This window comes from Pelobates fuscus, chromosome 4 (genome assembly GCF_036172605.1).
Source record: "Pelobates fuscus isolate aPelFus1 chromosome 4, aPelFus1.pri, whole genome shotgun sequence".
Lineage (NCBI taxonomy): Eukaryota > Metazoa > Chordata > Amphibia > Anura > Pelobatidae > Pelobates > Pelobates fuscus.
Window position 1 is genome coordinate 89,094,921 of NC_086320.1, and position 553,828 is coordinate 89,648,748.

The 553,828-nt window shown below is 38.5% G+C and overlaps 1 protein-coding gene across 1 annotated transcript; it reads left to right on the forward strand.

Moving 5' to 3' along the window:
• Window positions 1–95,410: 95,410 nt before the first annotated feature.
• Window positions 95,411–379,321, forward strand: TOX (thymocyte selection associated high mobility group box). The gene is made up of 9 exons (XM_063450412.1): window positions 95,411–95,939; window positions 232,968–233,033; window positions 296,064–296,306; window positions 342,069–342,347; window positions 347,306–347,536; window positions 353,672–353,752; window positions 361,190–361,579; window positions 376,339–376,490; window positions 378,304–379,321. The coding sequence occupies exons 1-9, from the start codon at window positions 95,841–95,843 to the stop codon at window positions 378,338–378,340; spliced, it is 1,578 nt and encodes a 525-aa protein (XP_063306482.1). The 5' UTR covers window positions 95,411–95,840; the 3' UTR covers window positions 378,341–379,321.
• The last annotated feature ends 174,507 nt before the right edge of the window (window positions 379,322–553,828 follow it).

Here is a 553,828-nt window from a genome sequence, read left to right on the forward strand (position 1 = left end):
GTATGATGTTGTATCAATCAGGTAGTGTAAAGGTTACGCCCGCTTCACAGTGACAGACCAAACTCCCCGTTTAACGCACCGCAAACAACCGCAAACAGTCCATTTGCACAACCGCAAACTCCCCATTTGCACAAGGTTGGATACCAAGCTAGCCATGTCCCGTTCCTTGTCCTCACTGATGTCATTGAAGGTCTCTTCCTCAACCCAGCCACGTACAACACCAAGGGTCCCCGAAAGGTGACAACAAGCCCCCTGTATTTTTTTTTTAAATGTACACTCCTGTTACACCAGATATGAGTTGCACTGGTGTGTCACTGTGCCCTGGCAGGCCCTGAAACGCACACGTGTGAAGGAAACTGACTGCTATTATTTCACAGTCAAATTTCTAGTTTTTTTTTTTAATGTACACTACTGTTACACCAGATATGAGTTGCACTGGTGTGACACTGTGCCCTGGCAGGCCCTGAATCGCACACGTGTGAAGGAAACTGACTGCTATTATATTACAGTCAAAAAAGTTTTTCGTTTTTTTTTTAATGCAATCTATCGTGACACCAGATATGAGTGGTGGCACTGGGCAGGCCCTGAAACGCACACTAGTGAAGGAAACTGACTGCTATTATATTACAGTCAAAAAAGTTTAGTTTAAAAAAAAAAAAAAAAAAAAAAAAGCAGACTGATGTTCTAGCCCTAAAAAGGGCTTTTTGGGGTGCTGTCCTTACAGCAGAGATCAGATGAGTCCTTCAGGACTGTAGTGGACACTGAATACACTAGCCTAGCTATCGATTTCCCTATTAAATCAGCAGCAGCCACACTGTCCCTCCTCTCACTAAGAATGCAGCTTCCGGGGGGCGGGGCCTAGCTGTCATGGAGGAAAGATTCACTTTGTGTGAGCTCCCTCAATATCTCACTTTAAGCAGCTATCAACAAGCGCATTTCACCCCAGAAGGGGATGACCCAGCAATGTTGCTCCTACCTGACCTACCCGACATGCTTAATAGCGGTCAGCAACTCGACAGAGTCTTACTTACTTCCGCATGGCAAGTGTGGCCTGGTGCTCACCGGGTGGGAGAGGCGGCCGATCTCCCGATCCTGGGATGCCCAGGAGCAGCTACTTCCCGGCAGGAGCTCCGTTACCCCCCCTCGGACCGGTGGGGGTTATCCCGGTCCACCCCTGAGAGGCTGTCTGGAGCTAATGGATGCACAGAGCACAGCCGCCCAGCCTGACATACTCATCTGCGACTCTCCCAATATGGCGGCAGCCGCGTGTCCTCCTGGTACCAGCAAAGCATGGCAGGATATTGAGTCTAAGCTGGACAGACTCTTTAATCAATTTTGGAAGCAAATAACAAGCAGGAAGCCCCAACAAGCTCCACCACAGCCCCAACAAGCTCCACCCCAGCTAAGCGAAGCAGTCCCCATTAAAATCCACCAACGCAAAAGGCGTCGAAGACGGGACCGGAGGCACAAACAGAAATGCAGAGCCTGCCCCACATCAAGCACTCGCCTTCACCTTAAGCCACCACAATCCTGCACCGGACGTGAAGCACCAACGGGACAGATCCGACCACCCGACAAAACAAGCTTCCACCACCTCAAGCCGCGAACCCGGCACTCAGCCAGAGACTTGCCTTTGTTGTTCCAGGTATCAGGGACTCCAAGGGTCTGCACCTGGTGCCCAAAAGGGATCGGATGAGCACAAGCAGTAAACAGCAGCCTGCCAAGCATGTCCCACTATAGCCGATCCTCCACACCATGCCTTTGATCACATGAACTGCTCTCTGCACATTAACTAATCGTAAAGTAGCAAGCGTTTAAACATGTCATTATTTCACCTCCTAAAGAGTTTATTGTCGTAGTTCCTTACATGCCTTTACCTTAACCGTTCATGTATTATGTTATTCACTAGTCTCATCTCATGGGGTGATTCACACTTGATTTATAACTAGTGGTGGAGCTGCTGATATAAATACACAGTTGATAACGTGCAAGCTACACCCTAAACATGACAGCCATCTTTCACAACAATGTACTGCTATATACTCATACCCTCAGTGCAACTAGCCATGATATACGCACGTTCAGCCTAGCATGCTCAAATATAACACACTTCTGTCTAAAAAAAAAAAAAAAATAGAATGCAGCTTCCGAATGAATCTAAAATGGATGCTGTCCAGGAGGTGGGAGGGTCTGGGAGGGAGGGTCTGCTGCTGATTGGCTGGAATGTGTCTGCTGACTGTGAGGTACAGGGTCAAAGTTTACTCAATGATGACGAATAGGGGGCGGACCGAACATCGCATATGTTCCCTGTCCATGGCGAACGCGAACAAGCTATGTTCGCCAGAAACTATTCGCCAGCGAACCGTTCGGGACATCTCTATTCTGTAACAAACTGTGTCACTATGTGTCACTATGCACACCAATCTACCGCCCTGTGTCCCAAACAGAAACATGTTCTGCTATTTTTTCATAATAATCCTATCAATACACAAACATCTTCAGAATAAACAGACATAATATAATAAAATTACTTTACAAATAACAATGAATAGACAATACTTTAAAATAATTATTTTATATGCTTATATGTGCAACAAACTGATTTCCTTTTGATGCAGTAATAAACACTCCATTAAATTATTAAAAATCTCTACTGAGCTTTTTGCTAAGGTCTAAAAACACTTGTGTACAGCGATAATGATGCAATACTAGATCTTAGCTGGTAAAGGTAATATAGTCTTCTAGCAGATATATTTGCATGGTATCACTATGTTCTTTTCTGCTTTTCTGTAAAAAATAAATAAATAAATAAATAAATACATATATGTTTGTGGGTGTGGGTTAACAGATATCTCTAATTAAATTATTAAATTAAAATATACCAATAGCCTCAATACTTTAGGCAATAACTAATATTGTTACCAAAATATTTTTTAGCATGGTTTGGTGTCACTTTAAACATATTCCTCTAAATAACCAACAAACTCATATATAACTGTATATCAATGTACATTCATTAACACAAAGATATCAAATAATATTCTACAATTTTTAATTTAATACTTGTGATTTTTCTTAAAGCGACTTGGAGCTATATGTATTCTGTATAGGTGAATACATTAAAAGAGAAAGAAAACAAGCATTTTATACAGATGACAGGATTATTGCATACAAATGTAGTAATGCCAATTATATTCACCCTGTCTGTGTATGATTGGCAAGCAATTTAAAGGGGAAATACCTCCTTGTCACAATCATATTTAAAAACATTTCCCTAACAAAATATACATAATTGGCTTTCCTTGCAGAAAAACAAGGAATGTACTTTTTTTTTTTAAACTATAAGAAACATAAATTAGTACTCAAATTGCAGTTCACAAATGAACACTTCTTAAAGACATAAGTATTATAACATCTGTAGGTACATTAAATAACAGAGCACAAACTATGTTGCCAAAGTGAATCTTGCAATATTCCCTATACTACTTCTCTAATTCTTTTTGGAGCACATTGCACCTGAGAGTTACTCCTGTATGGTTTCCCCTAGTAGCATTGTCAACTAGTAAATGAAGAAGGAACAAGGGTGCTCTATATAGTGGCTGTGCAATAATTAAAATGTTTATGAATACTGAAAAAATATGATGAGACACACAAAGATAGTATGTCGTGAAATAATGCTACAATCACTCTAAAAGTCACCACTGAAACAGCCTACAAAAAAACCCTCTTGGAACAAACTACGTAAAATAAGTGGCAACAGTCATATAACTTCTGTTATCCTGGGCAAATAAGCCATGCAAAAGAGTTGTTGGCAGATACCAAAAACATATATATTCAAAAATTACTAGGAAACCCTTATTATCCAGTAGATACGTCTAGTAAGGGTTGGTCAGCATTGGTGGTGGTGGTACCAATTACACCCTAGGGCTTAACCCCAATTAACTTGGAATGATTCGATTTCAAGAAATATCAAAAGGATATCTCTAGATTGGTATTTATAAGGTACATTTTACAGTCCTAAGAGTGAATGCAGCTGTGATAGAATGAAGGAAAATAGATACAATTTGGTAACAGAGTAATTCACTTTGTTGCTTATTCAGTAGTTTATTAGGCTTTATTTCTTAGTTGCCAAAATGAAAATTGACTTAAAGTGTAACTCTGTTAACCAATTAAATTGGGTTGTCTATTAATGTAATGGGAGTATCAATAATCCCTCTAAAGAATAATCACATTTCTGGGTCTGTTTCATAGTAATAGAATATGATTGTCTAGTCCAATCCCAAGGTGGGGTCTGCTCTCAACAAGATTAGAAAGGGAAACATTCACTAAATGGTTACTTCCCATATAGACACTCTAAAATGGGGATATCAAGAGAGTATTGCCACATTAAGGATGATGCTAATTATAGAGAGGGGAATAGGGATAGTTATAGGAGGCTGCAGCGTCCGCAATGAGGGGAAAGGGTTATCAAGTAAAATAGTAGAATCCACAATACAAAAAGGAGTGAATACTATAAATCTTCCTGCCTGCACCTTAATAGGGGCTTAAATGCTATATTGATCCATTGCTGTTCTGACAAATATACTCGCTGCAGCTACCTGCCAAATACTAGGCTAAATGGATAAATAGTAGAGTAAACTTATCCTAGTTCTCTCTGTCTGCACCTTTGTGGGTGCCAATAGAAACATAGAAACATAGAATGTGACGGCAGATAAGAACCATTCGGCCCATCTAGTCTGCCCAATTTTCTAAATACTTTCATTAGTCCCTGGCCTTATCTTATAGTTAGGATGGCCTTATGCCTATCCCATGCATGCTTAAACTCCTTTACTATGTTAACATCTACCACTTCAGCTGGAAGGCTATTCCATGCATCCACTACCCTCTCAGTAAAGTAATACTTCCTGATATTATTTTTAAACCTTTGTCCCTCTATAATTTAAGACTATATCCTCTTGTTGTGGTCGTTTTTCTTCTTTTAAATATAGTCTCCTCCTTTACTGTGTTGATTCCCTTTATGTATTTAAATGTTTCTTTCATATCCTCCCTGTCTCGTCTTTCCTCCAAGCTATACATGTTAAGATCTTTTAACCTTTCCTTGTAAGTTTTATCCTGCAATCCATGAACCAGTTTAGTAGCCCTTCTCTGAACTCTCTCTAAAGTATCAATATCCTTCTGGAGATACTATCAATAATATCAGCTATCATAGCTGCAGCTACCTGCCAAATTCTAGGTTAAATGGTAGAGTGAAATTCTCCTAGTTATTCCTGTCTGCACCTTCCTGGGTGCTAATAATAGTATGTAACTCAGTTACTCCTATTCTGAGTCACCAATACCTTCCGTATCTATCTAAATGATTGCCATGTATGCAATCTTTCATAGGAGGGAATTGGTTGGTTTTATGCAATCAAATCTTGGATATGGAGGATCAATTCCTTCACTTTACTCATGCGTATTTAGTTGAAATAAAGTTAAAATTGCGATGTTTATTCCTATTTTAGTAATATAATGGAGGACTAATCTCCACAGTTTATTCCATCTAGGATGGGAACATACATTTAGTGTGGCGTATACATTACATACAGATACCAAAACCTCTGTGTATGATAGTCCCTCCAGTAAGGTAGTAAGGGTCCAAAGTACAAGTCACCAATTCTAAAGATTTGTGCAGGGGAGTTTGAAAATAAAACAGAGGCTCATGTGGAACAGGTGTCCGATGTGCCAAAGCAGCTGTGATTTCACATACTTAAGTGTGACATGTTTGAGCCGACTACCTCAAAGAGTGTGTGGGCAAACAAAGGGAAGACCACGGGAAGGTAGCTAAGATTATAATTCACACCAGGAGTGGGGCTCACAACCCCATTGATTAACGATCTACTACACAATAAAAGTGCAAATCAAACAAATAGAAGGTGCTACCAAAATCTATTGGAGGACAGAATAATACGTTAATAAAACGTTTCAGGTACAACCCTTTTTCAATGCACCATGTCCCTCGGAAATCCGGCAAGATGGCAGCCAGACCCAGGAGGAGTCCTACTCAGCACTGATTACAGAGAGGGGTGGCTGTGGACGTTTGTTTATTGTATTTTCTGTATTTAAAGGGTGAGTGTATCATATAGGGTTGAGTGACATGGTGCATTGAAAAGGGATTGTATCCAAAACATTTGTTTTTTTATTCTGTCCTCCAATAAATTTTGGTAGCACTTTGTTTGTGCACATAGCAACATTTTGCGCAGCCTCTATTTGTTTGATTTGTACTGTGGATTGTCACTGTTTTAGCAGCAGTGAGAGGCTTTGCTGCATTTGTGAGTACTATTTTTTCTGATTTTTTTTTTGCTATATCTGGATCTTTTTATCCAGTTCCTCATACCTTGTTTTGTGTGGCCACACAATAAAAGTGCCAAAAATGGAAACAAAAATGAGATATTACATCAGGGGAGGCACCCTTTGAGCGCATAATACGTCTACATCTTGTGAGTGCATTTTTGTTCAGTGCACATTATTTGTTAAAATTGTATTACACTAGGTTTTGTCTATGTTCTGTTTAGATTCCACAGCTGTATCCTATATGTGTTTTGCTTGTGCTTCAGAAAACACTTGTTTTGCATATTTCTGTTGTTGTGAGGGATTCTATTCAGGGGGTTGAATAGTTTTGAGACTGGAGAAGTCATTATAAGTTGCATTTCAGTTGAATTTGGGAAAACCACTTGATGCATTTGTTGTGTTGAGCTATTTCAATTGCTTTTTTTTTTTTTTTTTTTTGTTCTTTGCCAACAGCTGGAAGTCTGTAAATTATTACAATAAACCTTATTTTCAATAGAGGCTGAATAATTTTAATTACAACTGTATATATTTTTAAACATATATATATATATATATATATATATATATATATATATATATATATATATATATATATACATACATACATACATACAAATCAGTCCTGATTGCTAAATGTAAGCATCTTCCCTGTTCCTGTGGCCCCATTTGGTACAACATTGATTATTCATATCTATCTTTTTACTGGATTTGGATGTAATAAAACAATAATTTCATATTCCCACCACAAATCTAAATGTTGTCAAGACTCTGATGGTATGGTCCCGCTCTTTATTGCTTACGCTGTTATCCCTGAGCTAAACTTGTTAATTGTTCAGTACCCCTAATGAAACAAGTAGTGCAAAGACTTCAGCGCTTGATATACCGTATTTACTCGAATCTAATGTGCCATAGAATCTTATGCGCACCTCAATTTTTGAAACCGGGAAGCGTAAAATTTTTTTGCTGGTGAATGTAATGCGCATTTATACAAGAAGATACTACTATACAACATTGTTTTACAATGAAAATGTTTATTGCCATATACCATACTAACATTGATGGGATTTTAATGTTAGTGTTGCATGTTAAGTCTGTTCTTTCTTAAGCTCTCTTTCGGGAACAAAATTTGCCTGTGTGAATGCGCTGGAATGAAATTCACTAGTTTGAATTCCTCAGTTTCAATTCCTCAGTTTCAATTCATTTGTTTCAATTTGTCCGTATCAATTTTTATCAATTCATTGCCTATGTGAATTTTCCTGAAAATTTCAAATTTTGCTTTAAATCTAATGCGCCATCGCATCTAATGCGCATTTACATTTTGGAAACTTTGTTTTCCAAAAAAGGTGCGCATTAGATTTGAGTAAATACGATATTTAAGTTATTCTCTTCATGTTGGTGTGGTTCAGGAGCATACTGCCACATTTACACATGCTTAGATTATATTTCATATGGGAGGACATGCCTCTCCTTTTCCTTGAAGCATGTTCTCTTGTTTAGTTTAATTGTGCATGTGCAGAGGCAGGTAGCACCATTATCCCTTGGAGTGTTGTGTATTTCTTTATGCCTACCTTGTATGGGATGAATCATTTTTTCTCAGTTCTAGAGTGCTCCATACTTGCTTTGCTTTGTCATATACAATGTTTGTACCACCTTAGCATACAAAACCAAAATCAAATAAAAGGACTGCATAATTGATTTACTAGATCATTTATAATTAGCATGAACTAATAAACCTAATAAATTTTACAAAGCCTAGGTCTAGGAAACAGTTTTACTAGTTATATTAATTTTAACTTTAGAAGAATGAAGGGTATAATTTATTTTGTTCAAATGAGTTAGTAATTTAAATAGTTTCTAATTTGATGTTTCACTTTCTTCCCAAATACTCTATAGCTTATTTCAAAACCATAAGAGATGAAAGATAATAGATGCTAGCATCCTATTCAATACTTTCATGATGCCCTTTCTGTAGTACTAAAGGGTTAAAGTACGACCCAGCCTTCTAAGCCACCTGCTCTCTTACTGCTGAACAGGGAGCTTGGAAGTCATTTCATTGTAACATGATAAAGGAACACATGCTTTGCAGAACATAATGTAAGACGAGTGAAGGGTGATATACAATAGCATAATGGTCACAATGGACATTACATTTACTGTCATTCTGGTAAATCCTCCAAATGATAAAAGATATAAACAAAGCTGTCATTGTAATCCATACCGTGGGTCTTATTTGTTAAACTCTAATACTGTAATTGCAAGATAGCTGAAGAGCGACATCATACAATCTGACACAAGACATAGCTGGAATTTTTACATTAAATAAATATGTTAGTAAAATAAGCATCCTCACTTGATATCTCATTTCAGTATAATCTATCACAAAAATTATAAAGCAGTAGTTTAACACAAGTATGGAAAACTAGTAAGGCCATTTAGCATATAACTAATATTTATTGGTTAAATGATTATTTTAATAACAATATATATATATATATATATATATATATATATATATATATATATATATATTTTAATATATAAAACAAACTGCAAGTTATATTAATTTTCCTCTAATATGGTATAGTTGTATGGTTTCCGGGGGGAAATATATTACTGCTGTATGCGCTCCAGCATGTTCCATGGGCGTTATATGTCATAAACTTAGTGGGCATTAAAGGCATGCTATTGTAACCAGACCCACTACAGCTTAATGTAGTGGTTATGGTGTCTAAAACCTGTCCCTGCAGACAGTGGCGTACACACGACCCATGGGGCCCCAGTGCGAAAAGTGATCCGTGGCTTACTCTGCGTGGGCCGGGGCCGGAACACATTGAGGTATGTACGCCAGTGCATGCAGATACACACACACTTAAAGGACCACTACAGACACCTAGATCACATCAGCTCAATGAAGTGGCCTGGGTGCCAGGTCCCTCTAGTTTTAACCCTGCAGCTGAAAACATAGCAGTTTCAGAGAAACTGCTATGTTTCACTGAGGGTTAATCCAGCCTCTAGTGGCTGTCTTACTGACAGCCGCTAGAGGCGTTTCCGCGATTCTCACTGTGAAAATCACAGTAAAAAAGACACTGGACGTCCATAGGAAAGCATTGAGCAATGCTTTCCTATGGGCGGTTTGAATGCGTGCGTGGATTCGGAGCTGAGAGGCGGATCGAGGCGGAGGGAAGGTTAGTGCTGAAGGGGTTTTAAACACACACACTCATGAACAGACGCATACACACTAGCTAACAGGCACACACATTTACTGACAGAGACATACTCAGTGACAGACATACATACACATTCACTGACAGACAGACACACATACACACTCACTTACAAAACATACACTCTCACTGACAAACACACACTCACTAACAGACACCAAACAGACTCACTAACAGACACACACAAACTAACCCACTCAGTAACAGACACACACAGTAACACACTCACTGACACACAAACTAACACACACACTGTCACAAAAACTAACACTAACACACACACACTCTAATACTAACACACACTATAATACTAACATACACACTCTAATACTAACACACACTTTAAAAAAACATTTTTATCCCCCAGCCTCCCTACCTTTGAGAGTGCTGAGGGGATTCCCTGGGGTCCAGTGGTGCTGCTGGGTGGTCGGTCCTGCGGGCATTCGAGGGAGCACTCTCCCCTGAGCACTCTCTGCCCAGCTCCCTCGCGCACACCGCACTGATGCTGGAGCGTCATATTCTGGCTTCGGCATAGGTGTGGTGCGCGAGGGAGCTGGGCAGAGAGCGCTCATGGGAAAATGCTCCCTCGCGCGCCCGCCAGCCTGCCCACCCATTGACACCAGGGCCAGCCTCGGGGACCCCCCAGGAGAAGAGGCTGACCACACTGGCATACATACCGGGTCGCAGGGCAGCCAGGCCCCCGGTATGTACGCCACTGCCTGCAGACTGAGCAATGTAAACACTGTCTTTTCAGTGAAAAGGCAGGTTTACATTACTGCCTAGTAATACCTCTAATGGCAGTCACTCAGACGGCCACTAGAGGTGCTTGCTAGTCCAGTGCTGCATAGTGTGATTTTAAAACAAATGTGGTTGTGGTAATTTGACCAACTATACTATAAAGAAATGTCATTAGGGTTTGTGTAATGTGGGAACATGCATTCATTCCTTATTTCATACCTAGTAATAATACTTTAAGAAATGTACATTATCACACGTTAGATAGCACTGCTTGCTAGAGGGATAAAGTAAACATATGTTAGTATGTAGGAGGATTCAGTAAGGAGCAAACTACATAGAATGTAAGAGTAGTCAGCAAGTAATTATGAAAACTGGATCACCCTTAAACGAGGCTGTGAATGAAACTGTAAAGCAGGAACTTGCTATCTTTCTTGCTTATATATGTATTCTTACCTCTGAATAAGCATCCTTAAATACCTTTAGTGAGCTATTTCTTAACTGTACAGTTGTATGAAATACCACAGTGTGAAATGCGCACTGTTCTTTTTTAATTAAAGAAAACTTTAAACTAAATCAAACCTGGTTTAGACTGCACATAAGAGTGCAGTCAAATGATCTCATACAATATTTTGATTTTGGACTTTGAGATAAAGATTCTCATTGTATTCCTTTGTTCATTGTTTAGTAATAGGCATAATAATAAAAAATATGAAGAAAATTTTGAACAGTTTTCAACCCAATGTGTTCATAGAAGTATATACTTCCTAAACGTACATATAAACATAATTTAAGTATATTTTGTCTGGAATAAAAAACATATAGCAAGTGCTGTTTGTATAATGCCCCTTTTATTATCAGAACTCTTTTCACACTCTTTTTACCAAACTCACATTTAACTGAGAGATCCCAGCACATTACATTTTCTGAGTCATCTACTGATTATAAGAGAGAGTGGAGTGTGATAAAAACATTTACAATTTTAACATTTAAAAACATACATAATTCCTCAGGAAAGGCTGTGTTATCCAATGTTAATTAACAAGAAAATGGTGGGCACACCTGGCTGTCAGCTATATGTAATAGATATAAGCAATCAATATATAGATCAGGGTGCTCACTCAGAAAGCCCTATTTCCAAAGGCTAATAAAACAATGTAATATAGTATTAAATGAGGAGCACAACCAACTAAAATACAAAGCACTTTATTGTACAGGTACAAAAGTAACAGGTATAACCAAATATCCAAAGTATATATCAAAGTACGAATGTAGTCATATGTAGTACGAATGTAGTCATACATATGCAATCAATATGAAAGCTCTGACCAAAACAAAGAATAAGGATAAGAGATAAGCAATAATGGATATGCAAACTAAATGGTATTAATCCAAATACAAAAGAGACTAGATACCTATATACAAATGTTGACCAAATAGTACATACCAGAACCAATTGAACCTGTTAAAGCGAATGAGAGGAGGGTGAGAAGGTCACAGAATAGCCCCCAACATTTCGGCACTATACGCCTTTATCAAGGGAGCATGTTCCCTATAGTACCCTCTGTTTGATTTTTAAAATATTATGTTTTAAGTTTTAACAAGTTTTAAAAAAGAAAGGTGAAGCGCTACATACAATACTCAAATAAGTCCACACTCTTAGGGGTATTCACTTCCCAAATGGTCGTAGGATGGATGAAAAATGAGACAGAATGTTCTGAAAAAGAAATTAGATCCTCATAGTGCAACTCTGTGATTCAATGTATACGTTATAAATTTGTGTATAGAACCACTCACATTCAGTTGAGCTTATAGCCAAGCTCAGGGGTACACACTTTCAGGTCCGTAAAGGCGACCTTTCCCCTTATTCAGACTTTTCTCCTCGATATGGCTAGAGCTCAAGCAAAAAAATATATAGTATAATACCGTCTATTACCAGTGTACAATATAAAAGGAAATAGGAATAATACTCACAAGCCGAGAGCCAACTATTAGGCTCAATCTCTGCACAATGTGTAGTTAAGGACTACACTCCTTTAAGAGCAGGAACCAGTAGCCCAAAATGACTTTAAAAATATATTTATTAGGTATTTAGATCTAAATACCTAATAAATATATTTTTAAAGTCATTTTGGGCTACTGGTTCCTGCTCTTAAAGGAGTGTAGTCCTTAACTACACATTGTGCAGAGATTGAGCCTAATAGTTGGCTCTCGGCTTGTGAGTATTATTCCTATTTCCTTTTATATTGTACACTGGTAATAGACGGTATTATACTATATATTTTTTCGCTTGAGCTCTAGCCATATCGAGGAGAAAAGTCTGAATAAGGGGAAAGGTCGCCTTTACGGACCTGAAAGTGTGTACCCCTGAGCTTGGCTATAAGCTCAACTGAATGTGAGTGGTTCTATAAACAAATTTATAACGTATACATTGAATCACAGAGTTGCACTATGAGGATCTAATTTCTTTTTCAGAACATTCTGTCTCATTTTTCATCCATCCTACGACCATTTGGGAAGTGAATACCCCTAAGAGTGTGGACTTATTTGAGTATTGTATGTAGCGCTTCACCTTTCTTTTTTGGTATTTGTATTTCGTGTATATGGGAAGCTACACTTGGTGATATAGCGGCTACTAGGTGTATTTGGGTTCTGTTAAAAGCGCCAGTATATTCTACCTATCTATTTGTACATATTTTGCTTTCCTTTTTATACACGGCAGCTTTTTAAATTTAAAAAAATGTCTCTATTTGATAAAAGAAATAACATACATAGAGAGATGGCTATCGAATGTGCTAATTGGGCAGAAAAAACAGAAAATGTAAGAATAACTGAACCCAATAAAACTAGCGATAAACTAGATAAACTCCTACAGAAGGAACTAAAGATAAAATGGGAGATTGCAACTCTAGAGAAATATATAGGAGAAAAAATCACCCCAAGGGGGCTACGCTATTTTAAATTGCCCACATTTGATCAAGAACATGCAGGCTTTATGGAAGAATGGCATAATATGTTGGAAGGTTTTTCCTTCACCACTATGCAACTCATTATTGGGAGAAGGAGAGAGCATCTAAGAGAGCTAGATGTGGAAATTAACAAATGTCAGGATGAAATTCTCAATGCTTTAAATCAGGAAGAATTCGACTGCATTAAACAAGAAATTAAAGAAAATCTGGACAGAGTAGAGAAAGGAGTAGTGGAGATAAAAAGAAACAAATATTTGAGGGATGTAAGAGATTACAAAAATAAACAAGTAAGAACCTTTTCTAGAAACCAAGGACAACCTAGAGATAGAAACCGTAGGGAGATAGAGACATATCAAAAGCCAAGAGAAGGAGCACATCTATCTACTCAGCACGAGTCTAGACAGACGAGAAATCCCATACCCCAAAGATCTTATAAAGAAGTGGTGGAGAATAAACCGACCCAAAGAGAGGCGTATAGAAGATATGACAATAGAGAATGGAGACCCAACTACAGACCACGGGGAGTAAACTTTGGACATGGACGAAGGGATAGAGATGAGGAGAGAACAAGTAAGGGAACCTACGAGAGAGAGAGAAATCCCATCTATAGGCCTCCCCACCATGATGGATATAGGTATGGTAAAGATAGAGGAACATATCAACCCCATACCCAAGAACTAAGAACACAAAACCGGTATGAAGTTTTAAAGGAGAGAGAAGAGGGACAGGATTTTTGGAGAAGTCGATTTATAGAAAGACACAAAGAAGAGGTAATGAGAAATTCCCCCACCAACCACAGGAAACGAAGATATCCACCACAAGACGAAAAAGAGGAGGAAAATCTGTCAAAGAGAGAAAGAAGAGACAGGAAAGAAAAAGAATAGAGGATGAAGAGTTCAAAGACATTAGTAAGATAGGAATATACAATCTAAGTGAGAAGACAATAAATAAAGAGCAGATTAAGATCCTAAGAAAAGGGCTTAAATTTGCCCCCAGCAAACATATAAACCCCTTTGATCTATATATAGATCTAAATAAATTTAAAAGGAATCTCTGCCTAAAAAAGTCTTTTATAAAAAATCCTATAGAAAGGCAGATTTATATGGAGAATGAATTCAAGCACACAGAACTGAAGAAAAAGTCTCACTTCTTCCCGAAACAGATGATTTCGGATAAAATGGTCACGTTCGAGACCATGGTCTTGAATGAGTGCAAAAAACTAGATCTCAAAGAAAATTTTCAAGATAACCTGAATGTACAGGAGAAAAGAGCCCTTAGAGAACTGAGGAACAATGAGGATCTAGTGATTAAACCAGCGGACAAAGGGGGGGGGGGGGGGGATAGTCATTATGAATAAAGAATCTTACAATAAGGAGGCTATAAGAATCTTAACAGAAGGAACAACCTATAAAAAATTGACAACAAATCCGAGTCTAGAAATTCAAGAAAAATTTAGAGCCTTTCTAAAAATAGGGTTAGATACAGGAGTACTCAATCAAAAGGAATTTGAGTACATAAATATTCTATATCCTAAAGTCCCAGTTTTTTATTTTTTACCAAAAGTGCACAAGAGCGTCACACACCCCCCAGGGAGACCCATAGTGGCAGGAATAGATGCCATATCCAGTAGGCTTTCTCATTATATAGATCTACAACTCCAACCTATGGTACAAACAACGAGATCATATATAAAGGATACCATAGCGATACTAAACATATTGGAGAACTGTGTATGGGAAGAGAACTTCCTATTGGTAACATGTGATGTGGCATCGCTATACAGTAATATTCCCCACGAGTACGGTTGTAGAGCAGTAGAGCACTATCTACAGAATAATTCGGATTTTTTGGGAACTCAAATAGAGTTCATCATGGATGGGATTAAGTTAATCCTAGAGAATAATTATTTCTGGTATGGGGGGGAATTTTTTCTCCAGACCAATGGAACGACCATGGGGACCAAGTTCGCCCCCAGCTATGCCAATCTGTTTATGTCATATTGGGAACAACACTTTATATATGAAGGGCATGGCTGGGGGGGGAGCTTGGTCACCTATGGCCGTTACATTGACGATATTTTCTTTATTTGGAGAGGAGGAGTTCCGCTTTTGGAAGATTTTTTGGCATTTTTGAATAATAATACATGGGGGATTAGCCTCACTAGCAGCTGGAGCGAGAAGGAAATATCCTTTTTAGACCTCACCATTTTTATAGAGGATGGCAAAATGAAAACAAAAATTTTTTTTAAGGCGGTAGATGCCAACAGTTTTATAGAAAGAGCAAGTTGCCATTTTTCTCCGTGGCTAGAGAATGCCCCTAGAGGGCAATTCCTGCGTATCAGACGTAACTGTACAGATTTGGAGAACTATAATAATCAGTCTATAAGGATTAAAGAGGATTTTTTAAAGAAAGGGTATGAAGATTGTAAACTAGAAGAAGCAAGAGTACAAGTGAAGGAGATAGAACGGCATAATCTTTTAAAATATAAAGACCGGACCCAACAGAATATGGAAGGGGTACCTTTTATTTGTAATTATAGTACAGACAATTTTAAAATTCGGAATATTGTCAAAAGATTCTGGCCTATCCTTCGCCAAGATCCAATGCTTGAGAAAATATTACCACCCCAACCTAAGTTCATTCATAGAGGAGTGAAGAATTTTCGCAATATTTTGACATCAAGCTTTATTAAGGAAAGAAAAAAGAAAGACACCTTTTTAGATCAAGAAAAAGGTTTTTTCGGCTGTGGCCAGTGCTTGGCATGCAGAAGAACTGGTAATAAAAAAAGAAGAATTATACAATTTGAGAATAAAAAACAGAAATATGAGATCAGGGAAATAATCACATGCCACACGAACAATGTGATTTATGTTATGCAATGCCCTTGTGGCTTGAACTATGTGGGAAAAACTAGTCGACCTCTCCATATTAGGATAGAGGAGCATAGCAGGAATATAATGAAGGGGGCAGAGAACCACAGTGTACCTCTCCACTACAAAAAATACCACAACCAATCAGTAGGTAGTAACTTCTTGGGGTTAAGTAGAGTGGGGAAAGATTGGAGGGGGGGAGATTTTAATAAAAAACTCAGCAAGGAAGAAATGAAATGGATCTTCGAACTCAATACCCTTATCCCCTACGGCTTGAATTCAGAATTTGAAATTTGCCATTTTTTAGATTGATTTTAGATTTGAGATTTTGTGTTAGTGTGTTTACTTTAAAATAAATATTTGCTAGGGTATTTGTATGCCTTTTTAGAGGTTTTCTTCTCTCTTACTATTTTATGCTTGGTTTAGGATTCTTATTTGCTGCTATTAGTCCCTTTTACTTATATGCATAGACAGGAGTGATAGCTTGTATACACAGCATTTATATAGGACTGTTTTAGTATCTTTGTCCCCCCTTTTTTTTGGGGAGGGATTTATATGATCTAGTTTCTTCAGAGCACTTTTATAGCAGCATATTAGTATCCCTCATCTTTTAGGATTTTGTGTTATTATGTGTAGATATTGGGATCTATTTTAGGATTGTTTTATTTCATTATATTCTATTAATCATAGAAATTAGGTTTTCTATTTGTATATACATGTCCACTTTATGCAGGAATGAGGTTTCCGATTTATATATTTAAGCCTATTTTTTATATATGCATTTTTTCCGGTTAAATCACTATGTATGTATATGAGGACATTAGAGGAGAGAGATTGCGACTCTCGGCACCTACAGGGTTAACAGTGAAACAATATCTTTTCGCCGGTATGCCCCCACATGCGGAAGTGAACGGCAATGAGAACGAGGCTTGAAACGCAGGTAGAGGCAGTCGGAGAGGCGGGAAGAGGAACGCGCCAGAAAACAGCTGAACGCCGGATTGAAGATTCATCACAAAGGTATAAGAGCAGGACTCCTGACAGTAGGAGGAACACTTGGAACATTGTTGCACCTAGCTGAGGAAGCCGACATTGTGTTGGCGAAACGCGTCCTGGAGATTGCAACTATAGTATCACCTTTATGCCCAGTATATTTGTATACTAAGTAATTTTTAAGTGTATTGTTTCTTATATATTGTAATTGGCCATTACAATTTTAGATCTAAATACCTAATAAATATATTTTTAAAGTCATTTTGGGCTACTGGTTCCTGCTCTTAAAGGAGTGTAGTCCTTAACTACACATTGTGCAGAGATTGAGCCTAATAGTTGGCTCTCGGCTTGTGAGTATTATTCCTATTTCCTTTTATATTGTACACTGGTAATAGACGGTATTATACTATATATTTTTTCGCTTGAGCTCTAGCCATATCGAGGAGAAAAGTCTGAATAAGGGGAAAGGTCGCCTTTACGGACCTGAAAGTGTGTACCCCTGAGCTTGGCTATAAGCTCAACTGAATGTGAGTGGTTCTATACACAAATTTATAACGTATACATTGAATCACAGAGTTGCACTATGAGGATCTAATTTCTTTTTCAGAACATTCTGTCTAATTTTTCATCCATCCTACGACCATTTGGGAAGTGAATACCCCTAAGAGTGTGGACTTATTTGAGTATTGTATGTAGCGCTTCACCTTTCTTTTTTGGTATTTGTATTTCGTGTATATGGGAAGCTACACTTGGTGATATAGCGGCTACTAGGTGTATTTGGGTTCTGTTAAAAGCGCCAGTATATTCTACCTATCTATTTTAACAAGTTTTAAGTTCACACCCTAAGAATGCTTACTACACCTCATTAGAAAGTGCACGTATTTAGGCCTCTCAGTCTGCAGTGTTAGTCTCCTGTACGGAGAAAGACCTACTCCCCACCAGGCTACACATGGCCTTATATGCTGTTTGTACAACACTGTACCGTCTTCGACGGCCCTTTGTATATAGTTTTGTTCTTTACTTTTTTAATTGTTACCACTATTTACTACCTTTATATGTACTAATTTGCTCTACTGACGGGCTCCTCAAGCTGGACAACACATACCCTAAACTCTCACACTACACACCTCACTGTCTAATCTAGAAGCTCGTACTGAAATGTTAAAAACTAGGGATGGAATGGGGAGAGCCAAATGGAGGAGAGACACCCTGATGACCACACACACTACCAATGACCTTCACAATATTGTCCTTAAACACTAAAGGTTTAAATTAACCCCACAAGTAGTGACTAGCTTGAGGTGAAGCAAAAAAATATAAATATAAGCCAAAAGTGGCCTTTTTCCAAGAAACCCATTTTAAATGGGGAAGCAGGCCCAAATTCTACTCTGCTCTGTTCCCCCACAACTTCCACTCCTGCTTCAAAACAAAAAAACACTGAGTGTCCGTGCTGATCAGCAGGGATGTCTCCTTTACATTGATCAAAAAAGTGGGTGATAGGCAGGGTAGGTACTTGTTAATCCAATGTTACATCAATAATGCCCCCTATATGCTAGTTAATGTTTACGGACCAAACAATAATCAGCATGATGTTTTTTTTAAGATGTTCAGCCTAATCTCACTGTACAAATTCAGTGAAGTCATACTAGGTGGTGATACAAACTTCCTTTTGAATGCCTCCACTGACACATCCTCTACCAACTTAGTCCATGCATGAACAGCCAAGCAACAACTTACCATAGCACCCAAAATGTCTAATACTATTTTGCGCCATTACGCCATGATCCCCTCCACCCACTCCATCCCACAGAAATAGACTACACCTTTCACTCCGTAGTACACAACACATATACAATAATTGATAGGTTCCTGGTTCCTACTCACTTAATTGGCAAAATTCAAGCAGCCAATATAGGCCTCATTTCATGGTCAGACCATGCCCCCATCACACTGGCCATCCAAGAACAATTCCCATCAATAGGTAAGGATACATGGAAGCTTAACGATGCACTGCTTAAGAATCAAGAATTGGTCTCCACAATACAAGAAGACATAAAGTCCTAATTTACAGACAACAACCCTTCAGATACAAATAATGAAACAGTGTGGCAAGCCCACAAGGCAGTAATTAGAGGTGCGTTTATCAAGCTATCCAGCTACCAAAACAAATAACGGCGAAAACATTACACACACTCATACGAGACATTTCTGACTTAGCGCACTCAAAAAAGCTGAACCCGTCCAGAGTAACGCAAACCCAGTTGACCTCACTACAAGATCAAAACCCTAGAATTTGAACAAACTACCTACCTTCTGCAGACATACCAACATAGATATTTTTCTCAAGGAAATAAAGCAGGCGCTCTTTTAGCTGCACAACTCAAAGCACGCTCACAAAATCCAAGAATGGCATATATACAATCTACACACAGGGGCATATTAATAACCCACAAAACATTGTAGACTAGTTTGCATCCTACTACAGCTCCCTTTATAATATCAAAGACAATCCCAGTTCTGCCCCTCCCCTCTACACTCCATTCAAGAATTTTTACAGACCGTAGATCTTCCCACTCTACAAGTTACAGAGCACAAAGCTCTCACCGCACAATTACTGTTCTGGAGATAGAAAAAAAAAAAAAGACTTGCCTAAACAAAAAGCACCAGGCCCAGATGGCTTTACTTATCTTTATTACCAGACATATATGAACATCCTCTCGCCCTCCCTGACACACCTAAACAACTCCTGCTACACCACAGGACAGCTGCCGAGCGACATGCTTTTAGCACACATTTCGACTCTACCTAAACCTGACAAACACCCACACAATGTCAAAATTTCAGACCGATTTCCCTCTTGAACGTTGATGTCAAAATGTACGCCAAACTTCTAACCAACAGACTCTCCCTGATTTTACCTAAATTGATACACAATGACCTATCCGGGTTTATTAAGGGCAGACAAGGCTCGGATAATATCAGAAAAGTCCTAAATATCCTGACACATATGCACACAACACAAGACCTAGATGCAGAGAAGACCTTTGACAGACTTAACTGGCAATATATGACACAAGTACTCCACAAATTTGGCTTCCACAACAACCTCATCTCAGGAATCATGGCCCTCTACAATGACCCACAAGCGAGAGTATCCAATTTCTGATTCCTCTCAAAACCATTCTGCATCACAAATGCCACCAGACAGAGATGCCCCCTGTCTCCGCTGCTGTTTATTATGGCTCTTGAACCGCTGGCACACAAAATAAGACACCACAAGTCCATCACAGGTATTGACATAGGGAACCAACAGTTTTGTCTCTCCATCTTTGCAGACAACATTCTGCTCTCGGTGAGAGACCCGGCTGTTTCAGTATCGACACTGTTAAAATTGCTACACCAATATGGAAAAATGTCTTATTAGAAGCTCAACCAGAGCAAAACACAAGCCTTACCAATAAATTTACCTACCCAACCTAAACAACAACCTCAGACATCACATACATGGGCATCAAAATCGTGACCCTCCCCCGATGCCACATTTGACCTCAACTTTAAACCGCTCATACCCATGTGCAAAACACACACTCAACAGTGGAAAACTGTAACTCAGCAGACTAAACACTGTTAAAATGATACTCCTCCTAAAAATCCTCTATACAATCAGGATGCTACCAGTATACATTAAGCCAGCATTTTACAAACACCTTCAATCTATTCTCACATCCTTTATATAGGAATCTTGCAGGCCATGACTGTCTCTCGCACTTCTTCAGAAGCGCTCTGACGAAGGCGGGTTGAACTTCCCAGACATTCTAAACTACTATAAAGCCTTCCTACTTGAAGCAGCATATGATCATATAATGTAACTAAACCCCCATCATTTTTTGCCTAGGTTAGGTGTTTTTAAATAAAACTATTACAATCTCTAAGATTTGAAATCATTGTTTAGTAAATAAGAGAGTGCGCTGGATTCTGTATTTTGTATATTTTGGCCCCAGCAGCACCCTATAATGTATGCATGTTCAGGTGAGTGCAGCCCTCTTGGTTTCTTTTATATATATATATATATATATATATATATATATATATACATATGAAGAACCCATGGCAAAAGATGTGCAAATAATTGCTACTAAAAACTTGCAGAAACATTGTAATTGGTTAACTCAAGACAAGGTGCTGCAGCACCTAAGCAACTAAATAAAGTTAATATAAACAGAGCTCCAGGGCCTGATGGTATTCATCCTCAAGTACTAAAGGAACTAAGTGTAGAAATAAGTAAACCTCTGTTTTTAACCTTTCAACATTCTTTTCTTTCAGGAAGTGTTCCGGAAGATTGGAGGAAGGCTAATATGGTTCCTATATTCAAAAGGGTTTCCTTGTCTGGAAATTATAGACATGTGAGCTTAGCTTCTGTGGCTGGAAAAGTATTTAAAATGTTATTAAGGGATAATATTCAAGAATTCCTTGAGAAGAAAATGGTTATCAGCAAAAATCAGCATGGTTTATGAAGCACAGGTCATGTCAAACTAACTTGATTGCATTCTACGAAGCAGTTAGTAGAAGTATAGATCATGGTGTTGAAGTGGATGTGATCTTTTTGGATTTTGCCAAGGCATTTGATACAGTTCCACACAATAGATTAGTGTTCAGACTCAGAGAAATCAGCCTAGATGAAAATACTTGTTCTTGGGTAGAACATTGGCTTAAAAATAGACTATAAAGAGTTGTCATTAATGGTACATTTTCAAGCTGGACATAGGTGGCAAGTGGTGTCCCTCATGGTTCTGTTCTGGGACCCCTTCTATTTAACATGTTTATAAATGATCTTGAAAACAGCATTGAAAGTCATGTTTCAGTGTTTGCAGATGACACAACTCTGTAAAGTAATACAATGTGAGCAAGATATTACTTTGCTGCAGAGGGATTTAGATAGACTGGGGGACTGGGCACTCAAATGGCAGATGAAATTTAATGTTGAAAAATGCAGTTATGCACTTCGGGCGTAAAGAATGCACAAGCAACGTATACCCTTAATGGAAGCGAATTAGGGATAACAACACACGAAATGGTCTTGGGAATTGTTATAGACAACAAACTATGCAACAATGTGCAATTTCAATCAGCAGTGGCCTAGGCCAGTAAGGTATTGTCATGCATGAAAAAGGGCATTCATTCTCGTGATGAGAATATAATTTTGCCTCTTTATAAATCACTGGTAAGACCACATTTTGAATATGCTGTGCAAATTTGGGCACCAGTTCTAGAAGAAGGATATTATGGAACTAGAAAAAGTGCAGAGGCGGACTACAAAATTAATAAAAGGAATGGGACATATCAGCTATGAAGAAAGGTTAACAAATGTAAACCTCTTTAGTTTAGAAAAACGTCACCTGAGAGGGGATATGATAACATTATACAAATATATTCAGGGCCAATACAAACTATTGTGTGGAAATCTATTCACAAACCTGACTTTACATAGGACACAAGGTCATGCGTTTAGACTGGAAGAAAGAAGATTTTGTCTAAGGCAAAGAAAAGTTTTTTTTACTTTAAGAACAATAAGGATGTGGAATTCTCTGCCTGAAGAAGTGGTTTTATCAGAGTCCATACAAATGTTCAAACAGCAACTAGATGCATACTTGCAAAAACAGAATATTCAAGGATATAATTTTTCAATGTAGGGTAATAGTTTCTTGATTCAAGGATAAATCTGACTGTCATTCTGGGGTCAAGAAGGAATTTTTTTCCTAGTTTGTTACAAAATTGGAAGTGCTTCAAACTGTTTTTTTTTTTTTGCCTTCTTTTGGATCAACAGCAAAAAACTAATGTGAGGAACTTGATGGACACATGTCTCTTTTCAGCTAACTATGTAACTATATAACTATGTAACATGGCACCTCATGGAAAAGAACTCTCTGAGGATCTGAAAAAAGAATTGTTGCTCTACATAAATATGTCTTAGGCCATAAGAAGATTGCCAAGACCCTGAAACTGAGCTGCAGCATGGTGGGCAAGACCATACAGCGGTTTCACAGGACAGGTTCCACTCAGAATATGCTTCGCCATGGTCGACCAAAGAAGTTGAGTGCACTTGCTCAGTGTCATATCCAGAGGTTGTCTTTGGGAAATAGACATATGAGTGCTGCCAGCATTGCTGCAGAGGTTGAAGGGGTGGTGGGTCAGCCTGTCAGTGCTCAGACCATACACCGCACACTGCATCAAGTTGGTCTGCCTGACTGTCATCTCAGAAGGAAGCCTCTTCTAAAGGTGATGCACAAGAAAGCCTGCAAACAGTTTTCTGAAGACAAGCAGACTAAGGACATGGATTACTGGAACCATGTCAACAAGATAAACTTATTTGGTTCAGATGGTGTCAAGCGAGTGTGGCGGCAACCAGGTAAGGAGTAAAAAAACTAGTATGTCTTGCCTACAGTCAAGCATGTTGATGGGAGAGTCATGGTCTGGGCTTGCATGAGTGCTCCCGACACTGGGAAGCTTCAGTTCATTTAGGGAACCATGAATGCCAACATGTACTGTGACATACTGAAGCAGAGCATGATCCCCTCCCTTTGGAGACTGGGCCGCAGGGCAGTATTTCAACATGACAACGACCTCAAACACACCTCCAAGACAACCACTGCCTTGCTAAAGAAGCTGAAGGTAAAGGCAAAGGACTGGCCAAGCATGTCTCTAGACCTAAACCCTATTGAGCATCTGTGGGGCATCCTCAAATGAAAGGTGGGGGAGCGCAAGGTCTCTAACATCCACCAGCTCTGTGATGTCAACATGGAGGAGTGGAAGAGGAATCCAGTGGCAACCTTTGAAGCTCTGGTGAATGCCATGCCCATGAGGGTTAAGGCAGTGCTGGAAAATAATGGTGGCCACACAAAATATTGATACTTTGAGCCCAATTTGTACTCACTTTTGTTGCCAACGGTTTAGACATGAATGGCTCTGTGTTGAGTTGTTTTGAGGGGACAGCAAATTTACACTGTTATACACTTCACATTGTAGCAGAGTGTTATTTCTTTAGTGTTGTCACATGAAAAGATATAATAAAATATTTACAAAAATGTGAAGGGTGTACTCACTTTTGTAAGAAACTGTATATAGTGTATATATATAAATAATGTGCATTTATACATATTTTTTCTATCTATTCTCTGTAAATGGAAATATAAATGTTTATGTAAAAAGGACTATTTTTGCAAGCTTACTGCAGCAATTGTTTAATACATTTTTTTTCTTTATTATGTTTTTTTTTCCATTTATTATATTCTATTTGTAGCAAAGAACCCCTGCCCCCCTCCCAAGCTTCACAAAAAGATTTGGTGCCAAGGAGAAAGCTGCATTGCAGATCATTCTGAATAGAAAAACAATATTCTGGACTGTTTTCTATTTAATATTACAATGAATGTCTTACTGTAGCATAGTAATTCACATTTCTAAATTATAAGGAAGGGAAAAAAAGAAAAGAAATAAAATGGTATAATGCCAATATAAAACATACTTGTTTGAATACATTTGTAGTTGCTGGAGATGGAAATATAGAACATTATGTACCTGGATATTGAAAGGTATGATTTATGAAAAAGGAGTTTTGTATGCTAATATTGGATGTACACTGACTTTTTCTATTTCCTGCAACATATTTCTAATGCGACTAATTGAATGAATGAAGAGATTAGTGTCTGAAATTACAAGTATTTGAGCGCAGGAAACAGAAACAGAGTTATCTGTTTTAGTCTATAGTTTGGTTTTAGGATAAATATGTAGCATAGCTAGATTTTATTCCATGTAAAATAAATAATATTTCATGTTTTGTATTTGGTATACAACATTTCTAAAGGTCAGCATTCATATTATGTGAAAGCGACAATAGAGACACATGAAATGTTATTATTGGTACAAAACGTACATGTTTATTATTTAAAGTAATATTCCATGCACAATAACCACTACGGGATCCTGTAATGGTTATGAAGACAGGGGTCGTGTCCCTACCACCCATTTAAGTAGTCAAACAGGTTTAGAACATTTTGAATTCCTCCCTGAGTGATTACGCTCTACATCTCAGAGACCCATAACATCCATAGAAACATAGAAACATAGAATGTGATGGCAGATAAGAACCATTCGGCCCATCTAGTCTGCCCAGTTTTCTAAATACTTCCATTAGTCCCTGGCATTATCTTATAGTTAGGATAGCCTTATGCCTATCCCACGCATGCTTAAACTCCTTTACTGTGTTAACCTCTACTACTTCAGCTGGAAGGCTATTCCATGCATCCACTACCCTCTCAGTAAAGTAATACTTCCTGATATTATTTTTAAACCTTTGTCCCTCTAATTTAAGACTATGTCCTCTTGTTGTGGTAGTTTTTCTTCTTTTAAATATAGTCTCCTCCTTTACTGTGTTGATTCCCTTTATGTATTTAAATGTTTCTATCATATCCCCCCTGTCTCGTCTTTCCACCAAGCTATACATGTTAAGATCCTTTAACCTTTCCTGGTAAGTTTTATCCTGCAATCCATGAACCAGTTTAGTAGCCCTTCTTTGAACTCTCTCTAAGGTATCAATATCCTTCTGAAGATATGGTCTCCAGTACTGTGTACAGTACTCCAAGTGAGGTCTCACCAGTGTTCTGTACAATGGCATGAGCACTTCCCTCTTTCTACTGCTAATACCTCTCCCTATACAACCAAGCATTCTGATAGCATTTCCTGCTGCTCTATTACATTGTCTGCCTACCTTTAAGTCCTCAGAAATAATCACCCCTAAATCCCTTTCCTCAGATGTTGAGGTTAGGACTCAAGGTTAGGAATCAAATATTCTGTACTCTGCCCTTGGGTTTTTACGTCCAAGATGCATTATCTTGCACTTATCCACATTAAATGTCAGTTGCCACAACTCTGACCATTTCTCTAGTTTACCTAAATCATTTGCCATTTGGCTTATCCCTCCTGGAACATCAACCCTGTTACATATCTTAGTATCATCCGCAAAAAGACACACCTTACCATCAAGACCTTCTGCAATATCAATAATAAAAATATTAAAGAGAATGGGTCCAAGTACAGATCCCTGAGGTACCCCACTGGTGACAAGCCCAAGCTTCGAATATACTCCATTGACTACAACCCTCCGTTGCCTGTCACTCAGCCACTGCCTTACCCATTCAACAATATTGGAATCCAAACTCAAAGATTGGAGTTTATTGATAAGCCTTCTATGTGCAACAGTGTCAAAAGCCTTACTGAAATCTAGATAAGCAATGTCTACTGCACCACCCTGATCTATAATTTTAGTTACCCAATTAAAAAAATCAATAAGATTAGTTTGGCATGATCTCCCTGAAGTAAACCCATGTTGTCTCTGATCTTGAAATCCATGTGTTTTTAGATGTTCAACAATCCTATCCTTTAACATGGTTTCCATCACTTTCCCCACTACTGAAGTAAGGCTTACTGGCCTATAGTTGCCCGACTCCTCCCTATTACCTTTCTTGTGAATGGGCACAACATTCGCTAACTTCCAATCTTCTGGGACTACTCCTGTTAACAATGATTGGTTAAATAAATCTGTTAATGGTTTTGCTAGTACACCACTAAGCTCTTTTAATAGCTTTGGGTGTATTCCATCAGGTCCCATTGACTTATTTGTCTTTACTTTTGACAGTTGAAATAGAACCTCTTCCTCTGTAAACTCACGTGTAATAAATGACTCATTTATCCTTTTTTTTTTAACGGGGGTCCCTTTCCTTCATTTTCAGCTGTAAATACCGAACAAAAATATTCATTGAGGCAGTCAGCTAGACCTTTATCTTGATCTACATACCTTCCTTCTTTTGTTTTTAATCTAACTAATCCTTGTTTTACTTTTCTTTTCTCATTTATGTATCTAAAAAAAGTTTTGTCCCCCTTTTTTACTGACTGTGCTATTTTCTCTTCTGTGTGTGATTTGGAAGCTCTTATAACTTGCTTAGCCTATTTCTGCCTAATCTTATAGGTCATTCTGTCTTCCTCACTCTGTTTTTTTTTATAATTACTAAATGCTAACTTTTTGTTTTTTACTATTTTGGCCACATCTGCGTACCACAGTACCACAGTGGTTTCTTGAATTTTTTGCTTTTACTGACAAGCCTAATGCAATTTTCTGTTGCCTTCAGTAGTGCAACTTTTAAATAATCCCATTTCTTTTGGACTCCATTTAAGTTGCTCCAGTCTGATAATGACTCCTTTACACATATTCTAATTTTAGAAAAGTCTGTTTTTCTAAAGTCTAAAACATTTGTTTTTGTGTGGTGTGACTCAGTCACTGTTCTTATATTAAACCACACTGACTGATGATCACTGGATCCTAAACTTTCACCTACAGTAATATCTGATACCAAATCTCCATTTGTTAACACTAAATCTAGTATGGCCTCTTTACGAGTTGGCTCCTCAACGACTTGTTTTAGAGACAATCCCAGTAGGGAGTTTAGAATATGTGTGCTGGCACAAGTAGCTATTTTTGTTTTCCAATTCACATCAGGAAGATTAAAGTTACCCATGATGATAACTTCCCCCTTCATTGTCATTTTAGCTATTTCTTCAACTAGTAGATTATCTAACTCTTCAATTTGTCCTGGGGGCCTATAAATCACACCTACACGAGTTACTGTGTGATTACCAAATTCTAACGTAACCCAAACTGACTCTATGTTCGCCTCACTAACCTTTATTAGGCTAGATTTTATGCTATCCTTCACATACACGACCACCCCTCCCCCTTTCTTGCCTTCCCTGTCTTTTCTATATAAAGAGTACCCTGGTATTGCTGTGTCCCAGTCATTTTTTTCATTATACCATGTCTCAGTAACAGCGACTAAATCTACATTATCAGTTGCCATTATTGCCACAAGTTCATGGATCTTATTCCCTAAACTGCGAGCATTTGTAGACATGACTCTAAGCTTATCATTTTTTAACACACTTGCTACAGGCACCTTCTTCCTTGTTTTGGGGGACAATTGGATTGATGTTTTATCACCCTTTTGCCCCCCCTCCTAGTTTAAATACATCCTAGCAAAACCTCTGAACTGCTCACTGAGAACATTTGTTCCCTTTTGAGAAAAATGCAAACCATCTTTTTTGTACAGTTTATTTCCATTCCAAACAGAGCTACCATGAGCAATAAAGCCAAATCCTTGCTCACGACACCATTCACCAAGCCACAAGTTAAAGTCCCTTATACGCATCCGCCTGTCATTCTGAGTGTTATGCACAGGCAGAACTTCAGAGAATGACAGTGTGGAAGCAACCTGCTGTATATCATTGGCAAAAACACTAAAAACTTCCTTAACCTCTGAAACCTCATTGCAAGCCAAGTCATTTGTCCCTAAATGGACAAGTACATCCAATTCCCCTTCCTGCTTTGCTTGCTTAACAATATTACAGATACGTCTCCTGTCTCTGTGAGCAGTAGCTCCGGGAAGACACCTCACAAGACCACCATTGTCCATCTCCACACCTCTTATGATGGAATCCCCCAACAACAACTGCTTTCTATTAGGCCTCACCATAGTCTTCAAGCATCTCTGCACAACACCACTAGCCTCAGTGCCTCTCTGCACAACACCACTGGCCTCAATGCCTCTCTCCACAACAGCACTAGCCTCAGTGCCTCTCTCCACAACAGCACTAGCCTCAGTGCCTCTCTCCACAACACCTCTAGCCTCAGTGCCTCTCTGCACAACACCACTAGCCTCAATGCCTTAGTAAGCCTGGCAGTGCAGGTCTTAATTCATGGGCTGGAACCAATGACTGGATGCTCTCTGCCAATGAGCTGACCCTGCACCTTTGGGCTTAGTTTAGGATAGCTTATGGACACTCCTGCCAGGAGTTTAAGCTGTCAAACCCTGCCTGACCTGATTATTTGCTAGTGTTGCCTTTGTGGCATCCTTATCAGTACCTCACCTAGATTTCTCTCAGCCTATTACTGCATACTGGGCTCTGTCTACTAAACCTTGACAATATTAGTCCTCAAGTATATTAACTTCTTACCCACCACATACTTATAGAAGGCAAAAATTTGTTTGCCCTCCTTACTAGGGAGCAATTTTAGACATGCACTATATTTTTCAAACCCCTTTATCAGACCTAGAACTCTGCTGAATTTTTTTTAACCTCTCTCTTTGCAAGAGGGTGGAGGAAGTCCATCTATCAGACAACACCTGCTAACGATGCGGTCCTTGGTAGCCTCATTTGATTTTTAATCCAGTACTTGATACAAAGGATCATGGTTAACAGGAAATCAATCATATGTATACCCACCAACTTTTCTCTTTTTATTTTATGAAATTATTAGACATGTGCAATTTGTTTCGGGCTGAATATGAATTCGGACGAAATGATTAAGTTTTAGATAATGTTCAGTTAGAGATGGAAGAGAGGCAGTTTATGACATGTTCCAGGAGGGCAGGAGAAGGGCAGGTTAGGAGACATTCGGATGGTATTGAAATCCAAAATAGTGACCTTATTAACTATTCATTTATTAACTAAGAGAGACTGTTTAAATAGAAAATAGAAGAGGACCAAGATAACACCAACTGAGACAAGCATTGGCTGAACTACAGGAGACACTAAATGAATGTTCAGAAATATAGAATGAAAATCAGGGAGTCCAAAGTTTTGGAGGGTTTGAAGAAGAAAATAGTCGACAACAATGTCAGAGGCAGAGAGTTCTAGGAAAAGAAAAACTAATGACCTTTAGATTTAGCAAAAATATTGGTCGTTAGTCACTTTGGTAAGAACAGACTCAGTATAGTAGACAGAGTGGAAGCCAGATGAAGAGTGTCATGGTGAAAGTTAGAATTGAGAAAGTGAGTTAGATGGGTAGACACAAGCTGCTCAAGAAACTTGGAAGCGAAGGGATATGGGATGATAGTTAGAAGGGAAAGAAGGATCAAGAGATTGTCTTTTTAGGATGAGATTGACAATTACATGGCTGAAGGAAGAAGGGTAAATGCAGACAGAGATAGGTGAAAAATGTGAGTTAGGCATGGGACCAGACTAGGAGAAAGAGATTGGATAAGTTGAGCTGGGAGGGAATCAAGAGGACTGATGACGGGGTGAGGGGATAGAAGATAGTTTATACAAATTTAGTTGTATGATTGGGAGAAAGGAGTTAAGAGTTAAAGAAGGAACAGAATAGAAGCTGAGTATTGTAGGGGGAAAGAAAAGAGGGGTGATTGCATTCCTAATTGTCTTAATCTTGTTAGTAAATTGACATGCAAAATCCCTAGTTGAGAGGCAAGCTTATTGGGAGTTGCAGTGGGGTGGAGAAGGGAGTTAAAGGTATGATAAGGGAATTTGGGATTGTAAGAGTAGGTGGAGATGACAGAAGTAAAATACTCTTGTACAACCTTTTTTTTTCCCCCATAAGATTTTAGCTCAGAATGTTGATTTGTTGCCGTTTTCTTTTTTCAATTCCACTGACCAAAATGTTTTAACCCCTTAAGGACACATGAAGGAAATATTCCGTCATGATTCCCTTTTATTCCCGAAGTTGTGTCCTTAAGGGGTTAAAGATCAGTGATCAGAGAGTGATTCATGCACGCACTCTCTATTTGGGGATAGCATTGTATTTTAAAAACATTCAATATTTATTAGTGTCTGGGTTCTCCCAATAGCAAGAAACAGTTCAGATCTGTATTTATGCTTTCATAAGTATTTATTAACCATAAAGAAATACAAATATTTTAGTGAGTGGGTACTATAAAGCAACACTATCAAATTTGTGTGCAGCATAAATGATTGAAAAATACATAGCTGGAATTGTAAACTGAAAAATTAATCATTTATGATAGGTGCAAAGCAGCTGTAGAAGCTGGGTAAAACAAATAGGAGTAGCAGAATACTATGGCTACTTTTATTTATTTTACAAGACAACACAATGTCACAAACCATGGTGAAGGTCAATATTTATTTAAACTCTCTGCACGAATCCAATTACAGTTTTTGAAATTAAAAAGAAAAGAAAAAACACAAAACAAACCACTGTGTCAGGTAAAAAGGGAATGTTTAATTTTGTATGAAGACAACATAGCAATCATTCTTTATATGCCATTCTAGATTTGGAACACTAATTGAGAACCTTAGATTTATTGACATATTTAGACTTAAACGATAATGCTAAATTCTCTTTGAAGCTTAAATGTCCTTGAACAAACTGTATAATAGTAATAAAAAAAAAAACTCTCCTTGAAATGACACTGTCATGTCACAGCCTTGTATCATTTTGGTCATTGTGTTCAATATGTGAAAATATAGAAGTTAGCTGGAACATAAAATATAGAAACAAATAAATCAAAACAATGTTGCTTAACAGCAAATGTATTTATAATGGAAAATGTAGAAAAAAATGCATTGATTTTTGAGTTGATTGACAACTGTGCTCAGAGCATTTCTCATCTTTATACATTTTGAAACAAAATTCATTATCTTTCATTGTTAGTTGAGAAATGAAAGGTCTGCTACATTAAATGAGGTGCATCTTTCAGCATATGAGTCATCATTGGTTTGATGGTTGTACAGATTAGACCTTTTGAAAACTTTAACTCCACTGACAATTATTACTGCTATTTAAATTCTCTTTCAAAAGAAAATTGTTTGCAAAGCTATATAGAAGATCTCATATAGATACAAAATACAATATTGCTGCAGAAATATATTGTGTTAGAATGTATTATGCGCTATCTTCTATTTTTCTAATATTCTCCATTATTTTGTTGGGTATATTTTTTTCTTGTACATAGTTGTCATTATTTAAATATATAAATGTTATGTTTCCAATAATAAAAAAGTTGAATCTATTTAAAATATATGTATGTATATATATATATATATATATATATATATATATAGAGAGAGAGAGAGAGAGAGAGAGAGAGAGAGAGAGAGAGAGAGAGAGAGAGGGGGGAGAGAGAGACACACACACACACACACGCACACACACACACAATAAACATGAGACACATAATAGTAAAATATTAATATGGCAAAATATTACCATATAAAGCTCATCACAGTGTTTTAATAAACCACAAGACCAAATATTGAATGTTATAAGAATGTGTCCAGAACCAGTCTATTGAATTATTTTCCATAAAACATGCTTCAGCATTGTTTATCTTTTAGCAATGTAATTAATAATGTATCAATGTTAATTAACATTATCAGGTTGTTCGCTAAAGTCAAAATTGAACATGAATTTCAAATTTAAGGGCAGAGTAGGTGAACTGAAAGTATTCACTGATCAGCCACAACATTAAAAAGACTGACAGGTCAAGTGAATAGCATTGATTACATCATTACTATGGCACATGCCAAAGGGTGGGATATATTAGGCAGCAACTGAACAGTTAGTTCTTGACTTTCATGTGTTGGTTCAAGAGAAAAGATCTGAGTGACTTTTGACAAGGGCCAATAGTGATGGCTAGATGACTAGATCAGAGCATTTCCAAAACAGCAAGTCTTGAGGGGTGTTCCTGGCATGCAGTTGTTAGTACCTGCTAAAAGTAAATAATAAGTGCAACTGGAGAATCAGCGTCATGGTCATGGGTGCCCATCGCTCATTGATGTATATAGGGAACAAAAGTTAAGTTATCTGGTCTGATCATGCACAAGTGCTTACATTGTTGATAAAAATAATGCTGGCCATGATAGAAATGTGTCAAAATGCAAATAGAATCACTGGTCAGAGTACCAATGATAACCCCTGTCCAACTCTGAAAGGGCGGCGGATATAGTGTTATACTCTGGGCAATGTTCTGCTGGGAAACAGGTTTCAGCATTCACTTGGCTGTTACTCAAACCACCTACCTAGAGATTGATGCATACCACGTACACCCCTTTATGGCAATAGTGTCCCCTGATGGCAGTAGTCTCTTTGTGCTTGATAATGCACCATACCACACTGCATAAATGTTCAGGAATGGTTTGAGGAACACAACAAAGTGAAGGTGTTGCCTCCAAATTCTCAAGATCTCAATCTGATTGAGCATCTGCGGGATGTGCTGAAACAACAAATTTGATCCTTGGAGGCCCACTCTCGCAACTTGCAGGACTTAAAGGATCTGCTGATAATGTCTTGGTGCCAGATACCACAGGATATGTTCAGAGGTCTTGTGGAGTCCATGCCTTGATGCATCAGAGTGGTTTTCAAAGCACGAGGGGTCGTACACAATATTAGGCGGGTGGGTTTAATGTTCTGGCTGATCAGTGTAGCTGACTCAGAGAAGCTTTCCAGTTCTGCTATTTTGAAATAAAATGTTTAATTTACTTTGAATTCACCCTTAATTCTCATTAGTAAATAACCCTGTAAATTTAAGTTTATGGTCTTAAAGCAGCACTAAAACTTACATTTCCCTATTTGCCTGTGATTTGTGGGAGTTATGCACTAGGGCAGCAGCTTCTATTTATGAGTGCTCCCCTCAGTTCAGACTCCCTTCCACTGGTAATGCTAAAATATGTGCTGGGATAAGAAAATCACATTGTCTCCATATCTCAAGCCATTCTTCCTGGATTTCACTTGTGGGAAAGGACCAAATGGTGTAAGATGGCAATAGCAGCTGCTGTCCACAGGTATTACTACAAACTATATGTTATGGGTAATTATGTTAATGAGTTCTGGACACTTCATAAGTTAAGTTGAAGGTTGTGTGTAATATGGATCACTCCAGAACATTAACATTACATTGTTTTCCCCACATACATGCTTCAATGTTATGTATCTTACATATATCACAATAGGGTAGGGTTCTATTGGTGCAGCACTGGATATGCATATCATGACCTATCCAATATAGGTGGAGTCACTCCCCTGGGCAGTAGCTGCAATTCATCAGAGATACACTATCTGTCTGGAAATCAGTATGGAATGTACAGCTCATTGCAGCAAGGAATTTCCTAAACCATTCAAGAATGGAAAAGCCTTTAAATCATGACAGAAAGTTGAGCAGTCTAAACCTTTGGGTTCTTCTGTCCAGCAACTTTCTCAAATACAGACGGGTAGTGGAGGTAAGGGAAAGTAGGGACTTGAATGACAAATATATCAATGGATGTTATTCACATCATATAAAATTTGATATGGAAAGGAAAGAATATATAACTTACTCTTCTGTGAAATTTTCAATTTTTGAGACTCACTGGAGCTATAAGAAACATTTTCAAAAGAGTGAGGCCTTACCTATGCACAACCTTATGCAACCAATTTAAGTTATGAGCATTAATGCTACCCAAGTGCTGAAATGCAATTGCAATAATTGCATTTCTGCACTTGAGTAACATGAATGTTAACATAATTTCATTAGCAACTATGTTGTTATAGGCATTATAGTGTATCTATAAAATATTTCATGTTTTGGCACCCCATATATTTCACTGACCAACAAGTCAACATCATCCCATTTTCCTCAGACCACATTTATAATGACATACTTCAATTAGATGAGCTATGAAATACCTAAAGATCATTCAATATACAATGCTTACCTTGAGGATCAAAGCATCGTGGCTATGTGAAGAAACCTGCCAGAACAACTCAAGTGTATTGCAACCTAAGGCAGTACTATACAAGCTGTTGAAAAAGCATCTGTTTGTGAAATGTGTCAGCAGTTATAAGGGGGATGGTGTTTTCCCCCTTTGTACACTTGTAGATATATGGTTTTTTTTTGTTTGTTTTTTGTGCCTGCAATAATATATACTTGTCCTGTCAAGTTATATATTGTTTTCAAACACTTTTACTAAAAAGCACTTATGAAGAAAACCTTTTAACCTGAAAGTGTCAGCTTGAGTGTGTTTGAATTTCCATGTAAACCTCTTTCTCTCCTGGAATTTGTAGGACCACAAACTGTAGAACTTCAGCATAAGAACTTGAATTCACACATTTAACCAGTTTTGCTATAAATTTTTGTTTAATACCTTAATGCCGTTTGGGTATTCTGTGGCATTCTATATAAAGTGGGCTTTAAAGCAGATTTGATGTATGCATGTTTAAATCCCCTGGTGGTTGGTGGGGCATTAGACTGGACACAGGGATTTGACTTGCCCTCTATTTTTTTCCAATCATGAATCAGAATATGTCTATATGGCACCACTATCTCCATAATATGTGGACTATTTTATATATATATATATATATATATATATATATATATATATATATATATATATATATATAGGGAATAAAGCATATATACATATATTCTGTAGCAAAACAATAATAAAATTAAAATATAATTTGCACTAATGGTGGCAGGTATGGCTGTAACATGAGGTGCCTGCCATCAATCAGCCTCTCTGTGTTCTCCCCAGTCTGCTCCTATGCTAGATGAAACTGTATGTGTCAAAATTATTATATGCAAATATGTGAAAAAGTGTTTTTTTTAGTTTTTTTTCTTTTTTTAAACATTTTATCCGCAAATACTGTTGTGTTTGATCTACATCAAGGATGATAAATGAAAGCCCTTTCTGTCCTTTAAAATGTTTTATAATATATATGGGGGCACTTGAATAGAAACCCTCAAATTACAGAGGAACAAATCTATAGCACAAATTCATCTTTAAGGAGTTAATATTATGGTGTGGTACAGCTTATATCTGTGCCATTAGAAGTCTTACCACACTTGGTTTCAATTTAGCAGCTCTTCTTCAGGTATCTCAAAAATGTGTTTTTCTATGTGCTATTTCTTTGTTCTCACCGAAGAGATCTAAAGGAAGATGCCTACTGATAGTAGACTTCATATTGGCAGAGGGGTAGCTTTTAATGACTGTCAGGTGAACCCACTGAGAACCTAATTTGTTGGCTCTGTGCTTGTGAGTGTGTTTTTTTGTTTAGTTTTTTATTGTAATTACACTGTTTTGTTTTACTGCACTATGTTTTGTTCTATTTGTGTTTATCTTGTATGCAAACTAATAGACCCCTATTTAAAGACATTTGAACCATCTCAAAAATTTATCCAGGAACATTGATCTGGGAACTTGCTCAGGCAGTAACCTCCCTGAGATCTCCTTCTCCTTACTTCATCAAGGTAAACATGAAGTGATCCTGGGAAAATTGGTCCCATACCTAAATAGATTTGTCCTGGCATGAAAGAGATTATAACACCTGGAAAAGAGGAACACTCATCTAAAATGTGGGGTTAATATAAGGAGGTAAAATTTGGAGAGGTCTGGAAAAGAGGAAATGTGACCAGGGAGGAAATATGGTGGTGGAAATGGAGGAGGACTGGTAGTGATATGGTTGTGCTGGGATAAGTTGAAGACAGCTGGTTTGAAAGACATGAGAGGCCTGATAGACATTTGGCAATTAAAGATATATAGAGAACAGAAAGGTTTGGTATTTTATTCACTGCATTGTGCTGATATTTGGAAGGGTGGAAGGCACAGGGGGGAAACATATGTAAAAGAGAGGTAAGAATAAAAACGAGTATGAAATACTGGGGGGAAATGGTATGAGACAGAGATGGCTATACTTATATATAATTAGTAGTAAAGCGGTATTATTCACATACAATGTGCAGGGAAAGCTAGTAAGTTTTAAAATATTCTAGCAGCGCTAAATTAAATCATTGCATTAAAATTTGGTCAGTACTTAAGTACTATTGTGATCATGTGCTCTAATATACAACTTTTATGTTCATTTTTAAAGCACATATTAACATCACATAGATTTGTTCATCATCAGTGATCTCAATTTTAATTACAAAATGAAAACAATGTTTTCACACAGTTTATTTTCTTTATATTAAATTCATTTTATTATAAATCTACATTTGTAATGAACTATATGATCCGTAATGTCTTTTCGTGCATTTTTAAGAATATCCTTCTTTCTTAATATATTGTATGGATTGTATGGAATTTATACTAGAACTGCTGGAATTGGAACTCACGATTAACTATTTTCGATTTGAATCTACATGGTGCAAACAAGTGGCAGGGACATATATGGGAGCAGCTATGGCCCCCATGTATAATTATGGGTACATTTATGTATTTGAACAACAACACCTATTACTGCCCTTTAAGGAGAACATGCTGTTTTACCGTTGATACATTGACGACATTTTGATGGTGTGGAAAGGTACAGATGAATCGTAACGGCTTTGAGCCCTGGAGCGCCCCGTACACTCACCTTACCGGTGCTCCGCTTCGGGAGGACTGCCTGACAGCCCAGGCAACCCTCCCCCAGCAAAAGAAGCCCCCGGGGGCCATGTGATCGCTCTCAAAGAGTGATCACATGGCCCCCTATAGCTGGCTGTGGAACTGCCAACAGGGGGCGACTGTCTGAAATGTCAGACAGTCCCCCTGCTGGTGGGAGCTGTAAAAAATATATTAAACATGTTTTCAAATAAAATAAATATATTTTTATATATATATATATATATATATATATTATGTATATATATTATATATATATAATATATATACATATTATATATATGTAACGCCATACAAAGTGTATTTTAATACTAATATAAGTACATATATTAGTATTAAAATACACTTAGAATGACGTTACATATATATAATATATATATATATATATATATATGTATTAAGGCCGTTTGGCCTGTATTTGTGGGAGGGGCTTAAATTAATTCACTCCCTTACATAAGGGACACCCCTTACCTGACTCATATCGCTTGAGGTCAGCATCAGAATGATTTCCACTTCCGGGTCATCCAGACGCCATTTTACCTGATTACTCCATGAGGTTTTCTAAGCTGAGTTGTGTCAGGAATCCAGCCACAGGCTTTTCCGGCCTACCACCGTCTTTCTTCAATCCATCGCCGTGGATGGTGTCCAAGTGACTCACAAACCGTAAGTCGACCTACCCATTACGCCAGGCATCAGTCCCACGGCACCATGCACGGGTCAGGTCCTCACTTTACGGCTGCATTTTGTCTAAGTCTGTTCTAAAACCATTGCATGCTCATGCATATCATTCGTTTAAACCCCCTACCGGTCTTTGGGTGTACTACAGGCTTCTTAGACATTATCGCATTTCATGTACAAACCAATAAACCACTGCATTTTCGCCTACACACTGACCCCTACCGGTCATTTGGTGTACTACAGGCCTTCTCAGACATTATTGTATTTCATGTACAAACCAACGAACCACCGCATTTTTCACCTACACACTGACCCCTATCGGTCATTCGGTGTACTACAGGCTTCTTAGACATTTTTTGCATTTTCATGTACAAACCAATAAACCACTGCATTTTCACCTACACACTGACCCCTACCGGTTTTTGGTGTACCACAGGCTTCTTAGACATTATCGCATTTCATGTACAAATCAACGAACCACTGCATTTTCACCTACACACTGACCACTACTGGTCTTTTGGTGTAGTACAGGCTTCTTAGACATTATCACATTTCATGTACAAACCAACGAAGCACTGCATTTGCGCCTACACACTGACCCCTACCGGTCATTCGGTGTACTACAGGCTTCTCAGACATTATTGCATTTCATGTACAAACCAACAAACCACTGCATTTTTCACTTACACACTGACCCCTATCAGTCATTCGGTGTACTACAGGCTTCTTAGACGTTTTTTGCATTTTCATGTACAAACCAATAAACCACTGCATTTTCACCTACACACTGACCCCTACCGGTTTTTGGTGTACCACAGGCTTCTTAGACATTATCGCATTTCATGTACAAAACAATAAACCACTGAATTTTCACCTACACACTGACCCCTACTGGTCATTCAGTGTACTACAGGCGTCTCAGACATTATTGCATTTCATGTACAAACCAACGAACCACTGCATTTGCGCCTACACACTGACCCCTACCGGTCATTCGGTGTACTACAGGCTTCTCAGACATTATTGCATTTCATGTACAAACCAACGAACCACTGCATTTTTGCCTACATGCTGACCCCTACCGGTCAATCGGTATACTACAGGCTTCTCAGACTTTATTTCACTTTATAAGCAAACAAACTAACTACAGAATTTTCGCTTTTATACTGACTCCTATATGTCAAACGGTAGGATTAACCCCTTAAGGACACATGACATGTGTGACATGTCATGATTCCCTTTTATTCCAGAAGTTTGGTCCTTAACCCCTTAAGGACCAAACTTCTGGAATAAAAGGGAATCATGACATGTCACACATGTTATGTGTCCTTAAGGGGTTAAGGGGTTAAAGGGTATTTTTACCATACAATCAGCATTTCTGACCCCTACTGGTCAACAGCAAAACTGTCTTCACATGTCCTATACAATTTACCAGTTAATATAAATTACACATAAGATTGTTTTAAACATAACCATAAACCATAAATTAAACTCCAGCACGGGCTCAACTTCAGGTTTAATTCACAATAATTTACATTTCACATCAAGACCATCAGTGGTTCTATCAACACTGCCACCTACAGGTCTGTCAAGTACATTGACAATTTTCATGGGGTTTTACAAACACCAAAACACTGACACCTATAGGTCAATAGACAAACAACATTTCCCATACCAATCAGTATCCAACTACACTGCCACCTATAGGGCACTCGGCAGATCTCCAGTGCACTTGCATTTTGCAACACCATGTTCACTGACCCCTACCATTCAATAAGACATACAACAATTCACATAGCAAGTACTATATCAAACATCTGGTATAAATCCATATATTATTACACAGTAGCAGACGCATCTGTATATACGTAACTGGTAATATAATTCACATCCATTTTTCACAGCATGCTGCTCACACAACAGACTTTCCCCTAGCAAGGGGACATAGAACATACAAGGTGGGGACAGACCACTTTTTCACTTGTACATACGGCACTTAATGGGTTAAGATTGATACATATTTAACCAGTATGGCTACGATGTTTAATATTTACACATCACGGCACTTTACTTTTCACATATACTGTACGTATTAAGATAAGCTTGGTCTATGCCATATTTCCTATAGCCTAATCGTTTCGCCTTACGGCTTAGCTAGCAAGCCAGTACAAAACCCCTGGGTACAAATAATAATTGCAATCTTTATTGTTATTTAAGTATTTCTCAAAAATATGCTGAAGAATCACCTCTTCCTGGCACCCCGGCTAGAATTGATACACCTTCAAGCAGAGGAGATGTTGCTAGTCCAGCAGCAATCAGATCCTGGATGATCCCACACATTACCACCAACCTAAGGAGGTGACAAATCCCCTACCCTGCCACAGCAAGGAAAGCAGAGTTATTCAAACTCCTCCATACATCAACGGACAACACGGAGGCAGGGGAAGGCCCAGCTACACCAACTCAGGTGACACCCAGGCCATGCTAGCCTCACTCATAAACTCATGAGCCTAAAAAATGTTATGACAGACTGGCAATCTTGAGTCAGTCACCACAGCCCTCACAAGGCTGGGCCTCACGCTACTGTACAACCAGCACCAACCGAAACTCGGTTACCTGGTACAATCAATTCTTATGACACACAAGACGTTAACCCTGCACGTATGATCCCAGCACATTGGGGAAGCAAGGCATATATATGTATGATGATGTATCTGTGATAGTCAGATCCAGGGATTCCAGGTAAATTGGGAACTGACCATCCCTTGGTTGGGTTGGCATTTGGAATATGTAGAGATGTTTATTTGTGCAGGTACCCATACAGAAGGGATTTTGTCCCAAAGAAATGGACGAGCACTCTCAGGCTCCAGGTACCAGCACCTCTGAACTACCAGAGACAATTGATATGAGTAGTTGCATTGCATATAGACTGTTGCACATATGTTCAAATGGTTCAGGGCACATGACAAACCATGTGTCCCAATACAACTTACAAATAACATACTCACCATCTGTACACACCAATGCATTTTCAACACTCCTGACTCATCACTCTTCCAGACTTGCAGTAGATTTACTAGCTTCAAAGGGCTCCCATACAGGTATCATAAATACACCTTCAAGGAACATAGCATGCCCTCACTTACAGTCAGCACAACAGAACCATTGGCAACACACTCATAGCCAAGATTTGCAGAGGGGTCTTCCAATCTCCACCATTTACAGCATGGCAGCAAACACAAACACATTGGTATTGTCACAAGGAAATCTTCCCTTAAACAAAGACTAACCATAGACATATTGGCACCACACACCTCCGCTACCCCAAGTCTCAACTCCCTCATACCCTCCGAGGAGTTTCCTTACTATACAACACCATTGATCTACCTTTACAGCTATCACTCAAGCATGGGTTGAAGCTTGGTTAAGTATCATCAACGCAGTACACACTGGCACTTACATGGCATAAAATGGGCAATCCTTTCCCCGCTCAACTTTCGGGCTACAGATTAGCCTAATATCGATATTCACAGATACTCTGTGCTGGTTATGATAACATATCCAGAGGCCTTACAGTCATACACTATCTAGAAAACTTCTTGTTGATCAAAGATAACATATTTTTCACTAGAAGCCTCACAGCAGCTTAGTCTGGTTGACCACTTGGGCATCCCAGTACCCTATAAGAAACAGAAGGCCCAGACACTATCATCACATTATGGGCATACGACTTAAGTCCGCATCCATACACTAAAGATACCACAAGACAAATAGGGAACATTCTCAACTACATCAATCACTACCTCCTGCTTAGTACTTACAACTGCAAGGAACTACAATCCCTACCAGGTTCCTTAATTTTGCCATGCCAATCATACCACAAGACCACACTTTCACATCCAGAGTACTTTCCCCTTTTTTCCACACTTTCAACATGACGATCAGAGGATATCCCTAGACACCCCAGCAAGAGCAGACCTGCACATGGGGGGGAATTTCTTAACCACTTGGCATGGTAAAAGCATGTTCCTTCCAGGATTGTCTGACACTTTTCCAACCAGATGGTCAGACGCGGCGTCTACCACGGGTTTGGCAGCGATCTACTAGGAACTATTGCTTTGGAGATGTTGGCCATGGCATCCAGGCTTGGAAATTTTTCCACCACCTAAGCCCCTTTGGGGGATCTACCCCATTGTAGCAGCTGCTGTGGCATGGGGTAAATCATGGTCAGGGTCATCAATCCTTTGTTACTCAGACAACTAAGCACATGCCATATCATCAACAAACGCCACTACTCATCCATAAGGTCATGATAATTCTGGGGAACTCACTTGGTTGGCAACTTATCACATTTCTTTTACTTTCATGTACCAGGCGGGGGTATACATCCCTGCCGACAATTGTCTCATTTATATTCCAGGCATGTTCATCATATGCTTCCTACAGCCGCCCTTACAGTCACGGCCACTCTTTCGTTCCAGAGACAAAATCATGGATTAGACATACTCATGCAGCATAGCATGCACTATCCCACCTAGCACTTTCGTCCCATACTTGTAGAACGCATAACACAGCTTTTCACCTGGCTTAAAGAATCTCATTGGAACACGACATAGCTCAACCTGTGTCATAACATTTCTCCTAGGTGTTGCTTCTTTTTGCCTCCTTAAACTTAAACTTAAACTATCTCACACACCATTAATTATATATTTTGCAGGCATTCAACAACACAGGATAACCTAATAACCTATGGCCAAAACTACCATAACTTCATGCTATCATACCAGACAAGAATATACTCAGAGGTTTTCAGGAATCCATTCCCCCACGTTCCTCTCAGAGATTACCAATCGCCATCCAACTTTTCATCCTTATCAGACCTATTAGATCTACAACCATTCAATTATACTACCAAGTCGGCCATTACCAGCCACATACATTGCCTTTTATGCCTTTCTCAAGCCAGAGAATCCACGTACGTAAACACATATATCATTACCTATTGGCTCTACCACATTCCGAAACAAGTCAACATGCACCAATAGTAGAGATAACATACTATCCTACCCACAACAAATGGTGTCCACTTTCGGTCCTAGATTCCTACCTTCAAAATCCTTCCAGGAATTAAATACTGTAATGCATTTAAGGAAATGTCTGGTTAATTTGTATATATTTGTTGACTGTATTAAATCTTTGATTATTCATTTTTGCCCTCTTTATTTACAGGCCTACCGTATCGTTGGTCTCGGCACACCACAACCGACTTGCTCCCTTTATACTATCCTACGCTTATGCTGGGTCCTTACTCCATATACGGCTATTTGCCCCTTACACAAGTATTAAGGCCGTTTGGCCTGTATTTGTGGGAGGGGCTTAAATTAATTCACTCCCTTATATAAGGGACACCTCTTACTTGACTCATATCGCTTGAGGTCAGCATCAGAATGACCCTCCCACCCACTCCTCATTTCAACACTTTATCTTTTCTTTCCATTTACTTTACTTTCTTACTCCTTGGTGGGCCCTCTTTATTTACAGGCCTACCGTATCGTTGGTCTCGGCACACCACAACCGACTTGCTCCCTTTATACTATCCTATGCTTATGCTGGATCCTTACTCCATATACGGCTATTTGCCCCTTACACAAATATATATATATATATCTATATATATATAATAGATATATACACATAGATTACACATATATATATATAAAATACAAATAACCGCAAATATATATATATATATATATATATATATATATATATAAATACATATAATTACATAAAAGATGACATTAGTATACACGCAGAATTTAAATACCTAGAAATGCATATATATTAAAATTCTACTTGTATATATAAGTAATCTTTTAACATAATTATGTGATTTGATTAATTAAAATTCAATTGATATGCCTGACAACACAGGGAGAAAGTGCAGAGAATTTAATTCGCAAGCACTATATTTGACCCTGTAACTCTCCAAGACACCATAAAACCTGTACATAGGGGGTACTTTTTTACTCAGGAGACTTTGCTGAACTCAAATATTAGTGTTTCAAACTGGTAAATTGTATTACAACGATTATATTTTAAGTAAAAGTGACGTTGTTTGTATTTTTTACAAATGAACAGCACTTTTATACTATATTATTGTTGTAATATGTTTTACTGTTTTAAAACACTATTATTTGTGTTTAGTGAAGTCTCCCGAGAATAACAGTACCCCCCATGGACAGGTTTTATGGTGTTTTGGAAAGTTAGAGAGTCACATATAAGGCTTGCATTTCATTTTTTTGACATTGAAATTTGCCAGAATGGTTATATTGCCTTTGAGAGTGTATGGTAGCCAAGGAATGAGAATTACCCTCATGATGGCATACCATTTGCAAAAGTAGACAACCCAAGTTATTGCAAGTGGAGTATGTCCAGTCTTTCTTAGTAGCCACTTAGTCACAAACACTGGCCAAATATTAGTTTTTTGCTTTTTTTTGCTTTTTTATGAATGCTAACTTTGGCCAGTGTTTGTGACTAAGTGGCCCACTTACATACCCCACTTTCAATACCTTGGCTTGTCTACTTTTTCAAATGGTATGCCATTATGGGGGTAATTCTCATTCCTGGGCTACCACACCGTCTCAAAGGTAACATTACTAATCTGGCAAATTTCAATTTGAAATGGAACGTTCTATATATGACCCTGTAAATTTCCAAAACACCATAAAACCTGTTAATGGGGGGTACTGTTGTACTTGTGAGACATCACTGATTACAAATATGTGCATTTTTGCAGTAAAACCTAACAGTATGGTGACATTCACAGCTAAAATGACAGACGGAAATACAAATGTAAAAAAAAAAAAAACATTTTCTCACATTTTTTAAAATGTTATTCATAATAAATTACGTTCCATATATGAATAGTTAATGATAAATTAAAGCCCTGTTTCTCCTGAACAAAATTATATATAATAAGTGCGGGTGCACTTAATGTGACAGCGGTGAATTACGGTTGAACAGACATATAGCGCAAATTCCAGTTTTTGTTTACGTTTTGTTTTGATCAGAACGTGCACTATTGACTCTGTCCTGAAGCGGTTAATGTAAGTCCCTTACAAGTTGATTTCCTGGATGTGAGAATTTACAAAGAAGCACAACGGATGGCTTACACTTTATACTCCAAGCCCACAGACAGGAACACCCTCTAAGAGGCTGATAGTTTTCATCCTCGACACCTCAAAGCCTCACTCCCATATTCTAAATTTCTTAGTGTTCTCAGGAACAATTCAAACCCGTGCAATGCAACAACACAAATCAAGGAGATGTGGAACAAATTTCGGGAGAGGGGCTGCAGTAATGAGATGCTGCAACGAGCTCTGGACAAATGCTATGAAACCCCTCATAACAATATTAAAAATACCAACAGATTGGTATTTTCTACTGTGTACACTAACTGTTCTCAAAGTCTTCAACAATCTATCACCAAAAACTGTCGGGTCTTGAGAAATTATGACACTCTCCCGGAGCAGTTTTGGGAACCCCCAATTATGTCTTACCAAAGGGGTAAAATTTTTAAAGATCTCTTAGTCAAAACAGATTCCATACATTGCTATGGTGCTACTAAAGCATTTCAGAATGTAGGTTGCCATAGATGCCTGGGTTGCGTCACTTGCAGTCACATGACTCCAAGCAAAACATTCTCTCATCCACATACAGGCAAGAAGTACACCATAAGACACAGGCGCACATGTACTACAGATTACGTGGTCTACAAACTACAATGCCCCTCTGGTTTGGCTTATGTGGACGGACCTACCACTCAGAGACGGACCTACCACTCAGAGAACAAATCAGGAACCATTGTTCAAGTATACAGACAGCCTACAGGGACCAACATTCTGAATTACCGGTGGCAAAGCACTTCCCGCAAAACATCCCATACCATCTATGAAATTCATCGAGGTGTAGTTCATGTATTCTTTTTTATTTTCCTAAATCATCTAGACTATGTACCGGGGCTGACTCTATACTTATCATTATCTATCTATCCATCCTATGTACAGCAATACCTTATGTATGTACTTCCCTTACTTATTTTGGCTAATAGTATCCCATTTCATGCAGCAACTATGTTATACATTTTTATATTTCTGTGTCTTTTCATTGTATCAAGATGAATATAGACAGTTTATTTGTGAGTTGTGTTCCAGTGGTTTTCGTAGTAACCAGCTGGAATGCAGGGCTCAGTGCTGGCTTCACACAAACTTTCTTAAATGCAGGTGAGTACTGTGCTGCCTTTGAGGGATGGGAGTCCCTATCCATTCCCCTCAAAGATTTCTGCCCGATCAGTGTCCTTCATTACTATACAAACCCAAAATTTGCTGATAGCGGCTGGGTTCAAACAGTCTCACTGAGCTTGTGAGTTGCGTTCCAGTGGTTTTCGTAGTAACCAGCTGGAATGCAGGGCTCAGTGCTGGCATCACACAAACTCAATTTAAGCTATACCGGGTCAAGTTAACCCACATGATGTGTATTTGTCTATCACTGTTTAGTTATTAAAACACTACATGCACTATTGTCTTGTTATCCTGAGGAAAGTGCATGCTGGAACTGAAATGTTGATCTTTTTACTGGCAACAGCCTGAATAAAAGCTAAGTTTTATTTTTTCTACTTTTCAAAAAGTCCTTGCAGTGCTATCATTTCTTACATATGTGTGTGTGTGTGTGTGTGTGTGTGTGTATATATATATGAAAAATCGTGCACTCCATCAGATACAATTCCTTGCCTCCAGAAAAAATGCAGCAAGTCATACAAGGATAGCGCTCTCAGGACTTTCAAATAAAACTTAACTTTTATTACTTTGTATAAAACAGTATCAACCTTTCAGCTTGATCCCCTCACAAATGTATACAACTACAAACCCAACATATATAACGAAAATAATACAGTTACTTACCCCCACTGCATTGATATCTACACAAGTAAAAACAGTGATACCATAACATATTTACATCTTAAAAACACGACTTTCTCAGATGCTATGGGTAAGGATGTATGATGAATAGCTTGAGCACTCAATTCACCTTACCAAAATAATCTATCACCTTGGGTACAGGTAGTCATAGTTAAGATTAGGGCAGTTTAATATTGGTAATATTTGTCTTTACTGCTCCAATGAGGATATTGAATCGGTTCTACTTGTAGTGATATGTTTTTAAGATGTAAATGTTATTTTATCACATATGTAGATGTATGTATGGTTTTTACTTATGTAGATATGTTTCCATGGCAACAACCCCAGGCCGCGTCATAGAGCGTGACGACACATGATTGCGGGCCTTTGTCAGCGTAATCCGCGGCAGTCCCGGACCAGGCATCCTCGGAGTCTGCTGCCCCACAGATGGGGGTAAGTAAGTGTATTGTTTAAGTTGTATATGTTGGCTTTGTAGTTGTATACATCCTGTATGCCCTGATGAAGGCTTGATGGGATCAAGATGAAACGTTGATACTGTTTTATACAAGGTAATAAAAGCTAAGTCTTATTTCAAGAGTGCTATCCTTATATGACATATGACTTGCTATCTCTCTCTCTCTCTCTCTATCTATATATATATATATATATATATATATGTGTGTGTGTGTGTGTGTGCGTATGTGTGTAGAGAGAGGGAGAGACTTTTTTCTCTGGCAATTTACATATAGATAGAATTTATTATTTGAATGATAATATATGTTATGTAACACAACAAAATAGATGCTGTCTAACTATATTTAAATCTGTGCACATGAAGCAACAAATAAATAATCAAGTATAATAAAGTATTTTGTGAAAAATAAAAATACAGACAGATATTACATTGAAGAGATTCTTGCCTGCAGTGGATTTCAAAGGAAGTGTTTGTAATCAATAATTCAATCTATTTTGTAAATAAGTGGATGTTAAATACAAATGGCAATATTTGCCAATGACAAGCTGTACAAAATATATAGCAAAGGCAGATATGTTGATTTAAAACAGCTATTTTGTGTATGAACTGGGTTTTCTTTGATACCTAAAATAATTCTACAAGCTAAGAAAAAAATGTATTACTTCCAAGACTAATAATAATTTACTTATAATAACGGACCACACGGACTCTGAAATTATATTTTGTTTTACTAAAATGGTCTCTACTATATAGAACAAAAAGCAAAAGCTCTTAAATCAAGATTCAGAAAATACAGAAATAATTTTATAAAAGCAATATTGAATCCCATTTAAAGATTTTAGAGATTTCCATAATCGAAGTACCATGAAATTATTTATAAAGGTCCATAAATGCACAACAAAATAGATACTATTATGTTGTCACTTGTCTAGAGATGCAGACAGAATACATTTCAATGGAAGCTTCAATAAAGAGCTTGATTAATTAAAAGTCAATAGCTATAAGGATTAAAAGTTTAAGGATATTATCAAAACCAAACACATAATAGAAGCAGCAGAAGAAGAGAAAATAAATGTAATGGAAATAAGATTTAAACAGGAAAAATTAAGAAAAACATGTAAGGAAGGGAAAAACATTTGTGTAGAATTTTACAGTAAGAATTTTTTGGCTATTATACCCAGAAATGCTCACTTTTGCATACATTTTCAAATAATATGCTCTATTTTTTTTTGTCATTTAAAGGAACACTCCCATGCCCATAACTGAAGCTTATTTAAAGTAGAACTCTTATGTTAAGAGTACAAATATGTATTTCTAATCAGTGATCTAGGGGCTATTTAGATTAAGCACCCACACCCAGAAATATTAAATAAAGTGTTATGCTCACCTGTACTCCTCCATTGTGCTGATCTTGTCAGTGCCACCACTCCTCAGCTGGCTGAGATCATAGAGAAGCATTGGGGGGCTGGTTCGCATACACGGAAGTCACAACAATGTGCCAAACAGCATCTCTTCATGCTAAGCCTAGAGGAGCTCAACATTAGTCTTGCAAAGATTGAAGGACTGCATCAGGAAGCCTCTCTTGTGGTTGTCTAAATGACAGACACTACAGGTGGCATTAGGCAGCCAAGCAAACACTATTGGTTCTCAGAAAAGGTGGCAGTGTTTACATTGCAGAGACTGCAGGAACAGTCTCTTTCCCTCACAACCACTACATTAAGTTGCACCGCCGAGACAAATGGAAGCTGAGAGGCACAAGTATCTGGGTGCCTTGGCAATAGTGGCAATAGCCAAAACTAAGTATCCAGCACCAAGCCTTCCTGTTTCCCGGCTTCTGTTCCTATCTGTAGTTTTAGCTCATTATCTCTGAATATAATTTTACATTCTCATGTTTGATTACTATTTTATTGTAATGCAATTTTGTTGGCTGATTAGTCTTTTGCATATACCCTTACAAGTTGTTTATTTTTATAAAGGTTTGTTGTTATTTTTGTGTCTAGTATGTAGTTCACTTCTATTGACCAACATTTTTTCCCCAAGGATCTCAAAGCAAAATGTTAAGCAAATGTATAGAATTTTTATTTTAAAATATTATTTATTCCTTTACCTAAAATTGATATAAATTATTAGATATTACATTATATCCATGCCTTTATCATGCCTGATCAACTCAGAAAAATTAAATAGAGCACAAGGATTTATATACAGTTGTGCTCAAAAGTTTGCATACCCTGGAAATTGTGAAATTTTGGCATTAATTTAGAAAATATGACTGATCAAGCAAAAGAAAATATTTTACTGAAGGATAGTGATCATATTATTATTTATTTATTTTATTTATAAAATATTTTACCAGGAAAGATACATTGAGATTTCACTCGTTTTCAAGTATGCCCTGGGTCCACAAATCATTGCATTATTACAGTTAGTGTACAATAAAATACAAAAACAATATTAATATACAATATATACAAAATTTAACATAGAACAGGTAGGAAATATATAATCAACCATGACAGGTGCATTCTGTTTTGAGGTATGTAGAGAGGGATCTCTTAAAGGACTTTAGGCTTAGGGAAGATTTTAAATTGTGCGGGAGGACGTTCCACAATTGTGGTGCTCTGTAGGAGAAGTAGCATCGGGCTGCTCTCTTTTTGTATTGAGGTAGACTAAGTAAAGTGTTGGTACTGGATCGGAGGTTATAGGAAGTGGGAACAGCTGGGGAAAGCATTGTGTTCGATAGGGTGGGAGTTTCCCTGAAAAACTCATTCCTGGGCTACCACACCGTCTCAAAGGTAACATTACTAATCTGGCAAATTTCAATTTGAAAATGGAACAGGTCTAAAAATTAACTTGTCTATATTGGGACTTTGCAAATTTATTGAGACCTGATCCACATTTATAGTTTCAGGATGCGTGCCATTTATTAGCTTGGCAATCAGGGCAGTAGAGCATCTGCCAAAATAATTGTTAAAGGCATTTGCTACATCTAAGGGAAGTTGCAGGGTTTGATTATCCACCAGCCATTTATCATCACATAGTTGTTTGGCTCCTTTTTAAATCATGATGATAACATAAATCACACAAATGGCCCTGATTAAAAGTTTTACATACCCTTCCCGGTATCCCGGTGAGTCAGTCTGGTCCTGAAAGGATGTAAGAGTGATGGAAGTGGCAGAAAGGGGAAGCCTACCCAACATTTCTGCTCAGCCAGATAAACTGCTGTAGCCTCTAGAAGGCACTGAGCAGACACTGTACAATTAACAAACATAAACTATTTTTCAGCAAACGTTAGGTATATAGGTATATATAGGTATATAGGAAGGCTGTGTGTGTCTTTGCAAGGAGAGGCATGGCTAGGGCTACGTAAACAAAGTGATTTAACTCCTAAATTGCAAAGAATTGAGCAGCGCTACTGCAGGCACATGATCTATCCCCCAAAAGCACTTAATTGAGCTAAAGTTGGTTTTGTAATATAGGGCCCCTTTAATGGTATAAATATACTCCAAGTAGAGTTGGAGGACCACGTACTTTGGTGGCATACAACAGAATAGTAGGTCTAAAAATAGAGTTGTAAACACCATGCTAGTTTCTAATGGACTTGTGCATTTCAGAGAAAAAAAAAACAGTTGGGCAGAATCCCTTTTTCGAAAAAAACTTTAGTTTAGTTTGTTTAGTTTTAGTTTAGGTAGTCTGATGTTATCTGTGTGGCGTTTTGGTTCATCCAAATATCGTTCATCCAAATATTTGGGGAAATTATTTGGAAGGATCAAAAAGGGTGCAAAAGTGGGCCATTTAGTGTTCTACAAAATATTTACACATTTACTTCCCAATCAAGTGAGAAAAAGTGGAGGAACAGTAAAAATATTCTATATTTCTATAGTATATATACTTATGCAATATATAATATACACTGCTCAAAAAAAATAAAGGGAACACAAAAATAACACATCCTAGATCTGAATGAATTAAATGTTCTTCTGAAATACTTTGTTCTTTACATAGTTGAATCTGCTGACAACAAAATCACACAAAAAAAAAAAAATGGAAATCAAAATTTTCAACCCATGTAGGTCTGGATTTGGAGTCACACTCAAAATTAAAGTGGAAAAACACACTACAGACTGATCCAACTTTGATGTAATGTCCTTAAAACAAGTCAAAATGAGGTTCAGTAGTGTGTGTGGCCTCCACGTGCCTGTATGACCTCCCTACAATGCCTGTGCATGATCCTGATGAGGTGGTGGATGGTCTCCTGAGGGATCTCCTCCCAGACCTGGACTAAAGAATCTGCCAACTCCTGGACAGTCTGTGGTGCAACGTGACGTTGGTGGATGGAGCAAGACATGATGTCCCAGATGTGCTCAATTGGATTCAGGTCTGGGGAACGGGCGGGCCAGTCCATATCATTAATGCCTTCGTCTTGCATGAACTGCTGACACACTCCAGCCACATGAGGTCTAGCATTGTCTTGCATTAGGAGGAACCCAGGGCCACCTACATCAGCATATGGTCTCACAAGGGGTCTGAGGATCTCATCTTGGTAACCTAATGGCAGTCAGGCTACCTCTGGTGAGTACATGGAGGGCTGTGTGGCCCCCCAAAGAAATGCCATCCCACACCATTATTGACCCACTGCCAAACCGATCATGCAGGATGTTGCAGGCAGCAGAACATTCTCCACGGCGTCTCCAGACTCTGTCACGTCTGTCACATGTGCTCAGTGTGAACCTGCTTTCATCTGTGAAAAGCACAGGGCACCAGTGGCGAATTTGCCAATCTTGGTGTTCTCTGGCACATGCCAAACGTCCTGCACGGTGTTGGGCTGTAAGCACAACCCCCACCTGTGGACGTCGGGCCCTCATACCACCCTCATGGAGTCTGTTTCTGACCATTTGAGCAGATACATGCACATTTGTGGCCTGCTGGAGGTCATTTTGCAGGGTTTTGGCAGTGCTCCTCCTGTTCTTCCTTGCACAAAGGTGGAGGTAGCGGTCCTGCTGCTGGGTTGTTGCCCTCCTACGGCCTCCTCCACTTCTCCTGATGTACTGGCCTGTCTCCTGGTAGCGCCTCCATGCTCTGGACACTACGCTGACAGACACAGCAAACCTTCTTGCCACAGCTCGCATTGATATGCCATCCTGGATGAGCTGCACTACCATGCTACCACTAGAGTAAAAGCACCGCAAGCATTCAAAAGTGACCAAAACATCAGCCAGGAAGCATAGGAACTGAGAAGTGGTCTGTGGTCACCACCTGCAGAATCATTCCTTTATTGGAGGTGTCTTGATAATTGACTATAATTTCCACATGTTGTCTATCTCATTTGCACAACAGCATGTGAAATTGATTGTCACTCAGTGTTGCTTCCTAAGTGGACAGTTTGATTTCACAGAAGTGTGATTGACTTGGAGTTACATTGTGTTGTTTAAGTGTTACCTTTGTTTTTTTGAGCAGTGTATATATGTAGTTGTTTTTACTGCTACCCCTTTTTTTCCTTCTGTTGGACATTTTGTGAATTAAATCAAGATTTATTGGCTATCCCTTAGGCACCAATCACTTTTTTACCCCATCAATCATCTCTTTCAGAAGAAACTTTGATTCATGATTCATATGAACATGGCCGTCCAATCAGCCAGTCGTTTATTTGGTTATATTTCCATATGATGACTTGGAGTTATGGAATTCGTACAATTGGCCTAAATTCAGGTGCATTGCAATTCATCAGAAAACAAACACAGAAGACAAGTTTCTAATTAATTTACACCATACTGATATTTTATACCAATAGCTATTTCTAATTTTATGATAACGTACGCACTATTTATAAATGTACATTTTCACAGACAGTGCAAGCTTTTATATTCTTAATTTTCTCTTTCAGTACCTTTGTGCAAATCTTTGCTGTTGTGCTCAAGCAATTCCAATTTATCACTGCCCCTTTATCATCTTTCCAAATTGATTTCTCTATCTCATTATTACAGTAAGTATTTTTTTCAGAGCTTGACATATGGCTAGAAGCTCACTTCTATTAAACCAGAAAAAGTTGAGCTGCCAAAATGCTTTATTCTTTGGACTGTTATCTATATTTCATTGTTAGGTACAACCCTTTCTACTCACACTGTTTTTATTACAAACTAGTCTCTCAATATGATAGTTTTATCTATTACTAACTCTAGACTATGACCTTTCTTAGCTTCCAAATGATCTCTTGTACCTATTTAATCTCAGATAACAGTAATTTAATATTTTAAAATTATTTTCATATTTTCTTTTGCTCAAAAACACAACCTTTATTCATGATTTCATTAGTGTATGCTTTCAAGTTTGATTCTAAGACTTATTTTGTTTTCTAAAAAAAATTCTCTACAATCACATTATTTAAATATACACATAGAACATGTTTCATCAGGAGTACAATGAGATTTGTAAAAGTACAATCTTGTTACACGGGTACACATTTAAAGAGTCAGTGTAAGTACTATAACAACTAAAATCACTAAAACACGATGATGTAATTTACAGTGAGATATATAAACAATATGGATATAGATTATATGCAATATATAATACAATACAATATTTTCTTAATATAAAATATCTGACCAAATGATCTGTAACAGAACTGTCAAGTTCCTAATTATTTGCCACAGCATGTTAGTCATATGGAGTTTCTGCACCAGATCTACATACACTGGACAAAATTATAAACGTAACACTTTTGTTTTTGCCCCCATTTTTCATGAGCTGAACTCAAAGATCTAAGACCTTTTTCTATGTACACAAAAGGCCTATTTCTCTCAAATATTGTTCACAAATCTGACTAAATCTGTGATAGTGAGCACTTCTCCTTTGCCGAGATAATCCATCCACCTCACAGGTGTGGCTTATCAAGATGTGGATTAGACAATATGAGACAATATTTGAGAGAAATAGGCCTATTACCCCACTAATTAGAAATGATATCCCTGTATGTTATGTTTTTGCAAGTATTTATCCAATTGCAGTTTAAACATCTGTATGGACTCTTCAGGCAGAGAATTCCATATCCTTATTGCTCATACTGTAAAATAAATTTCCTTTGCCTTAGATTAAATCTCCTTTCTTCCAGCCTAAATGTGTGATCGCGTGTCCTATGTATAGCTCTGTTTATTAATAGATTTCCAAATAAAGGTTTGTACTGGCCCCGAATATATTTGTATAGTGTTATCACATCCCCTCTCAGGCGCCGTTTTTCCGAACTAAACAGATTTAAAAAGTTTAACCTTTCTTCGTAACTAAAATGCTCCATTCCTTTTATCAGTTTTGTAGCTTGTCTCTGCACTTTTTCTAGTGCCATGATATCTTTCTTTATAACAGGTGCCCAAAATTGCACAGCATATTCAAGGTGTGGTCTTACCAGTGATTTATAAAGAGGCAAAATTATATTTTCATCCCGAGAATTTATGCTCCTATTTATACATAACAAAACCTTACTGGCCTTAGCAACTGCAGATTGACATTGCATAGTGCTGCTTAATTTGTTGTCTATAACAATTCTCAAATCCTTCTCGTGTGTGGTTATCCCTAGTTCACTACCATTTAAGGTGTAAATTGCTTGTGCATTCTTAACCCCGAAGTGCATAACTTTACATTTCTCTACATTAAATTTCATCTGCCATTTTAGTGCCCAGTCCCCCAATCTATCCAAATCCCTCTGCAGCAAAGCAATATCCTGCTCACATTTTATTACTTTACAAAGTTTTGTGTCATCTGCAAACACTGATACATGGCTTTCAATGCCTCAATGGAGGTCCTAGTTGCTGCACAGCAACTGGAATAGGGTGATGGTGACTCTTGTTGGCTATGAACCCACTGTTATTATTTTGTAGACATACTGTCTTATTTTGGATTCGTTTCTTCATGCAAGACATTATTGCTAGGATGCCCAGTCACAGTGGAATTTTTATTTTAGTTTTTCATACCACTAGTGGTTAAAGATGGCTGAGAAACCTTACTATTGAGCTAGATATGTTTAATCCCCAGTGAGTAAACCTATGCTTTTCAGGTAACCAATAACCTATAAGCTAAGTTTGCCACAGCTAGTGTTCTGCCTGCCTACAAGACTACCTTGCTAGATACTTATATTAGCCTGTTTTATTTACCTCTTCAGTTCTCGTTCCACTGACATATGACATGTAGGCTTGATTATTACTTGTATGCTCATCTAATAAGCTTATTCGTATAACAAAAATGTGCACTTACTCATGCCAGTGTTTAGCCTGTATGCATATATGTGCGCTGTTGTGGCGTTCTGTACTCAGCTGTTAAAGCTGTTAAACTCTAAATCAGTTAATTGAAGTTGCTGTAAGTGTCAGTGGCTAAGCACAGCAGTAACTAATAACCAGTTTTAAAATAGGATCAATTAAACTATTATTAAACAAGATGTAAAACTATCTACAATGCAAAGTGTGTGTAAGTAACACTGTATCACTGGAAGGGGCTAGACACAGCAGTAACCTAACCAGTCTTACACTAAGATCAATGAGCCAAGCTAGGGTCAAATCTCAATTCAGACAAAATCGAATGCTCAAGTCTAATTAACATCGTGAAATACTAATTAAGAATTACAAGAGATGCCTCTGAAGAGTAATTGCCAAAATATAAACAGTTGTTAATTGTGGCTGATATTTTGATCCCATCACAGTTCTGGTCACACATTGAAAAATATTCACATCCATGGTATAATCAGGAATTTTGTATAACTTCTATAATTAACCTTTAGAACAAGCTCAGTATTGTATTACTGTATAAAACTAAAATAAAAATGACTATATGATGATGCACAAATGCAATTTTTCATTTTCAAAATGTCAAAGAATCAATATTTAACGCAATGATACATCATAACTATAAACTACACAAGAAAAATAATTCAGAATATACAAACAAAAAAGACATTTAATTTAGCGTGTATAGAATTTAATTTTACTAAATCAGATTTCATTTGACAAAGAAGAAGTTTCAATGCTCAAACAGGGTTTCTTTTCTTTGTTAGAAGACAGAGAATTGGTGGCATTACTTTAAGAAGGTTAGTTATCATAGTACATTGTAATTCTTTAAGTAAATGGACACATTAGGGAGCTTCTTGTAATTGTAATGGTTGCTAGATGACTATAAGCACAGACATCAGATATTTATCAAACATTGTTAAAGTGGTTTTACATAATTCAAAGGATTCCCGGATCTCTATTGCCCACCCCCGCCCAACTTTCTTAAAGGAACACTATAGGGTCAGGAACATAAACATGTATACCTGACCCTATAGTGCGAAACCCACCATTAAGGTGGCATGCCCCCCCCTTCCTTCCCTTAAAAGCATGAAAAACTCACCTTATTTCCAATGCCGTGTGGGTCCGCCGGCACTGGCCCTGCCCCCTTGGTGACATCATCAGAATTGCTGATTTTTAGCCAATCCAATGCTTTCCGGGAAAGCATTGGATTGCCTAAAATCAACAAGGGGCCGGGCCAAACACTGTTTTGGCTAATCAGCATCTCCTCATAGAGATGCATTGAATCAATGCATCTCTATGAGGAAAATTCAGCATCCCTATGCAGAGCGTGGGGACGCTGAACAGGAACAGGAAGAACCTCCAGTGGCCATCTGAGGAGTGGCCACTTGGAGGTGTCCCTAGGGGCAATGTAAACACTGCCTTTTCTCTGAAAAGGCAGTGTTTGCATGAAAATGCCTGCATATAATAATTATACTCACCAGAACAACTACATTAAGCTGTAGTTGTCCTGGTGACTATAGTGTCCCTTTAATATTATTCAACTGTTTGTATAACGTGCATTCCCTGCTTACATCATGCTATCACAGGCCATAAGCACTGGGATATTGAAGTATTCAGTTATACCAAATCATTGCAGCACCAATAGACTTGTTTAGAGTGCCAGTGATTCCAATAGCGTTTAGAAAACTGCTAGGAAATAGTTTGACAAAAAAATGAATTTTACTGACCTACTGTTGCATACCCTTTAGTGGTGAGGTAAAACACACATTTTAAGGTGAATTACCCATTTCCTAATTAGAGTGGGATATGTATCCTGAGTGGCCAGATCTCTCTTCCATATATCTTCTTTTGGCTCTTCTCTTAAAAGACTGATGTCACTAAGATAATTTTTTATCACCATCAATTTGTCCTCAAACACATCAGAGAAAGCAGTAAAGAGACATGTTACAGGAGGGCAGGAGTAGTACTAGGTTTGAGAAACACCTGGGGCTTGAGCCCTATTCAAAAAAAAACTTATGACCCCCTACACTAACATAAATGTGGGGATATTACTGATGCTCTCAGGGAACCCAATGGAAGCATAGCTGGAAACAAGATCATACTGGAGAACCAGGTCTTCAATGTGATCTTACCACACTACTTATGAAGGTTTGCAGCAAAGTTCTGTTTACCAGCACCTCTCCCCAACAGTCACCTTGGGCACCACCCCTCCCATAAGTAGTCTAATAGAGAACTATACTACTGATCTTTTTTACAGGTGGCTGCTTTGATTAGCAGTTGCCTAATGTAAAATAAATAATACAAATATACAAATCTAATTTTGCCCCCTCCACCAACTGTAAAAAAATGGGGGCTAACGAGCCTCACATCTGGGACTTCAATTCTAAAGTAACCTATGCTGGAGGGTAATGAAACATATTAAACCATAGGTTTAACTTTCTTTATCTAATTATTTAAATTGTAATTTTTATTAATTAACATTAAACACATTTGTATGTATTTAAAGCAAGTGCATTAGTACCAATTCAGGTACTTCTTACTTACTGACCGAGTTCCGTTCTTATGACCCGGTCGTAGAACGAATTTGTCGGTAAGTGAGGAGTTGAGGGATTCCCTGCTCTGATGCACTTGTCTATAAACGAATGCACTGGAGCAGGAAATCCCTCTAATCTATGTTCAGGGAACTTTCCCTGGACATAGATTTAAGGGATTCCCTGCTCTGGTGCGCATGTATATTTTCGGGTAAATTTCCCCGAATATAGATGAACGCACCACTATGTTCGGATATTTCTGAACTACTTTAGAGTTGAAGCCGCAGATGTTCTGACATTTTCAAACATAGATTAGACGGATTCCCTGCTCTGGTGCGTTCGGCTATGTTTGGGGAAATTTCAAAGAATATAGACGAACACAGCAGAGCAGTGAATCCCTCTAATCCCCACGATTGCTCACACTTACCCCAATGCTAGAAAGCTGGTCGCAAGTGCGAGCCCTCATAAAACAGGTATGTTGTAAAATAAGGACCACCTCTATATATAAATTCCCATACTTGCTACCCAGGTTGTCAAGTGTTTATTAGGCTATTATGTGTAAAGAAATGTTGGTATTGAAACATGGCAGTTCGATTGGATGTAAAAGTAAATGTAATATTGTCTGAACAAGAAAGTGACTGAAGGGGGATTCAAATTTATTTGGATAATAATACTTAATCTGAACCTTGGTAAGACCTCTGTACGCCACTTAACTTTGCAATTCATCACAATATTTAGAAGATCTACTTAAGTAATTGTGTAACATTTTTAAAATATGAAAATAAAAAATATATTTGTATTATAATAACATGTTATGCAATGATTAAACATTGATATTACTTGTTTATTACAAAAAAATGTATGGTAATCCAGGACACATTTACCACTGTAATTATTCTATTTAACTTTCGATTAAACATGATGCAATTTAGTACTTTGTACAAATATTTTCAGGAAAAACTTACTAGTGATGCCGCCAGAAATCACATGGGGTCTCTGCAAGAAAGTACTAAAAGAATACTTAGGGAGGCACACTACTATCCAGTTCAACCCAAACAATTCTCAGGAGGTACATTTTGAGGCAGTTCTATAAGTGTTTTCAATTTCAGGTTAAGAGGTGATAACATCAAAATGATATTCTGTATATTATGATACACAGATGCAAGTCATGAAATGCATCATATAATTGATGATCAAGCTGAATTTGTGTTTTCTCTATGGAAACTGTCTGATAATTATATATTTTGCTTGCTGTGTATCTAATGCTTTTATAGTTTATAGAAACTGATTTTTAGAGGAGACTTAAGCAATTAAGCAGTTAAGTTGATAAGTAATATTGCTTGTGAAGGTGCAGTTGCTATTGATTTTGTTTTTCAATAGTAGCTGAGATTTAAATAGAAGTCAGAATCTATCTGGCTCTTTTGTGACCAATTAAGATGCATTGTGTCAGTGGTCATTTGATGTTTTAGTAAGTACAGTTATGATGTTTCTGTGCATTGTGCGAGTAGTACACACTGATGTGTCTTTCCTGCTCTTACCAAGATTACAATTATTTATATAGTGCCAGCGTATTTTGACGCGCTTTACAATAGGTAACACAGGACCAACAATTCAACCAAAACACATTTGGCATTCGGGAAGTGTAGGTGAAGTGGGCCATGCCCAAATGACGATCTAAAAGCATGAGGGACAAACACACAGAGGGAATTGAGGAAATCACATGATCTGGATAAAGGTGGTTCTCATTTTACAACCTACCAGTTTTACGACAACTTACACTTGCAACCAGCATGGGGGTAAGTGCGAGTCATTGTGAGGATTTGAAGGATTCACTGCTCTGCTGCGTTCTTCTATGTTCAGGGAAATTACCCTGAACATAGATGAACGCACCAGAGCAGGGAATCCCTGTAATCCATGTTCGGGTTCCTGTATACAGGAGTTGAGAAAAAAAAGTTAATATTTGTTTGATTTAAATTACTCACCTCATTAAAATGGCAGACTTAGTTCAGTGTAATAGTTGTTATGCATTTGTTTCACTTTCCACTTTTTGGAGATTTGGATGCTGCCTAATCTGTAGACAGTTCTCTATATTGCAGCAGAAGATTGTATTTTTGAAGTCTGAGATGTGTAAATTATCCGTTAAACAAACGCTGTGACTGTTGCAAAGCCTCTACCAAAGAGACAGCCTAGGAATGGCACATGGATTACTGTAGGATCTGGTAGGATCCTGTAGAGGTTTGGATAAAAGGCATATTGCACAGTCTGTGGCTCTACGTAATTTATTTTCAGAACTTTCAGAGTGTAATGGTGTTATGGAGACAGGCTCAGGCACCAAGTGTAGGGGTGTTGTGGAGACAGGTTCAGGCACCGAGTTTGTGGAACCACCATCCTCTATGTGTAAGCTGTGCAACACTGCAGCCAATGACAAAAAGGTGAGGCCTGATAGAAAGCAGGTTTTGTTGGGGTCTATCATAAGAGATGTGGAGCTACTGCTTGCATATCTCTAATATGATTAAGCAAGAAAAGCAGGAAGGGGAATTGTATGTACTTGATGTAACTAGTGGCTTGGTGAATGGTGTCGGGAGCAAGGATTTGGCTTCATTTCTCCTGGTAGCTCTATTTGGAATTAAAATAAACTGTACAAAAAGAGATGGTTTGCATATTTCTCAAAAGGGAACAAATGTTCTCAGTGAGCGGTTCAGAGGTTTTGGTAGAACATATTTAAACTAGGAAGGGGGGGCAAAAGGGTAATAAAACATCAATACAAATGCCCCCCAAAACCAGAACAGAAAGTGCCTGTAGCAAGTGTGTTAAAAAATGATAAGCTCAGAGTCATGTATACAAATGCTTTATGGTATAAGATCCATGGACTTGTGGCAATAATGGCAACTGAGAATGTAGATTTAGTCACTGTTCCTGAGACATGGTATAATGAGAAAATCAACTGGGACATAGCAATACCAGGGTATACTTTATATAGAAAAGACAGGAAAGGCAGGGAAGGGGGAGTTGCAGCCCTGTATGTGAAGAATAGCAAAAAATTTAACCTAATAAAAGTTAGTGAGGTAAACATAGAGTCCGTTTGGGTTACGTTAGAATTTGGAAATCACACAGTAACTCATGTATGTGCTATTTATAGGCCCTCAGGACAAATAGAAGAGTTATATAATCTACTAGTTGAGGAAATAGCTAAAATGACCATGAAGGGGGAAGTTATCATCACGCGTGACTTTAATCTTCCTGATGTGAACTGGAAAATCAAAATAGCTGCTTGTGCCAGGAGCACACATATTCTAAACTCCCTACTGGGATTATCTCTACAACAAGTCGTTGAAAAGCCAACTCGTAAGGAGGCCATACTAGATTTAGTGTTAACAAACAGGGTTTTGGTATCAGATATTACCATAGGTGAAAGTTTAGGATCCAATGATAACCAGTAAATGTGGTTTAATATTAGTCACACCACACAAAAACAAAAGTTTTAGACTCTAGAAAAACAGAAAATTAGAAAAGTCTTGCAGACAAAAGTCTGGAGTTCCAGTACAAGAATGAGATATTAACAGGTTTTTGTGAAGGGCCAGAGAGATAGGAAAGAGCAGTGTTACTGAGGTCAAGGTAGCGAAGAATGAGGAAGAGAAGCAGGTGAGAAAAAGCTTCTAAAGTGGCAGAAAGATCAAGAAGCATAAGTAGTGAATTACAGTGAAAATAGCATTAGGAGTTTGCTATCACTAAGCCATTAGTCACTTTGTTCAAGGCATTCTTTGTGGAAAGTCACATTAAAGCAGGTCAAGTACAGAGTTGTAGTTCATGTATAGACAAGACTTTCAAGGAACCTGTAGGCAAAGGTAAGAAGAGAGATCGAACAATAGCTAGGCAAAGCATCTGGGTCAAGATAAGTTTTTTTCAATGAGCATCTTCAGTGCATGATTGAAGGATGAGTGGAAATGCCAGGAGAGAGATTGAAGATTTTAGTAAAAGATGGGACAGTCACAGGTGGGAGAAACTGAGTTTGGTACAAGGTAATTAAATCAAGGGAACATAAGTGATTGGGAAGAATGGAGAAGCTCAGAAACCTTCTCTTCCAAAACTGGAGAGAAGATACTAAGTGTAGAGTAGTAAGCTGGGCAAAGTGTTAGACAGTTGAGGAGAGAAGTGAGTAGACCAATTACTTTTTAGATTTTGTAGATCTTTTCTGTGGAAAAGGGATGCAAAATTGACAGCAGTGAGATCAGTATACAGGTCAGGTGAAGTGGGGTGCATTAGTGAATTAAAAGTAATTAAGAGCATTGTGGGCCGTGCAAGAAGGTAGAGAGGAGGGAGGTGAAATGTGTTTTGTTTGAATGAGGGCACAGCTGTAGGAACACAACATAACTTTGTAGTGAAGGAAGTCAGCCATACTATGAGACTTCCTCCAGTAACGTTCCATGACCATCGACCACCTATGGAGATATTGGTTGGATTTTGTATGCCAGAATCGGCATTTAGATTGAATGGCAAGGTGGCCAGTGAGTGGACATAGCTTATCTAGTGTAATTGAGAGGGTAGAGTTGCTATAGAAAGACACGAGGTAGTTGAGATTGTCAACAGGACGGTTATAGAATCAAATTACATTTAGAAGCATTAGAGCTAACCAGTGCATCTATAACAATGTTAAAGTCTCCAAAGATAATAGAGGGAATGCCAGAGGACAGGAAGTGAAGAAGCCAGGCTGAGGAATGTTCTATAAGGGACCAGACTAGCCAGTGGAGCAGTAAGAAAGACACAAGGTAGTTTAGATTGGAAAGAGGAGCGGTTGGGTTTCAATAGAAAACTCTGCAGATCAATGATTTATGGATTCTGCAGAGTTTAAGTGTACCAAATGAGGATGGTTGGGTGTGGGGCAAGATTAGGTTCCAACTTAAGAGATGGTGATCAGAGAGAGGTGTGTTAGTAAAATTAGTGATAGAACCAAATTTGGAGCAGATAAGGTCTAAAGTTTTGCTTGATGGGTAGGAGAATTGGATCACAATGACAGTTCCATGGAGACAGTTATAGAGTCAAATGACATTTAGAAGCATCAGAACTATTTAGTACATCTATAGCAATGTTAAAGTCTCAAAAGATATTGGAGAGAATGCCAGAGGACAGGAAGTGAAGAAGCCAGGCTGATGAGTGTTCTATAAGGGGCCAGAGTAGCCAGGGGAGCAGTAGATAACTGCAATGCAAAGCAAAAAGAAGCAAAAAAGGCAAGTGACAAGAAGCCACTTACTGCTAACCGGTGCTTGTAGGACTCTGCACAGGCAGTTCCTTACCTTTGGATTAACATGCCTAATCCCATCAGACACTCCACAAGTCCCTCAAAACCCATCTCTTCAGAAAAGCTTATGGCCTCCCAGAGTAACTTCTATTTCACAAACCTGTTTCTTGCTCTCTCTTCTAAAGGGCTACACTCACCTCCAATTCTGCTACTTCCCTACCTTGTTGTTTATTTGCTAACCCTTTGATGCCCTTCCTATTGTGTTTTTTTAACCCACCTCCTCTATACTGTCAGCTAATTTAGGCAGGGTCCTCATCAATCTATTGTTCCTATAACATTTTGTTATTGCCTCGTTCATTGTTACATTTCCCCCTTTTATAATACTGCAATGCTCTGCAGAAAAAGTCGGTGCTATATAAATGCCAAAATTAATAATAATAAGAATATAGAAACACATCAAGAATATAAAGCGATAAATAGAAAAGTAGTTAGTTTTAATTTCTTAATCTTTAAAAACAGATTTATGAAAGATAAAAAAGTACAACAATGGGTACCTGCTGTGTTCCAAATTATAGAAATATTTTTATTGGAAAGCAGAAATAATTTTCTTAAGTCCTTTAAAACATTTAAAAAAAATACAAAAAAAAATGTATGTATATATATATATATATATATATATATATATATATATAATAAACAATACACAAGATCCAGCGCACTCTCCTATCCACTAAACAGCAACTTCAATGTTGACAGATTTTATTAGTTTGTAAACGTTTTTTTTAAAAAAAACACCTAATCTAGGCAAAAAAAATGGGGATTTAGTTACATTATATGATCATACATTGCATAAGCCTGCCACAACGTCAATGTACCCCATCTTTGGCAGGTCCTACTCTCACAGTCTAATGTCTGCTCTTATGAGATTAACCACTTACTTGGGAAAAAATTCCATCTGAGGCTCTCTGCAGTACAAGGCTAAATAGGGACCTGAGATGAGGCACCTGTAACAGGGAGGGGTGCAAAACCAAGGAGTTGGCTAGACTCCCAAATATATATAGGAAACATGGGGGGATGGTTGCACTCACCTAAACATGCTTAAATGGGGTGCTGCTGGGGGCCATATTATACAATAAACAATACACAAGATTCAGCGCACTCTCCTATCCACTAAACAGCAACTTCAATGTTGACAGATTTTATTAGTTTGTAAAAGTTTTTTTTTTTTTTATATATATATATGTGTGTGTGTGTGTATAAGATAAATAGATTATTTTTTAAATGATTAGATTCTAGTTTAGGCACATGACAAACATATACAGACCAAATACAATGTAAAAATATAACAACATTACACATTATTGCACTGGTATGCCTTGATTTATAAAGTGTCTTGAGTTTGTAAGGTAAAATGTATAGAATACAATGCTAAAAATTTACAGCTTCAAGTAAGCAATATTATTGGTAAAGCTAGCATCTGCTTGGTCCATGGAATATATACACAATTGTCAGTATCAGCAGACTTAGCACCATCTATGAAGTTCAAAGTAGGCTGAATAATATTCAGAAGCATTCCAGAAATTTAGATACGTGGAAAGAAAATGGCTTAAAGGACACATCTCAAAACATAATACAAAATCACAATAAGAGCAATTGCCACAAAGAATTGTAACTGAAGATTGCAAATGAAGACAAAAAAAAAAAAAAACAGAGAAATCTTGGACATATTGTAGTGCTTCCTTAACTATAAACTTCTACTAGAAAATATATTTTATCTATTGTAAGTTGAACAGTTCTATTAATAAACACTTTAACACAGAACTATGGGTACTGGCTCTGAATATAACAGATATAAAACGTTGATCAATAGCTAAAGTAAACTAAACTAAACTAACCATTGATGCTGCCAGACTGATCTTTCTCTCCTGTCACTCCTCTCACACCTCACCCCTCTGTCGATCCTTAGCCTACTGGTGTCAATTTAAAATACTAACCCTTATCTATAAAACTCTAGCCAACTCTAGCACCTCTTAAATTTCTAGCTGATTCGTAGGTATGCCCCCTCTCTGTCTCTCCACTCTACAGGTGACCTTTTTCTCTCTGCTGCACACACCCTTACCTCAAATTCACGGCTGCAGGACTTCTCAAGTGCAGCTCCTTTACTTTAACAGCCTGCCTACCCCAGTCAGACACTCCCCTAGTCTTCAACCCTTCAAAACTCATCTTTTCAAGAATGCTTATGGCCTCACAGAGTAACTTCTATCTCACAAACCTGCCCCTTGCTCTCTCCTTAAGGTCCACGCTCCACTCTCACCTCCAGTTCTGCTACTTTCCCACCATATTTATTTGCTGTCTCCCTCAATACCGTTCCTATTGTGTTCTACACTAAACACTTAGTCCATAATAAGCAGCTATAAATGTAAAAAAAAGCAGTCCACAAATCCAAAATATTGGTGCCTGGTGGCACTAGTGCCTATGAAGACCAAGGAGACAACATATGTGCAAAGCATGAATACCTAAAATGGTCAAAATGCTTAGTGCTCCATACTGTACAAACATGAATAACTTCAATGCCAGGAAAGTGACAATAAGGTTGGCCGAATTATCCGAGTGGTTCTGAAGCCACAGGATATCTGTGTAAATATGTAGATATGCATGTATGTGTCAGTGTGTATGTGTATTAATGTAACTATGTATGTATGTGGCAGTGAATGTGTATAGGAGCATATAGTCCAGCAAACACCAACACTACATGCAAAAATTAGTGGGATTAATTCTATCACTGCTAATTTGTCAGCCTTCATTGACTCATATCTGCAGAAATATACACATGAAGCACTATCAAATATAAAAGACACTAATTTTGTACTCCAGGAGATGGAGACCTTCAAATGGAAAATTTAATATAGTTTAGAGATCACATCGCTTTACACAGTTAGACATCATGATTTAGGATTAGAGATAGTATATAATTATATTAGTAAGGATTTAAACATACAGCAACATTCTATTTTGATTTCACTTTTATTTATTTTAGAGCACAATTATTTTCTGTTTGATGGAATATTTTATTTACAATAATTGCCCCCATCCATGCCAACATCTACATCAGATTATGGGAGGATCTTTTGTATGGTCTGGTCATGGCTGGAAGGAGAGCCAAGTGCTCTGGTGGAGGTTTATAGACAATCTCATTATTATTTGAGGAGACACGGAGTAGACTTTTGGGGATTTTGTGCATTATCTTAACTGCAACAAATTTAACGTTAAGTTTACTCCAGAGTGGAATAAACCATGTATTATTTTTTGAAAATCCCTCTCTCTGGAAAGGAGAGAGTTATAAGGATCAAAGTGTTTCTTAAATCCTTTCCCAACCTTGGACGTACTAGGTACATCCAACAAAAACGGTCCTTAAGGACCTCGGATGTACCTAGTACGTCTGCAGTATTCTTAGTACTTACCTGATCGCTGCCGTTCCCCTGCTGGCGATCGGTGTTCCTCTCCATCTGAGGGGACTGTCTGACAGCCCAGACAGTCCCCCCTCTGCAAATTAGGACCATGCGCGCTATGTGACCACTCTGAAAGACCGGTCACATGGCCACAATAGGTGTCCATAGTGCCTATTAGGCTTCCATAGTGCTGCCTGACAGGCAGTACCACTGCTAGTGAAAAAAGGAAAACAATATTATATATGTGTGTGTATATATTGTTTTCCTTTACTAAACTGTTTTTTTCCATATATATATATATATATATATATATATATATATATATATATATATATATATATATATATATACACACACATATCTATCTATCTATATAGCTATCTATCTATCTATATATATATTTATATATATATATACAAAAATTTAAATAATACCGGCACTCTAAGATTGTTTGTTTATTTTCAGTCAATCCAGAGGGTCAATGTTTCAGCTCCCGTTTGATGTGTCCTGATGAAAGCTCCAAACGGGAGCTGAAACTTTGACCCTCTGGATTGACTGAAAATAAACAAACGATCTTTGGAAGACCTAGAGTGCCGGTATTATTTCAATTTTTGTATATTACATTGTGACTAGGCACCAGGCTGTATTACTATATAATTGGAGTGCAGGAATTCCAATTTTATATATATATATATATATATATATATATATATATATATATTATATTATATATATATATATATATAATATTGTTATATATATCTATCTATCTATATCTATATATAGATAGATCAACAGATAGATATAGATATATACATATATATCTTTATATATATATATATATATATTTATGTATATAGATATATAGATATATATATATAAGATATGTATACATATAATATATATATATATATATATATATATATATATATATATATAATATGTATATATATCATCATACTAAGTTTTTATTAATATATACATATATTAATATAAAAATACACTTAGAGTAAAATTACACACACATATATAATAACTATATATATTATATATATTTTATTATAAAATATATATATAATAATTAATTAAAAATAAATAAAACAATGTAATTAGTACATTTAAAATTTTTTAAAATAAATAAATATATATATATATATATATATATATAATCTTATTCTAACTGTATTTTGATATTTATATAATATAAATATAGAAAAAAAAATAGAAATAAATAAAAATAATATGAAATATATATATATATATATATATATATCCATATACTTAATTACATTAATAATTTCATAAATATACACATAGACTTCAAATATATAACTATGTATATACTGTTTATTTAAATTCCATGTACATATTTATGTAATATTTTTACATGATTAACTAATTTTATTGATTGCAATTTGGTGGATCTGCTTGACAACCCAGGTCAAAAGTCCAGAGAATTTAATTTGCTAGCACTATATTTAACCCTGTAACTTTTCTTTACATGGGGGGTACTGTTTTACTCGGGAGACTAAGCTGAACACAAATATTAGTGTTTCAAAACAGTAAAACATATCGCAGTGATGATATTATCAGTGAAAGTGAAGTTTTTTGTATTTTTTACACACAGACGGCACTTTGACTGATGATATTGTTGTGATACGTTTTACTGTTTTGAAACACTAATATTTGTGTTCAGCGAAGTCTCCCGAATATAACAGTAGCCCCCATGTATAGGTTTTATAGTATTTTTGAAAGTTAACATTTTTTCAAAATGTTGCCTTTGAGAGCATATGGTAGCCCAGGAATGAGATGTTAGTAGCCACTTAGTCACAAACACTGGGCAAAGTTATCGTTCATAATAGTTTTTTTAACACACAAACAAATATAAATGCTAACTTTGGCCAGTGTTTTTGACTAAGTCACTACTAAAGAAGACTGGACATACCCCATAATGAATACCCTGGGTTGTTTAAAAAAAATATGTACATGTGAGGTGTGATTAAGAGATTTATGACAGATAACAGTGTTACAATGTCACTTTTGATAAATTTTAAAAATATATATTTTGAAACTGCAATGTGCTACTTGTACTTATAGCCCTATAACTTGCAAAAAAAAGGTGAACATGTTAACATTGGGTGTTTCTAAAATCAGGACAACATTTTAAAACTATTTAGCATGCATGTTTTTTTGGTGGTTGCAGATGCGTAACAGATTTTGGGGGTCAAAGTTAGAAAAAAAGTGTTTTTTAAAAAAAAATGTCATCATATTTTATCAGTTTTTTATAGTAAATTATATGATATGATAAAACTAATGGTATCTTTAGAAATACCATTTAATGACGAGATAAAACGGTATATAATATATGTGGGTACAGTAAATGAGTAAGATGAAAATTACAGCTAAACACAAACTCCGCAGAAATGTAAAAACAGCCAGTTCCAAACGGTAAGAAATTGAAAAGCGGTCTGGTCACTTAGGGGTTAAAAAGGCTGATGGTAAGAGCTACATACAAAAGAAGTTGCCACTATCAACCCTGGCTGAGGGGTATAGCAAGAAGTCATCTCACTAGAATTATATGCAATTGTTTGGATGTACAGAATTTTAAAACACAGGCAGAATACATAAAAAAAATCAGTACAATAGGGCTACAATAACAATTGTATTGAAAAGGAAATCAGATTGATTATAAAACAGAATAAAAAAGATGTATTAATGTAAAATAACCAAAACAAAAACCAGATGACAAAATTTATATATGCATTTAAATAAAGATATAAAAGTGATAAATGGCCGATTGAAAAGAAGTTTAAAAAGTTTTGGCTTATGTTACTTCAAAATCCGACATGCCTCATCAACAGTTACTTAGTAGAACTCATAGGGTGGATGAATGCTAGTTGGCTAATAGTGAACCCAGACAAAACAAAGTTAGCCTTGGTGAAAATACCTCATAATAACTAAACTGGCCAGGAACTTGGAGGCTTTAAACTCATTAGTTCAACAGAGGTATGACATTTCAAAGTGTTGATTGACTCTGCACTATCATTTAAAAAGAAAACTCTCTCTTTAATAAAACCTACATTCTTTCAGCTAAGAAGCATAGCCAGGATACAACACCAAATATCACTATATGCCAACATTAATCCATGTATTTGTGTACTCTTGTCTAGATTACTAGATTATAGGAAAAATAATTATTTCACCTACAGACAGTACACAATGCAGCAGTCGAACTTCTAGCAACCAAACACGATCATATCATATAACAACTGCTCTCCACTCTCTGCATTGGCTTCCATTAAAATGGCAAACATATTTTAAAATTGTCCTGCTGACTTTCGAAGCCTTAAAAAATCAAGGCCCACAATACCTGAAAGAACTCCTGACAATGTATATTCTATCTCAGTCAATTTGGTCAGTCAAAAATTCCTCCTGTCTGTGCTTAGAATAAAGACAAACTCTGGTTCCCAGGCATTCAGCAATGCTGGTCAACTGGCTTTTTGTTACTAGCATTCGTCCCAAGCTTACTGTAATTAATCTACGTCCGTGAGGCCATCACCCATCCTCATCGGAGGTATACTCCCCCTCGACCCAACACATAGATAGAGCCTCACATTACCACTGTCAGTTATTAGTCAGGGTCTCACCAAGTGATGCCCAATTATATTGTGTCTTGTTACAGTCACTGACAGGCCAACATTCCCGCCACATCATTCAGGGGCCCACGTCCGCTCGGCCCTCTTCATAGACAGAGCCTCTCTCTCGCCACTTGGCACTAGCAGGGTTTCATCTTCCTTGTAGGCCAGACAATTTTTCACCTTAGGCTTAGCTCGAGCCAGTTGACACAGGCAATCGCTCACAACTAAAGTCCTCATCTTTACCCTTGTTTATGTTCTTAGCATGTCTCAAATCCCAGAACAAGACGAGGAGCTTGCTAAACTCAAAACCCCAGCCAGGCCTTCCACCCCGGCCGGTCCCAGCACCCCTACTGAGGCTCACAGCAGAATTACGGCGCATGGCGGTCCCTTTCCCAGCTACAGTTTGCAAGGCTGAACTCTATAAACTATTTATCACCAATACCTGTACTCCCCAGCTGGGAGTTGTCCTCCAACCTGACAATTATACAGAAATCAAGGGTTTAATGTGGTCCTTTCTTGCCTCTATTAATACTATCAGTGTTAGGCTTGATAAATTGGAATCTCCTCAGCCATCGACAGCCGTCCCACCCATAGAGACCCCTACTCCGGCTCCCTCTCATGGTAATGACACCACCACAAACCCAATACCGAGCACTTCCACTCACATCGTCACGCCCACCCACTTCTTGCCCCCGATCATTTGCAAAGACATCCCGGAAGGCAAGGACATAAACTTATTTTAATTGCTTATTTCCGTTCAAGACATAGTTGAGAACAAGGCATACTGCTATGGTGATCTTTCGGTTGTTTTGAAAGTCAGAGACCCCAGACTCAACCGAAAACTTACCATACCTGAATTTGTCCTTGCCTTTGGCCTTTATCATGACGTAATCTGCTCCACTTCACCTCACCGTAGGGAAGGGTTGGATTTGTACATGTATAAGTTAGTGAACCTAGGGCACAAGTACAGTGGTTTCTCGTTTTATGACTATCATAAATCTTTTTCAGCACAAGCAGCGGCATCTCTCACCCAATTTAATACCCACACTGACTGGAGTAGGCTTGATACAGAATTGATCTGTCATGATTTTGCCGGTCAAAAAACACCATCTTGTGCCTTATATGCTTCCATCTCACACTCCACCAACTTGTGCCCAGTCGATCCAAGCCTTCCTACCACTAGTTGTGCTTCCTTCTGTTCTTCCACTGCAGAACACAGAGGCATTAAAGACAAATTGGGTAGACCCATAATATATCTAGGGAAAGCTGAAATCTGCAACAATTTCAATTCTGGCATTTGCAGATTTAGCTTGTGCAGATTGTTGCACGTCTGCTCAATTTGTTTCAAGGTACACACAAAAACTATGTGTCCTAATCGTCTGTACCCAAAACAATGACTAATCGAAGTACGCATTGACAACCTGACATATTACCTCCACGCACACCCTTCTCATCACTTAGTCAACTTCCTGGTTAATGGGTTCACTGACGGTTTTCACACTGGCCTTGTCTCACTCCCCACTGGTATTCATGTCCTAACTTACAGTCTGCCCTCCTTGACCCCGTCAGCACAGAAGTGATGCTCATGAAAGAATTGAACAATGGGTTCATAATAGGCCTGTTCTCAAGACCCCCCTTTTCCAGCTGGCATACAAATCCCATAGGTATAGCCACTGGGAAATTCAACAATAAAAAGAGGCTAATTTACGATTTATCGGCTCCACATTCTTTGTCTACCTCTAGCATCAACGCATTAATTCCCTCAGAGGAATTCTCTCTGCAATATACCACAGTGGATGATGCTATTCATGCCCTACTAAGGGCATGTGTAGGAGCCTGGTTAGGAAAAACTGACATTTCCAACGCATTCAAGCTCCTACCTATACATCCCTGTGGCATGTGCATGGTATACGTTGGAAGCACAAATACTACTTCGCAACACGTTTGACTTTTGGGCTAAAAGTAGTCCTAAATTATTTGACATATTTGCAGACACATTATGTTGGCTACTCCTCAACATGGCCGAATGTCCATAAGTCATACATTTTCTAGATGACTTTCTTACTATAAAATCTCCTCAGTCCACTCCCATCAGTATTTTCAAAACAATTGCTCTATTCTCAGCCTTAGGGGTTCCACTATCTCAGGAGAAAACTGCAGGCCCTACAACTAACCTAACTTTCCTGGGTATTCACCTGGAGACAATATCATTACGAAACAGTTTACCTATGGAGAAGATACGGCACATCGGAAGGTTTTCTGGATAAGGACACGTGTACCAGGGCGGACCTACAATCCTTACTGGGAACGCTGAACTTAGCCATGAGAATTATTCCACAGGGCCGTGCCTTTATTTATAGATTGCTGTGCCTTCTTCCTCTTCTCAATACTGACAAAAGTACTGTAACAATAGATAAACATGCCAAGGCTTACGTATGGGGCTTAGATTTCTTTCACAATGGAATGGGAAAGCGATGTTCCTTCCACCCATCTCTGAATCTTCCCTAGTCATATGGACCGATCTATCTTTGGTGACTCCTGGTTAAGAGATTCTTGGCCGGTCGAGACCCGTGGTCTACCCTCATTCCACACAACATCTGCCCAATTTGAAATTTACCCGATAGTGTCAGCCTCCAAAGCATGGGGGTACCTATGGCAAGGAAAAGTAGTAAAATGCTTCTCTGATAATAAAGCAGCATGTGACAATATAACTAAGGGCAAATCATCATCACTTACCATCATGAGACTAATTCCACGACTGACATGCACTCTGCAATTCCTCATCACTTGTATACATATCCCAGGACGCATCAATACAGCCGCAGACGCGTTGTCTCGTTCTAATTTGCAGGTTTTCTTCAGAGCCCATCCAACAGTCAACATCTGTCCAGTCAGTACTCCTTCATATCAAGACCTAATCTTGGACTAGAGTGCCTCTTGGTGCACAGTAGATATCTGACCAGCTCAGCCCTCTCTGCCAACACATCATGGGCTTACAATTGAGCATCCACTCACTAAGTTCGTTTAAGATTACCATATTAGCGACACTCACTCCTTCGAATCCATAGTGGTGTTTATCTCCTTTTCCCACCTTAACTTAAAATTATCATTAAACACCATAAAACTATACCTCACAGGAATACAACATCACATTCTAAGTGCTTATCCTAGCATGAATCCTTTCATGTCTACCTATCCCATTAAAAATATTCTGAAGGGAATACAACGCTTGGACAAACCCACAACCACTGTGTGTGTTTCACTGTGTATGAGTATCTGTGTAAAGTGTATGTGTATATGTGCATCCATCCCAGCAAATGGCAATACTATATGCAAACACACCCATGCAATCAAAACACTAACAAACTTCCAATTGACGGGCCTAAAGTTCGGGCACTTTCAGACATTCTAGACACCAATCCCTCCGAAACCAGCACTAATCTGGTTATTAAAACGTCAGCTTATATAGCCTTCTATGGCTTCTTAGGGACAAACAAATTCACAACCAATAACAGCATGTCCAACCAATTGCACCTGAGATTTAAAAGTCTACAAAAAGATTTAGACCATTACATTCTTACCATTGATCACACCAAAACAAACCAGTAAGGCCCTCCTACCAAAGTATGCTATTACCCCACTGCTAATCACTGGTGTCCATATAATTTACTGGACACATATTGCTCAACACTTAACGGTCTTAACCCAAATTCGCCATTACTCCTTTTACATGGCAAACCTCTGACCACTACTAAATTCATTTTCTACATAAGAATAGTGATGTACCGAACTGTCCGCCGGCGAACAGTTCCCGGAGAAATTAGCGTGTTCGCCGCGGCAGGCGGACACATGCGCAGTTCGATCCGCCCCCTATTCGTCATCATTGGGCAAACTTTGACCCTGTGCCTCTCGGTCAGCAGACACATTCCAGCCAATCAGCAGCACTCCCTCCCTTCCACACCCTCCAACCTCCCTCCCAGCATCCATTTTCGATTCATTTGGAAGATGCATGCTTAGTGAGAGGAGGGAAAGTTTAGCTGCTGCTGATTAGATAGGGAAATTGATAGCTAGGCTAGGGTATTCAGTGTCCACTACAATCCTGAAGGACTCCTCTGATCTCTGCTGTAAGGACAGCACCCCAAAAAGCCCTTTTTAGGGCTATAACATCAGGCTGCTTTTTTTTTTTTTTTTCCTGTGTAATGTAATTGCAGGTGCCTGCCTGCCAGCTTCTGTGTGAGGTTCACATTGGATACTGTGCCTACTTGCCCAGTGCCACCACTCATATCTGTTTTAACAATAGGTTAAGCTTTACATTTAAAATAAATATTTTTTTTCACTGTAATAGAAGAGCAGTTGCCTGCCTGCCAGCTTCTGTGTGAGGTTCACATTGGATACTGTGCCCACTTGCCCAGTGCCACCACTCATATCTGTTTTAACAATTGGTTAAGCTTTAGATTTAAAATAAATAATTTTTTTTCACTGTAATAGAAGAGCAGTTGCCTGCCTGCCAGCTTCTGTGTCAGGTTGGATGCCTTGCCCATTTGCACAGTCAGTGCCACCACTCATATCTGTTTTAAAAATTGGTTAAGCTTTAGATTTTAAATAAATAATTTTTTTCACTGTAATAGAAGAGCAGTTGCCTGCCTGCCAGCTTCTGTGTGAGGTTCACATTGGATACTGTGCCCACTAGCCCAGTGCCACCACTCATATCTGTTTTAAAAATTGGTTAAGCTTTAGATTTAAAATAAATATTTTTTTTCACTGTAATAGAAGAGCAGTTGCCTGCCTGCCAGCTTCTGTGTCAGGTTGGATGCCTTGCCCATTTGCACAGTCAGTGCCACCACTCATATCTGTTTTAACAATAGCTTAAGCTTTAGATTTTAAAGAAATCATTTTTTTTCACTGTAATAGAAGATCAGTTAGTTGTCTGCAAGCATCTGGGTGTCAGGCCTACTTCAGCGTGTGCTCTGCAGACCTGTGCCAGCGTGCTTTGACAGTTGCCAATCATATCTGGTGTCTCTTTAGCGTGCTTTTACAACGAAAAAAGGTTTCCAGTGTAAGGTAATAGCAGACACTCAGTGTCCTTCAAGCGGCTCTGTTAGGCCTTCCTTCAGCGTGTGCCCTGCACAACCCTGCCAGCGTACTTTAACAGTTGCCACTCATATCTGGTGTCTCTATAGCGTGCTTTTACAACCAAAATTTTGTTTCCACTGTAATAGAAGAGCAGTTGCCTGCCTGCCAGCTTCTGTGTGAGGTTCACATTGGATACTGTGCCTACTTGCCCAGTGCCACCACTCATATCTTTTTTAACAATTGGTTAAGCTTTACATTTAAAATAAATATTTTTTTTTTCACTGTAATAGAAGAGCAGTTGCCTGCCTGACAGCTTCTGTGTGAGGTTCACATTGGATACTGTGCCTACTTGCCCAGTGCCACCACTCATATCTGTTTTAACAATTGGTTAAGCTTTACATTTAAAATAAATATTTTTTTTTTCACTGTAATAGAAGAGCAGTTAGTTGTCTGCAAGCGTCTGGGTGTCAGGCCTACTTCAGCGTGTGCTCTGCAGACCTGTGCCAGCGTGCTTTGACAGTTGCCACTCATATCTTGTGTCTCTATAGCGTGCTTTTACAACCAAAATTTTGTTTCCACTGTAATAGAAGAACAGTTGCCTGCCTGCCAGCTTCTGTGTGAGGTTCACATTGGATACTGTGCCTACTTGCCCAGTGCCACCACTCATATCTGTTTTAACAATTGGTTAAGCTTTACATTTAAAATAAATATTTTTTTTTTCACTGTAATAGAAGAGCAGTTAGTTGTCTGCAAGCGTCTGGGTGTCAGGCCTACTTCAGCGTGTGCACTGCAGACCTGTGCCAGCGTGCTTTGACAGTTGCCACTCATATCTTGTGTCTCTATAGCGTGCTTTTACAACCAAAATTTTGTTTCCACTGTAATAGAAGAGCAGTTGCCTGCCTGCCAGCTTCTGTGTGAGGTTCACATTGGATACTGTGCCTACTTGCCCAGTGCCACCACTCATATCTGTTTTAACAATAGCTTAAGCTTTAGATTTAAAATAAATATTTTTTTTCACTGTAATAGAAGAGCAGTTGCCTGCCTGCCAGCTTCTGTATCAGGTTGGATGCCTTGCCCATTTGCACAGTCAGTGCCACCACTCATATCTGTTTTAACAATAGCTTAAGCTTTAGATTTTAAAGAAATCATTTTTTTTCACTGTAATAGAAGATCAGTTAGTTGTCTGCAAGCATCTGGGTGTCAGGCCTACTTCAGCGTGTGCTCTGCAGACCTGTGCCAGCGTGCTTTGACAGTTGCCAATCATATCTGGTGTCTCTTTAGCGTGCTTTTACAACGAAAAAAGGTTTCCAGTGTAAGGTAATAGCAGACACTCAGTGTCCTTCAAGCGGCTCTGTCAGGCCTTCCTTCAGCGTGTGCCCTGCACAACCCTGCCAGCGTACTTTAACAGTTGCCACTCATATCTGGTGTCTCTATAGCGTGCTTTTACAACCAAAATTTTGTTTCCACTGTAATAGAAGAGCAGTTGCCTGCCTGCCAGCTTCTGTGTGAGGTTCACATTGGATACTGTGCCTACTTGCCCAGTGCCACCACTCATATCTTTTTTAACAATTGGTTAAGCTTTACATTTAAAATAAATATTTTTTTTTCACTGTAATAGAAGAGCAGTTGCCTGCCTGCCAGCTTCTGTGTGAGGTTCACATTGGATACTGTGCCTACTTGCCCAGCGCCACCACTCATATCTGTTTTAACAATTGGTTAAGCTTTACATTTAAAATAAATATTTTTTTTTCACTGTAATAGAAGAGCAGTTAGTTGTCTGCAAGCGTCTGGGTGTCAGGCCTACTTCAGCGTGTGCTCTGCAGACCTGTGCCAGCGTGCTTTGACAGTTGCCACTCATATCTTGTGTCTCTATAGCGTGCTTTTACAACCAAAATTTTGTTTCCACTGTAATAGAAGAACAGTTGCCTGCCTGCCAGCTTCTGTGTGAGGTTCACATTGGATACTGTGCCTACTCGCCCAGTGCCACCACTCATATCTGTTTTAACAATTGGTTAAGCTTTACATTTAAAATAAATATTTATTTTTTTTCACTGTAATAGAAGAGCAGTTAGTTGTCTGCAAGCGTCTGGGTGTCAGGCCTACTTCAGCGTGTGCACTGCAGACCTGTGCCAGCGTGCTTTGACAGTTGCCACTCATATCTTGTGTCTCTATAGCGTGCTTTTACAACCAAAATTTTGTTTCCACTGTAATAGAAGAGCAGTTGCCTGCCTGCCAGCTTCTGTGTGAGGTTCACATTGGATACTGTGCCTACTTGCCCAGTGCCACCACTCATATCTGTTTTAACAATAGCTTAAGCTTTAGATTTTAAAGAAATTTTTTTTTTCACTGTAATAGAAGAGCAGTTAGTTGTCTGCAAGCGTCTGGGTGTCAGGCCTACTTCAGCGTGTGCTCTGCAGACCTGTGCGAGCGTGCTTTGACAGTTGCCAATCATATTTGGTGTCTCTATAGCGTGCTTTTAAAACCAAAATTTGTTTTTCACTGTTATAGATTGAATAGCAGTTACTTGTCTTCAAGAGGCTCTGTCAGTCCTTCCTTCAGCGTGTGCTCTGCAGAACTGTTCCAGTGCACATTGCCAATCATATCTGGTCTCATAGTAGCTTGCACGCATAGTACCACTAATCCCCCAAAAAATGACAGGCAGAGGCAGGCCACCCCGCAGGGGCCGTCGTGGTCGTGGTGCTGTGATTCCCTTTTGCCCTAGAATAATGCCCAGTTTTCAGAAGCCACGTACCCTGAACTTGAAAAGTTCTGAGGACTTAGTTAACTGGCTAACACAGGACACCCAATCTTGTACAGCCTCCGCTCGGAACCTTGATGCACCATCCTCCTCCAGCTTAGCTTCAGGCACCTCTCAAGATACCACTCACCCGCTGCTGCTTCCTTTTCTGAGTTGTCAGATACAAGCGAAGCGGTTGATGATGACGATGCGTCCATGGATGTCACGTGGGTGCCCGCTCGGCAAGAAGAAGAACAGGGCGAAAGTTCAGATGGGGAGATAGAGAGGAGGAGGAGACGAGTTGGAAGCAGGGGGGGTCGTCGCAAGGAGCTAGTGGCACAGTCATACAGCATGCATCGGCACCCGGGGTCAGCCCGACAGCACGCCAATCAACGCATGCTGTGTCCACCACCAGAATGCCGTCATTGCAGAGCTCAGCAGTGTGGCATTTTTTTTGTGTGTCTGCCTCTGACAACAGCGATGCCATTTGCAACCTGTGCCAAAGGAAACTGAGTCGTGGGAGGTCCAACACCCACCTAGGTACAACTGCTTTGCGTAGGCACATGATCTCACATCACAAACGCCTATGGGATCAACACATGAGTACAAGCAGCACGCCTACTCTAAGCCGCCATCCTCCTCCTGGTCCAGCATCTTCAGCCACAACAACCACTGCTGTCCTTCTTGCCCCATCTCAACCATCCGCCACTCCGTCTCCCGCCTTGAGCAGTTCCCGCTCATCTGCCCACAGTCATGTGTCTGTCAAGGACATGTTTGAGCGTAAGAAGCCAAAGTCACCAAGTCACCCCCTTGCCCAGCGTCTGACAGCTGGCTTGTCCGAACTATTAGCCCGCCAGCTTTTACCATGCAATCTGGTTGAGTCTGAGGCGTTCAAAAAATTTGTAGCTATTGGGACACCGCAGTGGAAGGTACCCGGCCGGAATTTCTTTTCACAAAAGGCAATCCCCAACTTGTACTCGATTGTGCAAAAGGAAGTCATGGCATGTCTGGCACACAGTGTTGGGGCAAGGGTCCATCTGACCACTGATACCTGGTCTGCAAAGCATGGTCAGGGCAGGTATATCACCTACACTGCGCATTGGGTAAACCTGCTGACGGCTGACAAGCAAGGAATGCGTGGCATTGCAGAGGAGTTGGTGACACCGCCACAAATTGCTGGCAGTCCTGCTGCCACCTCCTCTACTCCTCCTACTCCATCCTCTTCCATAACCTCCTCGGCTGAGTCCTCTTGTGCCGCTGCTTCTTGCTCCACATCAACGGCACCCCCCGCTCCCCAGGTACTATTCCACATCCCGGATACGGCAGTGTCACGCCGTCTTGGGTTTGACTTGCTTGAAAGCAGAGAGTCACACCGGACAAGCACTCCTGTCCGCCCTGAACGCACAGGTGGAAAAGTGGCTGACTCCGCAGCAACTGGATATCGGCAAAGTGGTGTGTGACAACGGAAAAAATTTGATAGCGGCATTGAAGCTGGGCAAGTTGACACATGTGCCGTGCATGGCACATGTGTGTAATCTGATCGTTTAACGCTTTGTGCATAAGTACACAGGCTTACAGGACGTCCTGAAGCAGGCCAGGAAGGTGTGTGGCCATTTCAGGCATTCCTACACGGCCATGGCTCACTTTGCCGATATCCAGCGGCGAAACAACATGCCAGTGAGGCGCTTGATTTGCGACAGCCCTACACGTTGGAATTCAACACTCCTAATGTTCGACCGCCTGCTCCAACAAGAAAAAGCTGTTAATGAATATTTGTATGACCGGGGTGCTAGGACAGCCTCTGGGGAGCTGGGAATTTTTTTGCCACGTTACTGGCAGATATGGATTGACACCTGTCCTCAAAACCCCTGATACACACTGACACAGAGCAGAATAGAGACTGTTCCCTGTCCACAGAGACCATAATACACACTGACACAGAGCAGAATAGAAACTGTTCCCCGTCCACAGAGACCATGATACACACTGACACAGAGCAGAATAGAGACTGTTCCCCCTACATAGGGTCACTTGGCAGGTATGGATTGACACCTGTCCTCAAAGCCCATGATACACACTGACACAGAGCAGAATAGAGACTGTTCCCCCTACATAGGGTTACTTGGCAGGTATGGATTGACACCTGTCCTCAAAACCCCTGATACACACTGACACAGAGCAGAATAGAGACCGGGGGTCTAGTAGCGTGGACACCCAGCACAGGTCGTTCTCCTTCAGCCTTTTTATACGAGGGTCCCTCAACAGGCACGACAGCATGAAAGACCCCATTTGCACAAGGTTGGATGCCGAGCTACTCATTTCCCGTTCCTCCTCCTCACACAGAGCAGAATAGGGACTGTTCCCCCTACATAGGGTCACTTGGCAGATATGGATCCCTGTCCTCAAAACCCCTGATACACACTCACACAGAGCAGAATAGAGACTGTTCCCTGTCCACAGAGACCATGATACACACTGACACAGCGCAGAATAGAGACTGTTCCCCGTCCACAGAGACCATGATACACACTGACACAGAGCAGAATAGGGACTGTTACCCCTACATAGGGTCACTTGGCAGGTATGGATTGACACCTGTCCTCAAAGCCCCTGATACACACTGACACAGAGCAGAATAGAGACTATTCCCTGTCCACAGAGACCATGATACACACTGACACAGAGCAGAATAGAGACTGTTCCCCGTCCACAGAGACCATGATACACACTGACACAGAGCAGAATAGAGACTGTTCCCCCTACATAGGGTCACTTGGCAGGTATGGATTGACACCTGTCCTCAAAGCCCCTGATACACACTGACACAGAGCAGAATAGAGACTGTTCCCTGTCCACAGAGACCATGATACACACTGACACAGAGCAGAATAGAGACTGTTCCCCGTCCACAGAGACCATGATACACACTGACACAGAGCAGAATAGAGACTGTTCCCCCTACATAGGGTCACTTGGCAGGTATGGATTGACACCTGTCCTCAAAGCCCATGATACACACAGGGGGGAGCTACTGTCCTCCCCAACCCCTGCGCGGTGGGTGGGGGCCATAAATCACAATGGGGGGGCCTACTTTCCTCCCCCCCGGCCCCTTCCTTGCGCGGTGGGTGGGGGGCATAAATCACAATGGGACGGACCTACTGATAGGAGTGGAGTATTGTTCATATCAGTTTAATACCTTCCGCGTCTCCTATCAGTGGACGTGTATATGGCAGCCATTTTAGGAACCGCACACCTGGGACCCGAGCAAGGTCACCTCGTTCAAGCTGCTCTGGTTCCTTGATGAGCCAGCTGCCCGTGAGTTAACATGTCCCGTGGAGAAGCACTCTGTCCTGTAAAGCCTCACCACAAAAAAATTAAATAAATAACAGCACTCGGAGTGGTGAGTTTAGTAAATGTTCATATCAGTTTAATACCTTCCGCGTCTCCTATCAGTGGACATGTATATGGCAGCCATTTTAGGAACCGCACACCTGGGACCCGAGCAAGGTCACCTCTTTCAACAGGCGACATGATTTGGCCCTGTAAAACTCTCCTGGATATTATGTACAATTTCTATGGATATGGCAGTGATTTCTGTAACAGGGAGATGGAAGAAGATGCTTGGTCGGTCCTCTTACTTGAAATTTGGGGCACTGCGCGGGCAAGCTAATGTGCCACCAGATAGGAGTGGTGAGTTTAGTATTGTTCATATCAGTTTAATACCTTCCGCGTCTCCTATCAGTGGACGTGTAAATGGCAGCGATTTTTAATTGTTGTATCACCTCCCCTTTTTAGGCCAAGGTGGGAAGATGCTTAGACCACTGGTATATTGGTGCCATCTTGGAGGATTTTTTTTGGGTTTGGTTTTTGAAGCCACAGTGCTGCACCAGTGGGCCTAAAAATTAGGCATGTACACATGCCTGAAAAATTTGGTATTGTTGCAGCCGCTGCTGTAGCAGCGGCCAGAAAAATTGATGTTTGTTTCACAGGCAGAAAGTGCCCTAAAACATGGTGGCTTGAACCCTAGTTGGTGGCGGATAAGTCACGCAAGTCAAACGTCATTCAGAGCTAAAATACAGCAGCGTGGGGGGCGGAGCTTAACCAGCAAGCTAAACGGACGCCATCTCGACAAGCTCCGCAGTAAACGGGCACAATCTATTAAAAATCCCAACACCCTCAGCCGATCCAACCTCCTCCAGCCCCCAGCTGGACTCCCTACCTACTCCCGAGCCGATCGATGCCCTTCTTTGCGGCTTCCACCCAGCAGAAACGGAGACGGAAGTTTGGGGCCTACCCCACGCTCACAATCCCAGACCTGGAGAAACTACTCGGCGGCTACGGAGCGCGACAAGCGCGGGACGAAGCCTCCCTCCAAAGGTCAGACCATCCGGCACACACACCAGCCATGGGCCGCCGCTCACAGCGCCCACAAGCCATAGAACAAAACCGGGACATAGGGACCATGCTTCAAAGGCCTGCTCCGGCTACAACTACTCCCGCGGACACGCCGCGTACGGCGCCCCACTACCAACACACGGATCAACCGGAGGCAGAAACAACCTCAGAAGCCCACATAGGGCCACAACACCAACTAGACCCTCCAGCAGACATGACCCCAACATCCAGGCATGATTTAAAAATCCTATTATCATAAAATCCTTGCGGCAGAACTGGCCCCCATCAAAAAGGACATCACTGCCACTATAAACAGGGTACACACTAATGAAAAACACATTACAGACATGCAAACTCACCTAGCTGAGCTGCAAGAATCAATGCACCACCTTCAGGCGCAACAAAGAGCCATAATGGCACAGCAGACAACCATGGAGGAACGCCATCGGCGCACTAATATAAAAATTAGAGGCATCCCGGCAGCCATCTTGCCAGATGAACTACCGCACTACACAAGGCGCCTTCTGGCCACTATTCTGCCTCACACCACGGTCAAGAAGATGGTCAATGAGGAGATCTACCGCCTGCCTACGTCCTCAAAGGTACGCTCAAACACACCCAGAGATGTGATACTCAGGTGCCCAAATGTACACGACAAGATTCAGGTCATGTCTGCATTAAAAGGTAAAACACCCCTGATATTTGAGGGTGCTAGCCTAACCTTTTTCCAGGATCTTACAAAGTCTACCCTCATGTGGCGCAAAACCTTCAGCTCCCTCACCAACAGACTGAGGGCAGCAGACATCACCTATCGATGGGGGGCACACGGATCCCTGGTGATACCACAGAACGGATCCCAACTCACACTTGCCTCCATGGAAGAGGCACCCACAATAATACAGGCCTTGGGACTGGACCCACCGACCGCCAACTCACCCTCAAGACCCTCTACTACCAATTGGGACCCAGAGCACACCGCAACGTTTGTACCGCGGAACAGAAGCCCTCGGTCCTCGGACCCAAGACTGCCTAAAGGGACTGGCTGACAATGAGGCACAGTAGGGACACCTTCCCAGTGCTCACCTTTACCTCAGGTCTAAAGACTGCAAAGTTATTTTCATTGAACGTTTAACATTTCTTATAGTACCCCATTGTTCTAGGGGGCAACAATATATTTATATATTTTTTTTTTTGTGAGCCCAATTTTGGTAACCAAGTGCCGTTTTGGAAACGTTACCATAATTCCTACAGTTCGTACACTCAATGCGAAAATAACAATTGTTTATTACCTTGTTCTTTCTCCTGAACCCTGTTTTTGAGCCGGTGGCTGTCAGTTTGTAAGGTCTCCAAACATCTGATAGAGGTTAAAGCCAAGCTCAGTGTCCCATGACTAGGGGACATTACCCTCCTAAGGCTGAATAGGGGCACTAAAATTTAATAAACACACCTCACTACTTTCAAGCTACAAAAACAAGATTAAATGGTCTGACAAAATGTATATATTGCTAAAGCCCATTAAATGCTGACCTTCTATAGATGACTAATCTAGAATACTGAACAGTAGCCGGCCTTTAAGAGGGCAGCATAGTAAAGGTACAGGTTGTATACGACCCATTACCTACCGTCAAAGTGTCCATATGGCAACGTACATTATTCTGCAAAGATTAGGGTTTGTCCTGCACTCTTAGTGGGTGTAGAGCTTTAAGCTCGAGGGTTTGTGAAGTCTAAAACGAGTCAAGAATTGCATACAAAAGCATAGGTCAGGAGAAACCTATCTAACTTCACACCATACCTGAGTTACAAAAGGACGTTTAAACGGTTTATTGTTTATGTTGTTGCGATCCCTACTAGAAGACTGACACACGTACAACAATCGACAGGCCTAACCCTGACATGGACCGTACTTGACTGACACCACAGGCTCAACGGGACCCACTCTCGCACGACTGGTACACCTAAGACGGGGACATACCACAAACGCTTAATGGAGTGACTGCTACACTCTTACCATGACCACCCTTCCCCCCCCGCGACTCCCTAGGTTAGGAGTTTCGATCACGTGAGGCAGAGACCACACTCACGGCAGGAGGCAGCACTGGACAGCCCACACGCTTCAGAAGTCACTCACTAGTACACACCCATCAATATGCCCACGGGACACCATACCGACACATACAGGCACACCCAAGTGTCATAACCATGGAGGCACCACATACTCCATAACTACTTCACACACGGAACGCGGATACCAGCACCGTATATACGACTCAAACACACAAATAACACAGGTTAAGCGGTTAATGACCCGGATCCAAGTTATTGCTTGTATTTTATAAAATTATATAATTGGTGCAGTCTCACAAGATGCAAGATAAATATGTTGATGATATATACTGGAAATTCTGACTTGCAATGTACTGTTTTACTGTCATGCAAAGCACCGCAAAAATAAAGAATTAAAAAAAAAAAAAATACAGCAGCGTGTGGACCATTTTTAGCCCAAGGCAGCTCATCTCATCAGGCCTTTTTTAATCGAATGTATCGCCCAGTGTCAGTCCCTTCGGGATCCATCCCTCATTCATCTTAATAAAGGTGAGGTAATCTAGACTTTTTTGACCTAGGTGACTTCTCTTCTCAGTGACAATACCTCCTGCTGCACTGAAGGTCCTTTCTGACAGGACACTTGAAGCGGGGCAGGCCAGAAGTTCTATCGCAAATTGGGATAGCTCAGGCCACAGGTCAAGCCTGCACACCCAGTAGTCAAGGGGTTCATCGCTCCTCAGAGTGTCGATATCTGCAGTTAAGGCGAGGTAGTCTGCTACCTGTCGGTCGAGTCGCTCTCTGAGGGTGGATCCCGAAGGGCTGTGGCGATGCGTAGGACTTAAAAAGGTCCGCATGTCCTCCATCAACAACACGTCTTTAAAGCGTCCTGTCCTTGCCGGCGTGGTCGTGGGAGGAGGAGGATGACTTCCACCTCTCCCCCGTTAGATTCCCGTTGTGCTGTGACATCACCCTTATACGCTGTGTAAAGCATACTTTTTAATTTATTTTGCAAATGCTGCATCCTTTCCGACTTGTTGTAATTCGGTAACATTTCCGCCACTTTCTGCTTATACCGGGGGTCTAGTAGCGTGGACACCCAGTACAGGTCGTTCTCCTTCAGCCTTTTTATACGAGGGTCCCTCAACAGGCAGGACAGCATGAAAGACCCCATTTGCACAAGGTTGGATGCCGAGCTACTCATTTCCCGTTCCTCCTCCTCACTGATGTCATTGAAGGTATGTTCTTCCCCCCAGCCACGTACAACACCACGGGTACCAGATAGGTGACAACGAGCACCCTGGGATGCCTGTTGCTCCTCCTCCTCCTCCTCAAAGCTACATTCCTCCTCTGACTCCTCTTCCTCACAATCCTCTTCCAGCGTTGCCGCAGGTCCAGCAAGCGATGCTGATAAGGCTGTTTCTGGTGGTGATGGTGACCACAACTCTTCCTCTTCCTCTTCACGCTCATCTACGGCATAATCCAGCACTCTTCGCAGGGCACGCTCCAGGAAGAAAACAAATGGTATGATGCCGCTGATGGTGCCTTCGTTGCGACTGACTAGGTTTGTCACCTCCTCAAAAGGACGCATGAGCCTACAGGCATTGCGCATGAGCCTCCAGTAACGTGGCAAAAAAATTCCCAGCTCCCCAGAGGCTGTCCTAGCACCCCGGTCATACAAATATTCATTAACAGCTTTTTCTTGTTGGAGCAGGCGGTCGAACATTAGGAGTGCTGAATTCCAACGTGTAGGGCTGTTGCAAATCAAGCGCCTCACTGGCATGTTGTTTCGCCGCTGGATATCGGCAAAGTGAGCCATGGCCGTGTAGGAACGCCTGAAATGGCCACACACCTTCCTGGCCTGCTTCAGGATGTCCTGTAAGCCTGTGTACTTATGCACAAAGCGTTGTACGATCAGATTACACACATGTGCCATGCATGGCACGTGTGTCAACTTGCCCAACTTCAATGCCGCTATCAAATTTTTTCCGTTGTCACACACCACTTTGCCGATATCCAGTTGCTGCGGAGTCAGCCACTTTTCCACCTGTGCGTTCAGAGCGGACAGGAGTGCTTGTCCGGTGTGACTCTCTGCTTTCAAGCAAGTCAAACCCAAGACGGCGTGACACTGCCGTATCTGGGATGTGGAATAGTACCTGGGGAGCTGGGGGGTGCCGTTGATGTGGAGCAAGACGCAGCAGCACAAGAGGACTCAGCCGAGGAGGTTATGGAAGAGGATGGAGTAGGAGGAGTAGAGGAGGTGGCAGCAGGACTGCCTGCAAGTCGTGGCGGTGTCACCAACTCCTCTGCAATGCCACGCATTCCTTGCTTGTCAGTCGTCAGCAGGTTTACCCAATGCGCAGTGTAGGTGATATACCTGCCCTGACCATGCTTTGCAGACCAGGTATTAGTGGTCAGATGGACCCTTGCCCCAACACTGTGTGCCAGACATGCCATGACTTCCTTTTGCACAATCGAGTACAGGTTGGGGATTGCCTTTTGTGAAAAGAAATTCCGGCCGGGTACCTTCCACTGCGGTGTCCCAATAGCTACAAATTTTTTGAACGCCTCAGACTCAACCAGATTGTATGGTAAAAGCTGGCTGGCTAATAGTTCGGACAAGCCAGCTGTCAGACGCTGGGCAAGGGGGTGACTTGGTGACATTGGCTTCTTACGCTCAAAGATGTCCTTGACAGACACATGACTGTGGGCAGATGAGCGGGAACTGCTCAAGGCGGGAGACGGAGTGGCGGATGGTTGAGAGGGGGCAAGGAGGACAGCAGTGGTTGACGTGGCTGAAGATGCTGGACCAGGAGGAGGATGGCGGCTTAGAGTAGGCGTGCTGCTTGTACTCATGTGTTGATCCCATAGGCGTTTGTGATGTGAGATCATGTGCCTACGCAAAGCAGTTGTACCTAGGTGGGTGTTGGACCTCCCACGACTCAGTTTCCTTTGGCACAGGTTGCAAATGGCATCGCTGTTGTCAGAGGCAGACACACAAAAAAAAATGCCACACTGCTGAGCTCTGCAATGACGGCATTCTGGTGGTGGACACAGCATGCGTTGATTGGCGTGCTGTCGGGCTGACCCCGGGTGCCGATGCATGCTGTCTGACTGTGCCACTAGCTCCTTGCGACGAACCCCCCTGCTTCCAACTCGTCTCCTCCTCCTCCTCTCTGCCTCCCCATCTGAACTTTCGCCCTGTTCTTCTTCTTGCCGAGCGGGCACCCACGTGACATCCATGGACGCATCGTCATCATCAACCGCTTCGCTTGTATCTGACAATCAGAAAAGGAAGCAGCAGTGGGTACAACATCATAATCATCACACCGTACCTCCATGTGTTTAATGCTGCCTGCCTGAGACATATCCCTGTTATCTACATCCTCTAGCAATAATGGTTGTGCATCACTCATTTCTTCAAACGGGTGTGTGAATAACTCCTCTGACATACCGAGTAAAGCGGCTGTGGTGCTAGTTTTGGTGGTGGCGGCAGGCGGATGAGTGGTATCTTGAGAGGTGCCTGAAGCTAAGCTGGAGGAGGATGGTGCGTCAAGGTTCCGAGCGTAGGCTGTACAAGATTGGGTGTCCTGTGTTAGCCAGTCAACTATGTCCTCAGAACTTTTCAAGTTCAGGGTACGTGGCTTCTGAAAACCGGGCATTATTCTAGGGCAAAAGGGAATCACAGCACCACGACCACGACAGCCCCTGCGGGGTGGCCTGCCTCTGCCTGTCATTTTTTGGGGGATTAGTGGTACTATGCGTGCAAGCTACTGTGAGACCAGATATGATTGGCAATGTGAACTGTAACAGTTCTGCAGAGCACACACTGTAGGCCTGACACACCCGCTTGAAGACAAGTAACTGCTATTCAATCTATAACAGTGAAAAACAAATTTTGGTTTTAAAAGCACGCTATAGAGACACCAGATATGATTGGCAATGTGCACTTGAACAGTTCTGGAGAGCACACACTGTAGGCCTGACAGAGCCGCTTGAAGGACACTGACTGGCTGCTATTAGCTTACACTGGAAACCTTTTTTCTTTGTAAAAGCACGCTAAAGAGACACCAGATATGATTGGCAACTGTCAAAGCATGCTGGCACAGGTCTGCAGAGCACAAGCTGAAGGAGGCCTGACACCCAGACGCTTGCAGACAACTAACTGCTCTTCTATTACAGTGAAAAAAAAAATATTTATTTTAAATCTAAAGCTTAAGCTATTGTAAAAACAGATATGAGTGGTGGCACTGGGCAAGTGGGCACAGTATCCAATGTGAACCTCACACAGAAGCTGGCAGGCAGGCAACTGCTCTTCTATTACAGTGGAAACAAATATTTTTTTTTAATCTAAAGCTTAAGCTATTGTAAAAACAGATATGAGTGGTGGCACTGGGCAAGTGGGCACAGTATCCAATGTGAACCTCACACAGAAGCTGGCAGGCAGGCAACTGCTTTTCTATTACAGTGAAAAAAATATAGTTTTTTAATCTAAAGCTTAAGCTATTGTAAAAACAGATATGAATGGTGGCACTGGGCAAGTGGGCACAGTATCCAATGTGAACCTCACACAGAAGCTGGCAGGCAGGCAACTGCTCTTCTATTACAGTGAAAAAAAATGATTTATTTTAAATCTAAAGCTTAACCTATTGTAAAAACAGATATGAGTGGTGTCACTGGGCAAGTGGGCACAGTATCCAATGTGAACCTCACACAGAAGCTGGCAGGCAGGCACCTGCAATTACATTACACAGGAAAAAAAAAAAGCAGCCCTAAAAAGGGCTTTTTGGGGGGCTGTCCTTACAGCAGAGATCAGATGAGTCCTTCAGGATTGTAGTGGACACTGAATACCCTAGCCTAGCTATCAATTTCCTTATCTAATTAGCAGCAGCTAAACTTTCCCTCCTCTCACTAAGCATGCAGCTTCAGAATGAATCGAAAATGGATGCTGGGAAGGAGGTTGGAGGGTGTGGAAGGGAGGGAGTGCTGCTGATTGGCTGGAATGTGTCTGCTGACCGAGAGGCACAGGGTCAAAGTTTGCCCAATGATGACGAATAGGGGGCGGATCGAACTGCGCATGTGTCCGCCTGCCGCGGCGAACGCGAACACGCTAAGTTCGCCGGGAACTGTTCGCCGGTGGACAGTTCGGTACATCACTAGCAATCAGTTTGCACTGATGAAAGACCTTCAAGTCGGTAAAGGAAACAACTTTAGATAAAGGATGTTGGTGGAATGAAGGAATTTGATTGTCACAGGAAGATCCTATGGAGAAGGCAAGGTGAAAACATCTAAGTGAACCACCAATGACAGAGAGTGAATAGCCCTATATGGGAATAGCCAGATATAAGGGGACATTGGGGAGCAAGGTAGTTTAGGCTGCTTGTTTGTATCATATATATTTGTATCATGAAGTGGCAGAAACACCCAGGTCTGTTTTTATATATATTTTATATATATATATATATATATATATTTATATTTTATTTACAATTATATTTTTTTAAAGTAAAATTATTGAACAAATTGGAACCCATCCTCAGTAGAGTGAAAAAGAAAGGTAGTTTCGTCCCCCCAATTCATCCAAGGGGAGACATTTTTATTAATGGGATCTTGCGAGTGCATACTAATTAACACATGCTGTGCTACTTTTTTAAGAATACTTCACTATGTGTGGCTACATTTTCTTTTATAGATGTTCAGCGGTGTCTGAAACTTGTATCTTGATAGACCTGTCTGTTGATAAGAAAGAGGTTGCTATTTGTTACGGTTTGATTACCAATTACCTGCCCTTTACACACAATGGTGCAAGGGTGGTGCAATATATGTTTGTATGAATGTGTCTGTATGTGTCAGTGTGTGTCAATATGTCAGTGTGTGTATCTGTGCATGTGTCAATATATGTATCGATGTGTGTATCTGTGTGTGTATATGTGTATATGTATATATTTCAACACACATGGTGTTAAAAATAAAACCCTGCATTCACATACTTACTCTTCAGCCTTCTAATCATACAGAAACGGTCACCATCATACACTTACATTTTCCACACACATAGACTCCAACATTTACACATGTATACAAACTGACATTCTAAACATACAGAACCCATGATTCACATACTCAATGGAATACAATTCAAGTGCACCCAAGTATTCACACATTCTAACATTACATATGAATAGACTCCTGCATTTACACTGAAAGTCCACACAAATACAACTTTACATCCACACAGCAGGGGAACTACCACTGTGGTTACACTAGGCCCCACTAGGGAGGCCCATTGGGTGACCCATGCACTTAGAGCCAACCGTTGGGCATTGTTAAAAAAGGGGCCCAGACAGTGCCATGGCCCCGTAACAGAGTGGTTGGACCTCTGTAGTATCGGCCGCCTGGGAGGAAGAGAGAGACCCAGCTCCAGGGAGCCACACACTCCAATGAGTCTTAAACAACAGGACTCAGGGAAGTCACCCTTCTTCTTATAAAAGGTACTTTAAAAGAAGGGCAGCTGAAAATATAACAATTATGACATGTGTGTGTATCTGTGTATGTATATGTTAGTGTATGAGTGTGTATGTGCCAGTGTGTGCATCGATATATGTGTCAGTGTGTTTAAATGTGTGCATCAGTGTGTCTGTTTTTTTATCTGTGTGTCAGCGTGGCTACATGTGTGTGTCTGAGTGTGTCTGTATGTGCCAGTGTGTGTATCTATTGTTGCCTGGGAGACGTGACGCTATTTGGGTTTACGAGTCGTGGCCCGCCTCCTGCATTCGCGCATGTGCGCTAGTGGCCACGACCCATGTACCTCTGTCAGAGCAGCGAGGGAACGGAGGTTGCGGAGGTAAGTCATGACAGTATTTATGTGTTTATTTGTAAGAGTCAGAGTTTGCTTTTGTGTAAGTCAATAAGTCAGTGTGTATCTGTGGTTCAATGTGTATGTATAGCTGTGTAAACATATATGTATGTATGCATCTGTGTGTGAATCTGTGTGTGTTTCACTGTGTATGTGCATCTGTGTAAAGTGTATGTGTATATGTGCATACATCTCAGCAAATGGCAATACTATATGCAAACACACCCATGCAATCAAACACTAACATTACATAAAACACACTCCATATACAAACACAACTCTTCATTCAAACACCAAAACTACACACAAATGTACACCCTCATTTAAACGACAACACAACATACCACACTTCTGCATTTAAATGGAAATATTACAAAACAAAACACTCTATAAAATACCAATAAATATATAAAAACACCCCTTCATTCAAACATCAACACTACGCACATGTACATCTGTTTTTAAAAGCTGACCCTACTTACAACCACACCACTGCATTCAGACACAAATATTACATAGAAGTACACCACTGCATTCTAATGACAAAAGTACATACAAATACACCCCTACACACATACTCCATACAAAAACATGATTACAGTCAAACACATACACAAACACTGTTCACAAATACAGTGAGGGGAAAAAGTATTTGACCATTGCAAAGCAGCTTGGTGAGAAGGTGACAACAGTTGATGCTCCATGCAGGATCTCACCTCATGGAGTTTCAATGATCATCACAGAACTACATGGAAGGAGCTTGTTAATGATCTCAAGGCAACTGGGACCATAGTCACTAAGAAAACAATTGGTAACACACTACGCCGTGATGGACTGAAATGCTGCAGTGCCCACAAGGTCCCCCTGCTAAAGAAAGCACATGTACAGGGCGTCTGAAGTTTGCCAATGAACATCTGAATGATTCAGAGGAGAACTGGGTGAAAGTGTTTTGGTCAGATGAGACCAAAATCAAGCTCTTTGGCAATCAACTCAACTCGCCATGTTTGGAGGAGAGGGAATGCTGCCTATGACCCCAAGAACACTATCCCCACTGTCAAACATGGAGATGGAAACATTATGCTTTAGGGGTGTTTTTCTGCTAAGGGGACAGGACAACTGCACCACATGAAAAGAACGATGGTCGAGGCCATGTACCATCAAATATTGGTTGAGAACCTCCTTCCCTCAGCCAGGGCATTGGAAATGGGTCATGGATAGGTATTCCAGCATGACAATGACCGAAAACACACAGCCAAGGCAACAAAGTAGTGGCTCAATAAGAAGCACATTAAGGTCCTGGAGTGGCCTAGCAAGTCTCCAGACCTTAATCCCATAGAAAATCTGTGGAGGGAGATGAAGGTTTGAGTTGCAAAACATCAGCCTTGAAACCTTAATGACTTGGAGAAGATCTGCAAAGAGGAGTGGGACAAAACTTTGTTGACCTGTGTTTTTTGGGGATTTTTTTTTTTGTTATTCTGTCTCTCACTGTTAAAATACACCTACTATTAAAATTATAGACTGAGGGGTGTGCACATTACTCATGTCGTATATTGATACACCTGCTAGTCTTCAAAATCTACAAGTTGGTATGTTATAGCCTTATATATGTTCTCTGACTTACTGCTTATAGCAAACACCATGTTTCATTGCGTTACTATTCCACAACTTTGAGACCTGCGAGTCTCACATTTGCCATTATTGCACCGTTATTTGAAACATAAAATTATAGACTGATCATTTCTTTGTCAGTGGGTAAACATTCAAAATCAGCAGGGGATTAACCCCTTAAGGACACATGACATGTGTGACATGTCATGATTCCCTTTTATTCCAGAAGTTTGGTCCTTAAGGGGTTAAACACTTTTTTCCCTCACTGTACAACCCTGCAGGGATTGACAAATGGTAGATATCCAACTGCTATTGCATTATGGGATATGTACGACAGGTGGAGATCTACCTTTTGACCACCCTTGCTATTGAGGTGGGCCCAAACAATTTCTTGCACTAGGGCCATCGCTACATTAGTTTAGCAACTGCATCCACACACACTGATATCTTATAATCTTCCACTCATACAGACTAATCCTTCACACAATTACATTAATATGTTCACACACATACTGATACAACATACAAATGCATTTTTCAACTTACACCCACTAATATTTTGCACAAACACCTACATTTACACACGTAATACTTTACACATATATGCACAAATAGCATTTACGCATGATGACAATGTCTACAGGCAAACATTAAAGAGTTACCCCAACCTGCTTGATCACTTCTACTTTTAGAAGTGGTCGTGGATCAAGCAATCTGTATATGCAGTAGAAAAATATAATAAATTAGGAAGCTAGTTTGTGTAACCCTTTCAACTCACAGTGACAGCCAACACACAAACAAGCTCATGAATTCAGTCTGAGAATGAAGATGAGCACATGCACACATTTACACTTGCATTCACACACTTGAACTATCCACAAATACATAAATATATTCAACACTTGTACTACACTTGCAGTCACATGTAATTACTCAAATAAACACATGCAATCCCTCTCACATTATACATAAATGCACATTAATTCACTAAACAAAAAAGTGTGGCAAACTGCAAAAACAAGGCTAATATATTCAACTTGGAAAAATCATTTAATTGAATGTTTTCAATTCAAATATTTTGGGTTTAACTTTTACATTCCATTTTCAGTTCACTACAATTCACTGTTTAATGAGTAAAAATAATGATAACATATTGTTGTTGTTGTTTTTTTTCTATACAGTAGTGTAGTGCCTAAACAAAACCATGTGTCTTAATTTATGCTTACTCTTTCGTAAAGCGCTTGGGCTTAGATTTACAAAAACATAAGAACAACACTATGTGTCATTTAATAAAAAAAACTGGATAACATTCAGGGGTACAGTCAATGAGAAACCATGAAATTATGGAAGAACGCATAAATAGCAAAACTGATAGATTTTATTTTTTTATTATTAACGCACAGACATCCAGAAAAAAACCTGACATAACGGTGTTGAGTAATGTTTTTCCTACATTTAGCTGTTAATTAATAATGATAACATATATTGGCTTCAACTTCTTTAAACTGTTTTTTTTTTTATTGCAATTCTGGTTGAAAAGTTGGATAACGGAGGACATGCCACTATATGTATGATCTTTTTTGTGTAGGTGCCTTTCACAAACACAGCTACTACTGTAAAATATGCAAAATATAGTCATCTTAAACACACAACATTAAAATCAATATTTGTTTAAATATTGTTGTAGAATTATCCCAAACTTTGAAAAAGCGTGGCCATTTTATAAAAATATAATATAATTAATGTATTGTTAATAAGCTGTATTGACATATGTATAATGCTGAACTTAAATTACAGTGAGTAGAGTTTTTAATAAATGATTAGTGGAATTTTCTTTTTATACAAACTCTGCTATAGTTACCTACGGGCACACATTTCTGTGAGTGTGTATGTCTGTAGTGTTATAATAAAATGTAAACACTGCTTTTATCATAAAAGACCCTAAAATACACTAAACACAAAAATCCATTGTGGAATTGTAACACAATGTAACAACACATGGATCGTGGTAGGTTTTCAGGACAAAGAGAAAGTTATTTTTCGCCAGTAGGTGGCACTGCATTGGTCAACAGATCCAACGTGTCTAATAAATGAAAACACTCATATACATATATACAACACATACACACACACACACACACACTGTCCCTCCTCCTTTAACAGAGCACGGGGCAGCCATTCCGAGGGCTGTGGAGAGATACATTCCCTTCTCTGCTTCCCCTGCAAAGGAGGACAGTAACAGAAACCTGGAAGAATTATTTCACAGCTGGACGAAACAATAGGAGAGGCGAACACAGGCACAACTACTAAAATCAATAAGATCGCTACTTTGTTACCTGACTTGCCAGAGAGCACCGCTGGGTTAGCTGCCTCTTTATGTGGTGCCTTCTGGGGGAGTTTATGATGTCGCTTTGGTTTGTGTCTTAACCACAAACGGATGTGGAGGAGAAACGTTCAGCTATAATTCAATCTGATCTGTCTCTCTGTGTCTGGATCCCTGTGTGTCTTGTTTCTGCTGTTGGACATCTGAAACAAGGAAGGAGTTAACTTGATGTGTAGATGGATGTAAGATTTTACCCACCAGCAGCACAGCCTGCAGCTCCTGACACCCCCTGTCTGGGACCTTCTCCTTGCCTGGACCCCTACTATTGTAACAAGGTGATTGCCATCTGCATGTATTTCTATGTCTTTCTCTTGGGCTTTTTTTCTGTTATACATAGAAACAAGGCAGTGTATGGTGGTAACATCCCACAGTTCTGCCGGTAGACAATGCTCCTCATTACCTGGGCACTGTGCAACTGATGTGTTGTATGCTCTGTGCAAATGTGCAAGGGGTGTGGGGGGAGGTGGGGAGTCACATTACCTCCCATTAACCCTTAGAGTGCTTGGGTGCCCCCAGCCTCCACTCTGGCACTCAAATGGTTAAATCAGCTTATTTAATTAACATGGGTAGCGTATGTATTCATCATCTCTGATCTTCCATCCAAATATGGTCATTTAGGAATCATTTATTCAGTGACCCTCACCTCCTGGTCTGCTCTGCATCAGTTACATATACAGTGCTTGTTATTGCCATATGCCTGGTGATATTAAATGCAATGGAAGCACAGGTGCTGCTGTGGACAGTTACACTGGTACAGAAGTAACTGATCAAGTTTTACAGGGTTCTAACAATGACCACATGGCCTGTGATGGTTAAATCAGGACTAGTGTTAGAAGTAGCACACAGTAGTCACTCAGGAGACCTGGCTCAGAACTTTTGCAGTGGTCAGGCAGCAGTGCTCTGTATTGTGTTCTACTTAATGCTGGCATAGCATATACACAAAGCATAGATCATGTCAGCAATATATAACAAGAACATGGGGAAATCAGGAACTGTGTTAGTATAGTATTATAATGTCCAACATGAAAGGGGCTATAAGCACTAAATTATTTTTCATGATTTATTTTGTCATATATTTTTTATGGGATAAACAGGAATATTTGGCTCTCAAGCTGCCACTTGTTAAAATTGTTGATGACTTGATTGCATGAATTAAACAACTTTTTTCAGGTCAGATACATGATAAAATCAGCCTCTTTCACTGAAATCAATTTCCAATACCAGGAACCCTTTCCTAATCCTGGGTCCTGATACATTATTCACAATGAAAGTTTGGCATTGGATATTGAATGGGAGCTATGCAAACCACTTGGGTTGCCCTGTTGTTGAGATGCCAAAAGAGATAATGACTGTGATATCAACAATAATGTAAATTATAATAATTATAGCAACAAATAGTCATTTCTGTTCTGCCAAATACCGCACAACAGATTTCATTTCGGCTTCTGAACAGCAAATTAACTACTGCAATCTGCAACGTTTGTTTTAGATCTGGTTGATATTTTAACTACACATAAATACTGAGTATAGTATTTATCTAATTTTTATTTATCTGTCAATTGCTGTCTGTCTGATGACCACTTGGACAGCCCTGTGGTATATATATAAAAAAGGAAGACAGGTATCCTTTGTCTGCAAAATGCAAGATTTATTTTTATAAACATTGATTTTTCTCAACCATTCAATCAATACATCTCCTGATTGAATCAGTACTGATTACGTTAATGTCATTGTCAAAGAATATTAGCACTAGCTTTATAATGCACTGCTTGACAGTGTTAAACATGTGAAAATATATACAATAATATGCTTATTTCGCCTCTATATTTACTGACTCATAATGTAATACTGCAACTGTAAAGTCACTGTAATTATCATCTCAACATTTCAAAGACAAAATTACATTGCACATATTTCAACAGCTCAGAAGAATCCTGCGGTTTCAAGTTATTTACAAAAAAAAAAAACTAAGATTAATCCAGTTCAAAGATTTAGATCATTAAATCTGCTAATCAGTTAGCTGTTACTGCAAATGGCTGTTATATTATACAAGATAGGCTGATGGTAGGGAGAGCACATGTACAGGCACAGATTGATAACCATAACATGAATATGTTAATTAAAATGCTTATGCAATATATATGTATATGATAATGAGAATATTTTCAATGGTGTATTCCTAACCTAATTCCCTTAATGTCTCCATAAAAATAGCAAAAGGTAAATAAATGCATATTACAATAATGCAATTGCAAAGAACCCAGTATTAGTCAGGATTAACCTATAATTAATTTCGCCCAGATGCTTAACTTTATTAAATTTTGTTTATTAGCGAGTTTAACAAATTCAGGATTGTAATAGAATACAAAGTACATCTGCTTTTTCTGCTTTTTTTTCATATGTGGTTTGTAAGCACATCGCAGTAATATAATATTTACATCAACACAAAAAGAAGAAAAAATATTTTATGCTACTAAAATTATACGTATTATATATTTTTTGCATATTTTTTATTTTGCAGTAATCTCCATTGTGCATTCAATTAATATACTTGTTTACGTTTTTCAATTAAAAAGTCAAATAGATGATAAGAAAAACATACTGTTTACTAAAGCTTGTTTTATTTACATTTTGACCTAAAAAAAAGCCCTAAGCCCTTCTGCCTCATGTTATAGTAAATACGGTAATATCAGTTGGTCGTTGTTTTTGCGCAGCAGTAGCATTTGATGGCAGAGTGGACAAACAGATTTAGACACACTGTAGTGTTCTTAGCTGGAGGGGTAGCTGTCAGACATTTGTACAACTATCAAATAGCAACCTCTAATCAATACAAGGATACTTTAAACATCATGTTCCACAGCAACTGAGTTAACAATAAATCTAGAATAGAGATTGACAAAGGCATCCAGCACATTGAGATTGATGTTACTTTTGTGCACTATACAACAGACCTAGCACAGATTGATTTTTAGATTAAACACTGTGTTGTTTACCTGTTTATATTTTCAATGAAGGAATTATACAACATCTTGGGTGTGGAATTTATACCATGTTTCGATGTATTATGAAGTGTCGTTTCACATCAAAATGATAGCGGTATAATGATATTTTGACACTTCTAGCAGATGTTAGTCTCACTGATGAGAGAGATCCTGACCCCTGCCTTCAGTGTTTGAGAAAATAATGGTCTCCGCAACTCCCTATGGCGAGTCTCAAAGAAATGTGCACTAGAATTTGTGTGCATTGCCCCTTCAAGAGAAAATGAAGTTTACAACCCCTTCACTTTCTACTCATACAGATATTTTACCTCTCAGGGTAATGAAATCATGTCGAGATGTACTTCAATATTATGGTAGAACATTTCTGGGCTCAGTCCGAGTTAAAGTTCTATTTATTTGATGGTTCTATTTGTTATGTAATGAGGAAATCATTTTTTGTACAATCCCATCTTTCTGCTACCTGGATTTACTTTTATCATTTAATTCTTTTTTTAACATTTGCTGTGACCTGGAACGTATATTCAAGATTATATAAATATTATTCTCCTTACTTTTCTGTCTGCATTTGTTTTTACAAAACATACTGTTACATTGTCGGATTCATCTTAGGTTTAAGATGTTACATTTTACATATGAATGGAATGAATGTGCAAATATTGTTTTAAACTATCGTGTCACTTTTTGTGACCTAAAAATGAATGTATAGCTAGACATGAGGATTGCTTTTCATTACCACAAATGATGGAAGAAATATGTTAATTCATGCTTATTTAGCTGTTCCTTAACCAACCATAGGCACAACTGGACAGATTCACAATTACAGTTTTTCTAAATGTGCAGTTTCATACTGTTTTATGAAGTGTTTCAACTGGATTGATCTATCAATTTAAACTTTCCCTAAATGCTATGTTCTTTTTAGTTTCTATTATGTTTTACAAAATTACGATCTTGGGCCCAGCCTAAATCTTTTTTTTTTTTTCAGCAAAATATGTGTTATTACTGTGAACGTTGAAAACCCATTGAACGTTGAAAAACCTATTTTTAAATTCAGCTCTTTAGAAACATAATAGAACCCTTAATTTCATATCACAGTGTTTCATTGTCCTGCACTATTCCAATCTACATATTTGGTTTAATGTATATTGAAGCAGAGAATTATCTGTTTGTGGAAAAACAGGAAATTCTGTATTTAGTTGTACAGTACAATGCATGTTTTTTTTTGTTTTTTTTGGATAGGTAAAAAAATAATTGAGATATTTTGCCAAACTTTTATATTTTTACAAAATCATTGAAAGGATCAAACATGCAAAATGTTTTAACATAAACCTTTCATTAAACTGAAAGAAATATCTCAGTTTAAGATTACACTATTTTTATTTAGTTTTTTCCACCTCATGACAAAAATGACTACTACCTAAGATAGAAAAATCTTATTAGTTAGAATATAATATATAAAAAAAAATTACAAGGATTTTCAGTTTTTTCTTTCTATTTTGAATTATAATGTTCATGGACATTGTACATAATTTCAGAGATAAAGTTTGAATGTGTTAGTGTTTTAGATTATGATCATGACTTCCTGGTGTACTATATTCAATATAGTCAAAAAGAAGTAGAATTACTCATCTTTAAGTGCAATACTGAGTTCTAACAGAGTTTATTTATATACTATTAAATTATCATAAAATTAAAAATAAGCATATAATTTTGTGTGCAGAACATAAATTAATTCAACATGATCACAATCAAAGATTTGGCTGGTTTTTGCTTTTCAAGTGTCAATAAAGACTCATGGAGCGTGAGATGTTTCATATTTGTTTATTAAAAATTTTGGTATCAAAATATGAGTTAATTCAAAATGCTTAAACTGTAAAATTTCCATATAGAGAAAATCATTCTTAACACATGGTCAATATATATTGTTGAAAATCTATTCATAATATAAAATCTGAGACATATAGGAAGCCTGTGAGGTTCAATCTTCTTTTACATAATCTGTATTGTATAATATGTATCCAGTTTAAACATTTGGTTAATAGTCAAATTAACGTTTACTGTCATATAGGCCATTAACACAAATTAAACTTGCACCACAGTTATATCATTGTTGCATCATATTGTCCATCAATATGAGCTTCACTAGGTATAATGCGGTGGTCACCACTTGCACCTTTACAAGATCTCTTACTGCAGAGATCAGTGGCTCTGTCATTTGAATGTGTGAAACTTTGCAATTGATTAAAAAAATGAAATATCCTTTCTTGTTAATGTGAGAAAATGATATCTTTAATGAAAGGAAAGTCTAGGCATCATGAGTACTACATTCCAATACAGGCTGTTTTGTCTTATGACATCTTGCACAAACCATTTTAAACAGTTTGAGCAAAACCAGGGGTCCCCAAAATATGGATAATATTCATACTGTTATCCACAGGTACACCCACTTTGCTTAAACTGTCAATTGATTTGACTGGGGCATGGTGCCTGTGGCCTAAGAGCACCATAAACACTATATGTTGGCATGTTGTGATTATGGTGTCTGACTGCTCTGTTGATTCTTCCATCTGTATCTTAAAGGATCTGTATCTTCCTCTATTCCTGACACAATAGTCCTGGTATAGCTATTTAGGTCCCCAGACTCCCTTAGATCGCTCAGAAAAGTTGTTTACACTCACCTTTTTTTCCCATGCAGCACCAATCTTGATGTGGCTGGCCCCACCTCCATGGCTGAGATTATCAATCTTGATGATCTCAGCCAATCCAGTGCTTTCCTGTAGGAAAGCATGGGCATCAAAACACTGCACTATGTTCATTGGCTGGCCCCACCTCCATGGCTGAGATTATCAATCTTGATGATCTCAGCCAATCCAGTGCTTTCCTATAGGAAAGCATTGGCAGCAAAACACTGCACTATGTTCATCGGCATCTCTATGGGAAACGTTCAGCTCCGCATGGAGATACTGAACACCAGTTCTGCAAACTGTGCTGCACTGGTCCAGGAAGCACTTCTAATGTTACTTTTTCTCTGCAAAGGCAGCGTTTACATTGATAAGCCTGCAGGGATATGCTATAGATACCAGAACAGCTACATTAAGCTGTGGTTGTTCTGGTAACTATAGTGTCCCTTTAAATTGTGGCAATGATATCTATAACTACTGCAAAATGCAATAAATATTCAGTTAACTACACATGTCAGTCTGCAAATAAATGCCTCTACTCCATTTAGCCAATGAGAATTGCTGTGGTGACTTAACAAATCTATTTTGTACCAATGTGTGGAGGGTTATGACTTCATAGCAACAGGTTTAGGTCTAACACGCTGATCCACTTGTGATGTCAATCTATGATCAGACAAATGATTTACAACCATGGCAGCCACTATATGTAGGGACAGATTATCAGATAAAGCTTCAGGACCACACATTGTAACAAGGTCCTGACCACCTGACCTTTTTTCCATTTTTGTTTTTGTTCTTTGTTTTTTTTTTTTCCCTCTTTATTTTTGTGATCTGTTACTGCTCTCACGTTCTCTCAGTGCCATATCAATGCTGTGTAGCTGAACAACATGGAAAATACCATCCATTATACATGTAGTATCAGAGGTAGCTGTGGTACTGCAGATGCAAATCTACATCTTACATTGGAGGGGATTATTCTTACTGCATTCTCATTGTACATCTTCCATTGCTGCCACTTTGTTGATTGGATGGATTTCATGTTCCCCATAACTTATAGGCAGTGACCTCTTGTACCCATTGCTATTTTCAGAGATTTCTGTACGCAGCAGTCTGCTTGTGAAGATGGATTTTTTATGTTTGCAATTTCCAGTTTATAAATCTGTGTTGGCATGGTTTAAGAAATAGCTGCAATGTCTAGTTGTAGACAGTGGTTAGGCCCCTAGATCTTTAAACTACAAGATAGTAGAATCACAAATTTGCATTTAATAAATACCGTATTTATTCGAGTATATTCGGTCCTGGGGGGGCGGGCAGCAAGCGTTTACTCACCTCCGTGCAGCTCCTCCAGCTTCCCAGTGTAAATCTCGCGAGACCCGCGGCCAGCTCTGACGCTCTGACGTCGTCAGAGCTGGCCGCGGGTCTCGCGAGATTTACACTGGGAAGCTGGAGGAGCTGCACGGAGGTGAGTAAACGCTTGCTGCCCACCCCCCCAGGACCGCCGGGCTTGTAATGAGCCCGGCGGTCGGTATTATCGAGCACATATTTATTCGAGTATAACAAGCACCCTAATTTTAGATTAAAAATCGGTATAAAATTTTATACCGATTTTTAATCGAAAATTAGGGGTGCGCGTTATACACGTGTGCGCGTTATACTCGAATAAATACGGTAGGCCTACATTTTATAATACTCAGCTCCAAGCCTATGAAGCCTCCACTCCAGTAGGTGCTAGCAGGGAAACAGCATACATACATTATGACCACTAAACTGTGTGGTAATTTCATAGTTGACTCTCCTTCTTCCATGCAATATGTGGAGGCCATAAAATAAAATAAGCTTGACATTACTAATCAGTGGGACCTAACTAATAGCCATTTTGATTCCTACATCTCATGTTTGCTGGGAAGCATGTTAATAAAACTAGGTTTCTTTACAACCAGTCTGCTTGCTCTACTTTTTCCAGTGCAGGCAAATAGACAAAGGCATAGAGGTTCATGGAAACTTGACTATTCAATTACTAGCAACATGTCGTAATATAGAGGAAGATGTGGGCACAAGGCTCCTCCCATTCATTATTATTCCTCCTCAACCCAGAAACAAATGAAGTGGATACACATTAGGCAAATATTGTTGTTCTCACCTCATGACAAGAATACTATTACCTAGAATATATTTCCCAGACCCCTGCTGGCTAGAGCAAAGTTGGGATATAAACACATTTTGTTTCTTAGCTACCAGACACGTATCTCTGCCACTACTATTTTTTTTATTATTATTTGTTTTTTATTATTATTATTATTATTATAAAATGTATAATTATTTTTGACTAACCTAATAGCAGGCGTCAGATTTTTACACTATAAGTTTAGTTAAAGTAGGACATAATGAGTATGTGTTCTTAAACACAAGCCCAACTTGTTTGGGGTATGTTGCACAGTTGGATGAATAGTGAATAATGGCAAATAGCCTATTTTTAAGCTCTTCATAACTCTTACAATAACTTTTCACCACAATATATCCATAACTGTTGTTTGATGGTTATACGAATGCCAACAGCTGCTGCCCGAATCGTTATTGATGTCAACATGACCACAATCACACTTTTCCGATGATTTTTAACAATGCATTTATTAGTTCTGAAAAAAATGGCCCCATTTTGCACATGAGCAGAGCACCGTCACTGAGTTGATGAGTATTGGAAGCCATTTCACTGAACATATATTTATATTTATATACTTAAATTATATTTTATATAATGGAGTCGCCTATTATCATTATCACTGCTGTCGATAACCTTCAACTTGTGATGTAATTAAAAATCTCTGTGAAAATATCTACGAAATGAAAATATTTTAGCACCACATGAACTGGATTTCTATTATTATGTGTTATTACCTTAATTTTATTCATTTGTCATAACACCCATTAATTTGTTATTAACATAAAAAAAAAATGTCAATGTCTTATAACCTATTTATGGTTTATATACACTATTCCATTTGTGCCTGCTAATTGTGCTGCTATAGAACTCATTTAAGCTTATGGCATCAGGAGTAAAAACAATATCACTACTGAAAATCATTGACATATTTTCACAGTGATTTTTTTTTTACGAGAATTTCTCTTTCAGATGTAGTTAAACTAAAAGAACAAGAAATATTCTAAAACTATAAATTCTCACACATCCGTTGACCTTCTGTGAAAATATTGGGTCAACTTCAACATTGTCTGGTTTATTACTGGACATTTTCTGTACAGTTATGTTTTAACTGTTTGAGACATTTAACGTGTGTGATTATTGCAGTGAACTATAATTGTGTACTACAATTTCACAAAAATTATGTGAGAAATTAATCACCTGATTTTCTACAGAAAATGTTTCTACTTTTGTGGAGCTCACCAGAATTGTTGGAAGCGGGTTCAGAAGTTGCATGGTAGCTATTTATTATGTTATCTGAATAGTGCTGTTGTAAAGACTAAGCAAACCTTCTCTCTTATACACTACATTACACCGCCTGTCAATCATTTATATCTGACACGATGGGCACCTTTTTGTGCAACAGATAATAGAAGTACATTGTGTGCATTTTCTTAGCAGCCTCCAATCAAAGGAAACATCCAGTAACCATATTTTTAATGAACACAAACTGCACTCTGTCACCCAAAACCAAGGTTTATGGAACCGCAAGTTCAAACTGAGTTCTGGGAAACTCAATGGAGTTCACTAAAATGAGTGCAAAACCCACAAATATTTTTTTTTTAAATTGTAGTTCTTAAATCTCAATAGACATGTATCTGCACTCAGGTAATATTTTGTGTGCGCGCAAAGAATAGTTTTGTAACCATGAAAAGGTGTAATTTGGGGAAGACTTTATTTACTTCTTTGGCAACTACAATGCTTTATAATGCACGGAAAAGCCTAGCAAATACTTTTGGTTTGTTTATTAATATTCGCACCCTGTATTTTCAAATTGCTATTCTAAGTATATTGTCAATGTTTATAGAGATGCAATATAATTTTATTTTTTTTCCAACCATGACTTGCTGATTTATTATGACTTGTACGTGGTCTGAGTTTGGCCGTTTAAATCAATATTGTATTATGTGAGATGGTTTCATAAAAGTCTGCTCTAATGGCTTCAGCCGTTTTTCAATAAGATTTTTGTTTAATGCACACTATTGTAATTTCAAGCCTTTTACTTTACAAAGACTTTTTTAAATTCATCGTTCAATTTATATCTTTTGCTTATCAGACTAACATCTCTTTTATATTTTTATATTCCGGATAATTTAAAGAATTCCTTTAAATAGTATTCACATTTATGCCCCATTCAGGGAAAACTTAGTGAATAACTGAGCATAATTAAATCATTAACATATGTCATATTAGGAAGGAGAATTGGCCTATTTGGAGACATTTTCCAAAATGTTGCGAGATTGGTGACCTCTCAGCAAATGTGGTGTTTAGTGAATAGGCCCCTCACATTTGGATCTGTGACTTTGTAGTTCAATCTATCACTCTTTATTGGTGAGCATGTTTTAAAATCACAGCATGCACATCTTCATGCAACTAAGCTTCTAAAACTGTAATTTGCATCTTGGAAGTTTGGCTGAGATCCTAAAAGGCTTTAGAGGAGGCTGTGCTGTGGTTTCTATTGATATTTTAAGTAGTTGATCAAAGATATCATAGTAACTACCAGCATTGTGCAATTGCTTCTACACAGGAGCAGAAGTCAATATTGAGAATTATGCCTTGGTTGCCACAAAATGTTTAAAGTAAGTTAATTTATAACAGTGTAATTTTCTTAGCAAGAAGGGAGCTCTACAAACAGAAATACTGTTGGGAAATACATTAAAGTTTTTTTTGTTTTTTTTTATTTAAAAATTCCATAACAAAATATCAAATATATTAGATGGTATTATTTGATATATTATTTAGATATATTTTAGCATCTGTGTCTATCTTTATCTGTCTCTCTCTCTCTATAGTCATGATCACAGTTTCTGTATTGTATACAGTGAGACATCGCAAAGTTCAGTAATAGATATCACTGTTGTATAGTAGACGGCAGAAAAATATGGTCCGGCTGAAACATCTTTTCCCATTTCAAGAAATGAAATTTAGTTCATGACCTCCGGCACTCGTTTGATGGTTCGGCCCATCCAATTATTGTTCATGAAAAATATTAGGGAAAACAATTGGATGAACCAAAAAGGGAGAAAAATGGACCAGTCAGTGTACTGCAAAATATATAGGTGATATAAATATTTTCCTACTCTTTGGTTCACAGATCAAGTACGAAAAAGTAATCATATGAGGGAGAAAGAAGAGGAACAGTTAAAAAGCTATATGTGTATATTATGTATATTTATTGTGGATATTGTACTGCTCATCCTTTTTCCTCTCTACTGGTAGCTTCTCAGTTGATTTGTGAATAAAATCTATTTTTACTCACTGTCCTCTAGCCATCAATCATCTTTTTTTTCCATCAACCATCTCTTTTTTGGCGCTACAGGCAGAACTCTGAATCCCGAAGCAAACGAACATGCTCATCCATTGCATTAGTTTTTTGCTCCGTTATTCATCCACATGGCTCATTGGAGATAGATAATTCAGCCGAACTGCCGATTGTCCTAAATTCGGACAAATTGTAATTCAGACAAATCTAAATTCACACGTCTACTGCATAGGAGTATAAAAAGTGTTTTTTTTTCTTCGGAGTAAAATGTATACTCTGCAAAGTGGGCCTAAGTATTGAGTGTGCATGCTCAAGTCAGCTAATGAGGAATGAATGTAAGCTGAGCTACTGACATCACTCCACCCCCATAGCCAACCACTGCCCTCCTTCCTCTCCTAAAAAATAAGAAATACTATACAAATAAGAGAAGGATGGTGGTTGGCTGTGGGGTGGAGCAAAATCAGCATCTCACAATGATCTCTTCTTTGTTGAGCTGCATTGCATATTTTCTAATCATGGAGATATTTTGTGAAAATGAGAGTTGCTACTAATCACACCATTTTAGTTAAACTGTAGAGATTTGATTGTGGATAAAAATACATCATCAGGCGGAGCCAGGCAGCAGAATGAGACGGTCGCACATTCGATGGGCTCTGCGCCCAATTTGATTAAAATCACCGTTCCCGACGGAAAACACGGGATTGCCAACCCCCTACCGGACCACAAGAGGTATGGGGAGAAAGACAAAAAAGCAAAAAGTGGACAAACCCAAGCCGGGAGTCAACATTGGCGATTTGTTCCGCCAGGCACAAAGCGCACATGGAGCCAAAATGGCCACTGAACTAGAGGACTATATAGACTCCTCAGAAGATCTCAGCATAGACGACTATGCAGGCGGCATGTTCGCTCCGCTGGCACAGCAGGCTCCCACAACAGGGGATGCCAGACCAGTCACAGCAAAGGTGCTCAAAGATATGCTGGGGGACCTACAGAAAATAATCCAGTCCGACGTGGCCCAGCTACGTACAGACCTCACGGGCCTGGTGGGCCGCATAGGGAAAGTGGAGGCCTCCACTGAAACCCAAGCCCAAACCATAACAAAGCTTGAACAAGAGGTGAAGACGCTTAAAGCACAGCAAGCCAAGACGGAACAGCGATTTGCAGCGCTGGAAGATCAGAGGCGCCGCAACAGCGCGAAGGTCCGCGGAGTCCCCGAGGACATTCCGGCGGAAGAACTCCCGCACCTGACACGGAGACTACTTGGCAACCTGCTGGTACCCAGGCAAGCCAAAAATACCCAGGTAGAGGCAGTTTTTCGGGTCCCTAAACCCCGCAGAGCCCCAGCGACAGCGCCAAGAGACCTTGTGATAAAGTTCCGCACATACACAGAAAAGTCAGCACTGCTAGCTGCCCTTAAAGGGTCTACGCCCTATCAGTTTGAAAATATGACACTACAGTTCTATGCGGACCTGTCCGGGGACACCTTACAATGGCGAGGATCGCTACAACCATTCACGGCCTTACTCAGAAAGAGCAACATACCGTACCGCTGGCGTGCACCGCGGACACTGCAAGTGATGCACAACAGCACGACCCACTCCATCACAAACCTGGAGGAGGCCACCGCACTGCTCTGGCCACTGGGCCTGCCAGAGGTTTCTCTAACCTACATAACGCCACCAGAGCACAACCTACCCGTGCACAGATGGAACACGGCTTCAACCAAACCGTTTGTGCCCCAGAGTGAGAGACCTGAGGCACACGTTGCCACCACCACCTGACTCACAGGACTCTTAGCATCAATACGCCACCTACAAGCAAAAGCATACTTACCCATTATAGCCAGCAGCTCCTTCCATGCCGACTGAAGTACCCCCCTCAGCCTTAATCCGATCATATGAAACCGGGAACTACAAGAGGACATCCACGACCCCAGGCAGAGCTCTCCAACCATACAGCAGCCTACACAGGACCTCAAGACAGCATCTCAAGAGGGCTCAAAATTGAGAACTTTGGACATGCGAAAACGGATTGTGAGACTGTTTTTTCTCTCTTTTTTTTTTTCTTCTTCTCTTCTGGCAAAGCGACTAAACCGCTAAATGGACACTCTCTGGACACCTGACCCCTCCCTTCCCCCTCTCACCAACTCCCACACAGCACCAAGACACTAGACACTGTCCTCTCGGTCTTACAGACCTCTCGGTTCAACGCCCTGAGGGTCCGGGAGATGGGTTTCTACTCGCAGAATTTCATGATAAGGGTCACCCCAGTTGTAGCACAACTAAATGATACTACTTAACGTTAGTTACAAGGGCCCTATGACTATAGACTTTCCTCGCTATGATTTCCCCCTCTTCACTCCCTCATAAAGGGTAACCCATGGCGCAGATCCCGTTTATCCCACGAATAGCCTCTCTCGGACGACCCAGGACAATTAGACAGGGCCAGAACCGCCTCATAGGCAGCGGGTCATAATATTAGCAGACCAAGCCAACCTAGGAACGCAGCTGAACCGCGGAGTCACCACCTAATTTTAAGCCCCACGGAACAAAAGTTGAACATACAGACTAGGGGCAACGTAATAGAAATAATTTAAATCTAAAAGCCCAGCTTGACGACCACTCTCCAACCATATTAAACTTACTTAACCGAGAGAGTAATCTACCAACATAGATGTCACATCCACAGAGACCATCTTCAGCAACTGCGACATAGCCTAGCTCTTGTTTCACATACCTAGTTTATAGTAGTGTAGCTCCTTAGAGTTAACCACTAGACTTTCCTTTTTAAAAAAAATTGTGCTGTTATTAAATGCCATGCTGTTGTCTTACACTATTGTAATAAATGTACCTGCCCATGCTGTCGTGGCTGTGCAGGATCTTTTGTTACAACATGCACAACAAAAATAAAGAATTAAAAAAAAAATACATCATCAATGTGAAAATCTATCAATCTTTTAATAGATAGAGTTCCTAAAGCAGCCTGAAACAGAGGGTAAATATGTGTGTATGTTTATATCTGTTTATTTATTTATTGTTTATGTATTGTTTATGTATTGCTTGTTCCATTCCACTGCACCTGAAAACTGCTGTGGAATAAAACAACAAGAAAACTAGGAATTACTTAAAAATTATGTACTATAAAAAAAAAAAAAGGTTGTTATAAGTTACATTGTACAGCACTATGGAATTTGTTGGCGCTATATAAATAATAAACTAAAAGAGAGAAAATAATGCTAATTTGAGGCTATTATAGACCACTGACCTTCATCTCTTGGTATATGCCTTGAAAACCCTTAAATGTCCTTGTTTTCCACAGCACATACTTCACCATAAGATAGACATATTTTTTTTCAGTTGGTTTTATAGTGATTATTACTTAAATCATATAAAATTTTGATCTGGTTACACTCCTCAAAAATCATGAATGCAAAATTATGAAATTCTCTTTCCAAAAAGAATATATATCACCATCTGACAGATGCAGTCATGACCATTATTAATAAAACCTCTTCACAGTAGAAGCTTAATATCAAAGCTAATGATTTATTTTATGTTAATGACATTCTACTGGAGCATAAAAGACTACTCATAATGGACTTTTCAGTTGTGTGTTCAGTTGCTAAGGCTAATAGGATAATCTTTTCTTTGCCAGATCCAGGCTTTTGAAGTAAATCATGCTGTTGCTTTTACAACCTTAATTCTTGAATTTTATTGCAATATATATTTTTCCAGAGTTGGTTGGTGCTTTAATTGTGAAAGGAGGTAAAGTAAACAGTTTTGTTTTTTTGGTATTTTTGTTTTCCTGAAAATAAATGAGTTTAGTTTAGTATTAGCCCATTATGATCGCATTAACATAAGAATAACATTGATTAGCACCAACACAGCTCAGTTCTAGTTTAATCCTAAGTAACTTTTTTTTAATACTAATCAATGAGCAGGTGATATGGACCCTGCATTTTTAGTGGGATATTTGTGTGATGGAAATTAAATGAATGTTTACAATTTTCCATAACAAAATTATATTCTAATAATAAAAAATGCATTGTAAACCCCGCATAATGTGTTAATCATGACTGCTGGCTAATAAAAGCATCCTCTTTCACTCCCCCGATGCCCATAAAAGGCTATAATAGTCACAGTTGACATTCAGGTACAGCTGCTGTGTGTTAATAATACATTATGGTACCACTAATAAACACAGCTAAGGTCATCACCTTAAAGTGACAACACCACTCAAATTCTTTTCATTGTATCCATTACCATATTGAAGCCAAACACTCACAGTAGAAGTGAATGAATATGTGGCAATGAAAATATTATCTAGATCTCATGCAACTGAAATTAGAAAACATTACCATACTATATATTGTAAATAAAAGAGTGCTTCTTTCAATTAATGTGATTGCTATATCTAGGAAATTGAAGAATGCAAATAATTATGTTAAAATATGTTTATAAACTGTTTTTAGCGCTAATTACAGACTAATTATGATGCTGGGGATGTGGTAGCTATATTGAGTCTCTCACAAGCCACAGATTTCATTGGCTGGATTTGTAATTAGCTATCAAATATAGAAAATGCATCACAACATCTTTAATATCAATGCTAGAAGATCATTTTCATCCCAAAGAAAAATGTGCATATGTTGTATTTGAGCTACTGCTGGTGTGGATATGTAGAATGATGATCTTGCATTTTTTTCCTGTCTGTGGGATAAATCATTTAATTCCCATGAAAATATATACTAACCGGTGCCATCTTAACAACATTATGGACCCCCGGGCAAAGCAGTGCACTGGGGCCCTGCCTACACAACCAGTCACAGAAACAAAAAAAACAATTATCGATAAAATTAGGCTTATATTTATTAGTACCTCCAACAAATGCAATACATTCATACAGACTACTGAATACACACACACCTCTGTCTGCAGGCTATCTTCACTCCTCCCGCGAGCAGAATGCTGTATCAGAGCGTTGCCGCGGCAATGCTCAGACCAGCATGCTCCCAGGAGGAACAGCCTCCCAGGTCCTCTCTCCCTCCTGGCCTCCCTCTAATGAAGGGTCTTTTGGCCAGTGAAGGAGAATGCAAAAAGATCTCCCCTGTTAGCCCGGTACATGGGCAACGCTGTGGAGCCCCTATGCTTGTGGGGCCCCCAGGCAACTGCCCAGTGGGCCCACTCGGAAAGATGGCCCTGATACTAACATAGACTTTGGAAAAAAATTAAGTCAACTTCTTCCAGACTGAGTATTTCCTCTCAATCCTTATTTCCTCTAGTGCCCTGCTTCTGCCCATAAAAGAACAACATTTTTGGGTCACTTTCTTTACACTATGTCCTTAACCTTCAAAACTAATGTGTGGGGGGCGGGGCCGGGCCGCCGGGCCGCATGGCAGCAGACCGACATAGCTCCAAGCATGAGCCCCAAAAACCGGCACTAAAGCTGCATATGCATAGCTCCGAAGCCGGAGATATTTACAGATTGAGACAGAGCATCGCCCCAGCTTCATTCCCATACCGCATAAGAGGCCAGCAAAGCACCGGGAGCACCGAAACTGACATACCCGGCCTACCTGCCTTCATAAACCAGATGCATGTAAGCCAGATGCGGCGGTAGACAGATGATACGGAACCACGAGAGCATACCCTCACACAGAACAGAGCCGGCCCGGGGCACGGCCCCGCTACCCCCCCCCCAGCCGGTGGGGGTTATCCTGGCCACATGGGGACTGCACATGCCGGGGCGGAAGCCTCCGACCCCGGCCCAAGCCGATCCCCTGAACTGACAGAGGCTGCTAAGATGAGACCCGCCAGAGGAGGGGAGCGGAGGGCGGATAGCCCGTGCATAAAAGGCTCCAGCACCCGTATGTAGACCCGGGGTGGCTGAGACAGTGGACGGACCGCCTGGGCGGCCCATGCGCCAACAACATGGCAGCCTGACCTCTGGACGAGGTGGGTATCCGGAGGAACTTGTCTCCACCGCTGAGAGCCCAGCGGGACTGGACGCCGCATGCCTCCGGCGGACCGGTGGCTAAGAGGCAGTGCATCTCCTGTTCCGTGGACGCGGCCGGCGCAGGGAGTGACAGGCAAGGCAACCCATTTTCTTACCGGGATACAGAAGGTTTGGGGGAGGTGCAGGGGGCACTGAGAATGCGGATTCTTGGAGGGGTGACCGCAGGAGCACATGTCGCCCCCGAGTGCCCACCGGACCGAGGTACTTGCGGGAGGAGGCCTGGACTGAACTAGGGGGGCGGGCGGAGACCGGACACCCGGGGAAAGCAGGCGACGCTGGCTGCCACATGAACTGTGCGGGCGACCCAGACACCCCACATGCTCCACAAGCCAACAGGGGCCAAACCCGCGCTGCTCTCATTCAGCCAGTCAGATTCTATTACTTTTTATTCTGCATATAAGGTTCGAATGGAATAACTAACACCTGGACTTGCAACAAGAACCCTTACAATGAGCTTCATATATGGATGCTCTACTGCAGCAATCTTAAGGGGGCCACCGAGTGGAAGCACCCAGAAACTTGCGAACATTCAAATTGGCCCATAGGTGATACTTTACTTGTTTTGCTACACAGTTTTGCAGATCATATCTAAGGCAGCAAGCTAGCAGTCCATTCAGAATGCCTCAGCAGTACACAATGAGGGAAACCGACATGGACAGCACAAGCAGGCCCAGAGGGTATCAAGCACTGAACGGAATCTCCACACTGCCTTCGCGCCAGCCGGAGCAGTGAGTACCCCAATCTCCAGGTAGGGAGGTCCCTGGAGTCCAATGTCCCCGCTGCCGCGAGCCCTGTGAGGCAGGAGTGTGCGTACCCACAGGCGGAAAAGTGACCGAGGGGACTGTGTACCAGCATCAAGAGTGAGGCCGGCAGTGGGTGAGACATGGGGGTGCTCGCCTCCTGGGGCACACTGCAGCGCTGGGGAGGTGCAGGGGGCGGGAGGGCCACGGACTTTGTGGTGGGGTCTGGTGGACAATCTCTGCCTCTGAGTGCCCACGGCGCCGCAGAGGACCCAGGCCTGTGGGCTCGTACCGGTGGGGGGTGAACGGGCTGAGGCATGGAGACCTGAGGGCTACACCGCAACAGCGACATGCAAAGCATCACGGATTGCAACGCCCCGGACCACGCAGCAACGCGGCAATATATACCTGCTGATTGATTATAATTTTTATTAGAGCATTTAATTTCTTATATGAACGTGACTTTTGCATGTTGGAGACATACTAGGCGCAACCACTGCATTCTATGTACTATGTCTGATTATATATTTCCTAAGCCAACACCACACCGTTAACTATAGCCTAGGTCAGACCGCACTATATAGTATGATCATTTCATTTATAATTCATCATTAGTATAACCCACGCTATAATTTACGAGACGCTGTATCTCGAAAACCCGCTTACTTTAACACACGCCAAAATGTCACTTTAATATTTAAAACCAAAAGATTTACTTTTTCTCGCTGACATACGCTGCCTGATTACTACATAACATCCTAGCCTCATGCGTTTACTATTACGTTATATAAAGCTAGCATAAAGCACCTACACATACCAGCCAACTCAAAGCAACTACACGGACTAGTTAACTTAAAACACCGGCATAAACCAGCTAACACAAGGTAATTATCCGAACAGCTAATACGAAGTAGCTACAAAACCAGTTAAAACAAAGCACTTACACAACTTAACTGACATAAAACACTTATACAAATCAACAAACTTAATGCAACTGCACATACCGACTAACACAAAGCAACCGCATAAACCAGTAAACACAAGATAACTACACTAACATAATACAAGAAACTAGCATAGCAAGAGTCACATAACGCATATGACTAAATTTGAATCAACTTGCTGGAAAATCAATTACTTAATTAATATGCCTCTGCGCAGGCAACAGCTCGCGTACTCACACATGTATCGATAAATACGCCTCTGCGCAGGCACTTACATGCTTGAATACAAATAAGTTTGCATTGAAATATATGGTGTGAAACCAATAAACATATTTAAAACAAACCGATTGTGCTACTCAGCAGGAGATTTTCAGTGCTCTTATTATGGGCAACCCTTGATGTTTGCCTTGTCAGTATCTCTGACCAGTGATGTATTTGTGCCACTGTTCTGACTATACTTTAGTCCTGCCTCCTTCAGTACTGATTTCATACCTGTTGGGAAGTATGTAATCTAGAGACATGTGTAAATGCACAGGCTCTAGTCATGTGTGTTTGATGCTGAGGATAGTAGTGTATCCATCAAAACTTTCTTTTACCATTTTAACCTCTAGTATGTATGCCAAAAGACAACTCCAAGCATCCACAACTCTGCAAACAAAGAAAATATATACTTTCTTATTGCCAATTTTAATTATCAGAGCACCATGGAAAGATTGATGCCATTATTTGTTTAACAACTTTCTGATTGTTAGACCTTTAACTTTAAGGATGAATATATAATATTCATTGAAATGAATGGACTGAAAGCCGTGTGTTACATCCAGTGTTTAGCACAAGAGCCAATGCATGTAGATTGTTCTCTTGTCGAACACATCATGATCTTGAATGTGACACAATTGCTTTCCTTTTAGTCCAATACTATTTCTATTGAGAGGTATAAGTGGATGGCAGAGAGAGGGAGGGCATCTCTGAAAAGCAATTTCATTTTTGAAGTAGTAAGCATTTCAGTAGCTGTCTGTTTATGCGGAAGCAATACTTAAAAAAAAAAAAAGTATTGTTACAGGAAAACATTACCAAGATGTTATCTTGAGCAAATCCAGTGTACCAGTGTATGTTTTATTGGACATGGGTAAGCTTAACTATTATTTTCAATCTTCTTCTTTTTTTTTTTTAAAGGGTCACACAAACATCACAACAACTTTTCATCATTGCAAAGGTTACAGTGCAGAGTACCCTGATCCCTGTCTCGATGTCTATAGTAGTTTTTACTGTTTAAAGACTGCCCAATCTAGCGATGACATCTAAGTCAAAAGTTTGCCTTATCTTTTGCTATCCAATCTTCGAAAAACATGTGTGTGTGCTGCATTTGCATACAGAATGCATAACCGGAATATATATCTTTCCCCTCTCTGTCTCTGTAGAGGGACAGAGCCATAGCAGTATGCATGCATGAGTGGGTAAGGCAGAAGATCACTGCACACAGCCCCATTCACACAACTGTGAACCAAACTGTGCAAACAGCTGAAAGCTCCTGTGCTGAGTGGAACTACAGCTAAGGCTAAACTACATATCCCATAACACTTGCTGGCTGCTTTTTGGTCAGGGGAGGAACTGCTGGCTGCTCTATGTATATGTGCTAGTGCTGCAATTTTAGAAAGTTACAGGTATTTTCTTCATTTTGTTATTTTAGTTTATTTTGATGAATTAGTTATTTATATAATACACTAATAGATGGGCGGTCTCTGCAAATTGTGTCCTTTTAACTTATTGTCCTTCAGAACTAGTGTGTTACTCATTAGTTCTCCATCTGACATTCAAATTGTTACTATTCAGGCTGCAGTGAACTAGACTGATGTCGGTATATTGGTCAGCAAACGAATAAGAGCACTTTAAATCTGGTCTGCTGCCAGTTTTGCACAATGAGATTGACAGAAGATTTCATGTGAAATGCAAAGCTTAAGGAAGATATTGAAAACAATAATTCCAGTAGTTTGCAAGCGTGAGTTACAAAAATTGGTGCATAATTTTTCCAGAAATTCTAGATGTTGGTATCATGAATTTATTAGGATTTTCATTTTTTTTTTTTTGGTTTCTTTATTTTATTTAAACCTATTAGGGAAATTGATACTAATAGGTTTTTTGATAACAAGCTTTAACAATTGTAGAATGCTTCCAACTGTGGCAGAATCACTATATGCAGAAATCTTTGGTCTGCATGAATGCATTGAGGTAGAATTTATAGTGTGTTTTGTTTCTAAATGCCACACTGTGCCCTGAAGGCCTTTGGCACTACATTATAGCTGTCCACTGCTGGAGTTCCCAAGTCCTTCTGTATCTAATTGTGGAAGATGGTAGTTTAATCAGTTATGGCACTTTCAGTGTGTAGCATTCATTAGCAAGGCAATTTGTCATGACTGCTAATAGTCAGGATGCATCTGCTCGTTCTTCGCTTACGAGGTTCAGTAACTGTACAGGCAAATATCTAAATATATTGAATTATGAACACATTTGTTTTAAATTACACCCTCTATCTAATGCTTGAAATAGTACAAAAATGATCTGACAACTACTGATTCCCTTTAATGCTTTTTTATGGATGCTTAATCTGATAGCATAATAATAAGACTATGCATATGAAATCCATCTATGGTATTCCCTTATAAAGGATTAATTATGATAATATATTTTAAATGACATCTCTAATTATAATTCATATAACCTTCGTGTTCTTCCTTTGCAACAATATATGTAAAACTCTGAGAATGCCATCATAACTATATCCAGCATATGTTGGACTATTGTCGTTGACACTGTCAACAATGGGTCTGCATGTTGTTATATGACAACCCCAGCTATGTCACGGTCACGTATAGAGCAGGGCACAAGTCATGAAATTACATAAGCAGAGAGGTTTGTGTATTGGGATCTTCAATTATTTTATTTTTTTATTTTTTATATTTAAAGGCAGAGGTGGATAGTGTGATAGCCCTCTCTTGCTTCAGGAATCCACATGAGAACCATGTGGAAGCACACCAGAGAGGTCTGCACAAGCCTAGGTACTGACCACTCCTCCTTAATTCTAACATGCTCCATTATTTGAACACCAGGGTAAACTCTACTGGGAACAATTGTCCACCCTTGTGGAAACATGCCTGTGGATATAATGCTTTATGTAAAAGGTGAGCTGCGCTATAATGCACTATAAGAATTTTACTATTACAATAACAAACGTTAATAACATTTAAGTAAAAAATAAGTGAGAAGTCACAAGTCTCACAAAACAATTAAAAGACATGTACAGTATTAAAAACCAAACAGAAAGTATACTAGACGAAAAAACATGGCTCAGTGAAGGAAGCCTTACGGAGAGCTCCAACTCCAAATATATCTTGCCATGGATAAGGTGGTTGGAGATCATGATGATACTTCACCCCATTGGTGTGAACTGAAGAAGGACTTCGATGGAACTGGAAAGAGAAGTAGGACAGTGATGCTGTGCTTAATATGAACAATGCTTAATGGCAGACATTACCCAAAGCTGGGGCAAGCAGCCCTGTCAGTAAGGTAATGAGTGCAATGTGTGCATATGCTCACCCTATGCTTTTTAGGGCATTTCCTCTGGAGTTTAGATGTCCAAATCTGGTTTTGATGAGAAGAACTGGCAATATGGAGCGTAGTGCTTTTGACTGAGAAAACCATGAGATTTTTTTTGTCTGATTGTATTCAGTTTCTAACTTTTCGATGACTCTACAGGAGAAGACTGTTCACTGTTATATATGTGAAAGGTTAAATAGTTTCTTAAATCCAATAAGATGTCATAGAAATATCTAAAAATGTTCATGTTTTACTGAGAACCATATATATGTTTATTTTTAATATCAGTGCTAGAGGTTCATATAATTAACACTTTAATGGTTTGACTTGGCAGGACTCTAATTTATACTCTTTGTCATCAAATTAGATTAGAATCCAAATCCATCACCAAGATGTTAATTACTAGCGTTTTATCCGACACAAGTTGTTTCTACATTAGAATATGGGACATTATTCTACACTTTTTATAATTTACATAGCATGGATGACTCAAGGAGAAAGGTATTTTATTTCTTTACACATTTTAATTATTAATTAAGAATTGTATAATTTAAAACATGATTTAATAGTAACTGAGCCCAATCTAGCTGAAGATAAGTTTTTTTTTTGCAATAACAAAAGCTGTTACTGTTTCAGTTCTTGTTCAGTGGTGAGCCTACATGGTTCAGTGCACGTTGTCAAAAAGATTTTTCTTCTGATTGACAACCTTGTAGGAATGTGAATGGAGATTTTAATTGCATATCATGTGTGCACATCATAGTAAGCGAATACACTGACTCATTAATGCCAAGTAACATTTCTAAAGATCAAAATATCTAAATGTTTTTCTGATTTATGTAATATTTTCTGTAACGAAAACAGTGCTTAAATGTAGGTAAAAAACAAGTAAAGTCAAAACAATAATTATTGATTATGAAGAGTGACAGAATGGTGTTCCATTGATCCAAAATGTTACGTATTGAATATCTTGTAAAAAAGCTCAGTTGGTTAATGTACCAAGTACAGTAGTAGTTCAAGTCTGATTTGTAGATTTACATTTAGGCAGAGTTGTTTCAGCCTTAACCCCATCTATTACTTATTTAAATATATTTTATTCAAATTTGGTTAATATCTATAACCCAGTTCTTAACAGATAATTTCAATATGTGCTTTCAGGTAAACCTGATTATTTTACAAGATCTTTTTACTCTGGGTTAATCACTAAATTCTGGATTGTAGCAAATTAAAATATGAATGGCAAAATTGAAAGCTGTGGCTATAACTGAATTGTGGACTTTTCTAAATCAGCATTTGTTGTTGTTGCTTTTATTCCTTCAGATTTTAATTCTACAATAAAGTATTTAGAAAATAAACTGCACCATGTATTGCTTGAGTGTACAATTTATGTTAAACATGTGTTTTTTTTTCTCCCAAATAAGATTATAGTTACATATAGAACAGTATATTTAAATACAATAAAAATTACCAAGCTATGGAAAGAGAAATATGTCTATATTCTATGTATATAGTTACATGTTTAGTTTAATTTATGACATGCATGGTTTGCATGTATCTTCTTATCTGCTTTAACATCTCTTCTCTCTCCATAAGAGCTTAGCACTTGTAAGTCACTATCTGGGTTGGTCACCATAGTGAGAACCGTCAGGAATTCAAAGTGAATTTCAAATTTAAGGTCATAATAGCCAAACTTTAAAACTCTCTAAAACAGCTATGCTTCCACTTCAGCCACTACAGACTAAAATTTTAATTCACTGACAGTTTTCACTTTGGTAAATAACCCTATCAATGCTTATGAGATGAAGAACCATTGGGTTGGCAATAGCCACGAGAGAGGAACAAGCACCAAATCCACATGTAAATAGTTAGCTGCAGTCAGTTAGTTTGGGTGGCAACGCAAATGGGCTTCCAAACTCACACACATTTGCCAGAATAACCATGACGTACTATTCAATATATATGTAAAACCCATGGTCTGGTTGAAGTCACACACGAAAAAACAAAATTACAACTGATGAAATTCTTTGGTAAATGTATCTGTTCGGTAAATGGCAGGAATCAATTTTATCATTTGATACAAGAGCACATTCTAAGCTACTGAACGCCACTTAAATATGAAAGTGAAGAAGTGATGAGAAGATGATAAATTCTACATCATACAGGACAATATCTTAGGCAGAGCAGCAGAACTAATGAAAATAGAGCTCTACTGCAAGAATTGGATTGCCCCATCCAACACTTTTCAATGCACCTAAATGGATACCTACACACCATGACAATGGCACTATAGTGGTTATGTTACCATGAGCACTCTGGTACAATTACATTTTCAAAACGTTTACAGCTGTCATGGTCTTGAGCAGGTCAGATAACAGACTTTGGCCAGAGTTAACATTAGGTTCTTTATTAGAGTTTAGACATAGTAAATTAACAGGAAATCCTATAAATAAGATTATAGGGAGAAGGAAAAATAGGAGAACCTATAAACAAAATTATAGGTAATGGAAAGAAGGTGAACCTATGAACGGAATTATAGGCAAAGGTAGAAAGATAGAACCTATAAACAAAAGTATAGGTAAATAGGTAGAAGGTAAAATAATAGAAATGGATGTTTAGGCAATATGTCCCAGATAGGATTGAAAATAGGATATATGTAGTTAGCTGAAAGTATAAGGTATGTAGAAAAACAATTAAAATAGAACAGTAAGGTTTCAGAATTACAGGTAAAATAGCAGTTTAGTGAATCAGCCCCCTGTTGGAAGGAGCACTGATAAAACAGGTAAAGAACACCTTGCAATATTAGTAACGAAGTCAAGGTTGGTGTTATGCAGGTTGGTATACAGCCGGTTGGTTGTGTAGATCAGGGATGTATAAAGCAGGTTAGTAGCGTAGTTCAGGTTGGGATGGAGCAGGCTGGTAATAAAGCTGTATTTGTAGAGTAGTTCAGGTTGGAATAAAGTAGGCTGGTAAAAAAAGGATGATAACGTAGATCAGGTTTGTTTTCAATAAGAAGGCAAGTTCATAGGTATGATTATAGGAGCCAGGAACAGACGTCTTTCTGGTTTACAACCCACTTCATCGCAAAGGCCCTGTATTGAGCAGGGTGTAGCCTTTTGTAGGATTTGTAATTAGTCCAGGCAGGTGAGGATGATGAAGGTAAGTTCAGTTCTAGTGGTTAGGGAGGCCACTAGTGGTGGGAAACTAGAACATGTTTTAAAGAAACAGAAAGAAAAGAAACATAATCCTTGGTTGTCAGGATAGTATCCTGACAACAGCTTTCATATGAAAAATGTTACAACTTGTTGCAAGCTGTCAATATGTGAGTATGAACGTTCGCTTTAGCATATCCATGCAATCAGGAAGGGCGCAGGCTCCTGACAGAGCCTTGTAAGGGTTAAACTGTCTAAAATCATGTGACAGGTTACCATTGGATGGAACCAATAGGTTCATGCCACCTTAAACCTTTGGGCCCAAGTGCGGATGTACCAATTGAACCTTCAAGAGGTCCACATCTGCAGAAAAAGATCAGACACTGCTTCTGTGACCCTTTTCAAATATCCATGTATAAACAAGCTGAAAAGGAGTGGCCATAAACTGAACCTTGAGCATAAGTTTACTTATAACACTTGTCTAGTCTTGTCGAGTTTGTAAAAAGTTCATCTGTACATCTCATTATTCTATTCATAAGCAGAAATTCTAAGCATTTTATTAAACCCTTTATTGCTGATATGTTCTAACCTTTATATGGCACTGTCAGATATGTTTGCAAAATACAAATAGATCATATTCCCTACATTTTCTTCATGTCAGTTGGTTTTAATTTCCTCATACAAGAAGACATTGCCTTTAGAAATTCCTGCTGACTGCTGGTTATGCTTTTATGGTCCATAAAGTTCTTCATTAATGTTTAAAATACGGTTACGGCTTACACGCCTGTTACTCTCAGATTGAAATCATGCTATCTTTTTAGATAATAGCAACACAACCGCACTGAACATTGTACGTTTCCCCTGGAATTTCAAGTATTGACATTAAACCAAATTAAAAAATAAGTAAATTGAGAAGTTATAGCTGACAATTTACTCATCTTCTACACAAATGCAGGCCAGCACTTAGATTGGCTATAAACATGCCAATGTAATGGAAATTCAAAAGAGAAATGTGTTTCTTTTGGTACACAATGACACCTCAATAAATCTTAAAATAAATCATGTGAGAGTCCTCATGGTATCCACATTTGCAAATGGTGTGCATTTATATGAGTAGTTTAAATTGGTAAGCTACTAAAATGTCCCAAAATGCAGCATAGGCACATCTTCCCTTTGTAGTTTTTGATAACCTGCAGTGGGGAAGTTATTAATTCAGCCTTGTATGTTCACTAAAAGTTAAAGGTATGCACATTGAGTTATTCTGTTCTCAGGAGATATACCTGAGCACAATTTAGTTTTTTTACAGAAGCACACATCAAGTTTACAAAATAGACCTCTAATTGCAATATGCATGTAAAAAATGTGCAATGGTATGCATCTTTAAGATAATTCGAACTGTCAAACTGCTAAAATGCTCCAAAATGAAGGATAGACCTGTCAAATCTGTATATCTAAATTCTAACTGTAAAAATTGAAATAGGCTTCTTATGTGGAACTTTGTCTTCTAAGATAGTGGCAAATTAGTACATCGAGGGTGTTGTTTTACTTAGGAGAAGTAGCTTACCATATTTTGGAAAGTTTGATCATAGTAGCACATATCAGATTTACAAAACAGCAAAAATGTTATGTGTATGAAAAAATTGAAAAAACATTTCCGTAATCAAGACATCTAGTGAAAACAATGATGGCACAATAAGACACAATATACATCCACCATATGAGATACCCTGAAGTTCCTACTAATACAAATTGTATTCCTTTGTGGGGTAATTGTATTCCTTTGTGGGGTAATTTAAACAGTCTAACTGCTACAATGCCCCAAAAAGGCATACATTGGAGGTATTGTTGTACTCAAGAGATATAAACACACTTATTTTTTTTTATATTTTTACATGAATAGCACATATCAGGTTTTTGAAATATCCATTTAATTTATACGTGTGTATATTAAAAAATATATATTTTTTTTAACAGATATTTAAAAATATCTAGTTATTTGGTTATGTAAACAAAAAATACAATTAGGTAAAATACCCTGTAATGTCTTCTTTATATACTATAAATATAAACTCTTGTGTGCCAATTTTGTTTTCTGTGATGACTGTTAAACTAAGGACAAACATAACACCTTCTACAGTCCTTATTCATTGAAATTATATTTTATCCCATGCATTTTGTGACCTTTAACTACCAGTAATAAACTGAAATCCTGGACATATGATGTATTCTGTAAATCAGGAAAAATAACTTAATTTATTTTAAACTACTTTTCTTTAGCTGTTCTAATTATATAGACATTATTATTCCCAAAACTGGGGAAAATGTGGGCATTTAAAAAAAATATTTTTATAATAATTACAAATTCTAAAGCCTTTTATTTGTACTTTAAAAAAAAAAAACAGTATATATTAAGTGTTGGTGCAGTAAATGATGGCAAAATAGATGGCAATATGGCAAAATTGCATGTGTCCTTAAAGGACCACTATAGTGCCAGGAAAACATACTCGTTCTCCTGGCACTATAGTACCCCCACCCTCAGGGTTCCCCTCCCGCCGGGCTCTAGGGGGAGGAAGGTGTTAAACTTACCTCTTTCTTCAGCGCCGGGCGGGGAGCTTTCCTTCTCCTCTCCAGCTCCTCTCCTCCTCCTCGGCTGAATGCGCATGCACGGCGCAAGAGCCGCGTGCGCATTCAGCCAGTCTCATAGGAAAGCATTTACAATGCTTTCCTATGGACGCTGGCGTCTTCTCACTGTGATTTTCACCGTGAGAAGCACGCAAGCGTCTCTAGCGGCTGTCAATGAGACAGCCACTAGAGGCTGGATTAACCCTAATATAAACATAGCAGTTTCTCTGAAACTGCTATGTTTATAGAAAAAAGGGTTAATCCTAGTTGGACCAGGCACCCAGACCACTTCATTAAGCTGAAGTGGTCTGGGTGCCTCTAGTGGTCCTTTAAGTAGAAGTAGCAAACTGTAACTGCATCATTAATTAAGACTATTGTAGTTTCCAAAATTAAATCAGTTTAAAACATAATTCACTATCAACCAAGAGTTGAATATCTCGCCCTGTCATTAAGGAGGATGGAATCCTGGGAAATTCATTTCAATTTTCCAACCCCTAGCGTTACTCTGAATCAAAATCTGTGATTCACCAGTAGATTACTGGATCAGGATAGAGAATGTGTATGTTTTTTCAGCTCCCTACAGAATGCTCACTTTGCCCCAAGGGATTATAGGTTATATACAAATCATCAATGGCATTATTATAAATTGATCTGTCTGCATATCTATCTATCAACATGTTGACATATTTACAGATGCCATCATTATTTTATTTCCCATTAAGTAATGAACACTGGGAATCAGAAATAATGTCAGAATAACCTATTAACAAGCAAAAGGTGAGATGGGTTTTAACAGGAATTTACAAATGTAGAAGAAGTAGGGTATTATGATGTTTTGAAAATAAATCTGTAATTATGTTACAAGTGCACTTCCATATTCATTTTACATGTCAAGAGCTGAATTTACAGATCTGATTTCATACAGCACAGCTTTATTTGCAGAGTGGGCTCCCCCTTGTTCCCTGATCTGAAATAATACTTATGTCTTACACCATTCGCTGCATCAGCCAGATTTAGACACATCACATACATAAAAGTGGTTTTCAATTTCATCTTGAATTGCCTGGTGAACAATTCACTTCTACTTCTGAAATATAATCAATGTGATGTGGCAAAAATAGATCACTGCTATATATTATCCAGTGAATTCAAAAGCCATAACTGGCGAAGAGATGTATGATGTATTCAGGTGGAGATACTTGTGTGTAATGTAAATAAAAGAGGAAAAATGGAGAGAAAAAAAAAACAGATGATGAACAAGAGGATTTCCTAAAGCACATATGACATTTTCTATTAATAATCTTGGGAAGCTAAGTCAATTATTATTGGAATACATTTGACATTACTTGTAGCCGTTTCAAGGGCATAGACTACTTCTCTTTGAACAAATTATTATGTGTCGAAATGTATCTTGCAAATGTATCATTTAATGGGATGAATGTTGGAAATTATGGGGTGTATTTACTAGGAAGTGGAAAAATCTACATTTCAAAGAAAATGATTGCAGTCAGAAAAAAAACATAACATGGTGCTTTTCCCAGCAACACTCAGGAGTTAGTTGCCGAGCACAGTACGCCACTTCCAGTGTGTTTTATTTCCCAGAATAAGTGATGAGTTTACACAGTAGCCAGAAGAAAACACAAGGAAGTGACAAACTGCTCCCACATATGGTGTAACATTTTCATTGTGTGTGGCTTTAATTCTCCAAGTTCAAGCAAAAAATATATAAAGAAGCAAATAGAAATAAATAGAATAAATTGTAATTGAGTGTTCTGTAAGAGCCACTTGCCACGAGGAGTGAAACAAATAGCAGAGGATGTTTACCTGGCCTCTACCTGCTTTTTATTTTCCACCATCCCTCAGCACGTTTTGGGTAGGTAGAGTCAGGGTTGTTTGCAAATCCTGTATCTGGTATGTAATCACTTCAGCCTCCTGTGAAATATTTAGGACATATGGGGCCATTGGCAGAGGGGAGAAAAAAATAAATTTGTAGATGACCTCAGTGTTTTCTCTTGACTGTGTGTAGAGGAAAAAAAATCATTTTTCCTTCACCTAAGCAATGTAGGATGACAGGGTGGCATTCAGTGGGCCATATAGGTAATATTGATATAATTTTGGTTTTTGATCCCATACATGTTTCATTAAAAAATATATTGACCTTTCAGCACCACACAAGAGAGTAGTCCCTAAACCAAAAAACTGTATTTTTTTTTTACTAGAAAACCACCATCTAGTTAATATCTAGTAGTTGTGTATTATTTGTGTAAATTTAGAGATTATTTTGAAGTTTTTATATATTTCTGGATAGTTGGAAAAATATCCCTTGTGAAATAAACAAATGCATTAAAAAGCGTTAATACATATACAAAACCAATAATAAATCAGGCACAGTGCATATTTGCAATCCATTTTATAAAAACATCACCTTTCAAATAACTGCTCAATATTTTATATCATTAACTGAGAGGCCGTGTCAGTAAATCATAATATTTTATCTAATGTTGTACTTCATGCATTTGCTAGACTGCTTAGTTTGAAAGGTCAGCAGAAGTGCACTATAGTTAAATTATTATTTTTTGGCACATAACTCATAGGTTATATAATTATGATGAATGATGAATGTGACGTTGTAAAACATGTTCCACCTTTTTGTTGATAAATATGTAGAAGGCGTACATGTAATCTTGTTACTGTTAATGTTTATATTCTGTATCTTTATTTAATCTATCTGTACTATGGAAAAATAATGTAATTTTAATGTGCTGAGTAATCACACATAACAAAAACTGAGTGGTTTAAGGATGTCTCCAGAACTCTGTGATGGCATTTCGTAATCCACATTTCATCATATGTATGTATGTATAAAGAAGTTCTCATGCCTGGGCAGCAGCCTTAATTTGGACGTTCTATAATTAATTATTTCACCCTCCTATTACTCATATGCTGAAGGAGGGACTAGAGAGAGAAAGTGATACTATTTCTCTCTTTACCCAGCATATCTCCTGGCATACCAGTAAGGGGATCCATAAACTACGAAACTACACAGGAATTGCAGTCCTTTTTCTACCTAGTTCCACCGCATTTGGACAATTCTCAGTCAGCTGTTTCGTGACTAGGTGTGTGTCATTGTAGGGATGCCTTTAAACTCAGCAATGGCAAACAATTTAGTGGGTTATGGAATTATACTGCAGTATTTTTTTTTTATCTGTAACCAGCTATGTTCCAGCTGCAGTATCTCTAGAACTTTCTGAACCTGGCAGTGTCAACTCATCTGTTGATAAAGCGATTAACTTTCAGTTGGTTAATAATACTATTAAAACCCTATAATTTTATGGGAAAGTAAGGGAAGCTGAATTTGCACATGTTGCTCTGAAAATTTGATTACATTAAAAACTATTATATATTTATCTTCCATCTGAAATAAGCTATTTTTTGGCTTTTCAAAGATTTGGCGCATACATAAAAATATGGAAACCCTGGATGTGCTCATATGTGGATGGATTTAAAGTCTATCTCTTTCTCTCTGTTTTAAGGTTTATAATATACAGTGAGGGTATACACACCCGGTTGCGCAGCCCATGTTTTATTGTCTTATTGAATTAGTAATGTTGTAGTTGTACACATGGAACATAAATTAAGACCATATTCTGATAATATTCAGAGTGATAAATAATTTTTATGTTCTAGGTAAGGTAATGTTCTAGGTAATGTTTACGTGTTGGTGGACAAATGTGACAGAAAATATAATTGTATCGAAGTTTGTCTATTCAACTGTATCTGTGAATAATTAATAAAAATAAAAAGTGTTCCCTGGTGCCATTATGTTTATGAATCATTTAACCCTCAACGAGATTTACATGCATCTCAGCCCCACTGTATTTTTGGCTTAGGTCTTAGTCATACCAATTTATACCAGTAGTGAATGTTGGTGATGAACTGGATGATATTCTCAGCCTATCACCAGCACTCATCACTGCTCACTGCTAATGCAGTCCAGGAGCTGGACTGTGGGCTGTTGGGGACACTCAATTCATGCTAAAAGTTCAAAAATGGTTTAGCAGTGAGTTGGGAAAAATACATCTCTAGAGGAATTCTAGGACACTTTACCACTTTAATTAGATAAACTAGTTATAGTGCCTATAGTGTCCACTTATAGTAGAAAATCTTTTTGTATGAATGAAATGTAGGTGCATCCATCCCCAATCTGTATGGTGCGTCACTGCTGTGTTAGGGCTAGTTACGTGTGACTACATATTTTAATAAAAAAGAAAAGACCTGAGCAAAGTATGGTCTCTTTAGTAAATGTTCATTGATATCTTGATTTGCTGGATGATGATAAATATCCATTGTATTGTTTTCCTGGCACTGGAGAATCCCTTTAAAATAAAAATTGGCACACATTTTTCAAGATGAAGGAAAAATGTTAATAAAATTTTGATTAAAAAAGATTATTGCACGTTCAGATACAGAAATTACTCTTCCCGGTTTATCTAAAGCTACGGTATAGCTTTGATTATAATTATTGTTAATTAAAACAGGAAATGTGTATCAATGTGTTTCATAATTTACAAGTGTTCAGGTCTCATTAACCACAGGAATTTAACATTAAATACATACCAAATATCTCAATATTCTATTAATTTGACATGAATATCTTATTGTGACATGCAGTCGCCTTGTGAATTTATTTATTTTGTCAGTTGAACTATGTATTTTATTCAGAAAGTCGTGAGTCCTGGCTATTTGAAAAGCAAGAAAATCTTTCCTTGCTTGTCACTTTACCTCAAATGAACTGACTGTTCAGTATATAAGTTCCTATGAGGTCTATCCACTAAACACAAAACAACTTCCAAAATTTAGACCAGAATAGAAAAAATTGAAAAAAAGTCTCTAGCTATAGTAAAGTTAATATTTTGTAACTCTATAGTTTAGCTTGAAGTTAACATTCAGTTGTTGAAACCTCTCTTTCGTATATGGTTTACTAAACCTGTGGCCCCTCCTCTGCCTGTTCAGGTAGAGGGCCGGGAGGAATTTGAAGTGTAGTCCATCCTCCCTCCTTTCCTAAGGTAGATTACAGTATATGTTCCACTGAAGGGTACATGATCCTAAAGAATGCTCTTGGGTGCCAACTATGGATGTCCATGCCCCCATCTATCCCTGTTTTCCTCCAAACCTGGTGGGTCTTTTCCAGTGGGTGGTTCTGTTACAGTACCTGTTATTCTGATGCAGAAATTTTACGAGAAGTTCCTGGCTAGTTTAAAATACATTCATATCATTATAAAGGAATACTCTGAACCCTAAGCACTTCGACTTGTTAAACTAGTTTAGGGGTTAACAGAGTGTGCCTTAATCCTTTAAATGTATAATACAATGATTTCAAGATAATTCAATCAACACTTTAATAAAGGTGCTAAGCTACAGTATACCCTCCCAGCTTCCTCAGATTCTTGGATGCAATGCTTGTCTATGAGAAGAATTGCTGACACAACACCCTGCCTTCCAATGCTTCTCAAAAAGAATCAATCTCTTAAATATATGTGTTGATTTATAACACTGGAGTTTTCATGTAAAGTAAGTTTCTTATCAAGTCATCATTAGCTTCAATAAACCTAAAATATACAGTATAATCACGGTTCTCTTACATTCAATACTTTAGTGTAATTTTTAATGGAAATTGGGCACCAGTTAATGAATACATTTCTCCCATGAGGCAGCAACAAATATGTTAAATAAATGGTGTGTGATGTTGAATTGAAATATAAAGTTAATCAACATATGGTGAACTGTTGATCTGGCATTCAGAGTCTGTGGCTTTGAAAAGTTAAAGCTTCGCATGGCTTAATTGACATGCCCACATAATAATGTAATTAAGGAAATACAAGACAGCAATTCTGTAAACAGCTGTTTATGTTTAAGGTGGAACGTGTGTCTTATGATATCAGTTGGCTATGTGGGTGATGCTGTTTTCAGAAAATTATCTTATATTACTCTTGTGAAAGGGTATCTTGAGGACACTCAAATATTGTCATTACAAAAAACATAGAAATTAAAAATATGTTTTGTTATATACAAGAATGGTTGAAATAAGTTGAAGCACTGGATCTTAATATTTTTATACAGGGACCACAATTATGTACATGGCACTCACTTTCCAATCCATTCTAGAAGTAAAAAGTAACTCAAAAAACAATCTTAAATTCTTATATAATTATATAAAACTTAATTATGCAAAATAACTTCATTACGCACTTTTTACTTCCTTTGCACTTTAGAAATAATTTGTGGACATGTGCCTGGAGGATAACTAAAAATATATCTCTGTTTCAACAAGTCTGTATCCATTAAAATTAAATAGGGACACGACTTAAGGTCCTGACGAAGAAGTTATGAATCACAATTTATTATATCAAGTGTTGATTAGTATATAGATTAATAATATTGCCACAGTGCAATGTTTTTATAACTGCATATATATGTTGTTCTAGTAACTGGTATAATTCAGAGATTTATAGTAGATTTTTGTGTGGCCAATTTTTCTTTATACTGATGTCCCTGGGTTTTTCAATATGTAGCACTTGTGAGCATGAGTATGAGCCTTTACTTAATATGGAAAATTTGGACATATTTTTGTCAATAAAGTGTCTCCCCGCAGCATTTTCTTTTTCTCAAAGAAACCATTGAACTGAGATAATGAGCTTATGCAAAAAATCTCCAGAACCGATATATGAAGTAATTCACGTATATAAAAAAAGAAAAATAAGATAAATGCAGATTTCACTATTTTGATAATTTCTGGTGGCTTGCATACCGTTGCAATATGTAGAGTTGAGGGAAGTATTTCCAACGCTATCTGAAAAATTGTATAAACATAAATGAGCAGATAGATTCTAATTAAAAATGTGAAGTATTTCAATATAATGGTCTCTACTCCATTTTAAAAAGCAATTACAGTGGTAGAATATCACTGTTGTAAAAAAGGATGTAAACACGGAGTGATTTGAATTAGACCACGTGAAATATAAACGCTGTGTAAACATACCATAAATAAATACATAAATCTCTAAGTACTGCTTGGCCTAAATAGAAATGTATAAGTCACTTGTTTGTTATCGTAGGTAGCATTATCGTATGGAAAGATGTCTAAGTCAAGCATAGTACTTGAATTGTTGCAACTCTTGAAGAGAAGACTCCTAGCACCATATCAGCCTTTTCGTTTTTTATGGGGACAGGACGTCCTGGATGCAGTCTTACCTTAACTGTTTACCTCAGAGTTGCAAAGATGGTGCTTGTTTTCTTGTTCTCCTAACTTATGGCAATGGTCTGAGGCTTTAATGAGAAAACTTTAGGCTGAGTGTCAATGATAGCATGATAGCAGTCTGTTTTGAGCTCCCACGTTCAAAAAAAATGCGTTAGAAAGGTACATACCATTGAGATTAAGTTGTCATAGTTTTATGTGCCTTGTGAAAGTTTTCCATGGACTGGTATTCTGTAGGATAATAGTGTAACTTAATTATATTTTAGTTACAAGTTAAAAGATTTGCTTATAAGGACAAATGAAAATGTATGTGATTATCTCTATATGTAAAAGTTTCTGGTGTATGTGGAAAATGAAAAGTGTTTGGAATGCGTGGGAATTTATATACGTACATATGTATTTAAAGAAAATGCATCTGTTTAAATGATAACTATTATTTAGGCCTTTACTGGGCATGGAGTGAAATAAATGGGATTTTGTAGTAATCTTTAGACAATATTATAGATGTCAGTCTGAGATTGTTCTAAAAGATTTTCATGTTGGGATACAATGATGTAATGCAAAACTTCAGCATATAGTTTCCTATAGTGACTATGTTTAACTGCTTCAACTGACCTCCTTAGCTTTAGGTCCCATTGTATCAAAAAGAATATTTGAGCAGAATTGCATAAGATGTATCTGTCTTTTCTTACAGGGACTCCATATTCACCATAACTTTAGATTAATGAAGCAGTTTTTGTGTATAGATAATGTCCCTGTAGTCACATTTCTCAATTATCTGCCATTTAGGAGTTAAAACACTTTGATTCTGTTTATGCAGTCCTAGTCACACCTCCCTTGGCTATGATTGACACAGTCTGCATTGAAACAAAACGGTTTAGTTTTTAATCAGATGCAACTTTTTATCTTCTGCTCTATATATTGAACTTTAATCACATACAGGAGGCTCCTGCAGGGTCTAGCAAGCTATTAACTGATCAGTAGATAAGGAATTTAAATTAAGCAGAATTTACCATTAAGGAAGTGTAAACATTAGATGACTCTTTACAGGAAGTGTTTAAGAAGGCTATGTAAGTCACATTCAGGGAGGTGTGACTAGGGCTGCATAAACAGACACAAAATAATTAACTCTTAAATGACAAAGAATTGAGCAGTGAGACTGCAGCGGCCTGACCTATGCACCAAAACTGCTTCATTAGATTAAAGTTGATTTGGTTACTATTATGTCCCTTTAATGGATGATCCCAAGGGTCACAATGATCATTAATTGAGGGACTGGCTTTCGTGGAGTAATATGTCTCTAAGATGTGACTCCTCCCCTACCTTTGAATAACTAGCTGCTTGTATACTACATAACTCAATAACTACTTTATTAACTATTCATCACAGTTAACTAGTGTTAGCCAATTACTTAATTTGCCTTTTACAGTAATTTCTCTAAAATCAAACTATCAAACAAACATACTTTTTAGGAATCAAAAATTGCTTGGTCTAAAATTTGTAACGAGAGGCTACATTATGTAAATTTCTTATTTCTGTTTTATATTCAATTTTTCTGATTAGATAGAGTTTAAAATATGTATTTGTGTAGACTGATTCTTCTTCAAAATACACATGGCATGTTTTAAATTATTATTATAGAAGATTTACTGTACAATATATATTTTTCAAGACTTGTAGAGGATGAAGAAGAATAAACAATGTCCAGAATTGTTTAGCTAATGTTTTAAAGTAATAAATGAGTTATTCTAGAAGGGCACTTCACTTTAAACTAATTTCTACCTACCATTAACAGGTAAAATCAAATTCCCAGTTACTGCATTATATTAATATGTTTTTAAGATATAAATATGTCAGTTTCCATGGATACGCTGTAATGGGTACAGGCTTAAGAGACTGCCTCTAGGCTACACAAGATACTTAAGGTATAGATTAGTAATGTAAAACACAATATGTATTACTCTACTATCAAGCCATTGATATTTAATGTTCTGATTTTAGATTTTAGTTATGTGATCTAAACCAATTTTCTTAGCAGCTAAAAGTAAACAACTAGAAGTATACTTTTTGTTCTAAATGTTATCAGTGATAAATTCCATGAGAAAAATAAATAATTTACTAGAAAAGAGCAGACTGTGGAAAACTGACCACACTAAATAATGAAAAGTAACTTGTAATAAAGTTCCATATAAAGTAAATGTTAAGAACCCAAATTATAAGGCCGTTGTTAGTCAGTGAATGGAGAATGTATGTCTAAATCAAATATTTCAGGTAGTAATATGTATGTACACCCCATTCACCACTAACAGTGCCTATGTACAGGCTTGAGTTCATTTTTTATTGAATGGCAATGAAAATAATGTTTCCTCTGGTGCTTCAGTCAATCCTCTACCTTGTGTGGAAGAATTATAAGTGATGCCACCATTGATGAACTCAATCAATTTAGTCCTCCTCATAACAGATTAAGAAGAAAGCATTAAAAATATGAGCATACATCAGGGCATAATCACAGGGTATAGTAACAGCATTCAATGTCGTTTTAAAAATACATGTTAACTGTATTTCCTTAATGTGGGTTTAATATACTCACAGTATCAAATACTTAAATTCTCTTGGGATTTTGGAAATTTAATTTGCAAAAATATTCATACAAATTATTTTTTTATTTTTTTATTTAACAATTGTATATGTTACAAGCAGTCACGACGCACAGTACAATAATGCAAAATACAATGTGTCAATCAGACCTTCCTAGTAAAGCATATCATAATACCAAAATTCATTACATAGTAGGGAAAACACTGTGATCAACAACAGTAATATATGGAAGTATTTCCTGACCTGTAGCAGTGCTGTAGTAGATATGCATCATATAAAGTAATGGTATTGTCAAGTAATAAAGGTACATCATATGCGGCAAATAAGAACATAAAACAATATTACAAGAATCTTAAGACTAATCGTAAGACATATGTATTGGGACAAAAGCTCATATAATGAGGGTAGTCCTCTTGAAAAAAAGACCCTTACCACCTGCAGAGCTGGACCAGAATGGGGTAAAGTTATCAATGTACGAGTTGGTAGTGAGGAGGCAGGACTCAGCTCCCATATGGAATCATGCCCCTTTCACCAAGACATGGATTGCTCAGAAGAGAGGGCAATGAAAAAGAGGGAAGGCAGAGAAAGTGAGAAACACTTCTTCTCAACCAAGGTTCCCAAGTTGTTGTATATTGGGCGTATTTGTGTGTTAAAGAGTAATTCATTTAATTCATGTCTTATGGATTCTACTTTTTGAATCCATTCTCTAATTGAAAGAGCCAGATTTTTTTTTTACCAGTTTATATTTATAAGCAAGTTAACTGCAGTGAGAAAATGGTTTAAAAGTATGAGTTTCACTTAGAGAATTGGAAATGGGTCGAAGAGAAAAAATAGAGCTTCAGGTGTTTTAGGGAGTTGTATGTCTGTAACCATCTCCACCATTGCATCTATCTTTTTTCAATAATCCTGAATTATAGAGCAAGACCACCAAAAATGCCCGGTGTACCTTTTAAATGTGTACATCTCCAACACGTGTCAGAGGCGTTGGGAAAGACATGATGCATTTGTGTAGGTGTGTAATGCCATCAAGATAGTCTTTTGTCTATTACACTCGTGGGTATGGTTGCTACTGGAAGATTTGTACATTTTTGAGAATATGCATTTCCAGTCAGCATCAGTTAAGGAGAGAATTTAGGAAGGGAGAAATAGTTATCTTGTTGGAGGATTTTATAAAAAAGAGAGAGATTTTAAAGGACCACTATAGTGCAGGAAAAAAAACTAGTTTTCCTGGCACTATAGTAGTAATAGGTCCCCCCCACCCTCATGGTTCCCCTCCCACCGGGCTCTAGAATGAGGAAGGGGTTAAATACTTACCTTTCTCCAGCGCTGGGCTCCCTCGGCACTGGGGACTCTCCTCCCTCTTCCGCCGAATGCGCACGCGCACGCGCGGCAAGAGCCGCGCGCGCATTCAGTCAATCCATAGGAAAGCATTCTCAATGCTTTCCTATGGACACAAGCATCTTCTCACTGTGAGACAGCCACTAGAGGCTGGATTAACCCATATGTAAACATAGCAGTTTCTCTGAAACTGCTATGTTTGCAGCAAGCAGGGTTAACCCTAGATGGACCTGGCACTTCATTGAGCTGAAGTGGTCTGGGTGCCTATAGTGATCCATTATGTTTTAAAATTTTGGGTGGCGTAGTGTGTTTCAAACCCAGATGGATCTATATTACCTTTTAGAAGGCCGAGTGTAGAGGAGATAAAGTGTGAAATTTGTGAAAACCTAAATTGCTGTAGAGCAGTGAGTTTGTTATTGGATAGTAATTTGCTAAGCAGTTGATACCTTGTTTAACCAGCATGGAGCCTGAGAGATGTGTTGACTAATGAGAGATGTGACTCAATGGGCTTAGCAGTAAGGCATGGTGGGAATAGTGGATCGTGAGTTAGGGTATGGGAAGAGACGAGGTTGATTTTTTATCTGGGATCACACCCACAGTGTTAGTACTGTAGTAAGATGTGTAGAGTGAGTGTTCTTAAATATGTGTGTCTAGACTTGGGCCAAGGTATAGTATGAAGTAAAATGAGGAGCCCCTAATTGTAGCCAGTGTTTCTGATTTTGTGGTCGCACCTAATTCATAAATTCTTCTGAGCATTATAGCCTAATAGTAGGTTTCTACATTGGGTAGTCCTAGGCCACTCTGGAATGTGTGGCAAATCAATATTTTAAATAGTAATCTGGGGTGTTTGTGAGACCAAATAAAAGAGGTGAAAATGTTCTAGGTAAAGTAATAGGTAGGACCTTTAGTAAATATAGTAATTTAGGAACAGTGTTTATTTTTAAAATAGGTATTCTACAGAATCAACCAAATTGTGGTTTATGTCAAGTGGTGAGGTCTTGTAAAACGGCCTGTATGAGGGCGGAAAGTTGACTCAGAGTCTGGCTGCCATGTCTGGCCATGAAAATGGGAATAAACTCTGAAGAGATGTTTGGGTCTGATTATCTATTTTTGCTAAATTTACTTGGAAGTTAGATAATTGATTGTAGATAGATAAATGTCCTCCATAAGTAGGGGCATTGAGGTTAAGGGATTCGTAACTGTAAAGAGAAGATCATCAGCAAATGCTGCTATTTTGAATTCATGGTGATTTATCCTGATGTCTTGAAGAAATGGCTACATAATAATGATAAAGAGAAGTAATGGAAGGGGGAACCCCTGTCTTGTGCCATCCGGATGAAAACTGAGTCCGATAACTGCCCATCAATTCTAATTTTAGTGCTTGATTTGGAGTAGATAGTTTTCAACCAGAGGAAGCAATTTAGATTTCTGTTATATTTTGTACCTATTGTATGCTATCAAATTGCGATTTTAAGTTCTTCAGTATTTCATTAACCTGCATTGATACTGTATATTACTGTGTAATCACAATATTTTATATTTCCCTGTTTCCCAACATTTTAAGTATGACCATGTAGCAATCTGTATGTAAAATAGCTGTTTTTGTCCTAAATAAAGTCTCAAAAAAAAGAAACTTAATATTAAAGGAGTTAAAAAAATGTGTTCAAAAATGGTTCTCCCTGTTCCGCAAAGATTACTCAGAATAGTGCAAACCCCAGCTGAATTGAAGCACAATAGAACTATCAAAGGAATTCTTTTACGGCTTTTGTTCAGTTGTGATTTACAATTTAAATAATATTGCAGACATTTGTGCTGTCCTTCTTTGACCCTCCTATATCAAAAGACAGCAGACACAATTTGTAATACCTTAGTGAAGAATCTTTTATAGCAAAATAAAAATTATAAAATGAGGTTTAAAAAAAATATTTCATGCACTTGAACAAGGCAGTTAAATTAAGTCCCAAAATACCTCTTGTTCAAGTTTGTCCATCCTACATTTGCCCATCACTGACTTTCTACCTTTATGCTTTGCATTATTCAATCAAGTGCTTCTCATAGAGAACCATTGTGGACATGATGAGCTGATCACATACGGAAGCTATACATTCATAAAACATATATCAGTAATCCAATTATATAGCATTATTAAATAAACTAGATCTTGTACAAAGTAAATGTATAAAATAAATCCACACATTATGCTGAAACAGGTCCCAAACATGTGTTTTGATGAAGCATATTTTGTTTCTGCCAGTGAAGTTTTGATTTCTTTATCTGAAATGATCCAATCTCACACAGGAAGCTGTTTTTCACAAGTAAGCAAATAATAGAGCAGGAGAACTTCTAAAATAAACACTGTCTGTGTAGCAACACTGAGAACACTGAACGTAAAAATAAACTCTTTTTGTTTAGACTGACCCTTTAATAGAATTTGTAGCTAAATGATCATTTAACAGGCCAGTATTAAATGGGCACATTCACATCTGTTGGCATAATATAAATAAGTGAGACCAATAGATTTCACTTAATATGGTCATTAAGTGCATTCAAGCAAAATCACCAATGTAAACAAAACTGATTCTGCTATCTGCATTAAGGGCAATGATTAATACAAACTTAAAATGTGTATAATATTGGTCTAGTAACCTATAGATTTAATTCATGCTGTCTATTCACCCTTTCTATTGGATAGATAGATGGATGGATAGACAGGGATGGATAGGTAAATAGAAGTACATATGCATACACCTGTGGGAATAAGAGGTACAATTGTAAGCTGTGGTTGGTGAATGAACTATCTGAGCTATCTCATTAACAAATAGCCAAGATTGTCAAATAAATGTATACTTACATTCTTTACTCATTATTAAATTTTATGTTTCCTAAATGGAGATATAAAAATAGACCACACACATTATATTTCTTTCCCAAATTCTAAATGTTAGTATTTATTTTTGTTCGGAAGTTGAGTGGAAAAATACTCAGGATAATTGAAAACCATTTTATCTTCACTTTTTAATTGCCTTCCTTCTGTGTGAATAAGCTTGTTATTTTTTTTAACTTAATAGCAACTAAATGCTTTACTTGTTCTGTACCATATTGATTGTTATTTCTAAAAAATAAGTTTTGAGAGAATTAGTAGTATTGAGTTACATACATATAAAAAAGGTGGAGCTCCTAGAAATATGGTACAGTCAATAATCTGTAAAACAAAATTATACAGGCAATATATAATTTTGTATAATTTTGTTTTACAGATTATTGACTTTACCATATTTCTAGGAGCTCCACCTTTTAATATGTATGTATATTATATGTTTTGAAGTGGTGTAGGGGTTACCACTTATTAGGTGTTTGAGCACAATCTTTTCACTTCCATATAGTGCACATAACCAGTTGTATTATTAGTATTGAGTTACAGTATGTGAACGAGTAACACCAGTCACATGGATGGTGATGCAAAATACTGTTCAATAGGGGCACTGTCAGTAAAATCATGCAAGGTGAAATGGTCTTCACACCAGCTATATGCCAATATTGATAGTTTATACGAAGACAGCTATAATCCACCAAATCTGCAGTCAGTTGTCATACATAGGCCACAATTCCCACTGATTACCAGGATTTATATTAAATGCTATGTTTTTTACTCCTTTCTCCACTTCCAGTACACAGCAAGTTCACCAAAGCATAGATTTGACCAATTTTTATTTAGATTTCCCAAGGAAAAAAAAAATATTGAAAAAGAATAATTGGTATTAAATTTGAAAACGTCAGGTAGTGAAATTTTCTCATGCTCTCCTTTCTAATACCCAATAAGGGGTATTGAGATGAATCATAGTCATTGATATAGGATGACATTAGGAGATAAAGCCCCAGATGTGGTGTTCTTCAACCCTAGATGCCTTTACATTGCAGGATTCTAGCAGCTTTAGTACATTCATGCTAGCCACACTACTAGAATAAGGAATAATTGGGCTTAGGGGAGAAAAGGTGAGATACAAAATTGGTGTTTGGGAGATGAGCATAAATACAGAAGAGATTGGAAATAGTAATAAAATTACAAGGTTAGAGGTGATGGAGAGAACTGCTGAGGTTAAAGAATACAATTGGAGAGGTTATCACATTTTCATAGAATAAAATATAGAAAGAGAAAAAAGTGTGAGTGGAAGAGGGCAACACCTTAACTAGAGACCAAGTTCTCTATCACTTGTCTCAAATATCTGCACTTGTGCTACTTTTACACTGTCATTTGCAATCAGTTTATAACTTCCCTGGCCAACTCAATGTTCTACTTGTTTCAAAGATTAGATGGTATCAGTGTATAACAGAACACTGTTGACAATGTCGAGCTCCTCCTATAATGATTTAATTTTATGTGTAATATATGAGGTAACATTCCTGAAGAAACCAATTATATAAAGCAATGTCTTTTCATTGGCATTTAGTCTATTTAAATTTTTTTGTTAATGAGGCTTTATTTTTGATTTCTATATTTTTTTTATATTTTTGAAAATGTATTTGCTTTTGCTAATATGTAGAGATATCAGGAAAACTTAATTCTACTTAACATTTCTAACCATTATTGATAAAACGCAAACATATTTTGCACTGCCACACAGGTGCACAGTAAATAGAGAAAAAATTACTCTGTGCAATTAATATAATCATCGTAATTTAGAAAGACATTTATATGGAAAATGAGTTTGGTGTTCAAGAAAGCTTACATTTGAATAGAGGAATGATGAGGGTTTTGAGACATGAGGTGAATTGGACTTGTAATAGGTTACTTAGAATAAAAAACTTTGAGATTGTGTGTTTAGATAGAGGGTCTATCATAAGTACATTTTGATACATGCTCCTTTGCAATGGAATAAGAACAGTGGTCCTTTCAGTTTAACATCAAATTTAAAAAAAATAAAATTTTTAAAAATCCATGAGTAAAGGTCACCAACCTTCTCCTAACCAGTGTATACATTTGGCGATAGTCAGTGATCTAAATAGTTAGGTCAACAGCTGTCTATATAATTCTTGGGAAACAAAACAATTCAAGGGAGCATAGTTAACCACTACTAAACATTTAATATCTCTTAGGCTAAATGGTTCTGGTTATTATTACTTGCTTCTGCTTCTGTGTCTTAGTACCCTCCACTCGCTACTACCTCTGATTTTTTTTTCGTTCCCATCTTCATACAGTCTTTAAACTTTCCAGAACTGACCAGTCACTATACTCCTACATTAGAGGCTTTTCCATAGGTACCGATTCTGTCCAGGATATACACTACGTCTACATAAGGGCCCTTTGTATATGAATTTGAAGTCTAACCCCGTCCCCCCCAGCTTTCTAAAGATGTATCACTACTTTATATCTATATCTATTTATTATTGTTTACACACTGTGGGCTTGCACATTTTTTTGTATTTACTATTTATCTATTCAGCTCTATATATTAATAAAGGTCCATACCACTATGATGATATTTAACTTTTGGAGGTTTTTCTGGGTGGAGTGGGTCCCACCTACTTTGTGGGTGGATTTCTCACTCCACTTTATATTTTGTCTCAAATATTTTATTTCTCTTAGGCCAAATGGTTCTGGTTATTATTACTTGCTTCTACACCAGTTGGAAAAATAGTTGAATTGAAAAAAAAATGTATTTTCCCCCAATTATCCAATTTGGCCTAAATTTTCCTTGTTGCTTATGATTTAAATACAATGTAATAGTAAATAAAAAAAATTAAAAAGTCATGCACTTAAACTCCCACTACGACAGCAGCGACGACGATAGTACAGATCAGCCCCAATACATACAGTAAAAACCAAAGGAAAAAAGTTACCTGCACTCCCTCCCAAATCCCTATGCATATTTAACCCCTTAAGGACCAAACTTCTGGAATAAAAGGGAATCATGACATGTCACACATGTCATGTGTCCTTAAGGGGTTAAACAAATGAAGGTTATTTAGTTACTCCAATGGCCATTAGAGGGAATGCCCGTCTGTCACATCAAGGCGGGTCTCAGGTGGGTCCTACACTAACCCTTCACCTTGCATCTCTGACATTCTGGCAAATATATCGCTAATAAGACAAATCCATAGGGATTTGGGAAAAGCGCAGGTAACTTTTTTTCTTTGGTTTTTACTAATACCGGTAGTAAATAAATACTAATCAGTACAACTGTGATTATAGAATACAATGCAAGTTCTAATGTATTATATAAAAAAGTTAATATGCCAAATGTAAAATTAATTAAATCTCATTATATATGTCTACTTATTGATCACTTTAATCTTTCCTTTTCAATTATTCCTCAAGTAAAGGGCTAGGTTAACTTTAGGATCACAGTAGTGTGCACCATGCAATGTTGTGTGCATTTTCTTTTTCTTTGAGGATTCCAAAGTCTTTTATGACCAGAATAAAGGAAGAATTCATCTGGATGATGTAACAACACAAAGAAAATTTTATTCTAAACCTTTAAGAGTGACTGGGTTATGGAATGTTTGAAGTTATTCAGACCAAAAGCTCCCAAATAGTTAATAAAAGCAGATGTCAAACATTTGCAAAATTGAAAAACTTTTCAGAGCTGAAAGCAAACCTTTTTCTTTCAACATGACTAAACGTGTTCACAGCAGCAGTGGTGCAGAGAAGTTCAAGAGAAATTTAGAAAAATTATCAGGCTAACAGGCTGTCTTACAAATATTCAATCCCCCTTGGGGGAAAACAAATATTAATTAGTGTTCTTTAGAATAAGCTTTCTTTTTTTTCCAAATATTTTAATTGCATTTCTGAAATATTTATGTTTATTATAAAAAGAATTGTAATGGTTTTAAATCATTCATATTTGTCCTACTAGGCTTAGGGTCTCTGATACTTGGAAATTGATGGGAGTTGCATTCCATAACAGCTCTAATGACAAAGCTTGCCTATGCTTGCATGATTGATCTGTAGAATATTCATATACTATTCACATGAAGATACCATGAAGATATCTCGTTAAATATGTTGTATTTTTTTATTTTTTTTATTTTAAGAATAATGTCCTGGTGTGACCAAAATGTAATCTTTGGGATCATGGAAGGAATTGGGGTTGCGACATGGGAAATTATTCTTGAACTAGAGTTATTGCCTTATGTTGAGACAGTAAACATAATAAATGTGTACTAGTTTTGGTGCAAAAACAGTAAAAATTGGGGATACTACTTTGCAGCCAAACAATGTATGCCACAAATTCCACAGGAAGTCTCTTAATTGTATCAAATCAAACTCACACCAAATTGTAGCTGCACTATGTTGGAGTCTTGGCATCAGATCTTTATTAGTAAAAATCTGCAGAAAAAAAGCAATCAAGACAACACAAAAATATCCCAACATCTACAACACCGGAAGGGACGACTGACAGGCAGAATGTACCATATTTATCGGCGTATAACACGCACTTTTTCTCCCTGAAAATAGGGGGAAAATGATGGGTGCGTGTTATACGCCGATATCTCATATTTACTTACCTGTCTTGAAGCGTGGGCTGGTGTTCAGCGCGCACCCCGGTACTGGAACCTCAATTTCAGGTTCCGGTTTCCGGCGGGACTGAAAGGAAGTGTGCTATTGTGTGCACACTTCCTTTCAGTCCCGCCAGAAACCGGAACCTGAAATTGAAGTTCCAGTACCGCGGTGCGCGCTTCAAGACAGGTAAGTAATTATGGGACAAGAGGGAAAGTGCACTAGGGGACACTATGGGAGGGGGGGGGGGGGGCACTATGAGATGGGGGGGAAGAATACTATGGAAAGGGGGGGGAACACTATGGGAGGGGGTGGAGAATACTATGGGATGGGGGGAAGAATACTATGGAAAGGGGGGGACACTATGGGATGAGGGGAGGAACACTATGGGAGGGGGGAGAATACTATGGGAGGGGGGGAGAATACTATGGGAGGGGTGGAGAATACTATGGGAGGGCGTGGAGAATACTATGGAAAGGGGGGGAATACTATGGGAGGGGGGGAGAATACTATGGGAGGGGGTGGAGAATACTATGGGAAGGGGGGGGGGACACTATGGGATGAGGGGGGGGGAATACTATCGGAGGGGGGGAAATTTCCTGGAATTTCCTTCTGAAAATGAGGTGCGTGTTATATGCCGGTGCGTGTTATACGCCGATAAATACGGTATTTTGTGCCCTTGATGACTTAGGATTGGTAATGGTTTATTACACATTTAAAGCATGGGGACTACGTTTTCTTTCTTTGGCTTAAAAAATGATTTAAACTTATGTTATCCAGTGCCAGAGACTTCTAATCTCCCACCTCTAACTGATGTCAGCCCCCTGGCCTTGCAAGGTCCAATCACATGCTTCTCATAGAGAAGTCAATATCAGACCATTTGGCCAGCTCATAGTGCATGTATGTGCTTTGAGCTGACAAGGGGAGACACGAGGGATTGGGGGAGGGAGCAATTTTTAATTAAAAAAGCAAAACTCCATCTCAGAGAGAGGTGAGAGGGAGTGCACAAAGGGAGGGAGAGAGTGGAAAACAAGTCACCAAAGTCATGTGTGCAGGTGGTGTAACTAGCCACTGGTCCACAAATGAAAATATCTCCTGGATGTGCAGCATTTCAAGAATAAAAGCTGCACATCCAGGCTCCAACCACCGTCACCAAAAACCCTTTAACTAATAGAGAATATTTCATAACAAGACTCCTGGGCTTTTAGTGCATTTTCTATTTGGTGTGTGTTGGGTTTGGCACACGGCTATGTGTTGAAATCCTATCCTTTATCTAGCAAGATAATCCCATTGCACATTTAGCTGGTGTAAGTTAACCAGATATTCCAAAGACAAATAATGAGCCATTTTGTAACCACTTTCTCCCATCCACGTCCAGTGTTTCTCTAACTTTATTCCAAAGTTATCAGAAAAGCATTAGTGAGCACATGTCCATACGTGAATTGGATCCTCACACACACTTCCTATAAAGTCAGATATAAGACTGCACATGTCCATTAATGAATAGATTCCTGTCACACATTTCCTATAAGGTAATTGTACAGATACAAAACTGCACATGTCAATTAATAAATAGGATCCTCTCACACACATCCTATAGAGTCATTGTACAGATATAAGACTGCACATGTCCATTAATGAATAGGATCCACTCAACACATCCTATAGAGTCATTGTACAGATATAAGACTCAGCATGTCCATTAATGAATAGGATCCACTCAACACATCCTATAGAGTCATTGTACAGATATAAGACTCAGCATGTCCATAATGAATAGGATCCACTCAACACATCCTATAGAGTCATTGTACAGATATAAGACTCAGCATGTCCATAATAAATAGGATCCACTCAACACATCCTATAGAGTCATTGTACAGATATAAGACTCAGCATGTCCATAATAAATAGGATCCACTCAACACATCCTATAGAGTCATTATACAGATATAAGACTCAGCATGTCCATAATGAATAGGATCCACTCAACACATCCTATAGAGTCATTGTACAGATATAAGACTCAGCATGTCCATAATAAATAGGATCCACTCAACACATCCTATAGAGTCATTGTACAGATATAAGACTCAGCATGTCCATAATAAATAGGATCCACTCAACACATCCTATAGAGTCATTGTACAGATATAAGACTCAGCATGTCCATAATAAATAGGATCCTCTCACACACATCCTATAGAGTCATTGTACAGATATAATACTCAGCATGTCCATAATGAATAGGATCCACTCACACACTTCCTATAGAGTCATTGTACAGATATAAGACTCAGCATGTCCATAATAAATAGGATCCTCTCACACACATCCTATAGAGTCATTGTACAGATATAAGACTGCACATGTCCATAATGAATAGGATCCACTCAACACATCCTATAGAGTCATTATACAGATATAAGACTCAGCATGTCCATAATGAATAGGATCCACTCAACACATCCTATAGAGTCATTGTACAGATATAAGACTCAGCATGTCCATAATAAATAGGATCCACTCAACACATCCTATAGAGTAATTGTACAGATATAAGACTCAGCATGTCCATAATGAATAGGATCCACTCACACACATCCTATAGAGTCATTGTACAGATATAAGACTCAGCATGTCCATAATGAATAGGATCCTCTCACACACATCCTATAGAGTCATTATACAGATATAAGACTCAGCATGTCCATAATAAATAGGATCCTCTCACACACATCCTATAGAGTCATTGTACAGATATAAGACTCAGCATGTCCATAATAAATAGGATCCTCTCACACACATCCTATAGAGTCATTGTACAGATATAAGACTGCACATGTCCATAATGAATAGGATCCACTCAACACATCCTATAGAGTCATTATACAGATATAAGACTCAGCATGTCCATAATGAATAGGATCCACTCAACACATCCTATAGAGTCATTGTACAGATATAAGACTCAGCATGTCCATAATAAATAGGATCCACTCAACACATCCTATAGAGTAATTGTACAGATATAAGACTCAGCATGTCCATAATGAATAGGATCCACTCACACACATCCTATAGAGTCATTGTACAGATATAAGACTCAGCATGTCCATAATGAATAGGATCCTCTCACACACATCCTATAGAGTCATTATACAGATATAAGACTCAGCATGTCCATAATAAATAGGATCCTCTCACACACATCCTATAGAGTCATTGTACAGATATAAGACTCAGCATGTCTATAATAAATAGGATCCTCTCACACACATCCTATAGAGTCATTGTACAGATATAAGACTGCACGTGTCCATTGGTTACTGTGGGGGAAGCAATGCACATATATGTATGCCTGTTATAGTAAGGACACATGTGCAGAACTTCCCCTATACAAGTCAATGGATGTTTAATGTCTGGGTGGGATCTCCTAACCATTTTCTGTTATTTGCAGAATTCACTCGAGCCACTTTAGATAAACCACCTACTAAGTCTGTTTTTGTTAATAAATACAGATTGAAACGAATTATGACAAACTGCATCTAACCCTGCTGATATATTCTTGATCCTAATGTTTTTAATGTCAGACATTTTTCTATACTTGCCATGTTTGCTATTAAAACATTATTCGGTGTAACCACACTGCAATTGGTGTGTAATACACATTCTCCATAATTGTACATATCCTAATAGGATACATTAATCATAACGTTGTCAGAATTTTCTGTCGTGTTATTTCCAGTTGCCTTGTCAGACATGCACAATAAAGTGCAACTAAACTTCTAATTGGAAAAACGAAGTATTGCATCTGTTAAAGACAGTGGCTATTTTTCTACAAGATAACTAGCGCCTACTTCTACTGTGAGCATTCCAGACTGGACCAATCTGATTGTCCCCAATATGACAAAATCAATGCAGAAACATCAGTCTGAAAAATAAAATCTTTGCAGAATAACCTGATGAATGTCCAGAATTGGCAGCACCTATCTGTATCGAACCTATATTTCCTTATATAACATCTTCACAGCCCCATTTACTCACTTAGTAAAACACATTACTCCCACTAGTATTCCCACATCATTGGTTTTATCTAAAAAACACAAGTCATCGCTTTTCTTACTTGGAATGTCGGAAGGGTGGGTTTATACATAATTAGCAATAAGCTAAGCTAAGTAAATACTGAGTGGCTCTAAAGTACAGATCTAAAGTACAGATAAGCTTACCTCTTCAGCACAGAAACAAATGCTGACTATGACAAGCACTGCTGCTGTTTTTGCATATGTAATTTTTTTCACATATCATTTTTTTTCTGTAGGGTCACTTTACTTTAAAGGTTGTTTTTTTTTTTTTTTTTTTAAATAGTCAGCATTTGCGTTTTTTTATTCTTTCTGAAACAGATGTAAAGTTTTGAATCTAGTTTATCCCAACTTGTTCTTTACTTGTGCATTTTCTTCTCTAAAGAATGTTAGATAAATAAAAAATATAAAAGGTCTATTCTGATGTTAATTTCAATCTACCTTACAAGCATTCGATTCCAACTTTGTAAAAGGGGCCCACTTAAAGGGGCTTTTAACGTAGAACAAAAAAGAGCCCTGGGGCTCTACTACTCACATTTTAACCTACATACATAAAAAAAAAAAAAAAATCTACTTTGGTTAAGAATAAGGTTCCACAAGCACCAATTAACTCTTTTCCTGCCAGGACAGTCAGGAATTTACTGTGCGATGTATTACAGCCCCTCTGGCAGAAAAGAGATTAAAACTAAACATGCCAGCATATTAGCGAGGAAATTAAATAGTAGATAGTAACTTCTTTCATACGTGAAAATCAGACTTTATTTTAAAAACTTGACTGACATTCTTTAAAATAACTAACATTTCTAAAATAATGTTTAGAACTTTGTCAACCACTGAAAGGATTCTAAAATCTGTGTTAGCAAGAGAATATTGTTTTTCAAGGTCTTAAAAAATCCCCCCCTCCCCCCGTTCTGTTAACTCTTTTGAGGATTTTTTTTTACTGAAATTAAAATGTGCATTTTTGAAGAGTTCATTCACTAAACGTACAGATTTTAACAAATTCAAAATGTGTGTCATATGTGTAATATCTATAATATATCATATATATATCAAGTATATACCTGAAACCTTTTTAGATTTTGTACTGCTTTGGGAATAAAATAGTGACAATTGAAGGGTGGCTTAGACCAGGGGTGGGGAACCTTCGGCTCTGCAGATGTTTTGGACTACACCTCCCATGATGCTTTGCCAGCATTATGTGTGTAAGAGCATTATGGGGGATGTAGTCCACAACATCTGGAGAGCCGAAGGTTGCCTATCCCTGGCTTAGACCCTTAGGATTCTAGCTGAAATAGCCATCAACAAATGTAGATCTATGCCATACTATCCTTATGCAATGATGGAGGTCTGTGGCAGTTTATGCATATAGCTCTGTGCCTCTGTGGCGCTCTGTGGCACATAGCTATGTGCATAAACTGCCACAGACCTCCATCATTGCATAAGGATAGTATGGCATAAATCTACATTTGTCAGATTAAAGATCTAAGTTCTGTTAATGCTAGACCATTAAGGGCAAGGCACAGTCTTTCTTGCAGAATGTTCAGAAAGTACTGCTTCTGCAGAGTTTTAAGGAAAGGAGTGGACTAGCTCGTTGCTGTTAAAGCAATGTTGCCACCTATTTTAATAGTCTGCTTTCTTATTTTATAAAGAACATTAAAAAAAAGATACCAATGTATAAAAGTTTCAACATTTCCACAAGCTGCCTGGGTTATTAACCAATGTGGCGAATTCATGTGAATTCAAACTAAATTTCAGAGTTAAGGCCAAAGTAGTCGAACTGGAACATAGCTGACTTGGAAAATGTTTTCAGTTTGCCCATGTTGGCCTTAAATTTGAAATTCACTTCCAATTCACTTTCAATTCCTGACAATTTTCACTTTTGTAAAAAATCCTGTAAATCATAGAAAAGAAACGTAAGTTAGCTGTGACATGAGCTATAAAAGAAGCCAAACATGTCATTATATTTAAATCAGGATGGAAAGTCTGATCATTAGTTTACAAGCATAATTAAAATAATATTTTTTAATAAAATGGACATTTACATTCATTGTTACCATAATTAACGTTAGTGGCATTCAATCATTCAACTTCACCGTGCATTTTGTGATTAGAAAAATAAAGAGACATTTTCCAGATGAAATAAAAGATGAAAATGTTATCTGTGAAATTGTGGCGTTTCTTTTTTTTCTTACAAAGAAATTTCTAAGCATGTTATCATTCCTTTTATCTTTCTCTTCTCTGGGTCATTAAAATTTATATTTATTTGCCGACCTACAACAATAGCACAGCTGCTGCTTGTTTGCACAGGAATCAAATCTAAAGGTGCATTTGCTCAATCGCTACTCGGATAATGTAGGAACATGACTGGCTGTTTACATATAAGCATTCAGATTGCCATGGCGAGAGCCTAACTATTAACTACAACAAGGCTCTATTTATGGAGCCAGGATCATTGGAAAAATGAACAATCATACATTCATAAGTCCAAACCTCATAAACTTATGCTATTGCATATTTGTGGTAAGAGTGAATTTAAAAGCTTTTTCTGGCAGCATATATTAGTAATTATGTGCTGCATGCGAGAAACCCAAAAAGCAAATTAACTGAATACAGCTAGTAAACTGTAATGTGAATGCATAAGATCTCTTAATGCATGATTGAACATACCTTTCAAGTACTTCATGCTGCAAGTAATGCTCTCTATTCCCAGACCCTCATATCACCCGTAGGCTTATACTTTTTCATATATATTACTTAGCACTTAAATTCAGGAAGCCCTTGTCCAGAATTTGCACGAATAGTCCACGAGCGGAAAATGTTCTAATTTTGTCGTTTATAATCTCAATTGCTGTGAAAATCTATCACACTTTAGAAATGTTGTATATGTTATCTATTTATCATATTTAAGGGCGTATAGGTAATTTAAAACATAATTTAAAAATAACCATGTTGCTTAAGTTGTGTATCTTGTGAATCACGTGTAACTCAGGAGCAACTTGAGATTCTTAAAGGACCTCTGATCACACATATTTCAGTTTGTTGTAGTGCTTTATGTGTGAAATGTGTGTGTCCTTTTTTTATTTACTAAAAAATGCAGTTTTAAATAAAAATTAAAACTTTTATAAATGACCTTGTTAAGCCCCTCTCCCAGCTGTCAATAAGTCAGGAAGTAACAGGACCAATTTTCTGTTTAGCTCAGTGGAGCTGAACTCAAGAGGCAGGCAGCTTTCCATAAAACCTGCCTTGCAATGACTTCTCATTGAGCTGCATTTGGAAGTCTTTGATTGGACAGCCACAGAATGCACAGAATGTCTGGGCCAGGGAAGAAGGGGATGGCTTGCCAATGCTGCAGACAAGATATCTGCAGCTTTTGTCAGATGTTTTAAATAAACCCCAAATAAATAAAAAAAAAGCATAATTATGTACATACTTTTACATGTTATAGCTACTACATAGTGATATTTTTTTTTCTTTATTTAGTTATTAAAGATTCACAGAGTTAAAAACTACCCGTATGGCCTCTGCAGTGGGAATATGTTCTATCCATTGTGGCTGCCCTCTTAAAGGGGACAGAATCAGTGTTTAGAATGAGAATAATCATAAAGGCACTTTATATATTAAATGTGTGCACTTACTTGATGGTAATGTTGTCAGCCACACCTTTTGGGGATGACAAGATTATTTTTTCATAGAAATCAATACACAGAATGTATTTGTTTTTTTAGTATGTTATAGCCTATTTAAATAGAACTACGCACGCATGTATAATCAAATTGGTTACTGTAGAAAGATAACTTAAATGTCAAGTTCTTCATTTCAACCAACCTATTTAATATAACTATTATGCACAGAATAAAATGAAATACAATAAAATAAGTAATTAAACATACATTAAATATTTTGGGATGCCATTCCAATTCCCAGATCGTTTACATCAATGATACCAAGAAACTAAGTTGTCAAGTCTCTAATTTCAACAGATTTGTTTAACATAATGTTATCATGCACACATGATACTGCATTCTGGTTCCCAACTGAGAAAGTGCCAAGACAGGCATGAAATGTGTCCAGGACCTCATTGAAGGTTTGCTGGGACCCTCTCCAGTGTCTATTACCCCCTCCCCCTCCTCGAAGATTTTGATATCACCAGCTGCCTTTTGCCTTTCCCTGCCCCCCCCCCCCTTTCTTTTTTCCTTTTGGATGCAGGGTGTTTCATTTTAACCTAATTGAATGTGCATATCAGGTGCACACAGGCTTTTGGTGCACATCTTGGAGTTAACATCTTATTAGGTGGGCTACTACTAGTTGCTACCATTTTTGTTTATATTTTTCCTCTATCTTAAATTGTGTACTTTTTCTTTACCTACCTGCGGTATTATTTTGGAGCTACTACCATGTGCGGACTTCAATGGAAATATTGGTGTACTACATACATCAATTCAATTTTATATGTAAAATAAAATGTAAGAGGACATTCCACTGCCCAAAAAATAAAATATTACTATTTAGTAAATATATCCCCCATTAAAACATGCATGTAGTTAATTATATATCTTAAAACAGCTTGCAAAAGCTGCAGATCTCTTGTCTGTAGCATTTGTAAGCCCTCCTCGTCTAAACTTGCCTAAACTTTCTGTGGCTGTCCAATCACAGACTTCCACATGCAGCTCAATGAGAAGTCTTTACAAGACAGATGCACTAAGCAATTGCTGTCTTAGCTAAACAAATAGAAAGCAACAAAACCCGATGTCTGATTGACAGCCAAGTGTGGTGTAACATGGTTAATTTCTATTGAAATCTGCACTGTTTGTAAAATGAAAAAAAGAAGGCACAATCTTTGCACATAAAGCACTTAAATTGCTTTAGTTGTGGTGTTTGGAGTGTTCCTTTAAGCTCTACATTTCCCTGTTTCTGCATGGTGCTACCCAGTTTTCTAATCCAACTGACACAGAGATTATTCAGTATTTCCTTATTAGGTGACAACAGTTAAACATGAGTTTAGAAATGAGGGTAAGAGCCTGTATGAACCCATAGATTTAGGTTGTCATTTCCAGACCAACATTCTAAGTGTTTAAGTCAGAGGATATTAGTTTCAGAGATAATTATCTATATACTTCTTAGATTTCTGACAATATAACATCTTTTACTGTGTGTTCTGAGTGAAAGGTTTTGTCAGACAGGTGGCACATTTTCAATAAACTATATTTTGAATCAACTGTATATATACATATTAAATAGGAGAATACAATTGACTCATAGCCACTAAAGCACAATTATTTAAATTTAGTTTCTAATGTTATCTTGGTTATTAACAGTGTTCCCATTTTCTTCAAGAACATATATAAATGGAATAACATGCCATATGTAAAACTGAAATATGCTTTTTAAATGAATAGCTATGCATTACAATTAGTTCTCATCAAAGATCTTTAATTTATTTAGTTCATAGAGACAGACAGATAGATAGATATGAAATAGTTGCTATAACTTGACAGCTCATATTATTAGTATTATTATTATTATTATTATTATTATTAATAAAGTGTCAACCAACTCTGCAGAGCTGTACAATTGGTGCATATACAGACAAATATTTTTAACCAGACAAGTTGAACACTCAGGAACAGAGGGTTTTGAGGGCCCTGCTCAAATGAACGTACTTTCTATTTACTGGCGTTTGGCATTATTCTTTCTATACATGGTGGATCCTATATATAGTGTTTCAATGTTAATCTTATATGATTGATTCTCGAGAAACCATGTAATATTATCATCATTGTCACATAATCAATATTAAATCAATCAGGCGCTAATTTAAGCAAAAGGTATCTGTATGTACAATTTGTTATGACAATAAAATACATTAGACTTAGATAATACTGTTAAGTGAAACACACAGCCAGTTACCATGCAAGAAAAATTGGTGCCTTGATTGGGATGACAAAACAGGGGTCATCACTGGATGAGATGCTAACGCGTTTCATGCCTGATGGCAATTTTAACACTTACAGTAAATACTTACAGGGTTATACTTTAAGCTCTGAATTTTAGCAAATTAAAACCCAAAAGGCGAAATAGCTTATCTGGAAAAGTACTCCACCTCAGCTATCGTTATGGCTTGTCTCATTTAACCTAGATTGTGCATTTTGATTTTAACTCACCATAATTCAGAATAGCCCAGTTAAAAATCTAATTGTAGACGCATTTACAAAAATATTTAAAACCACATAGTGTTTATATAAATGTTTAGCCCACCAAAAGTTCTTTTTTTACTAGAGAACTTTTGTTTTGTTTAATGATTACCATATTTTACATCTGATTAGATTGTTTTAAATTACTATTTTACAAACTGTTAATTGTTTAAACCTTCCAATTGAACAGTAACACAATTGTTTGCTGTATGCAGAATTATTTTCCATACACCTTTTTCTGTTTATTGAGCATATAATGGTCAGAATATAATTGTGTCAACATTGGAGAAGAATGAGTTATTCATTACAAGAATAGTTTTAGATCGAGTTCTTGTGAGATTAGACCACAGACATAACATACATTTTGAAGTATTATCAATAAAATAAACTTATTTGGTTTATGAGATATTTAATTGCACATTTTCAAAATTAAACTTAGCATTATCATTACTTTTCAAAAACATAGAATAAATGTCACTGCACTATGACATACAGTCAATAAATAAAAATGATTCAGCTGCCTTGAAGACATTGTTGTGATTTTTACATTCAGATAAGCCATTGTTGTTTTTAAAATATGGGATCAAGACATATATTTTTCCTATAGTTTAGTCAGTCAACTCCCGAGTTAGAATTATGTTTCAAGATAAAGATGCTAAGTTTCATTCATGACTTGAATAGATTGAGGGTAGAAGTGGGGATTTATGGTTGCTTGTAGCAACTCACAAGACCATTTGGCCTACAAGGTAACAATCTTAAAAGTTATGTTATATGTTAGGTTTAATAATACAGGTAAATATATAATTTGGTGCCAAGCAAACCTTTTTACTCACCTAATCATTTGTTTCCAAGTGGAAGCACTCGCAATATAAATTCATATTCAGTTAATATAGGCTTGCCCACGCCACCACCAATTCTGAAAGGATAGATGAATGTACCAGCTTTAGACATAATACACAAACATTTCATAGCAGTATATGAATTTCTACGTTTAACAGTGTAGTGTAAGGGGTGTCTAAATTTGACCTAGTTAATGTTTATGGACTAAAAGTCTTGTAGAGCTCTTGGCTTGCAAATAATTCTGAGACTTGTAGTCCATCCGCTGAATGGTGAAGGTCAGACACCTGTGATCTTCTTTTTTAGCAATATACTGCTGTTGTTATCATTACGACAGCAAGTCTAAAGTGTGTTAGTATTATTGATTTATGTATATAGATGGCTTTCTTTGAGGAACATCATACCCCCAGATTAATAATAGACAAGAAGGTACATGTTTTTCTGACTTGGGTCACAAATAGTATTTGCCTTTCAAGTAAAATGGTTTATTTAAAAGAAACAAACAAACAAAAAAAAAAACAGCCATATTCCTTCATTATTCATAGTCCACTTGTTTGAAATTAATTTGATGGTTTATATAGAAATAACACTTACATAACTGTAATGCATTGTGCCAGGGGATTTGAACAAATAGTCAAAACGGAAAAAGAATTAAAGTAATTTTGAAATTGCTTTTCTAGGATTATATTAAATACAGTAACTCGCTGTATGAAAAGTGCATTTGTTAAATGTAGGTCATACATCCTTTCTGTTTTTATTAAAATGCCTACTTGCACATTCTGTTGATATTAAAAGAATCAGAACTCTGTACAGGCTCTTACATTATGAATAGATAGATAGACAGACAGACAGACCAACAGACAGACAAACAGACCAACAGATAGACAAACAGACAGTCAGATGGAGACAGACAAACAGACCAAAAGATAGAAAGTCAGACAGTTAGATAGAAAGACAGACAAACAGACCAACAGATAGACAAAAAGTTTGTCAGATTGACAGACAGACAGACAAACAGACCAACAGATAGACAGACAGTCAGATGGATAGACAGACAAACAGACCAAAAGATTGACATCAGGGCTGGTACAAGGATTTTTGCCACCCTAGGAAAAAAAGATTTTGTCACCCATTCGCTCCACAGTGGTCCTGTAGGTTTAACCCCACAAGACAAAACATTGCCTTACCTTGAGGGGCTAAACAAACTGACAGCCACTAGAGACACCTCTGTCATGTTTAGCTAAATGAAGCATTGAAAGTGCATAGCGATTGCCCCTTTGCGCATCAAGTCCCCAATGTTCCTGTATGAGGAACATTGGATTGTACCAGCATTGCCCCATCAGTTACATTAAGCGAAGTAAGGAGGCAAGCAGTGATGAGGGAGTTGGTGCTCGATAAATGTAAGTCACCCCCCCTTTTTAAAAATATTTTTTATGGTGGGGGGACTTCAATCTATGTAGAGACAGAGACACTATAGTAAAATACAGGTTTATATTCCTAACACTATTGTGTTCCTTTAAAAGTATTTTTTTAAATTAAAATGGTCCTTTTCCCCAAAATACAATCACTGATACTACATACTTATACACACATACTCACTCACACTCAGTGGTCCACACAATCACAATCCATGACCAATGCACACACAAATTCAATGACTAACTCAGAGTGAGACACACACACTGTATCAAGCAGACTGACACACACAGACACACACAGACACACACACAGACTCAAGCAGACACACACACTGATCCAGACACACACAGATTTAAGCAGACACACACACTGAACCAAGTGCGTACACACACACACACATATTGATACAGACACACAGACCCAAGCAGACACACACACTGATCCAGACACACACACACACACAGAGATCCAAGCAGACACACACTGACTCAAGCAGACACACACAAAATACTGATCCAGAAACATACACACAAACACACAAAAACCTGAGCAGACACACACTGATCCAGGCACACATAGATCCAGGCAGACACACACTGATCCTGACACACACACAGGCAGACCCAAGCAGACACACACTGATCCAGACACACACAGATCCAAGCAGACACAAACACTAACCCAAGAAGACACACCCACATAAAATACGTATCCACACACACACACTGACTTAAGCAGACACACACACACTGACAGACCTAAGCACACACAAACATACTGACTGAAAAAGGCTGACACAAACACAAACACACACACCATGAAGTCCTCCACTTGCCTTTATTTCAAATAGTTTCTCAGTGGGTCCCACTCCAGGCCTGGCTGCTTGACTCTCTTTTAGCTCCACCGGAGCGATCATGCGATGTGCCCGTGCGCTGCCAGCATGACAGATGTGTAGGGGGGGCAGCTCTCTGATCTCTGCGGGATAAGGTTGAAGGCACCAGGCTCTAGTCTGCAGCCATGTAAGTACTTTCTAGCGCCTAGTGCCTTTACCTGCGGCACACAATAAAGAATGTGTCCCACATAGAGGGGCACTTCTTATTGCCCCCCCTTAAGAAGCGCCTATGGGACGTTCCTGCCCTGATTGACATACAGACAGATGGATAGATAAACAGACAAGCAGACAAACAGATAGAACAGACAGACAGACAAGCAGATGAACAGATAGAACAGACAGACAGACATAGATAGGTAGGTAGGTAGGTAGATAGATAGATGTCAAATGGCATTTGACATTTTGGGAAGATTTAGCAAACATTAGCAAAATGTGGAATATGTTATTTCTTTAACAAATTTACATCTATCACTTGGCTCTACTTTTTCATAATAGATAAAGAAAAGCTAAATATAAGCAGCAATCATTTACAAGATCGTTTAAGTGGAGCAATCAACCTGAACATTAATTTGGGTCATTCTGTATTTGTTCTTTACAAATACATCCTACAAAAAACGCACAGACGTGTAAATAAAAATTTGGCAGGGAATTCACAATTTTAGGCAGTGTAGTAAGTTCTAAAACATAATTAAATCTGATATGTATGCATTAAGGCGATGGGTGAAAAAAAAAAATTGGAGATAGTGAAAAATGGCCTACATTTATTACACACACTGTGACTGAAAAATGTGTCTAGCATGAGAAATGAATAGATGCAATCTTTCAAATGAATGTAACATGAAAATAAATTATTCTGCTTAGAGGAAAACTGCTTGTTAATTTAATGAGAAAACCAATTATAAAGGTGTAAAGTAGTATTTTGTAATTGCCTATTTTTTTACATTTACTTAAGGGTCATGTAAGCCACTTTTTTGCTCTCATGCCATATTATTATAAAGACTCTCTCTATTCTGTTTACAAATAGCTTCACAATTTAGAATAGTGTAATTTTGAATAACATCTATGCAAAAATCTGTAAAATACTGATATTATAACTTTTCATGATATAGGCATATCGATGCATTTTTCAAAGATATCTTAGACTGCATGTGTTCGTTGTGAGATTTCAGTTTGTGAATCAGCATGGTGACATTGGCTTTGTATAATTCCTGGAGGAAGGAGGGGAAAGGTGGTCCCTTTAGGGTCAGAGTATGTTCACTACAAACCAGTAGAAATTTCACTTGGAGAATAGTTACTTTGTTACTTTGTATTTACCAGCAGTCCTTCTTATCCTTCCACATAGTCCAGTAAAATAATAATTTGTTGACGTGAATTTTTTTAATTGTTCATTTTCCATTAATATAATGATAATACTTTCATGTTTTTGTTGACTCAAGACGAAAATATGCGTTCCAAATCCCTGCCCACATGGATCGATAGTCTGTGAAAAAAAATAGGATTAGAAAAGTTTCCATTTTTTCCATTATATATAAGAGGACTTATATTAAACCTATTCCTGGGACCAGTCAATGCCTGGGACAATAGAAACATAGAATGTGATGGCAGTTAAGAACCATTTGGCCCATCTCGTCTGTCCAACTTTCTAAATACTTTCATTAGTCCCTGGCCTTATCTTATATCTAGTATTGCCTTATGCCTATCCCACACATGCTTAAACTCCTTCACTGTGTTAACCTCTACCACTTCAGCTGGAAGGCTATTCCATGCATCCACTACCAAAGTTATTATCATTTATGTATCTAAAAATGTTTGTCTCTTTTTTTACGGACTATGCTATTTTCTCTTCTGTGTGTGACTTGGAAGTTCTTATAACTTGCTTAGCCTCTTTCTGTCTAATCTTATAGATCTGACTATCTGCCTCACTCGGGTTTTTTTTTATAATTACTAAATGCTAACTTTTAGTTTTTTACTATTTTGGCCACATCTGCGGAGTACCACAGTGGTTTCTTATTTTTTTTATTTTACTGACAAGCTTAACCCCTTAAGGACCAAACTTCTGGAATAAAAGGGAATCATGACATGTCACACATGTCATGTGTCCTTAAGGGGTTAATGCAATTTTCTATTGCCTTCAGCAGTGCAACTTTTAAATAATCCAATTTCTCTTGGACTCCATTTAAACTGCTCCAGTCTGATAATGACTCCTTTACACATATTCTAATTTTAGAAAAGTCTGTTTTTTTTAAATCTAAAACTTTTGTTTTTGTGTTGTGTGACAGTCACTGTTCTTATATTAAACCACACTGACTGATGATCACTAGATCCTAAACTTTCACCTACAGTAAAATTTGATGCCAAATACCTCAATTTGTTAACACAAAATCTAGTATGGTTTCTCTACAAGTTGGCTCCTCAACGACTTGTTTTAGAGACAATCCCAGAAGGGAGTTTAGAATGTGTGTGCTCTTGGCACAAGCAGCTATTTTGGTTTTCCAGTTCACATCCAGAAGATTAAAGTCACCCATAATGATAACTTCCCCCTTCATTGTCATTTCAGCTATTTCATCAACTAGTAGATTATCTAACTCTTCTATTTGTCCAGGGGGTCTGTAAATCACACCTACACGGGTTACTGTTTGATTACCAAATTCTAACATAACCCAAACGGACTCTATGTTTGCGTCACTAACTTTTATTAGTCTAGATTTTATGCTATCCTTCACATACAGGGCCACCCTCCCCTTTCTTGCCTTCCTTGTCTTTTCTATATAAAGAATACCCTGGTATTGCTATGTCCCAGTCCTTTTTCTCATTATACCATGTCTCAGTAACCGCGACTAAATCTACATTATCAGTTGCCATTATTGCCACAAGTTCATGGATCTTATTCCCTAAACTGTGAGCTTTTGTAGACATGACTCTAAGCTTATAATTTTGTAACACACTTGCTACAGGCACCTTTTGTCCTTGTTTTGGGGGGCAATTGGATTGATATTTTATCACCCTTTTGCCCCCCCTCCTAGTTTAAATACATCCTAGCAAAACATCTGAACTGCTCACTGAGAACATTTGTTCCCTTTTGAGAAAGATGCAAACCATCTATTTTGTACAGTTTATTTCCATTCCAAACAGAGCTACTATCAGAAATGAAGCCAAATCCTTGCTCCCGACACCATTCACCAAGCAACCTGCTGTATATCATGGACAAGTACACCCAATTCCCCTTCCTGCTTTACTCACTTAACAATATTACAAATACGTCTCCTGTCTCTGTGAGCAGTAGCTCCAGGAAGACATTTCACAAGACTATTATTGTCCAGCTCCACACCTCTTATGATAAAATCCCCCAACAACAACTGCTTTCTATCAGGCCTCACCATAGTCTCCAAGCCTGTCTCCACAACACCACTACACTTAGTGCCTGAGCCTGTCTCCACAACACCACTACACTCAGTGCCTAAGCCTGTCTCCACAACACCACCATGGCTGTCTTTAACGCGGGGCAAACGGGGCAGCTGCCCCGAGCCCAGTTAGTCCTGAGGAGCCCGAAGCAGCTGCACCGTGAGCCCCACTGGCCTCTAATATTTCTCATCCTCTGGCCGGTAATCCGCACACTAAGGAGGCCCACCAGGTCTGCTGACAGAAGTGCTTGCTTTTCGGCAGCCGGCTGGGAGGAAGTGACGGCTGCGCATCACTTCCTCCCACAAAGAGAGGAGCGCGCGGGAAAGAAGAGTAGGCAGAGTGGAGGGGGGCTGGCCGAGAGAGCCAGACCCCAACTCCCAACACCTTCATCCACAAGCAGGAAAGGTAGGAAACTGGAGGGTGGATTTTAAAGTGTACATTTTTTGTGTGTCAGTGTATGTCTGTGTCAGTATGTCTGTCAGTGTGTGTGCCAGTATGTGTGTGTATGTGTCAGTATGTCTGTGTCAGTATGTCTGTCAGTGTGTGTGTGTCAGTCTGTCTGTCAGTGTGTGTGTCAGTATGTCTGGCAGTGTGTGTGTGTGTGTCGGTATGTGTGTGTCAGTATATCTGTGTGTGTCTGTGTGTGTGTCAGTATGTCTGTGTGTGTGTCAGTATATCTGTGTGTGTCTGTGTGTTTCAGTATGTCTGTGTGTGTCAGAATATATCTGTGTGTGTGTCAGTATTTGTGTGTGTGTCAGTATATCTGTGTGTCTATATATCTGTGTGTCTGTATATCTGTGTGTCAGTATGTCTGTGAGTGTCAGTATGTCTGTGTATGTGTGTCAGTATGTCTGTGTGTGTCAGTGTGTGTCAGTATGTCTGTGTGTGTCAGTATGTCTGTGTTAGTGTCAGTATATCTGTGTGTGTCTGTGTGTGTCAGTATGTATGTGTGTGTCAGAATATATCTGTGTGTGTCAGTATATGTGTGTGTGTGTGTCAGTATATCTGTGTGTCTGTATATCTGTGTGTCAGTATGTCTGTGAGTGTCAGTATGTCTGTGTATTTGTGTCAGTAAATCTGTGTGTGTCTGTGTGTGTCAGTATGTATGTGTGTGTGTCAGTATATCTGTGTGTGTCTGTGTGTGTCAGTATATCTGTGTGTGTCAGAATATATATGTGTGTGTGTCAGTATATGTTTGTGTGTCTGTGTCAGTATATCTGTGTGTCAGTATATCTGTGTGTCAGTATATCTGTGTGTCTGTATATCTGTGTGTCAGTATGTCTGTGAGTGTCAGTATGTCTGTGTATGTGTGTCAGTATGTCTGTGTGTGTCAGTGTGTCTGTGTCAGTATGTCTGTCAGTGTGTGTGTCAGTATTTCTGTGTGTGTGTGTGTGTGTGTCAGTATATCTGTGTGTGTGTGTCAACATGACTGTGTGTGTCAGTATGTCTGTGTGTATGTGTGTCAGTATGTCTGTGTGTGTTAGTATGTCTGTGTGTGTGTGATTATATCTGTGTCAGTATGTCTGTGTGTATCTGTGTGTCAGTATGTCAGTATGTCTGTGTGTGCGTGTGTTTCAGTGTGTATATACCTCTGTGTGTGTGTATATGTGCATACATCTCAGCATTCACACACACAAATACTCCCCTGCATTCAAACTGCAACACTACGTACAAACACATGTCTGTGTTACACACCAAAATTACATGTAATTACACCCCTGCATTCAAAAACCAACACTACACAAATACATGCTTGCAATCACGCCAACACCACATACAAACATATTCCATACAAAAACCTGTTTACATTCAAACACACAAAAACTGCTTAGTGCTAAATACAGACCTGCAAACATGGGTAAATGGTAGAGCCCCAGCTGTCAATGCATTTCTGGAGTTACACGACAGATGGGGATCTACCTTTTAATCACCCATGCGACAGGGAGGCCCCCAAAAATTCTTGCACCTCTCTACTTTAGGTCTGCCACTGCGTTGGGGTGGAGGATGTGATTGCCCGCCTGGGGAGGGGGGACAGGGTCCAGGGGGCCCCAAGCAAATGCTTTGCCCAGGGTCCAGTTAATATTAAAGACGGCCCTGAACACCACTACACTTAATGCAAAAGTGGACATGATTAGCACTTACATTACCACATTCTTTATGTTAATTTGTCTCTATATTGTGATAATTAAAAACCCTGTGGCAATGAACATATGCACAAATTGTATTTTTTATCTTAGTTAAAGTGTTCAACTATCTAATTTATTCAGATTTTTACAGGTCAAACATGCCTAACAATTGTTGAAATAATTGTTTTATTAAAGGAAATTAGTTGATTATAAATAATTGGTGTCTAAAGTCCAGAACCAAAATATGTTTTTAAATTCCAAGTTATTTAATATAATTTCCAGTTTAGTGTGTAACTCCTGATCTAATAAAACACACTAATGCTAGTTAAAACTAAATTTCTTTGAGTTACATGAACAGTTTTTGTTTAAAAAAAATATATCTAGTACAGCCCTCTATATTCTAAGGAATAATCCATCTCTATTGATTTGTACATCTACTATTCATGTTAAATATTTCATATCAAACCTTTTGCTTTAAAACTGTTTTAATAATCTTTGAATTTTAGCTTGGAGAAAGTATTGGAGCCTGAATGTATGATTGCATTATTGTAGTCCATTAGTTAAATGAGTTGTGTATGGAAAAAAAAAAAACTTGTTTAATAAATATTTTCTGAGATCTACAAAATGAAAAGTACATATACTAATTCAAGGAGAATGTAATTATAATGATGTCACCATTGTAATTCTGTTTCCCTTGGAACCTACAAAGTTTGCAAAATTTGGTGTGAATATGGTTATACAAAATATTACTAAACGAAAAATATATCCATTGTCTTTAAAAAATACTTCTTAAGATGTGTAAATATCACATTTGCAAAAAGAAAATCCTAAATGTGGTCTGTATCGCAGGTACTATGAAATTGTTATACTTTTTATATAGTTTTGTCAGTAGCATTTATATCAACTGCATAATCCCTAAACAGAGCAGTAACTAGCTAATAATGTGTTTCCTCCTAACTAGATACAGTTCCTTCAAGATAGTTTGTTTTACTTTGTAGCAAAGCAAGATATGGAATCACGTTATCTAAAAACTTAATATTGTGAATATACTGTGCATGGTTTTACAAGTCACAAAAAAAATGTTCTTCAACTTTTCAGATTGTAATATTTAAGCAATGTTTGTGATATCTATGATTCGTTTTCATTTTGAGTGCCTCTATAAATATTGAAAACTATGAAGATACACACAGAAATATATAGTGTATCTGGACAATGCATATGGGCAGTACATTAATTATTGGAGATTTTATTTACACAGATATAAATTGTGATAGAGGGACTAGTAGTTCAGTAAGGGGAATCAGGTTTTTTATAACTGTTAAATTACACAATATTTTATTATTTATATAGCACCAGCAAAATTCTGTAGCGCTGTACAATGGGTGGACTAACAGACACGTAATTGAAACCAGACAAATGGACGCACAGGAACAGAGGGGTTGAGGGCCCCGCTCAATGAGCTTACATGCGGGTATAGTGACACAAAGGGTATAAGTAGTGGTAATGAAGTAGGTTGCTAGAAAAACAGGAATGAAAATCTGCTAACAGTTTAAATGATATGTTTTTTTCTGAAATAGTATGTTTTCAAAGATTTTTTGAAGGAGTGAAGACTGGGTGAAAGTCTAACAGAAAAGGGAAGGGAGTTCCACAGAAAAGGTGCAGCCCTGGAAAAGTCTTGGGGATGTAGGAGTACAGACAGAGAATAGACGTAGGTCTTCGGCAGAGCGCAGGGGCCTAGACGGGACATACTTGTATATTAGGGAGGATACATAGGTTGGAGCAGCATTATGTAGGGACTTGTAAGCAAGCACCAGAATCTTAAATTGAGCCCTATATCTAACTGGAAGCCAATGTAAGGACTGACAGAGAGGGGAGGCATGGGAGGTGCGTGCGGACAGGAAAATGAGCCTTGCCGCTGCGTTCATAATAGATTGCAGCGGTGCAATCTGGGAACACATAAGACCACTGAGAAGGGGATTGCAGTAGTCAAGACAAGAAAGAACAACGGCATGGACCAGCACCTAAGCCACGTCTGGTGTTAAATAGGGGTGTATGCAACTCTACAACAGCCATGATTCCCACACATAGTGTGAGATCTAAGCTACTACAAAGTTCACAAAATGTTGCTATAATTGTTGTTTTCTATTATAACTAAAGATTCTTGCCCCAGGGCCCTGTGTACATTTGTTCAACCATTGCTATGCAATATGTTTTGTTTTTGCATACCCATTAATATCAAGCATTTTAAGTTTCAAGAATATTGTATTCATTATCTTTAAATTACATTATCATGTTCTTTTCTGCAGACCATGGTTCAACTTTAGTATTAATATAAGCTGTTAATGTTTTGTAATAAATTACATCTTAACAAATTTTATTATAAGATTTAGTAAAACATAAATCATTAGTGATATTTAATTTAAAACAACAAATCTTTTTTATTAGACTAAACAGAGATTGCTTTTGTAGCAGGACTTTTTCTCAAACAATAAATATATATGATCAGATGTATGTTACCTGCTATTAAATAATATCGAGTTTTTTCTACAAAGTCCTGAGAGTGCATCTCTTTCCTTCTTGCTTTACATACCCAGCGTGGGATTGCACCAAGGCAGTTTTTTACTTATTCATTGAAAGGGTGAGTGCCACTAAACTTGTGTGTGTATATATATATATATATATATATATATATATATATATATATATATATATATATATGTTTATAAGTGGCTTGTATTGTACATTGTATTAACTATCCACAGACTTCAGGTGGAAGAGGTTTTCAATCACAATTTTTTCCCCACCATAACCTTTTTGGTTTTTGCTTACAGCCAGCGTAGATAATGCTGTGCCCACCTCCTTGGGAACTCCCCATATTTTGATGTTTTTGCAGTAGGTTCTATCTTCTTGTGCTGCCTGTTTTGTAGTCAGACTTTTTTGTGCCTTATGCAGTGTAGTGTGTGTTTTCTGTATTGCGGCTTGTTTGTTCTGCACCTCCATCACGTCCTGCTCCATGGCCCTTATCCTTCCCATGAGGGAGTACATGTCCTTGCGGATAATTGTGAGGTTGACTCAGGAGAGGGAGCAAATGGTCCTCAAGAGGGACTTAGTATCACGTTTGGTAGCTGTTGTGTCCTCTTTCCCATTGGAAGACATCTGATGGAGGCTCCCTTTCGTAGGTATGTCATCTATTGTATCCAGGGAAGACTCCTCTTCGGAGAACGTGCCTGCCTGGCCATTTTAGATCCACCACGCGGTGCCCTGCTTAACAGGACTCCAATATCTCGGGAACCTTGCCCCATAGCATTATTCCGCTTCTTAAGTTTCTTCCCCATTAGATTACCGACAAGAGGCAGCGTTTGTGTGAAAAATCAGTGGCGAATCAGCCCGGTAAAGCACAATTAAGCACTTTGGCCTACGAAGCTCGAGCTAAACACGTCTTCATAATTTTGTATTTTTTTTTTTTGGAAAGTTACTAGACTATTTATTAGAACTTAGACGTTGGCTGTAAAGGCCGTGAACAACCCATGTTCCCATTGGAATAAACTTCAGATTATTCAGTCTATCAAATAGCAGGAAGGCTATTCACTAAAGGGACTATTGTCAGTAATTCAAAGTGATTTTCAAATGTATGGCTAAAAAGAGCCAAACTGGAAAAACTTTACTTTCTGAGCCGCTACTGCAGAAGCATCTGATAAAAACAGGGTTTCTGTCTGAGCATTCTGGAGTTGCAGTCCCAGAACAACTGAACAGCTACATGTTGTCTGCAGCAAATCTATTTTTTTTTTTTTTATTCTTGATTTTTGTAGTGCATAAGCTTTTAACAGTCGGTTGTGAGGTACCCCAAAGTTAGTCCTCCAACGCATTATAGACAGTTGAACATAGGGGTACATGAGGTAGCTAGCACATATTTTATATTTAAAGGTAGTTGAGTATTAACGTGGTAGGAAACAAGCTTAGGTAACATTATTTGAGAAAAGCATACAAACAAATACCAACACCAGCCAAACTAAATTACATGAGGGTTAGAAACGGTTACATGCCTGCATATTTAAAGCAAGTGTGTTCGCCCCTGGGCTTGCTGGTGTAGCACAGTACATAATAAACTTCACAATATGAGAGGTGCACATCGGCATTTAGAGAATAAGTACAGATCATCAGAGATAGTGGTATACTGCGTGCCCTGTTAAGCAGATGATTATTAACACGTTACACAAAGCCCATTGTAAAAGTGAGCTTAAGTAGAGGCATGTATGTGACTTTAAGGGACGGCATAATGCCCACACATGCACCCAACGTTGTATTATGCCCATGCTGGTTCTAGACATTGTCGATTGACTATAGCTTAAGATATCTTAAAGGTAGCTAGGAAGGTTAGTTACATACTATAATAATGTAGTTTGATCTTTCCAGCTTCGGGCGTTGTATGAGGGCAGTGCATGCTGTTTGTGTATGGCTGGGTGGCAGTTTTAACTGCTGGGGACAGTGAATCACCCTAGAGGCCCTTGTAGCCATGCTTAGGTATGGCTGATGAGGGTGGCTGACCGTGATAAGGTGGATCTCGTGTGTGCTCCACCCGTGCTGAGTATGTTTGGGTCAGTGGGGCACACATACTAACGTCCGCTTAAGTCTCTGCTTGGCCATTGCCCCATGTGGGTTTAGCGTGGTCCCGCTGCAAGCCGGCTGTCGATATTCTTCTCGGCTCTGTCCGGGCTGGCTGGGAGGTGTGGTGTGTCAATCCAGAATAGGTATGTGGCACCTTGCTTGGGAGACCGGCCTTCCCGTCTCTTCAGGAGGGGAGGCTCTCGCCTGCCGCGTGTCGTCTGCCATTGCTGTAATGCGAGCGAGCATTAGCCTGTCGTGCCTCCATGTCATCCGCTTGCTTCTGGCCTGTTAGGGCGCTTGTAGTTAGTTGCTTTCAGATCAGCTTGTGTCCAGAGGCCTTGTTGTTAGCAGTGTGCGCGGGGGTAAACCATCCCCTCTCTTTGTCTCCAGCGTACATGGCATCCGCCATTTTAGTTGAAGTGCCCAGCCCGCCGATCAGGGTGGTGTCGCTGGGCCTTGGTTGCTTTGCAGCGGTCTGGGCCAGAGGATAAGGACCGGGATGACCCCCACCGGTCCAGAGGGGGGGGGGACAGGGCCAGGTCCACACCGATTTGGGCCTCTGGCTGGGCACTATTAGGCAGGATAGCGGAGCAGCGGCCGTCTGCCCCACTCACCGCCGGAGAAGGCCCCAGCTAGGGCATCGAAGATTTCCCCTCCAGGGGACTGTAACTTGAAGAGCCAGCCTCTCCCTGGATCCAGTGCCCCCTTGCACAGAGGACCAGTGCTGACGGGTTTCTTTCTGGGTCTAAAATAGTAGGTTACAGGCTTAAAGTGTAATAGTTTGCAGGAGCTGAGCTTTCTTGTGGCCGGCCAGCTCGGCGGTCCGGCCCCGCCCCCATAATTTTGTATTTTTAACATTATATTGCACCGTATTGTATCTATGCAGTGTAAGTGGGCCCAGGACATACTTAAAAATAAGCGGAATCTCATTGTATCCTTCTTAGTAAAATATTTTATAAATAAATTAATTAATTAACATAACTGCAATCAACTGCCTTTGCGTTGCAAGCATAGAAGGGACTATTTAGTGTGTACCTTCTCATTACTGTGGTTTCCCCACCAGCGCGTTTGTTGATTGGGATGGAGAAATTGCCAGTGTTTATTAATAGTTTGCCTGTTGGTGTATCACTGTACCCAGCAAGTTTTTGCAAAATATGATTGTTCTGATTTGACCATCAGAAGGATGTAAAAAAAAAAATTGCTGACTTACAAAAACAACATAAGAGACTGGTTTAAGAAAACATGGTTTAAATGTATATATGTGGTTATAATGTATATTATAGTTAGACCTTATCACACTCTATGTAGCACAACTAGAGTACGTTGACCTCTACTATGCTTCTTAATACTGTAGTCCTACATTACTTAGACAATATCAATTCAAGCAAAGGGTATCTGCTAACAGAACAACGTATCTTCAGTAGCTAACATCATATCTATCTTCCTGTGCACACTTGAGTTTTATGCATACAATTTGCATCTGGGACCACAATAGCTATTTATGGTTTTCCATAACTGGCATCTTCACATTTATTGGTTTCATGGCATTATATTTAATATGATGGTGTCAAATATGTGTTGAATGTATGTTCATAAAACCTTTATAATCACACAAAGATATATTTACTATGATAAATTTAGTTTACAAAATTACTTTGAATGAAATGTAATCTAAGTGATAAACCTAAAAATTATTCTCTCATAGGTAAGACTGTAAATTATCATAACCACACCTCCTCAATAAGTAACACCATCAGGTGTATTAAAAAGACATTTCAAAATACTGTTAAAATGTTCACATTAGATCAGGTGTGATGTATTTTTTTTTTTTTTTTACTCCTTTATATAAAATATTTGCGTTTTGTTAAATAAGATGTTATGGTTATGTTATGATTCTATATATTAACAAATCAAGATGCAATGCTTCTTTTGTTTGTATTCCTTACCCAAACCCCCATCCAACCCAAAAAGTAAATAACTATCCATCAGTTTCATGTCTGGGATATGTGTTAATATAATACAGAACACTGTGAGCTGCAAGATGCTCGGCTCATTGAATATGTAATAGATGTGGCACAGTTTTAAATGAGGACAATAGAAATAGTTGGGTTACTGGAAGCATACACACATTGCTTGCCCACTTGTCTCTATGATATCACAGTTAACAGTCCCTTGCTGTAACTTAGTTTAAAGAATTTACTGGTTTGCATGTATTACTTAGACTTCAGAATTGCAGAATTCTCTTATAAACAACTATAATCTGTGCAGTAAAATATTAGAAATTAAATGTTGGTGAGTGATCTATGCTATATCTAATGGGCAATATCACCATTATTTTAGTTGCATGTCTAAGTAAATGGGAAATACAAAAAAATAAACATGCTATGATATATATATATATATATATATATATATATATATATACACACACACACACACATATATATACACAAATATATATATATATATATATATATATATATATATATATATATATATATATATATATATATATATATATATAATACAATGTTAAACAAGAATCTGCACACCAGTCAAGCCATAAGACTTGCTTTTCCCACAGAAATCACAAATTTGTAGTTAAGTTACTACTGCATAAAATTCAGGGTGGGCATATGCAAATTAGTTTAATAAAGAATTACATTTTTGCCTCATTCCATTTTAAACATGGATTCCTTTGGGTCTGTGTTTGCTGTATATGAAACATAACTTAGGAACAGATGCAAAACCAGTGAACCTCTCATGGACAGCTGTTTCATTGTTAATGCAAGTCATCAGCATGAGGTTTGTTATTGAGGCTTGGTGGTGCTTGGGAAGCAAAAACCAAAAACGTTATGGTGGGGAAAAAATTTGTGATTGAAAACCCCTTCCACCTGAAGTTCGTGGATAATTAATACAATGTTAAACAAAAATCTGCACACCAGTCAAGCCATAAGACTTGCTTTTCCCATAGAAATCACAAATTTGCAGTGATGTTACTACCGCAAAGTATTCTGGGTAAGTGTATGCAAATTAGTTTAACAAAGAAGTATATCTAAATAAAGTGCTGTACTTTTGACAAGTAGTAACGAGGTTGAATGCCTAAACTTGTAATTGCATTACTGTCGTGATCCATATGCTATTTCACTACATTCACTGCGAAAATAAGGAATGTCAAAAAATAAAAAATACTAAATAATATTAATACACAACACATGTATAAATTTAAAAGAGAACAGATAATAAATATAATCAAACATGATTACGGGTGCATTCTGTTTTGAGATATGTAGAAAGGGATCTCTTAAAGGATTTTAGGCTGGGGGTAGATTTGAAAATGTCCAGGAGGTTATTTCATATTCGTGGTCCACTGCAGGAAAATGATGATTGAGACTAAATAAAGTACTGGTACTGAATCGGAGGTTATAGCCCTAATGGCCATTTAACCAAATACCTCATCCTAGTGTGACTAATATGGGAGTTTGAATGGTTGTGTACCCTTTGCTCCATTAAAAAAAAAAAGATTTAAAATAAAATGATTTAATAAATCTTCTTTAAACTAAACTCAAAAGGCATCATATTATGTCCATTGCAATAGATGTGTATCAAATAAAAAGCCCTTAACTTCCTAAGGAAAATTCTAAAAATAAATTAATAAATAGCACAAAAAAAAAACATGTTCCACACAGACTAGTGTCTGTGCCAGTAATAAGTTCTGCAATGCTAACACTTGAGTTTCTCTTACATGATATATAGAAAAGTGAAATCAATTGTATCACCGTCCATGGAATATTAACTGTTTGTCTGATTTTAGTAGCCGACTTGTCGACTTAATTACATTTAATGCACAGTCATCAATTAAATATTCCCCAATATATTCAACTTATATAATATATAAGCTGATGCAATCTGACCTTCAATAGATAGAGTCACACATCGTTGCAGTATAACTGAACAACATATATACTAGTTATGATGTTATATATTAAACATCACTCAAACCGATTGAAAGTCAGAGTGCATACGGTATCTATTTTAGTATAAACAAACGTATTATGTCGTAGCTTGTAAACACTTAAACGTGTATGTAGTTACGAAATTATTTTAGATCATGTGCTAAATTGCCCATTTAAACTTGATTGTGCATCTAAAATCATCCGTTTTCTAATTATTTAAAGTTGTACAAAATGATTTAAAAAGAGAAAAAAAGTAAATACATCATATTTAAGGTTAATGTACTTGAAATTTCACAATCACCTAAACACACAATACATCTCTCATTCCCTAGAAACTCAAAGACAGAGCAGAACATACAAAGATGAACTTTAACCTGTTTCTTAGCAGATGGAACATTTTGTGAACAATTACCCATGTGTAAACTTTAAGTTGTTTACATTTTGCATACAATGACTAACAAACCCCCAGCATATGCCGATCTGCTAGCATGCTATCAGGTTTTATTGCCGATTAATACTACATGTAGTGCAAACATTAAAAAGTAGTTATGTACATGCCATCTGCATTAAAACCTGTACAGTTTTATTTGCGTATTAGATTACTTCCTTGCATTGAAAAATACAGAAACTGCCTTGGCATTTTAATGAAAATTATCACTTAGAGTACGGTAGTGATGTACAGTATATTATGAGATATTACAATGTATTTCTATTAAAAGGCTACATTAGCATACAGCACAATTAGCAAGGAATAATGCTGGCTTTCTCTAGACCTTTGCAATAGGCAGTTATGGGGAATAACAATTCTGTTTAAATCCAGCTCTTTAGTATTTTAAACAGATGGCAACGGATTTGCTCTTGATTATAACTTTGAGGCATGCTTTACTAAATGGAATCAGCGGGGTTCATTAAGGTCCGATTTGATGTATCAGTATTATAAAAATACCATGTTAATTATCCTCAAATGTTGCAAGTTACCTACATTTTCCTACAATCAGAAGATGAGAGAAACCCTGTGAAGCAAATTAGTCTTAATTGAAAGAGGACTGATTAATATTTAAATAAGGCATTGTGTGAGTGATTCTGCCATGAGAAAAATAGGCTGAACATCTGAATTAATTGCATAGCAGGTTAAATTAAATTTTATATAATGGGCTAGAAGATGAGTTGGCACAGTTCTTTAATAGGGAGCACAATGGTTGAAATGCCAAGCTTTTCTCTTGCTCTTGGCTAAATTCCACCGAGATGGTTGTAGCCCTTAAGTCTTTGTTGTCTTTCTTTCAGTACAAACAAAAAAGTACAAAAACAAAATTGCAACACTTAAAAAAAAAGTTAACCCTTTTTTTTATTTAGAGAGATGGGAAAAATGGAAAAAAAAAATACAACCTTACACGTTTTTTACTTTCCCACCTTGGTTGTAAAAATATAAAAACATCAGTACCCCTTCCTTGCCATGTTTAATGAGATTCGATGTCATCGAATGGAAATGGCAGGGACATGGTTAGAATTCTGTTATTAGCAGGTTAGCACTGGCTGACATTTTCACTCCACAGGATCATACATGCGGTGCCTGTTTAAAGTGATTGGGTTACTTAAGGATCCCTGTAAGGGATATTTAATCCAACATAAATTACTTATGCACTTTGTTAGTGTTCAAAGGAAGAGTGTCACGTTGTACTTGTTGGCAGTTTTCCAGTCAAGAGCTGTTAATTACTGTAAAGCTTGTGAATACATTTGGTGCCAATGCAAACCAAAGAGGAAGAAAGAATATCTATATTCTATCTAACTGAAATCTTATTGATAAATACAGAAAAACTAGAATGACAATTGTTTAGCGTGTAAAGATAAATAACTCTAAATTCCCAATAGAAATCAATTAACTTTTATAACAATGTAATGATGAGTTTAGCTGATAATTACTTTAAAAATAAATGTTTAGTTTTTATATTTGAGCTATTAAAATATTTTCACGAAGTGCAAAGCCTCTGAGGTCTATTCACTAAACACTTTTTGATTTTGCAAATTAGATGACTTAATTCAGTTTAATTGTGCTGAATTAGGTTTTTAAATCCCTCTGTTACACTGCTGCAAAGCGGGATAGTAGCAGACAAGAAAAAGGAGGAAGACAAATGATGTATAAAACATGTGACTGGTGCCAAAGGAGGTCGACCCGTAACAAATTGGCAGGTTAGCCTAGTGTAAATGCAGGCTACTGGCCAATCAAGCAAGCCAGCCCACCAATGGTGGACCATGCAGCATGTTTTAGCGCTCTCTATAGGGTCCTAGTGCCATGAACATAGCACAACAGCTATGCTTTCTGGGGTCAGAAGAACATTTGGTTGATTAAATCAGTGGTTCCCAAACCAGTCCTTAAGACTCCCCTACCAGGATTTAAGGATTACTTGGTTGTGTCTAAGGTGTTTTTTGTTTCTAAACACACCTAAGACACAAGTGGGTACTCTTTATATCTTGGACTGGTGGGGGAGCCCCGAGGACGGGTTTGGGAACCACTGAATTAGAGAGAGTTGTTTACAAGGGATACAGAAAATAAATGATCCTCAAGTTTAATACAGCAATTTTAGAGATAGTTGTAATACAGTATTACATTCACATTTGACTGAGCCAGTTTGTGCACAAATCGATATAATCACCTTACAGTACAATCATACATTTATAATTTAATTCTAAATAAAAGATTTACAAAGATCTCTACAGCTATAAGTCATTGTCTGCTTAGCTTCTTCTCTTTGTAGTGTTCGACATACAAGTTCCCAATACCTTTTAAAGGCTGTGTCATAGCCTTGTACAACAGAACCTAAACTGTAGCTATTCTGCACATGCAGCATATTCACCAACTCAACTAGTTTCATGTTTTTTCTTTCATTATATCTATAATGGATTAAACAAGGAATCAATCTCCAGTCAGTAATACCCCTTTAATTAGGCCTTCTTAAGTCAGCCTACTTTAGAATCCCAATTGTATTTGGTAATAACATGAACATATCTTAATAGAGCATAAGGGGCACACAACAGTTGTTTCAATAAAGTTATATAACTGTATATTGTATTATGTTTTCACATATGTATCAATGATGTTATTAATAACTATTATATAAATCATGTATTCTCCACATATGTGGAGCAGAATAAGTGATTATGTAAGTTGGCTTGTTGTAATGTGATTTAGTAGATGTATACATATATATTTGATATATTTAAAGGTGCACTATAGTATTCCTGACACTTTAGTTCTAAAACCGCCATTTAGGTGGTTGACGACCCTTACCTTTTGTTAGAAAGGTGATTTACTCACCTACCTCCGGTGCCGTGCAGGACTTCTGGTGTCTGGCGCTGCCCTGATCCAACTCCTTGAATGACATCAGAATCCCATAGGAAAGCATTGGATTAGCTGAGACAGTTAATTCTGATGATCTCAGCCAAGGAGGTGAGGCAGAGGGCAGAGCCAAATGCCACCCTTGCTAATCAGCATATACTTAAAGAGATGCATTGAATCAATGCATCTCTATGGGGAAAGTTCATGTTGAACATCAGTGCTGCACACTGCGCCATGAAGCACCTCTAGTGGCCGTCTGAGGAGTTACCACTAGAGGTGTTTCTAGACTCTGAAAAGGCAGTGTTTACATTAAAGAGCTGCAGGGACTTACTATAATCACAGAACAACTACAATAATAAGTAGTTGTTCTGGTGACTATAGTGTCCCTTTAATTCATAAGGGAATGCACCACTTGGTTATTTAATTTAATTTCTCAATCACCCACAGCAGGGCTCACAATTTCAAGTACTGTGATACAATACCAGTGCTGCGTAATATGTTGGCGCTTTAAAAATGTCAATTATAGGCTGAATTTTCACTTGCCAATGGCAAATGGATCCATCAAAATATTGAGCCCTTACTCACAGTGTTATATTGGATTCATTATATTTGAAGTACAGTTATTTCACCCATCGGGAAATACAATTCTGAAACCTCTTTTTAGAAAGATCAAGTCATGGAGTCAGCTGTGGGAAACAAAGTACTGGATTTAATTTAGAGAACACTTTGTGTCTTTTGTTTTGTTTGTTTTGGAGGACGAATATGTTTAATTTATGACCAAACGTTTTGTTTTTCTGTTAATAAAGAGAAAAGTTTTGACTATATTAATGTAAAACGCGCTTTCTCAAATACAAATTCATCTAATTGCAAAATAAGTAGTAATGTCAATAAAAGTGTAACATTATCTCAGCAACGCTTTTACCTTTCATAGATCTGCAATGCAGAATTAAAAAGGCAACTGAAAAGAATTGTAAGGTAAATCCCATTAAATGTAGTAATGTGATGCCACAGCACAATGAATGCTACAGTTTATAATACCGGGACTATACAGGTTATACAGGCTAAAATACCCAGCTGAAATGTGATCTGCAGAAGGCAAGAAAAGAAATCATAAATTACATGCAGTGTCTTGAAACATGACTACTAACAACAGTGCAGACAAAAAAAAGATCTTATTTACAAGATAATAAGTTACAGCTATTAGTTCATGGTAAATATGTGGTAATTAAACTTCAATAGGTTTAAGCGATATGTTGCAATTATTTTACTGCATTCACTCCCCATAGTGTAATTTCCAGACAAGAAATAAAATAAAATGAATTCTTCAAAATATCCCTTCTTTGGTGAAGTGACCCATCTATAATAATGTATTATTAGTGTTAGAGGTACTAATATATCTATATTTATCTGTATAATATATGTATAACTCTTTATATGTATTATGTCTATAGAAGTGGCTACTTTGCTTCCTGAAGTCTATTTACTTTACAGATTGCTTTTAGCATGCACCTGCATCCCTTATCTGTTAGACTAGATTTAGTACTTCCTGCTATTATCAGTATTCTATGGAAATCATGGGCTGTGTGCCAACATCATTTTGCGTATTCTTTGTGTAAAATAGTCAAAACCTCTCTTTTTATTAACCGAAAAACAAAACATATTTGTTATAACTTTAAATATATATATATATATATATATATATATATATATATATATATAATATATATATATATATACAGTGGTAAGTGGTACCTCGGTTTACGAATTGAATGTGTTCTCTGGGACCTTTCTTATTGCAAAATATTTGTAAACTGAAACGTGATTTTCCATAGGAAAGCATTGAAAACCCCAAAAAAAAAAATTAAAATGAGCTGGCATGGAAACCAACCCACAATGCAGAAGACACAGTAGCAGGCATGCAAACTACGAAGCTCAGCTCCCTACCTTACCACAGCTTGAGAAATGCACCAAAAAGGTTCCAAAAAGCCCCAAAACCACTGCAAATAAATTCCAAAATGGCTCCAAAACTCGATTCAAAAGCCGCTCCAACACCTCCAATACCTCCACACTCAGTGCCACGTGCTACCCACAGATGCCAGCATGCACGGGGTTGGCGCTATAAACCTCCTAGGTACAATGCATCCTGGGGAAACTTTGTAGCTTTGTATTGAGAAAAAAATTTGTAAACTGAGGCATTATTTTCAATGGATTTTTATTTCTAAACCGAAAATCATGTTAAAAATCATGTTAACTGAGGCGTTTTTAAACCGAGGCACCACTGTACATACATATAATGTAATCTGTGTTTAACCTTCACACTCACAGTGCTGGGGATCTTAGCACAGTCTTCTAGGGTTATATGCATCAGAATCTGGTACATCTCTAACACTGTTACATATCCTCCATCCCAGCTCAAGTCTACTGTAGACAACAAACAGTATACAGGCAGTATCCAAACTGTCCAATACGGGCATTTTCTTCCAGCAACTCCAAAACAAAATAACAGAAATGTAATCCTATCTCTCACCAGAGAACTAACATACTAATAAGGGGACTATACAACAAATCTTATCTGGCTGTCTTGATAAAGGTGTTATATAAACTGCAATCCCTTTGGCAATTCATTGAGGTCTATCTAAATCAACCAAAAGCTGAGTTACATAGTTGTCTAGGTTGAAAAAAGACTAAAGTCTATCAAGCACTGCACAAATTTTACAATCAATTGTCTCAATATCGATCAGATATAAACCTATAAGATGGCTATACACCAGCAAATTACTCACAAATGGCAACACTCCCCCAGAAAGAATCAACATTTATTAAACCTGATTGGCTGATAGAACTCTAGTATTTAATCTATTTACTAAACATGCACATGGTTATCAGGTCAGCTATTAAACAAGCTCAGCAAACTGGGATTCAAGTCAGGTTAGAAGCAAGAGATTTCATGTTGGGTACAACTGATGCCCCGGCTGTAACAACAGCCTAGTGAAAAAAGTCATCTGGAAGTAGTTAGATAGTAGAAAAGAAAACATTTAAAGATGTCAAATAAATAAATAATGAACATCAGCAGAAAGAAAACTTGGGAGCAAAGTTGCAATATACTGTTGTACAGGATTCATTGATATAAAGGTCGAAATAGTAGCTCTTTATATTTAAGGGAAATGTGTGTTTTTGTTATGTTAAAAATGTAATACTTGGTTTGAACATAGAATACTCCTGATTTTGCTTTGTTTTGCAACAGTGGGAAGTACCAGTAAAGGAACGGACACTATAACCTGCAAAATCAAAATTTTCACTTGTGTCGTGGGTCAGTGTCCGTTCTGTTACTGGTACCTACCACAAATTGATCATTGGGATTTTTATGTATAACTGAATGTAATACCAGTAGTGTTAATTTATTCAACACTGGGACGTGAGCCATCTGTTTGTAGTGCTATGCTTTCTAACAGTCATTAAAGATTCTAACCGTATATAATAGTATACACTAAGAGTGAATTTTCACTTTTTGACTGTACACTCATTAAAAGTGATGACACAGTGTGTAATATGAGTAAAATTATAATAAATCATTTTCTTCTGAATTTTTAACCAAACTGTACAATAATGTACATTTCCTAGAGCAGCTTGCTGATTAAGAATAATCTGCTCAGCATATTGTTTTCATCATGTAATCATTTTTAAGATTGCTTTTTATTTTGATGGTTCTGGAGTGATCCAGGAGCAAGGTAGCCTACTTGCCCTATATGTGTCACTTTCCATTATACCAGCTTTCCTTTCTTCTGTGTCTGCCATGAATGGTCTGTTTAGCATCTCTAAAACATTGTTATTATGATCTAGCCTTACAGTGAAAGTGCACATGCTTACTTTATTTGTTTAATTAATAAACCCCTACAAAGTATAAAGGCTACATTTTAAAGGCACTGTCTAAGCATCAACAAATCACTTTACTTCACTAGATACCGCCCTTACCGCTTTTCTGTTGAAAACAGTGACATTTTGCTTCGCTGCAGGGGGAGTTAGATAGATTGGGGGACTGGTCTCTAAAATGGCAGATTAAATTAAATGTGGGAATTGTTATAAACAACAAATTAGGCAGCAATATGCAATGTCAATCTGCAGTTGCTAAGGCCAACAAGGTTTTGTCATGTATAAATAGGGGCTTAAATTCTCAGGAGGAAAATATAATTTTGCCTCTTTATAAATCGCTGGTAAGACCACACCTTGAATATGCTGTGCAATTTTGGGCACCTGTTATAAAGAAAGATATCATGGCACTAGAAAAAGTACAGAAACAAGCTACAAAATTTATAAACGGAATGGAGCATTTTAGTTACGAAGAAAGGTTAACAAATTTAAATCTCTTTAGTTTGGAAAAACGGCGTCTCAGAGGGGATGTGATAACATTATACAAATATATTTGGGTCCAGTACAAACCATTATCTGGCAATCTATTCATAAACAGGGCTATACATAGGACACAAGGTCACGCATTTAGGCTGGAAGAAAGGAGATTTAATCTAAGGCAAAGAAAAACAAATTTTGACAGTAAGAACTATAAGGATATGGAATTCTCTGCCTGAAGAGGTAGTTTTATCAGACGTTTAAACTGCAATTGGATAAATACTTTTAAAAACACAACATACAGGGATATCATTTCTAATTAGTGGGGTAATAGCTGCTTGATCCAAGGATACATCTGACTGCCATTTTGAGATCAAGAAGGAATATTCTCCTAGTTTGTTGCAAAATTGGAAGCGCTTTGGTGTTTTGCCTTCATTTGGATCAACAGCACAAACAAATGTGAGGAAGGCTGAACTTGATGGACGCAAGTCTCTTTTCAACTATGTAACTATATTTTTTAACAAACAACTATGTTTTTGTTTGCAAATCCCAGGCCACTAGTTGCTATTAATCAGACAACCACTAGAGGCTTCAGGCTAAAATAAATTCTATAATTGAATCCATTTAATTCTGACATCATCATGCAAGGTATACCGAAGCTGGGCACTAGGTGTGCGTGCAATACATCTCTATAAGATTACGCCAATAGTCGCACATTCTCCATATGTCCATAATGTTTCTCTATGAGTAGCATTTAATTAAATAAAAGCCATCATGCTTGAACATTACATCGACTGTGCATCAGTAAGTTTCAAAGTAGTAAAAAAATTAAAAAAAAAAGAAGAAGGCCGCTAAATCTAAACTTTAAAAGTATAAGTGGACTTGGAAGAAATTTTTTTTAGAGTATTCCTAACTAAACTAAAATATATTTGGGTTTGTTCAAGGAAATTGCTGTAGGCTAGTGTCCGTGGAAAACAATATTTATTTGTTACAAGGAAGAAAAGAAAAAAAAAGAAAAATGTATATGCAGATGAATTTGAGTTGAATGAAAATATAAATGGCAGATGCAACTCAATATGGAAAATAGTCATTCAAATTATTGTTTGCTATAGAGGTGGGAAAACTGCTATCAGTAATGATCTTGGATTAATTGTCAACAGCAGATGTTGCAGTTTTAAACTTCTTTGACCTTATAACATATGAATCATGCAAGGTTAGAATAGATGTTTTTCACTTCTTAAATCCTTGTTGAGGCATCGCCTTAGATGTACAAGTATAACTTGGGGTCTGTTAAAGCAGCCCATAAAAAAACATCAGTTTATGGAAATGGAGAAAGTTCAGACATGGATAATAAAATTAATTGTGAATTTTAGAATGACATTCTAAAGGCCAAGTATCTACAGGTTATTTATTTATCCTAGGCAAGAGGTCACTGTCATGTATGATGGCTATTTATGATTATATGGAAGTTCACCTAATGGGCTCTTGTGGTCTTTCTGTTCACTACACGTTGGAGAACACATTTTGTATTATGAGCATACAAAGATATTACACTAATGGTAGATAGTGTATTATTAGTTAGTTATATATTACACCAGGCTTCCCCAAACTCCGGCCCTCCAGATGTTGCTGAACTATCACTCCCATGATTCTCAGCCTATCTATTTCATTCATGGAATCATGGGAGTTTTGGTTCAGCAACATCTGGAGGGCCGGAGTTTGGGGAAGCCTGTATTACACTAATGGTAGTTAAAGGAACACTGTAGCATTAGGAATAGATATATGTATTCCTAGCAATACAGTTCTAATGAGCCTAATTAGTTCAACCCCCCTCGCCCCAGGGTTAAAAAAGGAAATAAAACAAAATTACATTAATCACTCACCTTTTCTCCAGCGCAGCATCTCCGCCAGGGCTGCTGCAGCCTCCTTGAGTGAGGTCATCCTGGAGGCGTGCCTCCATGGTGTTGGTCCAATTCAATGCTACTCATAGAGGCACATTCCACAATACACCTATGATTCTGTAATAGAGAATCACTGTGTGCAAGGATTCTCTATGGCAGGCCATGACTGCATTGTGCATGTCCGCATGATGTCACTGTATGTTATGGTATGACAGCTGGGAATTTACATTCCTGACTCTCATACCCAGAGAGCTTGGAGGTGTGGCTTGAAACCATTATTCCAAGTCTTCTAATTATTAAAAGGTTTTTCAGGTGGGAAAGGTAGGACAGGGTAGTAAGACTGAAGGCACTATCGCAACTTGAGATTAAGTAATTATAGTGCCTACAGTGTTCCTTTGAGATATGGGATTATCTAACACATTGAGTATTAAAAGTAAATATTTTAAGATTTGGAATAATGATGTAATTAAATAAGTATATATTGATACATTTAGGAAACTACATAATCATAATTTAGCCTATTATCATATTATTTTAATTTGTGTAGTTTATCTTTCTTTTTCATATCAATACTTGTTATAACTTGTTTTTCATATAAATACTTGTTTTAACATTTTAATATATTTCTTCAACCTGGACATGCAAAACTACTCAGCTGGAAATCGGAAAAAAAATTGAAAAAGTATCCTTTTTGACCTTAAAACCTTCTAAGAATGAACTGCCATAGCAGCATAATACTTGCTCATGTAGTGAGTGAAATTTTAGCAGCCAACATTTCTGTAGGAATTTCCATATAAAAACATACACTGGATGGATAATGACTGATGTCTATAATCACATCTTTTATTATGCAGTTCCACATGTGTGTATGACATCCTGAAGTATTTATGGGATTATTTATGCACAATCGGCCCAGGTTCCTTAAAAAAACATTGAGGCAGAATATTTACTCATCCTAATCTTGCCGAAGATTTATAAGTAAAACATATACTAAGATCTGTGTTGACTGCTTTTTTATTCATACAGCCTTGCTAGCTTTATCTGTGAATGTGCCCTGTTGTCTATTATACATCAGAATCTCAAAATCATTCTCCATATTTATCATAGCAAAGTGATAATTTAAATGAACACTATAGGGTCAGGAACACAAAAATGTATTCCTGACCCTGTAGTGTTAAAAACATGATCTAGCCCTCCTGCACCCCCTAATCCCTTGCCCCACCAAATATAGTACAATCTTACCTTTATCCCAGTCTGCTGCTGCTGGCTCTGCCCCTAATCTGCCTGCATGGCTGACATCATCTGAAGTGATGATCTGAGCCAATCACAATGCTTTCCCACAGGAAAGGATTGGATTGGATCTAGATTGTCAAGGAGGCAGATCAGGGACAGAGCCAGCACAAGCCAAACACAGCCCTCGCCAATCAGCATCTACTCATAGAGATCCATTGAATCAATGCATCTCTATGAGTAAAGTTCAGTGTCTCCATGAAGAAGGTGGCAACACTGAATGGCAATGCTGCACACTGTGCAGCACTGCCTCAGGAAGCACCTCTAGTAGCCATCTGAGGAGTGGCCAGTGGTGGTATGCCTAGGCTGTAATATAAACACTGCCTTTTCACTAAAAAAACAGTGTTTACAGCAATTTACAACATTATATTATACAACAAGCTGTAGTTGTTCTGGTGACTATAGTGTCTTATTAAGTATAGTTATCATGTTATAAAATATAAAAATAATTATTTAAGATGAAATTATTAAGATAAAAATAAATATTTTTCACTGATATATATAATACATTTTAACATTACCTGGTTTTAAAATGTAAAGTCATAAGCTATAAGCATGCCCTAAAATTTACTTGCCATAATTACTGAGGTTAACAATTACATGTCTGTCAATGAATATCATAACTCTAAGTTGTTCCATGCCTTAGCAGTTAAGAGCAACTTTTCTGAGATCTTACCATGGTGAACTCTTGAACCAAGTTCCTCTTGTTGTCAAATACAATTCAGAGGAACATAGGTTGGTTGGAATATAGTGGATTCAGCAAGTATTTCCAATCAGATGTTGGTCATCCTGCTAAAATTCTGGAAAAGTGTGGACTATGTGGTGCTTTCAAACCATATTTTGAAAACTTTTTGGCACAGCAGTTTTTAAACGTCAATAAATATGCAAAACAGCTGTAATAGAAATGTATAGTATGGCAAAATAAGGTAAACCTTAAACTTTCTGCGCAGACATACTCCTTAACAATCCTGGATCCAGATCCAGAAAGACAGCTTTAATTTGATAACTTTGTTCAGACATCCTGGGTCTTTTGTTTGTTTGACATGCAGCTTTTCAATGTTTACATTGCATATGAAAACAATTCACTGGGTTAAACCCTTGTAATATCAATTTTTTGCAAGAATACATATAATTAGTAATCAATGCATAATAACACTAGGCAAGGATGCCCACTTTCTTCTCTACTTTTTACTTTAGCTCTGGAATCTTTTTTGAATGCCAGTTGCATGAAAGAAATAATAAAATATGTCTACCCAATGTATCTATAAATTAATCTATATCAGGCATTTTAAACATTTGTTTTCCAAGCCAAATAAATGCTTTTTATTCAAATGATGCACATCCTCATCAAAATATCTTGGGTGTTATATATCTCAAATCTCACTTCTCAACGTATTCTTTACTCAAAAAATATCATTAAAATCAATTAGCATTGCCTCTCTTTGCCATATCCATTGGATGGACAAAAATTATTTTATTGAAATGAATGTCCTTTCAGAACGTTTACCTTTATTAGAAACTCTTCATATAATGGTTCATTTTTTCCCTTTAATTCCTTACAGCCATATAATATGAAATTATTCTGGCTATGTATCAGTCCTTGCTTAAAAATTAAGTTCTATGGTCTAACTAAATACAAAAAAAAGTAGACTTGAGACATATAACATTAAAAAAATTATAGAACATGTTATTTTTAAAGTATGGACTGACCTTCTCACGTGCCATTAACTGTGGTAACAATGAAACAGGAGTGCCAGTCTATTTCAGTTAAATCATTACCTAGCATAAAATTAATTTCATATTACTTAGGAGCTAAAACTCACCTTGTTGTTAATCCTGCCTTGCACTGTTGTAAAGAAACCCTCTAACTCAAACAATATATTTTCTACTTTCAAATACTGATTATCACATCTTTATGTCACCATTAGCCCTTGATTCAAATGATAATGACCTCATTGTCATTGTCCAGACTTAATCATGATGCTTTACTCGCAAGCCTGTCTCAAATACCCCTCCATCATGCCTACACTTTTTTTTTTTAATTAAAATTAAATTTCACAGATGTCCAGTTTACTTAAGCAAAATCTGTTTTTCTGCATCACTGGTCCTTTTGAGGAATCTTGCTGGAGAACAACATATCCCTTTAATTTACAACTTAAGTCAAGAGAACATAAATATTTAAAACTACCAGACTCCACCTTAAATTGGGAAAAGGGCCCAAAGACAACCTACAGCATTGTCAAGTCTTCTATGTAACTTATCAAGTTTCATAATAAGAAAACTTGTATGAACTAGTTTGCCGTTGGTAGCTATAGAGCCCCATGATAAACGTTCTCTTTAAAGTGATCATTATATTAGAGATATGGCAAATTAAGTGGTTCCCTTTTACACATATGGTGTGAATGCTCTCTTATTTGAAACATCCACTTATAAAATTATTTGTAAAGTATTCGTCTCTTCATATCAATATGAACTGACCTGCTCTTTATTCGATTGTTTTATATGTTCATTAAAGGCCATTTCTTCTGCATTACTGAATGCTGATAAAACTATAGTCCTTGTTATGTGGTAAACATAAAGTTGAATTACCGATAAATATACTGATAACTGAGTAGAGGAAGTTACAAACGAAAAATATTTTTTTTTGTCCACACAAAATAATACTTTAAAATTTAAGTAAATTTACCCTGCAGTTTCTTTTTAAATGAACTGACAATTTTAAGAAAATTCTTCAGTAAAAAAATATGCAGTTTTTTGTCAGGATTTGTCAGAGAATTATCCACCTGAGATTTCATTACATAATTTAATTTTTTCTGCTTTTCAATATTTGTGAGTGAGAGAAAATGTGTTCCTTTAAAAAATATCTGTAATTTTAATTAAATTACAAAACTGATTTCATATTTCATAACAGCTGCACTCTCTGACGTTTGGTGCAATTCCGAGTAATGATGAGTAAATCACATATATCTAATCTTATTTGTTTTGACGTAAATGCTTTCTATGCAATACTTTCCATATGCTGAGCGATTTCACGTATTCCACTAGAACCATGATCCTTTTATACTAATTTATTATTGTTTTGTTTGAGATTTGTATTTGTTCTATTATATTGTTCCTTTTTGAAAAAGGGATTGCCTGAAAAAGAAACATGAAATAATTATAATTATAACCTATTTTTATTTTTTATATGAGTTATTGTGTAGGCTTCTCTTACAATATGTACTGATTAATTTAGCTTTATATGATATATGTGTACAACTTATTAAAGCATTATCGCAAACCTGATCACTATTCAGCCATTAGAATACTTGCTTCATGTCTGTTATTTTTGGTCCTCACAAGTAAATATATGTTGTCGTAAAGGCTAGGAGAAGAGTGAATTACCACAGTGCTTAATCGCTGTATCCTGTAGTTAAAGTTTTCTTGTAGATGGAGAAGAAGTTGAAGTTTTTCTATGATATGGATCAGGAACCTACACAACTTCCGGTGTTCATAACAAGAAAAAAAAATTATCGTTTTCATATTATTGCATCAGATGTGTATAATAACTACATAACAATTACAACACATTAGTAGTTATTTTAGCATCTATAGTAGAAGGACTGCAGTATAACATGCAATGAATCTCAATAAAATTGTCTCAAATGTGCCAAAAAAAACAAAAAATGAAATGGCTTAAAAATTACTCTAAGGTTGAAACATTGCTGCTGGACACTGTAGTTCAATAAAATGCTCTTCTAAGCCTTGGCGTGCCTGGATCTTTTTCTTTCTTCAGTGACTATAACATTGTCTCAAAGGCATGGTCATAACAAAATTAAATGTTATTGTTACTGTTAGTTATACTATATTTTGCAAACTGTGATTGGTTAAAAAAATATTCACAGCACATATAAAACTTCATGAAATGGCTTCCAAACCACCACAACCTATGCGTTCCATCCTGAAGGATCTCCAAAACAGGTGCAAATTCATGATAACGTGCAGGTGAATTGGTAAATACAAAGCTGACAAATTTGTGAAATAATCATATAATACACTTCATCAAACACCACTTTTAAATCACTCACCCCCTTGTCCCATTGCCATGTCCAGTTGACCTCCAACCATATTGGTTTTGGGGGATGTATCTTTGAATCTTGAAGCAGCCTATTCTATCAGCTTGAAGTGTCATCCATGTGACTTGTTACTTTGAAATGACGTAGCTCTCTTTTGGATCTCGCCTCCATGCTGTCAACATAAAAATGTAAATGAATAAATAATTGGCCAAACACCTCCCTCGCACAATGAGCTGTAGTGTGAATGACACTAGGTCCTCCATTTGACCAGTTAAATTGTCTTTTATTTAAGAGAAAAAAATGACAGTGGGTCACACAGGACTAGTATAAATGCAGTTGGTATAACCCTAAAAACAAATGGGGATCCCTACACTTTTACAAATAATGTTGTCTGATAATGGCCTGCTCCTTTTGACTTCCTATATACTAATGAGTGCTTAAAACAATCCTACTTCCTTCACCCCCATATATAATTGCATATTGTGTACTGAACAGCAAATTTCAATGCCCCTTCTTCCCATCTCACATGTGATAATAGATATGTGAAGTAGCCAAAGGTCACAATTCGTCAGGCATACATAATAAAGGAGTCATTATATCTCCTAATATAGCACCAGGCACACCCAGTCCCCTAGTTCCAATTCTCATTAAGAAAATAAATGGAAATTAAAATGTTTAAATAAGCTTAAGACCTACTACTTGAATCTAAACATGATTTAATATGTTAGCAGAAGCTGAATAGTGTCTTTGTTTATACAAAGTAATATTTTGATCCAGATGGGCTACCAAGACCGTGGTATATAATCTCCTGTAGCTAACCATAATAATGCATGTCAAAGCAATTAACTGTGGTTTATATCTAGTATATGTTTATCATAATTCAAATGCATTGTTCTATTTTTAACAGAACAATTCCACGCTATATATATTTTGAGTGTATATACAATAGTAAACATTGCTACATATGCCAAGTTATTCCTTTTAAAAGATATACATTGACCTTTCCGAAGATATCATTTTTACATGTTAATAAATCTTAAGGTGTGAACCAATCTGTTGGGGTTTTTTTTGTGTGTTTCTGTGTTGAATTTTCTTAAAAGTATTATTTTTAATCACTTTTAAATGTGTTATGAGTTTTATAAAATAAAGAATGTTTTTGAATAAGTAGCAAAATATATTCCATTAATCGTTCTATGAGCACATTCTTTGTATTTTTTTAAACAAATAGTTTCCAAGTATTATGTTTCTTTAACATATTTGAGTATTATTTTACAAAAACAGTTGTGTTTGTGATAAAGTATTAAAAGCAATGCATGCTTTAAAAATTACTTTATCCTGTGTTTACTTTATATACAACTACTTTATTCTGTCTGCTATCGAGATATACAACTATATTTCATTATTACATTTAAAAAATATTTTAATCCTAAACTGAATGTCTTGTAACTTTTATCATTCCTGCAGGAAGAATCTCAAAATGTGTTTATTCTTCCTTTCATTATTTAGTTATTTATTTATAATTGCCAGTTTGCCCGATTAGTGTCAAACTTAGCAAATCACTAGACAAATGATTACATTTTTGTTGTTTGTTTTTTTGGTTCTTTTTTTTTTTTTGCATATGCCTTCGTAATAATTAATTTACATTTTAAAACTAAAATCTTGGCATGGAAAACAAGACAGACTATGGAAAGATTAATTCAGTTCTGCTTGCAGCTGCAAGGATTGTGGAAATAAATATCATCTTGCAATAATGTATTCTTGACAAAGGGCATAACAAAAGAGTGATTTCTACCCAGTCTGTAAGGATATTTATTTTGCATGTTGGGGGAGGGGATATGGCCGATTGCTTAAGACCCTGACCTAGTTTCGTAGCTTATTATTATGCAGCTATATGTTTGAGGAATTGCTGTAATTTCATTTGGCATATTCTTCTGCATGTCTGCACCTAGCAGTGGGTGCTTGGTAATATTAACAGTGTCCCATGCTGAATTACAGTTATTTAAATATAAAAATCCTATTGCACTCTTAACTCAAAAAGAGCTGTAATTGTTACCAGGGAACTGCCTGATTATAGACGTGATGTCTCGTCCAGAGCCCTACCATAATTAGTAACCACTGTTGACATTTAGATTTAAATTGAATTTTCTTCTAATTAAACCCAGAGGGGGTTGATCTTTTCAGATGTACAGGTTAATAAAATTAGTCAGAAACTGTTAAACTGTACTCTGAATTCTCTGTGCGAGTCATCTATTCCTTGTGTATTGCTATTCTGTAATTAAAATCTTCTTCTTCTTTGCTTCCTCAAAAGGGGCAATACTATGTTGCTCTTTGGATCATCAACAGCAAAGGGTAAATATGTAAACAGTGTATGTAGTCTTACATATGTAGTCTTTCGACTTATTGTTTTTGATTCCCTTACATAGCAGGGTTCTGTATTTTCGTTTCCTATGTTTTCATTTACATTGCTTGCAAGTGATAATGTCCTGCGTTGGTTGAAATGTCTTTCTTTGTAGCAGGGTTTTCTATTGTTTTGGGAATACATGTATTGCAAATAGAATACATGTTAATATGGACTAGAGAATAAAACAAGCAAACACAATTACTGAGTTTTGCTTTTTCTATTATTTTTAATTTATTTGTTGTAGCTGTAAAAATACACAGAATGCAGGATCTGGTATAAGGAAGATATAAAATCAAATCTATTGTTTAACCAGGTTGTCCTGCCAAATAAACGCTATAATATAAAACTATGTTTATATATATTAAGTGTCCTAAATTTTAGACATAACAAAAGCAAATGAAAGCCAATGTATTTGCTTTAGATTTATAATGAAATGTACAAAAGCAATCAATGGGTGTTTTTGTAAAACAATGAACATTTTCCCCCCAATATTTTTCCAGTTTGCTTTTGATAGATATTTTATTTTATTACATGTGCTGTTTTACATGTATAAAGATTGATCAACAAAGTGTCTGATAAATACACACAGTAAAGAAACTCAATTAGAAAAGTCATAAACAAAAAAACAAAAAACACATTGTGTGAGCTTACGCCTGTGTGTAACTCACCATTTACAGTCTATAGGTACATAATTTGTTTGATACTGGACACTAGAGAATAGATTGGTAACGGAAAATGACAGATGCAAGTTGCGGTACATCGTCTCTGTTTACAATCATAGTGTTGCCATTTATATTTTTCATTAAATTATGTTTGCTGTCTCTGAGACCCCAGTATTACCCAAGAACTCCTAGTACCTATATCATCTCCACCTAATATTTTTCAGGTGAAGGATGTAAAATAAAGAATGTTCAGAAATTTGGACACGTTTGTTTTCTTCCAAAAATAAATAATTTTTGTTCAATACATTTCATACTTTGAAAGAAGAGTCAATGGTATAGTTCTCTCTTTTACATATTTTTCTTACCAGAGAACATACGATTGAACATGAAATTATTAGTATTATTATTATTAATAATAATTTTATTATATTGTTATTATAAAGAATAGGGGTTATACTGTGCTTCAGAAACATTTTGGGCAACACCACTGGAAGTAACCTAGCCTACTTTATTCCTTCTTTTATAAAACCATGTATAGAGTACACCTTCATTGATATGTGGGTGGGATTACATAATAATGGAAATGTGACAAGGTTAACTTACTAGAGTCAGTTTAATTAATTTTATGATTTTTGATTATGGCCAATCATGTAAACCTGTTAAATAATCTAAAAAATACAAATAAAGTGATCATTTATTAAATGCTTGTTATCATACTTAGCCAATAGAATCAATTAACATCAAATATTATAATATTCAATCCTCTTCCCCTTTCTGTTGCAGTTATAGAGGTCCCTCCTTTGTGTAACTCTAAGTTTGCCTCTCTTCCATCTGTAACTGCATGTCTTCCCATTTTCTGAAATCTAATCTTTCTAAAGCTGAACTTGACATCTCCCCCAACTCAAATAGTTATCTTCCATCTATCTCAATGGGATAGCTAGAACCCCAACTCCTCAAGCTTGCAGCCTTAGCATGAATTTTGAGTGAGGTCTTATTTTTTCTCCTCTCGTCCAGTGAGTCTCCAAATAACATAACTTCCACCTTAAAATCTTTGCCACTGCAACTCACTACTCGTTAGCTTTCCAAATACCTGCATTGCACCTCTTCAGTCTGTAATGAATGTTACCAACAGGTTCATCTTCCTAACTGACCACTACTGCCACACCTCACCCCATTGCTAATTATTATATTAGCTTGCTGTACTCTTGAGGATCCAATTCCAACTTCTTACACAATGCCCTCAACTCCACTCCTCACTACATTTCCTGTGCAGTTGACAAATACACCCATTCTCATTCCCTTTGCTCTGTGATCGACCTTCTCTTGACATCTGCTATAATCTCACACTGCCAATTCTCATCTGCAGGATTCCAGGGTTATCAGGCTCTCGCCAATCCTCCAGTCATATAGAAACATAGAAACATAGAATGTAATGGAAGATAAGAACCATTCGGCCCATCTTGTCTGCCCAATTTTAGAAATACTTTAATTAGTCCCTGGCATTATCTTAAATCTAGGATAGCCTTATGCCTATCCCATGCATGCTTAAACTCCCTTAATGTGTTAACCTCTACCACTTCAGCTTGAAGGCTATTCCATGCATCCACTACCCTCACAGTAAAGTAATACTTCCTGAAATTATTTTTAAACCTTTGCCCCTCTAATTTCAGACTATGTCCTCTTGTTGTTGTAGTTTTTCTTCTTTTAAATATAGTCTCCTCCTTTACTGTGTTGATTCCCTTTATGAATTTAAATGTTTCTATCATATCCCCCTGTCTCGTCTTTACTCCAAGCTATACATGTTAAGATCATTTACCCTTTCCTGGTGAGTTGTATCCTGCAATCCATCAATATCTTTCTGAAGATACAGACTCCAGTACTGTGTACAATACTCCAAGTGAGGTCTCACCAGTGTTCTGTACAATGGCATGAGAACTTCTCTCTTTCTACTGCTAATAACTCTCCCTATACAATCAAGCACCCTGCTAGCATTTCTGCTGCTCTGTTACATTGTCTGCCTATCTTTAGGTCATCTGAAAAAAATACTCCTAAATACCTTTCCTCAGATGTTGAGGTTAGTAGGGTATTAAATATTCTATACTCTGCCCTTGGGTTTTTACGCACAAGATGCATTATCTTGCACGTATCCACATTAAATCTCAGTTTCCACAGCTCTGACCATTTTTTAAATTTACCTAACTCATTTGCCATTTGGCTTATCCCTCATGGAACATCACTCATGTTGCAAAGTTTAGTATCATCAGTAAAAGACATACTTTGCCATCAAGACCTTCTGCAATATCACTAATACATTTTTTAAAGAGAATGGGTGCAAGTACAGATCCCTGAGGGACCCCACTGTTGACAAGCCCATGCTTCGAATACACTCCATTGACTACAACCCTCTGTTGCCTGTTATTCAGCCATTGCCTTACCCATTCAACAATAATGGAATCCAAACTTAAAGATTGCAGTTTATTGAAGAGCCTTCTATGGGGAACAGTGTCAAAAGCCTTACTGAAATCTAGGTAAGCAATGTCTACTGCACCACCCAGATCTATAATTTTAGTTACCCAATCAAAAAAATCAATAAGATTAGTTTGGCATGATCTCCCTGAAATAAACCCATGTTGTCTCTGATCTTGAAATCCAGGTGATTTTAGATGTTCAACAATCCTATCCTTTAACATGGTTTCCATCACTTTCCCCACTACTGAAGTAGGGCTTACTGGCCTATAGTTGCCTGACTCCACCCTATTACCTTTCTTGTGAATGGGTACAACATTCGCTAATTTCCAATCTTCAGGGACTACTCCTGTTAATGATAATTGGTTAAATAAATCTGTGGCGAAACCGACCTCGCCACGTGTCCTTGGAGGGGGCTGATTGCCCGCCTCTTGCCTTTGGACTATGGACCAGACTTTATGGGAATGTGATACCCCAGATAGCCATACCATGGAGCCTATTCATATAATGAAAGACTATGGGAAAGACTTTAGCTCCATGGCAATTGTACTGTGTGAGTAGGATCTGCGCGCTATTCGGTAGTTTTGTGCGTGCAGATCCCAGCTATCTGGGGATAGGTGAAATGTCTGTGTGTTATGTGTTAATGTGACTTTATGTATTTTAAAGTGTTTATGTTGTTTTGCAACCATGTGGTTAATGGAGTCTGCCTTTAGTCCTGGGTAATTGGATTACTTCTCCAATTAACTCCAGGGCAGAAGGGAGGAAACCAGGGTGCATTGTGGGGATGTTTTTCTGCCAGCCAGAAAGGAACAAAAGATACTTTTAGTAACTTTTGAACCCCTGGTCGGATTCATGCCATTTTTTAATATGTTGTTCCCCTGAATGGATTGATTGTGGATATGTATTTTTATGTGAATGTGATGTATGGTTTTAAAGTTATGAAAGTTGTGTAAAAGTATATTTTACACTGTATGCATAATGGGATTATGTGTCACACTAAGGGGAGGGGATGTGTGGGAGGTAACATCTATGTCATTGGTTCTTTTATGCCTCCCCCTGGGTGTGGCCTGTATGTGTGAGTTGGAAATAAAAGCCAGGCTGGATGAGCCAGTCCAGAGTTCCTGCTTAACCCTCAAAGTGGAGTGTCGTCTCATTATTGGGGGGAGGATTCGTGGTATGCTGTTCCAGTTTGACTGCTAGGAGTGTAAACCTATCGTATGGTTTTTCCTATTCGGCTGTATCCAGCATTCCTATGCTAGAGAGGATTCCTATGCTTCTCAGAGTCGGTGGTTGTGGTGTCTGCTGCAGTGCTTGAAGTCCTCAGGAGCGCTAGGAGCATCCATTAACGGAGGTACCCAGTCGGGGTGCCAGGCGATCCGTTACATTGGTGGCAAGCGGTGGGATGGCGTCCTAGTGCGAGGTAAAGCAGCTCGGAGACACAGTACGTTTGGATTTACAAATTGAGGGTGACGCTAGTGTGCCTACAGCGTCCCTGTCTACACAAAGATTTGGGAAAATGGGGTTCGTAGACCCCTGGGCAACACACACACCTGAGGAAGAGAGTGAATTAGAATGGAGAGATAATGCCCGGAAAGAATTATGGTACGATGCCCTGGAGGAAGTCCAGTATCAACGGCAGCAGCGCCTTCCTGGTGTCGCATACCAGTTGGAGGAACAAATGGCCTGGCGGATGCCACTTCTGGGAGACCAACCTGGAGGGCAGCGGGTAAGACAACTCGAGTACCTCGTGGAAAGGGAACTGAGCCTGGACGCCTCATACCGGGCACTGTGGTGGTGCACTGTCCAGCCAGAGACGTGGAGGGCAGAGGGCATCCAGCCAGAGGGGGAGAACTACACAAGCCCTGGCCTGTTGTGGAAAGCCTTAGTGGAGGATGTCGACTTCGGCAGTCCAGCAGAGTCACGGTACTGGGCTATCTTTCATTACCGAGGTGAGATGATACAGGGCCCGAGATCTATTGGACTGGGAGAAGACCTCCGCCGTTTCGCTGCCATGGAACGAGAGCTGGAGATGGACTATGTAGAACTATTAAATTCCTGCCAGCCGCAGAGCAGGGACGCAGACCGGGAAAACTGGGTGGCAGACCCAGACCTGCTAGCCTATAGCTGGGAAAACGCGGCAGAGGTACCCCCTGCTTCACTACCAGTTGCAGAAGTAGGGGACCTCATAGACTGGTCCTGGAGAGACCCACAGATAGCAGGTGGAGATGGGATCGAGGTCTCTCTACCGGCCCTACAGGGATGCTGGGCAGTCGGCCCAGATCCCCAGCGGCAGGTTACAGTTCAGAGAGAGGAGCTTGTTACACCCTCTCTCCAGCGGCAGCCTAACCCACCAAGGGGAGACCGTAAGCCCCACACCAGCGCAGATGGGACCGTGGTCTCTGCGCCCAAGTTACAGGGAGCTGAAGGAGCCGTCCTCCCTACCCAGTGGCAGTGTGATTTGTTGGGAATTGGGAGCCCGGTCTCCATTCCCCAGCGGCAGAGTATCCAGCAGGGAATAGAGAGCCCAGCCCCCTTTCCCCCACAGCAGGACTCTGTGCTGGGAGGAGAGACAGTCGGTCTCCCTCCGCAGAGACGAGAAGTATGCATGGGAGAGGAGATTGTTACCACCTCTCCCCAGCGGCGGATCATTAATGTACAGGGAATAGAGAGCCCAGTCTCCATTCCCCAGCGGCAGAGTGTTCTAATGGGAGAGGAGCTGGTTACCACCTCTCCCCAGCGGCAGCTTAATGTACCAGGGGGAGACTGTAAGCCCCACACCTGTGCAGATGGGACCGTGGTCTCTGCACTTCCAGCACAGGGGGTAGGGACGGTCGGTCCTGCCCCCCCACAACAGGGCTGTTTAGCCAAAGGGGAGACAGTCTGTCTCCAGCAGCAGAGCTGTGTAACTAAAGGGGAGACAGTCAGTCTGCAGCTGCAGAGTTGTGTAACTCAAGGGGAGACAGTCGGTCTCCAGCAGCAGAGCGGTGTAACTCAAGGGGAGACAGTCGGTCTCCAGCAGCAGAGCGGTGTATTTAAAGGGGAGACAGTCTGTCTCCAGCAGCAGAGCTGTGTAACTCAAGGGGAGACAGTCGGTCTCCAGCAGCAGAGCGGTGTAACTCAAGGGGAGACAGTCGGTCTCCCGCAGCAGAGCGGTGTATTTAAAGGGGAGACAGTCGGTCTCCAGCAACCAGGCTCCCGTGGTAGTGCTGGCAACAGGACAGAGTACCGCTGGTCTCTGCCCCCTCAGCAACCTACCAAGGCAGCCTACCAGTCCCCCACACAGCCGTGGTGAGGCACCTGAACCTGGACAAGATTCTCCCTCACCCAGGTGTAGTAACTGTTTATTGTGGGTGGGCTGCTCTGCTGTTTCTGTCTTGTGGGCGGGCTGCTGGACTAACAAGGGCACTGACCGGCAGGAGGTCAAGTACCCTGTTAGTCTGGGGGGTAAAGGGGAGAAGTGTGGCGAAACCGACCTCGCCACGTGTCCTTGGAGGGGGCTGATTGCCCGCCTTTTGCCTTTGGACTATGGACCAGACTTTATGGGAATGTGATACCCCAGATAGCCATACCATGGAGTCTATTCATATAATGAAAGACTATTGGAAAGACTTTAGCTCCATGGCAATTGTACTGTGTGAGTAGGATCTGCGCGCTATTCGGTAGTTTTGTGCGTGCAGATCCCAGCTATCTGGGGATAGGTGAAATGTCTGTGTGTTATGTGTAAATGTGACTTTATGTATTTTAAAGTGTTTTATGTTGTTTTGCAACCATGTGGTTAATGGAGTCTGCCTTTAGTCCTGGGTAATTGGATTACTTCTCCAATTAACTCCAGGGCAGAAGGGAGGAAACCAGGGTGCATTGTGGGGATGTTTTTCTGCCAGCCAGAAAGGAACAAAAGATACTTTTAGTAACTTTTGAACCCCTGGTCGGATTCATGCCATTTTTTAATATGTTGTTCCCCTGAATGGATTGATTGTGGATATGTATTTTTATGTGAATGTGATGTATGGTTTTAAAGTTATGAAAGTTGTGTAAAAGTATATTTTACACTGTATGCATAATGGGATTATGTGTCACACTAAGGGGAGGGGATGTGTGGGAGGTAACATCTATGTCATTGGTTCTTTTATGCCTCCCCCTGGGTGTGGCCTGTATGTGTGAGTTGGAAATAAAAGCCAGGCTGGATGAGCCAGTCCAGAGTTCCTGCTTAACCCTCAAAGTGGAGTGTCGTCTCATTATTGGGGGGAGGATTCGTGGTATGCTGTTCCAGTTTGACTGCTAGGAGTGTAAACCTATCGTATGGTTTTTCCTATTCGGCTGTATCCAGCATTCCTATGCTAGAGAGGATTCCTATGCTTCTCAGAGTCGGTGGTTGTGGTGTCTGCTGCAGTGCTTGAAGTCCTCAGGAGCGCTAGGAGCATCCATTAACGGAGGTACCCAGTCGGGGTGCCAGGCGATCCGTTACAAAATCCATAAATGGTTTTGCTAGTACACCACTAATTTTTTTTTTAATAACTTTGGGTGTATCCCAGCAGGCCACATTGACTTATTTGTCTTTACTTTTGACAGTTGAAATAGAACCTCTTCCTCTGTAAACTCACATGTAACAAATAACTCATTTGTCCTTTTTCTCAATTGAAGTTCCTCTACTTTTTTTCATCTGTAAATACTGAACAGACATATTCATTGAGGCTACCAGCTAGACCTTTATCCTCTTCTACATACCTTCCTTTTTTTGGTTTTTACTCTAACTAATCCTTGTTTTACTTTCCTTTTCTCATTTATGTATCTAAAAAAAATCAGCCAGATCCGTTCAGGGGTTCAGGAATTTGCTGGAAGTCATAATTTGACCAACCGCAAGTATGGTCCCATAGCCGAAAATAGTTCCATAGAATCGCGGCTAAGTGCCGCTGGGGACCGAATGCGAACCACAAAGTCTTCATGCCGAACCAGGGGGAATAAAATATGGGTCTTTACAGTCGCTGATCTTGCCCATAGTTGGTGGGCAGGAGGCTGGCAAGCTGGCTCCTTCAGTAGCTCATGGCAAACTCACGAGGACAAGGGAGTTTGTCACAATACCCATGACAGACATGCTGTTATTCTACTTGTGTGAATATAGCCCTTCCTCATGGATAGTAAGTTTGTTTGAGCATGGCATTCTTCACCTCTTGGCTATGTTAATATTTTATATGTCAATTGCCTGTTGTCTGTGTAAATTATACCCAATATATGATTGTAAAATATTGTAGAATATGTTATAAATAGTAATGATAATATGTATGTTAGTGACACTTTTTATACTGCCAAGCAAAGTTTGAAATATCAGTTGTTAAAAAAAACTTTCCTCAGGTACCAGCAAAATGGTTGAAATATACTTTGGAACAGAGCCTAAACTATTTAAGTTAATTGATTTTAAACTAATCTTAAAGGGACATTCAAACTGTTTGTTCACTTGCTTATATCTATATATAGTGAAAAATAGCTCTTGCACTCCAACTATTAAATAAAATATACCTGGTGCTCTGGTCACATAGATATACAAGTAAAAAATATATATATATATATATATATAAAAATATATTCCCAAAATAACAGGGAAACCTGAATTTTAACTTGAATTACATTCTGCTGCAGATCTCTATGGAATAGTTGGCCTCAATTGTCTAGGATCCTATAAACTGTAAGCTTGTTTAAGCAGGGCCCTTTTCAACCTATCATTTCTGTAAGTTTTCTTGTAATTGTCCTATATATATATCTGTTGGCTCTATATAAATGGTGATAATAATAGGATTAACACATTTTCTAGTCCTGTTCTAGTAGTGAAACTGATGCAGACTTGGAACGATGGTTTGCCTTGAGGACGGGGTTGGGAACCTCCGCCATCAGGAATTGTTAGAAGTAGTCAAGATGTAAGCTCCAACTGTTAAATCAATGAGATAGCTTTCTAGTACAAGCACACTTATATTAAATCTAAGAAATCGTTTTAAAACAATAAGTATACTGAACAAGAAAAAAGTTACCTTTTTTGTGAAGATGATGCAGTACCTTCTTGCATGTTTCCACATTTTAAAGTGTTACAGCTTAACATTAAAATTGGTTTTATTTTGATTTTTACCATTTAATTTACACAACAATTCAAAGGTGCAAAATATTTTTTATTAGGATAAAAAACACAATTGTTGGCTATAACAAGCATTTGCTCACTGAGTCAATACTTTGTAGAATTAACTGTGGTTGCAATTTACTGTAAATCCTTTGGAATGTGCCTCTACCAACTTTGCATATCTGGATCATGCACATTTTGACATTTTCTTTTACAAAATGGCTCATGCTTTATCAGGTTGGATGGATCTTAACATAAATACACCTGTTTCTGTTAAGTTTCACAGTGTCCTAAGACTATGTCTAAACATACAGCATCATAAAGACATATTTGGACAAAAGTACCAATAAAAATGTTTTGGTGACAAAAAATATCCCAAACTTTTAAACTCCCACCCCAGAGCAGAGCATAATTAAATCCATTATTAAAAATAAATCTAAAGAATATGGCAATTAGTACTTTACCTAAAGAAGGCTATCAAATAAAAGCCAGTGACCAGGTAAGGAGGACATTGGTCAGAGAAGCAACCAAAAGGCCAATGGTAATTTACTTTATTGGAGACTTCTGCAGCTAAGATGCAGCTGAGCTAAGATGAGATCGGGTTTAGGTAACTATAACCTGTATGCCCCACAGTGATGGACCTCATAAACACATGCTTGATAAATGCATTGCAGAAAACCCCCCATTGAAATCCCATTTTGAGTTTGGAAAAAAAACATGCAGTCAATGCAGCAGACATATGAAAATGGTTCTCTGATCTGCTGAGGACAAAAATGAACTTTTTGATTGCAGTGCATATTGTTATGTGTGACACAAATCCAATACTATTCATCTCCCTCAAAACAGCAACCCCGCATTGTAACATGGCAGGAGTATCACGATCATGTAGTGGCAATTTTTGGAGTAATGCTTTTATTGGAAGAGACTGGGAAATTTGGTGAAAAGGTGGTATAGCCAAACACAAGGCAATTCTATAGTAAAACTCTGTTAAATCATCCAGGGCTTCTGAGAGTTGTGTTTGGTCTACCAGCAGTCAATGGCCTTAACACACAGATAAAGTAATTTGTTGTTAATCAGTAGTCTGAATCAAGCCTAACAGAGCTTGGGAATTTTTTTTAAAATTCATAGACACTTATATAGATATATACAGACACTTATATGCATAGGTAGCATAGAGCATATTATACTACATAATGTTTTTTTTTGTTATTTTAAAATGTTCTACAGAAGGACAGTTGTTTGCTTAGTTAGTAAAATTGAAATTGACCTTCAAAAACTGTGAATAGGTTAAATGAAAATATTTTATATAGCTTGTATTAATTATAAAAGGCTTTGTTATGCAAATTCTATGAAATTGCAGTGGAAGAAATAGTTGCTAATTATAGTTAGCCAATCCATTTGAATGGCTATAGGTTTGATAAAGGCAATACGCTGTTAATTGAAAATAGAACAAATGAATTGTTTACAGAGTGAGAGAAAAACTTGAATAATATAATTGAGATTAGAAAATTAGTCTTATTAAAATCTGCAAAGTGGTTTCTAGCAAGCCGTAGGATTTGGTCTCAAAGTTTCTGTACATTGTAATTAAGAGAATACTATACAACTGAATTCAGTTTTGCAGATAATGCTGATAAATTGTGGACTTATTTGCACTCATTTTGTAGTTGCTTTTCTACATTATTTAAAGATTTTAAAGGTAATATTATTTAACTTCCTTTTTGTACACATGCTGTATTTACCAGTACACAACAGTCACCATAACAACTTCTGCATAGTGATACTAGGATCCCATCTTTTCTAATGATTTAATTAGCTTTAACTTTAAAAAAAATTAGAAAGATGGGCTTTTAACCCAAGCTCAGAGCTCCGCCTACAAACTCTGTCAATCAGAGAGGGTAAAATTGCATTTCCTGGCTGTCATCATGATGTGTAAAAACTTGCATGCACTACTATTTAATCAAAAAAGTCTCTTTATAACAGTTGTTGATGTTTATGGCCTGTGCACTCATAGTCCGAAATATTTTCAATTAACCTAACTCCCTCACATTACCTTGTTCCACTCCCCCTAAGTAAGCTATATACCTAGAACAATCTTGTATTGAAACGGACATTCCCCCAAATAACTTTATTTTAATTAACTGATTTTGGGGCATAGCTTCTGTCCCGGTAGCGGCGTCAATGAAAACAGCACTGTTTCTGAGAAATGTTCTGTTTAGAAATGTAATCTATTTTACCTCTGACATCAGTAAGCAAAGCTTGCTGGAGTGAAACACTTTTCTATGAATATCATTGGATTGACAGATTGTAGTGACATCCACATGTGCCATATGCCCAAATGTTTCTCTAAGCATTTGATTGGACAAAAGTCATCAAGCATCTGCATACTCTGGGACTGGAAACTCTAAGTAGTTTTATTTCCTGATTGTTCAACAAAAATATAGTTTGTGTTGTGATTATGTAGTATAACATAATATAACATTTATGCATATCAAAGTCTAACTAGCATGAGATAATCCAGTTATGTAGACCACAGGTATTCATTACATATCAAACAATATCTAAAGTATAGTACATATATAGTAAAATATCCCGTACCCTTTGTGCAATAAAAAAAGGTGGCACCAAATATGTTTTACGTCTTATGGCAGTAAAGCTTGATCTTTAGGAAAATGGTTAATTGGGCACTAAACATTGCATGTGAAAAGAGAAAACATGTATTGTAATCCTCTACAGAACCAATCATGTCTTAAGAAGCATTAAATGTCGTCCACTACAGTCACAAATGTAGTGTTTCTCCAAATATAAAAGCCTAAAGGTGTCCTAGCAAATATAACGCACAAATTTAAAATAGTTTTTATTTATATGACTCTTAGCTAGCATCTGTATTTTATATCTCAAAGATCGTGGGCATAATGTATACTCTTATCAGAAGAGACTTCAGAATGTCAGGCATATTTATAAGTAACGTTCATTTTTGCTCAACTTTTTTTCATAACATGAATAGGAAGTCTCATGACATATTAACATATGACATATACTGTTATGACACATTATGACATTTTATTCATAAAATGAATACAAGTTTAAAGGGAAAAGTTTTTTTTTTTACATTTTGAGGTGAAATATCTCACCTTACCTCTATTAATGAGAAAATCTTGTACATTTTATGATGATTATTTATTATTATTAAATTATAGAAAAGTTAGTTATTAATTGTGGTTATAGTGCACTCTACTCATTTTCAAATATCAATACAGTACATGTTTAATTTAAATAATTTATCTTAATTGCTCTTTTTTAAAATAATGTCACAAATGTGAAATAAAAAAACATACAAATTCAGCCAGAAGCTTAATGCTCGTATTTTTCCAGGTGCCTGGAATGCCCATGTAAGACAAGATCATATGTAATTTCCTCTGACCTTTTAAATTTTATATAAATATACTATTACAAAATATGTGAGTGACAGTTTTACTTAATTTTAAGTTAAGCTAAATGCAGCTAATTCCAGTCCCCCATTAAGTATATGTTTATGTTTATAGAAGGAAAGTATTTTAATTCTATTATGACTTATGAGATAAGTTTTGGTAACTGGGAACAAACCACTCTGTGTCAAATGCTTGAAATCAGTAATGATTCTGGTGCTATGTAGACAATAATAACAAGATATATCCTGCAGAAACTCTCCTTTCTTTAATAACACAAAATGAATCATTAACCAAATAGTATTCAAAATTCTTTTTGGGTACCTAATTAATAATAAATACAAATTACAACTTATTTAAATATCAAATAGGACTTATAATGTTATGTTATAGCAAAGTGTGCAAAGACATTTTGATTAATTGTTTGTTTCCTGCTTTGAAATCTAATATTTTATAATCATTTTACGTATGATTTGTAGAATATTTAAATAAAAATGTATATTTTACACCACAGTTAACCCAGCACATGATTACAACACATGCATATTTACATTTCAAAGAAAAACAAGTGAGTTGCTTCTTTTCAATTATATTGTTAATGATTGGGGTCATTGGCGTATGTGTAGTGTTTCTTCAAAATATAAATTCAAACAGCTGCAATGAGATTCTTGCTGGTGATAAGCGAAACTCTGAGCTGTTTTACTTTATGGAGTGTAGATACAAAGTTTTAATGTAGGGGTCATGTAGCAGAGAAGGTATTTTAATATTTTTCACACTCTAACTCTAAGCATTTAATGTTGGTTATTCTAACTCTCAGTAATCACATAGATCATAAACTATTTTAAGCCGTAAATTACTTTCAATGTATTCTTACTATACTTCTATATCGAAAAGCGGTATTCTATATCTGTCCATCCAATAAACTTGTCATAGTATATGGCCACATCCGTTCTATATCTGGTTCATTCCTATTTTTAAAGACTATATAGAAGACTAAGTTGTCTGTACTTCACTTGATTTCTATAGTCCATTATTTCATGTTCTGTAAATTTGTAAGAGTTAATAACCTTAAGTCAACCTGTGAGTTCACGCAACAATGCAGGTGAAACCATCATGACCTCGTTGGAGACTCATTCACTTTTCTGTATGGAAACAGACTGCATTTTTTAAAATTCAGTTATGTCATCAGGATCATTCCATCTTGTATTCAAGGCTACTACATTGTCCAACAACGTTTTAGCTAAATAAAGGCCACATAAAAAACTGTGCTGCATATATTATTTTAAAATGTGAAACAAAAAATGTAATATTTGTTTGTGCTGTTTTTTTTAAGTCAACATACTCCATGCAAGTAGCCACTTGACCATGCAATATTATGATGGGAGTTCACTTGCATGTTTTACACAAACTGTGTGGAGTTAATGCAATAATGTATTCTCATGTCTACATTTTGCTGCAGCTTACATCGTCAACGTAACTGAATACTTTGGAATTGAATGGTTACCTAAGGAGGAAATATATATCTGCATTCTGATCGATACTAATACTGAAGGTTAACTTGTTCTTTTTTGGAGTGAAATTCCGATTTTAGTGAATATGTGAAATAGTAAATTGAGGGTGAGGGAGGCCACAGATAAGAAGGTGTGTCAAGGGAACAGAAAACAAACAACTGCTTATTTGATTACAAGACTGCAGTAGTTGTATAGAATTGATTGCATGTCCCTCCAAGATAAATTAGAACATAGAATACTGCAGTAAAAAAGTGGTTTAGATGTCATAGTAATAGTATGGCTATTTTTATCTCTCCGTTGTAAACCATAGCTTACACTGGCTGAAATGACATTGAACTGTTTTCTTCTTTGATGATTTACAGCTGGGATAGTGCATTTGTAAGAGCAGATGTCACATTTTATATATTGGAAAGTGTCAGCCTTGATGAGTTATGTTTAAAGATCCCATGCTTGAATCAATAGAATGCAGTGATTTCCATTTCTTAGAAGACTATTTCCAACATAATAAACACAATATTTCAGTCATTTTAATGATAGTGTTCTGCCCTGTATTTAATAGATATAAAATGTGGGTTCTCCCCTCTACAGGTTATTAAGTATTTATTAGATAATGGAAAATACAATGGGCGAATTTTCATTAAAAAGAGAATAAAAAATATATAATCAGATGCGTTATATGAAAAGTGAATTATGGTGTACGCTATTGCAGTCTTGTTGTGTATTATTTTATCTTTTTGCGTGTTTCATCTGTCCTCTAGGCTGAATGGTCCAGTTTTATACTTCTTTTTTTCTAAGATAGATACAATTTGATTTCTGTGAGTTTACTTTTGCTATAAAAGAAAAAAAGGTAAAAAGGTTAATCAACTGTTTTCAGGAATATGAGTTTCACTCGACCTGAATACAAGAACATAAATAAAATGAATACACTGATTCATAAACTGCTGTGGAGTGAACAAAGAAACTGGATTGTGGTTATTGCTTTGAATATTAAACTAAACAAATAACAATGTTCTTACTTAAAATTCTATTTTGTCTTTTTTTTTTTACCTTTTTATTTCAGCCTTTCCATCACCACTGTAGCTCTTTAACATACAAAACAGACGCACTGATTCAAACACAAATTTGCATTTAAATAGAAATACTTTAATCATCAGAGACCTATTTAAAAATATATTGTTCTTTTCTTTTTTTAGCATTAATAATATATGTTGTTTTGATGTTGGTGTGTTTGGCAAGCTGGTTATTAAATAGCACACTTTTCTTTAGAGATTACATATTTATCAAAAGCAAACCAAATACAAAATGGACAATCAGACATTTATCCAATGAAGACTCTACAATAGATTTATATTACATTATTAGAGGGACTTTAAATGTGACAATAAATATATGAATCAAAGATAAACAACCAAATAAGAAGAATAAAGGAGATATATACAAGTATATGTATCAGATTCCCTCTGTTGTGTGGCAGATTCTGTAGGCTGAACATAAAAAATGAATGTAAATATCGAATATGAACATTCATTCATATGTGCTTTTAATGTATTTTGATCTTTATGCTGATGGGACTAAAAGCTATGTTAATGTGGGACTTCAAAATGAATGCCTCTTGCACTCCATATTTCTTAAGTGTTATGTACTTTTCATGTCTAATCCAAATAGCGCTGAGCACTTTATAGAACAACAATCTATCAGTTTTTGTGAAACAATTAAGATATATTATTCACTAAGGTTAGGAAAATAGTGCTCATTGATAGTGACGTGCAAAAACTGAACATAAAGATAAATAGGAAAAAAAAAAACTGTTGTATAGCATTCCTTATTTTCTTAATACAATTTAATGTACTCCTTGCCAGAAATCTCACAATACAGAACTTTTTCATGAATATATACATTAGAGATGTGAACACTTCTACAAGAAAAACACAAGAGCCCTCACTCATCTATACCTATATGTAAGACTTCCAGGACATTCAAAAGTCCTGTTCAACTCATGCTTCTGAAGACATTCTCTATGGACCATCAAAAGACCAGGGTTTATAGTATATCAGTTCTGTTCCAATAGGTCTGAAAATCTACAACTTTTAATATCTTTAAGAACCTGTTTGAGAATAACGGTGATAAAATACGTATTTTGTAGACATTGAAGTACTGTTAACATGCAGGAGAAGTACCCACATAATCGGCTTATATAGCTATGTTTCATATCATTTGTACTCAGCAAGCACACATTTGTGCATATGGGGACCTAATGCGCATGTGTGTCAAACGCTGAACCCACATTCAAACTTTTCCATAGAAAAGCTTCCTACATCACATTATTAGTCAGTGCAGTGCAAGCGCCTCTAATGGCTGTCATACTGATTGAATAGGATTTTTGTTTTATTTATTTTGCAACTAGATTAATATCCAGAAATAAAAAATGAAGCATTGAATAAAAAATATTTAAAAAATCACCTATAACTCGTGTTAAATTTTCAAGTAATTCTCCATTGCCTTTTAAAGTGTAAATTAAAGGTTTAGCATCACAATCCAGTTAAGCCTAGGCACCACCTAGGAGAACAGAAACATGGTTAATTTAATAAGCTTTCTAAATCATTCAATACCGTTAGAACAACTTTCCAAATGACTTATCTTCAAAAGTCACCATTAAAATATGGGAATTGTTATAGATAAATCCTCTCTAAGCATTTTCTAACAGTATTGAATCATTTGGAAAGCTTTTTAAATCAAGACGTGGCCTCAATTTAAATCTTTTGGGTAAGACCAACAAAATGGAGCACCTAAAAAAAGAGGAACATTAGGATAGAAAAAAGGGGCAGAAGGATTAAGACCCAAAATAGGGACAGTCTCTCCTAAATAGGTAGAGTTGAGAGGTATGAAAGTCTATTGTAATTTTTGTAGATACATCTTGAAATATTTCTCTAACAGATTGTGATAGTTTATTATTCAAAATAATTAAATTGAGGTCTACGTTCAATGACAGAAAATCTCAGCATGTATAAAGATTACTGACAGGTAGCCAAGATATAGGAGCCAAGTTCCAGGATAATTGTGTGAATTTATAGATTTCATTTCTTTTTCAGTCATCACAAAAATATATTTTAGGTTTAGGTATGTTTAGGAAAATTAGACTCGATATTTGGGCCCTGATATGTAAAATAGGGAATAAGAAAAATTTATATTAAAAAGCATGGGATGTGACAGCTCTTTCAATATTAATATAGGAGAAAAAAAAGGGAACACATTACCACAAAGTTGAGGATAACAGGAAGAAGAAATAATGGCTGTCTGAAAATTAATTTGATCGTTCTTCGACCACATGTTAAAAAATTACACATTGTTACAAACACTAAACTTTCTTGGGCCAAAATATCATCAAGCATAAAACCTTAAAGAAAAAAAAAATTGGAAAAAATAGAGACAGTATAAAATAAAAAAGACAAAAATGACAGATTATCACTTTTTAAAGAGAAAATCGTACAATGAAGTTGAAAAACACATTAGCTCCTGATTAGTGCATGTTTTTTATGTTTATTGTAATTCTTAAAATGTTGCTATGCATTTTAGGATTTTCTTGAAGGGTAGTTAAGTTTTCATGTATCTAATTTTTTGTGAGATATTAAATAAGTCAAATTTCAATTTGATATTGGATTTTCCTTATCTCACACCTGTCTTCACAAGACCATTGCAAGAGGACAATGTGTCTTTCATCAGCCTTAATGACTGTCAGGGTTAGGCACAAAAGTGAGATTTACCAGGAATTCAAAATGAAGACGAAATAACCAAAGTGAAAACAAAATGACTGCAAAAATGTAATTTGACATAAATTTTAAAATGCCATTTGGAATTTAATTAGAAAATTATCGACAAAATATTATCGACTTGACCAACTGATGGATCAGACACAGATCTAAATGGCTCTTACATAGGAAATAATTATAAGGCAAACTATTCTGAGTATATATAAAATGGCTGGATATTTACACTCACCATTAGCCATTAAAAATTGTCCTGGCAAGTAAAATTTCACCCATGGTCCTGGGGAGTGGATAATGACTAGCATTGATGAGTAACATTTAAAGCTTGGACTGTATATAATATACTTGGTTTGTGAATGATATGACACAGGGTGGTTACATTTCTTTGAAAATAAATATTAAAATTCAGACCAAATATAGTCATCCAATATAATAATTAGATTATAATAGCTAAATGTGGAAAGATTATTATATATCAAATGACTAAATAGATTTTTAGTAACAGTTAGAAATATCTATATAATCTTTGTGGGTTTCTGCTCAATTTCAAACTTTTGACAAGTTCAAATTTAATGGCATACTATACTTACCTAAACAACTTTAACTTAATGAAGCAGTTTACAGTGCGGAAAAAAGTATTTGACCCCCTGCTGATTTTGAACGTTTGTCTACTGACAAAGAAATAATCAGTCTATAATTTTAATGGTAGGTGTAATTTAACAGTGAAAGACAGGATAACAAAAAAAATCCAGAAAAATGCATGTCAAAAAAGTTATAAACTGATTTGCATGTCAATGAGTGAAATAAGTATTTTATCCCCTATCAATCAGTAAGATTTCTGGCTCCCAGGTGTCTTTTATACAGGTAATGAGCTGAGTTTGGGAGCACTCTCTTAAATGGAGTGCTCCTAATCTCAGCTTGTTACCTGTTTAAAAGACACCTGTCCACAGAAGCAATCAATCAATCAGATTCCAAGCTCTCCACCATGGCCAAGACCAAAGAGCTGTCCAGGGATGTCAGGGACAAGATTGTAGACCTACACAAGGCTGGAATGGGCTACAAGACCATTGCCAAGCAGCTTGTTGAGAAGGTGACAACAGTTAGTGCGATTATTTGCAAATGGAAGAAACACAAAATAACTGTCAGTCTCCCTCGGTCTGGTGCTCCATGCAAGATCTCACCTCGTGGAGTTTCAATGATCATGAGAACGGTGAGGAATCAGCCCAGAACTACATGGTTGGATCTTGTTAATGATCTCAAGGCAGCTGGGACCATAGTCACCAAGAAAACAATTGGTAACACACTATGCCATGAAGGACTGAAATCCTGCAGTGCCCGCAAGGTCCTCCTGCTAAAAAAAAAGCACATGTACAGGCCCATCTCAAGTTTGCCAATGAACATCTGAATGATTCAGAAGAGAACTGGGTGAAAGTGTTGTGTCAGATGAGACCAAAATCGATTTTTTTGGCATCAACTCATCAATGCTGCCTATGACCCCAAGAACACCATTCCCACTGTCAAACATGGAGGTGGAAGCATTATGCTTTGGGGTTGTTTTTCTGCTAAGGAAACAGGACAACTGCATTGCATCAAAGGGACAATGGACGGGGCCATGTACCATCAAACCTTGGGTGAGAACGTCCTTCCCTCATCCAGGGCATTGAAAATGGGTCGTGGATGGGTATTCCAGCACGACCATGACCCAACACACACAGCCAAGGCAACAAAGGAGTGGCTCAAGAAGAAGCACATTAAGGTCCTGTAGTGGCCTAGCCAGTCTCCAGACCTTAATCCTATAGAAAATCTGTGGAGGGAGCTGAAGGTTCGAGTTGCCAAACGTCAGCCTCGGAACCATAATGACCTGGAGAGGATCTGCAAAGAGGAGTGGGACAAAATCCCTCCTGAAATGTGTGTAAACCTGGTGACCAACTACAAGAAACATCTGGTTTTGCCAGTACTAAGTTGAAGGGGTCAAATACTTATTTCACTCATTGACATGCAAATCAATTTATAACTTAGAACTTTAATACATCTGTAGACTGCTGAGGGTTTTCAAAAATATTTCATGTAAGTTGGTCATTTTCACTAGCTTTTTCACATTATTTTTCATGAAATAAAAACAAAACATTTTATATAATAAATAACTAATATTTATAATTAAGTTTGGTGCATGTTGTTATGTTGTACTAAGAAAAGTCAAATTTCCATAGAATATCTTTAGCCTGCAGGGGTTATTATACAAGAAGCATCATTTTGATTAATATATTGAGCAACATTGACATGAACAGCATTTGGTAAGATTAGAAAAACAATGTCTTTAAAAATCTAAGACTTGGGCGATTTATAGCTTATACTATTTCATGGCACACACAGACGTCTTTTATAGAGTAATTATACAGTGATTCATAAAAGAGAAATGTCATATTTAAAATAAAATGGATCCCAAGTAATTTTTTATAATTTTTCTTGTATACTTGATATTTTGTAACAATGTTGCACTTTGACATACATTAATGCAAATTGTATTCCTTTCTAAAATATGGTAATATGCTCTCTCTCTTTAACTCTCTCTCTCCCCATCTCTCTCTCTCTCTGTTTGTATATTTTTTAATGCATTGCTTATTTTTTACATTATCAGCACTATTTAATATATGCTTGGTGTAGATTTTCAGCAGAAATTGTGAACTACTTTTGTAATACATAACAATAATTTGAAGATCTATAAGAGAAAATATATACTCAGTTCTGGTAATGGTATATATTTTTTTTGCATTGTAAAAAAATATATACTCACTGCATTGAATCCATAGTAATGATTATTTATTTTTTAATGGGATACAGCCATGTTGACTTATTTGTTTTACTTTCTTTTCTTAAAGAAACAAAGTCCTGATTGAAAGCTATTATTATTGTTAACTAAAAAGTAGCATCCTCAATACAAAACAACAAATACATACTCTTTTCAATACCATTGTTTGACTTGTTAAAACTAACACTAATATCAAGTCATAAAATATACATGGGAAAATCTTATCTCACGTCACTAAACGTTTAATTGCCAGATTTAAGCATTCTGGAAAATAAAAGCATGTAACATTTTTGCTAACAAGATATACCGATGAATAATGGTATGTTGGGGATTTCGTTGTATAGGACACTTTTAGGGGGGCTGTATATTTCTTGGAATAAGAGGAATTCTTACTATGTCAAACCTTCTTTAGTGAGTATGAACCCCTTCTGGGATGATTCGATTCTTAATACATGGATTATCTAAGCTTTGCACATATATTTGTGTGTGTGTAGTATTATTTTTGTCCTAATGACCAAGGAGACCCATGCCTGTAAATCAAGCATGTCAAACTCAAAGGCTAGCATGGGCCAAATAAACAAGGTTTAAGTTTAAGTGGGCCGCAAAAAAAAATATATTTATATTAAAAAACAGCATCCCCCTCTACTAAACCCCAGTCCCCCCTCTATTCTAAATACCACCCCCCCCCCCTCTACTAAACCCTAGCACACCCCTCTCATAAACCGGGGCCCTTGTTTAAAAAAAAAAAAAAACAATATTAGCTAACAAACAGACTCCACTCACATTGCCTCTGCCAGTATGTGACTCAGGAATCCAGCCTCTGTTATACCCCCAATCGTGCCATCCGCACAATGTGCCAAACAGGCCTGCTACTCCTTGAAACCCTGTGAAGGTGGAGCACGTTAGCGTCACGTTGGACAAAGACGTGGCGTTGTGTGCCTCTGTGCACCTCCAGGTCCTCCACTGACCAGCCGTGGCTATCGCAAAACTGACCAACACACAGTCACTGGCAGACACACACACTGACTTACACACACTCACTGACAGACACACACACACTGACTGTAAGACACACACACACTGACAGACACACTGACAGACACATACACACACACACTCACTCACTGACAGACACACACACTGACAGGCAGACATACTCACTTACTCTCTGACAGACACACACACACTCACTCTGGCAGACACACACACACTTACTCACTGACTGACAGACACACACAAAGACAGACACACACTGAGACACACACACTCTGACAGACACACACACACTCACTGACATACACACAGACACTGACAAATACACACACTCACTGACAGACAGACACACACACACATTTATACATTCTTGCACACACTCACATCAATTTATTTATTCTTCCCTACCTGGTGTGGGGCCTCTCCATGCCTCTCCAACTATACCCCTTCTCTTATGACCCCCCCCCCCCCTAGAAAAAGCACTAGTGTAATGTACCGACTGTGTGGGTAGCAGTTCTTGCTTAATGCGAATAACAAATTACAGTCAATCAAGAAGTGTTTTTTTATTAAAATTATCCAGTTAATCATAAAATAATTAAAGAGTTCTACACTTAAGAAAATAATTATAGGATCTAATGTGTTTTATACCTCTATAACTGTTACAGACTAATTATGTTTTGACTTGGCATTACCGCTTAGTAAATATGAATGCACTTTGTTATTCTCCTGAGTGCTTACCATACTTTATAAGATTTCATGTAACATAATTTTATAACAGCTGAAACCTGCCACATTTTTCTGTTCTTTTAAGTAAACAAATGTTTTTACATAAGTAAAAGGAGCCACAGATAATAGTTTGTTCAGCAGGGACAGATAGCCTCAGGTAGACCAACGAGTTTTCATTTCATCATTGTAAAAACACAACGAGGCCTGCTAGGCGTGCAGAGGGAAAATACAGACTCCTGGTACTCCATTATGTAGTAAACTCCTGCCAGCACTGAGATCTTTCACACTGATACACTGGTTACATTTTTCAGAGATTACTGATTCTCTAGAACATGCTGCTTTCATTGAATACACTGTAAAATGTATTACCCTCTCTAAACCTCATAGATACAGCAACTGTATATCTACTTAGAGTATAAATGGCAATGGTGTAGCTGCTTTAAGACATAGAAGTAAGATCCAGTGAACTTAAATAATACGTTATATCAAGTGAATAGATATTTGTGAATTTCTCTACTTATTATTTAATCTACAGTATGTGGGTAAGGGACAGAACATCCAAAGGTTTTTCAACATGGAAATTAAATGAGCCTACTACCTGACCTATAGTGCATATCATAGGATACATGTTTTTTTACACTTTCATATTGCCTTGACCTTTATATGTCACATTTTACACGATAATGATGATTTATTTTCAAAAGTCATATAATACATTAATTCTCACAGAAACAATAATAAAGTGTTTGTTGCCTTGCAATTTACCTTATTTCTTTTTTATTATTATTTTTAGACTAATGCTCATGTTTTTATTAAAATAACAAAACATTGCTTCCATATTGGTAGACGTTCTATGTAAAGAATCTATAGTACAACAGTATACTTGAGTTTGGTATTAAAGATTTATTATTCTGAATAGATGCATTGTTTATCTACATTAACATGTGTTAAGTTATTAGAAGTTTATTTTTTCAGTAGGCCAGGGTAAGCAATTTTCCATTGCATTTGTCCCTTAACAGCAATCACACAAGGAAGTGTTTAAAGAAAAGTGTATTAAAAAAGTGGATGCAGGAAAATTGATTCCAAACGCCATCTGGAAATTATAAGTTCAAATATAAATTATTTCAAGGTATAGAAACTGTTAATATATAACACTAAAATTCAATAATATTATTTTGCAAAAAAAGAAAAAAATATCACATTATTGTGGACCAATTATTGTGTGTATAATAAAAAGCAGTTTGATTATTATTATTTTTCTGTATTATTATATTTAATTGTATCTTTTTCTGATTTTTTTTTTGTAAGAGTTGTCATATAGTGTTTTGGCAGTTACTCTATTTTACAACAGAATAGAAAACAGAAGTGTAAAAATACTGGCGTTAATTATAAAGTGCAGTAACGTGCAATATATGCAAGTGCAGCTAGTTAACACCGTTGAATAAATCACAAGAAACTCCACAAGAAATAGACATAAGAAAATAGAAAGTGAACAGAGCACTCAAAACTATTTGGTTTGTGTCAGTGTACCACGAATCATGACGTGTGTCATATAAAAATAAATATAAAAATATACCCTTTTAAGAGATTCTTGTATGGTAGCTCTAAAGATAAAACAAAAATCTCATAGGGCAATACACCAGTAACAAGTAGATATGAAATGGGATAAATAGCACAAATAGAAAGTATTACACTCACATGTTCCAGAGCCCGTATATGGTACTGGCTCAGGTATATATGCTTGAGTGTGATATATAGGATCTTCTATCAGAGATTATAGAAGGTTATTGATAGCAGTTTTAGTCCTCAGAAGTGGAAAGTAAAAAAGGGCTAAGTGTAAGATAAAATATTACATTTATTAATCCAAAAAAACATATAAAATCTTACATCTCAGTTTCCTTAGTTTCATATGAGTCCACAGTCAATGCACAATGCATTTCAATGCAATAGCGTCTTCCTCAGGTGCTCAGTACATACAGCTGCAAACAAATCCCTTTTAAACCATCAGGCTTGGCGCCAAAAACTGCAAATTTGCCTGGCGGGATGTAATTTCCGGTTTCGACGGCTGGATGCAGCCGCCATCTTGGTACACCAAAAGGTGTACATGCTCATATCCAGTTTCTGGCGGATGCAGTTCTGGTTTCCGCCTTTTGGACATTGTGGCCATCTTGGTGTACCCAGGAGGACATTGCATCACTTCTGGTTTCGGCCAAATTTAACTCTATCAGCTATCCACTAGTTGCTTTGAGCTCTTTTCATCATTACCTAATTTAGGCTTCTGTAGCTTCCGCCGGAAGTGGTGACCATATTGGACCTCCCTAAGTCTGTATATCTCCAATAGGCAGTCATATTGGGACTCCAAAGGGAGCTATCAAGTCAGCTCCAAGGGATATAAAACAGAAATACTCATACACATGATAGACACAGTCAGGAAGTGTATATGAGTATTTCTGATTTATATCCCTTGGAGCTGATGTTATAGCTCCTTTTGGAGTCCCAATATGACTGCCTACTGGAGGTATACAGCCTTAAGGAGAACCAATTTGGCCACCGCCCCAAAATAATTAAATTTTTCTTGAAAGATTCTCTCTTGGATTTTTCCAAGACTGGTGGATTCACTAATCTTTAAAGAAACAGTAGTATAAAAGATCTGGATACCTAGGAGGTGCTAGTTATCTTTCCTGAGAATTTAACCTTAGCTCTAATGATAACCATAAGATAAATATGGCCTTTGAAAAGGCATTAATAAAGGGAATTATACAGCCAGCTTTGAAGTATTGAAGCCAACTAACATATAGCTTTATAACTCCACAAAACCCATAATGAAATAAAGATAAACAAGACATGACATAACAATATGGAACAAAGCTATAAATAGAACTGGGCAAATAGAATTTGGATAACAACCAAATTTCCAAAATGGCCATCATAGCTCAATCATTCTCAGAGGAATTTGAGCAGACAGCAACATATAGACCAAAGTGATATATAAAACCAGAAATAAAACATAGGCTAGAAACAAAAAATGAAAGGCTAGGGAAGCAAGATGTAAAGTATTAAACAGAGTTTCAGGAATAAACAATCACTGTTGGGATCTAAATAAAGCAGAGAAGTCTATTGTACTCAAGTGTCTAGTCTAAAGAATAGAAAGCGTCACATAACATCAACAACCTACGCTAAATATAGCAGGAAATCTAAAATGGGTTGGAAATATGACAACTAAATCCTCGGTATCATTTAATAGGGAACTAGCTGCACACAAATTATGAGTACGTGTGAATGTGGTCAACAGCAGTGTTGTGTACACATGACAAGACATGTGAAGGCCTGTATGTGACTGAAGAGAACCCAAGTGGTGTTCTGCGACCCATGACAATTACTAAAAGGAAAAGAGTACAGGCATGACTTATAATAAACATACAATTGATCTGGGTGGCTGTCAATACTTCTCACTGTAACATATTGTGGTGTCATCATATTGTTTATTTTTTATGAACATTGCTCACGCTTAGACGTAAAAGTTAATATAAAAAAAAATCCTTGTTTTTCCTTCTCAAATGCAAACCCTTCAGTTTCCCTTTGTGGGTTGGAACAATACACATAATGCTGACAAAAACAAGAACAATAATATTTAACCAGAATTGTCAAAAGAATAAGAGAACAATGCAATTGTTATAATAATGGTTATTAGCAAATTATAATAATAAAATAAACTGATAATGATAGACAGGCAATAAAAGTCCTCAATGGCAATGGTACTTGGTGATTGAAAAAAGTCAGATGAGAAGGTTCTGAAAAATAGTTATTTTACAAAAGAAACATGATGGATGTACTTGACTATTCCAATTTTTATGGCATATAAAACCAAGTGTCAATACTGGGCACATGCTCCACTGTTTCACTGTTTGAATAAATGTTAATTATTTGCCAGCTTCTTTTATTCTAAACCGTCCTATTGATTTATGATTAACAGAATGGAACATGCAATTGACAATCTAAAATACTGAGCTTCAGTATTTGTAACAATATAATTGAAATCCATATCAGTAGATGTAAACGGTTAACGCCCTACCTGCAGTGAGTCATCAAGTATAACCAAACTAGAATATATATATTTTATTCATAAAATATTTTACCAGGAAAGATACATTGAGATTTCTCTCGTTTTCAAGTATGTCCTGGGTCCACAAATCATTGCATTGTTACATTAGGGTACAATAAAATACAAATACAATATTAATACACAATAAATACAAAATTTAACATAGAAAAGGTAGGAAATATATAGCCAACCATTTTATTACTAGTATATATAGTGAAAACTCATTGTACTCTTGCTCTATAAATCCGTATGCCGGATGCTTGGATCTGAATGTTTGGTAGCACTTACGTTCTTTTTCAAAGTAAAAAGATTTTCTTTATTGTTTCATTTGGATCATCACAATACAGTGTGGTAAAAATAGGTTTGGTCGACGTTTCAGTCCCAGTTTGTCCCAGTCCTGAGGAAAGTCCCAAACCGAGACTGAAACATCGACCAGGTTTTTTTTTTTTTTTTTTTTTTACACCGTTTTGTGATGATCCTAATGGAACAATAAAGGAAATCTTTTAACTTTGAATTTATATGGTCTACAGTCTACAGCACACTTACCAGGGGTGAATTTGTACTCCACAGGGCTAAATTTTCATTATCCAAAGGCCAAGATTCAGGAATTTACCAACTCTGTGTGAATGGGGATAGTGACAAAACCTGAACCCATTGGTATGCCTTGAGGACTGGGTTGAGAAACACTATTTTATAACCATAAGCCCTATCCCTAAAACCTATACTTTTTTTTTTTTGTAAATCTGTTTTATTGAATATTCAAGAAGTTAGATGTGGCATTAATCAGCACAATTATTAGCAACAGTGGGGACTCACAGGTCCTCAACAATCACAACTGACAAAGGTCATACATTCAGTATATTGATTAACATACAATGTCTCACCGGGCTGGGAGAGTCCATATATTTCAAACGAATGTACAAGGGGCATCAAGCAGCACATTATACTTATGCATCACCACCTGTCTCCGCCTAGTGTCAATGTGCATAGCTATGGGCCAGTACTTAGTAAATTGCGTGTCGCGGGTGTATCCTGCAAACCAAAGTGTTTCGTAAGTGGCAGTCGCGGTGACGTCATGCTCTAGCAGAGTCCGGGCCAGAGCTAACATGGCTCTTTGTTCAGGAGTTCCGTGTGGTGACCATACCTCCCTTCAGATATACATATGGGCCTGTGTGTGCTGCCACTGAATACGGGATGCTGTTGTGTTTAAGTTTTTAATTTTTATCGTTTTTTCCCCTTTCTTTTCCCCCCATGTCGACGATCCATCCGCTCTAACTGTTCCGCCCTCTAAGTGTGTGTACAGGTCCACATGTCCCTAGTGAATGCCAAAATAGATGCGAGAGAGGCGAGTATTGCGCCCATTGTTTGTGTGTTCTCTGACTAGTCCCAGCCAGGGTGTAGGCTCTCCATATGAACAAGGGAGTGTCGTGTCCGTGAGCTCGTTCGTGTGTAAAATATGTAGGCGAGTTTCAGAGGTAACGTAGCAGAGAAGAGAAAAGAGTTAGAAGGATGAGAGGAATGTGAGGTGTATGAAAAGGGAGAAGAGTTAGAAGGTTTAGAAGGGGTAGAAGGTTTTGAAGGATCGCCCCCCAGCCTTTGAAGAGGTAGGGTAGAGTAGAGTGAGGCAGGTAGCCCTGGCCACGACCCGGGGGGCCCGCTCCCCCCCCCCACCTGCTCTCCCGCTCGTTCTATCGTGTCCTATCTGTCACGGGATACGAACGTCAACCACGGCTGCCACAGCTCCGCATGTCTGTCCTTCCTGCCAAGCAATGTAGCTTGAATCGCCTCCGCACCCTGAATGTCCTCAACCCAACGAATCCATTCCTCCACTCCAGGCGCCACTGTCTTCTTCCAATATAGCGGAATCAGGGCTTTGGCCGCATTGAGTAGATGGCGTAGGATAGATTTTTTATACTAACCTATACTAACCCTTAAAGCTATGAGGTAAATGCTATCCTGATCAAAATAGGGCAACCCAAGCATAAACCTTAACCATTAGAGTTTTTTACTAAACGAAAAGAAAAATGCTTTTGCTGATTTCATTCATCTTAGTTCTCTGGCATTCTTCTCTGATTCTTGTATTCACTAACAACTGAATAACTAAATTGAGCAAAATTGATCCCTGCTATTTGCAAATGGATTCTATTGCTGCAGTGAGCTTAATTTGAAAATAGCTGAACTGAAGTGCAAACATATTGCTGCTGAATTGCATCTGAATTTCTATGTTTCAGGAAAAAAAATGTTGTTAAGGTAAGAGTAGGGTTTGAAGGGAATTTAGAACTGGGAATGGTTACATGGTTGAAGGAGGATTTGGAATATTTGGATATTGACGTCTTTGAGTTACAGGTTAAATTTGATTATAATCCAGCTCTTAAACGCAACCTTTTAAAGTCAATTTATGAATGTATATATTTACACTCTAATACTATGTGTATCCATATGCCTATGATTAAGAACTAGTTTAGTTCAAAACTCAGTGAGAGTTGTTTTGTCCATATGTCACTATGCCAAGTCCATTTAATATTTTTTTTTTTGCTTTTCTATTAGCTCTTGGTTAAATGCTTTATGATGTCCAGACTTTCAAGTTCAAATAGTGTGATTTTAACTTATTTGTAATTATACTCGCTGCCTAGGTGTTCTCTTTGACTCCGACCCCTCCTTCACCCCTCATGTCCAATCAATTGCCAAATCCGGCCGCTTCCATCTCAAAAACATTGCGCGCATCTGACCCTAATTAACACCTGATACAGCAAAGGTACTTGTCCATGCTGCAGTCCTCTCTTGATTACTGTAATCCGCTTCTCAGTGGTCTTAGGTGTTCCCAACTTGTCCCGTTACAGTCTATAATGAATGCGGCAGCAAGGCTCATCTTCCTGTCCGCCCTCACCACCCACGCCTCCCCCCTTTGTCAGACCCTCCATTGGCTTCTCGTAAGATATAGGGCTCAATTTAAGATCCTGACACTTGCTTACAAATCTCTACACAGTGCTGCTCCTACCTACTTATCCTCACTAATACAGAAATATGTCCTGTCTAGGCCCCTACGCTCTGCCGGAAACCTATGTCTAACCTTTGTTCGTACTACTTCTACCTCGGTTGCTCACCTTAAAGACTTCTCTAGGGCGCACCATTCCTATGGAATGCCCTTCCCCTCTCTGTTAGACTCTCACCCAATCTCCACTCCTTCAAGAGATTGTTGGCGCTTTATAAATGATAATAATAATAATAATAATACTTCACCAGAGTAAAACTCTCACCTCTCCTTTGTTTCCATAAATGCTCTGTTAATTATGTTGGCAGTTATGTGACTTGCCATTTGACAAGGTCGTGTGATATCTAAGATAAAAAATATATGACTAGGCATTTCTACATCCAGTACATTATATCACAACTATAGATTTCAAGATAATAGGAACATTATTCTGTCTTAATGTACCTTTTTATTAGCTTTACCACTACTCCATTATAATGGAGCTTCAGTCTTCATTTAGTCTTGTTACATAGCATGGATTGTAGAAAGCTTTAAGTGTTTCCTGCACACATAGCATTATCTGGCCAATGGAAGCCACTATATTATGCGACCACAATTACTGTAAGAAGTTCTAAGTCACTTTCAGAAAGATGCATATGTCACTGAAATTACATGAAAATCAAATACATTGACATTTATTTTATATTGGTATCATTTTTTTTGGTCAGTCCAGCCACCAAAAGAATGCTTTGCATGTAATGAATGCAAGTTTACTCATATTCAAAAACATCCTAAAACTCTGAAACTATGACCCTTTGCTACTGCTCGCTTGTTCTCTAACTCCATGAGAATGAATGGATGTCAATGGATTTTCTTAGATTTGTGGATGAAGTGAACTGCAGACAAGATGAATTAAATCTCTGCAAAACTGTGTAAACATATATTTCAAAGTAATTAATTTTTAAAAAGTGAGGTCTATAATTAGGCTGAGGTTTCTGTATTGAAACTTGCATGGGATCATTATGTGTGATTGGACAGTGGAAAGAGCTCCATTATAATTATATAGGGGCAATTTTCAGCATAGCAGATGAAGGGAATGTTTATTCCCTTTTACTGAGATTTCAGTGAATACGTTGCTATTACTGCTGTGTACTATGCTGGTGGTGGGATGCCCTAACAATGTCAATGAGGCATGACAGTAATAATACAATGACATGCATCTTTCTGTTTTATCCACTTTGTAGTGCAGCCTTCCTTCTCTTTCTAATCTCTACCTTTATACATCTTAATGTGGTAATGGTCCATGAAAACCCATAATTTGAGTGATATTGTTTCCTCTAACTTGAAAGGAAGAACCAGTTACAGACATCCTTGTAGATACATCTTCTGCTCCTTCTTTCCAAGATGGTTGGACTTCATAGAGAAGTATAGAGACTAGAACTATTGACAGAAACCTTATGGAGGTTTTAAGATATGACCTAGTAAGCTTAATGCCCATAGATGGACTACTGTTTTGAAGTTCCCATCTCTATCATTACCTCAGAGTTTACCAGAGTTTACTCTGCACCGTGTTGCCTATTGAGCCTTCTGACTTAAGTCTTTGATTTGCTAGGCTTATTACTTAATGAATAAACTATTCAATGATATTATTTACACTCATTCATTTAGAACAGTGGCCACTTCCTGGGCCTTTGGTCATGATGCACCGTGGAACAGATTTGGAAAACAGCCACAGCCGAATACACTTTTACCAGATTTTACTATTTTGATGTGTCTGCATCCATCAACTCTTGATCTAGCAGTTGTTCCTATTTAGACTCCTGCACCCATATTTTTGTTGTTCATGTTATACCCATTTTTATTTGGCTCATGTTGTACTGCTTGAGTACAATTTATAGATTCAAATAGGCTGTAATCAAATTAAGGCAAGAAAAGAAAAACTGAAATTTGTTATAGCTTTCCAGTCAGCAGAAGCAATATCCAAAAAGGTATGGATTGTTTGTGGACTGTGACCACACAAGAATATATTAATGTCTCAGAATAAATTGAATTTTGCCCTTTTCTCTCTTTTCTTCTAACTTTTTGAGTTTATATTACCTCTTAAAATTTGTACTTGCTATGATTCTATCCTATTCTATATCTATTCTAACTTTTTTAAGTGTTTATACCAGAAGGTACTTGACATTTTTCTCAGAAAGTGCAATATATTATTAGAGTTTGATACTATTAACGAAGGAAAAGTTTGAAAAAAAGTTATGCTTCTGCTGTAGTAACTCGTTGACACTTACTTGATTTTGTACATTATTTGCATCAAATCAGAATAATATTTAAAGTTTATGTTATATTTCAGAAAATTCTATTATGTTTGCTTTAAAAGGGCATAATGATTTTGTTAAATTTCCTATGTAATGTTTATACAGGAGTAGTCAATCACAAAAATGTTGGATGTCTTCCCAGTAAATACATTCAGGGTAATTAAGATTACTTTTAGCTTCAGTTATTCTGACCCACAAAAAACTTGATTGTCCTTTTAGTTTAATTTTTTTACCCCCATTTAGACGGCATGTTTGCGGTTTTCTGAATCAATAAACTGATGTACTCATAAATCTTGATCTTAAATGACTCCTACCTTTTTCTACTAGAATAATGTTGTAAATCTCTAAACCATTTATATGCGTTCAGCTAGTGAATCAAGTAAAGATGTATTTATTTGTTTAGCAAATGTTTTACATTGAATAATACTTTTCTTTTTATCTGATTTCAAGAATGTCTTAGGAGCTGAATACAATACAATATTATTACAATATTTAATGTTTAAAAGGGTAGGCTAAGCACCAAAACCACTACAGCCTTGTTTCGTAGTCAGCCAAAATGTTCAGCCAATTAATTCTCTTCAAGTATACTTAACCCCTTAAGGACCAAACTTCTGGAATAAAAGGGAATCATGACATGTCACATATGTCATGTGTCATTAAGGGGTTAAAATTGATATTAATATCATTGAAAAGTAACTTCTGCCTGAACAATACAATGAGCAAACGGTAATGCGATGAGTGCTATGTATCAAACTATTTTCAAATGAAACTGGGTATGGTTACTCATTAGCTTGTTAATACCATAACAACTTAACCACATTACTTCCTTAAGTAGCACTTGTAAATAGAAAGTTTAATTTAAATAACAATACATGTAATTTAATTTAGATAATAATTGCAATAAACAGTCCAGTAGACTTGTGCAAAAAGTAATTCTGGACAGTTCGAATTGATAGGCTTTAGCTCTGGAATCGTATTTATTGAATAAGACTAATGCACATTTTTGTGCTCTCTCCTGCTGCTCAGGAATTGTCCTATCTGAAGTAAAAAAAATATGCTTTTAGTCCATGTCTTTCAATAGAACAAGAGACAAGACTGAACAAGCTGTATCATCAATAACAGCGAAGAATGGTGTGCTAGCATTTGGAGCACACACATTTTTACATAATATCTACATAATATTCAAAAACAGCTGCCTTGGATTAGCAAATGTAGTCAATATTTATTTATTTATAATTAATTTATAAAATATTTTACCAGGATGGATACATTGAGATTTCTCTCGTTTCCAAGTATGTCCTGTGCACACAAAAATTGCATTGTTACAATAGAGTACAGTATAATATTATAATATACGGAAGCAGTAAGAATAAAAGACAGCTGATATCATGTGAAGGGAATGAGGAGGTGATTGGTTGTGGTTCCAAACAGCTGGAAGAGCATGCTATATAGTTAGAAGGAACCAGGGTGGGTGAGCGCCGAGTAAAATTAAAAGGCCATGTAGCAGGGATGGATGATGATTTGGGGCTAAGGAAGAGAGATAAAAAACAGTTACTTAAAAGGTATATAAACACTGTTATCCGAGAGGGGGTCTCTCTCAACCCTTTTTGCAGACATAAGTCTGTGCCGATGACACAGGTAGCTGGCTACAAAAATAAACTGTTGTTTGCTTCCTGAGAACCTGTGTCCAGTCTCTTACGTGCTTTTTGGTCTTGCATTCCTGCAACAATTAGGGCCTTCTGCAATATTTCCATTGGTGGTCAACTTTTGTACCTTAGACTTGGGTAAAGAACATTAGTACTAGGGGACAAAATATATAGAGACTTGCACTCTTCAAAGTTGGACACTTCCATTCCAGGATATACATTAATTACGCTCCATTATTTTCAATCAAAATATTTTTTTCTGCATAAAAAGTAGTGATACCTCTGCAAAAATGCAGAGCCAGTCAGCATTGTAATGAAACACATTAAATGTAAGTTTGTTTTATGCAAATATAATAAATACTATAATAAACATACATTGGCAAAATAAAATATTTGCACAATTAATTACAAACATGAACTTCACAAGTCTCTGAAAGACATTTTGAATAGTCATTTTTGTTTAGTTTTATTTATGACCAATAAATGTCTAAAGTACAGTGAGTTATTTTGTATTTGCTTAGTGAGCTGGTTATTTTATTTCAGTCAAATAAAATAAGAGCAGCATCAGCCTAATATTGAAAAACCTTTATTAATACTTACAAATGAAACAATTATCTCATCAGAAACCTCAATTAAATAGGTTTTATTATACATCCATGAGACTAAAGTAAAGCCATTTAGAGTGAAAACAAATGTTTGCTTTGCCTCTCTACGTGCAATCAAACACCAGTCATCAGGGATTTCTTAATATTCTATTGATAATGAAAAGGAAAAAAGAAACTCCTTTGATGGGGTCTGGCAGGTGTGGCAAATAATCTGCAACCCTTTGAATGCCAAAATGGGCTAATGATCCTTTGTCAGTCTCTCTGGAACTCATTGAGTTAATCAAATGGACACATTACAATATTATAGATCAACACTGTGTATCATAGCACTACCTACAGCAAAACATTTTCTATAAAGATGTCACCACTTCAAGCATCAGTTCTTCATTTTTTTAGGGTGTGTATAGAGATCACAAAGGCTCTGCAAGTTTTCCCAGGCTTTCTATTACAATAGTGACTAAGCATGTTGAAGGGTGCAGAGTGTCTATTTCATGTTTGTCACTTTTCTGGCAAATCTGTTATTTGTTTCGGTGAACAAAAGCAGGGGAGAATCTTGACAGATATGCACTGGGGACGCAACTGAGATGGCTAAGCCCTGTTTATTTATGAAAAAAGGTTGATTCGGGATGGAGATGGTAAGAGAATTTGTGAGAAACTGTGCATATATACTTTATTATTCTTCAGATTATTCCACATCTGCAACAGTCTCTATTTATTAAAACATAGGGCCCACTTTCTCTCAATTTATTAAGAGAAATGCTAAACATTTTTTTTTTTTTAATGATTTTTTCTTTATAAATATTGAAGATTCACAATGCCACGGCGGATATAAAATTTGGAAGGGATGCTGTCAGCAGAGTAACTATAAATTCTAGTTTTTACAAATAATTAGTATAATATTTGTATATAATAGATAGGCACGTGATGTTTTATTTCTTAGTAAAGTCAATATTTTGCTAATGAAATCAAACTTATAAAAGCTTTTTTAAATAAAAAAATTCTAATTTTGATATTTTTAAAAGGTTCCAGAGCTTTTCAAAAATTGCATTTTCCTTTAATTATTTTTGCTAATAAATTGAAGATTATACTAGCTTTAGTGTACTAATAATCTTAATTTTAGTAATGACAGGAGGCGAATATTTGCATATCTTTCTTTACTGAAAACTCCAGCAGCATAGAAACAGTAACAACCAATCAGAGAAAAGATATGGTGCCCATATAAGGCCCTGTCTATGACATCACTTCCTCTTTCTTTGAAGCGAAACAATAAATAGCAACAATAAACATAATCATATTACGTCAACAGTTCCACAACATATTAGAATAATCAACTCCAGTAGTTCCGTGATGTAGAGTTTATGGAAGGTGAGTCTTTGTCTTGATGAGAAGACGTTCACGCTGTAAGAAAAAGAAAAAGATGAAAGGACTCTGGCGTGGTAGCTTGTCCGCATACAATAAACATTAAGAATCTGATATACCAATGGATACTAGAATGAGTAACATATCAATATATATTAATTCTAAAGCAATGATATTTAAGAATCTGTAAACACAACATAATTCAAGGTACATGTCTAATTATTCAACCTATACAAGTCTCTCAAGCCACATATCTAAGTAGCAAACATACAACCATAACGTACTTACCTTCCTGAACATAGAGGGCATATTCTGTTAAACACGAGAAAAACATGGGAGGGATCCTATAGGGTGGGAAATATTCGCCTCCTGTCATTACTAAAATTAAGATTATTAGTACACTAAAGCTAGTATAATCTTCAATTTTACCACATGACAGGAGGCTTCATATTTGCATTTTTAAAGCTTAGAATTGACCAGTGTGAAGGAAGTATGAGATGTTTGCCGAAATAGAGCGTTCCAAACGTACCCTCTCGCGCTCAAACCGCGCATCGTATAATGTTGGTTAGGGAAGCGTCGGCCGAAAAGGACTTGTGGGGCCACCACTCCCTTGACCGAGTGGGCTCCGAAACAAGGTTCGACGCCCGCTAGATGCAATAGCCAGCGGATCCATCTGGCCAGTTTAGCGGTAGACACCTCTCCATGAAGTTCCACGTAAGAAGTCAGGAGTAGACCCGTTGCATGAATACGAAGGGGGAATGATTTCGATATACCCCATTAGCGTTCCGACCGCACCTAGTTTGGTGTCTGACACAAATTATGGGTATGACACCGAAGATGAACTGGACTTAGTTCGTCTCGATATGGTAAAGGTAATCCCGTCTGGTGTGATAGAGAAAAAAACATCCATATCGAAAGCCCCAACGTCCGTCACCCGTCTAAATAAGACGAGGCATAACAAGAGGGCTAGTTTGGCTGAAAGTTGTTTCAGTGACAAACAAGGATTTTCCTGTTATTCCCCCAAGGAATCACAGCACCACATCCACCTGCCAGAGGTGTGAATACTTGGGTGCCGGGTCGCGATAATTCGGCACCCCGTAGTAGCCGACAAACCAGTGGATCTTGACCTACTGGTCCGCCCTGTACCGGAACGTGCGCCACCGATATGGCGGATCCGATCACGTTGAGGGATCGATATGACCGCCCCAACGAGACCAGGTGTGGCAGATAGTTAAGGATCGGTGGGGCAGGTGCGGTAAAGGGATCGGAATCCCTTTCCACCCACCAAACACTCCAGGCCGATCAGGCAGAAATATAGCATTTCCTGGTGCCGGGAGTCTGAGTCCCATCAGAGGTCTTAGTTGGTGCAATAGGTCGTGGACATTTCAGGAGGCCCTGAAATCGTCCAGTCCACTAGTGCCAGTCGTCCTTCCATGACAAAGAAGTGGGCTTCCCCTTGAGGTCCTGTCAAAAGTAGAGGGAAGGTAGGGAGTGGTAGAGGGTCTCCGCGAGACGCCCCCAGGCGATCCGGGAACCACGGTTGGCATTGTCCGAGGGGTGTCATGAGCAGGAGCGATATCCTGTGTGTGCGTGTGTATCGAAGCACCCTTGCCATCGTGGAGAGCGGTTGGGTCTGTTTGTATGGGTTCATCCATCACTACGCATCCGGAGGAAGAGTCAAAGATCGATTTGCCGATCCAAGTTTGCAAGTGAAGTAGTCAACATCGGAATTCCGTCCTCACTTCTGCCGCCAGTGGGATCCAGTGGTCGCATGAGTGACCTGCGTGTACATATCTAGCCAGCAGTCGTTGCATGGCCCTGTAGTGTAGTGGGCCAGGGAATATCGATTGTACGGAGGAGGAGAGGAGGAGAGGAATTCCACAATCCGGTGAGTATTCTGAGAGGAATCGTATCCAACCTTAGAGCGTGTCCGATATCCATCCGTATAGGGGTGATCTTGTCGGGGACCGACGCGGAACGTAGTTCTCCAAGCCGATGTCGAAACCGAGGAACTGACCCGACACAGATGGGGGAGCGATTTGTCTGCGTACTACCAAAAAAAAAAACCCGTGGAGTCCAGAACGTGAACGTCAAATTTGACCGCAAACGTAGCCTGGATTCGCAAAGGGTCAGCAAGTCTTCCAGGTACACGAGACCTCGCACGTCCAAATTCGCGGATGTGAGCCCTCACCGGCTTCAGTAGCTTTGTGGGTACCACGGAGTCGTAAACTGCTGTGTTAGTCCTCATCACTGGGATCGGAGGAAAAACTAGGTAGTTTAGGGTAGTGGATATTGACAAGTATGTGTCCTCAGGGTCCAGATGTGTAAACCAGTCGTTATCGTTCAGGAGGTCTAGTAGAAGGTTGATTTTCTCTATCCTGAAGCGTTTGCATACCACGTAGGAGTTCCCTTGGTGATAGGATGACTCACTAGTAGATGAAGCGGTTGGTGGTTCGGTTCCGCTACCGACCAGTCCTCCCAAAAACACCTTTCCCCGAAGGGGTGTGGAGGATTTGCTTCAGCGAGGTTTGGGCTAAAGTTAGTGTGGTGGGTAAGTTCCCGCCGTCAAATAGTAGGACTTGTGCTTCTGGGCCGAATACTAGTCGTTCTCACGTTCCCCTCGTTTATCAATGCCTGGAAGTCCTAGGGGGTTGAGAGTGTTCTCCATGACCCGTTCTCGTCCTGTTGGGAGGTAGTGGTAGTCAGTGGGAGTAGTGTTTGAGGGTCAGCACGTAGGGGTGCTAGACTCCTGGTAGCACTGGGGGTCACCCAGGTAAAGCGGCTTGAATTGCCTGCATCAGGTTGTCTGAGTGTATGAAATACTCGTGTCAAGTGTAGAGGGGTCACCTCCATTAGTTTAATCCGGCTATTGGGAGCTGTGGCGTAGGCGCGATTGACCGGTAGTGTTGGTCCGGTTAGCCGGGTTCACCATAAATGCACGCCAGAGCTGTATGCATGGATGTAACTATACAGGCTTATTATAGAAGCGCGTGGGACCTGTCTCCATAAGGTCTGCAGCCGCAGGGCCCACGTGTATTCGACTGGGGTCATCCCAGGTGGTGTGCCATGGTAACCCTGAGGACACCCACATTATAATTGTTGGCACCTTACAAGTATTGCATGCATGTCTGGGGGTCACCCCCGGTGGTGTGCCATGAAAAATTTACTCAAAGGACACCCACGTTCAATATGTACGCCAGGTACAGTAAATGTATAGATATGTATCCCTGTGAAGGGTACTCCGCAATACACTCAGTTCACTTATGATCCTGCCTGCAAATCGTATCCAGCAAGGTGGTACTGTTGCTTTAATGTAAAACTGCCAGGCAGTGTTTAAACATCCATATATGTATGCAGTAATCAGTGATAAAGTTGAGGCGTAGGACTTCGTGTATTCCATCGGGGTTCACCCCGGGTGGCGTGCCGTGGTAATCCAGAGGACACCCACATCAACGTAATGGTCTATGAATGACCTTGCATGGATATTTGGGGGGTCACCCCAGGTGGTGTGCCATGAAAAATACCCAGAGGGCACCCACATCAATGTAATGGTCTATGAGTGACCTTGCATGCATATCTGGGGGGTCACCCCAGGTGGTGTGCCATGAAAAATACCCAGAGGACACCCACATCAATGTAATGGTCTATGAATGACCTTGCATGGATATCTGGGGGGTCACCCCAGGTGGTGTGCCATGAAAAATACCCAGAGGGCACCCACATCAATGTAATGGTCTATGAGTGACCTTGCATGCACATCTGGGGGGTCACCCCAGGTGGTGTGCCATGAAAAATACCCAGAGGACACCCACATCAATGTAATGGTCTATGAATGACCTTGTATGCGTATCTGGGGGGTCACCCCAGGTGGTGTGCCATGAAAAAATGCCCAGAGGACACCCACATAAATTTGCACCGTCAGGTACAGTAATATAATATGACCCTCTGTAGGGTACAATAATATAATATAATATGCCCTTTGTAGGGTACAGTAATACAAAATGACCTTTGTGGGGTACAGTGATATAGTTGATCTTGTTATAGGTACAGCATATGTTTTGTATAACAACTGTGATATTGTATGGCTTCACAATAATACATAGATTGTGTGCGTGCTCAACATATATTCCTCCAGTGTAAGGCACCATGAGAGATATATCCATGAGAATAAAAAATTATAATTGTATCAATAAATGAATGTGCCCAGAGAGGGGAACCCCTGAAGGGGTTAATTCAGCTGCAGGGCGCGGTGATCGGGTGATTCCTGTAGGGCATAGTAATATAGCATGACCCTGGATAGAGTATAATAATATAGAATGACCCTGGGTAAGGTACAACGACATAAAGATCCTGTGTGGGGTATAGGAAAAATATTGTGTCTCCTTTAATGCCTGCATGTAAGTTCTTGTTTGGCAGACACTGTGGTAAAAAATCGCAACAGGGAAACGTTAAAGAATATCAGCACACATGATCCTCTAGCCAGTGTGTAATTAAACAGCAGATTGAACTCTTGTTGTACAGGGGAGTTGAACTCATGGAGGAAAATTCCCAGTGCAAGCCTGTAACCACTGAGCTATCATACAATATGTCATGTCATGTCCTGCTTGTATGATCCATTTTAGTTTACAGGAAAAATCTGTCATTCTCCTTTAAAGAATAGCAGGCTTGTCTACATATAATCCAGAAATATCATGGCAGGACTCTGTGCCAGGCAGAAATCTAGTATAGTATTAATATGCCTCTTGCTTATATGGTAGTAGTACCACAGTGTGGTTGTAGGGGTACAGATTCCTGCAGATTGATGCAATACACATATATATCCAGTGTGATGTATGATTATATCTCTGTACATCCGTTTATACCACATAAAAATCCAAAATATAGTGTGGTGTAGTCCTTAGGAGGGTCCCTTTAAGGGTTAATGGAGGTGTTGAGCGGTGATCGGGTGATTCCCGATCCGCTGTACTGAAGAGAGAGACGGCCGCCGAGGATCTCGCGGGTCGCGAGATCCAAGATGGCCGCCGGCCGCGTGTGCCGCCGACCGCGTGTATACTCGCTCGCGGTCGCGGGAGAAAGGCGCGGCGAGCGAAAAACAAGCAGAAAAAACTACCCGGTCTCCCCTACCCGTCCCCATACAATCCCCCGAGCATAAACAGGATCGGTCTGCGTGGCGAGCGCGGCACGGGCAGCCGTGACGCCCGCGGACCGTCAGACAATATGGGAAATAAAATATATAAATACAGGGGTAGCAAGAAGAGCAGACACAAAGAGGGGGAGCAGGGAGACAGGAATAGAGAGCCAGGAGTAGTAGGGTTTATGTAGAATTAAGTATAAACATGGAAAAAGTGCAAAATATAAGCTGTCACAGAGAGGTAAAAAGTACTCTGACCTGTAGGCTGGAGCAGCAAAGAAAGAGGAAGTGATGTCATAGACAGGGCCTTATATGGGCACCATATCTTTTCTCTGATTGGTTGTTACTGTTTCTATGCTGCTGGAGTTTTCAGTAAAGAAAGATATGCAAATATGAAGCCTCCTGTCATGTGGTAAAATTACCACTTATCCTTACTAGTTTCCCAGTGTCAATGACATGTTCAACCAATTTGAAAATACTTAGAGGTTTTGGATTTGAAAGGCAAACATGGATTTTCCATAGAAATTTGTAGAACGGAAACTTGTACAATTTTGTTCAGCTGAATCAATTGGTCCAAAATAACATTTTGTTCTGGATTATGTTTCCTTTTAGTTCGGTGTGGTGTTTTGGTTCGGACAAATTTTAACCATGCAATCAGTTGGGGAGAAAAAACAGTATGGATGAACTAGCATGGCGTTAAAATGGTCCAACCTGTGTCTAAATATTTATATTATGTATATAATTTTCAATACACTGATAGGCCTATTTTTTTCTCCTTTGATTCATAAATCAAGTGAGAACTCCAAATCACAGATCTAATGAAACTGTTTGTCCATTTCAATTGTTTAATGATACATACATATGTCGATTTGGATTTACAGAATTTACACAACCTGGTTATGGACTAGAATAGCAATCCGCTTGAAACCGAATGCACGAGTCTAATAGAGAGATGGACAGATGAAAAGACAAATATACCTTATATACCTTATCTAGAGGAACACATTTATTTATGTCTAGTCTATACATTGGGTTGGTAAAATTATCAGCGAGTGTATAAATTAAAATAAATTCACCAGCTAAGGAATGAATACTCATCCTTCAAGATATTGTAATGGCTACATCTGCTATAATCTTTGAGAAAAAAAGGATAACCATGCATATATGAGAAAAAGGCGTAGTAGCAGGAACAGTAAAATTTGACAGATTAAACAGATATTTTTCCTGTAACTCGTTGGGACACCTGGTGGGGAAATTCCACTCCAAATCAACTCAAAGGCACCTATACCAGGCTCCAAAGAGCACATCAACAACAAAGCACTTAGCAAGAAAAAAGTACAAATAAAAAAACATTATTCATTAGAAAAGGACAACAAAATAAGGGGTTTAGCTAGTAAGAAAACCATATGATTTTTTTAACCTGAGGGTCCTTATTTGTAGACACCAAGTAAAATAACTTTATTTATAAACATTTTACAATTATTTGCTTAGCACAGTGGGACTCAGTGGGACACAGTGGGACTCAGTGGGTGTAACATGTGATGCCTTTCACTCTATAGATTTTATTTGTCAAAAAAATATTAACTTAAAGAAAACAATTCCTCTTGATGCAATGTATATTCACTTTCTTTTCAGAGAGAAATAGCGAATGATAATTACTAGCCAGAGGCATCTAACTGTGTTTATCATGCTGAAAATTCAATAGTAATGTCAGCTAAGAAGAACAACATATATGAAATAAATAAAATATTGACTCACGGAAGTTTATAAGACAAACATGTCTAGAGTAGTTACATGCTACCTGGCGTTTTCTCTACAATAACACATCCAATCTTATGTCATTTGTTTAAAATGCATATTTATTTTTAGTAATTTGTTGATTTCTACCTACGTGGGGTTTATCTCACAGTTCAGTTGCAACATTAAACACTTAAAGAAGCACTTTAGTGCCAGGAAAACAAACTGGTTTTCCTGGCACTATATTGTTATTAGGTCCACCCCTCCCTCAGGGCCCCCCTACCTTAATCCAGCGCAGAGGCTGGTGGCTCCCGGCGCTGGTTACCTTTCCTCTCTTTGCCGACGTCAGCTCTGATTTTCGCATTGAAGATTGTGGAAGCGGCCTCTAGTGGCTGTCAGGGAGACAGCCACTAGAGACTGGATTAACCCTCAATGTGTAGAGCTGAAGGGTTAAAACTAGGGGGACCTGGCACCCAGACCACTTCATTGAGCTGAAGTGGTCTGGGTGCCTATAGTGATCCTTTAAGAGTCTGTTTTCCAAAGACTGTAAAAGTATCTTAAGAACTACCTTAGCTTTATTTTATTTAGCTTGCCTCTGACTTTTGGCTGTTTGGTTGAAATAGAGCATCAGATGGGCAAACCATCCCCTGATAACCTGTATGTTAAATTGCACATATTGCTTTTGTCACAATTACTTCTAATCTATTAATAATTGTCCTGTATATTAATTTTTTTAAATGGCTTCCACTACTCTTTCAATTTCTGATACATGAGGCATCCACAGCTTGTGTTTTTTTCAACCTCAAATGAAGAGCCTATTTTGTGTTTTTGGTAAATTGCATCTAGCAGAAATCTAGTTGCCAGGGGTAATGTTTGACCTTTTTAGTTACATCAACTGACAGTTTCAAAAAATACCCTATAGCATCACCATCTTTCTAAATAAAGGTTAATAAACACACCAGAGTAAACACTCTTTGTGCACCTCATAATAATTTTTAAACTACTCTTAAACCTATTCATAGAGATTGGACAACTATATTAAAGTAACAGGAACACATGTAAAAAGTACAATACTCAGTATGATATTCATGATATTCATGATATTTATGATATTTTCTTGGATCAATATTGTTTTTTTTTTAATTTAGCAAGTACCATGTGTAACAAAAATATATTTTAAAAAATGAAATAAAATGCATGACACCATCAGTCTTTCAGGATCATATCCATTTTATTACACTGTAGTCAACGTTTTCATCCACTCCTGCCAAAACAACTGCTGATTGTGATGTTAAGGCTTACAGTCACGTGATATTCTAAGAAATAATTAAGAAAGTTATTTACTAAAGTGAGTATTCAGATTGAATTCAAAGTGAATTTCAAATTTAAAGACAGAGTAGTCAAACTGAGAGAATAGCTGACTTTGGAATTTGGAGTTTCCCAATTTGGGTATTTCTACCTTTTGAAATTTACTGTGAATTCATCTTGAATTCTTACTTTAATTAATAGCCCTGTCAATGTGTTTTAAATTAGAGGTGAGATATTACATTCAATATTTGCTAATACCTATAAGCTTGATTTAAAATCTATCAGGGTCTATCAGGTTTTCATGACATGTTGGGAAAAAAATCCAATAATAATATATCTTCAGAGCTCATTGCAGACCTCCCAACTATCTGTCCCAGAATCTATCTATCAGACAACAAAACCTCAATTTTATAAGCTTTCCAACTTATTCAATAACGTTAGAAAAACTCACCATTAAAGTCTCTGCAAACTTTTTGCTGAAAAATAATTTGGAGAGTTTTTCTAACAGTATTGAGTTTTTGGAAAGCATATTAAATTGAGACCTGGGTCAGTATCCAGGTACTACCCTCTTTACCAGAAAATAAGACATCTCCCAAAAATAAGCCCTGGCTTATTCGTGGGATTCCAAACACTATCAAGATAATCTATGTTCGGGGGGGAAGTTTCCCAGAACATAGATTTGCTGGATTCCATGTCCTAGTGTACTGGTCTTTGTTTGGGGGAATTCCCCCGAATGTAGCCCTGCTTTCTTGTACATGCTTGCTACTGTTTTTCCCCGGAAATTAAGACATATCCCGAAAATAAGCTCTAGTGTGTTTTTCAGGGCAAAAATTAATATAAAACCTGGTAATATTTTCGGGGAAAACAGTGTATGGCTATAAGTATTAAAATAATGCTTTCTAAATATCTATAAATATACCATTTCCAGTGACTTGTATAGTACACCATGACCCCTTCAAGTGCTGTCATGTCCATTCATATCAAATTGCTGCCACTGTTTAGAATGTAAGCAACTCTTTCATACAGGGAATCAGATTGATTCATTCGTCTTTGTGATGCTAACATCGGGGAGCACTTCAATCTCATGCAAGATGAGACTGTTATACATCTTGTTTTATATGTTTTACTATTTTGCAAACCTACATATTACTTTTACAAACTTCATTATTTAGGTTGGTTTTCTCATCTTAAGAGACTTATATTTTTACTAAATAAACGTCTTGTAGGAATGTGATTACATGCCATTCTATAATTTAATAGTCTGCCTAACTGTATTCATCCATCTGTAATTAAGAGATATATGTTGCTGTTAATGGGTAATGAATTCCATGTATTGTATTTATTGGAAAAAAAAATAACAAGATCCTTCAGAATTTATTCTGCTTGCTCTTTACTTATTAACAGACGATGTGCTTTATGGATGTACAAAGTGATGCTACAAATATATGTCATGTCTTCTCACAGTAATCTTGTGTGACACGTCTATTTATTTTGATTTAAAATCTGTATTAAGAAATACATTGTTTTAATAAGAGAAGACATTAGGATACATCATTATGCATTTTGTAACTAAGCTACAATTTACCTTCTCCCACGAGAAAATGCACAATTTATTTAGTACTTCATTAGGCCCAGCAGCAATATCTGAACATGGTGCACACAATGATCCATTTTGTTTTGTAACAGATTGTGGATGAAAGGAAACCATTCATTTATTGCTTGCTTGGTATAATTACTAGTTCACTAATTATCACAAATCACTGACATGTTCCCTCAATAACTATCTCAGGCACGCAATAGCAGCACAACTTGTCAACATACTGTTATATGTATGTTGTTGTACACATATTTTGTTTGTTTTGTTTATGGTGTTTGGATTGTTTATGCATTAACAATGGATATTAAAAAGCTTTCATGATTACTAAATGTTTTCTATATTTTATTTTTAGTTTGACGGGGAGAACATGTATATGAGCATGACAGAGCCAAGCCAGGATTATGTGCCAGCAAGCCAGGTGGGTTAATTAATCTTCTATGCCTTGCTTCAAATTGTAATTAAACAAATCTGAAAAGCTGCATTGCAAATGAGTGGTGCTATCCATAACTGCCGCAATCAAGAATTATCATAATTTATCAACAAGCATTTAAGCCTTTTTGCCACTTAATGAGATAGGGCAGATAAAAATAAATGAATAAATAGAAATGTAAAACAAAGAAAAAAAAACACAGTGAAAAACAACGCAATGTGGCATTTACTGAAAAATATTACCTTGTAGCATCTCTAGTGTGTAAGCAGCTGTTTTACCAGCATGATCCTTCCTAAACAGTTGTTTTTACCTTAAGGAATAAACCCCTTACAGGTGCCGCTTATTTGGATTTGTAACTGCAGACAAGTTAATCATTTTAAGCTGCACATGTCACAAAATGTTTTAATTAGAAACAAGAAACATGCTGTGTTTTCAGCACACATTTTGTGGTTAAAGATTTTTTATGTGGAATTTACATTATACAAAAACAAAACAGCAGGATCCAAATTACTAATTACACATTAACAAAATAATGAAGTTTAAGTGAGATCTCTGATGTTAACCATAGAAGTAGCAGGCATTTGGAGAGAGTAAACACACAGTGTAGTTTTAAATTGAACCTATCATTGAACAAAACAAATGCTACCGTTTTTAAAATGTGTTCTTTATCTCAACGATTCACATATGACTGAAAGATTTATAGATGATCCTTTGCTATTAGATTACAAGAAAAGATTACTTTTTTTCCTGATAAATCATGGCAAGTGTACACCAACCCTACTAAATCTTGAATATACATACTGTTAAATGCAAAATTACACATATACACTGCATAATGTATACTTTCTATATCATTTGTTTCTGCTTACATTAAAGTAGTGAATCTCCTCAAATGAATTAATTTGTGCAATCCATCTTTTGCAGTGTATTCAATTTTATTTTGCATACATACATCACTTTTCTCATATCTTCTTAATATTTTTTTACCAAACACGTAGCTATAGTTTCAGAAAGCAAAGCTGATTGGGACCATAGCTCAAATTCAGCAGTATCATGATGCAAAATTGTCACTTCATACACATAATTTATTTCAGCTCATGTTAGCAATGCATATATTATTCAAATGTTATTAGCTAATGTTTTTTTATGGCCTATACAGGACTTTCTCCAGCCAAGCAATACGCTCCTTTGACTTTGCATTAGACTTTTAAAAATATTGTGATTAAGATAGGCTCACTTTCTAGGGAAAGTCCTCATGTTCACCACATAATGTTGTTCTGTCTGTGTAGATGTTACATAGTCATATAGTTATATAGACTGAAAAGAGGCATGTATTCATCAAGTTTATCCTTTCTCACATCTACTTTTGTTGTTGATCCAAAATAAGGCAAAACCCCCAATTTTCCAATTTTGCAATAAACTAGAGATTGTTATAAATATCCATGTATTCCAGTAAATTGTGTCTTTTTAAGTGATTGCTTTTTCTAAATGGGCAAGTGATTCTACAGCTCAGGTTCAATCAAATGTACGTATGCTCCAAAAGGTGGATTGGGGGCAGACACGGAACTTCTTCCATTTTCTCTTCTCAAATATATGCTTTCCTGTGGTCACCTCCATAACAGATCATGTGAAGTGAGAGTTCATGAAGCTCTATAGTGCCAATACTCCACTGGGGAGGGCTTGCATGAGGAGTTTATTAACCCTGGTTGTATGACCTGAGTGCATCAGACCCTTGAGTCAAACTGTAGTGATGTTTTAAGGAAAATATATACATACTAGACTTTACATATTTTTTTCTCCCTATTAAGATTATTTTATTTATACAACAAACATCTTGGCTTAGGACACAAAAACACTTCAAATTCTTGGTTTTTCTCTTGTCAACTTTAACAGTAACCTGTTTTAACTAGTCATCTTATGGAATATCAATAAAGATAACAAGTGATAATGTATTGGCTGTCCTGAGCCTTGGTAAAGCCATTTGCTATGGCTTAATGGAGCTGAAATGTTGCCACTAAACCACTAAACACATATCAATGCTTAAATATTGGTAATCATACAAATCTGAATTTTGCTGTATTTGCTCTTTTTGTGTTAACTGCCAACAATGCTTCTCACTCAAAACCACATATGGAGTTCAAACTCTTAGCACTCTTATATTATTCATATTTAGTCATCAATGTCCCAGTGTGTTCAAGACTTTAGCTGTGCAAACACGCCTTAGCCTAACACTAATCGATTTACAAAATGCCATCAAGACATTTTTTGGTTAAATAGGCAAAAAAAATTATACAACACCACACAACCAAACCTAAGCATGCTTAGGTGCATAATTCTGTAAAATATGCCTCTACCCCACCCCCCCAAAATAAATTATGTGTATATATATATATAAAATGAAGGAGAATCCACACATAAATAATTCATATATCAATATGTTTTTTATTAGCATTTTTTTCTTTTGCTAAGAAATTTAAAATATGTAAATCAGCACAGATTATATGAATCACATGACCAAGACAAGCAATGATCAATAAATGAACACAAATAACAGTGCAAGTGCAGACAGCAGGTATGTCAACTGGTGTCCTTCCTTGCTGTGTACTGCACTCTTATCAAATAGCAGTCGAATAGGAGAACCTATGTAGTAATAATACTCCAGATTTTATCAATATGTATAGAAAAAAATAGTTACTGTCCCTTTAAGGAAATATGATGTCTTGTCACAATACGCTAGACTGAATATCCGTCTACAAATGTGTAATACATGCACACATTGGATTATCAAAAACAAATATGAAAGTTAAAAACAATATCAGAAAAATATGAATTTTTTTTTTACTGTCTGATAGAATTTGGCCCATTGTTCTCCTATTAGACTGCTAATGAATAATAGTGTAGTAGACAGGACACTGGTTACTATACCTACTGTAAAACTGCATTTACACTGCTATTTTTATTCATATTTGACCATTGTTTATTTTAGGCCTGACAGTTCTTTATCTTTATGTCTCTATGGAGCTGGTTAACAGAAGATTGTACATATTTGTCTGTTTCTCAGCGTAAAAAAAATAATACTAAGAAATGTAACAAATTGACATATAAACTCTTTGTATGTGAATTCTCCATTTCATATCATTTTTTGTATGAAGTTTTTGGGCTTACAAAATGGAATGGAACCTATGTTTTAAGGGAATGGGTTGAGTATGTTAGTCATTTTGTTTTGTTTTTCTGTCAGAATCAATGTTTCTTTGAAAAAATTTTAAATGTTTCCTCTTTAAAATGTGAAAGACACAAATGTGTTTGTGATATGTTTTCTTAAAGCTACACTACACCGTCCAAAAAAACTAAATAAAAAAAAACATTATTAAGTAGCTACACTCCAGAGAAAACATCCATACATTTAATTATGCATTTTTTATTTGGTGGATATCTAAAATTGTTTACTTGCCAAAGCTGCAGATCTCTTGTCAACAGCCTTTGCAAGCCCTTCCCCAGCCCAGACTTTCTGTGGCTATGCAATCACAGACTTCTCAATGCAGCTCAGTAAGAAGTCTTTACAAGGCATGTGCTCTGGGCTATTGCTGCCTCATTAGCTCTGCAACCAGGAAGTGACAGAACCAGTTGTATGACTGACAGCCAAGGGGTTGTAACAAGATACATTTTATAAAAGTGTCGATTTCTATTGAAATCTGCAGTATTTGTAAAATGAATAAAGAGGACACAGTCTGCACATGTAAAGCACTTCAGGAAGCTAAAGTGCTTTAGGTACTTGGAGTGTTCCTTTAATCATGACTTTTCCTAATGAGATGCTTGGTACACCCAGTAATATACCATGCCCCTCTGTTCACTAAATGAAATCCACCTCACCCACTCTGGAAATTCATCAATCATTTTATAGCCTAATGGTTTTCTCATCCTTGAAATAGACATACTCTCAGCTTTTACTTTTTACCATCATCTTTCCATTTTAGAACACTCAACAAATTGATTTTGATTCCAGTACTTTATATCTTGTAAATTTGTAGTCTGCTTGTCCACTCTTGCCCTTTCTTATGCGAATATGTTTTCTATGTTTGTTTGTGAAATCATTTTCTTTAAATAGCACGCTCTGATAAATTGACATACTATTTTTACATGTTGACTACATGGCATAACTAGGAATCACAGGGCCCCTGAGCAAGAATCAAAGAAGTGCCCCTCTTACTGCTGGCCTTGCTCTCCTAAACAATACATCTGAATGGGATGTGCGTGGTGTCTGTGTGTGATTGAGTGGACTTGGCTGAGTGTGATTCTGTGTGGGGCTTAGTTGAGTCTGATTGTTTTGGTTGGCTGAGTGAGATGTGTATGTATGGAGTTGGCAGAGTGTGATTCTGTGTATGTGTGTGACTGGCTAAATGTGATTGTGTATGAGGTTTGGTTGTGTGTGAGTGTATAGTAAGTGATTGGCCCTACTTGGGGTCAATTCCCTAAGCATGTCAATCCCCTATGCTGAGGCTAACATGCTGGCTTCACTGTCAGCGCACCAGAATCAGTGCATCCCATGTACACCCAACAAGCATTTGCTTGTTTGAGAAACAGAGGGAGCAAGAGGACCGCCTTCACTCAATCTATGGCATTAGACCCAATTTGTCACTGGCACACACGTTTAATGTTGAGGATTTCTTTGACGGGTAGGGAAGGGACAATATTTTAAAGAGCTTTAAATTAAAATCTATATATTTGCTAGCATTCTGCTAGCAAAATGTATAGATGAATTTTAATGCTCTTTAATATACATGTATTTTATATGCACTTTAATATAATACACATTTCTTAATAACGTGTATATATATTGTGCATGCAAATACACACATATATGCATATCACAGTTCCACTGACCCATACATACAGTCATTGAAACTGACACACCGACTCACTGATAGATACACATACACTGGCATACACTCACTGACACACACTCACAGGCACACACTCACATGGACATGCACACTCACTGATAGACACACATATATATGCATATCATTACAAATAACATGAATTGAGTAAAACATTTTTTAATTAAACATTTTAATCGTTTTAGGCACACACACACTATCACTGACACACATTTATTGACACTGACACACCCACTCACTGACAGACACACACTCAGATACACATACACTGACATACTCTCACACAGAAACACTGACAGACACACACCCTCACTGATTTGAAATACTCTGACAGAAACACACACATTTACTGATACACACACTTAGAGACACACACACTCACTGACAGACAAACACATACACTGACAGATACACACATACACTGACAAACACACATTCACTGACAGACAAACACTCTCACTGATACTAACACACTCACACATACATTCTTTCACACTTATACAAATTATTATTTTATTATTTTTATTTAGGTCTACACAGCCTTCCTACCTTTGGGTGAGCTGGAGTGGATCCTGTTCCTGGGTCTAGCATGGCAGCCGTGACTGTCATCCTACTGTTTTGCTCCCTCACATGCCATTTAGTGATTCTGGGGCCGGAGTGACATTAAAAAAACAGCTCCCGGCATTACTGCATGCGCTGTTCGGTCCGCCCCCTATTCGTCATCATTGAGTAAACTTTGACCCTGGCCTGTACCTCACAGTCAGCAGACACTTTCCAGCCATTCAGCAGCAGACCCTCCCTCCCAGACCCTCCCACCTCCTGGACAGCATCCATTTTACATTCATTGTGAAGCTGCATTCTTAGTGAGAGTAGGGACAGTGTAGCTGCTGTTGATTTGATAGGGAAATTGATAGCTAGGCTAGTGTATTCAGTGTCCACTACAGTCCTGAAGGACTCATCTGATCTCTGCTGTAAGGACAGCACCCCCAAAAAGCCGTTTTTAGGGCTAGAACATCAGTCTGCTTTTTTTTTTCTGTGTAATGTAATTGCAGTTGCCTGCCTGCCTGCCAGCCAGCCTGTGTGTCAGGCTCACAGCATATACTGTGCCCACTTGTCCAGTGCCACCACCCACTCACTGGTGTCACAATAGCTTGCATTTAAACAAAAAACTACTTTTTTAATGTAGTATAATAGCAGTCAGTTTCCTTCACTAGTGTGCGTTTCAGGGCCTGCCCAGTGCCACCACTCACTCACTGGTGTCACAATAGCTTGCATTTAACAAAATAGAAACTTTTGGACTGTAATATAATAACAGTCAGCTACCTTCACTAGTGTGCGTTTCAGGGTCTGCCAGGGCACAGTGTCACACCAGTGAAACTCATATCTGGTGTAACAGTAGTGTACATTTAAAAAATAAATAAAATTTTGACTGTAATAGATTGAATAGCAGTTAGTTGTCTGCCAGAGTGTGTGTCAGGCTCGCAGCGTATACTGTGCCCACTTGCCCAGTGCCACCACTCATATCTGGTGTCACAATAGCTTGCATTTAACAAAAAAAACTTTTTGGACTGTAATATAATAGCAGTCAGTTTCCTTCACTAGTGTGCGTTTCAGGGCCTGCCAGGGCACAGTGTCACACCAGTGCAACTCATATCTGGTGTAACAGGAGTGTACATTTAAAAAAAAAAAAAAAATTTGACTGTAATAGATTGAATAGCAGTTAGTTGTCTGCCAGCGTGTGTGTCAGGCTCACAGCGTATACTGTGCCCACTTGCCCAGTGCCACCACTCATATCTGGTGTCACAATAGCTTGCATTTAACAAAAAAAACTTTTTGGACTGTAATATAATAGCAGTCAGTTTCCTTCACTAGTGTGCGTTTCATGGCCTGCCAGGGCACAGTGTCACACCAGTGCAACTCATATCTGGTGTAACAGGAGTGTACATTTAAAAAAAAAAAAATTTGACTGTAATAGATTGAATAGCAGTTAGTTGTCTGCCAGCGTGTGTGTCAGGCTCACAGCGTATACTGTGCCCACTTGCCCAGTGCCACCACTCACTCACTGGTGTCCCAATAGCTTGCATTTAACAAAACAAAACTTTTTTGACTGTAATATAATAGCAGTCAGTTTCCTTCACTAGTGTGCGTTTCAGGGCCTGCCCAGTGCTACCACTCATTCACTGGTGTCCATATAGCTTGCATTTAAAAAAAAAAAAAAAAAAACTTTTTTGACTGTAATATAGTAGCAGTCAGTTTCCTTCACTAGTGTGCGTTTGAGGGCCTGCCCAGTGCCACCACTCACTCATATCTGGTGTCCCAATAGCTTGCATTTAAAAAAAAAAAACTAAACTTTTTTGACTGTAATATAGTAGCAGTCAGTTTCCTTCACTAGTGTGCGTTCTAGGGCCTGCCCAGTGCCACCACTCACTCACTGGTGTCACAATAGCTTGCATTAAAAAAAAAAAACGTTTTGGACTGTAATATAATAGCAGTCAGTTTCCTTCACGAGTTAGTTGTCTGCCAGTGTGTGTGTCAGGCTTGCAGCGTATACTGTGCCCACTTGCCCAGTGCCACCACTCATATCTGGTGTCACATTAGATTGCACACGCAGTGCCCCAAATTGAAGTGGGAGGACCGACCAGGAATGTTTTTCCATCTCCCGCTTCCTAAAATCGATGCCTTATATACACGTCCCCTGATAGGGGACGTAACAGGGATTAAACTGATAGGAATAGTACTACTTAACACACCACTCCTATCTGGTGGCACATTAGATTGCATGCGCAGTGCCCCAAATTTGAAGTAGGAGGACCGACCAAGCATCTTTTTCCATCTCCCGCTTCCTAAAATTGATGCCTTATATACACGTCCCCTGATAGGGGACGTAACAGGGATTAAACTGATAGGAATAGTACTACTTAACACACCACTCCTATCTGGTGGCACATTAGATTGCACGCGCAGTGCCCCAAATTTGAAGTAGGAGGACCGACCAAGCATCTTTTTCCATCTCCCGCTTTCTAAAATCGATGCCTTATATACACGTCCCCTGATAGGGGACGTAACAGGGATTAAACTGATAGGAATAGTACTACTTAACACACCTTATAATAACGCAGAGAGAGGCAATGCAGAGAGAGGAGTCTGAAGAAGAGGAGTCAGAGGAGGAAGGTAGCTTTGAGGAGGTGGAAGACCAAACACAGCAGGCGTCCCAGGGGGGCTTTTTGTCACCTTTCGGGGACCCTTGGTGTTGTACATGGCTGGGTGGAGGAAGATACCTTCAATGACATCAGTGATGACAAGGAACGGGACATGGCTAGCTTGGTATGCAACCTTGTGCAAATGTGGAGTTTGCGGTTTTGCAAATGGACTGTTTGCGGTTGTTTGCGATGCGTTAAACGGGGAGTTTGGTCTGTCACTGTGAAGCGGGCATAACCCTTACACTACCTGATCGATACAACATCATACCTGATGTTTTAAAGCAGGTTATTCCAAACAATTTAGGAATGTTAGGTGATTTATGCCCTTTATGGATTAAAACCAGACTCTGCATCAACTATGTAATTTTCCATGGGAGTTTTGCCATGGATCCCCCTCCGGCATGCCACAGTCCAGGTGTTAGTCCCCTTGAAACATCTTTTACATCACTATTGTGGCCAGAAAGAGTCCCTGTGGGTTTTATAATTCGCCTGCCATTGAAGTCTATGGCGGTTCGCCCGGTTCGCCCGTTCGCGAACATTTGCGGAAGTTCGCGTTCGCCGTTCGCAAACCGAAAATTTTATGTTCGCGACATCACTATCTAGGATGTGTTATTATTGTGTTCCCTTTATTTTTTTGAGCAGTGTATATATATCTTTTCAAAACTTGATTAAAGGGTTATTATTTGAAAAAAAAAATTTGAGGTAGCAATTGTCTATTATTTATCTGTTATTCCTTGTGCTCAATACCGGGTGTAGCGATTTTGTTCTTCTCTGCCCATGATGTCTGCTGTTTGCCCTTCTGTGGGATTGATTTTATTGATGGATTGTGGGTAAATTCGATCATGGAAACGGAACCTTCCTTTAAGCCCCGTCCATTGTCAGATTTTGTAAATTTGACCCCTATACATAAGGAAAAGTAAGTCTCTATTTTTTGTTATGTATTTTTTGTACATGTGTGTGCTCAGGAAAGAAATAATTATGGATTTAGTTAAAGAAGATGGTTTTGATTAAAACATCGTTTCACAATTAATTGCTTACAATTAAAAAAAGAAATGGACTTAGGAGTATACATATTTGCATTTGCAGTATATTCCATGGAAGTTAAGTGTGAAAATGTTATTTTTAACAGCAAATGTTGCACATTTTATAGAATAGTAGTTCAGAGAATGATTATACAAAGAGGTCACATTTAAACTGTATTTTAAATTTGACAATAATTACCACTCCTTGCATAGTAACAATGTCCCCGTGTAAATTGTTAGTAAAAACAACCATGTGTTTATAAAAGGAACTAAATTCAATTGACTGCATAGAAATACATTCTTTCCTTTCTCAGATTGGTGTGTCAGCCTTTTGTGCTCTGTGTTTCCAGATTTCCTGTCTTGACTTTAGAAATAACCTAATATGATTTATATTTATTTTAATGTTACCTTGAAAGTGAGAATTGGGTGTGTTAACCATTTGAGTCTCTAAATTTGCTTAGTCCTTTAACTTACGGAATGGATTCACAGTCCGCTATTCTTCCATCTTCCGTCATCCTAGTTAGTGTTAATTAGTTACATTTCTTCCTTGTTTGAATTATTAGTTACTCTTTGTTTAATTTTTCCTGTCTTTCATTTAAATTGTAATGCAATACTGCAAATGCCACTATGATTAATGTCTACTACCTTGTGCTAAGAAAGTAATGTTCAATTGAATAAAAGGTATGGATTTTCTGTAACATGTTATATTGAATTTAGTAATTAACTATATAAAATATAAGTAGACAAAATGCATATTGACTGCTGAAGCATGTATGTTTTCTAACCGGTTTATCAGGCTGCCTGAATGTTTACTTACCTATTATCCGAGAGAAAAACAAGTAGCAAGAGAGGTGAGAATGGACAACCGCTCAATTAGCCTGCCCTTCGGTGGGTCCCCGCTCAGATCTCAAGCTGGTTTAAGCTCAACTTACAGAGAGAAAATATCTGAAGCATTTTGACTGACAAATACTGACAATACTGTCACAATGATCTTTGGAACAGTACTTAAATTACACAAATTACACAACTCCCACCTATCCATCAAAACAAATTCAAATGGCACACTGACCGCAGTCCACTCTTTCAAATACTTGGGTATGATGTTAGACCCCAATCTATCTTTTGGCCTGCACATAGAAAAGCTTGCATCTAAACTTCATCCAAAACTAGGTGCCCTGTACAGAAACAAATCCTGCCTAAGCCCTACAGTAAAGGAAAAGATTGTACAGCAAATGCTGATGCCAATCATTGATTATGGGGATGTAGTATATGCATCTGCATCGCAATCCCACATTAAAAAAATTCAACACATTGTATAACTCGTTCTGCCGATTTGTGCTACAATGTAATTACAGGACCCACCATTGTGACATGCTAAAATAACTAAACTGGCTGTTGCTGGAATCCAGACGCACCCTTCATCTTTCCAGCCTTGTGTTTAAGAGCTTTTCTGGGAAACTCCCACCCTACCTGAACACAAGGCTTTCCCCGGCTGTTCCCACTTCCTATAATCTCCGATACAGTACCAACACTTTACTTAGTCTTCCTCAATACAAAAAGAAAGCAGCCCGATCCTCCTTCTCCTACAGAGCACCGCAATTGTGGAACGACCTCCTGCACAATTTAAAATCTTCCCTAGGGGGCGGGGCCCGACCGCCATGCTGACCGGTTGCGGGCTGGAGAGGCTCCTGACAAATTTGGTCTATTGTACAAAACCCAAGCAACACGGCAATAACAGCGACCACAAGTTGTCACAGATATCTGGGCAGCTGCCGGAGCCACCGCGGTCCCCGAGATCATGAGTTTCGGAGCCCCTGTGGGCGATATGAGGCTTTGGGGTCTGTGGCCTATGTGGGTGAAGAGTGGGGCGGACGGCCGCCGCCCTGTTTGCAAACTTGGCTGCCGTGCAGAGGCCTTGCGATGCACCTCGCAGTGCACCTCGCGGGTCCCTGCTTCCCCCCCATGGAATGGGGGGTTATCCCGGTCCCCACCGGAGGAAAAAAACGCCTTACACTGGCCTATCATCCAGCCTACCTGGCACTGTACATCATGCGCCCGGGTACCAAAATGGTAGCAATGCGACCAAAACCGCACAACACAGCCTTGCCTGCCCGCAGGCAGGAACAACAGCTTGCTGAGAATGCCTCCTACCTACGACCCACAAGTCCCTGTCTACCTACTCACGGGGAGGCTTGGCTGCCATGACTACCTTCCTGGCCCTTAAGATCAGCAAGTACAAGATCCCCACTGATGACCACGAGAAACCAGCAGGGCATGGTACCCAGAACACACGGCACGGAGGGGCTTCTAATTACCAGCGGGAGGTATGACCGGACAACACAGCGGATCTGCCTGCGGGGATACCCCAAAGATATCAGGCTGCCAGACCAGATGACCCATCTTGCAGGGCACCAGTGGACTTTACCAGAAACCTTGGCTTACCTGACTGACTGTATTTTTAATGATATGTTGCCATTCATTTTTGTCTTAATCCTTTTGCTGCCATGATAGGCATATGCATCTTGAGACACTCATAATCTTGCTGCCACCTAACGAAATCTCTACAACTCTTATGTGTTTAGCTAATGTTGAGCTAATATCTAAACTCATTCAGTAGATTATGTTTATGGCCATGCCTAGCATGAACATACTTATTGTTGCATGAATAGTCAGTCTGGGGAGCCTACCCTTTTTCTTCCATTTCCTCCTCTAAAACTTGTGTACTCAAAATGTCTATCAGAGCACACTACAACCTACACCTCTTCTACCATATTAGACTTTCTCCTGCATTTTACAATACAAAAATGTGCTGTCTACCTGAATGCCATGACTATGATTCTTAAACATGTTATTTCTCTGCTTGGAAGTGCTGTCGTGGCCTACAAAGCTCTTTTGTTATCACACGATCGCACAATATAAATAAAGAATAAAAAAAAAATAATCTCTCTACATACCTCAAAACAGAATGCACCTGTCATGGTTGATTATATATTTCCTACCTGTTCTATGTTAAATTTTGTATTTATTGTGTATTATTATTGTTTTTGTATTTTATTGTACCCTAACTGTAACAATGCAATGATTTGTGGACCCAGGACATACTTGAAAACGAGAGAAATCTCAATGTATCTTTCCTGGTAAAATATTTTCTAAATAAATAAATTTTAGACTGGTTCCTCCGGTATGGGCAGTCCAGATCCCAAATGCCAACAGGTTTCATCTGCATGAGAGAAACAGCAACCCCAGATGATTGTTTCAACCTTGCAAGGTATCATCAGTGAGGTATAGCCAATAGCCCTCTAGGCACTGTGGCATTTCGCATCTGGACTGCCCGGAAGATTGCTTTTCCTTTTTGTTCACCTAAACAGGTTGAAGGGTGTGGTTATTTTATTGTATTTTTTTTATTTGTCCTCATATTTATTCAGATTTACTTATGGTGTAAAAATATAGGGTTTCAGGGGCGTGGCCGACCGCTGAGCTGAATGGACGCACACTAGCTTAGCTCCGGCGGACCCGGATTCCAATCCACACTAATCAGAGACAAAAAAACAAACATGGGCAACCACAAGAAGCAGGGTCCTTCTCATGGACACACAGGGAAAACCCCTACTACCAAATCGGGAGCGTTGACCCGATATTTTAAAGAAAACTCGAACCGCGAGGATGAGGCCGCGACCACGACTAACGTAATGGCGGAAAACGATCAGCAACCCACTAGTCCCTCAGCATCAGAAATCTCACACACCTCGGCAGATATAACATATGAAGCTGATATAAAAACCATCCTAAAAAACTTACCTTCAAAAAACGATCTGTACAACATGCAACACGACCTTCAAAACTCGATGGGTAAGCTGGAGGCCACATTCCACAAAAAAATGGAGGCGATAGGCTCGGAAGTCCGCCAGTTAAACCTCAGAGTGTCAGACTTGGAGGAAGAAAGGGACACCACACAAGCTTTAATCACAAATATATCATCAACGCTTAACTCTCATGCCTTTAACATGGCGGCCACACAAAGGCACATAGACGATTTGGATAACCGAGGGAGGAGAAATAACCTGCGAATTAGAGGCCTGCCAGAATCCCAAGGTGAGAGCTTAGACTCCATATTAAATGAGCTTTTTAATCTCATTCTAGGGGAACAACAGGAAAACAATATCCTACTTGACAGAGCCCACCGCTCACTACGCCCCAGAGGCCTGTCAACCGACACCCCAAGAGACACAATATGCCGACTACATTATTTCTCCACTAAAGAGAATATACTCAAAGCTCTTAGGGAAACCTCACAGCCCTTACTATTTCACGGCAACCCAATACAAATCTTCCCAGACCTCTCTCGATACACTCTACAGGCACGCAGAGCTCTGAAACCTGTCACTGAACACTTAAGAAACAGAAACATTAGATACCGCTGGGGCTTCCCATTTGCCTTAATTGTCAATAATAAAGGCACAATACTATCGATATCCTCTATCCTAGACGTTCCCCCGTTCCTTCAAGCACTAGACTTACCACACACCACGGTACTGGATTGGAATGGGCTACAGTTCCAGCACGAATCAACCAGCCTTCCACAGAGACAAAGATGGGTTACACCTGCTAAAAAACGACGAAACGACCAAAGATTTGTCTCACCACAACAAATTTCAAGAATTTCCTCAGACATCGCGGATCAACAGATTCTACAATCTCCGGAATGATAGGAAGCCTCAAAGCCTTACATTTTCCCAAACTCTTCGCTTCCATGTTTCAACTACTACAGGGACTAACTAGAGGACAAATAAGCCAATGGCGGACGACAACCATCATCATCAATACCCAGAACATTGATTATAACTACTCCCGATATCTTCCCCTTATGGTATCCCAGTCTGCTTTACAGAAGGTAGTTTCGGTCTGTTGGGATGATCAATATCGGTATGAGACTCTCACGAATCAAGCAGACTATGTCAGCGGGACGCACTTCATTCGCCTGAATTCAACCCATCAGATAACCACACGTAACTCCTAACATTCTATTCCTTCCACAGGTGTATCACTCATGTTATGCTATGTTAGGTATATTGAGCTGAACCCTCGGGTGAAGGGACTATATAAGTGTAGATTATGACATTAAGATACAATGATATTGTCAATGTTCACTGTAATATCAATGTGACAAATATGTTAATGGTATAGACATATCATACTACCTACCTATATAGGTATCCTCTTAGTTCCCGCCATCCTACCACTCCCTTTCCCCCTCCTTCCCCCCCCTTCCCCCCCCTTCCCCCCCCTTCCCCCCCCCCGCTGCCTTAAACATCCTATAAATCTAAGACTTCCGTCTTTACCTACTTTCCCACCTGTTGTAACACTATTGATACCTCTAGTTCTTGCCCTCTCATTAAGTTCATCAATTGTCTCAAAAATAATTTAAATTAATTTGCAATATAGGATTGCAGATCCGGGACCCTTGCTTATGCCACAAGGTTCTCCCCAATTTTCTTAGGTATCTATCGCTGTGTCCAGATAGATCACCTATACTCTCGCTAATTGAGAGATACCCCTTGAGAAGGGGCTGTTGTATACATCTACAGTTGTTATAACCTTTCTTTTGTATTTTATGTTATTTTAGTTCATCTCATTTTAATTGTATAACCAACTACACTTCACTCTGTTATAATTGCAGGAAAACGCGCTTTTGAAAAGGAAATTGTTAGTGATAGCTAATAATAAATTGAGTTAAGGGAAGCCTAAGTTACAATCTCTTCATCATATACCCAAGGTCAGGACCACAGACAATCTCTCCCTCCCCACCTCTATAATAAGATCTGTGTTTTACAAATAATATCGCAACACAGTCCATTCAAGTAACAATGAATTCATTAACATTATTAACACAAAATGCCAAAGGGCTGAACACCCCAGAAAAAAGATCTCTTGCTTTGTCAGATTTTAGTAGACAGAAAGCTGATATAGTTTTCGTCCAAGAGACACATTTACGTAAAGGTACACAAATTAAATTACGCAATAAAGATTACCCACAAGGCCACTATAGCCACTACTCTGAATCCAAATCAAGGGGGGTTGCAATCTTGATTGGCAGAAATACTCCATTTACCCTCCAGGAACAACTCACTGATGACTCCGGTAGATTTTTATGCTTGAAAGGGAAATTGGGTCCCACTTTAGTAACACTGGTCAACCTATACGCACCTAACAAAAAACAAAACCAGTTCTTGGAAAAAATCCTACATAAGCTTTCAGACTTCCATGAAGGTATACTAATAATTGGTGGAGACATAAACATCTCCCTAGACGGAAATTTAGACTCCACCGCAAAATTAAACCCACAAATGACACAAATTAGAAACAAGATAAACTCTACACTCCTTACAGCACAACTTTATGACTGCTGGAGAGCACTGAATCCTACACGAAAAGATTTCTCATTCTATTCCACACCCTCAGGCACATATTCTCGGATCGACACGATCTTCCTCCAACATAGGTATTCCTCCTCAGGTAAAAGTCCCGGCCCAGATGGGTACACAGGGAAATACTATAAGACCTTCTCATCATTACTAACACAACCATTCATTAAAGCATACAACACTCACAAACTCTCACACCTCATCCCCAAAGCCTCCCTGGAAGCAACCATCACACTTATCCCGAAACCGGGCAAAGACCCAACTGGTTGCGGAAACTATAGACCAATATCCCTAATTAACATAGATCTTAAAGTACTAACAAAGATAATGGCGAACAGACTAAAAATTTTCCTTCCAAATTTGATTCACCCAGACCAGGCAGGCTTTGTTCCCGGTAGGGAAGCAAAGAACAATACAACGAAAGTTCTCAATTTAATCCACTGGGCTCAAATCCACAAAACCCATAGCTCACTTCTTGCTATAGACGCCGAAAAGGCATTTGATAGAGTTAGCTGGTCTTTAATTAAACACACTTTACAAGCCCTTGGCTTCGGACCACGCTGGATGGAATGGTTAGCCGCTATATACTCGAAACCCACAGCACGGATACGTGTTAATGGCCAATTGTCACAACAAGTCCAAATTACTAATGGGACGAGGCAAGGTTGTCCCCTCTCGCCTCTCCTGTTTATACTTATTTTGGAACCCTTTCTACAAGGGATCAGAGATAATCCACAAATTAAAGGCATCAGAGTAAATCATCATGAATATAAAGTCATGGCATTTGCCGATGACCTCCTCTTCACAATAACAAATCCACTATCAACCATTCCATCTATCATCTCTGAAATGGCCCTTTATGGCACAATTTCTAATTTTCAGGCAAATCTTTCCAAATGTGACCTGATGCCCATCTACTCCACAAAATACCTAAACACTCAACTCCAACAAAGATTCCATTTTACGTGGCAACCCACCTCAGTCAAGTATTTAGGAGTCCACATATCACATAACCTCAAACTGTTATACAACCTTAATTTCAGCAAACTTCTAGATAACATCACTAAAGACCTCCAAGGATGGCAAAGGCCTTGTTTTGGATGGTTCTGTAGGATCAATATTATCAAAATGAATATCCTCCCAAGATTACTCTACACTCTCCAAGCCCTTCCAATTCAACTAAATGAGACTTTCTTCTCAAAGATTAGAATGACACTCACCAGATACATATGGTCGAACTCCCAACCAAGAATAGCCCACGAAACTCTTATTAGAAACAGAAACAAGGGTGGTTTGAACCTACCTGACATAAAATCTTACCATACAGCGGTCCATTTGAGTAGGATATATGAATGGACAAGACCCACACCAGCACACCACTGGGTACAAATAGAGAACGAATATAATACAATACCTTTGGCCGAATGCCCATGGCTACCAAAGGCAAGCACACATACTCCACTTCTCAGTGGAGCACACCCTACAATTAAACCAACCATCCAGCTCTGGTATAAACTAATATGTACCACAAATATATCCCCATTCCCCTCGCCACTCTACCCACTTACTAATAATCCAAATTTCCAGGGAGGTCACTCAGGGAAGGCATATCTCAATTATCACAGTGGTTCCACACTAAAATTACGAGACATGGTTTCACACAACACACTAAAAACCCTCCAACAGATTTTCCCTTCCACCTCTCCAACCAACAACCAATTACTCCAATACTCGCAAATAAAACACTTCATTAACGCTAATAACCTACTACCTGGAGGTACCCGCCAACTGACAGAATTTGAAAACATATGCTCACATCATAAACTCACAAAAAAACTTTTGTCCACCTTATACCAAATAACCAGGGATCTACAACAAACAGGAATGCCTAATTATACACAAAAATGGTCACAGGAACTACAAATTGATATTTCAGTGGACCAATGGCGAGCTATCTATAAAGCCATCCACCAAACATCTACCTCTCTGATGGCCCAAGAAAGTAACTATAAACGTATCTCGAGATGGCACTACACCCCTAAAAAACTTCAACAAATACATACCCTAGACAATGTCACATGCTGGCGATGCAACAACACCTCAGCAAATCACGCCCACATCTGGTGGCTATGCCCGATCATAAACAAATTCTGGAATAGAATTCACACCCTTACCCAATCCATTTTAGGTATAACATTTAATATGACACCTCTACAATACCTTTTTCAAGTATCTCCTTCTAGCCATGCCCTAAATAGGGTACAGAGTTCACTTTTCAATCTCTTGACTATGGCCGCTGCACAATTGATCCCCAAACATTGGAAAACACCTCAAGCCCCCACGGTTAGGGAATGGATAACAAGAATAGAGTACATAAGACAAATGGAACTAATATCACACGCTATCTCCAAAGACCTCGGTACATATTACACTATTTGGGAACCTTGGACAAGATTCCTAACCGGAACAACAACACTCAATATCCACCTCAAGCCTACACAGGTACAACACTTCACCTACACACACAGTGTTAGGTCACAATCATAAGCAATGATATCACGCTACTACCACCCCTCTTTAATTAGGTTTATATAACATCTACACTATATACTTTTTGTCGTATAATTATGACTTGTGTAAATATGTATATCTTAAACACACCTGTATACTCTAATATCACAACACACAGTAAGAACAAGAATGTATACTATTGTCCATTTTCTCATCATATGTCAAGAATCCTGTAACTTGCAATTCCCTTTGATGTATTTGATACTAATTATTATACTCCTATATTTGGACATGTATAACACTCATACAATATGATTGTGCTTTGTGTTTATCTTTGTATTTCACACCGTATCTATATACTGTATACTCACCACATACAGAAAGAACAAGAATGTATGTTAATGACTATTTCCTTCACGATTGCTATGAATCCTGTAATATGCAATTTTCTTTGATGTATTTGTTACTTGTTACTCACAAAAAGAATAAAAATCTTTAAATTAAAAAAAAAAAAAAAAATATAGGGTTTCAAAAGGAGGTTACCTTCTAAACCTATTTTTTCAATAAAATGATATAAAAGATGGTATTAAAGCTTTTTTCCGGCACAGTATATTACGGTATGAGAGATGGTATGAGAGCCACTCTTCCAAGCCCTCTAATGAGTGAAATAAAGGATTTTAGGGGGTAGGAGAGGGACACAGGACTGCAGGCACTATAACAACTTCATAATGATGATGTTGCTAAAGTGCCTACAATTTTTAAACTTTATTTTGTGAGATAGATAATTTACTGAGTGAAATTGCTATCTGAAACAATAACTAAAGCAGTAAGGTTCTTGGAAATTCATTTGACCACAAAAATGACATATCTAGTGAGCTGTCAAATAAGTTGTGGTAAATAAAACATTATAAACCTCCACAAATTTGAAACAAAATCAAAATCTGCATATAGCAATTTAGACCATCGGAAAGTTATTCATAGAAATCATGTTTTCACAATTATCAAATGAAGAAAGCTTTTTGTGATGGAGCTCCCATACTCTGACCGAGTACCTCCACCAAGTCTAATTCCTCGCCACTATCAGAGACTCTGGAGCGCTGCAGACCCAGTCGCCAAAGCTTGACTGGGGTCGCTGAGGGCCTTTTCCACCCTGGGCCAGGCTACTGTGATTATGCCTCTGGAAACCCTTTCCCCAGACACCAGATGACACTTGGTGAAGGTTAAATAACAACAACTTTGCTTTATTGAAATCAGCATATATATATATATATATATATATATATATATATATATATATATATTTATACCTCAACAGCCTCATACCAGGTCCTCCACCATAACCCCTCACAAGCAGCACAGTGAGCCCAAGCCAACAATGGCAGTATGGACTTGGTAAGTTGCCAATTACACTGCATATCCCAGGTCAACCAATAGCAGCATGGACTTGGGCTAGTAACCAATTACACTACAAAGCTTAATTACATTAGTGTGACTATACAAAGCAATAGACACAATTAATGTAGGGATTAGTAAAGTATACTACAATTTGTGCTACAATCACCTATGCGTTCACCCAAAACACATTAAAAGGGTGCAAAATGATTAATAAAAAATAGCGAGATCACACAAATATATGAAAAATTACCACAGGTAATCGAAGATAGGGTAATACCATTAATAACAAAGTATCTAAAGAAAACACTATATGGTCCAACTCACACGATGCTGAGCCACTTAGAATAGCCGGCTCAGACTTTAGAGCCTTTATCAATAAAAGGATAAAGTGGATGATCCTTAGAGATCAATGGAGTGCAGTTCCCAGTTTTCCTTGGAGCACCCATCCGCTTAGAAACTCCAGAATACCAATTGGGTATAAAGGCAACAATTTATTGAAGCACCATAAAACATAAAATCTCATAAGAATAAAATCATATAGTCCACCTATAGTGTGAATGCTAGACTGGGGTACAAACAATGGTGGAGACAGGCAATAACAAGGGTTGAGTACCACATGGGGGATTTAAAGGAGTGACAGGGCAGTCAGTTTGAAATGATCTGAAAGTGTCCCTGGATAAATGGATAAATGGGACAACACCCTGCTGGGAAAACAATAAGACAGGAAAAAGCACATATTATCTAGACAATCAATACATTCAATTTAATACATATAACTAAATCATATGGGGAAACATACAGGCACTCATAATAACACAATTGAAAACAACAGACAAAGGGTTTCTGGGCACTGGGATTCTTTTACAAATACAATAAGTGTCCGGGGCCACACCCCCCACAGGCAGAATAGACCATTTTATGGGCTCCTGGGTCCAGGCCCATAGTCTATGGACAGTAGGCTAGCCTTCACGCCTCTCCAGAAGGCTGTGTCACAGGAACTTCCATTACACTTTTTAGCCTACATCCTGCATTTCTGCAGGAGACATTAGCAACTAAACACTTTTTTAAACATAGTTATTTAAACCACAGCGAGTTTGAGCTAACAGGCGCAATGACCATAAACCAGCCTGTACAGTCCTTATTTTTATGTATTTGTTAATTTTACATAAAATGACCCAATTTTAAATAAAAAAATATTTTAATAAACTTAAAAAATAATTTAAAACCATCATTCTTGGTGACTGCAATGCTCAGTCACAACTGCATACAACTGCCTGTATTATACTACTTGCAAATGTGTGTTAAACAAGATGTGTAAAGCAAGATCCAACGAGTTGACTGGCAAATGTTATGGACTGATCCAGTATTGGCCTAATTTATTCTAAAAACATTTCCATAAAAATAAAATGTAAGCACATTATAAATGGTAAAGGAAAACACGGCCATAATTTGTATGCCGCAACAATTGGAATATTATGATTGTCTTAGATTTTCCAACAATAGCACTGGTTTTGGGACTTCTTGTACTATACATCTATACTCTGTCAGTGCTTATGGAATGTTCACCGCTACTAATGCTTTGATTGGAGATTCACTAAAGATGTAATAAAATCTTTTGTGAGGAATGATGATGAGTAAATCCTGTCTGCACATAGCATTACACATAGCATTGCAAACATATAACCACATTTCCATTCATTCTGTCATGTTCTAGTTTCTAAATAAATAAAAAATGAATTCACAGTGTGACTGATAAATATTATTCCCAGGCATGTCTTTTGAAATATAGATATTTGTAATAGTTTTCATAAGTGAGTACACATATAAACACACCGTAATTAACCTTTGCTATTTTTTCATGTGAATTTTTAGTGGTTAAAGAAAGAGTTGGGGATTTCTCTCGTTCTAGATTTCTACCAGTGGAGAGTTAATACTGATTTTATTATTGTTGATCCCTAAGGACCTAATTAGATGTTACTATAAATTTCAATGTGCTCTTCATCAAATACATTGTATCTTCCCATTCTGCAATCAAAAATCAAGATGGTCAGGGACTGTGTAATATAGGAACTAAAGTAGATAAACGCCACAAATATGTGAGTACTGCCCCATAATGTTGCTTTGTGTGTAAAAAAGTTAAGTTGTTCTATTCCATTACATATTTTCCACTAATATAGTGTAGACCACTGGTACCCAAAAGGTAGGTCCCCAAAAGTTTTAAACCTACAGCTTCCATGGTGCTTTGTCATTCTAAAGACATGCAAAGCATCATGGGAGTTGTAGTTCTACGGCATCTGATTCTTGCTTACAAATCTCTACATAATGCTGCTCAAACATATCTATCCTCCCTTACACACAAGTATGTCCCGTCTAGGCCCTTACGCTCTGCTGAAGACTTAAGTCTATCTTGTGTCCGTCCTCCCACCTCTGATGCGTGCCTTCAAGATTTTAAGCACCTCTCGTGTAGACCACCTTTTAAGCACCTCTCGTGTAGACCCTGGATGTACTTCCTGATAATCCAGTATGGTGAAGTTGTCTGGTGGTTTGGTTCTTCTGGTGACAAATACCTATCTTCCACGATTCTTCTCTGGTACCCTCTGCTTTATTAAAGAATGACAAGGTTATTTACTAAAGTTAGGATGGTTGGGAATATAAAGTGAATTTAATGTGGGTTTCTAATTTAAGGCCAAAATAGCTGAACTAGAAAAATTCTCCAAGTCAGCTATGCTTCCAGCTTGGCTACTTTGGTCTAACATTTAAAATTCACTTTGAATTCTTGACGATTTAGAAAATATTCCTGTCAGAACCTATAATATAATAATTATGTGGTCCATCATGCATCATGGGTGCAGGGTGCTTGGACAATTTGGTCCACAGTCTGAATGATACCCTGTGTTAAGCTTTTTGTTATTCCAGCAGTTTTGAGTAATGCGTTCTGCTTTCCTTCTGCAGTATAGAAAGATAAGTAACTATTTTTATTTTTCAACACAAGCCAAACAAATTGGATAAAATAATAAACTGAAACTACTTTTATTTCTAGAAATTTAATGACATTGGGAACTTTTTCCATAGGCAATTTTATTGCCTGTAGCATATGCACAATGAAATGCTTGTTACTAATTGTCCACAACTATTTTATCATTTTTCGTTTATTTGTAACATATGTGCACACATCATTTGCATACAATTATACAGTTTGAATAATAACAGAATATATTTGCATTTTTATGGTTAATTTAAAAACCTGGCTTGCACGCAATAAACTTAAAATGTAGTCCCTCATTTACCATTCAGGACTAAATGTAAAAAGAAAAATTATCTTACACAGTACTTGTAATGTGTATAATGGTATGGTTACTAAAAAATACATGTTACAATTAATAACATTTTAATACATAGCACATACAAAAATGTTTAACTACATCATTGCAGAACATAGATCTATTTAATATATCCTTATGCATACCTGTGACTGTCTGTATCTAAATTGTGAAATATACTTATATCATTATTATATTATAATTACAGTATAAACTTTCCAGGGGTCTTGGGTCTCTTCTATTGACTTGTTATGTGAAATGATCTATAAATTATTTATTTTACAAGAATGACACTAAAGACATATGAAAATAGTCATTATAATGGGTCCATCTACTGCCAGCAAAGATTCTATAATTAACTACTTTTTGACATATTATGTATAGCAAGCTAAGTCCAAAACAACATATTCTTGCCATTGGGTACGTTAACATAAAATGACTATGCAATGTCTATAAAGAAGAAGAGGAGGCAAACCCGTATACTTACTCAAGGAAATACATATTAAAGTTCAGATTTTTCCAGTCTAATCCACAGGACTTCCACCACACTCTACACAATGGGATTTCCTATCTTGTTCTGCCTCATGCTTCTCTACAGCTGACTGTTCTCTGAAGCCCATTTATGTCTACTTCCTTCCCATTTCTCAACTCCTATACTGATTTAATAAATTAATTTGTCCAAAAGTAAGAAAGCGTTATTGATTGGCAACCAAATGCTGGCGTGTAACTTACTTTAAAACTGAGAATAGCAGAGATTTCACATGGAAAATTCAAATTTTAGGCCAAAGTAGCCTGAATGTAATGTTTTTCCTTAGCAAATGCTTTTTTTTCCACAGTTTAGATTGGCTTGACCTACAAGTCTTGTCCTGGTGTACAAACCTGAAGACTGTAACAGCACTCACAATGTACATCATGCAGTCATGAAGCATTAGAATTAACTTCATTCTTCTAGAGGGGCAGAACACAGCACTGCAATTATAAATTAATGTAGCAATCAAGAATTTGTAATGCCATGTAAAATATAGAAACCATCTTTTTATTTTATATATTTCTACAAAAATATATTTAGTTAATCAACTAAAATGAAAGTATGTTTTTAATGTTTGCTTATTTTAACAAACTCACTACAGGCAGCGTGATTGAGAATGGGATTAGACAGAATTACAAATGTATTCTGCAATGGTTCTGCTGCATTTAATAGAGAACTCTCTGTGACCTCTAGATAGCCTTGAATATATGTTTATATGTAAATTCAAAGAAACAAACAGCGCTATTACATTTCTTTTTTCTTCTTCTTTTTTTTTTTTAAATATTGTTATTAGTAAATCCAAAAACAGTGCAGGCAATTTTAGTATAAGCATTAGATTAAAGTATCCTAGTATCATCTTCCTTCTGCCTTAAGGGTTTTGAAGTGCAAGAGCTAATTGAATTTGTTTCAAACAGTGGAAATACGAACTCAGGGAACGAGTGTTATTATAAAGCAGCTGCTCCCTTTCTGGAGAACTATTATAAATTATTTTGAATAAAGGACTTAAAATTCATACATCTCTTGCATTTATACTGTTCCTTTAGAGAATAGTTTATTTTTTTTAATTTTATTTATACTTAATCATTGTAATTACATTCACAACACTGCAATTTAAATGTAGGTGATGTGATATACTGTAATCACGTTTACAAATTGTTAGCTGTATTCTGGAAAGAAAATAGGTTTAGTCTCATTTGTATCACATTTGAACAACTACAATATTGCAGTTGACACTTCCTTTGCTGGAGGGTGGTTTCAAAGGTCAATATGGTATCTAACCTACAGTTTGTGATTCTTTGCTGGCTTACATATTTTTCACAAAAGCATTGTGTTCTTGTTGTCAGTAGAACATCATTGTCTGTATTTGTATCTGATGATTTATTTCCCATATTTTCCAGTACTCTTGTATATTCTTCTAGATATATCTCAATTCAATCATAACTATCTGTTACAATTGTACCTGCCAACATTTGAAGGTGAGCAGTCCCCTGAAGCTCAAAGGAATACAATTAATTAAATGAATATTTATTTATTTATTACAAAATCTGCTTTTAAGTTTACTGATGTCTATACTTCATTCCCATAGTAAATGGCTAGGTCCATCCCCATATTTTGGGGACTAGATTTCTATATCACCTTATATTCTGGTACAGTGGTGTTGAAGGTGTAAGGTTTTCTGGTACAGTGGCGTTGAAGGTATAAATGTATTGATTTATAAAGGTATAAATGTATTGATAGTCGGTAAAGAAAAACAATGTGTTCATAACCTATACTACGCTACCTACCAAATCTGAGTTTTGTTTGATGCAGGAGAGATATAATTTGTTCTGTCAATATAACTGCTGGACTCTGTGTTAGTTACTCTAAGTTTATATCTTCGAACAGTAGTGATACCAGTAAAAAAAAAGCACCAATAGTATTACATAATTAATCACAAGTAGAAGTTTAAAGAACAAACAAGAAAAAACAGTACCTCTCAAATATCTTTTGCCCTTCCACCTCCCCAAAGTTTGGGATGCTTGTGAGCACCAGCATTTGATATATAATGTGTGTGGTTACCATGGGACTAAACATGACATCTTTCTGTGTAGGAGCAAGCAGATTTTTTATTATTATCAATTTAACATCTAAAAAGAGGTTAATATCTAGCCATACCGACATTCTTTGTAGAGCCAAAATTGGAATTTAAATAGGTTTTGATGTTTAACATTAAACTTGAGTTTACAATGTTAAAATTGGTTAGTTTTGTAAAGTGTGGTTTGTTTTTTTTAGTTACCTAACTTACTTTACTTATTTAAAAATAGCATGTATGCTTTTTGACAATATCTTTAACTTTGTTTTAGAGGATTGCATGTTTTCATCCTCGTTATACTGTTGCGATTCATTTGGTTTATTAGTTATTACTAAGTGATTACTATGTCATTATCATATATATATGTAAAGTTAAAGTGTGAAAACTATGGACTGATGTCTTAAGTGTAATTTTGTTTGACCAGAGCCCTCAACACCCTCTCCAACTCGCCTTGTTGCAAATACTCGTCTGTTAGTCCACCTATTGTACAGCACTGCAGAATTTGTTGGCACCTTGTAAATAGTAATAATAAATAGTAGGAATATAAGAGGTACTAGAATGGAACTAGAAGACTCACTCTAACAGTGCATATACCACAGAGATAGTGAGTGTTCATATAATGTTTTCTGGACTCAGGTTTGCAAACACCTATTAACAGAAATGCATAAATCATTGTCACATTATTAGTTAAATCCCGTTTTTTCCCATAAATCTAACAGTGTTTACTGAGTAATAAAATCAATGGATATTGATGTTCTTTATTTATCATAATGGTAAATGTTGGCAGCTTTATTTTCGGCTGCCACTTTTCAGAAATAATCCCAAAGGTGTTCGAATCCAAAATTATATCAAAATGTGGCTACTGGTAAGTAATCATGTCATATGTTTGTTGTGTCTTTCCTTGGATAGACAATTAGATTGTATCCAGAAGGCACATCACATCTGAAAGTGTAATTATCCCATTCTTGTCATATTGAATATTAATTTACATTCTCAGATGAACCTCTGCTTTAAACACTCATAATATTGTGGCAGACATTTTTATGCAAGCTTAATTTATTTTGTGTAGGCAACGTTGTGCCTATCCCCCTTTAGGCCTCAGTACCTGTAAGCTACTAATTACAGCGAACACTGTTTGCTGCTGTACTAGTTTAACAGCAATTATACTTCAAGGCTATAATGAGCGGATTGTTGTTCAATAATGATACAAAGAAATTATTACATTTAATAACTTAGGAAAAAATATATGTGTACATATTGCACTGAGACAAAATGAATCAGAAGTAAAATACCCCAGAAATTCAGAAATTATGTATGTCTATATTAATATGTTAATGATTTCAATCACATAGTAATAATTTGTCAAGCACCTATTATATATTACAAAATGTATTACTCACTATTATAATTCATACTAAGCAGCAGCTTAGGCCCCACAGGCTGAGGGGGCCCATCGAGGACAGGTCATAAGAGGCCTGGTTGTGTACTGCAGCGCTTTAACATCTGTATGTATGTTAGTGTTTGTATCTGCATGTGTGTCAGTGGGCATATCAGTGTGTCTGTGTATCTGCCTGTGTGTCAGTGTGTGAATCAGTGTGTCTGGGTATCTGTATGTGTGTCAGTGTTTGTATCTGTGTGTCTGTGCATCTGCATGTATGTCAGTGTTTGTATCTGTGTGTCTGTGCATCTGCATGTGTGTCTGTGTGTATCTGTATATCTGCATGTGTGTCAGTGTTTGTATCTATGTGCCTGTTTATCTGCATGTGTGTATGTGTATCAGTGTATGTGTATATGTATTACATCTTAGCATTCAAATACCAATACTACACATAAATACACGCCTGTATTAAAATGTCAAACCTGCATTTAAACATCAACACTACATACTAGCACACTTCTGTATTAAATATATAAACACATCTCTACTTTAAAAACGAACACTACGCACAAATACACTCCTACATTCAAATGCCAAGATTACATGCAAACACACCCTTACATTCACTCACATACTCCATACATACCAGGCCCGGACTGGTCATCGGGCATACCGGGCAAAAGCCCGGTGGGCCGTGATGCCCGTGGGGCCGAGGCCGGCAGGGGAGATCACTATCCGAGCGCCGGCCCCGATGTGTGCCTCCATGGGCCGGTGGGGAGATCAAAGATCTCCCTCACCGGCCCAGAGGCAGTTACAGGCGGCCACCGGCTGAGGAGTGTGGGAGGGAGGAGAGGACTGGCGGAGCTCTATCCAGCAGCTCCGCCGGGTCCTCTCGCGAGGTCTGAGTGTTGCCGCGGTTACCGCGGCAACGCTCAGATCTCGCGAGAGTGAACTCTAGCCTGCAGGCTAGAGTTCACTCTCACCACTGGACCACCAGGGAAGGCAGCACCCTCCATGGCAGCATGGCCCCCCTCCTCAATGGATACCTGCCCCCCCCTCCCAGGCTAAAGGTAAGAAGGGAGGAGGGGGGGATATAACCTTTTTTTTATTATTATTAATAAAAAAATATTTAAATAAAAAAATCACACTCACACTAACAGCCCCCTCACATACACATCACCCCCAGACACACACAGCACCCCCAGAAACACACACAGCACCCCCAGACACACACACACACACACACACACACAGCACAGCACCTCCAGACACACACACACAGCACCTCCAGACACACACACACACAGCACCTCGAGACACACACACAGCACTTCCAGACACACACACGGCACCCCCAGACACACACTCAGCACCCCCAGACACACACACAGCACCCCCAGACACACACATCACCCAAACCCGCACAGCGCACAGCACCCTCAGACAGACAGCACCCTAAGAAAGACAGCACCCCCGCTCACACACACACACATATATATATATATATATATATATATATATATATATATAAAATAACCCTCAGCGAGTTAACAGACAAAGAAAATTAGAAACCTAGAATGTGATGGCAGATAAAAACACCCTCACACACAGCACCCCTCTTACATACACACACACACACTGCGCCCCTCACACATACAATATATATATATATATATACATACACACACACACACACACAAACACAATACAGCACCCCTCACACTGCACCACTACACACATTATGCTCCAGATCACGCTAGATCCCTTACCCTATATGCACTCTTAATCCTCTATACACACACACACACAATCTCCTATACACACTCTGGGTCCTTTACACACTAGATCTCCTACACACACACACACTGCACCACCTACACACACACTACATTCCTTGTCAGCAAACACATACAACATCTCTAAACACACCCTCTCTACAACCCACTACGTCACCTATACACACACACTACAGCCCGTATGTACACACTCGCTACATCCCCTAAAACACTACACCCCCTATACACACACTCTCTACAGCCCCTAGCCACACATATTACACCACAAACACAAATTAAATTGACCTATTTACACAATACCACACCACACTCTACACCATGGGTCATCAACCTGGTCCCTACCGCCCACTAGTGGGCGTTTTAGGATTCCAGGTGGGCGGTAGGGATTTCCAGGTTTTGACGACCGGGCGGGCGGGTGCCAGCCGGCGGTACCCCTGCGACTGGGTACCGCCGTGACCATTTGCGGCCCCGGCCCGCGCGGCAAACCGCCGGGGCCGCATATGGAGGGGTCCATCGGGTGGCCCATGCTGTCAGGGCCACCCGATGGATGCGGATTGTAAGGGGGCCCGGTCAGCGCTGGGCGCTTTAACAGCGCGACCGGGCCCCCTGTGATGACATCACAGAGCTGGGAGGAAGTGATTCCCCGGTCACACTTCCCAGCTAAAACTGAGAGCCGCGCGGGAGGAGGACCAGGGAGTCAGAGTGGGTACTCTGACTCCCATCCACCTGAGCAACCACTGGACCCCAGGGAAAGTCACCCTCCTGCACCTTAAAGGTAGGAAACAGGAGGGTGACTTAAATATAATGTGTGTGTGTGTTTGTTTGTGTGTGTCTTTGTAGGTATGTCTTGTGTGTGTGTCTTTGTATGTCTTGTGTGTGTGTCTGTCTGTATGTGTCTTTGTATGTATGTCTTGTGTGTGTATGTGTATGTCTGTATATATGTGTGTCTGTCTGTCTGTATGTATGTGTGTCTTGTCTTTGTATGTATGTGTCATTGTATGTGTGTCTTGTGTGTCTGCATGTGTGTGTGCATGTCTTTGTGTGTCTGTTTGTATGTGTGCCTGTCTGTTTGTATGTATGTGTCTTGTGTGTGTGTGTATGTGTGCCTGTCTGTGTCTTTGTGTGTGTATGTATGTGTGTCTTGTGTGTCTGTATGTGTGTATGTGTGCCTGTCTGTGTGTCTGTATGTGTCTGTATGTGTGTCTTGTGTGTGTCTTGTATGTCTGTGTGTGTGTCTTGTATGTCTGTGTGTGTGTCGTATGTGTGTCTGTATGTGTGTGTATGTCTGTTTCTGTTTTAAATTAAGAAATTCCAATGAATTTCCATTTGAAATAATCACAAATGCATGCCTCGTCTAGAAGTTTTCACAACCTAAAAATGTGAATTATTCCAGCCATATTGTCAACGCCATTCTGATATAAACCTCTTGGATATGTCTGCTTTGCTAGAAATTACATCTTAGAACATGTATTTGTCATAGATAACCTCTGTGCCTCCATCTGCAGTAAAAGCCCGCCTGCACTTTGGGACAGAGAATAACCAGAAGCCTTAAAAAACACAGTCATTGAAAATAAAAATTACCAGAGGAGTGCTATCTTTCGATGACGCAATACACAGCCTATCAAAAGTGAAATAATAAAAATAAGTCACCCTCCTGCACCTTAAAGGTAGGAAACAGGAGGGTGACTTAAATATAATGTATGTGTGTGTGTCTGGATATATGTGTGTCTTGTGTGTCTGCATGTGTGGGTGTCTATGTATGTCTTGTGTGTGTGCATGTCTGTGTGCGCATGTATGTGTATGTGTCTTGTATGTGTGTCTTGTGTGTGTATGTGTGTCTGTATGTGTATGTGTGTGTGTCTGTATGTGTCTTTGTATGTGTGTCTGTATGTGTGTCTTGTGTTTGTGTGTCGTGTGTGTATGTATGTGTTGTGTGTGTATGTATGTGTCGTGTGTGTCTGTATGTGTGTGTGTGTGCGTGTATGTGTGTCTGTATGTGTCTTTGTGTGTGTGTGTATGTATGTGTGTCTTGTGTGTATGTGTGCCTGTATGTGTGTGTGTATGTGTGTGTGTCTTGTATGTGTGTCTGTATGTGTGTCATGTGTGTGTGCCTGTCTGTTATAGTGGGCTACCTAGCTCAGCCTTCCTACTGGGCATTACTACAAGGAAGGTTAAAAAATAGAAAAAAGGGAAAAAAAGGTGGGGAGGGGAATTGAGGAGCGAGAGGAGATGAGCTGACGCACAAATGAGAAATCATATTATGCGCAAACAGAGAAATCGTCTGAATATCACTGAAAGAGACCTTCGTTCCTTACGAAAATCGAACCAGATATCAAATATTTAGTCTCGCAGCATCAACCTCAAGGATCTCATTAATCACTAGTAAAGGTAATTTCAATTTACTTTATTGTTTTCTCATTAAACGTTATAAAGTTAAAACCTTATAAACCTGCATTAAGTAGAAATAAAAAGATAAATGTACGTACATATTTTTTTTTTTTTTTTTAAACACCCTCCTTTCTAAAAAATATTCTGCATTTGCGCGAAAACTGGTGGGCGTTAAGGAAATTTTTTCAACCAAAAAGATGCATTAGTGGGCGGTAGGTAAAAAAAGGTTGACTACCACTGCTCTAGACACGCAATCCCACAAGCAGGCTCCAAACACATGCACCATACACTTTCCTGGCCCTTCTGTCCTCTGGTATCCCACTTGTGGAGACACCAGAGACAATTTAAAAGCAAACACAGCGCAAGCATGTTATTAAATTTTCTTGCGCTGCGCAGAACAAATACAGGGCCTTTTTCTAATGCCAGAGCTCTTCAGTGGGGCTCTGCGCATTGAACCAACATGCTCACTTTGAGAGGGGGCGTGCTTGTCGATAGTGATGACAAAACACACCCTCTCTTGCCCCACCCCCTTCTTAGGGGGCCGCTCTGATTGAAAAGTGCTAGGGCCTAATTTTTTTCCCAGTCCGGCCCTGATACATACGCATACTTACATTTCAACACATAAACAATGCTCAGTGCTAAATACTGCAAGTACGTGCAAATTGCACGGCACTCAAAGCTGCTGAAGACAAAGAGGCTTTAGCCTATTGGTAGTCAACATGCACACCTCAATTAAAAAAATAAAATAGGGCCGGCAAGCAAAGAGACTTCAGGATCTTGTTTTTGCACTGTGCTACTAAAAGGTTGCCTACTCCTGATTTAGATCATAAATGTACCATCCCTGACATTTTAGCTGCTTTTGGATTACATTACCAATAATTCTCTAAAAGCTGTGAAGTGTTGGAAAATGATGGTACAGACCAACAAATTCTTAATGAAACAATGCTGTTCAAGATCTGGCACTGTGCATTAAATCGTGTGTCCAGAATTATTCTAGAGTGGTGCTTCCCAAACCATGCACAGTTGAAAGCTTTTTTTTTTTTTTTTTAATTACTAGACCTAGAAGTAAAACCAGAGACAGATTGTCAATAATATTGTAAACGTTTCTGAATTGTTTTCACTTGCTATACATTCTAATAATCATTTTGTTTATTTTAAATATTTGGTGCTCTAGAACTGAAAAGGGTAAATTTCCACCTGATCCTAGCTCTGGAACTTATATAGAAAATTGCTAAGTAGTAACATATGGTTCACTACTGTTTCTGGGATGTTGCTTCCAACAAATAACAATATACTACTTTTGAAATGATTTTTACAGAAAGACAGCTTTGGAATTACGCCATAAAACCAAACATACACTGAAAATGTATGATATTTTTGTAGAATAATCCAGAGGTTTGTTCGGCACCACAGTCTGATTGCATTGGTAGATGTTCGCGGTTACTGAAATCTGTCAGCATAGTTATTTAACTTTGGTTCAAGAAATGGTTAATGTAGTCTTCAAAACCAATTGAAATCATTTACTTCCTCTTGGATTACCCACTATAAAAGCCAGTACAATATTATGAAATGCCTCATTCTGGAAAAAAAACTATCGAGCCTGCATTTATAATTTTAAATAGAATAGCAGTCACTTCAACCATAAAAAAAAATTTGAATGTAATAATGTTTTTGCTTTAGTATTACTGGTAACTATTCATCTAAGATTTTTTGCATCAAGTTGGTCTTGAATTTTGCTATAGAAGTTCTGAAATCAAGCCACACTGTGCACCAATGTAAGCTCATTGAGCAGGGCCCTCCACCTCTCTTTTCCTGTACGTCCAGTTGTCTGGTTACAATTACATGTCTGTTAGTCCACCCACTGTACAGCGCTACGGAATCTGATGACGCTATATAAATAATAAAATAATAATAATAATTACCCAGCACTGTTTCAACTGCGATTTAAGTAATGCTTAATGAGTAAGCTAGTACAGTCAATGTTAAAGTGTTGACTGAATGTTAAAGAAATAATTGGATTGGCTGAGATCGACACTTCTGATTATGTCAATGGGGAAAGTTAAGTGACTCGATGGCGAACATGGAGACCCTGAATGTCAGTGCTGCCACTGGAGTTGTCCATAGGCAGAAATGTAAACATTGTTTTTTCTCTGAAAAGGCAGTGTTTACAGCAAAATGCCTGCAGGGACAGGCTATATTCACCAGAACAACTACAATAGTAACCAAACCCCTTAATTTGTGGGTATGACCCAAGTATGGAGCAAATTTGAATTGTCAAATACCAAAGTCAAAATTTGCTTGATTGTCTGGAATTAACTTTGTAAAAAAGGAGGGGAAATGAGGTTATCACTATATTGCAAAATATATACATAGATATAGTGTATATATTTTTATATATTGCAGTAAAGGGATATAGTGATAGAACAATAGGCTCATTTTATGCTTCCTTTTTTGCACATCTAAAGCATTTTCCCTGAATTGTTTGCATGACTGAAACTTGGACAATTGCATCAACAAAAATTGGCCAATCAAATAATTTTTTTTTTGGCTGAACCAAATTTTTCTGTCAGGCAGAAGTCTACTTGCAAGAATCCATAATTGATTTGTTTGTTGCAGAGTATTGGACATTCATTTATTAATATATGGCCCGCAGAGAGGTGGCATAGAATTGGATCTATACATTATTGTGGAATGGAAGAAAATGAGAACAAAGATAGAAGTAAACTCTCACAGCTCCTCACACGAAGTGCGAGTAGACAGAAAGCTGCACATTGGGTCTTCCCAAATATAGGGACTCCCATTTAATTTTCTCTTCAAAGAAAAAACAATTCAGTTTCTTTCTGTTAATATGGGAGTCCTAGGGACCTTAAATAACCATTTTAATACTATTTCTGTGTGTTTTGTTATGGTTCTGCAAAAAGGCTGCATTTTTCTGAAATCAATGTATTTTCTTTTTTTTTTAAATCTTTATTTACGGTTTTATTTTTTACATAGAAAAGATAGATTTGCAATATAATGCAGGATTGCAAGTGAAGATGATATCAAGATACATGCATTGTGTGAGACTAGACAAACAATCAACATTAGGCAACCAGATCTTTATCCTCACCTAATAAGGAGGTATCACGCAGCCATATCAAGTAGGCAGCATGCACCGTTGATGTCGGGGGAGAAAAGTCAAGTGTCAAGTGCTACTTTTGCCTATATGTCACCCAACCAATTATGCCTCTCTTACTCATCAGTTAACCTTGAGGCTATTTGTGGCTATTGTCATAAGAGTTGCTACATTCCTATGTCAAAGCTCTAACCTGAGTATAAAGTTAGGGACAGGGATAGAGATATGGACAGAGGAGTAGATATGAAGAGAAAGAAGAGATAGGAAAGAGAGAAAGATAGAAAGGAAAAAAAGAGAGGGAAGGGGGGAGATGGCGGCGGCCAATCCGAGACACCCGGACCCACAACGTCCGGAAGGAGCTCCATCCACATACTCACTGGAGCTGAAGAGGTGCAATGTAACGAAATGTAATGTAACCCACCCACCTGACTCGCCAATGGGCCTGAAGTTAGTTCCATCTCAGTCGCTTTGCACTATGGCAGTGTCACAACTACTAATGTGATCAAACACGCAAAACTATGTAACATCTACATAGAATAGAAAAATAGACAGAACGTAAAGAATGGCCGGATTAATACATTGAAAGACAGAGAATGGTCAAGGGAAAGCCGAGGTCAAGGAAGCCAGAAATACACAAGATCGGTAAGAAAGCCAAGTCAGGAAAACCAGAGATCAGAATAGTCAGAATTAGCCAAAGTCATAATACCGGGAATATCAATAACAAGGACAAGAAAATGCGCTCTCTGGAACCAGGAACAGAAACCACGACAGGGCAATGAGCTAGGGATATTCAGGGGTTTAAATACCCCTCCTTGGGCTGTGATGGGTCAGAGCTTGGCCTCTGACCCCAGAACGTGCATGTGCATTGACGTTGTGACGTAACACGCACATTTGCATGACCTTTGGAGGCGGAGCTACAAATGGCCGTGACCTTGTGGTCATATCATTTTGGCTCCCGCGTGTGGAGGGAACGCATGGCCTAGCGGGTCGGCTCCCGCCTCGTTGATGAACAGGTAAGTCTGCCAACATGGCAGCATGGTTGCACCGATCGGGTGCAACCACGTGCAGCCGCGAGCAAGGGACAGTGAAAGGCAGCAACCAAAGTACAGCAATGGTTTAGGTTTTCTAAGTCGGTCATCGGGACAGGTAGTCTATCTACGGAGTCCATCTCTGCAGGCAGTGTTCCATAGTATCCTTCAGGGAAGCCTTTTCCACCTTCACAATCCACTGTTGGAGGGTGGGCACCGTAGTAAAGCGCCACGTACCTGGGATCAGCAGTTCAGCTGCATTCAAAAGATGTTTGGTCAGCGTCTTCTTATACTTCGAGAGAGGCATAGTGGTGTGGTGGAGGAGCATCTGGAGTGGCTGGAAAGGGAGGACTGTATCCAGTATGTATTTGATCGTCATATGGACCTCCCTCCAGTAAGGGATTAGTTTCCTGCAGGACCACCAAATATGGAGATTCAAGTCTACTTCCTCCTCACATCTTCAGCAGGTCTCAGAGACCTCAGAGAGCAGACAATGTATTCTCTCCAGTGTTCTGTACCACCCCATCAACAATTAGTAGTTGAGCTCTTGTTGTTTTGAGCACATGTAGCTCTGGTGTGTCAGAACATGGATTTTCGTCCACTGAGCGTTCGAGAGCGTGACCCCGGTGGCTTCTTCCCATCGTGCGATATGTTTCACAGCTTCGGACTGGTCGGATGACTGAAGCAGCGTGTATATCAGTGAAATTCTGTTATAGCGGTGTGTCCTCGCCCTGAACAGTTCCTCAAACCCTGTTAGATTCCTGTGGAATAGGTGTCGCCCAAATTGGGAAGTGTAGTGATTTGACTTAGAAGTAGCAGAATCTGGGGGCGCGGAGCCAACGCTTAACCTGAACGGTCACACACTCACAGGGCTCCGGCAAGCAGGATCCCGAAAGCCCCAAACTCAGCCCGAAAACGCTGCCACTGGCACTGACAGAAGGCCAGACGACACCCCAACACTAATGGGGAAGAAAACAAAAAAATTGCGACCAGATTGGCCCAGGCAATCTGCCGATATAGGCGATCTCTTGCGGAGGCCGCATGGCCCGGCGGGACCCAAGATGGCGGCTGACTTTGCCGACTTCGATGACTACTCTGATGGTTCAGAAGATACCATGCTGCATTACTCAGAGACCCTGGGATTTCGGAGGCCAGCACAGCCAGCACAGCCAGCACAGCCAGCACAGCCTGCACAGCCTGCACAGCCCGCACAGCCTGCACAGCCCGCACAGCCTGCACAGCCTGCACAGCCAGCACAGCCTGCAAAGCCAGCACAGCCGCTGGATCACCCGATCACTACAGCAATACTCACCGCTCTCCTCGCGGACTTACGCCAGTCGTTGTCAGCAGAGATATCCCAAGTAAGGGGAGATGTAAGAGAGTTCACAGCCCGCCTCACCACAGTAGAACAACTCACGCAAACTCATACAGCAGAGGTGCTTGACCTCCAGACACAGGTGAGAGACCTCACCATGGCCCACGCTGCAATGTCCCACCAAATAGCCCACATAGAAGATAAACGCAGGTGGAAACACATCAAAGTCAGAGGTATTTCCGACACGGTGTCCCCAGCTGAAATGCCCCATTTCCTCCGCAGGCTATTCTCCACTTTACTGCCTCACAGACAAGCGAAGGGGATACAGCTGGACGGCATGTTCCGCCTGCCCAAACCTCCACAGCTCACAGGCGCCACAACCGGCGATCTCTTAATCAAGCTCCAAAACGGGCAGGATAAAGCAGCACTTATGGATGCCATAAAGGGGAAGACTCCACTCAGCTTTGAGGGCATGGACATAGCGTTCTACTCAGACCTGTCACGCACAACCCTGCGATGGCGGCAAACCCTCAGACCGCTGACAACGCTACTACAGGCCAGCGGGGTGCCATACCGATGGGGACCAGCTCATGTGCTTATAATACAACACCAGGGCACTGAACAGCGGGTCAAGGACATAGCAGAGATGGACACTGTGGTGGCCAAACTTGGACTTGCAACCCCGCCGAAAACAATGGCTTGGGACCCGGCCAATGTCATCCCGTTTGTTCCGACCAGCGAGGGTGCCGCCGGGAAAAAGACCTGAACTACCAGCTGCCGGCTGTATACCTATGTTTTATAAGTTGTTATTTGCCTCCCACACCTATCTCCCATGTTTCATATATTTCATACGCTCTGACTACTTATTTAAAGGGATAATAGGCACCCACTATAGACACCGGGAATAACCCGGACAATTGGCTCCAATATACCACCCTACCCCCCCAGCTCCAAACAGCTCCCACCATATCTCAGCCTCACTACACGGAGCTGGCTCCTAAGCCATAAATATACTCCACCGAAATCCCCTACTTTAACTAACGTGCTTGTTTATACACTAGATTTCGTTCTGTACCTCTTCTTTTTATTATTTTTCTTTTATCCTACAAGCCTACACAACTCTGGGCCGCAAACTCGCCCCCACTGACGGCACAACGCCGGACCACACCAGTTGGCATACCTAGGCTGTTTCCCACACCTTAACAGCACAGACTCACCAGTCCCAACTAACGAAAGCAGACCAAGCAAAACCGCACTTTAAGACACACAAGGGACGCTCACTAGGCCCACTACCACTAGCCTACGATATTAACCTGAGATAAATAAGATGTTGTCACGTTGAGTTTTTCCCTTCTCTTTTTATCACATGCTCTCCTTTTAAAAAAAAATGTGCAGTACCTCCTATGCCATGATATTATTTTCAACTGTTACTGTTATGAAGCTTGATATGGCTGTCGTGGCTACTCAAGTATGATGTAATGCTTGCACAACCAAAATAAAGAATTAAAAAAATAAAGAATTAAAAGAAGTAGCAGAATCTGTCTAGACCCATTGGAGTCCTGTTTGGCAGTAGATCCAGGAGCGGCTTCAGTGTGTCTGATGTGCATCACTGGTGCATGTACATCCAGTCCGACTCACCAAAGGCGTTGATGTCTCTAGGTGTAATGCCACCTGCGATTCCAGGGTTATATATGAGCGGGGGGGGGAGTTCCACACCCGCAGGTTCGCCCCTATGAACGGATGGTTCCGTACCTGTGCACCCCGCAGTGGGCCATGCAACCACACTGCAGCTGGAAGCCTATCCTCACCAGAGTCCTCTCCAGTTGAATCCAGAGGTTGGGTGACTTAGGTACATGCCATTCCACTACCCTTAGAAGGTAAGTGGCTTTGTGATAATTCCGGATGGATGGAAGCCCCACTCCCCCTTGTTACTTCGGTAGGTGATGCAGTGCTCTCTTGATCCTGTATCATATACAGCTATGATATGCAGGCCATCATATGTGGGCCAAAACCCATGGCAGTCAGCGCTGCTTTCATATATTTCCAATCAACACGGTCAAAGGCCTTCTCCACGTCTGTGTAGAGGAGAAGGATCCCCTGACTCGAGCATTGGGCTGCGTGGATGATATTCAGTGAATGGATGGTGTTATCCCTTGCCTCCCTACTGGGGACAAATCCAACCTGATCCAGAGCCACTAGCATTGGAAGGACTCCACTGATGCATGTTGCCAGGATCTTCGTAAAGAGCTTCAGATCCACATTCAATAGCGATGTCAGCCTATAGGTGGCACAACTGGATGGGTCCTTACCTTCTTTGGATATCACGGCAATAGTTGCCGATAAAGAGTCCTTTGAAAAGTCGCCATCTTCCAGCAGGGAATTAATCCCGGTTAGGAGTCTGGGGAGAAATCAATGTATTTTCTTATAATTCATTATTACATCTTTGTAAGTGGCATAGAATACTACAGATGTATTTGTCCACCATTTTGTTTTCTCTCAGTGATAGCTCTACGCCTCCCTGTAACACTTTTAGCTTTTCTTAGGACCTTCCAATAAACATTTTCTCCAGTACTCACTGGCACAGAATTTCAACCTCGACTCGAGAACCTGAAAAAAAATGAATTCTTAGTTTATCTTACAGTTTGAATTATTTTGATAATTTGACAAACTGTTACAAAATAAAAATCAGATCTTAAAGTACATTTCTAGAAATTTTCTAGTGAAGCACTTGTGTCTTGTGAATATTAATGTGTCATTAAAAAAATAAAGTTCTAATCAGCAGCTCGAATAATTTATCCTTGTAGATGTACACTGTATACATAGCTTCTATATTTGACACTATTATACACAGTAGGAAGCTCTTTATCTGGTACTATATTATGCAGTGGAAGCAATTATTTTGTAACATCATATTTGCATTCATTTAAAAATTACATTTTATGAAGTCTGATTGGGGTTTTTCTGAATATCAAAATACATTCTTAAAAAATATGTTTTATAGCTATATTATTTTGCATGTTACTTATTTTAACTTATTTAGATGAAGACTCTTTTAGACAAAAATGTTAACTTCCATATAGCACAACATTCAGAGGAATTTATTGAAAAATATAATTGCAACAGTACTATATAATAACCACAGTGATCAATGATTATAAAAAATATATTTTGCATATTTTTCATTTAGATTAATTTTTTTTTCTAAGATTACTGCTGATCAGAAGCCAATATTTTCAGCTGCTATCATTAATCCCAGTACTCTACCCTTATTGCTATGCCTGAATAGATTCTGAGGAATTGGAGGCACTCTGGCATATGAGTAATGGAAGATGGTAGAATTATTGACAGCATCCAAATAGTGGCTAGTGCCCTGGAGCATGATTCCCATCAATCTCAGGTTGCTTTGACATTTATGTCCTGGTACAGAGCTCTAAGACTGACAGACTCTTTAATAAAATGTTTTAATTTCATGATGTGATGTCACACTATAAAATACCGTATTTGATCTGCCAGTGAAGTATCAGCTATTGGACACTTGTTTACTATTCCTGTATTATTTTATGTTTATTCCTTTTTACAATACTGTTGGCTATATACTTAATTTAGGTCATTTTAATGACAATAGCCAACTGTATATGCTATATTGTAGTTATTTGGAAATATTTTAGACTGGGAAGATAGATTTTGTCTTGTTCTGTTCTTCAGCCACAATGTTGCTGAGAGCTAGTTTGTTAATGACTGTACACAGAACAATTTAATGTAATTTCATAACAGATAATTGCATAAATTCCAACATGGAAAAGCTGAATAATAGTAGGAAAAGTCAGTTTTCTAATATGTATAGTTGTTTGTATTTAAAATGTAGGTAGAATGGAAAAAACCCATCATAGTTTTAAATTAGACAGCACAACCACTTATTGAACAGATCGCTACAAACTATACCTTGATTGATTGAGTTAATCCAACAAAGTATTGCAACCTAAATTAGTAACTTATTCCAGTTTCAGTGTAAGTTTGTAATGATTAGTGTGGGCACTCCCTATGGTATTCGTTACAGACAGAAAAGCTCTTGCATAGAAGCTGTGTATTCAATAGGAAATTAAAGGCTGCCTGCAAAAGTAAGCTATCATTAAACTACTCTGGTATTGGATTTTACAACTTCATTATTCAAAATTAAAAAGATGCTTCACTTGAGCACACAATTTACTAATGTTTAGATGGATTTGGTCTTTCCTCTAGTTTCAGGATTATTTTCAGAATATTTTTTTCTATCTATCTATCTATCTATCTATCTGTGAAAAGTGATAATGTAGTTTGAGCAGGGCCATCAACACCCTCTGTTCCTGTGTGTCCAACTTGTCTTGTTGCTGATACTCGTCTGTTAGTCCACCCATTGTACAGCATTACAGAATTTGTTGGAGTTTTATAAAAAATAATAATAATAATAATAAAAAATTAAATAAAAAAAAAATAATAATAATAATAATAATAATAATAAAAACGAGAAAAAAAAAATGACTATCTGGTGTGTTTAGCCAGGTATACATGTGTACGTAATGTGTCTATGCATTTAATAAAACCGTCAATGGGTTCTAGAAGTTTCATAAACCATATAACCATTAGTTAAACGTACTTTGGTGCCAAGAGATGTAGCCTGCAATGTACAGTTAACTAACATACTTTTACTTTTGTTATATTTACCATAGTTTAAAATGTTTCAGTATTGGAGTTATTTGAAACATTGTCACATTTCATATTATTGGGAGTAATCAGGAGCTGAGAATAAATTGAGAATAGCCAAACCCAATCTATCATTTTTGCAAGCACCTACAACACTCTCTTTTTTAGTAATACAGTATGCCTTAAATGGACATTTCTTGGTACCAAAGACACTTCAGTTAAATTATGTGGTTTTGGTGCAATTATTCTGTTCCTACAATCTCCCTCCCTGTACTATAGTAGAGTACTGTTTACATTTTTGCAATAATACATCTTTCATTTAGTTAAATATTAAATCTCTTCCATCATCAGTATGCACAGCAAGATGACACCTAATGTGCTTTAAGTTACTGCAGGGCTGTGGAGATGGCATGGGGAGCAGCTGTTTTGCTGGGAGGTGGGTGGGCATGAACAGCAAGCTGAACTGTCTCTCAGCTTGCCACTATTTAACACAAATACTGAGCACATGTGTAGTGTAAAGTTCAACGCTTCTTTATGAAAGCATTTGATTGGTAGATTTCAGTGATTGGCGCACATGTGCCATATGTTTGCAATAAGAGGCATTTAATTGGAAATAAGTCATCAAGTTTAATGACATCAAGATAGGTCGATCAGGCTGCATTGAAAAGGCTCAGTGCTGGAGTAGTGGTACATTTTTATTTAAGTTGAAACATTTTTATGAAAAAAGAGAGGGTCTAGTAACACTAAAACCAACATAGGTATATAACCTTATATATGGGTAACTTAACCAAAGGAACACTTTCAGTTGTATAACAAAAAAAGTACCTTTTTACATGTGTTTCTACTTTATTCAGTGCTAAAGTACAAAACATATATATATATATATATATATATATATATATATGTCAGAAACTTTAGACTAACTAACTCCTTTACTTCAAATGCTTGTGTAGTTAAATTGGGCTTTTGGGGGATAATAGTCAAACTAGATTGACCTGCAAAATAAAAAGAGACAGTAAGAGATACTCAGTATAATAAAGCAACAAGGGGGTGGCAGTTACCTATGTAGGTGTTCACAAACCTTATAGGAAACAAAACACAAAAAAAAGAAAGGTGACTGCGCGAAGGGAAATAGTGGTGGATAGGAGTATCTCTATAACCCTTACAGGTTGTATAAAAATACACAGTACATACAAATAATTACTAGGTATAATTTATTTCTAAGGAAAGAGATTTGATACCACCTGTAAGGGTTGTAGGGGTACTCCTATCCACCACTATTTTCACTAGTGCGGTTATCTTTATTTTTGACTTGCTAAATACTTGTTTGGTTGACGGGCGTAGGATTTCACCTTTAATTTCATGCAATACCCTTCTACCTGAACATAGTATTCTGGAATTACACCAAGATTTCAATCATCTTGATTGTAGACCTTTGCCATCAAAAATAATACCATACCACTACCTTGACAACATCTAATGATCAGCCAACTCTACAAAGGCAGCTGTCCAGCATGCACAATGTGGCTGGCTGATAAACATGACAAAGAACTAGTTTCAGCATGTTTTCTTTATGATCATGGATACACCTCCAAAACCTGAAGTGTTTCTACATTTACTGCAATTATCTATTGTGTATTGTGATATATATATATATATCTCTCAAATAAAGTTTAGGTAAAAACATTATGTAATGCAATAAAAAGAAATATTAAGAACAAGATTTTCTTGTAAACTGAATCTATTTCAGTGAAAAATAGATTATTATATTGACAAGGAGAACATAGAATGGAGTACTTAGACACTTTTGAAGAGGGGATCTGCTTAGATTTTGATTAAAATATTAGTTCACTTTTAATGTAGATATCCGAGACTTTAATAATTTTCCTTTACTTGTTATTAAAATATATTTATAAAAATAATAATTACAGTAATGGTTCAGTAATACAGTATTGTTTATTTTGTAGCCAGGAATGCCTTAGCCTGAAATTAAATTTAGAGCATGCAGCATCAATACGCTTTCTGCCCATCCAAGTTTATTCTTCTATTATGTTAGTTCTTTACGCTCTCTGTGGCTACCAAAAGAGCATGCTTGACCTATCAAGGTCACGGAGCGTCCTAGGTGAAACATATTTTTCATATTTGTTCTTACAAATCTCCCTGTGATTTCTGTCTAGTGGAATGCATGAATGTGTACATTATTTGTCTTTTATACGTAATGCATTAACATAATAGTCTTATGTGTTGTATCCCTGACCGATTCATAATCTGTATGTAAATAATGGAAATGTATCAAATAGCAGATCTATAGGTTCAGCAAAATTTGTATCATCATACACTTAAAAACAAGGTTTGAAGACAGCTCAGGGGAAGTGCTCCCTCGCCGGCCGGCCGCCCGCCAGGCAGTGCCGCCCGATCACCCAGCAGCCACTGGACCACCAGGGAGGAAGAGACACGCCCCCCTCCCCAGCATTCCCAAAGCTCTAAACGACCACTATCCTCGCACACACACGAGCCTGCCCCACCTCAGGGTACCCTCCTCGTACCCAAGGGCACAATGGGCCGAAAATTGAAAAAACAGAGAGCGGACAAACCCCGGATGGGCATGAACATAGGGGAGCTTTGGCGACAGGCCCACAATGCAACAGAAGCCAAGATGGCGTCCCTGCATGGAGGCTGCACGGACTTCTCAGATGAGAACTCCGACGAAGCCAACGAAGTCCTGATGCCGGCCCCGGCACTACCACCGCCGATGCGGGCACAGACCCAGCCGGTAAGAGCGCACCCCACCCCGGTGACCATAGAGGCCTTGAGCAAGCTCATGGCGGAACACCACGATAAGATAGCCGCGGATGTGGCCCTGATCCGGGGAGACCTCAAAACTATAGTAACGCGGCTAGGAGCAGTGGAGGTGACATCCACTGAACACACCCGCCAAATTACGGAGCTCCAGGCGGCAGTGTATAACCTACAACAACAAAACTTGCAGCACGAGCATCAGCTATCAACGTTGGAAGATAAACGTCGCCAAACTCACCTGAAAGTCAGAGGAGTAGCAGACACAATACCTGAGGCAGAGCTCCCACACCTCCTCAGGAGAATGCTCGCCGCACTGTTGAATCCGAAGACAGCCAAAACCATCCTGATCGATGGGATCTTTCGGGTGCCACGGCCAGCAAACGCACCGCCTAACACCACCAGAGATGTGGTAATCCGCTTTCAAACCCTCAAAGACAAGGCCGTAGTGCTGGAGGCTACCAGAGGCCACACCACTTATTCTTTCGAAGACATGACCCTGTCCTTCTACGCGGATCTCTCTAGCGGGACTCTAGCTTGGAGAAGGTCCCTGCGCCAATTTACCGCGGTACTGAGACAACACCAAATTAAGTACCGGTGGGGACCAGGCCGCACGCTCCAAGCCACCGTCGGACAAACTTCCCATGTCATCCGGGACTCCCACGAGGCCACGGAGGCCCTACATAAACTCAACCTTCCGGGGATCTCACCTACAGAACCCGGGACATCGCCCGGCCAGGGGCACTCCTTTGGCAGAGATGCAGCCGGAGCTCCAGAGTTTGTGCCACGTCGCCCACCAACGGCATCATACGCAACAATCACGACCTGAACCTAGACACAGGGACATTGCTATCCCGGCAAACATTGCTACCCCCCGGCCCCCTGGACGCGGCCCGAGAGTGGCGACTTCATTTACTCACCATTGCCACCGGAACCTGATTCTTGGCCGGACTTGCCACACACACCCTTTGTATCCCACCAGAAATGCTAAGGAGCTGCCTGTCGACAAAGTGGGGTAGAACCCCGGAGCCCTACGCTCCCATAGCTTTACCTACCTTGACATTAACCATCAAACATTGCCTATATGAACCTGAGGTTAGAAGTTCTCACCCCGTTGGGGGAAAATGTTCATTTATGTTACTTGTTTTACTACCTATAATTTTTCAACCGAATGATGCTCTGAACTAACAATCTATTGCATATACTTTTCCTGTTATTACTGCATGTTAACTGCCTAACCAAAACGAAGTGCACAATCTGCTGGTAATACCGTGCGTTGACACTTGACTCCACATCAAGAAGAGTGATGCATACCTGACGAGCTGGAATCCTTCTTTTTATGGTGGAGTCTTTACTTTTTGCCTGTCCTATCTAGCCGGACTTCTAGTGTTTTGATTACATGTTGACACTGATAGTCATGTTGATGTCAATATTGTATCTAGCCTTCCATCGTTGTGTCTGTCGTATATATTACCCGTCTACTGCTCTGACGGCGCTAGTTTAGGGAGACCGCTGTACGCAGGACGGGAATGTTGGCTTCACCTATTTTTTATGTAGCTTTTGTTATATGATGCCCACAACACAACTAAAATTTTAAGCGACCCCTAGCTATTACATAAGACATACCAGTTGTAACAGACATAATCCTGAAATGCCAGCACTTAAACTTTTAACTGCCACGGGGTGCTTATATAAGCTTAGACACTAGACACACAAGGTCAGACTACCTGTTCACACTACCACATGCCAAGTTGTACTGCTGTAAGTAAATCCTAGTCACCAAACCCGCTTGACACAAGAAGCCAAGTCCTGTCTATATTAATGCTAGCGACTCATTACTAATCATCACATAGATAGTATGATCTTGGACCTTCCGAAGCACCATCTTCCATTCCTCCTACTGTAACTGTAATTCTGCAAAGTTTGTACCCACAAAATGAAAAGGCGCACTTGTTTTCTGCCACTGTTTCACTTGTTTACACCTACTTGTACGCTGTTGTGGCGTTTTACTGATATATATGTACTCACCTGCGCAAAAAAATAAAGAATTAAAATAAAAACAAGGTTTGAAGTGTACAGGCTTGACATAAAATGTAAAAGACTATTACCTAGTAATGTCAGCGTGTTTTAATATAGTCTATTTGTAATGCATTTGATAGTGCATTTTGTAAAGTGTCTTATATTGTCTTCTATTGAGTTAAGAATACTTAACTCAAACAAGCAGAAGTTTTAGGCAGACCCTCTCTCATTCTCACTAAGTCTAAGGAATTTTTCCTATACCATAAATTTCTGTACATCAAAGGTTTATGAGATAAGAAGTCCAGCTGCCAATCATAGTTCCACTCATAAGATACGTTAGTAGCATAATCATATATTCACAGTTGAACAAACTGTACCTTGTTTATTTGAGTTGTGGTGCTTCCATTGAGTGAGAGAGAAAATAAAGTTGGAATATTGGTGTAGTTATTTTTTGATAAGGTGGAATTTCTGTATTCATTTTGATAGCCATACGGCTAGCTGAACACAATAGCAAGCCAACAAGGTCATATAGTTATAATAATGATGGCAGCAATTCACTTTCCTGTTCAATAAAAATGAGATTTTTATGTCTTCTAAAATATATACCCAACCTGTGCAAAGTCATTTCTTTGAAGGTCATCTCTCCATCAATTTTGTATGTTATATGTTTTATTATTAGAGAAATAGATTATGTTTTTGGTTTGTTTTATTCTGTTCCACAATTTGTTTTGTTCACATTAAATTGCAAGATGAAATAAATTGAAAGGCAAAATTTAGGTATGTCTCTATACTAAATATGTGTGGAAGGAATAATAATATACACAACTAAGTTAAACAAAACAAATGATCAAACTAGAATTTCTCAGCCTGGTTTATTGAGTGAAAAAGAATATCTATCATGTATATTAAATTGCAGTTGTAGCTTTGGAAAAACGTATACACGATGTAAGATGTTTATATCACGTATGTTAGTAAAACAAAATAAAATGGATCAAAATCATGTTCTGATCTAACTATTTCACATTAAATATGGACCAAAGTGTATAGTTATTGCAACTTTGGGAATTCAACAAATTTAAGTTTCATGATTTTGTAATAACTTACATATGCTTCTGAATTTTTCATTTGAAAATGTTTATTAGATTTTTTTGCCATTTAAAGGTCATCTATATAATACTACTCACTCATAGCTTTCAGCCATATTCCAATCTTCCCAGCTTCCACTAAATGTCATGAGAACCAACAGGGTCAGAATATTCATATAGAGTTTTCTTTACATTTTTAAACATCTATGTAATTACTGCAAACATAAACTGTTGTGCACATTTTATACTCCATAGTATAAAGCTAAAAAGAACTATACATGGAATGTATGAAGCCAAAATATGGTAAATTTGACTAACTAATTAATTCTTCAATTTAATATTTTTAGATAAACTTTTCAACTGATTAAATATTTTTGGATAAACTTTTAAAATGATTTAATATTTAGAAAAAACATTTCAATAGTTTGATATTTTCATATATGATATTTATTATATATGATGTTTTTTATATTTAAATATTTAGAAAAACATATTTTAAAATGTTTATCAAAACATATTAAAGGGACACTGTAGGCACCCAGACCACTTCAGCTAATTAAAGTGGTCTGGGTGCTGTGTCCCTTTTGCACTTAGTGTTACAATGTAAAACATTGCAGTTCCAGAGAGCTGCAATGTTTACATTGCAGCTCTAAGTCTGCCCCCCTGTAACTGTCTACAGCCACTAGAGGGCTTCCAGAATCAAAATGGACTTTTGGTCCATTGTCTGACATCCTCATGGACCTCCAGCGTCAGATTTTCCCCATAGGAAAGCATTGAATAATAAGTAGGTCATTAAGTAGGCCATTGCCACACATGCACATTAGGTCCCCTCGTCGACGTCAGCCACGCAGAGGAGCATGGGTGGAGCATGACCCAGCACCGAGGGCCATCGGCGCTGGATTCAGGTAAGTGGCTGAAGGGTTTAACCCCTTCAGTGACATGGGAGAGTGGCCCTGAGGGAGGGGAGACCTATTAACCATATAGTGCCAGGAAAATGGCTTTTTTTTTCCTGGCACTCTAGGATCCCTTTAAATCATCAGAAAGGCTTTTATAATAATATTAATTGAGGCTTTAGTTCTCAAAACAGGATATTAAAAGGTTTCTCTAAGTACCAAAAATGTGTCATATTACTGACATGGCTATGGTGTCAAGAACCTGTCCCTGCAGCATTTTGCTTTAAAAATGTTTAATTGCAGATATACAGGGAGTGCAGAATTATTAGGCAAATGAGTATTTTGACCACATCATCCTCTTTATGCATGTTGTCTTACTCCAAGCTGTATAGGCTCGAAAGCCTACTACCAATTAAGCATATTAGGTGATGTGCATCTCTGTAATGAGAAGGGGTGTGGTCTAATGACATCAACACCCTATATCAGGTGTGCATAATTATTAGGCAACTTCCTTTCCTTTGGCAAAATGGGTCAAAAGAAGGACTTGACAGGCTCAGAAAAGTCAAAAATAGTGAGATATCTTGCAGAGGGATGCAGCACTCTTAAAATTGCAAAGCTTCTGAAGCGTGATCATCGAACAATCAAGCGTTTCATTCAAAATAGTCAACAGGTTCGCAAGAAGCGTGTGGAGAAACCAAGGCGCAAAATAACTGCCCATGAACTGAGAAAAGTCAAGCGTGCAGCTGCCAAGATGCCACTTGCCACCAGTTTGGCCATATTTCAGAGCTGCAACATCACTGGAGTGCCCAAAAGCACAAGGTGTGCAATACTCAGAGACATGGCCAAGGTAAGAAAGGCTGAAAGACGACCACCACTGAACAAGACACACAAGCTGAAACGTCAAGACTGGGCCAAGAAATATCTCAAGACTGATTTTTCCAAGGTTTTATGGACTGATGAAATGAGAGTGAGCCTTGATGGGCCAGATGGATATACCCGTGGCTGGATTGGTAAAGGGCAGAGAGCTTCAGTCCGACTCAGATGCCAGCAAGGTGGAGGTGGAGTACTGGTTTGGGCTGGTATCATCCAAGATGAGCTTGTGGGGCCTTTTCGGGTTGAGGATGGAGTCAAGCTCAACTCCCAGTCCTACTGCCAGTTTCTGGAAGACAACTTCTTCAAGCAGTGGTACAGGAAGAAGTCTGCATCCTTCAAGAAAAACATGATTTTCATGCAGGACAATGCTCCATCACACGCGTCCAAGTACTCCACAGCGTGGCTGGCAAGAAAGGGTATAAAAGAAGAAAATCTAATGACATGGCCTCCTTGTTCACCTGATCTGAACCCCATTGAGAACCTGTGGTCCATCATCAAATGTGAGATTTACAAGGAGGGAAAACAGTACACCTCTCTGAACAGTGTCTGGGAGGCTGTGGTTGCTGCTGCACGCAATGTTGATGGTGAACAGATCAAAACACTGACAGAATCCATGGATGGCAGGCTTTTGAGTGTCCTTGCAAAGAAAGGTGGCTATATTGGTCACTGATTTGTTTTTGTTATGTTTTTGAATGTCAGAAATGTATATTTGTGAATGTTGAGATGTTATATTGGTTTCACTGGTAAAAATAAATAATTGAAATGGGTATATATTTGTTTTTTGTTAAGTTGCCTAATAATTATGCACAGTAATAGTCACCTGCACACACAGATATCCCCTAAAATAGCTATAACTAAAAACAAACTAAAAACTACTTCCAAAAATATTCAGCTTTGATATTAATGAGTTTTTTGGGTTCATTGAGAACATGGTTGTTGTTCAATAATAAAATTAATCCTCAAAAATACAACTTGCCTAATAATTCTGCACTCCCTGTAAATACTTTGTTTTGTGTGTGCAGAGCCAGCTTATTGGACTGTCAATCAGCTATCTTGAATGCTCTTTTTCTGGCTGCCAATAGCTGGTTTGTTCAACATTTGCATCTGGTATCAGCACATACAGAATACTAACCCCAGACATCTTGGACAAGACTCCATACACTCACAGGTTCAAAACTCGTGCTGACTGTCAACTTAACTGAATAACTCCCTGATTAAAGGGAAATATAAACTGTTTTTTTTTTTTTTTTTTTACTACTGCCCTTCCTAAGACAGAGATCAGAGAACAAAAACAATAAAACCTAGTCACTCTGGTGGAAATTTATGTCATATGAAATTGAATGCAAGTATTTTCTGGCCTTTTCTGCACTACAACTCAAATCATGCTTAGTGAGATTTTGTCCAATTCAGGTGGGAGGTAAATATACATCTAATGCAGTGGGTCGCAACCCAGACATCAAGTACCCCCTAACAGTTCAGTATTTATGGATTGTCTAAGGAGAAGGAAACAAAACAAAAAACACTTTAGACACAATGGAGTAATCCCTAAATCCTGGACCGGTAGGGGGTACTTGAGGACTGGGAACCCCTGATCAAATGCATTGGGATAGTGATGCAACCTCTAGCTAACAGCGTATGTGGATTAGTGACCACATGTGGAATAAATAAAATAACTCCAATCTCGTTCAGAGGTTGGCCGAGCCTGATAAGAATTTAATCCACAATAACGTTATATAGCAGGGCATAATTTTAGAGGAAATACAAAAATACTCTAAAAGTGCACCGTTCTAAACTAAGAATTTTTTTTTTTACACAAATCAATAAATCAACTAATCACAATATAACTAACCATCTATCTGGATTAATTTGATTTGACAATACCCAGCACTAACAGTGGAAGTAAGTGCTTGGCTACATGAGGTCAGTTTTGCAGGTTATGCAATATTTTTAAGGCACCCATTACTTATAAATAATATTTTAAAACTACTCTTTGTAAAGGAGCAATCGGTGCACCATAAGCACTACATGCAAATGTCATCCCCAGTTTTTAGTCCAAACCTTTTCAAACAGTCTGGCCAAACCCAAGCACCAAAGGACCCATCAGGTATGGTAAAGAGATTGAAATAACATTTTCCAAAACAAACAAAACCTAAAATGTAAGGGTTGTAATGTCATCTCACAATTCTTATGCATGGAAAAAAATTAAAGAAGAAATTAATAAATGTAACTGTTTCATGATTAGATAGAGAGCCACACAAGAATCTGAGGCTAAACGGAAAAACTGACCAGTGGAGGATACCGCTGCTGTGATGTCTTAAAAAAAGCTACCATTATCGGAACGCCATCCTCTCAACAAGTGTCAGAGGCCTACTCACATGGAGGGCGCGGGAGAGACGGCTGCTCTCCTGCCGCCAAGACTAGCTACCTCCACGTGCACGGGCCCCCATTTCCCCCCCCCCCCCCTGGACCGGTGGGGGTTATCCCGGTCTACCTACCCACACAGAGCGCTCACCTTCGGAACGCTCCAGGTCGCAACCCCAACCGATGGACACCACGAGACCTAAATAAGATGGCTGACGGCATTGCACAGGGTGCGGCCCTGCAGAGCCAACAGCATCCGACCCACTCACCTCTGGCATCTGCGGATGCACTGGAGGCCGCCTTTGAGCTCTTCTGGGCGAAATGGGAGGCCCGCTTGAGTATGACGGCACTGGCTGCTCGGACAGCATGGGAGACTCAGAGGCAACATGAAAAGGAGACGACTCCGAACATAGCAGCAACTAACCGCGCACGTCCATCTGGGCAGAAGGCCACCAGGAGTATGGCAGCAGCACAACACCCCCGCGGACAGAAAGCCGCTAAACGCCATCCTCGGAGATTGCCTCCACAGCCTGCTCGCAAAACTACTCGACCGCATGGGGCTAAGAAGGAGACCCCTCACACGAGACAGCTACAATGGTGGCAGGATAAAGCCAGAGCTCGTACTCCCACTGAGGTACCAAGGGAATACCTGCTAGCGAAAGGACCAACTTGTAGACCCTCTGTAAGCCGGGGACGCCTACAGCACTCATCTTGGCTACGAGGCTCTGTTTACCCTCTGGCTGGCATTGGTTAAGCAGTCTCAACTTCAATGACTCATTGGCCATTCACCTTACCCACTGCAAAGTAAGGGGTATGGCGTAAAATCTACACACACACTCAACAGACGCTATCTGGACTCCTGTATTTTCTTTTATCCTTTTTCAAGTGATGCAAAGTTCATATTGTTTAGCAGATATAAGTATATCTCTCTTATGTTACCTATTATGTGTTTCCTCATACATACTATTTGATTCCCTCCTTAGTATCATACAGCATTTGCACACACAAGCTAGGGAATAGATTACTCTATATACCATGAGCAGAACTACCACCATCCACACCATATCCACACCATATCCATACCTATGGGTCATAACATACTGCCTGAATCACACTTACAGCCGCCTGTACACGGGGCTGTGACCCATACTTCTATTAGATTACGCATCGCAGTACTATGCCTCCTAGATTTAATCATTTGCCACCGTCCCCTTAAGCAGAACTACAGCAATAGTTTTAAGTACAGGGGAGATTGTACCTCAATCAACCTAAAACTTTCTCGCCATTCAAATCACCTGCCTGCCTCACTTGTCTCATGTAAAGCCCTGGCCAACGGGCATGCTCAATCTAGCAACACTCAGACACCTGTCCAGCCCTAGAAGCATTGCTAATCGTATGGGTCTAAACCAGGTTTAATGTCCACGCACTCCTGATTTTAAGGAATGTCTACTGTTATTTTACATGTGATTTTACTCGATACGTTAATCGTGTACCAATCTCGTTCACTACAAAAACAAAAATGTGCGCAGTCAAGCCAATATGCCTATACTGTTAACTCCACTGTTTATTCTTATCTCGCTTTTACTGTTGTGGCATAGCGAGAATGCTTGTTACCCTCATGCACGTCAAAATAAAGAATTAAAAAAAAAAAAAAAGCTACCATTATCAACTTTATTGCTCACTCAGTTAGATTTTGTTGTGCTAGTAGCCTTCCACATTTTTTATGATTATGTCCTCACACTATTACTTAATACATTTAAACTTGGCTACCACATAATTTCATACTTCAATGTATATTTTTCATTCCTTTAAGTTGTGCTTGGTTTATATAATCTATTATTATTATTGTATTCTGAATAACCTGCGTGGGTCTGTGTGTAATGGGTTGAGACAGTCCTTGAGACGTTAGCTGATGAGAAAGTGTTGGTTCAGATATGAAAAGTGCCCACCTATTTTTCTTTTCTTGATTCTTTCTGTTGCGTCCTCTTATTGCTAGTATGGGGTAAGGTTTGGTACATGCATTTCTTTGGCCTATATTTTATCTTTTTACAAATATTCAATAGAGCTTAATATTTTTAATTTAAGAATTCATGTGGAGTCCAGGTTTCAGTTAGGGTGTGAAAATGTATCTATGTATTTTATAAATTTATATTAAAATCTTGCGAAGAACATTATAATCCAGTTCAGACAAGGCAAAGTCAGGAAAAACATTGGGAAGGATGAAGAGAAATAGAAACAAAGTTACAGGGAGCTAAGATGGAGGCACACAAATGCAGGGTAAATAGGTGTTTATTTCTATATTTAATTATATTTTTCATACCGTAAAATTACATATTTATTAAACATAGGGATAGGTAAATTTAATATTAAGAATCCTGGGAGATCACAGCTCCCCTTTAAGAGTTACATATGTTAAATACATTCAAAAAGTCACATCATGTTTATGTTGCATATTATAATGCAGATAATTTCAGTATCACGTTACAAAAGGCACAATCAGACGTCAAGCCATTTCTTCATGGAGAGTTAAATCATATATGTAACATATGAAAACAATAATGAATATTGGATTTAGAAAAATAATTTAACAGCACAAGAAAACCACTGGACTTACTTCATGTGCCCATTCTGCTATCTGTACAAAACCTCAAAGCCTGTAATATTCTTGGTTTTTAATTCATATTTGACCTACATGCTAAGTAGAACTTCAGGAGATACATGAGCCACTAAGCAGGACTATTGATGTGTGTTACCTCTCATTATAAGTTTCATAGCTCTTTGTATATTTCATGCCTTTCACCATCAGACTCAATCAAGCATCAACAATTGTAAATGTGTCAGGATCGGGACAGGGATCCAACACGCAGAGTACAAACAGTAGCCAGATACGTATACCGGACCTTAGAATGGCCGGACTAACGTAAGTAGTACAGTATAGAATGGTCAAAGACAAGCCGAGGTCGAGGGTAACAGAAGACAGGTAAGCGAGAGACAAGCCGAATCAAGGGTAACAGAGATAAGCAGAGTAAGGTAAACAAGCCGGGTCAAAACCAAAAGGGATAATAGAATACACAAGCACTGAGTGACTAGAACAAGCTAGAACCACGACAGGGCAATGAGCTAATGAAAGAAGCTCTGTTAAATACCCTGTTCAGAGCAGTAACCACGCCCCCAAGGCGTCCTGATTGGTCCTGCAGCCATTGACTGACAGGTTGTTCCGGGGGAGTGTCCTGATGACTACTTCCTGCCTAGATGCTGTAAAAGGCAGTCACTCCCTCGCGGCCGGCCTAGCATGACCGGATAGACCGCGGGGAAGGGAGCCATCAGACCGTCTGGATGGAGGAACAGCTAAGTCTCTACCTCTTTCGGAGGTAGAGACCACAGGTACCCTGACAGTACCCCCCCTCTCAGATACGCCCACCGGGCGGAATGAACCGGGACGAGATGGGAAGCGAGAGTGATACGCCCTGCGGAGACGGGGAGCATGAACATCCTCCTGAGGTACCCAACTCCTCTCCTCAGGACCATATCCCTTCCAATCAACCAGATATTGTACTCTCCCCCGGGAGATTCGAGAATCAATAATAGAGTTAACCTCATACTCCTCCTGACCCTCCACCTGAACGGGGCGAGGAGGGGCTATTGTGGAGGAAAATCTGTTACATATGAGTGGTTTCAGCAATGAAACGTGAAACGAGTTCGGGATGCGTAAGGTATTAGGAAGAGCTAAACGATACGCAACTGGATTGATACGGGTCAGCACCCTGTAGGGTCCAATATAACGAGGAGCGAACTTCATGGAGGGCACTTTTAAACGGATGTTCCTCGTGCTCAGCCATACCCTATCACCTGGAACAAAGACCGGAGCCGCCCTTCTACGTTTATCAGCGTGTTTCTTGACCAACATAGAGTTGTGCACAAGGATTTGTCGAGTTTGATCCCACAACTTCCTCAAATTGGCAACATGAACATCAACCGACGGCACCCCCTGGGAAGGGGAATCCGAAGGAAGAATAGACGGATGAAAACCATAATTCATGAAGAAGGGGCTTGAATGAGTAGAATCGCAAACGAGATTGTTGTGTGCAAACTCCGCCCAAGGAATCAAACCGACCCAATCATCCTGGTGTTCAGAAACAAAGCATCGTAAATATTGTTCAATTTTCTGGTTGGTACGTTCAGCAGCTCCGTTAGACTGAGGATGATAGGCAGAAGAAAAGTTTAATTTAATACCAAGTTGAGAGCAGAAGGACCTCCAAAAGCGGGAAACAAATTGGGAGCCTCTGTCCGATACAATTTGAGAGGGTATCCCATGTAGGCGAAAAATCTCCTTAGCGAATATCTCTGCCAATTCGGGAGAAGATGGGAGTTTAGGCAGGGGAATGAAGTGTGCCATCTTAGTAAACCTGTCAACCACGGTGAGGATAACAGTCTGTCTTTTAGAGATAGGTAGATCGACAATAAAGTCCATGGCCAAACAGGACCATGGTTTTTCTGGAACCTCCAAGGGTTGCAGGAATCCACATGGAAGCGTATGGGGTTGTTTGGTTTTAGTACAAACTTCACATGCAGCGATGAACTCCTCAATGTCCCTCCGTAAAGCAGGCCACCAGAAGTCCTTAGAGATCAATGCGTAAGTTTTGCGGATACCAGGATGTCCCGCCATGTTGCTATTATGTAAACACTGTAAAAGTTCCAGTTGAAGAGCAGGAGGAACGAAATGACGGCCCGCAGGAGTCTGTTTAGGTGCTAGATGTTGCAACTTAATGATCTCGGCCAGTAATGGAGAATGAATCCTGAGATTCGTATTAGCAATGATATTGCATTTCGGAACTATAGAAGAAAGAACTGGTTCAGGTACAGTAGAAGGTTCATATTGGCGAGATAATGCATCGGCTTTAGAGTTTTTAGAACCAGGTCTGTAAGTCAGTACATAATTGAAGTGAGTCAGGAATAAGGACCAACGAGCTTGTCTAGAGGATAAGCGCTTAGCCTCCCCAATATAGGACAAGTTTTTGTGGTCCGTCAAAATCGTAATAGGGTGTAGGGTCCCCTCCAACAAATGTCTCCACTCCTTTAAGGCTTTAATGACTGCTAACAGTTCCCTTTCCCCGATGTCATATCTGCTCTCAGGCCCAGAAAATTTCTTAGAGAAGAAACCACAAGGGTGTAACGGTTTATCCACCCCTAACCTTTGAGACAGAACAGCCCCAACTGCTGTCTCAGAGGCATCGACCTCGAGCAAGAAAGGCAGAGTCGTATCAGGATGGACTAGAATGGGAGCCGAGGCAAAAAGTTCCTTGAGAGTCTTGAAAGCACCCAGAGCTTCCTTAGACCAGAACTTAGTATCAGCCCCTTGTTTGGTCATATTGGTAATAGGCGCAATGATAGAGGAGTATCCTTTAATGAAGCGCCTATAGTAGTTGGAAAAACCAATAAACCTTTGGATAGCCTTGAGTCCTTTGGGCAAGGGCCAGTCTAAAATAGATTGAAGTTTTACAGGATCCATTTTAAAACCCTCCCCAGAAATCACGTATCCAAGAAAGTCTACCTGAGACTGATCAAAACTGCACTTCTCCAATTTGCAATATAGACCATGTTGCAGCAGCTTGTGTAATACCTTTCTGACCTGTCTATGGTGAGTCTCAATCTCCTTAGAGTGTATTAGTATGTCGTCTAGGTAAACAATAACACAATCATGCTGAAACTCCCTAAGTACCTCATTAATCAAATCTTGAAATACTGCAGGAGCATTGCATAGTCCAAATGGCATAACAGTGTATTCGTAATGGCCATACCGGGTATTGAATGCCGTCATCCACTCGTGACCTTGCTGGATTCTCACCAAATTGTAAGCCCCTCTGAGATCTAACTTGGTGAAGATTTTGGAGCCCTTAAGACGATCAAATAACTCGGTAATCAGTGGGATAGGATAGGCATTTCTGACAGTTATTTTATTCAAGCCTCGGTAATCGATACAAGGTCTCAGCGTGCCATCCTTCTTCTTAATGAAAAAGAACCCAGCCCCGGCCGGAGAAGAAGACCTCCTGATGAATCCCTTTTCTAAATTCTCCCGAATATACTCCTCTAGAACCGAGTTTTCCTGAACAGACAAAGGATATACATGGCCCCTCGGAGGCATAGTGCCGGGTAGAAGCTTAATCTTACAGTCAAATGACCTGTGTAGAGGCAAAGAATCGGCATTCTTCTTGTCAAACACTGCCCTTAAGTCTAGGTAAAGGTCTGGTATTTGTCTTTCTGTGGACTGAGTAGGATTCTCCGGTATGTTAATATTAGCTAATGGAGAAACCTTGCACAAACACCGATCCTGGCAGCCCTGGCCCCACGAGAGTATCTCTCCTAACTCCCAATCGATAATAGGGTTATGTTTTTTCAACCATGGGTACCCCAGAACTATGGGAACGGAAGGAGACGAAATGAGCAGAAGAGATAAATTCTCCACGTGTAGGATACCCACATTTAAATTAATGGGTATGGTCTCACGAAAGATAACAGGGTCTAGTAGTGGTCTACCATCTATGGCCTCAACGGCCAAAGGTGTCTCCCTTAGCTGGGATGGGAAATTGTTCTTACTAGCAAAGGCTTGGTCGATAAAATTCTCAGCAGCACCGGAATCTATCAATGCCATAGCCCTTACTACTTCCTTCCCCCAAGTTAAGGAAACTGGTAGCAGAAGCCTGTGATCTTTATAATCAGGAGTAGAGGACAAAATAGAAACACCCAAGGCCTGTCCTCTAGAGAGACTTAGGTGCGAGCGTTTCCCGGGCGGTTAGAACAGTTCGAGAGTAAATGACCCTTGGCTCCACAATACCTACACAAACCCTCTCTTCTCCTGTGCTGTCTTTCCTCCTCAGAGAGGCGGGTATACCCTTTCTGCATAGGTTCAGTAAGCAAAGATATCGTGGAGTCAGGACTTGGAACAGCGGGAGCTAACCTAAAAGAAGGTCTCTGGTTCCCCTCTCGAGTGTTCTGTCTCTCTCTTAGACGTTCATCTATACGAGAGATGAACGAAATTAAATCCTCTAAATTCTCAGGGAGTTCTCTGGTAGCAACCTCATCAAGGATTACATCAGATAGGCCATTCAAAAATACATCCATATACGCCTGCTCATTCCACTTGATTTCTGCCGCCAGAGACCTGAACTCTAGTGCATAATCCACCAGTGTTCGGTTCTCCTGTCTCAGGCGCAACAGTAATCTGGCTGCATTAACCTTTCTACCTGGAGGGTCAAATGTTCTTCTAAAAGCAGCTACAAATGCGTTATAGTTATAAACTAATGGATTATCGTTCTCCCATAGTGGGTTGGCCCATCTCAGAGCTTTCTCAATGAGTAGGGTGATAATAAATCCTACTTTTGCCCTATCTGTAGGATAAGAGCGAGGTTGCAATTCAAAGTGGATACTAATTTGGTTTAAAAAACCACGACACTTCTCAGGAGCCCCACCATAGCGTACTGGGGGGGTAATGTGAGAAGAAGCACCCACTGTGGCTACCTCTAGACCTGAACCGACAGGAGAAACAGGGGTATTACGTATCTCCTCTGGTGGTTTATTGGCACAAGCTAATAGAGCCTGTAGCGCAAGCGCCATCTGATCCATTCTGTGATCCATGGCTTCAAACCTAGGATCAGGAGCAGCCAGCTGACTGTTTGTACTTGCAGGATCCATTGGCCCTGTCGTAATGTCAGGATCGGGACAGGGATCCAACACGCAGAGTACAAACAGTAGCCAGATACGTATACCGGACCTTAGAATGGCCGGACTAACGTAAGTAGTACAGTATAGAATGGTCAAAGACAAGCCGAGGTCGAGGGTAACAGAAGACAGGTAAGCGAGAGACAAGCCGAATCAAGGGTAACAGAGATAAGCAGAGTAAGGTAAACAAGCCGGGTCAAAACCAAAAGGGATAATAGAATACACAAGCACTGAGTGACTAGAACAAGCTAGAACCACGACAGGGCAATGAGCTAATGAAAGAAGCTCTGTTAAATACCCTGTTCAGAGCAGTAACCACGCCCCCAAGGCGTCCTGATTGGTCCTGCAGCCATTGACTGACAGGTTGTTCCGGGGGAGTGTCCTGATGACTACTTCCTGCCTAGATGCTGTAAAAGGCAGTCACTCCCTCGCGGCCGGCCTAGCATGACCGGATAGACCGCGGGGAAGGGAGCCATCAGACCGTCTGGATGGAGGAACAGCTAAGTCTCTACCTCTTTCGGAGGTAGAGACCACAGGTACCCTGACAAAATGCTTATCTCTTTCCATTTATTAATTTGCCTCATAAATTTACTATAATTATTTTCCAGAACTGCATGAGTCTTGGCATCCTCCCATTCTTGTGATTGAGAAATATAGTGCCTACTGGAATTGTTTTGTTCCAAAACATATTTTAATTTCTTCAGGTGGAGACAGGGTGGACTTATACCACAGCATGGAGCTTATGGGGACACAAAATGTTAGACAGAGGCACGTGCTAGACAATATATGGTCACCATGGGAGGAACACAAAAGAGAACTTAAACCAATATAAAAAAATAATAATAAATAAATAAATTGGGAACAAACCTCCTCTCTATCACACCATGTTAACGCAGCTAGATGTCAGAATTTGCATCAATAACTTTTGAGTATGACACATTGTACTGAACTGTTGTGAATAAGTTGGTTCCCCCTTCTTTCTCTCTCCCGTTCTCTCCTTCTCCTGTCCTTTTATTGCTTTTCTGCATTTCGTATACCTTGGCATCAATTGAAATCATGTCACCCAGTTGCTTCTAATTGTATAACATGATTGTGTAACATGATTGTATATTACTGGATGTATCTTTGTTCAAAAACAAAACAAAATGCCAATAAGCTATTAATGAAAAAAATAATTAAGGTTACTTACCTCTAATCCAGCAGAATATGGTTCCCTCACTGCAGCTTCAATCCATCCCCTGGAGATGATCACTTGTAATAATCTCCTGGATAATTTAATGCTTCTCATATGAAATTATTAGGAGGCTAGGAAGCTTTGAATTTGTTTCTCTTTGAGAGGTCTCTCATCCGTTTCAGCAAGTGCAACAAGCGTGTGCAAAAGCAACTTCCCTACTGTCTGACTGTCCTGGCACCTTTATAAAAAGGCCACCTTCTCTTGAAATCAGCACCTTTTTAAATTAGGAAAGAGGGAATATTGTGCTTACCCCTAAATTACTTTGGCAAGCAATGGATTTGTATTGTTCCATTAAATATTATTGCAATCTTTCAATTCTCCTCTCTACTTCCAGTACCCCTTTAAGCTATATCACTGGTCTAGCATACTAACCTCATCACAAGTTAGGATTCTGTTGAGTTCTGTTCTAGTAAAACAAACATGCATGCTTCACATTGCCTTGGGTTTTATTGTTCCAAGGCTCTGCAATATACCTACGCATACTAAACAGTTTAAGTGCCTAAACGAGAACACCAGAACAGACAGAGTAGCAATAAGAGATGGTATGATTAATCTTTTATATAGGAAATGTCACTGAATCTAACACCAATAATTACCAACTATACTGATCTAGTAGTACTCAAGATTTGATGCAAACAGGTGTTTATTTGAAACCCTGTGCTACTCTCTTGCCTTTTGACTTTATCTAAATATGATTAGACAAAGATGTGTGCTCAAGCAGTAATACAAACCTACATTAAGGGTGTTTATGGAAGTATGTGAATTAGATGGAATTCTAGGTGTCATAGTTGTGCCCTTTTAAATTTACTATATTTAACTCTGCACTCCTAATCGAACAGGGATTCCAAATCATGGGCATTATGCTCTAGAGATTAATTAGCTCCGTTAATTGACTTAGTAAATGGCTTTACTATTGTGTGCATTTAAAAAAGACTACATCTAACCTTTGATTGACATTAGTATATGTAAGAAAATATATTCTAGCCTTTGATAGATTGTCTCAATGGAAAAAAGCGATCATCTGTATACAATAAAAAATTGATGAGAAAGATAAAAGAAAGTTTTGCCCTAAAAGATAATATGGTTTTGATAACTGTAGCTTGATAAATTAGCCTGCTGAGTGCTTTTAAATGAAGATGATCTATTAGTGTTGTCGAACATGTGAAGTAAGACAAAAAGTTGTTTTCAGGATCATTGACTTAAACATATCAATGGCACTGTTGGACAATTCTTGCTGAGAGTTGAGATGATTTATCTAATGGACTCCAGGTTTCCACAGTAATACATTATGTTCTGAAACAATTGAGACCAAGTCATGCTGAGACAAAAGAGACTGTTAAAAACTACATTTCAAATGTAATCCATTCAGAAATTAAAGATAAGGTTCATCCTATTTAAACATCTAAACGTGTCTTTTGCAAAATATATAATAATATTTTTTAGTGCCAACAAAATGGAAATATATCTTTAAAGAACTCTGTGTTGTATATATTACACACTGACATCTGTTTAATAACAATAGCCACTGAATGATTAAAAATAGTCAAACTGCAATGGTCGTTAAAAAAAAAAAAAAACAGCCTGTCATCTATTCACAGTATAATTTCATTAACCAAGGGAAAAGGAGTAATTATGTGAAAGTACTGGTAATTGTTACTTTGTTGGTTAAATGAGCAACTCAAAGTAGACTGCACTAATTCAAAAAGATTGCATTTATCGAAACACCTATGCTAAAGTGTTAATTGGGTTCAGTGTTCTAATACACTGTAACATGGTAGTGTTTTACGCACCATGGAAATAGTAAAGCATTATCTCTTCATTTCTTTTAAAGGGATGTGTTAATGAGGCTTATTAAATCATTTCTATTAAAAGCAATTAAATGGACTTAGAAATAGGAGTCATACAGGAAATATTTTTAGTATACAGTATACATTTTAAGGCTTTGTGAAATACTTTTCCATTTAATAACTCTAATATAACTAGAATGGATTATAATGCGTTGTTAAGTATTTAGAAAAAATAAACAAATGCATGTTATTATTTGAGTAAAAAGAGGAAGTCTGAAGGTATACCTTCAGATACCATCTTCCTCTCTCTCTGTCTTACCTTCTCAACACAAGTTGAGATTTGTACCAGGATGATTGTTTCAACGCTAATTTAATGAATTTGCCTGAGGATTAAACTGAATGAAACAACAAAAAATAAATACAATATTGTACAGAATACATTCATACTTTTGTAAATGTTGCAATTGAAGTCAGCAGAGCGTGCAATTCATTCTGATTCTCTGACCCTTTGCCCCATATTTTTAGTTCGAGTACAATAATAATTGGTGCTGTCATATTTGATATTATGACAAATGTGAAGGGGAAACAGTAATTGTAATTGGCAAACAGTACAGAAGGCTGACTGAGCCTTAAGTCAGTAATTGCCTTTTTTATTTCACTCTCATGCTTTCATCAGCAATATATTCTTAAATATATATTTTTCTATGTATTCATTCATTTCAATGTTTCTGAAGAGAAAATATCAGATACATTTCAGCATTATTTCTACAACACTAATGCTGCTTTTAACTAAAACCTTTGATCTCATTTGTTGGCAATCAGGTAAAACACTTTTTGATCAAATGTTGATTTTTTTAAAAATTACATTTGTTTTCCCCAGACCTGCTGAAAAGTATATTCAGCAACAATGCAACTCTTGAAGAATCTTAATGGGGCCCTAGGAATTTATTAAATGATTTTTGATTCTTGAGAAAACTGTGCCTAATGGAAATTCTACGAATGCCAGACTTTGTTATGCCTTTGGGGGAATAATGTTCCAAATACAACAGTAAAAACAGCAGCACTATAATCTATTAGGTTTTAAAATGTGATTTTATTGAATAAAATGCTTTTACTTAAAAGCTTGTATATTTGTGATTGCAGCTATATATTTACTTATTTTACTTTTGGTTTTTTTCCTCTGCAGTCATATCCTGGACACAGTTTAGAAAATGAAGATTTTAATATTCCACCAATAACCCCTCCAACACTACCAGAACATGCACTGGTGCCCTTGTCAGATGCAGAATCCGGATATCATCCCCTCTGTCACCCAATGAGCCAAAATGGCCTACTCTCGTTCCATCCACAGAACATGGATTTACCTGCAATTACTGTTTCAAACATGCTAAACCAAGATGGACCTCTGCTATCTAACTCGCATCCAGTGGTAAGATTACCTCTTTATTTGTACAAATTTACTCAATACACGTGATTTCCCCAAGGTAGTATTAATCTTGCATTCTTATCTGATTGATACATGGGATCACATTATGGTATTTGCCAAATACTTCAAAATCTATTATCACAGAATGATGCTTTAAAGCATGGGTAGGACATGAATATTTTGCATGCATTCAACTCATGTAGTCAACTCATTCCCAGTCTAAACTTTAGTCTACAGGTAACCTGTCTCTTAAAAATCCATAGGCAATAATCACCAACCACGTTGATTAGAAAACCCATTGTTCTAGTGTTAAAGTATTATTTTTTTGCCAGTTCAGTTCTGCAATTGGATACAATAAAATTCCATATGCTATCACATGCCTTCAGTTGCAAACTTTTTGGCTACTAGACAAGTCAACATTTTGGTATTTTGTGTTCAAATGTAAATTTCTAGAGCCAAGAGACCCTCATTGTATAGCCAAATACATAGCGTCTGTTAGAATTAGCTATGTAACATATTCTGCCACACTCATCCAACACAAATAACCCAACATCTTACACACAATTCTTTAAAGTGAAAAAGTCATCAGATGTTGTTTTTGCTTCAATATATTAATCAACCTTTAAATTGCATATATCATGTGTTGATTATTTTTATATTTGCAAAATATCTCAAGATGTTTTTCATTTTCCTTGGGCACATTGTGCACGAAATATCATCAGATAATACAAATAACCCTTTACTCCTCTCTGGGAGCTACCCAGCAAATAAGTGCTGTTCATGTCACATGCTCTCTGCCTCGTATTTTTGCACGAGCTCTCACTGAGCTCTTAAGAATTCCGAGATGTCTTTTTTTAATTATGAAAAAATGTCAAACCTTCTGAAGTCAATGATAACTAACTTTTACAAATTTGAAAAGATTACATTAATTTAATTTTCCGGGAATTTTTGGTAAATGCGCCACTTTAATTTCTAAGATTATATTTTCAGTTGAAATGCTAAATCTGTATTTATTTTGTTTAATAAATTAGGCTATTAAAAAGCACTTTGCATCTATATGATATAAATAACTTACAAAACACACAAAAGAACAGAGATGGGTGATTTAATTGCTGTGCTTTTCTACTGACAGAGCTAGTTTTCTTTGTACTCAAACATCATTGTTTTGACAAGCAACACATACATATGTTTCATAGAAGCTCTATGAATGTAAAGCGATTTTTTTTTTCCATGGTCTACGGGGAGTGCAGTAAATCAGCAAATAGGAGATGTATTAAAGCTACATGCATTTGTAATACAGTATGTTACTATTACAGAAAGGGCTAGTAGCATATTGAGTGATGCACCTTTCAGAGCTCTGCAGAAAATTTCATTACCAACAATTTGATTACTGGTTTCTGAAGAACTATTTCCAAAATATTGTGGCATTTTCCTCTTGTAATGCATAAAACATAACAGTGGACGCGTCTGGTAGTTCTTTTACGACAGAAAAAATAGATGATGTCAGCTCTAATTACTTCAATATCAAATAACACAAGCATTAGTCTGAAATTAAATGGATGTCACATTGTGTAAAAAGAAATGCTTTTAGACAATGTGACAGGGGAATAAAGGCAAGGAATAATTAGATATTCTTAGCACAATTTATCATAGTTTTATCACTCATGTCTATTACTATTTTTTTTTAAATAATCCATTCTATTGAATGAACCTATATAAAAACTATCACACATGACGTCTAAAACATAAATAGTGATTTCACAACAAAACCAAGGCTATTTTCTATCATTATTTTATCCTGCTAATGGTTCACTAATTTCTGCTTCTAAAGCTTTAGCCTCTAGAATATAAAAAATGAAGCAGGAAATTGTGAGTGAGGATTTCAAATGCTGTAAAATGTGGTCTTATTTAATCATTTTGAGTTTGGATTTACTAACACGTTAGGATGGGAAAACAATAGTCTTCACTGATATGACTAGAAATAAACACAGATTAAAAGCAGCATTTAAGCAAATTCCCTGTGGATGTGACACATGTGTGCTAGTGATGTCACACATACAATACTAGTTATTTCCCTGACAAAACTGACTCAAAATATCTGCTCTCGGAACATTCTCCAACTCTCAGTCACTGCTTGGCTATTTTAGTTCAAATGATGCAATTCAGATAGAATTTGCTAAAATTCAGAGTTAAGTGAATAACCTTCATAGACGGTGCATTTTAGATATGTACTGGTGGGTTTCCATGGCAGCTGGAAGAATCAAATTGAGGGAAACTGAACAGGACACTTGGAAGTACAGTAAGGCCAAGGTAACCTACCATTTCTACTCACACTCTCATTCCAGTCTCCTCAGCTCAGCATCCTCAGATTAGCACTGCTAAGACCCATACTGTTTCATCTTTTATTACCCCTCTTTTTCCCAGTTGTGTCTCATTGTCAGTGGTGTATCCTGGTTTTGTGCTGCCCTTGGCAGACACCCCCCCCCCGCCACCTCACCCCCTCCCCCGCCTTCCAAATACACACATTCACTGACAGATACGCATACACTAGCTAACAGACACACACTCACTCACTAACAGACACACACACACTCACTCACAGACACACACACAGACACACTAACAGACACACACTCACATTAACAGACATACAGACACACACTCACACTAACATACACACACAAACACACACTCACACACTAACAGACACACACACACACACACTCACACACACTAACAGACACAGACACACACTCACACACACTAACAGACTCACACACACTAACAGACACACTAACAGACACAGACACACACTCACACTAACATACACTCACACTAACAGACAAACCACTAACAGACACACACTCACTCACTAACAGACACGCACTAACAGACAAACACACACTCACTCACAGACACACACAGACACACTAACAGACACACACACTAACAGACATACAGACACACACTCACACTAACATACACACACACTAACAGACACACTAAACGACACACTAACAGACACACACTCACACTAACATACACTCACACTAACAGACAAACCACTAACATACACACACACTCACACTAATATACACACACTAACAGACACACACATTAACAGACACACACTGACACACACACACACACCCACACACACTAACAGACATACAGACACACACACACTGACACACACTTAACATAAACACACTTTTTCTTTTAAAAATTCAACCCCCCCAGCCTCCTTACCTTTGGGAATGCTGGGGGGGTCTCCTTTTCCCTGAGGGTCCAGTGGCTGCTGGTCAGTCGGGCGGGCGGGCGGCGCTGGCGAGGGAGCACTTCCCCTGAGCTCTCTGCTCAGCTCCCTCGCACGCCGCCTGCAGAGTGATACCGGGAGCCGGAATATGACGTCATCTTCCGGCTCCGGGTATCACTCTGCAGGCGGCGCGCGAGGGAGCTGAGCAGAGAGCTCAACGGAAGTGCTCCCTCGCCAGCGCCGCCCGATCAGCAGCCCGCCCGGATTGTCAGTTAGCCGCAAGGCTAACAAGGTATTTGCCTGGGCATTTGGGGGCGGCGTTTTTTGCCGCCCCCTGGAAAATGCCGCCCAAGGCAAATGCCTTGTTTGCCTCGCGGCTAATCCGTCCGTGCTCATTGTCTGCCATTATCTTTCTTTCCACACAAAGGCTATATCACAGGGGTCCTCAAACTCCGCCCCCCAGATGTTTCTGAACTACAACTCCCATGATTCTTTGAATTACATAGATAGCCAGAGAATTATGGGAGTTGTAGTTCAGCAACATCTGGGGGGCCGGAGTTTGAGGACCCCTGCTATATCATATGTCCTTGTATGCAGCAAAAAGGTAGTGGTTGTGGCAGCTATTGTAAATCTGATTTGGACAGGAGGAGAAAGAGGAAAGCAATGAGCATTTGCGTTTCTTCAGACTTAGTTGAAATGTTTAATTGATAACATCACACATCAGGTTTGCAAGAAGACTGAGAATGTGTGAGGTTTGTACTCGAACTGGGTATTTTCATAAGTGACCGTAGACTCTCAGTGACATGCTCAGTAGCTCTCATACACCAGAGTTCACTGGCTGCCTCCCAGTATCAATCATTGTTTATCATGAAGCAGTGGTTGCTCTGTAGGGAGCAGAGAAGACTGTAAATACTAAACTATGCAGTTTTTTTCTAACAAAATATCTTTATTTTAAAGCCATATTGCCAATACAGTTTTAACAGGAACAAGTTTTCTGCCCTAGTTACCATACTCAAAATATGTATTTTAATTTTTTTGAAAACTATTTTGTAGCAATTATCTGTTGGGATGATGCCCTAAGAGTCCCTCAGGCCAAACCACTGAATTAAATTGCGTATAAAAGGATGACTCATGTTTAAAAGGACTCGTCTGGTAGAGAATCATGTGTTGTTGTTTTTTTACCAAATGAACTGTATGAAAAAATATGCAACCATTACTTGCCCTTTAGTTGTACCACCTTGTTGGAAGGGATACCAATGACACACCCAATGAATAAACTTGACAAGGTCGGGCTTGCAGAAAACTAAAACAGCAATAATCAATGCTAAGTCAAAGCCAGAATTAAATCAGAAGAACTTAGAATGCATTGTTGTGTACAGTTAACAATGAAAGGAAAATTAGTCATGGGTTAGTTCAGCTTAAATAGGCCAAGGTTCTGATCTCATCACCCTGTGTCAATGTGTTTGCACTAGAACTTGCACCTGCACTCACACTGCACACTGTTGGAGCAGACTAAATAATCCAATACTTGTCTCAATAAAAGACAAAGAGCCTTGCATCACTCTAACTCATCAGCACATCAATGATTAATACAAATTGTTTAGCTCTCTAGCTGTACAGAATGGCCTTGTCTAGAATTAGAGCAGTTTGAAAAGCTTGATTTGTATCACCAAAGCCACAATTCTCACATTTTTTTGGTTTTACTATTGTGCCACTTAGGAGAGATGTCATGAGCTGTATAAGTGAGTGAAACACTGTCGTCTTTCTTTTATTCCATAAGTTACGTTTTCAGGCATGATAAAACAAAAAAATAGTTATATATTGTATTACTTGTCAGATCCATACCTAGGAAGGATGTAGTTAATTGCATTAGTACAGGTATCTGTAGAGGTGTCATATTCACTCCTGTCCCTTACAGATCAAACAGGAAAATAGTATATCAAACTGCAGAGACTTTTATTTGCAAAAATGAGATCAAATAAACATGAAAGTCATTATTAAACCAGACAGTCTGAATCACAACTTGATTTTGAACAATATACAGCAAAAAAAAAAGAAGGCAGCTAAATAAAATAGGTTGCTTCACCTTGTAGATTAATTATTAGTAGGGAAACAAAGTTCATATCAGATTATTCAAATATAAGAAAGTAACAGAAAATAGGGATTGACCCAAGTCAGTGATTCCTGCAGAAAGCAAATCTCATATGAAAAAGATCCACATATACAGGCTGCCAAACTGGCTGGCTGTGGCTAAATTGTATTTATTTATAAAATATTTTACCAGGAAAGATACATTAAGATTTCAAGTATGTCCTGGGTACATTGCATTGATACATTAGGGTACAATAAAATACAAAAACAATATTAATACACAATATACACAAAATTTAACATAGAACAGATAGGAAATATATAATCAACCATGACAGGTGCATTCTGTTTTGAGGTATCTCTTAAAGGACTTTACGCTTGGGGAAGATTTTAAAGTGTGCGGGAGGTCGTTCCATAATTGCGGTGCTCTGTAGGAAAAGGAGGATCAGGCTGCTTTCTTTTTGTATTGAGGTAGACTAAATAAAGTGCTGGTACTGGATCGGAGGTTATAGGAGGTGGGAACAGCCGGGGAGAGCATTCTACTCAGGTAGGGTGGGAGTTTCCCAGAAAAGCTCTTAAACACAAGGCTGGAAAGATGAAGGGTGCATCTGGATTCCAGCAACAGCCAGTTTAGTTCTTTTAGCATGTCACAATGGTGGGTCCTGTAATTACATTGTAGCACAAATCGGCAGAACGAGTTATACAATGTGTTGAGTTTATTAATGGGGGATTGCGGTGCAGATGCATATACATCCCCATAATCAATGATTGGCATCAGCATTTGCTGAACATTTTTTTTCCTTTACTGTAGGGCTTGGGCAAGATTTGTTTCTGTACAGGGCACCTAGTTTTGGATAAAGTTTAGATGCAAGTTTTTCTATGTGCAGGCCAAAAGATAGATTGGGGTCTAACATCATACCCAAGTATTTGAAAGAGTGGACTGCGGTCAATGTGCCATTTGAATTTGTTTTAATGGATAGGTGGGAATTGTGTAATTTGTGTAATTTAAGTACTGTTCCAAAGATCATTGTGACAGTTTTGTCAGTGGTTAGGAAGAGTTTGTTTTTTGCGATCCACTTTTCTACCTCTGTAAACTGGTCTTGGAGCACATGCTAAAAAGAGAGTTAATTTCGCTTTCAGCAACTGAGTTGGAAATATTTGAATTCCAATGGAGAAATGCAGGAAACAAGGTGAGTATAAGGATCCAAATTGTAGGTTCAGAGAAGTAAGTGAAAAATTAATTATGAGTTAATCTGGAGATTCTGAGACCTGAAAAATTAGTTAGTAGAAATATGCAAGGCACATGACCATGAAAGGTGGTGTCAGCTTATTAAAAGTTCACAGGCTCACCTAAAGGGTGGTCTTAAATAGGCTGTTTATTGTAAGTGGACCTGTGAAGCTAAAGGATAAGAACAGAATATTTAAAGACACAATGACAAAAAATGCATGTCCCTGGCAAGAGGTTAAATAGACTAGTATACATATATGTTTAATGTAGTACATTCTTGCACCACTACATGGATGTTGGTAACCTTTGGTTGGTGACCTTTAATAAAATATAGCTCCTCCAACAACGAAGAATAGATAAGCATCATAGAAAATGTAGTTCACAAACTTATGCAGTATCAGAGAGACATTGATTACCCTATCATAGTGTCAAAGTAAACTTAAATTATTTGATTGTTGTTTTTCACATGTCTAACTACTACTTGCACAGCCTTGACCGCACACAAGTATCATTTCTATTTTATAAATATATGTTTTTGGATTATATGGCCATGCTATGGGGATACGACTCAGCTGTGTCTACCACATTAAAAGCATCACAGTGGACTGTACTGGAATGACTGATGTTACAACGATGCTAAATAATAAAACAAATTGCTGAAAACCAATATGATAGTTATAATTATTTTGAAGTGAGCATATAATGGTTCCTTAACAGGCTTGTGTTTTTGTTTTGTTTTTTACCTACTGGCAACATGCTCTAATAAATCATAGAATTCAATATGTACGTGCAATAAATGACCCTGTTGGTATTTATAAAAATAACTCTAAAGTAAATCATTCTAGACTTGGCAATGATTCCAGTGAATAGTTGTTAAATGTTCCTCTAGCAAATTTAATGGTTCATGTTTTCCTCCACCAAACCATAAGAGAAAATATCAGGGGGAAAGGTCTGTTTATAGGAAATGTTTTTATGGTAGGCATACAAAGTGACCTAGAAACATTTATAATATATATTTCATGTTGGGTTTATATTTATATAACAGCTTAGATTTAGAGTATAGTGTTGTACATTGGATTTTAACCTCTGAGTAGGGACTTAAAATTGTTTTCCCAGGTTATTAGAGTGGATTCCCACATCACATTCAATTGGATGATGGTAATTGATCACTATAATTTGGTTACAGTAGCAGATTGGTCTTTGGTAATGGAATGAAGCCCTTTCTGACACTGGGAAAAGTCTATGAAAATGAAAGGGTGTCACTAAGTCTAGTTAAGAATAGATCACTGAACTAATTTTACAACTAAAGAGTGGGTGACAAAGCTAATGCCATGTGTATAGTTTTAGTGCTTGCCAGAAAAATGTTAAGAACCACTTGTGTAGTACATAGAATGAGCTTTTTAGCACATGGTCTGAGGAATGTGGTGCTGTCCAACAATTGACCATGTTACACTGTAAGTCTTATCCATTGATTACTCAAATTATCAATAAAACAAACACACAGATATCTGAAAATAATCAATAGATGCAAAAGGTGTTAATAAAAAAATATAACAGGGAAGAAATCCAATTTTGTTTTGGATCAATAGCAGAATATGTGAACAACATTGACTTGGGTTTATATGTACTATACCTCTATTTCAGTGTTACCAGGTTACACTATGGAACATAGTTCCCTTTGCTTTGAATAATCAAATACATTAAAGAAGAACTAAAGAACATTAGCTGAAACCAATAATTTTTCTAATGCAAATAGAAGAAATATCACATTATTCACTGACAAATTGATATAATTAATTTAACAACATGCAACAATAGGTAACTGGTGGTACACTATTTAATGCAATAAAGCTCTCATAATTCACATTAAGCAAGTAAACAAAGCATATTTGAGTTCCTTTACAAAAAGCAAAAAGAAAAAAAAATTCAAAAAAGACCACCTTGCTACATGCTACATTGCATATTATCCACACTTTTTGCAACATTTTGTTTATTAATATTAAAGTGGGAAAAAATCATCACCAATAACTGTCCAGTTTTCATTCTATAATTTGATACAACCAAATAGTTGGCATTTCTAGATTTTTGCACAGTAAGAAAATCTTCCATAAAAATAGAAAAAAAAAATCAGAAACCCAAATTTCTGCCATATGTCAGTTTGGATAGACAGAATTTTGGTACTGAAAACTTGATTCAGAAATGAATCAGACAAACCAAAAAGACGCAAGAATTGGCCAAACATTGTACTGGAAAATATATACATTATATAATATTATGTTTATAATTTGCAGTACACTGATAGGAGCATTTTCCCAACATTTAGTTCACAGATCAAAATACAATAGAGAGAAAAACAAGAGGAGCAGAAAAATAAATACATTTACATTTCAATATTTATTAAATATATAATATATAAATAAATATATATTTTGACTGCTCCTGCATTTTGCCCTCTGTTGCTTATTGTCACTTGCTCCATGAGTAAAATTAACATTTAGTCACTGTGCTCTAGCCGGCAATAATTGTTTTCCCCATCAATCTCTTTTTGGTGCTACAGACGGAATTCAGAATTACCGATAAAATCGTTCAAATGAAAGAAACCGTGTGGTTCATGATTTAGTTGAATTTCACACGATCAGCCCAAATTCATACAAATTTAATTTTGGACAAAAAGAATGGCCAAGTCTAGTCAGTTATTGCACACTTTTTTAATCTGGTGTATAAACAGAAGACAGATCATATAATTTTCATCATATAATTGTTTTTACTAATAAGGGGCAGTCACTAGGTGCTGGCTGTCAGAAACAACTGACCCCTTTACCTATGGACTGAAACACCAACCAGACACTCCAGTGGTGTCTTGGGTCTTAAGCCCTATAAAGCAATAACTCAGTTATAATTATTTTTAGTTGGACAATTACACAATTTTCAAAGTCTGCTTATTTCTAGTTTCATCATAATCTTCTCACTTTAAAAGTGCCTATGCTATTTTTTTTTTACATAAAGTGTCATTATAGTGTGTATATGTAAACTTTGTATATTGGTGGCAAGAACATTGTTTATGGGGTTGTAGAACTTTATAATTTTTTTTGAAAGTTGACTTGTTTAGATATGTAATTTTATTGAAATCTAAAATCAATAGTTCTAAACCAGCTTGCCACCACCATTATGTAACTGTAGGACCAATATAACGTGTAGGACCAATATAACGTCAGGACCAATATAAATTTAAACACATCGTTACTTGTTTAAATTTTATCCAAGGATGTGAAGGAGGGGAAATTAGTGAGAAAAAATAGAGTCTCAAGAGCATATCAACTGGTCACCTGGTATAAGTAGTAATAATGTATGTTGTGTGGGTAGGAGAGATTTTTTTTATCTATTATAGAGTCATATTTTCATATATCAAAAACTTTCTCAAAATACATTTTTTTATTGGTTTCATGCCCACTTGAGTTGACATATGAAAACAAGTCTGAACAAAAACAAAAATTTAACTAATGATGTAATGCTTTTGAAGACACTATTCAAATAGGAGCCTATTTTTAATATAAAATGTATCTGTTTTTGTAGCGTTATATGTATCACATAAGTTAGTTTTTGAGTTGAAAATGCAAATAATTTAGACTCAAATTTGCAAAGCTTAACTTATATCCAATGCATTGTTATAAATTTAGAATACTAAAAATGTTTGATACCATATAAAACAATATTGTTGGATTAATCGGTTGTTTGTTTTCAAAATCATTACATCATTTTAAAAGTTATCCAAAAATATGAAATCATTTAAAAAAGTTATCAAAAAATATTAGATTGAATCTACTGCTCAAGCCCACAGTGTACCTACTAGGTGATTTTGTCAATGAATATCTTATCTATTTCATTAAATAAATTTCTAAATTAATTAGTAAATGCTTAAAACACTTTTTTTTCTTTCTTTTTCACAAAATGTAATTGGATACCAGTCTACTTAATTTGTTTTGAAAACTACAGAACCATTTTTTAGCTTTTCAAGTTATTCAATATTTTTGGATAGGCTTTTCAGGTTAAATAACTCTTAAACTATCAAATAAATATGTTATAAATAAAAATATATCAACATTAAAAACCATTTATTTTTCTAAATATTAAATTATTTAAAAAGCCTTCCCAAAAATATTTAATAGTTAATAGGTAATATTTTAACCAAACTAAAATCATATTTTGTTTCTTTTCCATATTCTTTCTTTGTTTTCTTGTTCAAATCAGCATCTTATTTCTACTTATATTGGTGCAATAAATCTAAAATGGATTTAAATTGGAATAATCAAAATTTTATATAGTTATCATACCTACACAAAAATGTAATTTGTGAAAATGCTCATTATTATTTTTCACGGTGTAATATTCAGCAATATTTAATTATAATGTTGAGAAGTAGCTATTTCTTATCTGCCTAACCCACCATTCCCTAACTAATTTTTTACCTTTTTCTTCTCTTTTATGCTCATTTCCTTTAAAGTAACTGTCACAGTGATAATAGTGATAAAGCACACTTATTAAAACATATTAAACTATGTATTCTTACTGAATGCAATTTCAAGAGATCCTGTTTCCTTGTGACATATATATATATATATATATATATCAATATTTAATATTTTGTGAAGGTTTTAAATTATTTAATATTTAAAAATATTTTAATATTTAGATCTTTTATTATATATTAATACATTTTTATATATGACATATTTGTGATACTTTAATAATTTGAAACTTTTTAAAAAAAATTATCAATTTTTTTTTATAATTTTAAAAGCTTATACAAAATATAAAAAATTGAGGTATAAAATATTAAAATGATATATGTATATTTTAAATCTTAGCATTTTCAGCAATTAAGTAACATTCAAACTTAAATGTAATTATTTAGTACTATCATGCATAATGGTAAATATGTTAAAAAAAAGTTTCAATATTCTGCTTGCCTAAATATTAAAACTTATTGTTTACACAGATGAAAATATTCTGAAAAGAGCACAATTATCCATCTATTGAGCTCCACCTGTGACCCGTTAAAGCGGGAACTGCCGTTTATTTATATTTTGTGCCTATCTAAATTTTTAGAACCTGAAGAGGAAGTCATCTCTTTACATATAGATATATATCTATGGGTGTTTGACAGAACCAGCATTCTTCCTTTGCTACTAACTGTCACATATTATATATTTTTGTTAATTTGTTACTTTTAATGGGCACCTGGTGGCTTGGAGGCAAACTATGTTTATGTTTTTTGATGCTTCATAATTCAATAGTTAATTAACTCCTTCACCTCGGCACTTGTGTGTACACAATTGCAAGAGTAAGCATAAATACTCTGTAATTGTGTATACACGATTTGCATAATTGCAAATTAAATTTGTGTTTTCATTGTTATACAGTTTCTGAATTTCAGAGTGCAGCAAAGCCACCATGCCGCCTTGAACTTCAGAGAGATGAATACAGATTGATTGTATTTATCTCTCCAGCCACAGTTGCAGCAGTATGAAAAGGAGGCTTGAGTGGGGGAGGTCAAAAGTTCCCACTTCCTGCATGCCTGTCTGATCTGTCACACAGAGGAGAATGTAAGATAACATTACATCCTCAATGCTCTGTGAGAAATAAGCAGGGGAGCAGTAGCTATCAGACTCTGAGGAACAATAACACCTCACAAAGAGCAGTTGGAGGGTGGCTGAAGAAGAGAGCTGAGATAGTTATGCAAGGGGTGGAGGCTGAACAGGGAAATACAGCCTCATCACATAGAATCTAGAATTCTCTACAAGAAGCATACCAAGTGGTTTATGATGCCAAATGACATTTAAATATTGAAAGCTTTTATGAGGATGTGCCTCTAGTGGCTGTCTGATTGACAGCTACTAGAGGAATTCTGAAAGACAAATGTAAACAGTGCTGTTTAGTCAGAAATGGCAATGTTTACATTTGTCAAACCACAGGTATTGGATCTACGCACAAAAAATATTACATTAAGATGTAGAATGCTTAGAGTTTCCCTTTAAAAAGGGTCAAGTTATTTCATACTGGATTTATAATTCATAAATATTTTACCTGAATAACATGAATTGTAGCTGATTGCATGACTAATAAATAATATAATCTTGAAATCATGTCCATATTATTCAACTGAGACTGTGAAATACTTTGTAAATTGCTGATAATTGAAATAATTTAGCTCTGTGTTGGTGCATAAAACACGGTCAGTTCCATTGGACCATTTGAAAGCATGTGGCATTCCTGTCTGTACCTAAACAAAGAGTTGGGAAAATATAAAACATGGTCAGTTCAACAGCATCCATTTTGTTTTGGTTTTTAACAATGCTGTTCATGTATTCAGATATTTTTCTCAGCGATGTCTTATATTCTTAATTGCATATGTCATATGATGATTTGTATTACAACATGATTGATCACCAGGTTCTATAATTATTTTTATTTATGCCACAAGATTGTGTCATTCTTTCTAGAAATTTCATACATTTTCTTCTGGATCTGTTTTTTCTTTCTTTAGATTTATTTACTACCTTTAGGAGTAGAAAAGGCCAATTTCAATCATGTTTGAAATAACTCATTTTAGACAAGTACGTGCTGCTCTGCTTACAAAACATATATGAGTGGAATATGCAATTACCACAACTCAGTTTCCTGCCACAGAAACATTTCAGCATTATAGCATTACAGAAATAGAATGACATGCATAATGAAAGATTTCAAGATTCACCCAGGGCATTTATTCTCTTCACCTTAATGTTCTCAGCAGAAGCAGAATATCCATTAAAAAGGTACTATGAATTATGGTTGCTAAGCAACTGCAAAGAGCTTGTAACAGCACCAAAGAATGGAATGGCTGGTTGATAAAATGAATTTTCTTTGAGCATTAGCCTGTTGAAACTGCCTTTTCTTGTGGAACATAAAGTGCATTTATTTTTCTCATGCATTTTTTATTAGAAAATTATTTGAGTTCCAGGGGCTTGAATCATTTTACTACACAAGATATTTGATGTTAATGTGTTGTACTAAAAGAAATAATAAAATACATTTTCTTCAAAGCAGAGGCATCAAACTCCGTTACATAAGTCTCTTTGATGTATAAACTAAATATACATACACATATAAACACACATATATGATAGGACGAAAACAGGTTTTAATGAGATCTTCACTATCAAAAAATACTTTAAAAAATATATTGGCTCTTGTTAAATTTTGGAGAGATACACTCGTGTTGACTTAAAGATAAAACTAATATTTGTAAGACTTTAATTACACAAAATATTCAGTTAAAGTAAAAAAAAAAAACACCTTCTGAACAGAACGGAGTAGTTATTTTTGCAGTCACTAAATATATTATTTTAAAAAATATTTTTCATTACAGTGTATTTTATAGCCTAGGATGCTGTTTAATTCATGTCTAAGATAGTAATTACTTATTAGTTATTATTTCTGAATATTTATATAAATATCAGCTCCAGTTTACATGCTAGAAAAGCACTCATTAAAAAATATACAAGCTATTATGGAATAACAGTGTCATAAATCACTATGCATTGCGAAAGTGGATGAAATTTATATTATTTATCTAATTATACTATGAATGATTTGTATGTTTTGAATTACAGTGCGCTATTTAAAACTCAATGTACCACACGATTGTAAAATATTTTTTGCAATAAATATTTGCTTCTTAGAGAAGTCTTAAATTGTACCACACATGATGGTGTAGTAATTATATTTGTTGTGAACAAATACAGCAAATTTAAGAATTCAAAGCACCAATGCAAGTGATATAAATTACTATGATTTATATGTGTATTATTATTATTATTATTTTATTGATGTTTGGTGCATGCATATTACTGAAATAAATCAAAGCTATAATATTGTCTCAATTATAGGCCATTTGGGTAAAAGGCAGCACCCTTTGAGTTGAATGTAATTAGAATAAAAACTGATTTATAGGATACACATTAGTTTCATGATAAGCCAATTTTGAAAAAGAGCTACATCTATAATTAGTTCATTATGATAAAATTATGTCATATTATCAAGTATACATAACATTTTTTATGTACATGTACAGAATAATTATAAATATACATGATTTTACTAACAATGACAGTTAGAAGATATATATTCATGGCTCAGTAACATAGTGGAGTATTTTTCAATATGTTTACTAAAACATAACATTGAATTATTAAATATATACAAATGAAATACTATAAATGCCTATGTTATTATTATTATTATTATTATTATTATTATTATTATTATTATTATTAATTTGTTTTTTTATAAAATGAGAGTCTATTCCTTACATCAGTAACACAGGCTGATTAAAAAGAAGAGAACAAAAACACATTTAATGTAACATTCTTATTATAAAGAAGAGTCATCATAAAAATTTCAATATACATTTAGTTGACCATAAAACCATGTGTTCCACACATATCCTCTAAAATAAAGCCTACTCACCACACCAATACAAAGACATAGATTTTATTTCATAATGTGTATGACCAGGCTCTATGTGACCTGCCTTTGGCTTCTGTCTTCACTGAAACAAGTATAACTCTTCATTAATAATATAATCATTTAAAACAAAATGCCAGAAAACTCTTTGGACAGTATACACAAAGTTTTTATTAAACACACATAATGACAATTTACTAAAAAACGACTACTCTGTAGAATCCATATATGGCAAAACTCATTAAGAATATGAATATAAATGGAGCCTCAAAGTCAAAAATAAGTGTCGGCATTGATAGGATACAGCATACAGCATCCAACTCAAAGGTAATTACTTGGCCTTACCTGGACACTGTCTACTTTACGAGCTTGATGGCCTCCATGCTTCTGCTTGAACCTCGTAACTCTGCCCCTTCTCCTACGGTATGCATTTTCCCTATAACATGCAATTTGAAGACTTAAAAAACATTTCTTGATGACGTTTAGAAACATATTATGTGAAAAAAAAGTTCTTGATAATGTTTAGAAATATATTATGTGAATACTCTTAGTATGGGACAGATTTTCCAGTGATGTTTGGAGAAAAGTGGGTTTGAAGTAGAATAATTGCATGGGAGGGCAGTCTTTTCAATAGTCAAGTTACTGAAACACAACACAGTCATGTAAATGAACCTAATGTCTTCTCAACTAATAACTAATAGTAAGTCAGCTGACAAAGAGAACATACACAGGGTTATTCGCTAGAGTAGGACTTGTCAGGAATTAAAAGTACATTTCAAGTGAATTTCAAATTTCTTGACAAAATAGACATTAAAACATTAAAAATGGTCTAACACTGAATGGAAGGATGGTGCCAGAGGACTTCAGACACTATAACTACTTCAATGGGAGTTTCAATGGGAGTTTAACATCATTGCAGCAAAATAAGTAGTGGTACTATAGTCTTTCTAACGGTGACAAACAAAAATGCACCGCAGTTCCTCCATTTCCACCTTCTGGAAAGTGTGAAGATATCTACTACATAACGTCTACCAGCCTCCCTAAATCTCACATATAATAACTGTTAGATTTAAATAAAATATGGGGCTACAATAAACAATCAGATCTCATCACTCTGGTGGAGAGTATCTTCATGTAAATTAACTGAAGATAATTTTACAAGACATATTATAACATCTATGATGAAGGAGTAAAAAAAAAAAAAATTACAGCAATCTTTCAAAAGTACAATTAAAAAAAACAAGGACCATCTATCTATCGGTAAGAATGTTTAATCCCTCCACTGCCTGAAGCATGTACATAGAATTCAAAATATTTGTGTAGGATTATAGGTAGGATTAGGGTCGTATTATGGGTAGGATTAGAGGTTAAATTACGGGTAGGACTAGAGGTTAGATTATAGGATGGATTAGGGGTAGAAAAAGGGGTTAGAATATAAGTTAAATTATGGGTTGGATTATAGTCAAGTTTATTGATTTTGCCATTCAGATTTAAATTTTCGACAATTCAGACTTTAGTGAATACACCTTTCTGTGTTTAGTGCCTTTATAAACACTGAACTTTGTGGTACTGAGAATCAATTTATAACTTTTTAGACTGAATAATGAAGCTATAAAAAAATATCTCTGAATAGTTGCCATTTTTTTTGTTTGCAACTTGGTATCCTGGCCTAAAGTTAAGTTCAGTTTATTAGCTGTCATAACTTGATTTTTAAAGAATAAGTCACATTTTATTTTTTTATTTTTTTTATTTTACACCCATCTAAAAAAAGGTATTTTATTTTTAGAGTGGAAACATATGCATTTTATAATAGTTTAAAGCAATAGTAATTTAAAATAATTTTAGTATATTTTTAAAGTAACTTTAAATTAACAATCTGTAAGAAAAACATAATATTTTTTTTTAAATCAACTCCTAACTCATAGAATGTAACGGCAGATAAGAACCATTCAGCCCATCTAGTCTGCCCAATTTTCTAAATACTTTCATTAGTCCCTGGCCTTATCTTATAGTTAGGATAGCCTTATGCCTATCCTACACATGCTAAAACTCCTTTACTGTGTTATCCTCTACCACTTCAGCTGGAAGGCTATTCCATGCATCCACTACCCTCTCAGTAAAGTAATACTTCCTGATATTATTTTTAAACCTTTGCCCCTCTAATTTAAGACTATGTCCTCTTGTTGTGGTAGTTGATTCCCTTTATGTACTCAAATGTTTCTATTATATCCCTCCTTTCTCATCTTTCCTCCAAGCTATAACTCATCACTTTCATTGTTGTATTTCTAACCTAAGTTGAAATAAAATCCTTTGTAATGGATGGATTAACTTTATTATATTTTCTTTACCTCAGTTTCCATTTATAGAAGACTATATTGTTTCTACTTAAAAACATAGTTCCCATTAAAATTTCTGAATCTTACCAGCAAATCTATGTTTGTTTTTTATTAAAATTGTCTTGGGTGATTTACATGCAAATTTCAAACACTAGAAACTGAGTCCCACTCAAGGTTACATTGGTTTCCCAAGTCTAGCTTTGGACTAGCCAAATATGAACCAATATTTTTTTTTTTATTTTTTTTTTTTTTACTTTGACATGGAATGCCCTACTCATTTCACAAAATTGAACTTTTAATTGTTACTAAGGAAGATAGCACTTCAGATTTCAGTTATAACATTGATTGTCTTTGGGCTTTCAAGGCATGTAGATATCATGTATCAGTAAATACTTTCTGTTAAAAAAAATAGACCTCAAAGACTGAGAAAACAATATTAATGCAAACCAACATGTTGTAAAGAACATTGAAGAACATTGATCTAATTGGATTATTATTATATTATTATTTATATAGCACCAGCAAATTCTGTAGTGCAGTACAATGGGTGGACTAACAGACACATAATTGTAACCAGACAAATGGAACAGAGGGGTTGAGGGCCCTGCTCAATGAGCTTATTAGCTAGAGGGAGTGTGGTATACAAATGGTATAATTAGGGGTAATGAAACAGGTTGCTAGAAAAGTAATCTCTGAGAACTTAGGTTATTTTTGACAGTTGCAGAAGAGGAATCATGGGGGGGAATGAAAACCCGCTAACAGTTTAAATGATAAGCTTCCTGAAGAAGTGTGTTTTAAAAGATTTTTTTGGAGGAGTGGAGACTAGGTGAAAGTCTAATGGAGAAGGGAAGGGAGTTCCACAGAAAAGGTGCAGCCCTGGAGAAGTATTGGAGGTGAGCATCAGATGTGGGAGTACGGACAGAGGGCCTCAACGGGACATGCTTGTGTATTAGGGAGGACAGGTAGGTTGGAGCCGCATTATGTAGGGACTTGTAAGCAAGCACCATAATCTTAAATTGAGCCCTATATCTAACTGGAAGCCAATGTAGGGACTGACAGAGGGGGAGGCATAGGAGGTGCGGGTGGACAGGAAAATGAGCCTCGCCGCCACATTCATTACAGATTGCAGTGGTGCAATCTGGGAACACATAAGACTAATGAGAAGGGGATTGCAGTAGTCAAGGCGAGAAAAAACAACGGCATGGACCAGCACCTTAGTTGCGTCTGGTTATATAGATACTCTTCAAGTTGTGTAACAACAAGATAAAACTGAGTTAGTTAAACACAGATTTCATATTTAATAGATCTTACTGCCCATTGAATCTTATCTGATTACTAGCATAATGTATGATCTCCAGAATCTAGTTTGCATTAGAACTCTTCAAGTAAAAGTGGGCAGGTAAACATTCCTTGTGAAGCTCTATTTTTTTGTTTTGTTATTAATTATTTTTTTTAAATACTTTTTTTTCTCAAAAGACAAGGTGCACATTGTTCTAACTTATGTAAGATGTAGGTAAACATACACAAACAGAGCATCATAAACATTCTCATTTGTTAGGACAAATGACTGTGTGACTGTAGTGTTTGCTCAGTATTCTGAGTACGCAGAAAAACAAAGCAGGATTTGCCTGATTTCCTACTAAGCAGAGGGACCCACCACATCCCCGTTCTGATACCTCTGTAAGACATCAAGACAAATTTACAAGTGATCTCCAAATGAATTCATCAACTAAAGTTCCCCTTCACTCTGCTCTTTGTGAATTGCATAGGTGTGGGCCAGATTCAAGCATCTGTTTTAAGCTAAGCGTACCCAGCTCTTTTCAACTCACTGTTATTTAAAAGCTGGATGGAAAGCAAGACCTTTGTGGATAGATGCCAATTTCTCATTTTAATAGTCTGTGATATATAATTCATGTGCAGTACATAGTAGCTTAGTGTATTTATTGTTTAATACTCACATTTTTGGCAACAACGTTATAAAAACATATCTTTATGATTTGTTTAGTACCACTGGTAATATTTTGAAATGTGTTGTGTGATTTATTTTCTTTATTTACTTTAAGTTTCGTTTTTTCTTTACTATATTATTGATAAACATACCTTAATCTCCATCATTATTATGAAATAAATGGCCTTTAAGTCATACAGGGAACCTGGTACTGTGTTCATAACAATCAGCACTTCACAATGATATCCAATTCAAAATGACCCAGTAAAATCTTTTGGGTATCTTAAAGGGTTTTCGTTTGGACACTGTCTTTACAACTGGAATTGTATCAGTTCATGATGCTTAGCATGCAGATTTTTTTGTTTTTTTCACTTACCTGCATTAAAAAAGTGTCAATTAGAAAAGTTTAGAAACAAGAAGCAGCAATTGCCTCTTTTTGAGATATAAACATGTATTTCTGTTTAAGCAATCAGCTTTATCACAGCAGGTCATATATCTTTTCTGGATTTGGACTCAATGTTAGCCCCACCTCTTTCAAACCTTTTTTAATTTGAATAAACTGATATATAAAAAGAAAACCTGTTACGATATATCATCGATACAGTTTAATAATCATTGGCTAGTACATCATTTTTAAAATAAATATTCAAAATTAAATTTGTTAATAATACTAAACTTCCCTAAAGTTAAAACTTTAAATATTTAAAAAATTTGTTTTGTTTTCCATTTCTTTAGCTTTATTTGAATGTTTTTTTTTTACTGCACAGTAAAAACACATTTTCATGTATAACATGAGATTAATATTCCTTTTATTATACGTTTCTTGTAGATATTTGAAATAAATCCTGCTGCAGTTTGTTCATGATTCCACATTGCCAATTGTGATTTTTTTTATTTTATTTATTCCAACTGTGCTATTGAGCCACAAAGCCATTAGTAAATTGTTAATGGGTTAGCTTAGTTTCACATGTTATCATAGATCCTGTCAATTCTATAGTTCCTTTCTTTCCCGCTGTGCACCTAAGTGCATAGTATGTAGTATGGGAGAGTCATTGATACCTTAAAGGAACACTGATATTATTTTCTTTAACATAATAAAATCTTAATATCACGACATCTCTTATTTTTTTAATTCATGCGTACTGATTTTTTTTAAAGGAAGCCCTTGCCTACTCTTCACATTCCCCCTTCTAACAGCCATCTTTATATATCTACAGTCAGATTGTCATTTATCTGACCTTGCACTCACTGTTTTTTGCCTGCAGCATTTTCTCTCAAACTATTTTGAAAAGTTATGGGAGGTAACAATGTATTGACTCAGATAACTGACAATCCTATGGTAGGTGTATAAAGATGGCTGTCAAAAAGTGAAAGGTAGTATAGTGATTTCTTAAAAAAAATATATCCACATGAATTAAAAAAACAAAATTGTATGTTATAAAATAAAGATATAATGATAATAAACAAAAACTGATGGCATTATTCCTTTAACTCCTTTTCTGTGATATCCATAAACAATATGATGAAAACTTGGAACTTTATAACTGAAAACATATTTAATTAATGTATAACACACATTCTGTTTGTTGACTAGATAATTCTTGGTCCAAGTTTACAGATTGCCTTTTCTTAAACTAGTTACATAGAAAGTCTGGCTAGATAAGATTAAGTGCTGATCATTCAACCAACTTGTACCCACATTGTAGATATAATTATATTGGCATGCTATACAGGCTTCCTATTGCCTTCCTATAGTGACAAATGATGGTTATTGCTTCTCCAAAGCAATGTGTTTGTTTTAAGTCGAAGAGCTTTCAATACTGTCAATTAAGATATGCAATGTAGTTATTTACCAATATAAAATGATATATATTATGCATTATGCATATTGTGCAATAGGCAACAGTCAAAATAGATACTTACATTTTATTATTATTATTATTATTATTGCCATTTATATAGCGCCAACAGATTCCGTAGCGCTTTACAATATTTTGAGAAGGGGGATGTAACAATAAATAAGACAATTACAAGAAAACTTACAGGAACAATAGGTTGAAGAGGACCCTGCTCAAATGAGCTTACAGTCTATAGGAGGTGGGGTATTAGAAACATTAGGATAGGAAATATCAAGTAGGAGTGAAGCAGAGCTGGAGGAGAGAGCAAAGCACTATCCCATAGGAGAGCAAGAGACAGGTATGTAAGGGAGAGATTACTCTGGGAGGCCATACGCTTTCCTGAAGAGATGGGTTTTAAGGCCCTTCTTAAATGATTGAAGACTAGGGGAGAGTCTGATGGCAGTAGGCAAGTTATTCCAAAGGAGAGGAGCCGCCCGTGAGAGGTCCTGCAAGCACGAGTTGGCCGTACGGGTGCGAGCAGCGGTCAGGAGGTGGTCGCGGGCAGAGCGGAGGGTACGAGGAGGGGCATACCTCTGGATCAGTGAAGAGATATAAGAGGAGCTGGAATTGTTCAGTGCTTTAAATGTATGGGTTAGCACTTTGAATTGACTCCTATAGGATACAGGGTGCCAATGTAAGGACTGGCAGAGGGGCGAGGTGTGAGAGGACCGACTGGATAGGAAAATCAGTCTAGCTGCAGCATTCATTAAAGACTGTAGCGGGGCAGTACGGCTTTTGGGGAGACCAATCAGGAGAGGGTTACAGTAATCCATGCGGGAAATTACTAGAGCATGGACAAGCTCCTTGGTAGCATCTTGCGTAAGAAAGGGGCGGATGCGGGCTATGTTTTTGAGTTGGAACCTACAGGACTTGGCAACAAACTGGATGTGAGACTCAAAGGTGAGACCAGAGTCAAGTATGACGCCAAGACAGCGCGCTTGTAGGGATGGACTTATGTGGATATCACTGACTTGAAGGGAGAGTGAGAGAGGAGGATCAGTATTAGGAGGAGGAAAGACAAGGAGTTCAGTTTTAGAGAGGTTAAGTTTGAGAAAGCGTGACGACATCCAGTCAGAGATGGAAGAGAGGCAAGCAGTGACACGTTGCAGGACGGCCGGGGAGAGGTCCGGTGAGGAGAGGTATATCTGAGTGTCATCAGCGTACAGGTGGTAGTTGAATCCAAAAGAGGCAATAACTTTTCCAAGAGAGGCAGTATAAAGAGAAAATAGAAGGGGACCAAGGACAGAGCCTTGGGGAACCGAGACAGGGCGAGGGGAGGAGGTATCCTTGGAAAAGGAGACACTAAATGAGCGTTGGGAGAGATAGGAGGAAAACCAAGAGAGGACAGAGTCACAGAGACCGAGTGATTGAAGAGTTTGAAGGAGGAGAGCATGATCAACTGTGTCAAAGGCAGCAGAGAGGTCAAGGAGAATTAATATGGAGTAGTGACCTTTGGATTTAGCGGAGATTAGGTCATTAGTCACTTTGATAAGAGCGGTCTCAGTAGAGTGGAGAGGGCGGAAGCCATACTGAAGAGGGCCAAGGAGAGAGTTGGAATTAAGGAAGTGAGACACACGGGTAAAGACAAGTCTTTCCAAAAGCTTTGATGAGTAAGGGAGCAGGGATATGGGACGATAGTTTTCATCTTGTGACAGATTAAATTAAGTCAGAAGTGCTAAAGGTTCTTGTAATTTAATGAGGCAATAAACTCTATGTACTATTAAAGTAGGACCGTGATATAGTAAATAGATTAAAGAACAAGAATAATGAACAGATCTATTTACAAGTAAGCAAATATTTTGAACACCCACCTCAATACCAATGGAAGAAGTACATGGTTTACCCCTATTTTCTTTCTTCCCTCTCTAAATATGAGACTAATTACACCAATCTTCTGAATTGATGGCAAATCTTGGAATTGTAGACAAAATAACATATTGTGTCTTGAGTCCTACCCCCACCCCATTTCCTAGCCTCCCCCCACCCCCCAATTTTTTTTAGCAACGTCAAGCCACTCCTCTAACCCTTCTGGGTAGCAGAGACAAGACTGTTACATGCACAGTGCCACTACGGTCAATCATAGAGAATCCTTACATGCAATGATTATCTATGACAGAAACAATGGAGGATGATGCTCCTTTGAAATCCAAACATTTCCCCTGTGGTTTTGTGACTGAAGGCTGTACATATGGCATTTATAGTTCGACTTTCTACTTCTGGTATTGTGTTTGTGATCTGTTATTATTCTCTCTCTTATGTAGGGTTGCAACCAGTTTTGTGCAGTAACTTTACATGGTTGTTTCTTTTGTGTTTTACCTAGCACTTTCTCTGGGGCACTAACCCAGGAAGGTTTCCAGTTGTTAGCATAGCATATATAATTAGTGTGTTTATATTCCTCTACCTCTTTTTTTTATAAATTCTTCATTTTAAATTCCACATTAAATTGATACTCAAAGCAACAAAAATACTGGCTATTATCTGATAACGTGTCATGCAAAAGTATCATCCGCAATTGTTTAGATAGCTCAGTGTGCTAATGCATCATCAGTAGAATTTGTTCAACCCTTGAGTCACTTGTTCGAATCTTGGCAGGGTTGACTCAGCCCTTCATCCTTCTGAGGTAGATAAAATGAGTTCCATTAAATTGGGTAATAGTAACAACCCCTGGATGTTGGGCCTGAGGTAACATGCCCAGGACATACTTGAAAACCAGAATAATCTGAATGTACCTTTCCTGGTTACATACTTTGTTATTATTATTATTTGTTTCATGATTCCATAATAGTTTTTTTTTTAGATATCTTCATAATGCATTAAAAAGATATACCATCTCCAACTTGGGCCTCCCCTATATTGTTAAACTTAAGGCATTTTCTCATTTTTCAAATTGTAACAGTCAATAGACTAATGGGGTAAAATAGTATAGTATCTTACATGTTTGCATAGTAGCTTGTGAAGAGCCAACACTAAAATGAAGCAAAGAGAACATTCAATGTATAAACGGCAGTAGCAATTTTCTTGTTTTTTTAAGATGTGTAAGCCTCGGATAAAATGAGATGTTTTGCAACAAATTCAACTGCAATTTTAGATGTAATGTTCATATTCCAAATATTTTTATCACTCACAGTAATGTTCATCAAGAATTGCAAGAAAACATCTGGGACAATCTTCAGTTTTATTGGATTTTATTACATTGCCATTTGTTTAACATAATTTGCAGTTTAACATGTTTCTTAACAGTTTGCCTCCACACATTTGTCTGCAGTCATGTGCGTCAGTTTATTCAAGAAATTAATTACTTATGTATTGCCTTACTGTTAATATTGTTTTTCAAAATAAAATATTCAACTTTTGTTTTTATTTAGCAAATTCAAGATATAAATAATAACGTATAAAAACATCATTGCATGTCGTTGCAATTTTAACATTATTATGAAGTAATGAATGCATATAAAATGATGTGGTTATCAAGGTGTGATTTTTTTTTTTTAAATTCAATCCAACACAAATACAGTACTTGCAGTTATAAGTAGACAGCTGTATCAAGTTTTTTGGTTTATGTCATGGGTATATCTAGCATCAGTACCCTGTAATACGGTAAATTTGACTTACATAGGGTGAAAATTAACTTCCTTCATCATTTTTAATACATATTCAACAAAACTGGGCACAGCTCTATAGGACTGTATTTGAGAAGCAATTTGTGCAACATCCCTAGTGATACAGTGGTTACCATGAACATTTTGGGCACTTCCCCATTCAATCATCTTTCTTTTATTACCCCAGCTTTCCCCAGTCTATGTCTGAAGGATATAGGTTGAATGCATATTGTAGCAGTAGGACAACTTCTTCCGTGACAGAATGTGCAAGGACACTGAAAGCGATCCTTTGGCTAAATTACCCTTATATAATGCATGGGATTATTTGTAGGTTGTATGTGTGTAAATATGCCTACATATGTTTCTGTCTGTCTCTTGGATACCCATCCAAACATACGTAGGATTTATATCAGTATTGGAAAATAAGCACTAAAATAGATTCACTTGTCAATGTCTAATACTTGTAGAAAACTAATTTATTTTGGTATTTTTGTTTTGCTTGTTTTGGGTTTTTTTTTTTTCGTTTTGTTTGTTTCGCAATTCTGATATAAATAAATCATGCAGAGCACATATTTATTTTTCAACATCTGGCAAATACATTGAAGTTTGGAGCTGTCCATGCAGTGCAAATTCATATTTTACCACAATTTGACAAACCATTGTAACGGATCACCTGGCACCCCGACTGAGTACCTCCGTTAATGGATGCTCCTAGTGCTTCCTGAGGGCTCCAAGCACTCTGGCAGACACCATAATCACCGAATCCAAGAAACCTTTAAATTCTCCCAAGCGTATGAATGCTGTAGACCATTGAATAGGAACCATACGAATAGGCTTGTACCCCTAGCAGTCAACTGGAACAGCATACAATAAATCCTTCCCCCAATAATGAGACGACACATCACTTTGAGGTTAAAACAGGAACTCTCGACTGGCTCATCCAGCCTGGCTTTTATTACACTAATCCACATACAGGCCACACCCAGGGGGAGGCATAAAATAACCAATCACATACATGGTTCAGCCCACACATCCCCTCCCCTCAGATAACATTAAACTCAATTATCCGGTACACTTTTTCAGCCAAGTTCTGGATGTACCCCAAAACCCGGGGGTACACCTTTAAATCCAGCATCGCTGGATAGCCCTTATTCAGGGGGACAACATATCCAAAATTCAAGTAATTCGGATGAATGGTTCGTGAGATATGGGGTTCCAAAGATTTGACCGACCGCATGGGTAAAGTATCCGAAAACAGTTCCATGCATTTTGGCTCTGCGGTCGGTCACAAACAAGGGAATGAAAACAGGCGAATTGCCTGTGTTATAGAGCCTGGAGAGGGTTTGAATGAATTCCCTTGTTTATGGGGTTCTTTCTACCGAACGGCGGGTCATTGGGTAGTTTCCATACGAATTTCTGGAAGTATGGAGGTCTCAGCGGTGTTTGCCTAGTCAAGTGTCCGATTTTAGTTCCAGACACTCGACGGCAAAACACCGCTGTTCGGTAGTTTAAGATGGCCGCCGCCACGTGTTTGTTTCCCGAATGGCGGCCACCCAGAGGACAAAGAATACATTACACTGATTGCCAATTACCCGTTTGCAACATTGTTGCAAACTGTAATTGGAGGCACACTTATTCCTGGGTGGTCTGGTTGTTCGGTAGTTTCACTCAATATAATAAATGGAGTGATTCTACCGAACAATCATATGAATGCTGCATACATATCCCAGGTTAAACTTAATACACATATAATATTACAGGCAGTACACTAGAATATGTATCACAGTCTTAAAGGGACAGTAGTCCCAAAAGTCCCAATATGTCCATAGATGCTGTTAAAAGGGCCAGTAGCAGCAATATACAGTACAATATGCCCCAAATAACCCAGGGGCCATAGTCAGCAGGTAGGAGGCTAGCAAACAGGCTTCTCCAGGGCCCAGTGGCGAGGTTGGTTTCGCCACATTTCTCCCCTTTTCCAAACAGACTAACAGGGTACCTGACCTCTTGCCGGTCAGTGCCCTTGTTAGTCCAGCAGCCCACCCACAAAACAGAAACAGCAGTACAGCCCACCCACAATAAATGGTTACTACACCTGAGTAAGAGAAAAACTTGTCCAGGTCCAGGTGCCTCACCATGGCTGTGTGGGGGACTGGTAGGCTGTTTTGGTGGGTTGCTGAGTGGGCAGAGCCCAGCGGTACTCTGCCCTGGTGCCAGCACTACCCCGGGAGTAGTCTGGTTGGAGCCTTGCTGGAGACCGACTGCCTCCCCTTTAGCTGCGCAGCTCTGCTGCTGGAGACCGACTGTCTCCCCTTGAGTTACACAGCTCTGCTGCTGGAGACCGACTGTCTCCCCTTTAGTTACACAGCTCTGCTGCTGGAGACAGACTGTCTCCCCTTTGGCTAAACAGCCCTGTTGTGGGGGGGCAGGACCGACCGTCCCTACCCCCTGTGCTGGAAGTGCAGAGACCACGGTCCCATCTGCACAGGTGTGGGGCTTACAGTCTCCCCCTGGTACATTAAGCTGTCGCTGGGGAGAGGCGGTAACCAGCTCCTCTCCCATTAGAACACTCTGCCCATCGATGATCCGTCGCTGGGGAGAGGTGGTAACAATCTCCTCTCCCATGCCTACTTTCAGTCTTTGTGGAGGGAGACCGACTGTCTCTCCTCCCAATTCAGTGTCCTGCTGCTGGGGAATAGAGACTGGGCTCTCTATTCCCACACAATCATGCTGCTGCTGGGGTGTAGGACCAACTACCTCTGCCCCCTGTAACTCAGCCTTCCGCTGGGGAGGGAGGACGCTGCTCTCCTCTCCCTGCACTTCACACTGCCTTCCCGGCATATCACTCTGCTGCTGGGGGGAAGGACCAACTACCTCTGCCCCCTGTAACTCAGCCGGCCGCTGGGGAATGGAGACTGGGCTCCCAATTCCCTGTGATTCACACTGCCGCTGGGGAATGGAGACTGGGCTCCCAATTCCCAACAAATCACACTGCCGCTGGGGAGGGAGGACGGCCCCTTCAGCTCCCTGTAGCTTGGGCGCAGAGACCACGGTCCCATCTGCGCTGGTGTGGGGCTTACTGTCTCCCCTTGGTGTGCTAAGCTGCCGCTGCGGAGAGGGGGTAACAAACTCCTCTCCCTTACACACTTTCAGCCGCTGGGGAGCAGGGCTGACCCTCTGTACTCCCTGTAGGCAGGGCGCAGAGACCACGGTCCCATCTGCGCTGGTGAGGGGCTTACTGTCTCCCCTTGCTGAGCTGTGCTGCCGCTGGGGAGAGGGAATAACAAACTCCTCTCCCTTACACACCTTCAACCGCTGGGGAGAGGGGATAACAGGCTCCTCTCCCTGCACCGTAGACTGCCGCTGGGGAGCAAGAACGGCACCTTCAGCTCCCTGTAACGCACACTGCCGCTGGGGATCTGGGCCGACTGCCCAGCATCCCTGTAGGGCCGGTAGAGAGACCGCAGTCCCATCTCCACCTGCCATCGGTGGGTCTTCCCAGGACCAATCCGTGAGGCCCCTCAACATTTGTGAGTAAGGGCCACCTGCTTCCCCACCTGGCAACTCTGGCTGCTGCTGGGGATCTGGGCCGGCTGCCCAGCATCCCGGTGGAGTGACCTTGGTCCCATCTCTACCTGCCTGTTGTGGTTCCTCACAGGACCAGTCTATGAGGACCCCCACTTCGGGTTCCTCCCGCCGCCTCAGGGAAAGACGGCTAACCTCCTCGGATGCAGCCTCTACCCGGCTGCTGTAACGCTCCTGCTGCTGAGCATACTTCCTCTCTTTTGCCAACCGGAATTCTCGGTCCAGCCTTGTGTTTCGCTCGGCCATGACCTGGTTCCAGATCACCCGGCGTGTCTCCATGGGTATATCATCCCCATACTCAGCCACTCGCTGCCTCACCTCGGCCAGCCAATCATCTCCAGAGCCAGAACCTTCCATACTTGTCTGCTCCCAGGGGCGCTGCACGACTGCTAGCGTTGCCCTCAATTTGTAAATCCAAACGAACTGTGTCTCCGAGCTGCTTTACCTCACACTAGGACGCCACCCCACCGCTTGCCACCAATGTAACGGATCGCCTGGCACCCCGACTTGGTACCTCCGTTAATGGATGCTCCTAGTGCTTCCTGAGGGCTCCAAGCACTCTGGCAGACACCATAATCACCGAATCCAAGAAACCTTTAAATTCTCCCAAGCGTATGAATGCTGTAGACCATTGAATAGGAACCATACGAATAGGCTTGTACCCCTAGCAGTCAACTGGAACAGCATACAATAAATCCTTCCCCCAATAATGAGACGACACATCACTTTGAGGTTAAAACAGGAACTCTCGACTGGCTCATCCAGCCTGGCTTTTATTACACTAATCCACATACAGGCCACACCCAGGGGGAGGCATAAAATAACCAATCACATACATGGTTCAGCCCACACATCCCCTCCCCTCAGATAACATTAAACTCAATTATCCGGTACACTTTTTCAGCCAAGTTCTGGATGTACCCCAAAACCCGGGGGTACACCTTTAAATCCAGCATCGCTGGATAGCCCTTATTCAGGGGGACAACATATCCAAAATTCAAGTAATTCGGATGAATGGTTCGTGAGATATGGGGTTCCAAAGATTTGACCGACCGCATGGGTAAAGTATCCGAAAACAGTTCCATGCATTTTGGCTCTGCGGTCGGTCACAAACAAGGGAATGAAAACAGGCGAATTGCCTGTGTTATAGAGCCTGGAGAGGGTTTGAATGAATTCCCTTGTTTATGGGGTTCTTTCTACCGAACGGCGGGTCATTCGGTAGTTTCCATACGAATTTCTGGAAGTATGGAGGTCTCAGCGGTGTTTGCCTAGTCAAGTGTCCGATTTTAGTTCCAGACACTCGACGGCAAAACACCGCTGTTCGGTAGTTTAAGATGGCCGCCGCCACGTGTTTGTTTCCCGAATGGCGGCCACCCAGAGGACAAAGAATACATTACACTGATTGCCAATTACCCGTTTGCAACATTGTTGCAAACTGTAATTGGAGGCACACTTATTCCTGGGTGGTCTGGTTGTTCGGTAGTTTCACTCAATATAATAAATGGAGTGATTCTACCGAACAATCATATGAATGCTGCATACATATCCCAGGTTAAACTTAATACACATATAATATTACAGGCAGTACACTAGAATATGTATCACAGTCTTAAAGGGACAGTAGTCCCAAAAGTCCCAATATGTCCATAGATGCTGTTAAAAGGGCCAGTAGCAGCAATATACAGTACAATATGCCCCAAATAACCCAGGGGCCATAGTCAGCAGGTAGGAGGCTAGCAAACAGGCTTCTCCAGGGCCCAGTGGCGAGGTTGGTTTCGCCACAACCATGCTCTAATTGTTTGTGGAATAATGGACCTTACTGACTAGAAGGTAACAATAATACAATCAGAAGACATGTTTAACCCAAGGTAATATGCTTCCTGTTGCCATACTGCCTGTGATATGTTCTGGTTTCTAATATTTGACTTACTAGAAACATGGGTGTTGCATTTAAATATGTTCCAAATTAAATAAGGAAGTAACCCCTTTTAAAGTTGTACTAGTGAAAAGTGTTTTATTGCAAAACCTTTCTCTGTAGTAAAAAAAAATGACTAGGTTTATAAGGCTTATAAATTTATTTTTGTTTTAACATGTGTTAAAAGGAGAGCTATCATTTCCGAGGAACTTTAAATTATGTTTTCATACATCTTATTCCTGCAAATGGGCTCCTCCATTTTAGCTCACAGTCAATCATTGTTACAAGTACTACTCTTTGCAATGGACAGTAAACATAGAGAAAGCAAGCAGAGAGTGTGAGGTATGAAACAATGTTTCTTTATTTGCAATGTTTGCCCCAGTCTTTTCCTTGTTTCATCTTAAATATTATGTTGTTGCTAAAACTTTAATATACATTTTTTTTTAAATAGAGCATCTCTTTAAAAAAAAAAAAAAAAAAAAAGGTTAACACAAGTTATAGGTGTTTGACAATGTATTGTTCAAGTTCCCCTTTAATCAAGAGAGTATACTTATTTTGAAACTAGTCTAGAAATGGGTACAGGTATCAGAATTTCAATTATTTAATGGTACACACAAGCATGGCTATATTTTAGAATTGTATCAACATATAAGTCCCAAAAGATTAAACCTTTGCAAGGTACACAAAATTGGTTAATGCGGAAAGGCAAAGACAAATGCAGTTCCATTTCTCCTTGTAATAACATTGTGTGTGTTCGGTTAAGTGGTATAATTCTACAGTTTATATTTATCAAAGTGTCACTATCTCAAAGTGGTATAATGTCGTAAAATGTAGGTAATAATGAAATAAATGTGCCCAAGGATTCCATTAGTTGCCATGGTGATAACTCAATATTTCAGAGCCTTGCACCAAGATCACAATGGTAAAAACTCCCCAATATTTAAATCCCAAATTTTACAAGTATCTCAAGCTTTTAGAGTTGTAGTGAACTACTCAACAATGTTTCACCAAAATTAAGAATAGTTTAATATGCTTAACATGTCTGATCCATTCACTTTCGATTTCAAATGATAACTACACCACAACACAATAATGGTAAATTTCTTGTTGGTTTGTTTGTACCAGCTTTGAAGGGATTCTATCAAGCAAATTGTGGCAGGAAAACCTTTTAAAAACTATGAGTAAGAACTGCCAGATGAAACGCGTTAGGGGTTTCAACATGTTATCTGTCTGACTGCTGTTTTCCTGACTTTTGAATGCTTTTATATTTTAATGCCATAACGATTATTCATCTGCATATTGCTAGCCTGACATTTATGTAGCAAAAGTATACATACATAGAATTGTTTAAAGTTTAATTAAAGTTACTGTCACACTTCATCATCTTCTTTCATGAACTACTGCTCATCTGCAGAAGTAGAATGAAAAAACATCAACACAGGTTTATTCACTAAAATGTGATTTTTATTTTGGTTTTTTTTAGGGATACAAAGTGAATGCCAATGCATCAGTTTGGTTACTTTGGATATCCTTACAATTCACTACAATTCACATTTTACTAAGTTACCCTAATAGTATTCATCCTCTAAGAAACAAGTTGGTTCAGTTGAGTAACACATCAACCGTGTCATCTGTTTGATTACCAGCAGAATCAACTGAGACTTTCATTGTATAAATTCAATAATCTGAATAATATTAAGCTGTACAATACTAAAATAATTTAGCCAGTTGTCCCGTTATCTGTATAGTTCAAGCACCATATCAACTGCAACCTGCTGTAGGGAATATGGGGCCAAGAGTGCCCTGGTTCCATTCCAGAGCCAGCACTGACTCCATTCGCAAGGCACTTACAAACAGTTTGACCTTGTGTCAGGATTACTACTTGATCCAGCATGTAGAATTGTGTCACACAGAGGACTAATAGGTAACGTATTACCGGACCTTAGAATGGCCGGACTAACGTACCAAAGAATAGTCAGGATACTAGCTGAGGTCAGGTGATACAGAAAGGGACACAACGATAAAGGAAAGCCAGAGGTCAGGGATACCAAAATACAGGGAAGTCAAAATCAAAGCCAAAGTCAAAAACCAGAATATAACCATTCAGGAACACATTCTCGGACAACCACTAGGGAAAACCACGACAGGGCAATGAGGAAAGGTAATTTTGAGTTTAAATACATGCTTTACCTTTCTGATTGGCCAAGATCGATCTTTGACACCAAAACATGTGTGCGTCGCCTGTAAGACGACACGCGCACACCGATGTCATCAATCACCTGAGCGAACGTGGGGGTATAATTTGCCATGGATCTGCAGCGGCTGGTGTACATTAATATGCCGCAAGTGTCAGTCATGCAGACGCACGCCCGCTGGTTGCAGAGTCTGCAAGGTGAGAGAGAGTATGTTACACCCTGGTCCTGCCGGACACTCACCACTGCCTCCCCTGCTGCCGCAAGCTTATATATTTGGAGTGCCCTCCAGGACCTTGTTCTGTAACAAAGAATTTTTGTTTAGTAAAAAAAAAATGCACATTTAAATGTTTTGTCTTTGTGATATTAGTTACTATTTTATATTTTCTGCAATAAAAATTAATAAGTATCAAATAATATTTTTATCTCTTCGTACACTGCTTTTTATAAGCAGCAACCCTACTTTTCTAATGACGTGTCCAAAACAATAATTACCATTGTAGCTTTTTTAATGTTCTATAACGTCAGACATTTGGCCTGGTAGACTTTTAAAACTGACCTTATGCTACTATTCATTCATTAAAGTACGACCTTTGCTTGCTGGTCACAAAGGATAAATGAAGTTTCATATTATCTTTGTTCAAAAGAAGATTTATTGTTTGCGTTACTGTGAATTATTTACAGAACTACTATTTGTCATGCCAATCATCCTCTCTAAAATCTAATTTAGTTGCCTAATTCACATAGCCAATGTTTATAAATGTTTCTGTCAACATAGCAATTTCAAAGATTAAAAGCATATTATAACATTCTGGGTTTGGAACTGATTGTAACAACATAGCATTCAAAGAAGGCACATACCTAGTAACAATAAAATGACTGGCATTAGTTTATAAAAAATCTGCTTTTTCTGAAGAATCCTTCTTCAGGCACAAATTGAATTAGTCTTCTAGCTTAAAAGCTTTTAAATGTAATTCTCCAAAGAGTCAATTAAAATCAAACCTTATAATCTACTACCGTTTGGATGTTTTACTGGCCACTCATATTACTAACATATATGTAAATCTTATGTAGGACTTTTTGATATCCAGAGAGCTTGTCTTCATGTAGTAGGAATGGTTGGTTTTGTAGGAGTTCAAAAGATCAAAAAATGTATAAATAAATTACTTATTTTTTCAAATGTAATAAGGTAGAAGAAAATGATTTGCATTTACTATCCTTTTAATATATATTTTTAAATGTTGTTTTCTGAGTAAGAAAAATCCAAAGAATTGTTGAGAATTGATTTGTTGATCAAAACAGCTGAGCCAGAGAATTTTCTAAATTCAGCAATTTTTTGCTAGAATTTGAAATTTGTTGTCATTCCTCTGAATATTTTGACTTAGTCAATAACCTAAATTGGTATTTATTTTCCTATTATCTGTGCAGATTATCTCTATACCTGCACTTTATTGTGTACATGTTAATTAGTCTCTTGAAAAATTCTGCTAGTGTGCCATTCCATTTCCACAAATTAATTCTATCCCAGTCATCAACAATTTTGATTCCCATTTCTAAGTCTCTCTTATATTGCCAGTAATACATTGCCAAATCCCTTTACTATTTTCTATCTCTATGCTAGTCTTTCTTATGATCATTCCATTTACACCAGTAGACTAATCTACCTCTATTCTGGTATACCAAATCCTCCCTGTATTTTATGTCTTCAGCTCCATTTCCCTCTTCCTATGCATGTTTTGTAGATCCTTCTCTTCCTCAAACTAGTCTTGCATATTAAGCTTACCTTTCATGAATCATCTTGCTTTCAATATAAATTCTCTCTGTATTCCTCCATCTATATCAGTCATCCATTACTCACATCTTCCAATGCCAGTTTCCCATATCCTCTCTTTCACCATGTGTAATGTACAACCCAACACGCAGATTTAAAACCCACCAGAATAAATAGAGACAGAGCGAAGGTCCCTAAACCGGTCCTTAGAATGGCCGGATAATAGAATAAAATTCAAGGAATGTCAGAATAATCCAAGGCCAAGGATATCAGAAATACACCAATACGAGAGACAAAAGCTGAGTCAGGGGAGCTAGAAAACAGAGTAGTCAAGAGCAAGCCAGGTTAAAACAAATATATACCAAATGGACTAAAGAACACACTAATGGGATACTAGTAACACTAGGAACCACAACAGGGCACTGTGCCTTGGGAAAAGTTAGGTTTTATATGTTTGAGGGCATGATTATAATAACCCGCCCCCAAAACTTGAGTCTAATGATGTCATGTCGACGGCTCGCGTGCCTGCATCATAAAAAGGGGCAGGCGCACAGCAGTCAGCATCCAGGAGGCTGTCTGAGACTGCAGATAACGTAGGAGCGAGGGTCCGCCGGATCACAGCAACAGCTGACCGTCGGACCGCCAAGGTGAGGACACAAAAGCTGACACCGTGGAACTCTACAGTAAGCTCTTCTCTTTCTACAGCATCCTCGTTCTGTAGGCTAGTGTCTCCTATATTTCTAATAATCTTCTCTACCACACTCTCAATAAAGTACTCTCCTCTATCAAATGCATTTTTTATGTCAGTCTTACACTACTCCCCATTTGCTTTATGCCAGGCGCCTTCCATCGTTTTCTCTTTTTATCACTTACCCTTTTATCACTTACCCTTTTATCACTTACCCTTTTATGCTTTGTTATCAATGTACAGTGGATTGTATATTTTACATAGCTGCCAATCACTGTAATTTAATTATATTGTAGATCATTTTTATCACTTTCGAATGTCAGCCATGTTGCTGTAAAGACATTCATCCGTGTTATATGTCTTAACGTATACAAGTAGATCAGCTACATATTTCACAGTATGAATTCTTAAGATCCTCCACGTGTAATTTTTACCTCAAATATATTTCTAATTATGTTTGTGGTTTTACAAGTTTTATGTGAGACAGTACCAAACGCCCTGTCAAAATCTACATTAGCCTCTTGTAATACTCAAGTTTGATCTCTCATGTAATGGTTACACTTTTTTTTATATAAAGCTGAATTAAATATTGGTGCATGTGATAAGCACAAAATACCATGTTAATGCCATTGGAGGTAGTTATATAAATTTACATTTTATTTTTTTAGAATAACGTAGCTGCTCAATCTTTATGTAGCTTTTAACTACAGGTTTTCTTTTTTTATGTTTTAATATTATATTGTATAGTGCATTTTATCTTTCAACTAGACCTGCAAAGTAAATGTCTCTATGTGCTTTATTCTTTTAGTAATAAGCAGCACTTACTTGTACTTCTATTTTAAACAAGTCATTCGTATATCACGATTCATATGATTTAATCCAAATAGCCAACTCCAGAGCCATATTATGGAAGATAATTCAAAATTTGTCCTCCAGGTAATATCTATTTAATTATTCTACTGTATCTTTTACATACATATTAGTGTTATAAAGATTTCTTAAGACATGTTTTCTGTAAGGACACTACACACTTTTAATACTCCATATTAGAAGCATGGAAATGTTAGTACATATGACAGATTTGGAGTTTGGAGTAAAATAAATAGAAAATCAGAATTCTATCTATTTATTATTCAGTTCAGTTGATATACAGCACTATCTTACTTATGCTATAACCACAATACGTCTAGGATAAATATATTTTTTGTATTTGAGGGATACCTATACTCTTAGTGTTTTGGGGGCAGGTAGGATGTTACTGTTAGTATTAGTGTGGAAGTAAAATGTGAGATTGCAAAGTACAAGACCCCAAGGCAGTCTATGATCAATAATTAACTAATGCATATTTCTTAACGTTGACATAATTTGCAGCATAATATCTGAGCTTAAATTTATAAATTGAAACACCCTATGTGATAAAGGTATTTGAGCAATTATGGTTTAAATAGCATGCAATATCTACCAACCATAAAACCATAACCTCTACATTTATGGAAATCAATCAGTTCATTTTAATATTGCAACTTGCAGGCCATTTTCTAATTTTCTCACATGACAAAAAATTGTCGCTTGAAAAGACAGCATAATTATTAAATAAACCAATTATGAATCTACATGTAGTAAAATGAGTCTCTTAAAATGCTAATTGCCTGATGAGACAAGTGGACATGGAAAGATCCAACAAGATCAGAGATATAAAAAAATTACAATGTATTAGTTAAAAGTACATATCTATGCATTAATAAAACATTATCGTCTCATTGCAGGGGAGAATTTTAATTATAGCAATCTTGTATCTCCAAACAGCATGTATTTTGGGGAAAACCTCATTCCTTCAAATGGTCTTAAGTCTATAGTATTATGCTAAAGTTTTATAAAAAAAAAACATTCTACCAAGTACACTTTTCTAATTTCACGGTTCACTGATCAGTCAGTAAAGATTTAAATAATTCAGAAAGAAAGCCTATTCTTTTTCTTTTTTAGAACTTTAAATCAAGGGATTTTTTTTAACGTTTAATAGGTTTTTAACCCTTTTAATAGCTCTTCATTATGATGTTAGTTTAAGGAGAATGTTCATAATAAAGGTGAATGGCAGTCAAGGGCTTTTTCTGATTAGTTTTCAAACCTTTCCCCTTTCATATGAAACATGAAAGAGAGAAGCACTGTAAGACAAAATTACATTGTATGCTCTTTTATTTATATTAAGTCAATAGAAGGATACGTATGCCCAGCTTCAACACTTATATATTAAGACCCTTAAGCCAAAAAATAAGAAAGTGTATATATGTATAAAAAAGATCAAAGTCAAGTTATTATTTTCTACAGAACAGGTTGGTATTAAAAAAAATTAAAGAATTTACAAAGATAGTAGAATAAAGTTGTTGATGTCAAAAATATCTTTCCACATCGTTTACATACTATGGACCGTAAGTCATTTTTTAAACCACAAGGGTCCATTGGTCTACTGCATAAAGACCATAATACTCTGTGTGATTGATGCTGTGCAGTGTGTGGGCCCTTAAGCTTGATAAAGACCCTAATGGGTCGAAACTTCGATCTGATGTGTTTTGTTTAATATGTTTTAACTTCATTGGTAAATCTTAGTGAGTGCTTTCTTTTTCATTTATTATGTACAATTGCTGAGAAGCACCTGGTATAATATGATTTATTTATTTTTATCATATAGGCAGATATATATATTTTGGTCAGGGACAAGGTTGTATTTGTTTCAAATACCTATGACAAATTTGGTTAGATTTTGATGGAACTGATAGTTAGTTTAGGCCTGTAAATAAAGAGGGCCTACTTAGGGAATTAGATAATAGAAATAAAGGGAGAGGAAGGTGTGGTTCATCAAAGATGCCTGCGGTCATGAGGAGAGATTTAAGACTGGCAGATTTAAGACCGGATAAACCCCTCCCACAACAAAGGGACTATAGGCCTTAACATTTGTGGTCGGGGACTAAGGTTGTATTTGTCTCTACTACCTAAGACAAAGTCGGTGGGAGTGTACCAGAACCAATGGTCAACTTAGGTCAGTAGATAAAGAGGGCAACATATTGAATACAAACTGTATGTTACCAAATGACAATTACCAAATAAAAAAAAAAGTGTTACAAATGTTTGTACATAGGGGAAGGATATCTGGCACAACCTGTGGAATTCAAACAAGGTTTGAATAACAAACCTCTGCAAAAGAGAAATCTCAGTAATGGAAAAACAATAAGATGAGAATACCAATTTGATGAGCACATATCCCGTGTGATAGAGGAGGTTTGGGACAAGTACATTTTAGGAGTGTGTGTCCTCCATGAATAAGAACCCTTAATCACGAATACCAAATTTCATGAACTCATAACCTCTGTGATAGAGGATGCTTAGTAACAAATGAGCGAGTGCCCTTTATGAAAAAGAAGCTCAGTAACCAGATAACAATTTGGTGAGAACCTGACCTATTGTGAAAGATAGGTCAGTAAACAATATAAGCTTAATGAATATGTGACCTCTGTGACATAGGAAACTCAGTGACTAAAGTTAATACGATGACTGTGTGCCCTATATGATAGAGTAAGCTTAGTAACAAATATGAATGTAAACATACAGTGGTAATTATTGCAATTTCTGAGAAACTGCAATAATTACCTCTAAAGATTAACTCCACCTCTAGAGGCTGTCTACCAGACAGCCACTACAGGGACATCCTGAATTGAAAGGACATTTGGCCCAGTACCTGACACAGGACATCCTCAAGCTCTGCATGAGTACTTCCAGAGTCAGATTTTTTTCCCCATTATCCAATGGTTTCCTATCGGTAAATTCTAATGCGAGAGGGGCCATTGCCATGCATCCGCATTAGGTCTCCCCTGGCAGCTGACGTTGGTGGGGGAGAAGCAAGTGGAGGAGTGGGGGAAGAGTTGGGGTGGAGCCTTACCCAGTGCTGAGAAACTTCGGCGCTGGATTCACGTAAGTGACTGAAGGGGTTTTAACCCCTTCAGCGCAGCGGTTAGGGGTGGTATGAAGGAGGGGGGCACTGTAGGATTCTTTAGTGCCAGGGAAATGGCTTTGTTTTGCTGGCACTATAGAATCCCTTTAATGAGTACGTGACCTCTCTGAGATAGGAAACTCAGTGACTATATTAAATGTGATGATTGTGTGTCCATGTGATACTGGAAGTTCAGTAAGAAATAATAAATTGATGAGTATTGTGGTGACATTCTGTCATCAAACTAATATGGTGACTAGGGGGTCATGTGACCAGGCTCAATTATGCCTATCTTACAGGGGGATACGCTTTACCCTTTGATATGGTAATTAGGTAATTCAATACCTTTACAAGTCAGGAAAGAGGTAACCACTTCCCCCTATCTCCATTCCTCCTTGTTCCTTCTTGGCTTAGTAACAAATATGAATTTGATGAGCACTTGTCCTCTGTTAAAAAGGAAGCAAAACAACCAAATATCAAATTTGATGAGCATGTGAACTCTGTTAGAGGAGGCTCGGACAAAATACAAAAATGATGTGTATCCTTTTTGAAAGAGGATGCTCAGTAACAGCACGCTCCTTGCAACTGAATTTTACAAGCAAATGTCCTATGTAAAAGGGGAAGCTTTGCAACCAAACACCAAAATAAGATGAGCAAGTGCCCTCTGTAAAGGAGGAAGTTCAGTAACAGAATAACAATCCAGGTTCCCCTAAACTCTTTCTTTGGGGTGCTGGCTGCAGATTTAATACTACTTGGTAGGCACTCAGAGTGATTATGAGTGCCGAGGTATATATAGCGCATCTAGCTATCCTCCTTACCTCTTTGTTTATGCAGCATCCAATACTACTTTGGCTTTGACAGGTGAGGGTTTACTTGTAGGACCAGAGGTATTCGGTAGGCACTCAGAGTACCTTTGAGTGCCAAGGTATCTACATTATGTTAACTGTCATACTTACCCATGCAATCATCTATTTATTTTAGTTACCCTCTTTTCACTCACTTGTGGCTTCAGTAAGAAGTTTACACCAATAATAACTGCTTACAGCAGTGTTTCCAAAATCAGTCCTCAAGACCCATCAACAGTCATATACCCTCCCTAGGCAATTTTTCTACCAGCAGTAGAATTATGCCCTCTTTAAAAGGGGGTTCTTTCATGCCTCATTATCTGTCGATTATTGCAGCATAATTCCTTTAGGCAATTTTTAGGCTCATATAGCTGTGAACTTTTGCCCCCTCATATGAAGATTATATCTAAATATTTTAGCCTATCTACTCACTAGTGTGTATTTGTATACACTGTGACTAGAAGCCTGTGATTTTGATTGATTAATAAAAGTTAAGTTTTATATATGGACTCTATTTTCTTTAATACCACTCTTTGAGTTTGGTCCAATTTCCTTAAATGTTTTCCTATTCTCTGTAAGTTCTACATACTGGGAGTGATTTTTATCACCAACTCTGTCACCATAAATAATGCTAAACAATGTGTTTTATTATGTCTGCAATATCATTAAATTATAGTTTGTGCATTTTTTTTATTAGGCAGGTTTGGACTGCACCAGATCTACATGTTATGATTAAATATTGAATTATACCAGTTTAAGTGTTTTTAAAATGCTTATTTTGTTTAACCATATCTGCTCATATCTAAAGTCACTGATATCAATCAATACATATTGACCCCTAAAGTGAGTTATTTGTTCGATGGCAAACTCAATCTAGCTTGAAGACTTTCAACTTCAGCAGGATCTTTCTGTAGCCTTGGGAACAGTGCTCAGCAATGCTCAGTGTCAAGGCATGACAGACTTTGGTAAACGAAAGGGCTTCAAAGATACTTCCTCGTCTCTTGCTCTTGCTGAAGCTGGCATTTGTCCAGACCTTGCCTGCTAACACCACATAAAGCAACAGCTGGTGAGTAACATTAGCAAACACGGCCTGAGGGTTACCCATGCTTTAGCTCTATGTTCACCAACTGCTATTCAGTAAAACAGCTGGATCAAAAGAGATTCAGTCAAGATGTAGTTAGAGCTTTATGTGTAGAACTGTTTTGATATAGATTGTCTGCTAGAGGCACAGATAATGATAGCTTTGCGAGTGAACATATTTGACTAGAAATAATGCTGGTATGTATTTTTTTATCTTCATTTCGTTACAGTGAATGGTGTTTAGGCAACAGTGAATTCACAGCCTACTGATAACATTCGGAAAGTGTTACGCTGCGAGACAAGTAACTTAGTCAAAAATAAAAGGATTTTTATCACTTAACACAAAACAGAAAACTCTCCACATTAAAATAAAACAAAAAAAAATCCTTACCTGTATTTCTCAAATAACATCTTGACATATGCACATTCTAAGATATAAAGAAAAGATATGGATATATACTGGATGCATCATTACTATTTCTTAATTTGATTGCGCTAGTTTAGAAAGTAATTTGGTTGCTACATAGCGTTTATAAAAATATTAGTTTTTTCTCTGAACAACCAGTTGATCCATTCCAGTTTAGTGATACTAACTGTTGTTTATGGTAAATTGCAACTTACCATTATGATTGTGTATTAAAAGAACACTATAGTGTTAGGAATATAAACCTGCATCCCTAATTGCAGAGTAGTTTTAGGTGAATATTCCTTCCCCCATTTTCAATAAAAACCTGATGAAAAGGTTTTTACCTAGCTTTTCTCCAGCACTGAGATTCCATCACCACAGACGGCTGATGCACCTCCCATGACATAATATGGCTCTCGAACTGGTGACCAATTTAATGCATTGGATACACATGAGTGGCAAATGCTGCATACATGTTTAAACTGCAGTCTGCTTCTCATAGAAAAGCATTGAAATCTGGAAGACAGTCACTACAGGTGTGTTTTTTTTATTTTGTCAATTTTTTTTAGTGAGGTGAATGCTCATAATACAAAGTGTGCAATATGAATACACAACTCAAGCAAGTGATGTCTCAGTATAAGTGTATACAAAAAAGATTAAATCACCTATTTATTGGGGTTGTAAAAATAAATAGGCAATAATACCCAGGACATACTTGAACACGAGAGAAATCTCAATGTATCTTTCCTGGTAAAATATTTTCTAAATAAATAAATAATAATAAACAGTGCAAGGAATTCAAAGCAAAATAAAAGTATTATCAATAAGACCACCAGAGAAACACATATAATCAGGCAAAGCTTGACCATCAAAAAGGAGGGTCTTTAAATGTCTTCAGCCTAAGTTAGCCAATTCCAAATCTCGAGGAAAGCATCCAACCAAGAAAGCTTATAATACAGGCTTGTGGAGAAAGGTGAGCCAGAGAGTCTCTGTAAAACCCTCATATGCCATTACTCCAGCCCGAGACTTCAGTAAAGCCCTGACTCATTGTCCAGTGACTCTACCTCCTTTGGTACACAAGTTAATGTCCCCAGTAAGAACTTTAGGTCGGTGACTATGCTGAACCCTCCTGGAATGTGGACAGGTATGGTGTCCAGAATCCACCATGGTTCCAGGCCTAGGATGGAGACGATTTAATGAGATTCGTTAATGAATAGTCAATACAGGGGCTTGTTTCGCAAAGGAGCTCTGGTGCTGGTGTGCACACTCCCAGAATTGCAAACACAGGATGTCATATGCATCCATGATAGTGGGGTTCCCTTGTCTAGAGGACTGTTCCACCACAGTCTGTTAGAGAAAATAGATGACTAACAGTAAGCCCAGGTTAGCTTAGGGCAAGTAAGTCCCAACTCAAGCCGTGACAAAAAACCTAGTTTACCAGTAGTTAGCAAATGAATACGATTATCAAAGAACTCTTATACAACACATCAGCTTAGCTTAGCAGTTAAGCCTGCACCCCACTAGAGGTGTTTTTAATCTTTCGATAAAAATATTGCAGTTTCTAAAAACTGCAAGGTTTTATATAGCAGGGTTAAAAGGACAGAGCCGCTACACCCAAATCACGTAATTGACATGAAGTGGCCTGGGTGACTTGACAAGTGGTCCTTCAAAAAGTATTTCTTAATCACACCAATGAATATATAATAACATACATCATTGGTTGCTTTTAAGATCTACAATGTTATAGCAATATATATAATAGCACAAGTATACTTGGTTTCTAAGTATAGTATAGTTTATTACAATTGGATGAAAAGTTGGTATACGATCTACTTCCAGATTTTAACATCAGAATCAAATATTACAGCTCTAGAAATATGATTCTCCTATAAATCAAGTACATGATAAGTATACATTTCATACAGTCGGAATTGAGGGATTTTAAAGGAAACAGATCTTTCCAATGAAACAGTGGTTTATTTAATAAAACATCTAAGAATTGCCATATTTTCTTAAACTAAGCTCATAAAAGATACTTAATCTACAGGGTAATATTGGACAAGGAAAAGTGTGCGAAAATCTTGTTTTGGTCTTTGTTTTGGTCTAATACACATAAAAGATCCATTCTATTTTACTTTGGCATGTCAGTCTTATCTAGTTCATAATGACAGTAGTAAAGAATCCTGAAAAAGGGATAATATACTTTCATATTCTGCAAAAATATGCATCTTAGAACATATGCTGGAATGAAAGTTATGCTACCTTTTAACTATACAGTCCCAATAAAATTGTCCAGAGGAGAAAAACCTAAATGAAATATTACATATACGCAGTGTTCTATTTATATTAGATCATGGTTTGATGTCATTGTCATAGTAATGACATTTTTGTATTTTAATCCAACTCTTATTTCTTTATGATTATGTTATTTAATTCATTTGATATGATCACCAAGAGCAGAAAAATGCCCCTTTGTCAAAGTGTTGAATTAGCAATTGGTTCCACTAGGACCTCTGTCAGGCTGGCTTTAATGGTATTCTCAGATCTCCCCACCCAGGCCACTTGAGATTGGCATTCTTGACTAACCATGCATGGTACGTGTACCATAAGTTGCTGATTCCTGGTCTAAGTCTTGTTCAGACTAAGTTTCATAAGCGGTTTGGAGAGTACCAGTCATCAGTCAAGAACATCTTAAACATAAAACATCTGTCTTCGAAAACAACATTATTTATATAATTTATTAGTTGTAAGCATACAACTGTTGGAAACATTTACCAATCTCTTTGGATGTTAATGAACAATGCTGCAGTCTCTGTGCAATATTGTTTTGACATATATTAAATGTTTAGTATTGTTTGACTGTGTAGTAACATAAGTTATAGTAAATATAACCTAAAGATATGCATACTTTTCATAATATATATATATGCCATGATTAGATTTCTACAAGGGGACAGATTTGTTTCAGTACATATGGAATTCACAGTTTGTCAGTTGATAAAGGTATCACTTTATATTGTTAAAAGGTCTAATCCCAAAAGAGTTGCGATTAAATATTAGCCAATATGCTTTATATTGTCTAAAATCAGAAAGACAAACATCTAAGAGTCAGACAACCTGTTGATTTTTTTTATTTATCAATGTATTCTAGTTTGTATATGCTTTGGAAATATGTTGTTTACTAGATTAATAGTTTATTTGAGTAGTGCATACCTTCAACTCTTGTTTCTGTTCACTGAGTTTTTTATCTCCTCTTTTGATTTTGTAAAGTGCTACTGAATATATTGGCATTTTATAAAGAATTGTAAATAACCCTAACCAACTCTTTAGTAAAAATTCTGCTAAATATAATCATCAAAGTTATTAGACAGACAGATAGATAAATAGATAGAAATAAAGAAAGAAAGAAAGAAAGAAAGAAGAGCCAACTGGGGACCTACATGAAGTGTCAGACATATGCTCCCAGTGATGATGACTACCATCACATTGTGCATTTTTCACTTACTCTGATTATGTTCCACTATTTAGACTAAAGAGAAAACAGTAGAAAATTAACATTTAGAATAGCCCACTTGTGCATTTGATAATGAAGAATGAGACTGAGGCATTTTTTTACACTAATGATGATTAAATCACCCAATAAAAACTAATTACTACCGTAATAGTATAGCAAAGCTGAATAAAAGCTTACATTTTTGTTAGCATGGTAGACCTATAGCTGAAAAAATAAATGCATTTTAAGAGCCTGATGGATATATTACTTGATAAGTCATTTGTGAGGATTAGTAATCATACTTCCAAATGAGAAATGCATTACTTTATGCATCTGTGCATGTTTGGATTCTTTTAAAAAAACATCTCAAAAGACAATTTTACTTTTTTTTTTCTAAATAGTGAAAAGATGAAAAAATTATTTTAATTCTAATCCTCGTGGAATTGTAATGTATTGCTTCAATTAAAATAATGTCTCTCATTAAATCGAAAATCCAATGCTCTAAATGCATTGCATTCATATTGTCTTTTATTTCACATAAAATATTCCCCTGTACGCATATTATCCAGCCTTTGGTTATATTGATTAGGGTAATACTGATTTAACTGCATTTTATGTTATATAACATATTTAGATAATAAAATACAGAGAACTAGCTAAAAAAAAAAATATATATAAAATTAATTTACTTCATAGTAAATGCCTTGTTTATATAAAACTGAATGCCTTTACCAACCATTTCCAATGTAATATTAAAATAACTATATCATGTTTTTGTTGGATTATACTTTTTTCTTTTTTTGCTATGTATTTTATTTAAAATCACTCATTTAATATTTCTGATACATTTTGGAAAATCATGTTATCCATGTTATGAAAACAAATTAAAAATACAGGACTGTGTAAAAAGAGCAAATAAATAATAGGTTACATTTTTTATTATTTTCCAGATGCAAGAGCTTCAAAATTCCAATGGAACTCACTATTCCCCACATTCCCAAATGGCAGCCATGAGAGCAAGAGTTCAACCACAGGATATCAGACAGGCGGGTATGATGCCACATGGCCAGTTAACTACAATCAACCAATCCCAACTGAGTGCTCAACTGGGATTGAACATGACAGGAAACAATGTTGCCCATAATTCTCCATCTCCACCTGGAAGTAAATCTGCAACACCTTCACCATCTAGTTCAGTCCACGAAGATGAAGTGGATGATACCGCCAAGGTATATTTTTATTTTATTAGCTTTCCATTTGTTTGGCTTTGCACTACACATCAGGATCTGCATCAACTTAGTCTTACTAGAAATGGGCAAATGGCCCAGTATGCATTGGGATGTGTGAATGTATGGTAATGTGCATCTGTAACTGTGTTTGTTTCTGTGATTGCATATTTGTGTGTATGTGTGTATCCTGTTAGATAGTCTGGGATGCATATCTCTGTATGTGTGTTTGTGTCTATGAATGTGCATCTCTCTCTGGGAGCATGTGTTGGATCATTTTGGTCTGTGAGCCTATGTGTGTTTTTAAGTGTGTATTGTGGGGCTTAGCCAGTGGACTTGTAAGGGCCACTAAGAATTTTAATGGTGGCCCTGTGTCAAGTGACAATAATATTACAAGTTCTTCCACTCCATAATATACACTTACACCATTGACTTCAATAACAGTGTATTTATTAAATAATAAAACACTTAAATGTGCATGGATGAGTCAGCTTATGCTGTCAGCCAATTAATGACTGGTGTGATTGACTTCAGAGCTGCAGAATCCTGGTGTCATCAAGTGCCAATGCAGATGATCAGCATCCTGCAGTTACCCAGGGAGAGCAAAATGGCTTACCCTATTCCCAGGTACAGGGGCCAGGGTACTCCTGACATCATAACTACTACAGTGGGTTGTAGTGGTTATGATGCTTAGAGTAATCCTGTCCTCTTGGCCATCAGCAAAGACTTTAGAAGCCAACTGAAGAGTTACACGTTTATAACACTAGATATTTCTAAACATCCATAGAGTAGGTTCTTGTCACGACCTTGTTAATATTGCCTAAAATAAATCTGTTTGAATGCAAATAAATTGTAATGACTGTGCTAAATAATTTGCCAGAAGAGCCCTATTTATTTAGACATTTTGGTGAAAGGTTAATAGTTCAATGAGCAGAATAGTCTCGATCTCCTTAATTATTCAGCATTTTTTGTGCAGTAACACACTGAGAAGAATACATGTCACTTTCTATTGAAATCATAATTTATGGTCCAAGTTATTGTATTCAATTCTGATGACAACAAAGGTCATTTAGAATATTCAGTTGCTAAGAATGATGTGAAAGATAAATAGAGGTCACTATCTATCTATCTATCTATCTATCTATCTATCTATCTATCTGTCTATCTGTCTGTCTGTCTGTCTGTCTGTCTGCCTGTCTGTCCATTGATCATTCATTTGTATATATGTGTCTACATAGATAGATAGATAGATAGATAGAGGCAGACAGACAGACAGCTGAATGGACAGACAGACAGTTTTTGTCAATCAACTTTCAAGTTTAATGTATCAAAAATATCATCTGTGAGCTATATTTTTTGTAGTTGTGTCCATTACTTGTGGATCACATAAACCTATAGATTAAGCATACTCATAGCTGTAATAGATACCATATGTTACTCTAGTTGTTATTTCTGATAATGACTATTAAATGTTGGCTGAGTTTGGTGGAACTTGGCTGCCAAGTGTGTATCAGACAGAGGGTCAAAAGCAGACTTTTATTTACTATAAATAAATATGAAAAACAGAGAAAAAAAATGTAAACACAATAATTCACGTGGACACATACATAACAGAATACATTCACATATAACTCAGCATTTTTTGCTATACCTGCATACCTTTAATATTTTTGAATAATATTTTCAAAGTGTTAACATTTTGGGCTAAACTTTAATAGTTTTTTTTTCAAAAATATTTTAATACTAATAATATATATAATATAAAATATATATACATATATATATATAATAATTTTAAAAGTTTATCCACAAATGTTAAAACATTTGAAAAGCCTATTGAAAAAAATATTAAAACTTGGTCATAATTAAAGATGTTCTCCTCTACTACATAATAATGACAGCCTTGAATGTCAGTAAAAAAGAAGTGTAAATTGTGAATTCTACCTTGGATAATGACATATGCCTAGATGTCTCATCCAATACAAAGAATTAGAATACTTGTCTAAACAAAAAATCCACAATATAATTATAGGGCTATAAGGAGGAAATAATATGGTTTGTCATCCTTCGAGCAAAACCAGAATATATATATTTGAGCAAACATATGTCTTCAAAACGATGCTGTGTTAGCCTTTTTTCCTTAAATATTTTAATGCCAAGGAAAGAATCTGTGTTCTGTAAACATTAAAGTAAGTTGAAGCTTGCATATATCCTGGGGCTGTACTGTGTCCTCGGATAAAACTCACAGAATTTATAATGCAAGTAATGTTACATGTTATATTTACTTTGCTTCCAGTTGTGCAGGCTAAAAAATTCTAGAACACAGTATTTAAAGACTTGTATTTTATAATTTCTCACATCAAAGGCCCGCTTCTTTACTTTATATTTGAGACACAATGTTTTCAAGTATTTTATAAAAATCCTAGCACACACATGGTAGGTGGGTGCTGAGTAGCTATTTGTATTACAGCCACCAAGCAAAAAATTGAAATCAAATCTAAGTAGGTCATAGGTATTTTACTGTATTTTAACAGCCTGCTAAAAGGTTTGTCGTTTCTGTATATTTTTCTGAGTAATCTAGACTTTATGTTGATGACATGTCAAAACAACTGCACGTACATAAACCTTAAAAATTCACCAAAATGTAGGACTTTTCTATTACACTTTCTCTACTAGCTTTTATTGCAAAACCAAATGATGACCTTGAATCAATTCACTTGCGAAGTTCTTTAGTTATTCACTAAAGTCTGAACACTCCCAGTCTAGATTATAAAAAATAATCCTGGACCACCTAGAGAAATATGGATACCAAAATCCTTACTTCTCAGGATCACAGGATCAACGGACAGATTTCAGCCTTCGGCATCTGAATGGACATTAGAATCGATTCATCTGAAATTTTTTTTTTTTTTTAGTTTGGTCTTTTCGGTATTTAACCATGTCGCATTTCAGTCAAGACGAATGTCATCCATGTAGTCGTTTTGGGCATAAAAATTGTACTGAAAAATATAAATATTATGTATATATTACGGCATGAAAATATGTTCCCCCATTCATGGCTGGTCACGTGGAGAAATGTGTGCATTTGTTATAGTCGAGATCATAACAATACAGTCAAAAAAGGGCAAACATTATTAAAAGTAAAAATAATGATAAAAACTGTATTTCTTCAATAAAATAAGTTAACATATATTTTAACATATATTTTAAAGCTGCTAAATACATAAAAGGTAATTCCCAAAACCTTTGAAAATCAGTATTTAAGAAAAAGTTTTTTGGTTTGTTTTTTTACTTTTTTTATAGTGGCTTTCTTGTGTGAGTTGGCCAGCCCCTTATTATTTAACTTCCACACTGCCAAGTTTTTTTTTTACTATTTTCACTCTGGCTGCAAGTAGATAATCTGAATTTGAATACATTTGTCTGCAAAAAGCTAGTGAATATCTTTTGCAGATTTTCCTGTTCACGTTCTGGTAGAGATATGGTAAATTTGGTAAATAAGTAAATTCCTTTGTATAGTACTTGCAAATAGTTCTTGCATATGAGAATTGCAATCAGATTGTATCAGAAAGATGTGCTTCTCTGTGTGAGCTAAACTTCAACTGAATTTCCCTGTAGTAAATTCAAGAATGGCTATACTTTTTATCTCATTCTACACTACTGTTTGATTTTTCAGCTGTTATACTTGCATAGATATTTACTACTGGTAATATGCATTTCCGGGATAGATGACTCACTCTTCCAAATCCATTACTGATATCTCCAGTTTTCTTCCCCAAACTACAACCAAATGAGGCATCACAACACCTGACAAGATTTATATGCTGTAGCACTTCAGGAAGCCATATTGAGACAACTGATTATGTACAAGCATCCAATATAAGGTCTACTAAGAAGCTTACAGATATATGGATGATTTATTACTTTATTCTCGTCTTGTAGATTTTCTATTACAAGCCCTAAATACCATTTCCATCTGATGGTGTCTGAATTGATGGAAACCATTACAACATGATTATGCAATATATAGATTTTTGTCTTTTGTATAACATGAGATCTTCCTCTGTGGTTTTCATAAAATTAAATAAGCTAACTTTATAACATCACTATTAGTATGTAGAGCTCTTTTTCTAAAATGTCTCTTCTATTGAAGAATGTAAGCTAATTTATATTTAGTTTTTCATTTCTGACATCTGGGTAACATCTGTGTCATATTATTAAATTCCTAGAGATTTTCAACCTAGTATTGGATTAGTAGTAAGTATCACCTTTCAGGTTAATACATACATTAGTTTTCAACCATTTTACAGGGAGCAGCAATGCAACAAAAACCCTTTTGTGACGGATGTTGGAAAAAAATAGAATAAAGTAATTATTAATGCTAACCCTTTAGGCATTGTATTAAGCCAGAATTCCTCTTTTTGTTTGCATTATACAAATTTCCATTTCCATATAAATAAGTTATTTAATATAATTGCCATCCCCAATGTACCCTTGTGTAAATGTATAACATTAACAGGGAGATAAACATAAATAGATGTATATAACTCACTTCGGCTTTTACAGACCAATGTTGTCAGTTTTTAATTGTACTTTTCTAAGTCGCTCATTGCCTCTTGATGCAATTATTGACATTATTTCTTAATAGATTGTAAATTGAATTTAAAAATTTAAAAATGCAACAATAAAGTAGAACATCAGTGTAGATCAGGGACAACTCAAAATGATTAGTGTGTGTGTGTGTGTATATATATATATATAGATATATATATATATATATATTTACTTAATGTTTTACATACAATTGTTTCAAGTGCGACTAGGTCTATTATATCTATATTAATTTACTGCATTTAAACTTTTTAATATTTTTGAGCACCATGTTATAATATTAAAAGTCTTATTTTGTACAGATTGAGCATTGATGTTATCATTTTAGGTACTGATTATAATTATTTTTACAGATAAGTGCAGCAGAAAAAAGGCCTGCACCTGACATCGGAAAGAAGCCAAAAACTCCCAAAAAGAAAAAGAAGAAAGATCCAAATGAGCCACAAAAACCTGTGTCTGCATACGCTTTGTTCTTCAGAGACACACAAGCTGCCATTAAAGGACAAAATCCAAATGCTACATTTGGAGAGGTTTCCAAAATAGTGGCCTCAATGTGGGATGGACTTGGAGAAGAGCAAAAGCAGGTAAGTTGTATTTCTAAAAGAATTATGTATTAGAATGCAATAGTGATCTATTGTTTTTAATGTTTTTTTTAAATGATTAATTTTGTAATTATAATATGATATACAAAAACAGTAAAACACTGGAATGCTTATCTTTTTTTTCCTAGTAAAATTACGAAAAAATGTAAAACTTTTAAGACTTTTTACAGGCTCAATCTGCATATATACACATGTCTATATAGCAATGCATGCATAACTTGGCAAACAAAAATGAGCAATTTAGAACAGATTTGTAATTAATCTGAAGAATTCCTCCCTTACAATGGTACAGTTTGTCATTGTGCTTGATCTAAAGTAGAATAAATTTTATCAACCATTGTTAAATTACGTTTTTTATTGGTTTTGGGAAAAAAAACAAAGCACAGGTTTGTGTCAAGCTTTAAAGGTGGGAAATCTCTTACAATATCACACTTTAATACATAATAGTCCCTATTTTACTCCTTGACCTTATTTATCCAGCTTGGTTACAAACCCAGTTAGTGGTGACAGCTTCATAATTAGTTCTAACAACAATGCCTTTCAGTAACCTCTGACTCAAAACTCCTCATTGTCACATTCATCAACTCACTATAACCTGTCGTAGACTCCTGCTGTGTACATGAGAAAATGTAGTGACAGATGAGGTTACTCATTACTGGAACACAATTAAATCCGAGAACCTTCAGAGTTATATCTTTCCTTTGGCAGGGTTAATTTATGTTTACATTCCTGTATATGTGCAAACTTAAATACATACATTACACAGGTACACACACAAAGCATACAGAATGCACATAAAACAAGGCAAGTCATTAAGATGCACAAAGTCAAATAACAAGTCTGACGTCAATATCGACAATCTATGTGATGGCTATATGTATACACAAGTCAGAGTACACAAGAGATGCAGAAACCCCAGACAATGTCACATGGTAGACATGTGCAATTAGTTTCATTCCGAATGTACATTTTGATATATTTCGTGAAATATGGGCATTCGGATGCTTACGAATGTTCGAAGTTTGAATTGCCAAATTTCTAAAGTGCAGAACCAAACTGAATTTGCCAAAGTTCCAAATTGCTGAAGTTCCAAAGTGCTTCTGATTTCTGAAAAGTGGCAAAACAAGTGGTTAGGGCTAGGAGTTAGGGGCAAAACAAGTGGTTAGGGGTTTAGGGTTAGGGGTTAAGGGTTAGGTTTAGGGTTACGTTTTAGGGTTAGAGTTAGGCTTAGGGTCCCAATTACCGAAGTTCCGAATTGCATAGTTCCAAATTGCCCAAGTGCCAAATTGCCCAAGTGCCGAATTGCCAAAACGAACAGAATGCCATTGGTCCATATTGCCGAAGCAGACACATTTTTTTCACTTACCCGAATTTCTGAACCAAAACAATTTTTTTTACCCATGCACATCCCTATCACATGGTATAATGATGGTGCATGGTACAAGTATTGCATTGTTTATACAGCATAGCAAGAAATATTCATGGAATGTTTAACTTCTAGAATAAGTGAAAATGTACACATTAGGTACATAAAAGCCTACAGTTTTAAGACAAAGAATGTATATGCCAGGTTGCTGAACACTGAAAGATGTAATGAGACCAGACCAAGGCCAAAACTGTGAAAGGTAAAACTATGAGATAGATTTTCATCTCATAGCCAGGCACAGGTTAGGAATGAAACTGATTAAACAACTATTTACATATACATGTATATATGTATTTGTTATTATTATTAACAGCAAATGCAGCCACTCTGACATCAGCTCACCTTGCCCCAGAAATGATGGTTATTGCTTGAAAGTCACTACTCTTCTCCCAAATGCTTCCCTGCTTATCCATGCAAATAAGAAAAACTTTAAAAATATACATGATTTTCTACAGGCAATGCTATTAGGTTATATATTTAAAAAAGAACCAATGGCATGTAGGATTACTGATAGAGCTGGTAGTAAATATCAGATGAAATCAGATAGTGAATGATGTCTCTGATAAGTCTTCTTTACTGATTATTAAATGAGTGGACTAAGAGTAATTCCACGTTATTCTAGCCTGACGAGATTCTAAACAACTATATAGTGAAAACCAAATCTCATTAACTCACTCAGTTCTATCTAATTATTTATATCCTTGAGTCAGACTATTTTCCATTAAAGGACCACTATAGGCACCCAGACCACTTCATCTCATTGAAGTGGTCTGAGTGCAGTGAACCTGTCCCCTTTTCCTTGTAATATATAAAACATTGCCGTTTCAGAGAAACTGCAATGTTTATATGCAGAGTTAAGACTGCCTCTAGTAGCTGTCTCTGAGACAGCCACTAGAGGTGCTAGAGGTGCATGGATATTAACTCCATGAAATGACACCGGACGTCCTCACGGTTTGCATGAGGACGTCTAGCGTCTTTTAAATCTTCATAGGAATGCATGGATCAAATGCTTTCCTCTGGAGAAGGCCTAAAGTGCGTGTGCGGTGCTCATCATGCATGTGCTTTAGACTCCCCCAGTCAGCTGACATCGGAGTAGGAGGAGGCAGACCAGCCCTGAGAAACCTGAAGGTGGTGACTATAACACTTTAGTGTTTCTTTATCTGGGCAGATGGAACTAGAGCTGTCTTATTTCTTTCTTATTTTGTCATAAGTATAAGAATGACCTAAGCTAAGAAAGAAGACACGTTTACCATGGACTTGCTGTTTATGTCTACTGTTGAAATTCCTTCATTTACATTGATGTTTATAAAGGTTTGTCTTGCTGTCAAACACATGAGCTTGTATATTTTTTTATGTGTTATACTATCTTCATGAGTATACCTGACATGTGTGGATTCCTTACATACTGGCCTTTGTCACTCCTGTTGCACGTTTGTTCTAGGCTTCTAACACTCTTTCCATAAAGTGTCCTGGTTTTAATATTTTGTACATTTGCTTCTCAAACACAAGATCTACTATATTCAATATTTAGATAAATACACTTGGGAGATTTAAATATGTTTCTACTTATCTGACTAGCCTAACAATTCACATAAAGCCGTGAACCACTGAGGTCATTTTCTGTTTTGTAAAATAGTAGTTAAGTGAAAAATGAAAGTTACGCAGAATCTAAACCAGATGGAAGTTTACAAAACGAAGCTTGCATCTCTAATTGGGAGCACAGTATGGCTGTAATAGATTTTCCAAATTACAAATAAAATGGTTGTGTTTACGTTACTGTCAATGGCTTTAAGCTTCAGCCAGAGAAACAAGCAAGCGTGCGGTTGTGCTAAGAACCGAAATGTAAAACCCATTTAAGAGTTTAGTATCATATTTAGAAATTACAATTACTGTTGTATGCATGTGTGTTTAGTGGTGTTTATTTAAACATAAGCTCTTGTAGTGGAGAGACATGGATTCTCGAAGGAATCTCGGCAGGAATTTAATGATCAGGTAGCAAACACAAGCAACTGTTGAGATACTGTAACATATGCCTCCAATTCTTCTTCAGTATTCCTGTGCAGTGAAATTAGCTAAAGCTGTTCGGCTCAGTACTAACACCTCATTATTTTATTCCACAGTATTTATTCCAATGTTTGACGCCTCATGAAATTACTGCTAATGTGTTTTAGAAGGGCAAATCTGACACAAGTGAGAAAAATAAGATTTCCCACACTCTCTTGCCTGCTGGTGTGTCCTTCCCTCCCCTGGTAGAAGTGGCGAGAGTAAATAGTTAATTTGCTTCAATTATGAGCCTGTCCTGCTAAATTAGCAGCAGCAAGGATATGAAGAGGCAGAATTATGCTTACAAGATGACAAATCCTTAGAGTCCACAAACTGATGTCTTTTTCTTAGATGACACAGTAAATTCATTCATTTTTTTTGTCAAGTCAATCAATGCAATTTTTTTTTCTTTATCAGAACATTTACATTCCTTGTTCTCTTGTCATTCTTCAATTTTATGTAAAGGAATGTTTAACTTAATCTACAATATAAATGTTATCTCAACAGCATAGACAATATGTAAGAGATTTTAGTTACACTAAACAAATATGGTTGGTTGATTGTTGCTGTTTTTCTCTGGTAGTCTCTATTAATTCTGTCTCCAAACTTATGGGTTTAGATTTTTTTTTTTACTAGTCATTGTATTGTTGTTGTTGTTGTTGTGACTGTGAGGTCTGTAGTTTTGTTAATTGCAATTGTGATCTGAAAATGAAACCGTGAAATGAAGCTCTAGAGCCCTGAAAAGGGCAGACATTCAGTTCATACATGCATAGTTAACATGGGACACCATGGGTATTTATTATTGGTTTGCTTGTATGCTATATTAGGGTAGTGTCTTCTTCCAAAAAATAACTCATAGGGGAATTTAGATTTAACTGCCCCAATTATGTCTTGTTACAGTTCTCAGAACATGCATATTGATTATGTAAGATAATCTTTATTTCCATGGTGATCATTTGGTTTGAGTACCATCGAAATTACATTTATTTACAATATGGGCCTTGCATACAATAGTTCTTTGGGAATTTTTCAAGCAAGGTGCCACAAATCATCTGGGGTCTTTCTTCCCCTCTTTATATATTTACAGAGTTATATGAGTATGTTTTCCATGCTGAGAATGTGGGTAGAGTACAGATTGTTTAAAATATAGGTATTGGAAACAATGGTTCTTTGGGATTAATATCTAGTTCTGGGTCTAAGTAGTTGATAGTATTTTATAAAAAAAAATTCAAGTATTGTTATCATGCATTTCCATTGTACTCATCTGACAAGACTGCCACTAGAACAATTATAATTAAAATATAGCTTTACCATCTTTCAAACTATGCTTTTGGGAATTTTTAGGTAATCCTGGAACCAAGTTATTATATTTCCCTCAAATCAAAAAAACCTAGTGAAGAGCTTTAGCAGGACAGGATCACCAGTGCTGTGTCTTCACTAATAGGAGAGAGAAATAACTGTAAAAAGAGCAAGTAATCCAGTCTATTATGATATACACAAAGCTGAAAGTTTGCTCTTAAAGGACCATTATGGGCACTCAGACCACGTCATCTCTATGCAGTATATTGCCCTGTCATTTTGGTCCTGCAATAAATAAATTGCTGTTTTGTAGATAACGATAATGTAATGTCAGGCATAGAGTTACCCTAACACGCAAAGCTAAAGGTAACTGTAAAGGTACATGTACCGGTCCTTAGCGTTGCCGGGTTAGTGCCTGAGACAGATTTGTGAAATGTCTGCAAGCAGACAGAGAATAAACTAGAGATTAGGATTATAGAAATACATGGAATTGATAGCCAGGCCAAGATAAGGATAACAGAGATCAAGAATAATCAAGAATATTTAAACAAGCCAAGGTCAGAAAACAGAAAATCCAATACACTGTATAAACACACTCTCAGGCAACAAAAACCCCAACAGGGCAAGGAAACAAGGACAACCAGGAAGTATATATACCCTGTACGGGTTACTGATTGGTCAAAGAGGACTGTGATGTCACAAGCCTGTACACATCATCAAAAAGCGACATAATTGGAGCAGCAGGACAAGATCCTAAAACAGGGGCTGTCCTGGGTAAAGAGGAACAGCTCAAAGGCCTTCTGTGAGAATGTCCCTGACTTGCTCACCTCCCTAACAAATCCAGATATAGCAAGACATTCTGACTTTTGAACATTCCGTGTTTTTTTTCTCCGGCATCCATTTTCCACTACTCAGTAACTTTAGTGTATGTTTTGCAAGGCAGTTGTCTGGTTAACATGGTTCACAGTTTGGTAAATAGATCTCTTAGTTCCAATGAACTTTAGTGTTCTCTAAAATGTAAAATATTATGATCTTAGTAATGTAAAATAGTAGTTTTTGTAGTATTATTAAAAAAAATCATGAACATTTCAGTAGTAGTTCCATAGTGATATTAATAAAACATTTTTATCCCTTTCGGATATATGTTGCCCACAATCTGTCAGTTTATACAATGCATATTGCTTGTCTAAGCCAATGTTTTAAATTAATGGAGAGAAGTATGAGACTTCTGGTGTATTCATCAAAATGTCTTAATAAAGATGTAGTAGACATAAAAGGAATCTAAATCACTAACTACTGATGGCAATATGTTATGCAACATCATGATTCACTTGTATTTTTTCTTTAAGGTGTACAAAAAGAAAACAGAGGCTGCCAAAAAAGAATATCTTAAGCAATTGGCTGCATATCGAGCAAGTCTTGTATCCAAGGTAACTTCAAATATTTATGGTATACTTTAAATCATTATCTCTGCTATGCTTCACTACAATAGTTTCATTAAGTGCAAACGTTTCAGTCAGTGCTTCTTAACCTTACAGTCAGGATCCAAAATGTGTCCCCCATGATATTTTCCATTGGTAAACATTGCTTAGGTCAGGAAGGTAATTTTCTTCACTGCCCATAATCAATAAAATGGAAGGATGAGTATTAACCAGGAGAAGTCTAAAGAAATTGTTGCTGGATTGATTTGTTATATAGTATGCTCCAATTGAACACAGAATCACTGAGTTGCGTTTACAACTGTTTACAACTGTTTAATAGTTCACTATGTGAACAGTTTATATATGATTTGGGTTCCTTTCAAAACATGTTAAGAACCTCTATTTGTATGATAAAAGTAAGAAGAATTATGTTCACAAGAACAACACCAGTTGAGAGTTTTATAGTTAGTGTGCAATAAACAAAACAAATCCATCAACATAAATGTATTGTTAACATGACACTCTAACCATTTCAGTACCAAACATGTGTATTTCACAAAGCAGGTAAGCTGGGATTGAAAGGCCAAGCATATGAAAGCTATGTGTCTGGCTTCTCAAACTGAAACTTAAAGAAACACTATAGTGTTAGGAATACAAAGCTGTGCTCCTAACACTAGTGTCTCTCTGCCCCTGCGCTCCCCCCACAACCCTCCCAAGCCATGTAAAGGGATAAAAAAAACTTTCCTGATTCAAGCGCTGAAGTCCCTCGGTGCTGGAATGGCCTCTTCCACCAATGTCAGCACAATCCATCTGGTAGACAGCCACTAGAGGCAGTCTTAGTACAGTCTTAGTACTGCAATTTAAACATTGTAGTTTTTGTAATTCCAATGTTTTACACTGCAAGGTTAAGGGAACAGGGACACTGCAGGGACAACTCCTTGATCTTCGAGTTTAAAAAGTAGGTTTTCATGAAGTAACTAGAGTGTTGTCCATGTCAACACAAGACTGCTTAGTTGTTGTTTTTTCAATAACATAATTTTCCCTCTACTTGACAATTTGTGAAAAACTTGAATATAGACTGACTTTAAATAGCTTTCTTAAACTGTTTTATGAATATGTTGTGCATGCAAACCACTTCAATAAGATAAAGTGGTCTGGGTGTCATAATGTTCCTTTAAATCCCCTTATGTTTGAAGGGAACTTAAAAACAGAAACTAGAGTCAGCGCTAATTATATCAAAAGAAAGAAAAAGGCAGCAATCCCAAACAAGGACTCCCTCATGTGTCCTTGAAATAAATGGAAACAAACAAACAAAGGGATGGGACTGTGCCAATAGGCAAGGTAAATAAATGTAAAGTCCTGGTAGAGGTAGTGATAATACAACAAAGTCCAGTATAGTGGAACTTGGATCCTAGATTGGTCTCTGGAGTTGTAGGGTTCTGCTCCTTACCGGTTTCGAATGTATAGAAGAGGGCGATGAGTGATGAAATCGGTGGTCCAAGAGATAATGTAAATAGAAGAGGTCTTACTCACTTTTTGTAGAGCTTAAACCAGCTCTGGTGTGAATAGCTTGCAGCGGTATGATTCCCGCTTATGGGATGTGCGGTGAGTATCCTCTTCGGTGCAGTAACAGACAGCCAGTAGGAAGATAAAACTAAAACAATAATGGTGCAGTATGTTCCAAAAATTAGATGGGTGTCATAATATATATACATAGTCTGTGTGATAAAGGTGCTTAAATATTTCTAGTATCAATTATAATTCCGCTGCAACACTCTAATGGGAATCCCTCTCCCCACCAAATACATACATAAAAAGAAGTGGAAAAGAGCCCAAAAAGCTTTTAACCTCAAGAGTGGAGCGTTAACCACCTAGCCTAAGTGGGAATATATCAATGTTTTCAGAACTTAAATGGTAATGCAGTCCTGTTGATATCAAGGCATATAAAAAAGAGAAAATGGGGGGAAACACATGTTTTCTCTTTTTCTCTTTTTAATATGCCTTGCTATCAACAGGACTGCATTACCATCCAAGTTCTGAAAACATTGATATATCCCCATTTAGGGTAGGTGGTTAAATTTCAACCACTTAATGCTCCACTCTTGAGGTTAAAAGCTTTTTTGGGCTCTTTTCCACTTTGTTTTATGCATACTTTTTACATCCGTTTTACATTGTATTTTTGTACTGCCTTTTATGAAGAAAAATATTTGCTAAAATATCACACTTTTAGTTTGATCACATTAGGTCCCATGACTATTGCTAAACTTATTTAAATACAATTTAAATATATATATAAATATTTAGTAAAAATAAATAAGCTTTGAAACAGTGTTGAACTCTCTTCATATTATGTTTATGACATGTCTCTGGAAAATGAAAGTAAATCTTATACATATGAGCTCGAAGTGCCTATTTATACAAGCAAAACTGCGAAAACATTTATTTTGTATTTTTTCAATTTTAGTGTTGTAATGTTTGTGTGTGTTCAGTTGTAATTTGTTTTGCAAAAAAGAAATTGAAAAAAAAAGAAGGGAAGATTTATTTTCTTATATTTTTTTTCATACTAATTGATTAGGTAAACATATATGTATTGCATCAACTTAAACCCAAATTACAATAGGTTTTCTTAGTTTAAAATGTACCCACTTTTTAGGAATACTACTTAAAATATGAGATGGCAAAATGCCCAAGACAGGCCTGACCTTTAGCAAGGACAAAATCCAAACTGAACTGAAGCTTAAAATGATTAATGCATAGTGATTCATGTATGTACAAACAGTACGAAAATACTAATGATAAGCAAACTGATCTTCCTATCTGGTCATGAATAACATCTAGGATTTAAAAATATTTTTTTTTTATAAATTGTGATTTTATCTAATTTAAAAAATTAAATTGGGTACTACAGGCATATGTTTGCAGTATATTATTATTAGTATGATGATTATGATGTGCTCCCCTAATGTCAAATAGTAAATCAGACAATGTCTTAAAACCAGACTAAGAATATTCCTTGGAGGATACTGTCTGTTTGTGACTCAATATGCAAATATACACTTTAATCATGATAGTAATTCTTAAGACTAATATTATTAATGTATTTTGTGTACCATGAATCAGAGCAAGATAACACGTGAACACTTATTCATGCTAACTCGTTCTCCACACAAATCCAATGACCTATTTCACAGATATATAGTTTTATTTTATTTATTTTTAATTATATATTTGATGTGAAAGCTTATGGAAATTCCAAAGGGTTAACAAGGTACAGGTTTAATTATTTTATTATATTATATTTGCCAGTGTTCCATATGAATGAGCTTGTTCTGTGGAAATATATAAACAATATAATTTTTTTCTGCACAGTTCTCTAGTTCCCTAGAGAAATAATGCATATTCACTCCATAAATTGACCTAGTCCAAACATCACACAAATTGCATTAATTGAATTTGCAATGCACAGCTAGCCCCTTGAGGGGTTCATTGAAAATCAATCTTAAATTCTAGTCAGTGAACTTGCAATTTATCATGCTAATGGACTTTTTGGTAACTAGAACTAACATTTACCTTCCGTAAACATCTCTAACCAGTGATGGTAACCTATGCATATCTAGTTATATTGTATTAGACATGAAGGGTTAAAGTAGCCTTCTTAATTTTCAATTGTGATTTCTTTATAAAACACAAAAAATCTTTGGGGTCTATCCAACATATTCATTAAATGGTTTAAGATAGCTATTTAAAGCCAGTTTATATTCAAGCTTTTCACAAATTGTCAAGTAGAGGGAAAATGATTGACTTGGAAAAAAACAACAACTAAGCAGTCTTGTGTTGACATAGGTAACACTCTAGTTGCTTTATGAAAACCTACTTTTTAAACTGGAAGATCAAGGAGCTGTCAATCAGTATCAAGGTTGATATCAAGAAACAAAGTTCCACTGATAGCACTGAGCTAGCATGAAGAAACAATAACAGGAAATATAATGACAAACATTCAGAGTCCCTATGCTGTCCATTAGACTGTGATGTTTCACCTCCATACCATGTGCAATGGTAGGTATAGAAGAAAAAAACAAGTCATACCAGAAAAGTCTCCCCTTAAAATCCTACCATAGATCCCATGCAAGGGTGTGTGACATTATATAAATAGATAAAGGCCATATGGATATTTACAGTTCTTCCTCAATCCATTGGTGCATGCATAATCCAAGAGTTGGTTGTTTTGATCCTTTTTTAAAATGGCAAGCTTCATATAATGTAGAACTTAACTGCCCAAATAAATGACTGTGTAGAAAATATCTCACAATATAAATACAATAGTCCGCACACAGGATTGGGCCCCTATAGTCCGTAGAAAAAAATAAATGGAGGATATGGAAAGTATGAAAAATGTGTAGACCAACACTCAACAATTTGGGAAATATGAACTCTAACATATCCTACAAAAAGATAACAAACACAACAAGATTTTGTACCACCTCATGACTACATTATTATGAATCCTTTTGAGTTAAATGAATGTTGTCCAGACCTGTTTTGTATTAAGTGATCTGCTACCATATTTAATTAACCACCATGTCCTACACGACAATTTTGCTTTTAGCCTCTTTTCCACATTCCTTCGTTCTCTGCCCCCCAGCCCCACTTTTTGATATATTTTCATTTGTATTCTTTTGTTTTGCTGTTAATATGTTAGTAAGCAGCCGGCACTTAACTTAAATTACTAGTCACCATTTTCTTGAAGATAAACTGTGCAAATCAACTGCAAAGTCCACACTTCACATAACAAAGGTAACCAAGTATACACACTTTTATAGTGACCCCAATTTTGTTATTTTTACTATGTACCAAGTCAGCAGAACTGATTATTATTTTTAATCATTTTTTTCAACATTTCCCAATCACTAAACAGATCTTGTAATAAACATTACCAGCTGCACTTTCTATATGTACTACATTTGTTTAACAGAAATATATTTGATGTCTGTCTGGAATGCATGTTTGCATTATATAACAAGAACGTTAGTTTCCATTCAGTAATTGCCTGAGATCTGTGTAATCCTTTCAATTGAATGGTTAATCTACAGTAGAGCTACGATCATCAGCTCAAATATTGGTATCCTTACATTATTGGATCTTCCTACAATATTGAGAGAGAATATTACTTACAGTTATGACAGTGAATCATTAATGCACCATATTTGATTTAGTTATACAGCACTTTATAGCATTATTGCTGTGTGTGCAAGCTTTTAATGCAGTGCAAGTTTGGGTAAATCATGTGGTTGCAAAGTTAATACAGCATGTAGTGGGCTTAATACAGCAGGTGTGTAATTTATCAATATAGGTTTGCATAATAGTCTGAATTCTTTCAAACATTTGGTATGATGAAATGATTAACAGAACATATTGGAGTTTAGGTGTGGTCATAGAACATGGTAGTATTTGGGATTCTGGGAGAGGTTTGAATTTATATATGTGAAAGAGGCCATAATGTGCCCTTCGACTAAAGTACCTCCCCTTTCTGCCACCTAGCAATACCTTTGCCTTTATTCAGCGTAAATCGGCAAAAACCTTTTTCCTTTATTCAGTGTAAATCGGAATTCACACAACTCTAGAGCATTCACTAATAGTTGTTTGAGAAAATTTGTAGACCACAAAAAGTTATCATTAGCCTCAAATAAAATTAAATTCTCTCTTGAGTAAAGTCAAGAGAGAACATATAATATTATTCTCTAATTCAGCTATTTTAGCTTGGCTGTTTTGGCACATACATTTAAATTAATTGGTCAATTTCTGACAATTCCTTGTAGGTGTAACATGCTAGTAAAATGGGAAGTATGGTGAATTCTACAATAGAGAGTGTGAACCTGTACTTTTATATTTTACTTGGGGCAATGCTAAAATTACCAAGTGTTAGACATGCCCATGGGATATAAGAATACATCCAAATTATACAAACTATACATTTTGTTTAAACAATTTTTATTGAAGGTCAAAAGCAGTACAGAAAAGTGACATGACAATGCTGTTGAGTTGCAATTTATAAAAGTAAGTAGAAATAAAAAAATAAAAATAGGCAGAGAACTGAGTCCAGGTAAAAGTGTTTCTTAACATTGAAGAATCCAACACCATATAAAATAGGTAATATACTGGCCCAATCCATTTAAAAAAAAAAAAAAAAATTATAGTAAAGTAGAGTTTGCTTAAATAACAGGACTTAAAAATACAGAGAAAAAGAAAAAAGGATTTGAACTAGGGACAGATATAGGGGAGAAGAAAAGAAGGGGAACAAGGAACTGATATAGTAAGTGTAAACATTTTTTTTAAATAAATAAAAAGGAAGATTGTGGTTAAAGGGTTAAAAATGGAAGAGTGTGGTAGAGGTGAGTACATGGCCGATGTGGAGCAGGTAGGTATACCTGAGCTTCTAAATTTTGTTGTATTTTTTGTTGTATTTAGGAAATGATTCTTAAACTTTAGCTGTTAATTCCTCCATGGGAATTCCAATTTTTCGCAATGCAAATGTGGGTTATGTACAAATCCTATGTGCTAGTTTTTTTCATGTTTGCAGGTTCTTAGTTTTGACGGTTTGCCATTTAGCAGGGCAACTCACATAGACATTTTTGAGGAAGACTCATAAAAACAGGAGGTATCTTTAATCTACTCTATTGAAAGCTTTCTCTGCATCAAGGCTCGAAAGAATTATAGGAATCTTGTTACTTCTTATAATATTTGTAAGATTCAAGGTTCTTTTTACCGTATCATGTACCCCTCGGTTAAAATATAAAGCCAGTTTTATCTAGAGAGATGATATAGGAGAGAACTAAGACTTTTGGCTCAAACCTTTGCAAACACTTTTATATGAACATTGACCAGTGATATCGGCCTATGTGGTGATAGTCGTATCCTTACCAACCTTTGGGATAGCGGACATTTTACTAGTTAGTATCTCTGATGGTGGTTAGACCACAATAAAGCTATATAGTTTATGCAAACATCCTAAATGAAAAATATGTGAATTTAGCTATGCTATTTGTTAAATTTAGCTTACAGGATTTTGTCTAAATCCAATGAAAATAGCATAGAGACATAACCTTTTACCTCCCATGGCAATAAATTGGTGCTCTAGGCAAATATCTAGTATGTGTGATGAGAAATCCAGGCTTATACTGAACATGTATACTTACATTATCATAGTTTATATGTTTTACATTATTATTATATTTATAGAACAACGTGAAACACGTAGATATGAAATTAACTAAGAGAGTGAGTCAACATTATGATGTATTTTTTGTTATTTACTAAACTGAATTACAAATTTTACCTAATTGGGTCTGACTGGAAAAATGTCTCAAAGTGTTAGTTTAGCATATTAGTCAAATGGTGTTTATTTATCTGCATTAAATTAATTTGTTTTGTGGTTTATTCTTTCAAAAGAGCTACAATGATCCTGCGGATGTAAAGACATCTCAGCCTTCACAAATGATGAATTCAAAGCCTCCAGTGTTTCATGGACCCACACAGACGCATTCCACACTGTATCTCAGCTCACCTTATCATCAACAGTCAACGATGAGTCCTCATTTATCTGCCATGCATCCCGGTATCAACAGGAATATAGCTCCTAAGCCCAACAACCAAATGCCAGTGACTGTTTCTCTAGCAAGCATGGCTGTATCTCCTCCTCCCTCTCTTCAAATGAGTCCACCTCTTCACCAACATCTGCATATGCCTCAACACCAGCAAATGTCAATGCAGCAGTCCATTGGCAACCATCAACTACAGATGCAGAACCAGACAGTTTTACATTCATCAGCAATGCATCAGGTGGGTTGACTATGCCTTTATTGGTTATTGATATTTTTCACATACCATAAAAAAAATACTATATTAAATACCTATATGGCATATAGACCAGGAGTAGGCAACATTCGGCACCTCAGATGTGGACTACAGCTCCCCTAATGCTTTGCCAGCATTATGGCCATAAAAGCACTAAGAAACATGTAGTCCAGAACAGCTGGAGTGCCTACCCTTGCCCTATACCATGAAAATATATACATTTCTATATATAAACAAAATATCTATGTACAAATTGTCAACATAAAGCTATATATTTTGGCATAGCAATCAAATTGTTTTAGTTAAATATAGATGTCAGTTTCCATATATATTAAATTATTTTTTTATTTATAGATAAAGGAACAAATATACAAACATATAATAGACATCTATGTAAAATGGAAGCAAAATGTAAAATATACACTAAATTTTCAGTAAGATATCCAGTTTATGCAAGTCTAAATTCAGATTCAAGGTAGTAGTGTGTACCATGACAGATACACTTCAAACAACATATCTTATTTTTTAGCAGAGTGAAATAGTCATATGTTCTCATAATGCCTTTATGTGTCTCAAAATGATTTCTTATTTGGGAAGTAGGTGAAAGAAAGCTGTATCATAGTGTTTCCTTCAGACTGCTGAAAAACCAGCTAGATAAAATATAGATAGATACAATATCTCTCAATAAAATAGTACCAAACAATATTGACTTATATAGAGCTAAAATAAAAAAAATGTATGCACAAAAGATTTTAGAATAGTCTATCATCTATCTATCTATCTTTTATATAATGCACACTTACATTACAGTTTATACTTGTCAACAAGCTAACAACATTTATTTGAGGAAAATGTATTTAAAATTCAAACAACTTTACTTAAAATGCTGTATATGTGTTTTTTAAAAACTGTAGAAGGAACAGAAAAAATGCAATTTGTACAACAGCAGTGTTCATCATGGCTAAATACTATGTTATGCATTTTGAATATTTTACTGTCAAAGAAGAGCAACTGCAACATTATTTTATACGTTATTGGATTAGACTTTGACTATTAATAGAGATTTAGGCATGCAATGTATATTTTAAAACTACAACATGTAACCAATGGGTTGTTGGAATACTTGAAGTAAAATAGAGAAATAGCAACAGACATTTAATTTTTAAAGGGGAAAGACTAGCCAAATAAATGGACTAATGGGAAGGTTGATTGCTAAATACCGATAAATCAAAGAATAATAAAAACAATTCTCATGGGAATTTTCCAAGCCAAGGATTATAGTGATTACACTTGGCCATTCGTTTAGATTAAAGAGAAGGCTCTTTCATCATTAGAAAAACCACGTTCTGTCAGATGAAATTCTAATTCAACAGTTGAAGGTTAAGGAAAATACATGATTATAACCCCAAGGGAGCTCAAATACAAACATTAAGATTAGTACAAAAAGTAAACAAAATCATTTATCTGACTTTAACATTAAATTATTGTATGATCACAAATTTGACATCCATGTAATTTCCGCCCATTCTAATAAAATTTAAACAGCTTTGCAAACATTACTATAATTTAGAAAACATATATGTTTGTCTTTCTCTTGCAAACAAGTCCATGAAAACCTAAAATATCAAAACTCTAACATGTTCTTTTTGATTAAATACATTTCAGTTTGAGTTCCAGCTATGCAACAGGGTGCATTTTAGAATATACAAAAATATCTGTAGATGCTTTCATATCATAGGTTAGGTTATAGGAAATTGTGTTTATATTTTTAGCAAAATAATACAGAACAACTAGCCCACCTTAAATATAAAATTAAGCTAATTATAACCATAAGGTCCACCTCTGGAGCATGCTTTCTTTGGGATTGTTAATCTACTATAGGTTCAGTTTAAAAAAATGTATGGTTTAAAAAAACAACCGACAGTATTATGTAAAAGTTGTTGGAACAGAAGAAAATGAGAATAATTGCAACACTTTTGTTATAACTATGCTGTGATCAATCTCACAGTAAGCACTTCAAGGGAATATCCAAGCTACTCTGAGGGAAAGCTGCCAAAATTCCTTTGGGGCTTGTCACCTGTGTGGCCTGGGCTTTAAGGTACTAATTATCCTTAAAAAGAATTTCTTGGAAATTAAATCTATTCCTTATTCACTGAGAGTTTCTGGTAGAATATTACCTTTGTCAAGGTTACTGATTAATAATAAAGTGAAAGTTAAAGTTGTTTCTTCCACCGTACTAGAAGCCTTTGTATACAGAACCTAAACCAAGGATCTAATCCAGAAATGAGAATAGGAATAACAAAAGTGTGCAGACCTAAAACAATCACCAAACAAGATAGAATATGGACCCAAAACCAGTTAGAAGCATGCAGGTCAAGAACAACAGAAAATCACAGAAGTGGAGATAAAGACAAGGTCAGGATACCAGAGATCAGGACTAAACAATAACTAACATGGTCAGGAACAAAGAATCGCAGGGAACATGTAACATGTACTAAAGAAAACGAGTCCCCTGTGGAATTGTGCATTAGATTGAGTGCCAGTTGGGCTACAGTAGTCAATACATGTGCATATGTTCATATGAGATTGTCCTAAATAATGCACAAAAAACATGACAGAATTGCTTAAAGATTTCGATGCTACTTAATGAATACATAAACATAACATAACTGCAAAAAACAATATTTACCACACAGTTTACAACTATGAAAACATTCATAACCAAGTTTTTATCTTTATTTTTATTTTTTATAAAAATAATTAAATAGGTTTTTCAGATCAGTTATAAGCATGAAACATGTAAATACTGGTTTGTTCATTCTTTGCATTTAATGATAATATCCGGGCTTGTCGTGGATTGATTAGAATTGCAGTAGTGAATAACTTTTAGGCTTGGAATTGACATTGTGAACCCTTCCAATAAAACCTAAAGAAAAGCGACTTTCTCCAAAACTCCAACATGGCATTATTTGCCCCAATACACAACTCACTGTAGGTATCTTTTCTATGTGTTTAGTTTATTGTTCATGTTATTGTGTGTTAGTGTAATGTGGGTTAAAGTGTAGGGTAGTGCTTGCGGTATTGTAGGGATAAAGGGTGGACTTTACTTTAAGAACAGCAATGGGACAAACATGAGTTAGAATTGCTAAAATATCATCTAAAACATGATCCAGATCTACACACCAAAATAACAATAGCAATAACAAAATAACACACACATATACACACGCACAAACAAATGTTATAGTGACCTTTTCTAGTTCCTAAAAAGAATTGGGAGAGCGACTGGGCATGATTGTAATCTAAGAATTCTGTTTCTCTCTCTGCACTGAGTGAGATATAAAATTGATAGCATTTTGAAAAATGATGTGCTGTAACTTCGGCCTTCTCTTCACATTGATTATTATATTTATTTGCAGAGTTAGCAGATTGTTATTCTAAATCTGACACACAAAGCTTGAATTATATTGAACGAGCTCAACATACAAATATTTTTCTCTAGTATATGATTTTAAATTATAGATTTTTTTCAAGAATACTGTACACTCAGAAAAAAAAAACTGTATTATGAGAAAACCTAGTGTTGTCAAATGGATATCAAGAAGTCAAGAAAACAATTATTGCTTAAAATAATATTGTATATATAGTTATGACAAAGTCTCTGGCTTACAGGGTTCTGCTATGGATTGCAGGGTTTTATCCACATAGCATGTGGCACCATGTCAACTACATCATCTCTCAGGAGCACACTTTAACAACTTTAAACAGTAAACAAATCTATTTACATTGATGAGGAGAATGGCACTTTGGTTGCAGTATCCCCACATAAATAATTATCAAGTGGGGGGCATGGCTTGGAGATCACCTTATTCGGATGCATGGGGTAAATTTCCATCCACACTATGCCTAATTTCTCTCAGATGGCAGATATTCTACCTTTCCATCTCTTGCCTCAGACACTCCATCTAATTCTGATGTCTCATATTCGCTTACACATGACCCACCTGCCTCGGATAGAGTGGCACTCGCTATGTTGCAGAACTTCCAGGCTTCGATTTTATCAGATTTCTGCTCCGTGACCACAGATATCCATAAATAATTGAGAATTGGCAACCTGTACCACCTGGAGGCAAGAACAGATGAGTTATGCCTGGATACACGCGTTGCTTTGAATGATAGTCATTCTACAGTAGTGCAGACCTTGAGCATCATTCCAGGAGGAACAACATACACCTTAAAGTGGTCACGGAAACCATATATCTCTCTGAGCTGCCGACTCATGTGACAGATATTTTTAAATTAGTAGTCCCTGATGCAGTTCATAAGGACTGGATCCTAGACAAGGCCAACCGTTTGCCCAAACCTAAAGGCTTCTTCTGTCCATCAAGTAGTGTTAGTAAAGGTTTATTTTTACCACATACTCTTGTTTACTTGTCCTGTATTGCAATATTGTCTTATATTCTGATTTATCGGCACACACTTTGGTCTGAAAGTGCAAATTTCTCACAGTTACAAAGATGTTATGCAACCACGGTATTACATACAACTGGGGTTATCCTTCATGCCTTTAGATATGGTGGAATGGTATCCAGTCTGCATTTTTATCTCCAGAAGATGGTATGCGACTAATGAAAGACTGAAATCTGTTTTTGAACTCTCCAACTAAATAGAAAGCTGCTTCTCCCCTACCCAAATTATCTCTGACTAGCAAAAAGTGAATTCCACTTGATGGTTTTTACAAGGAGGCAATCTGAACATATTTCTGAAGTCCCCAGTGGTCTCACTTGATGAAATGTAACCAGCTGGTCATTCCCTGGTTCCAATTACTTGGAGTTTAATGAACTCACAACATTGTGTTTGTCTTATTTTAGCTTTTAGGTGAGACCACCATATTTGGCACCAAACTTGAAGTTCTCCTCAACACTTTTGTCCTCTATGACTACATATTAGAGACGTGCTGGGTAGATAAGCTAATGCTAGAGAACCTGACTGAGGTTAGGGTTGAGGCCATTACCTGGTCTGCTCAGGCCCCAATAATGTTTTGATTCTCCACCCCACATCCCTCTAAGAGCCTTGGAAAAATAAGCTGAAAAAAAAAACAATAATTAAAAAGTGAGAAGAAACTATATTCTGACATTGTTTTTCAATTAATTCTACATACAATGCCTAATATGATCCTTTTTCAATTATATTATTGCTAATAAAAAAACTGTTAGTGCTCTCCATCAGGCGGTCATTTTAGAATCTTATGGGTGTCAAATGATTCCATATAGTGCTACCTTTTTGGTATGCTAGTTTTTGTCAGTGCAAATCACCTTGTTCTAGTTTATGCTATTACGCAGGATAACTCTCCAATGAATCTTCCACTGATAAGTGGCAGAACTGATAGAGAAACACAAGCATATCAATGATGATAAAACATAGCAGCAATTTATTACAAAACAACAGTATTGCCTTACATTTAAAAGCACACTGCTGGCAGCACAAAAACTTCATCGGAATGAAGTTGTTATGGTGTGAGTAGATCCCTGGGAAATCAATGGGTTAAAAATTTTTTGAACAGTTTAACCCTAAAGTGTTGAATCCAGCACTCCATCACTGTGCCTACCACCATAAACCAAAATCCAAGGCTTGAGTCAAGAATCCTCAGACAGGGGAGCTGCTGTTAGGTTGAGAGCATCACTTAGCACTCTCAACCTATCAGTAGCTCTCCATTTACGAAACGGCTTGATGCCTTGGAGTGAGGCAGATGTTGGCGGACGGAGCGATCATGTTAATGGTTTAAGCCCTTGAGGTAAGCCAGTGCCCAGGGACCTCCTTGTATGATAACAGCTTTATTCCAATGAAGTTTATATGGTGCCTGGAGTGTTCTTTTAAAATGTCTGGAGTCCAATTCTCCAATAAAATAAAAAAAGGGTTGATATACATAAAGTTCCTCAGTAGTTTCTTCTCTAGTATGGCGTCTCTGCCTTCTTCTCTAGTATGACTCTCCGCCTCCTTCATTAAGGTTACTAACACTTTTCAACTGTTCCAAATCTGCTTCCTCAAAGTTTCAGTAGAAAAAAAAATAGTTTTATTTCTGCCATAAAATGTTTTGGTCATTAGAAGAAGCAGATATTTGATGTACAAGTAACCCATTCGCATGAAATAAATCTTTCAATACATGTATTTAATCTCTTGTATATTAGCTTGTCATCTAAGGAGATCAGGTTGGTAATTCTAGGCATGACTGAAAACAGTTGGTAGCTCTCTCCTGAGAGTAACAATGCAAAACATCCAGAAAATATAATTGAACCTCCAAGCACTTGTTTTACATGTTTTTGAGATTTGATCATTGTTAGTTAAGGATGTACAGCAACAGCAACATGCAGAGACCAAAGCAGGCATGGGGACAGATAGAGTTGTTCAGTGTTGAGAAATCCATACGACAAAATCACATTGTGCCTGTGGTTTAATGTTAAAACACAAAAATCAATCAAATTTTGATACAAGTGCATGAAAGAGACACAAATTAAAGAGCCATGTTATTTAACTTCAAAGGCAGAATTCTATCACAATGTATCACAATTATAAAATATGTTTAAAGGACAGCATGATTGAAATGTGTTCTAGTAGTTGATCAGAAAATTAGCTAAGGTGATGGTATAATAGATGACCCTTTAAATTAACTTTTCCAGTTGACAATTAGTGAATAAAAGGATCATCATATCAGAACACAGCAAGCTTTATTCACAAATAAGTTTGTGAATTGACTACTCAAAAATTCCAAACACAATTAATTCTTCTTATCAGCTAATGGGCCATACAATTTTATTTGGGATATCAATTCATCATAATTCAATTCTTTAAGTGAAAAAAAAAAAGATTATGGTGTCTATTTAGAATGTATATGTAGTTTTTCAGTCATATTTGAAAGAAAAACAAAAAGTATTTCAAGTCAGCCCAACTATAGGAAAATAAGTAATGACTTCAGTGGACCCTGTAATGATCTAAAGATGCCATGAAACCAACTCGGATAGACATCTTGATATTGATCAGTGGTCTATTAATGTTGCAGTGCTCAACAGTGAGTGTGAAATAGCTAGCAACATGTAGATAGTGTGCACCAAGTGTGCTATCAGGAAATTTATATATACGTTAGCTTTGAGATCTTAGCTGGGAAATAGTTAAAATTAACAGTGTTATGGATTCCCGTGATTTACTCTAAACTATGTAAAGCTACTTCTAATCACACACAGGGGGCTACTCTGGCCTATGGCAGGCAATTAACAGAGCAGGAGATAAGAGAAACTAAACAGTTTCAGGAAGTGTGTAGGGAGATGATGTGATCACAGCTAGAGAAGGTGTGGCTACAAAACAAAGTGATTTAACCTCTAAATGGCATGATCAATACTCCAAAACTTTCACTACGCCAAAGTTGTTTTGGTACCTAGAGAGTCCCTCTAATTGTAACGAATTGCAAAAATATAGGTGAAAATACCAGAGGAAAAACCTTGCAACATAACTATGATTCATTGGCTACTTTAGCTTAAAATGTGTGACATGTTTCTCAACGTGATATTTTGTGAATCAAAAACAAATATGTCTAGAACACTCTGGAAACAAACAGACTGACACTTACAGTATCTCACAAAAGTGAGTATATCCCTCACATTTTTGTAAATATTTTATTATATCTTTTCATGTGACAACACTGAAGAAATTACACTCTGCTACAATGTAAAGTAGTAAATGTACAGCCTGTATAATAATGTAAATTTGCTGTCTCTCAAAATAACTCAGCACACAGCCATTAATGTCTAAACCATTGGAAACAAAAGTGAGTACACTCCTAAGTGGAAATGTTCAAATTGGGCCAAAAATTTCAATATTTTGTGTGGCCACCATTATTTTCCAGCACTGCCTTAACCCTCATGGGGATGGAGTTCACCAGAGCTTCACAGGTTGCTACTGGAGTCCTCTTCCACTCCTCCATGACGACATCACGGAGCTGGTGGATGTTAGAGACCTTGCGCTCCCCCACCTTCCGTTTGAGGATGCCCCACAGATGTTCAATAGAGTTTAGGTCTGGAGACATATTTGGCCAGTCCATCACCTTTACCTTCAGCTTCTTTAGCAAGGCAGTGGTCGTCTTGGAGGTGTGTTTGGGGTCTTTATCATGTTGGAATACTGCCATACGGCCCAGTCTCCCAAGGGAGGGAATCATGCTCTGCTTCAGTATGTCACAGTACATGTTGGTATGCATGGTTCCCTCAATGAACTGTAGCTTCCCAGTGCCGGCAGCATTCATGCAGGCCCAGACCATGACACTCCCACCACCATACTTGACTGTAGGCAAGACACACTTGTCTTTGTACTCCTCACCTTGTTGTCGCCTCACACGCTTGACACCATCTGAACCAAATAAGTTTATCTTGATCTCATCAGACCACAGGACAGGGTTCTAGTAATCCATGTCCTTAGTCTGCTTGTCTTCAGCAATCTGTTTGCGGGATTTCTTGTGCATCATCTTTAGAAGAGGCTTTCTTCTGGCACGACAGCCATGCAGACCAATTTCATGCAGCGTGTGGCGTATGGTCTGAGCACTGACAGACTGACCGCCCACCCCTTCAACCTCTGCAGCAATGCTGGCAGCACGCGTACTTCTATTTCCCCAAGACAACCTCTGGATATGGCGCTGAGCACGTGCACTCAACTTCTTTGGTTGACCATGGCGAGGCCTGTTCTGAGTGGAACCTGTCATGTGAAAATGCTGTATGGTCTTGCCCACCGTGCTGCATCTCAGTTTTAGGGTCTTGGCAATCTTCTCATAGTCTAGGCCATCTTTATATAGAGCAACAATTCTTTTTTTCAGATCCTCAGAGAGTTCTTTGCCATGAGGTGCCATGTTGAACTTCCAGTGACCATTATAAGAGAGTGTAAGAGCGATAACACCAAATTTAAAGGGATACTGTAGTGCCAGGAACACAAAGCTGTATTCCTGGCACTACCAATCCCACTTTTGTTGCCAACAGTTTAGACATTAATGGCTGTGTGTTGAGTTATTTTGAGGGGACAGCAAATTTACACTGTTACACAGGCTGTACACTTACTACTTTACATTGTATCAAAGTGTTATTTCTTCAGTGTTGTCACATGAAAAGATATAATGAAATATTTACAAGAAATGTGAAGGGAGATATTGTAGGTCTTTCTCTAAGTGCATTAATTATGATACGATCCAAACCAATTAAAAGATACAAACATTGTTCAGAACACAAATGTTTGATAGCTTACATTCCATCTCTAGAATGGTTACAATGCTAATGCAAATATTTTTCTGTTCAATGTCACATTCAGCATAATGTATTTAAAAAAACAAAAAACATTGCATTTAAATATTCATATCAATAAATTAAAGAGGATTTGTTACAGATTCCAAAGTATGCATCGTCTTCATTTGCAACCAACAAATGCATTTCTTCTGTTGCACGGGTCAGCTTTTATGGGCAACACAGATTTACTTAATTCCCAGTGAAACTCCCAACTTAATTCCCAATGAAATTTACTCAACCTTTAGGTGACTAAGCGTAATGAGAGATACACCTAGTCAAGGATCACCATAATTGTGTTGTATTATATCAGTTGCAATTATTGTAATTCTTTTCTTATCCCTTGAAACATCATAAACTAACTACAATTCTATGTTATTCATTTTCCCTATAGTCACTGTATATGTGAAGCTATTTTCAATCTTTGTCTCTTCTCAGCAATGTAAATTGAAGTCATTTATTTTTCTTCAGGCTAAAAAAATGGAAGCAAAGCTTTGATAGACTTTTTTTTCCATCTACCATGACCTTGACAAACCAATCTCCACTGTATACCAAAGACACTTGCAAAGAATTTGCCTTGTTGTTTAACCGCAGGGCTTTTTATTCCCTTCCCTTTAAAAAGATTGGTAATATTTTGCCATTTAAATTTCAGGTAATGATGTCATACTTATAATTACTTTCTAAAGGTTAGCAAGTAATTACTTGATCTTCACTTACATATAAAATAAAAATAAAAAAAAAACCACATTCTGATTCTTTTCTAAAATACATGTTTTTAATTATGTGGACTAGCTTTGCGATTATTTATAATTAAAAAATAAAAGTTTTAAATGCATTAAAATAAATATTACGTGCAGAAAACGTTTTCACCATCCAGGAAGGACGAGGAAGGAAGCTTAACTAACCAGATCTGTTGGTAGAACTTAATTTTAGTTAAAAATATGTGTACCAAGTCATCTAACCACAAGCATAGTTAAAAAAACTAGGCTGCGTAAGTCTTTTAAGTCAAAAAATTTGAATCAGTTGCTGCCAATGTTCTATTTTAAATACAGTATACCAATAGAAGAGGTAGGCAAATACAATATTCTATTTCCGGAGTGAAATATCGGTGATAATTTTATTACTGGTAGACTTGTGCATGGCCACTACATCCAAAAATAAAACCATTTTGTGCATGTGGTGAATTGGCTTGTCAGAATTTCATCCACTGAAAAAGATTTAAGAAATCAAATTAGATGAGTGTTATAATGGGCCAATCAGTGTACTGCAAATTATATACATAATACATTTGATTCACAGACCAAGTGAGAATAAGTAACCAATTGAGGGGAAAAAAGAGGGTTAGTAAAAAAAATCTGTAGTTATTTATTCTCATATATTCATTAAATATATAATATGTAAATAGATATTTTTTTACTGTTTCTTGTTTTTCGCTCTGTTGGTCACTTGTTACTTGATATGTGAATAAAATCAACAGTTAGTGCCTGTACCCTAGCCATCAATCTTCTTTGCTATTGTTTCTTTCCTATCAATCGTCTCTTTTATTGGCAACACAGGTGAAACAAATGAACATGCTTGTCCATTGTTGTTTGTTTCATGGTTAGTCCATATGGTGATTCTGAAATAAGGAATTTGGACAATGACAACTTGCAGATCTTAAAAAAAACAAATATCAAGTCTATTGTCTGGTTTATGGTTTATACATTGGGAGAAGCAATCTCCTACCCTACTACGAGATATGGCATGGGTAGATTGTATATCATTCATTTTCATGTATTCATCTTTTATTCTGTGCTCCATAATTACTTCATCGCTGGACAGTACAGCACACTTCCCATTACATCAAGTCAGAATTAAAATGATAGTGGGAGGCTACAGCCTACATTTTCTGTATTCATCTGGTCAGAGGGGCAATCACGTCATGGCCTCCCTTGCTTGCCCTCCATTGCACCTCTCAAGTTCCTCACATTCTATTATTTTCTACCAGTGCATATAAAACACTTATTTTTTTCCTGATAGTATTTGCACTTTACTGATAGCGTTCAAAAGTTTAGCAGATTTAAAGAATGTAATCCAGGGTTTAAGAATATTTAAAAAATTAAGATGTTATTAAAACGGACCCTACTAAATGATCGTTTATACACGTATACATTTAAAAGAAAAGAAAATATGCTTAGAAATATGTACACGAAAAAAATCATAACATTAACTATGGATGTTAAATTGTATATTTTATGACATGTCCCCGAACACTACTATTACAGTAATAAATGGAAGACCACCAGACATACAAAGGAGAGAACATCATTTGAAAATGCAGTTAAACATAGCTGCAAAAAATATAATCCCATCAGGGTTCTCCCAAAAGTCTTCTCTCTAATAATAAATACGGGTGGACAGGACAATTTATTGACCCAAAGAGAACAATTCTGGATTTATAGAATGAAAAGTAAAAAATCTCCATGGTAAAATGTAATAGTGATGTTTGATTAATTTTTGAAGGATTAGGGCAATTAAGGGTTATAGATATTGGGTGATGATTGTGTGACCAGTGTGCTTATAAATATGCAAACTACAATATGGCCACAGCTCTTGATGAAGTAAGACTACATTAAGCTTTGAGTAATTTAGATTTTTGGGCATTCTATTTCTGAAAGTTGACAAACAGACCAATTTTTTATTGCATGAAAGATTTTGTTACTGTCTGAAAGCTCAGTCTTAACTATACCCCTGTCTGCTAACCCATGAATTGCTATCAGTCAATTGCAAATCTAATCAAGCTTTTAAATTAAGAATATATGCAGATGGGAGAAATGTAACATCTCCTGCGATCTAAATTAAATTAAGCTGTAAATTCTAAATGATGTCACGAGGTGATTCGCTGATTGTGAACTAATCATTGACTAAGTGGAAAGGAACCTGTTGTAACTTACCCACACTGGGAGACTATTCCTGCCTACCTACCCACCCAAAGACCAGTCAATTCATATAAAGGACATAATGGAGTTTTTCAGAGCTAAATACATTTTTTAAACTGCTGCTGATGTTGTATACATTTAAGCATTATCTGTGAAAATACTTTATAGTGCTGTATATTATATAATTGTGATTACTGTTGCCCATTACTACATTTCTCAACTTAGACTGTAAGAAACACCCGATGGGTAAAGAACCTTGAGAAATGATGTTTCTACAACTATCCCAGAGTTCCTAGCTTAACATGCAAACGAGCACAAACAGGCACTGTGTTTCAGACTTCATCAACATGATTAGTCAAATCCAATTTGAGATATGTGGGTGATACGCAACATTAATTTCTCTATTTGCACTGGGAGGTTTTATCACGTTTGGACTACTCCGAACGTTTTTGTTAAAAACATATGTATTTATTTTTAGCATTAAAATGTTTCTTCCTTGTTCAGATCACTGAGCCCTCGCTTGTTAGAAAAAAAGGTTTTAAAATTCCTATAAAATGTAACTTTATTCTAGCCACAGGACCGACTGCTTGCTGCAGGTGTGAAGTCATCAGTTCCAAGTAGGCAGTCTTGGTGTTGTTTTCAACTCTGGCCTCACCTTTGAGCCTCATATCCAGTCTGTTGTCAAATCCTGCCGATTCCACCTTAAAAACATTGCCCGCTTCCGCCGCTTCTTACACTCTTACACAAGTTGCTACTAAGGAGCTTGTCCATGCTCTAGTAATCTCTTGCATGGACTATTGTAACTCTTTCCTAATTGGTCTTCCCAGTAGCTGTACTGCTTTGCCACAGTCTGTTATGAACTACTGCTGCCATACTGACTTTCCTCTCCTGTCACTCCTCTTACACCTCTCCTCTCTGTCAGTCCTTACATTGGCTTCCTTTATCCTATAGTGTCAATTCAAAGTACTAATCCACACCTATAAAGCACTGAATTTGTCTAGCTCCTCCTATATTTCTTCCCTGATCCATAGGTATGCCTATTTTCGTTCTCTCCACTCTGCCCATGACCTTCTCCTGTCTGCTGCTCGAACACATACGGCCAACTCACGCTTGCAGGACTTCACACAGATGACTCCTTACCTTTGGAATAGCCTTCCTACCACCATCAGACTCTTCCCTAGTCTTCAATCATTTAAGAAGCGCCTCAAAACCCATCTCTTCAGGAAAGCTTATGGCTTCCTAGAATAACCTCTACCTCACATACCTGTAAAGCACTACAGAATATGCTGGTTCTATATAAATACCAATAATAATAATAAGATAATACGTTTGGACCTTTGATCAGTCCAATCCAATTATTTTCATGCAGAAGCATTGGGGACATAGGGTTACATGCATGGAATAACTGTGCTGAATCCAGTGTACATTGAGAAGTTCATTAGATGCATTCAACAACATCACATTGTGCATGATGATGCCAAATGTGAAAACCTTGCAAAATCTAAGGTTTTAAGGAGAAAGCGTCTCTAGAGTCTATCAGTCAATTTTAATATTATCTGAGTAAAAAGATTACATTTATGCACCAATTCCACAAAATTTTTCCACTAGAGTTTTTCACTTTTTTAGTTTTCTATTTTTTTTTTGTATTGTTTTAAATGGATTTAGCTATTAGTTTGCTATTTAATTCAAGATGTTTAGATACTCCATCTGTGCATACCATTTGTTTTCAATTTATTTATATTTTTAATGTTTTATTGGACCCATAATTCATGTCTTTGTTTATTGCTGCAGACGTTGTTATATCTGATTGGAGTGAGCAAAAGGACTCTATTATATTAAAATATTTTATATGCGTATTACTAATAAACCCTATAATTTTAAAACTTGGTTTGTTTCCTCTACCACGGTATAAAGTTTGCTTATTAAGCCTTACTCCTTAATTCAAATCTCTACTATAGTCCAATGCTTAATTTTGTTTTTTTGTTAGTTGAAAAAGAAGTGCAGACAAAAAGAAGCAGATGGTCCCTTTGTGATTGAATGAAGAAAAAAGGAGTTTAGAGAACAATACATGAATAGGTGTACGCTAATAAAACACATTCGAACCACCTGCTGCCAGTGTCTTTCAAATAGATTTTGTTGCATATTTAGAAAATTAACAATCAATGTATCCTTGAGTTTAATAAAAAAAGAAAGTATATATTTTACTGAATCTAAAGCACAAACATGTTTTTTTTAAAATACTTATTCCCTTATCCACTTTACAAAACAAGCGTATACCATGTTTCTTTTATGCAAAATATATTAAAAAATCCACATAACCTTGTTTTATAATGTAAAATACACATAAACATAGCAGATTTAGTGCCATATGCATAGAAAATATTACATTACTTTGTGAAGAACATTTATTTTTTTGTAAATGATTTATATGCTAAGAAATCTAAAATTGTTGTTTTTAACACCGTTTTCTAATTATGCTTGGTGTTTTTGTTTGTTTGTATGTTTGTTTGTTTAGGGATTTTCTCTTCAGCAAGAATATCAAAATCTAATTAACCCAACATCTACAGCGGCCCAGGTTGTCACACAAGCAATGGAATATGTTCGTTCAGGTTGCAGGAATCCTCCAGGACAAACTGTAGAATGGAACAATGACTACTGCAGTAATGGGTGAGTAGCCGACCAGCACACTCTAGTGGTTTTAGGAATTCATAAATGGAAATAGATTTCTGGAACTCTAGGCATCTTGTTTTGCTTATTTGTTTTCTTGTTTTTGTACACTTGTCTTTTGTGGCAGTTGCATTAGTTACATTCTGACAAATTAGATTTTTCATTGTCAATAGGCTGAGCAATAAATCAGTGTCATGTTTTGGAATATCCTTCTGGCAAACTAATAAGTACATCAGTAGGAAAATAAGTAAATATTGAATTAATTTAATTATAGAGCAGTGTGTTTGCATATTACTTATGACCGAAATGTTTCATTTCACCTAAATATTTTTTTATATTTCAATTCATTCTTCATCTAGATTGTAAGTTTACTGGTTGTATTGTTAGCACTTTTGTGGTTAAAAAACAATTAGTATAACATTATTAAATAATCAAATATTGGATATTTTATAAATTATATAAATAAAATACCCGTATTGTGCTGAAAAAGGTCCTAAAATGTAGCTGTCTGTTTCATGTTGCTTCCTGCAAAACTTTGTGTGAAATTTTTAATCTCATACAGGAGGCTGCTGGTAGTGTTATTTGTTGGCATTATGAGTCAATTAAAAGAATATTATAGCATTAGGAATACAAATATGTATTCCTTACACTAAAGTGTACTGCTCCCTATTTATACACAAGGCCCCCTAAATTAAATTAAATAATAAAAAAAAGTTTAGTTACCACTTTTTTAGCATCAAGACTCACTCCCTGCAGCTATCCACTCTGCCTACTGTGACAATTTCCAGGAATCTTTCTTCTTTTCATCTTCCCATCCAATCTAATGCTTCTCATGAAGAAGCAATTGGAATGAGACGCACATTTGCAGCAAGCACCTCGCTCGTACAATCACATGGTTTATAGAATCCAGCGATACGCATAAGAGGATATTTACAGTCCTCATGCATGTAACCGAGTCTAACTCTGTTATACCAGGAGAAGCACCCTCAGGAAGCCAGCTACTAATATTCTGTATGTCAATTACTAAGATATCCTCATTCTATAATTGTAAAGCACTACGTAATGTGTTGGTGCCAAATAAGTAATAATAATAAATTGAGATGAAGTGGTCTTGGTGCATATAGTGGTCCTTTAACAGAGCAGGAGAGAAGAATGTCTAAAGTAAATACACCAATGGGGCCAAACGGACAAGGTTTTTTTTTTTAAGGAAATGTAGAGTGAGGCTGTGTGCAAAAGAATCTTATTGTGCAAAGAGTCTTGAAGCACTGTTAGTGGCACACATTTACATGTGGAAATAAAAAAACAATCCACACCCAATGGAGGTGTGGATATGACAGAGATTACACACTTCCTCCTGGCTATACTAATTCATAACCACCGAATGGGCACTGTGATAGGCACAAAGCTGGCAGTTGACACTCAGCCAATCACAGATGTCCATTGCTGTTCAGGCTAACACTTCCCCATTAGCCCAAGCAGCACATGGAATGTCTTGTTTAGCATTAAAACATGAAAAATAGTTTAACACTGAATGGAAGGATTGTGCCAGGGGACACCAGACTCTGTGACTACTTTAATGAGATGAAGCAGTTACACTGCTAATAGTGTCCCTTTAAGCTTGCTCATTATACAAATATGGGAGGTACCACACTAAGTAATAGCATTGACTGACAACTAGATTACATATGCTCATGCTGAATCATAATTCATTAAATGCATTAATTAAATTATAATGTGGCAATAAATGTATAATACGAGTCTACGTGGTGAAACAAGACTTATTTACATTTGCATTCTTTTATTATTTTTACAGGAACATGCAGAGAGACAAAGCATTGTATCTTACCTGATAACCCGAATCTTGGAGAGAAAAAACATCTTTCAGATGAAGAATGCAGGGACAACTTTTGTCAAAAGATTGCACTAAGCGATCAGGGCAATTCTGCATTTTTGTTAGGAAATACAAGTTGCTAAGCACTTAGGACATTTGCATTTGTGGTTTATCCACTCTGGGAAAAAAAAATAGTCTTGCTTCTTTCCTTTTACTTTTCAAAATTCTTTAATGAACATTTTCCTTGTACTTACTGAAAGAAAATCGGACCATTCAAATTTTATGTTGGTTTTGCTGTGAAGTGCTGCCTAACTAACTGCCTTAGCAACTGTAGACATCTCAGATAAAAGTCCTGGATTTTCCATTGGTTTTCATAATGGTTGTTTCTATAAATCGAATAAAGACTTTTTAAATGGCTTGATGTAGCACTCATAGCAAGATTGTATATAGCATATATGTTCTCTCTCCTAGAGTATAAAATGTGAATGTTTTTCTAGCTAAATTGAAATTTGAAACTGGTTCATTCTAGTCGGCGAATTTCAGAAACGGGGCAGAATTGACAAGCATTCATATTTTTACTTGTTTTTTTAATGCTTAATATGTCTATATTTTCAAAACATTTTGAAGAAAAGTTTCTCCAAGATAATAATAATAATTATTAATAATAAGAATATTATGAATCAAGAAATTGGCTTTGTGTCAATGATCCAATGAAAAAGTAATCTACGGTGTGGTGTAGAGAAATCAGACATGTTTATTTTGTACTGCGTTCAAATGGCATTTTGTATCACTTCTTGTGCAACTGTTAGTAAATGTCCTTATCTGTATAAAACTGCCAAATGCTTAAATGTTATTTTACTAGATGCAGAAACAGATTGGAAACAGCTAAATTATAACCTTGATATATGGCTATGTATTATTGTTTATCCATACTGTGTCTGTATTTAATCTTTTTTTTTATTTTATTTGAAGCCTGTTGCGCCTATTTATGAAATAATAAATCTAGGTGTTTGTAAGTATTTTTTTCTTAGCATTTTTAAATATGTTTCCTTTAGGTTTTCACATTTGCTGAAAAAAAAAAAATATTCCAAACTCATGTGAACACATTTCCTTTCAACTGTGATATTAAATAAAACCAAACTTGCATTTTTAAGCTACAAAATAAAAGTGATCATATTTTATTTTTTTTTGTTATATATAGTCACATGTGCTTGCCTGGGTCTAGACACTCCAGAAGTACACATTTTTGTTTAACAAAGATGTTACAACTGTTTGTGCTTTCTATACTGTAGTAAAATGATACAAGCCCATAGAACAAACAATGCTTTAAAGAAAATAGGATATTTTCTCTTAGGTCTTTAGGATTTTGGCTGTGTAACTTGGCAAGAGGGTAGTGATAAATTGTTCTTATAAGCTCTTATGATCACACGTCAAATCTAGCGAAAGAACCGTGAAGCATGGAAAAATGCCCTAGTTGTGCTGTATTTAACATGAATATGAAAGGTCTTTTGACAAATGAGAGAATTCCCTCAAGCCACATATCAGTCAAAATGTCTTTTTAAGTGAAAGGCAAATGGAGGAGAAGCAAAATCATATCTTTTCAGATTAATCATAGAACCTAAAAGTGTTCTTAGATGTTTGTATTATAGATGATCCTATGGTGTGTTTATTTTATTTCGGTTCTCGTGTTTAAAGTCATTAAAAAAATAAACTTCCAGGATATACTGAGATAGTATATTACTGTCTAGGAAATGAAAAAGTGTAGTATAGGAATTTATTTTTGTAAGTGAGTGTGTGCGTGTGTGTGTGTTTGTTTGTCTGTATATTTCTTTTAACAGGGTTTTTTTATATACAAAAGTAATACTTTTGGGAATATAATACTGGTACATCAATAGTCAGTTTTATAGCAAATAATTAACTGTCTTTTAAATAATTAACTTCAATTTTCAAATATTCTTAATGTCCATAAGTAGACATCGGTATATGAAGCTGTTGTGTACAATACCACTGGTGTCCTACTATACTGAAAGGGCAGAGCATATACATATGGTATTTCTGTGCCATCTGTGTACATATTTAGAATCTAACAATACATGGCATTACATAGTTAGTCACTTGATATTTGTGTTTCATGTACATTAGCAAGTGTACTTGCACAAAAATCTATAAAAAGAGTACTGAGGAGGATATTCACCACAAAAAAAAGGTCTTGCTGTCATTATGGAACTGATGACTTACTGTTAAACATTTTCCATTTCCAAATGTAAAAAGTATTCTATGGAGTTCAATACTCTGTGCTTTGATGTACCGTATATACTCGAGTATAAGCCGACCCGAATATAAGCCGAGGCCCCTAATTTTATCCCAAAAAACTGGGAAAACTTATTGACTCGAGTATAAGACTAGGGTGGGAAATGCAGCAGCTACTGGTAAATTTCTAAATAAAATTAGATCCTAAAAAAAATATATTAATTGAATATTTATTTACAGTGTGTGTATAATGAATGCAGTGTGTGCGTATGTGTGTGTGTATGAGTGCAGTGTGTGTGTATGAGTGCAGTGTGTGTGTGCATGAATGCAGTGTGTGTGTGTATGAATGCAGTGTGTGAATGCACTGTGTGCAGGGCCGGTGCAAGGATATTTGCCGCCGTAGGCAAAAAAAATGTTGCCGCCCCCTCCCCCCCATATGTCCTGACTTCCCCTCCTCCTCCCTCAGTGGTCCTTACCTCCCCACCCCCGTGTTCCTTCACCCCCCCCCCCCCAGTGGTCCTGATTCACCCCTCCCCTAGTGGTCCTTACCCTCCCCTCCCCTAGTGGTCCTTACTTCCCCCTCCCCTCCCATAATGGTCCTTATCCCACCCCCTCCCTCTCATAGTGGTCCTTATCCCCCCATCCCTCCCATAGTGGTCCATATACCCCCCCCCCTCCCTCCCATAGTGGTCCTTATACCCCCCCTCCCTCCCATAGTGGTCCTTATACCCCCCCTCCATCCCATAGTGGTCCTTATACCCCCCCTCCCTCCCATAGTGGTCCTTATCCCCCCCCTCCCTCCCATAGTGGTCCTTATACCCCCCCTCCCTCCCATAGTGGTCCTTATCCCCCCCCCTCCCTCCCATAGTGGTCCTTATCCCCCCTCCCTCCCATAGTGGTCCTTATACCCCCCCCTCCCTCCCATAGTGGTCCTTATACCCCCCCTCCCTCCCATAGTGGTCCTTATCCCCCCCCTCCCTCCCATAGTGGTCCTTATACCCCCCCTCCGTCCCATAATGGTCCTTATACCCCCCCTCCCTCCCATAGTGGTCCTTATACCCCCCCTCCCTCCCATAGTGGTCCTTATCCCCCCCCCTCCCTCCCATAGTGGTCCTTATACCCCCCCTCCCTCCCATAGTGGTCCTTATACCCCCCCTCCCTCCCATAGTGGTCCTTATACCCCCCCTCCCATAGTGGTCCTTATACCCCCCCCCTCCTATAGTGGTCCTTATAACCCTTTTTTTATTATTATTATTTTTTTATTATTATTTATTTTATTTATATATTTTTTTTTCGTCCCCCCTCCCTGCTTGATATATGGCAGGGAGGGGGGCTCCTTCCCTGGTGGTCCAGTGGCAGTTCAGTGGGGGGGAGAGGGGGCTGGCAGAGCTGTACTTACCTTTCCTGCAGCTCCTGTCAGCTCTCTCCTCCTCCGCGCGGTCTGTGCAGCTCCCTCTGTCAGCTCCCAGTGTAAGTCTCGCGAGAGCCGCGGCTCTCGCGAGACTTACACTGGGAGCTGACCGAGGTGCTGAACGGACGGCGCAGAGGAGGAGAGAGCTGACAGGAGCTGCAGGAAAGGTAAGTACAGCTCTGCCAGCACCCCTCTCCCCCCAGTCTGTATTATGGCAATGCAAATTGCCATAATACAGACTCTGACTCGAGTATAAGCCGAGTTGGGGTTTTTCAGCCCAAAAAATGGGCTGAAAAACTCGGCTTATACTCGAGTATATACGGTACTTCTACACAAATCTGAACAATACATTGCATATGAATCACATTCTGTGCGTTGTCAAATGGGAAAGTGCGCAAAGGATTGTCGAAAAAAAACAAATGCAGAAAATATCTTAAATGGACACTCCACTGGTCATATTTAAAAGAATAAAAATCACTATTTAGTAGATATATTTTCAATGAAATGCATGCATTAAATTCAATCATCTACTTATGCATTTTTCATTTCGGTTATATCTAAAGTAGCTTGCAAAACCTGGAGTACTCTTGACTGAAACCTTTGCAAGCCCTCCCTTTCTAACCCCTCCCAGACTTTTTTTGACTTCCTACTGCAGCTCAATGAGAAGTCTTTGCAAGGAAGGTGCTCTGTGCAATTGCTGCCTCTTGAGTTTATCTGCAAGGAGCTAAGCAACTAGGAAATGACAGGGCCAATTGACTGACTGGTAGTCAGGGGGTATAATAAGACTTTTAATTTATAAAACCGTCAATTTCCTATTAAAATCTGCAAAATCTGCAAAGACGTCATCAATGTGAAGTGCTTGAGGGGTGTGGAGTGCTCCCTTAAATGTTCTTGTCAATCAAAATTTACAAATGGCTACGTGCAGCGATTCTGTCGGTAATCTATGCTAATCTGCCAAAAACCAGAGCTGCCTGTTGGACTGTCAGATGATATATCTTTCTTAACCTATTTTACATTGTATTAAGTTTACACCACTAAAATAAGCACTTGCTATTAACATGGTGATCATAGCCTTCCAAGCAGCTGTTCAGCCTTGAAAACCCATTTCATGAAGGCCCTAACAAATTCTGATACCGCCATTTTTGACAATGCTATAGGCAAAATTACTCTAGTTCTGTCAAGCTGAATGAGAACTATTGACAAGTTTTTCCACAGATTCACAATGGTTTTGCATTTTTCAGTTAAAAGTAAAGGATGGTAGACTTAAACTATAAAATATTTTTATTCCTCATATTCTCAAGATAAGGATACATTTCTAGCTATTAGTGATGGCACATTGTATAGTAAACAAGCTGAAATCCTGTTCAAATAAACACAATTTTTAAATGAACTGTTCATGCAAAGAAGCAGCTTGTCAGCGGTTCGGTTTTTGCTTTTATTTATCGTGCATGCACATGCAGTGCCATATTGTCATTTTTTTTTTCTTTTTTAAAAGTAACTTGGAACCTTTCTTTTCAAATAACAGCAAATGTTTTCTCAATACATTATATAGAACCTTAAATATTAAAAGGCTTAAAAATACTGAGGACTGTAGAAAGGTTTTTCCGCAGATTCCTAATTGGATTGAGGTTTGTACTTCAATTGGGACATTCTAAAATGCTCAGGTTGTTGGTTTTAAACCAACACGTTATAGCTATGACTGTGTGTTTATACTCATTATGCTGTTGGGAGGTTAAACTCCACCTTAGTGTCAGGAGTCAGGAAATTGCCCCTCACTCCTCACCAGATTCTATTATCTCCATAATATAATGCTATGACTATCGGGATAAAGCCACTTTGGTTTTCACCTAAATATACTATTCTGCTTCAAAAATCTCTCGCTTTATTCTCAGCTGTGTCTGCCTACGCATTGGGCGAATTACAAAATAGGATGATATAGTTGTTTTTTTAGAAATGGATTTATACTCACCTTATGTCCTTAAAGCTTAGGATCTCACCAACTATTTCATAGGTTTAATTAAAACTACATTTTGGTAGGTAGACAATGTTCCCTTTATTTTATTTTTTATTTTTTTAAACTCTTTTATTAAAGTTTTAACAATTTAAAATAATACATACTATATGTTTAATAACATGTATAACAAATTAATTAAGGGTAATATAAACAGGGGAAAGGGTAAAGGGGTACTGATGAAGGGAAGTAAGATAAAAAGATAAACGTAAATTGTGTGCAAAAGTATGACCAAATACATTTTCAAGAAGTTGTTTTAAACCTTTTTTTTTTTTTAAATCTTTATTTTTGTTGTGCATGGAAATAACATAGCTGATCCTGCAATGCCCCAACAGCACATGCAGGTACAATAATAAACATAGTTTAGAGAGCATAACTGTTAGTCTCCCGAGTACAACAGTACCCCTCATGTACAGGTTTTATGGTGTTTTCAAAAGTTACAGCATCAAATATAAGGCTTGTGTTTCATTTTTTTCACATTAAAATTCGCCAGATTGCTTACGTTGCCTTTGAGACTGTATAGTAGCCAAGGAAATAAATGTACACCCATAATGGCATACTATTTGCAATAGTAGACAACCCAAGGTATTGCAAATGGGGTATGTCCAGTCTTTTTTAGTAGCCACTTAGTCACAAACACTGGCCAAAATTGGCGTTTTTTGCATTTTTCACACACAAACAAATACTAACGCTAACTTTGGCCAGTGTTTGTGACCAAATGGCTACTAAAAAAGACTGGACATACCCCATTTGCAATACATTGGGTTGTCTACTATTGCAAATGGTATGCCATTATGGGTGTAAATTTTATTCCTGGGCTACTATACAGTCTCAAAGGCAACGTAACCAATCATGGCGAATTTCAATTTCAAATGTAACGTGCTATATTTGACCCTGTAACTTCCCAAAACACCATAAAACCTGTACATAGGGGGTACTGTTTTACACATGAGACTTTGCTAAATACAAATATGTGTATTTTATTGCAGTAAAAGCAAACAGTATTATGATATTGACAGTTAAAATGTCATGTAGAACTAAAAAAATAAAAACAATTCTTATTTTCTCCCATTTTTTCATATTAAATTATGTTTCATAGCTAAATATTTGTTATTAAATTAAAGCCCTGTTTCCCTGAATAAAATTATATATAATAAGGGGGGTGCATTTAATATGAAAGAGGTGATTTACGGTTGGACAGACATATAGCGCAAATGCCAGGTTTTGTTTACGTTTTGTTCTGTTCACAACGTGTACATTTGGCTCAGTCCTTAAGGGGTTAAGATTGTTAATAACACACAAGATATGTTTACCACTGCATCCCCCCACCTCAGAGCCCTCATGCTCAGCTTATGGTTAGCCCTATTTATATTGTCCCATCCCCATCAACATTACGATGGTTATAAATAAAAATAAAAATATAGCTGTAACATAAACTATAGCTATGCACATAATGAGAAGTAATGGTACAGGGATATCAGATGGCAATAACAGCCAAGTAGCAGACTAAAGTGTGCAGTTGTTAAGTCCTGCATGGTGAGTGCATCCTCAGCCAATGCCAGTAGTCAGAGGTCGGTTGAGACAGTTATGGAGCGTTGCCACACAGGTGTAGAGAGAAGCCTTCCTCCTGCTCCAGGCTTTGATGAGGGCCCGCATATTGGTTCTACAGACTTGGGCGTTCACGATGAACTCCAGGTCCTTCCCAGGATGGGAGTAGCCGCAGCTCCAGGTGTTTCATATTTTGGACCCATGACCAGTGCAACACCGGTTTCATTGTTGTGCCAGTTCCACTAGGTTTTCTTCATCAAAGTTTTTCAGATGGCCAGGTGGAACTCCTACATTCTATCCAATGCACCAATTATACCATCAGTTACAAACAGTGGCTTCTTATGGACCTGAGTTTGTACAAGAGTCAACACAGAGGATCCATGACACACTGCTCGCACAAGTGACGCAACATTGGAAAGTCTTCACTTCCGTGTTCATTGAACTTCCGCAATGTTGACAGAGGCCATGGAGCTTGACTAAAACTCCACCCTTTATCAACTTTTGTCAACCTGAAGATTATTCCTAATGAAACATAATTCCTACTTTAACGTATGTATAAATTGAAAAATAAACATAATTAGAAAAAAGGGGGGCAGCCAGGGGGATTAAAAGTGTAAAAAAAATTTTTTTTTTTAAATATACAGTTGCTTTAATGAAGTGGTATATTGGCCTTGCTCCTATTGTGTCTCTGCTCAATTCTCAGCCATTTATGAGTTTAATAACAGCCTCTATACACACTCCCACAAAAATAGTCTACATATTTTAGCTTCCCTTTGCACCATGCATTTTATTTAGAATTTTGAATCTTCTTCTCTGCTAATTGCCTGCTAGAGCCTACAGGACCCTCATGTGTAGTATTAACGTTCAATTGTAAGCGCAGGAGATAACTTCAAAAGTAAACACACTGTGCTCTCAGCTCTGTTTGAATATATATTTTTTCAATGTAGGCTGCTTGAGTCACACAAGCCAGTGGAGGTGTGACAAGGTCTGCATAAACATAAACAAAAGTGACGTATTTCCTAAATTTCTGAGAATCTACCAATGAGAAAGCAGGAACATTTTCAGAAAGCTAACATTGTAATCATGACATTTCTATGCTGCAGAGGGTCTTAGATAAATTAGGGAACTGGGCACTCAAATTGCAGATGAAATTCAATGTAGAAAAATAGCAAAGTAATGCACTTTTGGGGTAAAAGAATGCAATACAACGTATACCCTAAATAGTAATGAATTAGGATAACCATACGCAAGAAGGATTTGGGGATTGTTATAGGCAACAAACTAGGCAACGATGTGCAATCTCAATTTGCTGTTGTTATGGCCAGTAATGTATTGTCATGTATAAAAAAAGGCATTTATTCCCAGGATGAAAATATAATGTTGACTCTTTATAAATCAATGGTAAGACCACATCTTATGCTGTGCAATTTTTGGAACCTGTTATAAAGAAGGATATTACGGCACTAGAAAATGTGCAGAGGCAGGCTACAAATGGAAATGGAGAAATGGAGCTAAAGCATTTTAACTATAAAGAAATGTTAACAAATTTTAATCTCTTTCATTTGGAAAATGGCACCTCAGAGGGGATATGATTCACAGTCAATACAAACCATTGTCTGGAAATCTATTCATGAACAGAATTTTACACAAGCCATGAGATCATTTCCACTGGAAGAAAGGTGATTTAGTCTATGGCAAAGGAAAGGGTTTATTACAGTAAGAACAATAAGGATGTGGAATTCTCTGCCTGAAGAGGTGATTTTATCAGAGTCCATACAGATGATTAAACAGCAATTGGATAAATGCTTGCAAAAACATAATATTCAGAGACATCATTTTTAATTAGTGGGGTAATAGCTTCTTGATCTAAGGATATACCTGACTGCCATTCTGGGGTCAAGAAGGAATTTTCCCTTGTTTGTTGCAAAATTGGAAGCGCTTCAAACTGTTTTTTTATTTGCCTTCTTTTGGATCAACATCAAAAACTAATTTGTGAAAGGCTGAACTTGATGGACGCATGTCTCTTTTCAGCTATCTAACTATGTAACATTGTTTTTATGCTTAGAGTGTCCCTTTAAGCAGAAACTTGCTCCTTTGTTTATTTTGTGATGGCAAATTAGTAGCTCCAAAACATTCTGCCTCTAAAATAATGGTATCTGCTCAGAACAGCCTTATATAGCTAGTTCTGCTGATTGTAACCTTTCCTAAGGAAGAAAAGGTAATTTAAATTATTTACGTTATTTGCCGTGCCTATCCTTATTTATGTTTCTAATTTCAGCCTGCAACATCAAATAAAACATTTTAAACATCTTAGAAACCACACAAGGCTTTCTGTATTATATATCTGAGAACAACACAAAAAATGTATTTACATGTAAAGAGATGAACATTTTCTAAAGGGGGTAGTGTGATACGGCAAGATTTCAGGATAATAGATAAACAGTAAAAGATTATTTTTTTTTTTTTAGCAAATATGTTTGTATATGGCACCTTATACATAAAAAGGAACCAAAGAAAAGAAAATGTTACTTGCGCTTTTTCCTTAATCCCCATGTATATTTAGACAAATGGAGGTCATTTAGTTGCTCCAATGGCCATTGGAGGGATGCCCGCCTGCCAACGTCAAGGCAGACCCCCCCTAAGCGGGCCCTAACACTGACCCTTCAGCCTGCTTCCTTGAGCTTCTGGCAAAGATATCTCTAATGAGACAGAAAGGGGTATTTTTTATATACACCCCTTTACTTATTAACCCTTAATAGGGAACACATGGGATGGGTAGCAGCATTGTAACCAGGCTGTGTGATACAAAGTAAATACAAATACAAAAAGAGAAGTCCTGCGCTAAAGCAGCAAGGACTACAACACACATCAGCCCCAATATATAGTAAAAACCAAAGAAAAGAAAATGTTACTTGCGCTTTTTCCTTAATCCCCATGTATATTTAGACAAATGGAGGTCATTTAGTTGCTCCAATGGCCATTGGAGGGATGCCCGCCTGCCAACGTCAAGGCAGACCCCCCCTAAGCGGGTCCTAACACTGACCCTTCAGCCTGCTTCCTTGAGCTTCTGGCAAAGATATCTCTAATGAGACAGAAAGGGGTATTTTTTATATACACCCCTTTACTTATTAACCCTTAATAGGGAACACATGGGATGGGTAGCAGCATTGTAACCAGGCTGTGTGATACAAAGTAAATACAAATACAAAAAGAGAAGTCCTGCGCTAAAGCAGCAAGGACTACAACACACATCAGCCCCAATATATAGTAAAAACCAAAGAAAAGAAAATGTTACTTGCGCTTTTTCCTTAATCCCCGTGTATATTTAGACAAATGGAGGTCATTTAGTTGCTCCAATGGCCATTGGAGGGATGCCCGCCTGCCAACGTCAAGGCAGACCCCCCCTAAGCGGGTCCTAACACTGACCCTTCAGCCTGCTTCCTTGAGCTTCTGGCAAAGATATCTCTAATGAGACAGAAAGGGGTATTTTTTATATACACCCCTTTACTTATTAACCCTTAATAGGGAACACATGGGATGGGTAGCAGCATTGTAACCAGGCTGTGTGATACAAAGTAAATACAAATACAAAAAGAGAAGTCCTGCGCTAAAGCAGCAAGGACTACAACACACATCAGCCCCAATATATAGTAAAAACCAAAGAAAAGAAAATGTTACTTGCGCTTTTTCCTTAATCCCCATGTATATTTAGACAAATGGAGGTCATTTAGTTGCTCCAATGGCCATTGGAGGGATGCCCGCCTGCCATCTTTGCCAGAAGCTCAAGGAAGCAGGCTGAAGGGTCAGTGTTAGGACCCGCTTAGGGGGGGTCTGCCTTGACGTTGGCAGGCGGGCATCCCTCCAATGGCCATTGGAGCAACTAAATGACCTCCATTTGTCTAAATATACATGGGGATTAAGGAAAAAGCGCAAGTAACATTTTCTTTTCTTTGGTTTTTACTATATATTTGTAATGCCTTAACTACGGTATCCTCTTACTTCCTGGTTCCACGGAGTCTAGCCACACCCCTCTATGACACGGTCTGCCTATTTAATCTGACTGCACCAGCTGATCAGGGCTGGATTATTGAACTACGTTCCTTACTCACAACCAGGCTACAACTTCATTGTGAAAGCCTCTGCTACCAAACCGGACTGAAAGACTCTGCAAAGTTCCCTTCACCTCTCCTCATCCAAGACTAAAGATTAAACAATCTTCATACGCCTCTGAGGATATCTCGGGAACCAGTGTTCTATGTGCAGGAAGCTAAGTAAAACCAATGTGATAAGAGTTGCATCTAAAAGCTGTTATTACCTGTCTCCAAAAGTCCTTCGGTAAAAACAATCCTGTTACAGCTAACTTCAACTCATACTTCATATCAGTTATCTGCATCTGGCTTGCTTAAGTTAAAGTATGGAACAGCTATTGTAATTACTTCTCACCTAAACCGTTAACTCTATTAAGAGACTCTTTATTGATTCAGTGTCTGCAATTTTCTATCGTTTACTCCTTAAAGCTACAGTGCCTGTAACTGTGGACTTCAGTTATCATTTACTACTTAAGCTACAGTGCCTGTAATTTGGAATTAAAGTTTTTACCTTTTACTTTCTTTAATAAATATTCAACTATACGAAATCTGCAGTTGTGTTCCTTCATAACAAATGTTTAAACGTGACAGAATAATCCAGCCATTGTAATGGATCCAGCAGATTTCGATTCTACTATAACTACGCTGATTCAAAGAGTTAATGCACTAGCCCAAAGTGTTCAAGACCTGCAAGTTACTAACGAAAGACTTCTCACTTATATCAGAGATTTACAAACTCATACTCCTCATACTACTCTGCACTCGGCTAGTGATCCTGCTGTGTGTAACCCTGAAAAGTTCTATGGAGATCGTTCAAAATACAGGGAGTTCCTCAACTCTTGCAAACTTTTAATTGCTTTGAAACCTAGATCCTATCTTACAGAAAGAACTAAAGTTTGTTCAGTTATTTCCTTTCTAAGAGGTGAACCTATGTCATGGGCTCATTCCTTTCTGGAAAACGATGACCCCATTTTAAATTCACTAGATGAATTTTTTGAAGCCATGTCTCTTCTCTATGAAGATCCTAACAAACAAGCTACAGCTGATTTAACAATCAGAACACTACAGCAAAGAAATAGACCCGTTGAAGATTACATTGCTGAATTCAAAAGATGGGCTATAGAAACGCAATGGAATGACATCACATTGCGCAACCAGTTTCGAATTGGTTTATCGGAAGCTGTAAAAGATGAATTGTCTAGAACAGAACTCCCTACTAATTTGAACGCTCTAATTCGCCTATCAATCAGCATTGACAGAAGATTAAGAGAAAGAAAGGCCGAAAAAGCCCTTTCACATTCAAAAGACCGCAAACCTTTCACTCCCTCAAAAGCTCCAGATAAGAATTCCATACCACGTGAACCTATGGAAATAGGGGCTCCAAAGCCTCCTGACAACCCATCTGAACCAATCGAACCTATGGAAATAGGGATAATAAGAAGTCCCCTCACTCCTGAAGAGAAAAATCGAAGACGTATGTTAAACCTCTGCATGTATTGTGCCTCTCAAGTTCATTTAGTCTCTGATTGTCCTTCATTAAAACGGATAAAAGGCAGAAGGCAGTCTCATGCCTCTTCCATCCTAAGTGTACTTCCCTCTACAGCAAATACTCAAATGTCCCCTATCGTTCTTGTATTACAGTGGGACAATAAAAGAATCATAACCAAGGCTGTTATCGATTCCGGTGCAAATGGAGTATTCATCGACTCAGCCTTTGTAACAAAGAATAAAATTCCTTGTGTTCGTAAAAGAACTTCTGTACCTGTTAAAGTGATTGACGGGTCCCTCATCTCATCGGGACCAATACTTCATGAATCCGTCCCTCTAAAAGTAACCATCAATCATACTCATACGGAAAGTCTTATATTTGATGTTATCTCATCACCATTTTTTCCTATTATATTAGGGATCAACTGGTTAAGGAACCACAACCCTCAAATCTCATGGTTTCCTTTCTCTCTCACCTTTAACTCACATTATTGTAAAGAAACATGTTTAAAGCAAATTCCAATTCTTCAGTCTGCGAAAGAACCAGCTAAAACCTCATGTTGTTCTGACACCGAACTGGAGTCTCCTCCTCCTACAGTCATTGGTGAATTAAAGAGAAAGTTTACAACAGCTCCTATCCTTCAACTTCCAAATCCTTCATATCCTTATGTCCTTGAAACGGATGCTTCGGAATTTGCAATTGGAGCTGTCCTTTCTAAACACAAAACTCCTCAAGAACCTCCTTTGCCTAAAGTCATTGGAATCTTATCTTCTCTTATTGACGACATTAAAAGTCTCAGTGAAGATGCTCTTGAACTTCCTAAATCAATGAAATTATCCAAGAAAAACGGTCTCTACTATTTTAAAGACCGGATTTATGTACCTCCCTCTTTCAGAATTAAAGTACTTGAATTTATTCATGATTCTCCTCTGGCAGGTCATCCAGGTATGAAAAGGACCCTTGAATTGTCTAAAAGATACTGTTGGTGGCCTCGTCAAGACCAAACTATCGAATCTTATGTCAAATCTTGTTCTGTATGCCAAAGATCCAATCAATTGTCCTTGTTGAAGCCTCATCATCCTGACCCTTTCCAAAGAAATGTCACTACTTCTCCTGATCCCATATTGGTCCAGGGTGAAGAAGAATACGAAATTCAAAGTATACTGGATTCAAGGATCCATCGTGGCTCCTTACAATACCTCATCAGATGGAAAGGATATGGAATTGATGAAGATACATGGGAAAACTCATCTGTCGTTCATGCTGACAAATTAATTTCCAAATTTCACAAGCGTTACCCTTCTAAGCCAAGTCAATAGCACCCTGAGGTTGCTCATTAGAGAGGGGGTACTGTAATGCCTTAACTACGGTATCCTCTTACTTCCTGGTTCCACGGAGTCTAGCCACACCCCTCTATGACACGGTCTGCCTATTTAATCTGACTGCACCAGCTGATCAGGGCTGGATTATTGAACTACGTTCCTTACTCACAACCAGGCTACAACTTCATTGTGAAAGCCTCTGCTACCAAACCGGACTGAAAGACTCTGCAAAGTTCCCTTCACCTCTCCTCATCCAAGACTAAAGATTAAACAATCTTCATACGCCTCTGAGGATATCTCGGGAACCAGTGTTCTATGTGCAGGAAGCTAAGTAAAACCAATGTGATAAGAGTTGCATCTAAAAGCTGTTATTACCTGTCTCCAAAAGTCCTTCGGTAAAAACAATCCTGTTACAGCTAACTTCAACTCATACTTCATATCAGTTATCTGCATCTGGCTTGCTTAAGTTAAAGTATGGAACAGCTATTGTAATTACTTCTCACCTAAACCGTTAACTCTATTAAGAGACTCTTTATTGATTCAGTGTCTGCAATTTTCTATCGTTTACTCCTTAAAGCTACAGTGCCTGTAACTGTGGACTTCAGTTATCATTTACTACTTAAGCTACAGTGCCTGTAATTTGGAATTAAAGTTTTTACCTTTTACTTTCTTTAATAAATATTCAACTATACGAAATCTGCAGTTGTGTTCCTTCATAACAAATGTTTAAACGTGACAATATTGGGGCTGATGTGTGTTGTAGTCCTTGCTGCTTTAGCGCAGGACTTCTCTTTTTGTATTTGTATTTACTTTGTATCACACAGCCTGGTTACAATGCTGCTACCCATCCCATGTGTTCCCTATTAAGGGTTAATAAGTAAAGGGGTGTATATAAAAAATACCCCTTTCTGTCTCATTAGAGATATCTTTGCCAGAAGCTCAAGGAAGCAGGCTGAGGGTCAGTGTTAGGACCCGCTTAGGGGGGGTCTGCCTTGACGTTGGCAGGCGGGCATCCCTCCAATGGCCATTGGAGCAACTAAATGACCTCCATTTGTCTAAATATACATGGGGATTAAGGAAAAAGCGCAAGTAACATTTTCTTTTCTTTGGTTTTTACTATATATTGGGGCTGATGTGTGTTGTAGTCCTTGCTGCTTTAGCGCAGGACTTCTCTTTTTGTATTTGTATTTACTTTGTATCACACAGCCTGGTTACAATGCTGCTACCCATCCCATGTGTTCCCTATTAAGGGTTAATAAGTAAAGGGGTGTATATAAAAAATACCCCTTTCTGTCTCATTAGAGATATCTTTGCCAGAAGCTCAAGGAAGCAGGCTGAAGGGTCAGTGTTAGGACCCGCTTAGGGGGGGTCTGCCTTGACGTTGGCAGGCGGGCATCCCTCCAATGGCCATTGGAGCAACTAAATGACCTCCATTTGTCTAAATATACATGGGGATTAAGGAAAAAGCGCAAGTAACATTTTCTTTTCTTTGGTTTTTACTATATATTGGGGCTGATGTGTGTTGTAGTCCTTGCTGCTTTAGCGCAGGACTTCTCTTTTTGTATTTGTATTTACTTTGTATCACACAGCCTGGTTACAATGCTGCTACCCATCCCATGTGTTCCCTATTAAGGGTTAATAAGTAAAGGGGTGTATATAAAAAATACCCCTTTCTGTCTCATTAGAGATATCTTTGCCAGAAGCTCAAGGAAGCAGGCTGAAGGGTCAGTGTTAGGACCCGCTTAGGGGGGGTCTGCCTTGACGTTGGCAGGCGGGCATCCCTCCAATGGCCATTGGAGCAACTAAATGACCTCCATTTGTCTAAATATACATGGGGATTAAGGAAAAAGCGCAAGTAACATTTTCTTTTCTTTGGTTTTTACTATATATTGGGGCTGATGTGTGTTGTAGTCCTTGCTGCTTTAGCGCAGGACTTCTCTTTTTGTATTTATAAAAAGGAACCAGGCATGTAAAAAATAAGCCATTTAACCCCTTAAGGACACAGCTTCAAAAGCTTGTCTTACCCTTAAGGACACAAGCCATTTTTGCATTTTTCGCTGTCTGTTTTCAAACGCAAATTGCATCTCTGTTATTTATTGCACCAACACATACTATATACCATTTTTTAAAGGGCAAAAAGGGCTGTAATTTGATGTCACATGTACATAGATAAATTCTCATTAATTATAAATAAAATGCCCAAAAATGGGAGGAGCATTGTTTTTTTACAGTTTTGGCAATAATGGGGTGTGCATAATACATCCAGCTTCCGAAAAGTAAATCAAAATAAATTAATTTATGTGTCTTGATTTATAGACTACATAATATGTGTAGGATTTCAGCTTATTTTGAAAGTTACAGGTCACAAAATACAAGGACTAAAATTAAATTTCAATGTGAAACAATTTTAAAAGTTGGTATGATTGTCTTGTAGGTTTAGTAGCCATCACAGAAAACAAAATTGCCACACAAAAGGTATATATTTATATAAAGTAGATATCACAGGCTATTTACCTAAGGTTATTTTGACACTTCTTATGTAGTCATTTCATCGCCAATCTCTGCTAAATATTGGAGTAAAATTGTGTTTTTTCTCTACATCGGCATATACACATATAACAAGGTTTTTGTAATGTGTATTTCGTAAAGCTGGTGTGTGCTATTCCTGCACAGAACCCCATATTGTGTTCAGCTACATTTGTTGAGTATAATGATACCCCCATTGTTTGCCATTGGCACTATTCTGTGAAGCTACAATGCCATATCAGAGACAAGGCTATTTCAGTTTCTATAGTTGGAATTTTCATAGATGGATTTGACAGGCCTATGTCTCATTTTGGAGTATTATAACAGTTTGACTGTTCAAATAACCCCACAAAGGGCTTCCATTTGATAAAGCAGACCCCCCAGGGTATCTTATGTGGCATATATTGTGCCTTAACTTGCCACCATTTTTTCACCAATTCATGCCAATGTTTGTGGTAAGGGGGAAAAAATGGCAAAATTTACATACATGTTGCATTTTTGCTGAGTATTTCTTACACTTGATATGTACCACTGTCATAATATCCCCCAAATTATGCACAGTTACATCTTCTGAGTAAAACAATATGCCCAATGTATTTCCTAGACACTATTTTGTGAAGTTGCAGTGCTGTATAAGAGACGTGACAAGTTCAGATTTTTCAGTGTGAATTTTCATGGAGGGTTTTGATGCATTTGTGTCCCACTTTGAAGCACTTAAGCAGGCTACATATTCAAACTACACCCTAAAGGCATATCATTTCTTAAAGAAAACATCCCAGGGTATTTCAAAAGGCATATTTTGAACCTAGCATGGGATCATATTTCCACTAGCTTGTACCAAGTGTAGTGGTAATAAGCCTTTTTTTTCTGCCTTTTTGACACAAAGTGAGTTTGCACAGTATATTTTGCAAACTTTATGTGTGCTACGACTGTAAAATACTTCATATGCCCAGCTATGTCGTCTGAGTACAGCAATACCCTCGTATGTACCTTGTATATATGGACATTGAAGGGGCACATTTGAGACAGAGCCATTCCATTTTTTTTCAAACTTCTAATTTTTACGCTGTGACGATGTCCCATTTTGAAGTATTTTAGCTGGTTGGTTATTCAAACTGGCACACAAACACATACTATTTATTAAAGAATTCACCCCGGGGTAATTCAAAAGGCATATTTTGAACCTTAACGTGGGATAATGTTTTTGCTAGTTTGTTCAAGGTATAGTGGTAATGAGCATTTTTAATGTATTCTTTTACTCTTTTAAACTTTTTTACTTTTTATAACTTGTTTTTAAACTTTTTTTACTGATTAAATTGTTTTAACTTTGTTTCCTACTTTGTTTCCTAAAACTTTTTTAAAACTTTTTTTTTTTGGTCAATCTGTTTTGAGTGATACGGAATGAAGAAAGAGAAAATGTGTGCATTGTATACAAGATAGGGATATCACAGCATAGTTCAACATCTCCAAGATAGTAGTACCTCATTTTATAATAAAATATAAACATGCTAAACTGTTGTGTAATATATGTAAAGCTTAAACAGATATTTTGTTTGCTAGAGGTAAACATGCTATACCGTTGTGTATGTACGTAAGGCTTGAACTGAGATTTTGTGTGCAAGAGGTAATAACACAAGGCAAGTTATTAAGTATGAGATAAACATGCTTTAAACATGCTTTTTTAGTATAAGCAAAACAATAAAGTAAAACTTAACTTAGTCGAGTAGTAAAGCTTACACATCCAAGCCTAGATAGCCACTACAGTTAGTCTTGCAAATTATAACATGCTAAATAGTTGTGTGTTAAATGCTTTCGACTATGTAGATTGTTGCTAGGAGAGTAAGTTTAATAAACAGGAATGCTATAACATGCTAACTAAGCCCCTAGACTGAGCTTCAGGTGGGCCTGGTGCAATCTAAAGTGTAGGAAAACATAAGTAATGACTTTGTTTAGTGGATTGACTAAATATATACATGTTCCAACAGTGTGCTAGGTAGTGCTAAACTTTTGTGAATAGCTTGCAGGTCTAGATTCCTATAGTGGGGGGTCTGTGTGGTGCTGTGATTAGTGAGCACTGCTATAGCGTGCATAAGTGTACAGTCCATGCCAGGCCTGTTAGGGTGCATAAGAGGAGAGTGGCAAGTCAGGTTGAGAGCCTAGCCAAGCAAGCAAAGCCACCGATCCAACACATCATATCAGTGTTGAAGCAAGCTCAAGAGTGACACCTAGGTATCTTAGCGGCATCAACTGGAACCGTTCAGGTCTCGTTCCAGGGTCATACGGCGGTTCTCGGAAGCGTGCAGTAATACACCAGTCCCGTGTGCTAGTGTCAAGGTTAATACTCCCCAACACGTAAACCAGAGAACAATAAAGGCGAACACAGATAGACGTATTACCGGACCTTAAGGTACCGGGCTTAATGTAGGAACGAGAGATAAGAATAGTCAAACACGCCAAGGTCAGGAACACAGAGATACGGGAAAGCGAATAGACAGAGCCAAGGTCAGGGAGCCAGAAACGAGAATAACCAATAAACAAGCCGAAGTCAGGAACCAAAGAAAAGACAACTATTAAGAACGCACTCTCGGGCTATAATAAACCACGACAGGGCAAGGAAGTGATGTCAGAAGGAGGTATATATAGGGTAAGGTGAATACTAATAGGCAGGGACAGAATTGAGGGAGGTATAAAATAGGTAGTAGCAATTGGCTACTATCTCTTTAAGAGATCTTTAAATGCTACCCCTGCCGGTTACCTTGTGCGCGCGCACGTCCGTGCACGTTCTCCCAGATGCGTGCTTGCCCCTGGAGGTGTGCGCGCGCAATGCCCGCCAGCGATCCACACCGTCCGACAGGAGAGGAAGGACGGCGGGACAGGGACGGCGCGGGACACAAGGTATGACAGCTAGTTAGTCTGTTTTCATTCTATATCCATGAAGGTGCTTTGGCCCTGGAGGGTCCACATTGGGACAGTAGAGGGGTGGGGGGTCCAGACGGTTGTGGTGATGCATGGGCCATGGGAGTCCTCAGTTCAGCCCCAGGACTGTTGAAAGGGCAGCATCTTTAGTCCACAGACTTGGGTATGCTGGGCAGCCGGGTCTCTCCCCTTGTGGACGCTATGGAAGGCATTAATGTTTTGCTGTCGCCTGCAGCGGGTGGACCTCTGGCATTGTGGGCAATGCTGTGGAGACTTTCTCTGCGTGGCCTTCAGCCTGAGTAGGCAGGCAGCTCGAGGGATGTGTGCGCAAAGCTGAATTTTGCCTAAGTGAGCTACGCTCTACCCATCATCACCAGCCCTCTTCACCTTCCCCCAGGTGTTGGTGGCTGTGGTGCCAGGTGCTTTCTATCTGTTTCCAGAATCGCTGGAAGATTGCATCTAGGCATCAGAGGGAATGCTCCATTATCTCAATGCCAGAGTCTGCACGTGTAAGCGCATGGCGAGGCTTGGAGGCTAGGCCCGTCTTGCGCTGCTTGCAGGATATCGTGGGTGCGAGGAGTCGGTGACTAAGTGTGGTTCTGTTCGGCGTGGTCCAGGATAGCCCCCGACGGTCTACAGGGGAGGCAACCAGGTTAGGCCTCCACTTTTAAAATGTTTATAAACTTTTTTTTACCGGTAATCCTTAACTAGCATTAAGCAACACTAACAGTAAATTCCCCAATTTCCTATAACTCCCACCCACCCCAGCTAGCAAATATATCATTTTATGATATTTAAATTAATTAATGAAATAAATTAAAACCCCTGAGGGCTAAAAAAAGTTTACCTTCAGGGGTTAAAAGAAAAAATCAGATCATAGCATCTTTTTAACTCTTTTTAATCATTATTAAAACATATTTTTAAACTTTTTTTAATGTTAACCCCTAGCTAGCCTAACACCAAATCCCCCAATCCCCCACTAACTTCTACCCACCCCAGCTAGCTAAATATACAATTTTAAAATATTTACATTAATTAATAAAATAAATTTAACCCCTGAGGATTAAAAAAAAATGATAACCCTCGGGGGTTAAAAAAAATCAGCTCAATGTAGTCCATGCCAATTGATCACTGTAGACAGTGTAGTCAGTGATCAATTGGCAGGGAAGGGGTTAATTTTAAATGCATAAAATGTAGTCCATGCCAATTGATCACTGTAGTCACTGTAGTCAGTGATCAATTGGCATGGAAGGGGTTAATTTTTATTTTAAATGGGTAAAGGGGGGTGGGATTTTAAACTAACTTTATTTTTTTTAAACACCGAGAAGATCAGCACTGATCCGTCTACCTGCACTTCACACTGACCACGGAAGCACAGGAAGGCGGATCAGGAGTCCCTGCAGCACATGTGCTCGCTCTGATAGCAGGGACAGTGCGATCGGGTGCTCCCGGTCTGCCTCGAGTACCATGGCAGACAGGAGGAGCGTTAACCCCGCGATCACTTAGATCGCGGCGATCTGGGGTTAACTTTAGTGAATTAAAGTAAATTAAATTTAGTAAATTACGGACATTTTCCATCATGCATCCTTAATGCAAGGACAAGCATGACGGAAATTTTACATCTAGCACCTCGAAGGAGTTAATATATATACATTCATGTCATATTAATTGCTCTATAAGAAAAGCAACAATTAATACCTATAACATTTTTGTAAAATTACAGTTTCCCTTTAAGATTTTTAAATTTTTTTAATGCAGATTTTTAGTTGTTTAAATCTTTGTAACATGCCATTTTTAACACCCTATCCCTTTATAAAATAATTCTAGTATATTCATTTTCAAATTCCTTTGAGAAAGAATTCAGTAAAAAGTAAAGGATGGTAGACTTAAACTATAAAATATATTTTATTCCTCATATTTTCAAGACAAGCATACATTTATAGCTATTAGCGATGGCACATTATATAGTAAACAAGTTGAAAATCATTTTAAGTAAACACCATTTTTAAAATAACTGCTAATGCAAACAAGCAGCTTGTCAAGTGTTCTGTTTTTGCATCATGCATGCACATTTTCATTTATTTTTTCTTTTCTAAAAGAAACTTGGATCCTTTCTATTCCAATAACAGCACTCTTTTACTTTTTACATTATATAGAACCTTAAATATTACAAGACTTAAAAATACTAACGGTTTAATTCCATTTTTATTTGTTTAATATTATCTATTACAAAAGTAACATAAGGAAAGGGCAGACTGAGGACCTGCTTTCGGGGGACACACCGGTGTAAGATCCGCAATGTAATAGATCTCCCACTTAATAATAATAAATTACTCACCTAATTAATATGGAAGACTTAGTTCAGTGTAATAGTTATGCATTTGTTTCACATTCCACGTTTTTGGAGATTTGGATGCTGTCTAATCTGTAGACATTTTTCTATATTGCAGCAGGAGATTGTATTTTTGAAGTCTAAGATTTGTAAATTACCCGGCAAACAAATGCAGGTTGGAACTATTGCAAAGACTTCCTAGGAATGGCAGATGGGTTACTGTAGGATCGGTAGACTTAGAGTTGTGGATAAGAGGCATATTGCACAGTCTGTTGCACTACATAATTCATTTTCAGCACTTTGAGTGTAGTGGTGTTATGGATAAAGGCTCAGGCACCGAGTGTAGTGGTGTTGTAGAGACAGGCTCAGACACTAAGTGTAGTGGTGTTATGGAGACAGGTTTGGGCCCTGAGTGTAGTGGTGTTATGGAGAAAGGCTCAGGCACCAAGTGTAGTGGTGTTATGGAGACATGCTCAGGAACCGAGTGAAGTGGTGTTGTGGAGACAGATACTGAGTGTAGTGGTGTTGTGGAGTCAGGCTCAAACACTGAGGGTAGAGGTGTTGTGGAGACATTCTCAGTCACCGAGTGTAGTGGTGTTGTGGAGATAATCTCAGGCACCGAGCGTAGTGGTGTTATGGAGACATGCTCAGGCACCAAGTTTGTGGAACCACCATCCTCTATGTCAAAGTTGTGCAAAAATGCAGCCAATGACAAAAAGGATAAGGTAAGGCCTGATAGAAAGCAGTTGTTGTTGTTAGGGGATTATATCATAAGAGGTGTGTAGGTGGACAATAGTGGTCTTGTGAGATTTCTTTCTGGAGCTACTGCTCACAGAGACAGGAGACGTATTTGTAATATTGTTAAGCGTGCAAAGCAGGAAGGGTAATTGGATGTACTTGTCCATTTAGGGACAAATTACTTGGTTTGCAGTAAGGTTTCAGAGGTAAAGGAAGTTTTTTGTATTTTTGACAATGATATACGGCAGGTTGTGTCCACACTGTCATTCTCTGAAGTTCTGCCTGTGCATAACACTCAGAATGACAGGCGGATGTGTATTAAGGACTTTAACTTGTGGCTTGGTGAATGGTGTTTGGAGCAAGGATTTGGCTTCATTTCTCATGGTAGCTCTGTTTGGAATGGAAATAAACTGTACAAAAAAGATGGTTTGCATCTTTCTCAAAAGGGAACAAATGTCCTCAGTGAGCAGTTCAGAGATTTTGCTAGGACGTATTTAAACTAGGGGGGTATAAAGGGGTGATAAAACATCAATTCAATTGCCCCCCTAAAACAAGGACAGAAAGTGCCTGTAGCAAGTGTGTTAAAAATGATAAGCTTAGAGTCATGTCTACAAATGCTCACTGTTTAGGGAATAACATCTATGGCAATAATGGCAACTGATAATGTAGATTTAGTCGTTGTTACTGAGACATGGTATAATGAGAAAAATTACTGGGACATAGCAATACCAGGGTACTCTTTATATAGAAAAGACAGGGAAGGCAAGAAAGGGGTAGGGGTGGCCCTGTATGTGAAGGATAGCATAAAATCTAGGTTAATAAAAGCTAATGAGGCAAACAGAGCTTGTTTGGGTTACGTTAGAATTTGGTAATCACACAGTAACTCGTGTAGGTGTGATTTATAGGCCCCCAGGACAAGTAGAAGATTTAGATAATCTATTAGTTGAGGAAATAGCTGAAATGAAAATGAAGGGGGGAGTTATCATCATGGGTGACTTTAATCTTCCTGATGCAAACTGGAAAACCAAATTAGCTGCTTATGCCAGGAGCAGACATATTCTAAACTCTCTACAGGTATTGTCTCTAAAAGAAGTCATTGAGGAGCCAACTCATAAGGAGGCCATAATAGATTTAGTGTTTACTAATTTGGTATCAGATATTATTGTAGGTGAAAGTTTAGGATCCAGTGATCATCAGTCAGTGTGGTTTAATATAGGAAGAGTGACTGAGTCACACCACACAAAAACAAAACTTTTAGACTTTAGAAAAATAGAATTTTCTAAAATCAGAATATGTGTAAAGGAGTCATTATCAGACTGGAGCAGTTTAAATTGAGTCCAGGAGAAAAGAAATGGGATTATTTAAAAGTTGCACTACTCAAGGCAACAGAAAGTTACATTAGACTTGTCAGTAAAATAAAAAAATGTAAGAAACCATTGTGGTACTCCGCATATGTTGCCAAAATAATAAAAAACAAAAAGTTAGCATTTAGTAATTATAAAAAAAAACAAAGTGAGGAAGATAGATAGAACTATAAGATTAGGCAGAAAGAAACTAAACAAGTTATAAGAGCTTCCAAATCAAACACAGAAGAGAAAATAGCTTTGTCAGTAAAAAAAAGGGGACAAAACATTTTTTAGATACCGTATATACTCGAGTATAAGGCGAGTTTTTCAGCACATTTTTTGTGCTGAAAAACACTCACTCGTCTTATACTAGAGTCAGTTGTCTGTATTATGGCAATTTTCATTGCCATAATACAGACAAGGACCGGGGGCTGTCAGGAAGCTGTAACTTACCTTCACCGCAGCTCCTGTCAGCTCCCTTCTCTCTCCTCCGTCCGTGCAGCTCCCAGGTCAGCTTCCTCTGCAACTCTCGCGAGAGCCGCGGGGTCAGAGCGTTGCCACGGGTTACCGTGGCAACGCTCCGCGCGGCCGCGAGAGTTGCAGAGGAAGCTGACCTGGGAGCTGCACGGACGGAGGAGAGAGAAGGGAGCTGACAGGAGCTGCGGTGAAGGTAAGTTACAGCTTCCTGACAGCCCCCCTCCTACAGCCCATCCACTGGACCACCAGGGAGTGAGAGCCCCCCTCCCTGGCCAGCTAACAAGCAGGGAGGGGGGACGAAAAAATAAATAAAAAAAATAATAATAAAAAAAAAATAATAATAATAAAAAAAATAATAACAACATTAAAAAAAATATATATTACAATAATAATTAAATAATAATAATTAATAAAATGCCCACCCCCACCAATGCTCTGCACTCACACACACACTGCACTCACACACACTGCATTCATACACACACTCATACACACACTGCACTGCATTCATTATATACACACACTGCATTCATACACACACTGCCTACACACTGCATTCATACACACACTGCATACACACTGCATTCATACATACACACATACACACACTGCATTCACACTGCACTCATACACACACTGCACTGCATTCATTATATACACACACTGCATACACACTGCATTCATACACACACTGCATACACACTGCATTCATACATACACACATATACACACTGCATTCACACTGCACTCATACACACTGCACTGCATTCATTATATACACACTGCACTCACACACTGCACTCATATACACACACTGCACTCATTATATACACACTGCATACACACTGCACTCATATACACACACTGCACTCCATTCATTATATACACACTGCATTCATACACACACTGCATTCATACATACACACTGCATTCATTATATACACACTGCACTCACACACTGCACTCATATACACACACTGCACTGCATTCATTATATACACACTGCATACACACTGCACTCATACACACACTGCACTGCATTCATTATACACACACTGCACTCATACACACACTGCACTCATATACACGCACTGCACTCCATTCATTATATACACACTGCATTCATACACACACTGCATACACACACAGCATTCATATACACATTGCATTCATACACACACACTGCATTCATTATATACACAAGCTGTAAATAAATATTAAATTAATATAATTTTTTTAGGATCTAATTTTATTTAGAAATTTACCAGTAGCTGCTGCATTTTCCACCCTAGTCTTATACTCGAGTCAATAAGTTTTCCCAGTTTTTTGGGGTAAAATTAGGGGCCTCGGCTTATATTCGGGTCGGCTTATACTCGAGTATATACGGTACATAAATGAGAAAAGGGAAGTTAAACAAGGATTAGTTAGATTAAAAACAAAGGAAGGAAGGTATGTAGAAGAGGATGAAGGTCTAGCTCACTGCTTCAATTAATATTTTTGTTCCGTATTTACAGATGAAGATGAATTTGTTACATGCGAGTTTAGAGAGGAAGAGGTTCTATTTCAACTGTCAGAAGTAAAGACAAATAAGTCAATGGGGTCTGATGGAATATACCCTACGTTATTAAAATAGCTTAGTGGTGTACTAGCAAAACCATTAACGGATTTATTTAACCAATCATTGATAACAGGAGTAGTCCCAGAAGATTGGAAGTTAGTGAATGGTGTGCCCATTCACAAGAAAGGTAGTAGGAAAGAGTCGGGCAACTAAAGGCCAGTAAGCCTTACTTCAGTAGTGGGGAAAGTGATGGAAACCATGTTAAAGGATAGGATTGTTGAACATCTAAAAACACATGAATTTCAAGATCAGAGACAACATGGGTTTACTTCAGGGAGATCATGCCAAACTAATCTTATTGATTGTTGTGATTGGGTAACTAAAATAATAAATCAGGGTGGTGCAGTAGACATTGCTTCCCTAGATTTCAGTAAGGCTTTTGACACTGTTGCACATATAGGGCTTATCAATAAACTGCAATCTTTAAATTGGGATTCCTTTATTGTTTAATGGGTAAGGCAGTGGCTGAGTTACAGCCCATTGAGGGTTGTAGTCAATGGAGTATATTCAAAGCATGGCCTTGTTACCACTGGGTACCTTAGGGATCTGTAATTGGACCCATTCTCTTTAATATTTTTATTAGTGATATTGCAAAATGTCTTGATGGTAAGGGATGTTTTTTTGCTGATGATACTAAGATATGTGTGGCGAAACCAACCTCGCCACTGGGCCCTGGAGAAGCCTGTTTGCTAGCCTCCTACCTGCTGACTATGGCCCCTGGGTTATTTGGGGCATATTGTACTTTATATTGCTGCTACTGGCCCTTTTAAAATCATCGATTGCCATATTGGGACTTTTTGGGATTGTGGCGAAACCGACCTCGCCACGTGTCCTTGGAGGGGGCTGATTGCCCGCCTCTTGCCTTTGGACTATGGACCAGACTTTATGGGAATGTGATACCCCAGATAGCTATACCATGGAGCCTATTCATATAATGAAAGACTATGGGAAAGACTTTAGCTCCATGGCAATTGTACTGTGTGAGTAGGATCTGCGCGCTATTCGGTAGTTTTGTGCGCGCAGATCCAAGCTATCTGGGGATAGGTGAAATGTCTGTGTGTTATGTGTAAAAGGTGACTTTATGTATTTTAAAGTGTTTTAGGTTGTTTTGCAACCATGTGGTTAATGGAGTCTGCCTTTAGTCCTGGGTAATTGGATTACTTCTCCAATTAACTCCAGGGCAGAAGGGAGGAAACCAGGGTGCATTGTGGGGATGTTTTTCTGCCAGCCAGAAAGGAACAAAAGATACTTTTAGTAACTTTTGAACCCCTGGTCGGATTCATGCCATTTTTTAATATGTTGTTCCCCTGAATGGATTGATTGTGGATATGTATTGTTATGTGAATGTGATGTATGGTTTTAAAGTTATGAAAGTTGTGTAAAAGTATATTTTACACTGTATGCATAATGGGATTATGTGTCACACTAAGGGGAGGGGATGTGTGGGAGGTAACATCTATGTCATTGGTTCTTTTATGCCTCCCCCTGGGTGTGGCCTGTATGTGTGAGTTGGAAATAAAAGCCAGGCTGGATGAGCCAGTCCAGAGTTCCTGTTTTACCCTCAAAGTGATGTGTCGTCTCATTATTGGAGGAAGGATTTATTGCATGCTGTTCCAGTTGACTGCTAGGAGTACAAGCCTATTCGTATGGTTCCTATTCAATGGTCTACAGCATTCATATGCTTGGGAGAATTTAAAGGTTTCTCGGATTCGGTGATTGTGGTGTCTGCCAGAGTGCTTGGAGTCCTCAGGAAGCACTAGGAGCATCCATTAACGGAGGTACCAAGTCGGGGTGCCAGGGGATCCGTTACATTGGTGGCAAGCGGTGGGATGGCGTCCTAGTGTGAGGTAAAGCAGCTCGGAGACACAGTTCGTTTGGAGTTACAAAGTAAGGGTAACGCTAGTATTCATACAGCACCCCTGGTCACAGCAAACATGACCTATCGCTTTGAGGGCGACGCGTACCGGGACGAGGTCATGAGACGATTAACCAGATATGGCCCGAATCCTTCAATAGAGGCGGTTATGGCAACCGTGCGCAAGTTAGATGCGGAGAATCAAGCGGCATGGGAATGTGAGTGCCGATTGCGGAGATTGGGCCTGTGGCCAATTGGTCTCTCTGCCCAGCGGCAGTGTGAGTTACAGGGAGCTGAAGGTGTCGTCCTTCCTCCCCAGCGGCAGTCTACGGTTCAGGGAGAGGAGCCTGTTATTCCCTCTCCACAGCGGCAGCACAGCTCACCAAGGGGAGATAGTAAGCCCCTCACCAGCGCAGATGGGACCGTGGTCTCTGCGGCCAAGCTACAGGGAGCGGAAGGGGCCGTCCTTGCTCCCCAGCGGCAGTCTACGGTTCAGGGAGAGGAGCCTGTTATTCCCTCTCCCCAGCGGCAGCGCAGCTCACCAAGGGGAGACAGTAAGCCCCTCACCAGCGCAGATGGGACCGTGGTCTCTGTGCCCAAGTTACAGGGAGCTGAAGGGGCCGTCCTCCCTCCCCAGCGGCAGTGTGATTTGTTGGGAATTGGGAGCCCAGTCTCCATTCCCCAGCAGCAGAGTGTCCAGCAGGGAAGAGAGAGCCCAGTCTCCTTTCCCCAGCAGCAGGACACTGTATTGGGAGTAGAGACAATCGGTCTCCCTCCACAGAGTATAGAAGTATGTAGGGGAGAGGAGCTTGCTACCACCTCTCCCCAGCGGCGGATCAGTAAAGTGCAGGGAGAGGAGAGCCGCGTCCTCCCTCCCCAGCGGCAGGCTGAGTTACAGGGGGCAGAGGTAGTTGGTCCTACCCCCCAGCAGCAGCGTGATTTTTTGGGAATAGAGAGCCCAGTCTCCTTTCCCCAGCAGCAGGACACTGCATTGGGAGGAGAGACAGTCGGTCTCCCTCCACAAAGACTGAAAGGATGCGTGGGAGAGGAGATTGTTACCACCTCTCCCCAGCAGCAGAGTGTTCTAATGGGAGAGGAGCTGGTTACCACCTCTCCCCAGCGGCAGCTTAATGTACCAGGGGGAGACTGTAAGCCCCACAACTGTGCAGATGGGACTGTGGTCTCTGCACCTACAGCACAGGGTGTAAGGACAGTCAGTCCTGTCCCCCAGCAACAAGGCTGCTTAGCCAAAGGGGAGACAGCCGGTCTCCCCCTCCAACAGCGGAGCTATGTATCCAAAGGGGAGACAGTCGGTCTCCAGCAGCAGAGCTGTGCAGCTAAAGAGGAGACAGTCGGTCTCCAGCAACCAGGCTCCAACCAGACTACTCCCGTGGTAGTGCTGGCACCAGGACAGAGTACCGCTGGTCTCTGCCCCCTCAGCAACCCACCAAGGCAGCCTACCAGTCCCCCACACAGCCGTCGTAAGGCACCTGGACATGGACAAGATTCTCCCTTACCCAGGTGTAGTAACCATTTATTGCGGGTGGGCTGTACTGCTGTTTCTGTCTTGTGGGTGGGCTGCTGGACTAACAAGGGCACTGACCGGCAAGAGGTCAGGTACCCTGTTAGTCTGTTTGGAAAAGGGGAGAAATGTGGCGAAACCAACCTCGCCACTGGGCCCTGGAGAAGCCTGTTTGCTAGCCTCCTACCTGCTGACTATGGCCCCTGGGTTATTTGGGGCATATTGTACTTTATATTGCTGCTACTGGCCCTTTTAAAATCATCGATTGCCATATTGGGACTTTTTGGGATTGTGGCGAAACCGACCTCGCCACGTGTCCTTGGAGGGGGCTGATTGCCCGCCTCTTGCCTTTGGACTATGGACCAGACTTTATGGGAATGTGATACCCCAGATAGCTATACCATGGAGCCTATTCATATAATGAAAGACTATGGGAAAGACTTTAGCTCCATGGCAATTGTACTGTGTGAGTAGGATCTGCGCGCTATTCGGTAGTTTTGTGCGCGCAGATCCAAGCTATCTGGGGATAGGTGAAATGTCTGTGTGTTATGTGTAAAAGGTGACTTTATGTATTTTAAAGTGTTTTAGGTTGTTTTGCAACCATGTGGTTAATGGAGTCTGCCTTTAGTCCTGGGTAATTGGATTACTTCTCCAATTAACTCCAGGGCAGAAGGGAGGAAACCAGGGTGCATTGTGGGGATGTTTTTCTGCCAGCCAGAAAGGAACAAAAGATACTTTTAGTAACTTTTGAACCCCTGGTCGGATTCATGCCATTTTTTAATATGTTGTTCCCCTGAATGGATTGATTGTGGATATGTATTGTTATGTGAATGTGATGTATGGTTTTAAAGTTATGAAAGTTGTGTAAAAGTATATTTTACACTGTATGCATAATGGGATTATGTGTCACACTAAGGGGAGGGGATGTGTGGGAGGTAACATCTATGTCATTGGTTCTTTTATGCCTCCCCCTGGGTGTGGCCTGTATGTGTGAGTTGGAAATAAAAGCCAGGCTGGATGAGCCAGTCCAGAGTTCCTGTTTTACCCTCAAAGTGATGTGTCGTCTCATTATTGGGGGAAGGATTTATTGCATGCTGTTCCAGTTGACTGCTAGGAGTACAAGCCTATTCGTATGGTTCCTATTCAATGGTCTACAGCATTCATATGCTTGGGAGAATTTAAAGGTTTCTCGGATTCGGTGATTGTGGTGTCTGCCAGAGTGCTTGGAGTCCTCAGGAAGCACTAGGAGCATCCATTAACGGAGGTACCAAGTCGGGGTGCCAGGGGATCCGTTACATTGGTGGCAAGCGGTGGGATGGCGTCCTAGTGTGAGGTAAAGCAGCTCGGAGACACAGTTCGTTTGGAGTTACAAAGTAAGGGTAACGCTAGTATTCATACAGCACCCCTGGTCACAGCAAACATGACCTATCGCTTTGAGGGCGACGCGTACCGGGACGAGGTCATGAGACGATTAACCAGATATGGCCCGAATCCTTCAATAGAGGCGGTTATGGCAACCGTGCGCAAGTTAGATGCGGAGAATCAAGCGGCATGGGAATGTGAGTGCCGATTGCGGAGATTGGGCCTGTGGCCAATTGGTCTCTCTGCCCAGCGGCAGTGTGAGTTACAGGGAGCTGAAGGTGTCGTCCTTCCTCCCCAGCGGCAGTCTACGGTTCAGGGAGAGGAGCCTGTTATTCCCTCTCCACAGCGGCAGCACAGCTCACCAAGGGGAGATAGTAAGCCCCTCACCAGCGCAGATGGGACCGTGGTCTCTGCGGCCAAGCTACAGGGAGCGGAAGGGGCCGTCCTTGCTCCCCAGCGGCAGTCTACGGTTCAGGGAGAGGAGCCTGTTATTCCCTCTCCCCAGCGGCAGCGCAGCTCACCAAGGGGAGACAGTAAGCCCCTCACCAGCGCAGATGGGACCGTGGTCTCTGTGCCCAAGTTACAGGGAGCTGAAGGGGCCGTCCTCCCTCCCCAGCGGCAGTGTGATTTGTTGGGAATTGGGAGCCCAGTCTCCATTCCCCAGCAGCAGAGTGTCCAGCAGGGAAGAGAGAGCCCAGTCTCCTTTCCCCAGCAGCAGGACACTGTATTGGGAGTAGAGACAATCGGTCTCCCTCCACAGAGTATAGAAGTATGTAGGGGAGAGGAGCTTGCTACCACCTCTCCCCAGCGGCGGATCAGTAAAGTGCAGGGAGAGGAGAGCCGCGTCCTCCCTCCCCAGCGGCAGGCTGAGTTACAGGGGGCAGAGGTAGTTGGTCCTACCCCCCAGCAGCAGCGTGATTTTTTGGGAATAGAGAGCCCAGTCTCCTTTCCCCAGCAGCAGGACACTGCATTGGGAGGAGAGACAGTCGGTCTCCCTCCACAAAGACTGAAAGGATGCGTGGGAGAGGAGATTGTTACCACCTCTCCCCAGCAGCAGAGTGTTCTAATGGGAGAGGAGCTGGTTACCACCTCTCCCCAGCGGCAGCTTAATGTACCAGGGGGAGACTGTAAGCCCCACAACTGTGCAGATGGGACTGTGGTCTCTGCACCTACAGCACAGGGTGTAAGGACAGTCAGTCCTGTCCCCCAGCAACAAGGCTGCTTAGCCAAAGGGGAGACAGCCGGTCTCCCCCTCCAACAGCGGAGCTATGTATCCAAAGGGGAGACAGTCGGTCTCCAGCAGCAGAGCTGTGCAGCTAAAGAGGAGACAGTCGGTCTCCAGCAACCAGGCTCCAACCAGACTACTCCCGTGGTAGTGCTGGCACCAGGACAGAGTACCGCTGGTCTCTGCCCCCTCAGCAACCCACCAAGGCAGCCTACCAGTCCCCCACACAGCCGTCGTAAGGCACCTGGACATGGACAAGATTCTCCCTTACCCAGGTGTAGTAACCATTTATTGCGGGTGGGCTGTACTGCTGTTTCTGTCTTGTGGGTGGGCTGCTGGACTAACAAGGGCACTGACCGGCAAGTTTGGAAAAGGGGAGAAATGTGGCGAAACCAACCTCGCCACTGGGCCCTGGAGAAGCCTGTTTGCTAGCCTCCTACCTGCTGACTATGGCCCCTGGGTTATTTGGGGCATATTGTACTTTATATTGCTGCTACTGGCCCTTTTAAAATCATCGATTGCCATATTGGGACTTTTTGGGATTGTGGCGAAACCGACCTCGCCACGTGTCCTTGGAGGGGGCTGATTGCCCGCCTCTTGCCTTTGGACTATGGACCAGACTTTATGGGAATGTGATACCCCAGATAGCTATACCATGGAGCCTATTCATATAATGAAAGACTATGGGAAAGACTTTAGCTCCATGGCAATTGTACTGTGTGAGTAGGATCTGCGCGCTATTCGGTAGTTTTGTGCGCGCAGATCCAAGCTATCTGGGGATAGGTGAAATGTCTGTGTGTTATGTGTAAAAGGTGACTTTATGTATTTTAAAGTGTTTTAGGTTGTTTTGCAACCATGTGGTTAATGGAGTCTGCCTTTAGTCCTGGGTAATTGGATTACTTCTCCAATTAACTCCAGGGCAGAAGGGAGGAAACCAGGGTGCATTGTGGGGATGTTTTTCTGCCAGCCAGAAAGGAACAAAAGATACTTTTAGTAACTTTTGAACCCCTGGTCGGATTCATGCCATTTTTTAATATGTTGTTCCCCTGAATGGATTGATTGTGGATATGTATTGTTATGTGAATGTGATGTATGGTTTTAAAGTTATGAAAGTTGTGTAAAAGTATATTTTACACTGTATGCATAATGGGATTATGTGTCACACTAAGGGGAGGGGATGTGTGGGAGGTAACATCTATGTCATTGGTTCTTTTATGCCTCCCCCTGGGTGTGGCCTGTATGTGTGAGTTGGAAATAAAAGCCAGGCTGGATGAGCCAGTCCAGAGTTCCTGTTTTACCCTCAAAGTGATGTGTCGTCTCATTATTGGGGGAAGGATTTATTGCATGCTGTTCCAGTTGACTGCTAGGAGTACAAGCCTATTCGTATGGTTCCTATTCAATGGTCTACAGCATTCATATGCTTGGGAGAATTTAAAGGTTTCTCGGATTCGGTGATTGTGGTGTCTGCCAGAGTGCTTGGAGTCCTCAGGAAGCACTAGGAGCATCCATTAACGGAGGTACCAAGTCGGGGTGCCAGGCGATCCGTTACAATATGTAACAGGGTTGATGTTCCAGGAGGGATAAGCCAAATGGCAAATGATTTAGGTAAACTAGAAAAATGAATAGAGGGGTAGGTGGAATATCAGTACTTACATAGTTACATAGTTACATAGCTGAAAAGAGACCTGCATCCATCAAGTTCAGCCTTCCTCACATATGTTTTTTGCTGTTGATCCAAAAGAAGGCAAAAAAACCCAGTTTGAAGCACTTCCAATTTTGCAACAAGCTAGGAAAAACATTCCTTCTTGACCCCAGAATGGCAGTCAGATTTATCCTTGGATCAAGCAGTTATTACCCTACATTGAAAGATTATATCCTTGAATATTCTGTTTTTGCAAGTATGCATCTAGTAGCTGTTTGAACATCTGTATGGACTCTGATAAAACCACTTCTTCAGGCAGAGAATTCCACATCCTGATTGTTCTTACAGTAAAAAACCTTTCCTTTGCCTTAGACGAAATCTTCTTTCTTCTAGTCTAAACGCATGACCTCGTGCAATTGTAGTATGTGGCTGCTGAAACTTCCCAAAAAACAAAGTCTCTTCTTTTCTTGTGGTACAATGGATGTAGGTAGTAGGATCAGGGAGCAGCGCCTGTGAAGGAATTCCCACGCTCAGAGCGATATGGAGGAGGGAAAGAAAAAGACACGGATATGGTGTAGTATATTGAGATCTTAAGTGATGGTAAATGAAGGGAAATGAATTGCACTTACAATTTTCTGGAGCCTATACTCAGCTCCAGATATGTGCGCCTGGACGGTACAATCCCCGCCTATGGATATGTAGATGGTCCTTGGATGTCTTCAAAAAGGGGGTCTCCAGTGGTGGTAGGGTATATCTCAAGTGAAGAGCAAATAGGATATTGCACAATATATGTAGGCATAGGTGGTATGATCCCCACCAAGGATATCACTCCTCGAGTCCTCCAATGGAGGTGTTGGAGAGAGTAAAAGGAATTATATTATAAAATAAAATAAAATAGAATAAAAAGGATAGGCTTGGAGGCTCCAATAGCATAAATAAGCTATCTTTATTGGAGATAAAAAAAATAGTAACATAAAACAGCTTTAAAAAACACTAACGCGTTTCTCCTGCAAAGAGGCTTGATAAAAAAAAAAAAATAGCTGTTTTATGTTACTATTTTTATGTTACTATTTTTTTAAATCTCTGATAGCTTATTAATGCTATTGGAGCCTCCAAGCCCATCCTTGAAGGAACTTAACATGTATAGCTTGGAGGAAAGATGAGACAGGGTGCAGGGGGGGGGGGGGGGGGGGATATGATAGAAACATTTAAATACATAAAGGGAATAAACACAGTAAAGGAGGAGACTATATTTAAAAGAAGAAAAACTACCACAACAAGATAACATAGTCCTAAATTAGAGGGGCAAAGGTTTAAAAATAATTTCAGGAAGTATTTCTTTACTGAGAGGGTAGTAGATGCATGGAATAGGCTTCCAGCTGAAGTGGTAGAGATTAACACAGTCAATAAGTTTAAGCATGCGTGGAATAGGCATAAGGCCATCCTACCTATAAGATAAAGCCAGGGACTAGTGAAAGTATTTAGAAAATTGGGTGCCCTAGATGGGCCAAATGTTTTTTATCTGTCATTCTATGTTTCTGTGTTTCCAATTTGCCACAAAAAGGGAAAATAATCCTTCTTGACTCTATAATGAGAATCAGACTTCTTGTTTGGCCAACAACCTGTTCAAACACATATTAAGTATATTCTTGAATATGCTGTCTTTGCAAAAAAAAAACAGCCCTTTTTTAAAATTAACTATAGACTCTGATAATGCAATCTCTTAGTGTAGATAACCCTTTCTTCTGTTGCAAGCAAAAACACCTTTCTTCCAGTCTCAACAGGTGACCTCTTGTTTGTTGTATAAAGAACAGGTTGGCATATTGTGGTTTGTACTGGTCCTATATATATTTATATAGTACTATCATATTCGCCTTATTAGTTTTGTAGCTCACTTCTGCTCATCTTAAAGTCATGCAATATCCTTCTTTAAAATGGGTGCCCAAAATTGCACGGCATATTCAAAGTGGAGGTATTACCATTGACTTTTATCCATGAAAGCACCATAGTAAACTTTGCATTGGTAAACACACTATTGCCTAGTTGCCAAGCCATTTGCATTTAAAATTATCCCTAACTCAACTCCATTTAATGTATAAGTGGCTTGAGGTTTCCTTATTCATTAATGCATGCCTTTGCATTTGCAGAAAAAGTTTTTAATGTGCAGACTGTATGTTCTTACCTAATTTTGTGTCACCTACAAACACTGACACATAACTTTCAATGCCGACTTCAAGATAATTTTTAAATAGATTAAAGAGAAGTGAATCAAGGACAGAACACTGAAGCACTGCACTACCACATTTGTCCAACTTAAAATTTTTCAATTTACAACTACTCTTTGCACGCTATCTTTAAGTCAGTGTTCTACCCAAGAACATGGGTTTTCATCTAAACCAACTGATTTCAGTTTTACTTTGTGGAGGAGGTTGGAACACACTGGAGCAATGTGTAAACAGAATGACTGAGAGATTGCTGTCTAACAATGTATCTTCCTTTCTCACACTGTAACTGAAATACTGTGTGTAAGACATGAATGAACTGATGAACGGAAATGTATGTTCACAGGGAGGGGAAGTGTATTAAAATTGCTGATTATCACAGTGTTTCAGTGCTGGTAGATATAATATAATGTAAATCAGCTCTCCCCCAGCTCCATGCTTTGGATACATCCCTACACATTCTCCCCTGCAATCTCTAATGGGAGGGGGGGATCCGACTGTGTGCCTAATGTGCGTGAGAGGAGAAAAAGGTTTCTGTAGAATGTCTTGCTTTCATTGAATAGCAAGCCTAAGATGCACCAGGCAATATAAGAAAACGACATCTACGGAGTATAGAGATGGCAAGGAGGTTTAACCACATGTCTAGGAAGGAGGACAGATAGCCACATCTTTTCCTTTCATTGACCTATAATTGGAGATTATTCGATCCCCTCTTATTATGTGTGATGTTGCATGCTAACTCTTGATGGAAAATCGCCATTAAGAACAGCTGATACCAAATCCATTAGCTTCACTGCATTGATGTTCTAAAGGCAGAATATAATAAATCATTTTAGGAGGCTTCTGTTTTGGGTCTCAGAATAATGCTAAGGCCCTGGACAACTTCCCTTTTAACTGTGTTTTAAACATGGCTCAAGCATGTGATTGTCAGTTAGTACATAAACATGGAAGTCGGCAATAAAGGCTAATTAGCCTATGGTCATCTGTAGGTTGTAAAACCCAGATCCATACGTTACACACCTAACAGGGTTATCTGCTAAAGTAAGAATTGCTGGGAATTCAAAGTGAAATCTAAATATAAGACAAAAGTAGCCAAACTGAACACAGACTTAACTTGGTGTCTCTTTCTAAGTTAGTTAATATGGACAAAATTTTGAAATTCATTTTGAAGCCCCAGCTATTTTCACTTTAACAAATAATCCTGTTAGTGTCTAGAATCCTAGTTTTCTTACATATCACTAGAATGTAAATTTGGTAGGATTTTCCTACTATATATCATTTATATACAGTGTTCTATTCACTTGAAATTAAATAGTTTTCAATTTAAAATGTTTTGATTACTTGATGTTTCTTATTTATTGCTGTTCTATGTTTTATATCTTTTATCCATTAGTAGCTGTTAACATTTAACAGGTTTTCTGGCTTTCAAAGCATACTTGTGTTGTATTTCAAGCATTTCCTTCCTTCCTTTTTATTACAAAAAGGGAGTAAATAATAAAAATATACTTCATTACAACTAAATATATTGCTGAAAGCTTAAGCCAAATCCCGTTCTGCTGTTGAGAAAATCTCAAAAGCAACATGTAAGATCTTGACACAAGATGAAAGGATTTTGACAGATGAAGTGTCTATGGAAACAACCACAAGGCAATAAATGAAATATGACTTTAAACATAAATAACTGGGAAAGTATTTAACAAATTGTATGCAATAAACTGCAGAAGTCAAGAATTACTTTGGGTCTTAGTGTTATAATGCATCAAAAAGACGAACTAATTTGCAGAACAATAATTAGAAAGAGGCGATATTATGTGATGACATCTCACTAAATGATCCAAGATTAGGGTGTGGATTAAATCCGACAAAGGGCACTTGTTTTGAAAAAATATGTATTTTCATTGCAATGCCTTAAAGCAATAGATGTATTTTAAAAAAATTTATGGTTAGTTCCCAAAGATATGTAACAAACATAAAGAAATGATTGCTGTTATAGTTGATGGGCAGATGTTTAATTGTAAAAATGATGTGAGGAAGTGAAGATGCCATCTTATAAAATATTAGTGAAACTTTAATTGAGCTGTTATGGATGTCAGGAAGTGAGCCATAGTAATTAAACTGGCAAAACATTACATAAATAAAGTATAGAAATAAAATAAATCATTGGAAGCTAAACAGAAATTTAGGAGACGGCAATTTGAAGGCAATATTAAAATACTAATTATAATTATAAATAAACACATAACAAATCACACAAATTAAAACAACACATGGTTAAACTGTACAGGTCTCTAGTAATGAATCTGTGAACATATTTTCACTATTTTATCTTCATACCTTTGTTTACACATCAATGTATTCAGCAGGATGTGCATTAACATGTATTTCCACATTTGAACGCTTTTACTTAAAAGGACACTATAGGAATTTCAGCTCATTGACATGGTCTGGGTGCAATGTCCCTCCAACCCTTCAATTCCCACAACCCCCATGTTAACATTGCAGGACTAAGGCTGTCAATCAGAAATTTTATTTTTGTAAATTTTTATTTTTGCTCTGCAGCAGTACATTTGCAAAACTTGACAAAGTTACAGGGTAAATTTCAAAAATGTATAAGCAGATACACACATCAGCATAATATCTCAGAGCAAATATCCATCAGACTATCGCATATGCGTAATTATCTGCACATTTTAAACTACAATACTGATAGACTGCATGTAGGGCTACTTAGAATATATCTTAGATGATAGGAGTATAATATATATAATTACAACTCTGAAGAAAACTACACAGTTGTGTATATGGATCTTAGTCAAAGCATTATCTTGATTAGAGAATTGTTATAACTGTTACAAAAAAATAAATAATACAATTAGAACGCAAGACAACAAAGGATGTTAAAAATCAAGCGAAAAGTCCCTTAAACTTGTATGCTTAAATAACATGCTTGGCTACACTCCAAGCCCAGGCTGTTCCAGGATCCAATGCCTTATGCCCACTGATCGCTCTACTCCTGGGGACAGGGTCATGATGTTGAGAGAGCTCATCCTCCTGACTTTGAGGGTGGCTGACAGTGGTAATGCCCTTCTGGATTACCAAGCTGGAGGGAGAAAAGTGTCCGAGACTCTACTCATGATTTGAGTGAGTAGGTGTTTGTGATGTGAAATTCTCTGCCAGAACGGGTCACACAGGACTTCATATGCCCCACTAAATCTTGATTCCCAACTCTGCTTAAAGTCCTCAGCATTAAGACTCAGTGTAGTTGTCAAATGGGCCATCTTAGAACATCATGTAGCATTGAGTTGCTCTAATTGACCATTGACGGGATCAGGTACAAGCTGCAGGTAAGGCCTGCCTAGTAAAGAACAAGATAACTCCCACTGGTCCAGTAGGGGGTAACGGGCTCAGCCCCCACAAGTTTTTTAGAATAAGAAAATATTGTAAACCATAGGCAAAATCAAGAAGAAAGAGGAGACACGAGAGAAAACATCTTGACTTTTTATAGTAAAAATAAATAACCAACAGTTTAATGTCAAAAGTTAGAAAGGTCACGTTATCAAAACAGGGGACAACAACTATGTCTTTGATCAAAATCACAAATAAAATAAAGTATCAACAACAAAAGAGAGTTGGCATTCCTATAAAATATATTGGTGAATATGATTCATTGATGACGGAGAGGATGATATTTGTAGCATTCCTACCTTTGATGGTACAGCTGCAAAAGGGTTAAATGTAATGGAAAGACTGGGAAATTGAAAAATAAACTGATTGTAGCGGAATGGAGAACTCAAATATACTTTTATTCCCTTTTGTTCAGCTGTCCATATACCCCCGTTCATTTACCAAACCCCCTCGCTGTGTGGTCCCTTGTTCGCACCTTTTAATTACCGACCACTACAAACTACAAATTGGTTATTAGTTCAAGTGTTTTCCCTGTGTGGTCGCACGCATTCAAACAATTGGCGGCCATTTTATCTCCTGAACGCGGGCAGCGGTAAATGGTCGTCGACAGCGTGGAACTGTTTTCGGATACACAACCCCGTGAACACCCGGGAAACTGGTACCGCTGCCCATCCAACTTCCCAAACAGTTAGGAGAATGGTGTCTTGGGAGTGGGAGCATTCGTACCATAACAGCCAGGGAATAGATTAATCAGTGTTTGTGTGAAAACCCCCGAAAGATGACCGGTCATTGCCTTGTTTTCTACTAGCATATATCTTATATTTTATGGATAAGATGAAGCTGCATTATTGCATTATTGATAGCATTATGAAAACATTGAGATGATGCACAGAACTTTGGAGACCACCAATAGCATGTGTTGTGCGAATTTCAAAATGGAAATTAGTTTGTCACGACTATGAGATTTCTGAGTGATTAGAAAACCAGTTGTAGAAATGAGGAGTACTAGCATAAGTCTTCACATGATGGCAGGCTCCAACAATAAGTTGAATTGCAGTAAAACCTTTAGAATGACTAGTTTATCCCAGCTATCTGCATGTCTGTATGGAAACTCCTTCTCTGGTTCAATCTAACACTCTGCTACAGTTATGCTCTTCTTTCTGTTTCTTATCATCAGTTAAAATGAATCCCATGCACTCATCTTTCAGCATGTAGAAATAAAACCCTAAGAACCCAATATGTATTGGAAAATCAATGAAAGCCAAAAGTAAATATTTTAATGTCCATCAAGTTCAGCCTTTCTGACATCTGTTTTTACTTTTGATCCAAAAGAAGGCAAAAAAACAATTATATATATATATATATATATATATGTATTAAGGCCTTTTGGCCTGTAATTGTGGGAGGGGCGTATGACACACCTCTTCCCTACTTAAGGGACACCCCTTACCTGACTCCATATCGTTCGAGGTCAGCGCTGCATCATTTCCACTTCCGGGTCATCCAGATGCCATTTTACCTGATTACTCCATGAGGTTTTTTTAAGCAGAGCTGTGTCAGGAATCCAGCCACAGGCTTTTCCGGCCTACCACCTTCTTTCTTCAATCCATCGCCGTGGATGGTGTCCAAGTGACTCACAAACTGTAAGTCAACCTACCCGTTATGCCAGGCATCAGTCCCACGGCACCATGCACGGGTCAGGTCCTCACTTTACGGCTGCATTTTGTCTAAGTCTGTTCTAAAACCATTGCATGTTCATGCATATCATTCGTTTAAACCCCCTACCGGTCTTTGGGTGTACTACAGGCTTCTTAGACATTATCGCATTTCATGTACAAACCACTGCATTTTCGCCTACACACTGACCCCTACCGGTCATTCAGTCTACTACAGGCTTCTCAGACATTATTGCATTTCATGTACAAACCAACGAACCACTGCATTTTCGCCTACACACTGACCCCTACCGGTCATTCGGTGTACTACAGGCTTCTCAGACATTATTGCATTTCATGTACAAACCATCGAACCACTGCATTTTCGCCTACACACTGACCCCTACCGGTCATTCAGTGTACTACAGGCTTCTCAGACATTATTGCATTTCATGTAAAAAACAACCTTGCTTCATTTAAACGATTGTCATTTCGGTTTGTGTTTTCTGGTCGGCACTTATTCATAGTATATTCTATGCACGATTGCTGTTCGCATTAAAATGCATACGGTTAAGCTATTCATGCTAACTTCTGTTTCCCTTCATACTAAGATTCGGTTATTCTGCTATGTATTCACATAGATCTTTTTCGTGAGTTACATTTCATCATTTTATGTATTTACATTTGGTTAAAAAGTTGCTTGGTTAAATAGACAGACCGTTTTCATGCTATTTTTAAGGTATCACTTATTACATCAAGGGTATGAAACCAGCTAACATTTCTGTATAGACATTGGACTCCCACGCTTACTGGAGTTTTTTTTATAATTATCCATTTCATTACAATTAAATTAGCCTACGTTACAGGCCTCATTTCTTTGTTGTTAACCATGACACAAGGATTTAATTCCTTTTCATGCATACTCGGGTTGAATCACACGTACTGATCCAACCAATCATACGTTTCCTGCACAGTTATCGGTTAAACTTTAAAATACTTATTTTACACGATCTTAGGTTGTCTATTTTGTTTCAGTTTGCTTATTATATATATATGGTTTTAATAATAAGTTATTTTATTTTACAATGCAGATATTACATGTATATTACTGTTATGGTTAGCCTACATTACGGCTCCTTTTTCTGTCATGCTCGTACGACATACCACGAGTTCAAGGACACGGTCCTATTTTCAAAGAGTATAATGGAGATATGATGTTATTACAACCATGTACATTACGATTACATGGCACTAACTATTCAGGCCATTTCTTATCATACTCATACGATATACCACGAGTATATAAGAACACGGTCCTACCTTCCACAGAGGGTTTCGGGTTGAATCACACGCATTGGTTCAACCACTCATACGTCACGTTACAACATTTTCTGCATAGATTGTCATTTCACATAATTTCACATGGCATTTACAAACTCAGGCCTTTTCTTGACACACTCAGGCGACGTAACACGAGTATTCAAGAACACGGCATATACGTCTCACAAGACTTTCGGTTTTTGAATCACACGTTCTGGTTCATACATTCATACGTCACTTTACAGCAACATTTATGATTCTGCATATTGTCACTTCACATTAAAAAGTCCCTTGCATTCCCAGATCAGTTTAGTGACATGCATATCATCTGATCACCTTCCATATATACACATTACACGGCCAATCCCCTGCTGCCAGGTATCGGACTCAGCGTAACGCTTGTCACCAAGCATGGGCAGTCATGTCACTATCATACTCATAGATTTTACACCTCCCACACATACTGCTAGAAGCCTAATCCCAGCCTATACAGATTACACAGGTCTCACAGGATCCATTCTCACTCGATCCCTTTTTAGGTTTATCCAGGTTTTCATACCTGTCGAATCTCAAAACTTCATACATACTACCAGGTACGTAAGCCTGCTCACGTTGTAGTTCACATACGTTTCATTCTTCTAGGCCATAGAGTACTGGCAAGTTAGGGGTATAGGCCCAAATAGGTACCTCCCTTCTTGGCATTTCTGCCTATCGTTTAGTGGTCCGCGAGGCCAACACCCCGCCTCAACGTTTCGGAGGCAAACGCCATCGGGCCACACGTGAGTTAGCCGCCTCGCAATATTATAGAGAGGGCCTCACCTGTCACTCCCTCCCCCTGTTTTCTTTTACTATCACTGAGAGGCCTACGATTCCTGCCACTACGACGGGTGGCCTCAATAACCCCTCGCGCCAACTCATAGACAGAGCCTCTCATAGCCACTTGGCAACTAGCAGGGCCTCACCTGTCACAAACAAGATTAATTTTTCGCCTTTCAGGCCTAGTTAGCCTGCCAGTATCACCCCTGGGGAATCGGTCACTACACCCCTTACCATGGCTGGGTCGGCCGCTGCGACCCCTCCAGCACTGGTTGAGTTGCAATCACTTTCTCCAGCCATCTGTTTCAGGGCACATGCTAAATCTGTGTCCAAATAAAATGTATCCCAAAACTATACTTAACATCAATAAACATTTCTGTACTTACGACATTACTGCCACATCATCCATCTAGACATTTGGTGGAATTCATTATCTCGGGTCTATCAGAAGGATTCACACAGGCCTCATACACATGCCTTCCGGAATCCTGGAATGTCCTAATTTACAATCCGCACAACAAACCCTACAGCGGTGGAGGCACTCATAGCCAGGAAGTGGCAGAGGACTTCCTATGGGGGCCCTTCCAGTCCCCTCCGTTCACCACATGGCGGACAAACCCCATCGGTATTGTCACGGGGAAATCTTCTCACAAACAGAGACTTATCATTGATCTATCAACACCTCACACCTCTGCCACTCCTAGTCTGAACTCCCTCATACCCTCTGAGGAATTTTCACTGCAATATTCCACCATAGATCACGCCATTACGGCTATCATGCAGGCAGGGGCCGGAGCATGGCTCAGTAAGACTGATATCACAATGCTTTCAAGTTACTGCCTATCCACCCTACACTGTGTCACCTGCATGGTATCAAGTGGGCAGGGAACTACTATTTTGCTCACGTTTAACATTTAGGTTCCAAAGTAGTCCGGCCATTTTCGACGTATTCGCCGAAACCCTATGCTGGTTTTATTAAATATAGCCAGATGCCCTACAGTTATACATTATCTGGATGATTTCTTACTGGTCGAGGAGAATATTTCCCCTCCCAGTAGCCTAAAAGAAACCATCAGTCTATTCGAACAGGTGGGTGTCCCAGTCTCCTCCACCAAGACTGAAGGACCAGATACCTTCATCACATTCCTGGGTATCATACTAGACTCAGCCACCATGCAAGCTAGCCTGCCACGCCCAAGGTAGAAAACATTCTGATCAACATAATCTCTACATACAACTCGGTACTTGCAACCGCAAGAATTAGTCTCTGCTTGGGTCACTGAATTTTGCCATTCGCATCATACCTCAAGGCCGGGCTTTCATCTCACAACTCCTTTTCATGTTTCCCACTTTTAGACATGATGGACACAGGTCACCCCTGGATACCCAAGCCACGGCAGGCGTAATTATGTGGAGAAAATTTTTAACCACCTTGAATGGTAAAAGCATGTTCCTTCCAAAATTGTCTGACTCCTCACCTACCATTTGGTCAGACGCGGCGTCTACCACAGGTGTTACAGCATTTTTTCAGGAACGAATGGCTTTGGGGCAGCTGGCCTTCAGAAGTTCAGGACCTGGAGGGTTTTTACACTACCTCAGCTCTGTTTGAGATATATCCCATCATGACGGTTGCCGTGGCATGGGTGCATTTATGGGCAGGTTCGTCTGTACGTTGCTACTCAGACAACCAAGTAACTTGTCACATTATAAACAAGGCCGATCCAAATCACTGACTATTATGAGATTCTTGAGGAAACTCACTTGGCTGGCTGCATGTCATAATTTTCTCTTGTTTTGTATTCATGTTCCAGGTGTATGTAACACTGCTGCTGACAATTTGTCTCGCTTTAATTTCCAGGCTTTTCGTCAAATACTCCCGTCAGCCGCACTCACAGCCATGAACACCCCACTATTCCACCATCTAGTAATGGACTAGATGCTATTATGCAACATAGCAGAACATTGTCCCAATTAGCACTGTCTACTAATACCCGGGAAACTTACGATAGAGCTTTCATTTGATTTAAAGATTCCTTTCTGAACACAACATCTTACAACCTTTCATCGTGACATCCTGGTTGGGCTTTGCTTCTTTTTGCCACCTCAAACTCAAACTATCAAACAACACAATCAAACCATATCTGACAGGCATCCAACATCACATGCTAACTTTACAACCAGACAAATCAAGTGTCCTCCTACCAATTAAGAACACCCTTAGGGGTATTCAGAGATCCGAACCCCCACGTACGGCCCAGAGGCTACCCATAGATTTCCATATTTTTAAAGACTTATACAATTCACTAGATTTAAACCCTTTGCCAACAACACAAACCTCATCGTTAAAACCGCCATATACGTAGCCTTGTTTATGGTTTCTTGAGACCAAGAGAATTTACCGCCATCAGCACAACACAGTCCACTCACATCCTACTTCATTCACACTTAACAAAACACATGGACTATTATATCTTGACTCTGCCTCACTCCAAAACCAGTCAACATGCACTTTCAGTAGAGGTTAAGTACTATCCTACTCACAACAGGTGGAGCCCCGTCAAACTACTGGACTCATATACCCAGCATAACAACGAACCACCATCTCAACCACTTTCAGTCTACAAGGTTCGGTACTCACTACCACCACCTTTATGACACACGTCAGGTCTTTACTTGCACAGCTGGGCCTCAAATCAGCTAACTATTCGGGCCACTCCTTCCGCATAGGAGCGGCCTCCACAGCATCCAGTGCAAACATTCCAGTTCATGTTATCAAGTCACTAGGGCGCTGGAAATCATCGGCTTACTCTAGATACATACCTAACCCGGTACAAGAAGTAAGAAATGCCTTTCAAGACATGTCTGGTTAAAGTATGTATATTGCTGGTATGTAATAAATTTGATTTTCTACTTTTGCCCTCTTTATTTACAGGCCTACCTCATCGTCGGTTCCGGCACACCACAACCGACTTGCTCTTTTAATACCATCAGTGTTTGTATCTTCTGTACTATCATGAGCCCTTAACACAAGTATTAAGGCCTTTTGGCCTGTAATTGTGGGAGGGGCGTATGACACACCTCTTCCCTACTTAAGGGACACCCCTTACCTGACTCCATATCGTTCGAGGTCAGCGCTGCATCACCCTCCCACCCACTCCTCATTATTAACTCCTTTTCTCTTTACATTTCTTCTTGGTGGGCCCTCTTTATTTACAGGCCTACCTCATCGTCGGTTCCGGCACACCACAACCGACTTGCTCTTTTAATACCATCAGTGTTTGTATCTTCTGTACTATCATGAGCCCTTAACACAAATATATATATATATATATATATATATAAATATTATTATTATTATTTTTAATTGCACATATTGTGTTTTCAATAAACTTTGTTGGTTGTATTTCTACTACTTTTCTTTTTTGTCTTAACCCTCATTTATGATATTACCCACATTGTGACTGTGGCGCAGTGTGCTTTCTATTGTTTGTATTTTGTTGTTAGGGTTGGAGTGACCCTTTATACAGAGGCTTGCCTGCACTGGGGTTTCACTACCTTTTCACCTACCCTCTTACTCTTTTATGTGTAGTTTACCTTTGGGTATTCGTTTCACTCCGTTGGGTTAGGTGCATGTGTATGTGAGATTTTACACTTCATTTCTGCCAACTCTGGTTTATCTTGCATCTGACTTTTTGTGTGTGAATGATGGCCTATTGTAGACTTATGACCACCACTATGAGGGATGCAAGAAATAGACATATTGAGAGTTTGTTCTCACAAAGAGAGACTATTACGAATCACACAGTGAATAACTTTTCATTTCAGAAACTAGAGAGACTGGCTGAAAAAGAGGTTTAAAATGGTGGGAGATTAAATATCTCTAACAATATTTGAAACTGGGTATTTGTAGCGGTACTTACCCTCTCCAGGGGCCGGCCGGGGTCCTCTCTTCTCGCCGCGCGCGGTCCTGCTCCTGCACGAGCCGCGCGCGGCTCAGCCAATGATAAGATCAGTCGGGCGGGCAGTGACCGCGAGAAGCGGTCACGTGTCCCGCCCGACACTAAGAGCGCGCCGCGCGTCTCAGGCGCGCTCTTAAAGGGACAGTGGGAGACTAAATTAGAATCAGTCTCCCATTGGCCCCTGTCAGGCCACGTTCCCCATACTCTCACGTTTTGGGGGCGTGGATATGACAGGGGCCAATCAAGGTGAACCTTAGGGTATTTATACTCACCTGTTTCCCTTGCTCCTTGCCCTATCGTGGTTTCTGTCCAGTTCCCTTTAGTGCTTGTATCGTTCAGTTGGTTTTTTGGTGCTTGACCTTGGCTTTGTTCCTGACTCCGCTCTCTCCTTATCCTTGCTTGCTTATCCGCTGTTTTGTCCTCTGTGTACCAGTCCTCGGCTTGTTCTACGTTACGCTGTCTCTCAGTTCCCTTGACCTCGGCTTGTTCTAGACTCTGTCTTTCTTACTCGTCCTAGTCCGGCCATTCTAAGGTCCGGTAAGACGAACCCTGTTTCTTGTCTCTTGACTATTGAACTATTCCTGCGTGTTGGGGTATATTACCGTGACATTACGATAGGGCCATGGACCCCGCAGGTTTAGGACAACAGATGGCCACTCATGAGGCTAGATTCGCAGAACAGGATCACCGTATGGATCAAATGGCTCAAGCCATCCAGACACTGTTATCCAGATCAGCTCCGGTACCTGTACCTGCGCCTCCTGTAAACCCTATACCAGACACAGCTAATATGCCTAATGCTTCAGCACATCTAACCCCGCCACCTAGGTATGGAGGGGACGCTAAGACATGTAGGGGATTCCTTAATCAAGTGGAGTTCCACTTTGAAATGTACCTACGTTCATTTCCCACTGATAGAACTAAGGTGGGTTTTCTTATGCACCAGCTTATGGATAAGGCACTAGAATGGGCAAATCCTATTTGGGAGGCTAATGGGCCTATGGTACACGACTTCACTAGCTTCCTCACAGCGTTTCGTAGAACATTTGACACGACTAAAAGGTCAAAAAATGCCGCCAGGGCATTAATGAGAATAAAGCAAGGATCTAAATCTGTAGCCGATTATGCTATTCAGTTCCGTACCCTTGCCTCACAGGTAGATTGGACTAACAATGGGCTTACTACTGCCTTTATGGAAGGTCTGTCTGAAACTATGTTGGATGAGGTAGCAGCTAAGGACCTCCCTGTACCCCTGGAGGACCTGATTGACTATCTTATCGATATAGATAACAGGATCCGTGACAGGTTATATACCAGGTCCAGAAATAGACATTTTGTTCCCGTTAACTCCCCTAGAGCTGAGACTCCCAAGGGATCTAAAGGTTCTGAGGAGGAACCTATACAGTTAGGGGTTGCCAAACTTACTGACGCTGAAAAGCTTTATAGGAGAAAGGAGGGACTTTGTCTTTATTGTGGTAGGAGGGGTCATATGAGACAAGAATGTCCCGTGCGTCCGGGAAACTATCGCACCTAAGACCGTATAGAGGACTGGCCTTGGGTGTGACATCACAGTCCTCACATTTGCCTCTTAATAAATTACTTCTTCCTGTTTCCCTGCACCTTGGTAGTAACTGCATAGCAGGGAATATACTAGCCCTGGTTGATTCCGGAGCGGCCGAAAACTTTATTGATTCCAGTTTTGTCAAGGAGAATAACATACCCACCAGAGAGAAGGAGACACCCTTGGCCGTTGAGGCCATAGATGGTAGACCATTATGCTCTCCAGTTATCACGCATGAAACTGTTCCACTACATATGTCTACAGGGGTGTTACACTCTGAGACCATTCGGTTTCAGATCATTACTTCTCCTTCCTCTCACCTCGTGTTAGGGTATCCTTGGTTACGTACTCATAATCCCACCATTGATTGGGAGTCAGGACAAATAGTTTCTTGGAGTGATTCTTGCCAAGAGTCTTGTATTGTTAAAATCACCCCTTTGAATTCTACTAATATTCCTCCCGTGCCTACGGTCATACCCTCTCAGTACCTGTCTCTTAAATCTGTTTTTGATAAAAGGGAGGCTGAAAAATTGCCACCTCACAGGCCTTACGATTGTGCTATTAATTTATTACCTGGTACGATGCCTCCCAAAGGGAGAATATATCCTTTATCTCCTCAGGAGAATCTGGTTATGGAGGAATATATTAAGGAATCTCTAGAGAAGGGATTTATAAGAAGATCCTCTTCCCCGGCAGGGGCGGGTTTCTTCTTTGTATCTAAGAAAGATGGCGAATTAAGGCCTTGTATTGACTATAGGGGCCTAAATAAAATCACCGTCAAAAATGCGTACCCCATACCTTTGATCACAGAACTATTTGATAGGCTTAAACAGGCCACAGTTTTTACTAAATTGGACCTTAGGGGTGCTTACAATCTCATACGTATCAAAAAGGATCACGAGTGGAAGACCGCATTCAATACCAGGAGTGGCCACTACGAATACACTGTGATGCCCTTTGGTCTTTGTAACGCCCCAGCAGTTTTTCAAGAATTTATTAATGATGTCCTACGTCAATATATACATACATTCGTTATAGTATACTTGGACGACATATTAATTTATTCTACTGATTTACAGACTCATCACATGCATGTTAAATTAGTGTTGAGAACTCTTCTGGTTAACGGTCTCTATTGCAAACTCGAAAAATGTTCATTTGATCAATCTGAAGTCCAATTCTTGGGTTATATAATCTCTGCCAAGGGTTTTCGTATGGATCCCAAGAAACTGTCTGCCATTATGGAATGGCCTCTACCCCAGGGTTTGAAAGCCATTCAGCGTTTTCTGGGGTTCTCTAATTATTATAGGCGTTTTATTAAAGGGTTTTCTGCCATTGTAGCACCTATAACCAGAATGACCAAGAAGGATGGTAATACTCATGTCTGGAAACCAGAAGCACTCGAGGCCTTTGAATTCCTGAAGGCTACATTTGCCTCTGCTCCTGTTTTACAGCATCCTGTCCCTTCACTGCCCTTTATTCTTGAAGTTGATGCTTCTGAGATAGGGGTAGGTGCTATCTTGTCTCAAAGAGATTCACCTGAAAAGCCGTTACACCCTTGTGGTTTCTTTTCCAGACAGATGTCCAAAGCAGAGAGGAATTATGATGTAGGCAATCGTGAACTCCTTGCTATCATTTTGGCGCTCAAGGAATGGAGACATCTGCTAGAGGGTACTAGGGATCCCATCCTCATTTTAACGGATCACAAAAACCTCTCATACCTTAGTGAAGCAAAAAGATTGTCTTCTAGGCAGGCCAGGTGGTCTCTGTTTTTGTCTCGTTTTAATTACATAATCACATACAGACCGGGTGATCGTAATACTAAAGCTGACGCTCTGTCCAGACAATTCGAGACTACTGACAAACTCGAGGTCGATGTTACCCCTGTCATTCAGCCTGACAGAATAATAGCGACTACTGTTCTTTCTATTTCGTCTTCTCTCTTACAAGCTATTCAGGCTAAACAAAACTTGGCTCCTGGGGAGAGGCCTGCTGATAAGCTATTCGTTGATATACCGGAGAGACGAGACATCTTGTCATTATATCATGACACTAGAACTGCTGGACACCCTGGTATTTCTAAGACATTCTCAGCAGTTTCTAGATATTTCTGGTGGGCTTCCTTGCGCAAGGACGTCACCGATTACGTTAATGCCTGTAGCACTTGTGCCAGTATGAAGTCCTCCCACAGAGTTCCTTGTGGGTTGTTGCATCCGTTGCCCATACCCGAGAGGCCGTGGTCCAATATATCCATGGATTTTATTGTTGAATTGCCTCCCTCTAATGGTAAAACTGTCATCCTGATGATTGTGGATCGTTTTTCTAAGATGGCCCATTTTGTGTCTCTTGTCAAATTGCCATCATCCAAGGAACTTGCCTCTATCTTTGCCAGGGAGGTGTTTCGGTTGCATGGTATTCCCACTTCGATCGTGTCCGATAGGGGTAGCCAGTTTATCTCCAGATTCTGGAGAACGTTTTGTACAGAGATGGGTATCTCCCTCTCGTTTTCTTCAGCCTACCACCCCCAGTCTAATGGAGCTGCTGAACGTGCCAACCAATCTCTAGAGCAGTATCTTCGTTGTTTCGTGTCCCACCATCAGAACAATTGGGCTGACCTTCTTCCTTGGGCTGAGTTTGCGCGTAATAACGCTGCTCATGAATCCTCCGGTAACAGCCCTTTTTACGTTGTTTATGGCCGGCATCCCGTGGTTCTTCCAGCTGCATTCTCCTTACAGGGCATGCCAGCTCTGGACGAACATTTGGCTAGTCTACGTAATACTTGGGAGCAGGTTCAGTGTTCTTTGGTGGCCTCAGCTGCTCGCCAGAAGGTTCAGGCAGACAAGCATCGCAGGGCGGCTCCATCCTATGCTGTGGGAGACCGGGTTTGGCTTTCTACTCGCAATATTCGTCTTCGTGTGCCTTCTATGAAGTTGGCCCCTCGTTTTATTGGTCCTTTTCGTATCTTGCATGTGGTTAATCCTGTCTCGTATGCATTGGATCTTCCTAAAAATTTACGCATTCCTAACGTGTTTCATACCTACTTGTTAAAACCCCTCCTGTGCAACCGTTATACTCGGCATGTCCCTCCTCCTCCTCCGGTTTCTGTGGAGGGCCATGAGGAGTTTGAAGTGGCGGCTGTAATTGACTCTCGTTTGCTTCGGGGTCGCCTCCAATATCTGGTACATTGGAAGGGCTATGGGTCTAAGGAACGCAGTTGGATTTCCGCTGACGCTGTTCACGCTCCTCGCCTTGTGCGTTCTTTCCACGCTCGTTTTCCTGCCAGGCCTGCTCCTCCCCGCCCGGTGGGCGTGTCTTCGGGGGGGGTACTGTAGCGGTACTTACCCTCTCCAGGGGCCGGCCGGGGTCCTCTCTTCTCGCCGCGCGCGGTCCTGCTCCTGCACGAGCCGCTCGCGGCTCAGCCAACGATAAGATCAGTCGGGCGGGCAGTGACCGCGAGAAGCGGTCACGTGTCCCGCCCGACACTAAGAGCGCGCCGCGCGTCTCGGGCGCGCTCTTAAAGGGACAGTGGGAGACTAAATTAGAATCAGTCTCCCATTGGCCCCTGTCAGGCCACGTTCCCCATACTCTCACGTTTTGGGGGCGTGGATATGACAGGGGCCAATCAAGGTGAACCTTAGGGTATTTATACTCACCTGTTTCCCTTGCTCCTTGCCCTATCGTGGTTTCTGTCCAGTTCCCTTTAGTGCTTGTATCGTTCAGTTGTTTTTTTGGTGCTTGACCTTGGCTTTGTTCCTGACTCCGCTCTCTCCTTATCCTTGCTTGCTTATCCGCTGTTTTGTCCTCTGTGTACCAGTCCTCGGCTTGTTCTACGTTACGCTGTCTCTCAGTTCCCTTGACCTCGGCTTGTTCTAGACTCTGTCTTTCTTACTCGTCCTAGTCCGGCCATTCTAAGGTCCGGTAAGACGAACCCTGTTTCTTGTCTCTTGACTATTGAACTATTCCTGTGTGTTGGGGTATATTACCGTGACAGTATTATACCTAGAGGGTTAAGAATTGAGAAGGAACGGCTTTTGGCCAAGAGAATCCTAGTTTCATGAAAAAATGGAATAATACTCTTGACAAATGTTCAAATCAATTAATGGAGATCCTGGTGGAATACCAAGAAGACTGCCTGAGAAATATTGAGGAAGAGATCCATTTAGTTCAATAAAGCTTTTGATGAAGATACGATTAAAGAAAACAGTAAGCTATTGAATAAAAATTTAGAAAAATTAGTAGAAAAGATTTTAACTACAAAGGAGAATAAATTATGTAGAGATAAGGAGGATTACAAGAAAGGAATATACAAAGAGAATGGAGGAAAAATAATTTTAGAACTGTTCAGAATAGGAATATAAGGGAGAATAAGTCCTACAAATTATGATAAGAATAATACCCCTAAAGGATCTAGAATTAAGACAAGCAATAGGGGAGAGAATAGGGGATCTAATATTATGAGAAATGGTAACGGTGAAGAGATAAATCAGGTTGTAAGAAGAAAAGAGATCCAGAAAAATACATCAAGTAGTAGAGTAAGGGATAAGTCCGATTAACAGGAGGTTTTTTGGGGGGATCGCTAAAGGCATACCTTTCAACAAGGTCAGAATGTCTGGTTTCACAGGAACAAGTTTTCCCCTTTGCAGACAACTCACACACCCCCCAAGAAAAGGAAACTCCTGGGGGCAACCTGAGGATTAGGGGAAGTAGAGGAAGGGGAAATGTCAGAGTAAATGAAACAAGGAACATTGGAGGCATTTTTAATTTATCAAAGGAGGTTTTTACTACAGAACAATTACAGGTTTTAAATAAAGGGCTAAAATTTGCCCCATAAACAGATCCAATATGTTCGAATTATTTATAGATACTCAGAAGTTTTTAAGAAAGTTAACGATTAAGAGGTTTTTTGAAAAGAAAAAGGAGATGGGTCTTGAACAGAGGGATAATCAAAAACTCCATAGCAATCATGGTACCACCAGAAATGGGATCCATGACACCAGAGATAATACATTCAGGATTAAAGAATAAATCAAAGTTTTTTCCTACTTGGGAAAAGGGAGATCATATACCGTTTTTTAGTGAAATGATAATGAATGAATTCGAGAAACTTTCTAAAATTAGAGGTAAAGACAACCTAACGAAAAAGGAGAAACTTTAAAGGTTCTTAAAGATAATACAGATATAGTAATTAGACAAGCCGACAAAGATGGGAGTATTGTGATTTTAAATAGGGATGATTATATGAAAGAGTCCCTGAGAATATTGGGGGACTCTAACACTTATAAGATTTTGAAAAGTAATCCTATGTGTGGTTTTAAAGAAGAATTACGTGGTATTTTAACACTGGGTATGGATAAAGGGATAATTAGTAAGGATGAATTTCAATATTTATTTATCACTTCACCAAAGACAGCTGTCTTTTATTATTTGCCCAAAGTTCATAAGTGCCTTGAGTCTCCACCAGGAAGACCGATTATCAGTGGGATTGGCTCACTGACCAGCAACATCTCCCAATATATTGATTTTAATTTACAAAAATATGTACCATTAGCTAAGTCATATACTAAGGATTCCACCCAAATTATTACAGAGTTTGAGGATCTAGACTGGAATGATGAATACCTCTGGGTGACCGTGGATGTAACATCTTTATATACCGTGATAGATCACGAGAAAGGCATAAACGCTATCCAAAATGTTTTAATTGATGACCCCCAGATGAATTTGGAACAAGCGTCTTTTATTTTAAACCTTATTAGATTCATCCTATTCCACAAATTTTTTTTTGGTTTGAAGGGTCTTATTACCTTCAAACATGTGGGACAACGATGGGCACCAGGTTCGCACCGAGTTACGCTAATATTTTTGTGGCTGATTGGGAATTGAATAATATTTGGCGTAACAATCCATTCGGTGCGAGCCTGGTGCAGTGGAGACGTTATATAGATGATGTTTTAATCATCTGGAAAGGGAGTAGGAGTCTTTTAGAGGAATTTTTTACTTATATTAATTCGTATACATATGGCCTCAGATTTACAGATGAAATCCATGATACATGTATTAATTTTTTAGATCTCACTTTGTTTGTAAAAGAAGGGAAAATCCATAGTAAAACTTTTTTTAAACCAACGGATGGGAATGGTTTTATCGAGTTTTCAAGTTACCACCATCGTAAGTGGTTAACTAATATCCCTAAGGGACAACATATGAGGATTTTTAGAAATTGCACGGAGAAAGAGGATTTTAGAGAGCAGGTTCAGATTTTAAATAAAAAAAATTTGGATAGAAATTACCCTGGAGAACTCCTACTTGATACACAGAGAGAAGTAGAGAGTTTCAAAAGAAAAGATCTTCTAACAAACGCTAATAAAAAAAGAAGCATGTGAAGAAAGTTTCAGAATTTGCCTTTTTAACTAAGTTTAATAATAAAGCTAATTTAATAGAAAAATTGATTCGTAAAAATTGGCCTATTTTATTACAAGATAAATAAAAAAAAAAGATTTTATCTAAGAAACCAAATGTAATATACAAGAGACATAATAATCTGAGGAACATTTTAGCCCCTAGCATTTTACCTAAGAAAGAGGTTGTTAATGAGGGAGTTAATTTTTTATCGGAGAAACCTAATGGGTTTTTTAGATGTGGAAGGTGCACTACATGTAAATTCCAGAAAAATAAGGTTACAGAATTTTGCATTACAGTGACTAAAGAAACCTTTAAAATTAAGCACTTTATCAACTGTCAAAGCAGATTTGTGGTTTATATGTTACAGTGCAAATGTGGTGTTCAATATGTAGGACGTACTATTAGAAAACTACATGTAAGATTATTAGAACATTTTAATGGGATTAAAAATAAGAACGTGAAACATAGTGTTCCCAAACATTGCAATGCCTGTAAAGAGTTTGATTTTAAAGATTTTATCTGCATTGGGATTGACATGATTATACCACATTGGAGGGGTGGGGACACTGAAAAAATGTTGGCCATGAGGGAGACAGAATGGATATACAAAATGAAATCCTCTGTCTCCTCAGGACTTAACACAGATTTGGATATATTGGCTTTTATGGATTGACTGTTTTTGTACTAATCCCCCTCTCTTTTTTATCTCCTTTTATCTCTCATTATTTTACCTTCATCTGAATCGTTTTTCCGTATATTTTAATATACACAATTTTTAAGATATTTTTCAATATATATATACGGTACTTTTAATATATATATTTTTTAATATATGTATTAACATTTTTAATGAATATTCAGTTTGCCTCCGTTGTTTAATACTATTTATTTATAAATATGTATCACATTATGGTCTTTGAAATTTACAAATCTATATATTCGCTATTGTGCAATTGTATTATATTGATTTTATGATTGATACACCTTTTCTGTTGATATTCATATCCTTTAAGTCCGCTGATGTATGGTTAGACTGGCATTACCATGTATAGATAGTCATGATTATATGTACTTTATGTATAACCCTTATTATGCATTTGGAATATAAATGGACTTTTTAATTGCTTTTATTATTTTTTACTATTATATAGTTTTTATATATATTTTTTATATATTATTATTTTTTCCTCCATATATATATATATATATATATATATATATTTATATTTTTTGTATATTTTTTTCCTTATTGAACTACATTTTGCTATATACTTTTTAATATATTTGATTACATTTTCTATTTATTTATTCATTAAGTTTTTATTAATTTATTTTTCTTTCACCCATTCTCTATTTACTTAATGTACCCCATCAGTCCTATTTATATTCATTTTAAGGCTGATAGCAATCACTGTTAGGGATCAGCTGGGAGTTAGGCAGGTCTGTACACACATACCGCATTAAATATGAATGTTCTTGATGTAGGACGTTCATAATGCGGATGTGTATAAGACCAATAAAGTTATTTTGCGTTCCAGCGTGGTCGCGCATGCACGGGTCAGTCACGCGTGCGTCATGACGTATGTTTCCGCGATTACGGAAATGGCTCAGCAGACCGACGGACCGGCATATTTAAAAAGGAGAGAAGATGGGAAGCAAGAAGAAGCTCCTGAGGAAGTTGCACAGACGAAACGCGTTGAGCAGCATTTGGGACCCTGCAATTTGGTATCAGCAGTTTCTATTCTTTCTATGTACTTTGGTTAGTTGTTTTGCTTGTGCAATTTTTATCTTTGAGTGTTATTTATTTAACCCCTTAACGACGCAGGACGGTTCAGGACCGTCATCGGCATTTTTCCCTTGCCGACCGACAACGGTCCTGAACCGTCCTAAATTTAAGAGGTACTTACCCGATCACCGTCGTTCCCCCAGCGGGGATCGGCGGTGCTCCCGGTGTGGGGAGACTGCCTGCAGCCCAGACAGTCTCCCCATGGCGGATTAGGACCCCTGTGGCCATGTGATCGCCCAACAGGGCGACCACATGGTCACAATAGGTGTCCATGTGTCTGCCTGCAGGGGGACTGTCTGTGCTGACAGGCAGTCTCCCTGCATGTGTAAAATCAAAAAAAAAATTAAAGTTATAGTTAATAAAAAAAAATGATTATTATATATGTGTATATATATATATGATATATAGACATATATTATACCTATATAATATGTCTATATATCATATATATAATGTCATACTAAGTGTATTTTTATATTAATATGTACATATATTAATATAAAAATACACTTATAATTAAATTACACACGTATATATATAATATATATAATAACTATATATATTGTATATATATATATATATATATATATATATATATTATTATAAAATACAAATAAAAAGTAATTTAAATTAAATTAAACATGTAAAAATAATAATAAAAATTAAGAAAAAAATTATATATCTATACGAAATTTTATTCTAACTGTATTTTGATATTAATATATATATATTTATATCAAAATACACTTAGAATGAAATTGTATATATATCTATGTATATATAAATAAATAAAAAGAATACGAACTATTCATATGTCCATATACAAAATTACATAAATAATTATATAAATATACACGTAGACTTCAAATATATATATATATATGCATATATATTTAAATTCTACGTGCGTATTTATGTAATATTTTTACATAATTAAGTTATTTTATTGATTGCAATTTAAGGGACCTGCCTGCCAACCCAAGCCGAAAGTCCAGAGAATTTAATTTGCTGTCACTGTATTTTACCCTGTAACGTTCTACGACACCCTAAAACCTGTACATGGGGGCTACTGTTTCACTCGGGAGACTTTGCTGAACACAAATATTACTGATTCAAAACAGTAAAACATATCACAGCGATGATATTGTCAGTGAAAGTGACTTTTTTTGCATTTTTCACACACAAACAGCACTTTTACTGATGATATAATTGTTGTGATACATTTTCCAGTTTTGAAACACTAATATTTGTGTTCAGCAAAGTCTCCTGAGTATAAAAGTACCCCCCCATGTACAGGTTTTATAGCGTTTTTGAAAGTTACAGGGTCAAATATATGGGTCAAATATTTTTACATTGAAAATGGCCAGGTTGGTTACGTTGCCTTTGAGAGCGTATGGTAGCCCAGGAATGAGAATTACCCCCATGATGGCATACCATTTGCAAAAGAAGACAACCCAAGGTATTGCAAATGGGGTATGTCCAGTCTTTTGTAGTAACCACTTAGTCACAAACACTGGCCAAAATTAGCGTTCAATTTAGTTTTTTACTTTTTTCACACACAAACAAATATGAACGCTAACTTTGGCCAGTGTTTGCGACTAAGTGGCTACTAAAAAAGTCTGGACATACCCCATATTGAATACCCTGGGTTGTCTACTTTAAAAAAAATATGTACATGTGGGGTGTTATTCAGCGATTTATGACAGATAATAGTGTTACAATGTCACTATTGATACATTTTAAAAATGTATGTTTTGAAACTGCAATATCCTACTTGTACTTATAGCCCTATAACATGCAAAAAAGTAGCAAAAAGCATGTAAACACTGGGTATTTTTAAACTCAGGATAAAATTTTGAATCTATTTAGCAGTTTTTTTCATTCGCTTTTGTAGATGAGTAAAAGATTTTTCACATAAAAGTAAAAAAACATGTATTTTTTTCAATTTTTCATCATATTTTTTCATTTTTTAAAAATTAAATTACGTGAGATTATATAAATAATGGTATGTAAAGAAAGCCCATTTTGTCCTGAAAAAAAACAATATATAATTTGTATGGGAACATTAAATGAGAGAACGGAAAATTACAGCTAAACACAAACACCACAAAAGTGTAAAAAGATGCCTGGTCGCAAATGTACAACATCGCAAAAACTGTCCGGTCCTTAAGGGGTTAAACTAGTGATGGGCTATATGCCTTTTCACTTTGGTTGTCTTGCACTCTAGCATTTGCAATTTTTGTCTTTCTTACCTAACAGAGTACTATGTTATATTGAGCTGCTATACTTATGGGTCTTTAGCCTATTGTGGCTTTTATTTATATATATATATATATATATATATATATATATATATATATATATTATTATTATTATTATTTTTAATTGCACATATTATGTTTTCAACAAACTTTGTCGGTTGTATTTCTACTACTTTTCTTTTTTGTCTTAACCCTCATTTATGATATTACCCACATAGTGACTGTGGCGCCCTGTACTTTCTATTGTTTGTATTTTGTTGTTAGGGTTGGAGTCACCCTTTATACAGAGGCTTGCCTGCACTGGGGTTTCATTACCTTTTCACCTACCCTCTTACTCTTTAAAAAAAAACAATTTGAAGAGCTTTCCAATTTTCAACAAACGAGGGGAAAATTATTTCTCGACCCACAAAATGGCAGTCAGATCTCTACTTGGATCAATTACGCTGTTACCTGTTAAAAATGATATCCCTGAATATCATGTTTTTGCAAGTATTCATCCAGTTGCTGTTTAACCCATTAAGGACTGAGCCAAATGTACATGTTGTGAACAAAACAAAACGTAAACAAACTGGCATTTGCGCTATATGTCTGTCCAACCGTAATTCACCTCTTTCATATTAAATGCACCCCCACTTATTATATATCATTTTATTCAGGGGAAACAGGGCTTTCATTTAATATCAAATATTTAGCTATGAAACATAATTTAATATGAAAATAATGGGAGAAAATAAGACATTTTGTTATTTTTTTAGTTCTACATGACATTTTAACTGTCATTGTCATAATACTGTTTGCTTTTACTGCAAAAAATACACATATTTGTATTCAGAAAAGTCTCACGTGTAAAACAGTACATATTGTAATTAATTAAGATACCTAATTATGTAAAAATATTACATAAATATATATGTAGAATTAATATATGTATATATATATATATACATATGTGTATATATATATGTATATATATATATATATAATTTTTAAAAAAATATTTTTATTTATATATAGGTATATATATAGTGATATATACGTATATATTTACGTATATAGATATATATATTATTTCGTTCTACATGTATTTTGATATAAATATATATATATATATATATATATATTAATATCACAATACAGTTATAACAAAATAACACACATCTATATATTTTTTAATTATTTTTTTAATTATTTTTTTATTTATAACAATAATTATATATATATTTAATCAGTATCAGTCTACGTGTAATTTGATATCAATATATATATATATAATTATATATATATATATATATATATATTAATAGTAAAATACACCTAGACAGTGTATGTGTGTGTATGTATATGTGTGTATATATATATATATATATATATATACTTAGATCATATATATATAATATATATATATGATCTAAGTATATATATATATATATTTTTTTTTTTTTACACTTATTTTAACTTTTTTTTATTTGAATTTCCAGCCAGCAGTGGGACTAACTGACTAACTTACAGTCCCCCTGCTGTCAATGCACCAGGCAGCTAACCCGGCCATGTGATTGTGAGGTCCTCGCAAGGACCTCACTCTCACATGACTGGGGGGGCTTCAGGACGCCCTCCAGTTTTAAGGGGTTAAACATCTGCATAGACTTTGAAAACTATGTCTTCATGCAGAGAATTCCATAACCTTATTGTTTTCACTGTGAAAAACTCTTTCTTTGCCTTAGACTAAATCTCCAATCTTTCATTCAAAATATGTGACCTTGTATCTTATGTATAGTCCTCTTTATGAAAAGATTTCCAGACACTGGTTTGTATTGGCCAAGAATATATTTGTATAATGCTGTTATAGTGTAATTTAGAAATAAACAAAGATGTTTAAATGTCTATCTGTTCCTGTCCAAATTATAAAAGATTGAATTGCGTATATACGCTGAAGTAATTCAGACTGACACACGGAGTTCAGGTTAAAATAACTTCGAGGAAATGTATTGGCAAGTGAAGCAAGAGCGGGCTCGCAGGCCCTTTTAAGGGGAACTTTGCATCATCATTGATTATCGAGATATCAGAAAATAAACATCATTAATTGGATTAATTGTTAAGTGTTTGTGTCAGTGACCACCCATCAATATGATTAATTGGTTCAAAAACTAAGTGGTTAGCTAAGTGTCCACACACCGAGAGGTGGTATTGTTCTGGACACGGGTGTGGACAGAAGGCTCAAGCACCATCTTTCCCAGCATGAGGTTTACTCGGTGGAAAGGGGGGCTTGAGCGTCATTTTACACAGTTAGTGATGTCAGTCTTGTGGTCAGGTGCAAGGTTCTCTTATGAATAGAACATTTCATTAGTACAGTGTTCTCATGGCCTTCAAATTATACTATGTTGCAAATTACAGGAGATTCAGCAATTCCTGGGTTAGTCATGTCTTTATAGAAAATACAGTCTCTGTTCATTGTATTAAATGTTGCTGGGAAATTCTGTCATGTAATGTAGTTTAAAATGGAGAATCTGTCAGGTAATGAGGACAAAATGGAGGGTCTGTCACTGTGTGAGGTTATAATGGAGTTAGTACAATAATTCAATACAAGTTCAATAAAGATTTTTAATAATTCTACATCAGTCCCCCCTATGAAATGTTAGATTCTAAGAGATAAACTTTATTTGTTAGTACCAGAAGACGTGTTAGCCCAAAGGCACAGAAACCCCGTGGCCGCTAGCTAGGTGTTAATGCAAAGTGCAACTCTGTCCCTAACTCTGACCCTAATAGGCTAACTCATCGTCAGCATGGCTCTCGAACACTTCACTCCCATGGGTGGCCCATGGTGGCTTGTCCACCACTTCTCCACACGGGGTCTTTACCATTCACTGACAGATGCTGTCCCTAAGCTGGTCCCTTCCTAGAACTCACGCACTTTATCAACAAAAGGGATAGTTTGCAGCGGTATACAGGGTGAGTTGAGATCTTGGAAATCTTGGTCATCAACTTCGAGATGTGTGAAAGTGGGTGCCGCTTGGTCTACAGTCTTCATGAGGGATTTTCTCAGACAAGGGAGGACACAACAAACGAGAAGAGCAAAGATAAAAAGAAAAATTAGTATTGCTATACCAATATGCATTAAAGCCTTTTGCCATCCTGTCATCCAACCAAACCATCTGTCCCAGGGATCTTTTATCCCAGAATTCCTCTTTAACTCTTCAGAGAGTTCATTCAATTTCTCTATGGCTAAGGTAACTTTACCATTAGGGCCTGTGTTTTCTGGGATGTAAGTACAACATGTCATGGTGTCGGGCAAGATTTTACATATTCCTCCTTTTTCGGCTAGAATCATATCTAAGGCCATTCTATTCTGGAAGGCCATTTGGGATGTTGCCTGCAACTGTTCGGCTAATCCCTGGGGGCATCCCTGGTGTAATTAACAAATCGCTGTTGGTTATAATAAATGTAATTTATCCAATTCAAATTCTTGTTTGCGGTAACTATGGTAAAAAGTGATTCAAATCCTGCAGCAACTTCATCTCTTGCTTTAAATTCATTGGGTACCCCCCTAGGCACCCCAATGGCATCAATATAAATGTGAGGATCAAAACTTCCTTTTACTGGGGCTTCGCGCTTAACCTTGGCTGGGGTGTGTTTGGACTCATGGGTGTTGGAGTGTGTGTCAGAGATAATGTGTATAGGCATAATGGCTTTAGCCAAAGTACACTCCCCCCACCATTCCTTGTCCATTCTGGATCTTAGCTGTAAATCCCCACACAACCAGTAAATATCCCCTAATGACCTAGTATGGAACTGCAACAAGTTCATGGAGACATTTCTGTAGGTAGCACAATACCCCTTAGAGAAGTTACCCAAGAATTTACCAATTCCATCATAATTAGCATAGCAAGTGTAATTACCTTTATATACTGTAATACCATCTGGGGGTTTCACATCCTTGGCTAGAAGAGGATACTCTACTGTCCATGCTTTACATATGGACCTGTTGAAATCGTAGTGATAGGCAAAAAGACTCAAAACACATTCTTCTATATCTACTGGCAGGTTTAAAGGCACGGTGCCCAGGTGAGGCCGGGCACCGCCGCACACATAGCATGCGGTTTTGTTATGCTTGTTGGCATTATATTTCATCCATTCTAACCATAGATTAACATCATTAAAACCGGTTTCAGCGGCCATGGTATCTTCAAAAGTGGGGTTAGCGATGGCCATCATGTCCTTAAAGGACTGGATGTGTGGTTTTAATGGATTTGAGACCATATGGGTGGCCCCTTGCCACTCAGAAGAGTTACACATATCTTTAAGGTAGAAATGCCCTAACTTGTTATAGGAACCTTTTTTACAATACATTCCCATTACATACTGGTCTGCATCTGTTGGGCTTGGATGCTCAATGTTTAGAATTAATTTCATTGGTGTACCTCCTCCAGGCTTTCTTAGAGTCATTCTTTGGAGAAGGGATCTACCATGATCATCTACTTTAGATAAGGCACTTTTTGGTTTGTAACCCCAGGCAGGCCCGGCATTCCATCCCGCCGCCCCCCAATGGTCACAATTATGCCCCCATTGTTTGTCAACTACACAAACATAGGGGTCTTTTGCATGAGGGATATCTCTATAGATATTCTGAATCTGTGATGTAGGGAATGGGCATTCTATGATATTGCATTAATCAAAAGTATAAGTAGCCACATGGGTACATGATGAATTATACCAGAAGGTGTACCCACTAACATCCTTGGTGATGGCTACTTGCTTGGCCTTAATTAGGCTAATTAAGGAGATAATGTACCAGAGGTACATGGTTGTGCGGTATCTGCTTCCTCTGGGGCAGGATCTCTTCTTGCAGTGGGAAGCGTGGATCCAATGTGGCCTACCGGCCAATTTGACGGAGGTTGCGGTGATCAGGAGAACTTGGAATGGACCGTCAAATCTTGGTTCCAGGGTATTTTTCCGCACAAATTTCTTGACCAGAACCCAATCTCCGGGAAGCAGGTTGTGGGTACCTGTATCCAAATCGGGATCTGGAATTGAAGAGAAAACTTGGGCATGTATTTTGTTTAAGGCACTTGCAAGTTCAGTTACATAGTCTACTAAAACATCAGATTGAAGCTGCAACTGTTGCGGATAATAACAACCTAGTCTGGGTGCTGTCCCAAATAGAATCTCATATGGGGATAATGAGTGCTTCCCTCTAGGTGTGTGCCTAACGCTGAATAAAGCTATTGACAGGCTTTCTGGCCAGGGCATCTTTGTTTCTTGTGCCATTTTTATCATTCTGGCTTTTAAAGTGCCGTTCATGCGCTCCACTTTACCACTACTTTGTGGGTGGTAAGGGGTGTGAAAAGCTAGGGTCACCCCCAGAGCAGTCCAAATTTCTTTAGTCACTGTTGCTGTAAAAGCTGGGCCCTGATCACTTTCAATGACTTCTGGAAGTCCAAATCTACATACAATGTCTGTAAGTAGGCGTCTTGCAGTTGTTTTTGCAGTGATATTGGTCACTGGGTAGGCTTCTGGCCAGCCTGAGAACATGTCCACTATTACTAGTGCATATTCATGAGGCCCACTCTTGGGCATTTGTATGTGGTCAATTTGAATTCTCTGGAATGGGTACATGGGTTTAGCCAGGTGTTTCGAGGGCACCTTGGTTGGCTTTCCTGGGTTGCATTTTGCACAAATGACACAGGCCCTACAGAAGCTGTTGATCAATGTTGTGATTCCAGGTGCTTCATAATACTTTTGTATGAGGGCGGCCATTAGGTCTTTTGACAAATGTGCAGGTCCATGTGCCCATTGGACAACTGCTGGGTATAAATTTTTAGAAAGGCAGAATTTAAAGTTGTTGTAGTATATTCCGTCCTTTAGGATAGCTCCTTTCTTCTTCCATTTCTGGATTTCTTCGGGGGTAATTGCAGCTTGCTGTTCCCGCAAAATTCTCAGATCAGTAGGAAGGGTTTGCAAGGCAAAAATAGGAACTTCTTCTTCTTGTCCGGACACCTCTTCATCCACTTCCTGCAACTCTCTGGCTGCTTGCTTAGCAGCCTGATCAGCCAAATGGTTGCCCTTTGCTTCATCTGTATCCAACTTCCCATGTGCCTTGACTTTCAAAACGGCCACTTCTTCAGGGAGTAGGAGGGCATCCATTAGTTCCTTGATTGCAGAGCTGTGTTTGACTGGTGTACCGGCAGTGGTAAGAAATCCTCTTGTCTTCCAAATGAGGCCGAAGTCATGTGCCACACCCAGAGCATATCTTGAATCTGTGTAGATGTTGGCACGTTTTCCTTCGGAAATTTTGCATGCTGAGGTCAGGGCTTGCAATTCAGCTTCTTGTGCAGACATTGCTGGTGGTAAAGGTGATGACTTGATAACTTCATCTGTTGTGGTTACGGTATTTTCCTGTATGGTATTTTCCTTCTTCATCAGCATACCTTGAACCGTCCACAAACAGGGTAAAATCAGGATTTGGTAATGGATTCTCATGCACAGTTGGTAAGTGTATTGTCTCCATTTTCATCTGTTCAAAACAGTCATGAGGTGTTTCTGGGTCATAATCATTCACTATGACCAGATCTTGAAATTCTTTTTCCAGGAAATGGCGTGGCCACGCTTCAAGGAGATCAGTTGCTGGGTATTTGGCAATGCCATTTTCCTGTAGCTGTGATTCATCCATGGTGGCCCATAATTTTGCCATGGGCCCAAGATCATTCCATGATCTTGTTTTCAACTTGGTGACAGGGATATGTGGAATAGCAGTATCCCAATGGCGGTACAGGTAATTGAGTTCTGGGGGTATTTGGATCAGGACCATGCTATTGCCTTCAGAGTCACAGTAGAAATCTTTAGCAGTGAGCTTCACTTCCATCCAGTGATAAAGCTCGTCTTCATAGCAAGGCTCAGGAGTGATGTTTGGCTTGTACCACATGGTACAGAAGGCATAATCAGGGCCTTCACAGAGAGGTGTCTTTTCTTCATAAAATGTTAAATCAGGATGCATTCTCTTGATGCACCCACAGAGAAGGTAGATGTAGGTTTCATCTATGATAAACCCATAGTAGATACCCCCCTCAGGGAGTGGAAGAAGAGTGGATGGATTAAGAACTTGACATCTTTGTATGGAAATGTTGTCCGGTAGAAGAAGATGACACTGTAGATGCAGGTGTCTGGCAGGAGACACGTGCTTGAGCTGGACTTGGTTTGATAATGGCAGAAATGTCATGAGGGGCCAGAACAACCAGAGGGTGGCCGAGGACCAGGTCTGCGGTTCTTTCAATAAGTTCTCTTGCAGCAAAAACAGCCCTAAGGCAGGAAGGGGCCCCCCTGGCCACAATATCCAGCTGGCAGGAGAAATATCCAATAGGCCTCTGGCGGCCTCTTAAGTCATTTGTTTGGGTAAGGACTCCTGTAGCATGGCCTTGTCTTTCAGAGACAAACAATTTGAAGGGTTTGGAATAGTCTGGTAGGCCCAAAGCAGGAGCAGATGCAATGGCACGTTTTAGAGTGCGGAAATTGTCCAGAGCTTCATTGGTCAGGCAGAATGGGTCTGACTTGAGTGCATCATAGAGAGGTTGCATAAGCAGAGAGGCTTCTGGGATCCATGCTCTGCAGTAGGAAATGAGGCCTAAGAAGGCATGAAGAGATTTTGAAGTCCTTGGAGGTGGAATATCCAGTACTGCTCTGACTCGGTCCCGAGTGAGATGTCTGGTACCTTGAGATAGGCAATGACCAAGGAAAATTACTGAAGGTTGACAGAATTGCAGCTTGAGAAGTGATGCTTTGCACCCTTGTTCTGCCAGATAGAAAAGGAGACTAATTGAACAGTCTTCAGTTGTGGGTATGTCATCCCCACAGAGTAGTAAATCATCCACATACTGGAGCAAAACAACTTCTGGGTGGTCTGCTTGCCATGGGTCAAGGATGGAGCACATGGCTCTTGCAAATTGGCTTGGAGAGTTTTGTGCCCCTTGGGGCATGACAGTCCAGGTATACTGTTGCATCTCATGGGTGAAAGCAAACAGGTATTGACAGGTTGGATCCAGTGGGACACTGAAGAAGGCATTAGCCAGATCAATGACTGTGAAGTATTTTGCAGATGGTGGGACTCCAGAGAGCAGAGTGTGAGGGTTTGGTACAAGAGGGGTGTCCAGGACAGTTGCTTCATTGACAGCACGGAGATCCTGAACCATTCTGTACTTCTCTGGCTCACCTTTTGGAGTTTTCTTCTTCACAGGAAATAATGGAGTGTTACATTCTGATTTACATTTCACTAGAGCACCCTTCTCCAAGAGTGCTTTGATTTGAATTGAAATAGCTGCAGCCTGAGCTGGTTTTAAAGGATATTGTGGTTTTCTTGGTAACTTTGCTCCTGGAATGAGCTTTACCACCACAGGTGGGACATTTAGGTGACCTATGTCCTCTGGGCCTGAGGACCATAATTTAGCAGGCACCTTTGTTTTTAACACATCTGGAAAGTTGGACCTCTGTTCCGCTGCTTCCCCACGGGGTTCTTCTAAATGCAGCATCAGAGGCAGGGAGCACAAGGCTGAGGTGTCTGATTCAGATAGAGGTGTAGACATTTCTACCTGTCCATCTGGAGTGAAGGTGATAGATGTCTGCAGGCATGAGAGGACATCAGCGCCTAACAGGTTAATTGGGCATGTGGAGGATACCACAAAACGAGCAAGCAGGCTAGGGTAGTTGCCAACTCGTAATGGAGTTGTTAAAGGACTGTGTCTTGGCTGGCCATCCACTCCAACACAAGAGACATCAATATTTGACAGAAAGGATGGGTCTGGCAGGTCTTGTTCTCGTAGAACACTTCGGGCTGAACCTGTGTCAACAAGAAATGTGGTAGGTTGACCCTCAATGGGTAAAGTCACTGTGGCAAGTGGCCCCCCTTATCCCCTGTAGACACTGCCATGACAGGGGTTAATGACACAGGCTTGCCAATTTCCTAATCATCTGGTTCTTCAACAATTGGAACTGTTTTGGGGGCTTTGGGGGCAGGTGCAGCCTTTGTCACCTTCTTGGTTTCTTTCTTGGGCTCTGGGCATTCACCTCTAAAATGTCCCTTAGCCCCACAATTAAAGCAATATCCATCCTCTGGTTTGGTGCCTCTTGGGACAGGGGTGGTGCGGGACACCATGAGAGGAGCTGAACTGGGCCTTCTGGGAGTCTGGGCAGATTCCAGACCTCTAGCAACTAAGAGTAAAGTATCCAGAGGAACAACCTTATATTCAGGGCGTGCAGCAATGATTCCCTTGCGTATGGAGTCCTTAACACCTTGGACAAACGCACCTGACAGCATTTGTGAATGAATCTTGTCAGTAAGATCAAACCCCAAATCTGTGAACATTTGAAACAGTCTTGCATGAAACCTTTCCACTGATTCTCATTTATCTTATATAATATCAGTAAGGCCAGCAGCCTGATCTGCAAGTTTGTCCTTAGCCCATTCTCTCAGTTGGTTGCAAAAAGTTACTCCGGAGGGGTAATCAACATCACTTACAAGTAAATCTGTACTGAGGTGGCGGGCCATGCTGGGCCAATATGCATCCCCGGCTTTAATAGCACAAATGCTCAGTAAATCACGCCATGCTGCGGAATAAGTCTTTTGAATCTGAACTATCCCTCGGTAAAAAGGCATAGGCTGCTTTTCTGGGTCGGGGAGTGATTTCATTAAAGCACTAGCTTGAGTGGGATTAAAAGCAACATATTTAGGAGGGGCCCGTTCTCCCCGACCTTTATGTCCAAAAGGATCATCGATGGAATGGTGGGCCGAGACCCCCGCAGCCTCCAGAGAGTCCTGGGATACCCCGTCATCCTCATCCTCATCTATGATCTGGGCCCTTCTACGTAAGGGGACCACCTGAGGTGACAGAACCGGGGGATGTGAGGGATTCCCAGATGCGGGGGTGGCTAGTGGGTCATAAGCTTGGAGTGAATAGTCATCGGGAAGTACCGGCATCAGGGGTGCTGGATGACTGGGGGCCGCCATATTGGAGGCGTGAAAGGAAACTGCATTAGGGTTAAGGGAAGAAGTGGTGGCCATGTTGGATGTGGGCACTTCCGGGGCAGACTGTGCCAGACTGGGCATGACCGGGATCTGGGGAGTGGCTTGGGGAAGGGGGTATGGATAATTCGGATAGGGCAGGGACATGGGGTATGGGAAGGGGTATGGCCAAGCCATCTGTGTGGGGATTGGGGTGGAACCTGGGGAGGGCGGGACAGTAACATAGGGATTAGGGAAGGAGGTGGGAACTTGGGCCATGGGAGGAGTGGGTAAGGGAGAGGACGAAGAGGGGTTAGTAGAGGTGGGTGTAGGAGGAGGAGCCGGAGCGGGTGCAGTAGGATTGGCAGTAGCAACGGAGGAGGGGTCAGTTAGTTGGGCGGATGCAGATAGGAGGGTAGGATTATCAACGGAGAGAGAGTGTAGGGAAGAAATGGCAGATGAAATATGTGGATTAGACACAGAAGGTAGTGCAGGGATGGATGAGGATGATGGGAATGTTAGGGATGGTGAAGGGGAAAAGAAAGATCCATCAGAATTCAGGACCGGGCAAACAGGGGAGGTGACGGGATGGGTGTTGGGAGGATTGGGAGTGGGGAACATAGTCAGCTGGCTATCACCTATTGCTGACTGAACCTTGGGGATAGACATCCCCTGGGCGCCATTTTGGGGCGCTGGCTGAGGGAATACCCCAGCAACACAATTATTATGATATACAAACAATTTCACACCTTTGTGATTTATTTCTTCCTCAACCCAACCTTCCTGCTGAATAGCCTTCGCTACTCTGTACCACGCTTCAGCAGTCCTCAATAGATCGTTATCTGTAAGCTTGCCTTTCTTCTCTGTCAGTAATCTACGCCAGCTTTCTGGCTGCAATCTACCACATGAAGGCACAGCAATTTTACACACTTTAGCAATCTTTTCAACAAATTTATTGGCAAGTGAAGCAAGAGCGGGCTCGCAGGCCCTTTTAAGGGGAACTTTGCATCATCATTGATTATCGAGATATCAGAAAATAAACATCGTTAATTGGATTAATTGTTAAGTGTTTGTGTCAGTGACCACCCATCAATATGATTAATTGGTTCAAAAACTAAGTGGTTAGCTAAGTGTCCACCCACCGAGAGGTGGTATTGTTCTGGACACGGGTGTGGACAGAAGGCTCAAGCACCATCTTTCCCAGCATGAGGTTTACTCGGTGGAAAGGGGGGCTTGAGCGTCATTTTACACAGTTAGTGATGTCAGTCTTGTGGTCAGGTGCAAGGTTCTCTTATGAATAGAACATTTCATTAGTACAGTGTTCTCATGGCCTTCAAATTATACTATGTTGCAAATTACAGGAGATTCAGCAATTCCTGGGTTAGTCATGTCTTTATAGAAAATACAGTCTCTGTTCATTGTATTAAATGTTGCTGGGAAATTCTGTCATGTAATGTAGTTTAAAATGGAGAATCTGTCAAGTAATGAGGACAAAATGGAGGGTCTGTCACTGTGTGAGGTTATAATGGAGTTAGTACAATAATTCAATACAAGTTCAATAAAGATTTTTAATAATTCTACATCAGTGCTAGTATATCCCCTCTAAGGTACGGTATTTCTAAAGCAAACAGATTTAAATTTGTTAACCTTTCTTCATAACTAAACCATCCCATTTTTTAAATTAATTTTCCAGCCCATATTTGCACTTTTATTAGTGCCATAATATCCTTTTTTAGAACAGGTGCTGAAATTTGAACAGCATATTCAAGGTTGTGGTCTTACCATTGATGTATAAAGAGGTAAAATTATATTTTTATCCTGAAAATTAATACATTACAATTCCTTACTGGCCTTACCAACTGCTGATTGACTTTGGACATTGTTGCCTCGTTTGTTGTCTATAACAATTCCCAAATCTTTCTTGTGTATTGTTATCCCTAAGTTACTACCATTTAAGGTCTAAGTTGATTGTGCATTGTTTTTTACAACAAAGTGCCTAACTTTGCATTTATCTACATTAAATTGCATCTAACATTTGAGTGCCCAGTCCCCCAATCTATTTAAATTCCTCTGCAGCAAAGCAATATCCTGCACACATTGTATTACTTTACAAAGATTTAAGTCATGTGCAAACTCTAAAAAGGTGACTTTCAATGCCTATTACAAGATAATTAATAAATATGTTAAATAGGAGCGGTTCCAAAACAGAAACCTGAGAGACACCAGTTACCATTTTGTCGAGTTTTTATCTAGATAAATTTAGTTTGAACACTAACCTATTGTGTGGAACAATTTCAAATACCTTTACAAAATCCAAGTAGATCCCATTCATGGCAACACCCTGAGCTATATTTCTACTTACTTCTTCATAGAATGCAATTTAGTTAGTTTGATATGACCTATTTTTCATAAAACTATGCTGATTTTTGTAAATCACAATGATCTTCCCAATTAATTCCTGAAAATTATCCCTTAATAACCCTTCAAATACTTTCCCAGCCACAGAAGTTAAGCTCACATGTCTATAATTTCCAGGCAAAGATTTTGAAACATTTTTGAATATAGGAACCACTCTGTGGTGAGGAATCGTGTGGCACAGATGGCGCCTGCTTGCTGTCCTCCATGTCCAGCATTAGTATCTTAGTTTTTTCTTAGAAAAACCTGTCAAACTCGCCAGTTTTCTGTCTCGGTGTCTGCTCCATGCGTTCTTGGGAGGATAGAGTCTTTTTTTATTACCCATATTTAGAGTTTGGGGTGTTTTTCAGCTTATTTTAATGTAGTTCATCAGGAGCTCAGCAGGAACATGTCTGCTCACATCAAGATCGTGGCCATGCCCTATAATTAAGTTTATGTCTTCCTTCCTGCCTCTTACCTGTGGTCAGAAACGGGGGACACTAGTTTCCATGGTGGTCCAGTGGCACATTATGATGTGTCCTGTAAAGAGAGGGCCCAGAAAGTCTAAGCTTTCCCTCCTGCAACTTCATGTCCTTGCCTCTCGCGAGCCGCATGAGCGTTGCCGTTGCCATGGGAAGATTAGACTTTCTGGGCCCCCTCTTCACAGGACAATGTAGCAGGGGCCCAGAACAATATATAAAAGATGGGGTACATTGACGTTGTGGCAGGCTTATGCAATGTATGATCATATAATGTAACTAAATCCCCATTATATTTTTTTTGCCTAGATTAGGTGTTTTAAAAAAAAAACTTTTACAAACTAATAAAATCTGTCAACATTGAAGTTGCTGTTTAGTAGATAGGAGAGTGCGCTGGATCTTGTGTATTGTTTATTGTATAATATGGCCCCCAGCAGCACCCCATTTAAGCATGTTTAGGTGAGTGCAACCATCCCCCCATGTTTCATATATATATATATATATATATATATATATATATATATGCATGTTCAGGTGAGTGCAGCCCTCTTGGATTTTATATTTATATATATATATATATATATATATAAATCAGTAATCACTATATATATATGCAACTAGGTGGACCGGGTGGCAGGGTGGCAAAATAACTCCACTGTAAAAGTGTCGACTGGAGCAATGGTCCAGGAAACAAGGGACAGGCTAGCCCTGCTACCAACCCACCCAACCCTCTTTCCACTCTTTGTTTGTCTAACTTTTTAGCATGCTTCTCCAGATGCTTGAGATCTTACTAATTTACCTCCTCATTCCCTTTACATTTCACAAGTAGCTTAAACTATCATTTAATTCTCTCTGGCCATCACCTCTAAATTTCTCCTGCTGCCTCATTTCTTAACTCCCTATTGTAACCTTTATATTGTCATCTCATGAGCAATCTATGTACTTTTTTTTTTGTATAAAAGAGCTTCACTGGCTAGATCTCACAGGCAGTACCTTTATATCGGTCATTATATATTGTACTGTCTTTTCCCCAATTGTACAGCACTGCAGAAACTGTTGGTGCTTTAAAAATGCCCATAATAATAATAATCAAGCAGCTAAACTGACGCAGAAAGGATGCAGGGCTAGAGCCCAGATACTCTGATAGGGCGCCACCAGGGGATAAGGCAATAGAGCAGAAGTTGGCAACCTTTGGCACTCAAAATGTCATGGACTACATCTCATATGACGCTTTGTCAGCATTATGGCTCTAAGAGCATCATGGGTAATGTAATCAATAACATCTGGAGTGCCAAAGGTTGTTTATCTGTGAAATAGAGATATTGCCTGAGAGACATGTATTCTTTCTTCTAAATCGTCTTTTCTTCAGCCCTTCTTTCTTCCTTTCCTTTAGTTCGTCCTCTGTTGTTGTTGTTTTTTTTGAAATCCAGCACTTAATGTTTCTTTTAGAAGAAAGGGTTGTTGACTATTTGCCCAGGATGGTTGACTGAAATTCGGTAAGTAAACTAATATTTCACCAAATTTCGGTTGAACTCAATATGTATCATTTCAGAAGAAGCAAAAACAAAATAACTAAAAGAACAATGAAAAAAACCTAAAAGTATTTCTGTGCACGTCTCTGGCCTATAATACAGCTTAGTTATATAACTCTATACTTTAGAAAACTAATAGCACACATGAAATAGCCTTGATCTGTATGATATCTGACAAATAATCTGAAATTACTGTTTTATTTATATATAAAATATTTTACCAGGAAAGATACATTGAGATTTCTCTTGTTTTCAAGTATGTCCTGGGTCCACAAAACATTGCATTGATACAATAGGGTACAATAAAATACAAAACCAATATTAATACACAACATATACAAAATTGAACATAGAACAGGTAGGAAATATATAATCAACCATGACACGTGCATTCTGTTTTGAGATATGTAGAGAGGGATCTCTTAAAGGACTTTACGCTTGGGGAAGATTTGAAAGTGTGCAGGAGGTCGTTCCATAATAGCGGTGCTCTGTAGGAAAAGGAAGATCGGGCTGCTTTCTTTTTGTATTGAGGTAGACTAAATAAAGTGCTTGTACTGCATCGGAGGTTATAGGAGATGGGAACAGCTGGGGAGAGCATTCTGCTCAGGTAGGGTGGGAGATTCCCAGAAAAGCTCTTAAACACAAGGCTTTTCTCTTACTTTTTTCTCCTCAGCAGCAAAGAGAAAATGCTTAAAACTGATAAAGAAGTGCATCTAAAGAATTAACAAAACAGTTAACAATAACCACAAAGCACATAGTCAGTCATAGTATCCTTCATAGTCATAGGCGTGCGCAGCCTATTGCATTAGGGTGTGCACCCTAAAGCACAAGCACACGCGGCGTATATATATATATATATATATATATATATATATGTATGTATGTATATATGTATATATACACATATATACACACACAGACACAAAGCTGTGTGTGTGCTGTGTGAGGGTGCTGTTAGTGTGATGTGTGTGTGTGAGGGTGCTGGTAGTGTACTATGTGGGTGAGGGTGTTTGTGTGTGCGTGCTTGTGAGGGTGCTGTGAATGTACTGTGTGTCAGGGTGCTGTTTGTGTGTGTGTGTGCACTTGTGAGGGTGCTGTAAATGTACTGTGTGTGAGGGTGATGTTTGTGTGTGAGGGTACTGGTAGTGTGCTGTGTGTGTTTGTCAGGGTCCTGTTTGTGAGGGTACTGTTAGTGTGCTGTGTGAGTGTGAGAGTGCTGTTTGTGTAATGTGTGTGAGAGTGCTGTGTGTTTGTGAGGGTGCTGTGTGTGTGGGTGCTGTATGTGTGTTGGTGCTGTGTATGTGTGTGGGTGCTGTGTATGTGTGTGGGCGCTGTGTATGTGTGTGGGTGCTGTGTATGTGTGTGGGTGCTGTGTATGTCTGTGGGTGCTGTGTATGTGTGTGGGTACTGTATGTGTGTGGGTGCTGTATGTGTGTGGGTGCTGTATGTGTGTGGGTGCTGTGTATGTGTGTGGGTGCTGTGTATGTCTGTGGGTGCTGTGTATGTCTATGGGTGCTGTGTATGTCTGTGGGTGCTGTATGTGTGTGGGTGCTGTATGTCTGTGGGTGCTGTGTATGTCTGTGGGTGCTGTGTATGTCTATGGGTGCTGTGTATGTCTATGGGTGCTGTGTATGTCTATGGGTGCTGTGTATGTCTATGGGTGCTGTGTATGTCTATGGGTGCTGTATGTCTGTGGGTGCTGTGTATGTCTATGGGTGCTGTGTATGTCTATGGGTGCTGTGTATGTCTTTGGGTGCTGTGTATGTCTATGGGTGCTGTGTATGTCTATGGGTGCTGTGTATGTCTGTGGGTGCTGTGTATGTCTGTGGGTGCTGTGTATGTCTATGGGTGCTGTGTATGTCTATGGGTGCTGTGTATGTCTATGGGTGCTGTGTATGTGTGTTGGTGCTGTGTATGTGTGTGGGTGCTGTGTGTGGGTGCTGTGTATGTCTATGGGTGCTGTGTATGTCTATGGGTGCTGTGTATGTGTGTTGGTGCTGTGTATATGTGTTTGTGGGTGATTGTGGGGGGTGGAGGTGGGGGTACATTACTCAATATCCCCCCTCCCTTCTTACTTTATGTAAGGAGGGGGGATCTTTCCTTGCTGCTTTCCCTGGTGGTCCAGTGGAGGTGGGGGCAGATCAGTTATCCCCCCTCCCTTCTTACCTTATGCCTGGGAGGGGGGATCCTGCTGCCGCCATCCATCCCTGGTGGTCCAGTGGAGAGTGAACTCTAGCCCCGCAGGGCTAGAGTTCACTCACGCGAGATCTGAGCGTTGCCGCGGCAACGCTCAGATCTCGCGAGAGGAACCCGGCGGAGCTGCTGGCAATAGCTCCGCCGGTCCTCTCCTGCCTCCCTCACTGCCTGTGAGCCGGTGAGGGGAGGCTGAGAGCAGAGCCGGCGCTCGGATAGCGCCGGCTCTGCATGGACCGACAGGGGAGATCCTGAGATCTCCCCTGCCGGTCTCAATGCATAGGCGTGCCGCGGGGATTAGGGTGTGCCCAGGCACACCCGGCACACCCCGTGCGCACGCCTATGTTCATAGTATAAGTGGTCATGTGACCTAAAGCAGCTCCTCTTTCTTTGCTACTGCTCCCTCAGCTAAATATAGACCCTAGTTGTACTAGAGTGTTTTATTGCTAAAACTGTTATATTTTCTGTGATCATTTGTCTTGATCATAAGCCCTTGTTTTCTCTCTATCCCATTCTTCTATTCCCCACATTATATTTTCTTTTTTTCCTCTACCTTTACAAGTCCCTCTCCTTTCTTGGCTGGTAGTGACCCCGCTTCCCACCCTTTAACAATTCTGTGCTACATTTTTTCTCCCTCTTGCATAAACATATTTGGGCCCTCGTGGTGTAATTTTCTTGTAACTGACACTCTTTTCCTTGACCTGTGATGCTTGTTCCGAGTATGCAAGCAATTTTATTGGTCCCCCAGTTTTTTACTGATTTCCTACAGTCAATCTTTTCAGAATCGTGGCACGCTTAGTGTATACTGCTCTTTATGTGTAATTAGTGCTTTTTGTGTCATTACCGATTGTAGGTATTTTTACTGCTACTACTTTGTCCTTTCTCTCTGTGCTGGTGTCCCCTTCTCATAAGGTCTTTTTTGGTGTCCCTTGTCTTTCTGTTCCTCCCAGTTACTCCTTGTATTTCGGCACACGGTTTTAAGGTCTGAATGTAAACTGAGAAAATGATTATCAGCAATAAGCACAGTATAAAACACAAGAACAGGAAGGAACATCTTAATCAATGTCCAAGAATTGGCAACCATTTCTGAAAAAAAGATCAATCCTCCAATTTGTGTTGAAAACTCACAATTAGTCTCTATGGTCTTCACTACTTCATTCCCTGCACAGAACAAGGGAAAACCATAGAGGCTAACTGTCGGTTTTCAAACACTGTCTGACCGAAGGTGCATGCATATGGCTGAATGACCTTGTCATACTAAAGGTAGGGACAAGTTTTTCTCATTTCCTTTCAAAGATTGATGTGCAGGTTCTATAGTATATTTTCTATACTGTTTCTTATTCTAGTGCCCAACAAAGAATTAACAATAACAATTATTTATATTGTGCCAACATATTTAACAGCCCTGTACAGTAGGTAATCAAACATTTTAACAAAACATGCATGACATAAAGAAACAGTAGGAAAAGAGGGCCTTGCCCAATGAGCTTACAATCTAAAGACAATCTATCAAAATTCAAATATGTCTGTCTAGGAACATGAAGCATCCTCAGCTAGCTAGCAACATAAACACTACACACACCATAAAGTACATATGTGTACAATATAAATTATGCATTGGAACCCGCAATAAATTCTACATGTCTGGAATATAATAAGGATATGAGAAAATATATACGTTACGAAAATGTCTACCCAGGAAGGTGTTCATTTTATAAGCTTGAATTTAGCTAACATCTATAGTGAACATTACAATTTGACTTTTTAAGTTATCTGAAGTAATTGGTGCCATACCTAATCAATATCTAACATTGGTTTTCTTGTTAATACATTTACATAAACTTAACCTTCTCAAGCATCAAAGTATTGGATAGATGTTCAGTTTCTCTGCCAACAAAACATATGTATATCTACCATAGATATTTGCTCTATCTAACACAAGGATGCAATAATCATTATTATAGCACTCTATTTATTGTAACTTCTCATATATCATACCCATTTTTAAGTTTGTGATGTATTTGTTTATGTCATTTTGAATACTGATTTTACTTTTGAAATTAAATTAGTTTTTTCTATATCTCAAATCTGTTTTCTCCCATTTAGGCTTGATGTTTTTTTTTTTGTTGTTGTATTTGGTTTTTTGTTTTCAATGGGGATTCTATTGAAAATATACATAAACTATTTGAAATAAAAAGAAGCTCTTTGCATTATACTTTATGAAAATTGTAATGACTCTGGAGAGTTTTAAGGGGAAAGAAAAATAATAAATGAAAATTCATATTTGTTCTCATTCTGTCCTTTCATTAATGTGATCTTTGGCGAAAAGTTTTAAGGATTGTGCTATTATTTTAATACTATATTTGAACATATAAGCAACACAGCATGTTTTATTTAAATATATATCATACTGAAGACTGAATACACTTTATGTTATTATTGAACTTTACAAAGAACATTTTTATTTATGGGTTGCTTAGCAACCGTTACGTTCTGGGCTAAGCACAAAACCTTCTAGACTCTCTAGAGTAAAAATTGTCCATTATTTTATTTGCATTTCAAAGTCTTTTCATGACTTGATAAAGAACCCAGTTTGGGTGGAATGAAGTTACAGTTATTGGAGCATTAACCAATCATTCACTACCTCGCAAAACTCTACAGAAATATTAAAACACAATGCCCACTACAATCATGCTGTGTATTCTCATAAGTTGGGAGTTGTGTTATGCAACAAAGCGTCTTTGTTTGTTTTTTCCCCCACTTTATATATCATGGACTGCAACACCAGTAACGTTCTGTGTTTTAATGAGATTGACAGGGTCTGCAAAAAACATGAGATATTTCTTGGAACACCTCTAAGTTCCTGTTTTGTGACTACCATGTCTATTTTTGTCATGATAGAGTACCCAGCAAAGAGGGGGCAGATATCGATTCATAAAGTTCAATGAATAAACTGCTTTTTTATCTAGGTCTGTGCTAATGCAGTTTGGGAGCTTACATTCCTCCAGATAAAAAAAAGTGAGAGGAAGAGACAGTGTTTTCTTGGATTTCCAATAACTTTATAAAATATAAAAATGTTAATAGGTAATGTGAACTAGTGGCGGAACTACCGCTGGTACAACTGCACCGGGACCCGCAAGCTTAAGTGGCCATCAGGGGGCCATGCACTCAGGGCACCCGATAGCCATCTTTGATTGGGTGCCTGGTCAGTGCTGCAGCCCTTTAAAAGCACGATCAATCCCCTGCTCAGTGTGAAGTACAAGTCACTTCCTCCCAGCTTACCAACGAGTTGCACAAAGGGGAAGACCAGGGAGGACAGAGACTAAGAGCCAGGACCAAACAGAAGGGAGAGCAGACTCAGCCACACTCAGTCGGATCCCACTGGAATCCAGGGAAGCCGCCTTCCTGCACCAAAAAGGTATATAAGAAGGGGGTTGCTAATAAAAAAGTGTTTATATATATATATGTAAAACCCAAGATGGTTACACTCACCTAAACATGCATAAATTACAAGAGAGCTGCTGGGGCCAATTAATACAACATGCAAAATTCAGTGCACATACTCATTCAGTAAACACCAACTTCAAAGCTCACAAAATGTAAGAATTTTAGGGGGGGTTCTACAAGAATGCTTTTATTTATATTGATATATATTAAAAAAGAAAAAAATCTTGCACTCCACCAAAAGCACTGTAATGCCCGGTTCTTGTCCAGCCAAAAATACAAAAATCAATTTCAAAGGATATAACTCCAAGAACTTATAAAATTTTACTTTTATTTACCTTACAGTTAAAATTGTCAACGTTTCAGCTTGATTCCCTCAAGCGTTCCCTCAAGCTTACAATATATATAAAAAGAAAAAGAAAAAAAGGGTGCAACAGAAATTTCACCTTAACAGTGCTCTCACTACTGCAAGGGATTCTGGGTAAGCGTATGCAAATCCATGTATAAAGTGGAATTGATGCAAAAATGTGGTTCTTTGTTGAGCTTATTTGCATATACCTACCCAGAACCCCTTGCAGTAGTGAGAGCACTGGTAAAGTGAGATTTCTGTGGGAAAAGCAAGTCTTATGGCTTGACTGGTGTGTGTATTTGTGTTTAGCAATGTGTGAACTATCCACTTACTTCAGGTGGAAGGGGTTTTGATCAACAGTTTTTTCCCACCACAACTTTTTGGTATGTACTTAACAAGTAATGCCAAGCCTCCATAGCAAGCCAGTAATCTATCTCATGCTGATGAATTGAAATAACAATGAAAAAGCTGTCCATGAGTGGTTCACTGGCTTTGCTCCTCTTCCTGAGTTGTGTTTCAAAGCTGTTGTATACAGTAGACACATAGTCTAAGGAATCCATGTATAAAGTTGAATTATGAGGCACAAATGTGGTTCTTTGTTGAGCTTATTTGCATACGCTTACCCAGAATCCCTTGCAGTAGTGAGAGCACTTTTAAAGTGAGATTTCTGTGGGAATAGCAAGTCTTATGGCTTCACTGGTGTATGTATTTGCATTTAGCAATATATTAACTATATATATATATATATATATATATATATATATATATATATATATATATATATATACTGCTTTAATGCTATCATAACAAGGTTGAGTTTGTTAACAAACATTGCTCAATATTACTTGGATCTTAAAATGCCTTTGTATTATTATCATATTACTGCAGGGAAGTAATCACTACATAACAAACTCTATGCATTTATTCATAACTGCTTTACAAAAAAAAAAAATCATAAGATTTATAACAATCAACAGAACAATTGTGAAGTTTGCCAAGTGAAGGCAGGCTAAATGCAAAACTATATTGCAAATTAAAGCAAAATGTTCTTAACTATTGTGTGTTTACAATAAGAGCAGGCATAATTGCACCGAAGGGCTGTCAGGGAAAAGATTAATTTGGCAAAGATTAGTATTGACTTGCTGTTTATTAAGGCTTTTGAACAGCTGTATCTGGCAACTTTCCTGTAAGTGCTTGTCATATCTGAAATTCAGACTCACACACCCCGGTGCTTACCAGCTGTTGCTAAACAATCTTACACCACTTTGTGTGTCTCGCTCTTAACAGAACAGAGAAGTAGAAAGTATTGCCAAATACGTTTTTTTTCCCCCATCTGTCAACTTTTAGATTACTGGAATTTGAAATGGCAGTTTGTAGCTGATGGCTATGCTGATAACACAGACCGGAAGAGCAGGTGGTTAGAAGGTAGCACAGGAACACGCCCCCATCCTCGTCCCCCCTATATTAAAGTTATATTTTTGTTTTAGACTAGACAAATTCATCAAATCACAGTTTTTAACTGCTTTGTGCAGATAGCTTTGTAGTAAGCTAAGCGTGTGAAGGTATTCCCATTGTAGATGAATACATACATTGTAGATGAATAAATTTTTTTTTATAAGCAATGCATCTGTTAATCTGAAGAAAAAAAATCACGTTTAATTTATTTTCATACATTTTATATAAATGTAGAATGGGACAAATGGTCTAGAACTATTTCTGTACAGACGTTCTCACTGTAAACTGAATACTTTAATGCAGGTAGATGTCCAGTACAGCCATTGATATATCTATTCAGGGTCATATAAGAGAAAATCATTTAAGACAACAATATTTTAGTCCGATAAATTTAGTAAGACTCCCCTGTATTGTCTCAAATTAGAAACATTGGTGCTTTGGCAAATGCATTGAATTAGAAATGACTTAAATATTTTTTTTTTGTGGCCAGCAAGCAAAACAGTTTATAAAATATGTTTGTTTTTTAAATAGCAAAAAATGAATAAAAAAAATGCAACCAGGGGAATGATTTTTCTTTATATAACTTGTGCACAACATTAATTGTTTGCTTTATTTATACATAAAACAGACACCAGTCTAATGTCCATGCAATGCTAAGGCTATATTCCAAATGTAAGTATTTTAAATTATATTTAAACATGTATTTTGAATATTGCACTAATCTTGTCGATAATTCCTTATTCTCTGCATAAATCATCAAAAATCAGGGTAGAATAGGATATCAGATATTCTAATACCGTATATATGTCTATAAAATGGAGTACGGAATATTTGTTCCTCATACACATAAGTTTACACCTAATAAGATTTTCTTTAGATTATGTCTTCATGCTAATATCTTTTTCTTTATTATTATTTCCCACAGATAAACTGAGAATAAATACCTACGGGAACTTTTTTGATAACTATAGCTTTATTAAGACATTCACCTAAAACACATGCTTGACTTTACACTTATGTACATTAATTATGTGTAACCGTCTTGTCATTTCATAATGACACTACTGGGGAAAAAATGACAGACTTCGTCTATGAGAACCCCTACAAAATCAAAATAAAGGAATGGGTTTAGCTCATACTTGATGTTAATATGTCCTCTTATTTAAATAACAAAGTTAAGTACGTAATAGACAAAAGTGTATATTTACATACATGATTCACATACTTGAAAACGAGAGAAATCTCAATGTATCTATCCTGGCAAAATATTTTATAAATAAATAAATAATACAAATTAATTAAAATAATTACTTTAAATGAAACAACATTGCCAAAAATCGCAATCGAATTCATGAGTCCTTTTGATCCTCCATCAATTCCTGTAGAATCCCAAAGCTTTAAGTAAAATCCTTACTTTAGTCTAAAGAAAAATAAATAAAATGTACTCATTACTAGCCCATAAATTAAAAACATGTCAAAATGTGAGCAATAGAAGTGACTATAGGATTGATGTTGCAAAATGTTCCTAAACATTAGAAGTAGTTGATATTGGTTCAAACAAACAACCTTTTGTGAGTACTAGTGGAAAAGTGATAAGATCAAAAAATTCAAGAATATGGAAGGTTGATGTGAATGGATGCACTTTGTCATAGCTGCAACCATCTGCATTTTCTGATAACTTGCATAAAATGTCTGCTTATATCAGCATTTCTATGCCAACTGATACCAACAACAATGGGATGATAAAGCAAAAAGCAGAGAGCAGATAAACTATCTGGAAATATGGACATTGGTGATTTACTTATTAAACTTAAATGGGAACAACAATCCAAAAGGGCGCCAGAGGTACATGATTTGTCACCTTCATAAGGAGAACAATTTTTAGACAAAGTAAATGAATTACCGGTCAGACAAGTATTTTCAAACCACTTTTCATCAAATCAGAAGCTTCCTTACCAACTACAAGATGGGATTTAAATACTCTTCTTGACAATGTACATCTAATGATAGTCTCAGATGTTTCCATCCTCAAAGAAGAGACTAAAGGCCTTACAAATCTCGTATTATACTGCACCATTGGGGTCATCCAAGATCACCAGTCGTGTTTCTTGATGGCTCCACTTTTCATCTGTCAGATGCAGAAAATTTGGTGGCATTTTTGGACTTCCACCTCACTCTGTATCTCTTTAGGGTCCTATGAGGAAACCAAGACCCCACAAATGGGATCAGTCACAAATATCTCCATTTGTTCCTATAGCAGTACAACCTATGCAAAATTGTGCATCTGGTACATAACATCAGAGAGGGTTTGACTGTCTTTATGTTTATATTTCATTTTTGTTTTTTTCTTGCATGCATGCATTTTATTATTATTTTCTCGTCAGCTCTCGTAGAAGTCTTAGAGTATGTCCTATCTTCATGGTTGGTACCTTTGGCTTCAGGTATGTTTACTTCTGTAACCTCACCCCACCTCGCTGTTGACACCTAGTGTTACTTTTGTTTTGCATACTTAGTAGAGCTGTTCTGATTTTCAACCTCTCATAGGCATAGATGTATTCACATGCTATACATAACAGTTTATAGAAAAAAAACTTAAATTTCCATGTCTTTCTGCCCCTACCTATACACTTTAATAGCACACTCCACTTATATTTAATTACCTTACATTGCTGTATGGGAAATAGATATGGGCCCTCCAGAGGAACCTAGTGCTTAGTCCGATATATGGGAAGCTATAGCCTATCTCACCAAGTGAATACAGAATACACCAGCATATTAAATGCTGGTTTGATACTATTTTACTCCCTATTGATTGTCAAAAATGCACATTTTCTCTGCCAACTCAGTGTTGGAAACAATGTGGTGCTGGTCGACTTGTTGGAAATGAAAACCATTTTGGCTTAAAGTTACTTCAGCAATTTCATGTATTCCTAAGAAACTATACCTGATGGACCATTGGGCACTTGTTTAGCCAAACTCCTTTACTTCTTTATGAAAGCCTAATATAAATTACCAGGCCTTATCACTCTGTCCCTGTCCATGGAGCTATCAGGGAGCTATGGACTGATAGCCGAATTCCAACCTTTGACAGAATCATTTGCAAAATTAAGGAAGCTCTAGACTTGGTTAAACTGATCGCATAATATATAACACACCCAAATAATTTCACAAAATGTATCCTTAGCTGAATGGTGCATCTTGATATCTTAACACACTTTTACATTTCTTCTGCCTTTGTGTTTGGACACTTGGACATTCCTCTCCATATTCACTCCTATTCTTCCCACCCTTTCTCCTTCATGTGGATAAATGCTTTCTCCCTCATGTGGACTCCTTTCCCCTCTCTTCCTTTGCTTTAACCTTATTTCATTTTTATGTATCTCCATTTCACCTCTGTTCACTTTGAGCATAGTTAATATCTAACTCTCTCAATTCTCTATGACTTTACATCCTTTCTTCCCTAATCCTCCTTCTTTCACAGTAATACAACCAAAGAACTAAATATGAGCATCACCAAGACTTTGCATCACCCTCTTGATTATTATTTTGTATTGCACTGCCATTCTCTTTTTTTATTCCACCCATATTGAGTGGCCATGTTGTATCCCCCCTTCCTTCTTACCTTCATCCTTCACCCCTTTTGCACACTGCCTAATTCCGGATATTTAATTTGGGCTTAGGCTAAGCTTCATCGCAATTTCACAACTTGGTATTATAAGGGGTCCTGTGTGATCCTTTGTACCGTAGTCCTTAAAAATTACTGTATTTTACTTTGTCTGAATTGTCGGTTTGATTACTGATAATAATTTAAAATAAAAACTTTTAAAAAAAAACTCACATTCCAACAATGTTTACTAGAAGCCATACTTTACCCCACTTCCTCTAGCATGTAAGCTCATTGAGCAGGGCCCTCAACCCCTCTGTTCCTGTGTGTCCAACTTGTCTGGTTACAACTACATGTTTGTTCGTCCACCCACTGTAAAGCGCTACGGATTTTGTTGGCGCTATATAAATAATAACATATTATTAATAAGATTTGCTTTTTTCTTAGTGTAGCACACAATGTTAACCTGGTACCATGTACCAAGTTATGATTGGAAAGCGAGTAAAATAGGATCGACAAAAAGAGGAAAAATGGCACAGGCCGGAGTTTGGGTGGTTTTGTAGAGTGAATATAATTAAAATGAATGTGCTCCCACGTCTCCTCTACCCGCTCCAGACCCTGCCAATAGTTATCCCAAAGTCGTTCTTTGATACAATACGTAAACCCTCACATCGTTCATCTGGTCACACACGCACCCCAGGTTGGCTTACTCTCTCCTGACAACCCCCGTGAAGAGGGAGGAGTGGGCCTTCCGGATATAGACACTTACCACAGGGCTCTACACTTAACCAGAATCTATGAATGGACAAATCAATCCTCAACCCAGCAATGGAGGGCGATAGAAGAATCCTTCCTTAAAGCCCCCATACAATCAGTGCCATGGCACAAGTCCGTCCTCACACTATTGAGCCACAATCAACACCCCATGATAAGGGCTACACTTAGGGTATGGCAAACCCTACAAAACAAAGACGCTATGTCAATCTACCCCTCTCCCCTGTACCCTGTCACCCATGGCCCCCTCTTTGAACCAGGCCTGTCAGGCAAGCTATATGACCAAAACCTAAGAAAAGTTCATATCCAGCTTCGGGAGGTAGTACAGGACGAACACCTAGCACCACTACCAGTACTTGCAGCAACTCAAAACCCCTCAATGTTACAAAAGATGCAGTATGCGCAACTCTCCCACTTTACTCAGAGTATGACGCTCCTACCAGAAGGGGCGAGGGAACTCACGGGCTTTGAACAGCTCTGCACTGATCACACACTTAAAAAGAAAACACTTTCAACGATCTACAAATCGTTGCTCAAATCTAGAGACGAACCCATACCCCACTATGTAGTGAAATGGTGTAACGAACTACAACTTGATCTTGACTTAGCAGGTGGCACTATACACCCGACAAACTACACAAAATATACATGAACACACAACCCTCCTGCTGGAGATGCTCACAATCGAATGCCCACCCTACGCACATATGGTGGGAATGTACTCGCATACAATCGTACTGGAAGTGTATACTTACGTTAATCAAAAGTGTCACAGGGGTATCCATACCATCAACCCCAGAACACATACTATTCCTCCTTCTGCCCCCTGGAATACGAAAACAAACTCTATCACTCATAACACACTTACTCACAGCAGCCAACCTGCTGATCCCACTCCTATGGAAACAGGCACAACCCTCATCCATTAGAGAATGGATGAATAAAGTAGAGGGAATAAAGCAAATGGAGGAGACAACTTTTGCATACACTAGTAAATACCAACTTTCCAACTTATGTGGGGACCTTGGAACGAATTCCTGGACAAGACAAACTAACCGAGGAGGTAAAGCAACCCCTCAGTCCTCCTCATACTTCTACCCTTAAAGGGAATTTACACTTAACCGAAAACACACTCCAAGGGTCTTGAGACTACCCACGTTTCAATTACTGCCTGCTATTTTTTCAGACAACTTGTATGTTAAGATGTTTAACAACAACTATAGGTGTTTACAATTATGGGGATAAGCTTATAACTGTCAGATCATATCTTTCAGAAATGCAACTGAATGTTATCTGTCAACTCACGTCTTATACAAAGTATAACGTATCTTATTGTTAACTGTTTGACATTATATGTTATTGCTGATAAAAAAACAAATAAAAACCTTTATAAAAAAAAAGAAACATACTGAGAAACTAAAAAAAGTGAGGCTAAAAGCAAACATCTTTAAATATATATTGAAAATAATTGCAATGTCTATTTTCTATTATGTATGTTGAACAAACATAGACTAGGTGCTTCAAATATTTATGTAATATGACATCATAATGCAGCACAGTTGAATAGTGTTTAGAGATTCAAAGAAAGTTTTTTTTTCTCTATTGAAACTTTAGTGCATGTTAAATTCCATATGCTCATAAACATATTGCAAATACAACAAAACTATAGCTAAGTTAACCCAGCGCAATCTAATTATTTAGTGTCTAGTTAGAATAGTCCTCTTAGGAGCTCTCTGTGTGGATTCACATCTCAGTATTTCTTCACCAACAGATGGTTTGGATAAAATCTATTAGTTTCATTAGTGCAAATGTTTTTATATAAAAATGTCTGTTATTAACAAATTGCCTAAAGGTCTGGACTAAACAATTGCAAGAGTAAGGAATGTTTGCCAAAGCCTTTAAAACTTTAATCAGCATAATTGCTATCAAATAAAACATGGATATTCTAAGCTAGCTAAAATCTTCACAAACAGGATTTAATTACTTAGAATGTATTTTGTTATTAAATGAAAAACATCATTATATTTTATTAGCCTGATTATCTACCGAAAATAACTCTTTAAGAATGTGAAAAAAATATATAATCTTTAAACATCACCTTAAAAGATATGCAGAATTAATTTCTGGTAAATTTGTTAGCACTTTATTTTACTTTATTCCCTGTGACAGATTAGATAAACGTTTCATAGTAAAAAAAAAAAAATGACTAACATGGCAATACATTCTTTATATATTACATAACTCTTTGATATAGTAGCAAAGAAATATAAAATAAAAGGTAGTCTATTTCTTAACTGTTCCAAACAAAAATGTTTTATTTATTACCCAATCCTCATTTAACAGGGTCTAAATGACCACTCTGAAACTGCATATAATATTAATCTTTTTTTATTTGATGGAGAATAATTAATTTTATAATAAGCATTCTTGCTATTATTATTATTATTATTATTATTGCAATTTATATAGCGCCAACAGATTCTGTAGCGCTTTACAATATTATTAGAGGGGGGATTTAACTATAAATAGGACAATTACAAGAAAACGTGTGTTGTTCTGCAGATAGGACACAGCACAATCTTCGATTAAATACTGATTTTATTTGAATTGTCTCTCTTTAATTATTCACGGTTTTCCATCAGTCAATTTTAGAGGGAGTGAGGAATTTTAGTTGGACCTATATATTGTTGCAGTTCATTTAGAAAGTCACCTATGAGTTATTGCATGTGTGAAATACAGGCAATAGATGAAATAAATAAGTTTAAGAAAATTAAAGCTAGTACTAATGAGGCAGATAAAGTAAAAATAGATATTTGAGATAAGGGGGAAGCTTGTGAAGAAAGGAAATTGGGAGATTGTATTTTGAGAGAAAAGAAAAGGCATTAGAGAGTTTGGATGCAGAGCAGTAATGAGGTCATTGGTATTACCCACATTGTGTGTGGGAGAGTAAGTGGAAGACAATCAAGAGAAATCATGAAGCTGCTCATCTGATGGGTGAATCAGGATGTCGATAACAAGGAAAAGGTTAACTTACCAGGAAAGGTTAAAGGATCTTATGTATAGCTTGGAGGAAAGGCAAGACAGGGGGGATATGATAGAAAGATTTAAATAAATAAAGGGAATCAACACAGTAAAGGTTGAGACTATATTTAAAAGAAGAAAAACTACCACAACAAGAGGACATAGTCTTAAATTATAGGGGCAAAGGTTTAAAAATAATATCAGAAAGTATTACTTTACTGAGAGGGTAGTGGATGTATGGAATAGCCTTCCAGCTGAGGTGGTAGAGGTTAACACAGTAAAGGAGTTTAAGCATGAGTGGGATAGGCATAAGGCTATTAGCCAGGGACTAATGAAAGTATTTAGAAAATTGGGCAGACTAGATGGGCCGAATGGTTCTTATCTGTCACATTCTATGTTTCTATGATGTCACAAAGGATGAGCTTCACAATGTTACAAAAGAAGTGGGCATGTCAAACAAAGGTGATCAAGAAAGCATAGAATCTCACAAGGAACATGGTAGACTACAGCAAAATGGGCAGTAACTTCAATTTAAAATATGGATGGACTTCATCAGAGGTGAAGTACTGAGCAGGTCATTTATCTGAAAAAAAGTTAACATTTTACACCACCTTCATTATTGTCACACAAATTAGAAGAATGGATCAGCTGAAATCCACCACAGGACACAAGCCAGGTGTAACAGGTTTCTTTTACTGCCATGATATTTAAGGGGTAGGATGAAAGCACAGTACAAAAAAGGGCATGGAGAGTACAGACAGGAGGAGATATACAGAGAACCACCTTCTGTCACTCACATTGTGTAGCATGCTTAGCTGAGCAAGACCAAGGCAGAGAAACTGAATTGTTCCTCTGCTCCACATTTACCTCTCAGCCTTCTGCATGCGTTCCTTCTTGTTTCACAAACAGCTCTAAAACTGAGTGCCTGCCCTGCATCCTCCAGGGCTCCTGCATCTTGAGAAACATGGTGTTTCCTGTATGGCCACTTCATATTTTTAATCTACGAGGCATGAATAGAGGGCTAAAATCTGTTCAAAGAATGTAGGAGGGGATAAAGTAATGCTAGGAAGATGGAAGGGAATTACAATATCTATATGAATATAAATGAAAAAGCATGGGTAAAAAATAGGGAAATTATGTGGCAGGCTTGGGAACAGTTATGAAGGGCAGCAGTCTAAAGGAATAAGAACATTTAGGTAACAGCAATGGATGGTTAGGAGGCAAGATTTGCATAATTCAGAATGCAAGTTTAGGAGGGGTTAAAGAAACACTCCAAATAACATTACCAATACCACACAAAAATATACTGCTTATATGTATGTCATTCCATGCAGACTCAGCATCATTTTGGCACCTTGGAGCCTTCCTTACATCATCCTACACTTGCCTGCATCGTTATTGGTGTGGAGCGTTGCCATCCCATTTATGACATTGTTGATGCACGCACCAATAATGACACAAGCGTGTCTGCGTCATTTCTATGATTAAAATGTTGCAGGTTTTGGCATAGGTGAGTGTGCTAACCTAGATAAACCCATGCTTTTGAACTGAACTTTGTCCTGGCATGATTTACGTTTGGTAAGTGCATTATTTCTGATTTGTGATTCTCTGGCATTTGACCTTTGATTATTTTTTTACTCTATGTATGACTGTGTATCACCTTGGTCAGTCTACTTGTTTTACTGTAAATCAATAATACTGACCTTGGCTTGATATCTGGTTTACAATTTGTCTCTCTATTAGCGTTTGGCCCAGCCAATTGGAAAAATGAAAATTGAAATATGCTCTGCCCTACTTTTCTGTATACTGATCTAAGATCTGCATAATGGCATTGTATTCCTGACAGACACTCATCATGGTAGCTATCCATTCACCTGGTGTTTATGTCATGACATTTGAATGGGGCCAGTTATAATAACAGGTATTTGCTGAAAGCAAAGCTAGTTCTCTGTCAATCTTGCAACAAGATGAAACATTAGAATATGTACAGTGCTCAAACAATGTAAACTCATACAAAAATTATCTTACAATAACATAGAAAAAGAGCCCGTCCGTAAGAATACAAATGTCAGAAACAGAAGACATTTGATATATGGGAATTGATTAGTTGCTGAATTTTGCCAGCTCAGATATTATGTAAGAGAAAGAATATAAAAAAAAAACATATCATACTCTGTTATTAGTGATGTCGCGAACATAAACTTTTCTGTTTGCGAACGGCGAACGCGAACTTCCGCAAATGTTCGCGAACGGGCGAACCGGGCGAACCGCCATAGACTTCAATAGGCAGGCGAATTTTTAAACCCACAGGGACTCTTTCTGGCCACAATAGTGATGGAAAAGTTATTTGAAGGGGACTAACACCTGGACTGTGGCATGCCGGAGGGGGATCCATGGCAAAACTCCCATGGAAAATTACATAGTTGATGCAGAGTCTGGTTTTAATCCATAAAGGGCATAAATCACCTAACATTCCTAAATTGTTTGGAAAAACGTGCTTTAAAACATCAGGTATGATGTTGTATCGATCAGGTAGTGTAAGGGTTACGCCCGCTTCACAGTGACAGACCAAACTCCCCGTTTAACGCACCGCAAAGAACCGCAAACAGTCCATTTGCACAACCGCAAACTCTCCATTTGCACAAGGTTGGATATCAAGCTAGCCATGTCCCGTTCCTTGTCTTCACTGATGTCATTGAAGGTCTCTTCCTCCACCCAGCCACGTACAACACCAAGGGTCCCCGAAAGGTGACAACAAGCCCCCTGTATTTTTTTTTAAATGTACACTACTGTTACACCAGATATGAGTTGCACTGGTGTGACACTGTGCCCTGGCAGGCCCTGAAACGCACACGTGTGAAGGAAACTAACTGCTATTATTTCACAGTCAAATTTCTAGTTTGTTTTTTTATGTACACTACTGTTACACCAGATATGAGTTGCACTGGTGTGACACTGTGCCCTGGCAGGCCCTGAAACGCACACGTGTGAAGGAAACTGACTGCTATTATATTACAGTCAAAAAAGTTTTTTTTTGTTTGTTTTTTTTTTTAAATGCAAGCTATTGTGACACCAGATATGAGTGGTGGCACTGGGCAAGTGGGCACAGTATACGCTGTGAGCCTGACACACACGCTCGCAGGCAGGCAACTGCAATTAGATTACACAGGGAAAAAAAATAAAGCAGACTGATGTTCTAGCCCTAAAAAGGTCTTTTTTGGGGTGCTGTCCTTACAGCAGAGATCAGATGAGTCCTTCAGGACTGTAGTGGACACTGAATACACTAGCCTAGCTATCGATTTCCCTATTACATCAGCAGCAGCTACACTGTCCCTCCTCTCACTAAGAATGCAGCTTCCGGGGGGCGGGGCCTAGCTGTCATGGAGGAAAGACGCACTCCGTGTGAGCTCCCTCAATATCTCACTTATCTCAGCTATCAACAAGCGAATTTCATCCCAGAAGGGAATGACCCAGCAATGTTGCTCCTACCTGACCGACCCGACATGCTTAATAGCGGTCAGGTAGATGGTAATCAGCCACATGGGAAAACAAGACAGGAAAGGGTTAAAGATAAATTCAGAGTCAAGAACAAAGCCATGGTCAATACCAAAATAAACAAAATAGATCAAGGAACGCACTAAAGGGTTCTGACACAGAAACCACGATAGGACAAAGTGGATAGGGCTAGGGAAGTTTAAATATCCTTTAACATTTGATATTATTATTATTATTATTCACTCACTCACTCACTCACTCTCTGGGCCGGCCTAAGACATCATGCTGCCTAGGTCCAACGATAAATGACTATGGGGGGGATAATGTATAATAACCACAGGTTACTGGCTATGGGGGGGATAATGTATAATAAACACAGGTTACTGGCTATGGGAGGATAATGTATAATAAACACAGGTTACTGGCTATGGGGGGATAATGTATAATAAACACAGGTTACTGGCTATGGGAGGGATAATGTATAATAAACACAGGTTACTGGCTATGGGAGGGATAATGTATAATAAACACAGGTTACTGGCTATGGGAGGGATAATGTATAATAAACACAGGTTACTGGCTATGGGAGGGATAATGTATAATAAACACAGGTTACTGGCTATGGGGATAATGTATAATAAACACAGGTTACTGGCTATGGGGGGATAATGTATAATAAACACAGGTTACTGGCTATGGGGGGATAATATATAATAAACACAGGTTACTAGCTATGGGGAGGATAATGTATAATAAACACAGGTTACTGGCTATGGGAGGGATAATGTATAATAAACACAGGTTACTGGCTATGGGGGGGATAATGTATAATAAATACTGGTTACTGGCTATGGAGGGATAATGTATAATAAACACAGGTTACTGGCTATGGGGGATAATGTATAATAAACACAGGTTACTGGCTATGGGGAGGATAATGTATAATAAACACAGGTTATTGGCTATGGGAGGGATAATGTATAATAAACACAGGTTACTGGCTATGGGAGGGATAATGTATAATAAAAACAGGTTACTGGCTATGGGGGGTAATGTTTAATAAACACAGGTTACTGGCTAGGGGGGATAATGTATAATAAACACAGGTTACTGGCTATGGGGGATAATGTATAATAAACACAGGTTACTGGCTAGGGGGGATAATGTATAATAAACACAGGTTACTGGCTATGGAGGGATAATGTATAATAAACACAGGTTACTGGCTATGGGAGGATAATGTATAATAAACATAGGTTACTGGCTATGGGGGGATAATGTATAATAAACACAGGTTACTTGCTATGGGGAGGATAATGTATAATAAACACAGGTTACTGGCTATGGGAGGATAATGTATAATAAACACAGGTTACTGGTTGTGGGAGGGATAATGTATAATAAACACAGGTTACTGGCTATGGAGGATAATGTATAATAAACACAAACACAAAAAAAAATAATACAAAAAAAAAGAATGCAGCTTCAGAATTAATCTAAATTGTATGCTGTCTAGGAGGTGGGAGGGTCTGGGAGGGAGGGTCTGCTGCTGATTGGCTGGAATGTGTCTGCTGACTGTGAGGTACATGGTCAAAGTTTACTCAATGATGATGAATAGGGGGCGGACCGAACATCGCATATGTTCGCCATCCGTGGTGAACGCGAACAAGCTATGTTCGCCAGGAACTATTCGTCAGTGAACCGTTCGGGACATCACTATCTGTTATATTTGATTATGTAGAATAAAATATATAGTTTAGTGGTTCTGTAATACTTACTTACTACTTGATTGAATTATGTTACACAAGATAGTTTTGGATATGTTATTGCTATATTTTGAAGCCCCTGTAATCTGATAAATGTAGTAAAATGTGGGGGTTGAGGGGGTCTTAAAAAAACAATGAGACCAGGGAGAAGGAATTAGAGGAAGGGGCATGTGAAATCCGATGGAGAAGGCTAATATACCTCTACATTCACACATGCACATATAGTATTTTCTAATTTGTTAGTATGGACTATATTTTTATTCCCAACAATAAGCCTATTTTGTACCTTGTTTCTCCGATTCCAAGTTAACCATGCTATGGATTAACTACATAACATCTGACATATGTAACTGGCTGCGGACTATGCCATTGCTTCTTGTCCCATATGCATAGGGTCCAGCATGTGTCCATTCTGTCTCATGATGGATAGTTGCCCTTAACCTCTCCAAGACTATCCTCTATAGCTATGCTCTTCCACCTACTTCAAAATGTTCATAATTTAAGCAAATATTTGTTCATAGTTTATATATGCCGTTACAGTCTCATTAATGTCTTACAATGCGACTTACCACATCTTCTACTTACTCGTAAGTATATTTCTGGGTGGCATTACATTTTCTGAAAATGAAGTCAGAGTTGGCAAGAAATGACCACAATTTATATACAAGATTATGTTCTGAACAAATGGGCAAGCTAAACTTATTTTAAGTTTCTATTTAAAAAAAAATATATATACACATTTATAAAAATGTATTTGGTAGGCACATCTGTTCTTTATTATTTACAAGTTTTATTGTTTGTTATCAAGCTGTGGTGTTAAATTACTCACTGCATGCCTACCTTATGTTCATGCGGTAAAGGAAAAAATATTGCCATGATTGTTTTATTGTTTGATTATGATTCATTGCATATTACAACAGGTTTCTTAGTTAACAAGGTGTAAAATAATGTAGTTTCAAGAAGGATTATGAGCATAATCAATACAGGGTAAAGGAATTAGAGATATGTATGAATCAGTGGGAAAGGAAACAAATATCAATATTGCCACATACTTTTTTTAACATAACATTGGAAAACAAACTTTTGACATTAGGAGACCAGTTTTCCAAATATTCACAGTCTATTTTCTTTGATTTTATTCTGTGAACATGTTTGGAAGACCTCTAAGGATAAAGATGAAAAAACAGGGTAAACAATTTTCGCGAGTATGTATTTTCGCTTTGTTAAGGGGTTTACTTGAGTTCGGTTCTAGTTCATTTTACTGATATGCTACTATATAAACAAAGAGAACTGAAATGCTACAAATGTTTGTTTCTCTGATTTTGATTTATGGTTATATTGACTCTGGCTGAGGATCGTGGTACATGTGGTCCATAGCACCTAAAAAGCAGCTATCCTCTAATTTGTTCTCAATCCTATGTTCCTCTAACAATAAGTCTTCCATAACTAAAAACCCCTAATCCTAATGTTGCCTTAGTTATATGTGTTGCAAGGCAAATCAAATCAGTGGACAAGTAATCTCCATTTTTGGAAGTGATTTTAGAATCAGTAATCAAAGAAATAAATAATACAAATTAAAACCAAGCAAAGACATCTCAGATGTTATAATTAACCTGCTGGTAAAGGTAAAAAAACTTGTGATAGTTACCCCAAAAATGCATAAAAAAGCAACAGCTACACACTCGCACTCATATACTTAGAGTGTGAGAAACCAGGAAAATTGTTTTTTCAAATTACTTCTTTATTAAGTTAACACCATTTCTTATTCAGGCATTGCCTCTATATTCTGTCGGTGACTTATTACTATGCATCTGCCCATGATTGAAGTTGCTAATGGCAACAGAAACAAGATTTGAACGATATAATTGACTGGCAGTTTATTCAATCACTCACTTGTGTTATTATCAGTCCACCACTTGGGAGGTGTAATTTGCGTTACTTAATATTAGCCGTGAGTGATCATCCTACCCAGTGGGGATGTTCTCATGATGTAGGTAGATACCACATTAGGCAGTGACCTAATATAAAATCACTGATTGGTATTTTCACTAGCTACTTAATTATTATTTTTATTAAAAGAGCTTTGGAGGTATTCCTTATCTTAATTTAACATATTTAGATTGGTTTAATCCATTTTCTACCAACTTGTAAACATGAACTATTACTTGAGAGTATTTAATCTGCAGCATTTAATACCAGCCATGAGCAATTTTCACATTATAGCAACACCCCTTGGTATCTGATTGGGTATCTCTTCTAACCAATAGACCGACATCTGCATTGTCTGTGTAAATAATGCACTATGCAGAGCTTAGCACTAACATCACAGATTATCTTTTTAATCTGCTGATCAAATTTGTGCAATATTTTATTATGAAATAGATTTGAGAGTATCTAATTGGTTCAATTTATTTCGATGGAGCACATTTTCCAAGGGTAATTTTTCAATATTAACTAACAACATATGAGCTGGCAATACCCTCAACCACATTTTCTCTTATGCATGTACAGTATCTAATATCTGCAACAGTCTACTTCCTCTCTCTGATCACCACCTCTTATCGTTTGCTCTTAAGTACCCCCTCAGCCAACAACCTCAGCCTAACCCCCCTCAACTCAGGAGGAACCTTAATTCTCTTGGCCTCCAGCAGCTGTCAGCTGATATTGATTCACAACTGCTATCCATCCCTTCCCTCTCCTGTCCCTCACTGGCCATCTCCACATATAACACTACCCAGCCTTGAACGCTGCAGCCCCACTCCAAACATGCACCTCAAGGAGGACACGACCCCAACTGTGGCATACTAAATCAACACGCTATCTGCAGAGATGCTCCTGTTGTGCTGAATGCTCCTGGAGAAGGTCTCGCACCCAGTCAGACTTTCTCCATTATAGATTCATATTCTGTTCATAGAGCGCAGGCCTTGCCCTCGCCAAACAGTCCAACTTTTCCTCTCTCATTAGTTCATGCTCCCGCAATCCCAGGCATCTTTTTGACACCTTTAATTCTCTTCTTCACCCTGCTGTGGCCACCCCCCAAACTAACCTTACTGCCGACATTTTTGCATGTTACTTTACCAACAAGATTGAACAGCTAAGGAAAGAATTCTTCCCTCCTTGTCGTTCTCATTCTCAACCACACGTAGATCATGCCTTTCCTACCCTTCAGACTTTCTCCCCGGCTACTGAAAGGTGGCTGCACATCTCCTTTCCTCTCGCCCCACCACTTGCCCGCTCGATCCTGTCACATCTCACCTTATCAGATCTCTCTCCACTTGTCTTGTGCCTTCCTTAACGCACATCTTCAACTGATCTCTCTCTCTTCTGGCGTTGTCCCTGCTGACCTTAAATATGCCACTGTGGTACCTATCCTGAAAAAAACATCTCTTGACTCGTCCTCCCCCTGTAACTATCGTCCTATATCCCTGCTACCTTTTACCTGAAAGCTTCTGGAAAGACTTGTCTTTACCCGTGTGTCTCACTTCCTCAATTCCAACTCTCTCCTTGACCCTCTTCAATCTGGCTTCCGCCCTCTCCATTCTACTGAGACTGTGCTTATCAAAGTTACTAATGACCTAATTGCAGCTATATCCAAAGGCCACTACTCCATACTAATTCTTCTTGACCTCTCTGCTGCCTTTGACACCGTTGATCATGCTCTTCTTCTTCAAACTCTTCAATTACTCGGTCTCTGTGACTCTAGTCCTCTCGTGGTTTTCCTCTTATCTCTCCCAATGCTCATTCAGTGTTTCTTTTTCTAATGATACCTCCTCCCCTCGTCCTGTCTTGGTTGGAGTCCCCCAATGCTCTGTCCTTGGTCCCCTTCTATTTTCTCTTTATACTGCCTCGCTTGGCAAACTTATTATCTCTTTTGGATTCTACTATCACCTGTACGCTGATGACACCCAGATATATCTCTCCTCCCCGGACCTCTCTCCTGCCGTCCTGCAACGTATCACTGCTTGCCTTTCTTCCATCTCTGACTGGATGTCCTCCCGCTTTCTGAAACTCAATCTCTCTAAAACTGAGCTCCTTGTCTTCCCTCCTCCTAATACTTATCCTCCTCTTTCGCTCTCCCTTCAAGTTAATGGTATTCACATAAGTCCATCCTTGCAAGAACGCTGTCTTGGCATCATACTTGATTCTGGCCTCACCTTTGAGCCTCACATCCAGTATGTTGCCAAATCCTGTAGATTACATCTTAAAAACATAGCCTGCATCTACCCCTTTCTTACGCAAGATGCTACCAAGGAGCTTTTCCATGCTCTAGTAATCTCCCGCATCGATTATTGTAACCCTCTACTGGTCTTCCAAAAAGCCATATTGCACCACTACAGTCTGTAATGAATGCTGCCGCCAGACTGATTTTCCTCTGTAGTTGGTTCTCTCACACCTCACCCCTCTGTCAGGACTTACATTGGCTTCCTGTATCCTATAGGAGTCCATTCAAGGTACTAATTCGCACCTAAAAAGCACTGAACAATTCTAGCCCCTCTTATATTGCCTCACATATCCATAGGTATGTCCCTTCTCGGTCTCTCCACTCTGCCCGTGACCTTCTCCTGTCCGTTGTTCGCACCCATATGACCAACTCACGCTTGCAGGACTTCTCATGGGCGGCTCCCTTCCTATGGAATAGCCTGTCTACCGCCATCAGACTCTCCCCTAGTCTTTAATCATTTAAGAAGTGCCTTAAAACCCATCTCTTTAGGAAAGCTTATGGCCTCCCAGAGTAACCTCTATTTTACATACCTGTCTCTTGCTCTCTCCTAAAAGGCAGCACTCTACTCTCTCTTCCAGATCTGCCTCTCTTCCACCTTATTTGATTGCAAATTCCTGTCCTATTATGTTTTACACCTCACCTCCTATAGAATGTAAGCTCGTTTGAGCAGGGTCTTCTTCAAACTATCGTTCCTGTAAGTTTTCTTGTAATTGTCCTATTTATAGTTAAATCCCCCCCCCCCTCATAATATTGTAAAGCGCTACGGAATCTGTTGGCGCTATATAAATGGCAATAATAATAATAATCACATGACTAGGTTACCAGTCTATCATGCAAGAGAGCAGGCTATTTAAAGCCTGTTCAGGGACAACCTTGATCTGCACTCTTGATGATCCCGATGTAGCCAGTGAAACGTGTGTCAAGTGCGTTGATCTTTTTAGCACTTTGTAATTTTTTCCCTTTAATGTGTAACATACTTTTTTGATGGCACTGAGGGCTGAAAAATAAGTAGACATACTAAGCTAAACATACTATGTTGATCAGGGCTAGCTCAGGGAACAGGGTCTCTAGGACATCTTCTCCATATAGTTCCCTTATTGGTGTTATATACCTTGCATAGCTCTATATAATATCTGGACATTCTACTCCCCAGAGGGTTAACTATGAGAATTATACCTATGCACCATATACTGTGGACTTAGCTATTTGCTGACAGCACACATTTTGTCTGTTGGAGGATTTTTGTGATTATGACCCCTGGTGACTAATATGGCATAACCCACACAATGAGGCAGATTAGACTTTTGCAAGTACTGTGTCTCAGTGCTGGTAAAAAATGTAGAAAGGACATTTTGACAGAGGCATGTTAAATAAAAAAAAATAGAATATTGTTTTGGGCACTATGGTTTCCCTTTAAATGTACTCAAGAAAATATGAGAATTTGCCCCTAGCCGTTTACAGAAAACTGTTAATTATAGGTAAATGTTAAAAAGCTCATCAGGAAAATGTCAATTTAAAAATGTATTTTTTCTTAATAAAAAAACAAAAACCCAGTCCAATGGGAGTGAATATTTTTTTTCGTAAGATCACGTTATGGCTTTATCTACCATTGCAAAATCAGAAGCTATTCTACAGAATTTCCGACATCTTTGTTGCTACTAGGGATGTGCATGGGACAAATATTTGGTTCGGTTCCGAAATTCCGGACTTCAGCACTTCGGAACTTCGGCACTTCAGTTCGGTTCGGCACTACGGTACTTTGGAATTTTCGGGACTTCAGGACTTTGGGTAATTGTAGGGTCCCGAAAGGGTAGAGTTAGGGTAGGGGTAGGTCAGTTTTAGAGGCAGGTTTAAAGGTAGGGTTAGGGGTAGGGGTAGGGTTAGGGGTAGGGGTAGGGTTACGGTTTGTTTAGGAGTAGGGGTAGGGTTATGGTAGGGGTATGGTTAGGGGTAGGTTAAGGGTTAGGGTTAGGGTTAGGGGTAGGGTTAGGGGTAGGGTTAGGGGTAGGGTTAGGGGTAGGTTTAGGATAGGGGTAGGGTTAATTAGGGGTAGGGGTAGGGGTAGTAGTAGGGTTAGGGTTGTGAGTTAGACATTTTTCTCCTCTGCACAATATTCAGATTCTATTGGCATACTGCACCATTATGTGTTTAATTTTTCTGTTTTAGACAATATTGTCTCCATATATCCCCACGAGTGGATAAAAGTGTAATTTGACCTCCCCAATATATAGTGGGGTAAGCAAATTCCATTAGCGCTCCACTGAGTGATTCTCTCTTTGGTGGCGTGGTCCACCGAGTTCACTTTTTCTTTGACATATTTATTTGTGCAAGGTTGGAATATCTGCACGTGTGTTGAGCTGCTGTATAGATTTTTTAAATCTATTACTAAGCGCCTTTTTACACTGCAAAGAGCACTTTTTCTTTACCCTACTCCTACCCTTACCCTACCCCTAACCCTACTCCAACCACTAACACTAACCCTACCCCAACCCCAACCGTTAACCCTACGCCTAACCCTACCCCAACCACTAACCCTACCCTAACCCTAACCCTACCCCAACCCCTAACCCTACCCCTAACCCAACCCTCCCCTGTTTTGCCACTTTTCAGAAATCCAAAGTACTTCGGCACTTCAGAAATTTGGCACTTCGGCAATTCGGTTCGCACTTTGGAACTTCGGCACTTCGGATATTGGGAAGCATCCGAATGTCCGAATTTGCATTCGGAACGAAACAAATTGCACATGTCTAGTTGCTACATTATTAATTTACTATAACAATGCTACTATTTGTACCTGTAGTTTACTACTGTATAATTTTGTACTTGCAGTTACATGTAATTATTAATAATCTGGCTTATAGTATTTCGGTTGGCAAATATTGTAATTTTATGAGACAAATGGCTAGTCTGCTCAACCTTTTCTCCCCCGCCCCCCTCTTGCCATTCCTAGCCATAAATTCCTTTATGTAACTGTGTTTCTCTATTCTGTAGAACTAATCTCACATCCATCCCTGCAACAAGCCCATTTCATTTGACTCTGTTTAATGTCCACTAAATACTATATAGAGGAGGCTAATGAAGTACTAAATTATGTAGTAAATATATATAAAAAATATAGATCTCTGTTAACTATGGCAAAGGATGATGGGATTTCCCAACAGTTGCCACTTTTTTTTCTACCTAAAGTTTATAAAAAAGTTACCAGACAACCGGGTCAATTATAAGTGGTATTGATTTATGAACTTCTATACTCTCTAAACTAATTGATTTTGTTTTCCACTTAATTATGCACACACAGCAGAGTCATACTTAAAAGATACAAAACATCTAATACAAGAATTGGTTTCTATAAAATGGGATTACAACTATATGTGGGCCTATCTTTGTATACAGTCATATACCACAATTTAGGCTTGAACACTGTTAAAGGCAACCTGGAGAGGGATAAATAGCTTGATACTAATTTTGGTCTATTTTTTTTATTTTAACCCATAATTGTGTTTGTTTTAATTGAGAGTCCTATTTGCAGATTAAATGCACATGTTTGTGCCAAGTAATGTATATGGATTATTGAACACTTTGATAAAAGAACACTTATTAAATAAAGCAATAAAAAAATAGAGATAGGTAAAACAAAATGTTATTATAAAGAAAATAGAGTGAATAAAAAGATAAATAGAATAAAGAATATTAAAGTGAGGAAATGTATTTCAAAAATCTGTAAAAATGACAAATTATTGTAAGTTCCTAAACAAATAGGAAAAGCTTTTTGAAGATTGTATGAAACCTTGTATAATTTGCCTTCTACTGCACATTTTATAAAAATGGAAACATATTTAACAAAATTGAAATTACCAAAAATAACAAAATTACAATTTATTAAATTCTCCTCTTGAAACAAAAAAAGTCAGACAGGCGATTATAAAACTTTAATGGGGCAATAATCCCTTTGGTGCAACCTGGTCCTCTAGCATTGTTATTTCGGTGGTCATTTAGAGAGGCCCTGATGAGGTTTTAAAGAAATTTACTAAATACATTAATAAAAAATAGTTTTTCTTTAATTTTGAAAAGAAAAAAATTTATTTTATGATCTTCAATGTATGTGGAGAAGGGCTTTATTAAAACCAAATCTTTTTTAATCAGATCAGGGGAATTTGGAGGAAGAAAAGAGTGTAAGCAAGGGCTGGAAAATAGGGCATGAACCCCCATGAATGGAATGAACAAAATGATGAAGAACAATCTAATTATAATTATAATTGGGTTAAATTGCTCTTTATCATTTTGTTCAAAACAGCCAAATAACTCTAATGAATATATTTAAAAAAACAATGAAAAACATCCAACGTTCAATATTTGATTATTTGTACCAAAATCTGTTTTGTTATAATGGAAAATTCTCTTTGCACATCAAAGGGAAGACCATGGGCACCAGACTTGCGCCAAGTTATAAAATCATCTTTATGCATTATTGGGAACAATAAATTATTTAGAATAATAATCCCTTTGGTGCAAATTTTGTGCTCTGGCATTGTTATATTGATAACATTTTGGCCATTTGGAGAAGTCCTGATGATGTTTTAGAAATAAATTTACTGAATACATTAATAAATGTAAAAATAGATTTTCTTCATTTCCAATCTATTTGGAGAAGGGCTTTATTAAAACCAAATCTTTCTTTAAGCCAACTGAGTCTAATGGATGCATTGGAAAACAGTGGAGACCACCTGAGGTTGGTTTCATGGGCTAATGTACTGTACCTGAGGCTAATGTACTGTGCTGAGGCAAAGTTTGGAATCACATTGAGTTCCTCCAAGAAGATCAATTTGCAAAGTGAAAATTGTCCAGCAAGGAAGAATGTAGAACTAGGGAGAGAATGATGGGTCATCTCACTAGTGCCGTTATTAACTTTTCACATGTCAGTATTACAGACTAGAAAGTACTAGGGCAGGCAGCAAGTCTACTGGTGCTCTTTCAGATTCTTTGCAACCACCTACCACCAGCAACATCTCCTCCACTACTACCATGCATAGGCAGAGCAGGGGGAATGTTGAGCATAGTGCCACAAGGCAACACGGCCAGTCAGTCTCCCAGTCCTCATTCTCTCAGGAATGCTCGCCAGCCCACTTTAGCACATTTAATCGTATTTTATTCCAAGGCCATGTCAAAAGAACAGGCTAACAAAATCACCTTCCCGATTGTCCAGCTAATTATTATCGTAGGAGCTTATTTTCGCTTTAAACATATGATATGTGACTTTGTTCCACAAGATGTGCTTCCCTCGCAGTTTACTTTCTGCATCAATGTACCTGAGTGATAGTACCGAAGGGGCAGCAGGCTAAGGCTGTAAGTCAGTGGGTGCATTTCACCATGTATTTATGGTGTACTCCTAGTGGATAGCATGCCTTCCTCTCTATCTGGGTATAATTGTGGAGGAGGATTAACCTTAGCAGCATGGCAGGCTGTGAGTGAGGCAGCAGTGCTATCAATCTGTCCTACTATATGTTGAAGTGATTCTGTCATGGTTATACATAACCCACCATGCAGTATATGAGAAAAGTAGACACGTATACCGTTACTTAGAGTGGCTGGCTGAATGATTGTAATAGGATATCAGATACGAAGGTCAATGGAAGTCAGAAATCAAATATACTTGAGACAAAGTCAGGTCAAGGGAGCCAGAAACAGACTAATCACGTAAAAAACTAGTCAAATACCAGAATAGACAAAATAATAAATAACCACAACAAGGAACTGTGCTCTTGGCAAATCATACTTTTAAAGGCTGTGGACATTATTGTGGTAACCATTCCCCCAAGACATGAGGGGGTGGTGAAGTGTGGGGGGTAGTGAAAATGATGGGAATTGGTGTCAATGATGGCATGACACCAGCACACATGCATCACATTATTAAAAGGAGCATGTGCACAGCGGCCTTCATCAGAGATGCTAAAGAATTGAGCAGGCACTGGAGAAAAGGTGGTTCGACAAATCAGGGCATCACATGATTGGTGGTCCGTTAAGTTAAGTATAGTTAAGTATTCTGACACTTTCTAGGTGCTATTCTGCTCATATCCTATATCTTGTAGTGAAGTCTGCAATTCTGAAAGGCAACACAAAGGTGGTAATCTTACTTGATCACTGCAGGAGGATTGTCAGGCATTTTCACCATAATTTAAAGGCTAAAAAGCTCTTATGGTAGCAGCGAGAGGAAACAAGGTTTCCCACACACTAGCTATGAAAGGATGTCAGCGGCACATGGTTGAACTTCATTTCAGACATGCTGGAAAGTATTTTACACAACAGAGGGTAATCTGTAGCCTATCTTTTGCCAGATTAATTGAAGTTGAGTCCCCACTGTGGAACAAGTACCTTCCCAGACAAAGTTGGGTGCTTTTTCTACACTAAAGGATGGCCACCTATTTTTCTCCAGGTAATATAAGGGTGCATGGGCATTTAATGACCCACCCGAAAGGAACAATGTTTTCCACACATCCAGCCTGAATAAAAAAGTGCCATATCATCCGTTTTTCCCAGCTGCATCTGTGAAGGTGGCAGGCATTGCAAAATTCAGCCAGGAAAGGCGAAACTACTATAATAAAAGGAATTTTAAAAAAGATGGAGCAGCTGCAGAATATTTTTTAAAAATCCAAGAAAAAAGTGAGTGGTCAGTTGATGACCCACTCACCCACTCACCCATCCAACCCTTTAATTTCTAGTGCCATAATATTCTTTTTTAGAACAGGAATCCAAAATTGCATGACATATTCAAGGTGAGGTTTTACCATTGTTTTATAAAGAGGCAAACATTTTGTGTCCTAAGATTTAATACCCATTTTTATGCTTGACAATATTTTTCTGGTCTTAGCAACTGTTGATTGACATTGGACACTGGTGCCTAGTTTGTTGCCTATAACAATTCCAAAATCCAAAAAACAAATCCTTCGCATGTGTTGTTTTCCATAATTCACTACCATATGGGTGTACGTTTCTCGTGCATTCTCCACCCCTGAAGTGTATACTTTTGCAATTACCTACTTTAAATTTCAGCTTCCATTTGTGTCCAGTCTCCTAATTTATCTATATCCCTTTGCAGCAAATTAATATACTGCTCACATTGTATATCACTAGTTTAGTGTCACCTGCAAACACTGACACATGACTTTTTCAATGTCTATTTCAAGATAATTTATAAATAGGCTGAATAGAATTAGTCCCAGGGCAGACTCCTGAGGGTCACCACTTACCATATTTGTACTGCTTGAAAATTTACCATAAATGACAACTCTCTGTAATCTACCTTTAAACCACTGTTCTACCCAAGAAAATCATTTTCATCTAGAACTATTTTAATTTGAACACTAATCTTTAGTGTTGAACCATTTGAAACGCCTTGTCAAAATCCAAGTAGATAACATCCGCAACTATACATTTCCTTACATACTTCTATTTCTTTGTAGAATGCAATTACTTTAGACTTAAATGATCTATGTTTCATAAAACCATGATGATTTTTGCTAATGACATGGCTGTTTCTAATGAATTCCTGAATATTATCCCTTAATGAATCTTCAAATACTTTTGCAGCCTGAATATTATCTCTTACTAACCCTCCAAATACTGTCCCAACCACAGTGTCATGATGCTTTGAAGCTTACCTATAGAGAGAGGAACATTAGATGCTTGTGGTGCCCTTCTATTTATACTGATATGATGCCCAGAGTAATTTCCTCTTCTGCCACGTCATCACTGCAACCCTGTTCCCTCATGTATTGGGGTGAGGTGGGTGAAGTAGACTAATCAGTGACCTTTTTAGGGTTTAACCCCTTAAGACCGGAGGGCGTACTATTACGTCCTTTTTAAAGCGGCTCTAAACGCCGCAGGACGTAATAGTACGCCCTCCGTTTTTTTTTTACTTACCCGGTCGCCGGCGATCCCACGCCGGCGATCGCGGTTGGGGGGACTCCCAGAGAGCCCCCCGCGGCACCTCCGTCCTCTTCAGCCCCCCCGGGCCATGTGAGAGTGAGGTCCTTGCGAGGGATAGCTGGCTGCAGCATTGCCAGCAGGGGGACTAACTGTAATGACAGTTGGTCCCCCTGATGGCTGGAAATAAAATTAAAATAAGTGTAAAATTAAAATAAGTGTAAAAAAAATATATATATACTTAGATCATATATATATTATATATATATATGATCTAAGTATATATATACACATATACACACATACACATACACTGTCTAGGTGTATTTTAATATTAATATATATATATAATTATATATATATATATATATATTAATATCAAATTACACGTAGACTGATACTGATTAAATATATATATAATTATTGTTATATATATATTTATATATAATATACAAAAATATGTAAATACGTAAAAAAATAATAATTAAAAATAAAATATAAAAATATATATATATGTGTTTTTTATTGTGTTCTAACTGTATTGTGATATTAATATATATATATATTTATATCAAAATACACATAGAACGAAATAATATATATCTATATACATAAATATATACGTATATATCACTATATATAAATAAAAATATTTATAAAAAATTATATATATATATATATATATATACGTATATATACACATATGTATATATATATACATATATTAATTCTACACATATATTTATGTAATCATTTTACATAATTAGGTATCCTAATTAATTACAATTAGCGGGACCTGCCTGACAACCCATGCCGAAAGTATAGGGAATTTAATTTGCTAGCACTATATTTAACCCTATAACTTTCCAAGACACCATAAAACCTGTACATGGGGGGTACTGTTTTACTCGGGAGACTTCGCTGAACACAAATAATAGTGTTTCAAAACAGTAACATGTATTACAACGATGATATCGCCAGTAAAAGTGAATTTTTTTGCATTTTTCACGCACAAACAGCACTTACACGATCGATATTATTGCTGCAATACTTTTTACTGTTTTGAAACACAAATATTTGTGTTCAGCGAAGTCTCCCGAGTACAACAGTACCCCTCATGTACAGGTTTTATGGTGCTTTCAAAAATTACAGCGTCAAATATAAGGCTTGTGTTTCATTTTTTTCACATTAAAATTCGCCAGATTGCTTACGTTGCCTTTATGACCCTATGGTAGCCCAAGAATGAAAATTACCCCTATGATGGCATACTATTTGCAATAGTAGACAACCCAAGGTATTGCAAATGGGGTATGTCCAGTCATTTTTAGTAGCCACTTAGTCACAAACACTGGCCAAAATTGGCGTTTTTTGCATTTTTCACACACAAACAAATACTAATGCTAAATTTGGCCAGTGTTTGTGACCAAATGGCTACTAAAAAAGACTGGACATACCCCATTTGCAATACCTTGGGTCGTCTATTATTGCAAATAGTATGCCATTATGGATATAAGTTTATTTCCTGGGCTACTATACAGTCTCAAAGGCAACGTAACCAATCTGGCGAATTTCAATTTCAAATGTAACACGCTATATTTGACCCTGTAACTTCCCAAAACACCATAAAACCTGTACATAGGGGGTACTGTTTTACACGTGAGACTTTGCTGAATACAAATATGTGTATTTTATTTCAGTAAAAGCAAACAGTATTATGACATTGACAGTTAAAATGTCATGTAGAACTAAAAAAATAAAAAATAAATCTTATTTTCTCCCATTTTTTTCATATTAAATTATGTTTCATAGCTTAATATTTGATATTAAATGGAAGCCCTGTTTCCCCTGAATAAAATTATATATAATAAGGGGGGGTGCATTTAATATGAAAGAGGTGAATTACGGTTGGACAGACATATAGCGCAAATGCCAGGTTTTGTTTACATTTTGTTTCGTTCACAACTTGTACATTTGGCTGCGGTCTTAAGGGGTTAAATAAAGTTTTAGCCCTATTTGTCATTGCTCTGTTGTGGTTTACTCTTGGTTACTCGTATAGTGTGTTATTGTTCCCTGGTTTTCTGGTTCTTCATTTTTGGCTGTTTACTGACTCTTCTGACTTCTATAATCCTGACCTGGCTAATTATATCATATTTTCATATTTCTGGTATCCTGATCTTGGCTAGTTTCATGTTTGCGCTGTTTCTCTTTATTACATTAAACCCGGCCATTCTAAAGTCCGGTAAAATATCCTTTCTGTCTACATATTCTGACCTATACTTGTAAGTGTGGTAGTGTAGCCATGGCACACATATGTTATGCTTATAGGTCTATAATTTCCTGGCAGAGATTTTGAACCCATTTTGAATATAAGACCCACATTTACAGTTCTCCAACCCTCTGGCGCGATTTCAGGAAGAAAAGAATCCTAACAGATTAGAAACAGAGGATCCCTTATTCCACATTTAACTCCTTAACAACTAGTTTGTGAATACCATCTTTGAGCTTTGTTTACATTAACTTTTTATAGTTAGAGTAGCACCTTGTCTTGAGTCCTCCAATAACAAATGTTCTCCATGATTTTGGCAGCAATCGTTTGCATATATCTTGCCCTAGGTTGCTCCCTGATGTATGCTGAAAAAATAATTACTAATATTTTTTTTTAAATGTCTGTCTTTTCCTGATTTTCATTCGCTTACACACCTCTAATGTCAGTGTTTCGTGTTTTTTTTTTAGGATTTATTTAGTTAAAAACCTTTTTGGGGTTCATCTTGCGCTTTTTGACTATCACTTTATTTTCTAGCTTAGCCCATCAAATTAAATTTTACAGGTTTTATCTATAAAAATTGCCTATGATTAATCTAATTTCAATGCTTTTAATTCCCTTTTCTAATTTTTAATTTCTTGGCTTATCATCCTACTGAGCCACATCGGTTTCAATTTGTTACTTTTATATTTGTTATCCAATGGTATATACTGAGAAGCTGGCCTTTCCAAAATTTGTTTGAAGATATTCCATTTATCCTTCGTGTTTTTTTAACTAAAGAGTTTATGCTGGTCAATGAGTTGTAACGTTACTCTTATAATATTGAAACTGGCCTTTTGAAGATTAGGATTTTATGAACCACATGTGCATTTCTTTTTTGAGTTTATAAGTGCTCTCCTTCTTGAATAGACAGTGTTTTACATTGAGATCAGACAAGCATCCTTTCTAGTTGAACTAGCTACAAACTGTTAAATGAAGGTGCCATATAACAAGTTTAAACACCTGATTCCCTTTGCTGAACTACTAGTTCTTCTATCCCAATTTATGTCCTGGTAATTAAAATCTTGATTAATTAACCCCTTAAGGACCAAACTTCTGGAATAAAAGGGAATCATGACGTGTCACACATGTCATGTGTCCTTAAGGGGTTAAAGTGCTACCCAATGTGCTAATTTCCTAATTTGGTTCAACAGCTGCTCTTCCTTATCAATATGAATATTGGGTTGTTTATAGCATATTCCAACCAATAATTGATTTCTCCTAGTTGCTTCAAGCAGATATCTACCCATAGATATGTTTCCACTTTTTCCCTATGTTTCTTGTCATATACAATTTGCTTACACACATACTCTTCCACCTTTACTATTTTTTTTCTATCATTCCAAAATAATGTGTTACAATTTAAGGTAAAGGACCAGTTTGGGCACTATAACATTGTCACTGAAATGAAGTTGCAATGAAACCAAGAGGTCATTGGAGCTCCTTTACCTTGAGAAACTGTTAAACTGTTCAAGAATATTGCATCCCAATCCTAAGAATATCGGAGTCCAGTCCAAAACCATTTCTAGCTACTCCCTAAAACATCCAGTTTCTCAAATTCAGGTAGAGGAAGCAGTGACTGCTGTCCGGCAGGTGTGCAGCTGATTGTCTTAAAGTGGTCAACTGATGCTCTACGGCTCTAAGCCAATTAATAGCTCCTCAAAAAAGGTACATGCAATATGTTTTAAAGATATGCAGTATAATTTCTTTTCGTCTCTCCACATTTACCATTGCGAAGAGCTTTTACATTGAAGACATGCTGTCTTTGAAATATGCCCTTTACTTTATTAGTTTGTGTGAATGACATATCTATGTACATTTAATTTGTGATGTATACAGTGCTATTCTATTCACAGGTAATGTTGATGGAGGTTGCAAGGATATAAGATGGCACATCCACAGGGAGAACTGAGGTTTATGCGCAAAAAAAATAAAATGCCATTCATTTGTACTTGCCACCAGGCCAAAAATTGCCAGCGACCCACTTGCCCCCTGATAGCAGTTGAGGAGTTATAATTTTGAGCTGCTGCCCATCCACTTACAACAACATCACCTGAGCAGATAGTTAGATACAGATGAACAAGCATTATTATTTTCCTTTCACCTGGTTTGGTGGATTTTATGTGCAAAATTAGACCTGGTGGGCATCCAAACTGCATATCACCACTATCTACTACTAGATCATGGTATGGAAACAGAGAGCAAAATGAAGACCTTATTTAATTAATCACAAATTTGGAGTCGATAATGATTCTATATGATCCCCAACGCAGGACTAGCAGGTATAGTACAGTGTGAAGAGGATTAAACCCCACAGGTTTAGTATTTTGCAATATACTTTGGATACACTGACGTGGAACATCATTTGAATACTTACTTTATTTACAATATGACTGTACAGTTGCCTTTCCTGTATTGGTGCGATGTCACTGACTTTTTTTGGTCATTTTGTATTTATGCATTAATTGTATTTTTCCACTGTCTCCTTCGCGCTGGCATTTTTTTTTTCCACTCAAATTGGGACAAGCAAATTCATGGTTTCAGGAACTCTATCTAATCATTGAACCCTAGGCAGCCACCAATGGTTGCCTTATGATTAAACCTGGTGGCCTTTGACCTCATGTTTTAAAAATATTTTCTTCTGTTTCTGTCTGTCTCAGGTTGTTTTACATTTTCTGTTTAATCCTGTTTTTGTTGTCTATATAACACCTGGATTTGCATGGTTATATTATATATGGTCATATATTTTACACTTTTGATTGTCTGGTCTTCCAATAAATGCTAAATTAAAATCAAATATATATATTTTTTAATAAAAGGAGAAACATTACAGTATAAAACCATGTTGCTATTGTGGAGCGACACACTACCAATGGTGTTATGACTTCCAATCACAACTTTTATTTCTTTAACACAGAGGCCAGTAATGCATATTTTTCCATAGTGTTACAGATACATGTTTTCAAAATTTGTGTTTCTACGGAGACTAGGTTTATGGGGAATGAGCAAAACTCAAACTAGTTCTTCAAAATATAAATCAGCATAAGCACATAAGTAATTCTTTAAAGAAAAAAACAACATGCCTTTGACATTATCTGAATGTACGCACCAGTAATAAATAACACTAGAAACTTCAAGTAAATTTAAAATGCAATCAACGTATAAGTGCATGCACATGCCTGACAAATTGCAGGTCTTTAAATGAAAATTAGGTGTTATGGTAGATTATTAACCAGTATAATGGCATTTCTAAATAATTTCAGTGCATTTAAATGTGCTTTAAATAAATAATGTATGAGGATAAATTCGATGTTGTAGTATTTCTAGCTCTAATCCAGTACATTGTAGATGCTCTTTGAATCCCTTGAGATCCCAATACCTTTATTAGTTCTTGTTTTCCAATCTTTTCTTTATTATTATTTAATATGCAGCTGTTTTGGTATATTATTAATAATCTGGTATTTAGAAAAGTGTGTGTGTGCGTGTGTGTGTGTGTGTGTGTGTGTGTGTGTATATATATATATATATATATATATATATATATATATATATATATATGTTCAACATCTGAGGTACTCCTTCAGGAACCTTTACAGATTAGAAACATATTCTACACCCTTTGGGAATTGCGAGACTTCATTAACTCTTAATTAACTTTCTTAAAAGACAATAATGGTATAGACAACTTCCTAACTGAATTAGTTGTGTATTATTTATTATATCATATTTCTTATCATAATAACTGTGGACTTGTTGTTAGTCTTCAGTTTTGACTATATCCTAAATATTTGCTATCAATATTACTTGCTTGGCTCTACAGTATATTGTGATTGGGAATCTCAAAGGCATTCATTATTCCCCAAACTTTCCCAAGTATATTTAGACAGTCATTACTAAGTAGGGAAACTTTCCAATTCCAAATTTTTGTGAATTCACACACAAAAAAAACTATTTGAAGAACATATAATGACCATGAAATTCAAATATAGATAAATCAATACTTGTTTTAATTTTTAAATGTTTTGTTTGTTTTTGGTTTTTATTTTTGGGGAGGGGGGTATGAAAAAATCTAGCTTACATTATCTGGAGAACAAGTTTCTGCATTTACTGCATACCATCCCCTTTTTGTCCAGCACATCCCGTCAATACTGGACATTGTCCATTCAGTGGCTTCTTATTGAGAAACCTTTTAGACAAATTGTGCATGTGCATGATTGGTCTATCATACACCTCTCACATAATTGCATTACAGGTCACTGAGTTGTGTATGAATGTCAAGTATTGTTTTCGGTTCAGTCCCTAACTTCTGCTTTGAACTATATTTCAAAGCAGGCAAGGCGGCACACCCTCACAGTTGTCTGTTTCATATATATGTATATATACACATTTATTTTGAAATGTAATCGAAACATAACTGGAGGTTCTCTTAGCCCTTAACGTAAAACTGTGCAGAACATGACTTTTGACCTGCTCTTCTTTTATCTAAGAAACTTTTTTATGTCTTAAACTATATTAAATAAGCACTGATATGGACCAGCAGACCAGCAGAACAAAAACATTTTGGGATGACAGATATTGTGGACTAAGGTTCCAATAAACCAAGGCAACTCCTTCTGAAAACCATAGCCCTCCATAGTTGGAGAGTCAATGGTTAACCAACAGTAGAGTAGACCAAACTGTAATTTTAGCCTCTTGTGTAAAAAGTTGGCTTCTATTGCTACTTGCCCAGGGCTATGCATTTTATTCTGCAGACTTCTTAAACACTTCTTTATTTTGTAAAGAGACTTATGTTACACTACTCAGGCACCTATTAACTTTCATAGAACACATATCCATGTCAAAAACATAATTCTTAAGGCAGCAGTGTTTTTAGCACTGTGTTTTGCAAGTTTCTCCAGCAGCAAGAGGATTACAATATTTCTCTCACAGTCTAGGAATGTGCTTTTGTAACGCCAGCAGCATCTGCAGGAATATTTACAATTTATAAATGAGGCAAACTTTAAAATCAGTGTTGCACTTGTGATATGTATACTACACTCCTAAGAGTATCTGACTGCCAGGATATTTTGCCTTGAGGATAAAGGACAAGCTTTTAAAGAATATTTCCATCATTTTGTAGGGAATATATGCATGTTTAACATGTCTGCCTTTTACATCATTGTGGTAAGAATGTAGTGCCTTTGATCCTTAAATCCTGAAATATTGTAACTTTTCAACATATAATCATAATAGCCACAAGCCATTCATTTAAATGACATCATATACAACTTATAACTTACACTAGTCTTAGCATTTAACCATATGGAAACCTGGCTTATCATATATTATCATATTCCTGTTAGAGCCTTCGCTGTGTTGGAACATAACTAAAAATAAAGTCTGAAAAAAAAAATCAATAAATAATGAAAGAGTGAAAATTGAAGTCCTGTGTCTGTGTGTTCTCAAACTATAAATAAAAAGTAAACATTAAGATAAAAAATTGGAATAGAAGGAAGATAGTTCTAGAGATTTAGATTGGCCCCAAGAGAGAGGTTACTGTAATAGAGCCATGTTTTTGTTTCTTCCAAAACAAGGGGTGGTCCTTGGTTACTCTGTTTATAGTCTACTGGCAATTGGCAATTCCAGAGTTTTTCTGAAAGCACTGATTCCTCGTGGATAGTTTTACACATATATGTGCTGCTTGATGGAATAATATCTGTAGAAGTTATTGGATACAAACATGGTATGTTGTGGTGGAATGTTATTTTACCCATGCTGAGAGGGGGCAAGTAGTTCCCCCAAGAGGTCAGGGGACATTTATGCCTGGTCGACAACAAACACCAGTAGTCATGTTGCATATAAAAATCTGTGAATATATCTCTGTGTGATTGTATATATCTGTGTGTGTTTATGCATGTGGGAGTGGCTATCTGCATTTGGGTATATGTATGAATCTGAGTTTTTGTGTTCCATAATCTCCCTTGGATAACCCTTTTTAACCTTTACAACCAGTATACAACAATACTATTACCAATATTATGACAGTTTAAAGAATTTCCATTCTATAAAGTATGAATAACGTCTACCAATGAGTAGATAAATCTTTCATTTCTTCTGTAGATTAAGGATTTGTGATGCTAATATTAAAGCAACTTTATAATTCTATCAACATCAAAGACACAACAAGAAAAGGAAACAGTGATGGAGTAGCGATCAAGAACCAATGTTTATATATCAGAAATGTTCGATTGAGGCTCGGTGTGATTTTTATGGTCTATCCACTCAGTGTGTCTTTGTTCCTGTCTTTCCCTCTGTCTTTCTAAAGTTCTGTAACTCTAGGGCAGGATGTGTCATGGAATGTTTCTGTATGGGAAGGCATGTCCACATGTCCTCAGATTTCCAGATCCCCCTTCTACTTCCTATCAGTTCTCATTATATCCCCTTCACAATCTATTTCTCAATTAACCCATACCTATAAAGCATTGACCAATTCTTGTCCCTCTTATATCTCTTCACAGATCCATAGGTATGCCCTTTCTCGGTCTCTCCACTCTGCCCGTGACCTTCTCCTGTCCTCTACTCGCACCGTACGGCCAACTCATGCTTGCAGGACTTCTCATGTCAGTAAAGGAGTTTAAGCATGCGTAGGATAGGCATAAGGCTATCCTAACTATAAGATAAGGCCAGGGACTAATGAAAGTATTTAGAAAATTGGGCAGACTAGATGGGCCGAATGGTTCTTATCTGCCGTCACATTCTGTTTCTATGTTTCTATGTTTCGTGGGCGGCTCCATTCCTATGGAACAGCCTGCCTAAGGCCATCAGACTCTCCCCTAGTCTTCAATCATTTAAGAAGTGCCTTAAAACCCATCTTTTTAGGGAAGGATGTGTGATCCTGTTGTGGAACGTATTATTATATGTGGAAGTTATCCATACAGTGGCGTACATACCACGGTCGCGGACCCCTGCGACCAGGTACCAGGCCTGCTGCCACATTTTGCGGCCCCAGCCCGTGCGGCAAACCGCCGGGGCTGCATATGGAGGGGTCCATCGGGTGGCCAATGCTGTCAGGGCCACCCGATGGATATGAATTGTGAGGGGGCCCGGTCTGCGCTGGGTGCTTTAAGAGCGCGACCGGGCCCCCTGTAATTACATCATCCCTGGGAGGCAGTGACTCCCTGGTCACTCCTCCCAGCTATCAGCCCACGCGGGAGGAAGGAGGAGGAGGAGGGAGTCAGAGTGGAAACTCTGACTCCCATCAGGCTGAGCCCCCACTGGACCCCAGGGAAAGTAACAAGGTAGGAAACATTTTGTGTATGTGTGTGTTTCTCTGTATGTATGTATGTGTGTGTGTGTGTCTCTGTATGTGTCTGTGTCTCTGTATGTCTATGTGTGTGTCTGTGTCTCTCTGTGTGTGTGTGTCTCTGTATGTGTGTGTGTCTCTGTGTGTGTCTCTGTATGTGTGTGTGTATGTGTCTCTGTATGTATGTGTGTGTGTGTGTGTCTGTGTCTCTGTATGTGTGTCTGTCTGTATGTGTGTGTGTCTCTGTATGTATGTGTGTGTGTCTCTGTATGTACATGTGTGTGTCTCTGTATGTACATGTGTGTGTCTCTGTATGTGTGTGTGTCTATGTATGCAGTGGCGTACACACAATCCATGGGGCCCCGTATGTATGTGGCTGTGTCTATGTATGTGTGTGTCTGTGTCTCTGTATGTATGTGTCTGTGTCTTTGTGTGTGTGTGTGTGCCTGTGTCTCTGTATGTATGTGTCTGTGTGTATATATGTATGTGTGTCTGTCGAGGGATGTATGTGTGTGTGTCTGTCTGTGTGTATGTTTGTGTGTGTGTCTGTACGTATGTGTTAGGGGAGATGAGGGGGCACGGATCGGGGGAGAGAAGGGAGCGAGGTGTAGGGGGGGCCCACGGTTCAGTTTCGCACCGGGGCCCCATGGATTGTGTGTACGCCACTGTATCCATATACAATTTTTTGCTAACTGTTTGTGGGAAGAAATTTTTTTTTTGATGGAGTGTTTATTTGATCAGTAAAAAGCATTAAAAAAGTACATAAAATAGAAAATGAATCCTTTTACCTAGCTACTCCCACATTAACACTCACATAAATCTGTGTGTAATAGAGATAGCCTGCTTCATCCATACTAGTGTGACACTGTTGTTTACAGTTAGTTCATGGTTGGAATGCTAGCCACTGCTACTTAACACCAAATTGAAGTTACCAATTTAGTTTGAAAGTTTTACTGTTTTTTGTGGGGTAAGTGTTTAGAGGGGAAAAAAAAACATTCTTTAATTTGTTTATTTTGAATGTGTCCAGTCCAGTGTGTGCTGTGTAAGTGTATGAGTAATGTGCAATAAGGTTACAGTAGTGAATCCACCAACCACCAAACTATTGTGTAAGTTTACACAATATATTCATATCCCAAATGTATTGTAATAATCAAAAACAAACTCACCATCATTAATGTTGCCTCTTAATCCCAAGAAGAAATGTAGGAAGGTTATGAGAAGGGGTTGTGTTCCCCAGTTGACCATCAGCAGTAATGTCATGGCCTTTGAAAATCTGAGCACTTATCCCTCGGCCATGAGGACTGCTCAGACCTACTCAACTGCTGCCTCTACCACTATTGCCACCACCACTATTAATAATATAGTGGGATTAGCAGCATGTCCAATCCGATAAATAGTGTCAAATTGGTTGGAAGTTCTGGAAGGCATCAGTATGCATGTTGGGTTCATGGCCACCTACAGAGCTAACATGGTCAAAGCTCTGCCACAGGGTTCCATTGTTTTGTGCACTGTTCTGCACACATCCTTCATCTTGTAGTGAAGGGTGCAATTTGTAAGCCAATACAAAGGTGCCAACTAGATGGTTGCAGAATGATTGCCAGTCATTTCCACTGTAGTGTGAGGGCTACCCAAACACTATCAGGATAACAAAATGTGGTGGAACTTCACTTTCGACATGGTAAAAAACAATTAGAATAGCGGAGAACAATGCATTATCTATCTTCCCATCTCTCCAGTGGTGTTGACTCCCCACTGGGGCATGAAGATTGGACAATAATAGGGCAGCTAGTGTCCTCAATGCGAACAAATTGTAATTCTAGAATGAAAGGAAAAGTGGAACTCCAATCCAACAGCATGACATAGTGGAGGGACAGACTTTTTAAAACAGTCCACAATTTGCAGCCAATGAGAAGCATGGTGGTTAAGAAAAATGTGCACATGGAACCAACCATGCTGTCATTTTCTATCTCTCATAAGAGCATAACCCTAAGACAGCAAATTCAAGCAGCTGTGGTTTGGGCTTAGGCTGTTGGCAGTTTGGTGGACGAAAGTGAGTCATCAAGCAGCCAAAAGTTAGTCTACTAATACCTCTGAAATGGTCAAAGCTTACCTGTTTGAACATGCATTGTTTCCTACTGATGACCAACTGAGCTGCTGGGATGAGAAGAAAAGTATGTAGCCAGCTCTCTGTCTGGCTGCCCTGACGCTATTGTCATGCCACTGAACACTGCGAAAGTGAACACTCTGAATCCACAACGCTCAAAATGTCCAATGGTGCAAATAGCCTTCTTTAAGTTCAGTCTCCCAAGTTGGGTTACCCTGCTCTTCAGTTTGACACTTGAGGTGTCATCATCTGCTAGCTAAAAAACAATTGGCCCATCTCCTTTCGAAGTTGATTCTACATTTCTAAAAGTATTCTAAAATGTTGAAGTTGAAGGGAAAAAAATCAAAATACATTTTTCCTGTTGCTACTGCTGCTGTAGCCACTCTTTTTTTAATCTCTGTAGACACAGTTGGGAGAAGCTGATAGGACACTGTTTTTTCCCCATACTAAAGTACAGTCACTGACAAATGGATGCTTTATTCTTCTCTAGATGGGAGGGATGAGAAGGTCATAAATTGCCCATGTCCGCTCAACCGATCCACTCTTTTTTGAAAAATCCAATTTTTTCAAATTAAATTACTCATGCTGCTGATAGGGCACTGTTTTATTTTTAATAAGGAATGGTCAGTGGTGCTACAACATGGATGTGTTCTTGACAGAATAGAAAGGGTGAGCAGGTTGTAAATTGCCCACTGACTTTTTCCTTGAATTTGTTGATAAACCCCTTATTTTTAACTTATATCATTCCCGCTTCTTATTTTGTTTTTACTAATGTAAGATAGCAAAAGGAAAAAAAATGCAAGCAACCATTATAAAACTAAAACCACAATTTAATAAGCTTTCCAAATATTTTAATACTGTTAGAAAAAATTCCAAATGATTTGTGTACAAAAATCTTATAGACTTTAATGGTGACTTCAGTAGATTAATCAATTGGAAAGCTTTCCTAACAGTATTATTTGGAAAGATTATTAAATTGATACATACATTCTCTTTTTTTTCTTATATATATATATATATTTATTTTTTATTTATTTTTTTAATCCAGAGAATCCTGATATTACATATTGTAGCTATTTTGCAAGCCAGCAAAGTAATTTTTCCTGCTTTTTTGGCTGCCCAAATGGCCTTTCTGAATTTTTTTACCGTAATTAGGCCGAGCCAAATAGCAGTACAAACTATATTCTGATTTCTTGAATTTTTTTTGAAGAAACTAATTTTTTTCACACTGCAAAAAAGTCTATAGATAGTGTTCTGCATGTCTTACATTGTGATTCCATCGAATACTATAGAAACCTGATTTGAAAAGACTGCACGGAGTGTACTGTATGTGGTCCATCTGTTCTGTTTAATAATGCATTTATAATAAACAAAGAGCATTATATTTAAATGATCCACAGTATGCGGTGCATAGCAATGTTCAATATATCGAAAACACCCCACCCTTACATCAAATAGTCCAAATTAAATTCTACTTGGAAACATGCCCATAGCTTTATCCCAACTATTACCTTCTGGTGCCTCTTAAATACCATCTGTTTCATCAACAGTAAAAGTGGGCCAGTAAACCAGATGTATTCTCAAAAGATAGATCTGTTCTCTTAATACATTAGTGCAAATACAAATTATTATTCACTATCAAATTATATTATTTTATTATATCTGTTTTGCAGTTAGTTGGAAAAAAAGATAACTTGCAAGATTTCATGCTGAATAGAATCGGCTCAATAAATGAGGAAAAATAGTATACTTACAATCACCATTGTTAAGGAAGACTAAGATTACCATATAATGTATTTTTAACCCTTTGCACAAAAGGAGTATTATCATCTGATTATTGATTTATTGCAGATTACTCTGTGAATATAGGCAACAGACAAAGGGTGCCAGGTGTGCCAAAGCCAGTTCTCAAGGGATGGAATTTAGCCATTGTTTTTCAAATTAAAAGATAATTGAACAATCAACACCTGCTAGAGGTTCAAATGTACCTCAGCCCTAAAAAGAACACTGTATTATCTGCCAACATGAAAGAAACACATATTCAATCTAAAATTTGCCACACGGTAAGCATTTTAATTGTGAACATGGTTCTTTTGCACGATAAACAACTTACGCGAACAACATCAAAGAATTATTGAAAAAAAATTATTGCCCATCTTGCAGAGTTAAAAAACAATACAAATAAACAATAATAAATAAAAACAATAATAAATCCATATAATTAGGAAGGATAGAAGATATAGGATGTGTGATTGATGAGGTTACTCACTACAGTCTAAATGGCCCCATACTAAATGGGGAAAAACCATTCGGCTGCGTATCAAGTTATTTGGACTGCAAAATCTGGACACTGTTCATGCAATTTAAATCAGGAATAGAACAGGTATAAATCTGGGCTGAAGACTTAAATAAAATCTGGACTATTCGCTTGCTGGCAGCACTAGCAGCTAGCGGAAAATAATTAAAAACCCTGGTCAGCAGAGTTAAATCACATTATCACATTATTTACGAAGCCTTAGCTATATCTACCCCTGGCTGTGACTCACACAACCTCCCTAAACACTTCTTGAAAAGATCTAATTTTTAAACGTACCCCATTGCACGGTCTAGTTCATTTAGCAGTTCTTATCTACTTCCTTGTTAATTGCCTACTAGAGTCTGTAGCAGTCTCCTGTGTGTAATTAAAGTTCAATTAACAGAGCAGGAGACAAAAATCTTCTAAAATAAACATGATGTGCTATAAAAATTAAACCTTTTTTTTTTTCATGGAGGCTGTGCCAGTCACAGCTAGGGGAGATGTTGCATAAACAGAAACAAAAGTGTTTTGGCTCCTACATGGCAGAGAATTAAGCAATACAATTTGCAAAGGCTGTACACCAAAACGGATAAATTAATCCATAATTATTGAAGTGCTTAAAGTATCCCTTTAAAAAAATAATCTTCTTGGTGTATGTCACAAACTTTGTTTTTGTGCACTACAGGAAATGTACATATATTACAGAATATGAACTGTTTACCAAGTAACTGTGCACTTAAAAACTATTTAGTTTCCATGCATTCAAGTTTCTTCACTTGCAAATACATGTTTAAGAGTAGACTGGGGATAATCTGCGCTAATGACCAATGTGTTTGCCGTCTCAGCATTTCATTATCTTAATTATTGAATAGAAAAATATAGAAATTCTACAGTTTTATAGCTACTGGCATTTTATTTATTTTGTTGTGAAACTTCTGTTATGAAGTAACTAAATATTTAAAGGAACACTCCACTGCACACATGGGGAGAAAACCAATCACTGTTTAGTAGATATACCCCCAATGAATACATGCATGAATTTTCCATGCATGTATTCACTAGGTAATATAGGCTGTAGTAGATGCAGGGGGTAATAGAGGGTGTAGTGAATATAGTGTAATAGGGACTGTAGTGGGTGCAAGGGTTAATAGGGGCAGTAGTGGGTGCAGCAGAATGGGAGCTCTAGGGGGTCGTATAGGCTGGATGCAGGGGTAATAGGGCTGTATCTTATGAACCTCAATCTCAATGGGAAGCCTCTGAGTGGTTATTTCCCCATGAAGAGACTGAATTAATGCCCAAGTGCACATGTATGCAGGCTCGTGCACGCACATTTGGTCTGAGCTGGTCTGAGACCTGTGTAGGAGGAAGTAGACGAGGAAGTAGAGTGTGCATGACACTTCCATTAGCTCAGGGGAGCTAACAAAAGGAAGCTGCAATCCTCCCTGGCTGTTTGATTGACAGCCGGGGAGGGTGTTCCCTAGTTAATTTTTTTTCTCATAGAAATCAGCCCTTTTATAAAATGGGGTTAAACTAGAATTCTCCTCACCCATAAAGCACTTCAGCAAGCTTGATATTGGGGTGTGGAGTGGTCCTTTAAAATAAAAGATTTTTACGTGGTCAATAAAGCAGGCTATGTGTAGCTGTTGCCCAAACCCGCAACCTTGTATGATCATGGCTGCAACTTGTGGATAAAGAGTTCCTTCCTTCCTGCATATGAGGGTTACACACACCACACACAGATTGGGTAAATCTGATACAGTAAAGGAGACAGTAAAAACAAATAGCTGCATATATATGCCACTTTGAACAAGAAGACAGGGAGCATAGTATATTGCACCCTATACATTTAGAATGATGCAAAACTGTTTTGGGGTTAGAATAAAAATGTAACTTTAAACAACAACTCATGATGATGACCAAGCCGCTATGGGAAATGTTCTAATACATCTGGATGATGTATCTGGTGATCTATCTGGGTTTTTGGCTGGTGGTGGTGCAGCAGAGGGATCCAGGGGCTGGGGCCTGCTTTGGCAGACCTGTGCAGCGCTGTAATAAAGGTGAGTTTTTATCCTATTTAAGGGGTGGTGATGGGGGGGGGGCAGCCACCTTAATAGTGTTTTTTAACACTATAGGGTCATGAATACATTTTTATATTCCTGACCTTATAGTGTTCCTTTAAGGACATTATAGATTATGTTGCAAACTTCTACAATACATTGGTATTCCTACTTCCTTGACAGTGTGTATTTATTTTCCATGCTTATCTTATCCTTCTCTTCTTTCTTTGCCTTAGAGGGGCATTGTAAGAAAAATAACCACTACAACTAAGTGCAGTGGTTATTCTTCCTAGAGTATTTTGACCTTGTTTTAATGTTTCACTGTTTAGACGCCTTTGTCACCTTGAGATAGGCTGCTCCTTAGTTTCATTGTTAAAGCAGAATCTTCCACATTATAAGTGTAATTTGCATCCTACTTTGATTGTGAACAACCATGTTTTTTGTAGTAATCAACATGGTTTTATGAAAGCCAGATAAATGTCAAACTAAATTAACTGCATTCTGTGTAGAAATCAGCAGATCTACAGATCAGTGTGTTGCACTGGTTGTGATCTACCTTTTGCAAAGGCATTTGATATGGTTCCACACGAAAGGTTACTGTACAAATTAAAGCAATTGGTTTAGATGAAAATGATTGTTCTTGGATTGAACATTGGCTTGAAGATAGAGTGCAGAGCGTAAATGATAATAATGATAATAATGTACATTTTTTAATTTGGACAAAAGTGATAAGTGGAGTTCATCAGGGATATGTTCTGGGTTCAATCTCTTGAATCTGTATGTTGAAGGCCAACTGTCATTAAAAAAAGACAATATCTTATATCGTCTTTATTATATGCAATCTCTGAATGTATTAAAAGCACATGCCTACATGCCACACTTCCCATTTCTGACATCCTCTTAATGCAACTTGGGTCAGACTGTCAGCTTGATTTCCCACCTAATCCATTCTGATAGACAGTCATTAGCAGGCATAGTGCATGCATAGTAAGAGTAGTATTGAATAAGAGGCTTCTCTATGGGCTAGCTATCACCATATATAGACTATGTTATGTGTCTATGAATAATATGACAATCACACTTAAAAAAAAGCTCTTCAGATTATGATAAACATAAAAAGTGTGGCTTATTTACTAAACAGCCATAAGTTAAAAACTGACTTTCAATATTTAGGATATTATAGAAGAGATTGGAGAGATCTCTGCTGGACTTAAACTAAGCTACTTTAACCACTATTTAGTGAATAGCTCCCAGATGAATATGGAATAAGGAATTAGCACAGTTTATCGTCAAGGATGGGTTTATCCTCGGCCCTTATCATTGATTTTTACAGTTGGTAGATATTTATTTTGATCGTTTGCATTGGTTCCCTTTAAAATAGAATGTGCGCACACAAAATCATCAGCAAAAGCTGTTGTAACCATTGCAATAATGGCAGTTTTATGTGTACCTGGGAAATGCTTGTTTTGTTAAATATTCATTTTTCTCCTGACACATGGCTAAAGATGGAAATCTAGGCAGCCTAATAGGATATTTGATATTAATATGTGCTGACAAACACAAGTCCAAAGTTTCATTAAGGGCCAAAGGGATGGCTGAAACAGAGCTCACAGCCATTCTGGTGTGATCTAATGAAAGAACAAAGAACAGCATTGGAAGCAGTTTGCGGGTGTGTTATAGATCCCTAGACAAAAGCCCTTAGAAAAGAGGATGATATTCCTGGTAAACAAATTCAAAGGAGGTGAAGGCTTTAACGTAATATCTGTCTGTCTTTGATACATCATTTGATACCCCTGTAGGTTCTTCTTCTATTGCTGGAGACCTTACTGATAACAATCTTTTACTGTGAATTGTCTGATGCATTTCTATCAGTCAGTCATTCTCTTGTTCAGTTTTGTTTTTACTTTCAGTAATGCGTGATAAAGTCTTGATAAAAATAAAATATAAAAATATATTTGGAAAAAACTGTTCTGTGTTCATTAGGTATGTTAAGTTACAATTGTTAGCTAAGATATCTATCTACTTATATATCTATCTTGCTATCTACAAATGTAAAAATATAAGTGCAGTATTACTTACATTTTGGTAAAACTTTCAAAGCTGAAATACCATGTTATTTGAAAATAACATACTTAATACAACTAGGTGAAGGGATATATAGTGCTTGATTTGCAAGCCACTAAAATGAAATTTAAAAAAATGAAATCCACATTCTACTTTTAAACGATATCTATCTATCTAATCATTATGAACATGCATTTATATGATGTCTGTCTTTTCCTAGTCCTCATAAGTCTTTAGATAGCTTTGAGTACAGGAGCTAAGTAAATTGCCTGTTTCAGAAAATCAAATACCTTTTTAGCTTCACTAGACCAATTCTTGGAGTAACCTCTTCTTTTAGTCATATTGGTTACTGTAGCACTTATTTTTGAGAATCCATAAATAACATGCATATAGTAATTGGTAAAACCAATTCAATACATATTTGACAGACCATAAGACCCAGTGGAAGATCTCAATTAAGTACCACTTTTAATTTGTTGGGGTCCAATTTAAAATCATCCCTATAAATTACAAAACCCACAAAATTTACCGTAGTCTGATTAAACAGACACTTCTATAACTTGCTGAGTCTTCAAATCAGGAAAATGAACTAGGATATTATCAGAAGATACACATCAGTAATTTTGGCTTGACTTCATGAATGAAGATTTAGGAAGCATGTTGTCCATGTCTGCTACAGACTATTCTGGTGGTTGAGTAAGCCAATGAGAGACAGACAGATCTGTCCGCAGCAGAAAATCTGGTCTAACTTTGATGCCACAGTATCATGGTCTTTCCTTTGTTTCTTTTTATTCTCAGGATCTGCAGGATGGATGGGGCTATATGGGGTAATATAGGCTGTAGTAGATGCAGGGGTTAATAGAGGGTGTAGTGAATATTGGGGGTAATATAGGCTGAAGAAGGTAAATGCAGGATGGGGCTATAGAGGGTAATATAGGCTGTAGTGGGTGCAGGGGATAATAGGGTCTGTAGTGAATATAGGAGGTAATAGGGACTATAGTGGGTGCAGTGGAAAATAGGGGCTGTAGTGGGTGCAGGGGAGAGAGGGGTTATAGGGGTAATATAAACTGCAGGGGATGCAGGGGGTAATGGGAATGTAGTGAGTGCAGTGGGATGGGAGCTTTAGGGGATAATATAGACTGTAGTGTGTGCAGGGGGTAATAGAGGAGTGGGTTTAAAAGAAGGGGGTTCAGGGAGTAGGGACTATGAGGGTTAATAAAAGCTGTAGTGGGTGCAGGGGGTGATAGGAGCTGCAGTGAATATAGGGGTAAAGGGGGCTGTAGTTGGTACAGGGACTATTGGGGTAATATAGGCTGTAGTGGTTGCATGGGTAGTTGTTGAAGATCTTACCTCCCCCTTCTGCCTGTCCTGCACCTCCCCACATGTGACACATGGGGGGAACCTGGGAGAACACAAGCTGCCATGTCTCAGTCTTCATGAGGAAAAGCAGACTGGCTTAAAGTCATAGAAGTTTATTGGGGTAGGGGCACACATGGGGGCCTGTTATCATTACCATTAATGACCATTCTCTTTACTCTATCCCTTCAACCCCCATCCCTTCAAATACTTTCCCAAGTACAGACTTAAGCTCTCAAGTCTATAATTTCCAAGCAAAGATTTTTAACCCGTTTTGAATATAGGAAGCACATCTACCTCCAATGTTCCTGTACAATTCCTGAAAGAAAAGAATCCTGAAAGATTATAAACAGATTGTCATTTATTTCCACACTTAGCTCCTTAAGTACCCATGGGTGAATACCGTCAGACCTCTGAGCTTTGTTTATATTACCTTTCTTTAGTTGCTGTTGAACCTTGTCTTGAGTCATTTTTCTGCAACAAACATTTGCATATCTGTTGCCAGTCATGTGTCTCATCCCATAGAGTAGTCGAGCTAGCGCAAAGCAAAGATAGGCAGAATGTCTCCAAGCACACAGAGAGTAAACATAAACAGGCCAATGCCAAAGAAGTATTGAAAGGAGAGGTAGTTTTAGTCATATGTAAAATACTCACAAATGAGGCGCTATGGAAGTATGGAATGCCAGAATATGCCTGGCCCAGAACATGCAAGATTGACGCAGGATTCCTTTGTATCAAAAATTATGCAAGCTTTTGGGCATATTAGACACGACCAAGGAAGAGCAAGGCCAATATGGGGCAGATGTCATTAGTCTTCCTGAGCTGTAAGACAGGAATTCATATTATCTACATATATTTTATTTGTCCCTTGCTCTGGATTTTTGCTAGAGGGACAAAGCACAGGTGGGGACTTGATGTCTGGAATAAATTATTGGTAGTATAGTGTAACTGTGCTTGCATGAGAAGGAGAATACATTCTCCTTCTCTCTCTGTTCAGTGCAGCCTTCTGCAGCCATTTGCCTAACCAATAACAAGAAAGCCGCCAGGGTTTGACATGACCTTCAAAACCACACGCAAGCACTTGGGTTCTGCCGCTGCCACTTCCACAGTTACTGAGATAGTTTGGTGGCAGTAGAAGTTGCACTAAGCAATGGAGGCACAGAACCCAGCAGAGGAAGACGGCTGAATTACAAACCAGTCCTGCAACAGCCAAGTAATAGTGGGACTGGTATGTTTTTATGCAAACTGGGGGGGTTGATATTCAGGCACAGCTGGACATTTGTGTAGCATCCTGATACCTTACTAAAGGGTGAATTGTGCTTACTTCACAAAGTTCACATATTCAATTACAAGTAAACAGAAGCATAATGCAGTGATGCAGTTATCTTCATGTCCTAAGCAACATCATATGATCACACCCTGACATGTCTTTGTGGCATTTTAAGAAATCATTCAGAATTTTTTGGAAGATAAGGGATAACTTGCAGTTATTGATTTTTTTAAAATAATGTATATCTCTATACCAAACTGGCCATTCTATGCTAAATAGAATTGTGCACACACGCATTTCAGCTGCTACAAACAATTCAAATTCTTTTTAATCTATGCCCAATCGAATTGATACATACGAGATTTACCTGTGGAGTCTTAAAGGTCAAGTCCGGATCAACTGATTTGTTCGGGCATAGATTAAAAGGAATTAGATTTTTTTTTGTACCACCTGAATCACATTTGTGCACAAATCTAATGTTGATAAGAAAACGTAATTTGTTAGCATTCCTGATTACTTTATTTAGAGACACAGTTTGATGAACAGGTAATACCGCAATACTATGGAAACAATTTTCCAAGATAACTAGAGAGTTAACCTCTGACATTATGAATCATTAGAACTAATATATTTTGTGAAAATAATTATTAGGTAATGTACATGCTACCATAATAAATATATTTATCTAATCATAATATTTTTTACTCAAATCATTAGTGAGATTTACTTTTCTTAGTCGTATATTATTAGTACTTATTAGCAGTATATCATCAGTATTAAATGCAGTTAAATCCTATATGGATTGCTAAATAAGATATATACACTTAACCCCATAAGGACCAAACTTCTGGAATAAAAGGGAATCATGACATGTCACACATGTCATGTGTCCTTAAGGGGTTAAACAGATATATACAGTAAACATATGGACTATAAGTCCATTCAAAAAAGTAATAACTAGACTACATATGATAACACTCGCCCACGCCTATTTTGAATGTAAACTATATCAGATTATAATATTTACAAATTAATATTTAAAAAAAAAGTAAAAAAAAAAACAGATATACAATGCAAATCTCAATAGACCCATTTACCAACTTATGGTATCTTTATCAAAAGACTTAGAAAGTTTTGGTATAGATGGCATTCGTGGATGAATTTAGATCCGTCCAAACCAGAAATTCAGAGTAAAAAGTCATTTATAGGTCAAAACTATTGTCTGTTGTAGTCGTACAAACTGTGCCTGATATCACCAATGTAGTTTGAGAGTCTACCACACACCTTTATTTACTCTTGGACAACACTGGATTATTGCCCAGCATTTATAGTGTCCCTGTAGAATGTAATTTAGTTGACGTGCTAGCATCACAAATACAAAGTAATCATACAACTATTTTTATAATACTTAGTCAATATCTGAAAAGATATTGTTTTGACTAATACACAAGACAGAATGGAAACTGGTATATATCTTAATATATTAATGTAAATTTCCTTTTGAATTGTTTTCTTATTTCTAAAGTCTGTAGAATATATTATGTAATACTATTTGAAAAGAATCTTTGTATAACTCACACAGACTCTGTAAAACTTACTAATCACCATTTACTTTATATAATAAACTCATTTAATAATTTGGAAAAATAGCTCTGTCATCTTCTTCTATAGATGTAGCAGTGGGTAAAATAAACAGTCACCAAAGCTCTCATGGCATTCTCTTGGTGTCATTGTGACAGTATTAATTTTTTAGAAAATGCTTGTTCTTGTCCTCTGGTTAACGGAATTAATTTACATTCCTGTGTAGTGCACTAAGAAACCAGATAATACATATATTAACAAGGGTAAGTATTGTTTGTTATCTCTTATGTTTGTGGAGCCTAAACTCTGTGTCATGTTACATCGGGCTAAATAATCAATATATATCTGTATAAAATATAACATAATCAATGGTATATTTACTTAAAATAGAATATTTTTGGCATTGATTTGCACAGGGACCAATTAATTTTTTTCTTCTCTTGTCTTCTTTTCCAACGCATGCAAATGCAACAATGAGTACATTGGGGGGGATATATGCATGTGATTTTGTGGACCACATTTAGAACTGAACCTGTCCACCTTTGCTCCTTTAGATCATATTTCGGTCGTACAGAATTTTCTCCTTTTTTTTGAGTGAAAGTCAAAAAAATATTTTTTTTATAAATCAAGAGAAAGTCTTTTTCATAGCTCCCAACATTTTAAATGGAGTAAGAGGGACACTTTAATTTTAGGGGTGTTGCCAGAGTGGGGCTGTTGAACAATGTGTCTTATTTACACACATTGATTTCTAAAAAACATTTCTTAAAAAAGACACATTACTGTATTATTGCGAGTATTATTGTTGTGGAGCTCTGTAATACACATGCGCACAGCAACAATATGGAGCTCCTAAAAAAGAGGGACATTAGGATGGAAAATAAGGACAGAGAGATTTGTGCTCAAAATAGGGACTGTCCCTCTTAAATAAGGAAACTTGAGTGGTATGATTTTTTTTTTGCTAATTGTTAAATATCTGCAAAGTGTCCTAAGTGTAACTAAAACATGTTATCTTTCCCCAACTTTATGGCAAACCCAGTAAGAAAAGATACAAAATATAGTTTATTGTGTCTATTGGGCATAGGGGTATGGGTTTCTTGGGTCAGCAGTCATGAACTATATGTAGCTCTGTTTGGACTGTGGTTAATTCCACTCACCTATTAAGCTGGGTTTTTGTCATTTCTTTATTTGATAATCTTAGGGGTTAATTTTATTTGAGTACATCTCGCTATAGTCTGATACATGTTGCCCATTGAACTAGGAATGAGCAATCATTTCAAGAAGTGTTATTTTACAGGGGCAGTCTACGCATCAAATAATTTCAACTTAACAAAGTGATTTGGGGACATAGATGCTGCCCCTTACAGCCTTGCATATAAAAGCAGTGCTGTTTAGGAGTTTTCATGATTACCATCCTTACTAGTGACTGAAAGACAGACTAGTGACTCCTGACTAACAGAGATTAAATTAATTAATTTATATGTGTCGGGGTTTCTTTGCTGTTTTAAACAGCAACCCTTCCTTTCTCTGTGTTTGAGCTTTCAGCTGATTTTAACGATCAGCTCCTTCATTAATGTTGCCACGGTTATTCACCTGATTGTAGTAACCAGCCCTGCTGCTAATCAGTTCAGCCTATTTAAGCAGCAAGTTCCAGTATCTCCTTGCCCTTGCGTGGTTTCCTGTTTCCCAGAAGACTTCCTGATTCATGTGGGTTCCTGATGCCTGATTCCTGATTCCTGGTTCCTGACTTCTGGCCTTGTTCCTGACTCTGCTGCTCTCCATTCTCCTGATCCTGGCTCGTCTGACTACCCGTTTTGGTGCCTGACCCTTGCTTGCCTCCTGGACTTTGCTTTTGGTTTATGTCATTATTTGCTATTTATAATAAAGGTGTTTTGCATCCAAGTTCTGTCTCTGTCTAGTTCCTGGTCAGAACAATATGACAACCATATGACATGACAAAATATGCTAAAAAAAATGGATGCAGTGTGCATCATGCCTAATGCCTCAAAGAGAAGCATTTGTTTAAGGTTTCGCAGCAATTGTTACACTGGAGGAGGAGGACCTGGCTGCACTGACTAACTATGAAAAATATTAAATACGCAGCACTTTCTCAAACATATGCCTATCTATATACTCTCTCTCTCTTTCTTTCTTAATATCATTGTCTCGTGTTCTCCCATTTCATAGTCCCTTACTCCCTTCTCATGTCCTTCATTCCATTAATCTCCATTCCATCTCATATGGAACTAATTTAATTGACACTTTCTTCCAATCCCTTGATAACATTCCATTAGATTTTTCTCCTAGCTCCTTACCCTCATATCATTACCCCTTACTCCAGCTTCTAATCTTGTTGGTGTAGTGGTATGGTGGGTGTGTGGGAGAAGCATTAGGCCATGAGGCTCCAGTTGATGGAGGAAGTAGGGAGAAGAAGATTTCACCACAGCTGCTCCTAAACATTGTCTACATGAGAAATAGCAGCCATGGCTGACACTTCATTTATACCTGCAGACTGATACCTGTCTGGCACATAATTTCAGGAACCTTGGTGATCAACTTAAAATACAGCTTCCTCGCCAGCTAGCCCTACAAACATGAGTCAGGACTACCAATGGAACATTGCAAAATCCCTAATTCGGCTTTTCAGGGTCTGCATACTGCTCCAACCAATGTCAAACCTCTTAGCAATGCTGGGAGTGGTGAACCTGCTAAATTGTCTTTAAAATGAATTAAAATATAGAAATACCGTATATACTTGAGTATAAGCCGACCCGAATATAAGCCGAGGCCCCTAATTTTATCCCAAAAAACTGGGAAAACGTATTGACTCGAGTATAAGACTAGGGTGGGAAATGCAGCAGCTACTGGTAAATTTCTAAATAAAATTAGATCCTAAAAAAAATATATTAATTGAATATTTATTTACAGTGTGTGTATAATGAATGCAGTGTGTGCGTATGTGTGTGTGTATGAGTGCAGCGTGTGTGTATGAGTGCAGTGTGTGTATGAGTGCAGTGTGTGTGTGCATGAATGCAGTGTGTGTGTGCATGAATGCAGTGTGTGTGTGTATGAATGCAGTGTGTGAATGCAGTGTGTGTGTGTATGAATGCAGTGTGTGAATGCAGTGTGTGCAGGGCCGGTGCAAGGATATTTGCCGCCGTAGGCAAAAAAAAATTTGCCGCCCCCTCCCCCCCCCATATGTCCTGACTTCCCCTCCTCCTCCCTCAGTGGTCCTTACCTCCCCACCCCCGTGTTCCTTCACCCCCCCCCCAGTGGTCCTGACTCACCCCTCCCCTAGTGGTCCTTACCCTCCCCTCCCCTAGTGGTCCTTACTTCCCCCTCCCCTCCCATAGTGGTCCTTATCCCACCCCCTCCCTCCCATAGTGTTCCTTATCCCCCCCCATCCCTCCCATAGTTGTCCATATACCCCCCTCCCTCCCATAGTGGTCCTTATACCCCCCCCTCCCTCCCATAGTGGTCCTTATACCCCCCTCCCTCCCATAGTGGTCCTTATCCCCCCCCTCCCTCCCATAGTGGTCCTTATCCCCCCCCTCCCTCCCATAGTGGTCCTTATACCCCCCCTCCCTCCCATAGCGGTCCTTATACCCCCCTCCCTCCCATAGTGGTCCTTATCCCCCCCCTCCCTCCCATAGTGGTCCTTAGCCCCCCCTCCCTCCCATAGTGGTCCTTATACCCCCCTCCCTCCCATAGCGGTCCTTATACCCCCCTCCCTCCCATAGTGGTCCATAACCCACCCCCCCCCCCTCCCATAGTGGTCCTTATACCCCTTTTTTGTTATTATTAATTTTTTTTTATTATTATTATTTTTTTATTATTATTTCTTATTTTATTTATATATTTTTTTTTTCGTCCCCCCTCCCTGCTTGATATATGGCAGGGAGGGGGGCTCTCCTTCCCTGGTGGTCCAGCATTGGTAGTTCAGTGGGGGGGAGAGGGGGGCTGGCAGAGCTGTAACTTACCTGTCCTGCAGCTCCTGCCAGCTCTCTCCTCCTCTGCGCCGTCCGTTCTGCTCTTCTGTCAGCTTACACTGTAAGTCTCGCGAGAGCCGCGGCTCTCGCGAGATTTACACTGGGAGCTGACCGAGGTGCTGACCGGACGGCGCAGAGGAGGAGAGAGCTGACAGGAGCTGCAGGACAGGTAAGTTACAGCTCTGCCAGCCCCCCTCTCCCCCCAGTCTGTATTATGGCAATGCAAATTGCCATAATACAGATCTTGACTCGAGTATAAGCCGAGTTGGGGTTTTTCAGCCCAAAAAATGGGCTGAAAAACTCGGCTTATACTCGAGTATATACGGTACATGATTTAAGGGTTAACTCTTGTTAGTTTTTTATTCTTTTTTTATTCTTTTTTTATTTTATTTTATTAATATGGACTGAAATCTGGATTATACTTGAATATTTCATGTTTCACATTGTACTATAAAATTAAGAACTGTAAGAAGAGATAAAACGAAACAATATATTGCATTTGATGCAAATTTACCATTTGGAAGCACACTGCACACTGTTGTATTTTCTTTCCTATTTAATGAGCTTGGCTATGCTTGATTACTCTTTGTAGCCAATTAAGTATAACATCTGTTGATTTAATTGAGTTTCTAAGCATCTGTATGAAGAACAGGAATGATCAGACTTTGATCTTGTGCTATATCATTTATTCGGTTATAAAATTATGGGTTAATGGTTCCCTGCTCTCTGTTTAGTTTCTTTGTATTTGTTGTGTGTTAGGACCATATAGGCCAAACCTTATTGTAGTAAACACCGCTGTTTTTGTTAGATTAATTTCATCAAATTGGTAGAAAACCGGTAATCAAGGTCATGTCAGGGTCATAAACCAAGTCATGATGAAAGAGAAAAAGACAAATCTAAACAAGGTGCAGGGTTAAGTAGCTGAGGTTCATGCAATGACATCTTTAGAAATCAGACCCAAACATATAGAAGGGTTAAAAGCAGACTTGTATAAGTCTTACATACTGAACTAACTGTAGACATTATATATGGATTAGTAATTATACATTGGAATATGTACGCATTGCCATGAAACTAGTGTTAAACACATTCCCTGCTCACACAGAAATTACACAAGAGCTACTATGACACCTGTAACCCTGTTACCTCGGAGATGCAATGGATTTCCATGCTGCACCTCTGTTTTAGGCCAGACTTGCCTTGTAAAGTCCGAAGGATAACTCGAGAACGTTCTAGGATATTCTGTTGAACATTTCAGACCTTAGATGTATCTTTCTGCGTCCTCTTTGTTTTATTATTTATTATGTAAATGCTGTATGTGTGTTTCCAAGGTTACGTGACTCTTGACATGCACTGTGAACTATGCATCTTTACTGACTGTCCTGACCTACAGACTTGATCTATATATTTTCCTGGCATCATACACACCTGTCTGCTGATCTGGTTCAAGATCTCCTTTTTTCATTCCGTTTCTGTCAGGATACAACTGAGATCCAACACGCAGAATGTAGATACAAAGTAACGTATACCGGACCTTAGAATGGCCGGAATATCGTATAAGCACAAGTGGTAGTCAAATTCAAGCCAAGGTCAAGGAATACAGAAATCAGGACAAGCGAGTAAGCCAAAGCCGGGTCAAGGAGTATAGAAAACAGAATAGTCACAAACAAAGCCAAGGTCAAAAGCCAGAAGACAAAATACTGAATACAGAATAGCAGTATTGGGACCAAACATTAACCACAACAGGGCAAGGAACCTAACTCATAGAATACCTTTAATACTGTGGCTGTAGTTTGTTAGGTAGCCACGCCCCCAAAATTTCATAATTTGAATATTCTGGCAGTACGTGATGTCATTTGCGTCATGATGTCGATGCCCCTTTTTCGCGTCATAAAAAGGGACTGAGCTATCGTGGCCTGCGTGAAAACAGCTGGAGCAGGAAGGGGAGCGCTGAAGAGGACCTGCAGCAAAATGTGAGAGGTGAGTACCCTGGGGGATAACCCTGGTTAGCATAGAAGGGACCCTTACAGTTTCTTCCCATTCAGATGCTGTGGTTACCGAGTTACTTACTTCCAGACAGTATGTCTCAATTCATTGGGTTCATTACATTGCCAATAGTGTGTTATAGTACACCGATAACATCCAGAGTGGGTATTGAATAAGATTTAGAACATATACTTCTAGAGTGAGCATACTGCATCACACACGCCACAGATATTGAAATTAGTGAACTTGGTATTATCCAGGTAGGATGTAGTTATTGCATCTATGTTTTAAGCACATTACTAGTGTATAAAGAAAACCCTTCTGCTGATAAAGTGAAGTGCTTGATGAAACTCATGTCAGGCATTTATCTCTCATGGTGACATTGTTATCTAATAACTGGTGGTTTTATCAGTGTAATTAAATGAGTAGTGGAAGAAGGCCAGTCTAGTTTCTGGAGGAGCCAAATCCCAGTGATGCACACATAAAGATAAGTCTGCCTGTTGAGAATAGCATGACCATAAGACAAAGTTATTTTCTGAAACATGGAGTAAGGTAGATAGGCTCACTTCAAATTATGTTCCTTTATTTCTGACTCTGTCAAATGAGGGCCAGGCCGGGCCGTTGCAACTGTCCATATAGTCAATTCCTGTAGATCAATGGACTGTCTTTATCAGTTAAATGGCACCATGCGCATCAATTGCGGAGCCTTGGCTTCTAGTCTTCATCTGCTTTCCCGATCGCCACTGAAATTTGGATGCTGCATGCTTGTGGAACCCCTCTACTTATGCCAATATGACACCTAGCATAATTTCTGGTTCCAGGGGATCCACGTCATGACTGCTACCTAGCTCTCTCACTTTTTGGGGGTCACAGAGGTGATGTGGACCAGTGAGAGTCAACCTCAATATATAAAAAAAGTTTTAAGCCTCCTGGTTCCTCATTTAGTGCATTATAGTATTCTCAGATTTTATGCCAGTGCTGATTGACTAAGTCCTTAAAGATGGTGGCAGGCGTGGAGGTTCTCACAGTTCTCACTGTGCCATGCAGGTGTGGTCACCCCAGAAGTGCCCAACAGGGGATTTGAACCTGGGGCATCCTAAGCCTGAGTTCCTGCCTCCGAGCCACTTCTGAACTTTGGTTCTAACCTTGTTTTCCTAGCATTGCCTGCAGCACTAGGGGGCTGGACATCACCAATGGCTACTACCTGTCCATCTAATTTCACCTGAGACAGTTCACTCATTAGCTGGGAATAAAACACTGCCCCTCCCTGAGAACATTGCCAGTTCATTGTTTCTTGTACCCTGTTTCCTAAGACTGACTTGGCTTGTGATCCTTTCTGTTTGGATTATTTGTAATTGCCTGTTCGCTGCCTGCCCTAACTTTTGGAACCATATCTGCCTACTCTTCTGGATTTGCTCTTGTCTGTTTCCATGTACCCAGTTACTGTTCCGGCCTAAGCCCCCGTGCACAGATTCACAGCCCAGGTAGCTCCTTATCTGGTTACCGTGGGCTGTGTTTATCTGCAAGGGTGTGTAGACATCTCTGCCCTTCGGACTCCAAATAAGGTAAACCATGACAATGGTGCATTATCGCATCTTTGAGAAGAATGCAGCAATGTACTTTCGGAGTGACGGGGTCCACCTCACGGAATTGGGTCTCAATCTGCTCAATCTGGCACTGCGGGATGTTTTGGAGGGGAATTGCTGGGGTTATTTTAGGTGTAAAACAGCAGAGCCAGTGGTGGATAAAGGACCTTGCCAACCAGAGTTGGACCAGTGCTTCATGGGAAGATGGATGTTTCAGGGCTAATCCTTCCCCTAACCTCGGGTACAGGCATGGGTTAATAGATGTGCCCACTGAGTCAATGGCTGGCTACTGGTTAGCATTACATTAACGAAAGGCCAGGTTGGAGGCCATTTAATGGTTAGGACAAAGGGGGATGACAGGTGGTTGGGAATAGGTAGGGAAGATTGTACTTACTTGGAAGTTGGTTATATACATATATATATTAATATGGTTTAAGTTAATGATATCTGTTGTTATTTAATAAAGCTGTGGCCTGTTCTGTCAACAAGTATGTTTGGAGTCTCATTATTTAGGATGGATAAATTAAAAAGGGGTAATAGGTTCCCACTACATGGTCCCCTCTACCCTCACACAATACACTGAGGAGGCAGGCAAGGCCTAGACAGAACAGGAACATGTGAGAGGGAGTGTAGATAGGGTAATAGTAGGGAGGGTTAAGAATAGGGGGAAGGAATAAGGAAAGGGATGATATCTATATGAATAGGAAGGCATTTTAGTAGGCAAGCCTGCATCTTAAAATTGACAGGCTTGGTAACAGCTTCCCGCCCTCCCTCCCTTGTGGATGTTGTTTGTTTCTTTTATGTACTAATCTTGTCTCTCATCACAGTGGGTGGATAAAAGTCCTTGCCAACCAGGGTTGTACCCGTGGTCCGTGGGTTAATGGATGTAAATGGATCTCTCCCCTAACCTTGGCTAGAGGTATGGGTTAATGGAAGTGCCCACTGAGCCAATGGTCAGCTAGTGGTTAGCATTACGTTTACATAATTGCAGGTTGTAGGCCATTTGGTGGTTAGGACGAGGAGGAAGAACAGGAGCCCAGATGGTTGGGATAGATTGGCATAGTTGTACTCTATTGAAGGTTGGTTATATACATATATATTAATATGTTTTAAGTTGATGTTAATGACATCTGGTTCTTTTTCTAAATTGTGTGGCCTCTTTTGTCACCAAGTACGATTTGCGTCTCATTATTTAGGATGGGTAAATTAAAAGAGGTTGATGGGTTCCTTTACCTTTGCACAAGGCCTCGCAAAGTAAATTTGAAATTTAAAGGGACACTATAGTCACCAGAGCAACTACAGCTTATTGCATTTGTTCTGGTGAGTAGAATCATTCCCTTCATGCTTTTTGCTGTAAACACAGTCTTTTAAGAGAAAATAAAATGTTTACATTACAGCCTAGTGATAACTTCACTGGCCACTCCTCAGATGGCTGTTAGAGGTGCTTCTTTAAGCAGTCCTTCCTAGTGTGCAGCACTGCCATTCAGTGTCTCCACCCTCTACATGCAAACTCTGAACTTTCCTCATAGAGATGCATTGATTCAATGCATCTCTATGATGAGATGCTGATTGGCCAGGCCTGTGTTGGCTCTGCCCCTGATCTGCCTCCTTCACAGTCTCAGCCAATCCTATGAGGGTCATCACTTCTGATGATGTCAGCAGACACGGGCAGCTCACAGGCAGACAGGGCAGAGGTAGCAGCTGCAGACTTGAATACAAGTAAGAAATTATATTTAGAGTGGCAAGAGGGGACTGGGGCTGGATGGTGGTTTTAACACTATAGGGTCAGAAATATGTTTGTGTTCCTCACCCTATAGTGCTCCTTTAAGGCCAGAGTTTGACTACATTGGCCGTAAACTTGAAATTCACTTTAAATTCTGTTTGAATTCTTACTTTAGTGAACAACCCTGTGTAAAAAATGACATCACAGATCAGTTCAGACAAGGCAAAGCCAGAGCAATTGAAGAGGAGAGATAGAAGCATTGTTTCATTATCTCTTCTTCTGTGTATGATATGCTGACTGCCACGTGCAAAGGACAGAACTTATGACAATGATTGAGTATTGAGTTTGAAGGAGGAGCCCAGTTACAAACTAAAGAGGTGTGCATTTCTACCTTTTAATATAATTTTTTACACCTCACAAATACATGTTTGTTAAGTATTGGGATAATAAGCAAACATTATTAAAATTGCTGGAAAGTGCCAGTTGCCCCTCTCTAATTCTATAAAAGATTAGCAGCATGAATAAATTACCCACTGAGGCTGTATGCATTACTGGTTCCTAAACCGTGGGCTTGAACATAAAAGTAGGTCCCCATGCTATTTTATTGGATCAGGAAACTGTATACAACAGGCCCCATCCAAATCCTTACAATTAATTGTTTATTGCAGCTGCAATGCTTTTGCTAGTGTAGTCCCTTTTGACATTGGGAAGAGTCTTATGGGTATGTTATAGTATTATAATACATCTGAAGACTGAATCATTGAACTTGTTTTACAATTAAAATGGATTGTTCAATGGATGCCATGAACATAATTTAGGTTCTTAAAAAAAAGTTAAAACAATTAGAATACATAGTATTGACAATATTGATACAGACTATGAGCATTTTGTTTTGTATTATTATACTCTGCATGTTATGGGTATTTGTGAGAGCACACATTTCAAAAGTCAACACAAGGTACTATGTTGTCTACAGTTTCTGTAATTTTAACATCATTAATTTCCTCTCTTGAGTTACATAGTTTGTTTAAACAAAGCATTGAAGGCACTAGCTTTGAAATTTAGGCACATAGTCACTAGGGTGCTTATTAAACAATTGTCCATCCTATTTCAATAATTGCCTTTAAATTTAAACTAAAGAGCAAATTCTTTCATTACTATGCATACAAATTTATATAAAAGCATTTAGCTTTGAGTCTACATAATATTGTTTAATATATCAGTCACACATTTTGCAAATAGTGTTCTGTGCAGTATCTCATATTTCAGTTTTGACAGTTCTTAAACATTTTTTCATTAAGTATCAAATTTCTTTAAAACGAGTCTGTGCGTGCTTTAAAAGATTGCTTTTTATTTAGTTTTGTGTAACTTCTATTAGTTTATTGCCACCTACTGGTGTAAAAAGTAATATACACATCAATCCCTAAATATTACTACCATTGGAATAGAAACATAGAATGTGACGGCAGATAAGAACTATACGGCCCATCTAGTCTGCCCAATTTTCTAAATACTTTAATTAGTCCCTGGCTTTATCTTATTATTAGGATAGCCTTATGCCTATCCCACGCATGCTTAAACTCCTTTACTGTGTTAACCCCTACCACTTCATCTGCAAGGCTATTCCATGCATCCACTACCCTCTCAGTAAAGTAATACTTCCTGATATTATTTTTAAACCTTTGCCCCTCTAATTTAAGATGAAATCTCCTTGTTGTGGTAGTTTTTCTTCTTTTAAATATAGTCTCCTCCTTTACTGTGTTGATATCCTTTATGTATTTAAATGTTTCTATCATATCCTCCCTGTCTCGTCTTTCCTCCAAGCTATACATGTTAGGATCCTTTGACCTTTCCTTGTAAGTTTTATCCTGCAATCCATGAACCAGTTTAGTAGCCCTTCTCTGAACTCTCTCTAAAGTATCAATATCCTTCTGGAGATACAGTCTCCAGGACTACGTACTTTACTCCAGGTGAGGTCTCACCAGTGTTCTGTACAATGGCATGAGCACCTCCCTCTTTCTACTGCTAATACCTCTCACTATACAACCAAGCATTCTGCTAGCATTTACTACTGCTCTATTACAATGTTTGCATACCTTTAAGTCATCTGAAATATTTACCCCTAAATCCCTTTCTTCAGATGTTCAGGTTAGGACTCTATCAAATATTCTGTACTCCACCCTTGGGTTTTTACGTCCAAGATGCATTATCGAGGGATGACACCTCAGTTGGACATTTTAATCACCGGTTCAGCGAACTTGTTACATTTTAGTAACAGGTTCGCACGAACCATGAGAACCAGCTGAATCCCACCACTGGTGTATTCCATCAGGCCCCATTGACTTATTTGTCTTTACTTTTGACAGTTGAAATAGAACCTCTTCCTCTGTATACTCACATGTAACAAATGACTCATTTGTCCTTTTTCCTAACTGAGGCCCTTTCCTTCATTTTCATCTGTAAAGACTGAACAAAAATATTAATTGAGGCAGTCAGCTAGACCTTTATCCTCTTCTACACACTTTCCTTCTTTTGTTTTTAATCTAACTAATCCTTGTTTTACTTTCCTTTTCTCATTTCTGTATCTAAAAATGTTTTGTCCCCTTTTATTTTTTACTGACTGTGCTATTTTCTCTTCTGTGTGTGATTTGGAAGCCCTTATAACTTGCTTAGCCTCTTTCTGCTTAATCTTATAGATCTGTCTATATGCCTCAATCTGTTTTTTTTTTTTGTAATTACTAAATGCTAACTTTTTGTTTTACTATTTTGGCCACATCTGCGGAGTACCACAGTGATTTTTTTTTTATTTTTTGCTTTTACTGACAAGCCTAATGCAATTTTCTGTTGCCTTCAGCAGTGCAACTTTTATATAAAAAAGTATATGGCGTATACTGTGCCCAAGATTTATACGTACATAGATCTTCAGGGGATACAATACTTTAAACCTCAGAATAATAGAAAAGACAATAATGGTACAGTACAATATGGTAAAGTGCAAATTATACAAATAGCAGCTATATGAGAACCACTCACATTTGACTGAGCTATCTAAGAGCTCTGCTTTATATCACGTAGAAGGTATAATCCCCATCTAAGGATATGCGGTGGTATAGGTGGTGCTCCAGACAAAAATGCCGGTATGGGTGGTGTATATAGAGGCAAGAAAAAGCAAGAAAACTCCAATGGTGTAGTAAGTACTAATAGATACAATTAAAAAGAAGTAATGTACTTGCATTTGGTAGAGCAAGACTTGCTCTAGTTAAAACAGCATGAGTGGTATAATCCCCACCTATGGATATACTGGTACCAGGTAGCAAGCAAAAACAAATAGTAATATAAAAAAGTAACTATTTATTTAACAAAGAAATACAAAACAATAAGATAATCTAAAATTAGGAATAGATGTCCCACTTGATGCGTTTCGCCTGTTCAAAGGCTTTTTCATGTTAACCACAAATCTTTACTACATATATAGAAAAATATACTTCAACATGCACCTTAAAAATAGGTTAGCTGCAAATGTCAATACAAGCTATTCATTCATCAAGCAGCTGTAGTGAATTAACATGAGTTAACAAAAAAGTTGCAAAATTTAGATCAGAAAGTTTGCTAAACAGACAAAGTTAGCAAATCTATTTTGTCCTCCATTTTTCTAGTCAATGTTATTCAATACTTAACAAATTAAGCCCATGGTTTCTTTTGTAACAAGGAACTATATGTGAAAGTAAGCTATGATCATTATATATCCACTACAATAAGCATAGCATAACCATGAACAAATATAATAAAGTGATTGTTGTTTGCATCTTTGAGTTCGAGAGACAATAGCATCATAACCACCTTTGCTCATTATAGTGATATGGGTATTTATGCTGTATGACTAACTGAAAAAAAGGGAGAGAAGAGAAAAATAGGCATTAACATAACGATAAAAAAAAACTGATCCTGGAAGCACTCAAGGCTGGCGCTACCATAAGGCAGCACAGGGAACCGCATTAGGCACACTGACCCGAAGAGCCGCGAGATTTATTTGACCTGCAGCTGGCGAGCGCACTGCACGGTGCTCCCCTCCTATCAGTCCGTCATTGTAGCATGACCGAGGAGCGGACCATGGTAGAGGAGCTTCTGTATCCTTTAACTGGTCTGACAGGAAGTGCTCACAGACAACAACAAACTGCTTCTTGTCAGACCATGTTGAGGAAACAGAAGCTCATCTACCTCGGTCTGTTGCTCAGCAATACTACAAGAGGGTGGTAAACTGGCATAGGGGTAGGGGAAGAGTTCTCAAATGAGAGTTGGGGGGCAAAAGAGACAGACGGGAGCTTGGTGGGACACAAAGTGACACAGAGGGACTGGGAAGGGGAGAAAGAGACACACAAAAAGGGGGGAAGGAAGAAATAAACAGACATACAGAGAGGCTGGGGGGGGGACAAAGAGACACAGAGGAGTTGAGTAAGGGGTGAAAGAGACAGAGGGCCTGGGAGGGACTAAGAGACAGAGGGACTTGGGGGAGGGGGACAAAATGACACAGAAGGGCTGGTGAAAGGGCAAACGAGACAGATATGGGCTGAGGTAGAGACACCCAGAAGAACTGAGAGGAGCCAAAGAAACACAGTGAGAAAGACACATAGGAAACAGAAAGGAACTGGGGTAGAAAGAGACACACAAAGAGCCTGGATATACTAAGGAGGGTAGGATATTCAAAAGAGAGCATAAAAATACAAATGAGAGGGACTAAGGGACACACAGCTAACAGGTGATAACATCAAAAAGGCCAGGTTAGACATTCACTAGGTTTAGTGATGAAAATAGAGAAGTAAAACTACAGTAAAAATAAATGTATACAACGTATAAATAACACTAACGCGTTTTGCCCACAGTCTTTATCAAAGTTCAAGTGTACAATGATAAACTCTAGTGTTATAATGTTAATAATATGTCACATTCGGTTTAAAAAAACGTTACAGTGTATTTGCCTATGGTGTTGACAGACCATTAATGGCAAGATTTGATAGGCAAGAAAAAAAAAAAAAATTAAATCTAGATATTTGTTAGCATTTCTGCTAGCATAGTGTATGGAAAACGTGTTTAATGCTCTTTCATTAAAACATAGGTTAGTACAGGCTAGTGAATCTTTGACTGGTACACTTCATTTGCTGAATTAGTGGTTTGTTTTTTCCTGACTTGGCCAGAACACATACATGAGAAGACACGTCTTGAATACCAGGATGGAATACTAAACCTATGACAGCAAAATACGAGTGTGGTCAGAATGGGCATTTAACACAGGAATAGGTGAAACAATATCAGTGTGAGTAACCCTTCTGAGACATGAAAAGTACATGGTAACACATGGCAGGCGTGACTGAAAGCTTAGTCAGTAACTCTTTGGGACATACAAAACAAGACCAGACAGGAAGGCAAGAAACTCTTGGCTGGGATAAGTACTGGCAGTGCCAGCAGTCTACAATGGAATATAGTAAACATTTCAGCAATAGCAATTATCAAATATTGGAAACAAAACGTCTGAGAGCATGTGCTAGGAATTAAACGACTTCTTGTTAATTAGGTTTAAAGATACAAAAGAACCTCTAACAATCAATATTAACTGAAAAAGCGATAGATAGATAATTCTATTTGACAGGCAGCAAAACTAAACTAGGCTATTTCAGTGGGCTGATGTGCACAGATCAGATGGTCACAGGTTTGAATCTCAAGTGGTCCGCTCATGATAAAGTAAGTACCAAATCTGATGGCTACCAGAACTATTTTGTAGTGATAAACTGCCTCTGACAATGAGCAAAATTTGCTATTATTGGAATGAAAGCAAGGTCATGCATGATTTAGATTAATTTAATACAATTAAAATTATTGTACTATGAACAGTCAAAGCACCGTAACTACTGCAGCCCCTTGTGGTTCCAGGTATCCCCTGGCAGTAACATGGCAATCCATTTTAGCATGATTTGACAACTTATATGGGTTCCACTGGGTTCCCATGCCTCATCCACTTCATCTGGTCTTCTCCATCAATGGAAGTCAAATTGTTATTTCGAGAAAAGCAGTATCATTGGCTGAAAATGTCAGCTGAGCTCTGTCAGCCAATGAACACAGTCCAGCATTGGCCGTGTTTTACTCTACAGTGAGAGTGCTTGAGAAATATAGCAAACCAATGATTTAGGCACACTTATGACAGACAAAGGAGTAAAGGTGTTTATTATATTTGATTAGTATTAGCCATTACACTTAGTAGTATACAGACTAAACAAGTTCCATGAGATTGTTCAATGATTCCTCTTTCTCTGGATACATCAAGCTCTGGCTATTGGTAATATTCTGATAGCTCTCAGTAATTCCCATTATCAGAACATGGCCAAATATCCAAATGCATGGTGGCTGACTTACCAGAAAATAGTGCATAATGTAAAACACTTTTTTTTTTTCAAAATATGTTTCTTAAATGTCTAGCATGTGCTTATATTCTTTCTTCACAGAATGAGCAATCTGATCCACTTTTCCCCTTTGTTTTGTTACATATTTCTAATAAATCAAAGTTATCCTTTAAACGATGGAAAATGATGAAAACATGAACTATCTTGGGTTTTAAAATGGAACTATTAAATAAGAATATGATGTGCAGGTAAGAAAAAATGTCATATAACAAACATTTCTGACATGTGTTTTGAATATTCTCCTTTGGTGTGTGATATCATGCTGGTCTCAAGAAGATATTCTGAACATATTGTTATGACAGAAGATGTCAATCAGTTCAAAGCAATATCTAACATACTTTTGTTGATGAACAAGGACAGACCTTAAAACAGGTGATATATTAGGAGGATTAGTAAATAGACTAGACTAGTGCATTAAAAGAGGGCAAAGCCCCAGGCCCAGATGGTTTCACATCGATTTTTTACAAGAAACTAAATAGAATAATTTCACCAAGTTGAGGACTTTCAATGAATTTGCCAATCATAAAGTAATTCCATCAGAAATGCTTCAGGCTTCCATAATGTAAATACTAAAACAGAAAAAGATCTGGCATATACTTTAAATTATAGACCAATCTCTCTCATTAATCTAGACATAAAAATGCACTCCAGAATTTTGGCCGACAGACTTAAAGGAATCATACCAGATATCGTGCACTTAGATCAGAGCGGGTTTGTGGAGAGCAGGGGTATGCCCGATAATGTTCGGAAATTAATTAATGTTTTATATCATGTGAGTCAAAGCCTGACCCCCTTTATCTTGGTCACCCTTGATGCCGAGAAAGCCTTTGACCGTGTTAGCTGGAAATATCTGGAAGAGGTCCTGAGTGCCTTTGGCATAGGTGGTGTTTTTAAGGAGTGAACAATGGCATTATATAAAGATCCCCAAGCTAGGGCCTCTGGATTTATGTTTCAATCAAAATGGTTCCCAATTAGAAATGGGACACGACAAGGTTGCCCCTTGGCTCCCTTGTTATATATCCTTTCGATAGAGCCTTTGGCAGCAGCCATTAGACAGAATGGGTATATTAGTGGCTTAAAGGTGAACACTTCGGATAATAAAATTACACTCTATGCAGATGACGTCCTCCTGTCTCTCACGGACCCTATCAGATCTATTCCTGCAGCATTCCGTCTGATTAAGGAATATGGTAAAATTTCTGGTTATAAAGTATAAAAAAACACAAATTCTGATAAAGGGTCTAACTGGGCCTAGCGAAAAAATGCTTAAGGAGGACTTTAAATGTGACTGGGAGGCTAAGAGCATAAAATATCTAGGGGTGAGATTATCACAGGATTATAGTGAAATCAGTAAACTTAATTATCAAGAAATAGCCACTCAATTTAGGAAAATTCTTAAATCATGGAGGGGTATAGAACTGTCATGGATGGGAAGAATTGAAGCAGTCAACTATTTACTTCCTAAACTGACTTTTTTATTTAGGAATCTCCCTTGATGGTGGATTCTCAGACGATACGCGGTCTTCAAAAACAGTTTTCAGATTATATCTGGCAGGATAGGCAACCGAGAGTTTCATTGGAAATTTTACAGAGAGACTGCAGGGAGGGGGGAGTTTCCTTTCCGGATGTTCAAAAATGATATATGATTAACATGACAGTTCATCTAGTTATGTGTGATAACTTTACAACCTCAAGACCAACCTGGCTAGATATTGAAAAAGCTGATCTTGGTAATGTCGAACCTATATATCTTATTTGGTGCGATAACGAGCTTGTGAAAAGCATAAAATCTAATAATCCGATGAATAATACAATGATATATGTAGTAAAGCATTTAAAGAAAAAATATGGTACCAAATATATATCAAGAAGTATGTTTAAAATATTATATAAAAGACATAAATATTCAAGAATGGGTAAAGTGTGGAATTATAAATTTTGAGGAGTTACTAGAGGGAAATTGTATCTTACCTTTTCCAATGCTACAGCTTAAATTTAATCTCCCTTCTAATTAATTATTTAATTACTTAAGAATAAAATCCTTTATCTTAAGCAAAGAACTTTCGGAAAATACCCCAATCGATCAATTTATGGAATCTCATCAAAGAAAAAAAATTGCATCCCAATTTAACAGATTTATGAAAAATCAAAAGCAAATAGATAAAGCGTCAGCGTCGATTAAATGGGAGCAAGATTTTCAATTTTCTTTTCCACTCAAAGAGTGGTTATCGGGCCTACACTTAGTGAAAAGGCATATACATGGAGTAAATATAAGGGAAGTGTACTTTAAACTTGTTTATCGATGGTACCTAGTGCCCACCCATCTTCATAAATTCCAATCTACACTTCTTCCAGATTGTTGGAGATGTGGTAGGGCACTGGGCTATTTTTCTCACATATGGTGGGATTGTAATGAGCTGAATCCCATGAAATTAATTCTATATGAGCTAGTAAACTTTATTCTTGGGGTACAAACAGATATAACTCCCCAACTGTTTTTATTTCATTTCGAAATGCCAAGGGTCAATACAAAATGCCAAATCCTCTTGATTCATATTTATACGGCAATTAAAATAGTTATGGCTAGGAACTGGAGAAATATAGGCCCTTTAAATTGGCACGATATTCGCTCACAAGTGGATTTCCAATACAGGATGGAAGCAGGCATAGTATTAGACAGAGTATCCAAAGAGAAATATGACGACATTTGGGCCCCTTGGGTTAGTTATTTAAGATCAAACGAGTAAACTCCATACCCCATTAAATCCCCAATTTCAACTTCTTTCAGAAAGGCAAGTTAGTGTTCTTTGTATGAGTATGAATGAAGTATTTATGAGTATGAATATATTTGTTGAAATAGAAAAAAAAAAGGAAGAAAAAGAAAGCGTAAAGAATGGAGAGAAGAAGAAAAAGAATAGAATATTTGGTTTTATATAGTATATATGACTTGTTTAATCTGTCAGGACCCCGCGGGCGGCTGCAAGGGGAGGCTGCAGTCCGCTCGCGGCACTCACCCTCCAGCCGTCCACGGTCCCCTTCCTGCCAGGTGTTCGGCGGGCGGCATCCTCCCAGCCACGGGTGCCGTCCGCGTCTTCTTCCGGGTCCCCCAGTGGCAGCATGCATGACGCTGCACGCTGGGAGACCGGCCAATTTGTTACACGCCGGGGTCAGTCACCTGACCCGGCGTTAAAGGCACAGTGCCTCAATCACAGTGGGAGGTTTAGATATCTCCCACGTGTGATTGTTAATTCTGATTGGAAATTAGCCAATCAGAATTAACCTTCTGGTTTATATACTTACCTTTCCTGTTCCTCCCTGCCCTGTTGTGGTCTTTGCTTTATAGTATTGATTCTGAACGTGTGATTTCTGGTTACGTACTCTCTGGCTTGTTATACTGACTTTGTGACTTTCTCCTACCCTTTGACCTCGGCTTGTTTCTCGTTATTCTGTTTTCTGGTTCCCCTTACTCGGCTTGTCTCCTGACTATTCTGTGTGTGCTTAGCCCGGCCACTCTAAGGACCGGTACTGCACACTTTCTGTGTGTGTGTCTGTGTGTATGTTAGCGTGTTGGGTTCCCCGAATCGTGACATTACAACAGGGCCATAATGGAACCTGCTGACATACCACAGCTCCTAGTTAATCAGGAGGCTAGAATGGATGGCTTGGACCACCGCATGGATCAGTTTGCTCCAGCTTTGCAAACCATACTGGCTCGCACTGCACACTTGCAGCCTGCCGTTCAGGAGGTGGCTGCTGCTGTGCCCGAGCCCATTCCCACTCCGGCACCCGTTCCTGCCCATGTAGTGCATATGACGCCGCCACAGCGCTACAGCGGTGACCCGGCATTGTGTCGTGGTTTCCTCAACCAAATTGACATCCATTTGGTGATGAATCCACGTTCCTATCCCACTGACAGATCTAAAATAGCCTTTTTGATAAACCACTTGTCAGGGAGAGCTTTAGCATGGGCTAATCCCATGTGGGAGAATGCTTCCCCAATGTCCTTTGCAGACTTTTTGACCGCTTTCAAACGCACATTTGATCAACCCGGCAGGGTTGCTTCTGCTGGCAAAGCTCTGCTTAGGGTCCGACAGGTTAACAGATCTGTAGCGGATTACACTATCGAATTCCGCACTCTAGCAGCTGAGGTGGTTTGGAATAATGATGCCCTCGTTACAGCCTTTCAGGAGGGTTTGGCCGCTTACATCCTGGACGAAATAGCCTCCAGGGAATTGCCTGTCCTTCTGGATGATCTTATAGATTATATCATCCGTATTGATAATCGTATTAGAGAGAGACGTAGTCAGAGGCGTATGTATACTCAGATGTTACCTGCTTTACCCAGTACTGCGTTACTGGCATTACCCCCTTCTAGCCAACCTCCCCCTGAAACCTTGCAATTGGGTGTTACTGGGTTAACTGAGGTAGAAAAATCATACCGAAGAAGGGAAGGGTTATGCCTTTACTGTGGGAAAAGGGGACATCTTCTAAGAACCTGCCCTGAATTGCGGGGAAAACTGCAGCACCCAAGGCCTATAGAGGGGTCGGCCTCGGGTGTTATGTCGTTTACCCCTCACGTCCCCATTACTAGACCGTTTATTACGGTTACCCTTTTTGTTGGTAATACTACCGTGATTACCAAAGCCTTGATAGATTCAGGGGCTGCTGACAATCTTATGGATGAGAGTTTTGCTAAAACCGCATCTTTGACTCTGATCCAAAAGGTCACTCCCTTGGCTGTGGAGGCCATAGATGGTAGACCACTGGAGAAACCTCTGGTGACCCATGAGACCAAAGAACTGGTTATGTCTGTGGGTGCCTTGCACAAGGAAAGATTGTCCTTTCAAATAATCAACTCCCCTACAGCCTCTGTCGTTTTGGGCTTCCCCTGGTTGGTTAAACACAATCCGATGATTGATTGGGGTTGTTTGGAGATTCTCTCCTGGGGGAAATCTTGTCAAAGGGAATGTATGACTCGTGTTTGTCCTGTTGGCTTGCTTAATGTACCCACAGCCAAACCACTTTCTGTTAATGTTCCTCCTGAGTATGCGGACCTAGCTATGGTGTTTGAAAAAAGGGAGGCAGATAAACTACCACCGCACCGTGAATATGATTGTGCCATAAACCTCTTACCTGGTACTATGCCGCCTAGGGGTAAGGTATACCCTCTTTCTGAAAAAGAGAACCAGGTAATGGAGGAGTACATAAAGGAAGCCTTAAGTAAAGGTTTTATCAGAAGGTCTTCCTCTCCTGCTGGGGCTGGTTTCTTTTTTGTTGCCAAAAAGGAGGGTGACCTACGGCCTTGTATAGACTACAGGGGCCTGAACAATATAACGATTAAAAATGCCTACCCTATTCCCCTCATCACGGAGTTATTTGACCGGGTCAAAGGTTCTAAATACTTCACTAAATTAGACCTCAGGGGGGCTTATAACCTTGTTCGTATAAAGGAGAATGATGAGTGGAAAACAGCATTCAATACACGTAGCGGACATTACGAGTATCTAGTCATGCCTTTTGGACTGTGTAATGCTCCCGCTGTGTTTCAGGACCTAATAAACGATGTCCTCAGGGATCTATTGCATGTCTGTGCCGTGGTGTACCTTGACGACATCCTTGTATATTCCCCTGATTTGCAGACACATCATAATCATGTTAGGATGGTGCTGAAAAGGTTATTACAGAACGGACTTTATTGTAAATTAGAAAAATGTTTGTTCGATCAGACCTCGGTGCAATTTCTAGGATATATAATTTCCGAACAGGGTTTCAGTATGGATCCTGCTAAGTTAGAAGCCATACTATCCTGGCCGCTTCCCCAAGGTCTTAAGGCTATCCAGCGTTTTATAGGATTTGCCAACTATTACAGGAAATTTATAAGAAACTTTTCACCACTTATCTCCCCTATAACGAAGCTGACTAAGAAAGGTCTACACCCTAGGGTTTGGACTCCTGAAGCCCTTAAGGCCTTCGAAACTCTCAAGAAGGCATTTGCCTCTGCTCCAGTACTACGCCACCCTGATCCTTCCCTTCCCTTTGTTATGGAAGTGGACGCTTCTGAATCAGGCGTGGGAGCAGTACTGTCACAGAGATCATCGTATGACGAACCCCTCCATCCCTGTTGCTACTTTTCAAAAAGGTTATCTGATCCAGAAAAGAATTACGATGTTGGGAACAGGGAACTATTAGCTATTGTGTTGGCTTTTAAGGAATGGAGGTACTTATTAGAGGGTTCTAGACACAAAGTTATGGTTATAACAGATCATAAGAACCTCTCCTATATAGCTGATGCTAGAAGGTTGTCCGCCCGGCAGGCTAGATGGTCTCTATTCCTTTCACGCTTCCAATACGTGATTACCTATAGACCTGGTTGCCGTAATGCCAAAGCTGACGCTATCTCTCGACAGTATGAACCTCTAGAATCTGTTAACCCGACCCCTGAACCTATTGTACCTGCGTCTCAGATAATAGCTGCTACCCGTTTGGTTGTTTCGTCTCTTGTTCTTGATAATATTAAAACATACCAAACTCAAGCACCCCCTGAGACGCCTGTTGGCAGACTATACGTTAAAGTGAATGACAGAAAGAAGTTATTAACTTTATTTCACACCGCCAAAACTGCTGGTCATCCAGGGGTTACCAAGACTTATAAGGGCCTCCTTCAACAGTTCTGGTGGCCTTCACTCAAACGAGACGTGGTGGATTTTGTGCAGGCTTGTCGGGTCTGTACGCAGTGTAAGTCCCCTAATGTGAGACCCCAGGGTCTCCTGATGCCTCTATCGATACCCAAGAAACCATGGACCCACTTATCCATGGATTTTATTGTAGACCTTCCTCCTTCTGATGGTCAGACAGTGATATTAACTGTGACGGATAGGTTCTCTAAAATGGCGCACTTTATTCCGCTTAAGAAACTGCCTTCTGCGATTCAGCTTGCTCAGGTGTTTGCCAAGGAAGTGTTCCGCTTGCATGGGGTACCTGAGGATATTGTATCTGACAGGGGTCCTCAATTTGTCTCTCGGTTTTGGAGGGGTTTTTGTGCTGAGATGGGGGTCTCCTTGTCGTTTACTTCCTCCTATCACCCGCAGTCTAATGGTGCAGCCGAACGTGCTAATCAGTCTGTGGAGTTGTATTTGCGCTGCTTCACTAATGCGCACCAGGATGACTGGTCTCGCCTCCTTCCGTGGGCTGAATTTGCCAGGAATACGGTGTCTCATTCGTCTACTGGCTTAAGTCCTTTTGAGGTTGCTTATGGGTTTCGGCCTTCCGTCCTTCCCGGTGCGTTCTCCGACAAGGGCATGCCCGCTTTGGACCAGCACCTCGCCTCTTTGCGGAAGATGTGGGATCAGGTCCATGTTGCGCTGTCCCGTTCAGCGGCTGCTCAGAAGAAGTTTGCTGATCGCCATAGGGGTGCGGCCCCTTCCTATGTTCCGGGTGATAGGGTATGGTTGTCCTCTAGGAACCTCCGCCTCAAGGTTCCCTCGATGAAGTTCGCTCCCAGGTTCCTTGGTCCCTACAAGGTGTTACGTAGGGTTAACCCCGTTTCCTACTCCCTGGACTTGCCCTCTTCCATGCGCATTCCGAACACGTTTCACGTTTCGCTTTTGAAGCCCTTGCTTTGCAACCGGTTCTCTCGTCCCCTCGGGCGGCCTGTTTCCCCTCGCGCTGTCCCCAGTGATGTGTACGAAGTGGCTGCCCTTCTCGACTCTCGCGTTTCTAGGGGTCGGCTGCAATATCTGGTGGATTGGAAGGGGTACGGCCCTGAGGACCGGTCGTGGGTTTCGTGCTCTGATCTGCACGCTCCCTCTTTGATCCGCTCCTTTCATGCCCGGTTTCCTTTGAAGCCTTCTGCTTCCCGCCCTCTGGGCGGTCTTCGAGGGGGGGGTAATGTCAGGACCCCGCGGGCGGCTGCAAGGGGAGGCTGCAGTCCGCTCGCGGCACTCACCCTCCAGCCGTCCACGGTCCCCTTCCTGCCAGGTGTTCGGCGGGCGGCATCCTCCCAGCCACGGGTGCCGTCCGCGTCTTCTTCCGGGTCCCCCAGTGGCAGCATGCATGACGCTGCACGCTGGGAGACCGGCCAATTTGTTACACGCCGGGGTCAGTCACCTGACCCGGCGTTAAAGGCACAGTGCCTCAATCACAGTGGGAGGTTTAGATATCTCCCACGTGTGATTGTTAATTCTGATTGGAAATTAGCCAATCAGAATTAACCTTCTGGTTTATATACTTACCTTTCCTGTTCCTCCCTGCCCTGTTGTGGTCTTTGCTTTATAGTATTGATTCTGAACGTGTGATTTCTGGTTACGTACTCTCTGGCTTGTTATACTGACTTTGTGACTTTCTCCTACCCTTTGACCTCGGCTTGTTTCTCGTTATTCTGTTTTCTGGTTCCCCTTACTCGGCTTGTCTCCTGACTATTCTGTGTGTGCTTAGCCCGGCCACTCTAAGGACCGGTACTGCACACTTTCTGTGTGTGTGTCTGTGTGTATGTTAGCGTGTTGGGTTCCCCGAATCGTGACATAATCTTGTAAACTTGTAAACTTAGCAATATATTATAGTAATTTATTCTGAAAATATGTTATATGATGAATTTTAAGTGAAAAATAAAGATATATAAAAAAAAACAGGAAATATATTTGGAGGATTAGTAAATAGACTAGTCTTTATTTGTCTGTAATAAATTATAGTTACTAATTCAAAGTTACCTCAAACTGCATGAAGTTGGCAGATTAATAAAATAGTTCACTAAAAGTTTGTTTCCCTTTGTCAATGTAAATATATAGTATCTTTTGTGTTGGATCTTTTGTGTTGGAATGTTTCAGATAGAATCAGAAAATTAAATGAACCTCTGGAGAACCCAAATTCTGGCATTTTGCAAGCACACACACATTCTCTCTTAGTTACGTCCCAATTAATTTGTCACTGTATTATGGAATTACTTTGGACAGTTTGGGGTCAGAGAAGAAAATAAAAAAAGATCTTCAATCAAAGCATCAGCAGGCAAATATGACAATTTACTGGTTATTTTAATGTAATTATTTTTTAATATCACGGCACCTTTTTATTCTTAAATATTAGCTTTAGAGGGGTAAGTAGGGTTAGATACAGGGCCGGTGCAAGGATTTTTGCCTACATAATAATAATAACAAAGTATTTAACCAGTAAAGGTACATTCAGATTACAAGGATTTAAACCTGCGAACCAAGGGTAGAACAGATTCTGCTGATGATGCATTAGCCCACTGAGCTATCTCACTGGCATCTCATGGGTGAAGAAGCATTTTGGGCTCTGCCTCACCCCAAGAAAACAATAAAAAATACAGAGACATAGACAAAGACAGAGTCATACAGAAACATACATACACAGGCATGCAGAGACATAAATATACAGACATAGTCACAAAGAGATATACAGAACATGGCATACAGAGACATATGGATACAGTCATACTGAGACATACAGACAGGCCCGGACTGGCCATCGGGCATACCGGGCAAATGCCCGGTGGGCCGCGATGGCCGTGGGGCCGAGGCCGGCAGGGGAGATCTCCCCTGCCAGCCCCTGCAGGGCCAGCGCTACCCGAGCGCCGGCCCCGCTGTGTCTCTCCATGGGCCGGTAGGGAGATCAAAGATCTCCCTCACCGGCCCAGAGACACTGAGATGCGGCCGCCAGCAAGAGAGGGAAGGAGGGAGGCAGGAGAGAACACCGGCGGAGCTCTAGCCAGCAGCTCCGCCGGGTCCTCTCGCGAGGTCTGAGCGTTGCCGCGGTTACCGCGGCAACGCTCAGACCTCGCGAGAGTGAACTCTAGCCTCCAGGCTAGAGTTCACTCTCACCACTAGGACCACCAGGGAAAGAAGCTGCAGTAAGGATCCCCCCTCCCAGGCCTGATGTAAGGGAGGGGGGATATTAAGCAATCTGCCCCACCTCCACTAGGACCACCAGGGATCAGGCACCCCCCCTAAAGGTAAGAAGGAGGGGAGGGGGGGGGGGAGGGTAATTAATATAACTTTTTTTTTATTATTAATAAGAAAAATATTAAAATTTAAATACAAAATACACTCACACTAACAGCCCCCCAGACACACACAGCCCCCCCAGACACACACACAGCCCCCCCAGACACACACACAGCCCCCCCAGACACACACACAGCCCCCCCAGACACACACACAGCCCCCCCAGACACACACAGCACTCCCAGACACACACACAGCACTCCCAGACACACACACACAGCACTCCCAGACACACACAGCACTCCCAGACACACACAGCACCCCCAGACACACACACAGCACTCCCAGACACACACACACAGCACTCCCAGACACACACAGCACCCCCAGACACACACAGCACCCCCAGACACACACACCGCACCCCCAGACACACACAGCACCCAGAAATACACAGCACCCAGAAACACACAGCACTCTCAGACACACACAGCACTCTCAGACACACACAGCACTCTCAGACACACACCGCACCCCCAGACACACACAGCACCCAGAAACACACAGCACTCCCAGACACACACACACAGCACTCCCAGACACACACAGCACTCCCAGACACACACAGCACTCCCAGGCACACACAGCACCCCCAGGCACACACAGCGCACCCCCAGACACACAGCACTCAGACACACACAGCACCCTCACTCACACACAGCACCCTCATACAGACAGCATCCTCGCAGCACACTCCCACACATATACAGCACACACACACATATATATGTATATATTTTTTTTTATATATAATATATATATATATATATTTTTATATAATATATAAAATAACCCTCAGTGAGTTAACGAAGAAAATTAGAAACCTAGAATGTGACGGCAGAAAAAAACACCCTCACACACAGCTCCCCTCTTACATACATACACACACACACACTGCGCCCCTCACACATACAATCCGTCCAAATATAAATATATACACATATATATATACACACACACACACTCACACACACACACACTACAGCACCCCTCACACTGCACCACTACATACATTACGCTCTAGATAAACGCTAGATCCCTTACCCTATATGCACTCTTAATCCTCTACACACACACACACACACACACACACACAATCTCCTATACACACACTACATTCCTTGTCAGCAAACACATACAACATTCTCTAAACACACCCTCTCTACAACCCCTACACACACTACGTCACCTATACACACACACTACAGCCTGTATGCACACACTCGCTACATCCCCTATAACACTATGCCCCCTAGCCTTGCATATTACACCACAAACACAAATGAAATTGACCTATTTACACAATACCACACCACACTATACACACACGCAATCCCACAAGCAGGCTCCAAACATATGCACCATGCACTTTATTGGCCCTTTTGTCCTCTGGTATCCCACTTGTGGAGAAACCAGAGACAATTTAAAAGCAAACAGCGCAAGCATGTTTTAAATTAAATTTGCTTGCACTGCGCAGAACAAATTCAGGGCCTTTTTCTAATGCCAGAGCTCTTCAGCGGGCTCTGCGCATTGAACTAACATGCTCACTTTGAGAGGGGGCGTGCTTGTCATTAGTGATGACAAAACACACCCTCTCTGGTCCTGCCCCCTTCTTAGGCGGCCGCTCTGATTGAAAAATGCCCGGGCCTAATTTTTTTCCCAGTCCGGCCCTGCATACAGAACAAGGCATACAGAGATATATGGACACAGTCATATAGAGACATATATGCACACTTATACACAGACATATAATTGTACAGAGACATACAGACACAAGCATACGGAACAGGGGCAGATCCGGAACCTAATCTCGGGAGGGGAACTGGTAGTGGGGTGATAGGAGTGAGCTAGGGGCTATAGTAGGGGGGGCAGGGGCTGTAGTGTTGGGGGGGGGGACAGGGGCTGTAGTTGTTGGTTAGGGGCTGTAATTGGGGGTTTAGAAAATGTAGTGGGGTATAGGGCAGTAATAGGGGGCTAGGGGCTGAAGTAGGTTGATGGCTGCAATTGGGGAAAGAAGATGTAGTGTGGGGAATATACAGTATATACTCGAATATAAGTCGACCCGAATATAAGTCGAGACCCCTAATTTTACACCAACAAAAATGGGAAAACTTATTGACTCGAGTATAAGACTAGGGTGGGAAATGCAGCAGCTACTGGTAAATTTCTAAATAAAATTATATCCCAAAAAAATTATATTAATTGAATATTTATTTACAGTGTGTGTATATATACTGAATGCAGTGTGTGTGTGTGTGTGTGTGTATAAATTCAGTGTGTGTGTGTATGAATGCAGTGTGTGTATGCATGCAGTGTGTGTATGAATGCAGTGTGTGTGTATGAGTGGTGTGTGTGTATGAGTGCAGAGTGTGTGTGTATGAGTGCAGTGTGTGTGTATGAGTGCAGTGTGTGTATGAGTGCAGTGTGTGTATGAGTGCAGTGTGTGTATGAATGCAGTGTGTGTATGAATGCAGTGTGTGTATGAATGCAGTGTGTGTATGAGTGCAGTGTGTGTGTATAATTGCAGTGTGTGTGTGATGCAGAGTGTGTTTGTGTATGTGATGCAGAGCCTTGGTGGGGGGTGGTGATTTTTTATTTTTTTTATAATTATTTTAATATAATTATTTTTGTTATATTATTAATATTTTTTTATTTTATTATTATTTTTTTAATATTATTAATATTTTATTTTATTATTATTTACATTTTTATTTATTTTTATTCGCCCCCCCCTCCCTGCTTGTTAGCTGGCCAGGGAGCTCTCATTCCCTGGTGGTCCAGTGGATGGGCTTTGTAGAAGGGGGCTGGCAGGAAGCTGCTACTTACCTTTACAGAGGCTCCTGTCAGCTCCCTTCTCTCTCCTCTGGTCCGGACAGCTCCCCTGTCAGCTCCCACTGTAAGTCTCGTGGCCGCGCGGAGCGTTGCCACGGTAACTCCGCGGCTCTTGCGAGACTTACACTGGAGGAGAAGGGAGCTGACCGGAGGAGAGAGAAGGGAGCTGACCGGAGGAGAGAGAAGGGAGCTGACAGGAGCTGCTTAAAGGTAAGTAACAGCTTCCTGCCAGCCCCCAACAGGACCGCCGGGCTTGTAATGAGCCCGGCGGTCCTTGTCTGTATTATGACAATGTAAGTTGCCATATTACAGACAGTGACTCGAGTATAAGTCGAGTTGGGGTTTTTCAGCACCAAAGATGTGCTGAAAAACTCGACTTATACTCGAGTATACACGGTAGGCAGTAATCAGGAGAGACGGGCTGTAATGGGGAGGACAGGGGCACTACAGTTGGGGACTGTAGTTGGAGCACAGGGGCACTACAGGGTGGCACAGGGGCTGTAGAGGGGGGCACAGGGGCAACAAAGGGGGTAGTGTATGTAGAGGGTGACACATGGGCAGTTGGGGGGGCAGGGGCTCTAGTGGGGGACATGGGCTGTACAGGTTGGGCAGGGGCTGTAGAGGGGAGGATAGGGGCAGTATGACGGGGAACAATGTAAGTAGATGGAGGAACATAGGCAGTAAATAAAATTTGTTCCATTTGTCACACGTGGAACTACATTTTTTGTTTGTTTTTGGACAAGGCATGTGTAAGTTCTTCCATTTGCTGTATTTGTTCCACCCTGAGAAACCATTCCCTTAAAGAAGGGGGACTTGCCTGCTTCCAATATTTAGGGATCAGTTGGTTAGCAGCTATGAGTAGATGGGCCAGTAAGGCGTTTGTGTGTTCGTTTATGTCTGGTATAGGTAGCAAGAAGAGCACATATCTTGGTGACAGTGGTACCGATACTCCCGTTATCAGTTTGATTACAGTGGTTATTCTACGCCAAAATTGACTGATTTGTGAGCATTCCCACCAGATAGGGGAAGGGTGTGCGTCTGTTTGGTGGCATCTCCAGCATATATGTTGTGTGTTAGGAAAGAGTTTGCGTAGTTTAGCCAGAGTGTAGTGCCATCGTGCAAGTCGTTTATACACTGCTCAAAAAAATAAAGGGAACACTTAAACAACACAATGTAACTCCAAGTCAATCACAATTCTGTGAAAGCAAACTGTCCACTTAGGAAGCAACACTGAGTGACAATCAATTTCACATGCTGATGTGCAAATGAGATAGACAACAGGTGGAAATTATAGGCAATTAGCAAGACACCCCTAATAAGGGAGTGGTTCTGCAAGTGGTGACCACAGACCACTTCTCAGTTCCTATGCTTCCTGGCTGATGTTTTGGTCACTTTTGAATGCTGGCGGTGCTTTCACTCTAGTGGTAGCATGACACAGAGTCTACAACCCACACAAGTGGCTCAGGTAGTGCAGCTCATCCAGGATGGCACATCAATGCGAGCTGTGGCAAGAAGGTTTGCTGTGTCTGTCAGCGTAGTGTCCAGAGCATGGAGGTGCTACCAGGAGACAGGCCAGTACATCAGGAGACGTGGAGGAGGCCGTAGGAGGGCAACAACCCAGCTGCAGGACCGCTACCTCCGACTTTGTGCAATGAGGAACAGGAGGAGCACTGCCAGAGCCCTGCAAAATGACCTCCAGCAGGCCACAAATGTGCATGTGTCTTCTCAAACGGTCAGAAACAGACTCCATGAGGGTGGTATGAGGGCCCGACGTCCGCAGGTTGGGGTTGTGCTTACAGCCCAACACCGTGCAGGACGTTTGGCATTTGCCAGAGAACACCAAGATTGGCAAATTCGCCACTGGTGTCCTGTGCTTTTCACAGATTAAAGCAGGTTCACACTGAGCACATGTGACAGACGTGACAGAGTCTGGAGACGCCGTGGAGAACGTTCTGCTGCCTGCAACATCCTCCAGCATGACCGGTTTGGCAGTGGGTCAATAATGGTGTGGGGTGGCATTTCTTTGGGGGGCCGCACACATGGGCGTAGGAACCCAAAAAAATCTGGGGGGATAGCATTTTTACTCGCCGGGTATATTCTAAAACTTGTTTATCCCATTGTACAGCGCTACGGAATTTGCAGTCGCTATATAAATGATTAAATAATAACATTAAAGGGTCACTACAAGGAAGGGGTTTTACTTACCCAGATACAGCGCCGGGATCCTCCTGATTAGAACCACCCCTACCCTTCCCATGAATATTAGAACCACCCCTACCCCTTCCATGCACAAAAGAACCCCACCTACCCCTTCCACGCATATTAACCCCCTACCCCTTCCATGCATATTAGTACCCCCCTAACCACTTCCATGCATATTAGTACCCCCTAACCCCTTCCATGCATATTAGAACCCACCCTACCTCTTCCATTCATATTAGTACTCCCCTAACCCCTTCCAATAATTTTTCTACCTCCCCCTCCTCCCATCCATATTAGTAGCCCCCCTAAACCCTTCCAATTATTTTTCTACCTACCCCTCTCCCCCTATCCTTATTAGTAGCCCCCCTAACCCTTTCCAATTATTTTTCTGCCATGTTAACTAACGCCAGTGCTGGAGTGCCGCCGTGTTTACATTAAAAGGCCTGCAGGGACAGGCTATAGACACCAGAACCACTACATTAAGCTGCAGTGGTTCTGGGGACTATAGTGTTTCTTTAATGTGAGGTAAATTAGAGATTAGTGCCACAAATAATATACTAGATTGCCTACTTACAACCAGATGAGGATGGTGATGGGCTCTAGCTGCCGTCTGGCTCCACTGGTCTGGTGTAGAACAGGCTCTCTGGAGGCTGTTTGTAACTGGTCCCAAAAATCAATGTTCTGTGAGAACGGGAAGCAGCTCCATTTTTGGGGGGCCCTTTACACAGCTCAAGGTCTGGGTCCCAGGGTCCACCTTCACGTTCCACCAATGAGTTTGTTCACAGGGGGTGGAGTGTGTAGGGGATGTCCTGATATGTGTGTAAGGAATGCATTGTGTGAATCTGTGTTTGTATGTGTAAGGGCTGCAAGGTGTGATTCTGTGTATGTACGGGATGCAGTGTGTGCGTCTGTAAGGGGTGCATTGAGTGTGTGTACGGGGTGCATTGAGTGTGTGTAAGGAATGCATTGTGTGTTTCTGTGTGTGTAAGGATTGCATGATTGTGTGATTGTGTGTGTGTGTGTGCACGGGGTGCATTGAGTGTGTGTAAGGATGAATTGTGTGTTTCTGTGTGTGTAAGGGTGGCATGATTGTGTGAGTGTGTGATGGATGTCAATCTCTCTCCCTCGTCACTCTCTTTCTCCCCCTCCCTTGTCACTCTTTATCCCCCTCCCTTGTCACTCTTTCTCCCCCTCCCTTGTCACTCTTTCTCCCCCTCTCTCTCCCCCTCCCTGTTTCTTCCCTCCCTCCCTGTTTCTTCCCCCCCTCCCTGTTTCTTTCCCCACCCCTCCCTGTTTCTTCCCCCCCCTCCCTGTTTCTTTATCCCCCCCTCCCTCCCTGTTTCTTTACCCCCTCCTCCCTCCCTGTTTCTTTACCCCCTCCTCCCTGTTTCTTTATCCCCCCTCCCTGTTTCTTTATCCCCCCCCTCCTCCCTGTTTCTTTCTTCCCCCTCCCTCCCTGTTTCTTTATCCCCCTCCTCCCTCCCTGTTTCTTTATCCCCCCCCTGTTTCTTTATCCCCCCTCCCTGTTTCTTTATCCCCTCTCCCTGTTTCTTTATCCCCTCCCTGTTTCTTTCTTCCCCCCCTCCCTCCCTGTTTCTTTAACCCCCTCCCTCCCTGTTTCTTTATCACCCCCCTCCCTGTTGCTTTTTCCCCCCTCTCCGTTTCTTTCTTTCCCCCCTCCCTGTTTCTTTATCCCCCCTCCCTCCCTGTTTCTTTATCTCCCCTCCCTCCCTGTTTCTTTATCCCCCTCCCTGTTTCTTTATCCCCCCCTCCTCCCTGTTTCTTTCTTCCCCCCTCCCTCCCTGTTTCTTTATCCCCCTCCTCCCTCCCTGTTTCTTTATCCCCCCTCCCTGTTTCTTTCTTCCCCCCCTCCCTCCCTGTTTCTTTATCACCCCCCCTCCCTCCCTGTTTCTTTATCACCCCCCCTCCCTGTTGCTTTTCCCCCTCTCCCTGTTTCTTTCTTTCCCCCCTCCCTCCCTGTTTCTTTATCCCCCCCTCCCTGTTTCTTTATCTCCCCTCCCTCCCTGTTTCTTTATCCCCCCTCCCTCCCTGTTTCTTTATCCCCCCTCCCTCCCTGTTTCTTTATCCCCCTCCCTGTTTCTTTCTTCCCCCCTCCCTCCCTGTTTCTTTATCCCCCCCTCCCTCCCTGTTTCTTTATCCCCCCTCCCTCCCTGTTTCTTTATCCCCCCTCCCTCCCTGTTTCTTTACCCCCTCCTCCCTGTTTCTTTATCCCCCCTCCATGTTTCTTTACCCCCCCCTCACTCCCTGTTCTTTATCCCCCCTCCCTCCCTGTTTCTTTATCCCCCCTCCCTGTTTCTTTACCCCCCTCCCTCCCTCCCTTCCTCCCTCCCTGTTTCTTTATCCTCCCCCTCCTTCCCTGTTTCTTTATCCCCCCTCCCTGTTTCTTTCTTCCCCCCTCCCTCCCTGTTTCTTTCTTTCCCCCCCTCCCTGTTTCTTTATCCCCCCTCCCTGTTTCTTTATCCCCCCTCCCTGTTCTTTATCCCCCCTCCCTCCCTGTTTCTTTATCCCCCCTCCCTCCCTGTTTCTTTATCCCCCTCCCTCCCTGTTTCTTTATCCCCCCTCCCTGTTTCTTTATCCCCCCCATCCCTCCCTGTTTCTTTACCCCCCCTCCCTCCCTGTTTCTTTCTTCCCCCCCTCCCTGCTTCTTTATCCTCTCCCCCCTCCCTGTTTCTTTATCCCCCTCCCTGTTCTTTATCCCCCCTCCCTCCCTGTTTCTTTATCCCCCCTCCCTGTTTCTTTATCCCCCCCCCTCCCTCCCTGTTTCTTTATCCCCCCTCCCTGTTTCTTTATCCCCCCTCCCTCCCTGTTTCTTTATCCCCCCTCCCTGTTTCTTTATCCCCCCTCCCTCCCTGTTTCTTTACCCCCCCTCCCTCCCTGTTTCTTTCTTCCCCCCCTCCCTGCTTCTTTATCCTCTCCCCTCCCTCCCTGTTTCTTTATCTCCCCCCCCTCCCTCCCTGTTTCTTTCTCCCCCCCTCCCCTACCTGTGTTGTAGCGTGGCCGAGCTGTGTACTGTCCGCGGGTACAGGGAGCTTTTGTTTCCTGTATCCGGCGGACTAACATTAAGTGCACACTCAGTGTTCACTTCCTTTTAGTCCGGCCGGGTACAGGAGACAGATGCTCCCTGTACCGGCGGACTATACCGCGCTCGGCCACCATACATTGAGGGAGTGACAGGAGGGAGCGCTGAGCGCTTCCCTCCTGTCAGCCCCTCTCCTCTGGCTGCGCCCGGGCGGTGAGCCCTCATGGACGCACCAGCCCGGGCATGAGCTGCAGCCGCCTGAGGCTCTCTGCAGAGCGCTCGGGCGGCTGCAGCAAAAGGGGGGCCGGCGGAGCTGGGTGGGATTTCCCCATTACCTGCCCCCCCCGCATGATTTGCTGGGGGGGATACGTCCCCCCCATCCCCCCCGGTTCCTACACCCATGGCCGCACAGCCCTCCATGTACTCACCAGAGGTAGCCTGACTGCCATTAGGTTACCAAGATGAGATCCTCAGACCCCTTGTGAGACCATATGCTGATGCAGGTGGCCCTGGGTTCCTCCTAATGCAAGACAATGCTAGACCTCATGTGGCTGGAGTGTGTCAGCAGTTCATGCAAGACGAAGGCATTGATGATATGGACTGGCCCGCCCGTTCCCCAGACCTGAATCCAATTGAGCACATCTGGGACATCATGTCTCGCTCCATCCACCAACGTCACGTTGCACCAAAGACTGTCCAGGAGTTGGCAGATGCTTTAGTCCAGGTCTGGGAGGAGATCCCTCAGGAGACCATCCGCCACCTCATCAGGAGCATGCAAAGGCGTTGTAGGGAGGTCATACAGGCACGTGGAGGCCACACACACTACTGAGCCTCATTTTTACTTGTTTTAAGGACATTACATCAAAGTTGGATCAGTCTGTAATGTGTTTTTCCACTTTAATTTTGAGTGTGACTCCAAATCCAGACCTCCATGGGTTGAAAAATGTGATTTCCATTTTTAAAATTTTTGTGTGATTTTGTTGTCAGCACATTCAACTATGTAAAGAACAAAGTATTTCAGAAGAATATTTAATTCATTCAGATCTAGGATGTGTTATTTTTGTGTTCCCTTTATTTTTTGAGCAGTGTAGTTGCTTTCCTGTGTGGCATTGCAAATGGAGGATTTGTGGGTTTGTTTAAAGATTTGTCGCCATTGTAAGGGTGTAATCCCTAAGTTTAGTTAATGTGCCCATCTTTCCGTGAATTTGGGAAGGGTTTGTGTCTCTATCGATGCTAGTAATTTGTACATTGTTGAGAGTCCATCATATCATTTATGTAATATTAGTAGAAGGAGATGATGAGCTCTCTCAGTGTGTGAGAGTCAATTGGCTATCTCCCATCACATGCTTGACCTTTGTCTGTATTTTATTTTACTCTTTTTTTTACTATTTATATATGAAAACAGTGGTGAACTGTGGCTGTTTGCAGGTATAATTTACAAGCTTACACTTGCTACGTTTCTAGCACCATGCATTGCTAAAATGTACCTTAGGAAAACAGATCGGGTGTCTTAGATCAGTTACGATTAGAAGCCAGCCTGCAAAACATGACATCAAAGATCTTTAAACGGGCTTCTGGGCAAATCTGATTTCAACAGCCACATGGCGATTTACACCACTTTTTAAATCAACTTTTAAGTCTGTGAATTTTTATTTATTGACATACTTAAAAATACAATATTAAAATTGTCAATTTACCAAAATATTTTTACACAATAATGTACACTAAATTAAAGTCTAAAATAATTTTAACATGTTTTGATTTCCTTGATCAAACTGTTAATAAGTAGCTAATCTAAATTCTTTCAAGCTACTAGGCCTATGTCTTCTGTAAGGTTGTAACTATTACTTATTAATTCTCGCTTATTTTACAATTGCGAAGTGTTTGAATTTTTTTGTGTAAAATAACTTTGTGAAGGAAAATGTCTCCCTCTAGTGTTCTGAAAAGGTATACAATGATGTTTAGCTACCGTTTCCAAATACATACAGAATTACTAGTCTAGGACAATAAAATAGATCAAAATGAATGTGTTACAATTTGTTTTTTCTAAAATTAATGTCAAAAAGGAAATATTCGACAACATAGAAATTTTAATTTCAACTTTGAAATCCAGTTGGCAATTCTTAATGATGTATTGTGAATAAACTAGAAAAAAAGAGAATCATTCAGAAATGTGAACTAAATAGTTTACTATCTTGTTCATCAAAGGGAATCTGATTTTGAAAGAAACACTTCACTGACAAATACACAATACATAAAAATCAGTGTTTAGTAGATATACCCCAAATTAAAATTTGCATGCATTTAATTATGCATTTTTGCATTGGAGGTATATTTAAAACAGCTTGCAAAAACTGAAGATCTTTTGTCTGCTGCCTTTGTAAGACCTCCTCTCCTAACCCTGCCCAGACTTTCTGTGACTGCCCAATCACAGACTTCCCAATGCAGCTCAATGAGAAGTCTTTGCAAAGCAGGTGTTCTGGGCAATTGCTGCCTCTTGAATTCAGTGCAATTAAGCTAACCAAACTAGGAAGAAACCTGTTGTCTGCTTGGAAAGCCAGGGGGCTGTAACCAGCATAATGTATACAAGTGTTAATTTCTATTGAAATCTGTACTTTTTGCAAAACTCAATGCTTTTCAGCAAGCAAAAGTCCTTTAGGGGTCTGGAGTGTCCCTTTAATAGAATCCCACCCATCCACTACAGTTGACCCTTTGGAGGTGAGCTCGAGAAACCATAAATTGGTGAGTCTCTGGAAGCATTTTAAGCAGTAAGTATTGCAATTAGCATGTCAATCCCCTGTTTTAAAATTAATGTAGGACCCACAGATATTGCGTTACTGTGACATAATAGTGGGATTAACACAATATAAACATATGTTGTAACTAAATCGCTATTTTGTTTGTTAAGATAAACTTGTAAAATTTAAAACTCTTTTTTTTGCGCTGTTCCCTGACGTGTATTTTGAATATTTGTTGAGCTTTATGGCAGCACCACAACTTAGAAATACATTGTCTGGGTGTGGTCCTTAATTCCCATTTTTTTCTTAATAGCATTGGCACTGAGATATGAGTGTACAGATATACAAGAAATGTCATCTTATATAATTATGGGTAATTCTATTTACAGATAAAACAATGCAAGTTCCCTTAGACAATTAGTTCCAAAAAAACATATTTAGTGGCATTTGAAGACTACAAAAATCAAACAGGCAAGCTTAGAGACATATATAAACTGGATGTATATTTTGCTATAAATCAATACTAAATTATGAGTCACATAAGTGATTAGACAAAATCAAAATGTCAATATGAAACTAAATGCAAGGAACACATTTGCTGATACAAAAATACTTATATTTGGACTGTATCCAGAATAGAACATAGATAGAGATGTGAATTTGTAGATGAAACTTGCTTTGCCTTTTCCAACAAAAGCAAACAAAAAATAAAAAATAGTTTCAGTAAAGCTTATTGCAATGGGATAAGAAAATTTACAAAATAAAGATAAAATAAATAGGAACATACAAAAGAAAATGACCACTCACTGCAAAGCAAATTTGAAAAAGAAAAGACACAATTAGAAAAGATAAAATATTCAAAAAAAGTATATACAGAGATAGAGTAAATACTTTAAAAGAAATAAAGATAACAGCAGCTAGTCAGACCAGCATTTTATGCTCTCCAGGACAGCATAGTCCTTGAGAATTCATTATAAAGAAATAAAATCAGTATTAGTGCGTTTTAAGAATAAGAGCATGAGGGGGCGTAGCCTGACCTTCAAACTGAGCAGTCGCATGTTTGTCCTTAACTGTGAGCAAAGCAAATCATACCCCCTAAACAGCAGGGAACCGACAAATATCCTGCTTAGGACCCTTATAACACTATGGTGAAGCAGTCGAAGAAACTAAAAATCAACTTGGGAGATGGAAATAGGAAGAAGGATCTCTTCCAGGCACAGCCTACACCAAAAATGGCGGCAGTTCCAAACTCATGCAGTTCATCCTCAGAGGAGGAACCACTAGATTCCCCAGACAACATACCTGAGGCCGTTTGTGTCAGGATTACAAGTTGATCCAGCACACAGAACTGTGTCACACCTAGGACTAAGGATAATGTATAACCGAACCTTAGAATGGCCGCACTTAACGTATCCAAGAATAGTCAAAATACTTGCCGAGGTCAGGAACACAGAATCAGACACAACGATGAGGGAAAACCAAAAGTCAAGGATACCAGAATCCAGGGAAGTCAAAAGAATGCCAAATACCAAAAAATTAAGATCAGGAACGCACTCTCGGATTACCATCAGGATGAAACAACGACAGGGCAATGAGCAAAAGGATAATTGGGTTTAAATACCCCTCCTGTGGATCCGATTGGCTGTAACCAGCCTTTGACCCCAAAAGCAATTACCAGGTTTCCATGTGCATGGTTGCTGCTCAGCACAAACCCTCCTGTGGATCTGATTGGCCACCAAAAGCAACTACCAAGTTTCCATGTGCATGATTGCTGCTCGACACATCTTTTCCTGTCAGGACAGTAATTCTGCTCGGCACAACTTTTTTTGTTAGGACGGTAAATGCCATTAACCACATTTTTATGAATACGTGACAGTTTTCCAGTGTGTCCTTGGGTGAATTTGGGGCTCCAGCAACACCTGGTTCCACGCAGACACTGAGTTACTGCGTGAAGAACTAACAGCAGTCACGAACCGGGTGAGAGTTACTGAAGAAGATATGTCCCCAGTAACATAACGCCAAACGAATACAGCAAAAAAGGTTCAGAAACTCCAACTTGTATTTAATTTTTCACCTCTCATAGTAAATACAGTTGCAAGAAAAAGTATGTGAACCCTTTGGAATGATATGGATTTCTGCACAAATTGGTCATAAAATGTGATCTGATCATCATCTAAGTCACAACAATAGACAATCACAGTCTGCTTAAACTAATAACACACAAAGAATGAAATGTTGCCATGTTTTTATTGAACACACCATGTAAACATTCACAGTGCAGGTGGAAAAAGTATGTGAACCCTTGACTTTAATAACTGGTTGAACCTCCTTTGGCAGCAATAAATTCAACCAAACGTTTCCTGTAGTTGCAGATCAGACGTGCACAATGGTCAGGAGTAATTCTTGACCATTCCTCTTTACAGAACTGTTTCAGTTCAGCAATATTCTTGGGATGTCTGGTGTGAATCGCTTTCTTGAGGTCATGCCACAGCATCTCAATCGGTCAGTACTCTGACTGGGCCACTTCAGAAGGCGTATTTTCTTCTGTTTAAGCCATTCTGTTGTTGATTTACTTCTATGCTTTGGGTCATTGTCCTGTTGCAACACCCATCTTCTGTTGAGCTTCAGCTGGTAGACAGATGGCCTTAAGTTCTCCTGCAAAATGTCTTGATAAACTTTGGAATTCATTTTTCCTTCGATGATAGCAATCCGTCCAGGCCTTGACGCAGCAAAGCAGCCCCAAACCATGATGCCCCCACCACCATACTTCCCAGTTGGGATGAGGTTTTGATGTTAGTGTGCTGTGCCTCTTTTTCGCCACACATAGTGTTGTGTGTTTCTTCCAAACAACTCAACTTTGGTTTCATCTGTCCACAGAATATTTTGCCAGTACTGCTGTGGAACATCCAGGTGCTCTTGTGCAAACTGTAAACGTGCAGCAATGTTTTGTTTGGACAGCAGTGGCTTCCTCTGTGGTATCCAACCATGAAATCCATTCTTGTTTAGTGTTTTACGTATTGTAGATTCGCTAACAGGGATGTTAGCATTTGCCAGTGACTTTTGTAAGTCTTTAGCTGACACTCTAGGATTCTTCTTCACCTCATTGAGCAGTCTGCGCTGTGCTCTTGCAGTTATCTTTACAGGACGGCCACTCCTATGGAGAGTAGCAGCAGTGCTGAACTTTCTCCATTTATAGACAATTTGTCTTACCGTGGACTGATGAACAGCAAGGCTTTTGGAGATACTTTTATAACCCTTTCCAGCTTTATGCAAGTCAACAATTCTTAATCGTAGGTCTTCTGAGAGCTCTTTTGTGCGAGGCATCATTCACATCAGGCAATGCTTCTTGTGAAAAGCAAACCCAGAACCGGTGTGTGGTTTTTATAGGGCAGGGCAGCTGTAACCAACACCTCCAATCTCATCTCATTGATTGGACTCCAGCTGGCTGACATCTCACTCCAATTAGCTCTTGGAGATGTCATTAGTCTAGGGGTTCACATACTTTTTCCACCTGCACTGTGAATGTTTACATGGTGTGTTCAATAAAAACATGGCAACATTTCATTCTTTGTGTGTTATTAGTTTAAGCAGACTGTGATTGTCTATTGTTGTGACTTAGATGATGATCAGATCACATTTTATGACTAATTTGTGCAGAAACCCATATAATTCCAAAGGGTTCACATACTTTTTCTTGCCACTGTATGTTCTTATGGCATACTTTCGGCCTAAAGGCTCCAACATGGTCATTCACCACTACCGTATACCTTGCATATTTTTCCTTTAGCTCAACAGAAGATGGGTGTTGCAACAGGACAATGACCCAAAGCATAGAAGTAAATCAACAACAGAATGGCTTAAACAGAAGAAAATATGCCTTCTGAAGTGGCCCAGTCAGAGTCCTGACCGATTGAGATGCTGTGGCATGACCTCAAGAAAGCGATTGACACCAGACATCCCAAGAATATTGCTGAACTGAAACAGTTCTGTAAAGAGGAATGGTCAAGAATTACTCCTGACCGTTGTGCACGTCTGATCTGCAACTACAGGAAACGTTTGGTTGAAGTTATTGCTGCCAAAGGAGGTTCAACGAGTTACTAAATCCAAGGGTTCACATACTTTTTCCACCTGCACTGTGAATGTTTTCATGGTGTGTTCAATAAAAACATGGCAACATTTCATTCTTTGTGTGTGGTATTAGTTTAAGCAGACTGTGATTGTCTATTGTTGTGACTTAGATGATGATCAAATCACATTTTATGACCAATTTGTGCAGAAATACATATAATTCCAAAGGGTTCACTTACTTTTTCTTGCAACTGTATGTTCTTATGGCATACATTCGGCCTAAAGGCTCCAACATGGCCCATCACCACTACCGTATACCTTGCATATTTTTCCTTTAGCCACCCAGATTGTTTTGCCCATTCTCAGCGTAAAAATATATTTAAAAATCTTTGTTCCGACCAACTCCATTGACTCTAGTATAAGGTTATAGGAGGATTGCTATACTTCCTATCTACTTGTACACTTGTATTAAGAGGGAGAATAGGTTGCTATGATACTGTAAGCAAAAGAGGTCAGGAAGCCTGTCTATGCCCTGCAATTTGACTTAGAGCACTCTGATTGGTTGGTTTAAGCCAACCAATCAGAGTGCTCTGACAAGTAAATTAAGAGACTGAAAGGTAAGTCTCTACATTTATAATACTGGCCGTACAAAGAGGCCTTTAAAAACCCACATTCTGGAACATATAAATAATATTAAGAAAAGTGTTTTGTCACATTCAGTACCTGTACATTGCAACTCATGTCCCCTTTTTTCCTTTAAGAATTTAAAGTGTATTGGAATATAGAGGGTTTTACCCTATTGTAGAGGAGGGGACAGGGTCCAACAATTGTTCCAAAGAGAAACTTTCTGGATCCATAAGCTGCGTACTTTGGAACCACGGGGACTGAATGTTGACATAGGCTTCATTTGTTTTTTTGTAAATATTTAATTTAATCCAACACTGGGTTATATGACCATTTTTTATCTCAATTCAACTCGTTTGATGTAAATACCTGTTTAACATACTTCTTGTAGTCTATTTTAATTTAAATGAGAATCAAGTTTCCTCTCACCATAAACTATTGATGTAGAGAATATATATATATATTTTGGTAGGTACAAAACCTTCCAAAATATTATGAAATAAAAATTCTTGGTGAAAGACATTTTGAAAAAGACTATTATTATGGATAGTCCTGGAAAAAACTGATATATGTGGCTCTATTTTATATTTTATGTTCATTTGTGTATTATAAAAATGTAATTCATTGTAAGAATTTGTTAGCATAACAAGAATATTCATCACTTAGACATACTGTTTTTATGACATGTTTAACAGAAATATGAATGATGTATTACAGAGATGTATAGTGTATATATCGTAACACCAGTTATATTATTATTATGTTAGCTATATAGCGCCATCAAATTCGCAGCGCTTTACAATGGGTGGACGAACAGACATCTAGTTGTAACCAGACAAGTTGGACACACAGGAACAGAGGGGTTGAGGGTCCTGCTCAATGAGCTTACATGCTAGAGGGAGTGGGGTAAAATGACACAAAAAGGTAAGGATAGTATTAGACTAGTGACAGTTGCAGAAGAGGAATCAGTCGGGAGCTATTAACAGTTCAATTGATACGCTTTTATGAATAAGTGGGTTATTAACGATTTTTTGAAGGAGTGGAGACTGGGTGAGCATCTAACGGAGGAGGGAAGCGAGTTCCACAGGAACGGTGCAGCCCTCGAGAAATCTTGAAGGCGAGCATCAGAGGTGGGAGTACGGACAGAAGATAGACGTAAGTCTTCAGCAGATCGTAAGGGCCTAAAAGGGACATACTTGTGTATAAGGGAGGATAGATAGGTGGGAGCAGCATTATGTAGAGATTTGAAAGCAAGAACCAGAATTTTAAATTGAGCTCTATATCTTATAGGAAGCCAACGTAGGGACTGACAGAAGGGTGAGGCGTGGGAGATGCGGGCGGACAGGATGATGAGCCTCGCCCCCGCATTCATTATGGACTGTAACGGCGCAAGTTGGGAGCACGTAAGACCACTGAGAAGCGGATTACAGTAGTCAAGGCGAGAAAGGACAATGGAATGGACCAGCACCTTAGTCGCATCAGGCGTTAAGTAGGGGCGGATGCGCGCAATGTTTTTGAGATGGAAATGGCAGGATTTGGCGATAGACTGAACATGAGGCTTGAAGGAGAGGTCGGAGTCAAAGAGAACACCTAGGCAGCGAGCCTGCGTGGTGGAGCTGATGGTAGCACCGTTGACTTGGAGGGAGACAGACACAGGAGTAACAACACTTGAAGGAGGATATACCAGAATTTCAGTTTTGGTCAAGTTTAGTTTAAGGAAGTGGGCAGCCATCCAGTTAGAAATAGCAGAGAGGCAGTCAGAGACACTAGTCAAGAGGGATGGGGAGAGATCAGGAGAGGACAGGTAGATTTGCGTGTCATCCTCATAGAAAGTTATATAGCTTTTTAGAGACTATATATTTTACTTGTCTCATTGAATCAAAAAAATGATCTAGTGATGCCTTTCTTTTTGGATATAACTCTCCAGTTAATTGGAGGTTAATCTCTTTGAGTTGTTTTAAGCTGATTCCCTTGGAGAACACCAGGGGGAGAACGATCCACTTTCTGACATCACAGTGGAACGCACAGCTGGAACGCAAACTGGAACACACATAGAAACATAGAAACATAGAATGTGATGGCAAATAAGAACCATTCGGCCCATCTAGTCTGCCCAATTTTCTAAATACTTTAATTAGTCCCTGGCCTTATCTTATAGTTAGGATAGCCTTATGCCTATCCCACGCATGCTTAAACTCCTTTACTGTGTTAACCTCTACCACTTCAGCTGGAAGGCTATTCCGTGCATCCACTACCCTCTCAGTAAAGTAATACTTCCTGATATTATTTTGAAACCTTTGTCCCTCTAATTTAAGACTATGTCCTCTTGTTGTGGTAGTTTTTCTTCTTTTAAATATAGTCTCCTCCTTTACTGTGTTGATTCTGTTATGTATTTAAATGTTTCTATTATATCCCCCCTGTCTCGTCTTTCCTCCAAGCTATACATGTTAAGATCCTTTAACCTTTCCTGGTAAGGTTTATCCTGCAATCCATGAACCAGTTTAGTAGCCCCTCTCTGAACTCTCTCTAAGGTATCAATATCCTTCTGAAGATACGGTGAGATACATCACTCCCGGTTTTGACATTTTTGGAATACCGATCAGCTGTAACTATACACCAACTATCCCTGACCAAGAAACAGGTGAAAAGGATCTTGAAACCACCAATCAGAAGAATGAAAGGGAATACACCCACTGGACACCCACCGACACCCTATTTAATGGGAATGATGGGAGGGTGAAATTAGGCTGCTTTTTGAGAGCATTATTGAAATAATAGTTTTTATAGAATATTGGTCTCTGAGGAAGTCCCATACGTGGACGAAACGCGTAACACCAGATTTTCTTTTTGTTGCCTTTTTATACAAATTGCCAATAAACTTCTTTTCAACTTAACTACGTGTCGGAGTCCTGCATGCTTCCTGATATTGGGTGATACCTGATCCTAAGAGGGAGATATTACCCCCCAAAACATCGGGGGAGGCACCATTAGAGTGCATATAACTTCAAAATCCTGTGAGTGCAACCTTTAGCAGGGAATATTATATTTCCATTAACTATATTATGCTATGTTCTTTTTTTTAATTATTTTTTATTTATATCAGCTGAATTCCACATGTATTGTATTTTTTGGTAAGTCTCTACATTTACCTGTCACAGCACTCTGATTGGTTGGCTTGAAATCCAACCAACCAGAGTACTCTGTGTCATTTTACACAACGTGGGAAAGTTCTTTGGAATTTTCCCATGCTGTGTAATTTGACTCATAACCCTCTGATTAGCTCACTCCTGGCTTTTTTTTTAAAAAAATGTAATGGCCGAAATTTTTTTTTTTTTACGATTTTTGTTCGAAAAGGAATGGTTTGCGGACGAAATTCGGGATTTACAAATTCAATTTTTATTTAGTACAAAATTATTCGTACGAAACGAAAAAAATTTCACTGGTGCACATGTCTAGAATAAACTGTCCAAGGCTTTGGTTGGTACATTCAGCAGTACCATTAGTTTGAGGTTGATATGTGGAGGAAAAGCAAGTTCAATACCAATCTCCTTAGAGATGACTTAAACCTTTATCAGACACTATAACAACATGTCTCAAAGTGTCTGCAAGTGTCTCAGTGTCCCTATGTCTCCCAGTGTCCCCAAGTGTTTCAGTGTCCCTAGGTGTCTTAATGTCCTCAGGTCTTCCAGTGTCCCCTAGTGTCTCAGTGCCCCCATGTCTCACAGTTTCCCCATGTCTCTCAGTGTCCCCTATTGTCCTAATGACATAGGGACAGTGGGAGATTTGGGGACACTAAGACACTAGGGTACACCGGTCGACATGGGGACACTGAGGCACTTGGGAAAACTGGGCAACATGGAGACACTCGGGGACACTGGGAGACATGTGGACACTGTGATACATAAGGACACTGTGATACATAGGGATACTGACAAACTATGGGACACTGTGAGAACTGGGGACAAGACACTAGTGGACACTTAGACAAGGGGACACTGGGAGACATGGGGACACTAGGTTACACTGGGAGACATGGGGACACTGAGACACTGTGATACATAGGGACATAGGGGCACTGAGACACTGGGAGACAGTGAGACACAAGGAGCAATCCCTCTATACAGCAGAATCAAACTGTAAGTAGTTTTTCGGTTATTTTACAGAATTTTCTCTTATGTCACTCCTTGTGATTTACATCATGTGATGGCATTCATACATAATTAATTATGCAAATTAGGTCGCAACCCTAGTCAGGATCCAGGATTTTGAATTATATATATATATATATATATATATATATATATACACAGTATCTCACAAAAGTGAGTACACCCCTCACATTTTTGTAAATATTTTATTATATCTTTTCATTTGACAACACTGAAGAAATGACACTCTGCTACAATGTAAAGTAGTAAGTGGACAACCTGTATAACAGTGTCAATTAATTCATTCCACTATGGCTATTGGCTTGCATTGTGGAACACCTGTCTTTGTCTATTCAAACTATATTTACACGACCCCTCCATTACAGAGTCATGTAGTGACTGAAGGCCAAATATTTCCACTAGGCACCATCTAAGGACCAAGTATTACCATTGATGGGTGAGCCATCTTCAGTTCAAAACTTTGTCCTGAAGTCAGATGCCAGCCTCTGGGCCTAGGGTGCCACCAGGGAAGATGCTTCCACAGACGGAGTATGGTCATATAAACTGTCAGCCTGGCGAAGGGACTAACAAACTGTCGCATACTGTTGCGCATGGGCAATGCCTCAGCTGCCCGATACATCAAAAGGCTGGGGGGCACAATCACAACTAATATCACAAATTACCAGGGAGATGTACGACTTCTGTCTGTTATGCAACAATTCCCTAAGAGCGAAATATCTACTGGGGGAGACGAACTACACAGCAGACTGGTTCTTCCAGTATTGGAGGGATTCAAGTGATTTAATGTTCTCCTGATTGTCCAGCATCAAAGGACCATTCTCAATAGATCTCTCTGCATCCTGCAACAACAACCAAGTACGGGAATTTTACAGCTGACTCCTAGATGCAGACAGCAAAACGGTGGATGCATTTCTGTAGACATGGCAACCAAACGGGGTACCAAACGGGGTATACGCATTTCTACCATTTGCGGTGATAGCGAGGGTAATTCATCAAGCCCATGTACAACAGGTGTCCATTCTAATGATTGCTCCATTTTGGGAGAGTCATCCATGGTTTCCAGATCTTCTAGAATTGTCATGGGAGGATCCAATTCTACTCTCCTCCATTCAAACTCTGCTCTCGGATCCACAAGGGAACCCTCATGCCTGATCACAGACAGTCATCTACATTGGGTGGCCTGGACTCTTTCCAGGATTCCTGGAACAAAGTAGAATTATCGCAGAAAGCTACAGACCTGCTATGGGATACATGGGGTCTGGGAACAAGGTGCTGTTTTCTACCAGCATGGGCTTCCTGGACTAGCTGACATGTGGAGAGGGAACTCCTGCTGTCACGTATTCACTGCTGTCACGTATTCATCCGCTTATAAAAATGTGATTAATGGCATTTACTGTTTATGAAAAGAGAAAGAGACTGGATAGGGATTAAAGTAGACTCCTCCCCCTTCCCAGTCCCTATACCCCAGAGAGACACTTGTTCATAATTGAATGGCAAAAAAATGCCCGTATAGAACTAACATGAAATATAAGAAAAATTATAAATTTTTATTAATCCCACTTAGGGAGAAAATAAATAAGGATCAATAAGGATAATAAGTGACAAAATGTGTATGAACAGTGATAAAATAGAACAAATATTTACAGGAGTCGTCTAAAGTTTGCTGTACGTTCTCTGCACTTTTATACTAGTAATAACCAGCTACTGAAAGTAGGTTTCTGGAATAGACAGTGTAGCAAAGTATTAATGTGGTTAGCAACAATGTCTTAGTAAACCACAGTAGCTCTATTGGTGTGCAGATGTAGATAGATATCGCCCGTAGAGAGAAGTAATTAAGTAGGTAGATGTTTGTCATACATAGAGGGTGAACCCAGAGGCTAAAAGGCTACTGATTTTCCTTAGTCTGTGGCCAAAATTCATCAGGAGAATAACTCCGTGATTTAGTACTAGCCGGTCCCCTCAGTGACTGAGTATAATAGAAAAACAATTAAATATACTCGTAGAGAGAAGTAATTAAGTAGGTAGATATTTGTCATACATAGAGGGTGAACCCAGAGGCTAAAAGGCTACTGATTTTC

Bases quoted from the DNA above. Each gene is read 5' to 3' on its own strand.
- TOX (XM_063450412.1), top strand. From the start codon at position 95,841: ATGGATGTAAGATTTTACCCACCAGCAGCACAGCCTGCAGCTCCTGAC. The intron at 347,537-353,671 runs GTAAGTTGTATT...TTTTTCTTTAAG, and splicing joins TTGGAGAAGAGCAAAAGCAG to GTGTACAAAAAGAAAACAGA. The intron at 376,491-378,303 runs GTGAGTAGCCGA...TTATTTTTACAG, and splicing joins AATGACTACTGCAGTAATGG to GAACATGCAGAGAGACAAAG.